General features: G+C 41.1%; 3 protein-coding genes across 16 annotated transcripts; 1 reads left to right on the forward strand and 2 right to left on the reverse strand.

The window, feature by feature from the left end:
* The first annotated feature begins 17,866 nt into the window (after positions 1–17,866).
* LOC134343440 (paired mesoderm homeobox protein 2B-like) lies at positions 17,867–20,327 on the forward strand. The gene is made up of 3 exons (XM_063042143.1): positions 17,867–18,145; positions 18,968–19,155; positions 19,851–20,327. Exons 1-3 carry the CDS (start codon positions 17,905–17,907, stop codon positions 20,325–20,327), a joined length of 906 nt encoding a protein of 301 aa, XP_062898213.1. The 5' UTR covers positions 17,867–17,904.
* A 20,693-nt stretch (positions 20,328–41,020) lies between these two features.
* On the reverse strand, positions 41,021–436,409 carry limch1a (LIM and calponin homology domains 1a). 14 transcript variants are annotated; one of them, XM_063043232.1, is made up of 35 exons: positions 435,210–436,409; positions 250,684–250,754; positions 226,989–227,058; positions 190,862–190,968; positions 168,731–168,761; positions 163,162–163,272; positions 160,587–160,782; positions 154,704–154,956; positions 149,642–149,956; positions 141,674–141,985; positions 137,790–138,047; positions 134,621–135,007; positions 115,229–115,519; positions 111,589–111,648; positions 111,453–111,488; positions 103,118–103,244; positions 100,777–100,934; positions 98,248–98,659; positions 95,466–95,705; positions 94,147–94,273; positions 87,404–87,576; positions 87,003–87,129; positions 83,624–83,722; positions 78,823–78,897; positions 77,049–77,077; positions 71,263–71,376; positions 67,365–67,457; positions 64,233–64,400; positions 59,924–60,147; positions 57,041–57,159; positions 56,225–56,390; positions 53,700–53,780; positions 53,349–53,457; positions 46,545–46,647; positions 41,021–44,641 (listed from the first exon to the last, which is right to left on the reverse strand). In XM_063043232.1, exons 1-35 carry the CDS (start codon positions 435,306–435,308, stop codon positions 44,616–44,618), a joined length of 5,367 nt encoding a protein of 1,788 aa, XP_062899302.1. In that variant the 5' UTR covers positions 435,309–436,409; the 3' UTR covers positions 41,021–44,615. The 14 variants fall into 14 exon arrangements, with proteins under 14 accessions (XP_062899302.1, XP_062899303.1, XP_062899301.1 ...); XM_063043233.1 differs by having other exon boundaries at positions 87,404–87,573; positions 115,229–115,522; XM_063043231.1 differs by having other exon boundaries at positions 77,049–77,074; positions 115,229–115,522.
* A 38,545-nt stretch (positions 436,410–474,954) lies between these two features.
* On the reverse strand, positions 474,955–487,356 carry uchl1 (ubiquitin carboxyl-terminal esterase L1 (ubiquitin thiolesterase)). The gene is made up of 9 exons (XM_063042456.1): positions 487,324–487,356; positions 487,213–487,224; positions 486,769–486,897; positions 481,811–481,961; positions 481,484–481,569; positions 481,347–481,394; positions 479,148–479,217; positions 477,720–477,778; positions 474,955–477,494 (listed from the first exon to the last, which is right to left on the reverse strand). The coding sequence occupies exons 1-9, from the start codon at positions 487,354–487,356 to the stop codon at positions 477,408–477,410; spliced, it is 675 nt and encodes a 224-aa protein (XP_062898526.1). The 3' UTR covers positions 474,955–477,407.
* Positions 487,357–565,494: the final 78,138 nt, after the last annotated feature.

The raw sequence follows: 565,494 nt of genomic DNA on the forward strand, positions 1-565,494 counted from the left end.
GGGGCAAAATATCTTCTGTGCCTTACAGCAAGTCACAGCTTAGGTCCCAGAGTCAATCTTGCAGGGGACGAGGTTGAAAGCAAAGGCGATCAGGAGAGGATATAAGGCAGGTGTGCTGAGTGTTGGGTTAGGTGGTGAAAAGGAGTACAAGTCAAAAAGTTACATTCTTTTTGCATGCTAGATGTGTGTGTATAGCTCAATATCTAACTGTAAAAGAAAATCGTAAAATTGGACAAACATGTATTCGCAAAAGATGTGATGTGGCCTACCAACAGAGTCGTTCACTTAAGGTGGGATCTGTACAGCTGAATCTGTACTGGGTCCATTGAGCACATCCCCCTTAAATTTGCTGTACACTGTCTAATGCAATCCTTAAATGTACATCCATCATTGCCACAAGCCCTAGGAACACACATAATGGTTGCCATGGAAAGGGAGGCTGCAAGAGACCCCAGGATTTGATGAAAGAAACATGGGATGGTCATCAATGAGGCAATTGCCGGGAAGGAAGTCCTGTTTGTCAGAGAGCTAGTAGACCATCCAGGGCCACCAATGGAATAACCGTACTAGGAAATGACTCCAATTATTCCCTACAAGTCTGAAAATCCCCATTCAATTGTGAAATGCAGAAATAATTCCCATATTAGGACATTGACTTTATGGACTTTAGCAAGGCCTTTGACAAGACAGCATGGTAGCGCAGCAGTTAGCACAACGCTTTACAGTGACAGAGATCGCCAGTCTGAGTTCAATCCCTGCCACCATCTGTGAGAGATTTCCATGTCCTTCTCCCAACCACATAGGCTTCCCTCAGGTGCTCGGGTTTCATCTTACATTTCAAAGATGTATGGTGAGCGTTAGAGTTAGTGAGTTGGGGACATGCTATGCTGACGTGGAAGCATGATGACATTTGCAGGCTGTCTACAGTGTGTTGGTCATTGAGGCAAACCAACGCATTTCACTCTGTGTTTCAATGTACGTGTGATGAATAAAGTTAATCTTTCTTTCTGGTGGGTTGGATCATATGGAATCTAGGGTGAGCTAGCCAATTGGATACAAAATTTACTCGACAGTGGGAGGCAGGGTCGATTTTCAGATTGGAGATCTGTGAGCAGTGGTGTGCTGCAGGGATCAGTGCCCAGTCCCTTGTTGTTTGCCATATATACTTTAATGATTTGGATGTGTATGTAGTGTCACGATTAGTATGTTTGCAGGTGACACCAAAATCGGTGGTATAGTGGGCAGTACAAAAAGCTGTTTAGGGTTACAATGGGATCCATATCAACCGGGAAAGTGGGAAAAGGAATGGCTGGTGGAATTTCACTCAGTCAAAAGTGAAGTGATACATTTTGGGAAGCTAGATCAGGCCAGGTTATACATTGTGAATGACAGGGCCCTGGCAAGTCTTGCTGACCAGCGAGACCTTGTGTACAAGAATATACTTACTCAAAAGTGGCAACATAGACACGATGACAAAAAGGGTGTATGATAGGAGACAATGAACAATCAGACAATTAATACAAAAGTCAGGACATCAAGCTCCAGTTTTACAAAACATTGGTAGACAGCATTTGAAGAATTGTGTGCAGCTCTGGTTGCTCTGCTAAAGGAAGGATGAGACTAAGCTGAAGAGGGAACAGACACTGTTCTTTCTAAGCTGTGCCAATATGCAGCCACACAGTAACTGAAATGCTCTCATGCACGTAGCCTTTGTTCAGTGCAGTTGTATTCTTTATAAAATGTTAACATTATTTTGAAATTATGCTAATATAATTTTGAAATCTATTTTAATATCATTATAAAATACTCTGTAATTGATTATGTGTTCATGAATATAATCAATAAATTTTCTAAATAATAAATGCACCACAACCTTTACTTTGAAACATTTTAGTGCTTCAATATTTTTACATTGTCAGTGTTTCAAGTTACAACACTGTTACAAATTGTAACAATAAACACAGAATGGAAGTTGGTAGCTCATTGATAATAAATTGCCAACCCGTCTACAAATAAAAATCAGTTAAGTCCTGTGCGGTTTTCAGGTCATGTAAAAGTTTCCTGCTGAAAGCAATGGTTGGTCTGCACAGTTGTAAAAAAAAGAGGGAACACTGGGTACAGAAACAATTCACAAAACTGTTGCCTGCAATGGAGGACTTAAGAAATAGGGAGAGATTGGATAGGCTGTGGCTCTTTTCCTTGGAACAAAAGCAGCTGAGGGATGACCCTATCAAGGCTTTCCAGGGCCAAGGAGTCTAAAACTAGATAGCAGAGGGAATCTAAAGGATACTTTTTTCATATAATGAGTATTTGGTATCTGGAATGAGCTGCCAAAGGCATGAGCAGAACAACATTTAAGAGACATCTGGACAGGTACTTGAATGGGTAAGGCTTAGAGATATGTGACATTAATACAGTCAAGTGGATGTGATGGGTTGCAGGGCCCATTTCTACTTGGTTGTACACAACACATGGTTAAATACACTTACACCTTATAAGCTTACCAGTGTACCTGACACATCCATGCCTGGTGTCATTACAGGTCTTCTCAGAGAAACCCATACATTATTCACATTAGATTACTGTCTCTCTACTTCTTCAACAAACAACTTCTGAACTTGACAATAATGTGGTGTCTATTGGCCATTTTGTGTTGCCTTGTACATCAACACTGTAGAAGGTAAACATTCTTGATGCTAGTATAACAGTGGTCAAGTGCATTGGCTCCTCCGGTTCCACAGGTGATAGGTTGGTGGTAGTTGTTCAAAGAATTTTTCAAACTGGCCTGGTTGAAATCTCTTGTAATGATAGGAAAGGCATCAGGGTGGGCAATGTTGTGCCTGCTGATGACATTGCTCAGCTCCACCAGTGCCTGCCTCACGTTGGCCTGAGGTGGAATTTATACCGCTACAGCATAATGGCGGAAAACTTCCTCGGCAGATAAGATAGATAACATTTGACCACCTCAAGTGAGCAGAACTGAGACAAAGCTGCCGCATTTGTGCACCACGATGAGTTATTCATAAAGCATTCTCCACTTGCTCTGCCTTTAAAAGACTGAGCTAGCCTGTCTTTGCAGAGAATGGTGAAGCCATTGGGCTGCAGAACAGTGTTTGAAATTGCAGGTGTAAGTTCTGTTTCCATAAAACAGAGTACAGAGCCATCCTTCATGCCCCTCTAGTACAGCAATCTTGCTCTGAGGTTTTCAATTTTATTTTCCAGAGACTCTACATACACCAGCGGGATGATCATGAATGGAAGTCTAAGGCCTCTGCATTTCGATTGTTCCTGTAGACAGCTGTGGCATTCTCACTCCCGTTTTCTTATAGGAGAACTGCACTTGCAACCCAGGTCTGCCGTTGGAGGTTCATCAATTTTGGGTATCAATAGATTTTTTAAATGTCTTAAAACGATGCTGCTTACTGAGTTACCCATGGCTGTGTCCAGAGATTTCAGCTGCAGTAGTCCTAATTTGATGATTTCCATCTGAGCAGCAAGCAAAGAATCACCACTTAATTGTGCCATCTTACATTGGGACCAAAATCAGTTGGAGTCGACTTAGAATCATTAATATGTTTTCTAAGTTTAATATGTTTAATCACATTAACTCTGATTAATATGTTTCTCATTAGTGGTGATGGGAGATTACATAGTTAAAGGAATAGAGGCGAGATTTCATGGATGCGATAGACACACCTGGATGGTGTGTTGCCTTCTAGGTGCCATGGTCAAGGATGTCTTGGATCAGGTCCATGGCAAAGGGAGAGGGGGAGCAGTCAGAAGTCTTTGTACATATTGGCACCAATGACATAGGGAGGAAAGGTGAGGAGTTCTTGAAGAGAGATTTTAGGGAAGTAGGAAGAAAGCTGAAAGGCAGGGCTTCCAGGGTTGTATTCTCTGGAATGATGCCTGTGACACACGCCAGTGAGTTTAACGATAGGATGATTTGGCAGATGAATGTGTGGCTGAAGAATTGGTGCAGGTGGCAGGGGTTCAGTTTTCTAGATTATTGGGATCTCTTCTGGGGAAATTATGACCTGTACAAAAGGGATGTGCTACACCTGAATCCAGCAGGGGGTGGGGGATCAATATCCTTGCAGGCAGGTTTGATAGAGCTGTTCAGGAGGGCTTAAACTAATTTGGCAGGTGGATGGGAACCAAAGTGATAGGGCTGAGGATAGGGTAGTTGGACTACAAACAGAGGCAATGTGTAGTGAGATTGATAGCGAGGAGAGACTGATGATAGGGCAAAATTGCCATCAACAGGATGAGTTGCAATGTAAAAGGGTGCCAAAATCAAAAAGGGTGATGATTACTGGACTGAAAGGCATTATATTTGAATGCATGTAGTAGACAGAATAAGGTAGATGAACTTGTAGCACAGATACAGATGGGCATGTATGACGTTGTGGGCATCACTGAATCGTGGCTGAAAGAAGATAAACAGCTAGGAGCTTAATATCCAAGGTTACACATTGTATCAAAAGGACAGGCAGGAAGGTAGAGGGGATGGAGTGGTTCTGTTGGTGAAAAATGAAATCAAATCATTAAAAAGAGGCATAAAGGATTAGAAGGTGTAGAATCATTGTGGATAGAGTTAAGAAACTACAAGAGTAAAAAGACCATGATTGGAGTTATATGCAGACCTCCAAATAGTAGCAAAGATGTGGTCTACAAATTACAACAGGAGATAGAAAATGCAAGTCAAAAGGGCAACATTACTGCAGTCATAGGGAATTTTGATATGCAGGTAGATTCAAAAAATTAGGTTGGTGCTGCATGCCAAGAGGGGGATTTTGTAGAATGGTTATAAGATGGCTTTTTGGAGCAGCTCGTGGTTGAGTCCACTAGAGATCAGCTATTCTGAATGGGGCATTGTGCAATGAACCGGAATTGATTAGAGAGCTTAAGGTAAAGGAACCAATAATCATAATATGATAGAATTCACACTGCAACTTGAGAAGAAGGAGGTAAAATCAAATGTGTCAGTATTACAGTGGAGTAAAGGGACTTACAGAGGCATGAGAGAGGAGCTGGCCAGAACTGATTGGAAAAGAACCCTGACAGGAATGATGGCAGAGCAGCAATGGCTGGGTTTCTGGGAGCAATTCAGAAGGCGCAGGATAAAGACATCCCAAAGAAGAAAAGTCATTGTAGAGGATGGATGATGCAACCATGGCTGACAAGAGAAGCCAAAGAGAGGGCATATAATAGAGGAACTAATGGGAAGTTAGTGGAATGAGAAGCTTTTAGAAACCAACAGGAGGCAGCATAAAGAAGGAAATGATGGAATATGATGGTAAACTAGCCATTAATAGTAAAGAGAATACCAAAAGGTTCTTCAGATATATAAAGTGTAAAAGGGAGATGAAAGTAAATATTAGACCACTGGAAAATGACATTGGAGAGGTAATAATGGAGGGACAGGGAAATAGCAGACAAACTGAATAAGTATTTTGTATTGATCTTCACTGTGGAAGACACGAGCACTATGGTGGCAGTTCGAGAGTGTCAGGGGTCAGACATGTGTGAAGTTGCCATTCTGGAGAGAAGGTGCTTGGGAAACTGAAAGGTCTGAAGGTAGATAAGTCAACTGGATCAGATGGTATACACCGCAGGGTTTTGAAAAAGATGGCTGAAGAGATTGGCAGGCATTAGTAATGATCTTTCAAGAATCAATGGTTTCCAGCATGGTAGGAATGGAAAATTGCTAATGTCACTCCATGCTTCAAGAAGGGAGAGAGGCAGAAGAAAGGAAATTATAGGCTCGTTAAAGAGATCTCTCGGTGGTTGTGAAGATGTCGGAGTTGATTGTTAAGTATGTGGTTTTGGGGTTTAGAGGCACATGATAAAATAGGCCCAAAGATAGCATGGTTTCTTTAAGAGAAAATTTGGCTGAACTGTTGGAATTCTTTGAAGAAATAACAAGCAGAATAGACAAAGGAGTGGCAGTGGATGTTGTGTACTTGGATTTTCAGAAGGCTTTTGACAAAGTGCCACACGTGAGGCTGCATAACAAGTGAAGAGCCCATAGTATTACAGGAAAGGTACTAACATGGATAAAGCTTTGACTGGTTGGCAGGCAGCAAAGAGTGGGAATAAAGGGAGCCTTTTCTAATTGGTTGCCAGCGGCTAGTAGTGTTCCACAAGAGTCTGTGTTGGGACTGCTTCTTTTTATGTTATCTGTCAGTGATTTGGATGATGGAATTGATGGCTTTGTGGCCAAGTTCGTGGATGACATGAAGATAGGTGGAGGGGCAAGTAGTGTTGAGGAAGTAGAGAGACTTGGGAGACCTCATGCAAGATTCACTAAAGGTTAATTTGCAGATTGCAGGTGGTGAGGAAGGTAAGTGGGATGTTAGCATTCATTTTGAAAGGACTAGAATATAAAAGCAAGTATGTAATGTTGACACTTTATAAGGCACTGGTAAGGCCTCACTTGGACTATTGTGAGCAGTTTTGGGCCAGTTATTTAAGAAAAGATGTGCTGGCATTGGAGAAGATTCAAAAGAGGTTAACAAAAATGATTCCAGGCTAGTCATATAAGGAGCATTTGATGGCTCTGGGCCTGTACTCATTGGAATTCAGAAGAATGAGGGGTTGACCTAATTGAAAGCTTTCAAATATTGCAAGGCTTGGATAGAGTGGATGTGGAGAGGATGTTTCCTATATGAATATGGCTGAGTCTAAGACCAGAGAACACAGCCTCAGAATAGCGGGACATCCAGTTAGAATGGAGACGGAGAAGGAATTTATTTAGCCAGATAGAGGTGAATCTGTGGAATGTGTTGCCACAGAAGGCTGTGAAGGCCAAGTCATTGGGTATACTTATGACAGAGGTTGATAGATTGTTGATAGTCAGGGCATAAAGGGATATAGGGAGAAGGCAGGAGATTGGGGCTGAGAGGGCAATGAATCAGCCATGATGAAGTAGCAGAGCAGATTTGATGAGCCAAATAGACTAATTCTTCTCCTATATCTTATGGTCTTATGATGTTATGAGACAGAATTCATAAATATTGACAAGCATTCAGTTGAGCGTAGTGATACGGGTGTAATTCAAATGTAGGATGCCACAGATGCAGAAGGCCTAAAATAGAAGCAGAATTTGAGGGTAGACTCTCAGGATCTCTGTAGACATAAACAGAGTTAATGCTTTAGGCGAAATGCCATCTGCAATGCCCCATGGCTACTACCTAACTTGCTGGAACTTACAACATTTTCTGCATTGTTATAATTTATTATATACTTGAAGAGAGCTTTGGAAACGTAATGAGTTTTTAGAAACTTGTATTTATATGTAGTGGGATGCCATTGTTATAGTTGGTGTGAAAGAAGTGAATGAGGTGACTCACAAGTGGTTTATCTAATTTAAGAAAATAACCTATGCCTATCCACAAAAGTAAATTAAGTAACTTAGATGAAATTTAATTGATGATCAATAAAAGTTTGGATAAATGGGTATTGCTTAGACTGGAAAAGGTCAACTGACCTTGGATAACTGGATGATTTGCTCTTGAACATAGAGAAAACAATTTCAAAATGCTTCAATGATAGAAAAGTTCAACTGCGGAAGATTTCAGAAAGATACTGATATCATTTCTATCATGTCTATAGTTAATCTAATTTATCATAGAAAAGTTGCCAAATTTTGCCGTGCAAGTTCCTGAATTTCAAGAGAACTGAAGTTGAAAAGGTAACAGAAAAGGTAAATAGGACAAAGTAGAGATTGACTCTGAGATGACTATTCTGCAAGTACAAATGCCAGATGAAATATCTTTAAAATAAATTCATTGCAAAAGAAATGCATGCATATTCCTGCAGGTAGAGAAGGGATAAAAGAACAAATGGTTTCTGATCAAAATGCAAGGACACATTAGAGTTAAGTGGTACTTTTACAGGTTTGAAGATAAAATCTCTCAGGAGACTAGTGATAGATACCATACTCAAATTAAGACAACAAAACAGTTTTCAGGAATGGCTGAAAATCCTTAATCCTGGACCTCAAGAGATCTTAAATCAGATTGAGCTACTGGCTCAGATAAACTTTACACAATGATGCTAACGGAAATGGGTACTGTGCTCATTGAGCTTTTTATGTGCACCTTTAATAGCTGCTGGAGTCTGATTCAAGAGAAACACCTCCATTCATATCAAAAACATATCGGAATGTGGCAATTGTAGACAATAAACTTAAAATTAGTTACAAGAAAGTTGCTGCAAAGGAAATATAGGGAAACAACATACAACTCCACTGTGGAGAAGATGCAATTAGGGATATGTAAAATTAACTTCTGAGGAAGAGCAACTTGGATGGATTCTTCAGAACCAAAATTGGAATCACTGGCATATGCTGTGAAATAGTGGATTCTTCATGGAGGTTAATCGATAAGCAGTCACACAATAATTAATTACATAAAGTAAAGCCCTCTGAGGGCAGATCTTGGTTCAGATAGCAAAAAGGTTTCATTAATGGCAGGACCTCTGAATGAGACCAAGTTTAAGGTTAAGCATATTTTGGATGCTTCATAAAAGTCGGACAGCCCAGAGCAGAATGGGCCACATGCAGCTCTGCTCAAGTTTTTTTCAGCGTGCAGATGCAGCTTGCTGATGGTCAATTCAGAAATGGAAAGCGAATTAAGACAGCCTAAAGTAATCTTTAATCACACTTTAAGTAATATGGAAGTTCTGAAAATGGTTGAGTATAGGGTCACCTGTTCAATAATTTATTTTACACCTTTATCTCAGTATTCTCAGGGACCTGGGATTTTTGACTTTGGCAAGTACATATTTGGGGGAAGTGGATTAAATATCGAAGTGAAAAGTGATTAATTAATGAGTATTTTAATCAGATAAATTATGGAGAATTTGCATATGCTTTACACTGACGTTATAGATATATATTTAAAGTTGAGATACAATGGAGGGAGATTACGTTTCATTACCTCTTGTGTGCAGTAATGTCAGCCTTGTCAAAACAAATCATTTGCTATGTAAATTTATTTTTAATTGCTCTGTCAAAGACCCAACTGAATGTCTTCCTTCAATGTTGCAGATGTCTGTCTTCCTCTGAAAAGGCGAAGACAGAGAGAATGGTGAAGAATAAGTCACACAAGAGCAAGGGACAGGTGCAAATCTCTATGACTTCACCCAGGTAATGACAGCCTCGGTGTTTCCTCCTTTCTCTCTTCCACTGACCAGCTTATAGACTTTCATCTTGGAGGAGTGGGGGAGTATTTAGTGGAATCAATGAAAATATGCAAAATAGAATTCAAAGGTGATAATATATGAAGGTAGGCAAAAAGAGAAAGGCAGCAGAGAAGAAGAGCCGATGTAAAAAACATGTATATATTGGCATGGACTAGAAGGGCCGAGATGGCCTGTTTCCATGCTGTAATTGTTATATGGTTATATTCATTTGAGAGATATAGAAGAATACACGAGAAACTGCCTACTACATGATTCAGATTTTTTAATCACATGTACATCGAAACACACAGTGAAATGTGTCATTTGCGTTAACACCTACACACCCAGGGGTGTGCTGGGGACAGCCCACAAGTGTTGCCACACATTCCAGCGCTAACATAGGATGTCCCCAATACTTGGCAGAACTCAACAAAACAAGAACCACAAGAACAGCAAAACAAGCCTTGTTCCTCCCTCCCACCCACACGCATAAACATTCTCCCAAACCCAGGAAAGGCCGTTTTCGACCTCCAACCTCCAGTGCTTGGAAATCCCTGGTGCAGTGAGGGCCCGGAGGTGGGTGACGCAGTTGGCAGTTTTGACGTTGAGAACTGCTGTCCTTTTTTTTTTGCCTTTTCCCACATACAGGTTTCCATGAGAAATACTCTGCCCAGTGGGACTGTCTCCTCTATGTAAAACAAAACCGTAGTCATGAGACATTGCAGTACAATAGACAGTATCCTACAAATAAATTTCTGATGTTTTCAGATGGCAGTAACTCTCCTTCTCTGACATCTCTTTCAAAAGACCTCACTAGTCAGCTTACCTTTATATGTTCTACACCTACCTTAATATGTGGCTCAGGATTGTACTTTGATTGGTAACACTGGGGCTATTTAATTGTGGATTATCTCCACTTTAAGGGCATCCCCACTACACCATGTTTCAATGGACTAGCAGAGGAGGTAATTGGAAACTGCGAAAGCACATTCAAACTCAGGCACACTAAGGTAATGAGTTTCTAACACCAGAAGTGTACACAACAGTCAGTTGAACGACTCATATAAATATATAAACCAACCGTTTACGGATAAATAGGGAAAACCAAAAATAGCACCTTGCAAATGTAATGCGGACCTCCGTCAGACAATGTGGTATTGACGCTGTCTTAAGGTTATTATTGAGCTCAGGGTTACGGAGTGACCCGAATAAGTTACACAAAGCGCGAAGTCAAAGCCTGGGGATATTATTACGAGTTCAAAATCACTTCCGTAATCAGCAAGTGCCAAAGGTTCATCAACTATAGCCCAGAACTGGAACTGGAATTTTGTTCTATTGTACCTTTAGAGTTAATGTGGCGTTTTTTTGTGAATGGGAAACACTTTATGATGGCAGCGGACTATGGTTTCTATTCAAAGTACGGGACAAGAACATTGTCTAGCATGCAACGAGCAAGGAAAGGGCGTGTTATTTTCTTATATGAAGGGTTTTCAGCTGGTTACGTTTAGCCTCACAAGCCAAGGATGCAATAATGTCAAATGCTCATATGTTTTGCGCAAGACGAGTTTGCCCTGTCACCAGAATCCCGCTGGCTAAGACTTTCCGATCTGTTTACCGATCCTCAGGCGTTTCATTCTTCACTTTAAAGGTGTTTGGATTCAACGACAGCTACGACTGGTTGGAGACATTTTCCCAATAGTGTTCAGATATTCACTCGGGGCTATGAAATTGAAATGTTATCAGCTATGGGCAGGTTACACAAGCACACATAGGATTGTGGGACTCATATTAATAAGAATCAGAGTTTAACATTCACAATCTAATCATGATTTTAAATGTTTATTAAGAATAAGTATATATTCTTAATCACAACGGAATCGTCTATCAATAAACTCATGAATCATTTTCTAAATTCATATTCCCATGTACCCATGTCTCTGCTAATTGCTGAAATTAGAAAGCTCGACCCTGCAGTTGAGAGTCAAGGTCAGCCCCCAAAGTAGAGAATGTACAACCCCACAGTGAACTCTCGATTTATTTAAATATTGGACATCATATTAAATGGAAGAACTTGGCATTATGAACAACAACTTAAACTAGTCGCCGGAAGAAGAGAAGCGAAAGTTGCCGCTTAGATAAATAATATGTATTTTGTCACATGCTTAGTAAATCAGGAGATACAACTGGTGTATTTACGATTAAAATATAGGAATTAAATATACAATACAAAAATATTAATAGTGCTATATGTTAATTAACATCACGTTAAATTTTGTATCGGGTTTTGTTTTTTAAGCGTGTTCAGATGGAACTTTTACAATGTTTTTACGCATTACATTTCGTTTGCCATACAAAAAAGAGCGAAAAATTGCATTGTCATAATTTGTTTACATATCCATTTAATCTACGCCTAAGGTTTACATTAAACGCCGCGCTATGAATTAAAAGTGACTATCATTTTCTTCATCGTAGGCGGAACTCATTGTGTATGTTGACACTAATCAGTTAATTCCACTGAACCTCTGGATAAACAATAGCTGGTTGTTGAACAGTAATGGATGTGGCCAGCTCTGTGGATGTCCTTGCTGTGTGTGTATCCATACAGCTCTATGGCAGCCAGGTTGCCTGAGGGGTTGTACATGCAAAACTCGGGACAGAAGCTGGTTAATGAGCCTGACCCAGACTCCCCCAACAGCACTTCAATTGATGCTTAATAACGATTTGACAGGTGATGTGAATAATACTAATAATAACGTCAATTACTAATACAAAGGCAATTTGACAGCTTTAGCAGTATAAAGAGGCCCCGTGATCATATCTTCCTATCCATCTATCTGTTGGCCTTCTGCGATTCTAAGGGGTATATTTACCCCACAATAATAAATTTGATTGTCATAATTCGACTAAAAGTAAAACGGTGTATGCTAAGTATCGTGTTGATTTGAAACTCTCAATAATAACTTTTAAAATTTGTTGGATTGTACGATATGGGCATCTGCGTTCCGCTTAATGATATTCCACTAAAATACAAGAGAGATTGCACCCTTTCCCTGCACTCGGATGGAATGAAACCAGCAGTTATCTTTGAAATCTTTGCCTTCTAAAAGCCTATGCAATGTCAAACATTCCGAGCCATGCTCTGTGATGCATGGAAGAACTCCTCGTCCGGTTTAGATGGGCGGGTATTTCCCTTATGGTAGTTAATAATACTGATATTACTTACTAATGCAATGCTACAAATATTCATTCGCGCCTTCCTGCCGTTCTGACTCTAAGATAGGAAGCCCTTCTTTTACGGATTTGCCATGTTTCCTGGTTTTGAAGCCTGTGTGTCAGTATTGTGCCGTGTCACAGTTTATACGCTTTAAATTGAAAGGCACGGCCATTTGAACCTTAATGTCTTTATCTTAGTGATAAAGGGATGTAGCATCCAACTCCGATTCAATTCTAAAGCATTGAAAATCATGTCAGAGCACAGGGATGGTAAAACGGTGGGTGAATAGATGAAATGTTGACAACGGATTCCGTTGAAAATTAAATTCCATCATATTTGTACAGTTTCTTATGAATCAGGCTCGTGTTTAGTACTGAGAGATTTAATGATCGCAGATTTTTATCTCTCCATCTAAGGTCGATAGCAATTTTTTTCTGTTAATGCTCTCTAAAAGCTCAGGGTAATTTAGTAATTGATTCGAAGCACAGCGACTCTCCAATGCCCGGCCTGCATTTGGGGTAATAACTTTGCTAATTTTATCTATCAGAATGAGATTACCATGCTAATTCATGGGCACCACTTGTCTTCAGGTCACGGGGGCTACTGGGATGCAAATCCTCTGATTAAACACAATCTCTTCGACGAGGACAAGATGGAAAACAAGAAAACTAAAATCACTGGTGTGATAAATATCCAGGAAATTCCTTCACAAAATGACTTCAGATACCTCAGTACACACCACCAATCTGCATAACATGACCATCTTATTCGAAATGCTCTGTTGAGTGTTACGTTAACATATTTGTCATATATCAATGTTGAAGAATTGACAAGTGATAAGTTAATGCTTTAAATCATGTTTTCTAAAAGGGAAACCATTGCTTTAAAGCATCCTGATTAAAGGTTGCTGCTCTCTGAATAGAATGATATTTCCTCTAGCAATGCATTGATCCTGTTAGCATTGTGTACCTGTTCTTAATAGTATGTGTGATCTGTACTAGTGAGTGCCACCTTGGGCTCAGTTGCAAAATAAAAAACACTATACAGCCACGTCTCCTGCTGATCGTTGAAATGTAAAAATCATTCATAAAGATGACAAACGAAAAGAGAAATGGCATGATGAAGGGCTGGTGGGTGTGGACTGCCAACGTGCCGTGTTGATTTTACAGGTTTAGGGACCGTTTCACGGCAGCCGGCACAAGGCCTCTCACTAATTGAATTTCGTTTTTCCTCCTTTGTCATGGGCAGATGTCACTTTACATCTGTGCCTCTGTTCAAACGTTCTGCTTTCTTAAACTCAGCAGATGTTCTTTCTTATAGTCACTTTGAAACTAGAGGAGAGCCGATACACAATTTTTAAAAGATTCTTTACTATTAATACAGTTCTCTTCAAAAATATAATCCACAAAATTAGCAGAAATAAATTGGCAGTACAGGTATTTCTGAAGTGCATTAGTACAATAACTTAAGTGTCTATTCATCATTATTCATCATTTTAAAATGTTGTCAAAATTAGACCTACACGCGACACTGGTAAAAATAAACTTGCAAGAACCATTTATTCAAACATCGGCTACAATTTCTTTGCAATATTCGCGCGCGAGAGAGCGTGTGTGTGTTTAAACTGAAGATAATAATATTAAGATTATCCATTTTCACCAGAATTATGCCTCCGGTTCCTGACAATGGTATTTATTCTTGGCTGTATGATCAGCTTCTACGTTTAAGGAGTAAATGTTAGTGAAGCTTCTTTAATTGAAGAATATTTTCATACAATTCTCACCGGAATTGCAATATTTTAGTTGGTCCCACATTGTCGAGTTTAGCCTCGGGTGAGACATCTTGTTAAAGTGAGACGTTATGCTAGCCTTGACAAGACGTGTTCAGTCAATACATAACACGAATACAATAGCATCTGGTGACCAGTTGTTTTGTTTCGTTGCCTTTCAACATTCCAACCTCTTTCAAAAAAGTAAGAGGAGGGGAGAAGAGAGAAATCATTCTCCCCTCTACAATGCACGCCTGGAATGGAAAGCACAATTTCTGCACTCCACTCTCCGTTTCTTTAAAGTTTTACAAATACCTAAACTCACTGGTTCATATACAGTATTCACCTTCAGACCTACAGATATATTTTCTGAAAAATTCGCTAATTTATATATTTACCTCCGTCATTTTGTGTTTTTTTAAATTATGAAAAGTTATCTGTTGTGCTTTAAACAGCGAAATAGAAATTAATTGACACGAGCTTCTTTGAAAAATATCTTGAAATGATTTTTTTGTGTGTGTATTTATGGAAGATGCTATTCACATCTGGTAAGCAGAGATGGCTTTTGTTTCCTTGGAATTGCAGACAATATTCATGGCCTGGCTCCTATTTGCGCCTCTAATTGTATTGGTCCCGACTTAAAATTCGAAACGGGTGCTCCTGTCTTCATTTCTATTAAATTATATTTGGGACGGTCTCCTTTTTTCTCCTCTTCCCTCTTCCCAGACGCGTGGTGGATTGCTGCTGGAGCAGTTGGTCTATAGCTTTAATAATTGAATTAGCCATTTGGTACAACTTTTTAGCCCGAGCTGGGTCGCCAGAAGCTCGCGTGGAGAGCGCAAGATTAACCAAACAAGGGCCGCTGATTGTCAGTCCCAGCCATTTATCTCACAACTAAATAAACCGGGTGACAAAAGATTTTTTTCCTTTTAGAAGCAAAACAAACTTACAAAAACTAGAAAGAAAAGCAAGATGAGAAAAAAAAACCCGCCTCCAATTGTGCTGTGGGGTATTCTGCATTTTCTCTTGCTTCGCTTTCATGTTTTATTTGATGTGACTCCTTGGCGTGTCCATAAACGTATAAACGAATAACAATTTTAATGTGCCGATTACTGTACAGCGCCAAAACCCAAAGATTTTATGAGAAAGTACAATTAACTTCAGCCCTTGAAGTTATAAATGCGAGTAAAGGCCACAACGTTTCAGGGGGATGGGGATCACGAATTTGATGATATATTATAAGATCTGCATTAACAGTACTGCTCCATTCAGAATAATACACGTACTTGTCTGTCACTAGACAGAGTTGAGCTAATATGCTGATCAGCCGTTTACTTTGTAAAATTTTGGACGGAGGTGACTGAGATTTTGGCCTTTGTAAAGATCCTTCCACGTTACACTGAGAATTCAATCCAAAATCCCCAGTACTTGAACCTACCACGCTTATACACCTGGGAAAGCTAGCTATGGAGAGCAACTCCTCTAAATTTATATGAAAGCGATTCTGAGTTATACCTGTACTGATCTGTAAAATATTGCCATTTCCCGTGGCGCGGTTGTCATCTGCCGTACCTACATATTTAAATTACCTCAAACAATTCATAGAAGCTAGAAAAGTAAAAGCTTACACTTTGATGGGGTTCTATTTATTGTGAGTTGTAGCGTCTGAAAAATACAGAGGAATTTGTTTCCTTTAACTGGATTCTTTCAACATTTGTTGCCGTTGTTTATTGTTACTTCACCGAATGGAGGGGAACGGCATTCATATTCATGAAAGCCCGAATAAATAAAGATAAATTCTTGTAATAATACTCAGATTCACATTCGTCTTTGCAGCTCTTTAGGTTTACGACTGAACAGAGTTGGAAGACAGATGCTTCCCTCGCCTTTGTCGTCTGGCTGGAGACGGATGATGAGAAAGCAATTTAGTGCAATGTGCAATTTGTTTTCCAGTGTCACTGCTAACTTTGTTTTCATTTCTCCGGTAAACAAAACAAAACAATGCGTACAAAGCACAAAAGAAAATCCTTCGTTATCAAAACCACAACTCAACACGTCCGTCATCAATATTGTGTTCCTCCACATCTTTCACAATTATGCTTCTTTCATTTTGAAAATGGGCGAAGCTTTATATTCTGAACCACCATCACATCCGTAGAAATTGTTTGCGGTATATAAATAATCTAAAATGATTTTTAAAAAATTCTGTCATAATTATTTGTCTCTCTTCTATTAATTAGAACAAGCGAATAAATATAACTGCATATTAAATATTTTTATATTCAATAGATTGATAACTACATTTCTAAAATGCATATTTAGTTATCCGATTTCTTGTCGGTATCTTTGTGATTCTCAGTTGCAATCCGATGCTTTATTGATAAAAATAAATGTGTTTATCGCATATTCTATACATCCTAATGGTTTACAGTTTATGTTGATATTTAGCAGATAAATTCAGATGAACTGTAGTCAAAAGATTCTTAAAATTATTTAAAATCGTATCAAACGTCTACTGGGATTTCTTGTTAAATGCACATTTCAGAGTCGAAGCATTGATTAGAAAATAAACATTCTTTTGTTCTGTGGATTAAACCATTTTTGTTTCATAGATTTAATTGCATTTCTGTTAACTTTTTAAATTGTCCGAGAGCATATTTGAAGAAAATGTCCACACATCGAGTTGGTGCTGCATTTCCCTGCGTACCAACTGCATATGTCTGCGTAAACGACAGGACACGATACTGTCAAAATATTATGTTAAACTTCATATGTTAATGCACTCTTCAAATTTTGCATTTCCGGTACTGCGAACCAAGAAGACATTCCCGCTATTAATTCCACAGACGGCAATGCCAAACGAAAATAACATTGGTTTACATTTATTATGTAATATTTCAAAAATTCAGAATGCACCATTTAATAAAAAAGATAAAATGCTCGCATTAGAATAAGATTTTCAAACCGGTTACCCTTGAACGCACAATAATGTTCATCGTCTTTCCTGTAAATTTCCCAGCCAGGTGTGTATAGAAAAACAAATCTTTTCTTTCTAAACTAGCTCAGATTTTGCACGTCCAGCGAATGTCCACCCGTGATAACATTTCACGCACAACAGGGGGGAGTCTTGTTGTTAAATTGAGCGTGTAACATTATTACAAAAAGGCAGACCATGACACCCGGCTTCCTCCCCGAAAACAGAAAATATCTCAATTTGTGCGCGAGCTATGATCGCTTAAAAAGCTTAAAAGCGCAGGGAAATTGGATCAGGGAGAATCGTCACCCAACTTTCATTATTTAAAAGTAGTCTGATTGAATTAAGGGCAGGGATATGGTTAGAGGGATGATGGAGGGGACTTTGTGCGTAATGGTGTGGTATTAAATTCTAATTAGAGATGCAGGAATCAATGATAGGGAGGTTGGGCAGCTCAGTCCCCCTGTGCCAGCCCAATAGACTGATGAGTTATTGTCATGTAAAAGCGAAGGCAATAAGACCACCGCTTTGCTATTGTCCAAGTGGAAACAGCCAAGTTTATTATGAGGACTATATGCTCTAGAGACCTGAGGCAAGGCAGCTCATAGGAGGCATTTTGATAAAACTAAGCTCTCCTCTTAGAAAGAAGCCCAGTTGTAAAGCAGGCTCTGTGCAGTGCACATCTACCTACCAAAGGCACCTTCTCTATCTTCCTCTTTTTTTCTTTCTATTTTTGGACAGCTAGCCAGAGCCTTTTCAATGTATAAAATGGAATATTCTTACCTCAATTCTTCTGCCTACGAGTCGTGTATGGCTGGTATGGACACTTCAAGCCTTGCCTCAGCTTATGCTGACTTCAGCTCCTGCAGCCAGGCGAGTGGATTCCAATATAATCCTATAAGGACCACATTCGGGGCCACCTCGGGATGTCCATCCCTGACTCCAGGATCCTGCAGCCTTGGAACTCTTAGGGACCATCAGAGCAGTCCATACGCAGCAGGTAAGGAACTCTCGCAATCCTTTCCAAAGAGCACCCCTTCTCCCTGCAACAAACATGTATATAGGAAGGTTGATTACATTTGAAAATTGAAATGTGTTTAGTATTTACCAAACGAAATTTGCTTACACAAATGAAAGAATTTATCACGTTAGAAGCGATTGCAGGCAATGGGTAATTCAGTTACAGGGTTACACTATACTAGTCACACCCGAACCGCCAACAAAATTATCTTAAGCTGCCAAAATGATAGGCATAATTTATTTACTTTGCGATGATACGTAAAGCTTTGAAAATCTGTCCTGGTGTAATTAAATAACCAAAGACTAAAGCTCATTACCAGAATGTCTTTAAAGCAGAGTGGCTTGGACTTAATGCTACGATCATTTTAAGATATTAGGTAAACTTTAAGGGAACAACACTTAAGGATGACAATTTAGAAACAATTTTACGCAAAACTTGTTATTAAACCAGATTTAAACAAAATAATCAATTGATAGTAATATCTGATTTTATTTCGAATTGCACATTTTTCTGCATTTTGAGGGTGCTATTTTGAATAATTTATTGATCATTTATTTTTACATTACTTTAGTTGCATTGATTATATCTTGAATCAAGGTCGTGTATTGTTATTATGTGCACTTTTTTAACATTTGGTTTCAATTATATGACATCCAGGGCAGGACTGAATATTGTCTCTATATGCACCTGTTTTGCAATTATATACATTTCTGAATTACGATTTTCAGGAATGTCCCCGTACTTATTTCTTGACTTTTTCCCTCGGCTCTCTCTACCCCCACCCCTCCCCTCCCTCCCCAGTTCCATACAAACTGTTCACGGATCACGGCGGCTTGAATGAGAAGAGGAAGCAGAGGCGGATACGGACCACTTTCACCAGCGCCCAGCTGAAAGAATTGGAGCGAGTGTTTGCGGAGACCCACTACCCGGACATTTACACGCGGGAAGAGCTGGCGCTGAAGATTGATCTCACCGAGGCCAGAGTGCAGGTATTACTCAGACAGGACAATATTTACACCAACAGTGGCAAAGTGGTCACTTCGTCAATCAGATTGTCATGTTATCGGTAAATCTGAGGATACATCTAATTGCACAATTTAAATTTATCCTTCGTCGCATTATTGAACGGCGATTTGGTAAACTCTTGACCTGTTAACATTAGAATGAAAGTCGAATAACCACATTGCCATTGTTATTTGCATTCTTGTTATACAAGTTACTAAAGCATGGAATGGAAATCACTTTTGAGATAAATTTTAATGGCATAGTAAAATATAAATAGAGGTCAAAAGTCACGGCATAAATAAATAAACGGGGCAATATAAGAATTATTTTGGTTATTGCGCAGTTCATAAAGAATTTAAATCAATACACACCAGAAGCGCATTACATACAGAACAAACAAAAAGGCAAGGGCCCGCTGTGGCCAAGTCTGAGCTGCAAAGAAGAAATTAAATCCCAAAAGGATTGAGATAGATCCCATTTCGTCGCCTAATACTTAAGAGAAATTAGTGTCTGAAACACTTGTTCTTTCTATTCATCCCTCACGTTATTATTCCGCGTTCACCCACATTTTCCCCGTTATTTGAGTATTTAAAAGCCTCTAATTTGGGGTTTGATTGGATCTAATTCTTGATTCTTCTGGTTCACCACGCACCTAACTTTTTTATCCCCTCCTCCTCAGGTTTGGTTTCAGAACCGACGGGCTAAGTTCCGCAAACAGGAGAGAGCGGCAGCGGCGGCGGCGGCTGCAGCCAAAAATAGTGGCTCATCCAAGAAATCCGACCTACGTTCAGAGGACGACAACAAGGACTCGAAACCTGCCGATCCCGACAGCACAGGTCCGGGCAGCTGCGTGCCGACTTCAGGCAACAGCAGCGGTGCATCCGGCAACGGAGGAGGTGGAGGACTTGGAGGAGGGGGTGGCGGAGGAGGAGGAGGCGTAGGGGGTGGTGACTCCGCCAAGACGGCGGCAGCAGCGGCTGCGGCGGCAGCAGCAGCCGCAGCCGCTGCAGGAGTAGCCGGCACCGGCTGGGCAACGGGTCCGGGCGGGGTGAGCGCAGTGCCCGATTCAATAGGAGGTCCTTTCGCCAGCGTACTGTCCTCGCTGCAGAGACCCAACGGAACCAAAGCCACTTTAGTAAAGAGCAGCATGTTCTGAACTTGCCCCTACCCGCACCACCACTGGGATTAAAAATATGTAAAAAATACAAAACGAGAAAAAATCTTTTTGTGTGTCTTTCTACAGCCGTGTTCTGTGACTAAACTGTAAAAGTGTTATTCTCAGTATTAATTGTCTACTCTAGTTGATCTTAAAAAAGACTTTTCTCCCCGTAGTCCATATGGAGTGTGTTTATGGAGAATACAAAATAAAACAGATCATCCCGGGTTGAATTATTTTGTTTAGGTAAAGGTTAGTTCATATAATAATAACAATAACGGTATATATTTTTGTTAAATGCATGTTGTCGTTTATTATTTTTCATCTGTCCCATCGAAATTATCGTGAGCATAATCCTCATAAATTATGTTTAGGAGTTCAAAATTATTTATACGTGGTATAATGGATGCTTATATTTAAATAAGGGAAATATTTCTACGTGTGCATATAGTTTTCCAAAAGTGTACCATTAACTTGATTGTTGATAATAAAATGCAAAGCAAAGGTTGAAATATGTTTCTGTTCTTTTGTTACTATTTTTGTGGCGATAACATGTGGCAGTTGAGAGATAAAGTATAAAAACAGGGTAACTGTATCTTCAACCAGGCTACAGGAGAAGATCAATGTGATTTTTAAACAGATATTGTTTGGCTACTTAGAGTGAACAGCATTCTAATATACAGTATATAACAACCGTTTCGTCTTGTGTGAAGAAGCTCAGACACGTTTTTAAATGGAGTGGTTGGAAATACGATATTTATATACAGATTGTAATTGTAATAGTTTTCATTTCTAAAATGTCATGTGCGCTGGAGATTCCGGAGACTACGCAAGCAAAACTGTGAAATAATAATAAAAAGTCAAAGAGGCCTGTTGATTATTCCTACAGTTTCACTTTGTGTTCTCTACATATTCCAAACTTTAGCCGTCAATCATATGATAAAATATTCATTGAAAACTAATATTTTGGCAAAATATAGAAAGCAGGGCAGCTATCTAATTAAAACCATTTTTCGCCCGCTACTTTTCTTTATTTTCAAGAAAAACTTAGACTTAAGATTTAAGCATTTATTCATGAACAGATGGCAGCAAGAAAGTGAGGAATCAATCACATTTCCAAAATGAAAAAGTGAAAAAAGTCGAAGTTTCCGTTTTGATTTCATGAAGTAGAATGCGATAAGATAGCTTTAATAGAACCGATCTAAATTATTTGCGTGTTAATAGCATGAAAGGGGAGGACGAAAAGAAGAAATTCGTATTATATACAACCAATTTCTAAAACATTGCATATTGCAAATCGTTTCTCGGCAATAAAGTACATCTGAATTACGATTAAAGTAACGGTTGGTATACCTCTCTGTTGATGTCCCCTAGGCAGCGGCGAAATTCCCCGTCAAATTACCTGTTTGCATTCCGATGTAGATTTGGGGTAAACGTAGAAGAGATATAATCTATTTCCTGCTTAATAATAAGACCCAAACAGGAAGCAATAATTGCTGTTCTATTGGCTTTTCCAAGATAACTAATAAAAATATATAATGCGTAACATTTTGGTTATTTTACCACTAAATTAAACACCATGTACGAGAGTAAATTAAATTAAGTGCAAAGTAATTGAGAGTGAATGAAATTAAATGCAAAGTATTTATTTTTCATTTATTCACTGAATATTGGTGCATAATATACATCGATTGGCATTAAATAATCAAATTATATTGGCGTTGCCTGAAAAGCAAATAGTATCTACGAATCTAATTAAAAGCAAAACATACAGGGATAAATCCCGCCAAAACGGGTCACGATCTTTAGAAGAGAGACTTAGAAAGGAACATTTCGCCGTAAGTTTAGTGGCTATCTATTGGAATATTGTAAATGGATACTATTTGGTTAGTCTGTGATGAACCGAACAGGTGTTTTTGCACAAACGATCGGTTCTTGTTGGAAACAAAAAAGGCGCAAGCCGGCACAGTTTGCTGCTAATCACAATTAATTTATATTAAAGATAGCTCGACTGTTTATAGATTCAATCTCACAACGAACGACAAGACGGAAAGAGGGACGACAGATACCTCATCCGGAAGAATCACGTGAAGTAGCCTTAGTGACATGTAGCTGGTACCTGACGTGTATAGCAAAGGAATGAATTCTTGGGCTTTCTTGCTTCTGAGTTTTTTTTAAAAAAGGAAGATGCAGCCTATCAATCAGCAACAGTCGTTAAAGTAGAAAGAATAATGATTACAACAATTCACACCTTCTCATCGTTAAAAGTGTGGCCGAACTTTGGAGATAGCCCATATAGCTTTTGTTATTAAGGAGCTTTGATCAGTACGCAGGAAGGAAGATGGCAATAAGCATGATACCGTTGTTCAAATTAACATTATTTATTAACTACTTCTTCAATACTTTCTTTCCATTTGTTTCATCGAAGGTCATATTATATTTTTAAACTAGGCCTCATTTCAACGACTTTTATTTCGAAATCCTTATCTGAAGATCTCAGTCAATGAAGGCCAATGAGGTCACTGCGATAACTGAATCTTTCGATGTTGTCATATGGAAATCAACGGCATCCCATCATACAACATGCAAAGGTGGCTGCAATTTCTTCAGCCTCACCAATGACTGTAATCACAGAAGATACTACAGCCGTCTATGATTTCAGCCGATGTTTCCAAAATAACCACGTAATACCTTCCAAAAACTTTAAAATATTTATACCAGTCCCTGATATCCCTGCACATTACGGTGATTAAACAGACCGGAAAAGCTTCAGACATCCGAAATGAATACAACTCTCCCAATTCTTGACTTCCCGGTAAAGATTCCCGTATCATTGGCAGTTATCCCTTAATACCCATTGGGGCCCAGATCACAGGAACGGAGGGAGGAGGGGGCATATCAGACGAAGGCGATGCCTTCGAAGGTGGCTCATCTTTAACAGTCAGTCCAATCAAATCGACTAATAGCCTAAGATAATTTAAGTTACTTACATTAAATATAGATACAGTCTCATTCCATGGCGACCAGAGATTATTAACAAATCGTTTCAAATCAAGTAAAATTGAGCAGTTCCTAAAGTACTAAGAAACGTGTTCAACAAAACAAATTGATTTCGATTAATGAGTTTCTGTCCCAAGTATTAGTGCCAGAGTTACGCAACGTTTCTCGCTTCTCTGTCTCGCAGTGGCTTCCACCGCGGAGATAGTTTAACAGAAACTGGAATCTCAGCTGGATCACCTCGGAGTTGAGCACCTGTATTCGTCCTACAGGTGTTTGATATGGTGTTACAGGTAGTGGTGTTTGATATGGTTTAATACCGTTTACTTCCTCCAGCTCTTTCTCAATTCTGTTTTCTTCGACCTAGAACATGACTGATCTTTTCCCCCACAGATGCTGACGAATTCATTCAGCATTTCTGTTTGTTTCGGATTCAATCATCGGCATTTTGCTTGCCACAAGTATTAAACCGATTTGTTTGGTAATCCATGATATCTTAGTATCAATACCCGCACCTTATCACCACCCTCCATAAGACGCAACCCAGTCTGCTTTTCTAGTAGATAAGGTCATCAATATGAGTTACTTTTCACTCCTTAGCATGCTAATATTTCCCACACTAGTCAGCTATTTGTGATATCCTAGCGGCGATTCCCAGTTTACAATTCGCGTACCAGTCCTTCATTTCCCAAAACAAAGTTCGAAAATTTGCCTTGAAGGTTGTAATTTCAAACTGAGTGGAAACTGTTTTCTGGAGGTCTCCGACCGCAGAGGAGAACTCATTATTTTGCTGCAGTATCTGTCGCCCCCTGCAGAGCCCAGGGAGGATTCTACATCACTGTTCAGCGCAGTCACTGCAAGATGTATGTAGATTTTTGTTAACAGTCTTAGATATTGTTATTTCTCGCGATTAATCATCTGAAAATGCAATAATAGTTTTCGTAATGATTTTTGACAAACACATGGGGAAATAATGAGACACTCCTCACAGACTGTTCGTTTATATCAATCAATTCTGGAAATAGGTTGACTGTGCAGACATTATCTGTGTTTCCACATACATGTAGACTAGAAATATAGATTCCCATCAATGGTTTTCTACGTGTTGTAATTGTACGCTCTCTAGCGCTTCTGGCAGTTCATTCACTAACCACGTGCAGCGTAACTGTTCTGTTTGAAAACGTCTTCAGAAAAAAAGTACATATTATTTTTAAACTTCAATAATTCAGCACCCCTGGGATTTTGATAGTATTGGATTAGCAGATTTTGGACGCTACCCTTACTAATAACCACCACACGTTTTTATTTCATCTTTTACATGTTAGACCGAGGTTTAATAAATTTTCCATTGAGCTTGGTGAGATCAGAGGGAGTAGAAAATATACGAGCACTCTGAACCGCGGCTCTGGATACAAACGTATCCATGTTCCTAACATCTTACGTCTTGGACCCCAACCCTGGCCCCACACATACTCCAGACTCCCAGCTCTGACCCCACACCCCACGTGCACTTAACGAGTCGCAGGATCATTGGGTTACAGAGCACAGAGAAAGCTGGCCAAGTTCTACCTGAGCAAGTCTCATTTGCCATATTTGGCCCTTATTCCCCTAAATCATTCCTATCAAATGCCTTTCAAGTGGTGTACGTGTACCCTCTCTGCCACTTCTGGCAGTGCATTCTCTTTGAACCCAGGATCGCGTCCTGGGCTAATAAATGAGCCAGCTGCCAGAACACCGGGATTTCTGAACAACTGGATGCTGGATTATCGGAGTTTACCTCCAAGGAGTATGAAACATCTGTTCAAGTGCCCCAATTATTAGAAAATATTTGAGTAATCTCCAAAAAATAACAACGAAAAAGGAAAAGGAAGCCCCATGACAAGACCTCTGCTTTTTATTTGTCAGTCATTAATACGATTAAAGTATTGCCTAAGATGGTGGTTGGCCATCTTTTTTTTTAATTTTAGTACTTCTTGAGACTTTTCCATGCAATTGGCTGTTCAACCAACTTGATAACATCTGGATACCAGAACACTTCGAGAAATCACTTCTGATGCAAATATCAGTGGCAAAGGGGAACCTGCACCAGTGAGGCCATTATGTTTGGAGACACAAGAGATTTCAGATGTTCAAATCTGGAGCAGGAAGCAAACTGCTGGAGGAGCTCAGCGTGTTGAGCAGCATCTGTGGGATGAGAGGAATTCTTGATGCTTTGGCTGAAACCATGCACCAGGACTCCTGTTGTTATGTTTCCCCAAGCAACTTTTTTGTAACATCAACAAGAATTAGAAAAATTGCTTTTCCACTTAAAGCAAAATTTGGGCCATTGCAATTCTGGAGAGAACTGAGTGAATAGAGTGAGATCTGAGTTCATAGTATCATTATTCCTAAATATCTAGACTGTTGGATTAAGGCTCGGGGTATTGCTTTTATTGTGTTTTTCCTTGTAGTTTAGAGGATTGTTGATAGGATTAAGGATGAGAACAATCCCAGGAGAGTCAGGAAGTCCTAGTGTACACATTCACCAGGAGGTAAAACATTTTTCCTTATTTCCTAATCATCAGATTAGTATTTTATCTCACCACACTATTTGAAAGAAATCTGAGAATGAAGTTAATAGCCAGGGTTATGCCCTTCTCCTCTACTCTCTAAGTGAAGCTAAACAGTACTATTGAGCTGTGAATACACTATTGATTTGACAATTCAACATAATCTATAGGCTCCCATTGATCCAGTCTATAGACTCCAGTTGATTCAGTCTATAGGCAACTATTGATTCTGGCTATAAGGCCCCAATAAGCAAACAATTGTGTATCTACACATGTAGTAAGAGGAGAATCAAAGCCATGGTCAAATAAGTGAAGAAACCTACTACAGAAAAAGAAAATTTCCATTTGTTACACGCAAACAGCTGTCTGAGGGTTTGAATTCTTATCTAAACTAACTATTCTGACTGGATGACCTGTGAAGAAATCAGAACAAAATATATGAGAACAAAATTCTGCAGCAAAAAGGGCAGCACAGGAAGGAATAAAAGAAACAAAAGAAATACACAAAACAATTTCAACAACCAGGGTCATGAGAACAAACTTGAATTCTTGATCATATACAAACATACAGGATATTTGAGAAATGCAAGCCTCAGTTCTCTAATGAAGCAAAGTTATCCTAGATGGAGAATGGTGAGAAATTGAACAATGATATAGTGCTAGTCAGACACTGCTGGACCCAACCACATGAATCTTTATTGAGCACAGCAGGTATAACCCCTAGGAAATGAAAATGGAAATAACGAGCAGTAGTTTCATTTAGTGGTGTTGGAATCCGCAGCTTAGATCATAAGCCTGACAAGCATTAGAAAGCTGGATAACATGTCAGAAACCAAATCTGGGAGAAGTGAAAAAGCTACCACAATTAAGTACTCTAGCCACATCTGGACTACTTTTGAGCCTACAAGTGGATTACATGAGACTACCAAAATGCCAAGGATACTGGTAATACCAAAAAGGTGGGTGGAGACACTCCAGCAAGAAATACCACTGCTTTCCTAGATGGGCATTGACTGATAATGGGCCACATTTCTCTGGAAGTCTATGTCAGGAGCTATGCCAACTGATGAAGACTGCATAGTCATTCCACTGTCAACACTACTGAGAGTTATCAGACCAAGTGCAACAAATTAATGGATTCATGAAACAAAAAGTACCACAAGGAGGATATACCATGGCCAGTGGCTCTCCCCATGGTTTAATTTAATGCAACGTCAGAGCAACCCCATAGCAAAAAGAATAGACTAAGCCAATTTGAGGTGGTGTCAGGATGACCTATACCATTTTCTAGAGTTATTGATGCCAGAGAGGTTGATATACTATTTATGGCAGACAGCCTAGTTCACTGTTGTGTGAAGCTCACTCCAGCTATTCAGTCGGACTCTCAACAGGGTTCTGCCACCTGAAGTGATCTAGTAGAAGGAGAGAACGCACTTTGGTTCCTGGAGAGTGGGTCTTGATCAGGAAAATACATAATCAGCCATTAGATGTTTAGTGGAAAGAAGCTTATCAGGTACTTTTGAGTATTAATATAGGAACAAAGACCCAAAGGAAAAGTAAGTAGATACACGCTAGCCACTGAAAACAAGCTAAGATGGCACCAAGAAGTGAAAATGGAGATATTTGCATTGATTTAAAATGTATGTACTTAGAATCAAAGGGTATTGTTCCATTAAGGTCCAAATTGTTGTGCTTTTCCTTGTAGTTCTAGCTTTCCTTACATTTACTTATATGTTTATTAATTGCCTGTTTGTCTGTAGACATTTATTAACATGTAGTATATTTGGGTCTGTAGTTCCTTAGTCTGCAAAGTTGACTCAGACAGTACCTGTTAATAGATTTCTTTATCTAAACCAGTTTAGAACAGTTTGCAATATAAAGGAAGAGCAAGCAGTCAAGGTCTTTGTTACCTCTTTTCACTTGCCTTGCTTGCTATAACAAACTGACCCTGTCTGACCTGTATTATGATGAACATCTAATAAAATAGCAGTAATCACTTGACTCCCAAAGAACCTTCTGAATGACATCATCTCCAGACCTAACAGGGCACTTATCTGAAGTTGGCACAAATATGATTACTCCAGTGGTGGCATTTCATTACATTACCCATGCAAAGCTCATACTGTGTAGAGGGCACATAAAAATACCAGTCTGGAGCAAGACATCATAAAATGGAGCCCTTATTCTGCCGGTATAGGACTTGGCTTCAAAAGCATGATGGAGGCTATTTGTTTTATCAAAAACCAATTGATAAGCTCTAGTTATGAGAAAGGTAGAGAAAAAAACTCAGGTATCTGAATCATGAACAGAAGGAAACGAGATAAACCATGCTGAGGCTTAAAGATCTTGGGGCTGAAAAGGCATTTTGGTACATAAATTAGATTAATTTCGGCTTGAAGGGACTGAATATAAAGCAAGGACAAGAACAATGCTAGGCTGCACTGATTCGCACAATTAGGCTTTTGACTTGATAGGCAATGAATCTTATTTCCATTTGGAAACTACTGCTTTGACCTCATTGCTCTGGAGGAATGTTTTTGTTTGGGTTCTTGAAGGACCAAAAGTTGAACTGCACCATCATATATGGAATATCATTCCATAGGATGACCATCTTCTGGACAGAAAACATCTTCACAGATCCAATCTTGTTTCTACTTTAATTTTTAACCTAACAGATCCTTACCAAGAAGTATTAGCCTAACGTGTAACTGTCTCACCCACAAGAAAAGAGTGAAGCAAAGATCCATTCACAAATCTAAGGAACCACTGCCACTTATCAAGATCAAAACTATTCATAATTTTAAGACCCCATATTGGTCAGATGCTCAAGCTTCTCCTATCAAGAGAAAAAAGAGTCAGTCTGTTCCTCCTTTCCTTGCATCACAGTATCATTTGCATCAACACTTCCAGGCTAGAAATGCACACCACATTCAGGTGTGACCTGGATAAGGTTGGACGACTTCTCCAAAAGTTTCAGTACTTAACCTGATCCAGTTACATCTCTATCAAACCCAAACATATTCACAATTAGAACTGATGAGTTTATTAATTTTAAACATCCTAAAACTTTGCCTCTCCAGTCGTTCTAAATTCAATGTACCTGTCTCCATAGCTCAATTTATTGCCTTTGTCTATACCATCTCTAGAGGACTCAAATAAAAATTTAAATTCCACATGGTAAATATCTGTAGTAGTTACTGGCTTCATTTGAATTCTACCATCTGAAAGCTACTTCCTCTACAGTTCAAAGAATCATAAGGTTATGGTAACTCCGGCTGACTTTATATTGATTATTACTCGTAGGGTGTGAGTAGACAATACAGTGGTTGAATTAAAAGACTATTAATCCAAAAGCCTTGACTGTCAATCTAGAAACCAGAGCACAATTCCTATTATGGCAACCATGGAATGTAAGTTCAGGTTAACAGACTGGAATTTGGATAAACAGGAAAATTAACCTTACTAGTGATGATAATAAAACTATTGGCTTGATGTACAAGTTCATCTGTTTCACTAATGACCTTCATGGAAGGAAAGTTGCCATCCATAGCCTGTCCAGAATCTATATGATTCCAGACCCATTTAATTTGTTGACTCATAGATAGCCTCTGCAATGACTAATAAGACATTCAATTGTCACCATCAATTCTGAAGGGGAATTCTGAATGGACGTAAATGCTAATTTTTTTCAGTGATGCATCCAGAGGGAGCATATTGTCCTAGGATCTACAACATTTGAAGGAATTGAGGGGCCATATAGTAAATTCCCGAATGGGTGGAGGTTCAAAAGATGTTCCTGAAAATTTAGTATAGAGCTTGGTGGAGTTTGCCTCAACACACATAAGATTCTGGAGGACCTCAGCAGGTCAGGCAGCATCTATAGAAACATGTACAGTCAAAACTCTTCGAGTCCATAGATGCTGTCTGGCCTATTGAGTTCCTCCAGCATTTTGTGCTTGTTGCTCAGATTTCCAGCATCTGCAGATTTTCTCTTGTTTAGGAGTTTGCCTCAAAGAGCTTTGCTGGATGCCTGTCAGGATTACTAAGTAGACCTGAAGACAAAAATTACTCAGCAGATGAGGCAGCATCTGTGGAGAAAGGAGCAAAGAATATGTTTCAGATCAATGACCCTTTATCATGCCTGGGAAAGTTTTGAAAATGGGTTTGTTTTATTTCAGAGAGAAGGAGAATGTCTGTTGGGCCCACTGAAGTACTTGTAGTTGTCTCATTATTAGCAGCAACAACAAATAGCCCATCCCATTTTGTCACTATTCTTCATCCAGGGCACCTTCTCAGAAAGTATCTTACCCACTTTCTTACCGTAAATATCAGTTTCGCCAATACTGACCCAATATATGTAACCCAATTATCACTGCACCTTCTCATACCATGCTTCAAAATGCCAGTTCAGTAGATAATGTACCTCTTAATATTCATGAGTTCACTGTTGATGATAGTATAACCAACATCAGCTTTATAAGTGATAATAACTTTTACCAAATGAGATCACCCCACCTAACTATACCTTTTCAGATCATCTCAGTGTAGGGATGGTTTTCACTAATTCCTCTCATCTTGGTCTGGCCTCTTCATACTGGTGCTTTATCTCCCTTTATTATTTCACATTATTTGGTCCTCTTGCCTCTCATTTAAAATCCTCCATCTATGCAAACCAGCCAATCATCAACACTGTATCCAGAACAAAACATCTTCATGACTTGCCTTCCTCAGGCTCTGCAATATTTCAGTAATTTCAACCTGCTACTCATGTTGGCTTTCCCATCCTGCTACTCTCTGTGTCAACCAAACAAAATCCTTGTCACTTCATGTGGCTTGTTGCTCTGACAGTCTCAAACCTGAAAGGACGATTCTTGATCATTTCTCTGTAACACCATTAATGAAATCCAACTCCCTTCTCCTAACCCTGTTTCCCTTCTTCAACTTACTCACATCTGCACATTCAAAATTTCAATTATCTGATTTTTGGCTCTTTTTCACTAGAATATTTCTGCAGTGACTAATCTGCTTAACTAAACTCCTCCCTCTATTGGTTCAGAAGTTCCTCAGTAAAACCATTACCCTTTCTGCTATGGCCTCATCCCAGCTGCGACAAACACAAGATATGGATTTGAATGGCTTTAGTCAGAACCAGTTCAGTCAACATCTGCCTTTTCTCTTATTTGCCAAACTATTCAAAACTCCAGAGTACTGATACAGGGCTTTGACCGGAAACATCAACAGTTCCTCCCCCCACCCTCACACAGATGCTGCTCAACACTTTGTGTTTCCTAGCAGATTGCTGGTTGTTCACTATTCCATCTTAGAATACAAAAATAAAACATTCTTCAATTACTACTTTTCTCTACTCAAGCTGTCTTCTTGAATCCCTTATCCTGTCTCTTCCATCGTCATACTTAAAAATAAATATGTCAGTCCTGATGAATATTCTCACCAGAAATGTCAATTCTCTATTCCCATCCATTGTTGCTGCCTGACTTGCCAGGTTCCTCCAGCACCTGTGTGTGTTGCTCAATATTTTGAATCTGTTGTGATTAAAATGAAACACATGGATGTTTTCTGAGAACTAGCATAGACTTGATAAGCTGAATGACCTCTTTCTGTGTAACCAGAAAGTATCTAAGTCCATAAATAATATTAATCTAACCCTTACCCACTTGCCTTAATCCTTCTGCAGCCTTTGACATTATTGACCACACCGTTCTGCTCCGAGGCTTCCTCACGGCTCTCCAGCTGGATTGAATGTTCTCTGAGTTCTACAGCTGTAGCTGGAGAATCACCAGCAAAGGCCTCACTTCTGGCTCCTGTACCAATGTTTTCTCCTTGTCCCACTCCTTCTCCCCTCCACGTCACTCGTCTCAGCACATCATTCACAAATTCATCTTTAAATTCATGATTTAAAAATTTCATGACTGATAAAAAGGGCATTAATTAGGATTAATGCAAATGGTTGGTTAAACATTAGCATGGACCCATAGGCCAAAGGGTCTGAGTCTGAGCTGTTTGATTCTTTAACCCTATATACTTTTTAATTACACAGGTTCTTAGCCAAATAATACCTTGATTTGTATTTTTAAAAATCCTTGTTTTTAATCCTTTTATAATCTTTTCTCTCAATATGTCTGGAAACTTCACTGACTCCATTACTTCTGAAATGCCTGTACAGATCAAACTGGAAAGCTGTTGCTCTACTTTTTGGCAGTCAGGCCTTCAGGTGCACCTGATTTAAATAATGATCTAATTGCTGGGAAGGTAGAAAACCTAAAACCTCTAAACTCTGGAATTCTCCTTGTAAACCTCCCTGATCTTTACCTCTCTCTGTTTCTTGCAGACACTTTCTGAAACCCATATATTTTACCATCATATGCCTAATATCCCTTTATGTGACTCAGCATTGCTTTTTGTCTGTGAAATCGGAGTATTGAATACAGGAGTTGTAATGTTATGTTTTAAATGCTGGTGAGACAAAATTTGGAGTATTGTGCGCCATTCTGGTCACCTACCTGCAGGGAGGATATCAATAAGAGTGAAGAGAAAATTTACAAGGATGTGGCTGGGACTTGAGGATCTGAGCTACAGGGAAAGGTTGAGCAGGTTAGGAGTTCATTCCCTGGAGTTTAGGAGAATGAGGGGAGATTTGATAGAGATATACAAAATTATGAGGGGTATAGATAGGGTAAATGCAATCAGACATTTCTCCCTGAGGTTGGGTGAGACTAAGTCATAGGTTATGGATGAAAGATGAAATATTTAAGAGGAACCTGTGGAGGAACTTCTTCACTCAGAGGGTGGTGAGAGTGTGGACCAAGCTGCCAACAGGAGTGGTGGATGCAGCTTTAATTGCAACATTTAAGGGAAGTTTGGATAAGTACATGGTAGGGAGAGGAATGGAGGGCTATGGAGCAGGTGCAGGTCAATGGGACAAGGCAGAATAACAGTTTAGCATGCATTAGATGGGCCAAAGGGCCTGTTTCTGTGCTGTATCACACTGACTCTATGACTCTTAAACAGAAGTGCATATGAACCATCTGATTTTAATATTTATGCTTATTTGGAGTATGTATGATTTTTTAAATAAAAACAATGAAATTATGTTCTGAAACAAAGGCTTCCTATATTTTACCACAAATGAAAGAAATGGAATGTTACTTGTTATTGGATGAAATATGGGGGCATCAGAAATGTTTCCATCATAAGAAAAGGGCTTCGGCTCTTGGAAAATCACTTGTTTTTTTATTGGTGCTTTGTCTGAACATGTAGATTGTGCTTTAAGAATGGACAACTCTGAGCAGACACTCAGCAGAAGTTTTAAAAAAAAATCTTTTTCAAAGGTTTTCTCTATTCCCAGCAATGGTACCATTATTAGAATTAGTAATGGCATTGTGATACTTTGTTGAGCTAAGGGAAGCTTCTTATATTGTTTCACCAGCCCCTGGGGCTGAAGATGGGCTATTTGCTGGGAATAAAATCCACTTCTTAAATTGCTACTTAACATATTTACTTTATTGCTCTGGTAATTTAATCTGATTTCAGGGCTTTAAGGCTCTTTGCTGTTTAGTGACTATATCTGAAAATGTTCGATGTTCAATGCTTGAAAAGTTGTTAGTAAAGTAAGCTCATCAGATGCACGGTCGATCTGATCAATCAGTTAATCTGACAGAATTGTACGTGAAGTGGTCATGAATGAATATGATCTAATTATTTCCAGTTACTTCAAGATTGACTTTATTGGCTGCTACAAGCTTTGCTTGTATTCATAACTTCTACTTCATGAGAAGGCAGTGAATGCTGGGAAGAGGGTAGACTGAGGCAGGATGCAGTTATGTAGAGGTTAAGGTACAGCTCAAGTAATGAGTGTTCTGGAGCTATGATCTAGAAACAAAAGTTTAAATTCCATCATAGCAACTGCAGAACTAAGCTGAAACCATAAAATAAAAACTGGATAATAATAAAATATCCCAGTCAATCAGAATGTGATAAGAGCACACAGTTTGCCATTTTCCATCAGAGATACTGTAGAAACCCACCACCATTACTAAAGCTGATCTTTGTGTGATACCAGATCCATCAATAGAAACATAGAAACATAAAAAATAGGTGCAGGAGAAGGCCATTCGGCCCTTCGAGCCTGCACCGCCATTCAGTATGATCATGGCTGATCATCCAACTCAGAACCCTATACCAGCCTTCCCTCCATACCCCCTGATCCCTTTAGCCACAAGGGCCATATCTAACTCCCTCTTAAATATAGCCAATGAACTGGCCTCAACTGTTTCCTGTGGCAGAGAATTCCACAGATTCACCACTCTCTGTGTGAAGAAGTTTTTCCTAATCTCGGTCCTAAAAGGCTATCCCTTTATCCTCAAACTGTGACCCCTCGTTCTGGACTTCTCCAACATCGGGAACAATCTTCCTGCATCTAGCCTGTCCAATCCCTTTAGGATTTTATACGTTTCAAACAGATCCCCCCTCAATCTTCTAAATTCCAACGAGTATAAGCCTAGTTCATCCAGTCTTTCATCATATGAAAGTCCTGCCATCCCAGGAATCAATCTGGTGAACATTCTTTGTACTCCCTCTATGGCAAGGATGTCTTTCCTCAGATTAGGGGACCAAAACTGCACACAATGCTCCAGGTGTGGTCTCACCAAGCCCTTGTACAACTGCAGTAGTACCTCCCTGCTCCTGTACTTGAATCCTCTTGCTATAAATGCCAGCATACCATTTGCCTTTTTCACCGCCTGCTGTACCTGCGTGCCCACTTTCAATGACTGGTGTATCATGACACCCTGGTCTCATTGCACCTCCCCTTTTCCTAATCGGCCACCATTCAGATAATAATCTGTTTTCCTGTTTTTGCCACCAAAGTGGATAACCTCACATTTATCCACATTAAATTGCATCTGCCTTGAATTTGCCCACTCACCTAACCTATCCAAGTCACCCTGCATCCTCTTAGCATCCTCCTTACAGCTAACACTGCCGCCCAGCTTCGTGTCATCCGCAAACTTGGAGATGCTGCATTTAATTCCCTCATTCAAGTCATTAATATATATTGTAAACAACTGGGGTCCCAGCACTGAGCTTTGTGGTACCCCACTAGTCACTGCCTGCCATTCTGAAAAGGTCCCGTTTATTCCCACTCTTTGCTTCCTGTCTGCCAACCAATTCTCTACCCACATCAATACCTTACCCCCAATACCGTGTGCTTTAAGTTTGCACACTAATCTCCTGTGTGGGACCTTGTCAAAAGCCTTTTGAAAATCCAAATATACAACATCCACTGGTTCTCCCCTTTAATCCCTTCAATTTACCTAACACCACTTCCCTACTAACATGTATTTCCCTCAGTTCCTCCATCTCACTGGACCCTCTGTCCCCTACTATTTCCAGAAGATTATTTATGTCCTCCTTAGTGAAGACAGAACCAAAGTAATTATTCAATTGGTCTGCCATGTCCTTGCTCCCCATAATCAATTCACCTGTTTCTGTCTGCAGGGGACCTACATTTGTCTTTACCAGTCTTTTCCTTTTTACATATCTATAAAAGCTTTTACAGTCAGTTTTTATGTTCCCTGCCAGTTTTCTCTCATAATCTTTTTTCCCCTTCCTAATTAAGCCCTTTGTCCTCCTCTGCTGAACTCTGAATTTCTCCCAGTCCTCAGGTGAGCCACTTTCTCTGGCTAATTTGTATGCTTCTTCTTTGGAATTGATACTATCCCTAATTTCCCTTGTCAGCCACGGGTGCACTACCTTCCTTGATTTATTCTTTTGCCAAACTGGGATGAACAATAGTTGTAGTTCATCCATGCGATAGGTTGGCTCCTATCTACATCTTACATTCTTGAGCAATTAGTGGGATGGACATTGGTCAGACCAGGGAATGACCAGGCCAGCAGAGGCCACGTCCTATGAATGGGACCAAAGAAATGATTGTGGACTTTCGGAAGGGGAAATTGGGAGAAAACACACCAGTCCTCATTGAGGGGCCAATTGTATAAAGGGTGAACAGCTTTTGGTTTCTGGGTGTCAGCATCTCAGAGGATTTATCCTAGGCCCAGCACATTAATTCAATCATGAATAAAATCATGCCAGCAGCTCTACTTCATGAGGAGATTGAGGAGATTTGGTATGTCACCAAAGATCGGCAAATTTCTACAGATGTACTGCGGAGAGCATTCTGATTCATTGCATCACAGCCTGATATGAAGGCTCCAATTCACAGGACTGAAAGAGGTTACCGAGAGTTGAAGACTCAGCCAGCTTCATTGCATGCACTAGCTACCCCAACACTGAGGACAGCTTCAAAAGGCAACGCCTCATTTAGGACCCTCATCATCAGGGACGTGCCCTCTTCTCATTACTAGCATTGGGAAGAAGGTACAGGAGCCTGAAGACCCACATTCAATGTTTCAGAAACAACTTCTTCCCCTTTGCCATCATATTTCTAAATAGTCCATGAACCATTAACACTACTTTTCTATTCCTCCTTGGCACTGTTTGTTTATCTATTTTTTATTGTAACTTCTAGTAAATTTTATGTCTTGCACTGTACAGCTGCACAAAACAAATTTCATGACATATGCCAGTGATGATAAACCTGTTTCTGATTGTGAGTACACAAGAAAGAGTAACAGTCAGATGGCAGGTGCTGATTTCAAGAATTAACAAAGTTCAAAGTAAGTTTATTATCAAAGTACATATATAGAACCATATACAACCCTGAGATTCATTTTCTGGTGGGCATCCTCAATAAATCTATAGAATAATAACCATAGCAGAATCAATGAAAGACTGCCCAACTTGGCCATTGAACCAGAGTGCAGATAACACGAACTGTGAAAATAGAAAAAGAAGGAAATAATAATAATAAATAAATAAGCAATAAATATCAAGAACATGAGATGAAGAGTCCTTGAAATTGAGTCCATTGGTTGTGGGAACATTTCAATGATTGGGCAAGTGAAGTTGAGTGAAGTTATCCCCTGTGGTTCAAGAGCCTGAGTTTGAGGGGTAATAGCTGTTCCTGAACCTGGTGGTGTGAGTCCTGAGGCTCTTGTACCTTCTTCCTGATGGCAGCAGCGAGAAGAGAGCATGTCCTGGGTGGTGGGGGTTCCCAATGACAGATGCTGCTTTCTTGCAACTGCATTTCATGTAGATATAATGGTTGGGAGGCTTTACCCGTGATGGACTGAGCCATATCCACTATTTTGTAGAATTTTCTATTCAAGGGCATTGGTGTTTCCATATCAGGCTGTGTGATACAGCCAGTCAATATACTCTCCACTACACATCCAGAGAAGTTTGTCAGAGTTTTAGATGTCGTACCAAATCTCTGGAAACTCCAAAGGAAGTAGAGGTGTTGCCATGGTTTCTTATGCGCTGGACCCAAGGCAGGTCCTCCAAAATAATAACACTGAAGAATTAAAAGTTGCTGACCCTCTCTGTCACAACCATGGGTTCGGCAGTGCAGCAGATACGGCAATTGCGCTCGTGAATATGCACGTGTCAGCTAATTATTATTTCATTGTGATAGTATTTAATTCCATTCATTCTGTCGTAGTGTTTATCAAGACTCGGACACAGCACAGCACAGCCTTGCCTGAGAAATTAGACTGTTGAGTCAACTGACTCTGAAGACCAGCGGTATTCATTTTATATTTAGTTGTTCTTTTCAGCTGCAGTGTAGGCTTCGTTTTCCATTTGAGAGTTTTAGTTAATGGCCCTGTTTGGCCTAGCATTTGTTGTTTTATTTTCCCTTTAACACTGTTCACATTAAAGTCTGTGAACTATCGACCTGCTTCACTGTCTCTCACTCCACACTTGGGCCATATCCGAACCGGGTGACACTCTCCACCCCCGGTCCTTCAATGAGGACTGGCTCATGGACCTCTGGTTTCCTTCTCCTGAAGTTTATCATCAGTTTCTTGATCTTGCTGACATTGAGTAAGAAGTTGTTGTTATGTCACCACTCAGCCAGATTTTCAATCTCTCTCCTATATGTTGATTCACCACCACCTTTGACTTGGCCTTTGGTAGTGGTGTTGTCAGCAAACTTGAATATGACATTGGAGCTCTGCTTAGCCACACAGTCATAAGTGCACAGTCAGTCACAGTTAGTCGAGCAGGGGGCTAAGTGCACAGCCTTGTGGTGCACCTGTACTGATGGAGATCAAGGAGCAGATGTTGCTGCCAATCCAAATTGACTGGGGTTTGCAATTGAGGAAATTGAGGTTCCAAATGCACAAGGAGGTATTGAGGCCAATGTCTCAGAGCTTATTGATTAGTTTTGAGGGGATGATGGTATCGAATGCTGATGCATGCACCTTTGCTGTCCACATGTTCCAGGGTTGAATGAAAAGCCAATGAGATGGTATCTGTTGTGGACGTGTTGCTCTGGTAGGCAAATTGAAGTGGATCAAAGTCTCTTCTCAGGCAGGAGTTGATATGTTTCATCACCAACCTCTCAAAACACTTCATTGCTGTAGACGTAAGTGATACTGTGTGATTCTCACTGAGGTAGGTCACCACGCTTTTCTTGGGCAACAAATGCACATATGCTCCTTGGGCCTAACTTTATGGTGGCTCTCCAAAAGAGAGGGAGTTAAATCTGTTTTTCTCAGCATACTTCCAATGATCATATCTTAAGCCATTCAAATGACAGCAGTGGAAAGACAGGGAAGCAAGATTTTCTTTGGCAATGCTGTTATAATTTGGAATTCACTGCCTGAAGGGTATTAGAAGTTGATTCAAAAGTATCTTTCAAACAATTTGAAGTATAACTATTTGAAATGAAAACATTTTGCAGGACTATGGGGACAGAACAGAGGAATGGGGCTAATTAGATAGCTCTTTCAGAGAGCTAGCCATGGAATAATTCAAGTCCTACAGTGCCAAAGAATCCCACGAGTTTCTGGATGAAAATCTTTTATTTTACCATAGGCAACTTACTAATGGTTTGATATCCAATGCATATCAAATGTTGGATACAGACCAGAGTTCAGCTGTTGATATTGGGCTTCAGGTGAACCGGGTGGGAAAGGCAGGGATTCTGCTTTGTGCTCAAAACAATTCAATGCCGTATGGTGGCGTGGTTGTTAAGTTATCTATACTGGTAACCTAGATGCTGGCCTTGCAGTACAGAACTTAAGTTCAAATTGCAGTATGAGAGCAAGGTTTTTTTTTAAGTCAAACAACGCATCTGTTCATTAATGTCTTCAGATAAGAAAACCTGCTATCCTTCCCTTGTCTGAGCTAAATATAAGTTCAGATTTCTGCAGAATGGATTGATTCAGAAGAATCCTGGCAGCATTTCCATTGTGTTGAATCAGAGACTGAAGCTGGACAACATAAACTGCTTCAACCTTGCAAAGTACATTTTACAATCATCTAGAGACTGGTGTTTGACTTGGGATAACTGTCTGAGAGACCCGTCAAGTATGCCCCTGACACACTCATCCTCAAAGAACCATACACTGTAGAATTTGAGCCAGATTCCTCCATCACAGTTCCTGACTCACTAGCAGGGCATATCCACCAAATGTAAAACAGTGGTACACATTCAACAGTAAGTCCTTGAGGTATCGTGTCTTGTATCCAAATTAATTAGCTGTCCCTGGATCCTATGCAGAATGCTGTCATAGGATACAATAGAGCCTTACATGGGCAATTATGTTTCATGAATTTGACTGAGTTTTTGTTTTGAAGAAGTGACCGAGAGGTTTGATGAGGACAGGACAGTAGACATTATCTACTTGAACTTTAGCAAGGCTATTGGCAAGATCCCACATGTTAGGCGGGTCCACAGGGTGAGCTAGCAAATTGGATACAAAATTGCCTTGCAGGTAGGAAACTGAAGATGACAGTCCAGGGTTATTTACTGTTAGGAAGCCTGTAACTAGTGGCAGGCGCAGCGATCGGTTCTGTCATTTGCCCTATGTATTAATGATGTGAATGAGAATATAGGTGGCATGATTAGTATGTCTGCAGATGACACAGACGTTGGTGGTCGAGTGGACAATGAAGGATGTTGTCTAAAGTTACAGTAGAATATTGATCAACTTGGAAAGTGGGCAAAAAAATGGCTGATTGATTTTTGGAAATTAAACTCCTGCAGTGTTGGGTTTCTTCTTCTTCCACTGTCCAATGATTTTGATGTTGACTGTACTGAGAGTTTAGTCTCTGCAGGCACATTTATGGGCCACAAGCCCAGCATTGGATCAGCACTGTCTCCCACATCGGTTGCATTTGTGAATTAACTGGTTTCTGAGTGTTGGGTTTAGTGACAATGTGACTGTTTTATCCTTGTTAAGCCAATTTACAGTTCTTGGTCACCTGAACAGAGACAGGCACTGTGCCAAGGTGAGGCAAGAGGTACATGCTGGTGTCCCATAGCATGTAATTCAAGTCAAAGTGTGAACTAGGTTTGCTAGATATGACCAGGCCATCATCTTCTGCAGTTCTGCTTCTTGTCCTGGACTTTGACAATGTTGTTTTGATTATGGTGAGCACTGCAAGCAAGGGGATGCCAGTGCTTGTCCCTGCTGGTTTGCTGGAACCAGTTGTGTGTCATCTTGTCCAGCAACTGCAGGAAGGGGAAGTGTGCTGATGACTTTTGCAAACAGTTTGAATGAAATGGCATCGTGATCAAACAGATGACACTGTGTGGAAACTATGTTGTGCGGGTGGACAGTGTGAAATAAGTCCTAATATGGAGAGTGGAGCTCACTTTCTCTGCATTGTATTATGCCTACTATAATCACCTTGATGATAATTCCACCACCTTCTGCAAGTACAATGCACACCCCCTTTATTAGATGCAGGATGGCATTAAACAGTGGAAACTCATGCCCCAGGAGGTGCACAAAAACAATTAATAGCAATAGCTGAAATCAGAGAATTTAAGCAGGATGAATTTGTTTCTGTGTCTGCATCCAGTTGGGCAGACAAGGGGTAATCATGTACTGAGATCTCAGCATCTATTTTCCAGCATTAACCAGAGTTCGCATCTGACATGTGAACGTAGAATCTAAAATAGATAAATTAGCACAAAATGACTATAGATCATTATAGACAGACATAAAAAAGTTCTAAACCTTGAACAGTGAGAAATGAAAGCATTACATTACTGTAGCTTTACTTGTTTTATTTATAAACAACATACATTTACTATAAAAGCTGTTGCATTAATTGAACATTGTAACTTTTCCTTCAAGAGGCAAAACACTATACATATAGCACAATAGCTCAACTGTAGCATATGCCAGATAATTGTAATTCTTTATGTTTGAAAAACAGCCCCAGTTAAAATATGTCATTTCATTGTGCACCTGTCCATGCCTATGTTTGGTCCTGCACTTTCCGGGGAAATGTGGTTTAACCATGTACTCTCTGCAATAAGTGACCGCAGTACAGATGTTAATGGAGGGCAGCAGAAATTCATGTTGTGTTACTTTAAGGAAACCACATCAAATTATGTGAGCATGAATAATCAAGTGACAGTGGAAAATGGGCAATCATGACAGTAATTACACTGATAACTCTAAACTGACTAATATTCCAAATATGGACCTCACATGTTGCACAGTGGTTAAGCAGGGTGATCATCTACGTTATAATTAATTGAAATTCACTTCTCTGAACTCCTCCATTGACATTTTAGGCAAAGAATTATTAACAGTATTTGTTGTGGATGGAAATGTGTTCTCTGTTGTATGTGTTAAAAGTGCAACATATTAATGAATTTGTATTAAACTGTGAAATTTTAATTAACTTATGTCAATAAAACAATTTCAGAATAGGATTTCAATTTGTATCAGTCAATACTTCACACTGTTAGCATATAAACCAGAGGATGAATATCTACTCCAATGTGCTTTATGACATTTCACAACCTCCTTTGAATGAGTGAATAATACCTTCAAAATAGTGCATATTCTGGGAATATGATATAAACTCATTACTCTTCTAATACTGTTGACAATAGTTTCCAATCTATAATCTGCTTCTACTACTGTATTAAAATGGGTTACACTATTACTGTTTAATTGTGGATTACATAAATCTTAACATAGTTTATTGCATGTCAAGAAGTTGAAGTGCTACCACTTACAAACCTACTGTGTATTTGGATCAAAATTGAAGCACTTAATATTAAAAACAGACATATTTGTAAAGGGGGTTATTGGAATAGGTACAGAATGTGCTACAATACATGTTCAATGCTTCCTCTGCAGGTAATTTCTGAAGAGCTAAAGTGTACAAGAATATGTAAAAAGTTGTCTTTAAAAATCCTTTGAACAGTAAGAGATGAATTTTACACAATGGATGGACATCAGCCTTTGCTGAAGTCGTGCAGAGGGTAGGAATCTTTGGGTAGTATGAGCCAATCACATGAGATGAACCAGTTAGGCCTCAGTGTCATGTCTGACTCACCCTTTTTGCAGTATGATGCACCTAGTGTATCAAGAGCTGGCAGAAATGTTTACTGAGCCAGATACCAACACTTCATATTCACTTCTCATCATTTGTATGCAATAGCCTGCACTTACTAAGGCACAGTTTTAGTGTAAATGAAGCAAATATTGCATTTTAACAAACTATTCAAACAGATACAAATAAAAATAAAGCACACAATTATCATTATAATGCCTTATCATCAACATGCAAAACATGATTTAAAACTATTTTAATAAATAAATATCAACCTTACAATTTAGGCAATTATTGCAGAACCAAAGAGACTTGTTAATTTATGTTCTCTTTAACAAAGCTGCTACATGATAATGGACTACACCCTACTATTTATCCTCCTGCAAGGAAGTTAAGAGCTCTAGATGCAGAATAGGTATTGTATTGCTGTTGTTTAAGGCAGATACAAGTCATTGGCTAATTAGGTGCTTTCAGTTCCCCATTGAATCTCTTTGCAAGCATTTGCCTCAGATATATCTGGTTTGCTAAGCAAGGAATTATGACATGCCTCGAATTAATTGTAACTGCTTGACTGGTGGCTTGCTTGAGCTACATGGCAACCCAAGTGATAATCTAAAAGTCTGAGAAATATAAAAAAAAAGCTAAATAAAGTAATTTTGTAGCAAATTCTCCCACCTAATTAGTCTTCACTTTTCCAGTATTTTATAAAATCTTCAACAGTTTTGCAGATTATTCCAATAGTGCGTTGTGATGGAATTATAAATAATTTAAGCCATTTAAATTGAATCCTTACTTAGAAAAATTGACTTGTAAATTATTTCATAGCTTCAATGCTTTATTTTAGGGAGAATGTTTCAAAAGAATAACAAGATAATTGTATTTACCTTTTAGTTAGCCTAACAGGATGCTAACACATTTTATTATTTATAGTGAAGAGGAATTACTCCATTATCAAATGAATGTAGAAATGTGAAACCAATAACTTACCACTCATTGAATTTTCAGCCATTTCCAAATTGATATCTCAATCTAAAATGCTGTGTAGACTATATTCATAACTCAGACTATAATCCACAGTATTTGAGCATGCACAGATATACTGATTGTATTTATCAGAACACGGTTGGAATTGTAATACTTGGTACCTCTTTATATACACAGGGATCAAAGCACATAAACAATGGAAACACCCGGGTTAACAGGGAAATGTTATAATATGGACGGGTTACATATTATATTGGAAAACCTCTGATCATGGTATAGGAGTGGTAAGTTCATTTTTGTTGACTTGCATTTGAATTGCAGTCTGGCAGTTGTCTACTAAATAATCATTAGCTTGAAGGAAGTATTGATTTAAATGCTTTTTTTAAAAACAGTGGAATAGATCAATCAGCTGAATCATAGGAGAACGAACAACCTAAGGGATCTGATACACGATACCAACCACTGACTACACATTTGAAACAGGTTTTAAACATAAACTGTATTTTTTTTTCCAAAACAGCAAACTTGAGTGCAAATCTTTTTTCTGGCACACACATTTTCCTCAAAGGCAAGTAATTCAGCTTTCAATTCTGTTTTTTGTTTAACAATGCTATGTCAGATTCAAAACATTGTGTAGTTGTAAGTTACTATTAGCTAGGATGAAAGAAAAGCTTGGTTATTGCCTCTTCATCAATTTTCTTTTCTGTATGCTAGACCTTCATGATATTCTTACATTATGAAGAAATGCACCGAAAGGACATAGCGTTCTAAAATATCAAGATAATTGCAAATCTACTATATGCATTTGGAATGATCTCTGCATTCCGTAAATGTGACATAGATGGCTCAAATTAGTTCCAAGGAAAGGAATACAAAGTTATTAACCACTACACAGGACAAATAGAGTTTTATTCACTTACTCCACTTGTAATTGCACCTTTATGATTAACATTTTCATAACTGGAGGGAATAAAATAAATTACATGTCACACAATATTAATTAAAAACATATTGAATTCAGTTACAAGCTTTTCCTCAACAGCAAAAATATATCAAATTACGCTACTATTGTGACTATATGAACAAAAGAACAGCATTTTCACTAAACAAGAAAATGATTTAAAGTGTTGGCTGTCAAAATAACAACACAGCTAAATGTTGCTTTGGGAAAAAAAAAGGGGGTTCTCGGAGTGTGGAAGCCAGTGAATGATGGTTTCTATCCGTGACTGTGTCCAGAGAACATCGTGTTGAACTTCACGGCCATCTGTGCTCTGTTGGGCTTTCATTTGCTGATTGACATGTAGCAGGGTCATAAAGTTGTGGGTTGTCCAGCAGCTAAACAAAACAAAGAATATGAATGGGCAATGTACAAATATGGCTTATAGATATAAAAATATTGGTGCATCATTAAGTGTTTAATTACTGAAACATCTATGATAAATGTTTAAAAAGCATTATTGAGCTCATCCCATCCTAACATTACCAGGATGGCCAAATTGGAACCAAGATTTAAAGCAGTTGAACCATCTTCACAAATAATATGTTAGAATTGTTATTACATTTTTATCATGGTGCATTTTTCTTATTTATAAATAAATATACGAGTACTATTTAGAATTCAAGAAGGTAACTGGGAAATAAATAACCACTGTTTTAGTCTGCTGTGAAATGTTTTATCAGCAAGACTGTGATTATAATGCAAGTGCTGTAAGCCATTTGACTTGATTATGTTTACTCTGAGAAAATTACGATTAGTGTATGAGCCTTAATATTAGTAATTACCATATTTAGGTAACATCTTGAGTTTGGGATATTCAATGACTTTGCAAAAGCTTCCCACAAAATATAATTTGGGGTTTAGCATGCCAATTTCCCGATTCCAAAGTGAATTTCAAACTGGCACCAAACACTGTGGGGTTTCTGGTGTCCAAGATAGGTGAAATCATTAAACAGACCAATCAAACTAACTAATTCTAAGACTCATGGACTACAAAGTAAGACACACAGATTATATTTCATTCTTGATTTACAGTAGGCGAAAGCAAAATTTTAAAAAAATGAAAGGACACAGAATTTAATTGGAAGCTATAATGTCACAAATAAGGAGGATCTATGAGGAGAGGGCACTTAATGCAGTCTGCATGGTTTTTTTGCAAAGCATCCAACAAGAATCCACAAAGCAAATAGGTCAGATAATAAAAGACCATAGGATCCAATGAAAAGTGGTCTTCATTCAAAATTGCCTTGAGTAGTAGAATGGGTACTGATTGAAATAATATGTTGTATATTTCAAACCAGTGAAAACTGATGCCGTCCACTTGCAGAGGCTGTAATATATCTGTCCCTATAGTTGCATCTTCAGGTTAAGCTTTACAATTACCACACTGCAAAAACACAAATTGCAATACACTGAGAAGTGTAGAGAAACAGTGGGATCAAAGTGTGCATCCACAGATTCCTGAAGCCTGTCGCAAAGGCAGAGAGGTTGGTTAAGATGCTGCATGGGATCCTATAGTCGAAAAAGGAGAGCATACAAAAGGAGAGAGATTGTGCTAAACTGGTAAAAAAACACTAGCAAGCCCACAGCTAGAGTGACGTGCACTGTTCTGATCACACACTGTCAATGGAGAGAATAAAGTGCCCATGATTTATTTTTACCAAATAAATCATTCTCACTTTCCATTCTGCTCTCTACCTCCTTTCTTTTCTACAGGCTTCTCCTTGACCCCCAGATACCTACTGTCTCCCACTCTCCTCTATTCTTTCACTATCCAATCTTGAGCTTTTGTCCTTCTCCCATTTCTCTTGAATAAATAGTTTATTTAAGGGGACCGCTATGATGGCTGCTCTACTTTATCCTACCTTTCTTTTATTGGCCGAGTTTCTAAACACAGCCAATCAGAAATTAAACGCTGTTGGCTCCTCCCCTGCTACCGCACTGGCTGCTGCAACTCGTAAAAAAAAGACTCTCCACTGAAAAACAATGTTAAAAAAAGCCACTGGCTCCTCCCCTCTACTGCTGTGGCAGCTGCAACTGGATAAACAATGCATGCTGAAAGTTTTGAGCAACACACACAAAATGCTAAAGAAACTTAGCAAGTCAGGCAGCATCTATGAAGGGGAATAAACAGTTGACATTTCAGGCCAAGATATTTCAGCTGATCTGGGCAGTAAATGTGAATGTTGTCAGACGAGAAAATACTTTACAAGATACACACGGTGTTCAAACGTTACTCACTTCTGGACCTGATGTAGCAGTCATTGCAATTTAGGAGACCATTGCGGATCCGGACATCTGTTCCTGTAGTTGCATCCCCAAGTTGTCCTTGACAGATACCGCACTGCATTACAAAAAAGTTAATTAATCATTTATTTTTATTTTAAAAAGGGCTAAGATCTTGCAAACTTACTCATATTCTATCAGTATTTCAATCCGGAAAAGTGTGAAGCGATCCACTTTGGAAAGTCAAACTTGAAAGCAAAATGCAAGGTTAATGGCAGGATTCTTAATAGTGTGGAGGGACAGAGGGATCTAGGGGTTCATGTCTATAGATCCCTTAAAGTTGCAGAGGATGGTTAATAAGTTGTATGTTGTGTTTGCCTTCATTTATTCGGGGATTGAGTTCAACAGCTGTGTGATAATGTTGCAGCTCTATAAAATTCTGATTCGACCACACTTTGAATATTGGTCAGTTCTGGTTCTTCGCAGCCCTATAGTCTAGGGAAGAGAAGAATTATCATGATGAAACCTGGATTAGAAGGCATGTCTTAGGTTGAGTAAGCTACAGCTATTCTCTTTGGACAGAAGAGGATGAGAGGTGACTTGATATAGGTACAGTATACAAGATGATGAGGTATAGATTGAATGGATAGCCACAAACTTCTTCCCTGGGGTGGAAACAGCTAATACAAAGGGCTCAACTTTAAGATATCGGGAGAAAAGCACCAGGGGGTGGGGGGGGGGATGTCAAAGTAGTTTTTTTTTAATATACAGAGTGTGGCAGGCGTGTGGAATGCTCTGCTAGGGTGTTGGTAAAGGCAAATACATTAGGAACATTCAAGAAACTCTTAAATAGGTGAATGGATGAAAGAAAAGTGGAGGGCTAAGTGGGAGAGAAAGATTAGATTGATCTTGGAGTAGGTTAAAGGGTTGGCACAACATTGTGGGCTGAAGGGCCTGTGCTGTACTGTTCTATTAGAATTTATAAAGAAGTATGTAATAAGATCTTGCAAATTTACTCATATTCTATTAGCCTGGGCTCAATCTTTCTACACATGATCCTAAAGCAACCTACATGAACAAGCAATGAATGTTTAATGATTTTCATGACTTATTTAATTGATGCACTTTCTTTGGGACCTTGCAATGGAAATGGATTTGATGATCCATCTTGGTATCAGTGCTGGTGGTAATGGAACTTTTAAATGTCACAAGTCAATCTGAGACCAATATCAAGTATAAATTATACAACTGTGGGGACTCTGTACATTCATGGGTTCTGTGTGAGTTCATGGATTTCTTCCAGATGCTCTGGTTTACTCCCTCATCCCAAACACAAATGGATTGATAGGATAATTGGCCACTGCAAATTGTCCCTTTGTGTAGAAGAGTAGTAGAATGTATAGGGTTTGATGGAAATGGGGGTAACATAGGATTTATGTAAGTGGAGCCTAAAGGCCGGTGTAGTTTTGGGCTGAAGGACCTGTTACTGTGCTGTGTCATTTTATTTTTAAGTATTAACACAGGAAATAAAAGCAGTGGTAGACGATTTGGACGTCTGTGCCTGCTCTATCACTTGAGGAGATTATGGCATCATTTTCCTGCTCTAATCCAGACACTTCAGTTCTCTTATATCTTAAAAATATCAACCTGTTGTGAATATACTCAGCAACTGAGCCTCCACTGCCACTTGGTGCTGAACTCCCCAGCTAGCAGCCTCCTCTACTGACCATCGATCCTATCAGATGCTTCACAAGTTTCGTGCATTTCAGTAAAGTTGCCTCTGATTATACTAAACATGAGAAAATACACACCCAATCTATGCGATGTGCTCAAAAGGCAAAGCCTTGATCTCAGGAACCAATTTGCTGGACTGTTACTGCACTCCCTTTATGATAAGCACATCTTTCTTTAGACAGGGAGACCAAGAATAAAGAAAATATTACAGACATCACCTCATCAGGGCACCAAATAATTGGAGTAATATATCTATTGCACTCAATTCCTCTTCCAAAAAAGATTAACGTACCGGTTTACCTTCTTAGTTGCTTGCTTTCAGTGATTAATGTACAAAGACACCTAGGTCCCTCTGATGACTGATACCTTTCAATCATCCCATTTAAAAGACATTTCTTTCTACTGAAGTGGATGACATCCCATTTCTCCACATCTCAGCCGGCTTGCATTTAGCCTGTCAGCACCTCCCTGATATTTTCCTCAATCATCCTCAGAGCGTAAACAGCTATCCAGCTTTGTATCATCAGTAAACTTGGATATAGCCGACCAATTTGGATAAATCCTGATTATAACACATTCATCTAAGATTTGGCCAAATCAACCTGGCTGCAGTCAGCAGATCCGAAGGGACATCCTGGTATTTGACTGTTCCCCGGCAATAATATCTGCAGATGTACAGACCCACGAGGATTCTGGGATGCTGGTGCACTTATTGCCCATTCCTCTACTGGACTCCATACAGAGTGCAAGGGCAGAGTCCCAGCCCACTGGGATTCCCCTGCAGAAGAGTGGGGAATGTGCCTCTCTATCCCATCCCAGTTAATCCTGCTTATATTTCTGATTTCATCATTTTTAAAACATTCATAATGCTTTTGAAAAGTCCCTTACGCATATTGCATAGTCCTGGCTTTCACAGGAGGCACATCTGCCTCTTGTCAAAGGCCATCAGGCCGACTTGGCGAATTACCTTACTAGTTCAAAGACTAAGGTCTTCCCAGGCCTTCCTGTACCCCTCCTGGCTCAAATAGGTCTCGGGGCATCCAGTCCATGTAAGTGCAAGCAGCCAATAAGCAATGTCCTGTGTCTGTAGGGTAATGTACTGGGTGGAAACATGTGCATAATTCACATCCACTGACATTAAGATGGGGTTCCCTTTAAGAGGCTGGTCTGACATGATGATTTAATGACAGGAAGTTTTTTTCCACGACTTTTGTTCTGTGTGTTGGTTGACAATAAAGGAGTTGTTACGGTTTCCCTTAAACTTAAAATGCCTCTGTTGTGAAAACCTACAAACTTACAAACGACGCTCTAGGATGATTCCAGAATTATTCAACATGTCAGCCAATGCAGTCGCTTTGAAACTGCTGGAGTTCTAGGAGCAAAATGCTGTCGCTTGATTTGTACAAGCCGAGTCCTAACTTACGCTGTGAGAAATCTCTGAGGTATTACTACAATAGTAGTGTTGCTCAGCAGTTCCACGGGAGCAAGAGTGGTGAGTCTTCTTGAGCAGCCACCCGAACACAATAAATATCGAACACTGAGAGCTCACCTTTTATGGACTTCAGGACTGTCAGAGTCTTAGCATGCCAAACAATTGATCTCTTTGCCTGGCCTGGATGATGCTAGGCCTTCAGAGTTAATGGACCACATGCTGCTCCTCCTGCGAAATCGCCATCCTTGTTTTATTTTTAAAGAACTCTTCATGCAGCAAATGCCTGATCAAGTTCATATAGCCCTCGCTAATGCGTCTGTGAAGCACTACAGGGAGCTTACTAAAGTGGCTGATAGTGTACACTCATCCAGGCAGAGGTGCATAAATCCTCCTCCTTTCCCTGCCTCAATTAGCCTGGTCAGCAGGGTCTCAAACACAAGCACGCTTGCAGCTGTGAAACAGACAATGCCAGGTCTGTGCTTTTACCACCCTCGCTTTGGTACGAATGCTTGGAAGTGCCAACTGCCTTTCAGCATTGACAGTGCTAGCACATTGGGACAGAGATTTTTGAAAACCATGGGCCTTCAGGTGCCAGGTGTGTCTACTGTTCATTACGGACACTCTTTCAGGCAACGCTTCTTCTGTGACATGGATGCTCAAGTGAGTGTGCTGTTAGCGTCACCGATTGGTGAGAAGGTGGAGAGTGACAAAACCCCACTGGAGGCCACCAGCGGCAGCAAGATCCAGAATTATGGGACACAATGGATGACGCTCTGCTTCAGCGGATGATGCTTCAGTAGCCCACTGGTCCATGCCCACACGCGTAGACTGGACCTAGAAAAGCTGGCTACCGCGAAGACTGTGTTTGCCAACATGGAAACGCTTGGCATTGTATGCACATTGAATAGCCCCTGGGCTTCGCCCCTCTACATGGTCTGTAAGGCCGATGGTGGTTGCCGCCCATGTGGCAATTACCGTACCAACAAAGTCACCACCTCCAATTGTTATCCAGTCCCAACATACCCAAGACTCTTCAGCACGTTTCACTGTTAATTTAATTTTTTCTGAAGTTGACTTAGTTAGCCCATCAGGTGTCTGTGTGCTTGGGGGACATTCCCAAAACAGCTGTGGTAACCCCATTTGGCCTCTTTGAGTTTCTGCGTATGCCGTTTGGGCTGAGGAAGCACAGACTTTCCAGTGGCTGAGGGACTCTGAATTAAAAGACTTAGATTTTCTTTTTCTTTACCTGGATGACATACTTGTTGCCAGTGCATCCAAATCCGAACACGTATCTCATCTCTGCACACTTTTCAGGTGCTTAAGTCAACACAGGTTGACTATTAATCCTACTAAATGCCAGTTTGGGTTGTCAACCATTGGATTGCTGCAGAAGGTATGAAACCACCCCCATCAGAAGTCTCCGCGATTGTGGATTCCCACCACCTCAGACAACTAAGAAACTACAGGAGTTTTTAGGTATGGTGAATTTCTATCATCGTGAGCTGCTGCACTTATGCTTCCCCTGTGTAGTGCCCTTAAAGGCAATGCCTTTAATGACGTGCTTGACTGGTCAGTGGACAGAGTATTTGATGAGACTAAACGAGCTCTTTCCAACATGGTCCTACTGGCACACCCACTCCCCAACACACCTTTTGAGATCTCTGACTGATGGCTTGACCATGTTAATGCAGAAGTGGTTGGTCCTCTTTCCCGCACCCACCATGTGATTTCACACAGCTCCTTAACATGGTGGACCATACCACCAGGTGGCCAAAGGTCATCCCTCTAGCATTGACAACAGCTACAGACAAGGCTCGGGCATTCATCAGCACCTAGGTTGCTCGGTTTGGCACCCCATCTTATATTTCCTCTGACTGTGGTCCCTTGTTCACATCAGACCTCTGGGCTGCCATGGCCCTGGACCTCAGTGTTAGGCTACATCACACCACACCACGGCGTACCACTCGCAGTCCAAGGGCCGCTGCGAGTGGTTTCACCGCTCCATAAAAGCTGTTCTGTGGGCTTCCCTGATGGATGAGTGTGGCATGGGGCTCAGAGCAGCTCCTAAAGAGGGCCTGCAGTCGTGTGTGGCTGAGTTGGTATACAGGCAGCCATTGCAAGTGCCAGATGATTTTATTCCTGATGCCATGACTGGCTGGTCGGCCTCTCAACAGTGTTCCACCCTCCTCAGTTATCTGAATTCCTTTGTACCTATTGCTATCTCCCATCATCGCATACAGCATTCATTTTCATCCCCCACGATGCGCAGTAACATCCCCTTAGCAACTCCCCCCCACCTCCTTACGGTGGCCTGTACCGCATTTTGGAACAAAGAGAAAATACTTTTTAAAATCATAGATAGGATGGGTAAACCTGAATGTATTTCCGTTGATCGCCTTAAAATGGCCCACCAAGATCTGGAGTCATGACATGACCACGAGTGTGTCAATACATATCTGGACAAGCCAGGATCACCTGTTGTTACTCCACCCATGGAACATAGGGCCGAGCCGGGTGGCTCAAGCAAGCTCCAGACAGGCTGTTAATGCTGGTTTTGGTGAATTCTGGGGAGCCAGTGCTAGATAATGTAATGGGTGGAAACACATGCATAATTCACTACCACCGACATTGAGTTGGGGTTCGCTATAAGAGGCTGGTCTGATGTGATGACTTAAGTCTTTATGTTATGTGTTTGGAGGACAATAAAGAAAATTATTACAGTTTCTCTTAAACTTAAAATGCCCCTGCTGTTTTATTTACAAAATTCTACAGGTCTACCAAGGTTCAGCTCAATGTTATTCAACATTGGCAATAAGAATTTTTTTAATGTCATAGATATATTGGCAGTAATTAATACTTACATTAATTAGAGGGTATTGATAAGGCCCAGCCCTTTGTGGCAAGTTTAATCATAGCTATCATGCAAACAGAGTAACATTGCACCATTCAATGACTGAATAGTGAGGCAGACACACAGATGCTACTTTTGAGAATTTAGAGGTGGTAAGGTCTACCTTGGACATCTTTTACCATTGAATCCCACTCTAGCCTGAAACTGCTTCCAATACTTATTAAACTGTTTTGAATAATTCTATGCTTCGATAATCTTCATAACTACAGGTCTTCCTATGTTTATTAAATTTATAATATCTTAACTGAGATGTGTTATTTTAATGGGAGCTTGAACAGGTCTAAATGCTAAATCCAGTTCGCTATACACCTGTAATAACTTTTTTGCTGGGTTTCTGGCAGCAGGACTGTATGAGATCTTCAAGGTGATGACTTCAAAAATACAGTAAAAGTTACCAGTGCCAGCAGAATATAAGGGAGTTGAAAACATTTCACTTTCAACCAAAATAATTGCCACTAAAATACTAAATACCACCGAGTAATTTTCTGTATTGCCATCTCTTACTGATATAGACACTAACCCTCACACTTACAAAATTAACTGAATAGCACTGATTCCAACTTGTAACAAGTTACTTTTAGTTTACCTTGCTGGAAATGTGGAAGGAGACTATGCAGAAGGAATATAACTGTTAGATTCCCTGATGCACTATGTTAGATTCCCTGAATGAACACATTCAACGGCCATCAACACGGACTGCTAGTCAAATGGCTCTTAAGAAAGTTTCTCAACATAGGCTTACCGTGAAACACTGAATGTGAAAATAAAGATGCAGCGTTTCAATGATCATGGCTGCACCTTTTCCCAGGGGAAGCCCACAAGTCGAGCACAACTTCTTCCCACTGACTGATCTACAACAAAGACAAGTGTACAAAGATCAGGGCATATTCAGTCAGTGGAATGTTTTATTGCTGACGCTATGCTAGAACAATACGCACAGTGTAAGCATGTGCACCTCAACATAATGTATCAAGTTTAATCAAGCTGTAGTACTCTTATATCTATGTACAGGTATGTAACCTAGACTTCATGATTGCATTGCAGAGACACACTACCATCTAACAGAGGCCACGGTCTATTGTATGGCACCTACCTGCTGGGAGACTGGAGTTGAGGAGATGAGTGTGGCTGAGGAAGCCATTGGCTTGATTGTAAATCTTCATGAGAGCCAGATCTAGCAAAACAAATATTAAAAGATGTTGAGAATGTCACTCTTAAAAACTATACTGTATTTCAACATCTAATGATTGCTTGCATGTCTAATCTGACTGCAGTATGTCACATAAGCAATGCAATTTATTACAATGTAAATGGTACCCAAGATCCATTAAGGAGTTTAAAGGGCACTTTTTCTTATCAACTGTTTAGGTTAGGATATACTGTAAGTAACAGAGCTCTCTTCTCACCCACAGATGGTGTCAGGCTGGTCAGTGTCAACCAAAGACCACTGATAGATTGATCTAAAAACAAATCTGACCCATAACCGGTGACTCTGAATGTGCATATGTGGTCACACAATGAAAAGTAGTCTAGCTGTTAGGCTAAGCTAGATGAACACACCCAGCACACAATTGCTGCCAGCATTCCTACCCTTCACTGTGTGAAGACTGAGAATATAAGGTACGCACTTCAGATGGGCTTCTTGATTTAGCTCTGCTAGCCTTGGGCAACAATCATATTAGTGCCCAACAAGAGCAGGGTGAGCTGCCTTAATGACCATCATCCAGTAGCACTCATATATACAGTGATGCAGTACTTTGAGAGGTTAGCTATGGTTAGAATCAGCTCCTGTCTCAGCAAGGACCTGGCCCCACTGCAGTTTGCCTATTGCCACAATAGACCTACAGCGGATATGATCTGACTTGCTTTTTATGTGGCCTGGGATCATCTTATGTCAGGCTGCTGTTTACTGACAACAGCTCAGTGTTTGATAAATTAATTCCTACAGGTTTGACCAAAAAGCTCCAAAACCTGGTCCTCTGTTCCTCCCTTTGCAACTGGATTCGTGACATCCTCACTGGAAGACCACAGCCTGCGTGGATCAGTAATAACATCTCTACCTTACCAATAGTCAGCACTGGCACACCTCAGGAATGCGTGCTTAGCCCACTGCTCTACTCTTACTCTCTCTACAACCATGATTGTGTGGCTCGGCACCACTCAAATGCCATCTATAAATTTGCTCTCCATGGTACATCTGTAGAAATTTGGCGTAACTTCAGAAGGTGATAAGGCGGCATACAGAAGTGAGATATATCAACCAGTTAAGTAGTGTCGCAGCAACAACCTTACAATCAGTGCCAGTAAGACCAAAGAATTGATTGTGGACTTCAGTAAGGAGAAGGTGAGGGAACACACACACCTGTCCTCATCGAGGGATCAGAAGAGAAAAAAGTGAGAAATTTCAAGTTCCTGGGTGACAACATCTCTCAGGATCTATCCTGGGCCCAAAATATTGATGCAATTACAAAAAAAAAAGGCATGACAGCAGCTGTATTTCATTAGGAGTTTAGGGAGATTTGGTATGTCACCAAAGACACTCACAAATTTCTACAGATGTACCGTGGAGAGCATTCTAACTGGCTGCATCACCGCCTGGTGTGAGGGGGGCATTGCACAGGACCAGAAAAAACTGCAGAAATTTGTAAGCTCAGTTAGCTCCAGCATGGGCACTAGCCTCCTCACTATCCAGGCCATTTTCAAGGAGCGACATCTCAAAAAGGCTTATATACCTACTGTAATTCACAGCTTCTATTATTATGTATTCCAATGTACTGCTGCCGCATAACAACAAACTTCACGGTATATGCCAGTGATATTAAACCTGATTCAGATTCCATAAGGTACTAAATATATCCCTGCCTGAATACATACGTGGGCAGGGGAAGACAATGAGACTTGAAGGGCCAAAAGGGCCTACTCCATACTGTTTCTCTGAAACAAAAAATAAACATCTCTGAGGACCTATCCTGAGCCCAACATATTGATGCAATTGCAAAGAAGACACAACAGTGGCTATATTTCACTAGGAGTTTGAGGAAATTTAGTATGTCACCAACGACAATCACAAATTTCTACATGCATACCTTGGAGAGCATTCAAACTGACCGCATCACCAGCCGGTATGGAGGGGCCACTGCACAGGATCAGAAACAACTGCAGAAAGTTGTAAACTTAGTCAGCTCCATCACGGGCACTGGCCTCTCCAGCATCCAGGACACTTTCAAAAGATGATGCCTCAAAAAGGCAACATCCGTCATTTAAGAACCCCATCACCCAGGACATGCCCTGTTCTCATTGCTACCATCCAGGAGATGGTACAGTGGCCTGAAGACACACACTCAATGTTTCAAGGAAAAGCTTCTTTCCCTCCTCCATCAGATTTCCGAATGGATAATGAACCCATAAACACTCTTTTCCCTCTCTGTTTCCGCTAGTTATTTAATTTTATTGCAATTTATAGATTTTATTGCTATGTATTACCATGTACTGCTGCTGCAAAACAACAAATTTCACGACATACGTCAGTTATATTAAATCAAATTCTGATATCTACTCCAATATAAATTACAAATCAGGAAAAGAGGTTACTACAAGTACATCTATTGGATGACTAACCGCTTTTTTCTGTCCACTATATTCGACTGATGCGCCCAGCTTCTATCCAGAGACCCAGTTTTCATTTCACTTTGATCATCAGGTAGCTTGTTTCTTTGAAGCTCAAGAAACAGCGGAAGTTCTTGTGCATTCTGAGATCTGTCTGAAAAAACTGGGGAGCCTGCAGCTGACATGAACACAAAAAGCAGGTTTTATTATGTGATGAGAGAGATGCTTGAATTAGTCGGCTGTTAACGTTCCTATTCTGAAGAAACAAAAATAATAAATTTTAATTAAATGAAACAAAATTACATTATATTACTGCATTTATAAGCACAGCAGTTTCACTTAGATAATGACTCTCAGGACTAAGGATTCTTTTGCAGTACCTCAGCATTGTCATAAACTGAAATGTGGTGCTATCATGGATATACTGGAAATCAGAGGGCCAGGCAATTAAATCAGAAGATTGGCAGTTCAAGCTTCACTGTGGTATGTCATGAAAATGCAGAAAATTATGCGCTGGTTCAACACATTCTGCTTTACTGTCAGTGTATGCTTAAGTGGCCTGAAAACAGTAAGTAAAGATTAGGAAATTATCCAGATCAGGGTTACATTTCACCCTTGCCATCCTTATAAAGTTCTCTTCATTATATCTTGGTTCAGTGAAGTAGTTTTTTTAAAAGCATCTCGGGGCTGGTGACATCAGGAAATGGTTAGGCTTAAAGAGCTGAAGGCAAGCAGGTGATTGAAGAAGATAAATGGTCACATCCTTTAAGTCTGAAGATCTGGGGTCTTTAAATAACAATTGGAAAAACATGGAGGCAGATGCCATACCTTGAGCTGAAACTTGCTGATAATCTGTGAGGTGTGTTTGGCTGTGTGCCTGAATCTGTCTCTCATCGGCATTTTCTTCATCTGTTTGGAAGACATGAGGTTCAGACTGGAAGTTCATCCTATTGGTAAAAAAAGTCAAAACTCAGTGAATATTATTTTATATTACAACAACATAAGCTTTTCTTCCATAGCTTTAGGCTGTTGAGTAAGATGCAGCATTATGGAATGTAACCAGGAGAAGGTCTTATCCTTGCCAGTTTTCAAAGAGCAAAATTTTCAACCTCGGTTTGAAAAGAGGAATTAATGGTATGATTCTTGGCCTGAAAGAGATAGGAGATAAATCCATGTTGCTCTTTCATTCCTCCTGGTGGCAAGCTCAAGAGGAGCATGACAGACTCTGAGCATAACTGTTTGATTGATCAGAACCAACTTCTGGTATTCAAATATAATACCATGTCATGAGTTTAGTGCATCAAGCTGATACCTCTAATTTCTAACTAAGACCTTTGAAATAATGAAAATATTTAATAGATCAGTTCCAAAGTATATTTTTAAACACATCAAGCATTCTTGCAACATACAACTCCCAAAACAAAATGCACTGATGAAATGCAAGATACTCTTTCCTTTCTCATAGAGAATATCAATTCCCTTGGCACAAATGGATTTTAAAAATGCATTTAAAAGTGTGAACCAAGATTACTAACAATTAGCGTGCCGCAAGATTACTAACCATTAGCATGCCTCAACTATATATAATTGATTGAAAAAAAAGCTGAGATTTAAACTACCAGTAGTTCCATCCAACCACATCCTTTCAGACATCTCCATATAATAGTCATTACACTGCATAGTGTGGATAGTTCTTTATGCTAAATAGTTTGTCCAGATGTCCATCCACCATAATGTAAGATGAAAAATTGAACTGACAAAAATCAAGTAGTAATAATTAGTTGCACTTTTATGTGCAATATGCGTGCATGCATACACATGTGCACACAAAAATCAGAAAGAATTATACCATGAAAACCAATCCATATTGGCTCAACATGCTTGTATAGCTTCATCAGGGTTTAATTTCCTGCTGCCGAATAGAGATTAGCATGCTCACATAAAATCTCTTCGCTATGCTTGTTTTTGTTTAAAGGGCATTAACTTGTTAGATTAAAAAATACTTTAAAATCTATGTACCTATGGTCTCAGGGACTATATTCCACCACAGGTTAAATCACAGGCTGTTTACCCAGAGTAGAAAGCTGCTGGGGGTATGGAATTCATTTTTTTCTTGGAGTATGAACAGTGAAGCCATACTGATGTACAGTATGGGGCAAATATTTTACAATAGGCTGTATACATTGTTTGATATACTAGATACACGTTTTAACATCTGTCAATTCATTAACAGATGTAACTGGCATCATTCAGTATTATATACAGGAGATTTTGAGAACTAGGCCAACAAACAATAATAATGATAGTTACAAAATCAATATAAGCACATAAGCATATAAGATGAAGCCACACTCAGGTTGGAGGAACAACACATATTCCGTCTGGGTAGCCTCCAACCTGATGGCATGAACATCGACTTCTCTAACTTCCGCTAATGCCCCACCTCCCCCTCATACCCCATCTGTTATTTATTTTTATACACACATTCTTTCTCTCACTCTCCTTTTTCTCCCTCTGTTCCTCTGACTATACCCCTTGCCCATCCTCTAGGTTCCCCCGGCCCCCTTGTCTTTCTTCCCGGACCTCCTGTCCCATGATCCTCTCGTATCCTCTTTGCCAATCACCTGTCCAGCTCTTGGCTCCATCCCTCCCCCTCCTGTCTTCTCCTATCATTTTGGATCTCCCCCTCCCCTTTCAAATCTCTTACTAACTCTTCCTTCAGTTAGTCCTGATGAAGGATCTTGGCCTGAAACGTCAACTGTACCTCTTCCTAGAGATGCTGCCTGGCCTGCTGCGTTCACCAGCAACTTTGATGTGGGTTGCTTGAATTTCCAGCATCTGCAGAATTCCTGTTATAAGCACATTTGAGTTTTGTCCAGAAGAGAACCTGTGAACACCGATCAGTACTGGCAAAGTATTAACCTTCAAAAGACCCCATTAAGTCTCAATTATTTGGCAGAAAGAAAGTGTTGTAGTAAAGTGCCCTCTGATCATTGTACCAAACATGTGATGTTGCTGCTCCTCTTCCCAGCCTAGAAGTGACACAGCAAACACCTTGCTACTGTTGTGCAGTCCCAACCCAAGTTCTTCAGCGTCACCAACCTCCCTACCTGGGAACCCCACCCACCTTTTGCCAATCTTACTCCCTGATTACCAACCTCAATCACTGTCCCCTCACCAATCTCTAGCATCTTCATCCCTACCCCTTTTATCTGTCGATTGGTCTTGACACCACCGAACATTCCTTTCCACTTCATGCATCCAGGCTGCCCACTGTACCCCGAACTTTAATCTCCACTGATATACCATCCCCAGCTTCTGATTTACTCCTTTTTCTTCAAGGCTCTTCGACAAAAGAAAGTACTTGAATTTGCAAGATCCTTTCAGTTGGAAAAACTAATGAATGTCTCTGCTCTTTACTAACTGATAGATCAATGCATGTTTATCATTGCTGACTGGTCTCCTGGCAGTAGTCCTTAACATTTTATTTTGGATTGTGTCCAAAAGACTCTTGAGATGTCAAAGAAGGAAATGACTAAGAAGTAAACACTTAACCTACTAGTATGTAGCACACCAATGATTGAAGCTATCAAAATTATTAAATGTTATGAAACTGTCTGTATCAGTATTAACAGGAAATAAGTTATACTGTAATTACTGCTCAGATCCACAGAAATTACAGGTTATAAACATTATTTCATTCATACATACCCTATTTCTTTAGATTCCAGTTGTTTCATGTCCTGCCAGTGCAATTTCTCCAATATATTTGTCCCAGGTTTATCATAATTTTCCTCATGTCCATTCCCATTCTCTGAGCTCAGTACTTTTGCTTGCTCCTGTGTTGATCTCTGTGTTGTTTCCTTATGGCTTTGGTGTTCTTTAGCCAGTATTCCTCCCTCTTCACCTTTTCGACAATTGTCAATTTCCACCATCTGTCGATTGAAGACAAATTGAGATACAGTATATATTAACATTTTTGATAACTTATGTTTTTACACCATATCAAAGTTCCAAAGTTCAAAGTAAAATTTATTGTCAGAGTACATTCATGTCACCACATATAACCCTGATTCTTTTTCTGCAGACATACTTAGCAAATCTATAGAACAGTAACTGTAAACCTATACATTCTACCTGATGCCGACAGTGAGAAGCGCATGACCTGGATGGTGAGGATCTTTGGTGATGGATGCTGCCTTTCTACGGCAACATTTCATATAGATGTGCTCACTGGTTGGGAGGGTTTTATCCATGATATACTGGGCTGAATTCACTACCTTTTGTGGGATTTTCTGCTCAAAGGCCCATACCAGGCCTTATGCAGTCAAACAGCAGGGGCAAATAGAAACATAGAAAACCTACAGCAAATGTTACGTACCCCGTAACTGGGTTGCCAAACCAGCAGAAATGGACCACTCAGTTGGAGTCTGGATTACTGGAACTAAGAGAGTTTTATTAAAGAAATAAGCAACACAGTACTCTAATCAAAAGGATAATAAATACAACAGTTCAGCAATGATAAACACACATGTACACAGAACTAGGATAATAGGATCAATCAAGCTCTATCATCGTCTAGGGGTAAATGACCAGTTTCAAAGTGACAGAGTTCAGTTTAGTTCAGATCGCAGTAATCACCGTCGCCGTAGGAGAGAGAGAGAGAGAGAGAGAGAGAGAGAGCGAATGAATATTCAAATCGGATTCCAAACAGACCTTCGATATTCCTCGCAGTCAGCTTTCGGGCGAGCCCTTTGTAATGTCTTCTGAGGCCACCGACTGTGACCCCTCTGTTTCAGATATGATCGTTCTTCCGCGGTGAACCCAGCACCCAGGCAAGGGTGGACACACACCAGGTTCCCGCCGATCGTACCTTTCCACCCTGTGCGTCTATGGCTTGGCTCCGCAACCAGCCCTCCAAAACTCCCACCGAATTGTGGGAGGCGCACCGCTTCCAGGATCTCGTTACCTCGTGGTGTCATGTGTGTGTCCTGCCTAAGCAAACCTGTCCCTTTTTATCCCCCTGCTGGGGTATCGCCTGTCCATCACTTCAAACAGTTCAGGGTTCAAACAGAGCCGATGTTGACTATACCCAGACCGGTGTCTCCTTCTGTTAAACTCTCTCGTCTCTTCATTAACATTTCCAAATGCTGCTCCATTGTCTTATTTATCTCTCTTTCTCCTGAAGACAGGTGGCAGATCAACTGTTGATCCCACTGGTGCCAGCACAGGACAGTTAACATCTTAATCTATGTGTACTTTTTGTAACCCTCTCTCGTCACACAAAATACAGGCCCTTTAGCCCACAAAGCTGTGCCGAACATGTCCTTACCTTAGAAATTACCTTGGGTTACCCATAGCCCTCTATTTTTTTGAGCTCCATATAGCTGTCCAGGAGTCTCTTAAAAGACCCTACCATATCTGCCTCCACCACTGTCACTGGCAGCCCATTCCAAGCACCCACCACTCTCTGTGTAAAAACTTACCCCTGACATCTCCTCTGTACCTACTTCCAAGCACCTTAAAACTGTGCCCTCTCGTGCTAGCCATATTAGCCCCAGGAAAAAGCCTCTGACTATCCACACAATCAATGGCTCTCATCGTCTTATATACCTTTTGATACTTTCTGAAAAAATGACCATTTGGCACCACTGGAAGACTTAAACTCTCACCCTTATTAAAAAACCAAAAAAACTGAACCATGAAGCAGAAAATACTACAAATTATGAGCAGCTCAGCTGCCACCAGTGGAAGAACAGAGAAATTAATCCATCAGAACTTTCTTCTGCCTTCATCAGAATCCTACTGAATAAAACTGTACACTCAAACTCTCTGCAAATACATCATTTGTGATGAACCACTGAAGTATGCATAGAAGCACTGCTAAAAGACCTAACCATCCACAAGTGAGTTACTGCAATTCTGGGAGAAATCATATTTGCATATATTAGTGGGGTTTCTGGTGACTAAGCAGATCCTTGTGGCCATTTTAGGTTTCATTATAACTGATTAAAACAGCAAACACAGAACAGGATCAACTACATGATGACAAAATCATACATCATCAGTCATATCACAACTGCTTCCCCTCAGGGTATATTTTTTCTCATTGACATGATAAATAGAGTGGGATGATTTCCAGAGTTTGCACTTTAGCAAGTTGATGCATACATTTAAAATGTGCTGCTAATGCACAATCTCATTTGGCAATGTGGCAGATTAAAGTTCAAAGTTCAAAGTAAATTTTATTATCAAAATACCTATATGTCACCACATACAACCCTGAGATTCATTTTCTTGTGGGCATATTCAATAAATCTATCAAATAATAACCATAACAGAATCATTGAAAGACTGCCTATGGCGTTCAGAGTGCAGACAACAACAAACTGTGCAAATACAAAAAGAAGAAATAATAATCATGAATAAATAAGCAATAAGATGGTAGGGCTATGGAGAGCTATGGTCGCATGAGGGTCGATGGGAGTAGGCAGTTTAAATTTCTCAGCACAGACTAGATGGGCTGAAGGGCATGTCTCTGTGCTGTACTTTTCTATGACTCTATGACTGTAAATAATGAGAACATGAGATGAAGAGTCCTTGAAAGCGAGTCCATTAGTTGTGGGAACATTTCAATGATGGGGCAAGTGAAGTTGAGTGAAGTTATCCCTTTTGGTTCCAGGACCTGATGGTTGAGGGGTAGTAACCGTTCCTGAACCTGGTGGTGTGAGTCTTGAAGCTCTTGTACATTATTTCTGATGGCAGCTTTGAGAAGACAGCACGTCCTTGTTGGCCGGGTTCCTTAATGATGGATGCTGCTTCCCTGAGACATATTTTCATGTAGGTGTGCTCAATGATAGGGAGTGCTTTACCCAAGACGGAATGGACTGTATCCGCTGCTTTTTGTAGGATTTTCCTTTCAAGGGCATTGGTGTTTCCATACCAGGCTGTGATGCAGCCAGTCAATATACTCTACACTGCACAGTTATAGAGGTTTGTCAAAGTTTTAGATGTCAAGACAAATTGTTGCAAACTCTTAAAGAAGTAGAGGCCTTGCCGTGCTTTCTTCATAATTGCGCTTACGTGCTGGGCCCAGGACAGGTCCTCCGAAATAAGAACATCTAATAATTTAAAGTTGCTGACCCACTCCACCTCTGATCCTCCAATGAGGACTGGCTTATGGACCTCTGGCTTCCTTCTTCTGAAGTCAGTAATCAGTTCGTCAGTCTTGCTGACATTGAGCAAGAGGTTGTTGTTACGACACGTCGCAGACAGATTTTCAGTCTCCCTCCTGTAGGCTGATATGTCACCACCTTTGATTCAGCCTACGACTACCATGTCATCAGCAAATTTGAATAGGTCATTGGAGCTGTGCTTTGCCACGTAGTCATAAGGGTAAAGCCATTAGAGCAAGGGGCTAAGCCTTGTGGTGCACCCGTCTTGGTGGAGATTGCGGAGGAGATGTCGTTGCCAATTCGAACTGACTGGGGTCTGCAAATAAGCAAATTCAGCATCTAAATGCGCAAGGAGGTATTGAGGGCAAGGTCATGGAGCTTTTGAGGGAATGACAGTATTGAATGCTGGGCTGTAGTCAATAAAGTGCATCCTGATGTACACATGTTTACTGTCCAGATGTTCCAGGGTCAAGTGAAGAGCCAATGAGATGACATCTGTCATGGACCTGTTGCTCCGGAAGGCAAATTGGAGTGCTCCTAAGTCACTTCTCATGCAGGAGTTGTATTTTGGAACTGCCATATCCTGGAAAACACTATAGGATGTAAAACAAATCATTCCCCCTGCCCCTGCAGTTAAAAGTTTTAAAATACAAGTTAAAAGTTTTCATAATTTGTCTTTATAAGATTAAGAGCAAATATCACCCAATGTAAACAAATATTTTGCACATATCCCAAATCATGTAGTTAGGTGACCCCAAAGGATAGGGAACCTTTTCTGCTGACAGAAGCATTGTAATGATATTTAGAATTATATGTATATAATTTAAATATTCTTACAGACTTACATTTTGTTTCGGTGAGTCACTCTGCTTGATCCCCCCATCTGTGACTTCAGTGGACTTGGAATTCCTAATTTCCTCTGTTTTTGAGATAGAGAGCCACTCAGAGGGAAGGTGGACAGGCAGTGATCGTGGAGTCAGCGGAGTTACAGTTTCTTGAATAATTTTACGCTCCTGTACATAATTGGAGATGAGTGAAGCACAGTTGCTCATATTTCTAGCTAAGGAATTTAATATTCTCCCAACAACTCAAAATGGTTTTCAGTTCAGACAATAAATGCAAAGGTTTTCTTTTAAAATAATAATTAGAGAAGTACATTCTGTAATGTTTATGTACTATTAGATTTAGTTTGTAGCTGTGTTGCATTGGTAAATTGTCTATTACATTACAGACAAAACAGTACTATGATTTTTATTTCTTCAATCTATCAACTGGATCCTGAAAACAATGCAAGGAAGCCTATTTTTACCTTTCGTGTGAAGGTATTATTGATACTGGGGATTCATTTGCAAGCACCAGCTATTTTACACTACTTGCTTAAAATGTCAGTTGTCATGTCCTGATTTTAAATGTCAGGATTATTTGCCCATCTTCAAAGTACCTTGATGTGAATCCTCTTGAACTCATGTTCCTACAGAGGGCCCTGTAGAATTATGGAGAACAGGCATCTTGATGTTGCTTTCATTGTTCTTTATCCACCAGTAGGATAGTCTTCTGATGATAATTACTCCAGGAGAATAGTTATCCTGATGACAATTATACCAGCAGGATAGTTTTCTGATGATAATTACACCAGTAGGATGGTCTCCTGATGATAATTATACCAGTAGGATAGTTTCCTGATGATAATTACACCAGTAGGATAGTCTCCTGATGACAACTATATCAGAAGGGTAGTTTTCCTGATCGTAGTTATATCAGTAGGATAGTTTCCTGATGATAACTATACCAGCAGGAAGGTTTTCTTGATGATAATTACACCAGTAGGATAGTTTACTGATGATAACTATAGCAGCAAAATGGTTTTCCTGGTGATAATTATATCAGTAGGATAGTTTTGCTGATGATAATTACACCAGCAGTATAGCTTTCCTGATGATAAGTATATCAGTAGGATAATTTCCTGATGATAACTACACCAACAGGATAGTTTTCCTGATAATAATTATATCAGTAGGATAGTTTCCTGATGATAACTACACAGCAGGATGGTTTTCCTGATGATAATTACTCCAGGAGAATAGTTTCCTGATGACAATTATACCAGCAGGATAGTTTTCTGATGATAATTATATCAGCAAGATAATTTCCTGATGATAATTATATCAGTAGCATAATTTCCTGATGATAATATCAATAGGTTAATTTCCTGATGATACTGCCCACTCACATGCCATCATTGAGTTCAGTCTGTCCTAATAACAAAACATTTGAACCTACATACATCAAAGTTGCTGGTGAACGCAGCAGGCCAAGCAGCATCTATAGGAAGAGGTACAGTCGACGTTTCAGGCCGAGACCCTTCGTCAGGACTAACTGAAGGAAGAGTGAGTAAGGGATTTGAAAGCTGGAGGGGGAGGGGGAGATGCAAAATGATAGGAGAAGACAGGAGGGGGAGGGATAGAGCCGAGAGCTGGACAGGTGATAGGCAAAAGGGGATACGAGAGGATCATGGGACAGGAGGTCCGGGAAGAAAGACAAGGGGGGGGGGGTGACCCAGAGGATGGGCAAGAGGTATATTCAGAGGGACAGAGGGAGAAAAAAGAGAGTGAGAGAAAGAACGTGTGCATAAAAATGAGTAACAGATGGGGTACGAGGGGGAGGTGGGGCCTTAGCGGAAGTTAGAGAAGTCGATGTTGATGCCATCAGGTTGGAGGCTACCCAGACGGAATATAAGGTGTTGTTCCTCCAACCTGAGTGTGGCTTCATCTTTACAGTAGAGGAGGCCGTGGATAGACATGTCAGAATGGGAATGGGATGTGGAATTAAAATGTGTGGCCACTGGGAGATCCTGCTTTCTCTGGCGGACAGAGCGTAGATGTTCAGCAAAGCGGTCTCCCAGTCTGCGTCGGTTCTCACCAATGTATAAAAGGCCACATCGGGAGCACCGGACGCAGTATATCACCCCAGTCGACTCACAGGTGAAGTGATGCCTCACCTGGAAGGACTGTTTGGGGCCCTGAATGGTGGTAAGGGAGGAAGTGTAAGGGCATGTACTCCTCTACTGTGGAGATGAAGCCACACTCAGGTTGGAGGAACAACACCTTATATTCCGTCTGGGTAGCCTCCAACCTGGGGTGATATACTGCGTCCGGTGCTCCCGATGTGGCCTTTTATACATTGGTGAGACCCGACGCAGACTGGGAGACCGCTTTGCTGAACATCTACGCTCTGTCCGCCAGAGAAAGCAGGATCTCCCAGTGGCCACACATTTTAATTCCACATCCCATTCCCATTCTGACATGTCTATCCACGGCCTCCTCTACTGTGGAGATGAAGCCACACTCAGGTTGGAGGAACAACACCTTATATTCCGTCTGGGTAGCCTCCAACCTGATGGCATCAACATCGACTTCTCTAACTTCCGCTAAGGCCCCACCTCCCCCTCGTACCCCATCTGTTACTCATTTTTATGCACACGTTCTTTCTCTCACTCTCTTTTTTCTCCCTCTGTCCCTCTGAATATACCTCTTGCCCATCCTCTGGGTCACCCCCCCCCCTTGTCTTTCTTCCCGGACCTCCTGTCCCATGATCCTCTCGTATCCCCTTTTGCCTATCACCTGTCCAGCTCTCGGCTCTATCCCTCCCCCTCCTGTCTTCTCCTATCATTTTGCATCTCCCCCTCCCCCTCCAGCTTTCAAATCCCTTACTCACTCTTCCTTCAGTTAGTCCTGACGAAGGGTCTCGGCCTGAAACGTCGACTGTACCTCTTCCTATAGATGCTGCTTGGCCTGCTGCGTTCACCAGCAACTTTGATGTATGTTGCTTGAATTTCCAGCATCTGCAGAATTCCTGTTGTAAACATTTGAACCTCTTGTTTTGTGTTGTAACATTTGCCCTCTGTGGAAGTACAAGTCATTGATCATATACACAGCAGAATTTGTCAATTATATTTCAGTAATCTGATTTTCTCTTACCTCTTCATGATATCTACGTTCTTCTTCCTCGACCTCCCTTTGTGCCTTTTCCCATTCCTGACGTAGTTTTTCATGCTCCCTTCTGTACCTTTCCTGTCATTGAAAGAAACACATGTCATGTTACCAGACTAGCAAGGAAGGGGTTAGCAATATTTCTCTCCTTTTAAAGGCTCATGCTTTTGTCTCTTTTGGTAAAAATTAATTATTATTCTCTTTACTGCTTGAAATTAAACTAATGTAAATCTTATTAGTGTATTATCATCCCAGTAACTATATAATGCACTTCAGTGCAATCCCAGTTGGACACAATGCTAAATTTATTAAAATATCATTAGCTTAAATGAGAGGATTTTATTGCTACCACCAAACTTCAACTACATTACAGATAAAATATACTTACAAGCTCAAGTATAGTCCAGCCTAAAATAAGTTGAATGCCCACAAAATACTTTAGATCAACATTCACAGTTGTAAATGAAGTGTCAATAAATATCACAACAAATGTTAACAGCCCCATGTAAAAAATCTTATTTTTGCATTTAGTCATAATGCATTTAAATTTACACTTGTAGTTACACATATATCAGGAATTTAGATCAACTGGTAATGATCGTGCCATTCTCATCAAACCACATGCATATCTTAAAATCAATATGGATAGAGCTTCGTGACCACAATCAGGATTATTGATTTGGTAAGTTGAAGTCCTAAATACATAGCTGTTAGTATTCTGCTCAAGAATGGTTTGAGAGAAATTATGCAGTGAAGTTTATTTGAATCTTCTCCTGGTGAACATTGATATCTATGCAGATGTCTGGTCGTGATTTCCCTACAGTTATTATGGGGAATTATCTCTATGAAAAGACAAAGAGAGAAACTCATATTTAACACTTGGAATGCTAACCTTATACTGAAAATACTGTCAATGTCACAAATTCATTATGGAGACTTTATATTTGTTGGACTCCTTCACTTGATAATGCAGTTTAACTCACGTAACTTTACAGCAGACAAGTGCTTGGATACCAACATGAGTCATGCTGTAACATATCTAATGCAGCTTTTAACCTCTATGAGTAGCTAGAGTTAATTGAAACAAAAAAAAACCATATTCAGGGATCCAGACTGCCTGATTGCTGTTTTATTTCATGGCTCGCACTGTTAGAGAAAGATAGACTTGAAGTATGCTAATATCCTTTATACACAAGAATTCATTGGAAGCAGCAGCTCAATGTGATAAAAGCAGAGATTGTATCGATGGAGAAGGATGGAAAGTTAGCATAGTTTGCAAGCAACAAATCAGGATTAGTTTCTTCTTCCAAATTGTCTCAGACCTCCTAAAGTGAATAACTGTTTTTCCTGTTGCTTGATCTGGTCAATATTCATAAGCAAACCTAAGTCAGGGAGCACTGTAATCAAGTCTATAATTGTCTTCACACATTGATCAGATTCTTTACAGTAAGTACAAACTTTGCTTACCTCGTCCACCTCCCAGGGTGTTTATGATAACTGCAATAACTCATCACATCAGCTAAAATTGTGCTGTGATTTGTTCCATACCCACATTTCAACACAATTCTGACCTTTATGAGTGGCTAGATTTGATTGTATATCCAGGACACCACAATACCTCTGGATCGGAACTGTACTATTGGCAAACGTCAGATTCAAGGTGACAGATCAGCGATCTTAGCAGGAGGCTCTTGTTCTATTTGTCCAATCTCCATTTTTAGGCATTCATACTTTTTGTAAATTTTAAACACTATTTTCTCATCTCTTAGTCCTTCTTTCAGTGATCCTACACCAGAGAAGAACTTACACATTGAACATTTTTAAACGCCATTTCTTTACACATTGAGATAATATTCTCATTACTATTCCAGCAGATTCAACTGTTAATTACTTCAGAGCCAATGCCTCTCCAAAACATACACTGACTGGCCACTTTATTAGGTATACCTGTACACCTGCTCATTCATGCAAATATCTAATCAGCCAATTGTGTGGCAGCAACTCAATGCATAAAAGCATGCAGATATGATCGAGTGGTTCAGTTGCTGTTCAGGCCAGATATCAGAATGGGGAAGAAATGTGACCTAAGTGACTCTGACCATGATGATTGATGGTGCCAGATGGGGTGGTTTGAGTATTTCAGAAACTGCATGATCTGCTAGGATTTTCATGCACAGCCGTGTCTAGAGTTCACAGAGAATGGTGCATGAATCAAAGAAAAAAAAATCCAGTGAGCGGCAGTTCTGTGGGTGAAAATGCCTTTTTAATGAGAGAGGTCAGAGGAGAATGGGCAGACTGAATCAAGCTGACAGGATGGCAACAGTAAAATAACCACAGGTTACAATATTGGTATGCAGAAGATCATCTCTGAATGTGCAACATGTTACACCTTGAAGCGGATAGGCTACAGCAGCAGAAGACCACACTGGGTTCTACTCCTGTACATAACAAAGTAGCAACTAAGTGTCATTGCGAATTCAGGCTGCTGTGAGACATTTTGGGGCTTATATATTCAGGTGGAAAATCAAGCACAATGATAATTTTAAGTAACCAACCTCAGGGAATTCACAGTTAAGACCAGTAGATTAAATCCATCTCAATCTGCCGTGAGAAGGTGACGATAGATAGATTCTTTATTAATCCCAATGGAAATGATTGTGTGTCAGAGTAGCATTACAAGTGTTCAGATATACAAATATTAGAAGAAAAGTAAGAAAGAATAAAAAATAATTTACCTCAAACAGTCTAACAGGAGGAGGTCATCACTTCCCTGGCTATAGGTTGACTCATTATGGAGCCTAATGGCCCAGAGTAAGAATGGCATCATATAGTGCTCTTTGGAGCAGTGCAGTTATCTGTGTCTATTACTAAAAGTGCTCCTCTGTTCAGCCAAGGTGGCATGCAGAGGGTAAGAAATGTTGTCCAGAATTGCCAATGGGCACGTTCTTGAACCACTGAAAATTTACATTGTATTTTTGATATTTCAATCGAAGTAGATGTTGGTCCTGGTTAATTCAAAGGGCAATTAAGGGATAACTTGCCAATTTCATTTATATTAAGCTTATACGATGATCAATGGATATTTGTAAACAAGTATGTGCAAGAATGGATGCATACAGATGAAACATGATTAGAATTATATAATTATCTTCGACCAGTTCAACCAAATAGTTAAACAAATTAAATGTGTTAGTATAGGAAAATTGCTTCCTTTTTCAGATATTGCTCCTTTTTCCCACTGTACCAAGATACTGCCATATTTATATCTACTATTCATACTTACTTAGCTGACAGACCAGTTCAGCAGACAGTGAAAATAATGAATGAGCAGTTTTAAAATTTTGAAGTTGGTCCACAGGTTCCTTATCTTGTTCCCTTTGATACTTTTCACTTCTTGATAGAGTCAGAAGTTAGACACTTAATCTCAATGGAATCAAAGTTTGAATATTGGCAAAAACTGATTGTTACCAAGTTAACTATAATTTGATAATATTCCCGGGAAACCTAATCTTAAGAGATCACTGGAGAAGATTGAGTGGACCATTTATTTTAAAAATTTCAATTTTTATTCAGTAAAATTTCTACCAGTTCTATTTTCAGAAATAATCTAAATTACAGTCATTGGTGCCCCTTTGTAGCAATCCTGAAAGCTTTTATTCCTCAGATTTTCATGGCTGTAATATGCTTTGCGGGACACTAATACTCTGCTTTCCTTTAATTATAGTTTCCTTGGCTAACCAGACCCATCCTTTTGAGAAAGAAAGCATGAAGGATTAGTGCAAAGAGTCTTAATTGAGGGTGCACTGCATTATGCAAGCGTACATCACAAGCAGCGTTGGAACATGCACTTTGTAGCAGAGGATCAATGCAAGTTACGTTAATGTACCTGGAGCAAGCGTTCCTGCTCTTTCTGCCATCTCTCTTGTCGCTTGCGTTCTTCCTCTGGATCCCAAAACCAGCAGTCAGAATGCTTAGGGAGATTTAAAGACGCAACTGGGATCTAACAATCCACATTAAGAAAGAGTAGTGTGACAGATTGATGTTATTTCATGATTTGAGAAATTCAATGGTTCCAGTTAGTAAGAGTAATAATGACAGATTTTGGAAAAAGGTAAACAGAAGTCTAAGGATTCAGTCTTTATCTTTAAAGAAATGTTTAAATGAACAGATTGTTAAATAGGAAGGTTATGAGCAGATAATATGAAATATTTTAGCCAATGCACCCATTGTCATTTCTAACTGCTGTAGTTTAACTATCTCCTCCTACAATTATACTTATGGGATGTAGTAAGATAAAAAACAGCATGAATGCCTATAATCCATATGTTTTTCTCCATCTTTTGCTTTTGAGTGGTATGAAAAGAAAGGGCAGCGATACAAGAAGTGCCAGAATCTCCACCTGAATGAGCCAGGAAGCAGAAAAGAAAAAAAAAGATAAGGTTCATCCAATGTTTTTTCCTTCTGCACCTCTGGTAACATAGCTATTCTATGCATGGTGTCTCCTTACAACTACATCAGGGCTAGATTATATCTAATGACATTTATCATTTATCTTCCTGATGAAGGTTCTTGGCCTGAAACATCAGCTGTTGACTCTTTTTCATAGATGCTGCCTGGCCTGATGAGTTCATCCAGCTGTGTGTGTGTGTGTGTGTGTGTGTGTGTGTTTGTTGTTTTAATGACCTATTCTGCTTCTATTCTGGAACTTTTCCATTCCTCTCTCCTCACATCTATCTCCATCTCAATGTGTAAATGCTAACAGCTTCAAACAGTCCACATGCAGTGCCTTCCATACCACAAATCCTCATAGATCTCTGTAAAGAAATTCCTTTAAAGTTATTTTTTCTTTGGATATTTAAATTCTATATCTACTGTTTTAGCCTTATTCGCATACATTATTTAGTCCCAGAAATTAAGACCATTGGATCCTTTTCTAGTCTGAAAAATTAGGTCTCCAACTGAATTAGTGAAAAGTGGATGCTTAATATTTCCTTTTCTCAACAATTCCCTTTTAAATCATTCACGTATTTCTACCAGTGCTTCAATATGGTTTTTTTTGCCACAGACACTAAAACAGAATTACAAATGTAGTCCAGCAAAGGTTATGTATAAATTTTACATTCCCTCCTGCTTTTATGCTATCGTACTCTTGAAGAAATGAGCTCAGTTATAGGTTCAAGCTTGATTACCTTATTTATTGCTTTCAATAATTTATGTACCTGTATTCTGATATCTATTCTCTCCACTGTGCCATTTATTTACTTGCATTCAAATGGCCTCCCGATTACTCCTACCAAAATGAATTACCTAACACTTAACCACGATTAATTTTATTTGTTTTATTCAGATCCTTTATAAAGGTCTGCTTTTCCACTGGATACTGCATGTCACAATAATAATTATATATCCTGATTTAGTATTGTCTGGAAGTTTGATACACAATTTAATGAGACAGGGAAGTTATGGTAGGGTATAGGAACCGTGGTGTAAAAAGGCTGTAATAAATCTAGTCAAGAAGAAAAGAAAAGCTTACAAAAGGTTCAGAGAGCAGGTACTGTTAGAGAGCTAGGTAATGTTAGAGATCTAGAGATTATAAGGCTAACAGGAAGGAGCTTAAAAAGGAAATTAGGAGAGCCAGAAGGGGCCATGAGAAGGCCTTGGCAGGCAGGATTAAGGAAAACCCCAAGGCATTCTACAAGTATGTGAAGAGCAAGAGGATAAGAGGAAAGAATAGGACCTATCAAGTGTGACAGTAGGGAAGTGTGTATGGAACCAGAGGAAATAGCAGAGGTACTTAATGAATACCTTACTTCAGTATTCACTATAGAAAAGGATCTTGGTGATTGTAGTGCTGACTTGCAGCAGACTGAAAAGCTTCAGCATGTAGATATTAAGAAAGAGGATGTGCTGGAACTTTTGGAAAGCATCAAGTTGGATAAGTCGCCGGGACCGGATGAGATATACCCCAGGCTACTGTGGGAGGCAAGGGAGGAGATTGCTGAGCCTCTGGCAATGATCTTTGAATCATCAATGGGGACGGGAGAGGTTCTGGAGGATTGGAGGGTTGCAGATGTTGCTCCCTTATTGAAGAAAGGGAGTAGAGATAGCCAAGGAAATTATAGACCAGTGAGTCTTACTTCAGTGGTTGGTAAGTTGATGGAGAAGATCCTGGGAGGCAGGATTTATGAACATTTGGAGAGGTATAATATGATTAGGAACAGTCAGCATGGCTTTGTCAAGGGCAGGTCGTGCCTTATGAGCCTGATTGAATTTTTTGAGAATGTGACTAAACACATTGATTAAGGAAGAGCAGTAGATATAGTGTATATGGATTTCAGCAAGGCATTTGATAAGGTATCCTATGTAAGGCTTATTGAGAAAGTAAAGAGGCATGGGATCCAAGGAGACATTGTTTTGTGGATCCAGAACTGGCTTGCCCACAGAAGGCAAAGAGTGGTTGTAGACGGGTCATATGCTGCATGGAGCCTGTGACCAGTGTTGTGCCTCAGGGATCTGTTCTGGGACCATTACTTTTCGAGATTTTTATAAATGACCTCCTGGATGAGGAAGTGGAGGGATGGGTTAGTAAGTTTGCTGATGACACAAAGATTGGGGGTGTTGTGGATAGTGTGGAGGGCTGTCAGAGGTTACAGCGGGACATTGATAGGATGCAAAACTGGGCTGAGAAGTGGCAGATGGAGTTCAACTCAGATAAGTGTGAAGTGGTTCATTTTTGTAGGTCAAATATGATGGCAGAATACAGTATTAATGGTAAGACTCTTTGCAGTATGGAGGATCAGAGGGATCTTGGGGTCCAAGTCCATAGGACGCTCAAAGCAGCTGTGCAGGTTGACTCTGTGGTTAAGAAGGCATACGGCATATTGACCTTCATTAATCATGAATTTAGGAGCCGGGAGGTAATGTTGCAGCTATATAGGATCCTGGTCAGACCCCACTTGGAGTACTGTGCTCAGATCTGGTCACCTCACTACAGGAAGGATGTGGAAGCCATAGAAAGGGTGTAGAGGTGATTTACAAGGATGTTGCCTGAATTGGGAAGCATGTCTTATGAAAACAGGTTGCGTGAACTCAGCCTTTTCTCCTTGGAGCTACGGAGGATGAGAGGTGACCTGATAGAGGTGTATAAGGTGATGAAAGGCATTGACCATGTGGATAGTCAGAGGCTTTTTCCCAGGGCTGAAATGGTTGCCACAAGAGGACACAGGTTTACGGTGCTGGGGAGTAGGTACGGAGGAGATATCAGGGGTAGGGTAAGTTTTTTACTCAGAGAGTGGTGAGTTTGTGGAATGGGCTGCCGGCAATGGTGGTGGAGGCGGATACAATAGGGTCATTTAAGAGACTTTTGGATAGGTACATGGAGCTTCAAAAAATAGAGGGCTATAGGTAAGCCTAGTAATTTCTAAAGTAGGGACATGTTCGGCACAGCTTTGAGGGCCGAAGGGCCTATATTGTGCTGTAGGTTTTCTATGTTTCACAATTACCAAAAACAAAAAGTCCATTTCAAGTAAGCTTTGAAAGGTAGTAATCCAGGCAAGATACCAATTCCTCTGTCTCTGTCTGTCTACCATATATCTTGGCCCCAAACCTATTTTCTGTTTTGTAGCCATTTGACAAACCAATGAGTTTCCAGCCACTAACCTTCATTCTGCACCTCTCATTTAGTACTTTCTAAAAGATCTCAAATTCTGCATGACACATTTGCAGCATTAACTTGGTCTATGTTACCTGTTACTCTTTAATCATAAACATTTCAAGAATTTCACATTAATTTTAGGATTAATGTTTTCTATCTCTGTATGTTTTGTTGTTTCATCTCAGTGCTTCTTTTTAGTTGCAAGTCTATAACTTTCTGGATTTATTCCATTTTCATTTTTGAAAATAGTAATCACAGCTGTCATTCATTGGTACTCTTTCTCTTTATCCAGTTATCTGTACTGTTAAATGTGATACGATGTCAATCTCTACTCCTCCACCTCCTGCATAGTGAAGAATTAATGTGCCTTCAGATACTACTTCACAAAACTAGTGCTGAAAGTTTCTGAAACATGAAATGATAATCCAGATGATTTGTTTGACAGATGTTGCAATAACATTTCTCTATGCGAAAATGACTTGCCTGGACAATGCAGTTGTGATTTGGATCTCATACCCTTGCTCATCATTTGAACTTCTAATAAACAGCATGGAATTTGAGATTAATTATAAAACACCCCTGACTGTCCAAACAAAAGAGGCCTATAACCTGATATAGGGGAGGAGCTGTGTAGAATGTTTAACCCACACCATTTCTGTTTCTGCTCTGCTTGATCAGTCTGGTGGATACGGAGCTGGGATTTATGAGTTTCAGCACTGTAGTCGCACTGCAGAATAATTTCATTTTTTTTTGACAAGAGACATTTATAGATTGTCTCTGAATGAAGCACCTCAGCATGAAGTAGCAGTTGCTACAGAGTTTAACTGAAATTTAACCTTTTCCCCAAAATTTCTTTACTATGGAGAATTCTTAATTGCACCCAATGGTGGGTACAATTTTAAGAATGATGTTGGATTCACACAGTATTAAATATCATACCACTTAATATTACCATGCTATTAAAATGCATCCAGAATACTTAAATACAGCTGTTTGTTGAAACATTTGATTTCTGTTGTCTGGCCAATTCTCCATAACTATAGGCAGCATACATATTCAAATACCATCTGACAGATGTTAACCACTGAAGAAAATCAGGTGGGGAACATGTATTATATCACATTCAATTTCACCTTTTATTTAAGATTTTCCAGGATGGTTCCAAATGACTACATCCCATATTCCTGCTAGGTCAGGTCGTCAAATGTCCCAGCACACAAGGTGCACATTTTCCAAACTGAGAACAGCTGGAAGTGTCAATGAGGCCCAAACATGAGAGTGGTTCAGGCCTCCAGACCATAGCCTAAGATAGCCATAGGTTAAATGGAACCCTCCTCATCGGCACACATATATTACAGACACTGATTTTCAGGAGTGCAAGGTATATTTTGAGGTTAAAATATACCACAATTTTAAAGACAGAATTCATAGAGTTAAAACACTTTATTCAGTGTGAAAAAGTAATAATCTCTAAAATCAGGGATCAGAGTATATATAAGAACTGAAAACATCTAATATTAATTGAACAGATACTACAACACCTAGGATTTAATGCACGGCACATCAGAATAATGAGGTACTCCTTCCCTACAGGTAATTAATAAGAATTTTAAAAGAATCATCAATCTAAGGCCAGCAGCATCCCCATAGTTTTAAAAAAAAGATTAATCCCAAAGGGTTTGCTCCAAGCACTCAGAGACTTACCTGTGGTGTGTTGGATGGGACTGGTCTGTGGTACGTTCAGAGCTAAAAAGAGGCTTATGAAAATACTGCACAAATGATAAATGCCCACTACGTCATTGTTCAAATTTGCTTGAAAACCCCATGTAAAAGATTGTCAGATCATGAAATTCTTCCTTTGCATTTTTGTAATGTTGTCATTGCTGATCATTTTTAAAGAATATAATTCTTCAAAATACTCCTATTAAAATTGTTTGACTTTTCAAAAATCCACTATTAACTGTTTCTCTTTCATGATAACTCCATATTACACAGAAAATAAAGCATCACATACTTACATTTGTATTTTCATTGCTTTCCACTTCTGCTGAAAGATAAAGAAATACTTATTATAAAGGAATAACAATCATAGGAGTTTCCACTTGTCTATGAAGGAGTCCAAGAGGCCAAGGTGGATATTGATTTTCTAATTAGTTAATGAGTGCATTGCATCTAATATGTTGGTGAACAACAAGCATGAATAATGCAAATAAGAATAAAGACTCAAGCCAGGAAGACGATCTTGAAATTGTCATATTTGCACAGTGACGTCAGATGTAGTGTGTGATTTTAGAGCTTGCAACCAATAAAAAAAAGTGATGTGTGCCTTTTTAAAATTTTAATTGTTGACATAAGCATAACAACTTGCATTTAGCATAATGCTTGTTAAAATGTGGGACTTCCTAAAGCTCTGTGCAGAAAATGAGCATGTTTGGTCTACAGGTACCCTTCTACTGTTGAAAATGTAGCTATCAATTAGCCTACAGCATAGCCTCAGAAAATAAAACATAATAAATCTGCAAATCACACTAAATTGTGTTTCACTCATTAACTCTTGGAATCATTGATAGACAGGTGGAAATCTAGGCTGAAATTAAAGGATATCATGACCAGTTAATTGAACATGAGCTACCATCAACAAAAGTGATTTCCAATTATGACAACCAAGCAGATAGTGATGGTAAAGGGAGGGAGTCATGGAGCTGGAATTTAGTATCAAAAATTGATGTCCAGAAGCTGCTAAATTAAGCAACTTCAGTTTGCAGGTTTGGACTGTAGAGGTTTCTGTGCACTAACACCATGCTGTGTGATTCTGTTATTTTATTATTTTACTACCTGAAATAGGAAAACAGGCAAATTAGTAGGGAAAAAATATGGAATACCCAGTTTGCAACTTGCATAGTTGCCAAAACTACCAATTTTGGGTACCATGTTCTGTGGGCACCAAGACTTGCATGGTAGATTAAGGCAAATAAAATTGTTGTAAATCCAAAAGCTACAAAAATGTATGTAAAGATAACCAGAAGAAATAGTTATGATGGTGGGTTGCCCATCTTGTCCATACTTGTGCCGAGGAGTCTGAATTTTGCTAACACTGAAGCTCAGGATTTTTTAGTAAAGGCTACTTCTGAAATTCAAGTTACATTAGATCTCAACCAGTATTTAGGTACTCAGTAGGCTTTGAATACCAAGAAATGCAGTGGTGTTTCTGGTCCGTCCAAGTCTAATGGGATATTGTACTGTAACAGTGATGCATGTTTAATGCAAATACTATTTTTAGAATATGACATACTGGATATAATCTACATTAGAGGGGTGGCTAAAATTACAGTGGTCAAATTAAAATAAGTTAAAGTGAGAAGAATTAAAGTAATGATATTGTGTCCCTATCCTTTTGCCTTTTTAATATACATTTTAGATAAAGTTCTTCAAATTCTTGAAGTTATAACCCACTTCCACTCTGTTTCTAAAGACTGAACGGGCACTTAGTTTACTTAAAAAATAGTTCTATTTGGAAGTCATCAATCCAACATATTTTAATATAATGATAGAATTCATAAAACGTTACTCTAATTCTTAAAAATTGGCATTACCTTTAGAAGAAAACTGAAAAACAATTTAACAGGCTGCTTATTTCCATATTGGTGTTCATTGGCAACTATGCAGGAAATAATGAGGAAGGTAATCTAGAAAAGCGGGAGATGAATGCGAGTCATATGATCAATAGTGCTACTCAAAGCACTCCCGGATACAGGAAGCAATACTGGGGACATTACCAAGCACAACTTTTACCTGGCTGAGAGAAAAACTCTGAGCGTCGCCAAGAGTTCCGAACTGTAACCGGAACACTGGCAGAATTAGAAGGCTCTAAGAGTGGGGAGCAGAACAAAATGAAAGAAAAAACAGAAGTAAGAAAATGTCTGACAACAAAACTATACTAGATGAGTATATAACTTACAAGAATAGTTTTGTTTCAGATTACACTTACATATTCATCACATTTCGATGCATCATTAAGGTGGTAGATTATTTGTCATTGTGATAAGCTGGCTGATTTCAGAACTATGTTTACATGCTTACACACTGTGATCACCCTGACAATGGTTTGTGAGGGATGCAGGGGCTCACTGCTTCTCAGTGTGTTGATACGGAGGGGTAGGCAGAGGAGCAGAACAAGCCATTCCCACAGAACAGTGGAAACTTTGATTGCTATCCAGGTCATGTTTGCTGACTTAGCAAGAATTGTCAAAGTTGTCAAATACTTGAAGCAGTCCGAATATTGTTTCTGATTGGCTCAGACTTTCAGAAACGATCATTATCCGAGACAATGATTCAAACTTTCAACATAAAAATCATAGAAAAATGAAAACATTTACATATACTTAAAAAGTCAGAGCAGTGGAATAACATTTAACGACGGACGCTGCGGTAGGGTAGTGATTAACATGACACTATTACAGCTCAGTGGGGAGAGTTCAGAGTTTAATTCTGAAACCATTTGTAACAAACCTGTGGAAGGAGTGGGTTTTCCGCTGGTGCTCCAGTTTCTTTCCACAGTCCAAAGGTTAGTTGGTCATTGTAAATTGTGCTGTGATTAGGTTAGGGTTAAATCGGGGTTGTCGGGTGTTGCTGGGGCAACGTGGCACTGGATATTGTTTTACACATTCAAAAATCAAGGCTCTTCTGCTGAAGGTTCGGATGCAAAATAGCTTCAACAGTATATTAACAACAGTATTTTAACAGTATATTTCCTGGTCTTGTCCTGGTGGTTAGAGTGGTTCAGTAGTCAATGTTGTTGGCCCATTTACTCTAGGGACATGAGTATGATCCAGACTGAGTCCTTCTGTGCAGTCTTTGCAGATTCTCCAGGGGCTCTGGTTTCTTCCTACATCCCAAAGAGGAGCTAACAATGAACTATTAAATCCTGAAGAAAGGTGTTGGCCCAAAAGGTCGACTGTTTATTCTTTTCCATAGATGCTGCCTGACCTGCTGAGTTCCTGCAGGATTTTGTGTGTGTAGCTAATATGTTGACTGGCTACAATAACTTTCCCTATAGTACTGGTTAACGGCAAAGGGAAGTGTGTGTGAGAGAGAATAAGTAGCAGGATACAAGGAAAATAAGGAGAGTGAAATAAGGGAAGGGCAAAAGGGACGGCTCCTCAGCAAGGCTAGTATGGATCCAACAGGCTGAATGGTTTCATTCTGTGTAATTATAGATGTATTGTATTCTTATCTCAAATATTATTCAACATTATATGAATATTACAATATTATTTCCATTTTGTCCAGTGTTATAAGACATAGGAGCAGAATTAGGCCATTCTGCCCATCAAGTTGGAGGGCAGAGCTTAGGACAATGGACCCTAACAGCGATTCCTTTGCTTGCATCTTCAGAAACAGCTCTATTTCTATCTTTGATATCTCTTTTATTTCCTTTTCAGGGTGCTTTTGAAGACCCTGACCTGCAGTTACACGCTGACTTTGGTTCTTTGCAGAAATGGGACCCGCTCTCAGGGCCTCACGACCGGCTGCTTTCTGATATGCCAAGGATGCGGCCTGGAGTTCGTTGCTCTGGAGGCGGGAGGATTCAAGGTCAGTGTTGCCGCCTGATGTGTCGTGGGAGTACACATAAGTTCGAAAGCAGTGAGCTGGCCGCTGGCTGTGTGTCCAGAGAGGTGAATTCTTTGGGCACAGAGCTGGGAAAAAGCAATGCAACAGACTTTAACACCATAAATCGGTGAGTTGTTTTGTTATGTCTCCCCTCTTGCCTGTGAAACGAGGACACCTCTTTTTCCCTTATCAGGGAGAGAGAGAGCCTGTGGTGTGTCGAATTACCGGGTGAACGAGTAGTCTTTGGGGTACTGCAAGTCTGTGTCTTTAATGATGCTTTGCTGCACGCTTGAGTGCTCGGTGGGGGGTGCCCATGCTTTTTTGCTGGTGGGGGAGGGGGGACGTCACTTATGTGTGGGAGGGGGGAGATGGGGGATGCTTTGGGGGTCTAACATTTAACTGTCATTCATTCTTTGGGGCACTCTCTTCTTTTGTAGAGGACCAATCATCCTCTGCTTTAAATGCATCCGATGAATTCCAGAGATTCACCACACTCTGGCTAAAGAAATTCCTCCTCACCTCTGTTTAAAAGGGATATCCTTCAATTCTGAGGCTGTGCCCTCTGGTCCTACATTCTCCCACTATTGCAAACATCCTCTCCATGAGCAGGATTTTAATATTTGGTAGGTTTCAATGAAAATTCCCCTCAACCTCCTGAACTCCAGTGAGTACAAGTTCAGAGCCATAATACATAACGCTTTTTAGTTTGTCACTTCAAATTGCTAAAAATTCCCCATGACAATTAAGAATGAAAAAGAAAAGTCTTGGTGGCAATAAGAGGATAAATGAGTGCTAGAGAGTTTCACTTTGAAGAAAGTGAGAGAAATGTGTGGTAGAGTCTCACAAGGAGAAAGTTTCAGAAGGCAGGAGCACATTGGCTATCGATAGTGTGGCAGAAAGAAGAAGCTGAGAGGGGCAAGGGAGCACAGCATACTTCCTGACACACCTGACCGACCAGGTGGCTTATGTAGGAAGAGAAAGACCACAGACAGAAAAAATGAATGAGGTCAAATCATAATTTCAGAGCCAATGGAGTAGTGTCAGTGGAGTGTACATAATCTGATAGACAAGCCGAGTCAGGTCAGGGATGGAGATTAGTATGCCTGGGACCTCAGAAGCTGTAATTGAAACTGTCTCCAAGAATACAGACACATTTTGTGTGGGTAAAGAGCTGCTTCCTTAATTACAGTGTGGATTACATCCATCTAGTGCAGGGGTTCCCAACATGGAGTTCACTGCCCCTGTGTACATACATCTACTGATGCTTCTGGACACATCTTCAGTGATGTTCCTGGAATCATCGGGTGTTTCGGGTCTTTCAACATCATACAACCTCCTCCAGGTGACCCAGCCGGGGCTGATCAGACCCCAGCTTGTGTCCGTATGGCTAGCTACTTATGACTCCATGGCTCCCCTCTTTTGAGCCACAGCCATCTTGAGCCATCTCTGCCACATCGGTGGTACAGTGGATGGCTCTCCTCTTCCTCTCTCCCTCGATGCCCAAATTGCTGAAGGCTCTAACTAAGGAATGGGCTACGAATCCCCTACAACCACCCTCCACTGGGAGACACCTCGCTCTCCATCCAGCCTGCTGACAGTTGCTGACCAGTCCTGCATACTTGGAGAGCTTCCTTTCAAAGGCCTCTTCCATGGGACTGTCAGCAGGATTTGGTCCATGGCATCAAAAAGGTTGGGAACTCCAGCTCCAGAGGAAGGATAAACGTGATGTGTACCATGCAAAAACTCAAAGAAAAGTGCAGGGAACAGCATGAAAATAGCCTTTTTTTTACTGCATCAGAGCCTTTTACTCAAATAGGGCTGTGGACAATCTACAATGCATTTCGTTATCTTCAGAAATATTGCCCCCCCACCCCCCACCCCCCCCCACCTTCTATGCCTGCCACACAGTGACATGCAAACGGTGATTCTGCCTAATGGTCCACCATAAACCCAATCCCACGGCAGACTGGAGTTCCCTAAGACTGCATCACAGCTCCAATCCTTTCCTTAATCTTTCTCGTGCTAATATTGCACCTGATCTCCAACAAACTTCCCACAGGAGTGAAATTAATGTAAAAAATGAATGAGAAACTTCATCCTACTTCACATCCAGTCCTGAATCAAGAAAACTCTAGTCACTGAGTTGCAAAGTGCAGTCTTATTTTCCGCATATGCACGTTTATAGTCCATATTCCAAGCCAGCTTTTCAGTATTCACTGAAGCATGCCAGAGAATTGGCTGTACACTTAACATCTGCAAAGCAAAGACCCCTTTACCAAATTTCTCTTGCTGCTTAAAATTAACCTCCAAAAGTAAAGTCCATGATAAAACCAAGACAACACAGAATATCTTCCATATACAAGGAGTTAACTCTCAGAAAGGGCAGCCATTGATGATCAAATTAAATACTATTTCCTGCATGCTAGCACATTCTTGGCTGTCTGAGGAAGAGTGTTTGAAGTTGACAACCCCAAACACAAACCTTATGAATTGTCCAGCAGCAGTATACCCTCCTGTACTCTTCGGAGCCATAGAAAATTTATAGTAGGTTCTTCAAAGCACTACAGAGATTGAATCAATGTAGCCTCTGAAAATTGAGAGGATCAGCAAGCAAATGTAAACAGCCTTTCCAGTGTCAAGGCTCCAATAACTCATAACTAGCTCCAATGTGTGGCTGCATTGATCACATACCAAAACTAAAATAAACAACTTTACTCAATATTTTGTCATAGCAAGAGATCACAAGGAGGACAGAGGTAATGGTTCAACTATGTTCTCAAAACCTCCTTGAACGAACATAATATCTCACCAGTCATGAGAATTCCTGGCCCAAAACAGAAGAAGCAGCTGGAATGGTTTTCAGAACCTTGAGATTCTTCATTGGGAACACATGGAAGTACAGATTAATTTGCAAAAGGAAAAACCCTTCCCCCACCCCAACCAACTACCCACCCAACTGTCTGTCAAGTAGCATCAGTCTCACCTGTAGTGGAGTCTGCAAATCCCACGAAGGCCTCATCAACCAGTTCTGAGCCCACAGAACAGGTGTGGAAACAAGTCATGTTTGACTCTGAAGGACTACCTAAAATCAGAAGGAGCCATAACTGGAATATTAGTCTTTGACTGGGTAAAAACCTGCTGTTGTTTGCTGATACTGTGCTATTTCCTAATTATTGAGTAACTAGACCAAATAAGAGATCCACTGGTAGATTATAATTAGATTTTATATCGGAAGGCATTATTACAATTCATGATTTTTGACTAATTTTCCACATGGAAAAGACTCAGAAAATATATTATCTCTAAGCAAAGGTTTTTCTACACAAGCTCATAAAACAATGAATTGAAAGCTAGTTGAGATGCTGAGAAGCCAAGCGAGATAGTTTCCCCAAACACTCATGAATTGCTTATACTGTAATTTATCACAGCATCATGCCGTGGCTGTAACCAAACTCTCAGCACCTTTAGTTTGAGAGATTCCCATCTATGGGTATCAACAATATGTAATGTGTACAGATCTGCAAGTGCATCCTTCAGGTTGTGTACAGAGGAGGAAAAAAACACTCCTGAAACGCTCTGCTCATCACCCTCAGTTATTCCCGACAGCTGAGAAACTAGATGAGGTTGCCTAAATTATAGAATTTGTGGCAGAGGTTGGAGACAACAATAAAAAAATCTGTCTGGGTTAATCCCAAATCCTAGCTCTTAATCTGTAGCAATAATCATGGACACATCCCTCTCCACCATTAGTAGCATTTATAAGCTGCACTGCCTCAAGGCTACCACGTTCCAAAGATACCCATCATCTGAACCATGCCACCTTTTTAGATTTAGATTAGATTAGATTCAACTTTATTGTCACTGTGCCCAGTACAGATACAAAACCAATGAAATGCATTTAGCATCTGACCAGAAATGCAAAGAATATTGTTAGTTACAAAATAACTGCGAATAAAAAAAGTGCTACAGCACCCAAATATAAGAGTACTGAAACAGTACAATACAGATGCAATACTGCTTAGCGCTGTGATGTGAGGTTCAACAGTATCACAGCCTCAGGGAAGAAGCTCTTCCTGTGCCTGCTGGTGTGGGAGCAGAGGCTCCTGTAGTGCCTACCGGATGGGAGGAGAATAAAAAGTTCGTGGTTAGGGTGAGATGCTTCCCTGATAATGCTTTTCGCCCTGCCCAGGCAGTGTTTATGATAGATATTCTCAATGGTGGGCAATTGGGTGCCGATAATCCACTGGGCAGTTTTCACCACACGCTGGAGCGCTTTGCGGTCCGATACGGGGCAATTGCCATACCATACTGAGATGCAGTTGGTGAGTTGGTGAATATGCTCTCAATGGTACAATGGTAAAAGTCCGTCAGTATCCTGGGACAGAGGTGAGCTTTCTTCATGCTCCACAGGAAATAAAGGCACTGTTGTGCCTTTTTGATCAGGATGGAGGAGTTCAGGGACCAGGAGAGTTCCTCAGAAGTGTGGACACCAAGGAATTTGAAGCTTGATACACGCTCCACTACAGTTCCGTTGATGTTGATGGGGACGTGAGTGTGACTCCTGGCATGCCTGAAGTCCACAATGATCTCCTTAGTCTTCTGGGTGTTAAGGGCCAGATTGTTGTCGGCACACCACGCAGCCAGGTGCTGGACCTCATCCCGGTAGGCCATCTCGTCATCCCCTCTGATCAGACCAACCACCGTGGTGTCGTCTGCAAACTTGATTATGGAGTTAGAACCATGTACAGGAACGCAGTCATAGGTGAAAAGGGAGTACAGAAAAGGGCTCAGCATACAGCCTTGAGGCATGCCGGTGTTCAGGGTGAGAGTGGAGGAGGAGAGGTTGTCTAACTTAACTGATTGGGGTCTGTTAGTCAGAAAGTCCAAGGTCCAATTGCAGAGGGATACGCTGATACCAAGCTAGCGAAGTTTGGTGATCAGCTTGGAGGGGATCACAGCTACCATCAGGCAGGAGGTACAGAAGCTTGAAGTTCCATGCCACCGGGTACTTCCCTTCAACTATTTGGTTCTCAACTAACCAGCACAAACCTAATCACTACTACATTTTAGCAACATTATGACTACTCTGAGCAGTCTGCACTAAAATTTATATTTTTAGTTTTGTTCGAATAGTTATTTTTCTTCTAAGGATTGTGTATAATTTTTGTTTTATCTTGTGAATGTTGTTTATATGATGTTACATTCTTGTGATGCTGCTGCAGGTTTTCATTGTACCTGTGCATACATGTATTTGTGGATATGACAATAAACAATGTTGACTGTTGACTTAGCCTTGTACATTACAGCTTCCCAAGCATTCATCCTAAAACTATTTCAATACAATGCAAGTTTATGTCTCTATTACTCATTTAGGCAGAGGACTCTGGAGTTTACCAGTGATAAAAATGTTTCCTAATTTCTGTGCGAAACATTATGCAAAGTAACTTTAATCTATATCCCTTAATTATTCATATTTCCACCAAGGGAAATTAATCTCTCTTATTAAGTGTCTAGATCTTCCATAATTTTATACATTTGAATGAAATTAAGGAAGAATTTTGTTCAAATGTATAAAATTATGGAAGATCTAGCCACTTAATAAGAAGGAATCATTCCAAAGCAAACCTATGCCTTTAGGTAGCTGTCCTTCAATTTTTATCAAATATCTTAGCTTATAAATTCATCAACAATCTTAATTAGTTCAAAAGGACACTAAAGGGTGTTCTTTTGACACCACATCTATAGGTAGGCCTTATGCCCAAAGGTAGCCTTATTTTTGGACCTTTTTTAAATTTTTATAGTATCCTTCTCTTTTAATGCTTTTGAAAAATATTCACTTTTTCCACATTTACAAGGAACAGACTGCAATGCCCAACCTAGCGGGAGAGTTGTTTTCATATTTCATTAACAGTCATTTCCAGTTTATTTAAATCTGGGTTATTACAAAGTGCTGAGTTGATACAGCTTACTTTTTATTTCAAAATATATCCATTTTCAGGTGTATTAATTAAACTTTACCAATATTTAACTCTTAAATATAACATTTATTTAATGCAGAATATTGAAAAACAGTAAGTGCTTTAGTTTGAGGTCCTAAAATAAATAATTCATTCTAGGGGCACGGCTTGATTTATAGTGCAATGCTTTTAAAACTATTGTCAAAGATTGTTGAATATTGAGCTTAACGTGGCATGCATTTAAAATCCTGTAACTCTGGTATTGCCAGCTTTTATGCACAAAATCTTACTTACAGTTTGTTACACTTTCAGTTTAAAAACTAAGAAAGCACACCAGATATTGCGGTTCAAAGCCAATTCTATCTCATTACAGCAGATGTGTTCCCTATTCTTTTGATGTCTCACCTTGCTGAATTATAGTATCAACAGGTTGATTGTTCTCTGCTGCTTCTTCCTTCACTTCATTTATCCTTTGATCTGAATCCAATACATCTCCAGTTTTGTCCTTTTGAGGTGTCACTGACCTTAATCCCTGGTTTGTGTTAAAACACAAAATTGATTTTGTAACATTGCAAGTATTAGACTGCATCAGATAGAACTGCAATCTTCTTACGTTCACACACTTAATTGAAAGGGTTAAGTGCACCATGGACTTCCAGTCCCTAGTTGTTTATTTACAAACTGCTTCAATATTTGATCTCATAACTTCCAGCAAAAAATGAAAACATCGCAATTAAACAACAAATTGTAAGTATACATGCAGTGCAACTTTTTAAGCTTTATATTGGTTTAGAAGAAAAACTTACTTCTTGATCAAGCTGCTCTTGGGTGCTGTTATCTGATGCCTCGTTCTTGAGAGTTAAGCAGGCTTCATCTTTTGTTATTATTTTGGAATGGAATGTGTCCCTTAAGTCCAACTCAGTATTGCCCGAAAGGACTACAGGTTCAGATGAAGTTTGCAGGTCTTTGTGATGATCTTCTTCATATTTTGCAATGTAATACAAGAGAATAAGTGATTTTTTTCTCTCTTAGTGTAAATAAATAGTTTCAAAAAGAACAAAGAATCAGGAATAAACCAGTCAGTCCTTGATGCTGCTCCTTCATTGTGAAAATAATAAATAAGACCATAAGACATAGGAGCAGAACTAGACCTATCATGTCTGTTCCTCCATTCCATCATGGCTGATTTATTACCCCTCTCAACCTTTTCCTGCCTTCTCCCTTTGACACCCTGACCAATCAAGAACCTATCAACCTCTGCTTTAAATATACCCACTGACTTGGCCCTCACAGCTGTCTCTGGCACTGAATTCCACAGATTCACAACCCTCCGGCTAAAGAAATTCCACCTCATCTCTGATCTAACTGGACATCCCTCTATTCTGAGGCTGTGCCCTCTGGTCTTAGAATTCCACTCAACTGGAAACATCTTCTCCACAACCACTTTGTCTAGGCCTTTCAATACTAGAGAGGTTTCAGTGAGATCCCCTTCATTCTTCTAAACTCCAGTGAGTACGGGTCCAGAGCAACAAATGCTCCTCTTACATTAACCCCTTCATTCCAGAAATCATTCTCGTGAAATTTCTCAGGACCCTCTTCAGTGTCAGCATACCTCTTCTTAGAAAAGGGGCCAAAAGCTGCTCACAATACTCCATATGTGGCCTCATCACTGCCTTATAAAGCCTCAGCATTACTTTTCTCATCCTCTCAAAATGAACTGCAAATTGCATTCGCCTTTCTTACTATTGACTCAACCTGCAATTGAACCTTTAGGGAATCCTGCACAAGGCCTCCCAAGTCCCTTCGCATTTCTGAATTTTGAATTTTCTCACCATTTAGAAAATGGTCCATGCCTTTATTCCTTTTACCAAAGTGCATGAGCATTCACTTCCCTACACTATATTCCATCTGTCACTTCTTCACCCATTCTCCCAATCTGCCTCAGTCCTTCTGAAGATTCCATGTCTCCTCAGCATGACTTGCCCCTCCACCTATCTTTGTATCATTTGCAAACTTGGCCACAAAGTCATCAATCCCATCATCAAAATCATTGACATATGACATGAAAAGCAATGGTCCCACCACTGACCCTTGCAGAACACCGCTAATCATCAGCAGCCAATCAGAAAATGTCCCCTTTATTCCCACTCTTTGCCTCCTGCCAAGCCAACCTATATTCAATCCATGCTGACAGCTTTCCTGTAATACCATGGGTTCTTATCTTGTTAAGCAGTGTCACATGCAGCACCTTGTCAAAGGCTTTCTGAAAATCCAAGTAGACAACATCCACTGATTCTCCTTCATTTATCCTGCTTGTTATTTCTTCAAAGAATTCTAACAGATTTGCCAGGCAAGATTTTCCCTTAAGGAAACCATGCTGACTTTGGCCTATTTTATCATGTGCCTCCAAGTACCCAAAACCTCATCCTTAATAATGGACTCCAACATGTTCCTAACCACTGAAGTTAGGCTAAATGACACATTTCCTTTCTTCTGTCTCCCTCCCTTCTTATAGAGTGAAGTGACATTTGCAATTTCCAGTCCTTTGGAACCATTCCAGAATCTACTGAATCTTGGAAGCTCATTACACTTTCTCCACAATCTCTTCATGTACTTCTTTCAGAACCCTAGGATGTAGTCCATCTGGTACAAGTGACATATCTAACTTCAAACTTTTCAGCTTCTTCCTAGTAATAGCAGCTGTACTCATTTCTGCCCCTTGGCACTATCAAATTTCTGGCATACTGCTTGTGTCTTCCACAGTGCAGACTGATGCAAAATACTTCTTAAGTTCATCCATCATTTCTCTGTGCCCCATTACTCTCTCTCCAGCATAATTTTCCAGTGGTCTGATATCCATTCTTGCTTCTTTTCTTTTTCTTTATATATCTGAAAAAAGTTTTGGTATCTTCTTTGATATTATTAGCTAACATGGCTTCATATTTCATCTTTACTCTTCTTAAGGCTTTTTAGTTGCCTCCTCTTGGTCTTTAAAAGCTTTCCAATACTTTAACTTCCCACTAATTTTTGCAATAATTTATGCCCTCTCTTTGCTTTTATGCTGTTTTTCACTTCCCATGGCTACATTGTCCTCCCTTTGGAATACTTCATCTTTGGGGTGTGTATCTTTACTGTGCCTTCTGAATTGTTCCTAGAAACTCTAGCCATTGCTCTTTTGCCATCAACCCTGCTCTTGTCCCCTTCCAATTAACTTTGGCCAGTTCTTCTCTCATGCCTCTGTAATCTCTAATATAAACTGGGACTTTTGAGTGCAAAAGGTTTAGATGGGGCAAAATTTGTTAGGTACATCCAGGAGTATTTCTTAAATCAATACTATAGAGAGAGTGCAGAGGAGATTTACAAGGATTTTGCCTGGATTGGAGAGTGTGCCTTATGAGAATAGGTTGAGTGAACTTGGCTTTTTCTGCTTGGAGCAACGGAGGATAAGAGGTGACCAGATAAGAGGCACCGATCATGTGGATAGCCAGAGTCTTTTTCCCAGGGCTGAAATAGCTAACATGAGACGCCATAGTTTTAAGGTGCTTGGAAGGAAGTACAAGGGGGATGTCAGAGGTAAGTTTTTCACACAGACACTGGTGGGTGCGTGAAATGCACTGCCAGTGACGGTGGTAGAAGCAGATACAATAGTGTCCTTTAAGAGACTCTTAGATAGGTACATGGAGCTTAGAAAAATAGAGAGCTTTGTGGTGGGGAAATTCTAAGCAGTTTCTAGAGTAGGTTACATGGTTGGCACAACTTTGTGGGCCAAAGAACCTGTAATATGTTGTAGATTTCTATGTTCTTGTTCTAATATGTAGTCTAACAAGACGATGGGGCTGTACTGGGTAATGAGCCTGGCCAGGTGACCAACCTTTCAGCAGGTGACCAGTTAGGGAACAGTGACAATAACTCCTCAAGTGTTAAGAAAGCTATAGATAAGGGTAAGTACAGACCTAGTAAGAGAGTATTAAATTGGAGCAAGGCAAATTATGAGCATTTGGCAGGAACTAGGGAGAGTTAATTGGGAACAGCTGTTTTTGGGAGTGTCCACATCTGACGTGCAGAGGGTGTTTAAAGACAAACTGCACAGAGTACAGGACAGGGATGTTCTAGTCAGAAGGAAGCACATGGATGGCAAGTTAAGAGAACCTGGATGTCAGGAGAGGTGATGAATTTAGTCAAGAAGAAAAAGAAGTATGTAAAGCTAAGGAAGCTGGAATCAAACACAGCCCTTAAGGATTATAAAGGAGCCAGAAAAGAAGCCAGGGAAATAGGAAAGCCAGAAGAGGCCATGAAAAGTCCTTAACAAGAAGGATGAAAGAAAATCCCAAGGCATGAGACACATATATCAAGAGCACAAGGATGACAGGGGAGAAGTTAGGACCACTCAAGGATAAAGGCGGTGGGGGTGGGGGTGGGGGTGGGGGTGGGGGTGGGGGTGGGGGTGGGGGTGGGGGGGGAGCGCCAATTGCTTGGATGCCGAGGATATGGGTGAGGTACTTAATCAGCACTTTACATCAGTATTTACCAAGGAGAAGGACATGGTGGAGGACAGGAAGATCGGGAGATCACTGATGAGTGTATTAATATGATAGAGTATTTCGATGTAAAGGAGGATGTAATGTCGGGTCTCTTAAAGAGCATTAAGGTGTATAAGTCCCCAGGGACTGATGGGATATGCTCCAGGTAATCAAGAGGACCAAGAGATTGCTGGGGCCTGGACTGATAGCTTGGTGTCCTCTATAGCCACAGGCAATGTCCCGGAGAACTGGAAGTAGCTAATATTGTTCCACTATTCAAGAAAGAATTTAGATATAATCCTGGAAACTATAGACTGGTGAGTCTCACATCATTGTTAAGGAAGTTACTGGTGAGAATTCTTAGGCATAGGACTTACGAACATTTGGAAAGCCATAGCCTAATTAGGGAGAGCCAACATGGCTTTGTGTGGGACAAGTCGTGTCTTACTAACTTGAATGAGTTTTTTGAAGAGCTGACAGGGGTGATTGATGAAAGTAGAGCTGTGGATGTTGCCTACATGGATTTAGTAAGGCGTTTGACAAGGTTCCTCATGGGAGCCTCCTCCAGAAGATTAGGATGAATGGGATCCATGGTGAATTGGCCATTTGGATTCAGAAATAGCTTGATCATTGAAGACCGAGGGGAGTGGTCAAAAGGACTTACTCTAGCTAAAGAACTGTGGTTAGTGGTATTCAAGAGGGATCTCTACTGGACCTCTGCTGTTTGTGATGTATAGAAATGACATGATTGAAAATGTAGATGGGCTGGTTAATAAGTTTGCAGATGATATAAAGATTGGCAGTACAGTGGAATACCATAGAAGACTTGCAAAGAATACAATGGATAAAGATCAGTTGCAGGTAAGGGCAAAGAAAAGGCAAATGGAGCTTAACCCTGCCAAACATGCAGTGTTGCACCTTGGCAGGTCAGATATAAAATGTCAGGCCCTTAACAAGCAGAGGGATCTTGGAGTTTAAGTACATAGCTCCTTGTAAGTGGCTACTTACAAGGGCTACTTGATAGGGCGGTTAAGAAGGCATATGGCATGCTTGCCTTTATTAATCGAGGCATTGAGTTCAAGAGTCAGGAAGTTATGTTGCAACTTTATAAAATTCTGGTTAGGCCGCAAATGGAATATTGCATGCATTTCTGGTCGCCCCAGAGAGGACGTCGAGGCTTTGGGGAGAGTGCAGAAGAGGATTACCAGGATGTTGCCTGGATTAGAGGGCACGTGCTATAACAAGAGGTTGTTTTCTCTGGTGCGCAAAGACTGAAGGAAGATGTGATGAAGGTTTATAAGATTGTGAGAGGCACAGATAGAGAAGACAGACAATATCTTTTCTCAGGCACTGGAATGTCTAGTTCCAGAGGGCGTGCATTTAAGGTGAAAGGGTTTAATTTCAAAGGAAATGTGGGGGGCAAGTTTTATTTTATACAGACAGTTGGTGACTGGAATTTGCTGCCTCGGGTGGTGACAGAGACAGAAGCATTAGGGACTTTTAAGAGACATTTAGACCGGCACATGGATTAGAGGAAAGTGCAAAGATATGTACATTGTGTAGGCAGAAGAGATTAGTTTAGTTAGCTATTTGTTATCAATTTAATTGGTTCAGCACAACATTATGGGCTAAAGAATCTATTCCTGTGCTGGTCCATGTTGTAAGATGATCTACCTTATTCCGTATACCACGTGCCTACAAATGTAATACCTTCAGTCCTGTAAATCAATATATAGTATAGAGCCTTTGACATTTACCTATCTTTGACTTTTAAAAACATTTTGTTTACCAAAGTCCACAGCAACAAATCCTGGGTGTTGCCAGTCATCAGCACTTTAAACACATTAATCCTGTGATGACAACCGCAGGTTTGAGGATGGGTACCTTTCAAAATATGATTTTGCCCCCATATTACATTCAACTCACCACAATGACTGCAATTTTGCCTTATCATCTGCCTGTCCTTCCTCAGTCTCACTACACAATGCATCTACTTGTACACCAACTGCCCCATCCTCAGCACTATCACTCTGGTTCCCACCCCCCTGCTAAATTCATTTAAACCTACCGCAACAGCTCCAATAAATAATTTCAATGGATGGTCATGATGCTTCACTTTTGTTGAGTGCTAACTTTCCTCAATAAATATTTTGCCAACCCCCTGAATGAAGTATTTCTAGCTTAGGAAAAAGGATTTCCCAGGTAGAATGATATTGGGCAGCATTGACAGCAATCGAAGTAAAGCTCATAACATGAGAAATAAATCCACTGGTCAAGATCAGCCTCACATTGGGAAAGAGCAGCCAGCAGCTGGAGAATTGGTGGGAGGTTGGGGTATATGGGACTCGAGAGCAGAAGTAAGGTGCAAAGATAAGGAAGACAAGTTGGAAGGAATTGGACAGAGATAGGAACAGGGTTAGGAGTGAGTGGGGAGCGGAGCTGTGAGTGGAGAGTGAGACTGGAGGAGGGTATTCTGAGGAAGAAAGGATCTGAGTGGGGTTGGGTTTGCAAAGCAGAGGGCTAGACCGTGTGTCCGTGTGCTCATGAATGTGCGGGCCAGGTCTGTGCATCAGAGCTTGGTCTCCAGATGCCTTAAATCTTCTTGCCGTTAAACCAAGATCTTGCTCAGTCTAGACTGTTTTGTAGTTGGTCTCCAATGCCCACCCTACATTGAAGGATTCAGACAGGCATCATCTACTTCTGAGAAGCAAAGTGGAATTCAGTCATCCTCGACTCTGAGTGATTCACATCAGTTCCTAGCATCTCTCTGGATTCCCAAAGGATCCAGGGATGGGGAAAAGAAACAACTCTGCAAATGAAAAGTTAAATCTTCTATAAGTACTTTCTCTGAACATATTTACAGTAACTTGCCTCTCCATATTAACGTAAATAACAAACGATGGTGCAATGTTAAATGCCACGAAGCATTTCATTAGTGAGTTCACTGAAAACAGATTTATGAAAAGTTTTATTGTATGACAAGGCAGAATGTGAGATTTATTTACAAGCAATTCAAATGAGCAGCACACCTTCCGGAATGGCATCTTCCACTGGCTTTTTCTCAGCTTCGTCGCAAGTGGATTTAAGGTCGGATTCATTCTCAATGCTTGGCTGCTGGGTTGTGGTAACGCCCACTGAGATCTCAGTTCGTTCCATCTGCAGGATAACGAAGCCGTGATTAAACATCATGCAATGAATATTTTCACCAGGACACAGCCTTTGGCATTTATCTATCCTTGACTTTTAAAGAGATTTGGTTTGCCAAAGTCCACAGCACCAAATCCTGGGTGTTGCCAGTCATCAGAGTTTTAAACTGAACCAGTCACATTAATCCTGTGACAGCAACTGCAGGTTTGAAGGTGGGTACCTTTCAAAATATGATTCACTCATACACCCTGAAGCCATTACAGAATTAACAATGCACAAGTCAGGATTGTGATGGAATAATTTCCACTTGACACTCTCAAGAGGCTTAGCACTAACAGAACGAAGCACCATATCCACTATAAAAGGAACTGAAGTTACTTGCCCTGTCTACTCTGACAAAACCTTCCAAACTTGTAACATCTACTACTAAGCGGGGCAGGGGTGACAGGCAGATTGGAACACCCAGTTCTCATTAAACCACCAGCAGGTTTCCCTCCAAAATACATGGCATCCTGACTTGGAAATGCATCACTGTTTCTTCATTTCTGTCTAAATCCTGGAACTCCCTGGGGATAGTACTCTGGGGGCTTCCTACCTCAGAAAAATGGCAACAATTCATGTAGGTACCTCAGCACCTTCTCAAAGGCATTAAGAGGTGCACAAGAAATGCTGCTCTTGCTGGAGAGCTTGATCCTGTGGGAAAAATTGAACCCAGTTACCTTTGGGAACCACAGGCACTTGCTGCTCTCACTCCTGAAAATAAGTTACACGTCTCCTCCGTGTCTGATGCTGTACTGTGTCTGTGCTCCATACTGAGAACAGCTGTAGTCACTGGCCTCACAGCTTGAGGTTATCATGTGAAGTCAGGCAACCCTGACCCTTGCACCTTTGTGAGGCTATCACTCTCAGGGTGCATGCACGTCCATGCGAGATCAATATCGGTGAACAGAAGCAAAGTTTCAAGCACTGCCTCCATTTTAAAACAAATCCTGTGATCATGAGGCTAGTTATCCTGGAGATTAACAGCCCAAAAGAAAAAGTGGCAGTGATTTCACCAAGTTAACTGTCAGAACCCAGAATACCTGTAAGTTCAGTTTTCAAGAATAACTCTTTTTTTTCCACAGGCCTGTTGTCAGCACTGGCGGTGCAAACAGCACCCCAGCACAAGATTTTGGTTAATGAATGGAGACAGTGTACTTACCTGCTCTGTGTGTGCAGTCTGTGGGTTGTTCGTGGCAGAAGGAATAACTTGCTTGGGTTGGGATACACTGCTGTTGTTATCAGTCTGTAACTGTGATGGGGAATTGTCCACTCTTGCCACACCTTCAAACATCTGTGACTGGGTGAGGTACGGGGCTGATACTGGAGACATGGACTCATTCTCTTCCGCCATGGTAAACGTGGGGCTAGTCTCTCCATTTATCCTAATCTTTCCATCTTTCTGTATTAACATTTACACAAGCATAAAACAATCTGGATTAGATGCTTATTCCTCAATTATAAACAAAAGAAAGACTGTTAAAAGTCATCATGATATAACATGACATTCTAAACTTCAGATAATATTCCTGGGTACAAAGGATATAACTCAGGACATGCAGTAAAAGAACTTGACAGTGGTACAAGATTATAGTTGTTCAGAAATTCCTCCTGTAGATTGCAAACAGACCAATAGCACAGTGGATCGTACTGTGGTAATATAACTAGTGACCAGGTTTGATCCTGACCATAGGGTGGAATCTGTGTGATTTCCCTGTGAACACATGGATTTCCCCTCTGGGCGTTCAGTATTTCCACTCTCATCCCAAAGAAATGCTGGTTAATAAGTTAATTGGTTACTGCAAATTATCCCTTGTATAAGTGTGAGAATTGGAAGAAGTTGATGGACTTGTGAGACAGAATAAGTTCCTGGGATATGTGAGAAAATGGGATTAGTCAGCAGACAGTTAATGAGCCAAATGCCCTCTTCTACATCGTTAGAAAATATACAAATTACTCAATTCATTAAATAATAGTGATTGTACACACGGGAGGTCGGGAGGATGAATACAGGGCCCTGGTGGAGGACTTTGTCAAATGGTGAAAGCTGAATTATCTGCAGCTCTACATCAGTAAGACAAAGGAGACTTTAGGGAGACTAAGCCTCCACTGCTCCCTGTGACTAATGATTGTGAGGACATGGATGCAGTGAGGACTTAAAAATACCTGGGTGTGCACTGGATGACAGACTAAGGAGAGCACCAACACGGAGGCTGTGTACAAGAAGGGCCAGAGTCACCTCCACTTCCTGAGGAGACTGAGGTCCTTTGGAGAATGCAGGCCTCTCCTTCACGTTTTACCAATTTGTTGTCGCCAGTACAACCTTCTGTGCAGTGGTTTGCTGGGGCAATGGCATCAACATGGAAGATGCCAACAGGCTTAATAAACTGATTAGGAAGGCTGGCCCTGTTATCTGAGTCAAACTGGACACCGGAGTCTGTGGTAGAACAAGGGACCCCACGGAAAATCCTGGCAATTCTGGACAATGTTTCTCACCCTCTGCATGCCACCTTGGTGGAACAGAGGAGCACTTTTAGTAATAGACTAAGACAACTGCACTGCTCCAAAGAGCACTATATGAGGTCATTCTTACCCTCGGCCATTAGGCTCCATAATGAGTCAACCTATAGCCAGGGAAGTGATACCCCCTTCCTGTTGAACTGGTTGAGGTAACTTATTTTTTATTCTTTCTTATTTCTCTTCTAATATCTGTACATCTGTGTATTTGTAATGCTACCATGAACTGTAATTTCCTTTGGGATTGATAAAGTTCAACCCATCTATTTAACTACCTAATTTGGTTCTGAAATACATCAACCTCATTAGCTTGGTTTTCAATAACCAATCATAACATTTCTGTTTACTGCACTAATGTAAAAATATGGGGCCTGATTTACTGAATAGCTGTCACCATATAAACAGCTAACACAGATTAAACTCTGCTGTATCTTTTGAGTGATTATTCGTAGTTGGAGCTAATAAGATTCTATAGGCAGAGCATAAGACATAGGAGCAGAATAGGAGCTAATAATATTCTATAGGCAGAGCATCAGACATAGGAGCAGAATTCAGCCATTCAGCCCATCAAATCTGAACCGCCATTTCATCATGGCTGATCCTGGAAACAACAGATGGACTAAATTTTAGATCTGGCTCCAGAGAGTCCTCCAGTGAAAAACTGGAAGCAGCATGGTGAGTTTGATGCCTCTGTTAGATCCTGAAAGAGCAATCCAAATGATCCCACTCTTTGCTTGTTCCCATCAAGTACTTATCTAATTGGGGTTGCCCTAAGATTGTGGCTGACTTGATCTGGGACCAGGGTCCAGGCTGCAGACTTCCACTTGGGAACCAGTTTCCAGACCTTGGCTGTGGACAAAGGCAGCCAGAGCTTCTACCACTTCTATTGTACAGCTTTGACAACCAGTCAGTTCCTGCGCCAGGCTCATTGGCTAACTCAGGTGCAATTGACATTCACAAACATTTAGAATCACTCAGGAGAAAATCATTTTAAAGAATTAATATTTTTGAAATGAACAGACTGAAAAAACAGTAACATGAGCTAGACCATGCCTCTCCTAGGCAAGCAGGTTCATGTACAACCAGCGACTGCACCCTATTTGTGGGTTACTCCTTTCTGACTTCAGTAGCTGTGCTTTGCATCATGCAAGCTAGACCACGCTTACTAACTAAAAATTTAAAAAGCTAGGTCAAATTAAAATACCTTTCCAAGCTCATTTCTCCCTTTCAATTCAACATGTCTATCAAGAGTTTTCTAATTTTGAACAAATTAGAAATTACAAATGCGAGCAGGAAGAGGGCATTTTCTTCACGAATTGGTTGGTACTGGCTCTATTTACTAACTGTCTTTACGTAATGGAGAGACTGACATCTGATCACGATTGGTATATTAAAAATTATCAAAGACAGTGACTTCAGCATCTTACCTTAAATGATTTCAGCACCGTCTGGGAATCTTTTGGTTGTGAATAAGGCTTGGGGGTCAACATAGGCACTGTCTTGGAGGCAACAGCTTTGGTTGGGGATGTGCCTACTTCAGAAAAGTTAGACTGTGATTGGCTGCTGGGAGTGACCATTGCTTCAACAGTGACAGTATATTTCTGGATTGGCAATGACTGCTGTCGTAAGTATTTCAGTGAATTTGGTTCCTTTGTTGGAGAGCATGACGAATCTGAATCCACTGACTGACTTCTCTCCAGAAATTTTGGCATTTCCAGGTTTTCAAGAACAGCTTCACTGATTATAAATCTCTGTGAATACTTCCTCAAAATTTCTTCAGCTTCTTCTCGAGTCTTCGCTTTGTTATACGCCTCTTGGAGAGCTTTTTCTCTGGATTCCCTGAGATTCAATAGCCAAATTTCAGAATCTGTCTTTTTTAATGCATCAAATGATTATTTTCTTAGTTTAACATTTTTTGCTTACACCAAACAGTTGGATTGTGGTTAGTTTGGATTCCATGTCTTATTTTCATTTCATTTATTTGACTCTCCATACAAAGGCCTTTTGTCAAGAAGTATCCTCTCTTATTATCTAGCAATTGCTACAGGTACTGTACCAGGAAAGCAACCCCTATATATTGTAGCATAGTGATTAAATCAGAGTATTTAACAAGGAAGTAAGCCCTTCAGCCCCACAAAACTACACTGATCATCAACCACTCGTGCACTAATCCTACCTTTATCCCATTTTTCATTCTTCCGAGGAGAGATTGAATTGCCTGTGAGGAAGAATGCATTGGCTATGATAGAATAGTGGAGCAGACTTGATAGGCCAGATGGCCTAATTCTGCTCCAACGTCTTAATAGTTTTAATGGACTTTATTCGCAGGATTCAGAAGAATGACAGGGGATCATAAAAAATATATAAAATTATGAAAGGGGTAGATATGATAGGGGCAGGAAAGTTGTTTCCACTGGTAAGTGACACTAGAACTAGGAGACATAACCTCAAGGTTCAAGGGAATATACTTAGGATGGAGATGAGAAGAAGCTGCTTTTCCTAGAGAGTACTGAATCTGTGGAATTCTCTGCCAGGGAAGCAGTAGAGACTATGTAGTTAAATATATTTAAGATACAGTTACTGTAGATAGATTAAGGGTTATGGGGAAAAGGTGGGTAGGTGGAGCTGAGTCCATGGTCAAATCAGCCATGATCTTATTAAATTGTGGAGCAGGCTTGATGGTTCAGATGGCCTACTCCTGCCCCTGTTTCTGGTATTCTTATGTAACTCTCTCTAAATCCCATGACTCATCTTCACACTAAGAGCAATTTACAATACCTTTTTCACCTACTAAACCATTGAGATTGTACAATAAATTGCCACACTGAGAAATGAGCCTGGCTGAGGCTGATACTAAAACCTTGCTGTTTCCACGGGCATTTCTTGTTGACTTCCTTCCGTTTACATTAAGACTTTAAAGATAAATTCAACTGTTTTAGATCAATTTCATGTTCAGATGATTCCAAAGTCCATAACACATAAGGTCCTCATTATTGTCCATATATCCACAATGATGTAAAATTTACATAGATGAAATAGGTGGGATAGAAATTCATACAGGAATGGCTGAATACTGCACGTTACTTAACAGGCATCTTATGCTCAAGCAATTGCTCAATCTATTAACGTATTGCTGTATTTTAACTTCTGCTTTCATTTCTGTTTCCCAAACTTTCCACGATCTTGATTCAAATGTTAAAATGATATTAGCAAGTTCCATTGAGTGAGGTTTGAAGGTGGATTTTAACTTCCAAGTGGTCACCGAGCAAGATGCTGAACATTATCATGCACTTTAGTCACAATGAACAAACAACGCATCAAGTTCGGGGGGAGGGGGGCGGAGAACATGGGACATTAATCCACATGTAGGATTTGGTGAGCAATCATTGGGAATGTTATCCGAGCACTTCTACTTTTACCAGATGTAGGATGGGACTGAGGGTAAATGATCATTAAAGCATTTATAAATCATATTTAACTCAGTTTCTAAGTTTAACCTTGGTTGGCCAGGTGCTGTAGGCCACTACAAGTCTAAGAGAAACAGGGAGGTGAGGAAAGTGGGTTTGTCTACAGTAGTGGTAGGGTTCAGGAGAAATTCCTTTCTAATTTCTCACATTTCTTCTCTGCCCACTAAACCATGTGGCCTTCCACTGGTGCACTGCACATTAATTTTATTTCTCTAGTGCCCATGAATGGACCTCTCAGACTGGGCCAAGTCTAGGATCAGAAAATTGAAGTTGGAAGCCACCCAACCAGGAGGCCAGTTTGCCAAGATGACTGGAGAGCCCGGCACTGTGTTCAGAACTGAATAACATTCTGAGAGACCCAGAATTTCTGACTAGAGCTCTCCTCTACTCATCAAACATGACTCAGACTAGGCCAAAGCAATAGTGTCACACAAACAATGACTGACAAAAATCGTAAGGTTAGGGCAAAATTGTATCCAAACAACATACTTCTCTTCCACGATTTCTTTATAGGTTTTAATGCTCCTCCGTCTTTCTGACAAACTGCGTTCCCCACTCATTATTTTTTCCACGATATCTCGCTCCTCCTTCCGTTTGATCAGGTCTTGTGAAGCACTTCTTCTCCTGTTCTTCCAGCGAGCCAGATCCTGTATAAAGGTCATATTTCATATTCTTCTTCATGGTGTTAACAACAATTCATTGAGGCAGAAACAAACAGTCCCTCTCTCATGTTATCTCCTTGCCCGCCCTCTAGTGCTCCTCCCCCTCCCCTTTCTTCTTTCTTCCATGGCCTTCCGTCTCTTTCACCAATCAACTTCCTAGCTCTTTGCTTTATCCCTCCCCCTTCAAGTTTCACCTATTGCCTGGTGTTTCTCTCTTCCCTCCCTCCCTCCCTCCCTCCCTCCCACCTTTCAAACTCCTCAGCTTTTTTTCTTCAGATCTGCCAAAGGGTTTTGACCTGGAACGTTGACTGTACTTTTTTCCATAGATGCTGCCTGGCCTGCTGAGTTCCACCAAAATTTTGTGTGTGTTGCTCGGATTTCCAGCATCTGCAGACTTTCTCTTGTTTGTGAGTTGCTTTTACCCTCCAACTTCCATTTTCAAAAAAAAGTGACAAAGTTCTTTGCAAGGGTACTGGATCAAGGCCAAAAAAAAAAACCCCTTCTGGAAAAGATGTGTTAAACATGTGCTGCAGCACACGGCATCATGCTTATGCAAAGTCAATCATCTTTAGCAGTGTAGTTCTATTTCTCAGAAGATCCAAGATGTTGTGCACAGTGGACGAGATCTCAAACACTGAATAATGTACCAGAGAGGATGGAGAATCAGGTAGGCCAATAACTGCTGGAGTGGATGATTAGTAGATGGACTGGGGTTGGAGGGGTAGTGGTAGAATACAAGGGATTGTGGGAAGAAGGGGGTTGGGCCACAAGAGATGGAGAAATATTGCTGGTCAACCTTTGAGAGATGGAGACATACTAATGATCAGGTATTGGGGGTGGATAAACATTAATCATCAGGCATTGGGGATAAGGGGTGAAATGCTGCAAGAGTGTAGAGGGAGAATGCTGGAAGAGTTCTGGTTTAAAAGGATGATGGAAGACCCAGCATGGAGGACCTGAATCTAGAACTGACAGGGGTATGTATTAGGAGAAGGGATACAGGCAATGGGGGTTTAAATTGGTGACACAAGGGTGAAATTAATGAGATACAGGAGGAAAGTACCGAGATCGAAATATGTGAGAGAGGATAGTGCCTCAACTTGTAGATTAGTAATGGTTTGGGTAGGAGAAGGATGCTGTCAAAGGAAGCAGAGGAAGCAGGGAGGAGAATATTTAGTCAGTATCTTTGGTTGGGAGGTGTAGAATGGAAAAAAGGATTTAAAAATTACCTTGTCTTTAGATAAGGCTGTTGGCCATCTGTTACTGTGGTTCCTTACCTCCTCCTTTATTCAGGGCCTGCTAACACTAGGTAAGCAGGTCTAACTCCAGAATCCCTTCCAGAATTAGCACTGCATAACAATGGCAATGCGGGATTTCAGACAGGGGAAGAGAGTAGGAGAACATAAAGTTCACCCAAATCTGCTACTGACCACTTATTCTAACAACTCTTAAAATATATCAAGCATAGCGTTATTGCAGTCCTGACTGCTCTTCAACCCACAAACACCATCTCCATGGACAACTTTTTAAATAGCAAAATAATGTAGCAATAGATGGCTTATCTTTATTGGTTGGTGACAATACCCTGGCTGATTCACCTGTGGAAGCCTCAATGCTAGGTAGCAACAGCTGTTGCAATTTAATATGTATTGCCTACTGATATCTGTGAAATAGTTTGATCCTACTCTTTTCCCCGGGCACTGGTTCACAAATGCTAACTTTGTTCCTTTCGGAGGCCATTGTCACTATTTTGGCAGAGGCATTAACCTACTTACAATTTCAGTGTGATTTCTAAGCAAATTCAGCAAGCAATATTAAAAAAAAAGTCAAGGGCAACAATTTCCTTCCAAGAACATTGCTCTGGAGTTCACCAGTGACTTACAAATGGAGGTTAACAAGATAATGGCAGATGGTATAGATATTGCTTTCACAAAACAGAGGAAATGAAGATGGGTTTACCAGCTTTTGGAGATTTTATCTTTCCACATTGCCATTTGGTGCAGATAGACTAATCCAGATGAAGGAGCAAGGCAGGAGATAATAGCCAAGGCAAGTGTTTGAGTTTAGTGAGGAGTTAGGGTGGGTAGAAATAAGAGACCAAGGTGGTCAGCGTTGCCAAGAGATACAGATGAAGTACTGTGGCACATGGTTTCATTTTTAGGGCTTACATCTTGCCATCTGTCCTGGTCTTCGCGAAGTCGGCTGTGAACTTTGTGTAGCTCCTCATGGCGAGCTTTACTGTGGGGCTGAGCTAAATTGTCTTCTTCCGGTCTCATGTCATTCATACTGACACTTCTGCAGAGCAATTTAAAGAAGATGTGAAAATACGTTTGGTTTTTAAACAATTAGGGTGCAATAATTATTATCCATTCTTCTCCCACAAGGGGGCGCTAGAAATCATTGAATAAAATCTCATTCCTTTTTCTCTCATGAGTGATATTCATTTCAACCATGGAGTAAATTAATGTGTAAAGCCAAAGTACAAGGTTTCCAGAATAATCAATCTGAAAGATAAGTGTGCTGTTGCCTGTTGACAGTTTCAACAACATTCGAGGTTAAAGATTCATGCAGAGTTTTGAAAAATTTACTTGGATCTGTAATTTAGTTCACAGGACTAATAGCAAATTGCAATTCAAACTTAAAAAATACCTGGAATTGGTAAAATTCCCTTGAGATCTCAGTACATAGTTTTAGATTATGTGAACTGGCCTTTGAATATTGAACCACACTGAGGTTAAAACATTTTCAGTTCAAATGTAAAAACTGAGAGATTACTGTATTCAAACTTAAGATAAAGTTTAGAGCCTCGGGATTCATAATATATCATTATAATTGAAGTGTTTTATTTCGGTATCGTAACATCAAAATAATAATTCACATTGTAAACACCAAGGACACTATAGTATTTAGAAAAATGTGGAACTGTGACATGTGATCCCATTCAAAACTTGGATCACGGTAAGGGATGTTCCTGGAAAGGAATTACTTGTGAAATACAAGAACAATCCACAAAGCAGTTACACGATTTCACTCTCAACCTGACTCCTCTGATGATTTCAGTTAAAAACAGATGGCTAATATTTTAATGCTCAGAGCATTTCTTCTTACTAGGTGGTGTGATTTATAATTTGGGAGCAGATGTCCAATTTGAAAGCTGGAAGTTGGTTTGGCCTCATTTCATTCACAAAGGTTGAAACAACAATGGGAATTGATTGCGCATAACTTTATGCGCTGAATCTGTTAAAAGGAAATGAAATGTTGCAAGACAAGCAGTATAGTAAAATATGAAATAACACAGAATAAGCCAAGTGTCATTCAGCACCCAAGAGATGTTTATTTCCATGCAATTCTCAAAACCGAAGCAGCGTTTAACAGAGCACAGCCAACACACAGAATCAGTGCAAGTTCCAACCTGCGTTAAATCAGTTGTTACACAACATATGGAATAACTAAGAAAGGAAGGAAACATTATCTCTTAAAGTGCTCATAAGTACATGCCATGCATGCTTGACACCAGACAAATGATAGCAATTGTGCTTAGTACCCATATGATGAGAAAGCAATATTATAGCAAATATATTTGTTTAGAGTCAGAGTGGAAACAGACATTTTGGCCCAACTCATCCCTGCTTTAGGCGTTGACCAGTGAACTAGTGTCAACTGTCCCCTAAACCCATCCTATTCCTGTACTTATCGAGATGGCTTCTAAATCACTAATGCACCTGCTTCAACCACTATTTCTGACAGCTCATTCCAAATAAGCCACCTATGGCTTGAATAAGATTATTACAAATTCACAGGTTGATACCCATTTAATTTCTTTTAAAGTTATAGCAGCTTAGTGAAAAGCGAGAGCTAACATTTATTAAAGATGTATGTACTTATCAGTTATATTTTAAGTGGTCAAAGTGATAAACATGGAAGACCTGAAGCTAATAATCTGGACAATTTGACGACTTCAATGAGTCTCTCCGGAAGTTCACTGTTTCCAATCACCCACAATTCCATCCCTTTTCTTTCTTCACTGAACTACTTTATTGGGAAGTCATTCATAAATTAAGCTTCAAACTTATTTTTGAACCTTAGTGAACCCTTTTTTTGCTCTCCCCAATTAAGAAGTCCTACATTTAACTGTTGTAGCTTTATTTTTCTAAGACTTAGAAAAAAACAAAGGCACTATATCTACAGAGCACAACTTACAGGAAGTAAAGCATAATGTTATAAAGCATAACCCTGATCGTTCGCACTCAATCCCTCTAAAAAGAACAGTTGTTTTATTAGATCTCCTCCAACACCATTGACAATGCAAGATTTTCTCTTGCTCTGCATTCCACTGCTATCTCATCATGATGCGTTGATCTGATTGGATATCTGACTGTACGTTGTATCTGACTATGCAGAACAATTATATATACAATCTTAGCGTTTGGGCAATATCCTCCTTATCCTCTTTATTGCTTGCACATTGCAATGGAGACGCAATATAAAGATTTTTACTCCCTTGGATATAATTAATAAACAACCACCAGCTTCTGTGATTCCAAATGGACTGCTTTTATTTGCACTCAAACCCAATGTGTTCCTGCACACAGCAAACCATGTGCTTATTTCATTTTAGGTCAACAGTGTTTTAAAGGATACGCCGCATGTATCAGTACGAGTTCCACTGCCACTTCTAATTCTTTGCCGGAATAATTTTCCCATCTACTCTTCTCCAGGAGTCATGGGGCAACATGATAGTGTAGTGTTTAGCACAACGCTCTACAGTACTAGAGACCTGGGTTCAATTCCCGCAGCTGCTTGCAAGGAGTTTGTACGTTCACCCCCATGACTGCATGGGTTTCCTCTGGGTGCTCCGGTTTCCTCCCACATGCCAAAGACATACCGGCTGGCAGGTTAATTGGCCATTGTAAATTGTCCTGTGATTAGGCCGACATTAAATTGGGGGATTGCTGGGCAGCACGGCTCAAAGGGCTGGAAGACCCTACTCCGCACTGTATGTCAATAAATAAACAAATAAGAACAATAACTGTTAAGGAGATATTGTTTATTAGATAATGCACGGTCTTCAGCCATAGTGAATTACTCGCATATAGCAGGATTGTACAGCTTGTGACCCTGTTGCCTATATGGCTCCAGTCTACATCCGATGACTAGAAGCACAAACACCCCAGCATCACTCTTAAAAAATATTCTTTTTCAAGCTGGGATGTTAAGTTGAGGTCGTATAAGACACTGGTGAGGCCTAATTTGAAATATTGTGTGCAGTTTTGGTCACCTACCTACAGGAAAGATGTAAATAGGGTTGGAAGAGTACAGAGAAAATTTACAAGGATGTTGCTGGGACTGGAGATCATGATTTATAAGGAAAGATTGAATAGGTTAGGACTTTATTCCTTGGGACATAGAAGATTGAGAGGAGATTTGATGGAGGTCTACAAAATTATGAGGGGTATAACAGTGTAAATACAAGCAGACTTTCTCCAACTAGAGGTTGAGGGCTAAGGGGGAAAACTGAAAATTTAAGGGAAACATGAAGGAAACCTTCTTCACTCAGAGGTCTAAGAGAGTGTGGAAGGAGTTGTTAGTGCAAGTAGTGGATGTGAGTTCAACTTCATCATTTAAGGGACGTCTGGATAGGTACGTGGAAGGGAGGGGTCTGGAGGGGTATGGGTCGGGTGCAGGCCGATGGCACTAAACAGATTAAATGGTTTGGCATGGACTAGATGGGCTGAAGAGCCTGTTTCTGTGCTGTGCTTTTCTATGATTCTAAGTTCAGTTTGCCCACTGACCGGCTTGTGGTACATGCTCTACATCAGGGTACACCTTATCAGATGCCCTTTCTCGTTCGTTAATCTTACCAACTCCTTTTCAATTGCCTTGGGCTCTAAACACCCTGCTCAGGCAAACCAGTAATTACAGTTTTTACCATTTTGCGAATCTGTATTCACTGTTTCTGCTTTGTGAAACACGAAATGCAGAATGGTGGATCATTGGAAGATGCTTCTGACTCTCTGGTCCTGATCACTCCCACCTCTGATCTGACCTTTCACCCTACACAGATCCAATGCAGCTACTAGAAGCTTCAGGTACCGCACCCAAACTGTACATCAAGCAAATTAAAGTCTTCCAGAATGCAACTCTTTTGGCAATAAATCCACCATTCAGATTTACTTTATCGCTACACCCAACATTTGTTTCTTCATTTAGAAACCTACATGAACCCAAGACTCACGTGGATCTAGCGTTGCAATTAGTACATAGAAATTATGTAAGCAACTGTAATTGTTTCTTCAGCATTTAAAAGAAGTGTTTTAATGGGGCCAGATCCAGTTGGCCTGCTACCATCCGTGGGTTACCCACTGCTTACATGACCTGACGGTGTGTAGCTGGTGCAGGGTACCCCTGGGATTGGGCAAACTGAACTTACAGTCCTAGAAAAGTGGGTGTGATCTCAGTGAGAAAGCCTCACCCCTGAAGATGTGCCCTGCGCACAAAGCCCCACACCCAGTTTAAAGCTCATTAAGGTTGCAACAATTGAAATTATTATGGAAAACAACATAATTAAGTCGTATCTTCCCTGCCCCCTTTATCACGTAATGTAAAGCAAGTGCACTGACAAATTCAATCAGTCAGTAAGTCTGCTGCTCCTGTGCATGTTGACAAGTCCCAGACTTCCTCATTTCTTTCAAATGGTCCACAATATACATTTTTGATTTCTTTGAACTACATTTTTTATGACTTCTTGGTGCTTGCTAATTTGAAGTGGGTGGGTGTGAGTAGGGGAGGGAGATGATGTGAGATTTAAAAGATACTGGAACATGTCCAAGAAGGATACGGGCCAATATGGGCAAATCAGACTGGCTCACGATGACATCTAGCATGGACAAGTTGGGCTGAAGGGCCTGATTCTGTGCAGCATATCTCTGTGAGTCACAAAGTCATGTCCTTTCATTCCCCATGTCCATACCGAGCATCCTGCGTCAACCTATGCTTATCCCATGCCCCAGCACTTGCTTCCCTTGTCCAATCATCCCTGGCACGTATCCCTGCAAGCAGAACCATTGCCACACCTGCCCCTTCACCTCCTCCCTCACCACCATTCAGAGCCCCTAACAGTCCTGAGGCAATACTTCATCTGCAAGCCTGTTGGGGTCATCTACTGTATCCAGTGTTTCTAGTGTGGCCTCCTCTACTTCAGTGAGATCCGGCGCAGTTTAGGGAACTGCTACGTTGAGTACTTTCGCTCCATTGCTCCATCCACAACAGGCAGGATTTCCTGACGACCAACCACTTTAACACCACTCCCCATTCCCCATTCCCATTCTGACATGTCAGCCTGTGGTCTCCTCTACTGCCACCATGTGGCCACCCTCAGGCTGGAGAAGCAACACCTTATATTCTGCTTGGGTAGCCTCCAACCCGCTGGCATGAACATTGACTTCTGTCCCTTTCCCCTTCTTTTCCATTCCCCATTCTGGCTTGCCTCTTACCCCTTCTCTTCTTCTCACTTGCCTATCACCTTCCCCAGAGTCCCTCCTCCTGCCCTTTCTCCCAAGCTCCACTCTCCTCTCCTGTCAGGTTCTTTCTTCTTCAGCCCTTTACCTTTTCTACCAATCACTTCCATGCTTCTCACTTCAACCTCTCTCCCCCACCCACCAACCTTCCCCCTCACCCGGCTTCACCTATCACCTTCCAACTTGTACTTCTTCTTCTCCCTGATTTTCCTGTCCCATGAAGGGTCTTGGCCTGAAACATCGACTCTTTATTTCTCTCCATGGATGCTGTCTGACCTGCTGAGTTCCTCCGACATTTTGCGCGTGTTTCCCAGCACTTGACCTCCCCAGACCATTGCGTTACAAGTACTCATCTAAACGCTTCCAACAGCATCCGTCTCCATCATCTCACTGAGCAGTGAGTTTCTGGTTTTAACCACTGTCTGGATCAAAAACATTCCCTAAATCCTTTCGAAATCTTCTACCACTTACCTTAAATTTTTACCTCTTGGTAAGGGGGAAAGTTTCTCGCAATCTACCAATCTATGCCCTTCAAAATTGGCTTCAGTTGGGTTATGACATTTTGTGTTGCTTAAGGAGCACAATTAACCATTAAAAAGAGAAAAGTGATTCAAAATGTCATGCTCAAGAATTCACTCTTAAATGTAATGATGGGAAGTGCGTGACACATATCTATAGTACATTATTCTCAGGCAAAATATATGGAATGCATGTATTCCAGGATTTGGGATTATGCATCATCAAATCAATGTGAATTGAGGATCAAGGACATTCTGATTAGACTGATTCAAAGGCTGGGCAACGTTAAGTGTACGTGAGTGTATGAAGTTTAACTATCACACGGCATAGGAAAAAACAAAGAACTCTCCCACCACGTCTGCACCATGGTGCCCATCTGTCTGTATAAATTCCTATCCCTAGATTGCCTGCCTGTTCATAAGTCTCTCTAAATACCCCTTAAGCACCATTATCACATCAGCTCCTACTACCCCCTTTCCCTAGCAGCATGTTCCAGACATTTACCGCACACTGTGTAAAAAACTTGTCTTGTAAGTCTCTTTTAAACTTTCCCCCCTCACCTTCAACCCATGCCCTGTAATAGTTGACATTCCACCTTGGGGAAAAAAGACTCTGACTTTCTACCCTATCTATGCCTCTCATGTACTGCTTTCAGTTTGCCCCTCAGCTTTAAAGCACCAGAGAAAACAGTCCAACTTTGCTTCTAACATCTCAGCAGCCTTCCGATAGCTTGTGGACTGGAAGTGCACACAATACTCCCATTCCTCTATTAGTTGTCATCCATCACAGGAGTTGAATAAATTGAAGTCTGAAGTCCTGCTCATTAATTAAGCATTCAGCATAAATTATCCCACCTATGCTCGGGTTTTATTTTAGAGAATCATTTTCATGCTGCCTGCACTTATTTCGGGAGAAATTTTTTGTAGCTCCTTTATTTCTTATTTCACCTAGTGAAATAGTAAATGTGGTTGTAAAATCCATGATAGTAACCTCAGATTCTTATATGTTTTGCTAAATAATGTACTGGCAAACCTTAATCAGATTACATTTTATTGCCAGCTGCTTATTATAACATCTGTAGAGCTATTTTAGTTGGGGAACATCTGAAAGCACTTCATAGGGTAATTTGATTGAGAGACAGGAAAGAACCAAGAAATGAAAACTAAAGGAAAATAGGACAGAGATACAAAATACTTCCTTTTTCTGTTTTATTAGTTTTTTGTTGGATATAGTGTCAAAATCAATTCGAATAATTTGAAAGCAAACCTCAACAAATGGTATTCAGGATCACATTGCTCCAAACTGAATGATTACTCTTTCTAAGAGTCGCCTTTTTCATTTAGCACACTGTCAATGTGTTTGCTCCTGAGCTGACCCATTCACCTGGCAGATTCATGCTGTGCCTTGAATACTTCACTGAAACATACATGAAGATGTAAGCAGCCACTTTCTACGGTTGCTGGCAAAAGCTTGGAGCGTCAAATTCAACTTAATTTGAAGTTAATTCTGAACATCAAACAATATGCTGGCATGCAAAATACCATTAACCAAATTCACGTGCAACAGCAGAGAACAGTTGGTCAGAAATGAGTCTTTATGGACTAGTTGTCACAATCCGAAACTTTACCCCTACTACATCAAGATTCTATTCCACCATCCACTCTTCCACTATCCACCCCCTCACTTATCCCTTGCACCTCCAACACAAGGTAAACGACAATCCTTTTTTCACTAGCTTATGCTAGCTTTTTAGTGGAGCCATTCAATTAATTCCACTCCTCTATGCAATTCTCCTGGACCTGGAGCCCAACTCTGTTATCAAGTACATTATAATTCTATTTTGAAAGTTTTTCAATGGATTATTAAGAACATATATTATTTCATATTTGGCAAGATGCAAGTATGAAACAGAAAATGTTCCATTTGCGTGGGAGTTACATAAACCCAGCCAAAGAACTACAAAGCAATCCAGATGCTTTTGTTCCTAATTGCTTCCCTCCCACCAACATCACTAAAGCTTAATTGCATCCACTCACCCACCCTGTCAAAAGCCATCCCTAGCCCTTCCATCCTTCTAGGGTATTCTGTTTTCATTATGAAATAAGTTGGTGTTATGCATTCAAATATGTTCTACAAAGGATTTTAAAATGTGGATATGGAGACTACACGCGGACATTTATTTCACAATGATCTAATAGCAACTGGTAGTCTTTAAGCACTCCAATTTGAAAATATCACTCCTTATTCCACACTTCTTAAATCTGGTTCCGCTTTAATGAGTGGGATTTCACCTGTTTCTTATACAAAGAGTTGCTGTTAGTAAGCGCAGCTCCATATTACTGCACATAGTCAAAGCAGTTAGTCACGCACACCTAAACGAATACGTTATTCTTGGTGGTTTAATAAGCAGTTGTGAATATTGATCAAGCCATGCAGTTCCTTATTTTAAATTCAAGGTTCCACTTACCCTGCATCATCAGACAGGGCTACTGTGGGACTGTATCTACAGGACCAAATATAAAGAACACAGAATATTTACAATAAAAAACGAGGAAGTGCACACGATTGAGAATATCAAAAGCCCACATTGATAATTTCCTTACAGAATAGGTGTGTAATGATCATTGGTCCGGAGAAACTTCAGTTCCAAATACAATTGTTTCCTGACAATTTCAATACACAATTTATTGCAATTTACAATGTCACTCAATTAAAAGGAATAGCCTAATTACTGTATAATTTACTAAATAAATCCGAAGAAGACATCTGAAATATTTTCCCAATCATATTTTTTTTTTGGGAACAGCTACTCCTAATTAGAGATAAATACATCTTCATTAGTTCAGTAAAACCCCTAAGTTTCTGTAAATATTAATAGTAGCTACTTGGTAACACTCAAACAAGTCTCAAGTATTTTATGTTTAGGTTTCCCTGCCCAATCTATCTATTCAAAGAATTTCTAACAGTAAAGAATGAATGAGAGGAGATCTTATAGAAACATCTAAAATTATGAAAATGATAGATAAGATAGAGGCAGGGAAGTTGTTTCCACTGGTGGGTGAGATGAGAACTAGCGGACATAGCCTCAAGATTCGGGAGAGTAGATTTAGGACAGAGATGAGGAAGAACTGCTTTTCCCAGAGAATGGTGAATCTGTGGAATTCTCTGCCCAATGAAGCAGTGGAGGCTACCTCAGTAAATATATTTAAGACAAGGTTGGATAGGTTTTTGCAAAGTAGGGGAATTAAGGGTTATGGCGAAAAGGCAAGTAGGTGGGGAGGAATCCATGGCTAGATCAGCCAAGATCTTGTTGAATAGCACAGCAGGCTCAACTGGCCAGATAGCCTACTACTGCTCCTATTTCTCATGTTCTTAAACACAATTTTAAACATTTTTTCCCTTACTTTTAAACTATGAGACCATAAGGTATAAGAGCAATGGCCCATCGAGTCTGTTCTGCAGGTTGATCAAGACTGATTTATTATCCATTCAAGCCATTCTCCTGCATTCTCTCTATAACCTTTGATGCCATTACAAATCGAGAACCTATCGACATCTGGTTTAAATATATCCAATGACTTGGCCTCCACAGCAATCTGTGGCAATGAATTCCACAGATTCACTGCCCTCTGGCTAAAGAAATTCCACCTCATCTGTTCTAAACGGATAGATATCCTTTTATTCTGAGGCTATACTCTCTGATTCAAGACTCTCCCACTATTGGAAACATCCTCTCTGCATCCACTCTATCTAGGCCTTTTAATATTCAGTAGAATTTCAATGAAAGTGCCCCCCCCTCCCATTCTTCTAAACTCCAGCAAGTACAGGCCCAGAGCCATTAAATGATTTTTGATCCAATATTATACCATTAAAGTTAGAGATTAAATTATTGTTCAATAAGTGATTTATAATCAGTTTCAAATGCTAGTTTACTGGCCAAATGGATGACCACATTCTTAAAGGTGATATGTCCTGGCTGGTATATCATGTAGAAAAATTGGAAAGCAAGAATCTGGCCTGCTGAGTAACATCTCAGTTAGATGTTTCAGGAATTTAGCAAACCCAACCAAGCTGCCAAAACAATCATCACACTGAAATCTTAATTTTGTCCCCTTAGCCACTACCTGTCATGCTGAGCGCTTTCAACATTTTTTTTACATTTGGACAAAATTCTATTTGACAGCAGAATAAGTGGACTACATAATATAAGAAAGGGCATTAGACATTTACGTGCAATGATGTATTTCAGACACATTGCTATGGACTTGGGGAAAGATACAAACAAAAGAGAGGAAAGGAATGTTGGAGGACTGCCCACCCTTTGCCAAATCAAATGATTTCAAAAAGGTATTTGCATGAATAATAATAATAATCACTCTGCTTTGGGATATACAGGGAAAACAAACAAATAAAAATATTTGAGCTTGGCTGTATACTGCCTATTTTGGCTCATTAAATTTTAAACACACAGAAGCCAATTTTTCATTTCGACTCATTGTGCTTATATTTAATTAGTGCAAATTTTATTTTACTATTGCATTATGGATTTATTTTGCACATCTCCAAAACTTGACTTCCAAGTGTATTTCATAATCTTATAACACCATGAATTCCAAGACACCAAGAATTAAATGATAAAGATCAGATAAAACTGAAGCCCTTGGGTTATATTTCCAAAGGCACATTTCAAACGATTTGACTATATTTAGAAAAGATTAAGACCTTGTTATTTTAGAGAAAATGTTACATTATTAATGTGTAATTTTTCATAATTTAGGGAAGAATTAAATAAATTAAACTAAATGTGTAACGTCAATCCGATTATGGCTGAAACTTTCACATCAACCACTGCAGTCATAGCACTTCTAGATCTTTCTAATGCTATACACAGCAAAGTAAAGGATAACTTAAAATTACAACAGTGATATTCCTAACAAATATTGCAAATATCAGATCCTTTTGGAATGATTCAGCAATAAGCAAACAGGTAAAACAAACAAATGGAAAGAGAGTACAATTTCAGTTCCTGCATTCAAAATATTTGTCATGGAAATTTTTACTAATGTCACAAAACAATAAAGAATGAATTCAAGAAATTAAATACGTCGTTTAGTTCAGAGACACGACATAAAATTGCACAGAACAGTATAACGCAGCCAACATAGTTGTCATCCCATCCACTAGCTGTCACATTCAGTTTCTCCATCTACAGTAATTTGTCAAGATTTCTTTAACAGTAGTTCCCAAACTGACACCTTCTATCAGTATTCAAAGAACAAAGCAACAGGCACTTTGGAATCTGTTCTCATCAAATCACACATCATTCTGATTTGGAAATATATTACCTTACTTCATTGTTGAGTTATATCTTCTCCATATGGATTACAGCAATTCTGAAAGACAGCTCACCACCAGCTGTTCTGGGCCATTTAATGAATGTATAATGATAGATATACAGTATAGCCCAACTTTAGAAAATAAGTTTGTCTGAATCAAAACATTTCCTTTTTACCAAAAAATTCTACCTGGTCTCATTCCCTTTCAGCACACTGCATTAAAATATCTCTGTAAATAACATATCCCCTATGAATAAAGCCATTTGTCAGGTGACATTAACTCACACCTGTGACCTATTACTCAACTAAAATACAAATGGTTCCACTGATATGCCCGTTATCCCTCAACAGGATAAAATAGTGTCTGCAATAACAAATCTCTCATAATTCATTACTATCGTTCACTTTCAGAAATTATAATTAGATATGGAATAGGAACAGATGTTGAATTTTGAATTCCCTTATTGTTGCATTTAGAAGATGAGCAGCACCCCCCTTTTCAGGTGTTAGTAAAGGGATAACCTTTTTTAAAACAAATGGTGTAATATCAGGTTAAAATAACGAAGCCAAGCAATGAAAATTATAACAGTTCTAGGACAAATCATAGCCCCACCTCCGCACAAAATGCGTTTTAAGACTTACTTACTACATGAAAAATTGACTTTTCATTGATATCAAAAGGATATGAAACAAGTTTCAATAATGCAATTCAACAGCCAAGGTGGCACACTAATCAAGATGAAGTTAAGCAAATGTTAGCTACTTGCGGCATTCCCACACAAAGAATTAAATGGTTTTAAGTGTATTTCAGACTCTAGCAGCACAGCAAACTGTCAGGCTATAAACAAAATAAGTAGCTCACGTCCACAGAAATTCATCCTTGGATATTCTTCCTTTCTTTACTTACTGCTCAGGTTCTTTATTAATTCCACCCAATGTCTGGCCTTGCTGTGAACTGGGGACTGGGAGAAATTTATTGAAGGCAGCACTGCCCTGTTTGGAGGTGGCTCTTATCCGGCGATTCAACATGTCATCTTTCTCTGCATCTGGGCTTCGCTCGTCTTCCTTTTCAGCTTCCTCGCTGGGATCCTGAATGCTTTCGTTTATAGTTACAGTGTGGGCAACCAGGACAGGAGAGGGGCTCCTTCGATAATACTCAGCTGTGCAAATATCACTAAGGACAGTTTCTTCAGGTTTACTGCTATGGAAGAAGAGGTAAGTTAGGCAGAGAAGGAAAGACCCAACTAATAAAAAATGAGGTAACAACACAATTTACAAGATGGTTAGATGAGACCCAAAATTATGTCACGTTTACAATTGATAATTTTAAAGCTTCTGAAAATAACTTGAAAATATTAGGTTATGCTTTTGGAAGTATTTGGAAGCTTAGGTTGGAAAGTAATTGCAGCAGCATCCTGCCCCTGGTGGCAGTGGGCTACACATCGGTTTAGCACCACCTACATTTATATCCACAGCACCAGGCAAACCTTCAGCAGCGTGGCAGTGCTGCAGATACACCTGGGGGCCAATGTGGTTAGAAAAGCCCGAGCAGGTGGACACCTGCTGGCAGTGTTGGTCTCTCTGCCATGATTCACAAGTGCGGAGGCTGTCCACAATCTTCAGGATCACCTCCAGTGCTTTCACACACGCAGCTTGGCTTGAGGAAGCAGGAAGGTGGTGGGGTGCAGAGGTGGCCGCAAGGTTCCTTTCTACCCACACGGCTTCATAGGCTGACAAAGCTCATTTGTCCAGAGTGCTAAAATGAGCCCCCTATCTACGTGCAGTTTGAGAGCTTGTTCCCCCTGAAACCAACAATCAGCTGGAGCCAAACCCTCCCACAGGTGCTGCACCAGCTCAAAGTCAATCCGGGGGTCCCAGGACCCATTGAACTTGGCAAGGTTGTACAATGCACCAAAAGTTTCTCTCCCCTCTCTTCCTCTGTAACACAGTAAATCAGGTGCTGGTTATCTGCTGACTTGATACTAAATCAGCTTTTATGGCTGAAAGTCTTGCTTGAGTTTAGCTGGCCACGCTGGGTAAATGCAGTAATGGAGTGGAAGGCTGAGTGGCTGGCTCCCTCGGGAATGTAAACATGTCATACTGCATCTCTTCTAGGCCAAGAGAGCAGCAGCAGTCCACTTCTGGGCCCTCACACATCCAGCCTTCCTTTGATCAGTTGTAGCTTCTTTGCAGACACAAGAGATTACAGATGTTGGAACGTAAAGCAACAACCTGCTAGAGGAACTCAGTGGTCCTCGATGCAGGGTTTTGACCTGGACATCGACAGTTCCTTTCCTCCCACTGATGCTGCCTGATGTGCTCCCTTCCTCCAGCAGATTTCTTACAGTTCCTTTGTACTCTGGCACATCCAAATGGTCTCCAGCTGCAGCCTCCAGCCACTGGCTTTCCCACTCAGAAGCCTGTCAATTCTGACCAACTCCTAGACAGGAACTGTGAGAAAGATTACTCATCTCTTGTCATTAAATTCAACAGGACTATTAGACCCCAATGCTGCCAGGTTTCCCCACATTACCAAGACTCCTGCTGAATAAATATTAGGCCAAATGAGTGCAGCATCTGATCTCCTGCCAGAGCATACATTCCTTTGAAATTGACCAATTCTAATGATCCTCATATAGAAAGAATGCAGAAACAAACGGAGATGCAGCACAAAAGGAGCAGGAGAAAACACAAACAAAAACTCTTCAACGACCAGCCAGGGAGAGTAAAAGAAACGCGTGGTGGTCTAAATTTGTATCTTTTGGTTTTGTGGGAATACAACTGGTTTAATTGAGCAGAGGCTGAACTATTCCACAGTCACTGTCACACTCAGTTCTCGATATAAGGGAAATATTTTTTATTATTATCCAGAATGTAATTGAGGTTAGTGGGTGCTATGTAACTACAAATGACATTCAGTACATGGAGACCTGCTGATTGATTACATAAGTATTACTTTCCTACTCCTGCGCTGCACTCTGTTATACCAAGGCTAGGTCATTGTTAGCTTCATATTATGAAATATCAATTTTCACTAAGTTACCATGTGGTGAATGATTGAATCAGAATCAGTTTAATATCAATAGCATATTTTGTGAAATTTGTTGCTTTGTGGCATCAGTACATTGTGATACATAATAATAATAATAAATAAAACTATAAATTACAACAAGTATATGCAAAGATATAAATTAAATAGCGCAAAAAGAGAACAAAAAAGAGCAATGTCATGTTCATGGGTTCATTGTCCATTCAGAAATCTGATGTCAGAGGAGAAGAAGCTATTCCTGAAACATTGAATTATCAGGAAAATTAGGGGAGTCTTGACCCAAAGAGAGGGCAGCAGAGGTGACTTAGTGGTGAGAGATCATTTTAATAATAAACTGCAAAATAACAAACCGCAAGGGGCTACAAAAGGGAACTGATACTTAACATGACAAGGCAACAAGGTAACTGAAGGCTTGAAGCAACTGGATGAGGCTGGTTGGGGTTTTATATGAGAGAACCAGGACTGTGGATGAGAGATGGGTTTAAATAGGCTGCAGGTGATGCGTTGGAAATGAGTGGCAGGGGACTTCTGCTCGCTGGATGGAGCCTGCATGCACAGGTCTGACAAGACACCCCCTCCTACGGCCAGCACCAGATGGCCAAGGGCAATCGGGATGGGTCTGGTGGAACTTGACAATGAGCAATGGATCTAAGATGTAACTGGATGGCACCGAAGATCTCTCCTCTGGGCTGTATTATTCTCAGTTATGCAGATCCCATCCAAGACGACATGAATCCATCAACCAGTGAACTGTGTACACTGGACCACCTTCCACCATCCTTGATTCTGGAGGTTCAGGTCAGTTGGGTTGAGTGGTCTATGGACAATGGGGTTGAGGCAGTGCACATGGAAGGTAGGTGTGATCCTGAGGGATAGTGGCAGCTGGAGATGGTAAGTGACTGGGTTGATTCAATGTGTAATCTTAAAGAGACCAACAAACTGGGACCAGAGCTTACAGGAGTTGGTGTGCAGGGGCAGATTTCCGGAGGTGGACAACCAGATAGTGTCCAGAGTCTGAATTAGTCTGGCTGAGCAGCTATGACGGTTAGCCTGGTGGCAGTAGGCTCGGCCGGCAGCTAGGATGGTCCTCCATGCTCTCTTCCAAACATTCTAACAGTGGTGAACCAGGGCCCTGGTGGAAGGTCGTCCACCATTGGCTCCTCGCAGAGGACAATGGAGTTGGTAGACTTGAAGCACTTTAAAGGCTAACATGCCCGTGGCAGAGGAGATGTGTAAATTGTTGGACAACCCAGGCCAGAGCAGATACCTCTTCCATGTGGAAAGGTCAGAGGCAGTGAAGCATCGCAGATTCTTCTCCAATTGCTGATTGGCTCTTTATGACTGAATGTTGGTCTCCAGATGATAGTCAGTGGACAAACTTACTCAGGTGTGGGAGAAGAAGTAGAAGGCTCGCCAGAAGCAGGAGACGAATTGTAGGCCTTGGTCTGACACAAAGTCCTGAGGGAATCTGTGGAGGAGAACTACATGTTGGAGAACCAGCCAGGTCCACCATCTCTGTGGCTGAGGGAAGTTTGGGGAGGGCAACGAAATGGGCTGACTTGGACAACCGGTCCACCATAGCCTCATCAGAAGGGGGCAAACCTGTGACAAAATTCATAGCGATGTGGGACTGTAGGTGTCAAGGGACCAGAAGGAGCCCAGAGGGTCAATGGATGATGGAATTGGACTAGGCATATGGCGGGCAGTGAGTGATAAACTGATGTACATCTGCAATTATGGAAGCCACCAGGACTGGCATCACGAAAAATAGAAGGTCCATCATGTGCCTGGATAGCCAGTGAGGGGTGAGGGGTGGGCCCAATGGAGTGTCTCAGAGTGCTGGCATGTGTATGTGGTTGTCAGGTATGTTGACCAGAGCAGGCTCCTGCTGTAGGGCCTGGCAGGTCTGGTTCTTAAGATCCCTGATGATCAGGGTGAGGATCTGCAAAGATGAAGTAATAAGCTGGGGGTCAATCTCTGTTTTAACTGGGTCAAACTGTCATGTCAGAGCATTTGTCTTAACGTTCTTGGAGCTGGGTCGGCAGGAAATTGTGAAGTTGAACTGCTCTAAGATTAGGGCCCGGCAACCCAAACATGGATCTGGTGGTCATCCAGATCAGGAAGGGCATGGTGCTCCCCATCAGCCAATGACTCCATTCCTCTAAGGTCCATTTAAAGGTGACTAGCTCCCTGTCTCCTACTCCATTATGACTCTCTGTTGAGTAGAACTTCCGTGAGAAAAAGGCACAAGGGTGTGTCTTCCCATCCAGTCCTCGCTGGGAGAGGATGGTCCCGGCGCCCATGTCAAATACATCCACCTCTATCACAAAAGGTCTGGAAGTGTTTGGATGGTGGAGAATAGGAGCAGTAGTGACGTGCGCCTTGAACTCCTCAAAAGCGTGATCCACGGCAGCAAAGCATTTTATCTGTGAGGGACGTGAGGGACGTGAGGGACATGAGGGAGTGGTTTTTTGGCAGTAGCTCCTGATTAAACAGCGGTAGAGATTGGAGAAGCCCAAGGTGTGCTGTATCTGTTTGAGGAACTGCAGCCAGGGCCATTTAATGACCGTGCACACTTTCTCTGGGTCCATGGTTATGCCTTGGGTTAAAGGACTTACCCAGGAAGGAAATGACTGAGTTATCTAACTAGCGTTTCTCTAATTTGCAGTACAGTTGGTTTTCCAGGAGACACCGAAGCTGGCTCGTTTGTATGAGTGAGCAAGGACTGTGGATGACAGCTGGGTTTAAATAGGCTGCAGGCGATGAGTTGGAAGGTGACTCCTGTTAACACACATAAAAAATGCTGGTGAACGCAGCAGGCCAGGCAGCATCTATAGGAAGAGGTGACTCCTGTTAGCTGGGTGGAGACTGAGAGGAGCCTGCCTGAGCAGGCCCGACATAGAAGTGTGTTATCAAGTTCCTTTACCTCTTCCTTGACTGTAACAATGAGAAGAGGGCTTGTCCTGTGTGATGAGGGTCCTAAATGATGGATCCAGCCTTTTTAAGGCATTGCCTTTGGAAGGTGTCCTGGATGCTCAGGAGGCCTTTGCCCATGATGGAACTGGATGAGTTTACAACTTTCTTCAGCTTTTTCTGATCCTATGTAGTGGCCCCTCCATTCCAGAGGGTGATGCAACCAGTTAGAATGCTCTTTCCAGTACCTCTGTAGAAATCTGTGAGTGTCTTTGGTGACATACCGTCACTTCAAACTCATGATGAAATATAGCCGCTGTCATGCCTTCTTCATAATTGCATAAATATGCTGGGCACAGGATAGATCTTCAGAGCTGTTGACAACCAGGAACTTGAAACTGCTCACCCTTTCCAGTGCTGATCCCTCGATGAGGACTAGTAGGTGATCCCTGAATTTCCCCTTCCTGAAGTCCACAATCAATCCCATGGTCTTACTGACATTGAGTGAAAGGTTGTGGTTGCAACACCACTCAACCAGCTGATCTATCTCACTCCTGTATGCCCTCTCATCACCATCTGCAATTCTGCCAACTACAGTTGTGTCATCAGCAAATTTATAGATGGCGTTTGAGCTGTGCCTAGCCACACAGTCATGGGTGTACAGCAGTAGGCTAAGCATGTATCCTTGAGGTGTTCCTGTGTTGATTGCCATTGAGGAGTAGATGTTACTTTTGGTGAGGAATTCAAAGATCTATAGCACCTTCTTACTTGCCAAGGCCTCTCTTAGGCACAATATACTTTCCTGTGCCCCCATAGTGTAAAAGCATGTCTACCATATGCTAACATGAGAAACTACAGGAACATGATTCTGCTTTAAATTTTTATTTGTCTTTAAACCGGGCTTACACAGTACCAGTGCGCTGCACAGCAGTTTCGATATTAACGTGATCCTTGAAGTTGTGATTTTTAGCAAGCGTTAAATTATCTGGTTCCAGTTGTGACAGCAAAAGCCTTAAGTCCCCATGCATAATAATGTCAAAGCGGTTTCCGATTTTTCTGAGTATGAGGTTCACTGCACTGAAACCTCTTTCAACAAGGTACGAGGATGGAAATGCAATGAAGAGCAGTTTGGCTCTTCTCCAAAGAGTAAGAAACTTTGTATGACGGTATAGCCACATACCACAAAAGCCGACATTTTTGTAAAGCATTTTTGCTTCTTCAACATTCTGAATTTCGATAATTTCTTCTTGCAAGCTCTCTTCCTGTTCTTCCAGCTTGCAAAGAAATGGGTTAATTACCCAGTCCGGAATTTCCAGATTGTTCAAATCCTTGAATCAATCCTTCTTCAGTGACTGCAGGTGTAAGCAGTACTCTTGTAAATTACCATTTGTGAAACAGAGTGCCATATTTTCCATGCAAGGCAATTGTGAGAACATTCTTTTCCCAATGTTTTGCTTATACATTTCCAATTTTCTGATAAAAGTGGACACTGCCCTTTTTGCCTGGATTAAATTGAAATTCTCAACCTGTAGTTTCATATTTAGAATGTTCTTTTTGTCACACAGATCGGCTGGATACGCCACATCTCCATGTAGAAGTTCAATCTTGTTTCCCAAGCTCTTGTTGACCTTGAGCAAAAATTCAACCACAATGTCAAAAATATTAAAGACATGTTTTAAACAGCAGACTTTTGACAGCCAATGCACTTCAAGGTGAAGAAGCAAGCATTCACTCTTCATTGTTAACTTGATATAACTGGTGAAATATTCTGCTATTTAATGGAAGAGCTTTAATTTTGTTGACAGTAGATATTACAAGAGTCATACTTGAGAAGTCGCTGGCTGAGGTTTTTGGCTGCAAGATGTTGACGATAAATTACACAAAGGATTGCAAACAGACTTGGAATTTCTTTTTTCATAAACACGACTGAACCAGCATGGCGACTTGTCATGTATGCTGCTCCATCTGTTGCACAAGAAATCATGTTCCTAATTGGAATACTTTTATACCCAATATATGTTTTGAGCTCATTGTAGATTGACTCTCCATTGATATTTGATTTTAATTTTTTACAAAAGAGAATCTCTTCACAAACTCTTCTGTTTTTGATAAACCATACTTATACCATTAACAATGCCTCATTGCCTTGGAGAGTTGACTCATCTAGGTGTATCGTAAGTTCTGTTTCTTTGTAGCTCTGTGCATAGTTGATACTCAATGTCTTCACTCATTTTGTCAGTATGATTAGCTACAGAGTTATTACTTAGGGGAACTGATTTTAAAATACTGGTATCCATTTTGAGGACAGTGATGAGCACTTCTATACAGCGGGCATTATTAATTTTTCACCAATTGTATGAGTTTTTCCACACTTAGCTATCATTTTGGAAACGCTATTAAGAAGCAATGAAACCACTATCAAGATCATTTTTAGCTTTCTTGGCAAATGATTCAAATGTACAATGCTTTTCAAATGCTTCTTTCATCTTCTGGAACTGTGTATTACCATAAGTAGCCTTTTCAGGGTGTATTTTATAGAACTGTTCTTGCAATCATGATGGCATCATGGCTTCATTATACAGTACAGTATTACAACTAAGACATGGGGTGTCACTGATCTGACAGGAATGGAATAAAACCATACTCCAGGTATGTAACATTGTACTGACGCACTTTCTGTAGTTACTGTTTCTTAGCAGGATTAGAATTCAAGGCTTCACCACCTTCAGACTCTCAGAGATCACGCCATACATATTTATCCATTATTAATGGGGCCAAATTAAAATTAAAAAATTAACACAAACTGGGAGTGCCTATCGGATGTTGATGATGGCAGCCAGTTGACACGATTGGTCAGGGCTTGTGCTTCAAGTCTTACTCCCACCCTAAGAATCTTGAATGCCCCCAATGACTTCTATTTCCCCTAATGCCCCCTTAGGACACATAACTGCCGCATTGGGAATCACTGGTTTAAATAAATTTACGCTGTACTTTGAGGTACTCTAAGACCACCTGAGTTCACGAGAAGGACTGTATAAAAGCAATTGCTTCTGTTCCTTTCTTTCATTCAGCCTTTACTGGCTGGGCTGGTCCTCACCAAGAACCAATTGACAATGCATACTGTATGGTACACTTCCTGCCGAATACAAGAAATATAAATACTCAACTAAGAGAAATAGCACACATTTTAACAAAGGATAATTTACTTCCTTTTTAACTTCCAATTAATTAGTATCGAGCCTAAAGAAATGCTGTTTCTAGACCCAATTCAGTGCAAAACAAAAGTCAAGCTCCATAGAGGAGACATTTGGTTGATTTGCATTCGCAGGACGTCAGGAATCCTTCTAGACCAGGGATGGCGAACCCCTGGCATGTGTGCTCAAGATGACGTACACAAAAATTTTGTTGGCTTGTAGATGACCTGCAGTGCTGCCCTTTGATTCTTCAAACCTCACCCATAACACAAAGATACATAATGATTATTACAGGCAGGTGGCCACACCAGGGCCACGAGAGGCAGACAAGTGAGTCACGGTTAGGAGGGGAAAGGGGAAGAGTCAGGTAATAGAGAGTACCCCAGTGGCTGTGCTCCTTGACAATAGGTACTCCTGTTTGAGTACTGTTGGGGGGGACAGCTTACCTGGGGGAAGCGACAGTGGCTGTGCCTCCGGCACAGAGTCTGGCCCTGTAGCTCAGAAGGGTAGGGGAAGGAAAAGGAAGGCAGTTGTAATAGGGGACTCGATAGTAAGGGGGTCAAATAGGCAATTCTGTGGACGCAGTCCAGAGACCTGGATGGTAGCTTGCCTCCCTGGTGCCAGGGTCCGGGATATTTCTGATTGCGTCCAAGATATCCTGAAGTGGGAGGGTGAGGAGCCAGAGGTCGTGGTACATATAGGTACCAATGACATAGATAGGAAAAGGGAAGAGGTCCTGAAAGGAGAATATAGGGAGCTAGGTAGGGAGTTGAGAAAAAGGACCACAAAGGTAGTAATCTCGGGATTACTGCCTGTGCCATGCGACAGTGAGAGTAGGAATGCAATGAGGTGGAGGATAAATGCGTGGCTGAGGGATTGGAGCAGGGGGCAGGGATTCAAGTTTTTGGATCATTGAGACCTCTTTTGGCGCAGGTATGACCTTTTCAAAAAGGACGGGTTACACTTGAATCCTAGGGGGACCAATATCCTGGCGGGGAGATTTGCGAGGGCTACTGAGGTGACTTTAAACTAGAACGGTTGGGGGGGTGGGAATCAAATTAAAGAGACTAGGAGAGAGGAGGTTAGTTCACAACAGGGGGATGGGAACAAGTGCAGAGAGACAGAGGGGTGTAAAATGAGGGTAGAAGCAAAAACTAGTAAGGAGAAAAGTAAAAGTGGCAGGCCGGCAAATCCAGGGCAAAAATCAAAAAGGGCCACTTCTCAACATAATTGTATAAGGGCAAGGAGTGTTGTAAAAGCGAGCCTGAAGGCTTTGTGTGTCAATGCAAGGAGCATTCGTAATAAGGTGGATGAATTAAAAGTGCAGATTGTTATTAATGAATATGATATAGTTGGGATCACAGAGACATGGCTCCAGGGTGACCAGGGATGGGAGCTCAACATTCAGGGATATTCAATAGCCAGGAGGGATAGACATGAAAGAAAAGGAGGTGCGGTAGCATTGCTGGTTAGAGAGGAGATTAACGCAATAGAAAGGAAGGACATTAGCCAGGAGGATGTGGAATCGATATGGGTAGAGCTGCATAACACTAAGGGGGCAGAAAATGTTGGTGGGAGTTGTGTACAGGCCACCTAACAGTAGTAGTGAGGTTGGGGATGGTATTAAACAGTAAATTAGAAATGTGTGCAATAAAGGAACAGCAGTTATAATGGGTGACTTCAATCTACATATAGATTGGGTGAACCAAATTGGTAAGGGTGCTGAGGAAGAGGATTTCTTGGAATGTATGTGGGATGGTTTTTTGAACCAACTTGTCGAGGAACCAACTAGAGAGCAAGCTATTCTAGACTGGGTATTGAGCAATGAGGAAGGGTTAATTAGCAATCTTGTTGTGAGAGGCCCCTTGGGTAAGAGTAACCATGATATGGTGGAATTCTTTATTAAGATGGAGAGTGACATAGTTAATTCAGAAACAAAGGTTCTGAACTTAAAGAAGGGTAACTTTAAAGGAATGAGACGTGAATTAGCTAAGATAGACTGGCAAATGACACTTAAAGGGTTGACGGTGGATATGCAATGGCAAGCATTTAAAGATCGCATGGATGAACTACAACAATTGTTCATCCCAGTTTGGCAAAAGAATAAATCAAGGAAGGTAGTGCACCCGTGGCTGACAAGGGAAATTAGGGATAGTATCAATTCCAAAGAAGAAGCATAAAAATTAGCCAGAGAAAGTGGCTCAGCCGAGGACTGGGAGAAATTCAGAGTTCAGCAGAGGAGGACAAAGGGCTTAATTAGGAAGGGGAAAAAAGATTATGAGAGAAAACTGGCAGGGAACATAAAAACTGACTGTAAAAGCTTTTATAGATATGTGAAAAGAAAAAGATTGGTTAAGACAAATGTAGGTCCCCTACAGACAGAAACAGGTGAATTGATTATGGGGAGCAAGGACATGGCAGACCAATTGAATAACTACTTTGGTTCTGCCTTCACTAAGGAGGACATAAATAATCTTCCGGAAATAGTAGGGGACAGAGGGTCCAGTGAGATGGAGGAACTGAGGGAAATACATGTTAGTAGGGAAGTGGTGTTAAGTAAATTGAAGGGATTAAAGGCAGATAAATCCCCAGGGCCAAATGGTCTGCATCCCAGAGTGCTTAAGGAAGTAGCCCAAGAAATAGTGGATGCATTAGTGATAATTTTTCAAAACTCTTTAGATTCTGCACTAGTTCCTGAAGATTGGAGGGTGGCTTATGTAACCCCACTTTTTAAAAAAGGAGGGAGAGAGAAACCAGGGAATTATAGACCGGTTAGCCTAACATCGGTGGTGGGGAAAATGCTAGAGTCAGTTATCGAAGATGTAATAACAGCACATTATGAAAGCGGTGAGATCATCAGACAAAGTCAGCATGGATTTGTGAAAGGAAAATCATGTCTGACGAATCTCATAGAATTTTTTGAGGATGGGTAGTAGAGTGGATTGGGGAGAACCAGTGGATGTGGTATATTTGGATTTTCAAAAGGCTTTTGACAAGGTCCCACACAGGAGATTAGTGTGCAAACTTAAAACACACGGTATTGGGGGTAAGGTATTGATGTGGATAGAGAATTGGTTGGCAGACAGGAAGCAAAGAGTGGGAATAAACGGGACCTTTTCAGAATGGCAGGCAGTGACTAGTGGGGTACCGCAAGGCTCAGTGCTGGGACCCCAGTTGTTTACAATATATATTAATGACTTAGATGAGGGAATTAAATGCAGCATCTCCAAGTATGCGGATGACACGAAGCTGGGCAGCAGTGTTACCTGTGAGGAGGATGCTAAGAGGATGCAGGGTGACTTGGATAGGTTAGGTGAGTGGGCAAATTCATGGCAGATGCAATTTAATGTGGATAAATGTGAGGTTATCCACTTTGGTGGCAAAAACAGAAAAACAGATTATTATCTGAATGGTGGCCGATTAGGAAAAGGGGAGGTGCAACGAGACCTGGGTGTCATGATACACCAGTCATTGAAAGTGGGCATGCAGGTACAGCAGGTGGTGAAAAAGGCGAATGGTATGCTTGCATTCATAGCAAGAGGATTTGAGTACAGGAGCAGGGAGGTACTACTGCAGTTGTACAAGGCCTTGGTGAGACCACACCTGGAGTATTGTGTGCAGTTTTGGTCCCCTCATGTGAGGGAAGACATCCTTGCCATAGAGGGAGTACAAAGAAGGTTCACCAGATTGATTCCTGGGATGGCAGGACTTTCATATGAAGAAAGACTGGATGAACTGGGCTTGTACTCGTTGGAATTTAGAAGATTGAGGGGGGATCTGTTTGAAACATATAAAATCCTAAAGGGATCGGACAGGCTAGATGCAGGAAGATTGTTCCCGATGTTGGGGAAGTCCAGAATGAGGGGTCACAGTTTGAGGATAAAGGGGAAGCTTTTTAGGACCGAGATTAGGAAAAACTTCTTCACACAGAGAGTGGTGAATCTGTGGAATTCTCTGCCACAGGTAACAGTTGAGGCCAGTTCATTGGCTATATTTAAGAGTGAGTTAGATATGGCCCTTGTGGCTAAAGGGATCAGGGGGTATGGGGGGAAGGCAGGTACAGGGTTCTGAGTTGGATGATCAGCCATGATCATACTGAATGGCGGTGCAGGCTCGAAGCGCTGAATGGCCTACTGCTGCATCTATTTTCTATGTTTCTATGTTTCAATGATTATCTTTTCTGCCAAATGAAGACGTAAATGACTTTTTTTTACAACCTGAAAGCAGTGCAATGTTTTCACAGGAAATGTCTCACACCGGTTTCAGCCAGCTAAATAGTTGCAAGAACACGTGACGTTGGATGATAGGTTTTGAAATCCTCACAGACCGGGTATAAACATCAATATTTGGATAATAAAAGTACATATGAATAGACTTACTGATAAAACCAGGGCTACGTGCATGGCTCTCAAAATAACCAAATATAAGCCGGATATAAAATATTTGTCGTCGTTAGTGCAGCAACAAAAAGTCTCACTGAGAGTAAAATGTGTTTATTTTCCTTTCCTTGATCTTTCATACAAAAACACCAAAGCTTATAATTTCATGTTCACATTTCTTATGTTATATAAGGTATAATAACAATACTATTTAGAAATGAGGTTAGTTTTCAATTGTCTTTTTAGAACATTTATATTGATAATTTTGAACAGCTTTTCCAAAATGCTTCATTTATTTCAATCTGTCTGTGTACATTTATTAATGAATACACACAAATGAGTAACAGGATTCATCCCTTTTTCCTAAAATTAAGTCCATAAACATTGTTTTTAATTCATTAATCAATGATAATCTCTGCTCAAAACTACTATGGCATGTGAGAAAATTTTTGAAGAAGGTTATTGCCAATCTGGACACACACTTTAACAATGGTTCACTGGCTCTGCTCTAGACACATGCTCAAAGGCCTTGGTGATTGTAGGTTTCAGCCTGCCTTCTACCTCCCTGCTCTATAGCTGCTCACCAATTCACTGGTAGTAAGAACTGAATCCTCACTAATGGGCTCTGGTCCCTCCAGAGTGGTCCAGGCAGTGGACTTCATTGCTTGACTACATGAAAGGAAAAGCATATCACACACGAGGCAACAAGGATTACGAGATGCTCCCACCACGCCAGCTTCCGCCATTTAAATGCTTTAACTCTCCGCAGTATGGATAACTGGTGTGGCCTCTTTCAGGGCTTAGGACATTCCTGTTAATTGATATTCATGTTTTAGGCACCAAGAATTGAGAATTTAAGGAACACCTGAGCATAGGTTCAGTGCTCAATCGTAAGCCTACTAGTGTTATCACATAGCGTTTGTTTTGTGCTTTGATCCAGTTTGATTCCGTGTCTCGAACCTTGCTTCGGATACCCATACATTTGGATCTAAACCTTCCTCGTTAAGGACTCTTGTCACAGTACAATTGAGCCAACATGGAACCAGTGGGGTATTGGAGCACTTCATCTGCTGTGGCCAGCCACAGTGAGACAATTTCCAGACAGAGCCTGGAGATACACAATTTCCAGTTTGCTGCTTGCCAACTATTGCAGGAGGGAAGCCAAAGTCACTCAGGTAAGGCTGTCAATCGCTCTGCGGAGCCATCTTCCAACACTGGAGAGATTCGACAGTGACCCAGGTTCTTGCCACGGCTTCCTCATCCAATGCTCATTACTACTTGAAATCCAGCTGTCCAGGTTCCCTTCACAGCGTGGAAAGGTGGCCTTCATTATCTCTCTTCTGACTGGAAAAGCACTGGCCTGGGCCAATGCGCATTGGGAGCATAGGTCAGATATTTGCTTGGATTCAGAAGAAGTCAGGGCTGCCATGAAGAAGGTGTTTCATCACCCTGCCAGGGCCAGCCGAGCCGCAGATGATGATGAAGATTCAACAGGGGTGACAGCTAGCAGCCAATTACGCAAACGAATTTCAGACCCTGGCCCAGGAGAGCGGTTGGAATGGGGAGGCTTTGGTCACACTATACCACCACAGACTCTGAGATAAGCTGAAGAATGCCCTCGCCTTGGGAGAGCCAGCAGAGGACTTAAAGGTTCTCAGCAACTAGTCCATCCATCTCCATAATCATCTGGCAGAGCAAAAGTGGGACCACTTCAGGAGGATAAAGAGCGCCGGTCCCAACCCAGTCCCCAACCTCGGACCACGACCAGCCCGCAGCCTGCTCAAGATCCAGTCGAACCCATGCAGGTCTGACTAGGCTCTCTGCCGATGAGAGGTCCCAGCGCTGGAGTCAAGGTCGCTGCTTTTACTGCGGGGAAGCAGGTCACCTGCAGGCCGAATGTCCGAAGCTGCAGCCACCTGGGGAACTACTCAGATTATCCAGTGTCAGGAGGACCTGGATGGTCACAGCCACTAAGCCCAATCCCATGGATTCTGATTTTGTGCTGAAGGTGGCGTTCACCTGGGTTAAAAATGAGGTAGGTGAGAGTTTTTGTGGACTCAGGGACAGTGGGTAACTTTCTGGATTTGGAAACCACCTGTAGGTTCAAAATACTGCTGCGAAAGTTGAGTCAGTCCTTGCCTGTAACTGTCTTGGATGGCTGCCCTCTAGATTCTGGGCAGATCCAGCAAGAGACTATGGAATTGCAGATGAGGATAGGGATCATGTGGAAGACATTAGTTTCTACATAATTGACTCTCCACTCCTACCCTGATCCTTGGGTACCCTTGGCTGTCCCAGCATAACCCATCTGTGGACTGGAGAGAGGGGAGAATCACTCTCTGGTCCAGTCATTGTAAGAGGTTTTGTTTATGGCATGGTGCTCCAACACCCAGACTCTCCAGTGACCAACGACCTGTAAGGGGAAGGTTTCAGTGCAAGGGAACCTGAGACCTTCTGGAGACGTTGTCAGACGAGCCAGTTCTGGCCAACGGGACAGTATGAGTCCTGACAGAGTCTAGTCAGAATCCCTCGGGAACTAGAGAGAGGTAATTTCTAGGCCAAGAGAAGACCAAGGAGATGCCCGAGCAGTCTGGCCAGACTTGCAACTAAGCCGAAGGGAACCAGTCGCCAGACCTCAAGGAAGCGAAAGACTCCTTTTCGCCGATCCTTGAAAACTATTCCGGAAGATGCAAGAACCCTCTGTAATGCCTCGCTGATGTTGCCTGTGGATGCAGACAAGGAGTCAGACTCTAATTTGGCCATTGTTTCCATGGATGAACTTTGTGAGCTCGGAGAGAGGACTTTGAAGCTCACTGGATCACCCCTGTCATCTCAGGAATTGTCCTTGAAGGAAGGTCCATAGGAGATAGTATCAGTCAAACCAGTCGAAATCCCCTCTCTTTACAAAGATTTAGAGGAGGTCTTCAGCAAGGGGAAGGCCTCAACCCTTGCACTGCACCAACCCTTTGACTGTGCCTTGGACCTGCTGCCCATATCTTGCCCCGGCGGGGTCGATTATACACGCTCTCGGGCTTGGAGAGCGTGGAGGAGTGTATAAAGGAAGCTCTTGCCATGGGCTTCATTCAGCCCCCCACCTCACTCACCGGCGCAGGTTTTCTCTTCATACAAAGGAAAGATGGAGCCTGCGGCTGTGCACTTGATTACAGGGGATTAAACACATAATGACCAAAAATTGCTACGCCCTTCCAATTACGAACATGGCTTCCAAGATGCTCCAAGAGGCAAAGTTATTCCCAAAATTAGACCTCCAGAGTGCCTACAAACTGGTCCGTATCAGGGAGGGTGATGAGTGGAAATTGTCAGTCAACAGGGCACTACGAATACCAGGTTATGTCCTTCAGCCTTGTGAACGTTCCAGTTGTTTTCCACGTCTTTATAAACGACGTGCTCTGGGATACTCTCCATAAGTATGCCTTTGTCTACCTGGATGATATCCTCATCTTCTCGAAGTCCATGGAGGAGCACATCGCTCATGTCAGGGACATTTTAAAAAGGCTCCTAGACCACGGACTTTATGTCAGGTAGGAGAAGTCCGAGTTTCATATGATGACAGTTTCACTTTTGGGTTTCATCATCTCCAATGGCAAGCTCAAGATGGACCCAAGACCCAGGCAGTCAGAGACTGGCCACCACGATCCAGTATCAAACAAGTCCAGCAATTCCTGGGGTTTGCTAACTTCTACCGGAAGATCACCAGGAACTTCAGCTTGGTGGCATCTCTGCTGTTGGTGCTAAGAAATCCATGGGCCCTTTTGTCTAGACAATTGAAGCAGAGACTGCTTTTGCAGGCGCTTAAGCAGTGGTTCACAACAGCTCCTATCTTGGTTTAGCCCAACCCGGACTTTCCCTCCATTGTGGAGGTTGACACCTCAGACATCTGAGTGGGTGCCATCTTGTCTCAAGGATCACCTTCGGACAGGAAATTGCACCCGTGTGCATTCTTTTCCAGGTGACTATCGCTGGCAGGGAGGAACTATGACAGAGAGGAATTCTGACTAGATCTCGTTGGGACTTGCACAGTCCCGTTGAGCAGAACTGGCTTTTCTGCTATTGAGGACTAGACTGGGTCTCCAGAAGGTCTCAGGCTCCCTTGCACTGAAACCTGCCCCCTTATAGTTCCCCATTGGGAATCCAGAGCTTCTTGCGGTTGTTAGCTTTGGGGGAATGGCGTCATTGGCTGGAGGGGTCCAAGAACCCTTTTATCCTTTGGACTAACCATAAGAACCTGGCCTATATTCAGAAGGCCAAGAGGCTGAATTCCAGGTAGGCCAGGTGGTCTTTGTTTTTTAACCGGTTTAATTTCACCCTGACCTATCTATTGACCAGGGTCTAAAAACCAGAAGTCTGATGCCCTGTCCCATCAGTATAATGAATCGGAACAAGAGGATCAGCCTATCACCATTTTTCCCCAAGCTAACGTGGGCGCACCAATTCACTGGGAATTCGATGCTCTATTTCGCAAGGCCCAGGTGATTCCTGAGAATGGTCCTATGGGTCAGCTGTTTGCCCCAAGTTCCGTCCAGTCTCAGGTACTCTAATGAGGACATTTGTCAGGAATGACTGCACTTCAGGGATTGCCAGGACCCTTGAGTTTATCAAGAGGAGGTATTGGTGGCCTGGAATGAGGAGAGAAGTTCAGCAGTACGTGCAGGCATGCGAGGTGTGCGTCCAGAAAGAGGAGCAACATACACTTCTAGGATACCAAGTATGGAACTGCCTGAAGTGCATTGTATGGTCAGATAATCTACTGGTCATGCAAGGAATGAAACATTTCAGGGTTGACATCAGCTGCCTGTTATTGTTCGTCAAGTTACTTGTGAAGCATGAACTGACTCCGTTTGTTGCTTCCTTTCAAGGGAGAATGAAATGCATTCAACGTGGAGTAGGTCATTTCTCTAACTTCCCCTATACAGTGAACTGATTGTAAATTTCTCCTATTCTGGACTGGAAGATGCTCACTGCTGTCAAGTCCATTACTGCTGTGAGTGCCTGTTGTAAAAGGAGTCCTTGAAGGATCTGCAGGATCATATGGAATGCCTCTGTGGTCTCTGTGAAGTGGAGTTGTCTCACACTTTTTGTTTACTGAGAAGAGCACTGTTCTTTGAAAACCTTGTGTGGATATAGTCCCTTGCCAAAAACTTCTATATCCATTCCTCCTCCTTTGCCCTACCCTAAGTAGCTTCTGTTTGTTCTCCTGGTTGTGCTGCACTCCAATGGCTCTTAAAATAGTGAGCAATTAGTTTCTGCTTGAAGTTCAAACTCTTTCAGCTCCTATCATAAAAGACTTCAGAATAATTAAAGAAACCTAGAAGCACCAAACACTAACTAAATTAAAACACATTCTGTAGAAATCAATCAGCAATTGATTTTCAAGTACTTGAAGATCCCCTTGAACACCACAAGTGGCGTTAGAGGATGGTAAGGGGAGTGGCAGAGCACGACAGCAGGGGCAGGATTTGCGTTCTTTCCTGAGGTTGAATGCTTGATCTTCCATTTGATGTTAGTATCCACTGTTAAAGGATTAACTGAACTGCAGCTTGCTGGTAATGGTATCAAGCCAGTATTGGACGTGAATTGGTATCATGATCTGTTGACCATGATACTGGTCTGCTGAATACAGGTGCTAATTGGTCTTACTTATAATCTGGCCAGAATCGGCTATGCCAATAGACTACATATAAACATTGGAAATAAACCAGTTACTGTTGAGTCTGAACAGAGGACACCTCTTGAATGAATTTTGCAGCAACTGCTCCTAAATTTAGTGAGGGGAAGTGATTGCTAGGATTTTGCTGTTTACCTTGGGCAAATGGAAACGGAGAAGAAAATTAATTGAGGCAGAGGTTCCTAAAAAGATAAGGTGTATCTTAACAAGAACACTAAATGATCGCTGGGAAGTAATGTTTGGAGACAGAACCATTGCTAAACAAGTGGCATATGAGACCCACAGTCTGAACAGGAGATGCATTTGTAGTGGACGGAAAGTGCTACGAGTTACCAAGGCTGGACTGGGGTGTCTATGGGCAGAGAAGAGTATTGGGCGTAGTCCCAAGTAGGATCAGATGGGCAGGCTAGTTATCATATTCTGGGATGGGGGCTGGAGGTGAGTTGAAGGAATAAGGCAGGTCTGTTGTTGGGTCAGTAATCATGTAAATACCAGGAGATAGCTCGGAGGTATTGTAGCCATCTCCTGCTGATGTTCCTAGATAGCTAGGACCATCAGCAGTTAGAGGTCAGAATGGTCTTACTGTCCTGGCTGAGAAACATACACCCGATTACTCCAAAATTCCAAATGGTATCAAACAAATCAGTGCAAGTCAGCATCCTGAACTAATATTTTGCATTACTGATAAACATATTATCAAATAGTCTAATGTAACAAATACGTACAAATCATACTGTGACAAAAGCAAAACACAGTTCAGGGAACAAATACAAGCTAACCAAACTGGAAGCAGGAAGACTGGGCAGACTCCAGTGAAGTGGCTAGCAATTATAACCAGCAGTGTAAGTGGGTGGTGTAACAATTTCTGGGCTTCAGCTCAGCCATTTTTATTGTATGTTATTTTTGAAAAACACATTGAATCAATTATAATGCAGTGTGATGAAGCTGGAATTAATGAGCAAAGAACTGATCACACGATGAGTGGCCTCAAACCTTGTGTTAAAATGATCATGCTTATCAAGTTCAAGTGTTCAAGCATGCTCTCAATCCAGACCAGCTGAAGGAAGGCAAAATGTACCTGGTCTCAGTCTGGGAGGCAAGAACTACCTCACTCCTTGCAGGCATTTGGGTTTTATCCCCCACTGCACCATCTCGTGAGTTGAGGATAACTGCTGAAGATACAGAGGGTAAGAGATGGCATGTGTAGGCTTTGATGGTGCAGCTATCTGGCTCTTCTTCTGACTCACTGCCTGGGCCAGCCCTGCTGGTGCTTAACTTCTCCCAATGTTGCTGACCTATCTCCGTCACTGGGCCAAAATGCACAGAGCGCTGGCTGCTGGGTGAAGAGCCCTTATTGCTTCTTGCCTTTTGACACACGAGGTCATCTGGAGCTTCTTTTCTTACTTTGGTTCCAGACCTTGGCTTCACATCAGAGCAGCCTTTAATTGGCTTGGAAGATTCCTCACTTGACAAAGTTATGGAGAATGGAGAAAAATGACTGTTAGAAGCAAACAACGCTGACTTCATTAATACCTGAATGTCATTGGTTACAAGGGAAAGACACTCTGGTTACAAACAACTTAATACCAAAAATAACCAACAATCCAGCTTTCTCAACTATCTTTAGGTAAGGATATTCAGGTACAGTTATCTCTGGGCAAGGTTATTCTAAGCAAGGAATAGATAGTTATACGAGGTCACACCCTCAGTTCTAATCAACAGGCTCCAAACCCTGGGTCTCTGTACCTCTGCAACTGCATCCTTGACTTCCTCATCGGGAGATCACAGTCTGTGCGGATCAGAAATAACATTGCCTCCTCACTGACAATCAACACTGGCGCACCACAAGGATGTGTGCTCAGCCCACAGCTCTACTCTCTCTACACCCATAACTGTGTAGCCAAGGACAGCTCAAACACCATCTACAAATGTGCTGACACCACAACTATTGCTGGCAGAATTTCGGATGTGATGAGGACGCACACAGGAGCGCGATAGATCAGGTGGTTGCGTGGCATCATAGCAACAACCTTGCACTTCGTGTCAGTAAGATCAAGGGATTTATTGTGGAATTTAAAGGGGAATACACACTTGAGGAAAATGAAGTGGAAAGGGTGAGCAGTTTCAAGTTCCTGGGTGCAACCTCTCTGAAGATCTGTCCTGGGCCCAACATATTGATGCAATTACAGAGAAGGCATGACAGCCATTATATTTCATTAGGAGTTTCAGGAGACTTGGATGTACTGTGGCGAGCATTCTAACTTGTTGCATCACCTTCTCGTAACAAGGGGTCACTGTACAGGATCAGAAAAAGCTCCAGAAAGTTGCAAACTCATCCAGCTCCCTCATGGGTACTAGCCTCCCCAGCTAAATTCTGAGCAAAAAGTAACAGACTATTGGAGACAGAGGGTTGATATAGTTGAAGCGCTTTGCATGATTTTTGCCTTTGTTGGGGACGATTCGGAGAAATTAATTCCTATGGCGGAAGGGTCCAAGAACGGATGCACTGAAAAATCTGAACAGGATCATACAGAACTGATGTCAGGAAACAATTTTTCACCAGAAATGGTGGTGTATATATGACAATAGCACCTTTAAGGGTGGGTCATACACCGATTTCAAAACTGAGTGAAATTTTGTTAGCTGTTGAGACATGAATACATGCATAGAGTTCAGAAGCAAATTTAAGATGATAGTCAAATAGGCTTGAGTAGCTGAAGTGCCTTCTCCTGTAGTCACATCCCTGCATCAGTTGGCTTTTATTCTACATCTTCTACCAGTACATCACCTTAACAAATGCTCTAAGTCTTTTAACCTGCATCAAGAATACAACTGCAACAAAATCTAACATAGTCCAGAAGCAGGCAGACATGAAGTAAAACGTTACAGCCAAGTGTCAGAAAATCGAGTTGTGCACACCAGCCATATGTCACTTCAAGAAAAAAGGAGGGAAATTAGGAAGAGATTGATGCTGTTCCACTTCCTAACTGTGAACAGAACAATATTAAGCACAGAGGGCTGCTGGAGATCAACAATCTGTCCTTTAAAGTGGGTTCACTCTTTCAAGGAGACCAAGAGAAAATCAGACTTTGACAAAAAGAATACAAAACCTCAAGAACATATATTTCTGTATGGGTAAATGAGATCCACTTAGAATGTGTAAGTCTAATTGAGAGGTATGTGTCCTTTCAGTAACATTGACAAAGATAGGAATTTTATTCTACTAGATATCAGGCGTGCTTATCACTGAAGCAGACTGCTGTGAGGCAGAGCTGGACAGTTACATTTACCTCAGACACAGCTAACTCATTGACAACCGGCACCGTTATGAAACGCTTTTGTCATTAGACCATAACATCATAAAATTGAGTCTACTCTGCCATTTGATTGAGGCTCTTTTATTCGCCCTCTCAACCTAATCTCCTGCCTTCTCCCTACAACCTTTGATATGATTACGAATCAAGAACCTATCTAACTCTGCTTTAAATATATCCAGTGACTTGGCCTGCACAGCAATCTGTGGCAATGAATTCCACAGATTCATCATCCTCTGGTTAAAGAAATTCCACTCTGAACCCCATTCCCCTGCTTTCTCCCTAAAACATTTGACTTTCTTAAGTACCTATCAACCCTCACATTGACTTGGCCTCCACAGCTGTCTGTGGCAATGAATTCCACAGATTGACCAGCCTCTGGCTAAAGAAATTTCTCCTCATCTCTGATCTTATTCCTCAAAGAATACTTAACTGTTGGGATCAGCCCTGTTTATTTAATTTCGTACTTTTAAAACCAGCATGAAAACAACCGTGATGAAAACCTTCAATATGGTAAAAATGAAGCAAATTCCAAACAAAATATTAATCAACAGGAACATACTCCCATTGGTGATTAGGTTATGTAACTTTGTTGTTTTCTTTAATTAAAATAATGCTCAATGTTTTTTGAAAAAATGCTTAAGGTTAAACAACATAATATATTGTTCTATTTATGCAAGGTTTGGTTTCTTAAAATTATGAATTATTTGCTGATGTCAACACCACACTCATAATTATTGCTGGATTTAATATGGTCATATTAAAAACAGAAACATGTATTAGAAGTAGCTGAAGCTTTGCGCTGTTAATTACTTTTTAAAACATAATTTTATGTTTCTAATTCAATTAAGAAATAATGCAGCACACAATAGCAGAATAATATGAAAAAGTACAAGATTAACCACAACAACAGAGTGGGAGATGGATTACAACCTGGTATCACTGGAAAGCTTGAGCCTCTCCCATATTTCCATATCAGCTGATGTGATAGAGGGACGCACAAAAGTGTGAGGTTCGTGTCGACTGGTAAAGCCAACCAGGGCCTTTCGCCGAGCCAGATCATCACGCTCTATATCTGGGCCTTTCACCCACTCTTCATCCTTGTGCCCGCTCTTTTGCTGTGACTTCAGTAGCACACCTGCTTGCTGGGGGATAATAACTTCACTCTCTGCAGCCTGAATGTGACTTTTGCTGAACAATTGCACGCATGTCAATGGGCGGCACAAAGGAAAAAAGTTGAAAAGGCAGAAAACAAATAGATAAGTGAAATTTCAACATGGGCACCAGTTTCCATAGTATGTTAGAGTGCAAACACAGAGGTTGTTAATCACAGAATATTGGGAATGTTATCATATGAAGTGCTGAGGTTGAGAGGGCTGAGAACTTCAAGTTTCTAGGATTGAACATCACCAGTAGTATCCTAGTCCAACTATGTTGATGCCATGGTCAAGACAACTCACTAGCACCTCTACTTCCTCACAAGCAGAAGAAATTTAGCATGTCCCCTTTGACCCTCACCATCTTCCTGTGATGCACAACAGCTTGGTGTGACAACTGCTCGGCAAGAACCTGCCGAGTTGCAGACACAGCTCAGCCCATCTTGGACCCTAGCCTTCCCTCCATGGACTGTCAACATTCCTCACTGGCTTAGAAAGCAGTGAACATAATCAAAGATCCAATTCACCTTGGACATTCTCTCTTCTAGCCCCTTACATCATGTGGAAGAACCAAAAGCCTGAAAGCACATACCACTGGGCTCATGGACAATTTCTATCTTGTCGTTACGAGACTACTGATTTGTCCCCTAGTATAATAGACTCTTGATCTCACAATCTACATTGTGATGACTTTGCACCTTATTGTCTACCTACACTGCACTTTCTCTGTAACTGTAACATTTTATTCTGCATTCTGTTATTACCTTATACTACCTCAGTATGCTCACTGAACTTTGGTACATATGACAATAACCAACTAATTTACCAATTACTAAAATCAAATACTACCAATTAACTATCTGGCTCAAAATAAAATTAACTATGTGACATGCAGTTCTTGAATCAGTTGAACACTTCACAGTGAAAAATGTTGAGATTAACCCCTGCTCCCCCACCAACTCCTAGAAGTCTGCGGATGTTGCTTTAATCAAAATTTCCAAGGGGGATACAGACTAGGTTTGTTACCTAAGCAATACCACATCTAAATGTGCTTGAATCACAGAACAATCGTGATTTAAATGAATGGTATTAGTTCAAAAGCTGAATGGCCTACTCGTATTCATATGCCCCTAGCTAAGAAAATCAAAAAGCTTGGTATTCAGCCAAAACCTGTAAAATTGTAGGTTTACTTTCATCTGCAGTAAATATAAGCACAGAAAATTCTGAAGATGCTCCAGATTCAGAGGAATACACACAAAATGCTGGAGGGACTCAGCAGACCAGGAAGCATCTATGGAGAGAAATGACCTGATGAGGTTTCAGGTGGAGACCCTTCTTCAGAGCTGGAAAGGAAGGGGGCAGAAGCTAGGTTAAGAAGGTGAGGGGAGGAGGAGGCATCCAAGTTGGTAGGTGATGCAAATTTTAAGAGTCCTGGCCCGAAACATCGACTGTTTATTCCCCTCCATAGATACTGCCTAGCCTGCTGAGTTCCTCCAGCATTTCGTGTGTGTTGATCTACAAGAATGAGAATTTTTAACATTAGCTTAGCAGGATCATATCCAAAACCTATTCTGAAATGAACTTAATTCTTAACCAGGCAGTAGATTTAAATTTATAACATGAAACAGTAGTGGGAAATTGTAAATTGACCTGCATTCTCTGCAAAGAAGATTAAGTTCAAAGAACTCCTGCAGTACAGCTTTATTCCATTAAATGTGCATCTTGAGAACCAGCTCTGAATCTAGGGGGATTTGACGGAACCAGCTGACTAGATGTATCTCTGAATAAATATAGGGGGGAAAGAAGCTACTTTCAACTGATGATCATTGCATTGATATGTGTTAGGTGGTTGAATATTTCAAGGAGACAAAAGTCACTTTTTGGATGATAAAAGACTCACTGCTTTGACTTTCAAGCAGACTTTTAAAGGGCTACAAAATGCACTGAAGTAGTTGCTGAGGGGAGCCACTCCAAACATGGCCGGGAACAGATTGCGACGGGACTTTCTGGGGATGCTATTTCTAGCCCAACAAAATGATTATGGTGCCTGCTGTTTAATATTAAGTCTCCCCTTCCCCAGACTCCTTGAACTGTGAATCTTCCATCTGATCTTTGGTGCCCGTCATCTATGAAGTCATTGGAATCACCCCCCCGCCCCCCGCCAATGGTTGAAAAAAACTACTAGTCAGCACTAGTTAAAAACCTAATCCAATGGTCAGGAGATCTGGCTGCACTGTGGAATTTACCACGACAAATCAAAGAAGAAGATGTAAATATTAGCAAACTGTCTAATGATATACATTGAATGACTAGGCAAGAAGATACAAATGTTCTTGACTGTAATAGCAGGTTATGATCTATCTAACAAGTGAAGGAGATTAGGAGTTACCCTCTCTCTCAGACTCCTCCATACTATCTAAGCTAATTATCTATTGACTTGCCAAGAAATATATTGGTACAGAGAGAAGGATGCTAAAATTTTGTTGTGTCACAAGCCAGTAACCATTTTGGTCATGAGACTCCTGCACCACAATGCAAAAGTATCTGAGTTTCAAAGGACTGGAAAAAGCAAGCATATCCACGAGTGGCAATCGGTCAAGGATCATGGTTGGAGATTAGTGGGATGGCAGCTGGGTCGGTGCTGTGCTTGGAAGGGGTGGTACAATCAGTTGGTGGCCGCAGGGTCAGGGATTAGATCCGTGTGCCGGAATGGAAACACATGAAGGATTGGGGGAAAGGGAATCTACTTGAGAGTAATTCCCAGCTCGAAGCTCGAAGCTGCTCCTAGAACAGATCCATTAAACCACTGCTGCTTTAAGGAGAGTTGCTTGATGGCATCGGAGACAGAAATCACGCCTTTGATGCATGCACAACCTATGACCAGAGAAGCTGGACCAAGTTTCTGAAGTGGCATTGGCTAACCCAGAAATTATTGCAACTGGGGAGAACTGAGCTTCACGGTTCCTTCTGCCTGGGTCTGACCCTAAGATCTAGTGATGTCTGTGTTCACTTTGCATGTTCTCCTTGTGACTGTGTGTCTTTTCACAAGTGCTCTACTGTCTCCCCCACATCCCAAAGACTTGCTGGGTGATAGGTGCATTTGGGTGGGAAATAGAGAGGGAGGGAGAGAGGGAGAGAGAGAGGGAGGGAGGGAGGGAGAGAGAGAGAGAGGGAGAGGGAGGGAGAGATAGAAGGAGAAAGGGAAAGAGGAAGAGGGGGAGAGAGGGAGAGAGAGAGAGGGGAGAGAGAAGGAGAGAGGGAGAGAGGGAGGGGGAAAAGAGAGGAGGGAGGGGAAAGAGAGAGGGGGAGGGGGAGGGGAGGGGAGGGAGAGATTATGCACTTGTTCTGAGAACTAGAATAAATTCAATGGGCTGAATGGCCTTGTTCTATGTCATAAGGAATTTACATTTTAATTATGATTTACACACAGCACAAAGAAAACAAATGGCACTGTGTATGGAAATATCTGGGCCATTTACTGACTTCAGGAAACAGCAGGTGCAATGCACCCACTGACAAAACTATTGCCCCACAAAAGGAATATATCTTCCTTGAGAACGTTTTCTTGTACCAAATTGACCGGCTGTTTATGGTTAGAAAGTGAAAAGGAGAATAGAAAGTAGTAAGCTCTATATAGTTTACAGGTGACTTAAGGCACACCTCTCCACTTTCTGCTCTTGTCTTTGTGAAGCTCCATCAGCTCCTCTTGAAGAATGTTTGATACTCGCCCAGAGCTCTCGATCCTTCTTCGTGCACGGTCTGGCTAAGAACTGATTGACCACCACCTTGGGCTTGCACTGATTGAGCTGAGCCTTCCTCAAAGCAAAGTCATCTTTCTCAAGATCTGGAAATTTCTGTTCCTCCTCCTCCTCAGACTCAGAATTGTCCCGATAGCTCTTTAGAAACGTATTCTCCCTGCGGAGGATGATATCTGGACTGCTTTGCCCACTGCTTTCTTGCTGCTGTCTTTGTCTACCACAGAGGTAAAAGATGGTGAATGTTTGTCACCCGAAAGAATGAAAACCATTTTACAGCAAGGCAGAGAGAATCCATGCTGTTAGCATCACTCATTTCTCAAGAAGCCGGCCATCAGTATTTTTAAAGACGTTTTTTTCCTTCATGCCTGTTTCTACAAACAGTACCCCATAACTTTAACTCTGCTTTCATGCTCGAGTGTTTTTTGGCACTCTGCCACCACAAGGATGGTTTTCCAAGATGCTGCAGCATAGTGGGTGCTTCGAATACAGAGAGCAATTTAGCAGCGTTTTTCTGCCTTCTGCTTCCAATTGAGCACCAGCAATTTTTATTTTATTTGTCAAGTTGGTTACAGTCTGTGGGATGCCACAAAATCTTGGAAAATTTTGTTCTCGAGTTTCTTTGGACCCTTCAACGTTTGTTATGCAACTCACAGCTAAAACAAATTGTAAGGGTAATAACTGATGCAACCACCAATAACAGTTAGTGTCAATCAGTTAGAATTACACTAAATACATACAGGAATTCACTTCCACACAACTGTTAATGAAATGCAGCCATCTGTCAATGTGGTAAAGCACATGTTCTGTACTATACAAGTAGTAGTTCAGTATCACTACAGGCTAAACCATAGACAAACAAGAGAAAATAAGCAGATGCTGAAAATCTAAGCAACACACGCAAAATGCTGGAGGAACTCAGCGGGCCAGGCAGCGTCTATGGAAAGAAGTACAGCTGACATTTTGGGCCGAGACCCTTCAGCAAGGACAGGAGAATGCTGGAGGAACTCAGTCCTGCTGAAGAGTTTCCGCCCGAAACGTCGACTGTCCCCCTTTCCATCGATGCTGCCTGGCCTGCTGAATTCCTCCAGCATTTAGTGTGTGCGGCTAAACCACAGAGCACATCGGTGAAAAAATGGACCTCCTCCTACAAAAAACAGGCAGGCGATGGGGTGATACTGCACATGAATGCCTTGGGGGTACATGGGCAATGAAATTAACGCTTATTATAATGTGGAAGGTGTGCAACTCATGTTGGTATTTTAGGGGTAGGGGTGAGTTAGTGTGAATAGATGGGAAATGGCTGTCTCTAAACATCGTTTCAACTTTCAGAGCCTTTGAAATGGGTGGTACCCTGTGGGTGGAAACTGCAGAGATATTTCAGAAACAGGATTGGGAGATATTGTAAGTCTTCAGATGTTATACTGAAGAATGAGTCAAGGTAGTGCATAGGAGGAGTGAGATATTTTTCATCACTGCAGCTATCTCCCTATTCCATCCACCTCCTCCTGGCTGCACACAGCTTTACTAATTGTTTGAGATTGTCACAGTGGGAACTGAACCAGTGAGACATGCCTGCAATGTTACCGATGTTTTCATGAACCTCAGCAGAGTGCTAGGATAATGTAATGCCCTTGTTAAGATTTCTACTGCTATTATGTAAGGTATTTTATTTTAGCAGTCTTCTATAAAAAGCAGTGTGTCCTGCTGGTAAGAGTGTTTTGGCTTACGAGGAGCTGCAGTGTCCAATTTAGGAATGTTGTGTCAGTCAGTTGTAACTCCCTGCCTGATGGAACATCGGAGAGTGCTGAGTGGGAGCAGATTTATGAAGGAGAGTAGTCTGGTTTAGGGTCTCTTTGGTGGGAGCTGCCGGCTGCGGCATGAGGAGAGATGCTGCAGAATGACGTTCAAAGGAGAGTCCCTGTTGCAAGAAGTGCTTTGTGCAGATGAATGGCTCCACGAAGTTGGGACCAATACTCTTGAGAGAGCCAGTGCATTTGAGATGGTCTTTGAGAGAAATCTGGACTGTGGCGGGTGCTCTCACGCAGTCAGTGAATCCAGCACCCAAGTAAAGTGATACACCTTCAACTACTCCAGTATGAGCTCCAACATTTATGTGCACATTGAACTGGTTTAACTGTAATGGGCCATAACTGTTTGTTATCTACTGTTTGCAGCCTACAGAGAAGAAGTCATCACCCTGACACAGTGGTGTCAAGAAAACAACATCTCCCTCAATGTCGCAAAAACAAAGGAGCTGGTTATGGACCACAGGAGGAATGGAGACAGGCTCACCCCTGTTGACATCAATGGATCTGAGGTTGAGAACAGCTTCAAGTTCCTCGGTATGCACACCACCGAGGATCTCACGTGGTCTGTACATACTGGCTGTGTGGTGAAAAAAGCACAATAGCACCTCTTTCACCTCAGACTGTTAAGAAGTTTGGCATGAGCCCCCAAATCGTAAGGACTTTCCACAGGGGCACATTTGAGAGCATCCTGACTGGCTGCATCACTGCCTGGTATGGGAACTGTACCTCCCTTAATCGCAGGATTCTGTAGAGAGTGGTGCAGACAGCCCAACACATCTGTGGATGTGAATTTCCCACTATTCAGGACATTTACAGATACAGGTGCGTAAAAAGGGCCTGAAGGATCATTGGGGATCCGAGTCACCCCAACCACAAATTGTTGCAGCTGCTACCATCTGGGAAACGGTACCATAGCATTAAAGCCAGGACCAGCAGGCTTCAGGACAGTTTCTTCCACCAGGCCATCAGACTGATTAATTTGTGCTGACACACTGTATTTCTAAGCTATATTGACTATTCTGTTGTATCTCTTACTGTACATACTATTTATTACAAATTACTATGATTTGTACATTCCACTTTCAGATGGAGGAGTAGCGTAAAAATTTTTACTCCTCATATGTGAAGGATGTAAGAAATAAAGTCAATTCAATTCAATTCAAATTGAAAATCTGGTAAATATACTTTCTTTATAATTTTATGCTGGTTTTACATCCATCATTTCTAGACTACTAATAACAGTATTTGCTGCAACCTGTTTCTTTATTGGAACATTCTAACGTTCCTGTTTGGTTGAACCTCAAATCGTACCAACCCAAGACAAATATTGTTTATGAACGGCAGCCTTCTCACCACTGAGTCATGTGGCTATTAGCCGAGTTAGCTAACGAGCCAAGTTTGTATGTGAGCCTGTTAAGAGGGTTACAATAAGAGTACCTCAATTCCAGTTCACTTGCTCACCTCATCTTCTACAATCCATAAGACCCTAAGACCCAGGAGCAGAATTAGGCCATTCAGCTCATCAAGTCTGCTCTGCCATTCCATCATGGCTGATCCCAGATCCCACTCAACCCCGTACACCTGCCTTCTCACCATATCCTTTGATGCCCTGACCAATCAGGAAACTATCAACTTCCATTTAAAATATACCCACAGACTTGGCCTCCACCACAGTCTGTGGCAGAGCATTCCACAGATTCACTACCCTCTGGCTAAAAAAAATTCCTCCTTACCTCTGTTCTAAAATTTTGAGGTTGTGCCCTCTAGTTCTGGATATCCCCACCATTGGAAATATCCTCTCCATATCCACTTTATCTAGTCATTTCAACATTCAGTAGGTTTCAATGAGATCCCCTTGTATTCTTCTAAACTTCAGTGAGTACAGGCCCAAAACTGTCAAACGCTCCTCACATGTTAACTTCTTGATTCCCAGAATCATCCTCATGAACCTCCTCTGGACTCTCTCTAATGACAACACATCCTTTCTGAGATAGGGGGACCAAAACTGTTGACAACACTCCAAGTGCTGACTGACTAGTGTCTTATTAGTATTATCTCCTTGCTTTAATATTCTCTTCCCCTTGATATAAATGCCATTTGCCTTCTTTACCACAGGGTCAACCTGTAAATTAACCTTCTGGGAGTCTTGCATGAGGACTCCTAAGTTCATCTGCACCTCTAATGTTTGAGCTTTCTCCCTATTTGCATAATAGTCTGCACTATTGTTCCTTTTACCAAAATACATTATAATACATTTCCCAACACTGTATTCCATCTGCCATTTTTTTCCCATTCTTCCAATTTGTCTAAGTCCTGCTGCAATCATTGTACTTCTATATACACATCCCTAATCCAATATTTATACTTTGATTGTTACCCATATTGCAAATCTTTGCAGCTCCCTCTCCCTTACAGCTAAGGCTGAATCCCTGAGTCCCTTCTCAAAACAATACCGTTGCTGTTCCTTTCAGAAGAACATGCAGAACCTAAGATGCACGATGGAGGTAGAAGAAACTATGCTTCCCTTCTCATAAACAGAAGAAGGAACCTGGTTGGGAGTGCATGCCTTTGTTGGAAATGTCAGGCAGGTTGCCTCTGGAGTTTATCCTCTTTATCCTTGCCTATCTGCATTGCATCTTATGACCAGCATTACAAACTGTTGCTACTTTCACCACTGGACAATGCAAGAAGAAAAGGCCAGTCTCCCTGTAGATGTGGTGATCACTTGGGATTGCCAATGTGCTAACTTTGTATGGTAGAAGTTGTCATATGGCAAATCAATACCTGCATGTGCAGAATTAGGATCATAAGATGCCTCAATTGCCAGCTCCCGGAGGTAAAAAACATGTACTATCTCTGTCTTAAGTGGTCAAGTACAGATTTCAAAAGCCCCAGCTACTGAGGACAGTTAAGTAATTGATCAACAAATTCTAGGTGCATATGGTGGCCTTCCAGCAAGTTTTGCTTGGTACCTCCAACGTCTCTTGCCCTGTCACACAAAGCATAGAAACCATTTGGTCCATTGTGAAGCACGGTCAGCTACAGAGACAGGATGAAGACGATCTCAGAACCTCTGCTGACACTTTAGACAGGTTTCTGCCAAGCTATTCACTGGATCCTAAATCCAAAGGCAGAATTATCAGAAAACTCATTTGTAATGAGCCGGCTGGTGGCGTAGTGACATCAGCGCCGGACTTCGGAGCAGCCGGCTCCCTTGCACGCTTTCCACCTGTGCTGGGTTGAGCATCGAGCTAGCAACTCAGCCTCATAAAGATAAGAAAGCCTGCGAAAAAAACACCGTCATGACGGTGTCCTGGTGACTCCACTTGGAGTTAAGGGCTTTCTTCTTCTTCTTCATCATTTGTAATGGAAACTGAAATAGCCCAGCTTCAGCACAAAGTAGTCTCCACATGCAAGTATCCATGTGAAAACTCAGGATATATACAACAAATTGCCTAGAAACATTAATTAGCCATTTAAAAGTATTTAACTGTGACTAACTTGTATGGAATGGCTAAGCCCTTTGAATGGTCTAGTTATTGACAAAGATTTGTACTGTGATTTTATCACAAAAAAAATCGAATGCAGAAATAATTCAATGTCAAAAGGCCCTACAGGAAACAAAGCATCCTTATTTAAATATAACTTGAATAAACCCAATTTACGTAGTTTAGTACATAATTATGGCACAAACTAATCGTGTGCGTACTAATAGCACTTTGCTGCTACCACCTCCTGCACCCTAAGGTGCCCATTGAATCCCTACAATACATGCCTAGCACCAGCAAATTTCAAGATTGTAAGGATGTTCAAACTCCATTACTATAATCTTTGTAAAACAGTTTTAGTTAATTTGCTTATATAAATAATTGCACAGAGGATGCAGTAACATACTGTATACTGTACGTGCTGATATAAAGATTAATGTCCCTATAGCTTGAATAAGGCTTGTCACAATACACAGGTTGACACTTCCAGGATGAAAAATTGAAGAATCTGAGTAAACATCTGGTTCACCATTTTAAAGAAAGGATATTAAAGTGTCACATGCAGTTCTGAGGTTTATTAGCTAATATTTGGTGTGAACAGGTTGTTTCATGAGGATCAGATAAGATATGTATGTACCAGCTTAAATCAAAGAATGGTGGCTTCATTGAAATATACAAGATCATATAGGACCTTAACAAGGTGGTTACAGGAAAACTAGGTCACTTTTAAAATTAAAGGATGGGTCACAGACTACAGAGATGAAGTAATTTTTTTAAAATTTCAGATTCTTAATTCTTTGTAACTCCCTTATTCAAAGGATAGTGGCACCAGAGGCTTTGATTATTTTAAGGCAGTTAAAGATACATTCTTGTTCCGCAAAAGGTTATTTAGTGGTCTGGAATGTGGAGCTAAGGCTGCAATCAGATTGTCCATGACCTTAGTAAAAGGCAGAACATAAACATTAGCGATTCTGTAGATGTTATCTTGTGTAAGTGCACAAAATTCTGGAGGAACTCAGCAAGTCACGCAACATCTATGGAGGAGAATAAACAACCGACGTTTTGGGCTGAGACCCTTTATCAGTCCTGAAACTTGTATCACCTACCAGTTCAGACTCCTCCTCCTCCCCTCACCTTCTTATTCTGGCTTCTGCCCCCTTCCTTTCTAGCCTATAACAGGTATAGGTGTTGCTATACCTGCAGAAATTTTTTAAAAAATCAATACTTCTATCAGCCTGATGAAGGCTCTTGGCCTGAAACACTGACTGTTTATTCCACTCCATAGATGCTACCTGACTTGCTGAGTTCCTCCAGCATTTTGTGCGTGTTGCTTATTAAAAGGCTGATTGGGCTTGAAAGGCCAGGTGGCCAAATCTCGCTCTTAATTTGTACGTTCACACTACATATTGCTCTATGGCAATGGTTTCCAACCTTTCTTATGCCATGGACCAATACCAGTAAGCAAGGGGTCCATGGATCCCAGGTTCGGAACTCCTGCTCTATGGGATTGTTTCTATATTTGTGATTCTGTGGAGAGTTATATAACTGTGAATGTCTGAGAAAACTATGCTCAGAATGTGATCAATAATATCTCAAACATGAACGAAATTCCTATAGATGAAGCTCCGTCTAAGCATGAAGTTTACGGAGTTATTGTTCATATACCTCAAATGAACGCCTTCTGTTCATTTATGTGATAGTACCTCACTCCTCCCTGTTTATTTTGTAATCATGCTTATTTTTACTAAAGGCAATTTTCTGAATTTTTATTGCTAAACCCTTTCATTCAAAGCATCCTTTAGGAATGTGAGCACATAAACTTCACTCCCTCATTAATTTCTATGACTAACATTTCCAATATTTGTCTTGGTGGCACAGATTGGGGCAGGGAGTGAGGTGAGAACGTACGCAAAAAGCCTACCATGTCCTAAACATGCCAAATGAAAATGTGCTATTAAAGTGTGTTTATTAATTGGTGACAGGGTTAAGTTGCTATACTTGAAGAAATTGTAAAAAAAATCAATCCTTCCATCAAACTATTAGTTGTCTAGTGATGGCACACAAAGATGAGTAAGCCTGCTCCCTAATCTTTGGATGAGTACAAAGCAGCATCTTCAGTACAGTCTATTGTAATTGAAGTATTCACACAGCATGTTATTGAAGAACTTCAGAGCAGTCATGCAGAAAATATTGCTTGATGTGTGTACCATGTCCAAAAATACAAAGCCAAAACGAGCATCAGCCAGTATACTGTGGTTGCACAAACACACTCTTCAGCCTCATCACTTATTCCTATTATACCATGTCCAGGCCAATGATTCAAAATCATTACCTTGAAATTATCATTTGATACCAATTTTGTTTTAATTGTTAAAATATTTTAATTAAATATCTTCAAATTACATTGGATTGAGATTTTCTTTTGGCCAACTCAGTATTTATCAAAAGCTCTAATTTAAAGCTTATGGTTTACAAAATTCTCAGAGACCACCATGGTATAATAAAGAAAATTAAGCTAATAATATGCCATGTCATTATTTCACCTCCATGACAGTTCTACACCACACTGCTGACCTGCGGTATCTCTCAGATGCTGGCATGACCGTGATACCAGCTTTCTGAATTCTTTTCAACTTTTTAATTTCCTCTTCGTCTTTTCCCTCCCATCTTGTACCTTCTTTGGATGTTCTGTGCCCAGTGTCTTCCACTGGACAAGCTTGTAACTGGTTTTCGAGGCCACCAGCATCCTCAGCTGGAGCAAGTTCAGACCTTACTGCTGGCTTGGAATCATTAATTGCTTGAGTTTTGGTAACTGTAGATGATGGCTCAGCAAAGTCTTCACCCTGAGAGGATTCTTCACTGTGTTCTTCTTGAATAGGCTCAGGGTGACTATGATTGTTGAGTTATACAAGATACAGTATATTAAGGCCAAAAATGTAATAGACTTTTAACACTTAGCTTATATTTTAAGTTACAGATCATCACAAACCATTTACATTGGAAACTTTTATTTTTTGATGCCATTTGAGATCATGACCTGTCACCCCAAGATCAGCAACCACAGGGATGATCTCTTATACAATTGTGATAGAAGCCAACTGAAGCCAACTCTGCTGGTAAAAAATAAAATCAAATCTTTAGAAAGAGGTGGCATAGCATTGAAAGATGTAGGATCCTAGTAGGTTGAGTTAAGAAACTGCAAGGGATGAAGACCCTGATGGGAGTTATATACAGACCTCCTAACAGTAGCCAGAATGTGGTCTACAAATTACTGTGGAAGATAGAAAAAGAATGTCAAAGAAGATAATGTTATGTTAGTCAAGGGCGATTTCAGGATTTCAACAGGCAGATTGATTGGGTAAATCAAGTTAATGCTGGATCCCTAGAGAAAAATTATTGTGGACTCTGAATTGCATTTTGAAGTAGCTTGTGACTGAACTATACTGGTTTGAGTATTGCGTAACGAACTGGATATAATTAGGGAGTTTGAGAAAAGGTCCACTTAGGAAACAGTGATCAAAATATGATAGAATTCACCCTACACTTTGAAAAAGAGAAGCTAAAGTCAGATGTACCAGTATTATAGCGGAGAAATGGAATTACGGAAACATGACAGATGAGCTGCTAAAGTTGACTGGAAGGGGACACTAGCAGGAATGACGGCAGAACAGCAATGGCTGGAGATTCTGAGAGCAATTCAGAAGGCACAGGATAGATACATCTCAAAGAAGAGGAAGTATTCTAAAGGCAGGATTATGCAACCGTGGCTGACAAGGGAAGTCAAAGCTAACATAAAAGCAAAAGAGAGGGCATATGACAGAGCAAAAATTAGTAGAAGTTAGAAGATTGGGAAATTTTTAAAAACCAACAGAAGGCAACTTTAAAAAGACATGGGGGGGGGAGATGAAATATGAAAGTAAGCTAGCCAATAATATCAAAATGATACCAAAAGTTTTTTTTTTCAGATATATAAAGAATAAAAGAGCAATGAGACAAGATATTGGACCATTGGAAAATGACACCGGAGAGACAGAAACGGGGACAGATGAACAGAATAAATATTTTGCATCAGTCTTCACTGTGAAAGACACTAGAAATGTGCCAGATGTTTGACAGTGTCAAGGGGCAGATGGGAATGCAGTTTCTATTACTAGGCAGAAGGTGCTTGGGAAGCTCAAAGATCTGTAGGTAGTTATGTCACCTGGACCAGATGGACTACATACCAGGATTCTGAAAGAGATAGCTGAAAAAATTGTGGAGGCACTAGTAATGATCTTTTAAGAATCAATAGATTCTGGCATGGTGCGAGAGGACTTGAAAATTGCAAATGTCACTCCATTCTTTAAGATGGGTGGGAGGCAGAAGAAGGGAAATTATAGGCCAGTTACAGTTAGTAGTTGGGAAGATGCTGGAATCAATTGTTGAGGATGTGGTTTCAGGGTATTTGGAGGCACATGATAAAATAGGCCAAAGTCAGCATGGGATAATCTTGCCTGATAAATCCATTCGAATTCTCTGAAGAATTAGCAAGCAGGATAGACAATGGAGAATCGGAGGATGTTGTGTACTTGGATTTTTAGATGGCCTTTGACAAGGTGTTGCACATGAGGCTGCTAACAAGATAACAGTGCAGGGTATTACAGGAAAGATACTAGAATGGTGTGAGCACTGGCTAATTGGCAGGAGGCAAAGAATGAGAATCAAGAATCCTTTTCGTATTGGCTGCCAGTGACTAGTGGTGTTCCACAGGGTCTGTGTTGAACCACTTCTTTTTACATTGTATGTCAATGATTTGGATGATAAAATTGATGACTTTGTGGCTGACATGAAGATAGGTGGAGGGGCAGATAATGTTGAAGAAGCAGAGAGGCTTTAGAAGAACAGAAATTTTAGGAGAGTGGTCAAAGAGGTGGCGGATGGAATATGGTGTCGGGAAGTGTACGGTCATGCAATTTGATAGAAGGAATAAAAGCACAGACTATTATATAAATGGAGAAAATTTAAAAATCCGAGATGCAAAGGGATTTGGGAGCCCTTGTGTAGAGTTGCCAAAAGGTTAACACAAAATAATCTGCAGATGCTGGGGTCAAAGCAACACTCACAACACGCTGGAGGAACTCAGCAGGTTGGGCAGCATCCATGGAAAAGATCGGTCGATGTTTCGGGCCTTCGTCAGGACTGTAGAGGGAAGGGGCAGAGGCCCTATACAGAAGGTGGGAGGAGGGTGGGAAGGAGAAGGCTGGTAGGTTCCAGGTGAAAAACCAGTAAGGGGAAAGATAAAGGGGTTGGGGAAGGGAGGCAGGGAGGTGATAGGCAGGAAAGGTGAAGAAAGAATAGGGGAAAGCACAATGGGTAGTAGAAGGAGGCGGAACCATGAGGGAGGTGATAGGCAGCTGGGGGAGGGGACAGAGTGACATAGGGATAGCGGAAGGGAGGGGGAGGGAATTACCGGAAGATGGAGAATTCTAGTTCCCTTTGTCCTCACCTACCACCCCACCAGCCTCCGGATCCAGCACATTATCCTCCGCAACTTCCGCCACCTTCAACAGGACCCAACCATTAAGCACATCTTTCCCTCTCCACCCCTCTCCGCTTTCTGCAGGAATCGGCCCCTCTTCGATTCCCTGATCCTCACGTCCCTCTCTTGCCACCATTCAGGGCCCCAAACAGTCCTTCCAAGTGAGGCAACACTTCACTTCTGAGTCTGTTGGGGTCATCTATTGCATCCGGTGCTCCCGGTGCAGCCTCCTTTACATCAGTGAAACCCGACGCAGATTGGGGGACCACTTCGTCGAGAACCTCCGCTCCGTCTGCCAAAACAGACAGGATTTCCCAGTAGCCACCCACTTCAACTCTGCTTCCCACTCCCATTCGGATATGTCCATACATGGCCTCCTCTACTGCCATGATGAGGCCAAACTCAGGTTGGAGGAGCAACACCTCATATACCGTCTAGGTAGTCTCCAGCCCCTTGGTATGAACATAGAATTCTCCAACTTCCGGTAATTCCCTCCCCCTCCCTTCCCCTATCCCTATGTCACTCTGCCCCCTCCCCCAGCTGCCTACCACCTCCCTCATGGTTCTGCCTCCTTCTACTACCCATTGTGTTTTCCCCTATTCCTTCTTCACCTTTCCTGCCTATCACCTCCCTGCCTCCCCTCCCCCACCCCTTTATCTTTCCCCTTACTGGTTTTTCACCTGGAACCTACCAGCCTTCCCCTTCCCACCCTCCCCCCACCTTCTTTATAGGGCCTCTGCCCCTTCCCTCTACAGTCCTGACGAAGGGTTCCGGCCCGAAACGTCGACCAATCTTTTCCACGGATGCTGCCCGACCTGCTGAGTTCCTCCAGCGTGTTGTGAGTGTTCCCAAAAGGTTAATTTGAAGGCTGAATTGGTGGTGAGGAAGGCAAATGCAATATCAGCATTCATTTCAATAGAACTAGAATATAAAAGCAAGTATATAATGCTGTGGCTGAATAAGGCACTGGTGAGGCCTCACTTGGAATACTCTGAGCAATTTTAGACCCCTTATTTAAGAAAGGATGCACTGACATTGAAGAGGGTTCAGAGATGGTTGTATAAGGCATTGATGAGGATGGTTCCAGAAATAAAGGGTTATCATATGAGCAGCGATTGACGGCTCTGGGCCTGTACTCGCTGGAATTTAGAAGAATGAGAGGGATTTCATTGAAACCTCTCAAATGTTGAAAGGCCTAGATAAATTGGATGTGAAATGGATGATTCTTTTGCTGGGGGAGTCTAAGACCAGAGGGCACAGCCTCAAAATAGAGGGACTTCATTTAGAACACAGATGAGGAGGAATTTCTTTAACCAGAGGGTGGTGAATCTGTGGAATTCGTTGTCACAGGTGGCTGTGGAGGTGAGGTTATTCAGTGCACTTAAGGCAGAGGATGATAGGTTCCTGATTAGTCAAGGCATAAAAGATTATGGGGAGAAGGCAGGAGAGTGGGGTTGAGAGGGAAATGGATCAGCCATGATGAAATGGCGAAGCAGATTCGATGGGCCAAATGGCCTAATTCTGCTTCTATGTTTTATGGGTTTAAGTCTAGCCAGAACAGAAATTCTAAAATGCTACATCATGCAACATAAATTTAGAACTTTAAAGTTAAAGGCAGATCTCTTTCACCAAATCTGAATAAATATTACAAAAATTTCCTTGAAGGACAACAGACCATGATGATTTGCTGTTATTTGGGAATTTTACTCGAACAAGCTGGGCAAGGCTGAGTACATCCAAATCTGTAACAATAAAATTCATTTGGCGGACCTATTTTAATCTTATCACAATTCACCAATTTCCACTCCAAACCCATTGATTTCATGCCTTGCAGTTCAGAGTTCATGAAGGTGGCAATAAACCATTTTCAATGGGGGGAAAACACATAAATGCATTCCTCTCAGTCACTAGAATAAACTGCTAGGATTTGTGAGGTGACACAATGTAAGAAGAGCATTTCGTGAACTAAGTATGTCAGCTTGCAATCATTCAAAATATCTACTGGCATAATGGAATCATATTAACACAGCAGCATCAATAAATGTCTGAGGGGGTTTAATGAAAGTTACTTAATACCTGTAGTTCACACAACATAACCTAATGATGTCAATTACCTACCTGAAAGGGCGTTCTGATCCTACAGGTGAAGTAGTGTTGCTCCAACTCTTCCGATAGTTCTCTGCTCGCTCTGCCTGCTTCTTTCGGAGAGGTGCCGGCATATAAGCTGTATGATTGTGCTTGTTGGGTAGATATTGATTAAAAGGCAAGGAAATTTTAGGTTCATTATAGGAAGACCGTCTGACAGACATGTCGTCTCGCTTTACGTCAGGTGTCTTCTGTGTCACATCTGATTCAGAATCACTGCCACGACCTTTGGGGAACCGAAAAAAAAAAGGCATCAGGAATTGACCCATCACTTTACTGTGACACATTTCAGCAATACTTAAGTGAAATTAGAAACCACTGGATCCAAAAAGGTAATCTGCCTCCTTTCAGACTGTAACTGCTCAAGCTTGATACTGTTATTGATACAATTTGTCTCCCATTCACATTCCATCAATTAAATACCGAACTAACTGAAAACTTTTCTCTTTATTTCTGGCTCTCTAAGAAGCGACAAAGATGGTAATCGTAACATCAATAATAAGGGCTAATTAAATATATTCATCTGGTTTTTATTTTACTTTTATCTCTTTGCAGGAAATTCCCTGGTCTTCTTCAAACAAGTGGTCCTAATTACCTGCTTGAAGCCACAGTATGGGAGGGAAGACATACTCAGAAACTCATTCCCTCACACTCCACAGTGCAGCACATTGTATCACTGGCCCTTGAGCAAGATGCCAGATAACTCACTGTTTCTTAAACATAAGTTATGTACTTCTGGAGTCACAGATGCATTCCATAATTTTCCAATGCTCAGAATGTGCAGGGGTTTATCAGGACTGCAAAATATAAGTCATGAAGATTACTTCTGCTTGCTTTCTTATCCCCCCATTCAGACAGTGAAAGATGGTAGTTGATTTAATGCCAAATTATAAAATGTAAACAGCCCAAGCACACTGAAGGAATTATTTTCCAACTCAAAACCCAACTAATCAGGTCGCACAGTACAGCAGAAGGAGTGGCCTCAACATTTTGAAGATAGGGTATTGTGGCTGTCTTGAGCTAATTGTCTGAAAGAGTAGAAGAGTTGAAAGTACACATCATATTTAAAAAATACTTGGATATTCCACTGTAACTTCTCTGAAATCACAGACAAAGTAATTCAATCCATTGTGCTTGGCTGGTTTAACCATTCCTCCAAAGAACTGTAGTTATGGCACTTCACAGGTAAAGGGATGGTCATTGCTTTGGGTTGATACCCTGCATTAGGACTGAGAACGTAGAAGGAAGGTGGCAAATATGTAGAAGTGAGAGGGAGAAGTTAGAGGTTAGGCAGGCTCGAGAGCAATAGGCAGAATCAGCTAAGCTGGGGGTTGGAATGAAGGAAGAATGTGGAATGATGGACAGATAGTGCCAAGTGGAGAAGGGGAAGATCGATGAGGTGATAGCAGGAACCTGATTTGGGAGGTTTGATGGGCAGTTGGAACCAGGTGGGGGAGGGTCAGAAAAAATGAATCAAGGAATAAATCCAGTTAAGTAGGTGGATGATAGTCAGATGAAACCAGGTGGAGGAGGTGATGCCTACTAACTCATGTGGGGAGTGATGGAAAAGGTGAACAAAATGAGTGAAATACCCTCAGAAACCAGTGGGAGTGGGAAAAGAACCCAGAGAAAGCAATTACCAGAAATTGGAATATTCAATATTCACACCATTAGGTTGTCTGCTACCCAAATGGGATGTGAGGTGATATTCTACTGGTCTGTGTTTGCCCTCAAAGTAGTAGTGGAGAAGGCTTAGTACAGACAAATCAGTGTGGGAATGGGATGGGGAGTTCAAATAACATGCAAAAGGAAGCTCAAAATGGCCATTCCTACAAATCTCAAGTGCTCTGCAAAATGGTTGCCCTGTCTGCACTTGGTCTTGCCAATGTAAAGGAAGCTCCATGGCAAGGGCTGAATGCAATAGACCAGGCAGGAGGAGGTGAATATGAAGTTCAGCCTCACCTGAGGACAGCTGTTTAGGTCCCTGGATAGTGGTGAGGAAAGAGCTGTAGAGAAAAGGTTTAGCACCTTCTGATATTCTACGGGTAGCTGGGAAGGGACGAGTAGACCAGGAAGTCAAAGAGACTGGTCCCTATGGAAAACAGAAAAGGTGGGGAGGAAAAGATGTGAGTCATGATGGGATCCTTTTGGAGCTGGTGGAGTGGCAAAGGATAATATGTTGGATGCAGAGACCAGTGGGGTAAAGGGGGAAGACCAAGAGAACTCTATCTCTGTCTGTTGGGGGAGAAGTGGGGTGGCTTTCCCAAAACCACTCTTTCAAGCTGCAGAGCTTGAGAATGCAGAAACCATTGCTTGTGGTGAATAAGAAAGTTTAAAAAGGTGAGTGGGTCCTATCAGGACTTTCTGTGGAACTTGAGATCATCTGGGTTATTAGCACCTGGCAAGGGCCAATAAAAAGAAGCTGGGAGTTAGCAGAACAAACATTGTGGGAATGGCCATAGTGTGAGTGGGATCAAGTTAAGGGTGGGAAACTGAGGCTTTTGGCAAGAAGAGGTGGAGGCTAGAATAAGGTTATCACCATGTTGATGTTTCTTTCTCTATCAGTGCCTAGCTAGAGTAGTGAGAATGGATCTCAAGGAAGTGGGGTGCTCCTCTTGCAAGACATGAGAGATCTGGGAGTCTTCCAGTGTCCCTGATTGCTACATCTGTGAGAAGTGCCTCTGGGAGCAGTTCTTTATAGACCATGTTAGGGAACCGCAGCTGGAGCTGGATGACCTGCAGATCATTTGGGAGAATGAGGAGTTCATTGTTAGGATCTATAGGGAGGCAGTCATATCTTAGTTGCAGGAGGCTGGTAGTTGAATGACTGTCAGGAAAAATAAAAGGAAAAGGCAGACAATGTAGGGTATCCCTCTGGCTGTTCCCCTCAACTACAAGTATACTGCTTTGGATACTGTTTGGGGGGGGGGGCTGCCAGGAATGTCACAGCGGCGAGTAGTGACAACAGTTGGGTCTTGCTCAGAAGGCAAAGGGGAGAAGAGCAGTGCTCAAAGGGGTTTCAACTGTCAGGGGAACAGGCGGGAGATTCTATGGATGTGCAAGAGACTCCCAGATGGTATCAGGTACCAGGGTCACAGATCCACAGGACTGAATAGGGATAGTCTAGGAAACAAGCACCTGGAAGAGGAGGTCCTTAATGAATACTTTGCTTTGGTATTCACCGGTGAGAGAGACTTTGACAAATGTGAGGGCAGCACAGAACTGGCTAATATACTAGAACAGGTTAGTAACGAGGTTTTGCTGGGAATTTGAAAAGCATTACGATAGATAAAACCCCAGAGTCAAACAAGATATATTCTAGGTGACTACAAGAAGTGAGGGAAGGAATTGCTGCACAGTTGACTATGATCTTTGAGTCCTCACTGGCCAATGGAATAATACCAGATGATTGAAGGATGGCAAATGTTATTCCTTTGTTCAAGAAAGGTAAAGGGATAATCCTGGGAGTTATAGGACAGTGAGTCTTATGTCAGTGGTTGGAAAACTATTGGTGAGGATTCTTAGAGACAGGATTTACAAGCATTTGGATAAGCATAGTTGATTAGGGATAGTAAGCATGGCTTTGTAAGGGGCAAGTCATGCCTCATCAGTCAGACTGAATTCTCTGAGGAATTCACAAAACAAATTATTAAAGGTAGAGCAGTGGATGCGGTGTATATGGACTATAGTGAGACATTTGACAAGGTTCCTGATCTTAGACTCATCCAGAAAGTCAGGATCTATAGGATCCGGGAAAACATGATTCAGAAATGGTTTGCCCACAGAAAGCAGATGGAGTGTATTGTACCTGGACCTCGACTAGTGGTGATCACAGGCATCTGTTCAGGGACCCCTGCTCCTTGTACTGTTTATTAATGACTTGGATGAGGAAGTGGAAGAGTGGGTTAGTGAGTTTGCAGAAGACACAAAGACTGGTGGTGTTATGGTTAGTATCAAAGTTTGTCGAGGGTTGTAACAGGACATTGATGGAGGAGTGGCAGATTGCTCAAAAATTAAGTGTGAAGTGATGCACTTTGGAAGATGGAAGTTGAAGGCAGGATACAGGGTTAATGGCAGGAGTCAGCAGTGTGGAGAAACAGAGGGATCCTGTGGTCTACATCAAAGTTTCCACACAAGGTGATAGGGTGGTTAAGAAGAGTATGGTGAGCTGGCCTTCACTAGTCAGGGGATTGAATTGAAGAGCCACGAGATAGTGCAGCAGCTCAATAAAACCCAGTTTATACCACACTTGGAAGATTGTTTTCAGTTCTGGTTGCCTTATCATAGCAAGGATATAGACACTTGAGAGAGGGTGGAGAGGAGATTTGCCAGGATGCTGCATGGATTAGAGAGTATCTCCTAAGAGGAATGGTTGAGCATCGGCTTTTCTCTTTGGAGGGAAGGAGGATGAGAGGTGACTTTAAAGAGGTATATAAGATGATAAGAGACATTGATAGAGTAGATGCCCAGAGACCTTTTCCCAGGGTGGAAACAGCTAATACAAGAGGGCATAATTTTAAGGCATTTGGAGGAAAGTATAGGAGTGATGTCAGAAAGAGCGTTTTTAGACAGGGTGGTGGTAGAGGCAGAAACATTAGGAGAAACGTACAAAGGCACATGGATGAAAGAAAAATGGAGGGCTATGTGGGAAGGAAGAGTTAGACTGATCTTGGAGTAGCTTGAAAGGTCAGTATAACATCATGGGCTGAAACACCTGTACGGTGCTGAACTGTTCTGTGTTTATTGTTATAATCTAGTAGAGCAACATTCCTCCAACATCTTGGTGCTGGCTGGAGTGGATTGTAACATGATGGCTAAGGCCTACCCCTTTTGGTACCAAGCTCACACCGCACTGGGGCCTAGTGGGTTATCTGCTTCTGTGAAAATTCTAGGTTCTAACTGTCCCATCCAAGTAAATTTCATTACTTTACCAGCTATGAGTTCTTATAACTACTCAAATTCAGCCAACCTTTTCAAACCAACTGCTAAATTTTTCGTTAGTTTTCTCCAACAGCTGAAAACAAAACCTACTGTTGCCATCTCCTCATTCACACATTCTGTCTGGATATACTAACTGGGTTAAAAGCAGTAACCTACTGTACTTTATTTTGCAAACTCAATCATTTTAAGTGTTTATTTTCTTCATTCACACAAAGTAAGGTAACTCCCTTTGTAATCCCATCTCTACTTAAAAAGTCTTACTGGTCTGTCTAGAGTGGGTGTTTTCTATTTTCATTCATTGACATTTATTGAACCAACAATAGCCTTTCAAGAAGCCCTGAAACATTACAGTTGAAAAAAATTACACTGAAAGTAGGAGAAAATCTAATTAGACATATTTTGTCAGAGGCCTTTTAGACAGATAAGGTTATTATTACATTACATTTATTAATAAAATTACATTTACAGTCATATCACATAATCAGTTAGGTCTATTACAGATTACATAAATGTAAGGCATTCTGGCTTCCTATTAACACAAGTTTCATGGGATGATTATGCGTGTCAGCTTGCCTAAATCCAGTTTAACAAAGCAGTATTGGACACCACTAGAAGAATGCCTCATATTATTTCAGCTTTAAACTTCTTTATTTTCAGCAATAGCTCTGAAGTTTAAAGTCCTTAATTTTAATAGAAGTGGCAGGTTGTCAATGAAAGAGCATTCTTTTGCCACAGAGTAAATTTCTTGGTATAAATTCATTCTCTCTCATTCCTGCCCATGAGAGATATGTGAATTTAGAATACCACTCAGCATTCTAATCCCTGTGCAATAACAGACATTAATACCCACAGACATATAACAATTGCTTCACTTGACTGTAGGAAATATGCTCTTGGTACTTTGACACTACATACCATCACTACTTCCTCTAAATACAACATCTGGGGATGGAGTCTGCTGTGACCGTGACCCAAATGACTCCAGACTATCAAAGGAATCATCTCTGGCATGTCTGGGAGGTGACAGGGAGTCACTGCGCTCAGAATCCCAGCTGTCAATGTAGCCGCTGTCACGAATGCTTCGCTTTGGACTATCTGTGTCCTCCATCTCCTGGTGATGGAACAGCATGCAATGAATTATTAAGAAATGTCTATATACTTAAACAGCTACTTACCCTAGTCTTCAAGGGTTAAAAAAAATTTGAACAGAACCAGTGACTCGATTACTGGCTTTCATATGCATATTGTAATCCAGAGATATGGTTGTAAGAAACTATGGTGACCGTATTTGTTGAAGCTATACATTTTCCAATTTTGATTCCCTCAGAATAAAATACTCCTCATCTTCTAAGCGTTCTCCAAACAGCAATGATCAGATGTTGTCCACCATCCAAGCATAAGCACCCTGCCGGTGGCCACTATCAGAGCAAAGTGACAACCTGTGGCTTTCAGAGTAGCAGATCGCGCACTGAACTTCCCCAGTGCTCAACAAATGAAAATCCTGGATGAGGGAGAAACAGCTTTCAGAAGCAATCAGCAATGAAAATATGCAAAAGCTGTTCCTTTTCAAAAAAAAGTCATTCCAGTCCCTAGCTGCTTGCCAGCTATTGGCTTTGAAGAATATGAGCACACTTGCATCTGACCCACACGGTTGGAGCATTGAGAACAATCGGTGCCTTTCACAGCCCTTGATTATAAATTCTTTCCAAGGCAAAGAGCCCATACTAAACATCGTAACTCTAGCCCGAGAAAAGGTCAATGGAAGCCATCCCATGCTATGCTCACTCCAGTGATATAATAAACCCTTGTCTCGATTAAAGATTGCTTGAACATTAATTGATACAGAAAAGGATAGATCAGCATATATACGTTCAAAAGGTTTTTTGGTTTCGTCTTACTAGGCTTTCAATGATTTTGCATTATTTGTGACAATTTAATCATGACATTTTCCATGCCTGAAATAAAAGCTGAGTTTGATATCTTACACAGAAAGTATATAATTTAACATGAAATTCAGAAGCAGCAGTAAAATACAGTGGTGTTCTTGTTCACTTCTGTGGTTGTAGCACATGGTTGAACAATCTAGCTCTTTTCATATTTTATAAGTTGTTCTCTACCTCCTAAATTGGTGAGTTTTGAATGCAAATCTAAAAATGTTAAGGCGTACAGCATACCTTTTGAAAAGATGCAATTTTAATATTCTCAACAACTTATTCACTGACTTTAGACAAGTTATGCTTTAAAAAGGCAATGTTTTCCAAAAGTTCTGTTCAACGTTGCAATTGGAACAGCTTACCCTTTTCTCCACTAATTCTGGGTAATATTCATGACAGCAAGTAGAAGTGAAAACTGCTGCTAAGAATAAATTATAAGCGGAAATATTTCTCATGCAAGCTTAAAATTAGCCTGGAAATATCATGTGATATTACTGTATGGACATCCACAACATTTAGATCAAATTCCTTTATAAATATCTGAAATAAATGCAGCACCTTGTATCTCATGTAGAATATTTATAATTGGTACCAGATTAACAAGAAATTCAGAAGGAATATACTGTACAAATGAAATACAGCGATGTTCATTTCTGTGGTCACATCACATGATTTAACAATCTTGTTCTTTTCAGATTTTTTTGTTACTCTCTGGTTTGCAAAGAAGTATACTGCAAACAAAACCTACAGTTTCCAGCCTTAGTAACACACACAAAATGCTGGAGGAACTCAGCAGGTCAGGCTGCATCTATGCAGAGGAACACAGAGTAGATGTTTTTGTCTGAGACCTTTCATCAGGACTGGAAAGGAAGATGGAAATGCCAGAATAAGGAGGTGGGGGGGGGGAGGGGAAGCAGTATGAGCTGGAAAGTGATAGGCAAATCCAGGTGAGTGGGAGAGGGAGGATGAAGTGAGAAGCTGGGAAGTGATAGATTGAAAAGGTAAAGGCTGAAGAAAGAATCTGAGAGGAGAGGAGAAAACCTAACCCTGGGAGGAAGGTTCTCCCACTCATTATCTTCCAAATGTGCTCCTTCCCCTCCCCTCACCTTCTTATTCTAGCTTCTTTCTCCTTCCTTTCCAGTCCTAATGAAGGGTCTTGGTTCAAAACTCTTTATTCCTCTCCATAGATGCTGACTGATCTGCTGTATTCCGCCAGCATTTTCTATGAGTTACTCTGGATTTCCAGCATCTGCAGAATCTCTTGTGTTTATCTTTTAAGCTTTGTTAGTTTCTGATATCATTGAATTTGAAATGAATGCATGGAGCATTTGTTCAATTGCACACAGCATCAATTCCAAGCTTTTTCCCCCTCTATGAAACCAGCCAAATATTATCTGAACTTTTCTCCATAGTATATATATAAAACTTGCAAAGAAGTGAAAATGGACAATGATTTTAGCGAAATCGAATAAGGTTGAACATGATTGATAACAGTCGGATCACAGCTTGAAGCGTACATACACACACATGATGACAATGAAACTGAAATGTACTACCTTTTGAATCTGAGACAACAATCCTTCAAATTCTTTTAGGTTCAACGTTGGTCCACTGTAAGACGTACAGCTATTTGCTGCTTTTCCAAGCCAGTAAATAGTGATCAAAACCTGTGGAAAAGAAATTGTAGGAAAAATTTTTGATATCCAATCTCCAGCAGTTCAGCCATGTCATGGTCATATTAAAATAAGTCTGCACTGTTTTAACAATATTATATTTATTGCTGAAAATGTACAAGAAAAAACAATGCTACGACCTTTTATAAACAAAACCAATTGCTCAGCAGGTTACTGCATATTAGGCAGAAAATGCCCTTTGAACGCATGTTCAACTGGATCTACCTATCTGCTCATTGTCCCTCACTGCAGTCAGGCTGTGCATATTAGCTCTCTAAACTATGCTTTGGAAAAGATTCAGTGAAAACTTAAAACTTGTTTAAATTTCAAAGCTTCTCTGAAATCTGACTTGCAAGCCCAAGTGAGCGGTATATTGCCAAGTGATGGCCTGGCGTCTGTCCTTCGCAGTGAGCACTGGTATTGGGCTGAGGTGGTGGAGGAGGAAGAGAATTTACGACTGGATCTCTTGTTCATTACATGGATTTTGCTTGATTGTTACCAGATTTGTGAACCTTAATAGTTAAGTAAATGAGGAATAGTTGAAAATAAAAAAGAACAGAAACAGTGGTGATAGAGAGGAGCTATAGGCAAGTAGCCACAAGAGAGCCTCGGGTGACAGATAAGTGGGTAACAGTCAGGAGAAGGAAGGGCAAGAATCACATACTAGAGAGTACCCCTGTGGCTGTTCCCCTTAACAATAAGTACTCCTGTTTGAGTGCTGTTGAGGGGGACGACCTACCTGGGGGAAGCAACAGTGGCCATGCCTCTGGCACAAAGTCTGGCCCTGTGGCTCAGAAGGGAAGGGAAAGGAAGATGGCAGCAGTAATACGGGACTCTATAGTTAGGGGGTCAGACAGGTGATTCTGTGGACGCAGGAAAGAAACACGGATGGTAGTTTGCCTCCCAGGTGCCAGGGTCCGGTATGCTTCTGATCACGTCCATGATATCCTCAAGTGGGAAGGTGAATAGCCAGAGGTCGTGGTACATATTTGTACCAATGACATGGAAAGGAAAAGGGAGGACGTCTTGAAAACAGACTACAGGGAGTTAGGAAAGAAGCTGAGAAGCAGGACCTGAAAGGTAGCAATCTCAGGATTACTGCCTGTGCCATGAGACAGTGAGTATAGGAATAGAGTGAGGTGGAGCATAAATGTGTGGCTGAGGGATTGGAGCAGGGGGCAGGGATTCAGATTTTTGGATCATTGGGACCGCTTTTGGGTCAGGCGTGACTTGTACAAAAAAGATGGGTTCCATTTGAATCCGAGGGGGACCAATATCCTGGCAGGGAGGTTTGCAAAGGCTATTGCCGAGAGTTTAAACTAGAATTGCTGGGGGGGTGGGGTGGGAACCGAACTGAAGTGACGAAGGAAAGGGAGGTTGGCTCACAAATACAGAAACCTTGGAGACAGTACGAGAGGAAGGATAGGCAGGGGTTAGAGAAGGGATACGCTCAGACTGATGATTTGAGATGTGTCTACTTTAATGCAAGAAGCATCATGAACAAAGCAGATGAGCTTAGAGCGTGGATCAGTACTTGGAGCTGTGATGTTATGGCTATTACAGAGACTTGGATGGCTCAGGGGCAGGAATGGCTAATTAGAGTGCCAGGCTTTAGATGCTTCAGAAAGGACAGGGAAGGAGGCAAGGGAGGTGGGGGAGTGGCACTGCTGATCAGAGATAGTGTCACAGCTGCAGAAAAGGAGGAAATCATGGAGGAATACATAGAAACATAGAAAACCTACAGCACAATACAGGCCTTTCAGCCCACAAAGCTGTACCGAACACAACCCTACCTTAGAACTATCTAGGCTTTACCCATAGCCCTCTATTTTTCTGAGCTCCATGTAGCCATCCAGGAGTCTCTTAAAAGACCCTATTGTTTCCACCTCCACCACCGCCGTCGGCAACCCATTCCACATACTCACCACTCTCTGCGTAAAAAATTTACCCCTGACATCTCCTCTGTACCTACTTTCCAAGCACCTTAAAGCTATACCCTCCCGTGCTAGCCATTTCAGCCCTGGGAAAAAGCCTCTGACTAGCCATATGATCAATGCCTCTCATTATCTTGTACACCTCTATCAGGTCACCTCTCATCCTCCAAGAAGAAAAGGTTCCCCCATGGTCATTCCCCTCATTCCCCTCAGCAACAAGTCTACCCCTTTAGAAACTGCTGGGGGATGACTTATCAGGGCTAGCAGCAGCAGTTAGGGCAGTGGCACTGTGGCTGTCTCTGAGGGTCAGCAGGGAAGGGTGAAGTCTGGCAGATCAATAGTGATAGAGGAGATTCAATAGTTAGGGGGATAGACAAGAGATTGTGTGGCCGCAAAAGAGATGCGAGGATGGTGTGTTGCCTCCCAGCTGCCAGGGTCCAGTATGACTCAGAGCAGCTGCAGAATATTCTCAAGATGTTGTGGTGCACATTGGCACTAATGATATAGGAGGGTGAAGACAACACAGTGAGTTAGCAAAGAGGTTAGTTAAAGAGTAGAACCTCCAAAGTAGTAATCACTGGAGTCACGTGCTAGTTAGGGCAGGGTTAGGATGATAGCACAGATGAATGAGTGTCTGAGGACTGCTACAGGGAGCAGGGTTTCCGGTTCTTGGATAATTAGAACCTTTTCAAGGGCAAGGGTGAGCGGTAAAGAAGCACAGGTTGCAGCTAATCTGGAAGGGGGGCAAATATCTTGGCCGGGAGGTTCACTAACGCTAGTGTAAGGGCTTAAACTAGTTTGACAGGGGAGATGGGAATCAGAGCTACAGGTCAAAAAGTAGAAGGATACAGGGCAAGGGCCAGTAAAACAGGCAGGAGCAGAGTAATAGTTACAATGAGATGGATAGTTTGAAGTGGGTTTATTTTAATGCCAGGAGTATTATGGGTAAAAGTGATGCACCTAGAGCATGAAACTGTGATGTTTGTGGCCATTACAGAGACTTGGCTGAGAGAGCGACAGGAACAGATGCTCAATGTACCATGGCTTCGATGTCTGAGAAAAAAATAGAGAAGGAGGTAAAAGAGGTGGTGGAGTTGTACCACTAATCAGAGGCAATATCGCAGCTGCACTCAAAGGGGACATAATGAAGGGTTTGTTCACTCAGTCTGTACAGGTAGAACTCAAAAATAGGAAGGGTGCAGTAACTTTGATGGGATTGTACTAGACACACCCAATTGCCACTGGGACATTGAGGAAGAGTTATGCAGGCAAATTAAGGAAAGGTGTAAAGACAAGAGGGTTATTGTCATGGGGGACTTCAATTTCCCTAATTTAAACTGGGACCTTCTGAGTTCAAGAGGTTTGGATGAGGCAGTATTTGTTAGGTTCATTCAGGAGGTTTTCGTAAATCAATCCGTACAATAGACCAACAAGAGCAGGGACTGTTTTGGATCTGGTGTTGGGTAATAAGCCTGACCAGGTAACTAACTTTTCAGTAGGTGAGCAATTAAGGAACAATGACCAAATTTCCTTAAGATTTAAGAGAGCTACAGATAAGGATAAGTATGGACCTTGCAGGAGGGTATTAAATTGCAGCGGGCAAATTATGAGAGCATTAGGCAGAAACTAGGATGAATTAATTGGGAACAGTTGTTTCTGGGCAAGTGCACATCTGACATGTGGAGGGTGTTTAAGGACAAACTGAACAGGACAGGAATGTTCCAGTCCGAAGGAAGGACAGGAAAAGCAGGGTGAGAGAACTGAGGACGCCATGAGAGGTGATGAATTTAGTCAAAAAATTATGTAAAGTTTAAGAAGGTAGGATCAAACAGACCCCTTGAGGATTATAAAGAAGCCAGAAAAAAATTCAAGAAGGGAATTAGGAAAACCAGGAGGGGCTATGAAAAGTACCTGGTAGATAGGATTAAAGAGTATACTAAGGCATTCTGTACATACATCAAGACCAGGAGGATAACTAGGAAGTTAGGATCACTCAAGGATAAAGAGAGGAACATTTCCTTGGATGCAGAGGATGTGGGTGAAATCGTTAATGAGTACTTTACATCAAGTTTCACCAAGGAGAAAGAGGTAGAGGACAGAGAAATCAGTGCTGAGTGCATTGACCTGCTAGGGCATTTTAAAGTAAAGGAGGATGCAGTGTTGGGTCTTTGAAAGGTAAATCTTTCTTGAATGATGAATTTGGAGAATTTCTTAATGAGTACTTTACATCAATATTTACCAAGGACAAGGATGTGGAGGACAGAGAGATCAGTGCTGAGCATATTGATATCCTAGGGCATTTCAAGGTAAAGGAGGAGGTAGTGTTGTGTTTCTGAAAGAGCATTAAGGTGGGTAAGTTCCCAGGGCCTGATGGGATATACCCCAGGTTGTTGAGAGAGGCAAGAGAAGAGATTGTTGGGGCCTTGACAAATATCTTTGTGTCCCTCTAGTCACAGGAAAGACCCTGGAGGACTGGCAAGCAGCTAATGTTGTTGCAATATTCAAAACGGGAACCAGGGATAACTAGTGAGTCTCATGTCAGTGGTAGGGAAGCTACTAGGGAGAATTCTTAAGGATTGGATCTATAAGCATTTGGAAAGTCATGGCCTAGTTAGGGAGAGTGAGCTTTGTGCAAGGCAAGTTTTGTCTTACGAACTCAATTGAGTATTTTGACAAAGTCGTGAGGGTGACTGATGAAAATAAAGCTGTGCATGCTGTCTACACGGATTTTAGTACGGCATTTGATAAGGTCCCTCATGGGAGGCTCATCCAGAAGATGAAGATGAATGGGATCCATGGTGAATTGGCTGTTTGAATTCAGAAGACACTTGCCCATAGAAGACAAAGAGTAGTGGCTGAAGGGACTTATTCTAGCTGAAGGTCTAGATCAGGGCATTCCGGAAGAATCTGTACTGGGACCTCTGCTGGTTGTGATGTATATAAACAACCTAGATGAAATATAGATAGCTGGGTTAGTAAGTCTGCAAATGATATGAAGATTGGTGCTGTTGTGGATGGTGTAGAAGACTAGCAAAGAATATAACGGGATATGGATCAGCTGCCAACATAGCCGGAGAAATGGCAGATGGAGTTTAACCTAGTCAAATGTGAAGTATTGTACCTTGTTAGGTCAAATTCAAAGAGGCAGTAAACTGTTAGGGGCAAGATTCTTAAGAGAATTGATGAGTGGAGAAATCTTGGGGTCCAAGTTCGTAGCTCCCTGAAAGTACTGACACAGGTTGATTGGGTGCTTTAGAAGGCAAATGGCATGCTTGCCTTTACTAGTTGAGGCACTGAATTCAAAAGTCAGGAAGTTATGTTGCAAGAGAACATATAAGTGATGATGATCCCCTCAGCCTGATACCCCTCTCCTTCTTTGATGATTTGTGGGGATCTGTCAGTTACCAAAATGAGTAACTGCAAAGCAATTTGTAGCTGGTACACATTGCAGTCACTGCTCACTGAATGTTCAGTGGAGAGAATGGGATCATTCAAATACTGTGATTAAAGATACTTACATTTTTCATTTTCCGGCTGTACTCAGGTGCTCTGAATTAAAGAAAGAGAAAAATCAGTTAATTAATACTTGCAGTGATATAGTACGATCTTGGTAATTGTTCGTTAAGCAGCTAATTATCAGAATTGTATTATTATTGTGCTTTTTAACAGGAAAACTATACTCATATTATTTTACTAATATTTAATAGGCTAAGTTAAAAACACAAACATTTCTTAGGACCACTGGCATGTTGCAGCTGGTGTCTGAGTACTAAATGGGATTTAACCAGCAGAAACTATTTGTTCGGTGTGCAGTTAGATTTTGGATCTTGCAATCACATGGATCAATTGAGGCAAATTTCATTAATGAATTTCAAGGGAAGCTGGATAAAGACATGTGGGAGAAAGTAGAAGCCCACAATGGTATAACAGGTAGGGCTGCTGCCTTACAGCTCAACAACCAGGTTCATTCCTGACCACAGGTGCTCTCTGTGTGAATTCTGTGCACTTTCCTCATGGCCGTCAGAATCAGAATCGGAATTAGGTTTAATATCACCAGTACATGTTGTGTGGGTTTGCCCCAGGAGCTCTATCCCAAGGATGTGCATGTAACTATGTTAATGGGCCACCGCCCCTAGTGTAGGTGAGTAATCAAATCTGGAGAAGTTGATAGGACTGAGGGGACAATAAAATGGGATTAGTGCAATTGGTTTTTAATGATCCGTGTGAACTCAGTTGTCTCATAGACCCATTTCCATGTTGTATTGCTTTTTGACATGCTGATGAGGTGTAACGAACAGGCTTGCAAGGGGTGTAAACACCAGCATATATCTGACAGGCTGAAAATTTTAAAGAAGGAGCATTAATTTCCACTTATATCAACCTCAACACAATCATGAAAAAACTCTGTATTTTTCTTTTTATTCATTTTATCTTGTGGCATCACAAGTAAGGCCAACATCTGCTTTATATCCACTATGGCCCTTGAGCAGATATGGTTGAAGTACACAGTTGCCTTTAGGTGGGGAGTTCCAGCATTTGGCTTCAGCGATGATGCACTGTATACCCTCATCAAGTTGAAGATTAGAGATTAGCTTCATTTATCATACATACACTGAAACATACAGTGAACTGCACTGTTTGCGTCATCAACCAACATACACTGAGGATTGCTGGAAACAGCCCATAGGTATAGTATTGTCCTGATGAAGGGTTCCAGCCTGAAACGTCAACTCGTCGTTTCTGACTGATGCTGTCCGACCTGCTGAGTTCATCCAGCGTACTGAGAGTGTTCCTAGGTACAGTATTGTCATGCTTCTGATGGCAATGTAGCATGCTCATAAATCCATACAAATTTCTGGAATGTGAGAGGAAAGAGGAGCATCCAGAGGAAACCCACATGGTCACGGGAGAATGTGCAAACCGCTTAAAGGCAGCAGCAGAAATTGAAATTGCTGGCACTATAAAGCATTACGCTATGCTACGCTGTTGTTGTACAACTGGGACCTGAACCTAGAGGCGATGATAGTCTCATATGCTTGTTGCCTTGTAAAGTGGCACAAGTTTGGGAGTTTCAGTGGAAGAAGCCTTGGTCAGTGCATCATGCAGACAAGTATTGTCGGATACAATCTGCCAACTAAATGGTAAGTCTTGTACCCAACTTTGGCTTGTAGATAGTAGAGAGGTTTTGTCAGACGAGGAGCAGAATACCTGGCACTGCCCTACTCCTTCAGACACATATGCTTTTCCATGATGTTCTCTCAGCGTGACAAGGACATGATCAGCAATGGTAAAGATGTTGAATGTCATGGTAAGATGGGTACACTCTTGACAGAATAGTTGGTGCCTACATGGCATGAATGTTGCCTGCCACTTATCCCATCCGGAATGCTGCTCAGTCTTGTTGGATGTGCGGCATAATCACATCCTTCATATGTGGGGTTGCGAACAGAACTGAATCATACAGAATCAGTTGTGAACGTTCCCACTTAAGAACGAAAAGAGATGTCCCAGTTCTGCCGAAGGGTTTCGGCCCAAACATCCACTGTACTCTGTTTCATAGATGCTGCCTGGCCTATTGAGTTCACCTCCAGCATTTTGTGTGTTGCTCAGATTTCCAGCATCTGCAGACTTTCTCTTTTCTTTGTGTCCATAATTTTCTTCATTTGTGCTAGATAGAACTCGAGATATTGGAGGGAGCTTCCTTTAGGGAATCATGGATTTCAGTTTTTAAAAAAATCCTTGAAAGTGATACGGGGTCATGTGCTACCTCAGTGTAAGACAATTATTCTCAAGACTTTGGTCCCTCTTTGCTTGTGTGCTGCTGATTTTTCTCCATCTATGTCCTGTATACTATAATGCAGTGGTCCCCAACCACCGGGCTGCAGACCGGTACCGGGCCGCGAGGAAATGATATGATTTGGCGATATGAGTCAGCTGCACCTTTCCTCATTCCCTGTCATGGTCACCGTTGAGCTTGAACGCACGCAAGGTCATTATGCACGTGTCATCCATGGCAGCACGGGAAGGAGATCAACTCCTTGAGCTCGCAAATGACGGCAGGCTGAAAAGTATGTTTGACATAACATCTCTGCCGGCATTCTGGATCAAAGTCAAGGCTGAATATCCTGAGATAGCCACGAAAGCACTGAAAACGTTGCTTCCATTTCCAACGTATCTCTGCAGTGAATGCAATGGAAACTAAATTGCGGAATAGACTGGACATAAGGAACCCCTTTCCAGTATCGCTGTCTCCCGTCACCCCTCAATAGGACTGACTTTAGGGAAACAAGCCCAGGGCTCCCACTGATTCAGCGATATTGGTTTGTTGCAATTATTTTATATGTTCATAAGGGGAAAATATATGCTGTGTGTTTAATATCTTAAAATGTTATGATGCTATTGACTTATAAATGACCTATATAACCGTATAACAATTGCAGCACGGAAATAGGCGATCTCGGCCCTTCTAGTCCGTGCCGAACGCTACTCTCACCTAGTCCCACCGACCTGCACTCAGCCCATAACCCTCCATTCCTTTCCTGTCCATATAGCTGTCCAATTTTTCTTTAAGTGATAATATCGAACCTGCCTCTACCACTTCTACTGGAAGTTCGTTCAACACTTACTTCAAGCTCCCCTATCCTCCCCTGATAATTGACTTATCACCATATCCATGCGAGGAAAATATGTGCTGTGTGTTTAATATTAAATTCGTTAGATAAACCCTTTTAGAAACTAAATTGAGTGTATTAGTCACTTATCAACTATATTCCGGTCGTGATTAACAACCACCCCCAAACCCCCAATCGAACGGAATTGCCAAAAACGATTTACGGGGGCGGGGGGAAATCGACATATCACGCATGCGCACTGGTGCCCACGCAAGGGTTCATGATCATTGTAGTCTTTCTCGGGGCAAACACAACATATTTGACTGCAACTCTTATCCGTTGGCAACCCTACACCCCCCACACCACCCCCCCCACCCGGTCGGCCGGTCCGCAAGAATATTGTCAATATTAAACTGGTCCGCAGTGCAAAAAAGGTTGGGGACCCCTGCTATAATGACAGCTAGAAACCAATTTTATTTTATACAGTGTATTCCAGTTAATCGGGTCATGTCAGGACCGGTACATTTTGGCCTAATTAAGCGACTACCCCAATTAGCTGAAGTTTCATGGAAATAGTTAAAAAGGTATAAAAAAGACAAACTACTGTTTAACTGAGCAACAAATAATGTATTTAAATGAAATACATAATAAATTGGAACACTTCTAGAGTACTATAAAACTGTGTATTAGTTCTTAATAGTTATCAACTAAGAAATTCAGTTTATGGTGCGATGTTCTTTTGATGGACTGTAAATCAGTGTAGACACCTAGTACAGATAATGGGCTGCCTTCATACAATGCATTTGATAATTGCATCCTCCAAATTTGCATTTCCATTGTAACATTCAAGATGATTGTCTATGCCTTCAACTTCTTCATAGTACCTAACTTGTTTAGGTACTGAAATTGTTTCATTATCATTCCCAAGGATTGGCATGTCCAAGCCTCAATCCTTCAAAGTGCAATGAGCAAAACAGTTATGAATTGTCTTACTGCTTATTTCTTGTCATCTCATTTTGAACAGAAACACACTTGATTGATGTTATTTAAAAACTGTTCGCCCTAAACGTAGTGTAGTGTCTAATGGCCACACAGGTGCATGTGACTGATGCCAGTTAAAAACTGTTCAGCAAGTTTCCTGCCCTAATTAAGTGGCAGTGTGTCCCAAATAAATGAAGGGAATCCCGAACAAGAGAAAATCTGCAGATGCTGGAAATCAAAGTCATTCACTCAAAATGCTGGAGGAACTCAGCAGGCTAGGCAGCATCCTTGGAAAAGATTAAACAGTCACCATTTCAGGCCGAGACCCTTCATCAGGACTCAGAAAAGGGAATCCTGGCTATTTTCTCGATCAGTTTTTGTTTTTGAAGATTTGTCCCAAATAAGCGACTGCCCTGATTATCCAACGGGACAATTAACCAGAATCCTTACTGTTATTTGCTTGGGAATTAGAAATTAGTCATTAATATTCACTTACTTTTTAAGTGTAAAGATCAACAACTCAAAGGTAAGGAAGTGTTCATTCAGTGGAAATCATAAGACCATAAGATATAGGAGCAGAAGAAGGCCATTCAGCCCATTGAGTCTGCTGTGCCATTCAATCATGGACTGATCCAATTCTTCCAGTCATCCCCATTCCCCCATCTTCTACCTATATCCTTCGATACCCTGGTTAATCAAGAACCTATCCATCTCTGCCTTAAATGCACCCTATGACTTGACCTCCACAGCTGCTCATGGCAACAAATTCCACAGATCCACCACTCTCTGACTAAAGTAATTTCTCCACACCTCTGTTCTAAATGGACATCCTTCAATCCTGAAGTTGTGCCCTCTTGTCCTAGACTCCCCTACCATGGGAAATAACTTTGCCATATCTAATCTGTTCAGGCCTTTTAACATTCAGAATGTTAATCATTACAGAAATTACTCCAGTTTATATTTTCATTTTCCATGTTTCCTTATGAGACAGCAGAAGGGCATTCAGGCAATCGAGTCTGCTGTCTGAGGTGAGGAGATATTTCTTCACTCGCAGGGTGTGAGTTCACTGGAATTCTCTCATGCACAAAAAATTGGGAGCTAAGTCACTAAATATGGTCAAGAAGAATGCAGGTAGGTTTTTGGACACAAAAGCATTGCAGGTCCTGAGGAGAGAATAAAGATTGATTTATATTTGTGCGTCAGATGTACGCCGTAGGTGCGGCGTAGCCGCAAACCCTATGCTGTATCTATGCTGAATCTTACGCCGTAGCCTGACGCGCACCTCTCCTAAAATGTAACTATGCATCACCGCAACAACTGAGACTGGTCTGCTTGGTAGCATCGCATTTCGTCCTATGCTGCAATAGCTTCCCATTGGGTGACTGAAGGGCAGGGAAGGAACTCTGGCTGCAATGCTTTCCATAAAGCTTTACAGACCTCCGAAATTATGGAAGACCCTGTGCTTGAAGCCAGTTTGTAGTTAGCTGTTACAGCCTGTTGACTTCCACCTGAAGCTAAAATCCGAATGGTGATTGCCAGTCTCAGAGTATACTGTGCGTACACTGATGCGAAATAAATGGTTGGAGACCATGAAGCAAATCGTCAAATCTACCTGCTGACATCCAAAAATATTTGAAATGTGTTTCCTCGTCCATATCTCTCAGTGGCTGGACAAGCACAGAAAATTCACCCTCCTTCAGTTTCAGTCGCCATTGTTTGAAGTTTGAGTTTCTTTGAGTTGAGTTTCAACACGACGAATCTCAACACAGTGGCATAGAAACCCCACCACCAACTAGCATTTTGGCAGTGAATTGCAGAGTGACGCAGACACACCAATATAAATGCTCACAACGGCGTAGCCCACTTGCATAGGCTACAGCGCAAGCTAGTAAGCACAAGTATAAATCTGCCTTAAGAATTTGATTACCATCATGTTGAATGGTGGAGCAAGTTTGAATGACCAATCCTGCTTGCTCCTATTTTACAGTTTCTGTGACTAATATCTTCCCACCCTCATCACATACCCACAAGGAATGGGACAAGTGTAGATATTGTTCTCCTCTTTTACCTAATAATCACCGAAGCAATCGCAGTACTCTGACCATCATTCCAGCTGAGAACAACTGGCTTTTGAAGGATCACAAGCACAAACGAGGTGGCTTTCTTACTGAAAATCTCTGATAAGTGTAGTAGTGGGACCTTTGACGTTTGCAATACATAATTGACTTGTCGGGGTATGATTAGTAAGTGTGCAGGAAGCACAGAATGGGGTTGAGAGGGATGATAAATCAGCCAGGATGAAATGGTGGAGCAGACTTGGTGGGCCAAATAGCCTAATTCGGCTCCTATGTCTTACGGTCTTAACAAAGACATTGGTGACGTCACAGAGAGAAAGGTAGACTTCCAAAAGCACAGCAGTTGAGAAGTCAGGTGTAACAGTGGCAGATAAGGCTCAGGTATATACTTTGAGAGGTCAAATGTAATGGGAACGTGTACTGTTAACGGCAGGAACACTGATGTACAAAGGGTGGAAGTCCAGGGATTCCTGAAAGTGACAGCACGAGTAGGTATGTTTGCCTTCATAGGCTGAGGCATTGAGTAGAAGAGTTGGAATGCCGCTTTGTAGTTGTGAAGAAAACAGTTGGACAAAACTTATGGAATATTTTGTACAGTTCTGGTCACAATGCTACTGGGAGCAATGGTAAGAGTGCAGAACAATTCACAAGGATATTTACTAGAATGGAGGGCTATGGTTTCAAAGAGCGATTGAATCGGTTAGGTTTGCTGTCAACAGAAAATAGTGGGTTGAGGGGTGAACTTAGAGAGTTTTACAAAATTATGAAGGAGGTAAATAGGATAGAAAGTTAGAATGTTTTTTTTTAACCAGGGCCGCAGGACAGGGAGTCAAGAACTAGAAGGGAACAGATTTAAGGTGAGAGTGGAGAAGCTTACAGGAAGGTAAGTTTTCCAGACAGAGTGGTGAATAAGTGAAATGAGCAACCAGAGGAAGAAGTGCAGATGGAATATGATTACAACATTTAAAAGATATTGAGTCAAGTATTTGGTTGGAGGGATATTCGCTTGATATGGACAAACGGAATTATTGTAGATCGGCATCATGTTAGTCATGGATGAGGTGAACCAGAAGGGCCCCTTTCTGTGCTCAATATTTCAATGATTCATCTCAGTAGAATGCCCGAGGTGACATGGACCAGCAACTCACTGGAGAAGTTCTTGTAGCCTTTACCAAGAAACGAGTACAAGCCCATTTATTAACCATTTACTAAATAGCCAAGATTATTATCAACTCTATGAATTAGAATCTGCATTTACTCAGGAGATGGACGCAGAGTCCGGAGAAGTGAGGCAAAGCAGCAGCGAGGTCATGGACTCGATATAGATTATGGAGGAGGAGGTGTCTGCTGGCAAATTACGGTGAATAAATCCCCAGGGCTCAACTTGGAGTTCCCGCAGACCCTGTGGGAGGCAAGTGCAGAAATTGTCGGGGCCCTAGCTGAGATATTTAAATCATCCTGAGTGATAGCGGAGGTACCAGAGGATTGGAGGATAGCCAATGTTGTTCCATTGTTTAAGAAAGTATCTACAAATAAACCAGGAAATGATAGGCCAGTGAGCCTGATATCAGTAGTGGGAAACTTATTGGAAGGTATTCTAAGGGACTGGATATATGAATATTTGGATAGACAGAGAATGATTAGGGATAATCATAATGGCTTTGTGTATGGTAGGTTATGTCTAGCCAATCTTACAGAGATTTTCGAGGAAGTTACCAGGAAACTGGACGAAGGCATGGTAGTGGATGTTGTCTACATTCAAGTCAAGTTTATTGTCATTTAACTATATATATGTAGGTAACATATATAGTATATATGGAAACGAGAGAACATTTCTTCAAACCAGGGTGTAAAGCACAGTAGTACAAATAACACACAATAACTTATAAAGGTATGGATAAGATCTACAGACGAATCACATAGAAATAAAAAACTGAAGTGAATTACTTTTAAATATTGGAAGGTATGGATCAGGTTAACCAGTGACACTTTGAATATGATGCCCCTGGACTTCAGAACACAGGTGGCCTGGGGGAAGAAACTGTTTCTCATCCTGACCATTCTTGGTTTTACACATCCTAATGGCAGAAAGTCAAAGAGGATACTGGATGGATGGGTGGAATCCATAATAATACTAAAGGCCCTGCGTACACAGTGCTCCTGATAACTGTCCCTGATGGATGATAGGGAGACCACTGTGATCCTCTCAGCTGTTCTCACTTTCCTTCGTAGGGACTTCCAGTTAGATGCTCAACTGCTCCCATACCAGATGGAGATGTAACTTGTCAGGATGCTCTCAATGGTGTTCCTGTAAAATACAGTTAAGATGGGGGAGATGGTGGTGAGGTGAGCCTTACTTGCCTCAGTCTTCTTAGGAAGTGGAGGTGCTGCTGTGCCTTCTTGTTCAGGGAGGTGATATTAAGGAACCAGTTGAGGTCATCTGTGATGTGAACCCCCAGGAACTTGGAGCACTTGACTCTCTCTACAGAGAAGCTACGTATTTCCAGAGGGGGATGATTTGTCTCCACCTTCCTGAAGTCCACAATGATTTCCTTTGTCTTCTGCACTCTCAGGCTTATGTTGTTCTTCTCTTACCAGTCGTTCCCCTTCCTCTCTATAGTCTGTCTTGTCATCATTCTTGATAACACCAACCACTGTTGTGGCATCTGACACTGTTTGAGCTGGATCCTGCGACTCAGTCGTGCATCAGCAGTGTGAACAGCAGCAGGCTGAGCACACAGCCTGGGGAGTGCCAGTTGCTGCCCAACTAGACTGACTGTGATCCTTTTGTTAAAAAGTCCAGTTTACAAATGCAGAGGGAGATGTTGTGACCCAGTGAGAACAGTTTCCCCACCATTTTCTGGGATATGAAAAAAGATATCGACTTTAACAAGGCATTTGACACGGTCCCACGTGGGAGGTTGGTCAGAAAGGTTAAGATGCTTGGCATTCAAGATGAGATAGTAAACAGGATTAGACATTGGCTTTGTGGGAGAAACCAGAGAGTGGTAATAGATGGTAGCCTCTCTGGCTAGAGGACTGTGACTAATGGAGGGTTGCAGGGATCAGTACTGGGTCTGTTGTTGTTTGTCACTAACATCAATGATCGGATGGTAATGTGGTTAACGGGATCAGCAAATTTGCAGATGACAATAAGATTGGGAGTGAAGTGAACAGTGAGGAAGATTATCAGAGCTTTAAGTGGGAACTGGACCACTTGGAAAAATTGGCTGAAAAATGACAGATGGAATGTAATGCAGACAAGTGTGAGGTTTAGCACTTCAGTGGGACCATCCAGGGTAGGTCTTACACAGTGAATAGAAGGGCAATGAGGTGTGTGGCAGAACAAAAGGATCTAGGAATACAGATCCGTAATTCCTTGAAAGTGGTATCACAGGTAGACGGGGTCATAAAGAAAGCTTTTGGCACACTGGCCTTCATAAATCAAAGTATTGAGTACAGGAGATGGGATGTTAAGTTGAAGTTGTATAAGGTGTTGGTGATGCCTAATTTGTGGTATATATGTGCAGTTTTGTTCATCTACCTAAAGAAAAGATGTAAATAAGGTTGAAAGAATACAGAGAAAGTTTACAATTATGTTACTGGGACTGGAGGACCTGAGTAACAGGAAAGATTGAGTAGATTAGGACTTTATTTCTTGGAACGTAGAAGATTGAGGGGAAATTTGATCGAAGCATACAAAATCATGAGGGGTATCGATAGGGTAAATGCAAGCAGGCTTTGTTCACTTTAAACAACAGGAATTCTGCAGATGCTGGAAATTCAAGCAACACACATCAAAGTTGCTGGTGAACGCAGCAGGCCAAGCAGCATCTGTAGGAAGAGGTGCAGTCGACGTTTCAGGCCGAGACCCTTCGTCAGGACTAACTGAAGGAAAAGTGAGTAATGGATTTGAAAGTTGGAGGGGGAGGGGGAGATCCAAAATGATAGGAGAAGACAGGAGGGGGAGGGATAGAGCCAAGAGCTGGACAGGTGATAGGCAAAAGGGGATACGAGAGGATCATGGGACAGGAGGTCCGGGAAGAAAGACAAGGGGTGGGGGGGGGACCCAGAGGATGGGCAAGAGGTATATTCAGAGGGACAGAGGGAGAAAAAGGAGAGTGAGAGAAAGAATGTGTGCATAAAAATGAGTAACAGATGGGGTACGAGGGGGAGGTGGGGCCTTAGCGGAAGTTAGAGAAGTCGATGTTCATGCCATCAGGTTGGAGGCTACCCAGACGGAATATAAGGTGTTGTTCCTCCAACCTGAGTGTGGCTTCATCTTTACAGTAGAGGAGGCCGCGGATGGACATGTCAGAATGGGAATGGGATGTGGAATTAAAATGTGTGGCCACTGGGAGATCCTGCTTTCTCTGGCGGACAGAGCGTAGATGTTCAGCAAAGCAGTCTCCCAGTCTGCGTCGGGTCTCGCCAATATATAAAAGGCCACATCGGGAGCACCGGACGCAGTATATCACCCCAGTCGACTCACAGGTGAAGTGTTGCCTCACCTGGAAGGACTGTTTGGGGCCCTGAATGGTGGTAAGGGAGGAAGTGTAAGGGAATGTGTAGCACTTGTTCCGCTTACATGGATAAGTGCCAGGAGGGAACTAAAGGTGTAGCTATGGGCACCCGTATGGTTCCTAGCTATGCCTGCCTTTTTGTTGGGTTTGTGGAACAATCTATATTCCCTGCCTATTCTGGTATCTGTCCCCCACTTTTCCTTCGCTACATCGATGACTGCATTGGCGCTGCTTCCTGCACGCATGCAGAACTCGTTGACTTTATTAACTTTGCCTCCAACTTTCACCCTGCCCTCAAGTTTACCTGGTCCATTTTCGACACCTCCCTCCCCTTTCTAGATCTTTCTGTCTCTGTCTCTGGAGACAGCTTATCCACTGATGTCTACTATAAGCCTACTGACTCTCACAGCTATCTGGACTATTCCTCTTCTCACCCTGTCTCTTGCAAAAACGCCATCCCCTTCTCGCAATTCCTCCGTCTCCGCCGCATCTGCTCTCAGGATGAGGCTTTTCATTCTAGGACGAGGGAGATGTCTTCCTTTTTTAAAGAAAGGGGCTTTCCTTCCTCCACTATCAACTCTGCTCTTAAACGCATCTCCCCCATTTCACGTACATCTGCTCTCACTCCATCCTCCCACCACCCCACTAGGAATAGGGTTCCCCTGGTCCTCACCTACCACCCCACCAGCCTCCGGGTCCAACATATTATTCTCCGTAACTTCCGCCACCTCCAACGGGATCCCACCACTAAGCACATCTTTCCCTCCCCCCCTCTCTCTGCATTCCGCAGGGATCGCTCCCTACACAACTCCCTTGTCCATTCGTCCCCCCCCCCCATCCCTCCCCACTGATCTCCCTCCTGGCACTTATCCGTGTAAACGAAACAAGTGCTACACATGCCCTTACACTTCTTCCCTTACCACCATTCAGGGCCCCAAACAGTCCTTCCAGGTGAGACAACACTTCACCTGTGAGTCGACTGGGGTGATATACTGCATCCGGTGCTCCCGATGTGGCCTTTTATATATTGGCGAGACCCAACGCAGACTGGGAGACCGCTTTGCTGAACATCTACGCTCTGTTCACCAGAGAAAGCAGGATCTCCCAGTGGCCACACATTTTAATTCCACATCCCATTCCCATTCTGACATGTCCATCCACGGCCTCCTCTACTGTAAAGATGAAGCCACACTCAGGTTGGAGGAACAACACCTTATATTCCGTCTGGTTAGCCTCCAACCTGATGGCATGAACATCGACTTCTCTAACTTCCGCTAAGGCCCCACCTCCCCCTCGTACCCCATCTGTTACTCATTTTTATGCACACATTCTTTCTCTCACTCTCCTTTTTCTCCCTCTGTCCCTCTGAATATACCTCTTGCCCATTCTCTGGGTCCCCCCCCCACCCCTTGTCTTTCTTCCCGGACCTCCTGTCCCATGATCCTCTCGTATCCCCTTTTGCCTATCACCTGTCCAGCTCTTGGCTCTATCCCTCCCCCTCCTGTCTTCTCCTATCATTTTGGATCTCCCCTCCCCCTCCAACTTTCAAATCCCTTACTCACTCTTCCTTCAGTTAGTCCTGACGAAGGGTCTCGGCCTGAAACGTCGACTGCACCTCTTCCTACAGATGCTGCTTGGCCTGCTTTGTTCACTTTAGTTGGCTGGATCTACAACCAGATGTCATGGGTTCAGGGTGAAAGGTGAAAAGTTTAAGGGGAACATAAGTGGAAACCTCTTCATCCAGAGGGTCATGAGAGTGTAGTCGACTTCAACATTTATAAGAAATTTGGATAGGTACATGAATTGCAGGGGTATGGAAGGCTGTGGTCCTGGTGTAGTTCAAATGGTTCAGCACGGACTAGATTGGCTGAAAGGCCTGTTTCTGTGCTGTATTTTTCTATGACTCCATGAATGTGATGTCCAATATACAGGACTATTTTTTAATATTAAAATTGGCAAATAGAAAATAGTTAGTTCAAATTAAAGTAGGTTTAAGATATTTTCTGCCTGTATAAAAACAAGGTCCTGCACTTTGCAAGATATGGATTAAGATGACACAACTTTTATCTACCATGCAGTCAGTTCTCTGCTTTTGAAGCAAAGCTCTAATTCATAGCATTTCCCTTAATGGCCATCTCACATAATAGTCTGAAACCATTCATTGCCATTGCAAATAATGAGGTTATCTGGCACCCTCCCAGGGGAATGGCATGCAGTGGGCGTGATGCCAAACTGCATCTTTTATTTTGACTGAGTTAACAGAATGGCTAAATAGATTGTTGTGGAATTCTAGATCAATTATGTAATTGTACCAATTTTTCTGTTTATCTTTCATCATTTCTGATTAATAATTATATGTCAATATAAAGAACATTCAGTAGATTCCAATTTCTTTAACACTATTGTAGCATCAAATTCAGACAGTCTCATAACAACACTGAGTGATGAAGGCACACACGGTTAACCCTCACTACTCCAGCAGCAATATGAGAACACCCCACCAGCTTTATGTTCGATGAGTGAGAAGGATGTCTTGAGATTAAGGTGCCTACATGATGTCTAGAAGTTGTGATATTTTGAATGACTCCATGCCTTCATTACACCACTTTCCTAAAGCCACCAAGAATTGTTGTTTATGTTTAACATGATACACTTGCTGATTTTTTTTTCTTTTCTAAACTGCTGAACTCTTTTGTTGTGAAAGTGGCATGCAAAATTGGGTCACAATTTTTTTTATACCCAATTTACTGCAAAGTACCTCAAATCAGATTAGTTGACCAAACCTCAGACCTCAAAAAGGTTGGAAATAATTGCTTAAGCAGTGTATTTTTCCACCTCAAAATCTCTCAAAATACATTATGATCAATAAAATGCTTCTGAAATGCAGTCCATGTTGCATTGTAGAAAACACGGCAGTCAATTTGCATAGGCCCTGGTCCCGCAAACCAAATAAAGTGCAAACTGTTCCTTTGATAATGCTGACTGGGGAATAAGTATGGTCCAGGACCAGACAGAAATGTAACTAGCCAGAAAAAATACTCCATCCTACATATGAGGGTTACAGAATAAAATGTGTTGCTTGATGCCATGTTACAATTAAAAACATATGTAATACCCTGGTTAAGGTTCCTACTGTTATGCTGTAGGTATTTCATTTTAGCAGTTTCTGCAAAAGCATTGTATCCTGCTGGTGGAATGTTTTGACTTGGGCTAGATACAAGAAGCCTAACTTAAGAATGTTGTATCAACCAGTCAGGATGGTGGAACTGGGAGCAAGTTCAAGCAGAGTGGGGCAGAGAGAGATTTGTAACAGACAGTAATCTGGTTCAGGGTCTTTTTGGCAGGAGCTGTGGGGAGGACAGGAGGGAAGATGCCTGAGAATGCCGAGGGGAAGGTGAGTCCCCGTTGCGAGAAGTGTTTTGTGCAGATGAATGACTCCAAGGAGGAAAAGCCCATTTGTTCGAGATGGATTTTGAGCGAAGTTTGGAATGTGGTGTGCGCTTTCACGCAGACAGTGGGTCCAGTGTGTGAGTAAAGACAACTCCAGGATGAGCTCCAACAATCCTGTGCACGTTGGACTGGTGTAGCTGTAACGGACCCTTTTCCTTTATTTCTTTCCTCTTTCCTACTAACTGATAAAGCTGAAATTTGTAAATACACATACTTTTGATTGTATGTGGTGCACGATCTGCTACTTCTTGCTGACTGACAACTGTGTATGGGCAGTATTCTTGCAACTTTCACTCAAATTGAGCTTCTTTAATCGGAACATCATGACATTCCCGTTTGGTTGAACCCCAAATTGTACCGATCCTAGACACTTGCTGTTTGTGAACTGCTGAGTCACATGGGTGTTAGCCAAGCTAGCCAATGAGCCGAGTTTGCATATGGCGGGGGGTGGGGGGGGTCTACAAATAACAATACTCATAGGAGTCAAAGTGATCATGCTGGCCAAGACAATAGTCTCACTGAAGATCACAGATTAACTGCTGGTAGAATGAACAAGTGGGAATGGTGCACTTGTGAGCCTGTAACAAGTGACCTAGTAGTTTAAATTCAAGTCTTTTCAGAAAAGAATGAAATGCTGTGGGAAGTATACATATTGAAATGAATACTATCTTTGCATTTCATTTGCATTTTTGAAATGTTGTAATATTGGAAATTTGTTCAGGCCAAACATGCGAAATATGTACTGCTTCATATGGATAATTAAGTTTTCCCTGGTTCATGGAACTTGAGTTGTGAATAAATGTTAGCTATTGTACCACCTTTTCAGGGACATTCCTACTGAGGAAAGATTCCCATTGAGTGATTGTTGCTCAAGGCCTGCCCTGATGGGGTGCAGAATGGGCAATTCTGTGAACTGGCAGCAGTCCCAGGTGCTGTCACTTGAGAAATCATAAGAAATAATTCCATGATGTTATTTTAGCTCAATTTAATCAAATACATTCAGAATAGGATTGGGGGTGATGTGGAATACAAGGCTGCCATCTATTATTTGATCGTGTAGGAGAGCCAGAGGTTAAACATGTGGTTAAAAGACTAGAGATGAGGAAATATGACTAAGACTTCATAATGTTGGCCACATAAATATGAGAGGTGAAATTGGCCAGGATTATGGGTTTTTATTTTCATGATGGACTCTTTGATCATCAACTGAAATTACAGGCAGCCATTCAGCATAATCCCAAATGAGCAGATAGCAGTAAAAATACAATCTTCAAAGAGTTAGACAAAAATAAATTTTGTGCTTCTCAGTAGTGTAAGTGCTATAAAACGTGCCATGAGTACCCAAAAGGTGTTCACATAACTACTTGGTGATGGGCTGTAGCTGAACCTAAGAAAAGGAGAGAAATTAGGGAGGTGTAGGGGTAATCATGTATACCTGTTTAAGGAGAACTGGTAAGTTGGAAGAGTGTCTGAGGAAAAGTAGTAGTTGTTGATACCTGTCTCTGTCAAAAAGGCATTTTTAACTGGCAGGGATCTACGTCGGAAGGAAGTTAAGATAACAAGTGGGAATAATCTTGGAAGCAGTCACTTTGCAAGAGTTAAATCACATACTGGAGATAAAATACCATGGCGTGAATGGCCATCCTCAACCACTTCTGACGAGCATGAATTCGCGGAAAGTCAACATTTTGCAAAAGGCTGAGGAGGGTGTATTTCTGAATTGCCACAGTCCATGGTAAACCTCTGTCAATGTGTATGGTTGATGAGGGAAGCTGGTGGTGGAGAGAGCTTACAGAGCTGGAGAATGGGTGCAAGTGCTGGGATGAGAAGCCTGAGAAGATGATTCACTGCGCATGTTTGGGATGAAAGATGGTGTGAATGAGACTGGGGAGGGATTGGGGTGGTGACCCAGAGAGAGTGTGATTAAGGAGAGTGCAGAGACAGATCTGAGGAGTTACTTATGGGACCATGAAGAGCTGCCAGGAGTTGTAGGAGGGGAATGGGAAGAGCATTAATCCATAAGTAGGCAAAGTTATCGAAAGAGCATACTCAGAATCCATTGACACTTCAGCTCACCAGGAACTCCCCAGCAATTGGCAGGCTCATTAATGAACATCAAAACAGGCCTCCCCTTTCAAGTAAGACCTGCCTCAGGGTTCAAGGCTCAAACTCATGTCACAATTAACTTCTGTGCTTCTTATGTAGAAGGTCCAAGTCAAACATCCACCACACGTATACAAAACACAATGTACACTTATGGTTGGGTTTTTGTTAAGATTCACTTACATTATACGTAAAATATTGGACTCTAAGGGAATGTCTAGGCCAGAACATTTGGATACCTGATCTAAAATCAATCAAATGTTCTTAAAAATAAGGAATCAAGCAATCAACCTGGTCATCAAAGTTATTCAAAGTATATTTACTAACATAGTACTGTACATAGATGTCACCATATGCTACCCAGAGAGGCATTTTCTTGCAGGCATTCACAGTAGAATAAAGAACCCACAGAATGACAAACAACCAACATGCAAAAGTAGTCAAACTCTGCAAACACAAAATTAAAATAAAATAATAAAATAATACAGATGAGTTATTACAGATCGGACAACCTATAATAACCATTCAGATATAATAATACAGGATAAACAATCAAGAACAATTTACTTAATAGATATAGTCATTCCAAACACACATAACTTACAGAAATCAATAAGTGAAAAGCACCAGGTATGCTGAATTAAAAGAGGAAATAGAAAGACTATGGAACATGAGGTGGGTATACATTGTCCCAGCAGTAATATCTACAACTGGCATCATCCCAAAGTCACTATGCAATAGCATTAAACAATTACAACCACACAGTAATATCTATGTAAATCTCCAGAAAGCCACAATACTAAACACAACTAGAATAGTCTGGAAGTTCCTATCAATTGAGAAATGAGTGTGCTTGGCTATGCCCATACCTCAGGTTTTACCAGCTTGAGCTGAGAAAAAAGATGTTTAAAAATAAATAATACTGAAAGCATGAGTTGTACAGTTCTTGAAAATGAGTTCATAGGTTGTGGATTTGGTTCAGTGCTGAGGTGAGTGATGTTATCCACACTGGTTCTGGAGCCTGATACATGGTAACCTGCTGTCAGTATCTTGCATAGGGAACCATAATCATAACATGTGCATTATGTTAACTACAGTAGACTGAGTATACCTTGGGGCTACATTAAATCATTATCTTCCATATGTTAAACTTGAGCAACTTAAAAATAAGTTTAATTGGAGCAGAACTAGTAATCCAAGGATCAGTAAGACCAGAAAAAAATGAAATATATTGTATACGATTAAAGAATTGCTCTGATCAAAGAATCATAAATACATTCAAAAATAATTAATTTACAATGTTGCTGTAGGCAGTAGCCAGTACAATTATCATCATATCCCTACTATAATTCCTGTATAATTGAATTTAGTTTTTACAGTGGTAATGTGATAATTATAAGAAAGACATCCATTTACTTGAAGTATGATTAACATCTGGAACAGACTATAAAGTATCGCAGTTGAAGCCAGAACAAGACTCATTTTAAAAATGTCAGATGCTGAAGGCAGGAAGTGCTTCAGAGATTGCTCTGGAAGGATGTGATCAAATGAACTGAAGAATCACCTCCAACCAACTTCACATAGTGCTATGTTCCATAAAAGTAAATAAGGTTGCAATTACCTGCTAGTATAACAGAGGCTTATAATCAAATCAAAATAATTTATTTGCATCTGCCACACTTTACAGTATTTACATGGGTTGTAATGGTTGAGATTGAATTACCTGTTTATATTTTCTTTTGTTATTTATAGAGCTGTTTATTCATGTACAATAAAATGCAGTAATCAAGGAGCACATTGGAAGAAAATGGTGACTGCAATACAGCTGTATCTGATAAATATGTCAAAATAATTTTGTGTTCTGTAGCATTTTATAGCAGGGCTTTTCTATTTACTAAACAATATGTTGGAAACATCTTTATGGATATGAATAACTTGTATTCTACTTATTAACAATATTTTGGCATAATCTTGTAATTGGTAAACATGCACACCAGGGTTTCTCAACTGGGGTTCTGCGGAACTGTAGGGTTCTGTGAGAGATTGCGATTTTAAAAACTAAACATTGTTTTTTGAACTACACATGATGCGTAATGCTAGCACTCATAGTGGTGGACAGTAACTGAGCAGACCCATTTGAGGTCTTTCAGCCCACTATGGCAGTGCGCAGTAGGACCATGTTTATTTGGTTGAGCCCATACTCAGCTTTTCATGCGAGGTGGGGAGGCCACTGATATTGCAAGCGAAGCACTGTATTGCACGGAGGGAAAGATAGACTGATAACTGGAGAGCACTGTATTATACAGAGGGTCGCATGGAAGGCAGAAGAGGAGTGTGAAGTACATTTTCTGAGCATTGAATAGACTCGCCATTTTTGTATTTTATTAACCCCTGTGTTTTACAGACATGTCTGATGGTACAATGTGGCAATTTTTGAATTACACAATCTTCTGAGTCATTTCACGGCACTAGGGCAACAATGGACACAAAAACATCTATCTTTACAATGCAAGTTACTTATCCATGGATTTTACCTGGATTGGTGATCCAAGTTGTCCTATCCCATTGTTCCTAGTTGTGGCAAACAACTTACAAATACAGCAATGGCTCCAGCAAAATTGAAAAGACATTTAATTATGAATTCCAGCTATATGACATGTAAAAGTGCTGATTATTTTAAACGACAATTGGAATCTCAAGACAAACAGAGTAAAGCTTTTGTTAATAAAGTCACGGTCAGTAAAAAGTCCCAGGAAGCAAGTTATTTAGTAGCAGAACTTATTACCTAGAAAAGGAAAAGTCACACAGTTGATAAGAACCTAATAATGCTGACATGTAAAATTATAGCAGGTAAAGTGCCAGGACAAGATGCAGTCCTAGAAATTGCAAAGGTTTCAGGAGCGACGGCGCGATTATTGGTGACTGTCGTGGCCAATTCTAGATCTACAGGCTCTGGAGCAGTAGGGACGCAGGAAAAGCTGGGATGCAAGTGCTTGAGTAGTAGGATCCTTCCTGCATCTCCTCTTCTCTTCAGCAGTCACTCTTCTGGATTCCTCAAAATTCTTGGCTGCTCTGTGTATCAGCGTTCTGCAGCAGTCTCTGCCAAAAGCCAGCTGCTGCCACTGCTTGACCTCAATATTTGCCTGAGAAAGCTTCTGTTTAGGTTGGTCTTTGTACCTCTTGTGTGGAGCACCACGATCTTTCTGGTCCGGAGAGAGTTCTCCTTAGAGCACTGCTTTTGGTAACCTGGAGTTGTCCATGCAGAGCTGCCATGTGGCTTCAATGCTTGGAAGTTGACCTCGTTGTTGGAGACACGATCCAGCCAGCTGATACTCATGATGGAGTGCAGGCAGTACTGATGGAAGTGTTTGAGCAATCGATTTTGCTTGTGGTACAAGACCCAGGCTTCAGAACCATATAGCAGTGTTGTGACAACGGCAGCCTTGTACACCTGGATTTTTCTGGACAGACGCAGCTGGTGGTTCTTCCACACACATTTCTGGAGGTACCTGAAGGCATTACTAGCTCTGTCGAGTCAATTGTCAATGCCCCTTACTACCGTAGCGATGTTCAAGATGACATTGCCTAGGTAGGTGAACTGCCCAACCGTGGTGAGAGGGCGGTCATCAATGGCGATTTGACGTGGGTTGTAAATGCCACGAGGGGGTTTCTGATGGAGGATCATTGTTTTCTTCAGAGTGATTGTTAACCAGAAAGCCCTTGAAGCCTTGGTGAACTGTGACTGCAGCCTGTAATGCATCCTCTGTGTGCGTGAGAAGACAGCATGAGAATGGATTCTTGCATGGTTTTGTTGGGTTGAGAAGGTGGCCACTCTCAACGAGTACGAATTGACGTATTGATGACATCAGAAGATGCTGAAGAGGTTTTGTGTGATAAACTGAAAATCAACAGCTTCTCCATCCAAGTTGATAAGTGAACAGATTTCACCAATAAATGTCATGTTGTAGCATTTGTAAGATTTATAAATGATGGTGAAATTCACAAATTTTTTTTTGTTGCAAAGAGCAAGATATATTTAATGTTCTGTCTTCAAATCTGGAAACAACAGGTCTGTCTTGGAGGAACTGTGTTGGCATCTGTACTGATGGTACCCTATCCATGCTTGACTCCATAAGAGGTTCTGTTTCTCTTGTAAAATAAAGCAAACCCTGATGTCACAACACACTGCTTTCTTCACAGATATGTGTTGGTGTTAAAAACACTTGGAGAAAAAATTAGAAATATCTGGATGATGCTACAAAATTATTAACTTTATCAAACAAAGACCAGTTTACTTGAGAATGTTTAAAAAAACTATGAAAACTTGGACAGAGCACATCAATCTCCTGCTGCATACAGAAATCTGAAGGCTTAGCAGAGGAAGAGTTCTCAACTGGGAGTTTGAGCTGAAAGGTGAATTGTAGGAGTACTTTCAAGAAAATAGTAGGCCAGACTTTGCTGAGTGCTTTGAAGATGAAGAGTGGCTACAGAAACTAGCTTACTTAGCAGACTTTTTTCATCATATGACCCACTTGAACAAGTCTCTGCAAGGGTCTGGGGAAAATGTTTTTGACTTCAAGTGACAACGTTCTTGGATTTAAAAGGAAACAATCTTTGGAAAAGTCATGTTGCAAAAGGAAATTTTGAAATGATTCCACTGCTGCTTGGGCTTGAGAGTGAGGAAGGATATCAGACGGTTTTTCGAGTCTTATTGAAAACCACATGGAAGGATAGCAAAACAAAACTGAACAGTATTTTTCCTCCCTTTCAACACAAGTGTATGTCTGGGTGACGGACCTTTTATCTGAATCTTCTGCTCAGCCTGAGAACTTGACTTCGAAAGAACTTTGTGAGATGCAGTCTGATTGTGCACTTAAGGTGAGATTTACTGAAATGCCCCTGGCCAAGTTCTGGATTTCTGTGAAAGAAGAGTATCCTGCCATTCATAGGAAAGCAATGGATATATTGCTGCGGCTCTCAACTTCTTACATGTGTGAGCAAGGTTTATCTTGTTTAATAAGCATCAAGAGCAAAGATAGATGTTGTCTCATTTCAGTTGAAGGTGAAATCCATGTGTACTCATCTTAAGCTTGACCTAGAATCGAGTATTTGTGCAGCAAACAACAAACACAGCTAGCCCTATATTTGAGCCTGATCATGTCACTTAGTAAGAAAATGTGTTTTCAAAGTCTTGCATAAAATTGTATCCCAGGCTATATTTTCATTCCTATTGCTTTGGGATTCGGTTTTTCGTAACTTTGCTATTCAACATTATCAATAAATTTTAATGTTGTAAATAGCATTAATTAAAAGCAATTTACAGCCTTTATTTAAATTAAATCTACTGAGCATACTTTTAGAAAAATTAAATCCCATTTTGGCTTAAGCCACTTATTTAACAGAAATTTATTATGTTTGCCTTACATGTTTTAAAAATTTATGAAAGGGAAAGATAGAGATTAACTTCAAGAAAGGTAAGGTAAGCTTAATTAGCCTTTTTTTTCAAGAATGGTTGGCTAAAAATCCATTCTCTACTCGAGAGCATTGACAATTATTTTTGGGTTATTATATCTACAACTTACTGATCACGCAAATGTAGAGTGAGCAGTGGATATAAAAATTTTTACGCGGGGTTCCCTGAGACCTGAAGATTATTTCAAGATTACCTCCAGGGAAAAAGGGCTGAGAAAGCCTGATGTATACTATTTAAGATAAGCTTACACAAAGTGCATATATTTTCCTGATTATTCTTTAAATGACAGAAGCAAGCATTATGCAATTATTATTTTAAGAACTAATTCAAATTAGCTTCTATATTCAGTATTCTTTCATTTTTTTTTCTAATGTGTAAAGCACATCACACCTTTTTAAAATATTCATTATAACCAGTTCTGGTCCTTACTTACTTGACGGTAGCTCTGTTGGTCATATCTTGGAGATCACCTGGGTCAAAAAGCTGGGATCCCTTAAGTCCAAGCTCTTCGCATGCTCTCAGAAACAAAGTAATATTGTCCTGTTGGAGAAATAAGATTAATACAGGATGATTGCATGTGTGCAACAGTAAATTTAGTGCAAGTGATTAATGGAATAACTACCCTATGCCAACAATCCTTTACTTTAAAGCCATGCTGTTTCATCCCTGGTTTATAGCCTATAGAGCTCAAACCCAAAAGGAAGTAATCATGTCATTTTTTTGCATACATTTGCAATCCAGTCTACTTTTAAAATACATGCACTGGGCACTTTATTATGTGCAGAAGTGGAAACTGGTGTGTTCTTCTGCTGCTGTCGCCCATCCATTCAAGGTTCGATGTGTTGTGCGTTCAAAGATCTTCTGCACAACAACTTGTCAGCTTGAAACAGTCTGGCCTTTCTCCTCTGACCTCTCTCATTAACAAGGTGCTTTCACTCAGAGAACTGCCACTCACTGGATTTGTTTCTCACACCATTCTTTGTAAACTCTAGAGACTGTTGTGGCTGAAATTCCCTGGAGATCAACAGTTTCTGAGGTACTCAAATCACCCCACATGCCACCAGTGTTCCACGGTCAGTCACTTAGATTGCATTTCTTTTCCATTTGGAAGTTGGGTCTGAACAACAGCTGAACTATTTGACCACATCTGCATTCTTTAATGCATTGAGATGCTGCCACCTGATTGGCTGATTAGACATATGCATTAACAAGCAGGTGTACAGGTGTACCTAATAAAGTGGCCACTGGGTGTACTTAAACAAAATAGTTTAATTAACATGATATGTAATAAGCAACACAAAGACCGCATGTATATGAAAAGGACAAAATCAGGTTATTGACATCAATTAAATAAACATGGATGCATTTTACCTGCACATTCCTATAACATAGAACAGTATAGCACAACACAGGTCCTTCAGCACACAATATTTTGCTGACTATTTAACCCACTGTAAGATCAATCTAACCTTTCACTCCCACGCAGCCTTTCATTTCTTTTTCATCTACATGCCTATCTAGGAGTTGCATAAATATCCCTAATGTATCTGCCTCCACCGCCATCCTGGCAGCATGTTCCATGTATCTACCACTCTGTGTAAAAAAAAGAAAACCTACCTCTGACATCGCCACCCCCTATCCCCCTATACTTTCCTCTGGTCACCTTAAAATTAGGCCTCCTCGTATTGGCCATTTCTGCCCTGGGAAAAACGTCTCTGGATGTCCACTTGATCTATGCCTCATCAGCTTAAACACCTCTATCAAGTCACCTCTCATCTCCTTTTGCACTAAGAGAAAGCACTAGCTTACTCAGCCTACCTTTATAAGACACAAGAGCATCCTGGTAAATTTCCTCTGCACCCTCTCTAAAGCTCCCCTATCTTTCCCAAAATGAGGCAACCGGAACTGGACATAATACTCCAAGTTGAATCTAATCACAGTTTTATAGAGCTACAACATTATGTTGCAGTTCTTGAGCTCAATCCCAGAATAATGAAGGCCAACAAACCACTTGCCTTCTTAACAACCCTATTAACGCATGACAACCTTGAGGGTGTATGGACGTGGATCTCAATATTGCTTTGTTCCTCCATACTGCTAAGACTCCTACCATTAACCTCGTACTCTGCCTTCACATTCGACTTTCCAAATCCAACTTCATCAGCTACTTCTCAATGTGCCGATGTAACTCACAACAACCTTCTACACTTGTGGCAAATTTACTAACCCAGCCTTCCACTTCCTCATCCAAGTCACATAAAAACCACAAAGAGCAGGGGTCCTAGAACAGATGTTTATGGAATACCAATGGTCACTGACCTCCAGGCCAAATACAATCCATCTACTACCACCCTCTGCCCTCCGTGGGCAAGCTAATTCTGAATCCAAGTAGCCTTGTTTCCCTGAATCCTGTGTCTCCTGTATTTCTGAATGAGCCTACTATGGGGCACCTTGTCAAAAGCCTTACTAAAATTCATATTCATTACATCCACTGCTCCATCTTCATCATTTTGTTTCGTCACTTCCTCAAAAAAATTAATCAGGTTCATGAGGCATGTCCTGCTTCTCACAAAGCCAAGCTAAATAACCCAAATCAGATTCTGCTTCTCCAAATAATCATAAATCCTGACCCTAAGGATCCTTTCCAATAGATTGCCCACCATTGACAAAAGACACACTGGTCTACAATTCCCAGGGTTAACCCTATTACAAAAATTATCAGCAAAAGCTCCACAATCTCTTTCCTCACTTCCCGTAGTAACCTGAAATATAACCCGCCCAGCACCGGAGACTTAGCTTTCCTAATGTTTTTCTAAATTTTCAGCACATCTTCTTTCTTAACATCGACATATTAAAGCATATCAGTCAATTTTATGCTGTTCTCACATTTATCAAGGTCACTCTCATGGGTAAATACTGAAGCAAAGTACGTATACATTACAGACCTCCCCTAACTTTTCTGACTCCTGGCACGTTTCCGCTATTAGCCCTGATCGGTCAGAGTCACAGAGTAATAGCGAAGTACAGTATAGAAGCAGGCTCTTCAGTCCATCTAGTCCATGACGAAAAATTTAAACTGCCTACTCCCATTGACCTGCACCAAGGCCATAGCCCTCCATACCCCTACTATCCATGTACCTATCCAAACCTCACTTAAACTCTGAAATTGAGCTCGTATGCACCACATGCTGGCAGCACATTCCACACTCTCATGATCCTCTGAGTGAAGAAATTTCCCCTCACATTCCCCTTAAATTTTTCACCATTCACCCTTAACCCATGACCTCTAGTTGTAGTCCCACCCACCCTCAGTGGAAAAAAGCCTGCTTGCACTTACCTTTTCTATATCCTTTGTAATTGTAATTCTATATCCTTTATCATAATTCCTTTCAGTCTTCTACATTCCAAGGACTTGCAGCTGGATGCACTTTCCACAGATGTGACAATCAGGGAATTTGGATACCTCCCAGATCACCCACATCTGGGCGTCACAGTAGTGCCGTGGTAAGTGTGATGCTACTACAGTCTGGGACATTCCAGAGTTTGGAGTTCAATTCTGGCGCTGTTCTGCAAGGAACCTCTGTTTGATCTCCCTGTCGAATGCGTGGGTTTTCCCCAGGTGCTCTGGTTTCCTCCCACAGTCCAAAGACGTGCCGGGTAGGTTAATTAATCATTATATAGTATCCTGTGATTAGGTTTGATTTATCTGTGCTGCACACTACAACTACACTTTGAATTATATTTTATTATTTGTGGTAATATTTTATTTTATGTGCTGTGTATGATATATGTTTTGTGGGTGCACTGTGGTCCAGAGGGATGTTGTTTCATTTGGTTGTGTATATCTACAGTCAGATGACAATAAACTTGAATTTGACTTAGACCATGATTGTTCAATTAACATTATTAATGTACACCCAGCATTGAACAAATCCAAAATCATTTCCTTAATCTCCGGTTATTAGAACATGACCTAAATAGTGCTCAACATGTACAATTGCTGGGTTTTTAAGTGCACTGAAAAGTACTGAGTGTTCCAAAATAAACCCCACACCCAAAACTTTAAAAACTGGCACAGCCATATCCCCTGAGCTTTGTCAGCTGTTAAAACTTAATGTCTCTGACGTTCATTAAGAGCCAAACAAACTTCAAATCAATTAAGAATTCAAAGGCAAAAATGTAAAATAAAAATTAAATCACATTCAATTTTCATCACTGTAAAACATTAAAGCAAATTCAAAATATATTTATCCCTCTCTTTCATAACCACTTCTCTCCGTTAAAATGAATGGGCATGCTGTTCTTATATCATCTCTGCTGTAGAGTTGAGGCAAGACATGATTCTACACATGTAAAGCCCAATAGTGGAGTACACCCGGAAAATCACTGGCTTACTTGGACCAACCAAGTCACTACTTCCGCAACTATGCAGCTATCTTAAACACTCCAACGTAGCAAAGGGAATTTGAAAGACTGCTATACTAAGATGCAAATGCTTATTTGCTAGAACGCAAGACACAGTGCGCCAGAACTATTTTTTTCCAATCTCATGGAAACAAACTGTTACCTATTTTAATGCAAGTAAAATACAAGATCATGCTATGTTTGCAATTTAAGAGAACAAGGAGGCATGATTTGCATGAGTGCTACAGCAACCAAAGTTTAACCTTTAAGCTAAAATGCCACTCTTCAGGAAACAAAAGCTTCTGTTCACACTCACTCATAACTGTTGTTCTCATTGAGATAATTGGGGTCAAAATTCATCTTCAATTGTTTCATCAGCAATAACTGCACATTGTATACTTCTGAGTGCATGGTGTGTTGAAGTCATTGGTTTCAGATAATTGTTGAGGTATCAATGTTTGCTGTGCATTGCAGTAACAGAAGAGCAACTTCCCAGCTAGCGGTGGTGCTTGAAGTGAGGGAGGGTTACAATGTAGTTGATCAGTAAGCCCACTGGAAAGAGGGGATTTATTCTTAAGACTTGGATTCCCCTTTGCCAAATGCCAGATACTCCTGTCTTTCTAGGTCATTCAGACCAAGATGTTCCCTTGGGACAGTTAAGAAAACTTGATGAGTTGCTGCCATCTATTGGGTACAGGGGACAGTCATGGCAGGCTTTGAATCAGTGATAGACTGCAGTGAACGGTCAGGGTGCTTAACGAAATAGTTGATCTGTGTAGAATGAAGTTGATCCTCACCGTATTTGAAGCTCAGAGGATTCTCTGACCCCTCTGAACCTAGTCCTAGAGGAAAATAGAAAATACCTCATTGTCCTTCGTAGTGTACAAGACTTCTCTTGCAACCCTGACTCCATCGGCATTACACTATAAATTATATCTTTACTCAGAAAGGAACAGATGGAAAAAGTAAAAAACAATCATACAGTAGCTACTTTATTCAGTCAGAACAATATCATTGCCTATATATGCAAAGCAACAGGATTATGATTTGGTTTAAAAGTAGAGCACATGTTAAGTTCAAGTTCAAGTTTAATTATAATTTAACCATACATGAATTTAGCCAAATTAAACAGCATTCCTTCAGGCCAAGGTGCAAAACACTTACCAATAGCAGCACATAGCACAAACAGCACATATGGTTAGAATTTCACATAAACATACAGTAACAAAGAAAATATATATATAGCCCAAGTCCTTGAGTGGCATGGCTGCAGATTTACGGCATGTTGTCCTGGTCCAGCTTGTTCTTCCACCGAGCAAAAACTCTGGAGAGTAGTCCCAACAGGAGGGACAAACCCCCAAACCAATACAAATTCCAATGTGCCCCCCCCCCCACCAGAGACTCTCCCACACCGTTTTGGTGTCTCCTGTCCTGGGCACCTGTGGCAGGCGAACCCATGGGCTAGGCCTAGACCTCGCCACAACTAAAGCAAGAAAGCTCCCCCGCTGTCAGTCTTGTCAATGAACCAGAGAACTAGACTTACAGTATTTTATGTTGACCATGCCCAATAGGATCTTACAATTCCAATAAAAATGTCCAAAACAAATCACTTGTACCTATTGTTGGACTGTGCACCTTTTCGACACAATAATACGCAAGAAGTTCAGGTGACAACACATCAATGGTACACAATAAATCCAGCTCCATTGCTATTGAGCAACTCACTGGTGGGATTGTCCTGCAGTACTTGACGCTCTTAGTATCCAGCGAGGACTCGCGACATAAAGGAAGACATAGAGAAAGAACATATACACCTTTGTTTGAACCCGGAGTAGCCACTGAAGCCAAGTGTGGCACCATCTTACCAGGAAGCCTCACTATGCTATCACGGCCACTTGAAAGTTTGTTTCCACATGAACAGAAAAAATGGAAATTTGGCTAACTAACAAGCATTGATGTTTGGTTTTAATAGGGTATCATCATGAAATGATCAATGTCACCTACAGAACAAAGTGTAGAAAATAACCAGCAGTCCCTGACTTATAAAGAAGATCACTAAAACAACACTCACAACACGCTGGAGGAACTCAGCAGGTCGGGCAGCATCCGTGGAAAAGATCGGTCGACGTTTCGGGCCAGAACCCTTCATCAGGACTGTAGAGGGAAGGGGCAGAGGCCCTATAAAGAAGGTGGGTGGGGGGTGGGAAGGAGAAGGCTGGGAGGTTCCAGGTGAAAAACCAGTAAGGGGAAAGATAAAGGGGTGGGGGAGGGGAGGCAGGGAGGTGATAGGCAGGAAAGGTGAAGAAGGAATAGGGGAAAACACAATGGGTAGTAGAAGGAGGCGGAACCATGAGGGAGGTGATAGGCAGCGGGGGGGGAGCAGAGTGACATAGGGATAGGGGAAGGGAGGGAGGAGGGAAGTACTGGAAGTTGGAGAATTCTATGTTCATGCCAAGGGGCTGGAGACTACCTAGATGATATATGAAGTGTTGCTCCTCCAACCTGAGCTTGGCCTCATCATGGCAGTAGAGGAGGCCATGTATGGACATGTCTGAATGAGAGTGGGAAGCAGAGTTGAAGTGGCACCCATCAATCCCTTTGTCACAGAATATATTACAATATAGTTTAACTGAGTAAAAGATCTAGTTTCTCACAAGTTAACATGAGGTAGTAATTTTAACATATCTCAGTCACTCAATACTATCAGATCATCAGGAAGCACATTCCACTCTAGTTTACTCACTAGCAATTTCTAACAACAGATTTGCAATCTGATTTCTGAGCAACACTGCGATTATGACAGCCCACGTGAGGAAAGTGGGCACTTAGCAACCATTAGTGGTGCACATACCAGTGCTGGTAACATCACAAAAATATTAACACCATAGAAATTGGGAAATGTAAGGAAATCACCAGATCTGAATGTGCCACTCATAACGCACTTCAATAAGCCCCCTGTGTATCTTCAGTAGTGAGATGTAATTTCTCAGCGATGTGACTGAACTTTGGTGGTCCAGGAGCAGCCAGCAAAATTATCCCAGATTAATCATTTGATCCAATTGGATTATAATTTTGCTAAATTGCTTCAATAAAGCCTTAGAAAAGTGTCTAATCTACTAATGACATCCCAGAGATGCCAAGACCGAAAAACTAGGCTGTGCCAAGTTTTTCCACAGTTCCCGTCAGCAGCACAAACAAACTGCAAGACAACCAGTCTTTTTGAGAAGTTATGAAAAGCAAATTACAGAAATGTTAATCACCAGCAAAAAATATTCCTTGAATAACTTTGTGGCTTACCTTAAAACCACTTGAGGACATGCCTTGAAAGCTAAAAACATACTTCCATTTTCAATACAGAAGTTTTGCTTACATTTTTATAAGGTCAGAATTGAGCCATTTGAGTTATGGAACACGTGTAACTACAGTGGATTCCAGTTAATTGGGTCACCTTGGGACCAGTACATTCTGGCCTAATTAAGTGGCTGTCCCAAATAGCCGGTTTTATGGAAATTAAAAGGTAAAAAGGTATAAAAAAAAAGATGAATTACTTCATTTAACTGAGTAACAAATTGTGTATTTAAATGAAATATAGAACAAATTAGAAAGTTGCTACAGAACTGTGTATTAGTTCATAGTAGTTATCAACAGAGGACAGTGTACGCTGCCGTGTTCTTTTGTTTGACTGTAAATGAACAAAATCAGCGCAAACACCTAGAGCAGATAATGGACTACTTTCATTAGATTAGATTAGATTCAACATTATTGTCATTGTGTCGAGTACAGGTACAAAGCCAATGAAATGCATTTAGCATCTGACCAGAAATGCAAAGAATAGTGCTGTTTCCAAAATAACTGCGAATAAAAAGTAAGTGCTACAGCATACAAATATAAAAATACTGAGACAGTACAATATGGGCGCAATACTGTTTGGCACTGTGATGTGAGGTTCAGCAGGGTCACAGCCTCAGGGAAGAAGCTCTTCCTGTACCTGCTGGTGCCGGAGCGGAGGCTCCTGTAGCGCCTACCGGATGGGAGGAGAGTAAAACATTCGGTGTTCTTGACAATTACATCTTCCAAATCTTCATTTTCATTTTAACATTCAAGATGATTGTCAATAGCTTCAAATTCTTCATAATTCCTAACTTTTTGAAGTAGTGATATAATTTCATTTTCACTCCCAGCCATTTCTAGCATCTCCTAGCATCAATGATTGAAACCACAGTAAGCAAAACAGTTCTGGATTTTTTTGCTGCTTATTTCTTGCCATATATCAGTGTTATGCTTTCCTGTATATTTTGACCCATGCAGGGTTGTGTTACATACTGAACATAATGTGCGAGGGCATTCTGGGCACATCTTTTCCTCACCTCTTCGACTCTCATGTGCGTCATTCATGGCCATGTGTTATTCCCAGTACCTCAAATAGAACAACTGGCAATGAGGTGACAAGTCTGCACACAATATTTATTCTTCTGTTCCCCTTGGCAAAAAAAAGTATGTGTTCTCAAAAAAAAGAGTTGCATCTGGAAGCAGGTGGTGCAGTAACACTGGTATCAAATACAGATTACAAGCAGAAATTGCAGCATCTCACCCCAGAAGGGGCAAAATTGATTTGAAAGACTTACACTGGTGAAGTCGTACTGGTGAGCAGAACAGGATATGTTAAAGTGGAGATTGATGAACAAAGAAAGAAACTTCCATTGTACATTGTTAGAGGTGGTTACCTAGCACTTCTGGGCTGCTTGTGATTGGAGCAGCTCGAACTAAACTGGCATGGAGTGCACTTGATTGGTGGGAGCACTGGTCAATGAGAGGTATTGAAGAAACATGCAGAAGTATTCAACAGAGAACTGGACAGTATGAAAGCAATCACTGTTAAGCCAGCCACAACACCCACATGCCTGAAGGCAAAACCTGTTCCATACACCCTCAAATTAAAGGTAGAAGCTGAATTGGAAAGACTGGTCTAGAGTAAGGAATTAGAACCAGTATGTGTAAGTAATTGGGCAACTTAAGTGGGTCCAGTCCTAAAAAGGGATATATCTTTAAGGCTTTGCGGAGACTTCAAGGTAACCATTAACCTGATTCTTACAGCTGAACATTGATGAGCTCTCTGCAGGATTAGCCAGAGGACAGATATTCAGCAAGATTGACTTGTGTCAAGCATACTTGCAGATGCATGTGGATTCAGAGTCACAGAAATCATTGACCCACAAGGTACTGAAGGCTTCCATGTGGCATCACCTCAACTCCCGCACTTCATCAGTGAGCAATTGACCAGATCCTGAGTGGGTTGACAGGGGTGCAATGCTATTTGGCTGCATGTGAGCAAAGTTCAAAGTTCAAAGTAAATTTATTATCAATGTACATATATGTCACCATACACAACCCTGTGATTCATTTTCTTGAGGGCAGACTCAATAAATCCATAATAGGATCAATAATAGACTGCACCAACTGAGTGTTCAACCAGTGTGCAAGGACAACTGTGCAAATACAAAAAGAAAGAAAGAATAAATAAATAAACAAACAAACAAACAAGCAATAAATATGATAAACATTAGATGAAGTATCCTTGAAAGTGAATCCATCGGATGTGGGAACATTTCAGTGATGGGGGCAAGTGAAGTTAAACACCTACAAAACTTTGATGCTACACTACAAAGACTCAAGGAAAATGGACTGAGGGTCCAGAAGAATAAGTTTGAGTTCTTTTGTCCTTCAATTAAATATTTGCACCATGTGATCAACAGCTCCGGTCTTCATAAAGCACCATCAAAGGTGAAGGTAATCGTGAAGACTCCATCACCACAGAACGTAAAACAATTAAGATCTTTCTTATGACTACTAATGTACTACACAAAGTTTGTTTCTAACCTAGCTAGCATGCTAAAACCACTTCATGAGCTTTTAAATAAATCAACACCCTGAAAGTGGACATATCGCTGTGATGAGGCCAAAACAGCTTTGACACAGTCAGAAGCTCTCACATACTTCAACCCATCATTGTCCATACAGTTGGCCTGCGACACATCACCCTATGGTGTGGGGACAATTATCTCACATGCCACATCATCAGGAGAAGAGCATCCAATCACCTTTGTATTAAGGACATTAAGCAAGGCAGAAAGCCACTCTGCACAGATTGAGCATTAAGCACTTGTAATTGTCTTTGGAGTTAAGAAATTCCATCAGTTCTTCTTTGGTCGACAATTTATACTACTGACAGATCATTGCCACTTGACACCAGGTTTTGATCCACATTCCTTCCCTGGCTGCTTGTTGAATGCAACATTGGGCTCTGATACTATTTGCACATCAGTATGATATAAAGTACAGGAGGTCTGTGCACCATTCGAATGCTGATGGACCTTCCAGACTTTCCTTAGCTGTTACAGCTCCAGTGCCATCCCTGAAGGAGATCTTTTACTTCAAGGAAGTACTTACAACTCTGATAGCTGTGGCACAAGTCGAGAAGCGCAAATGTACTGACCCTGTTCTATGTAAAGTGGTGGACATGGTAACACACAAATGGAAAGGAGTGCCAAGCTAGCATTCAAACCTTATCAGGCTGGGTGGAAGGAGCTCACAGTCCGAGCAGGACATTTACAATGTCATTCCTTCACCATTAAGAAAGTAAGTACTTTACGAGCTACATGCAAGACACGGTGACATAGCGTGCATGAAAGAAAACGCACGCAGTTATTTCTGGTGGCCATGACTGGATGTTACAATTGACGGGAAGGCCAAAGCATGCCGATATTGTCAGCGAGTGAGAAACATTCTTCAACTTGCTCCTTTGCATCCATGGGAATGGCCTGAAGAACCATGCCACAGGATTCACATAGATTTTGCAGGACCTGTAGAAGAGACATGCTCTTGGTCATGGTGGATGCACATAGCAAATGGCCTGAGTTTGCCATCGTGAAGAGCACTATATCTGAAAAATGCATTGAAGAGCTATGTTCCATCTTTAACCATCCTGGGCTTCCTTAACAGCTTGTAAGTAACAATGGCCCACAACTCCTGTCTGAAGAGTTCAAGGCATTTATAGAAGCAAATGATATTCAGCACATCAAGTCAACACCATATCATCCAGCCATAATGGCCTTGCTGAACGATTCGTATAAACAATGAACAAGTCATCAAGATTCCTCAAAACATCTGTGGTATCTCTGTGTCTGACCAACATGTTATTCCATTTGTTACATTGATAGCTAGGAGGGCCATTTTGTTGAAGTGGAAGGATACATCAGCTCCCACTTTGTTACAATGGTTCTCTCAAGTGATGCTATGTCTTAGTTTGGAGAAAATTAGAAGTTAACCTTTGAACCTTTATTTGATTTTGAGAAAAGATGGGGTTCATTTGCTCGTTATTATCATTTAAGTTAATTGATAGATTTCCTCCATGATCTAATTGTAAATTTTTGGTACATTTTTTTTCTTGCAGGCGGTTTGATGTTTATCTTTAGAAGCTTTTTGTATGACGCATGGTTCCGGAGTTGAACACCTAATAGGGTTTTTTTCCCACTTTTTCTTGCTTAGTAGGGTTTTCTTTTATTATCACCAAAAAATTTTCAATCTTTAAAATAATGCTTTTTCTTTCTTGAGACATTGTAAGTGTTGATGTACTCATGTTAATTTTTAATAATAATAATAATAAAAAGATTTGAAAAGAAAAGAAGATTTTGTTAGGAAGTGGATCCCTCAAACAGTGTCTTAGAACTTCCTTGCTGACATACCGCATGCCACCACAAAATGGCTCCAGCCACTGCCCTGATGAAAAGACAGCTTCTCACCCTGCTTGACTTGCTTAACACCCCAAACACAAAACAGATTGCTCTAAATGAGCAGAAAACCCAAGCAGAGACATGCTAAAGAACATGCTAAAGAAGTTCCACAACAGGAGAGAGTACTTGCCCAGAGCTACATCTCCAGAACGAAAACCTGTGATGATAGAAAACCTACAGCACAATACAGGACCTTTGGCCCATAAAGCTGTGCCGAACATGTCCTTACCTGAAAAATTACCTAGGGTTACCCATAGCCCCCTATTTTTCTGAGCTCCATGTACCTGTCCAGGAGTCTCTTAAAAGACCCTATCGTATCTGCCTCCACCACTGTCACCGGCAGCCCATTCCACACACTCACCACTCGCTGTGTAAAAAAACTTATCTCTGACATCTCCTCTGTACCTACTTCCAAGCACCTTAAAACTGTGCCCTCTCGTGTTAATGATTTCAGCCCTGGGAAAAAGTGTATGACTATCCACACAATCAATGCCTCTGATCATCTTATACACCTCTATCAGGTCACCTCTCATCCTCCGTCGCTCCAAGGACAACCTATTCTCATAAAGTGTGCTCCCCAATCCAGGCAACATCCTTGTAAGTCTCCTTTGCATCCTTTCCGTGGTTTCCACGTCCTTCCTATAGTGAGGTGACCAGAAATGAGCACAGTACTCCAAATGGGGTCTGACCAGGGTCCTATATAGCTGCAATATTACCTCTTGGCTCTGAAACTCAACCCCACGATTGATGAAGGTCAACTTGGTTAAGTATGCCTTCTTAACCACAGAGTCAACCTGCGTAGCAGCTTTTAGTGTCCTATGGACTCGGACCCTAAGGTCCCTCTGATCCTTCACAGTGCCAAGAGTCTTACTATCAATACTATATTTTGCCATAATATTTGACCTACCAAAATGAACCCCCTCACACTTATCTGGGTTGAACTCCATCTGCCACTTCTCAGCCCAGTTTTGCATCCTATCAATGTCCCATTGTAATCTCTGACAGCCCTCCACACTATCCACAACACCTCTAACCTTTGTGTCATCAGAAAATTTACTAACCCATCCCTCCTCTTCCTTATCCAGGTCATTTATAAAAATCACAAAGAGTAGGGGTCCCAAAACAGATCCCTGAGGCACACCACTGGTCACCGACCTCCATGCAGAATATGACCCATCTACAACCACTCTTTGCCTTCTGTGGGCAAGCCAGTTCTGGTCAACAAAGCAATGTCCCCTTGGATCCCATGCCTCCTTACTTTCTCAATAAGCCTTGTATGGGGTACCTTGTCAAATGCCTTGCTGAAATTCATTTACACTACATCTACTGCTCTACCTTCATCAATGTGTTTAGTCACATCCTCAAAAAGCAAATAATGATGGCACAGACATCCTGTATCGTACACAGTGGAAATAGTAACCACGACACCTGGAGGAGACATGTTGATCAGCTGTGCCCACTTCTGAGGCTACTGAAAACCAACACAAACTGACCAATCCAGATCCAGTTGCAGAAATGGGGCAGATTCTGAGATGACGACTGCAGAACCTCCGCTCAGATCAAATGACACAGCCAGTGCTCCCCCATCACCTGCGACATTGCAGTACCCAAGCCAAGATCTATACATACACCACCTAGAGATAAAACAATTTTGGCATCACCCGCAGGTCATCGGTACCCTCACAGGAACTGGCTGCCTCCTGGCAGATGGAAGCTCTAGTTTAGTGACTAACCCTCAGCACATGGTGCAGAATAATCTCCATGGTTATGTTTGGAATCAAGGTAGTCAGCCCTGTTTCCCCAGTTTGAATGTTAATAGTTCACCAGCTGGTCTGTGTATGGGAAGGGGGAGTAACGTTTAAAATAAGGGGGAGGGATATGTTATGTATCCATGTATATTTGACCCTTACAGGATGCTGTCAAGCTTCCCAGAGTGCTGCGTACTGTGACAGGGCATTCTGGGTAGGTGAATTACAAGTAAAAATAAACAGCAGTGTGTTTGTTCGTCACCTCTCCACCTCTCGTGTGTGTTATTCATGGTAACCCAGCTTCCCAGCACCACAAACGTAACAAACAGTGACAAAAATCACTGCTTTTTAAACACAAGCATGCACCACGGGATCTACTCAAAAACTGTTTGCTCCAAGCACGGTGCAGTGTCTAATGGCCACTCAAGTGACGCAACTGATGTTAGTTAGAAATTGTTTGGCAACTGTCTCCTGTCCTAATCAAAACAGCACAGTGCCCCAAATAAATGAAGGAAATCCCGGCTATTTTCTCAGTTAGTTTTTGTTCTTTTAGAGTTGTCCCAAACAAACAGATGACCCAATTAACCGATGGCCTAATTACCCAGAAATCTATTGTATTTCATTTAGAGGCATATTTCAGCAAATATCTGGTTTATTAATTTGTGTACAAATCGAAAAAAAGTTACAAAATTAAAAAAAACTTTTTCCCACAACCCATCTCCATGCACCCATTCATGACATATTTTCAATAGTTATTCAGGTGCAATATCTTATTGCTCCATAACTTAGTTCAGCCTTGGGACCTCAGAAACAGCCAACAAAAATACCAGAGTTCAACCATTTGATCCAATCTGATTACAGTTCCATTAAATTACTGGAATAATGGCAGGGAAAGGTGCCTAATCGGCTTATCTAAAAGTTCTTAAACACTTACTTTATAACAAGGAAGTGCAACATTTGGCTCATCCCTTGTTTACACAGAGGCTTTGTTACTGATTTGTTCTAGAGCCCTCCATATCGTGCTCAAGTGAAAATAGTGTCAAAAAGTAATTGCACATTAAAATATTCAGGTCACACTTAACTACCAGTTTAATGAGGCAGTGCTTTACTGACATTATTATCGAAACTGAAAAATAAATCCTGTAAGTCTGACTGATTATCGTTTAGCAATGAATGATCATATTGTGTGCACTACAGCTAGGTGGAGTACAATTACTTTGGATAAACATTGCACAGCTGCCAATGTCCGTTGCTGAGGTTTGGCTCCCAGACACAAGAAGGAAAACGATGCTACTGCCAAAAGTTTAATTCTGTACACTGCTTGACCCGAACAGAAAAACCTACTTCTCCCTTTGTTTGCTTTCAGGTGCTGATCTTGTTCATACCATAATCAAAGACTAATTTAAAAATCAAACCACTTCAATATACAATCCATGATTAAACATGTAAGTCTTTGTTAAAGTAAAAAAATCATGAAATTATTTCCTGAAATGTAATTACTGAAAATGTAATTAAATCTCTAGTATTAATTCCTGGAGGTTGCAACTAAACAGTGATTGAATGGATACTCTGTATAATCAAGTTCTTCTTTCCACCACTTTAGGCCATTTAAAATAAACCTATTAAATCCTCCATTAAAATTAAACTAGTGGATTTCAATGTAAATAGTATTAACATGCCAGAATCACCAAAAGTAATTTCTATAATCAAATTATTCATCGAGGTTACTCATTCAGTTTGCAATGATTTGTCACTCTTGGTTTCAATAGTCTTAACCAGGATTAGAAAATTACAATGCTACTCACGAGTTGTGTGCTACTACAGATATGCTTTCATTGAGTATGATGGGTACATATTGTAGCAGGCATCAAAAACTACATACTATAGTCAGCAGTATAACTGCAAAGATCACTAAAAGGAAACCTATGTTGGCATCAGAACCCACCATTCTCCGTTATGGCCAGATGAAGGTCCAGTAGAGGTTGCAAAACATTCTATTGACAGGACTGAAAAAGTGCTGAACGTCTGGACATCGTACCATTTCGATAAGACATGCAATCAAGACCCTGCCACCCTACTCAACTGGACACAAAAGGTCATTGTTTGATATGGATCAGTAAGATAGTCCCAGTTCTTCATCTAAACTCAACATCAATCTACAACAGAAGTTTACACAATATTTATCCATAAACTGCTCATGAAATCTTGCTGTGTAAAACTTTGCTGCTTTATTTGCCAATTTGTCAGCAATAACTGGGCTTCTAAAATAATCAATTATTTCTAAGATGATTTGGAATGTTCTGAAGTCTTCCTTTATTCAAAAAAAGATAAAACTGGACTTCCTATTTCAAGTGAAAATGCTTTGACTGCATGAATGTACTTTGAATACAGCAGGGAATCATAACTTGGCAGTGCAGGAACTGCTGAATGTAACTGTGGGATTATTCCAAGATGTTTGATTGAGGCTTCAGACAAACATAGGAAACTGAAAGGGAAAAAACCCATCTTAGAAAAGAAGGTTCATCTTAACAGATATTCGATCTTGTTATGGAGAAAAATGGCGTAAAAAGTAATGCAAGAGTGATTCACTCATAATTCATAGGCTGTAGCAACAAGTAAGCAGACTGGAACCGAAGCAGCTCTTATTTGACTTGCTTCATGCCTTGGATAGGTTGTGCAATAAAAAACAAATTACAAAAAGCTTTGTGACCTTGGCAGACTGTACCACAGCTCCCTCTGATCTGTCCAAGAATTAAAAAACTGTTTCAATGTCCTAAAGGGATACTGAACAAGGATAAGATTCTAGGTCATTCTTCTGCTCTACTTCCTTCTTAATTCAACGGGATCATAAGTCAAAAATGGATCTCCTTGGTCTCCCTGAAGCCATATGTTACTTCTCTAAATAATCTATTAACAATTGTCATAAAATGTTGCATTTATGGTTAATCTTAGCGTAATAGGAACTCATGGAAATATTGTTGCCCTACGGTCAGCTTCATTTCTTTTATGATGTCCATGTGACCTAGTTAAAATTGTGCAGCCACAACGCCCTGTGCCTTGGGGTAACATTGAGGCATGGTATTGGTGCTCTATAGGCTGATGAATGCATGGAAGTAAGCTGAGAGCCATTGCCTTTGTTATCAAAGCAAAAGTAAAGTCAATGGGTATTCAAAGGGAAAATACTCCAATGGTTTGAATCATACCAGACACAGAGAAAGATGGTTGTGGTTGTCACAGGACAGTCATCTTAGTCCCAGGATATCACAGCATATCTCAGAGTTCCTCACGGTGTATCCTACAGTGCTATATTAATGACCTTTCTTTCATCATTAACTCAGAAATGGTGATGTTTACTGATGACTGGGCTATGTTCAGTTCCATACACAATCCCTCAACTAATGATGCAGTCCAATTCTGCAAGGGCAATGTTCAGAGAGCAACAATTATCATTTGTATTATTAGAATATCTGGCAATGACCATCTCCAGCAAGAGTGAATCTAATCAATTGCCCTGGGTAGAAATCCTATTGCTGAGCCTGTCACCATCAAAATGTGGGGGTTTCAAGTGACCAGAAATTCAAGTTGACCAGCTACATAAATCCTACAAGAATAACTCAAAGTCTGGGTATCCTGTGCTGAATTATTCACCTTATAACACCCCCCCCACAAGATATTTCCTCTACCAACTTGCCTGAATAAGTGCAGTGTCAAAAATTTCCAAGAACTCTAACACAAACCAAGACAAGGCAGCCCGCTTCAAAGGCACCCTATCAATCTCACTAAACATCCATTCCGTCAAGTTGCTACACAGCACAACAAAATACCGTCCAGATTCTCACCCTCGCCACTCCAACAGCACTTCTCTAACTGAAGACCACTACTATCTAGAAGGCACATCACTATCTTTCATGTCAGACACACCTTGACTTGAAAACATATGACTGGTCCTCCATTGTCACTCTTTAAATTTTGGAACTCCTCAGCAGCAGCAGTACCATGAATAAATGTAAACAGTAATTCAAGAAAGTGGCTCACCACCACTTTTTCAAAAGCAACTGGGAATCAGCAATAGCATTGCTGGCAACACCCAGATCCTGAAAATAAATAAACAAATCTGTAAATCAGGATGAATCAACAATGGAGCTTGTTTTTAAGTTCGATGAAAGCATATTTTCTTGGATGAAGTAATGGCCAATGTATGAGGGGTGATTGATAAGTTCGTGGCCTAAGGTAGAAGGAGTCAATTTTAGAAAACCTAGCACATTTATTTTTCAACATAGTCCCCTCCTACATTTACACACTTAGTCCAGCGGTCATGGAGCATACAGATCCCTTGTTTGTAGAAGTGGTCCACAGCAGGGGTGATTGATAAGTCTGTAGCCTAAGGTAGAAGGAGATGAGTTATTAACTTCAAACTTTCTGCATTTTCACTCAAAGAGGAGAACTGCACGTGCATGTAACAAGAGCATCTTGGACCTCCAGGTGGTCCACAGCAGAGGTGATTGATAAGTTTGTGGCCTTAGGTAGAAGGAGATGAGTTATACAGCTTTTCTTACACGCACGTGCAGTTCAACTCTTTGAGTGAAAATGCAGAGAGTTTGAAGTTAATAATCCACCTCTTTCTACCTTAGACCACAAACTTACTCAATCACCCCTGCTGTGGACCACTTTCTGGAGGTCCAAGATGCCCACTTCTACAAAGAAGGGATCCGTATCCGTCATCACTGCTGGACTAAGTGTGTAAATGTAGGAAAAATAAATGTGTTAGGTTTTCTAAAATTGATTCCTTCTACCTTCGGCCACAAACTTATCAATCACCCCTCATAGCAATGAATGCAAGTGTGATAACCCAACAACAAAGATCAATTGTCCAAAGTAACCCATCAAGCCCGCGAATGTATTTTCATACCTTTGCATATTATCTGGCAATGTTTAATGTAAAATGGTTCTGCTAGAACAAACCATTAAGGTCAAGTGCATTTTCTTCCACTTTATACAGTATTATACAGAACGTGGACCCTCCGTGATGATCCGCAAGTATCGATGGTAAGGGACTGAATAATAATAATGGCATTAAATGTCAAGAGTAGGTGGTTCAAAACAGGATTTTCATCCCACCAAGTCAGTGCTGGCCATCAAGCACCCATTTGCACTAATCCCGTTTTATTCCCATTCACTCATCCCAGATTCTACCGCTAATCCACCCAGTAGAAGCAATTTACAGTAGCCATTTAACCTACCAGCCAGCATGTCTTTGGGAGGTGGAAGAAAAGTGGAGCACACCTTACTTCTGGCCTTCTGTGTATTCTTTACAGGTTTCCAGCACCTGTCGTTCTTAACTTTTTGAAAATAAATATAAGGGTAAATGTTAATTGGTGGATAACATGTAGCCAATTGATATGAGGATGGGAATGTTGATGGATTTGGTGGGCAATGCCATTAGAAGTTGAGTTCGCAGACTGTGACAATCTGTTCACAATGAAGCAAGAGTCAGCTGTCTGTTCTCCTCTTGGACAACAATGTATGGGCTCCCACTACTGATATTCCATTTATACCCTCTCAGAGAGTCATAGAACACTGCAACACAGCAACAGACACTTTGGCCCATCTAGTCCATGCCCAACCTGCCTAGTCCCATCGACCTGTATTCGGATCATAGCCCTCCATACCCGTCCCCTCTAACCAAGTATCTCTTAAATGTTGAAATTGAACCTGCATCCACCACTTCTGCTGGCAGCTTGTTCCACATTCTCTCCAATCTCTGAGTGAAGAAGATCCTCCTTATGTTCCCCTTAAACTCTTGCCAGCGATTCCTGCTTCAGTCAAAGGCATAATCAGAAACTAGGACTTCAGGGCCCAGAGCTGGTGCTCTCATTATAAACATGAATACGATGCCAAATGTCATAATTGTGTTTATTTCTGTTTGCTGGAGGGAGGACCATGTTGGACGAATAAGGACAAGGAATGTCCCATGAATAGTGAGGTACACGGTAAACAGCCACACAAGATGATTGATAATGTTCATTTTCCTGACAAAACTAAAATACAATGCCGAAAAATTATTCAGTACCCACAGAATACACCTGTGGCCATTTCCCCTCAATAATAAGTATACCGTTCTAGATATTGTTGAGGGGGACAATACCTACCAGGGGTGAAGAGGGCTGCAGTAGTGATAGGAGATTCCATAGTTAGAGGAATAGAGATGAGATTCTCTGGAGAGAAAGGAACCAGCCAAAGTTGATTGGAAGGGGCCAGTAGCAGGGATGACGGCAGAGCAGCAATGGCTGGAATTTCTGGAAGCAATTTGGAAGGTACAGGATAGATGCATGCCAAAGAAGGGGAAGTACTCTAAAGACAAGATGATATAACCAAGGGAAGTCACAGCCAACATAAAAGCAAAAGAAAGGGCATATAATAGAGCAAAAATTAATGGGAATTAGTGGAAAAATTAGAGGAAACTTTTAAAAACCAACGGAGGGCAAGTAGAAAAGTCAAAAAGCAGGAAAAGATGTAAAACAGAATCATGCTAGCCAATAATGTTAAAGAGGATTCTAAAAGTTTCCTCAGATATACAAAGAGTAGAAGAGAGGCGTGGCTAGATATCAAACCACTGGAAAATGATATAGGAGAAGTAGCAATTGGGGGCAAAGAAATGGCGGACGGACTGAATAAATATCTTGCATCAGTCTTCACTATGGAAAAGCTGAGCAGTATGCCAGAAATTTGAGAGTGTCAGGTGCCAGAAGCGAGTGAGGTTGCCATTACTAGGGAGAAATTGCTTGGGAAAGTGAAAGGTGTGAAGTAGATAAATCACCAGGATCAGATGGTCCACACCCCAGGACTCTGAAAGAGGTACTTGAAAAGATTGTGAAGACATTATTAATGATCTTCAAGAATCAATAGATACTGGCGTGGATCCACAGGACAGGTCACTTCACTCTTCAAAAGGGAGGGAGTCCAAAGAAATTATAGGCCAGTTAGCCAGATCTCAGTGGTTAGGAAGTTGTTGGAGTCGATTGTTAAGGATGTGGCTCTGGAATACTTGGGGCACATGATAAAATAAGCTGAAGTTTGCAAGACTTCCTTAAGAGAAAATCTTACCTGACAAATTGTGGAATTATTTGAAGAAGTAACAAGAAGGATAGACAAAGGAGAATAGGTAGATATTGTGTACTTGGATTTTCAGAAGACACTTCACAAGGTGCCACACACGAGGCTACTTAACAAGTTAAGAGCCCATGATATTACAGAAAAGATACTAGCATGGATAGAGCATTAGCTGATTAGCAGGAGGCAAAAAGTGGGAATAAATTAAGCTTTTTTGGTTGGCTTCTGGTGACTAATGGTGTTCCACAGGGGTCTGTGTTGCGATCACTTCTAATAACGTTATATGTCAATGATTTGAAAGACAGAATTGATAGCTTTGTGGCCAAGTTTATAGACGATATAAAGATAGGTAGAGGAGTAAGTGGTGTTGAGGAAGAAGGAAGTCTGCAGAAGAAATTAGACAGATTAGGAGAATGGTCAAAGAAGTGGCAGATGGAATACAGTGTCGGGAAATGTATGATCATGCACTTTAGTAGAAGTGAACAGAACTTTCAAAAATCTGAGGTGCAAAGAGATATGAGAGTCCTCATGCAGAATTCGCTAAAGTCAGTGTTGAGGAAGGCAAATGCAATGTTAGCATTCATTTTGAAAGGACTAGACTATAAAAGCAAGGATGCAATGTTGAGGCTTTATGAGGTAACGGTAAGCTCTCACTCAGGTATTGTGAGTAGTTTTGGGATTCTTGTCTATGAAAGAATGTGTTGCCATTGGAGAGGGTTCAGAGGAGGTTTATGAAAATGATTCCAGAAATGGAAGAGTTACCAAATGAGGACCAATGATGACTCTGGGTCCGTACTCACTGGAATTCAGTAGAATGAGAGGGGATCCCACTGAAACTTATTAAAAGTTGCAAGGCCTCAATAGAGTGGATTTGGAGAAGATGCTTCTTATCGTGGGGGAGTCTAGAACCAGAGGGAACAGCCTCAGAATAGAGGAATGTCCTTTTAGACCAGAGGCAAGGAGGAATTTCTTAGCCAGAGAGTAGTGTATCTGTGGAATTTGTTGCCACAGGCTGCTGTGGAGGCCATGTCATACAGTATATTTAAGGCAGAGATTGATTGATTCTTGAGGTTGTTATAGCTGAGGTGGTAATGGGGACAAGCCCCCACCACTTATTAAATGCTCCCAATGGTGTGCACCTCAAAGAGCCTCTGACAACCAAGTCTAGCTCCTGGCCTTACTTGCAGCCATACCCACTCATGGGGAAGGCTTTGGGAGTAAACCCAGAGTGAAAAATCCAGAGCAGGCTGACTGGCAACTCCTGTGACGCTGCTGGCACCAAACTGCATCAGTCTCTGTCGTTCCTTTGGGTTCGTCAGATGCACGGAGAGGGGGAGCTTGCTACATGGTCAACCACTTGCTCACCAGCTTGTTCATGTATGTGGGTCACGTTCCTGTAAGGTCATGTATGTAACGTAGGTTTGTATGTTCTCCCCGTGACAGTGTGGGTTTCCTCCGGGTGCTCCAGTTTCCTCCAACATTCCAAAGACATGTGGATTGCTAACGTTTAGTTTTCACAGTCCCAACTGAACAGTGGTAGCCTCCCAAGTTTTGGCTCTCCAATTCCCCGGAGTATGGCAGCTGCCACTCTCTGTTTAAGACTCAGCCTGCCAATTATTGCCTGCCACATTTCTTCATGGAAAGTCTATACCTAAAGGCCTCGTGCTGAGCACTTAATCATTGGAGTTCCTTTTCTAGTACTACTCTTTGTGATTTTGCCTTTGAATTTTGTTTGTGTTGTCTTGTTGAGCCTGAGTGTACACTGCACTTGGGTTCACCATCACCCACAGCTCTCTCATTGCAGCTGTGGGCATGCTGTGTTGGCGCTGGAGGCACGGCGATGCTTGCGGAGAGCCCCCAATATATCCTCTGACTGTGTTGTCGTTGACTCAAATGACACATCCACTGTATGTTTCAATGTACATATGACAAATAAAGCTTAACTTTGGAATCCGGGACATCTGAGGTATAAAGGATGAGTTTGGGCTGGAAGATGAAGGTTACAACTGCAAGGAGGGGATGAGTTATAACGTGGGTTTGGAGGATGTGGAGCAGAACCGTGAGTTGGAATTGGCAATTGGTAGGACTGAATCACTGGTCAGTAGAAAAGTAATCTCTACCTACCAGTTGGGTCAAATTGGTAGATCAGTAAATGGGTAAAGAGTAAGCTTAGGGGTCAAGGAAGATTCAGGGTGGATGTAGAGCTTGAAGAAGAAACAAAGCAAGTGCTCTCCTTAAAAAGAAACTGACTGAAGTGAGCACAAACGTGGTCCTGCTTAGGAAAGTTCCTCTTAAATCATGCTGAAGATTTTTATAAGAGTCTCTCAGGAATGGCACAGCAAAAACATGTGCAAATGAAAATTGCAGAAAAGAGTTCTAGGTGGGCATTGCCATCAATGAATATTACTGCTCATACCTGAGCAATCATCTGCGCTGTTGGCTGAGAAGGAAAATCACAGGCATTGGCCAATTCCTGATTTCCAACAACATTTGATCGTGTGATCCACATTAACATATTGCTGTGCAATCTACTTTCTTGGTATTAGGCTATTGTGACTGAGCTATGTGGAAGATCCGTCACGGGTTCAATCTGAACTAGTGGCAAGACAAGCAAATAGAAATAACGTCTAAGAAGCAAAGATTCAGACAGGAAGCAGTCAGAATAATGAAGCTACACACATAAAAGTTGCTGGTGAACGCAGCAGGCCAGGCAGCATCTCTAGGAAGAGGTGCAGTCGATGTTTCAGGCCGAGACCCTTCGTCAGGACTAACTGAAGGAAGAGTGAGTAAGGGATTTGAAAGTTGGAGGGGGAGGGGAGATCCAAAATGATAGGAGAAGACAGGAGGGGGAGGGATGGAGCCAAGAGCTGGACAGGTGATAGGCAAAAGGGATACGAGAGGATCATGGGACAGGAGGTCCGGGAAGAAAGACAAGGGGGGGGGGACCCAGAGGATGGGCAAGGGGTATATTCAGAGGGACAGAGGGAGAAAAAGGAGAGTGAGAGAAAGAATGTGTGTATAAAAATAAGTAACAGATGGGGTACGACGGGGAGGTGGGGCATTAGCGGAAGTTAGAGAAGTCGATGTTCATGCCATCAGGTTGGAGGCGACCCAGACGGAATAAAAGGTGTTGTTCCTCCAACCTGAGTGTGGCTTCATCTTTACAGTAGAGGAGGCCGTGGATAGACATGTCAGAATGGGAATGGGATGTGGAATTAAAATATGTGGCCACTGGGAGATCCTGCTTTCTCTGGCGGACAGAGCGTAGATGTTCAGCAAAGTGGTCTCCCAGTCTGCGTCGGGTCTCGCCAATATATAAAAGGCTCTGTCCACCAGAGAAAGCAGGATCTCCCAGTGGCCACACATTTTAATTCCACATCCCATTCCTATTCTGACATGTCTAACCACGGCCTCCTCTACTGTAAAGATGAAGCCACACTCAGGTTGGACGAACAACACCTTATATTCCGTCTGGGTAGCCTCCAACCTGATGGCATGAACATCGACTTCTCTAACTTCCGCTAATGCCCCACCTCCCCCTCGTACCCCATCTGTTACTTATTTTTATACACGCATTCTTTCTCTCACTCTCCTTTTTCTCCCTCTGTCCCTCTGAATATACCCCTTGCCCATCCTCTGGGTTCCCCCGCCCCCCCCGTCTTTCTTCCCGGACCTCCTGTCCCATGATCCTCTCGTATCCCTTTTGCCTATCACCTGTCTAGCTCTTGGCTCCATCCCTCCCCCTCCTGTCTTCTCCTATCATATTGGATCTCCCCCTCCCCCTCCAACTTTCAAATCCCTTACTCACTCTTCCTTCAGTTAGTCCTGATGAAGGGTCTCGGCCTGAAACGTCGACTGCACCTCTTCCTAGAGATGCTGCCTGGCCTGCTGCGTTCACCAGCAACTTTTATGTGTGTTGCTTGAATTTCCAGCATCTGCAGAATTCCTGTTGTTTGAGAATAATGAAGCTTCTGTTTATCTGGGACACATGCGTAATAGCAGCTTCAGAAACCAAACTGGAAATGGTGCAACAAATTTAGATTATTACTTATCTAAGTAGAGAAGCTGGCCAACATATGTGCAGACCATAAATCCCAAATGAGAGCCCTTGGAATTCACCATGCCAGGTTTGTTGTATTCCGAGTGGTCATCAAAATTAGCATATTTTTCGTAGGGTCCTGCAACATTTTTGGTTCATCCAGTGGACCATCTGCTGAAGGAAGCTTGGAATTCCAGTGGACAGATTCAGAAAGGGGAACATGGAGCATGGAGGGTCCCAATGTCCTCATCCACTGGAGAATTACAGAAACAGCCCATGGCCTCCTTGAAGGGCCTATCAATACTTCTTCAATCATACTTTAAGCCACAAATAACAATGAATAAAAAGCCAAACAATTCCACAGAGAGAAAATATTTCCTTTGGCTTTAAAGAGAAAAGTAATATGTAAGGAACAAAGCTTCTCTCAGATCACTCTTGCTTTAACATGTAATCCCTTTCCATCTTTCCAAAATATGATCACTTTGTTTAAATTCTCCCATTATTTAGATGGAGCTCTAAATGTCCAGCCATAATTAGCAAAAGAAAATGTATCAGAAAATTAAAATATGCAAAAACATTTTTCCCTGGCACATATCAGTTGCATATGCTGTCCTTGAAAATAAAATATATCATGAGTTGTTCTAATAATTGCAATCAGGTCCCAATGACTAGAGGAGGAACAGATGTGTCACAGTCCATTGAATGTAGTGATAGAATGAGAAGAGCTCGAGGCCACAATGCTTTTCAGTATATGACTGCAATGCCTGTGGTGCATTGATCTACAAAAACAGAGATGCAGAATACAAAGTTCCACAAGAGCCATAGCAGCAGAACGGTGATAGGGTCTGTGGTTACTGTCGTGTTAGCTACAAAAAACATATATATTATTTGCTGAAGACTTGGACTATTTTGGCATGAGCAAATCAAAGAGTACTACCAATAAACAGCTCAGTGGTCACTTCATCGTTACAGGAAATGTACATATAATTTACATGCTTTCTGAGAGTAGAGTGCATTGAGAAGGAAATGGTTACAATTTTAAGGACAGTACAACATAATAAAATTATCTGCAAAGTGAGATATATCCTTTTCAGGATATACTTCAGTTAATGACAACCTTGCCTCAGAGACAGAAGGCTTTATGTTCGAGTTCCATTCTGGAGAATTGATTACATAAATTAGACTGACACCCCAGTGTAATTGAATGCTAGTGCAATAAAAGTGGTGCATTTTATGTGCGATATTAAATCAATATTCTGCCTATTCATCTATGTAGTGGCACAACTTCAAAGAAAAGACAGAGTTATGCCTCACATCCTTGATAAAAAAAAAATCATCAAATATAGCCTTTCTGGCCATTGCTATTTTTGATACCTTGCTATGTACAAAGTGGCAGTTATATTTCTGGACTACAACAGTAACTACAATTAAACAAAAAGTCTTTGGGTGCAGCAGACAGTGCTCTCCAGATTTGTTTTTTAAAATGTATATATTGATTATGCAGGCTATAGTGGGTTTGGAACTACAGATCTCCTCTTTTACTCCGCTATACATACTGCTAACAGCCCAACCCTCAGTGGATTGGAGTGAAGAAAAGAAAAGCAACAGCGGAGGCTGTGACAGCAGATTAGAAACGCCAGCCGAAGAGCAGGGCAAGAACAAACCACGATAACAACAGTCTGAGGACGACAAACTCATTGCTGTGGACCAAGCCTTGAAAGGTCATACTAAATGGAGCTCTAAAGAACAGGATCAGAGGCAAAGAGCAAAAAACGTTAAGAAAGAGATGACAGGCAGTGTTCCCAGACATAGCAAGTCTGATTAATTCACAGTAGATTTGATTGTTATTGTCACTCTGAGATCATGTAGAATGCAATGTTTTTAAACTTTCACTGACATTAATGTTTCCTGTGTCTGCCATTGCTTGAGAAAATAATAGCAGTAAAACTGCCTTGGTTGTGGAAGTCAGCAAGATCCTTTCTTTTCTCAAGATCTTGTGGTATTTATTTAAACAGTGTGTTCAGTTTAAACTCAGAAGGTCGGTCAACAAAACTTCCTACTATTATAGTCTGCCTAGACATTCTTGTCTGGGCACCCACCACTGATTGTAATTGATTGAATGACACAAATTGCCACCACATTGTTCAGTTAATGATCCCACTTCCTCAACTTTAAAATACAAAGTAAAACCACTAAATGGGTGTGCTGAGAAGAAAATATTCATCTAAAAGCTTCACTAAAGTTAAATGGGATAAAGGAATAAGGAACAATTATAATGCATTTATAAAATTTCATAATGACAATGTGTTATCAACCACTCATATCGAATGTGTCCGATAGTTGTAACAGCTCCTCAATTCTACTCTCTTTCTTCTTTACTGATACCTAAAACTCATCCCTCTGACCAAGCATTCACTTACTATTCTACTTCACAGAGGAAACTATAGCTTATATATAAATAAATATTTAAGAAGTAAAGGCAAGTTTCTGCTTTCACTTCAAAACAGAAAACTCTGGAAACCTTCAGCAGGTCAAGCAGTCTGCGTGGGAAAAGAAATACAGTGAATTCAATGTCTTTTTACCAGAACTCAAAAAGTTTTGTTTAAATTACAGAGAGTGGGAAGGACAGAGAGAACAGAGTGAATATCTGTGATAGGCTATAGACCAAATTTGTAGGTAATGATTATTCCAAAGGGAGAGATATAAGAGGAAAACAAAAGAAAACTAATTGAAACAGAAAGGACAGGCATATCTATGGAGAGAAAGAAAAGGTGGTTATCTGAAATAGTTAAATTTAGTGTCAAATCTCAGCAGTCCTTCCATATGAACTAAGAGTTCAGGTTAATGTCTTCCAGTACAGAGTCTTGCATTATTTTGTTTACAATATGATCTCCTCTACAATGAAGAACCAAACATAGATTGGGTAACATTTTTGTTCAGCTTGTACACGCAAATTTGAACTTTGAGTTGCCTCTCCCAGTTCCGCTCTAACCTCAGCCACTCATTGTACTGATGTTGTGTACAACCTTGATGGTAGTTAGCTCAATGAAGCTCAAGGGTTATTTAGCACTATTGAGTTTGGGAGATGTTTGATTCTGTCTTTATGAAAATATGTAAGATCTCAATGTTACAGATTGTCTATGGATGAAGTCACTGTGTACTTATGCCACTGTATGAAGCATCATCACGGTGATTTATGGCTGACAAGGTACTTTTGAAATGCAGTTACCATTGTGGCAAGGTGCCAAAAATATCACTGGGGCTGCAAAATAATAACCTATTTCAGACATATCGGTTAAGAAATAGTTCTCAGCAGTCCAAGAAAAGGGAAATGCTGAAGATAATTATAAAGGGATAAGATAAATGGGACATATGAAAAGTATCAAAGGGATCAGACTAAGTCAGCATGGACTTCTGGAAGTATTTAACAAAATGGAATGTTTTGAGGATGAAAACTGATAAGGGAAAATCTGTGGATACAGTATAAATGGATTTTTAGAGTGTTCTTGATAAAACCACACTAACCTTTCAAGTGGCACAAGTTAAACCACATGGTATTGAAAAGTAATGTATGTGCACAAATTGAACATTAACTGAAAGCCAGGGACAGAAAGTCAGAATTGATGAGTCTTTTCCAGTGACACAGAAGATAACTAGTGGGTTATCACAGGGATCATTTCTTGGCCTTCAGCAAATTCATAACACATATCAATAATTATAATGAGGGAAGAGAATGTATTATTTCAAACTCTAAAATGTGAAGTTGTGAACTGTGGGAAGGATACAAAGAGGTTCCAAGGTGACTTTAAAAACTTGTCAAATGCAGTATAAGCTAAATAAATGCAAAGTTATTCACTTGGATAGAATAAAAACTAAAAATACAGAGTGTTATTTAAATGGTTTTAGATTGAGAAGTGTTGGTGTACTTAATTGTTCTTGTACATTAATCACTGAAAGCAAATGTGCAGGTACACTAAGCAGTACAGAAGGCAAATGTTATGTTGTTCTTCATAGCCTGATAATATCCATGCAGAATCAAAGAAGTCTTACAGCCAAGGCCTTGGCAATACCTCACTTGGAGGGTTGTGTGTAGTTCTGGTCTCTTTGAGAAAAGATATACTTGCCATCAGATATTGACTCAAAGATCAATGCCTGCCTGAGAGTAGTAGTGGAGCCTATGCAATATTGAGGAAGAGAGTCTTCACCATGAACTACAAATCCAAATGAAACTTTTGGTCTATAGAGCAGTCATCCTATCCACATCACTGCAAGGAGCTGAATCATGGACCATCTATAGTAGACTCCTGAATGCCCTTGAACAATACCTCCAAAGAGCCTTACAAAAGTCTTTGAGAATCATCTGGAAGGACAGATACTGGAGGAGGCCAACACAAACAGCATTTCCACCACAATAAAGCAATACTAACCTCGAAGGATAGATCGTGTCATTTGGGTGCCTAACTCACGTCTCCCCAAACAGACCCTTTACTCCCAGTTGAAAGGAGGACAGAGAGCCCCTGGTGGGCAAAGAAAATGCTTCAATGATAACATCAAAATCAGCCTAAAGAAACTCAATATTACATCTCGAAATTGGGAAGACATCGCACTCATTCGATGCACCTGGATGAGACCTGTTCAAGAGGGAGCTCTGCTACGTGAGAGTGAAGGAAAGAGAGAAGGAGAGGGAGAGGGAGAGGAAATATGCTACTGAGAAAGTTGATCAGCTATTGTTGCTCTAAATGACAAGGTCACATGGCCTACTCCAGCTTTTAATAATTATGTGATACCTCCAGAGAATTTTTTGGGAATTATGGCGTAGGAGCTTTTACATCTAGTTTTAATAGTTTTGTTTTGAAGAGAAAAATGTCTACAATGTCTAAAATAAAAGTGATTGCTTAGTAGCTAAGCAATTTTTTTGTGATATTGATATACACACCGAGTACTACACTGTGACAACTGACAGGGGATTTCAAACCATTTCAACTTGGCACTTATCTCCTTCCTTCTCCAAAGAGAGCTCTGTGAAAACAATATCATATGCTTGGTCTGTTTTGGATTAAAGCTGAGCGAGGTATGAATCAACTCGAGACTCCTCATATTTATGTTGCATTCACCACTTCCATCAGGACACAGCTGAAGACAAAACCCAGAAACTATCAGGAAAAGCTCCCATGTGCCCATCGATACTAATTCCATTTATTAACACTCATCTGTAGCGAACTATGCACTAGTGATTCATGAGCTCAGCCAGCAGCATCTTCAATGCTATGAAAGTAACTGCCTTCAGTATTTGGCAGCATTGGTTTTGCTAATGTTACTTTATCTTGTTTATTAACATATAGCCCAGGCTGAGTTTTCATCTTTGGGATCAAACAGCTGGAATATCTCCTGCTCATTCCTGACCCCATCTCATCTTTCCGATTCAAAGTCCTTAAATGTACTTGAAATAAAGCAGCAGCCATATAATACCCAGTTACAAAATCAGGACCACATTTACAGCATCAAAGGGGGAGACAAGATATCCAGAGGGGCTTATTTCTTTCAAAAATCAAGATACACCCATGAAGGCCTCTGCAGGGTCAATGCTGATTGGGGGGTGGAAGACTATGGCACAGGCCAGAGGTCTCAAATGATCTTCTTTCTTAAGGTCATACTTCAATTTAAATAAAGTGAAATGAAGTACTTACAAGCCCATGAATAAATGGAAAGCCCAAATAAGGACAGGATTTTACAGGATAATTTTTACTACCAACTGACATAAATATGACATCAATCAGCATTCACCAGGGAGGCCCACCCCTTTAGAATGGATACTTTTGATGACAGATCGTTGATTTGGTTTCTCTCCCCACAGATGTTGCTCAGCTATTAAGTTTTCCAGCATTTTTCAATTTATATTTAAGAAGGACAGATGTATCACCATTGGCAGCCTCTAATTTATGAATGGAACAAAGTTTTAAAAATGTGTTCGTATACAGAACTTCACACTTTATGTGCTAAGCCACAAGTGTTCTTACTTGAATACGTTGAGTGGTGCCATTGAAAGAACATGAACAAGTGGTTTGTCATGCTTTTTAGTTTTGGTGAGACTTTAGGATCTTCCACTGGATCTAAATTGAACTTTATTGATGTATTCTTTTCTACTTACATCAGCCTTGTTATGACGTAGACAAGATGATCAGAATTAGCAATTTAGTTTCTTTTGAGCATTTTGACAGAAATTGAACTTTATTGTTGAATGATATTTGCAGTAAGTAAAGTCAAGTTTATTGTCATTTAACTATATACTGTACATGCATACTACCAAATGAGATGTTTCTCCATACCAGGGTGAAAAGCACAGTAATACACATATCACACACAATAACTTAGGAAAGTAAAAATTAAATCTGCAAATGAATTATGCAAATATAAACAAAGTGCATAAATTAAATATTGTAAGGTACAGTACAAATTATCCAGTGACACTTCAAATGCGATGCGGCAGAGAGTTCAGAAGCCTAGTGGCCTGAGGGAAGAAGCTGTTTCCTACCCTGGATGGAGGAAGTTTTTTTAAAACGTTTTTAAAAGGAACAATAAATCCATTATTTACATATTTCCTTACAACATAGAAGGAGACCATTTGCCTCAATGAGTCTATGCCAGTTCCCAGAGCAATCCCATTCCATCACTTATTTCTCTGTGACCAACTCTCTCACACATGTCCACCAATAGCCCCCATTTCCCACCTACATCTATACTCACAGATTAACTTTAAAACCATCCTCGGGACATGGGAGGAGACCAGAACACAAAAGCAAACACTGTATGGTCATAGGGAGAATATATAAATAACACACGGTCAACTTTAGATTATGAAGACACGTAGTCCTCTTTTATTGTCATTTAGTAATGCATGCATTAAGAAATGATACATTATTTCCTCCGGTGTGATATCACAAAACACAGGACAAACCAAGACTAAAAAAAACTGACAAAACCACATAATTATAACATATAGTTACAACAGTGCACAATACCATAACTTGATGAAGAAGTCCGTGAGTACAGTAAAGTTCAAAGTTTCTCAAATGTCCCACATCTCATGCAGACGGGAGAAGGAAGAACTCTCCCTGCCATGCCGACCACAGTCCGACTCTGAGTCATCTGAAAACTTCGAGCTCTGATCAGCTCTCCGACACCGAGTACTGAGCGCCATCTCTGTCCGAGCGATTCGACCTCTTTCTCGTCGTCAAAAGCAGACAAGCCCGGGGATTTTGAGGCCTACCCTTCGAAAGACTCCCGACTGCGCAGTAACGACAGCAGCGAACAAGCGTTTTAGAAATTTCTCCAGATGTTCCTCTGTGCTTTCACGTTCATTATCCATCAAATCAGAATTGCCCACGGCCCCTATTTAACAGATATGACATCATTTTTCACCGGAGAGCTGTGCACGTGCAGGCGCGCTGCCAACTTTAGTGGCTGGGATTAAATGTGTATTGCTGATGGGATTACCTGCAGAACCAGTGTGCTGCCCTTAGTCTACAGGGACTAAGACATTGAATGATAATGAAAATTTTGCTGCCTCCAGCCAAGCTGGGATACATGACATTTGAAGATCTGATTAATCTTGCTTCAGGACCCAATCCCTTTGTTCCACTGCACAAATTTAACAGCTGATATCAAGCTGAAACTGCTATGTACACCCCTGCAGATTCGAGGCAAATTGCTAACCAGCCAGCAGTATGTAATTGACAACCAAACTTCAATATGGAACAGTTATTGATTGGAAAATGTGGGATAGTTCTACAGGGAATCTGGGAAATCAGAATCACAATCAGAATCAGGTTTATTATCACTGGCATGTGATGTGAAATTTGTTAACTTAGAGCAGCAGTTCAATGCAATACATAATCTAGCAGAAAAAAGAATAATAATAATAATAATAAATAAGATGAAAATAATAATAAATAAGCAAGTAATCAATTACGTATATTGAATAGATTAAAAAACATGCAAAAACAGAAATACTGTATATTAAAACAAGAGTGTGGTAGTGTCCAAAGATTCAATATCCATTTAGGAATCGGGTAGCGAAGGGGAAGAAGCTGTTCCTGAATCGCTGAGTGTGTGCCTTCAGGCTTCTGTACCTCCTACCGGATGGCAACAGTGAGAAAAGGGCATGCCCTGGGTGCTAGAGGTCCTTAATAATGGACGCTGCCTTTCTGAGACACCGCTCCCTAAAGATGTCCTGGGTACTTTGTAGGCTAGTACCCAAGATAGAGCCAACTAAATTTACAACTCTCTGCAGCTTCTTTCGGTCCTGTGCAGTAGCCCCTCCCCCCCATACCAGACAGTGATGCAGCCTGTCAGAATGCTCTCCACAGTACAACTATAGAAGTTATTGAGTGTATTTGTTGACATGCCAAATCTCTTCAAACTCCTAATAAAGTACAGCCACTGTCTTGCCTTCTTTAAAACTACATCGATATGTTGGGACCAAGTTAGGTCCTCAGAGATCCTGACACCCAGGAACTTGAAGCTGTTCACTCTCTCCACTTCGGAACCCTCTATGAGGATTAGTATGTGTTCCTTTGTCTCACCCTTCCTGAAATCCACAATCAGCTCTTTCATCTTACTGACGTCGAGGGCCGAGTTGTTGCTGTGGCACCATTCCACGAGTTGGCATATCTCACTCCTGTATGCCCTCTCGTCACCACCTGAGATGCTACCAACAATGGTTGTATCGTTAGCAAATTTATAGATGGTATTTGAGCTATTCCTAGCCACACAGTCATGTGTATATAGAGAGTAGAGCAGCGGGCTAAGCACACACCCCTGAGGTGCGCCAGCGTTGATCGTCAGCGAGGAGGATATGTTATCACCAATCCACACAGATTGTGGTCTTCTGGTTAGGAATTCGAGGATCCAATTACAGAAGGAGGTACAGAGGTCCAGGTTCTGCAACTTCTCAATCAGGATTGTGGGAATGATGGTATTAAATGCTGAGCTATAGTCGATGAACAGCATCCTGACGTAGGTGTTTGTGTTGCCTAGGTGGTCTAAAGCCGTGTGAAGAGCCATGGAGATTGCATCTGCCATTGACCTATTGTGGTGATAGGCAAATTACAATGGGTCCAGGTCCTTGCTGAGGCAGGAGCTCAGTCTAGTCATAACCAACCTCTCAAAGCATTTCATCACTGTCGATGTGAGTGCTACCGGGTGACAGTCATTAAGGCACCCCACATTCTTCTTCTTAGGCACTGGTATAATTGTTGCCTTTTTGAAGCAAGTGGGAACTTCCACCCGTAGCAGTGAGAGGTTGAAAATGTCCTTGAACACTCCAGGTAGTTGGTTGGCACAGGTTTTCAGAGCCTTACCAGGTACTCCATCGGGACCTTCCACCTTGTGAGGGTTCACCCCCTTTAAAGACGGCCTAATATCGGCCTCTGAGACAGATCACAGGGTCATCAGGTGCAGCAGGGATCTTCACAGCTGTAGTTGTGTTCTCCCTTTCAAAGCGTGCATAGAAGGTGTTGAGTTCATCTGGCAGTGAAGCATCGCTGCTATTCATGCTATTGGGTTTTGCTTTGTAGGAAGTAGTGTTTTGCAGACCCTGCCAGAGTTGTCGTACATCCAATGTCACCTCCAACCTCGTTCAAAATTGTCTCTTTGCCCTTGAAATAGCCCTCCGCAAATCAAAATGTTTCCATTTTGAGGATAAACCAGAGTAGATGTCATATATATGGGATGGTAATAAAGTCAAAAGAGAATTCAGGAGAAACCTGACACTCCATGGCTGCTCACTGTAACTCCACAGTATTGGTCCAGATCAGGCAGTACAGCAGCCGTGGAGCGGGGAATTGGATAGGAATCTCTACCACCTGATCCCGCAGCGGAAAGTCCTACTTTTTCTGCCATGCTTGCTCCTTGATTAACAAAACAGAAATACGTTCATTTATAGAATGAAATCACAAATTACAGCTAATAAAGTACTCTTTGAAATACTGTCATTTAAATGTAGAAATATTGGATAGAGCATCACAGCAACAGAAGAAAGGGTTCAAATTGTTATTTGCATATCATCCTTTTGGACGTGTCTTCAGAGTTGGCTTTTTTCAAAGTACCTTTAATGCAATTGCTTGGAGGTCTTCAAAGGTTTCTTCTCTTTACACTGGTTCCTTGCTTACTGTATCAAAGAGCCAGTCATGGGATTGGCAGACACATTCGCTTATTTATACCTAGAGCCTGCCTTGCATGTAGAATTAGCATGTAAGTGAAAATGGATTATGCTAAGAGCAGTATCAGGGTGCTGTGAGAAATTCCAGAAACTCCACGCTGTTCAACTTGAATGGACATGGTGCCCTAAATGGGCCCAGCACACCAACTCTATCCATTGTCTGGCTTCTCATCAGCTTCCACCAGACCAAGTGCAACCTGAAAAACAGCTCATCCCTGTGCCCTTTCCCACTGGAGATGCACCTCCCTCTCTTTTCCCACTGTGGATCATGCCTCATCACTTTCCCACTGGTTCTTAGCCACCCTGTCCTTTCCCATTAGAAACTGGTCACAGTCTCTTTCTGCACATTAATCTCCATCTTCTTTCCCATTGCCTGGTCTTCTCCTACATCCTATTAAGGCTTTCTCACCATTTACTTGTACTTACTACAGAGTTTTTGAGGAACCCTTTGTATCTCTTGGCAACAGATGTCAAGCTGCATTAACTACTTATCAATTCTGAAAATAGATAATTAGGTGGTTAAAAAGGCTTTTTTCTTCATTGAATTACATAAACAATTTTGAACCATTCCGATCATTAATAAATTAAGCACACACAATATTTCTTTACCTGACAATTACTTCACTATAAAAAGTCGCTCTTCAAGCAGAAGCAGGTGTACGTCCTTGAATTCTAGATCTTGGAATTATGCATTATGACAGTGAGCCACGTCAGACATTTCTGTCTACACTATTTCCATACATTGTTACACAATTTAAAATACATAATCAACCAGTATAATTTGTGTAGCCTGCAGTAAAAGTACGAAGTCCGTTGTAAAATTCAATGCATCATACACAGTATTTATGTGCTTAATACACTGACCTGCTTGCACCACCATTGCTCTATTAGTTGAAGCATCTTAGTGCCTCAAGGGGAGGGTTGCTGTGTTGTGAGGGCATTGTGATATGCGACTGGTGGTAGTCCATGTTGAATTGTGATGGTGAAGTATCATCGGTCAGTCTCATGGGCTTGGCTCTTAGTTCAGCATAGAACCTGAGATCACAATCTCCTCCAAAATCCAATACTACCAATGTACATTGGTCATTCTCATGCCTACAGTTTGCTAGGCAGAGCTACCATTAGGTATCTGTCACATTTCTCGAAATAACAGCAACTATCCTTTGCTTCAACAAACCAGCGATTTTTAATCTAAAGCAATTTCTGAACTTTTAAGCTGCAAGTAAAAATCAGCAGAACCTGAAACTCACCAGTCCTGCAATGGGAGTTGGCAGACGATTGATCTTCTTCACAGCCCCGGGCTTTATTGCATTTAATAACCTATAATTAAAAATAAGAAAGGATAAAAAGACCCGAAGTTGAATGGCCTGCAATTTCTTTGGCTGAAGCCAATTGAAGCAGGCCTGTATGAAGTCATTGGGTTAAGAATCTTAGCCAGCAGAAAGCTCATGAAGCTTATATATAACCATATAACAATTACAGCACGGAAACAGGCCATCTCAGCCCTTCTAGTCCATGCCGAACTCTTACTCTCAGCTAGTCCCATCGACCTGCACTCAGCCCATTCTCACTACAGGAGGAGAATCCCTGAAGGCTATCACAGAATATGGTGACGCTGTGCATAGTTGGATCACGTGCATGAATGGGAGGATGAACAGATAACAAAAGATAAGTCAGCTACTGCTTAAATTAATAATTCAAACAGATGACAACTTCAAAACTATTTTGTCCTCTACTAAAAAGAATTCTAATACTGTGACATACAAGATTATTGCCTCTGCTATTGAATTGACCCATTTTTGCAGAGCACCAACATAACCCCAATTTTTTGTACATTGAATGCATGCACACCTCATGTAAATAAAACTGACAGTTGATCTTCATTGCATTGAAATGAGACCTTAAAAATATTAGTACAAACAATTACCCCAGAGAAAGCAATGCAGTCAAAGCGGCAAAGATTGCAATGAGACAGGATGGTGTTCTCTCCTTACGTCATCATAAAAAAACAAAGGTTCCAATGATATTAAGTTTTGCAAAGGAAGTAAAAACTCTGTGTGTGAGGCGCTGTCACTTAATCTGAGTCTCAACTTAGAGCTGGCTGCCACCACCAATTAGGGAGAATCTTAAGTAGGTGATATTTAATGTTACATTAATTTATGGAAAAGCAAACAGCAGTTTAATATAATTACATTTTAACCATGATAACAAACATAAATCATACATTGGTAATGTTAATCTTAGACATTATCTTTTAGAATACATTCATCTTCATTCTGTCTGTATTAAAGCCAGAATCGTTTATTATTTGATGCCAAACCAACTATGTTATCATCTGACACCTTTTATGAAGTGTTTTGTCACTTCACACTTTGGACAGAGAGTAGCTTATTTTGGCTTTTCACATGTTGGTGGAATGTGAAGGGAAGGCAAAACCTTTTCCATGAGGATTCAAACTCTTTCACACTGCTTCCTGACCTCTGACAGTGACAAAATTACTTAAAGGGCAATGAGACAGTCAGACTATGATTATGTTTGAGTCTGAATAGCAGTACAGTAGATTTTGAGAGAGAATATTTTACCACTGATATTTATCTTTTTGGTGGTGGGTCCTATAGCCAACTGCTTCTATAGTGTGTTCATTGTTCATCAGTACCAGAGAAAAAAAATCTGTTCGTGCCAAATTTCAGGGCCCATGTGGATTAGTTAGTTTCACACAGATTCTGGAATCAAATCTGTACCCAAGACGCCAAAAGGCATTATAAAAGTAGCATTAGAATTTCAGAATCCTTTGTAACCTGAACTCAAGGCTGGAGAACAACATATTAACACACAACGCATTGCCCTAGTGTGCAGTCTACAATCTATTTTTGCATTACAATTGTCAGTATTAGCAAACAAACAATGCAAACATGACATGACCACTTTGAGAAAATGTGCTTTATCATTCACTCTATTTCAATAAATGGATAAATTTGTGAACAAAACCATTCTAAACAAATTGTCTGGCACATCAACAGTCTGGTTCTAAAAAAATCATAATTAAAAACACATTTTCTACTTTTGTTAGCTTAGTTCCAGTTTACATTGCCATCTTCCACTGATATGCTTTAGTTTTATGAGTTTCAGGTTATGCTCTTTTCAAATGCATTCAACTGTAAACTTTTCAGGGTCATGTAATGAGAGTAAAGGTAAAGAACGTGAAGATGCTTAAATCCTCTTAATTTACTGTCATTGATGGAGTATCACTGAACTATCCCACCATTTTCCCTTCACTCAAAGTATCTGTGAATTAAAAAGTACATACAGGAGATTTATGCTGGAACTAAGGCTGTATAGTCACAATTCTGCAGAACTCCGCACACCACTGCTATCTTTGTACCCTATTGCTTAGTAGCATTTTCATTATCACCATTGTCATTAAAATTCTTAACTGTTCTGTCCAGCCTGACAGCCCAATCTGAAGCTATTATTCACTTGGGTCACTTGCACTAGTTGCATATTTCTACATTACAACTTTAATTCTATTTCAAGAAATACTTATTAAGGTGTAAAACAATTTGGGAATGTATTGAAAGGAATGTCACGGGAGCAGTAATAAAGGCATAAACCTCCTCCAGTAACTCTCTTTCAACATTTCTTCTCCAGTAAAGACATCAGATGTTTAGTTTGCTCTGCATTGTTCTAGTGTTTTACTCAGTTCCATGCAGTGCACTTTGTCTTCTTCACATCTTATCTTTACCAACATTTTCAAAATACCAAATATTCCAAAGGTACAAGATACACTAATTTTTTACCTTTCTTCCATCTCTATCAAAGCAGTTGCTACTCTGCTATGCTACTTTTCTGGTCATTAAGGCCTCAGTGAGCAGATATTTTCCTTGTCTCAATATCACACAATTCACTGCACTTACTAGAGATGAATAATCCAAGATGATGCTTCATGCCACAAAAGGCAATATGAGGGTGGATGAACAGAATCCCACTTATAGAAGCAGAACTTAAAACAACTTCTTAAAGAAGGATTGGGTGATATAATACCCAGAACTTTAAAAGTTGAGCTCACCTTGCTGCTAAAGGCACTGTTGCCCACACTAAACCAATGAAAATTAAGAATATACAAAGTGCAAGAGATGTAGGAGCACAGATACTCAGGGAGTAATCAGGTGGAGCTGGAGGAGGTAACAGAGCGAGAAGGGTTAGGATCATGGAGTACTTGAATATGATGATGAGAATTATTTATTTGAAGTAACTAGAAAGGTATTAAACTAGATTATGTAAACTTTGATTTCTCAAGTTTGCGAAAGGTGGAGGATAGTGGGCCAGCAAGTTGTGCATTGAAATAATTAAGATTGCAGATAACAAGAACACGGTGAGAGATCCGTAGCAGATCAGTGTAGGAAGGAGCAGAGGAGCAGCTCTGGAGCAGGCAACTTGAAAGCAACGAGGATAAATGGTCTTGGTGACAGTACAGATGCTAGTCTGTATCTTCCCTCGGTAACAAATAGTGTGGCAGTCCAGTGTCTGGTTCCATCTCAGACAGTCGTTAGAGATGGAGCCAACAAAGGGAAAATGAATTTCCCACCAAGCTGTAACCCGATGGAGTGGATAATCTACCCATCCAATTTTCACTCATTTCAATGGCAGGCTTTACAATGGATGGGTGATCTGCTATACTAGAATAGTGCCCAGATACCGACGATTAAAACTTGTATGCCTTTGGCCCTGAGCATACCGCCCAGAAAATGAACCATTTTCATCAATTGAGCTGTGCTTTCTCTTAAATCGGGGAAATTATCCTGCCTCGAGTGCCCGTACCATTCACTTATTCCCACACTACCACATCACCTGAACAATGATCATCCTGAACTGCCCCGTAACCTACCCCACCCTCCTACCACCTCCAACCACCGATCCCTTCTCGCAACGTACATAGTTGCAGCTCTGTGATCAGAGGATGGTGTCACAGTCCTCATGATCTTACTCCTTGCTAAAATTATCTACCTCCTTTATCCATTCACTCCTCACCTTCGTTACTTTCTCCATCTCCAAGTGTGCTCCATTAATCCCTTGACACATCAAAAATGCAGAAGACTCATAGCTGACACTAGGCAGGTCGCTGTTCTGGATGTATGGGCATACCACACATGTGAGAAGAATAGCATTCTGTGGGGCATCACCACATTCACCAACTGGGCTCTCCTTTATTCCAATGATGTACTGTACATCGTGGCATGAGGAAACCTGCTCCTAAATAAGCCCTGTTATTTTAGCTCATAATTCTCCCAGTCAGCTATAATCACTCGCTGCTCCATGCTCCTCTTCCAACTGTTACATCCAAGCTCTGGAATCCTATATTTAACTTCACTAAGCTCATCATTCCTTTCCCACCCTTTAAGGACGATAGCTTTTCTATTTTCCCCTCTATTTGATGTTTGCACTCTTCACCCATGCTTTAAAATACTTGGTGCTGTTTTTCTGTAAACATGTGGCATAGAAACGTAAATAATTAGTCCAGAGGAAATCTGCTTTGTGGTATAATTTTCTAAGTTTGTGTTAGCAGGAGACTTCATGCCTCCCAGGGTAAAACTGGAAATTGAAGTACATGCTCTATACAATTTCATGACCACAAAGTTAAATGGTTAGAAAATTATGCAGTGTTTACCCCCAAATCTCCTGTGTGTGCTCTTTGTGGGTGTAAAAAACTCAGAATATAATGCACCATTTTAAAAATGCCTGGCTATGAAGATATAGCATCACCAACAAACCATCCAGTCTTACGGTTACAGAATAACAACTCCATCAGTCAAGGCTACGTGCTCTCGTGACATTACGTCCTTTGTTTATCAGTCACAAAAACGGTAGGTATGGTAACATTAGGTTTGTTTTCCAAGTAATCTGTAGAATCACAATTCTACTTACAGTAATTCCTTAAAATGAATTGTAGTCCACTTAATATTGTCTTCCATAGACATCAAATGAATCATCGAGAGGCTATAGATCCCATTAATTCTGACCTCTTCCTAGAATCCAATTTAAAAAGGGTTTTGCCTAGAAACCAGCTCTACTTGTAATTGATTTTATGCATGACTTGTGCACAAATGCCATTTTGTGCATGTTAGATCACCTTACAATCAATACCAGGTCAATTAGTGACTATTGGGAAACTGACAGGGATGATTCACCTTAATGCATCAAATGCTTGCCCTATATCCTACACTATCCAACCATGTCATCCAATACACACTGGCCATTTATACCTTTCACTGATTTGAAAGGTACAACCCATGCTTTTCACTGACACTTACAGTAATACAAGGAGCAAATCATCAATAAATTGCACCTGCAGTCTCTGCCAGACTAATTTTTTCTGTTCTTCACTATAATCCACCAGTGTCAGTAACAATAATAATGGCTTCACCACACACTCCGCTGCATGACATTGCTATCACCACCATCTTGGTGAGCTGTGATTCACTGTAGCTCACGGTTATTCAAAATGTCAGTGAGAACTATTGCACATGGATTGCCAAGCACACGTCCCATTGCCCATTGCTCATTCTTTCACAGTCCCCTCACCTCCTTGGCACATCTTTGTGCCGTCATACTGTGGCTGCCCTGTTCCCTGGTTGTAAAATTGTAGAGTCAGACAGTACAAAAAAAGGCCAGTGGGTCCACCATTCCCACATTAATCAATAGGGACCCAATTATATTAATCCCATCTTCCACCCTTGGCCCATAGCCCAATCTGCCTGAGCAAATGAAGGTCTTGTCTAGATGCTTCCCAAATCCCGTCAGCAACTCTGCTTTCTACCCCCTCCCAGGCAGAGGCAGTGAGGCAGTCTGGTGTCAGGGTTTTTTATGCTCTCATCGTGCCCAGAGTCTGTGCTGTGCCACAGACTTTTGGCTACTGGCAGCTTCAACAATGCCAGACTGGTGGGAGGAAAGAAGGGCCAGACAAAATACACGCTCACGTCTTCCAGAATGGGAGTCAGGCACAGGGACGACCTCTGGCCCTGAAAGGGACAATGGTAAAGACAGCAACTTCCACTATGTCTGATGACTGATGGCGCATATGACTACCAGTAATGAAAGCTGAAAGGAAGCAATCGGTATGAAGTCTGAAGTGACCAACACCAGGGGCAATAACAATACTGTATTTTTGAACAAAGGTTGTACAAAGTGAGAAAGTTAGTTTTGGTCATAGGAGTGATAAGATACTAGACTTTAAACATTTTGAGAGTCTTAGTGAACAGGTGTTAGGGATCCGGAAAACTAATAAAAGGATCAGGAGAAACCCTACTATATCCAGGATAGGAAGAACAACTCCTGGAGGATGGTGCCTTCCATTTGAATGGGAGAAGATGGATCCCTATTTGACTGGAATGCAATGTGAGATAGGTGCACGGATGTTGACCGTAACAACCACTTTGTGGCAGCGAACACCGAGAAGAGAATTTTCCAGATGAGATTGGTGAGAAGTTGGACACAGTGGCAATCATCCATAAACAGAGCAGTATGGCCTGTTGAGCACCAAAAAGAAAGGTTCTAGATATAAAATACCAGACGTTAAATGAAACCTTTTGCATGTTGAAAGGCCTAGACAGAGTAGATATGGAAAGGATGTTTCCCATGGTGGGAGAGTCTAGGACAAGAGGGCACAGCCTCAGGATAGAGGGGCGCCCTTTCAAAACAGAGATACGGAGAAATTTCTTTAGCCAAAGGGTGGTGAATTTGTGGAATTTGTTGCCACATGCAGCTGTGGAGGCCAGGTTGTTGGGTGTATTTAAGGCAGCCATTGATAGGTTTGTGATTGGACATGGCATCAAAGGTTACGAGGAGAAGGCTGGGAACTGGGGTTGGGGAGGAGATAGCGAAAAAGGAACAGCCCTGATTGAATGGCGGAGAAGACTTGATGGGCCAAATGGCCTAATTCTGCTCCTATGTCTTATGGTCTGAGCAGCACATTAGGAGATTAAAATGGTAAAAGTGGACAATCGGCAGCATATTGATAACGTAAGCCACACAGCCAAAGGATCCAGTTATTTATGGCAAACAACTTAATATCTCACAGCTTATCATGGCAAATGGCAGACAGCAATAATTATGCTCAACAGAGATGTGAAACGCACCAGCTGACAATAGCAGAAGAGTAAGAAATGCTCAGGATGGTGCTCTCTAAAGAACTGCTGAACAGGGAGCCACCTGAAGAGAAGGTAAACACCTGGAGGCAGAAATTCAAGTTCAAATTTAATTACCATTCAAACATACATGAATATAGCCAAATAAAACAGCTTTTCCCCAGGGCCAAGGTCCAAAACACATTACCAACAGCACATAGCACAACACAAATAGCATGTATGGTTCTGATTTCAGAAAAAACATCCAATCACAGAGAAAAAAATAATATAGCCCAAGTCTCTGGGTGGAATAACTGTAGGTTGTCCTGCTTCAGTTTCTTCTTCCACTTAATGAACACTGGAGGGCAGCAGCGAGCAAACACCAGAAGGCAGCACTGAGCGAACAATGGAGGACAGCACTGAGCGAACACTCGAGAGCAGCACTGAGCGAACAATGGAGGGCAGCACTGTTGGGAAGGGCCAGCACACATTCCAGCTCTCCCCACACCACCTTGGTGTCTCTACCCTTGGGCGACTGCAACAGGCTGCTGCATCCAAGGCAACACATGGCCTAGGCCTAGTGCTTGCAACAACTGAGGCAACACTACTCTCCTGCTGTCAATCTCACTATGAACCAGTGAACCAGACCTTCAGTATTCTACATTACCAATGACTAACAGGGTATTGATATCCTAATAAAAACATCCAAGACAATCACTCACTCCAGCTGTTGGATTATGCACCACCTCCGCACAACAGAACACAATTAGTCCTGATGACAACAATAACAACCTTATGCAATAAGTCCAGCTCCATCACTATTAAGCAACTCACTGTAGTACTTGATGTTCTCAGTATTCAGCAGTGGCTTATGATCGTCAAAAAGACATATTGTGGACAAAAAAAATGCAGCTTTGATAGGACCCAGAATGGCTGCTGCATCTATGCAAATGAAACAGACTAATTGCTTGAAGGTGCTTCATCAGAAACCTTCAAAAGGCATCATTTAAGGGATATGTGAAGGGAAGGATAATCCATGTCTTGGAATCTTCTATGTTCAGTTCAGAATCAGAATCAGATTTATCATCACCATCTTGTATGTTGTGAAATGTGTTGTTTTGCAGGAGAAGTACAGTGCAGACATAAAATTACTAAAAATTACAAAATAAACAAATAGTGCAAAGAAAAGGAATAGTGAGGTAGTGCTCACAGGTTCATGGACCATTCAGAAATACAAACTTGTATGATGCCAAAGGAGGTTATGAAGCTACTGTTGAATCACTGGGTATGGATTCAGGCTCCTGTGTCTTCTCCCTGACACAAACAGGGCATGTCCTGGATCGTGAAGGTTCCTAGTGATGTATGCCACCTTCTTGATGCATCACCTCTTGAAGATGTCCTCAATGGTGGGGAGGATTGTGTCCATGATGGAGCTAGCTAACTCTGCAACCCTTCATAACTTCTGGTGATCCTACACATTGGAGTGTTCGTAATGAGGCTGTGATCAAATCAGTCAGAATGCTCTCCACCGTACATCTACTAAATTTGCAAGAATATTTGGAGACATATTAAATCCCCTCAAACTCTTAATGAAGTACAGCCACTGGTGTACCTTCTTCATGATTGCATCAATGTATTGAACCTAGGATGAATCCTCAGCGACGACGGCATGCAGGATCTTAAAGCTGTTCACTCTTCCCACCACTGACCCCTAAATGATGACTTGTGCATGTTCTTTGGGCTTCTCCTGGGAAGTCAATAATAAATTCTATGACCTTGCTGATGTTGTGTGTGAAGTTGCTAAAACACCACTCACAAACCCTTCTATCACACTCCTGTACACCTCCTTGTTGCCATCTGATTTCAGAAGCCATCCCAGTTCAACATTCAGAGATGACATGACTGGAAGTGCAGGACTCTCGGTATTGCACTGAGCTGTTAGGGCTAATAACCTATTCAAGTCCCAGGAGTGCAGTGTGAACCGCCTAAATCAGATACCAGGGTGATAACATCCGAGTCAATGATCCTTACTGATACTCACCACTGACCTCTAGAGGTGCTTAATGGTAAGTGTATTGCTCTAAGCCTGACACCTCCACACACATTATTAGGTGCAGAGATCAAGAAGTTACTGTCAGACATACCCTGCTCCTGATTCAGCAGCTTTTCTGGAGACTGTGAATGGACTTCAAGTTCAATTCTATGTGTTATTACAAGATGTTTTTGCTTCTACATGTTAATCTCACTAAAATGTTAATTTTGTTGATTGGAATGTAACTGTATATTTAAACACTGTACCAAGTCATAAATTACGCGTACAAATCCTCTGACTCTGCTCAGCTAATTTTATATGTTGATAAGTCTCAGACCCTGAAATTAATATCAGATTTCATAAATATTTTAAAATTTTAAAAATGTCATGATAATTCATTTTCTACTTTAATTCAATATAAATGTCCCAATTTTTATTTCACTTTCTATAAGAGTGCAAACTTGTTATTCTTAATCAGTGCTATTCATTTCATGGCTTGATCTTTATGAGAATTTTCCTGTCTATTTGGGTGCTAATCCAGTTTAGTATAATCAGAGGTGCTGAATGTCAAAATCCTTTAAAGAATGCTTGGGACAGAGAGTCATTATGATAAGGGGGAACTCTAGCCCAAAGAGGTGGCCAAATATTTATAGGCAGCTTTCTTCAAGGACAGCAACAAGCATTGTGTCATTGCTGCAAACTGAAAAATCCTTGCTACCGTCACTATTCAACCGTTTAATAATCTGTGCTTTATTTATCCCAATGTACAGAGATAATCCTTACATAACTCATCCATTCTGTGTTTCACTTCAAATTATTGGGAAAAATGTGTCAGATCTAAAACTGTGGTGTAGCTGGCCACATGAAAACACTTAACCATGATTTCCAGTTGCTGATCATTATCAGTTCATCTAATTAATCTTTTTTCGCACACTATGAGCTTAAGGTGAGAATTCAGTATTGAAAATTAATCACTGTCATTTTGACGCACAGGGACGCACAAGGACTTAATTTCCTCCTGTGCTAATTTCAACATGTCGGCTGGCAATAAACTCTGTTCTGCACTTTCTTTTCTGGTACCCCTATGGCCCACTCCCCTCAAATGTAAGTTACTGCTTTGGATACTGTTATGGGCAATGACTTACCTGGGGGAATAGTGGTTTGCAGCACAAGTCGGTGTTGGAACCACTTCTTTTCTTTGTTATACGTCAATGATTTGGATGAAGGAATTGATGGCTTTGTGTCCATATTTAGAGATGATACAAAGATAGGTGAAGAGGTAGGTAGTGTTGAAGAAGAAGAGTAGTGGCAGCAGAAGGACTTAGACAGATTGGGAGAATGGGCAAAGAAGTGGCAGATGGAATATAGTGCATGATCATGCACTTTGGTAAAAGGATTAAAGGCGTGGGCTATTTGCTAAATGGGGAGAAAATTCAAAAATCAGAGGTCCAAAGGGACCTGGGAGTTCTTGTGCAGAATTCCCTAAAGGCTAACTTTCAGGTTGAGTCATTAGTAAGGAAGGCACATGCAATGTTAGCATTCATTTTCAGAGGACTAGAATACAAAAGCAAGGATGTAATACTGAGGCTTTATATTGTGAGCAATTTTGGGCCCTTTATCTAAGAAAAGATGTACTGGCATTGGAGATAGTCCAGGGGAGATTCACAAGAATGATTCCAGGAATGAAAGGCTTAACATATAAGGAGCATTCGATGGCTCTGGACCTGTACTCGCTGGAATTTAGAAGAATGAGGGAGGATCTCTTTGAAATCTATTGAATATTGAAAGGCTGAGATAGAGTGGATGGGGAGGAGTCTAACACCAGAGAGCACAGCCTCAGAATGGGAACGTCCATTTAGAATGGAGATGAGAAAAAAATTTACTTAGCCAGAGGGTGGTGAATCTGTGGAATCCGTTGCTGTAGACAGCTGTGCAGGCCAAGTCATTGGGTATATTGAAAGTGGAGGTTGATAAGTTCATGATTAATCAAGATATAAATGGTTACGGGAGAAGACAGGAGAATGGGGTTGAGAGAGATAATAAATCTGCCATGATGGAATAGTGATGTATACTTGATGGGCTGAATCGCCTAATTATGTTCCTATGTCTTATGGTCTTATGTCCATTAGCCTATTTAAAATGGCTGTTTAATAGCAGGAATAGAATTTAGTGACCAGCCCGCTAAAAATTGTACAAAAAGCAAATTAAACTACTCAGCGTCAAGACTGAATCCCGTAATGGCTAGCTAAAAGCAAAACAGCATTCTTTCTGCATTATCCTCAAATGAACATAACTTCCAAAGCATATGGTATATTGTACTAATTTGGTTTTTCATATTCCATATCCTTATAAAATGAAAATGTCATTGTTCTGTAAACTAAAATGAAGTTTATCATTACTGACTGAGACCAACCTTAACTAATTTCACGTCTCATGAAAATAAATGAAAAGCTGCAGTGCCTGAAATCTGAAATAAAAACAGTAAATGCTCAGCAGATCAGGCAGTAACTGTGGAAAAAGATAGAGTTAAACTTCAGGTCGAAACTCTGTCATAAGGAGAAAAGAGAGAGTAATGTCTATTTCTCATTCCATTGATGCTGCCTGACTTGCTGACTGTTTCAGCATTTTCTATCTTCACTTCTAGGTCATAAAGCACTTGGTCATTCACTTTTACCTATCAGCATCAGGGAGGCAGGCCAAGGAAACAGCGTTAAAGACAGATCCAAAAACAAGAAAATGTGTTTGTGGTACAACTACTGTGAAGTCTGTTCGAGGGATGCCTACCCTGAACAAGTTTAACTCTTTCCTTCGGTGGGAGTTCAGTGAGACCCTCTCTCACTGCTCCCCCTCTATGATCACTGTGGCCATCTGAAGCAACACACACAAGATACTGGAGGAACTCAGCAGGTCAGGCAGCATCTATAGAAAAGAGTGAACAGTCGATGTTTTGGCCTGAGACCCTTCATCAGGACTAGAAAGACAGAGGAGAAGCTGATAAAGATAGATAAGCTGGTTTATAGCTTTCCCAAAGGGAAGTAGCATTGATGTCTACATCGATGGTGCTGAGGTTGAGAGCTCCAGTTTCCGAAGTCTGCCCTGGTCCAGCCGGTCTAAGAAAACCCACTGCAGTCTGTCCTTCCTCAGGAGGCTGAAGAACTTGGCATTTCCTCTTTGACCTTCACCATTGCTTATCGATGCGCCACAGAAAGCATCCCATCTGGATGCATCACATCCTGGTATGGCAACTGCTCTGCCTGTGACTGACCACAAGAAACTGCAGTGAGTTGTGGACACAGTGCCTTGTGGAAACCAGCCTCCCCTCTATGGCCTCTCTGTACTCCATACTGCCTTGGTAAAGCAGCCTCCATCATCAAAGGCACCTCTCCCCACACACACACACACACACACACACACACACACACATCATTCCTATCCTCTCCTATCGGCAAAAGATACATAAGACTGAAAGCAGTATAGCTTCTATCCCACTATGCTAAGACCATTCAATAGTTCCCTAGTATGATAAGGCGGACTCTTGATTTTACAATCTACCTGGTTATGACTTTGCACTTTATTGCCTACCTGTGCTGCACTTTCTCTGTAACTGTAATACCCATTCAACATTCTGTTACTGTGTTACCTTGTTCTTCCTCAAAGCAATTGATCTGTTTGAACACTACGCAAAACAAGATTTTCACTGAACCTCAGTACATATAACAGTAATAAACCAATTTACCATTATCTGTTTATTAATCCCAGGACTACTTTAAACAGCTGACATAGACCAGTCCTCAAGCTATGCCTATGTACAGTAACACACCTTCACAATTTAAGCCATTAGCACCAGTACAGGTTTGGTAAACCTCGAGCTGTACCACCCCCGAGGACAATACTTTCAACAACATTTGGAAGCTAAAACTAACATAGTACCCCATTTGGGCTCTAGCTAAGAATCTCCACAGGCTTATTCACTTTTTAAACACCACTTCTCTCAGCCCTTTCTTGAGAACGACGAACACTGATGATATCATCAGTTTTTTTTGAAATGGTTACTTTAACAATGCAACGCACACAAAACGCTGGAGGAACTCAGCAGGTCTGGCAGCATCTATGGAAATGAGTAAACAGTCGACTTTTCGGGCTGAGACCCTTCTTCAGGACTAAAAATAAACAGGGAAGAGAATAAAAAGGTGGGGGGGGAGGGAAGGAGGCTAGCTGGAAGGTGATAAGTGGGCCCAGGTGGGTGGGAAAGGTCAGGGGTTTGAGAAGAAGGAATCTGATAGGAGAGGATAGAGGACCATAGGAGAAAGGGAAGGTGGGGGGGGGACGCGGGGGGAGATGAGGAACAGGCAGAGAAGAGGTAAAAAGGCTAGAGTGGGGAATGAAAGAAGAGAGGAGGGGGGATGGAATTATTTTTTTTCACCCAAGGGAAAAGTCAATATTCATGCCATTAGGTTAGAAACTACCAGAAGGAATATAAGGTGCTGCTCCTCCACCCTAAGGGTGGCCTCATCTTGGCACAAGAAGAGGCCATGGACTGACATGTTGGAACAGGAATGGGAATTGGAATTAAAATGTTTGGCCACAGGGAAGTTCCACTTGTGGCAAATTGAGCGGAGGTGCTCAACGAAGTGGTCCCCCAATTTTGGGGTATGGAGGTTCAGGGGATAGTAGGTAAGGAGAAGAGGAACTCTATCACTGTTAAGGCGGTGGGAAGATGGGGTGAGCACAGACGTATGAGAAATAGAGGAGATGCAGGTGAGGGCAGCATCAATAGCGGAGCGACAGAAACCCCATTCTTTAAAGGAGGAAAACATCCCAGATGTCCTGGAAAGGAAAGTCCCATCCTGAGAACAGATGTGGTGAAGGTGAAGGAATTGAGAAAAGGGAAGAGCATATTTACAGAAGTAAGGTGGAGGAGGTATAGTCAACATAACCATGTGATCGATAGGTTTTTAAAAGATGTAGGTTGACAGTTTGCCAACAGAGATGGAGACAGAGAGATCAAGAAAGGGGAGAGAGGTGTCAGAAATGGACCAAGTGAATTTAAGGACAGGGTAGAAGCTGGAGGCAAAGTTAACGAATTTGACAAGCTCAACATGGGTGCGTGAAGCAGCACCAATGCGTTTGTCAATGTAGTGCAGGAAGAGTTGGGGAACTATTACCGGGAAAGGCCTACAATATGAACTGTTCTACGTAGCTAACAAAGAAGCGGGCATAGCTGGGGCCCATGGCTACCCCATGAGCCTGGAGAAAGTGGGAGGAGTCAAAGGAAAAATTGTTGAGGATGAAAACCTGTTGCCAGACAGAAGAAGGTGGTGGTGAAGAGGATTGTTTAGTTCTTTTGTGAAGAATGCCTTTATCTCAGTTTATTCTTAAATGTCTTTAATTCCTCTATTTATTTTACTTGGAATACAATTAAAGGCAAGATTGCACATTTGTCTTCAATGCTGTTTAGAACATGGGCACCATACCAGTATACTTTCAACAACCTGATTATCTCCCCACTGTTTGCCTCACTATGATCTTCGAGTCTTTAAAGTCCTACATCTCAGCAGCATAAACATGAGCAGGGCATTAGGCCTCTCAAACCTTCTATTCCATAAAACTTTTTATGATCTGTATCTAATCTCGACTTATTCTCCTTTTTCTACATATGAATTGATACTGAATAGCCCTATCCAAGTACATGTTTCGAATCAAAAGCCTTTCAAGAGGGAAAAAATTCCTGCTGACAACATACCTTACCAATTCAACTTTACTTTCAATATGCCAGAGGGATAACTCAGGTATAGAACATTGATTAATAACATCTTCATCAAAATATTTTTGTACCATCTCACATAGCCAAGAACTGAAGATAAATCAATGCAGCTTTAACTTGCAATCAGTCCTCTGAGGCACTATTTGAGAATAATGACAAACAAATAAACTGAACGTCTGGAAACAATTATCATCCACCATTGCCTCCCAAATGTTATACTTCATATCAAAGAATAATATCCTTTAATTCTATTAAATCAATATGTGATATATAATGTACATTACACAGTCCTATTAATAATGTACACAATCAATTTGTAACTAACTCAAGGATAATGTGAAGCGAGCTGCAAAGTTGTAACTCATTGAATAGTATTGTAAACCATAAAGGCAAAACTCAAGAATACTATGAACTTTTCCACATACTTGAGATTTCATTCTAATTACATTCAGCTGTTTATTAACTTGCATCCTAAATTATGTAGATTCGTAGCCTTTCCATCAGTAATGCTGTGAGCATGCCAAGTACAATAAACACTGGGTTGTGAAGAAGGTTGTGCAGTGAAGTTGGTGGAGGATACAAGAGTCTTCTTATTGAGTTACTATTGAAGGATCTATAAAGAAATATCTTTTGATATTTCATTTGGACACTATAGTTTTAAAGTGATTTTGCCACATTAAATGTTAATTTAAATATTAAATATCCCAAAAAAATCATCAGTCCTATACCCTCTGCATATTTCCTCCCAACTTACACTCTCCCTTATTTGGAAGAAAATGGAGCCACTTTCCTACACTAACCCCTTACTGCATTTAAGAAAAACTTCCCCATCCTGTACCTTCTAATTATAAAAAAAGAATTAAAATTACTATGTTAAAAACACCCTGAAAGGTTCCAGAAACATTTATTCCTGAAAACTTTATGGCAAGATAATTCTCCCAAAAACACATGCCATTTTCAAAATCAACACACCAAAATGCTGGAGGAACTCAGCAGACCAGGCAGCATCGCTGGAAAAAAAGTACAGTCATCTGCAGGTTTTGTTTGCCATTTTCAAAATCATGAGGATAACTCAAATATGGATCTCAATTTCACTTTCTTTTCACTTCTGAAACAAGAATATTTTATCTTTATATTAACTTAAAAATATAAAAACACATTAAAATAGTTGAGAACCTATACGTTAGTATTATATACTAATAGTTTCATACAAGCGATAGATCTTCCCGATTCGGGTTAAGGTATATACAGAATCCCAAGCACTGTAACAGAACAAGCAATTCCCTGTGTTCAGAAACATCATCTCATCTGCAGGATGCCCACAGTTTTGAACAGCAGATGTTAACTCTGACGTTACACCCACTTTTCAACCAAAGCATCCGTTGGTCATGCTAAAGTTTAAATTCACTGAAACATTTTACTTGGAAAAATCATGTTTGTTTCTTTGTTCCTAAGTATAAAAGCAAATAGCATTTCTGAACAACAGAGAGGATACAGTGGGCACAGTGAGAGGAATGCCATTAAACATCAAGACTAGGTGGCTCGATTCTCTCTCACTGCTGACCATCTTTGCCTGGCTGTGTTTTGCACAAATGTTACTTTGCACTTGTCAGCCCACACTTGCTCCCGTTAAATGCAGACACGGACAGCTGCATGGTCAGAGCATTTGTGATTAGAACTGAACATTGTGAAATTCTCAGCCAGCTCCTGACTTTTCATGGTAGGGAGGCTGTTAATTAAGTAGTTATAATCATAGAAAAGTGCAACTCAGAAGTAGGCTCTTCAGCCCATCTAGTCTGTGTCAAACCATTTCAACTTGCACAGGGACATTGCCCTCCATATCCCTATCATCCACGTATCTATCCAAACTTCTCTAAAACATTGAAATTGAGCTTGCATGCACCACTTGCTCTGGCAGGTCGTTCCACTCTATCATGACCCTCTGAGCGAAGAGGTTTCCCCTCATGTTCCGCTTAATCTTTTCACCTTTCACCCTTAACCCATGACCTCTAGTTGTAGTCCCACCCAACCTTTGTGGAAAGAGCTTGCTTGCACTTATCCTATCTATACCCCTCATAATTTTGTATACCTTTACCAAATCTCCTCTCAATCTTCTATGTTCCAAGGAATAAAGTCCCAGCCTGTTCAATCCTTCCTTATAACTCAGGTCCTCCAGGCAACATCCTTCCTTATAACTCAGGTCCTCCAGACCCGGCAACATCCTTGTAAACTTTCTCTGTACTCTTTCAACCTTATTTACATCTTTCCTGTAGGTTGGTGACCAAAACTGCACATAATACTCCAAGTCTGCCCTCACCAATGTCCTATACAACTTCAACATAACATCCCATACTCAACACTTTGATTTATGAAGATCAATATGCCAGAAGCTTTCTTTATGGCCTTATTGACCTGTGATGTCATTTTCAATTAATTATGGACCTGTATTCTCAGATCCCTTTGGTCCAACGCTCTCTTCAGTGCCCTACTGCATACTGAGTAAGACATGTCCTGGTTGTTCATACCAAAGTGCAAAACCTTGCACTTGTCTGCAATACATTCCATCTGCCATTTTTCAGCCCACTTTTCCAGTTGTTCTAGATCCCACTGCAAGCTCTGATCGTCTTCCTTGTTGTCTACTACACCCTGAATCTTGGTGTCATCGACAAATTTGCTGATCCAGTTAATGACATTATCATCCAGATCATTAATACAGATGACAAACAACAATGGACCCAGCACTGATCCTGGTGGTACTCCACTAATCACAGGCCTCCAGCCAAAAAGGCAACCACTACTACCACCCTCCAGCTTCTCCCACAAAGACAATGTCTAATCCAATTTACTACTTCATCTTAAATGCCAAGCAACTGAACCTTCTTGACCAATCTCCCATATGGGGCCTTGTCAAATGCCTCGCTAAAGTCCATGTAGACAACCACTGTCTTTCTTAGCCAGGGCCTCAATAACGCTTGAAAACATAGGTTCCTTACAGCTATTATCTTTACCTTTTATTCTACCAGGCACATACAAGCTTTGTATTCTCAAAACCTCACTTTTGAAGGCCTGCCACTTACCAATTACACCTTTGCTGGAAAACAGCCTGTCCCAATCCACACTTGCCAGATCATTACTGATACCATCAACATTGACCTTTCTCAAGTTTACAATCTCAATCTGTAGACCAGACCTAGCTCTTTGCATATTTACTTTGAAAATAATGGCATTGTGATCACTGAATTCAAAGTGTTCCCCTACACAAACTTCTGTCACCTGCCTTGTGTCATTCCATAGCAGAACAAGTGTCACACACTCTCTCATTGGGACTTGTATGTACTGATTAAGGGAACTTTTCTGAACACATTTGACAAACTCTATCCCATCCAGTCCTTTTACAGTATGGGATTCCCAATCAATATGTGGAAAGTTAAAATCACCTACTTTACAACAACCTTATGTTTCTTCCAACAGTCTGCAATCTCATTACAAATTTGTTCCACTAAATCTCTCAAACTGTTGGGTGGTCTGTAATTTAATCCTATTAACGTGGTCATACTTTTCTTATTCCTCAGTTCCAACCATAACACATCATTGGACAAGTTTTCCAGTCTGTCCTGACCGACTTACTGCCTTGATATTTTCCCTGACTAGTAACACCACTCCTCCTCCATTAACCTCTCCTGTTCTGTCACATCTAAAACAGCAGAACCCCAGAGTACTGAGCTGCCAGTCCTGCCCCTCCTGCAACCAAGTCTCACTAATAGCTACAATATCATAATTCCAAGTGTTGATCCATGTCCTGAGGTCATCTGCCTTTCCTATAGCTTCTTGTATTGAAATATATGCAGTACAGGACATTAGTCACAGTATGCTCAACCTTTTGATTCCTGACTCTGTCTGAGGTCTTAGCAACATTTGTCTACAAAACCTCTCCCCTATCTGTTCTGGCACTCTGGTTCCAATAATCCTGCAACTCTTCTTTAAACCCCACCATGCAGCACCTGTTAGGATTTTAGTCCCCCTCCAGTTCAGGAAGATTAGACCATAAGACCATAAGATATAGGAGAAGTAGGCCATTCGGCCCATCGAGTCTGCTCTACCATTCAATCATGGGCTGATCCAATTCTTCCAGTCATCCCCACTCCCTTGCCTTCTCCCCATACCCTTTGATGCCCTGGCTAATCAAGAACCTATCTATCTCTGCCTTAAATACATCCAATGACTTGGCCTCTACAGCAGCTTGTGGCAAAAAAATTCCATAGATTTACCACCCTCTGACTAAAGTAATTTCTCCGCATGTCTATTCTAAATGGACGTCCTTCAATCCTGAAGTCCTGCCCTCTTGTCCTAGACTTCTCTACCATGGGAAATAACTTTGCCATATCTAATCTGTTCAAGCCTTTTAACATTCGGAATGTTTCTATGAGATCCCCCCTCATTCTCCTGAACTCCAGGGAATACAGCCCAAGAGCTGCCAGACTTTCCTCATACGGTAACCCTTTCATTCCTGGAATCATTCTCATGAGATCTTCTCTGAACCCTCTCCAACATTGGTATATTCTTTCTAAAATAAGGAGCCCAAAACTGCACAAAATACACCAAGTGTTGTCTCACGAGAGCCTTATACAGCCTCAACAGCATATCCCTGCTTCTATATTCTACACCTCTAGAAATGAATGCCAACATTGCATTCGCCGTTTTCACCACTGACTCAACCTGGAGATTAACCTTTAGGGTATCCTGCACAAGGACTCCAAGTCCCTTTGCATCTCTACATTTTGAATTCTCTCCCCATCTAAATAATAGTCTGCCCATTTATTTCTTCCACCTAAGTGCATGACCATACACTTCCCAACACTGTATTTCATTTGCCAATTCTTTGCTAAACTATCTAAGTCTCTCTGCAGGCTCTCTGTTTCCTCAACACTACCCGCTCCTCCACCTATCTTTGTATCATCAGCAAATTTAGCCACAAATCCATTAATCCCGTAGTCCATATCACTGACATACATCGTAAAAAGCAGCTGTCCCAACACCAGCCCCTGTGGAACTCCACTGGTGACCGGCAGCCAGCCAGAATAGGATCCCTTCATTCCCACTCTCTTTTCTGCCGAGAAGCTAATGCTTCACCCACGCTATTAACGTCCCTGTAATTCCATGGGCTCTTATTTTGCTAAGCAGCCTCATGTGCAGCACCCTGTCAAAGGCCTTCTGAAAATCCAAGTACACCAAGATGCTTGGGTCTAGGAGCACTCTTGAGGAACTCCTGCTGTGGTATCCTGGGACTGGACCTCTGACAACCACAGCTATCCATATTTGTGGAAAGAATAATTCCAGCCACTGGAAAAATTACTCCTTGATGCTCATCAGTTTACTATCTGTGTAACTGTCCACACTGTAGCCAGCTATGGAAGATTAACTTACTCAGTGTCCATAACACTGAAGGAAATACATGAACTCATGATGAGGAACTGTTTATCCACCACCAACAGTATCTTTGTTGGAATTAAACAGGTAGATTGAGGCAGAGCATATTATTTAAATAGACTGAAGCTTGAACAGAGTGCAAAGAGCTCTGCATATTCACTTATGAAGGACACTAAAGGGTAGCAGTTTGGTATTAAAAATAACCAGAGACATAAGTGGAATATTAGTCTTTATAAATAGTGGTGTGGAATATATTGGGTCAGATGTTTAGAATCAGCCATACAAAGGCCTGATCGGGTCACATCGGGAGTAAATTGTGACAGCCAAAGCAATAATGTTAAAAAAGATAGAAACATAGGCAACATACAGTGATAAAGCTTCACTGGTGCCATTTTTTGAGCACTGAGTCATCACTGCCTGACTTCCTATTGCTGTTTTAGAGATTGTTTTTGAAAGATCAATAAATATGTTCATATTATCAATGCACAGCCTTTTTCACATCACTGTTTCAGGAACCGCGGGCATCAGCTGTTGAATTTCTCCCTGCTGCCATTCCTCAGACATGCAGCTGAGAGTACAAGCTCACTGCGATCCCATCATTATTCCAGCCTTTACAGAGTGACCATGTGATTTCCAAGTGATTCAGGTTTGGCAACAAGAACCTTGAGAGGCTGGTGACACAGGTTGATCACCCACAGAGCAGATGTCCTCTGTTCAAGGGGGCCAGGACAGAGGACAGTGAACATATTTACTACAGGGACACACCATTGAAAAAAGGCATGTCCCTTCTAATACAAGATCATTTCCTACCCTGACAAAAACCCTCCTGTGCTGTAGTCTAAAGCTCCTGCCAGGGCGCCCTCAGCAGGAACAGGCGTGCACTCTAAGCAAACCCCAATGCAGACAAATTCCCAGCCCTACTCTGTTTGCTCCGACGATGTGATGGTTCTGTAGAGAGTGGTGATCAGCAAGCTGTTTCCCAGCAGACGTGACCTGAATTGATTCTGAGTGTGTTACCTTGATTTCCACTGTGAAAGCAACACAAGGACGTGTCTGATCCGGTACGTGAGGTTTTCTGAGGTCACATATGCAACTAAAGAGTCTCATGGGGAAGCAGAGCCTATGTTGCCACTGTTCCTCTGAGAAACATAGCTAAGAAGATACCCCCGTAAAACTCGGGTTCGTTAAGTGTTGAATGCTTATACCTGTGTTACCTGGGGAGACATGAGGATGACAGTCCTATGTCATCCATCAGGAGTGTCAGTAATGGACAAACAGACACTGGGAGAAAATAACGGATGCTGGATGTTGCCGAAAAAGGTCAAGACTTCATTGTGGGCATTGTGCAGATTAAGCTGTGAGTATGTAGTGGTGAACAGTTGTCTGACTATGACTCCAGGTTCATAACCTTCAGTTTAAGCCTTTGGCATTCATAAAAGTTGAACTTTTTTCAGAAAGTAAACAGTGACTGTCAAAATTCACACCCTAGACAAATTTTAGACATTTATACTATTGTTTGCAAGTTTCCTTCCACTCGTCACCTGAGCTGAGGTAGATAACTATGGGGAAATTCAGAAATTAGGTCAAGGTAGGAATAGTGGCTTCATATCTTTTTCAGCAAGTCACTACACACTTTAAACCAAAAGCACTGCATCTTTTTAAGTGCATTCAAGGTTGTAATCTAAGAAAACAAGGCAGCTAATTTTCAGAAAGTAATCTCACGTAAAAAGCAATACAAAAGCAATCAGAGAGCCTGTTTTAGTAATTTGAATGCAGGTTAAACTTTGGGCAAAACACCTGGGATAATTTCTTTGAAATCATCCATGAATTATTTTATGTGTACCTGTTTAGAGTCTTGTTTTACCATCACACCTGAAAATGAGGAATCTCTGATATTTTGGTACCCTTTTCAGACCACAATAGAGTGTTAAACTAAATTCCCTAAAGTTTTGAGTGGGAATTGAACCAAGATGTAGTAAGACTGCCAAAAGAGCCATAGTTGATACACAGACATGTAGGCACTCCTGCCCAGAGCTTCATTATCGTTCCTCGCACCCACACCAGAATAGCCACTAGCTGCCACATCCCCAAGTAAATTACAGCTGAGGAAAAGCCAAGAAAGTTGCTTCATTTCCCTGCCTTCCAATCTTCCTTCTGCTGCAGGAACTTGCAAAAGGGGATGATATATCTCTAATACCTCTTGTAAGGAAGAAAACAAGACCTGCAAAACTACCTTGATCACTGGTTGGGTGGAAAATTAAGATGCAGGAAGATCCCGTGGTGTGCCTATTCCTTGCTATTTTCCTTATAGCCAGTGGGAGAAATTTTGTTACTGGCAGGAGACTTCCCTGCACATTTACCGACCTTCCACTAAGGAAGTCAGGTCAGGGTCATGGCAGGGTCAGGGCAGTAGCTAAAATTCCTGCCCTGTCCACACGGCAGAGGGAAGAGGAGAAATCAGGCCAATATCTTGATAAAATAAGCATTGCATATTTGCAAACTGACATCAACACTAGAGGCTTTTCTAACCTACTACAGAAATGCAAAGAACAAAGGTTCACAGAAGTCTAGCTTCGCGTTGATTGGCCCCAAGGCAATAGAGGAATTTATCTGTTACAGATAAGCATGTTTTATTCTGTTAACACTAATTCTTCAGACTGTAATTCACTTCATCATTAGAATAACAGAATCTGTTGACAGATTTTTACAGTATTTTGATGATAAAATATTAGTTTGGAATCTGTGCTCACAGCATTTAAAAACAAAACAAAGATCCAATTGGTTCATTTGCCAGGTTCTGTTTCTGGTCTCACATATCTACCAGATGTCAGGAAATTGCAGGATTAGTTAATAATCTGAGGTTTCAAAATAATTACTTTATCCTTCCAACCTGTTGACCCAACTCAAACTGACCTGCATTAAAGGCCCATAAGTAGGTTCAACCAGCATAATGTTCTGGTCAGTGCTCCAGTGTCACTGTCTATATTTTTAACATCAATGCAAATATACTTTAAGTTCAGACATTATTGTGTGTAACAGCTGGTGACCAGGCACAGAATCGTTGCTTCTGTTACTTTGTAGGTACTGGCACCATTAGGAAGGCAGCCTTTTGCAATGATAGAAACAGAGGGCAAACCACATGGGCTCTTCCAGTATAAATATTTCATTTGTTATAGACTATGAAACAGTAAGTTCCACAGCCAATTATAATACACAACGTGACTTGCACTGGAAAACAGCATCACCACAGAGTAGACTAAAGGTCAACAATGAGCCTGTGTATCTTTTGGCTATAGCCATTCTTACAGTAATTGACATAGCAAGTTTAATTTCTATTTAATAAAAAAGTGGGCAATAATTGCGTAAAGTTAAGTCACTCCAGGCCATAAAACTTGTTCCATATTGTGTAAACTTTGGGACCAATATATAAATAAACTTTAAACATGCTCCAAAGTTCTGAATTCTGGCAGAGCTTTGACCCTAGTAAAACAGCAAAACGGCTAAATTAGTCTCCGCATCAAATGAGAACAGTACTTCTCACTTACTCTATCTAGTTGTTTTCCTTGAATAAATTTCTTGATGAAGAAGCATTAATTACTTACTCGCAAAGTAAAATCCCATTTTCCAGGCCTGTTCGAAAGTCTTTATCACCAAAACTTCTGCCTGTTACTTGCTGTAGATGAGAAAGGAAAACAATTAGCAGGAATATGAATAACTAACACAATTTTCATTAATATCAGCAAATTACAATGATCTTTAATAAGACCCAATAAGACATATGAGCCCACTTGACCCATCAAGTCTTCTCTGCCATTTCACCATGACTGATCCATTTCCCTCTCAACTCCATTCTATAAGACCATAAGACAAAGGAGAAGAACTCAGGCTGGACTATACTCATGGAGAAAGTATCTGTTTCAGTCCACTCCACATAAAACAAATCTAAATGGAGGTCTGATATCAGCTGGAGCTCCTTTTCTCAGGAATGGTGCAAAAATAGTAGGCATTGCTTTTGGGTTCATGTTGGATATATAATTTTGTCATAACTTTACCTCTTAAAAGTAGAACCATAGAAACTACAGCACAGAAACAGGCCCTTTGGCCCTTCTTGGCTGTGCCGAACCATTTTCTGCCTAGTCCCACTGACCTGCACACGGACCATATCCCTCCATACACCTCCCATCCATGTATCTGTCCAATTTATTCTTAAATGTTAAAAAAGAACCCGCATTTACCACCTCGTCTGGCAGCTCATTCCATACTCCCACCACTCTCTGTGTGAAGAAGCCCCCCCTAATGTTCCCTTTAAACTTTTCCCCCCTCACCCTTAACCCATGTCCTCGGTTTTTTTTCTCCCCTTGCCTCAGTGGAAAAAGCCTGCTTGCATTCACTCTATCTATACCCATCATAATTTTATATACCTCTATCAAATCTCCCCTCATTCTTCTACGCTCCAGGGAATAAAGTCCTAACCTATTCAACCTTTCTCTGTAACTGAGTTTCTCAAGTCCCGGCAACATCCTTGTAAACCTTCTCTGCACTCTTTCAACCTTATTTATATCCTTCCTGTAATTTGGTGACCAAAACTGAACACAATACTCCAGATTTGGCCTCACCAATGCCTTATACAACCTCATCATAACATTCCAGCTCTTATACTCAATACTACGATTAATAAAGGCCAATGTACCAAAAGCTCTCTTCACGACCCTATCTACCTGTGACGACACTTTTAGGGAATTTTGTATCTGTATTCCCAGATCCCTCTGTTCCACTGCACTCCTCAGTGCCTTACCATTAACCCTGTATGTTCTACGTTGGTTTGTCCTTCCAACGTGTAATACCTCACACTTGTCAGTATTAAACTCCATCTGCCATTTTTCAGCCCATTTTTCCAGCTGGTCCAAGTCCCTCTGCAGACTCTGAAAACCTTCATCACTGTCTACTACACCTCCAATCTTTGTATCATCAGCAAACTTGCTGATCCAATTTACCACATTATCATCCAGATCATTGATATAGATGACAAATAACAATGGACCCAGCACTGATCCCCGTGGCATACCACTAGTCACAGGAGTTTTATTTTTGACAACGTTACAAGAAACATGTAAAAGAACTGCAGAATTACCAAATTCTGTCAGAATACCTGACAGGATGTGCCTTTGGCGGGGCGGAGGGAACTGCTGATGACAATGTTCCCACATGCCTGAAGGCTTGTCCTTCCCAAAGGTGAAGGTCATGGGTTTAGGATGAATGACCTTCAGCAATCACAATCACCTTCCTTTGTACAAGGTTTGAGTTCACCCACAGGAGGATCTTCCTTTTGCTGTCCATTTACTTCAGTTTTACCAGGTTCCTTATTGTCATACAGTCCAATTCCACCTTGATGTTAAAGACTCATTGCCCATCCTAACTACCTATGCAAAGGTAAGTTTAGTGAACTGTTGTTCCCTGTCAAGCAAAGGTACTTCTGGGCTGCTGTTGCCGAGGGAATCTCAGAGATGGAGAGGGAGGTCAGGAAAGACTATGACTTTGAAGAACTGTGCAGTAGTTATATTCCATGTGCCTACTGCTCTCCACCTTTGGGTCACTCGTCTTACAGACGCCTCCAAGAGGAGCACAACCTTGTCGTGGTTCGGAGGCTTGCGTGTCTTAATGACCCAGAGAGCTATGCTGGCTGGAATCAAGGACGTGTGCTTTAGCTCTTGAAGGGGTCACCCATGCCAAACAGGTCAAAGGGTGGAGGCCGGATTATAAGTGGTCCACCGGACCTCCAAGTTTGGGAGGGGGGGTGGTCAGCTCAGGGCATGACAACCCTGACTGGTAAAACAAAATTGTTACAGAAACAGCAATGAAGAATCCTTCTACATCTGAGTGCGATGGTATTCTTGAGTCTCCACCCAGGACAGTAGTGAAAATTGAGGGGAAGCTACTGGCAGTTTAACTGGTTTCAGCATGGACTAGATGGGCCGAAAGGCCTGTTTCTGTGCTGTACTTCCCTATGACATGATGAAGGAAGACCTGAACACTGCCAGAGATGGAAGACCTTCAATGCTGCCCTAAACGCCAGCAGTGTAACGGGCAGTAAGTAAGTAAGTCTTGCAGATGGGTCACGCAGCAACCACAGGGTGCTGGTGGATTAAGGAGTACTGTAAATGTTCAGAGTTCACCACTGGATACCAATTAAACAGACTGTTTTATCCTTACCGGGGTCAAACCTCTTGAGTTTGTTGGGGCAGCACTTACCCAGGGAAGTGGAAAGCATTTCACACCACTGCAGACTTGGGTATTGTAGGGAGGGAAAGGCTTTTAGGAGTTACCCAGCCTCTAAACTCTTCATTCAGACGTAATGTTTATGTGACTGGTTCAAGTACTTTTTCAAAGGGACCAGCATTTAATTGCACATAAAACTTGCTAAATAATGATGCAGCAGTAGAAGAAAATGTACCAAGATTATCTATCTAAAAAAATCTGGGCCAGTGTGAAAGATTAGACTCCAGTGTATTTACAGGAGATTGAGCCATGGTTTGGAAAAACTGGGTCATCATCCTTTCAATAAATAACATGATTCTTTTACCTTTTATCTGATTTCAAATAACCATAGGTTTATTGCAAATTTGCATTTGAATCAATGTTACAAAAGGAAATCCATCAAACAAATTTTCTTTAAATATTTAAGGATATCAAAGAGGCACATCGCAGAAGCACTTTACATAATCTGAAGAATTTTTTGCAATTGATTTTACGCTAAAATTACTACTTTTTGTACCCAGTCTACTAATTTACCCAATCTACTATTTATTGAAAATATCTTTGCTTGCCATTTTAATGATTTATTTACAAAGAAGTTTGATGTAAAAATGCAGGGTTTCATCTAGAACCCCCCCCCATAGAAAGAAATAATTAATTTTAAGAATCAAAATTTAATTTTAAGGGACAGAACACAATAATACACATCAACCATATGTTGCAAATGACTTGAAAATGGGTCAGAAACCATCTGTGCAGCTGAACTGCAGTGTTACAATTCCCACAGCTGGAGCTCACAAAAATACCCCCAAGTAACAGAGAATTTTAATTTCAAAAGTATTAAAATTCTTAAAAAATTATAGAAGGTGTGTATTAATTCCCTAATGCTACAACTAGTCCCTAGAAGTAACTCATTGACTGTAATTCCTGGAGTCAGGGATGGAGATTTTATTTTAATAGCCTCGTCTCTCTTGCCCTTTCATTTTCTAAAATGTACATTTGCTCATATCTCCTTATAACAGGGAAGGAGAGCCCATTTGATCCATCAATAACACCGAGGCACTCAGAACATTTTCATCAGTGTCATTCCGGCCCCCCAACCACATATTTCCCTTGTAACATTCTCTCACCCAGCCAACATCTTCCGCTCCCCACCCGTTCTCCTGCCAGTCACCTACACTAGAGACTATTTTACAGTAGCCAATTAACTTAACCAGCATGACTTTGAGGAAACTGAAGCACGGGAACACACAGGGGGAATATGTCACTCCACAGAGTTAACACCTGAGGCCAGGATCGAACACAGGTCACTGGGGTAATGCAGCAACAATGGTAATTGCTGCACCACTCTGTTCTTCCCTTAGATTTGCTTTCTTTGGACTTAATACATAAAGTCAGATTGTTACAAATCCCGATGCACATATCCCATTAGCATGTAACGAGAAAGATAAGCAGAAATGAAAGAGATGAATTCACTGGTCCCTGTGAATCTTACGGGTGTATAAGATGATGAGAGTCATTGATCGTGTGGACAAGCCAGAGTCTTTTTTCCAGGGCTAACATTGCTAACATGAGGGGACATAGTTTTAAGGTGCTTGGAAGTAGGTACAAGGGGGAAGTCAATGGCAAGTTTTTCTACACAGAGAGTGGTGGGTGTGTGGAATGCACTGCCAGCAAAGGTGGTTGAGGCAGATACAATAGGGTCTTTAAGAGACTCTTAGATAGGTACGTGGAGCTTAGCAAAACAGAGGGCTATGAGGTAGGGAAATTCTAGCAGTTTCTAGAGTAGGTTACATAGTCGGCACAACATTTTGGACTGAAGGGCCTGTAATGTGTTGTAGATTTCTATGCTCTATGTTAATTAATCCCAATAATCTCCATATTGAAGCATTCTTCAGCCTCTAGTTCTTTTTTTTCCAGTCCTGCTGAAGGGTCTTGGCTCAAAACGTCAACTGTACTCTTCTCAATAGATGCTGCCTGGCCTGCTGAGTTCCTCCAGCATTTTGTGTGTGTTCTTTCTGATTGATTGACAGTTCTGGTATAAACTTGGTAAGGTAGTTAGAGACAGCAGCTTCAATTCGAAGTTACAGATGGGTAGGACTTGACAAGGACATGCTGCAGTCTTGCAACTCTGAATGCCAACACACAAGCAGGTCCTGCCACCGTCTGCACTTTGGATATACCAAAGTCATGATAGATATGGGCTTCGGCAATGCTGTACATCTCCTGCCATCTGCTCAGTGACTCACAGCATGGAAGCCACTGTGATTCAGTCATCAAGTCAAGTCAAGTTCATTGTCATTTCGACCATAAGCTGCTGGTACAGTACACAGTAAAAAAGAAACAACGTTCCTCGAGAACCATGGTGCTACATGAAACAACACAAAACTACACTAGACTATGTGAGACAGCACAAGGCTACACTAGACTACATAAAACAACATAAAAACTGCACTAGACTACAGACCTGCACAGGACCACATAAAGTGCACAAAGCAGTTCAGGGCAGTACAATAATTAATAACCAAGACAATAGGCACAGTAGAGGACAAATTACAATATAATAATAAATGTCATGAGTACGCCTGAAGAATCTACAGTGCAATGACACTCTTGAGCACCAGGATTATAAATTGCTCAAATGAGAAGTTTTAACTTCTGCAAAAATGGCAAAGTCCATAGGATTAGAGACTAGGTTAACTGTGTTTGGTTTCCTCGGAGCACAAGAGTCTGAAGCAGGAACATCAGAATCCTTTATCCTTTATTATTGCCAAGTATGTGGACACATACAGGGAATTTGATGCCAGTTTCCCCGAGCTCTCGCTGTACAGAATCAAAAAGCAAACAAAACAATAGTGCAAATATTGGTAGGAAACATTTCCCCAAGATTAGAGGACATTACAGGCTTAGAGTAAAGGGTAAGTGGTTTGGAGGGGGTCTGAGGAAGAATTTTTTTCACCCAGAGCATGGCTGGAGACACAGAAAAACAACAGCCAGGTACTCTCACAATATTTAAGAAATACCCAGACGAACACGTGAATGGCCAAGACAGAGAAGCCAGAGACCAGTTGCTGGTACTTGGAATTAGTTACAATTACGGAACACGCAATCTGCCATGGTCGTAGGGACACCGTTCCCTAAAGAATGGTCTTTGAGAGGCCACGTGATCTGGTCGTGTGGCCATACCATCTCAGTTTCCTCTTCTTTGCCATGGACAGTAGATCTTCGTTGTGCCTTATGTGCTGGGTGATGGTTCTTTGTACTTCATTGTTTGAGACAGGGTCTGTATAGAAGATGGCTCCTCTGCATCACTTGGGATTGGCATAGATGGTAATTGAGGATCAGCATAGACTGAAGGTCCTATTTTGTGCTTTATGGCTCCATTGTTTTATGATTAATTAAAATGAAATGCCGTACCAACTGTGACAGGAGTTTGTAGATCTCGGTGCCTCCCAACAGAAATAGACTTCTTGAAAAGACTTAATGATGCTTTCATGCAAATGTCTCCTGTATGAGGTCAATTTCTCAAAGTTCACCTCCTTCACACCCAGCTCATGTACTTCTTCCAGCCCTTCCTGCCCTTTTTCGTACTCTGCTTTCTCCAGCAGCAAACTTATTTCCCAGTACCATCTTGAGATTGCTGAAGATTAGTCACCTTTATTATTCACTTAAAACTAAGCAAGTTGCCAACAAATTTGCACAGAGAAAACAAATAATGCTTCTGTATGTACAGTGCATCATAGTTTTTTAGGAAATTCAGTGGATAATTTTCCACAGTCCATGATTTTGTATGAAATAGCGCAGCACTTTGACGTTCTCAACTTCCTCTTGCTACCACAAGCCATCCCTTTCACTGTTGCCTCTTTAGGCATCACTTTATGTTTGTTTGCTGGCACAGTTTCTGAAGTAAGAAAAAATATTCCATTTATTTTCTGATGTTTTTCACATCTTGACTACGTTGTCAGCACTTCACAAAGTTGAACTTTTAGATTAAACTGCTTCAGAAATTAATCATTAAAATTGCAAACAAAAATTGTGGACTGTGGCAACTCATCTCTGTGTAAATGGACTTGGACATCACTGGTTTCACTGCAAACTTGAGACTTTGCAATACTGACAGTAAACACAATGCAAATGTTATAACCCAAATTCATTCTGATATGTCCATCAATGGTCTCCTCCACTGTCATGATGAGGATACACTTAGGTTGGAGGAACAACACCTTAAATTCCATTTGGCTAGCCTCTAACCTAGTGGCATGAACATCGATTTCTCAAACTTCCAGTAATGCCTCCCACCCCCCACCTTCACCATTACACATCTCCTTTTCGCTCTGTCAAGTCATCTCCTTGCCCGCCCATCACCTCCCCCAGTGCTCCTCTTTCTCCCCCCACCACCACTTTTTCTTTCTTCCATGGCCTTCTGCCTCTTTCACCTAGCTCTTCGCTTCATCCATTCCCCTTTAAGTTTCACCTATATGCCTGGTGTTTCTCTCTCCCCTCCCACCCACCTTTCAAATCTACTCCTCAGCTTTTTTCTCCAGTCCGACTGAAGGGTTTCAGCCCAAAACATCGACTGTGCCTTTTTCCATAAATGCTGCCTGGCCTGCTGAGTTCCTCCAGCATATTAGTATGTTACCCAAGTTCATGTAATTTTATCCAGAATGAAACCTTTCATTTACAAAAATTAAATTATTTTATCATAATGTTCACTATTGACCAATTAGATTATAAGGTTTAGTCTGAAAAGTAACATTAGAAAAAAAAATTCTATTCTCAGCAGCTCTTTTCGAAAGACATCACATTGCAGGACTACTTTTCAATTTAGTAATTATGCATGTGCTGTGTAACCTCCCTGAGCAAATAATGAGAGATTAAAATACTTAAATTCAACTCTTCAAGTAAACTTGCCCATCTTAAGAAAGGGACACACTAAAGAGCTTCAAATCAGAAATCCACCTGCTTGGCAAACAACAAGTTGGCACTTTCACAATGTTGCTGTGCTGACTGTTCGCAGTAGAGGGCAGACCGTGACTAATTGGGGCTTTGCTTTACAGATTATATTTTATGACCAGAAGAATGTTGGTGAAATAAGGGATATTTGTGGTAAATTATATTTTAGTGCCATTTTGCATTTGGATTTAAACTAGAAATTCACACAATTAAATAAACTTTCAATCTTCCTCCATCCCGTTGATACTTTTCTCCTGGTTCACCTCCCTCAGTACATCCCGCCCCTGCCCCCCTCCCCCAAATTTAATGTAAACAAAATTCAGCCAGTCATCCTGATTTACACCTGGATTAAGAAGTTTTTCTTGAAATTCTTCTTGGCCTCACCTATCCCCCTAATATTGTATCCTCTACTAATTGCTGGCCAAGCTTAAGCATCCCATCATCCTATTTTTTAACACAGTGTCCTGAGCAGACAAGACCTTCAATTGTAGAATACCCTTCCTAATCCCCTCCATATAGAGTCATTAATTACTACAGCTATTTCAGCACAGAAATATGCCCTTTGCCCCCCCTCACACACACACACACACACACACACACACACACACACATACATATCCATTCTGGCCCTTTTGCCCATCCATACTACTTAAATGTCTACGGCTTGTCTATTTAAATATCTGTCTAGATGCATATCAAACATCTAATAATCTGATTTTACCAACTCCTCTGGCAGCATGATCCAGATATCAAATATTCTCTATGAAAAAAATTACCCCTCAGACCCCCTTTAAACCTCCTTCATCTCACCTTAAATGAATACCCTCTTGTTTTTGATATTGATGCGAGGGTAAAAAGATTTTAACTAGCTACCCTAGTCATATTTCTCATAATCTTGGATACTTCTTTCAGGTTACCTCCCTGCCTCATTCTTTCCAGGATAAAGAAGGCAGACCTATCCAATCTTACTCTGTAACTGAAGTCCTCCAATCCAGGTAAAATCCTCGTGAACCTACTCTCTCCGATGCAAATGTATCCTTCCAACAGCAGTGACCAGAACTGCACAAAATATCCAAGTGCACCCTAAGCAGTATTTTGTAGAGTTGCAACATAAAGTCCCAACTTTGGTATTCCATGTTCCGAAGTGCATGCCATAAACTTTCTTTGTAAGCCTGTTAACCTACATTGCCACTTTTAGTGAAGTACAGACTAGGACCCCAAGATTTTTTTGACTCTTTTACGAGTCTTCAAAAAGTCTTTCTTTTTGACTATCCTTTTCATGATCTGCCCTGACATCTGAATCACAAATATGAATTATTATATAAATGCTGGAAATCTTAAATTAAAACAGAAAATATTGGTGATACTCAACAGGTCAGGCAGCACCCTTGCAGCAGAAACAGATATCCTTTCAGATGAATGATTTATCATCGGATAAATACTAACTAATCCAATGACAAAAAGGTAATTTACCCGATACGTAATTGGATTTTCCTCACTCGATACATGCTGTCTGACCTATAAAAATATTTCCAGTATTATCTTGGAATTCATTTCCATTTGAGCCAAAAACTCTTCATGTGAATCAATGTCAAGTTTTGTTTGTAACCACTCATTGAAGCGCCTTTGAACTTCTTCCTATCTTAACAGGTACAATCTAAAAATACATTCTTGTTAGCATAAAACAAAGAATTTTTGTCCACTGCAATAAGATCTTTATCAACACCACTATTTACCTTTAAAAATCAAATTTTGGTTTCTATATTTGCTTTCAATATAAACTTCTCTAGCAACCTAACAAATTTCTACATCGGTTGATATGTCTGCCAACTGTTACATCATCAATATGCAAACATCCATTTTCCCAAAGGATTAATCTTCAGTTAAAACCCAATAAAGTCTTCCTCAAGATATACATGAATAACAAAATCTGACAACAATTACCTGTGATTTATGCTTGTACTATTTTATTGGCCAATCCTCTATTATTATTATACATGAATGTTAAAAAAGTAGAGTATTCAAACATATTTCAAAGACTATGAATCCACAAGATGACTTCAGGAGATGAGCACCTACGTTACTGTTATTGCTTGTATTGGAAATAATCTGGTTAATCAAGCTATGAAACAGCATAGTTTCCTCTTGTTCATCACAAAACCTTCAATCTCCGTCAATTCACACCGCTGCCCATTTTGCAAAAACATGACACAAGGACACTAGCTTACTCTTTTTTATTATCTGATTACACACTCAGTAAGGCCCTTAAAAGTTGGGGGTTCCTTAGTGCCACCTGATTTGTGTCTATGGGCAGAACCATCCCAACCTTTTTGCTGTGGTTCAGAAGAGGAAAAAAAATTGCTGACTATAGGCGTAGCGCAGAAGTCAGGAAGGTGCTGTGATCAAATGTTGAGGCCTCTCACTTCCAGTTCTGTTACTGGACTCAGCATTGAGCCTGGGTGGATCTAAATGACTTGATATACTTATTCTGAGGCCCCTCCATTTTAAGCCAGCCATTAGAAAAGGATTGTTGACATGGATGGAAAGAGCAAAATGAAGTTTTTTAAAAAACGTGGGTACTGGAGAAATAAAACAAAAAGCAGAAAATGCTGAATATGCTGTGCAGGTCAGACTGCATCTGTGAAATGATAAAGAATGAACATTTTAGTCCTTTTGCCAGAACTATAAAGAAGACAACATGGACTTGTAAGAGTGGTGCATTCCCATGGTCCAAAGTGCCTTACTTTAGAGTATTGATCTCAGTGGTATGCAGCTGGGAAACCACACATGCTGTGAAACAAATCTCAAAAAAAAAGTGAACTACTCCAAAATATTGCTGACAATGTCCTACCTTGTACCAAATCCAGTTCATCCAGTACCTTGTACTCCGAGACCTATATCACTCTTTGCCTGTGAAATTTTCAACCTCACCACTATCAGTCTTTGGCCACGTTACAACCCTCCGAGTCTGCAAGCCTTTTGCTGCCTTCAGCCTTCCCCCTTCCTTCGTTCCCTCTTTGTAAGTCATTAATAAGTCCAACCTTTCTTCAAGTGCTCCAAAGTATCCTTATATGTTATTTATGTATATCATTACATTCCTATGGAGCATCAACACATGTTGAAGGCACTGTACAAACATAGATTGGTGGTGAGGTGCACTCTGTTTGTAGGTTGGACACTGTTCCCACTGGCAGAGGATACAGCAATACAGCACAGACCAGGCTCAACAAGCCGCACTGCCCAGCTCTAGCCTAATCACAGGACAATATACAATGGCCAATTAACCTACAAAGTGGTAGATCTTTGGACTGTGGGAGGAAACCGAGTACCAGGAAGAAACCCACATGGTTCACAGGAAGAATGCAGAAACTCCTTAGAGATGATGCCAGAATTGAACCCCAAATTCCAGAACACTCAAACTGTAATAGCATCATGCTAGCTGCTACTCAGCAAATAAGTAGACTCCAATATCACATAATTGAGTTGGCAGTATGATTTTCTACACGTTTTTTTGAAGATATCAGTTATGTACTGGTGAATGTCCAAATGCATCAAATTTTGAATCTCAGTGGGTAACGTCAGGCAGCTTTCTGAACTTCTCTCACAAATTTCACAGCTCTTGGACTCCCGCCTTGACACCACAAAATTTTATATACATGACTGAAGTAAAAAACAAATATAGGATGAGTCCTGGGAGGGGAAATTCCAAGATTTAAAAATATTGATAAGTGCTTGCAGTGGGAGGGACCTGTCCCCTGCTTGCTCTTGCCTCGCTGGCACAGGGACGTCTACAGCACAACACCTATCAGACGTTCAGTATCCCCAGTGACCTACTGAAAGAAATAATGGCAATAAAATGAAATACACAGAGCATCATGAAGAATGCAATTACGTCAGTCCATGTTGACAATGACGTCAAACAAAATCAGGCACAGGGTGTAAACCGGTGCATTAATACTTAATAAGGCACCATTAAAAATAAACTGCAAATGGAACAAATGGGTGAGGGGGAACAAGTAACATCAGGCACTGAAAGATTGATATTTCTGAAGATGCATTATAATCAGTTTTGCTCTCTCATTTCTCAGCAATATGTCTTCCTCATACCCATCTCAGGAGCCAGCACCAAGAATCATCTTGATGAGATGTTAATAACTCAGAAAATGCTGCCTGTGTCGGGTGCTATAGGCAGGTTTCTTTCAGTCTCTAGTTTTACATGATAGGGCTTACCTGGTTCATTTTCACTGGGTGCTGGCGAGTATACATCTTTTACTTATTCCAATTTGCTAAACCACTGGCGAGCCTGCTCCTTAAATTGTTGCAGTCATTATGACGAAGGGTCCTCCAAAAAAGGAGAAAGGTGACCTAGGGCATAAAGCCAGTGAAGGAAGAGAATATATTTCCAAGTCAGCTTGCTGCGTCACTTGCAGAGGAACTGAAATGGTGGATTTCCCAACATCCATATTTTTGTGAGGTTTGAGGATTGCCAGCAGTGTTTTCTATAGAATGTATCATCAGTATGACAGGAGAGGATGTGTGAGGTCATAAACTGAGTGCCAACGTGTTAAGTACCTCATTCACGCCTTTTGCTCCTGATCATGTTCCCTATCTCAAACAGCGCTTTTCCCTCCCTCTGACCAGACTGTCCCCCGAATCTCATCCGGCACCTACACCCCACAAACAGGTTTGCCCCTGAAGAACGAGTGGCTCCTTATCAGAAGCAGTTCTGTCTAGCTGTTTGGATACAGACGTACAGCAAATTTCTGGGTTCACCTAATCCCCCCCGCTGTCAATCAGCATGACAGTCATGACCGAAAATTATTTGATGTTCTTTCATTATCAAGACTGCATCCCACCCAGCCCAATTAACTTTTCTATTTTGAGAACAACCACCTTTTTTTAAGATTTTTATCTTTCTTTTTATCTTTCCTAACCTGACCACTTCCTTCTCCCTGATGCTCATTTGCAGAATGCTCTACTCCAGTGAGTGCAAATCCAGGGTACACACCTGGTATCACAGCCACATTATTTGCCTGCAGTTCAATCCTTTTTTTAACTGCTTTTTACCACTTATGCTCTATTTTATGCTTTAAAATGCATCATGCCACTTTCTGTAATGCATATAATTCAATTTTCCATCCCGGCTACATAAAAATTCCACCTCAAATATTTTTTAAGCGACACACACTGAAGAAATGCTTAGGAACCAATGCATTCCTCGGTATTTTAAAGAATTAATGATTTGAAAATGCATGATTTAGTCCCTGGAAACGATATCTATCTGTATTGATAATTGATAAACCTATTAAATACTGTAGGATTATTAAACACATCCACTATGAAACCAAATTTGATGATGAGCCAAATCATGTTTGATACCAATCTTGATGGCAATCATTGCTTTCTTGAAATACAGTTTAGTGTAAGGCATTGACTACAGGTGTGTCATGTAATGCATTTTTATTGCATGTTGGAACTCTTGCATGCATGCAGCAACACACGTTGGAAATAATTTACTTCAATCAGACTTCAGAATTAAGATAACCCAGGGATTACACAGCAATGCAAAGAAAGAGAGTGGAGTGAGTCTTTTACAGGGTAGCCTTTACTGCTTCGTTCCTCCCCAAACACAAGGCCATTGCAGTTTGCCACATATATGCAGGGGTAGGCAACCTTAAGCACAAATGATTTTCTAGCATGCGTTATTCATTAATTAGAATAGAAAGTCTCTTAAGCCTTAAGCAATACCAAAAGCAGATTAGGTTAGTAAAGGTATTCGTGCTTCTGACCGAAAAGGTTCTGGGTTTATATCTAATTCTTGCTGTTCAGCATGTAACATTGGCTGACCCTTCAATGATGTACAGTTCAATGATTGTTGACTAAAGTATAAAAAATGTTGTCTTACAACTAATAAAGATTGCTGTTTCAGTAGAACTAAAATACCCATGCAGAATATTTTCAAGGAATATTCTTGGTACTGTAACCAACAAATTTCACTCCACTCTTTAAGAAGGGAGGAAGGCAGAACAAAGGAAATTATAGGCCACTTAGCCTGACTTCAGTGGTTGGGAAGATGTTGGAAGGATGAGGTTTTGGGGTACTTGGGGCACATGATAAAGTAGGCCATCATCAGATTGGCTTCCTTACCTGCCTGACAAATCCTTTGGAACTCTTAGAGGAAATAATAGGCAGGATAGATAAAGGAGAGTCAGTGGATGCTGTTTACTTGGATTTTCAGAAGGCTTTTGACAAGATGTCACGCATGAGACCTCTTTACTCGATAAGAGTCCATGGTATTATAGGAAAGATAGTTGCATGGATTGGTTGACTGGTAGGAGGCAAAAAGTCAGAATAAAGTGGGCCTATTCTCATTGGCTGCCGGTAACTAGTGGTGTTCCACAGGGGGCAGTATTGCGACTGCTTCTTTTCACATTGAATGTCAACGATTTGGACGATGGAATGTATGGCCAAGTTTGAGGACAATACGAAGACAGATGGAGGGGCAGGTGATGTTGAGGAAGCAAAGGGTTTGCAGAAGAACAGAGAGAAATTGTGAGAATGGGCAAAGAAGTAGCAGATGGAATACAGTGTCGGGAAGGATATGGTCATGGACTTTGGTAGATGGAACAAAGGTGGAGACTATTTTCCAAATGGGCAGAAAATTCAAAAATCAGGGGTGCAAAGGGCTTGGGCAGGAGTCCCCAAAGGTTAACTTGCAGGTGAATCAGTGGTGAAGAGGCAAATGCAATGTTAGCATTCATTTTGAGAAGACTAGAATGTAGATGCAAGATTTGAAGCTTTATAAGGCATTGGTCAGACCACACTTGGAGTATTGTGTTCAGTTTTGGGTCCCTTATATAAGAGAAGATGTGCTGCCATTTGAGAGAATCCAGAGGAGGTTGATGAATAGGAATCCAGGAATGGAAGGGTTAACGTATGAGGAGCATTTGATGGCTCTGGGCCTGTACTTGCCTGAGTTTAGGAGTCTGAGGGGACGATCTCATTGAAACCTATCAATTATTCAAGGCCTAGATACAGTAGATGTTTGCTAGTAGGAGAGTCTAGGGCCAGCAGCCACGCACTCAGAATAGAGGGGTATCCATTTAGAACACAGATGAAGAGGAATTTCTTTAGCCAGAGGGTTGTGAATCTGTGCAATTCATTGCCACAGAGACTATGGTAGCCAAGTCATTGGGTATAATTAAAGCAGAGGATGATAGGTTCTTGATTTGTCAGGGCATCAAAGGTTATGGGGAGAAGGCAGGAGAATGGGATTGAGAGATGGAATGGCAAAGTAGATTCGAAAGGCCAAATGGCCTAATCCTGCCCTTATGTCTTATGGTCTTATAGCTTTTAAACTTACCCTGATAAAAATGATTGGCAAAATTAGTTACAATTCTACATATGAGAAGTAACTATGTCAATGAAGCAACTGAAACACCCTTGTGATGTGCAAATCACAATGCAAATGCAAACTCCAACAATAAATCAAATGCAGGAAAAAATATGGAAATGTAGAATAAATCACATTAAGACTTTCTCCCGAGTCTCAAATAAGGAACAGGTTTGCCAGTGGGGTTTTACTTGGAATTTATATCCTGAACATAAAGGCATAACTTAGCATATTGATGCAAAACTTCATTCAACAGTGAAGGGACTTTTAATGTCATGTATTATGCTCTCTTGAAAAGTTGCTTTCTTTACCCTGACACACCTAACTTTAACATTCAAATGGAATTATCACATGCCAACATCCAGGCCTTTTACTATTCTCTGTGGATCTCACTGCTGAAGTAAGTGGCGTTTAGTGTGTTTCCTTTAATTAGCGGGTGCTGTATCAGCAAGGAACACACAGGTTTTCCTTCCTCATTAGATTGTGTGCCTAAAGTAGAAAAGCAACAAATTTTAGAAAGCAAAAAGAAAACTTCTGAAGTCAAGGCTACCAAGCTGGTAAAATGAAACCAGGCATAACTTCACGATTAATTCCAGTAATAAATTGATATAATGAAAGATTCTGCCCTCATGCAAAAACAACCTGAGTTCTATATTTTATTATTTTATGCTAAAATTTTTTAAAAAGTTTTGTGTTCTGTTAGATGGCAGTACTCCTTAATGTTGGTCCATTAATCTGGCCAAGTACTGTGCCAGTCTTTCTAAAGCTGCTTACAACAGATTTGTCAGATATTAATGTTTTAAACAGGCATGTTCTTCACTCTTCACTCACACATCCTGAATGTATTACCCTAATCCTAAAACCTAGATTATGACTGCGATCAATTCGACTTTCAAAATTTGCTTTTGTTTTTGATATCTCATTAACAATTCATATTCTGCTTCATATAAAGGTACCATTTGTGTTTCCATCCCTTTTCAAAAGCACTACCTCTTCAGTAGATTAACATTTGTTTAGGTTCACAGTGTTTGGTAACTCAAATGAGTGATAATTTTATACGTGTATGCCTTAACTACGGCTATTCAATTATTCAGCACCTTGACTACATCCAAACCTGTCTTAATTTTATAGTTGTCAAAATGCACTCGCCAGCATTGTCATAGCTAATGAACAAATATGGTTTCGTATTTCTTCTATTTCACCATAGGATATACTGTAGTTTGAAGATAATTATATTAGCAATCATTGTCCTTGGAGGCCTTGAATCTAATCTATGGCTATCTGACAGGTAAAGTTTACAAACAGACATAATCAGAAATAAAATAATTTTGGCTTGAGGGATTTCAGCGTTGACCAGTAATTTCAGCAGCCCCACTTAGGTTATCCTAGCATCCATATCATTATGAAGATCTGGGAATGGTTTCGAAGGAAGGCTAACTTCAGTGATAAACTTTCCACACAAAAGCAAGGGGAGGCACAGGGAATGAAATTGTTTCTTTGTAGTACAACTCTATGAAACTTGTGCAGTATCTTCTTTGAATAGTGACTGCTCCTTTTCTTGACTTGTGGCACTTCAAAAGTCATTCAATAATGATTCTTAACATATTGAGAAATTCTAACGGCTTCAGACAGCTTGTTATTCAGTTATGAAAATGATAAGGTCTCAATTATGTTAATATCATTTTTAACAAACCCTGACGTAATGTGAAACTTGGCGTTGATACTTCACTATTTCTTCAATATGCAAACACATCAATGTATGAACTGGGAATAGGTGTAGGTCACTCAGCCCTTGAGCATACTCTGCCATTCAGCAAGATCATGATTGACCTGACTAAATCCTCAACTCTGCATTCCTAACTAACCCTAGTACCATATCATGCCTTTATTTATTAAGAACCTATCTAACTCTACTCCTAAAACTTACAAAGACTCTGCTTCCACCAACCTTTGAGGAATGAGTTCCAAAGACTCACAGTGCTCTGAAATATAATATTTTGCCTCCCTTATTTTCTAAACAGTGACTTGTTCCAGATTCTACCACAAGAGAAATGATTCTCTGCAGATCCACCTCATCAAGACCTCTCAGATCTTTCCACTAAATTACCTCTCACTCTTCTAAAGTCCAGATAATATTAAAAAAAGGTCAGAAAGCCAAGGCTTGCAAGATTTGTCCATTCCATATATCAATCCAAAAATCTGTTTCCAATACATTTATATCCTTTATCAGAATAGGAAACCAAAATTTACACTACACTCTCGATGAAATCTCACAATTGCCCTGAAACATACAGTAGGTTTCCTATTTTAATTCCTCTGATAATAAATGGTAACATTCTGTCATTTTGCCTAATTAATTGTTCAACCTGCATTCCAGCCTTTTGTTAATCATGTACTGGAATACCCTTATACATTTGCATCTCAGAGCTCTACAGCCTCTCACTAAAACAAAACTGCTTGTTTTATTTTTCTTACCAAAATAGCCAAGTCCATCTTTTCCTGCACTAGAATTAAGTGCCAAAACTTAGTCAATCACTTAACTTATCCATATCTCTATGTAGCCTCCTTATATTCTTTTCACAGCTATTCATACCTATGATTGGGCTGAAAAAGTGAAAAGCACAGTAAAACAAAAATGTAATATCAGGTTTACATTAATATTGTAGACACAAAATACTCTGCAGATGCTGGGGTCAAAGCAACACTCACAACATGCTGGAGGAACTCAGCAGGTCGGGCAGCATCCGTGGAAACGATCAGTCGACGTTTCGGGCTGGAACCCTTCGTCAGGACTGTAGAGGGAAGGGGCAGAGGCCCTATAAAGAAGGTGGGGGGAGGCTGGGAAGGAGAAGGCTGGGAGGTTCCAGGTGAAAAACCAGTAAGGGGAAAGATAAAGGGGTGGGGGAGGTGAAGCAGGGAGGTGATAGGCAGGAAAGGTGAAGGAGGAATAGGGGAAAGCACAATGGGTAGTAGAAGGAGGCAGAACCATGAGGGAGATGATAGGCAGCTGGAGGAGGGGGCAGAGTGAAACTGGGATGGGGGTAGGGAGGGGGAGGGAATTACCAGAAGTTGGAGAATTCAGTGTTCATACCCAGGGGCTGGAGACTACCCAGACAGTATATGAAGTGTTGCTCCTCTAACCTGAGTTTAGCCTCATCATGGCAGTAGAGGAGGCCATGTATGGACATATCCGAATGGGAATGGGAAGCAGAGTTGAAGTGAGTGGCAACTGGGAGATCCTGTCTGTTGTGGTAGATGGAGCAGAGGTGCTCGACGAAGTGGTCCCCCAATCTGCGTCGGGTCTTACCGATGTAGAGGAGGCCGCACTGGGAGCACCGGATGCAATAGATGACCCCAACAGACTCACAAGTGAAGAGTTGCCTCACTTGGAAGGACTGTTTGGGGCCCTGAATGGTGGCAAGAGAGGAGATGTAGGGACAGGTGTAGCACTTACGCTTACAGGGATAAGTGCCGGGTGGGAGATCCGTGGGGAGTGACGTGTGGACCAGGGAGTCGCAGAGGGAACGATCCCTGCGGAAAGTGGAGAGGGGTGGAGAGGGAAAGATGTGCTTAGTGGTGGGGTCTTGTTGAAGGTGGCAGAAGTTGTGGAGGATAATGTGCTGGATCCGGAGGCTGGTGGGGTGATAGGTGAGGACAAAGGGAACTCTGTCCCCATTGTGGTGACGGAAGGATGGGGTGAGGGCCAAAGTGCAGGAAATGGAGGAGATGCAGGTGAGGACATTATTGATGACGGCAGAAGGGAAACCACGGTCTTTAAAGAAAGAGGACATTTGAGATGTCCTGGAATGGAAAGCCTCATCCTGGGAGCAGATGCGGCGGAGATGGAGGAACTGGGATTAGGGAATGGAATTTTTACATGTGGCAGGGTGGGAAGAGGTATAGTCGAGGTAGTTATAAGAGTCAGTGGGCTTGTAGAAGATGTCAGTGGACAGTCTGTCTCCAGAGATGGAGACCGAGAGATCGAGAAAGAGGAGAGAAGTGTCTGAGATAGACCAAGTGAATTTGAGGGCTGGGTGGAAGTTTGAAGTAAAGTCAATGAAATTGACAAGCTCAGCATGGGTGCAGGAAGCAGCACCAATGTAGTGAAGGAAAAGTTGGGGAGCAGTACCAGTATAGGTTTGGAGCATAATTAACGAAGAGGCAGGCATAGCTGGGGCCCATGTGAGTGCCCTTGGTCTGAAGAAAGAGGGAAGAGCCAAAAGAGAAGATATTAAGTGTGAGTACCAGTTCTGCCAACCGGAGGAGGGTGGTGGTGGTGGGGAACTGGTGAGATCTATTGTCCAGAAAGTAGTGGAGGGCTTTTAAGCCTTCTTGCTGGGGAATGGAAGTGTATAAGGATTGGACATCCATAATGAAAATGAAGCGGTCGGGGCCAGGGAAGTGGAAGTTATTGAAGAGGTGACGGGCATGGAATGTATCCCAGATGTAGATGGGGAGGGACTGAACTATGGGTGACAAAATGGAGTCCAGGTAGGCAGATACAAGTTTGGTGGGGCAGGAGCAGGCAGAAACTATAGGTCTACCGGGACAATCAGGCTTATCAACTCTGGAGACCCTCCATCCTCAGCCACAAAACTCATAATTCCCACACCCTGCACTGCTTGGTTTTACCTCCTCCCCAAGATCCACAAGCCTGACTGTCTTGGTTGCCACCCACTTCAACTCTGCTTCACATTCCCATTCGGATATGTCCATACATGGCTTCCTCAACTGCCATGATGAGGCTAAACTCAGGTTGGAGGAGCAACATCTCATATACCGTCTGGTTAGTCTCCAGCCCCTGGGAATGGACATTGAATTCTCCAACTTCCAGTAATTCCTTTCCCCTCCCTTCCCCCATCCCAGTTTCACTCTGCCCCCTCCTCCAGCTGCCTATCACCTCCCTCATGGTTCAGGCTCCTTCTACTACCCACTGTGCTTTCCTCTATTCTTTCTTCACCTTTTCTGCCTATCACCTCCCTGCTTCCCCTCCCCCACCCCCTTATCTTTCCCTTTACTGGTTTTTCACCTGGAACCTACCAGCCTTCTCCTTCCCCTCTTCCCCACCTTCTTTATAGGGCCTCTGCCCCTTCCCTCTTCAGTCCTGACGAAGGGTTCCAGCTCGAAACGTCGACTGATCATTTCCACAGATGCTGCCCGACCTGCTGAGTTCCTCCAGCATGTTTTGAGTGTTGCTTACATTAATATTGATAATGTACATGCGGCCTGTTACAAAAATAAGGTAGCTTTGCATAAATTGGAGGATCACCAGATAAGCAATGTACGTAACTATTCATTGGAACTTGTGTAGAGGTTCTTATGATCTACTAACTTTAGCACAGCACATCAATAGAATTACCAAAGAAATGGCTAAACTCAACTACATACTTATCAGGGTTCTGCCAAGCTTCCATCCATTCTGTGGCTTTTATCCCATTCCCGCAGTTCCTTTCTGCCCTTCCTTACCCAAGATCACTACCATTTAAAGGCTTGAAATGTTACAGTAAATATGACCTAACAGCCTTGTTGAGTTTGCCAGATGCAATAGTGGGAGAATCCTTCTAGAGACATATTTTTACTACATCTCCTAATAATCAATTCTAGAATAGTTCTGATAAAAGTTGACAAGCAGATTGGCTCTGTCATTTCTCTGACAGAATAATGAAACCAAGAAAAGGATGAAACTTTGGACTAGATAAGAGCAGAACATTAAACACAAAGAAAGATGCAATAGAGCTAATAGAATACAAAACAGAGCAGCGGGTACAATACAACCGATGGATGAATATGAAACATATCAGTATCTGGCATATCAACAAGCAAAGAAAATATATTATAATGCAATAAAGGGAAAACTTACAAAAAATTTACTTCAAGGCTGTCAAACTGAGCTCAATAGTAAAAATATAACAAAAGCAATAAATACTTCTGCTATAACCATGTTAACGTATTCTTTTGGCATAATATCTTGGTCCGAAACTGATCTGGAAAATTTACAAAGAAAATAAGAACTGAGATGATAGATTTTAGAAAACACCATGTACACTCGAAGAAACTTAGATTAATGCTACCTAGGACAGAAGGAGAAAGAGGAATAACAGACATAAAAGATTTACACAAAAGTCAGATAAAACTTATAAGGATATATCTTCAACTCTGCAAACAGGTTTCAGCACTCCACGCGAGCATGTGCAATTCTGATGAGAAGTTCACATCACTAAACTTAAATGAAAGCACAACCCAGAAAAATGAAGCAATTATCACCACAGAAGAAAAAGTTAACCAGTGGAAGAGCATGGCACTTCATTGGAGACGTCCCTACGATCTAAGCAGACTAGATGTCAAGAAGGAAGCGTTCAATGTCCAGCTCAGAGTTGCAGACCTCTTCCCAGAAACAGAGGGGTGCCTTGTGACAATACAGGACCAGGTGGTTAACACAAGAAAAAAATCAAAAATACATAATAAAAGACCAACAAATTCACAGCACTAAGCAGTATTGCATCTGTATTGTACTGTCTAAGTACTTTTACATTTGTGTGCTGTAGCACTTCTTTTATTTGCAGTTATTTTGTAAATAACGCTATTCTTTGCATCTCTGGTCAGATGCTAAATGCATTTCATTGGCTTTGTATCTGAACTCGGCACAATGACAGTAAAGTTGAATCCAATCTAATCTAATCTAAAATGCCAAGGGAGAGCAGAAACAATTACAGGATCCTGCAGCAGTTTAACTCAATCTCATTATTTACACAGGTGCAATCAAGTGGCAAGCATCATTCTCCAAAATCTTGCTTTAAAATACAAACTCATAAAAGACATTATAAATGCTATAGTGTCTATAAAAACAATATAAATACAAGCCTGGTCCAGTTTTAGAGTCAGAGTCCTACAAGTTATATTACAGCCAATCCATTATTACAGATAAGGCAATCCAAATAACCGTCCAGATGTAACATTACAGGATAAACAAGCAAGAATAATTTACTTAGTAGATAAAGCCATTCCAAGCACACACAACATACAGAAATCAGTAAGTGAAAAACACCAGAAATATGCTGCATTTAAAGAGGAAATTGAAAGATTATGGAACATGAACAGGGTATACATTGTCCCAATAGTAATATCTGCAACTGGTATCATCCTAAAGTGACTATACAATAACATTAAACAATTAGGCCCGCACAGCAATGTTTATGTTAATCTCCAGAAAGCCATAACTAAACATCATGAGAATAGTCTGAAAGTTCCTATCAATTGAGAAATGAGTGTGCTTGGCTATGCCCATACCTTGGGTTTTACCAGCTTGAGCTGAGAAAAAATGAAAATATAATAACAACACAATGTCACTGCCACTCTTATTCATAATCAGTATTCCCAAATAATAATTCTATTGACTATTACATTCCTCAAAGAAATCAAACATTCACTTGTGAAAATCCAAGTTACTCTTCCCAGTTACTTACATCATTATAATACAATTAAAAACCAAAGAAACCAGGAATGCGAAAGATAGTTTTCCAGACAGCGCCCACTCTTCACAAAACATTCAATGCTTTCTGATAAAGCCATCAACCTGAAACACTAACTTTTTGTCTCTCCACAGATGCTGCCTGATCAGCAGAGAAATTGCCAGCAATTTGTGTAATTCAACACTTTCAGTGCCTTGATTCTTCTTCTTCTGGTGCTATTCAAAACCTCAGCACGTTGTTAAAGACGTCATGAAACAATTGTATATTAAAACTGAATAGATATGCATATATCCTTTCCAAGTGTATTTCCCTATCTGTCTGTGTTTTCACCCAATTTCAGAAAGTCCCAAGGATCACACACCCCTGTGAATGGTATCAGGCATATGGAGTCAAACATAGTTAGCTCTATAACTATAGTGGATGATCCACGGAGACAGAAATTTTGGTGGCACACCTGACTGCATTCACCTGGTTCTCAAGCCATGGTAATACGGGGCAGAGTTGGAAGAGTGGTAATAACGCCCTGTGGGAGGCGTGTGCTGTCCTCCCTTGGAAGGACAGTGCATCTGCTCCTCAAAGAGCCTCGAGGGCAGTGTTTCATTTGAATCCTAGGAGTGGGAATTCTGCAGCTGGGTTTCGGCAGTCATAGCTCCTAGCCTGAACCTTCAAGGGAATCTAGGGAATTGTGGAGACCAAGCATGTAAGGCAGGCAGTGGTGCTCTCACAGTCTGTAGGGCATGAGCGGTGTAACAATTTGTCAAACCAAGATGGAACCATTTTGGAGAAATTAAGTCAAAGGCTTTGCTTCACACAGTGGCCTTCAGAGTTCTGGCCACTGAGTATCACAATGCTCAATTGGCAGAAGTATAAGGGCCAGAGACAATTAGAATAGTCAAAGTCAATAAGATATCAGTTGTCCAAGGAGAGCCATGAGGTTCAAGCTGATGTCTTTGGCCACTAGAACTTGAGCACCAGCATCTCTGGACAGGCAATTAGCTTACACGCTTACCTAACATAATACAAAGCCATTTATGAGATGGCTAAGAGCAGTAGCTTAATAATATATCATAAATAATCTAAGTTGTGTATATTAAGTTACATCAATATTGTAAGTATTATGATTGAAAGGAGGGAATGTTGGTGGACAGGGAACAACAAAGACAGTTACAGCTCTGGGAGCTCATAGGACTACTACTTTGGGATAGTCCTCTGTACTCTTCCTCATCTCTTCTTCAAGTTACTCTCCCTCATGAAACATGAAGAAAGATTCATTCTGTACCACAAGATTTTTGAAAATTGCATGAAAGACATGGCTAAAAATAGGATAACAAGAATTCGTTGACTAATTACCAAGATTCCCTGTGCTATACTTATGGGAAACATGGAAATCTGTACAAGTCTCAAAACTATAAAAGCTTTTAATCCATAACTAAAGTGCTGGCCAATCTTCCAGGGGATTTGAAATCAATTCTTGCGTGTCTCGCAGTTTGAAAATCAGAGATGCTTGGTGCCTGCTTGACTTATTCATTGGACAAGGAATGCGTGTAATATAATGGAGATGGGCCCAGACATATAACCCAGAAGCACCATGCCTAAGTGCTTCCCTGCCAGGAAACAACAGTGAACCAGCAGCAGCGCACAGTAGAACACAGAACAAAGAGTACAGCACAGAACCAGACCCTTTGATACTAACACGACAAAACCTGCAGATGCTGGAAATCCGAGCAACACACACAAAATGCTGGAGGAACTGAGCAGGCCAGGCAGCATCAGTGGAAAACAGTCAACGTTTTGGGCTGAGACTCTCCATTAGGACTAGAAATAAAATTGTGGAGACTTCAATCATGTTAACCTGCAGGACATTTTACCCAGCTTCCACCACAACCACCAGGGGAACAAAAAGACTCTACCATGTATATACAAACAGATGCGGTACTCACAAAGCCATCCTGTGCTCTCATATTGACCTCTCTGACCATATCCCCATAATAGCATTCTCAACATACTGACCGCTGCGGACAATGGAAAATCCAGTCAAAGGACCATCACTGCATGGCCTAATGAAGCAATCTCCAGGATTGTTTTGAACGGACTAACTGGCAGAAGTTCAAGGAGGTTATCATAAACTGAGAAGACACAGACCTCGAGGAATATGCCTCATCTGCATTAGCTACATCAGTAAATGTGAGGATGACCTCGGTAGCTCAAGAACGGTTATCTCACTGCCAAATGGCTGGACGCTGAGGTGCGGTCCTCACTAAAAGCCCAGGTCGCTGCCTTCAAGTCACAGAATGAGCAGCTCGGTGAAAACTCAGCTTAGGCATGAAGAGGGCTAAGACTGCCCCATAGAAACACAGAAAACCTACAGCACAATACAGGCCCTTCAGGCCACAAAGTTGTGCCGAACATGTCCCTACCTTAGAAATTACTAGGCTTACCCATAGCCCTCTATTTTTCTAAGCTCCATGTACCTATCCAAAAGTCTCTTAAAAGACCGTATCGTATCTGCCTCCACCACCAGTGCCGGCAGCCCATTCCACGCACTCACCACTCGCAGTGAAAAAAACTTACCCCTGACATCTCCTCTGTACCTACTCCTCAGCATGTTAAACCTGTGTCCTCTTGTGGCAACCATTTCAGCCCTGTGAGAAAGCCTCTGACTAGCCACACGATCAATGTCTCTCATCATCTTATACACCTCTATCAGGTCACCTCTCATCCTCCGTCGCTCCAAGGAGAAAAGGCCGAGTTCACTCAACCTGTTTTCATAAAGTATGCTCCCCAATCCAGGCAACATCCTTGTAAATCTCCTCTGCATCCTTTCTATGCCTTCCACATTCTTCCTGTAATGAGATGACCAGAAATGAGCACAGTACTCCCAGTGGGGTCTGACCAGGGTCCTATACAGCTGCAACATTACCTCTTTTTCAATTCCATGATTGATGAAGGCCAATACACTGTATGCCTTCATAACCACAGAGTCAACCTGCGCAGCAGCTTTGAACGTCCTATGGACTCGGACCCCAAGAACTCTCTGATCCTCCACACTGCCAATTGTCTTACCATTAATACTATATTCTGCCATCGTATTTGACCTACCAAAATGAACCACTTCACACTTACCTGGGTTGAACTCCATCTGCCACTTCTCAGCCCAGTTTTGCATCCTATCAGTGTCCCTCTGTAACCTCTGACAGCCCTCCACACTATCCATAACACCTCCAACCTTTTTGTCATCAGAAAATTTACTAACCCATCCCACCACTTCCTCATCCAGGTCATTTATAAAAACCACGAAGAGAAGGGGTCCCAGAACAGATCCCTGAGGCACACCACTGGTCACGACATCCATGCAGAAAATGACCCGTCTACAACCACTCTTTGCCCTCTGTGGGCAAGCCAGTTCTGTATCCACAGAGCAATGTCCCCATGGATCCCACACCTCATTAATTTCTCAATAAGCCTTGCATGGGGTACCTTATCAAATGCCTTGCTGAAATCCATATACACTACACCTACTGCTCTTCCTTCATCAATGTGTTTCGTCACATCATCAAAAAATTCAATCAGGCTCATAAGGCACGACCTGCCCTTGACAAAGCCATGCTGACTATTCCTAATCATATTATACCTCTCCAAACGTTCATAATTCCTACCTCTCAGGATCTTCTCCATCAACTTACCAACTACTGAAGTAAGACTCACTGGTCTATAATTTCCTGGGCTATCTCTACTCCCTTTCTTGAATAAAGTAACAACATCCACAACCCTCCAATCCTCCGGAAGCTCTCCTGTCCCCATTGATGATGCAAAGATCATTGCCAGAGGCTCAGCAATCTTCTCTCTTACCTCCCACAGTAGCCTGTGGTACATCCCATCCGGTTCCGGCGACTTAACCAACTTGATGCTTTCCAAAAGTTCCAGCACATCCTCTTTCTTAATATCTACATGCTCAAGCTTTTCAGTCTGCTGCAAGTCATCACTACAATCACAAAGATCCTTTTCCATAGTGAATACTTAAGTAAAGTATTCATTAAGTACCTCTGCTATTTCCTCTGGTTCCATACACACTTTCCCACTGTCACACTTGATAGGTCCTTTTCTTTCACGTCTTATCCTCTTGCTCTTCACATACTTGTAGAATGCCTTGGGGTTTTCCTTAATCCTGCCTGCCAAGGCCTTCTCATGGCCCCTTCTGGCTCTCCTAATTTTCTTCTTAAACTCCTTCCTGTTAGCCTTATAATCTTCTAGTTCTCTGACATCACCTAGCTCTCTGAACCTTTTGTAAGCTTTTCTTTTCTTCTTGCCTAGATTTATTACAGCCTTTGTACACCACGGTTCCTGTACCCTACCACAACTTCCCTGTCTCATTGGAACATACCTATGCAGAACTCCACACAAATATCCCCTGAACAGTTGCCACATTTCTTCTGTACTTTTCTCTCAGAACATCTGTTCCCAATTTATGCTTCCAATTTCCTGCCTGATAGCCTCATAATTCCCCTTACTCCAATTAAACACTTTTCTAACTTGCCTGTTCCTATCTATCTCCAGTGCTATTGTAAAGGAGGTAGAATTATGATCACTATCTCCAAGATGCTCTCCCATTGAGAGACCTGACACCTGACCAGGTTCACTTCCCAATACCAAATCAAGTACAGCCTCCCCTCTTGTAGGCTTATCTACATATTGTGTCAAGAAACCTTCCTGAACACACCTAGCAAACTCCACCCCATTTAAACCCCTTGCTCTAGGGAGATGCCAATCGATACTTGGGAAATTAAAATCTCCCATCATGACAACTCTGTTATCATTAGACCTTTCCAGGATGTGTTTCCCTATCTGCTCCTCGATATCCCTGTTACTATTGGGCGGCCTATAAAAAACACCCAGTAAAGTTATTGACTCCCTTCCTGTTTCTAACCTCCACCCACAGAGACTCCGTAGACAATCCCTCCATAGCGTCCACCTTTTCTGCAGCCGTGACACTATCTTTGATCAGCAGTACCACGCCCCCACCTCTTTTGCCTCCATTCAAAAAATTCAGGAACACCTATCCAATAATGATCCCTGGCGTATGTGCCTGGGCGACAAGGGCGTTCCAGACCAAGCAAGGAGAAACATCCTCGACTGTGCCAGTGGCACCTCCCCCTCCCTGATACGCTAAACAACTTCTATGCACGCTTCGAGGCATGCAGCACAACACATGCCACAAAAAGCCAAACTCCACCCCCGGGTGAGCAGCCACTGTCTGTAACAGCAGCAGATGTGAGAAGAGTCAGCTCCCATAAGGCAGCCGGGCAAGACAGCATCCCAGGCCGATTACTCAGCAAGTGTGCAGACCAGCTTCCTGTCACCTTCACAGACATCTTCAATGCTTCACACATACAGGCTGCTGTCCCCACATGCCCACATGTCAGCCACCATCATCCCTAGCCTAAAGAACTCTACTCCTTCAGGACGAAATGACTACTGCCCAGTGGCACTGATGCCAATCATCATGAACTGTTTTGAACGGCTGGTAACAGCACATATCAAAAACTCCATCCCTGCCACATTGGAAACTCACCAATATGCTTACTGGCAGAACCACTGTACGACAGATGCCATAGTATCTGTCATGCACTAGCCCTGCCACCTAGAAAACAAGGACACTTATGTCAGAATGCTGTTTCTGGACTTCAGTTCGGCATTCAACAATATTGTCTCATACCCCTTGATGAACAAACTCCTACTCCATAGTCTAAATGCACTACTGTACAACAGGGTGTTGGACATCGTAACCAATAGTCAGGATGCACAACTGTTCCTCCCCGTCATCCTTAACGCAGGGGCCCCCCAGGGCTGTGTGCTGAGCCCACTGCCGTATACTCTCCTCACTCACAACTGCACCGCCAAACACCCGAGTAATCACATTGTCAAGTTTGCTGATGATATGACACCAACATTGATGAGATGGCCTACTGAGAGCTCAAAGCAAATAATCTCTTCCTCGATGTCAGCAGACAAAGGAGATAGTTATTGACTTCAGGAGAACTCGCACCACTCACACCCCTCTTTACATCGGCGGCACAGCAGTGGAAACTGCGAGCAGTTTCAAACGCCCAGAAGTGCTTAGGAGGGTTAATGGTGCCTAACGGAGACTCCTTTGCTTGCATCGTCAGAAACAGCTCTGTTTCCATCTTTAAGTTTTCCCTTTCAGGGTTCTTTTGAAGAACCCTGGAGTTAAACGCTGACTACGGTTCTTTGCGGGAATGGGACCCGCTCTCGGGGTTCTATAACTGGCCGTTGTTCAGCACGCCAAAGGCTCAGCCTAAGAGTCTGGCTCGGATTCAGAAGCCAAGGATCTTGGGGTTCTGGAAACGGGCGGATTGAAGATCAGTGTCATGACAGGAGACCCGTGTGTCATCAGGGGAGTCGGGATATCTGCCGTGTGCCTGGAGACCCGGGATCTTTGCGATCTTCAGGCACAGAGCTCAAAAAAAGCAACATAATGGACTTTTAACATCATAAACCAGTGAGTTGTTTGTTATGTCTCCCTACTCGCTGGGAAAATGGAGACACCTCTTTCTCCCTTATTAGGGAAGAAAGAGATCCTGTGGTATGTCGTATGCCAGGTGAAACACAAAGTCTTTGGGTTACTGCAAGTCTGTGTCTTTGCTCACGCTTGAGTGCTCAGTGGTGGTGCCAACGCTTTTTTTTGCCAGTGGGGGAGAGGGGATTGCTGCTCGCTGCCACTTATGTGTGGGAGGGGGAAGCTGGGGGTGGGAATTGAGGTCCTAACATTTAACTGTCATTCATTCTTTGGGGCACTCCTCTGTTTTCATGGATGTTTACGAAGAAAAAGCATTTCAGGATGTGTATTGTATACATTTCTCTGACATTAAATTGCACCTTTGAACTTCAAACTTTGAAATGCACATCTGGTGCATTCTCATGGTCCCATAACATGTTATACACAATCAGAAAAGTTCACCAATGCATTGACATTCTGAGGAGGTTGAAGAGAGCTGGACTCTGCCCGTCTACATTTGTGTCGTTAGCATTCTAACAAGCTGCATCACTGCATGGTACTGAAACTGCACTGTGGCGAACAAGAAGGATCTACAGTGGTAGTCAAAATTTCGCCCAACACATCACCAGTACCAGCCAACCTGCCATCAAGGATATATACAGAGTAAGGTGTTGAAAAAAGGCCAGAAACATCATGAAGGATCCATCCCATTCTGTTCATGGACTGTTTGTCCCATTCTCATCGGGGAGGAGGCTACATAGCATCCACACCAGGACCTAAAGTTACTTTCCCCAAGCAGTAAGGCTGATCAACTCCTCCACCCACTAACCCACCCCTTCAGTCCCCCACCACCAGTACTTTATCACTTCCGGTCAGTCACCTTATGAACATTCACTCCTGTGCTTAGAGTCACTTCATCGACGAACAATCAATCTTTGTCTATAAACCATCTTGTACATTTATACTTACTGTGTTTTGTTATTATTATTGTTTCTTTATCTTATTCTGTTTTTTGTGCTGCATCGAATTGGGAGTAACAGTTACTTTGTTCTCTTTTACACTTGTGTACTGGAAATAGCATGAAACAATCTTGAATTAGCTCTATGGTAACTTTTCTAACAACAGATGTTTTTATTGCAAGGGAAGCTTGATGCAGTAATCTACAACACTATTTTAAGATTCCTATGTAGCATTGTACTATATTCTTTTGATAACCTTAGACACTTACTGTTTCTTAGGCAATGCTGGTTGAAAAAATATTTTTATCATATTTTAAAGGCAACAGTCACAATAACCCAATCCAGCTGCAAAGCAGAAATATGTTTTTTTAAGGTTTTATAGTTTTGTAATACAGCGGAGATGCTGAAGATCTGAAATCAAAACAGAAAATTAACTGGAAGCATTCATCAGGTCAGGCAACACCCGTGGAGGGAGAGACCACTTCAATGTTTCAGATCAGATTCTTTGAAAGTGGCGTCACTGGTAGATAGGGTCATAAAGAGAACCTTTAACATATTGACTTTCATAAATCAAATTACTGAGTACAGCAGTGGTCCCCAACCACCGGGCCACAAAGCATGTGCTACTGGGCCTTGAGGAAACGATATGATTTGGTGATATGAAACGATATGAGTCAGCTGCACCTTTCCTCATTCCCTGTCACGCCCACTGTTGGAACTTGAACGCATGCGAGCTCATTACCCATGCGTAATCCATGTCAGCGCGGGAAGAAGATCAACTCCTCGAGCTTGCAAATGACGATGGGCTGAAAAGTATGTTTGAAATAACATCTCTGCCAGCATTCAGGATGAAAGTCAAGGCTGAACATCCTGAGATTGCCACGAAAGCACTAAAAATGTTGCTTCCATTTCCAACATTATATCTCTGTGAAGCGGGGTTTTCTGCAATGAATGTAATGAAAACTAAATTGCAGAATAGACTGGACATAAGGAACCCCCTTCGAGTATCGCTGTCTCCCATCACCCCGTGATGGGGCCGTCCTGTTGAAGGTAAACAAGCCCAGGGCTCCCACTGATTCAGTGATATTGGTGTGTTGCAATGATTTTATAGGTTCATACGAGGAAAATATGCGCTGTGTGTTTAATATCCAAATGTTACTTGAAATGTTATGATGCTATTGACTTATAAGTGACTTATAATTGACTTATCACTGTATTCATGCAAGGAAAATATGCGCTGTGTGTTTAATATTAAATTTGTCAGATAAACCCTTTTAGAAACGAAATTGAGTGTATTAGCCACTTATAAGTGACTTATAGTTGACTTATCACCTATATTCCGGTCGTGATTAACACCACCCCCACCCCCCTCACCGTCGGCCAGTCCGCAAGAATATTGTCAATATTAAAGCGGTCCGTGGTGCAAAAAAGGTTGGGGACCCCTCGAGTACAGGAACTGGGATGTTATGATGAAGTTGTATGAGACATTGATGAGGCCCAATTTGGAGCTTTGTATGCTGGTCTGGTCACCTACCTACCAGAAAGATAGTAAAAAGATTGAAAGAATACAGAGAACATTAACAACGATGTTACCAGGACCTGAGTTATAGAGAAAGGCTGAATAGATTAGGACTTATTGCCTGGAGTGTAGGAGAATGAGGGGAGATTTGATAGAGGTATACAAAATTATGGGGGGCATACACAGGGTAAATGCAAGCAGGCTTTTTCCACTGAGATTGGGTGAGATTAGAATTAGTGATCATGGGTCAAGGGTAAAAGGTGAAATTTTTATGGGTACATGAGGGGGAACTTCATTCAGAGAGTGGAGAGAGTGTGGAATGAGCTGCCAGTAAAAGTGGTGGATGCAGGTTCAATTTTAACATTTGAGAGAAGTTTGGATAAGTACTTGGATGGAAGGGGTATGGAGGGCTATGGTCCAGGTGAGGGTTGATGGAACTAGGCAAAATAATAGCTCAGCACAGACTAGATGGGCTGAAGGGCCTTTTTCTGTGCTGTAGTTCTCTATGACTCCATCAACACTTTGCACCAGATCTGAGAAAAATCAGAAACCAACCACAAATTGCAGAGAAGGGAGCGAGGTGGAGAGAATGCCAGGGCTGAGGAGACAAACAGAGACTGATTGGTGGGTGCAAGTGTTGACAGTGCCAGCTGAGGGAAACTGCTGCTGATGTGCTAACTGCAGATGATCTGTGTCAAAAATGTAAATGCAAAGAAGCAAATGAAAACAGAAAAGACAAAACAAGAAAAAGAACACTGAAGCTGGGAGAGCTGCCTCTTAACTATCTTCTATAGCAAAGAAGTAAATTTAGTTGTGTGGCTGTCATGTTGCAATAAATGTTTGAGTTGTCAGTATTATGGAATGTAGTCATTTCAGCATTGGGATAAAACTTGGAGCTTCACAATGATAGGCATCTACCCCTTGCTCAATCAGCTGTCACACTGCCAACTTAGTGTTGCCAAAACTGATAAGACTACCGTGGTCTGTGTTGGATTTAACCTCCTATTTGGTCGAACGTCAAATTCAAAACTATACTAACGGTAGTGACTTTGAGCCAAGATGAAACCGCTATCGGGAAAACAGAGCCAGCTGGGCTGCACCCAACCATAAGCCAATGATAAACAAAATCTTCCCCCAGTAGGTGATATTGCAACATGGTAATCATATTAGATCACAAGGCCATAACAGCAAAATTAAGCCATTTGGCCATTGAGGCTGTTTGCCATTCTATCATGGTCCATTTATAATCCCTGTCAACCCTGTTCTCCTGCCTTCTCCCTGTAACCTTTGACACCCTTAATAATTAAGAACCAATCCAGCTCCACTTTAAATATACCCAACGACTTAGCCGCCACAGCATCTGTGGTAAGGATTCCACAGACCAACACCTCCAGCTAAAGAAATCCCTCTTTCTCTCTGTTCTAAAGGGAATTCCTTGTCCTCTGATGCTGTGCCCTCTGCTCCTTGACTTCCCCACTATCGGAAACATCTTCTCTGCATCCATTCTACCTATGCCCTTCAATATTCAATAGGTCTGAATGAGATCCCTATCCCCAATTACAATGGCTCTGTGTCCCTGATCACACAATTCTATAAATATTGGTCACTTATACAGGGCAATTAGCACTCATTTATGAATGATGTACATGAAAAGTAAAATGAAAAAGGACTGATATCTGAATAAGTACTCTCAGCTTTGGTTTTGTATCCAATCAACAAAAATTAATGCCTTCATTAGACATTTAAAGAAAAAAACTATTAAAAATGTCCTTTACTGTAAGTCACCCACCCATTGCAAAAATGCCATTGTAGTTTGCAGAGTATTCATCATTATACAGCTTGATTGGTTGGAGATGTCAGAGATAACGTCAATTCTTCCTCTACGTTTTCACAGAATGTGGCTTTATTTCACAAGACAAAGTGGAATTGTACAGTCACAGAGGAGGGAGACTTACAGTTGAAGAGAGATGGAAAATCTTGTTTTGTGCTGAATTACACTGTAATGCAATTTGCAGCTGGCTCTAAACTGAGCTCGAAGGAGGAATGCATCTACTATAGAATGAAATAGAATTTCATGATGTGATGAATTCTCCGTATAGATTAGCCATGCTTGCTATTCTTAAGAAAGATAGCACACTAAACACAAGAAGTTTATGCACCGGATAAAACCCAAAGTGATAATAAATTTTCAACCAAAAGCAAATTCTTCTACTAGGTCTAATGCTTTTTAAACACCCATATGTGCAGTATGCCATACCGTGGCTGTGGAAAAAAACAGAAATGAACATGCACTTCATTTTTCTCTATAATACTGGGAAAATATGAAGCACTGAATAGAAACAATTAGACATGTAGAGAGTAGACAATTCTTCAGCGAGAATAGGAATAGAATGATAGAGAGAAATAATTTGTGAGATTGTAATCTCACAACATACTTCTTCTCATACTGTTTTGAATTTGCTATTTAAAAAGGAAATGTATGATTTTCTCTGTTACTAATCATACATTAGCATAGTCACAGTCTAAAAAAAAATCACCCATTGTGAGTGCATATTCCCATGATTTCATTCACTTACACTTCCTCCCTTACCACCATTCAGGGCCCCAAACAGTCCTTCCAGGTGAGGCGACACTTCACCTGTGAGTCGGCTGGGGTGATATACTGCGTCCGGTGCTCCCGATGTGGCCTTTTATATATTGGCGAGACCCGACGCAGACTGGGAGACCGCTTTGCTGAACACCTACGCTCTGTCTGCCAGAGAAAGCAGGATCTCCCAGTGGCCACACATTTTAATTCCACATCCCATTCCCATTCTGACATGTCTATCCATGGCCTCCTCTACTGTAAAGATGAAGCCACACTCAGGTTGGAGGAACAACACCTTATATTCCGTCTGGGTAGCCTCCAACCTGATGGCATGAACATCGACTTCTCTAACTTCTGCTAATGCCCCACCTCCCCCTCGTACCCCATCTGTTACTTATTTTTATACACATATTGTTTCCCTCACTCTCCTTTTTCTCCCTCTGTCCCTCTGAATATACCCCTTGCCCATCCTCTGGGTCCCCCCCCCCCTTGTCTTTCTTCCCGGACCTCCTGTCCCATGATCCTCTCATATCCCTTTTGCCTCTCACCTGTCCAGCTCTTGGTTCCATCCCTCCCCCTCTTGTCTTCTCCTATCATTTTGGATCTCCCCTTCCCCCTCTAACTTTCAAATCCCTTACTCACTCTTCCTTCAGTTAGTCCTGACGAAGGGTCTCGGCCTGAAACGTCGACTGCACCTCTTCCTAGAGATGCTGCCTGGCCTGCTGCATTCACCAGCAACTTTGGTGTGGCATTTGACTGCTACTCTTGTTCGTTGGCAACTCTACCGCCCCCCCGCCCCCCCCCCCCGGTCGGCCGGTCCGCAGGAATATTGTCAATATTAAACCGGTCCGCAGTGCAAAAAAGGTTGGGGACCCCTGCCTTAAAAGACCCTATCGTATCTGCCTCCAACACGGTCACTGGCAGCCCATTCCACGCACTCACCACTCTCTGCTTAAAAAAACTTACCCCTGACATCTCCTCTGTACCTACTTCCAAGCACCTTAAAACTGTGCCCTCTTGTGCTAGCCATTTCAGCCCTGGGAAAACGCCTCTGACTATCACACGGTCAATGCCTCTCATCATCTCTAATTTTAATAGAATACAAATCAAAAATAAATGTCTCAACTCATGTTTCATGGATGTCTCAATGTAAAATGTATTGTACGTAGAAAATGATCATTGTCAATTTTTTATTTTTTTTACTCAAGAGAGTAATAATTCACAGCCTGTAAGAGTGAAAGCACAATCAATGTGAAGTGAATTAGCAGCCAGGCCATGGAGAAAGGTCAAGGCATGGAACTCATGGGAAAGGACTACCAGGGGCTGGTACGGACTCATTGAGTTGATAGGGCTCCTTCAGCACAGTACTAATGTTATGATTCTGTGACATCAAACTAAACCAAGAAAAAGTACAGAAATAACGATTAATGCTTTCACCATCATTAAGTTATTTTTTCTCTTGAAGTGAAATGCGGGTTCTTTATTTCAGATTCACTTTGTTTTCATCAAAATTTATGAAGTTCATAAACTAGTTACAAGAAAAATCTCAATGGGTGTAACGACTCCTTAGCATAAACTTCATTACACTGAAGATGCTGGAGAGTAATGAGTGTTCTTCAAACCAGATTCTCTTCCAAGGATCTGCATTATTTAGCTCACATTTTAATGACTCAACCTTTGATCTGAAGCAGCTTTTTCCCTTCCATCTACTCTGCTTGATTGGGGGAGGAAGCTGGGAAGGATGAGGCATTGATGTGGAAGATAATGATCAGCATGTCCTTATCTGCATGACATCTAAAACTTTGACAAACTTCTATAGATGTGTAGTGGAGAGTGTATTGACTGGCTGCATCACAGACTAGTAAGCAAACACCAATGCCTTTGAACAGAAAATCCTACAAAAAGTAGTGAATTTGCCCCAGTCCATCACAGGTAAAGCCCTCCCCACCTTTGAGCACATCTACATGTATCATTGTTGTAGGAAAGCAGCATCCATCATTAAGGACCTCCACCACCCAGGTCATGCTCTCTTCTCACTACTGCCATCAGAAAAAAGGTACAGCAGCCTCAGGACTCACACCACCAGGTTCGGGAACAACTATTACCCTCTCAACCAAAGGAAATAACTTCACTCAACTTCACTTGCCCCATCACTGAAATGTTCCCACAACCTGTGGACACACTTTCAAGGACTCTTCATTTCATGTTCTTGATATTTATTAAGTATTTATTTGTTATTATTTCTTTCTTTTTGTATTTTCAGTTTGTTGACTTTTGCACACTGATTGAATGCCCAGGTTGGTGCAGTCTTTCATTGATTCTGCTATGGTTATTATTCAATTATGGATTTACTGAATATGCCCATAAGAAAATGAATCTGAGAGTTGTATATGGTGACATGTATGCACTTTGATAATACATTTATTTTGAACCTTGAACTGAGAAACTGATGAATTGAAATATTAACTTTTCTATCCCTATTATTTATATCCAAAAAGTTTTGAATTTTACCATATTTTGTAACCCAGAGCTACTTCATTGGGTAAAATCAAATTTTATTATTGTTGCAGAGGATTCAGAGGTCTTATTAGTGTGTGAGGGCACAGCAGAAGATCCAAAAATAACTTACTGGTGTTACCAGAAATGGTAGAACAATCTGTGTCACTTCTCTTGAAAGCAAAAAGGCTGTGAGGTGACGTAAAATTAGAATATAGAACATAGAACAGTACAGAATAGGGACAGGCTCTTTGTCCCACAAGGTCTAAGCCAACAATGCTGCCAATTAAAAATTATCCCATCTGCCTGCACATGGCCTATATCCCCCCCATCATGTGCTTGTTCATTTGAAATGTTTGGGTAGAGCTGACAGTGTCAGTACTTTCAGCTGTTGGAAAGAACAAAATTAGGATCCATTAATAGAAGGCAGAGACTACAAAATAAAATGGGGAGTTCAGAAGAAACTTCTTTTAAGCCACAGAATGCAATAAATTGCAAACTTGTGACATCAAGGAGTTGTTGAAGAGAATAATTATAGATATATTTGATGAGTGCCTATATAAGCAGACAAGTAAGGGAATAGAGTGTTATACTGATTGTGGTAAACCATATATATATGTTGTAACTGGGTTACCTGTCTGGACATGCCTGGACACGCCCCTCTGCTGACTGCTCCTGTGGCTCCTCCCACAGACCCCTGAATAAAGGTGATTGTGCCACTGCTCCTCCCTCAGTCCAGTGCAGATACTCAGCATGGACGTTGGACCATTTACTGTTATTAAAAGCCTTGCAGTATTTACTCCACTTCCAGTCTTTTGGAGTAATTGATAGTGCATCACTGATAAAAGCACATTTGAGGCTATACTGGTGTAAGACTAGCAGACTTTGACAGGTTCGATATTACTCCTACTATCCCAAAACATTTTAATTTTGCTTTATTTTACATGTTACATGTTAATACAATAAATTTTCCCATGAACCTGGTGAGCTTAAAGATACTGAGATACTGAGCCCCTTTAATAACAGCACTGGAAATGGAACTTGATGAGTTTCAGTTTGTATATTTCAGCTTGTCAAAGCTCTGATGCACGAATGTAACCCAAGGCTTCAAGAATTTCTGTATCCTCACTGACAACTAGAATAAATCTGTCGAGAGCAGCTTAACCTGGAAAAATTAGGTCAAGTGTGGTGCAGTCATCTTGTTGTGACAGAGAGCCCAAGCTAAAGTGAAATGTGCACCCACTTGATTCTGGTAAATGGATCTACATCCATAGAAAACTTGCAAAGTTCTTCTCCAACCCCATTATCAAATACCATTGACTGAAAGACTTCATCACATTCACTCTCATTTGGATGATGTCCAAGATTTACACCATCCAAAATAAACCTGAAGGTCATTTTCCCATTACCTTAAACCTCATCTCATCCAAAGTTCAAAGTTCTAAGTAAATTTATTATCAAAGTACATATGTGTCACTATATACTACCCTGTGATTCATTTTCTTGTGGGCATTCACAGTAAAATACAATAAAATCAATGAAAAACTGCACACAAGATGGACAAACAACCAATATGCAAAAGACAACAAACTTTGCCAATACAAAAAGAAATAAAAACAAACAAAATAATGATACCAAATAAATAAGCAATAAATATCGAGAAGATGAGACGAAGAATGTTTGAAAGTGAGTCCATAGGCAGTGGGAATGTTTCAGTGTTGGGATGAGTGAAGCTGAGTGAAGTTATCACCTCTGGTTTAAGAGCCTGATGGTTGAGTAGTAATAACTGTTCCTGGGTGGTGTGGGTCTTGAGCCTCCTGTAGATTCCTTCCTGGTGGAAGCAGTGAGAAGGGAGTATTGCCTGGACGAAGTGGACCCTTTTATTATTAAGTATTGCAATGTACTGCTACCGCAAAACCACAAATTTCACAGTATACCAGTGACGTAAAACCAGTTGCTGATTATGATGGATGCTGCTTTCCTACGACAGTATTACTTGTAGATGTGCTCAATGGTAGAGAGGTCTTTAGCTGTGATGGACTGGGCGGTATCCACTACTTTTTGTAGGATTTTCTGTTCAAGGGCATTGGTATTTCTATACCAGGCCATCATGCAAATAGTCTGTAAACTCTCCAACATGCATCTACAGACGTTTGTAAAAGTTTTAGGTGACATGCTGAATCTTCACAAACTTCTAAGAAAGTAGAGGTGCTGATGTGCTAACTTCGTTATAGCATTTATATGTTGGACCCAGGACAGATCTTCTGAAATGATAATGCTGAGGAATTTAAATTTGCTGGCCCTTTCTACCTCTGATCACCTGATGAGGACTGGCTCATAGACCTTCGGTTTCCTCCTCCTGTGGTCAATCATCAGATCCTTGGTATTGCTGACATTAATTGTGATGCTGTTGGGGTACCACTCAGCCAAGTTTTCAATCTGCCTCCTATATGCTGATTTGTTACCATCTTTGATTCAACTAATGACAGTGGTATCGTCAGTAAGCTGAAGTACAGCATTAGAGCTATGCGTAGCCACACAGTCATAAGTATAAAGCGACGAGAGCAGAGGGTTAAACACACAGCCCCGTGGTGCACCTGCGCTGATGGAGATTGTGGAATATTGTCAATCCAAAATGACTGGGCTCTGCAAGTGAGGGGTGTACAACATTGCCTCCAACATTTTTCAATTCCAGAAATTCTTCAATGGACCAAGCACCGTAAAATGTTACTAATCTGCATCTTCAAAATTAATTAATGAGGCATGTCCTAGTTAAGCCGAAGGTTTTCCCAAGTCAGTAAAGATTCTTTCCCTGTAATCCTGACCACCTTGCATCCCAGAGACTTCTGATTCCTCAGCTGGAATCAAATATTTTTATAGTTTATAGAAGGAATTGATGTCTCATGATTTAAATAACCACAATATACCTTCAGTGGCCATTTTATTTATTTGGTACACCTGTACACCTGCTCATTTATGCATATATCTAATTAGCCAATCATGTGATAGCAGTTCAATGCAAAAAAGCATTCAGATATGGTCAAGGAGGTTCAGTTGTTGTTCAGATCAAACATCAGAACAGGGCAGAAATGTGATCTATGGGACTTTGATTGTTGGTGCCAAAGGGGGTGGTTTGAGTATCTCAGAAACTACAAATCTCCTGGAATTTTCATGTACAACAGTCTCTAGAGTTTACAGAATAGTGATGCTTAAAATAAAAATCCAATGAGCAGCAGTCGTAGGTGAAAATGCCTTCTTAATGAGAGAGAGCAGAGGAGAATGGCCAGGCTGGTTCAAGCTGACAGGAAGACAACCGTAACTCAAATGACTACGCGTCTCTGAATGCACAACATGCAGCAGAAGACCATGAACATACACTCAGTGGCCACTTTATTACATATACAATGTACCTCATTGCTTAATTGTTCAAACCCCTGCACCCTTTCCAAATCTGCAATATACTATACCAGGCTCTCATTAATAAATCCAATCTTTCTTATACATAAGTGAAACGAGTTTATAATTTTTGCTTCCTCCTGAGAAAGTGAAACAATTGCCTTCTTATGATCCATGCAATTTTGAAGAGATAACTGAAGTTTCCTTAATTCATAAGTATACAAATGCTCTTTATATCCATCTGAAAGTAGCAATTCCGAAGTCCATTTGTTACAGCTAGAATTAAATGGATGACTTCTGTCGATCCACAAACACTGACATGTAGATATACGAAATGGATTCATAGAAATTCATTTTAGCCAGGGGTTCCCAACCTGGGGCCCACGGATACTTGGATTAATGCTCCATGGCATAAAAAGGTTGGCAACCCCTGGTTTTAACTGAGGAGCCTGAGCAAAATTATCTGCACCTACCTATATTTCTATTTGTAGCTGATATGCTGTATTAGATCAAACAACCCTTGTGGTTTCTGGCTGTAATATTATTTTTGCAAGGTGAGTAAGCACCTCATGTAACGTGGAGTAAAATTTTTTACAGCTGTGGTCATAAAACATAGAACATAGAACAGTACAGCACAGTACAGGCTTTAGGGCCAGAATGTGCCAACTTGTATAAACCTATTCAACTCTTAATCTAACCCTTCTCTTCTACATCGCCCATAACTCTCCACTTACCTTGCATCATATTTGAGTTATAATTGCGTCCTGGAATTAGACAGACCATTTGTTGTTCTGCTCTCCAAAGGCATATCTACAAACCAGGTGGAGAGAAGGATGAATTGAAAGATGTCGGTCCTGTTGAAAGTCCCAGCCCAAAACATCGACTGTTTATTCCCTTCCACAGATGCTGCCTGATCTGCTGAGTTTCTCCAGCATATTGCATGTGGCACTCAAAGATGGTGCTCTGCTCTCTTTAGAGATTTCAGAATATCATGCAATAGCATGGCCAAGAATTCTTTCAAAAACGTACTAACTGTTCAGGGTATTTTTGCCATTCCGTCCCCTTTATACAATCTGAAGTAGTTGCACGGATTCTTCTGAACTGAACTTAATAAACTAATTCTCAATAGGAGCTGACAATTTTGACTTCAGAAAGTCTTTGTTAAACCTGTACATGGAAAAGAGGTGGCCGGAGAATAGCCTTCAGCTGGACGCCTGCTTAAATATCACTTTAAACTTAACCTGACCAAACTGTGAGCAATCCAGGCCCAAAATACTGCTTTCATTCCAACCACACAAAAGCATTTGTAGAAAAGCTGGAAAAAAAAACACCTGATTATGCTGATCATAGTTTGCTATTGATCAATATCAGGGAACAAATGGTAACACTGGATAAAATACTAACACATCAGTAACCTGTGATGTAGTACTCTATGACTTGAAACCAATAGAAAACTGAATGTTCAATCAAAATTTGCACCAAACCCAATCTGAGCCTTACACAATGGTCAGACCCCATTAGGTATGGCTGGTTCCATCATCAATCTTGCAACCCATTCATGAGGCTAATATACTTTTACACAAGGCCACATTTAAGGAACTAGCATATTCACTCTATAAAGGCAGAAGGTAATTTTCCAAATAAAAAGAGGGTCCTTCACTGGCTCCATTTAGAATTCTCAATATAAATGGGAAAGACAAATGCAGCGCAGTGTCTGCTCATTTACAGAATGCCTTGAGTATCCTAACAAAACTGCCAAAAATTTAACCAAATATGCATGTGGGCTTCCTACTCTTCCCCACCTAACAAAACTACAGTGAGCAGCTGTGAGAAAGCAGAGAACCAAGATCTCTCCCCCAACTCACAGTCCCTTCTCACAAGATGGACTCTTGACCTCACAATCCACCTCATTATGACATTTCACCTTATTGCCTACCTGCACTGCCCTTTCTCTGTAGCTGTGACACTTTACCGCTGGGACAGGTTGCATTTGAACCAGAGGGACATTAATGTACTGGGCAGGCATATGCTTCAGTTAGTTGAGGACTGTTTAAACTAGGGAATGGGGGGGGGTGTGGGCAGAGAACTTAGAACAGGCCACGCTCAACTGTTCAAACATCTTAGTGGAGAAAAACATAGGCTTCAAAAATATAAAAATGGGTTAGAATAGGATGAAAAACATCAGTAGTAGACTAAGGATGGTCTGTGTAAATGCAAGAAATATTAAGAATAAATAAATGAGCTGGAATTATATGCAGTACATATAAGTTTGATATAATAGCAATAACTGACACCTGGATGACCTCAAAGGATGATGATGAATGGAATATTAAAGGATATACTTTACTTCGGTAAGATAGGCAAGATCAAAAAGGTGGAGGAGTAGCCATATACATAAGAGAGAATTTAACTGTGAGGCTGCTTATGATAGGAGATGAATCGAGACTTAGTGAAGATATCTGGGTGAGAATTGGAAACCATAAGGATAAAGGAATAATATTGGGTTATTTATAGACCCTCTAATCCTGACAGTAATTTTAATAAACAACTCTATCAAAATATTAGAAAAGCAAGTTCTGAGGATGATGTTATAGTTATGGGTGAATTTCCCAAATATTGAGTGGGAGAACCCAGTGACAAATGGATTACAGGAAAGTGAATTAATTGAGTTATTGACTGGTTGTTTTTTGACCCAGTATGTTAATACACCACCAAGATGGGGGGCCTGTCTCGATTTGATATTCTGAAACAATCCAGACAGAACTTTGAGTACACAAGTTGTTGAGCCTTTAGGAAGAAGTGATCGTAGGATTGTTAGTCTTGATGCTTTTTGGGAGAGTGTATCAGTAAAATCCAAAGCCATTAAATTGAACTTCAGAAAGGGAAAGTTTGTGCAGATGCAGTGAAGACTTCAGAAGGTAAACTGAAAGGAACTGCTTGACGATGAGTCAGTTGAGGAACAACTGGGTTTACTTAAGGAGGTAATACATGTAAGTGCAGGAAATGTTAATACCCGAGGTTGGGAGAAGCAAAATAAACAATAGATCAACTGCATGGATGAATAAAGATATACATAAAAAATTATTGAAAAGTCAGCTAATAAAGGAATACAGAAAAAATAGTAATGATGTTAACCGTAGGTATGAGAGTTATCGTCAAGAGGGAAATTTGGATGGTCAAAAGGTGGGTTGAGAAGGATACTGCTGATAATGCTAAGATTGACCCCAAGTGATTTTTTCAATACTTTAGTAGTAAAAGAAAAGTCAAGGAGGAAGTTAAGTGTATTAGGAATAATAGTGGAATGTTAAATTATGCAGGAAGGACATAGCAGATACTCTTAGATCATATTTTGTTAAACTATTCACCTGTGAAATGTTAGCAATATGCCAGTAAGTTCAGAGAAAAATAAAATTGTTTTAAGTGACTCCTGCTTCAGCTGAAAAGTCTGAAAGCCATTAAATCTCCAGGGCCAGACAATATATATCCAAGGGTACTAAGAGGTCTGTGATTAAATCCTAACATGTATTTTTCAAAAGTCATTGAAGACTGCTGAAATCCCAAAGGACTGGAAATGAGCTAATGTTGGCCCAGTATACATGAAGAGTGACCACACTGACCCAGGTAACTATAGATCAATAAGCTTAACGTGTATTACAGGCAAGATAACGGAAACAATAATGAAGAATGAGCTGGAAAAGCAGCTGAGGAAGAACATGCATGTTAGCAGAAAATCAGCATGGGTTCAGAAAAGAGAAGTCATGTTTTACTAACATGCTGGAGTTCTATGAAGGGGCAACTAAAATTTATGATATCATTTACTTGGACTTCCAGAAGGCTTTTGACAAGGTACCCCATAAAACATTAATAATCAAATTCCAGGAGGCATAGATTCAGGGTAAGGTGTGCGAATGGGTGCAGAATTGGCTCAAAAACAGAAAATGAGTTATAGTGGGAGGATCGGTTTCACACATAGAGGATGTGAAAAGTAGGATTCCACAGGGATCAGTTTTTAACTTACATTAACGATTTGGATAAGCACATAACAAATAAACTAGCAAAGTTTGTCAATGACACAAAATTAGGGGGATGGACTGGTAACACCTTGGTTAAGATTTTTGCTGCTGTGCTTTCATTTTAATAGTTCTGTAAGAGCAGTCTGTTCTGCTTTCAGCTTTTTCGGGTTTGAGCTGAGATAAAGGCTTGGTGTTCAACTTAGGAATGTGGTGTCAGCCAATCAGGATAGCAGAACTGGAAGAAGCTTCTAGAGAATGGCGGATGGAGAGGTCTTTGTCGGCGGGAGCTGGGAGAAGACAGGAGGAAAGCTGGTGAAGGATGGCGTCCCTGTTGCATAAGGTGCTTTGTGCAGATGAATGGCTTTGAGGAGGAAGGACCAATACTCCCGTGGAAGACCCGTTCGTTCGAGGTGGATTTCGAACGACATTCAGAAGATGGTGTGTGCTTTCACGCAGACCGAAGGTCCAGCCCGTGATTTACAGACAAGTTCAAGGTTTGAGCTCCACCGTGAACATGTGACTGTTTAAGTATAATGGACCCTTATTGATTTTTTTCTTTCTTTCCTTTAATAACTATTTGCTTAAATTAACTTTCTTAACTATGCTTCTGATTAACTGTATGCAGTGTACAATCTTATCAATAGGTGACTGCCGGGAGCAGTAAATCACACAGCATTCATACAAACCGGGGTTTAGGTTGGCAAGACATCCCAACCTCACAGATTTGGCAGCAACAAAGTTATATACACCCTAGACGTACCAAGTCTGAGAAAGGAGGGTTTCTCACCACGGAATCCAGTGGCTGTTAGCGAGGGACTAACGAGCCACATTTCCAAAGATATCCAGCAGAAGGTGGCAGATAAATGCCAGATTAAATTTAATGTAAGTAAATGTAAAGTATTACATATAGCAAGTAGAAATATTAGATATAAATATATAATGGGGGGGAGGTCTTGAGTTAGAGAGTGCACTGTATGAGAAGGATTTGGGCTTCCTGTTAGGCTCATCACTATCCACATTTAGACAATGCACAGAAGCGATGTGGAAGGTTAATAGAATGTTGGGCTATATAACGTGCTCAGCGGAGTTCAAGTCTAGAGATGTTCTCCTTAAGCTGTAGAAGATGCTTGTGAGGCCACACCTTGAGTACGGCATACAATCTTAGTTTCCACATTGTGTGAGGATGTGAAAGCACTGGGGAGAGTTCAGAGAAGGGTGATTAGGCTCATTCCCGATCTGCAGGGTATGAGCTACGAAGAAAAATTGAAAGAATTAAGTCTTTTTTTAGCCTAAGTAGATGTAGAATGAGAGGAGACACGATAAAAGTGTTTAACATCATTAAGGGTATAAGTAAGGTGGATGCCAGTGGCTACTTCAAAATTAATCCATTGTCAAGGACACGGAGCCATAGGTGGAGACAGGTTAAAGGGGGATTTTAGACTAACATCAGGAAGTATTTATTGCACTGTAAGTTGTTAACACATGGAACAATCTAGTTGTGTAGTTCAGAGTAGTACCCTAGAGCCTTTCAAATCTAAACTCAATAGTTATTTCAACGCACTAGGTGAATAGGAATTTGGCAAACTTTGTTGGGCCAAATGATCTGTTCTTGTCATAAACTTTCTAATGTTATTCTGCACTCGTATAATTTTACCTTGTACTACCTTCATTCAGTGTTGTAATGAATTGATCTGTATGGACAGTATGTAAGACAACATTTTCACTGTACCTTAGTACCTGTGTCAGAAATAAACCAATTTACTCTCCACAGTTCCCATCTTGCTTGGCATTGCCTTAAGGTTACAAGATTATCCATGCACTGCGACCTTCCCACCAGCGTTCCAGTGCTCAGCAACTTCATGGTCCAAAAGAAATGTGTAATGATCTTCAGATGAGTGGATCTAGGTGCAGAGTAAACTCAGAATTCAATAGTTGAAATTAACAATGAAGAGTTATTCACAGAATAATAGGGGGAATAATCGAACTAAGAGTTCTCAGACTAAGGATATGAGCACACAGAACAGTAATTCACAAAGAACTTAAATCCATGGTTACAGCTCATTACAGGCCCTTCATCCCACAAATGTTGTGCTGACCATGTAACCTACACTAGAAACTGCCTAGAATTTCCCTACCACATAGCCCTCTATTTTCTAAGTTTCATCTACCTATTTAAGAGTCTCTTAAAAGACCCTATTGTATCCGCCTCAACCACCTCCGCTGGCAGTGCATTCCACACGCCCATCACTCTCTGTGTGAAAAACATACCTCCTTCCAACCACCTTAAAACTACGTCCCCTCACATTAGCCATTTTTGCCCTGGGAAAAAGCCTCTGGCTATCCACATGATCAATGCCTCTCACCATCTTATACACCTCTATCAGGTCACCACTCATCCTCCATCACTCCAAGGAAAGAAGGCCAAGTTCACTCAACCTATTCTCATAAACCAATTACAGAATCCAGGACTGAGCAATGAGCCTTGGTGCAGAAAAAACTTAAACAGAACATTAAACACAGGAAACTCGTGCGGGTCGAAATCAACAACAATGGTATTCAATTAATGAGCAACACAAAAACACAGTGACAGCTTAATGATAAAAATAAGTTATTAAGCAACTCTGACAAACTCAAATAATTAGTGTTTAGGTGCGTCAAAACCTGCCTCTACTTAGTGCCCCTCATGGTCTGAAGGGTTAATGGCAAAATGTTCAAGCTACAAGTGGGGAGGGAGGCGATGAGGTCACCATGTACACGGTTCAGATAAATATCAAAGGTGACAATATGCACTCTGTACAGTTTACATTGTCTTGAGCAAAGTGAAATTAGATGGTCACAGTGCCAGTTGTACAGAAATTTCACAACTACAGGGTCACCTAATATCATCTACGCTCATAATTATGGTATGAATAACACAGCCAACATATCATCTTCTATACATTTCTTAATAAAGTCATTAGCTAACTGGAAGACAAAGACAGCAGTGGCACATTACAATACATAACAATAAAAACAATAAATTACAACAAGAAACTATAATTTAGTGATTTGCAGGACATAAAAATTTCACATGGTGAATTGACATCAGAGTCTAGCAGCTGACTTTAAAGCACATAAGAAATAGAAGCAGGAGTCGGCCATCTGACCCAGTGGCAACTCTGCCATTTAATAAGATCATGAATGATCTGGCTGTGGTCTCAGCTCCACCTACCTGCCTTTTCCCCATAATCCTTAATTCCCCTGCTGTGCAAGTCTATCTGCAGTAACTGTGTCTTAAATACATTTAGTGATGTAACCTCTACTGCTTCCCTGGAAGAGAATTCCACAGGTTCACTACTCTTTAGGAAAAGCAGTTTCTCCTAATATCCATCCTCTATCTACTCCCCCAAATCTCACTTACCAGTGCAAAACAACTTTCTTGCCTTTACCCTATCTACGTATCCCCTTTAGAATTTTATATGTTGCTTTAAGATCCCCTCTTATTCTTTTGAATTCCATCCAGTGAGTATAGTTCCAGGTGACTCAATCTCCCCTTATCTCCATTCTCCACCTGGTGAACCTCCCCTGCACTGCTTTTAATCTATAAGTTTCAATGGTAAGTAATCATTTGGCATTTGGCATACTTTCATTGTTCCAGGTCTTAGAGAAACATAGAATAATGTCTTTATTTTATTAAAGCAGAAGGAAACTTGACTACAGCATCCCCATGAAAAATTCATTTATGTAAAACTCATTTATGTCAATGTATAAAATTAGCTGAAAGACTTTTGCTCCATTGTTAATAATCATTCAAAACTGCTGCTTCTTTGTGAATGAACATGAATGAAATTAGGTGGTAGGAACAGAACTTTATTTATGAGAGAAAATAACCCTGACTGTAATTGTTTTTAAAAGAGTTACTGCATTGCTGCTGAGTGTTTGAGTTTAACCAAAGGAGTAAAGACATGTCATTACAGAAACAGTAAAATAGGAAAACCTGATTTAAATTGATGGCGGTTAACTGAAGCTACAGCCTAGTTCTTTTGAATAAACAAGTAAGGTATGCATACTAACACTACAATTACTAGTTAGACATAGATTCACAAAGACTCAAGTGCAAGAAATAAAGAATGATGATGGGAAAAATAAACTGAATCCATTATCCTTCTCAACTTGCAGGGTCTGAATTCATAATTCAGTTAGCAAACCAGAACATTGCTGAACTCCTTGTTTTCTAGATGAAGTCAGTTGGCTCAGACAGTCCATAAACATCTAATTGTGGAATTATTCTCAACAGAAAAGACCAAGACGTTTCCTCAATGTCCTTTTCCAAATTATTTTGCCAGCAGAGGAGATAAATCATGAAGTAAAGCTTGGGTTTTAAAATTAGTAGCAACAATATCTATAAGATGCCTTTATAAGGGCAGGAAGAAATAAAGGCAGTACTGACAAAACTATAGTTTCTTAACCATGGTGTGCGATGGCCAGGGGAGGTGAAGAACAACGGGAGGAAGAGGGAACTCCAATGGTCAGTACTGGGGTAACAAGAGGCTTCAAATTTGGAACTAACAGCAAGAAGGAAGGGAAGATGTACTAAAAGGCAGAGTCCAATTAAAACAAATTACTAAATGTGATTAGAGGCTGAAAGAGTTTACAGCAGTAGTGTATGGTAAGGTCAAAGCCTTGGAAACAAGAAAGGAGAGACTGGGTAAGCTATTAGGTTAGAAAATATGCGATAAGTACTACTTCTCAAATGGTGCTTAAATAAAAAGGGGAAGAGCTGGTTTGACAAACAAAATTACACACTCAAGAGAGTTCATTAAAGGATACTAATGACTATTTTAGTAATTGACTCTCTTTCATCTCCTCAAACCTACACAGCCCACCCAGGGCTCCACATGATCAAGCAGAGCACACTTTCAATCCAGGAAATATCCTGACATAGTAATAGATGGATAGCTAGGGCCAGGCTTGGGAAGTAAGATCCTAGGAGGTTTGTTAGGTGGTGTACACAGGGGCAATAACTACAGAAATGTGAATGTGACTCATAGCTAGCAACGTTTGATTAAATTCTGGAGTGGCATAAGATAACCTGGAAAAGAAAAAAAAAATGCACTGTATTCTGCAAACATGAAAATAATTTTTCAACTGCAATTTGCTAGAAAAAGCCATTGTGCAATAGAATTCCTGGTCATATGTTTGAAAAGTCGAAATGACAAAGGACCACTGCTCATTTTGATGCTGACAAAAGAACGAATGAAGCTATCATGGCCGAAAGCCAAAAGGAAGAGATAAATGTGCTGGCAATTGACAAGGTTTTCTTAAAGCCTTTGAAAGGCGAAAAAGGGTTCATTACACATTGGCAAGAAAAATGATCTTATAAAATCTGCATGTGTAAATGCACTCATTCTACCATTACATTGGTGCTGCTTTTGGGATTCCTTGTGTGCATTGAAAGGGTGGGGGGGGCAGTTCTGAGAGGAACAGTGCTCTCATTAAAAGGAAAGCTATTTATAGAGAGAAAAAGTTGAATGCTTTTAAAGGGTGATCTTGGGAGGAGAGGTGGCAAAATATAATAAGGAAGTACACAGTGTCTGCAGGAGAAATGGTATCATGGTGTTTCCACATCCCTAGTGGGAATGCTGACATCTACAAGGAGCACAGCTTCCATCATCAAGGAAATTCACCAGCATAAACCAGATTTAGCAATAAAATGCATCATTTGATAAATACGTAAATTCTTTCTCTATTGTATTGTTTTAGTATCTCTAATTTTAGCTGTAATTGGACGTGGTTGAAAATTACCAGGAAAAATTTTATTTTGTAACATTTTGTAGTGGAACATCCAACAGTAATCACTATTAAATAAACTAGCCCTCTGTTGGGATCTTACAGATAAGACAAGATGCTAAAACGTGCAAGCTTATAATGTCATGTCGCTTGACAATGAACGCAAAAACAACTCTATATCTGGAGTGCAGCCTCACTGCTCCCATTCTCATCTTTATACTGGCTATCCGCCCTTTTCACTCTTAGTTTGATACAGATTTTTGACTTGAAACATCATCAATTCCTTCCACCCACTCCCACAGCTGCTGCTTGACCTGCTGGGCTGCTCAGATTGATTTTTACAGCTGTAGAACTGTTCAATAAAACACACCTAAGGTTTGAGAAATATGAGGATTGAGAAGGAACGGTAAATTTTAATGACAAATCAGGTCACAAAGACAAATTAAAAAGACAATAAAATAAAGAGTATTAAAATATTCTACAGCTTAAAATTTTGAAATGACAAAGACAGGGAAATTCCAGCCTAGTGATTGCTTTGATTAATTTTGTGTCAGAGTGGTTGGCTGGTAATCATTATCACATCATACTGTTAATATATTCTTTAGACATTAAATAAGATATTAACTACTGCAGTTAAGATATTGTGCAGATACAATTTCACTTCATTCAATGTATTTCATAAGCTAAATGCAATTTCTGTAAAGCTGGTGGAGGAGCCACACTGCTCGATTAGCAGTTGACCAGGACTTGTTTCTAATGATGTTCCAATGCACCACCCAACACCTGACACTATTCCAAGCCTCATCAGAGAACAATGGTGCACAAGGAGTTTGCAAAAGATGATGTCATCAATGGAGAAGGCTGCAGAGAAAAGATTAATGTGTATACACAATGGAATGAGCGGAGCATTGGGAAGCCTGCCACAAAGCTTGCATTTAATCCCAAAATGCTTGGAGGAGTCTGGCACCAACTGCAGACAGGGCTCTGTGAAAAACTAGCATCCTCTCTATTTTTGCATGGAAGTAGGCGGGACCCTACCAGCATGAGCCAATGAGCATGCAGCGTGCATCCGATAGTCAATGTTACAGCACAAGTGGCAGCCAATGTCTAACCACCACGGAGATAGTTTAAATTGCTCCCATGAAAGCCCATACAGTCATACCAGATGATGATAGTCATCAAGTCTGTGGATTGCACTGTGCAAAGTAGCTTAAAGGTGTCACAGACTGCAGAGGAATTGTTAAGGAGCCAACCTGGGGGAGTGGCAGTGATGCCAATCAATCATGGATCTACTCTGGGGACACAAGGAACTGCGGATGCTGGAATGTGAGGCAAAATACAAAATGCTGGAGGAACTCAGCAGGTTAGCAGCATTTGTGGAGAGAACTGGACAGTCAACATTTCAGGTCAAGGTCGTTCATCTGGATTTGCTTTGCTCTTTTGTAAAGCAATATTCATCAGAAATGAACTTTGCAATCTGAGCTGAGCGATACGTCTTCTCCTCCAAACCACAAAATTAGCTCTATTATAATAGGAAATCCAGGCACGATCATTATTGCCACACTGGGAAATGTTACTAGTACATTTAGCTCCAGCCAGTAAGTTCCATCCATGTAAAATTCATGACCAAGGTCACATTGAACAACTACTGGTGATGCAGTCCACACTTACTCTGAGGATGTAGGTGCAGCTGCAGTGGGTAGCAGGGTTCTGTGAGAAAATTCGTACTGTAGTGCACGTCACTTTACACTGATGTCACTGAAACGGCTGGGCAGTTATGGGTTCCTGCTGAGAGCCCACCTCCCCGCCTCCCTCCTCCTCTTGCTTCTTGAAGCAGCTGATCTTCTCTGTGCACCCTCTGCACACCCAGCATTCAAAGAGCGAAGTCTATACTTGTACCTAGGTTTGGGTGCCCGTGACTGGGGCAGAATCCTGAAAGGCAGGAAAAAAAATCCTATTTGCTCTGTAATTTTCTGCACTGCTGTAATTCTTTTATTTACAATCTGAATAACTAGGACAACACTTAGAGAATTGTAACAATAGCCCCCAAAGCAATCAAGTTGCAGTTGATTTATAAGGAGCTGACATCTAAGAAGTGTGGTTGGGGTTGGAGTAGTAAATGAAGATGGCAATTTGGCAACGTGGCATCAGCAGCAAACTAGGGGAGAAGTGCTCAGCTCCAGAAAAGAATCACTTAATTTAGATTCATAATTCAAGATTCAAAGTTGTCCTCAAAACATACAGCGATATGTATCACTTACGTTAACGACCAACACACCGGAGGATGTGCTGGGAGCAGCCTGCAAGTGTCGCCACACAGTCTGGTGTCAACATAGCATACCCACAACGCAGAACAAAACAAAACAGAACCGCAAATTAATGTTGCAGTCTGATTTATGTCATAACCTGCCGCTGTGTTCATGGAGTCATAGATAAGGACAGCACAGAAATGGGCTCTTCGGTCCATCTAGTCCATACCAAAAGCATTTAAACTGCCTATTCCCATTGACCTACACTGGCACCATAGCCCTCCATATCCCTGCTATCCATGTACCTCTCCAACCTTCTCTTAAAATGTTGAAAACAAGCTCCCATAGACCACTTGTGCTAGCAGCTCATTCCACATGCTCACGACCTTAACTCATAAAACTCATAAAGCAAACATAATACATTTCTCAACTCTGGGTCAAACCTGAGACAAGCACATATGGATTTCACCCTCAACTGAAATTAGACAATCTCTATCCTTGCTCTTGATGCTTGTTGAACAAGAAAAAGCTTGCTCACACAAGTAAGAAGTTGAAAACTGCACCAAGATGTTCATTACTTTCCTATGAATGGCAGGGTACTTGTCTTGCACAGGAATCCAGAAATTGTCCAGGGACAGGTCAGTAAATCCCACCTGGAGTGCATGATCAGGCTGCAGTTCACAAAGTTCTTCTACTTCTCTCAAAGTCAAGTTCTCAGGCTGAGCAGAAGATTCAGAGAAAGGCTCCCTCATCCAGTCATAAACTTGGAGGGAGGAAAAATACTGTTCAATTTTGTTCTGCAGTTCTTCCAGGTGGTTTTCAATAAGACTCGAGACTTTCTGATCCTTCCTCACTCTCAAGATCGAGCAGCAGTGGAAACATTTCCAGATTTCCTTTTGCAACATGACTTTTCCAAAGATTCAGTTTCCATTTAAATCCAAGAATCTTGTCACTTGAAGTCAAAACATTTTCTCCAAGGCCTTGCAGAAACTTTCAACTGGTTCATATGATGAAAAGTGTCTGCTAAGTAAGCTAGTTTCTGCAGCCACTCTTCATCTTCAAAGCACTCAGCAAAGTCTGGCCTACTATTTTCTTGAAAGTACTCCTGCAATTCGCCTTTCAGCTCAAACACCCTGTTGAGAATCTGCTAAACCACCAAATTTCTGTATATAGCAGGAGACTGGTGTGCTCTTTGTCCTGGTTTTCACACAGTTTTTTTAAAAACATTCTTGTGTGAACTGCTCTTAAAGCTACTAAATAACCTGCTTCTTGATTTTTTTACTGACTGTGACTTTATTTTCAAAAGCTTTACTCTGTTTGCTTTGAGATTCCAATAGTCATTTAAAATAATCAGCAGTTTTACGTGTCATATGACTGTGATTTGTAGTTCCGTGTCTTTTCCATTTTGCTGGAGCCATTGCTGCATTTGTAAGCTGTTTGCCACAGACTATGCACAATGGAATAGGACAACTTGGTTCACCAGTCCATGCAGAGCCCATTGATAAGTAGCTTTCATTGTAAAGACGGACTTTTTTGTGTCCATTGTTGCCCAAGTGCAGTGCAATGACTCACATTGTAATTCTTCATTGTTAACCTTATCAGAATTGTCCATAAGCCTAGGCGTAAAATCTTCCTCTTCCAATTCAAAACTCCTCTTCAAAATCACCACACTGGATCATCTTTAGAATGAAAATTTCCCTCCAATTTTTTACTACACTGGTAGTTTGTTTGCTCCCTAAGTCAGTCAGTGGTGTGAAAAGGAAATTTGGAGGAAGTAATTCGGGAGGGAGAGGATGACGTCACAGCCCAAGTTGGGCGAGGCCATTCAATGCTCGGAAAATGCACTTCACGCTCCTCATCAGCCTACCGTTCTCCTCTCCATGCAATACAGTGCTTACCAGTTATCAATGGCCTCCCCTACAGACTCAACCAAATAAACATAGTTCCTATGTGCACTGTCACACCGGGCTGAGACACCTCGAATGAGATTGCTAATGGAGTTACTTGGTCACTGTCCACCACCTCAAGCACTTTCATTGCGCATTGCGTGAAGTTCAAAAAATAATTTTTTTTTTTAATCATCATCTCTCCCAGAACTCCAGTTAAAAAACCCAGCCTAGGTTTCTATTCATTACCAACAGAACATCTGCAGATGCTGTAAATCCAAAGTAACACACACAAAATGCTGGAGGAACTCAGCACACCAAGCAGCATTTATGGAAAAGAGTAAACAGTCGATGTTTTGTCAGGACTTCTTTGGCTGCATTGCTTTAATAGATAATTCAGGATAATTACACATTAGAAAATACTACCAACAAAGTGAATGTGAATACACAAGTGCTACATTCCGGGGTTCCCAACCTGGGTTCTACGGACCCCTCGGTTAATGGTAGGTCAAGGACCCCTGCTTGTCACAAATGCTGATGTTTTGATTATAACAGTTTGTTGAGTCAACTCAGAGGAGTTTAGATGAAGTCTGATAACGTAACAACTAATGAATTACATGCAAGATTCTACCCCACACATTTTAAATCTGGGTGAGTCGCATAATTTCAGGGGCTATTTGGACAGTTGTATGTGCAAGCAGCAAGGCTACATAAAATAAACAGAATACCAAATAGATGACCTAACATAATTCCAATGTCTTTAAAATGTTGCCAGCATGGCCTAAAATGGTAGCTCAATGGCAGATTACCACACTGATCAAAAGCTAAAAATCAATAAACTTAAAAAGTTCAAACTGGAACAATTTCAGCATTGACACCAGTAATCAACATATTGGTGGATAAGCTGCAATTTTGAATCTACTGACTGAATTAGTTTATGCCCTGCTAAAAGTACAAAAACTATCCTTAAAACACTTAAGAATTCCAGGTCACGTTCTTCATAATTTAATGTATTATTTGAAAACAGCAAATTCATAAACAGGATGCAAGTTACTATGTACTCTAGAAGCCAAAGTCTCAAAAACAGCGTGGATTGTGGGGCTTGATTTTGGTACAGAGTACTAAATGATATGTCTTTTAAGAGTCATATTTTCCTGTTACAAAAATTTCTCACAGAATCCAGTAATATTTGGACTGGCCTGCTAAATATGATTAACGACTCAGTCAAACAAATGCAAACTAATGCTTTGCATTTTATTAATTTCAACTAACATTGCATTACTGCATTACAGCAACATGTTCTTAAGCTAAATATTAATATGTATAGAACATAGAATAGTACAGCACAGTACAGGCCCTTTGGCCCACAATGTTGTGCCGACCCTCAAACCCTGCCTCCCATATAAGCCCACACCTTAAATTCCTCCATATACCTGTCTAGTAGTCTCTTAAACTTCACTAGTGTATAAAGCTATACATGGTATGAGTCCATTCACAACAGCCAGCATTGTCAACGGCCGGAATTGTGGTCATTTGCTGCTCTTTTGTTTTGCATCTCAGTGGCAATGCTCTTGGTACAGATCAAGGCAATGTCACACAGAAGCCCTCTCTTTAACAAAGGCAAGATGAGCAGTGGTGCACATATTCTGAAGGAGACAGCTGGTGTGTTTGCGTAAGTAACGCCACATGAAGATACACGTTGGACCAGAGGGAAGGAGCAAGCGAAGAGGAAGAACAGGAATTTAATGATTAAGGCACTGTTATTGATCTCCAGCTAAATACTGCAGGGAGATTAGGCAATTCTGATCTACCAGCCAGCTTTCGGACATTTGAACAGCAACAACGTAATGCCATGTTTCCACTGCTGGTTAGCTGCAGCTGTTGCTACAATAGAGAGCATCTATCCGAAACAGCCAACAATTATCCTCGGTCTTAGGCAATGTGGCATGGAAATTTATGAACTACTTTCCTCTGCATTTTTGCAATTGTTTTGGATCTGCAGAAGTGCTTTGTCAATAATTGCTTTAATGTGTTCTATTTCACAGAAACCAGACAGGAATATGGCTAAAATAAAATGCCCATGGTAATAACCTGCAAAGGTCACATCGTCTTTCACAGTAGATCTGAATTCCAGCCACATGTGGAATGTGGGAAAGGCCTTTGACAAATGCAGTTCAGGCTCCAATGACATTGTTGGAGCACAGAAGTTATTTTAACCAGAGGGCCTACATGGAGAATGAAGTGGCGTAGGCCCAATCAGAGGCGGTGACGAATCAGCATGGAGGAAGGAGATTGAATATCTGGCCGAGTGGTGCCATAACAACAACCTCTTACTTAATGTCAGCAAGTAGCTGATTATTGACTTCAGGCAGAGGGAACCAGAGCTGGTCCTCATTGGATGATCAGAGGTGCCGCGGTTCAGCAACTTTAAATTCATTGGTGTTGTCATGTTAGAGGACCTGTACTGGGCCCAGCACTAAGTAGAATTATGCAGAAAGCACAGCCAGTCCTCTACTTTCTTAGGAGTTTTCAAAGATTTGGCATGACATCTAAAACTTTGACAAACTTCAATAGATGTGTAGTGCAGAGTATATTGACTGGCTGCATCACAACCTGTTACGGAAACATCAATGCCCTTGAATGGAAAATCCTACAAAAATTAATGGATTCAGCCAGTACGTTCCGGGTAAAGCCCTCCCCATCACTGAGCATATCGACCTGAAGAGTCGTCATAGGAAAACAGCATCTATCATCAGAGACCTCCACCACCCAGGACATGCTCTCTTCTTGCTGCTGCCATCAGGAATAAAGCACAGGAGCCTGAGGACTCCCACCACCACATTCAGGAAGAGTTACTACCCCCACAACCATCAGGCTCTTGAACCCGCCCGGATAACTTCACTGACATTCACTTGCCCCATCATTGAAATCTCCCACAATCTATGGACTCACTTACAAGGACTCAATATTTATTGTTCATTTGTTGTTTGTTTATTTATTTATTATTTCTTCTTTCTTTTGTATTTGAACATCTTGTTTTCTTTTGCACACTGGTTGAACACCTAAGTTGATGCAGTCTTTCATCAATTCTATTATGGTCATTATTCTAGTATGAATTTATTGAGTATGCCCACAAGAAAATTAATCTCAGGGCTGTACGGTCTTTGGTGACATATATGTACTTTGATACTAAATTTACTTTGAACTTTGACTTTCCCACCAGACACACGAGAAGAATGGGTCAGCTTTCTCTTCCTGCTTCCCAATGGGCACCCAGTTGAGCAGACTCGACCTTTTTTAACACTTAGATAAAAAAGCACCTGGGAACTCTACTTGCATTAGTTTTGTGGCCCCTAGAAATGGCCAAACAGCAAAAAACAAAAACATTAAAGATAGGAATAACACTGTGTAAGCTAAATAAACATTTAGATAAATAAAATAGGATGAGAATTGTTAGTGTGACAAGCTCAAAATGATTATGGGTCTTTATGTATTTGACTCTCCTCAGGACTTGAAGAGGCAGATGTGCTCCATCAAAAAAGTTCAGTTATTCCTGTCGAGGCTTCCTTTCCTCTAATAACATTAGGCAATCCTTTTCCCAGTCACTGTCCTGAAACCCAGCTGCAATGGTGGTCTTATATCAGACAACATACCATTCACACCCACAAGCCAGCTGACAGGCCCCATCCATTTTGAATGAGAAACAGAAGGAACCTCCACAGATGCGTCTTGGGAATCAAATCCCGCAGTCCTCACTCTGCCAAGATAAAGAAGTTTTGGCCTTCTCCCACAAAACCTCACTTCTTCAGATCTAAACATGTAATGTCTTATTGAAAATAACAAATTACTGAGAAAAGATCACGATATTTCCTTAAATACAATCGGAGTTAGATGTGGCTTTGGATTTTTCACAAACTTTGCTTTAAGCACTTGAAAAAAATTGAGGTTAACTGTGCTTTGAATGTGGTCTTGTCAACCCATGGTCCAGTACAGATATAGTCTTTCAGAGACACACATGCTCTCTGCACTCCAGCATGTGATCATTATACAACTGAAAATCTAAGTCGTATCTTGTCACTGAGATGAAGCACATTCATATTCATCAGCATCTTCTCCTCAGATTTTCTCATGAATCTGCTGTTACTCAAAAATGTTATTTAATATCATTTACAAAGGTGAGGCCAGATTAAGGTCTGCAAATAATGATAATAAAATGTGGCTCCTGACCTAAAAAAGATACCCGAGCTGCCATTTCTACATTTTTGACATGGCACAAATTCCAACTATGATCTTTCGAACTCAAGTAATATCTGGAAACAGGGTAAATGCATTTCAGTGACAAAAACAAGCACGAATTATTCCCGCCTTTGTTTATTCAATGCTGGTACGCTATCATCACTGATTGTTTAAGAGCACAATTAGTCTGGAATTGGGCCACCTCAATATATTTCCTGCTACTTGGCAATGCTAAAGCTGCAGAATAATGTGGTAAAGAACCATTTGATTCACTAGCGGTGATAACTGAATTGTGTTGGGTTAAGAAATGATTCCTGTTCAACATGCCTTCAGCTGTTCAGCCTATAGATGAAGTCAAAGGTACCCACCAAGTATACAGGATCTTCCTGTTGAGTGCCAGCATTGAAAGAAATTGTCGCAAAATGGTAAGTCTTCAAAGGGTGGAGATCAAATGCTTGATGCAGGTAAATCTGGGAATACTGACCTTGTGGTCTGTGTAGGAAAACCTGAAAGAAAGTCCCCCCATTAGTTTCCAACTCTATAATGCCAAGATTCTTAGCCTGTTGCTTGCATCAAATTTACCCCAGAGTTCCTCTTCCTTCAAACTTGTGAGCAGACTCAAATAGTACCTGAAAACAAGGCAGACTCCTGCCTTGAGCTTTGAGCTTGTTGACAGAACAGGAAATAACAAATAGTAAAATTAAACTCCAATGAGTTCCAGAAAAGGCATTTCCTGTTAAAATACCAGGTTAAGTAACTTTTGATTCCTATCCTACACAACTTAGCAATTAAGCAATACACAGGATTCTGCTCAGAAATCTTAAATGCAAAGGGTTTACTGCTGGCACAGAATTGAATGGCCTGAAGGAAAGTCATTGATTGCCAGTATTGTGCAGCAGGTAATGTGGGTATCACCCGGGTTTGATCCTAAATTTGGGTTCTAGAGTTTGTGTGTTCTCTCTGTGATCATATGGGCTTTCCCTAGATGCTCGACCTTGCATTTATTTTTTTTCTGGTAGTTCAAATGACATTGGTACAAACACTGCATCAATAAGTAAGAGTAACCTGTGAACAGAGTGGAACTAATGCCTTCTGCCAATTTGCCAAGCCATTGGTCATATTAAACTTGTTTTGGAGAGTTTATTCAATATCCTTAAACTTAAACCATGATCTCATTTATTCAGTGCACAGTTCACTGCAGATATAGCTAGCAGGATGTGCACAATCACCAGGTTATTTTATCAATGCAACTGCTTCCAAGAAAGTCCATTCAAATCAGTAAGGAAATTGCTGAGGAATGCAAATACTTTAGTACTCCTACTGTGTGAAAAAGACAGTATGTTAACACTTTGCATACATGGCTGTCAATTCATAATGTCTGTACTTTTGTTGGATACCATTTTACATTATAAACATTTGGACACTTCCACTCTGAACAGCTTTTTTTATTTCAATCTGAAGGGTCATGCAGGGTTCAGTTAAAAGGCAACCCACGTATGACCATGGTTGGGGGGTGGGAATCAAATTAAAGAGGCTAGGCGAGAGGAGGTTAGTTCACAACAGGGGGATGGGAACCAGTGCAGAGAGACAGAGGGGTGTAAAGTGAGGGTAGAAGCAAAAAGCAGTAAGGAGAAAAGTAAAAGTGGCAGGCCGACAAATCCAGGGCAAGCATCAAAAAGGGCCACTTTTCAACATAATTGTATAAGGGCTAAGAGAGTTGTAAAAGAGCGCCTGAAGGCTTTATGTGTCAATGCAAGGAGCATTCGTAACAAGGTGGATGAATTGAAAGTGCAGATTGTTATTAATGATTATGATATAGTTGGGATCACAGAGACATGGCTCCAGGGTGACCAAGGATGGGAGCTCAACGTTCAGGGATATTCAATATTCAGGAGGGATAGACATGAAAGAAAAGGAGGTGGGGTGGCGTTGCTGGTTAAAGAGGAGATTAACGCAATAGAAAGGAAGGACATAAGCCGGGAAGATGTGGAATCGATATGGGTAGAGCTGCATAACACTAAGGGGCAGAAAACGCTGGTGGGAGTTGTGTACAGGCCACCTAACAGTAGAAGTGAGGTCGGTGATGATATTAAACATGAAATTAGAAATGTGTGCAATAAAGGAACAGCAGTTATAATGGGTGACTTCAATCTACATGTAGATTGGGTGAACCAAATTGGTAAAGGTGCTGAGGAAGAGGATTTCTTGGAATGTATGCGGGATGGTTTTTTGAACCAACATGTCAAGGAAGAAACTAGAGAGCAGGCCATTCTAGACTGGGTTTTGAGCAATGAGGAAGGGTTAATTAGCAATCTTGTCGTGAGAGGCCCCTTGGGTAAGAGTGACCATAATATGGTGGAATTCCTCATTAAGATGGAGAGTGACATAGTTAATTCAGAAACAAAGGTTCTGAACTTAAAGAGAGGTAACTTTGAAGGTATGAGATGTGAATTAGTTAAGATAGACTGGCAAATGACACTTAAAGGATTGACGGTGGATATGCAATGGCAAGCATTTAAAGGTTGCATGGATGAACTACAACAATTGTTCATCCCAGTTTGGCAAAAGAATAAATCAAGGAAGGTAGTGCACCCGTGGCTGACAAGAGAAATTAGGGATAGTATCAATTCCAAAGAAGTAGCATACAAATTAGCCAGAGAAAGTGGCTCACCTGAGGACTGGGAGAAATTCAGAGCTCAGCAGAGGAGGACAAAGGGCTTAATTAGGAAGGGGAAAAAAGATTATGAGAGAAAACTGGCAGGGAACATAAAAACTGACTGTAAAAGCTTTTATAGATATGTAAAAAGGTAAAGACTGGTAAAGACAAATGTAGGTCCCCTGCAGACAGAAACAGGTGAATTGATTATGGGGAGCAAGGACATGGCAGACCAATTGAATAATTACTTTGGTTCTGTCTTCACTAAGTAGGACACAAATAATCTTTCAGAAATAGTAGGGGACAGAGGGTCCAGTGAGATGGAGGAACTGAGCGAAATACATGTTAGTAGGGAAGTGGTGTTAGGTAAATTGAAGAGATTAAAGGCAGATAAATCCCCAGGGCCAGATGGTCTGCATCCCAGAGTGCTTAAGGAAGTAGCCCAAGAAATAGTGGATGCATTAGTGATAATTTTTCTAAAATTCGTTAGATTCTGGACTAGTTCCTGAGGATTGGAGGGTGGCTAATGTAACCCCACTTTTTAAAAAAGGAGGGAGAGAGAAACCGGGGAATTATAGACCGGTTAGCCTAACATCGGTGGTGGGGAAACTGCTGGAGTCATATATCAAAGATGTGATAACAGCACATTTGGAAAGCAGTGAAATCATCGGACAAAGTCAGCATGGATTTGTGAAAGGAAAATCATGTCTGATGAACCTCACAGAATTTTTTGAGGATGTAACTAGTAGAGTGGATAGGGGAGAACCAGTGGATGTGGTATATTTGGATTTTCAAAAGGCTTTTGACAAGGTCCCACACAGGAGATTAGTGTGCAAACTTAAAGCACACGGTATTGGGGGTAAGGTATTGATGTGGATAGAGAATTGGTTAGCAGACAGGAAGCAAAGAGTGGGAATAAACGGGATCTTTTCAGAATGGCAGGCAGTGACTAGTGGGGTACCGCAAGGCTCAGTGCTGGGACCCCAGTTATTTACAATATATATTAATGACTTGGATGAGGGAATTAAATGCAGCATCTCCAAGTTTGCAGATGACACGAAGCTGGGTGGCAGTGTTAGCTGTGAGGAGGATGCTAAGAGGATGCAGGGTGACTTGGATTGGTTGGGTGAGTGGGCAAACTCATGGCAGATGCAATTTAATGTGGATAAATGTGAAGTTATCCACTTTGGTGGCAAAAATAGGAAAACAGATTATTATCTGAATAGTGGCCGATTAGGAAAAGGGGAGGTGCAACGAGACCTGGGTGTCATTATACACCAGTCATTGAAAGTGGGCATGCAGGTACAGCAGGCGGTGAAAAAGGCGAATGGTATGCTGGCACTTATAGCGAGAGGATTTGAGTACAGGAGCAGGGAGGTACTACTGCAGTTGTACAAGGCCTTGGTGAGACCACACCTGGAGTATTTTGTGCAGTTTTGGTCCCCTAATCTGAGGAAAGACATCCTTGCCATAGAGGGAGTACAAAGAAGGTTCACCAGATTGATTCCTGGCAGGACTTTCATATGAAGAAAGACTGGATGAACTAGGCTTGTACTCGTTGGAATTTAGAAGATTGAGGGGGGATCTGATTGAATCGTATAAAATCCTAAAGGGATTGGACAGGCTAGATGCAGGAAGATTGTTGCCGATGTTGGGGAAGTCCAGAACGAGGGGTCACGGTTTGAGGATAAAGGCGAAGCCTTTTAGGACTGAGATGAGGAAAAACTTCTTCACACAGAGAGTGGTGAATCTGTGGAATTCTCTGCCACAGGAAACAGTTGAGGCCAGTTCATTGGCTATATTTAAGAGGGAGTTAGATATGGCCCTTGTGGCTAGGGGGATCAGAGGGTATGGAGGGAAGGCTGGTGCAGGGTTCTGAGTTGGATGATCAGCCATGATCATACTAAATGGCGGTGCAGGCTCGAAGGGCCGAATGGCCTACTCCTGCACCTATTTTCTATGTTTCTATGTTTCTATGACATTGATTGTTAAGTCTCCTGAAATGAGAAGCAGTACATGAAGCTTATACCAAAGTGCACAGTCCATGAACGTCTTGGTCAAGGGGAAATGGTCTGACTGTAGTATACATATGCTGCCAGCATTGAGCTTTCTCCCAGCTCTGAACAGATAATGGAACAAGCAACAAGTTCTCGAAGTTTGTATATATAGTAGCTCAAAACAACACACTCTGAGCAAACACGGAAAAAGAAGGCCATCTGTTTTGGTGTCTTCTATCATTCGATTAACCATTGGTTGGTCTGTAATTCAATATTCTATTTGTTGACAGAAGCCATGAAATTGTTTTCAATAATTAGAGAAAACTGAACTAGACCTGCTGGCAGTAAACATTAAATTGCAATTAAGATATCACTATTTGACAAAAATATTTTAAGTCTACAAATCATGATACAGCAAAAAAAGACTACTGCAACATTTGCACATGTAGTTTTCCATTGAAATATGCTGCAGTTGAAGTTATCCTTTGGCTTTCAGATTTTGAATACATATGTTGTTTAAAATTTGTACTTTAAGTTCTAACAAACAGAGAAGATCGGATAATTTATAATTTTTATTTTTTATTATTATGTACTGTATTACAATATTCTGCTGCCACAAAACAACAAATTTCATGATATATATCAGTGATATTAATACTGATTCTAATTTCAGTCCAAGGATGTGCTGGGAGCATCCCACAGTGTCACCGTGCTTCTGGCACCAACATAGAATACCCAGAACTTACTAACCATAACCCTTGTCTTTTAGTATGTGGGAGGAAACTGGAGCATCCAAAGGAAAGCACATGATCACAGGGAGAACGTAGGTATTGAGATATTGAGATGTTTGCACCAATGGTAGAGACTCAAGCAAGAGGATAGAGTCAAGAGATATGAGGATGGTCATTTAATGCTGAGGTCCAGAGAATCTCTGAAATTCTCTACCCTGGAACAACCGGTTATAGGATTTGTTCATTGGTGGCATTTACAAAGGATGTAGGTCAATTATAGAAAAATCCAGAAATTGGTGGCTGTGGGGGACTGGCACAGAAATGGAATTTGGGGCAGATCATCAATGATTGGGTTAAATGGTGGGACAGGCGTGATCGGTCAACTTGCCTGCTTCTGCTTTCTTTGTGTTCTTGTGTGAGGTAACTTGAGACAATCTGAGCTATAAATTGTACAGTATAGCTGATTATTTATGGTAAGAAACATTCAACTACCATGTATGCAACCAGGAACATATTGATGAAATTAACTTATTTTTAACCAAAGCAGAAGTGAGATAACTCATGATGTTTTAACAACTATGTTGTGCTTAGACAATCAGAACTTCAAAGTCAAAGCCAAGTTAATTGTCATATACACAAGTACATGTGTGCACAGGTGCAATAAGAAACTTTGCAGGCACGTTACATCATTTAAGTACCATTCACAAGAAAACATAAACATACATTACACACAATTTTTAAAAGAAAGCACAATTAGAGCAAAAAGGTTACGGAGAGGGTGAGAGCTTGCAGGCTCTTTCCCCTCAAGTTGGTTGAGACTAGAACTAGAGCCTTATAGTAAGAGGTGAAATATTTAAGGGAATCTCAGGGGGTACTTCTTCACTGAGAGGCTGCTGAGAGTGTGGAACGAGCCGGGTTTAAATGTAACCTTTAAGAGAAGTCTGGATAGGTACACGGATAAGACAGGTATGGAGGGCTTTGGTCTGGGTGCAATTAAATAGGACAAAGCAGAAAACTAGGCTGGCATGGACTAAATGGGCTGAAGGACCTGTTTCTATGCTCTGGTGGTCTATGACTCTAAAGACAAAATCCTATTTCGTGCAAAGTGATCAAAGTATTCATAGTGTTGCTAACCTGTTGTGAGTAAGGATACGCCATTGTTTCAGGTTTAACATAAAGCTTTATAAGCAGCAGATAGATACAATTAAATATAGCAAGGTTGCCCCAACAGTTTCCAAAGTAAAAGTCTAACGGACAGAATTATGTAGCAAATTGAGTAATGCAAGTCATATAATCAATTTAGTGATATTACCTGAATTGAATATTAATGATATCAATGATTATTCTATTTGTGTAATGCAAAATGCATGATTGCACTGTAAATTGGAAAAATTACCCTGGAAGTAAATCATTTGACAGCAGTTCAGTTAAACATGTTACATTGCTAGCTGACTAGATAGATGGCAATTTTAATGTTAGTAGATAACAATGTTTTTAGAGCTTATATGATCTTGCTTTTACGAGTGCTGTGGTTGATTTTTTCACCTTTTCTGGACAATTAGCATTTACTTTTGGAGAATCAAGTTTAGAACTCCCCCATCATTGGGTTATTAGATTTGCTTCAATCTGGGTTCCAATTGAAGCATTGGCATTCTTTTTCATTCTCATTTAGTACCTCTATTTGATGATTTTTCACTTCAAGTTAGGTCAGTTTTATACTGGAACCAGAGGAATTTGTTGTTTTGTAACAGAAGTACACTGCAATACATAATAAAAATTATAAATTACATTTTATATATAAAATAAGTAATGCAAAAAGAGAGGGAAAAATAGTGAGGTAGTATGCATGGGTTCACTGTCCATTCAGTAATTTGCGGGCAGAGGGATGAAGCTGTTCCTGAAACACCGAATGTGTGTCTCCAGGCTCTTGTACCTCCTCCTTTACGGCAGCAATGAGAAGAGGGCATGTCTTGAGTGATGGGGGTCCTTATGACCGAGGCCACCTTTTTGAGTAATTGCTTTTTGAAGGCGTCCTTAATGCTGGGGAAGCTAGTACCCATGAATGGAGCTGTCTGAGTTTTCAACTTTCTGCAGCTTTTTCTGATCCTGCGCAGAGGCCCCTCAATACCAGGCAGTGAACCAACCAGTTAGAATGCTCTCTACAGTACATCTGTAGAAATTTGCAAATGTCCTTGGTGACACTTTTGTGACATCTTCTGCTTTAAGATGGTGCTGGTGAAATGACTAGGTGACAGCAGACAAAACTGCTAACTATTCTATTAAGCACATCTTTCTGGTTAATAATCACTGCAATCAATAGCCAGCCAGAGTTCAGATTTTGAACAGCCTGTACAACCTGACATTTTTGTAGTGTGAACTGAAGTCTCGAAGGTGCAGGACAGTAGCGACGTGCGTGTGCAGGCCAAATCAAAGTGGATGGGTCTGGGCCTGAGACTGAGGGACCAGACAATGTGTATGGCCATTGCTGGAGCGGACTTCAAGCCAATTCGAAGTGCTGGAACCAAAGTGAGGCTTAGTTGAGGCAGCGAGGACCAGGCTCCAGATCAAAGGAACAAGCCAACATTTGACCTACTTAAGCACTGGGCCAGATTGGAAAAGTCAGGTATGGGTCAAATCGAGGCGGTAGTCCTTGGCCCGAAAGCATATCAAAGTGGTAGGGCCTGGGTCTGGGAGTGAGCAACGCCACGCCGTTTCACCAATTTAAGCACTAGGCCAGATTGGAAATGTCAGGGTATCAGGGCCGGAGGAGAGGGAAGGGCTGGCGTTCAGCTCACTAGTCAATGTGGTTTACATGTCTCTGCATTGAACTGAGGCTGCGGCCTGCAACTAACTGGCTCCTGGATCAGGTGACTGGCTTCATGGCCATAGACTCACTTCCGTGAACTTCAGTTCTGAATGTTATTTGCCTACTTATATTGTTTGTACGATTTTTTTTCAGCACATTTGTTATTTGATGTTATTTTTAAATGGGTCCCTCTTGGGTTTCTTTGTTTTTTGGCTCCCTGCAGGGAGATGAACCTCGAGGTTACATATAGTATACATACTTTAGATAATAAATGTAATTTGTACTTTGAACTTTGCACATACCAATTGTCCTCAAACTCCTAATGAAATAAAGCCACTGTCCTGCCTTTTTTGAGATTGCATCAATATGTTGGGCTCAGGATAGCTCTTCAGAGATGCTGACACCCAGAACTTGAAACTTTCTCACCCTTCCCAGTAATGAGCCCTCAATGAAGACTGGAGTGTGTTCCCTCGACCTCGCCTTCCTGAAGTCCACAATCAGTTCCTTAGACTTGCTGATGTTGAGTGCAAGGTTGCTGTTGTGACACCACTCAACCATCTGATTCGTCTCACTCCTCTATGCCTCCTTGTCACCATCTGAAATTCTGCCAACAATAGTTGTGTTGTCAGTAAATTTATAGTTGGTGCTTGAGCTGTGCCTAGCCACACAATCATGGTTGTAGAGAGATTAGAGCAGTGGGCTAAGCACCTACCCTTGAGGTGCATCAGTGTCGATTATCAGCAAGGAAGAGATGTTACTTCTGATCCGCACAGACTGTAATCTCCTAATGAGGAAGTTGAGAATCCAGTTGCAGAGGGAGGTACAGAGGCCCAGGTTTCAGACCTTGTTGATTAGAACTGAGGGTATGACTTTGTTGATTTATCTGCACTATTTGTCCTGTTTTGCACATTGGATGTTTGTTGGTTTTTGTTGTGTGTGATTATTCGTGGACTCTATTGTGTTTCTTTGTTTTGTGGCTGCCTGCAAGAAGATGAATTGCAAGGTTGTATACTTGCATACATACTTCAATAATAAAATTTACTTTGAACTTTGAACCAAGCTTCAGTCCATGTTCACATGACCTCTTTTTTGTGCACCCAAAATTTTGTGACATCTTGTTAAAACTTCTAGAAGTTGAAGGATGCTATATATCTACAAATTCCCCTTTACTGACACTGTATGTTATATCCTCAAAAAACTCAAGCTAGTTTGTCAAACTGGATTTATCTTACTTTAAATTGTGGGGAATTGGTTTGATTAAGTTTCTCTAAATTACTAATTATTTATTCCTTTATTATAATTCCAACATCTTGCCAAAAAGCCAATTGCCCTACAATTTAATTATTTTTGACTTCCTCATTTCTTGAACAATGGAATCACTTTTGTGATATTCCATTCTGCTGTTACCCTCCCAGAACTCAGCGAATTCTGAAAATCTCCAACCATTATCTCCACTATCTCTACATGCACTGCCTTTAAAATCCTTTGATACAGGCCACTTGCCTGTAATTACTCCCATTGGTTTTTCCACTATTTTGTCCCTCATGATACTTGTTGTTACAAGCTCTCCCATCCTGTTTTAATCTAGTCCATTTGTTCCCTATTTTGGGATATGTGCAAAGTGTAAACTGATGAAGCTTATTTGTTTAACTTAACTGCCATTTCCCATTACTAGTTCCCCAGTTTCACCCTCGAGGGATTTCACACTAACCTCAGTTACCATTTTTCTCATTTGTCCATAAAGACTAGTTTTGCTCTACCCAATATTCAGCTCCAGGAAAGTATTGAGAATCAGAACTGAACGGCTGAAGAGAAAAGTTTTTTTTAAAAAAATCTTGGATAAAGCTCTGCTACATGTTTCTGATGTTTAGTCTTCTACACAGACTGGCTTAAAGTAATCGCTAACTCTCCACACTAAACATGGAAAATAATGCTACTACAAAGCTATGCCCTGCCTTCACTAAGCCATCATAGATTAGATGGGTGAACTACCAGCTAAATACAAAAACCAGTGAACAGCGTATTAGCTTCCCTCTACTTACTCAATTAAAAGGATATACATATTCTTCACTTGACCAAAAGATGGTTCTTCCAGCCCTCAATATCTCATAAGTAAAATCTTTCATCCTTATGCTTAAAGAATTTACTCTAGGTAACAGCCTCCAACATTATCACTCAAATGCCCTTTAGCTCTGTCTGGGGTTTAACATAATGCACACACCCCCCATATCCTAGTGATGGCGCTTGTATATTCTTCAAATTTGCCTTTTGGAAATGGTCCCTTGGCACTCCTGTTTCTTCAACATCCGATTCTCCTTTAAAATCATTTTTAAAACCCACCTCTTTGACCAAGCTTTGGCCCTGGCATCTAATTTCACCTTTGACTCAGCTAGAGGAAAATGCTGGAATGTTTTCCGCATGAAATACAGAATTTTCTGTTATTAGTATCCTTACTACAAAGTAACATGTATTCTACAGCCCAGACTTCCACTGAAAGAAGAAAATGCATACTTGCGAGGGTGTACAGGGAACTGGGTCACAAGTGAAAACAACTAACTCCCTATTCTTGAAAAATATGATGGAATCATTGAACATCAAGGAGACCTTCTCATGTCTACATATCAGACATAACACAATTAATTAATATGTGTTCGTATATTACAAGTTTATGGATCATTTGATACAGCTGGGGAATGAAAGCACTAAAGACATAATGGCCAAGTTTAGTTTCCTTCGATATGGGTGGTGGTGGTATTTACTCAAAACAACTCTTTTTAATCCTGCAGTTTAATTTATGTGAGCTCCATCAGCTCAGTAGTGCTTGCCAAGATGTTTGAAACTTTCAATTAATTCCAAAGAAGATAAAGCCACAAGTTGTGCAATTCTTTTTTGGCTGTTTTCTATCAAACATATTTTATCTTTCTATTATTTGAGCTTCTCACTCGCACTCCTTCGAGCCTCGTTTGTCTCTTGCAAACAGATTGTTTGTCCAACAAAATTATCAATGGTATTAAAATAGTTATTTTCTCTTCTGGCTGGTCTGTCATCCTTCAATTTTCAGATCAAAGGTCTCCCCAATTCCCCCTACAATTCATTTTTGCACTTCCATCTCATGTTTTTCTGGCTAACTACCCTGCACAATATTTTACTGGTTTTGCTATGCACTATTACTCCTTCATCACTACCTTTCATGACCTTTGATCTCAACAGCTTACTTGCATCTCCTTGCATCTGCATTTTCTGGTTCTGTTCATGAAATCATCCCAAGTTAAAATTTGCATTCATCGCAATCACAACCGGTTTAGTTATTACTGCTAGATCTGTCCTGCACTCCTGGGGGAAAACCTATTACTACAGGATCTTCCTTAGAGGGCAATCTGCCTCGTCAGCCCACTTCCGGTGCCACCAACAAGCGTGGTTGAGAAGAAATTGATGCTCTTAGTGTGGCATGCAGATTGTGCTGCCCACATATACAGTGGCATTTTGTAGTCAAATCTTATGCAAACTGAACACATGAGTATGCAGCCTATTTAAAGGCAGCTCATTGTTTGGAGAGTATCAGTACTGGCAGGTCAGATGCTCATCACTCTGCCTCAAGACAAAGTTTCAGCAGCAGGTAGGGTTTATAATAATTGTCCACATGAAAAAAAAGTGCAGGCTCAGCCTGACTGTGGTTAGAGATTCCTTTAAAATTAACATCTTTCTTACCCATGCTGCCAGGACCTCAGTGAGAAAACCGAGGAAAAATATCATGGAGTCATTATGACACGTACGGAAATTGTCTGGCCTAATGTCTAATTGCTCTGGACGATATCTATAGTGGGATGGTAGTGTAGCAGCTAGTGTAATGCTTTATGTCAACATTTAATTCCCACCACTGTTGGTAATGAGTTTGTATGCTCACCCCATGACTGTGTGGGTTTACTCTGGGTTCTCCAGTTCCAAAGATACACGGGTTAATAAGTTGTGGGCATGCTATGTTGGCACTGAAATCATGACGACACTTGCTGGCTGCCCCCAGCACTTCCTCGAAAGTGTTGGCCATTTATGCAAGTGACACAATTTACTGTTTCAATGCTTCAATGCACATGTGACAAATAAAAGCAATCCTTAAATCCTTATTCTTTATCCCAGCCTACTCTGTCATTCCCCTGCGCTTTCACCATGCTCTTGAGACACCTAAAGTTTATCTTCACACTTCCCATGAACCTTTAGAAGTTATGTTAGTAGCAGTGTCTTCTAGGAAACTGACATCAAGTCCCAGAGACCACCACACTAACTCGCTCCTATTAGCAAAGACTTATAGTCCACCTGTAGCAACAAACCTACTGTTAGAGGCACTCTACAGTCAAGCAGAATCTCTGGGAGGAAAGGAACTGTCAACGTTTTAGATCAAAAGTCTACACTAGGACTGAGAATGGAGAAGCAAGCTGGCCAATTTAAAGAGAAAGGGAGTGGAGTCCAAGGCGATCGGGGAGTGAGGGGGGTTTATAAGATGACAATAGTGGAAGGGAAAGAATACGGAACTGGCAAAATAAAGGCTGGGGAATAGTAGTTGGCAGCAGTCAAAGAAAGAGAAATGATAAATGAGAGGCAGTTGGAGGGAATCTGGGAGAGGGGTGGAATACAGCTGCTGGAACATAAGAAAATTGCTTTTTTATTTTAAGGTGCCTAATGGGAAAAATAGTTGTGTAACAAAGCTTTATCTGAATCTCCATAACTATCAATTGGAACAGTAACAGTCACTACACATATCAGTTACTGTCACAATGTGTAATTTAATGGGGCAGGTCTTTGGTTTCACATCTTTCACTCCAAGTGTTGTCAAATATTGCTTTAAACTACACAAAGTTTATTGCAAGAGAAAGCTGGAATTTCTGTTTTAGAATCTGAGACAAAACATCCACATCAACACAATGCCTGGAATTCTCAAACCATGTACAATTGTCCTTTTGTCATTGGGCAACATCTTAGATGCCACTGGAACAATGTTTCCAAAAACATTGCCAGCAACATTTAAAATAGATTTTTTGCCCTGTAATTTGAACATGTGACAGCGTCATTCTTTTCCATACATTTCATTAAATCTTTCCAAACAGCCATTTGTCGGTTACCCTCCCTTGTCCATTCTCTTCAGATTTAAGGATAATAAATCATTACCTTTTTCTATTTTACCACACAATGAGGCCATTTTTTTCTTCAAAGTATGCTCAAACAAAATAGAATGTGCAGAAAATAATAACTGATCATGGAAGATCCTTACATTTAATGTTAGGATTCCTGTACACTTTAGAATGGCAATGAATTAAAAAACACTGAAGATAACAAGTCCAGTCAGATATACCGGCTTGAGAATTGAGGAGCAAACAATATCCAACAGAACTAACCCTGATCTAAATCAAATATTAATTGTTTCATTCAAGACAGTCCATGATCACCATCATAACATGGAAAGTTCCTGAAGAAGTAACACTTACCTCACTGCTGTTTGAGGCAAGGGAAAAAGTGTTGACACTCAATGGAATTTTGTCATGGTAATGTTATACAACAATGTTTTCAGAATGTGGATGCTATGCGTTGGTAACTGGAGAAGAGGATTTTGTTCCATTAAGGTTTGAGATTAATGTAGGCACTGTCTGTCACCGTGGGCAGCAGGGTTTCAGCAGACTGTTCGTTTCATTAGCAACCTCTTCCAGAGTTTGTGAAGCCCTATGTCTGCATGACATTTTCACAAAATGGAAATACAATGCTAGTTCACAAATAACTTAAAATGCAAACTTCAAGTGGAACCCCAAATTCTTGGAATTCTGCCTTGCCACAGCACAGTGGATCATATAGGATGTTCGTTAATTGTTTTCCACAACCTTTAATTACGGGGACTGAACTGATTTAGTTTCCATGGTGGGGATTTTGCGCCATATAAACCACCGCCCTGAAGTGAAAGAATAGAAAGCTTTGAACAAGCCAGTTTAAGGCCAGACTGAAGTGCTGGAATGCAGGAAGGATGCTCCAAATTCCGATGGAGAATGTCTCAGACAATTATCAGCTGGATGATAATATGAGCAATATTTTGTTCTCCCGGAAGAAACCAAGGGCTCCAGTCAGATAAGAGTAATTGCAAGGCCGAAAACAGCATTTCCTAAGGATGTGAAGCATGCACCATCCTGTGCTATCCCACAGTCATTAATGGGAATATCTAAGAGAAAATGGGAAAGGTCAAATTTTGTATGAACTTTTGTAACTACTGAAATTCACCCACATTTCTGACCACCAATTTAGTATTTCTAATCAAATGACAAAATCCCCGACTTGTGACCTACTGATTCAATACCTTAAGTCAACTGCACTTCAACACTGGACTCATTATGAAATCCAAAGCTTCCAGATTGCCCAGCTCCATATCATCCCTGTGATTTAACATGATAAACAATGTTTCATTTGTTTAAATTACAAAAAAGACATGAAATCATACACCATGGAAATAGACTCTTCTCTCCTCTGCATCACCTACACCTACCCTGCAATAACCCCCATCCTACTGATTCTCCTGCCCCACCCAACACAAAGGGCAACTTACAAAGACTAGCCAACACATTTCCCACCATGTGTTTGGGGTGTGAGAGGAAACCAGACAACTCATGGGGACCAAGACACATGGTCATAGGGAAACGTGCAAACTCCACACAGACATCACCCAAGGTTTCCATTAAACCTGGGTCCCTGGTGCTGGAAAGCAAAAGTGAGTTAAATCAAGACAAGTAACTTATTTAAAAATATTTTTTGAATTTCCTTGCGTTCAGTCTCATTGATACATATTAAGTGTTTTGAAAACTGAGAGCCAGCTATGTCAGAAATGTGATGAAGCAAGCTGTCTATGCTTTTGAGCTCTTTCGCGGTCAGGCTTGTTCTGTCCCCCAACGTGAAAGCATTACTGTACAGGACGCCTTGTCATGGTTTGGAACTCATTACTGAGTATCAGCCTGCGTCAGGAACATAAGTGCATGCCATTCCACGTGCAAGACTTAAATACGAGTGCTAATAGGAATAATCTCGCTGTTTTAGTCTCAATGAACAGCAGGCAGAGACACCCTGCTGCTATTCGCTAATTTCCTCAATTATGAAGCAAAGGGCTATTTAACAGTAAAACTTGAAGATCTAATTACAAGTTTCATGCAGAAATTTATCTCAGTACATTAATTAAGGGGGATAGGAGCCCATAATGAATAGTTTCTATGTGTTTTATATATAGAGATGATGTAGTGCTTTGAGAGGTTGATCATGGCTGAAACTACCTCCTGCCTGAGCAAGACCCTGGACCCACTGTAATTTGACGACTGTTACAACAGGTCTACAGCGGATGTAATCTCACTGGCTCTCCAACTGGCCTTGTCCACCTGAACTACTACAATACCTATCGATAACAGCTCAGCATTCAACATCATCATCTCCTTAGTACTAATCAACAAGCTTCAAAACCTGGGCCTCTGTATCACATTTTGTGTCTGGATCCTTGACTTCTTTAACAGGAGACCACAGTAAGTGTGGATTGGAAATAACATCGCCTCCTGGCGTACAATCAACACAGGCGCATCTCAAGGATGTGTGTTTAGCCCACTGCTCTACTCTCTCCACACTCATTACTGTGTGACTGGGCACAGCTCAAATGCCACCTATAAATTCGCCAGTGATCTAGCTGTTGGCAGAATCTCAGATGGTGACGTGGAGCCATACAGTAGTGAGATAAATCAGCTGGTTGAGTGGTGTCACATCAACAACCTTGCACTCAACATTAAAAAGACCAAGGAATCAACTGTGATTTCTGGAAGAAGATGGGGTCAGCAATGGAAAGGTTGAGCAACTTCAAATTCCCAGGCAACAACATCTCAGAGATTCTTTCCTGGACCCAACGTACTAATGCAATCATGAAGATGGCGTGCCAGCAGCCATACTTCATTAGATGTTTGAGGAGATTTCGTATGTCACACAAGTTTCTACAATACCATGGAGAGCATGCTAACTAGCTGCATCACTGTCTGGTATGGAGGGGCCACTGCACGTTCAATGAAGCTGCAGAGTTGGGGATTCAGCCAGCTCCATCATGGACACTAGCCTCCCTGCCATGGACAGCATCAACAAAAGGTGGTGCCTTAGGAAGGTGGCATCCATCATTAAAGACCCTCACTAACCAGGACATGCCCTCTTCTCATTACCATCAGGGAGGAGAGACAGGAGCCTGGAGACATGCATTCAACACTTGGAACAGCTTCTTCTCCTCCATTAGATTTCTGAATTGTCCATGAACCCATGCACACTACCTCGCTATTTTGCTCTCTGTTTACACTATTTATTTATTTACCAATAGAAACTACATCTCCTCCATGATCTCCATCAGCAGAGGTGCACCACAAGTCTGTGTGCTTAGCCCCCTGCTCTACTCACTTTACACTTATGACTATGTGGCTAAGCACAGCTCCAATGCCATATTCAAGTTTGCTGACAACACCACTGTTGTAGGCCAGATCAAAGATGGTGGTGACTCAGTGTATAGTAGGGAGATTGAAAATCTGTCTGAGTAACAACAACCTCTTACTGAAGGTCAGAAAGACCAAGGAGCTGATAATTAACTTCAGGGGAAGGAAACCACAGATCCATGAGCCAGTCCTCATCAGAGGATCAAAGGCAGAGAGGGTCAGCAACTTTAAGTTCCTCAGTATTATTATTTCAGAGGTCCTATCCTGGGTCAGCATGTTAGTGCATTTACAAAGAATGCATGGCTCAACTCTACGTCCTTAAGAGTTTGCAAAGACTGCATGACATCTAAAACACTGACAAACTTCTATAGATGTGTTATGGAGAGTATATTGACTGGCTGCATCACAGCCTGGTATGGAAACACCAATGCCCTTGAATGGAAAAGCCTAAAAAAGTAGTGGATACGGCCCAGTCTATCGCGGGTAAAGCCCTCTCCTCCACTGAGCACATCAACCCGAAAAGCTGTCATAGGAAAACAGCATCCATCATCAGAGGCACCCACCACCCAGGACATGCTCTCTTCTTGCTGCTGCCATCAGGAATAAAGTACAGGAGTCTCAGGACTAACACCACTGCCATCAGGAAGAGTTACTACCCCCCAACCATTAGACTCTTGAACCTGTCTGGATAACCTCACTGGCATTCACTTGCCCCATTATTGAAATTTCCCACAACCTATGGACTCACTTTCAAGGACTCTTCATCTAACGTTCTCAATATTTATTGCTTATTTATTCATTATTATTATTTCTTTCTTTTTGTATTTTCACAGTTTGTTGTCTTTTGCACACTGTGCCCAAGTTGGAGTGGTCTTTCATTAATTCTGTTATGGTTATTATTCTATTATGGAGTTACTGAATATGTTGACAAGAAAATGAACTGCAGGGTTGTATATGATGACATATATATACTTTGATAATCCATTTACTCCGAACTTTGTACTATCTATTTATTTATTTACTCATTCTAGAACCTTCTAACTCCCTCTGCAATAAAGTGGGTTAACAGCCTTAATTCCTGGTTCTACAAGTTAATTAAACTACAAAAGAATTTGGATAAGGTAATATAAGCACGAGCCAGCATTTATTTCAACCTATTATGGCAGATGAATTCTACAAGTCAGCATCATACTTTTCTTGGATCTCTTGTTGATGGATACATTACCATTAGGATTCAATGTATCATTTTATAAAGACAAAGGGCAGGTCCCTGAAAGTGCTATAAATTGTCAGGGAGAATTAAATAGCTAACAGACTCTCAGCGGAATTTCAGTTCTTATTATGTGAAAGATATGTTAAGACAAATTTTACATCACAGAAGAATGATTTTCCTTGAACTTGAGTTTTACCAAGAACATTTTTGTCGCATCTGGGTTTCCATCCAATTTATCACAATGTTGTTTCATTAGCTAATTTTATCGGCATATAAAGCCAAAGTCCTGGACATTTTCTAGTCTGTATTCAAGGTCACAGACACCACATGGCAAATCATGTGCTGCTGGCTATAGATTTCAGATGCCTTTCAGTCTGACTATGTAGTTACTCTACATAGACCAACAATCTTTTAAAAAAAGCATTTTGTAACCAAACAGCAATCATGATTAGAAACAACAGTTATCCACTGTAGCAACAATTCCTTCTTGATATTTTTAGATCTGCACACCAATACAAGGACAATTAGAATTCAAACCATTCCAAAAAACTTGGAAAAGATGCCACACTGGATATACATATAAAAAGACTCAATCCTCAGATAAATTGGAATTTATTAAACAGCCTGAATGCAGTGAAAGTTTTTGACTAAACATAGCATTGACACTGTCAAAATCATGGTAAGAATTGAACTAATTTATTCACTAATACATCTTTTCACGTAACACTTTTTAATTTCTGTCTTGAAATATTAATAAGTAAAATCTTGAAATTCCTTAACTCATTAAATCTATTCCATTATGTCAGAATAAAGCACAAGGAAATCCCTCCTGAGATGCCATTAAGCCTTAAATCTGGTTGACCAGAAGCTACCGCTTATTACTATAAACAATCCTTTCACAAATTCAGATTTTGTTTTACTAAACCTATAGCTGTCCCAACTTCGTAAAGCCCCAAAACACTTTATAGCCAATGAAGTAAAGATAGACTCTGCTGTAATGTCAGAAATTCAACAGCCAGTCTGGGCATCAAGTTGCTGATAAGAACAAGGTGTCTGTTTTATGTATTGGTCCTGTATTTCATATTTTTGGAACATCAGCATTATACAGTTTCAGTAAGAGGAGTGCAATATATGTGTTCTAGTGCAGGAACAGAAATAGGGCACACTGATGCACAGAAATCACTTAAGGAGATTAAGTATAAGACCTTGGAGAAAAGACAGATACTAGTGAAAATACCTTCTGAGGTTTTAACTTGGCAGAAGTGGATTTGAAAGATAAGAGAAATAGTGAAAGTTAAAATCAGTATAGAAAAAATAATTAGTAGTGTGTGCTTCCTTAGTAGTCAGCTATTTTTCTTTGTCATTTAGCACCCTTTGCTGATAGTCTTGTATAGCAGTCATTTAGGTCATGTGATCTGTGTCTCTAGTTGATGACATCATCAGTAGGCGTCGAGACAGTTCTCCATGTGGAGTTGAGGGAGAGCTTGTGCCTTTTCATCCGACATCATCCTGACGTTCAGGTCTTTGAAAGCATCGTCACTTTACCCTACTGCCAGTCGCTACATTAAAGAAAGTCAACTTGGAACATCTTTGTCAGTGTAGTAATTGGGGATGGAGTTCATCTGCCTGTCAACTCACGCAAGGCGTGTGAAGAGGACAGGACAGTAAAACGGCGCTTTCTGGAATACAAAGGCATTCTCTTTTTAAAATGTTGGGACAAAAAATCATCAGGATCTCAGTCACTACGGACAAGGTTTCATGCCTCAGGTTCGTCTTCATCCACACGATCATATGGCTCCTCCACCAGTGCAGCCTCAGCCTTAGCTCGTGCTGAAGCCCAAACTGCTAAAGCAGAGGCAACATTTGCAGAAAAGGAACGCCAAATCAAAATGGAACAAGCACGCTTAGAGGTATCACTTGATGCTCTTCAACGGGAGAGAAGAGCTGCAGCTGCGGTAGCTAAAGCTGAAGCGTTAGAGGCAGCCATGGAAGAGCAAAATGAGGACCTCAGCTCCAAAATTGATCTTCAAACCCATGATCCAGCGGAGCGCACAAAAGAGTATGTGGAAGAGCAGGAAAAGCATGCTACCTATCAGTCCACACCTACATGAGAAGGAGTCTCTACTAACAGTGTTAGTCAACCAGCCACTGTTGTACAGTGTGCAGCCAAAGCTACTGTGCAGTGTCACATTCAGGATGATAAGCCCAGTCATGACCGTCATCCTCAAGAGCATATTTCATTCGCTGGAAGTCAGTTAAGGCACACTGACGCTCACCCTTCGGGTACAGAGCCCCAGATAGTGCGGAGTTCAAAGGGAGCCATGGATCGCACGAGTTACACAGAGGTATCTAATGACAGAGATAATCCTCAAGCACACCAGTATGCAGAGGCTCAACAGGCTAATCCTGCTGATAGTCAGAGCATGTCAGACTTTGTCAGGTTTTTTGCAAGACGTGAACTTGTGTCCTCAGGGCTTCTGCAGTTTGGTGACTGTCCTGAGAGATACAGGGCTTGGAAAGCATCATTTCTGAATGCCATATGAGGTCTAAGCCTTACGGACAGTGAAGAGATTGACCTCTTGGTGAAATGGCTAGGTACCGAATCCAGCTGAACATGTGACAAGGATAAGAGCTGTGCATGTCCATCACCCTCAGAGAGGGCTCAAAATGGCTTGGAACAGACTTGACGAGTATTATGGGTCGCCAGAGGTAATTGAGAATGCCCTGTTCAAGAAAGTGGATAGCTTCCCTAAGATCTCTAACAAGGACCACAGGAAGCTAAGAGAGGTAGGCGACTTGTTAATGGAGCTTGAAGCCGCTTAAATCTGATGGGGACCTGCCAGGCCTCATCTACTTAGACACAGCCCGTGGTATCAACCCCGTTGTGCAGAAGCTGCCATATAATTTGTAGGAGAGATGGCTCTCGCACGGTTTTAAGCTTAAGGAAGAGCATAATGTTCCCTTTCCACTATTTGCCTATTTTGTGGAGTTCGTTTGTCAGCAAGCCATGATGCGAAATGATCCCAGCTTCTCTCATTCCAGGCAGTACTGACCCTCCAGCGATGGGAAAGTCAGCTCCTAAGTACAGCAGTCAGAGGCCTCCAATCTCAGTCCACAAGACTGAAGTGTCTCCTAACACCTCCTCTTCGGCTGACACAACAGGCAAGAGTAAAGTGGATTCTGCTAAACAATGCCCCTTACACAACAAACCGCAGCCCCTCCTAAAATGCCGTGGATTTAGGGAAAGGTGCATCGAGAATAGGAAAGCCTTTTTAAAGCAGCATGGCATCTGCTACAAATGCCGTGCATCATCAGCACATCGAGCCAAAAATGGTGACAGCCATTCTGGACGGTCAGAGTAATCGCTCATTGGTAAGGTCTGAGTTCTTGGACCTTTTTAACATCAAAGGCCACAATTCTCCTTACTCCCTCAAGACATATGCTGCTGTGGTTGAGACAGCAGGCAGCAGAGCACATGGCTTTCAGGTGGAATCCATGGACAGGCAGATTATTCTCTCTCTACCAACACTGATTGAGTGTAACGTTACGCGATTCCGAATAATTGCTCTGAAATCCCCACACCGGAAGCAGCACTGTATCATGCTCATCTGAAAACTCTGGTGCAAAAGGTCCCAGAGCTCGACCCTCAAGCTCCCATCGTGATCCTGCTCGGAAGAGACATCGTAAGGATCCACAAAATATGGAAGCAGAAAAATGGGCTCAAAAACTGGACTTGGGATAGGTAATTGTTGGCAACATCTGTCTAGGAAATGTCCACAAGCCGGCCACTGTGAGCACCTACTGTACCAACACTCTGGAAAATGGCCGCCACTCTGTCTTTGAACCATGCCCTAATCGCTATGTCGTAAAGGAAAAGCGGTACGGCAGCAAGGCCCCAGGTCTCCCCGCACCTGTCCACGTGGAGGGTCCCACATGTGAGGACTACGGAGACCACCTGGGATGTAGTGTCTTTCAACAGACAAAAGATAATGACAAGATGGGCCCATCAGTTGAGGATATACTGTTTCTGAAGACTATGGAACAGGGAGCCTATAAAGATGAGGACAATAGCTGGGTAGCTCCCCTGCCATTCAGAGAGCCTTGACCTCGCCTTCTCAACAACAGGTCACAAGCAGCAGACCGTCTTTCTTCACTGCGCCGCTCCTTTAACAAGAAGCCCGAGATGAAGGATAATTTCATCTCATTCATGGAAAAGATACTCCAGAATGGCCACGCAGAGGTAGCTCCTCCCCTTGGAAGAGATGAAGAATGTTGGTACCTCTCTTGCTTTGGGATTTACCATCCAAAGAAACCAGGCCAGATTCGGGTGGTCTTTGATTCAAGTACTCAACACAAGGGGGTCTCACTGAATCAGGTCCTCCTGACAGGCCCGGACCTCAACAACAGTCCTCTTGGGGTACCTATCCGCTTTCATAAGGACTCCATTGTCATCAAAGTGGACATACAACAGATGTTCCACTGTTTTGTCATCAGGCCGGAAGACAGAAATTTACTGGGATTTCTTTGGTATCGAGACAACAACCTGGAAAATGACATCACGGAGTATTGCATGAAAGTGCACGTCTTCGGGAACAGTCCATCACCAGCAGTCGCCATTCACTCTCTCAGACGAGCTGATGAAAAAGGGGAGAGGGAGTTTGGCAAGGATGCAAGGCAGTTCGTTGAAAGAAACTTTTATGTTGATGATGGACTTCAATCCCTGTCCACATCAGAGGCTGCTATCCACCTGCTCAAAAGAATACAGAACGTGCTGGCTTGCTCCATCCTCAGGCTACATAAAATAGCCTCAAACAGCAGAGAGGTCATGGAGGCATTCCCCACTGAGGATCACGCCAATGACCTTAAAGATCTGAATCTTGGTTTCGACTCCCTACCTTACAGCGCAGTCTTGGACTCTGCTGGGACTTGAAGTCAGACACTTTCCTATTCCAGGTGGCAGAAGAAAGGAAGCCATTCACTGGCTGGGGAATATTATCAACAGTGAACAGCTTATATGACCTGTTGGGATTCGTAGCATCGGTCACTATACGAGGCCAGGCCTTACTTTGAGAACTCTCAATGGAGATGAATGATTGGGACACTCCATTACTTCCAGACAAAGAACAACTCTGGGAAAAGTGGAGAGAATACTTAAAAGAGCTTCAGCACCTGAAGATCCCAAGGCCATACACAAGTGTGTCTCCAACAGAGGCCCAGCACAGGGAACTCTGTGTCTTTTCAGATGCTTCAGATAAGGCAATAGCTGCAGTTTCCTACCTAAAGATCTCAGATGCAGAAGGGAACTGCCTTTATATTAGGCAAGGCAAGATTAGCTCCACGTCCAGAACAAACTATACCTCGGTTGGAGTTGTGCGCTGCGGTGATGGCTGTGGACATGGCGGAGCTCATTACCTTTGAGATTGACATCGAGTTTGATGCAGTCACTTTCTATACAGACAGCAAGGTAGTTCTGGGCTACATTTATAATGAAAAGCGAAGATTCTACGTTTATGTCAACAATCGGATCCAGAGGATCAGGAGGGGCATACAGCCACAACCATGGCAATATGTGTCCACTGAACACAACCCTGCGGACCATGCCACAAGGTCCATCCCTGCAGCCCATGTGAAAGACACCACCTGGTTTACCGGGCCTGCGTTCTTATCTCAGCCAGAGATAACTTCTCTCAAGACAGCCGTCTTTGAACTAGTGGACCCAGAACAAGATAAAGAAATTCACACGCAAGTGACAGTGCTCACCTCCACCACCCAAGAGAGCCGACTTGGATCTCAGCGCTTTGAGCGCTTTTTGACCTGGAGGGCTCTTACTCATGCCATATCTTGTCTCAGACATACTGCATGCCTTTTCAAGAAGGCCTCAGAAGATTTTACAGGGAGCTGCAAGGGATGGCATCATTGCGAGACACCATGCACAATGGACGAACTCGGTCAGAGCAAAAACGTCATCATTCGATCTGTGCAGCAGGAAACCTATGCTGAAGAAATGGAATGCATCAGGACCCAAAGGGATATCCCTAGGGACAGTCCTCTGAGGATGTTAGATCCATTTATTAGTGAGGATGGCCTATTAAGAGTTGGAGAACGTATACAGGAATCACAGTTGGGACATGAAGAGAAGAGGCCCCTAATCATTCCCAGATGGCATCATGTTACCTCCCTCCTTGTGCAACATTACCATGTGGAGTCACAACATCAAGGACGCCATTTTACTGAGGGTGCTGTCCGCTCAGCTGGTTACTGAATTGTGGGTACAAAACGGTGTAAAGCAGTTTCATCTTCAAGTGCATCACCTGCCGTAAGCTTCGGGGGACATGTGAGGTCCAGAAAATGGCTGACTTACCTCCTGATAGACTCAGCATGGAACCACATTTCACGCATGTTGATGTTGATGTATTTGGACCCTGGACCATCTCTGCACCCTGTACGAGGGGTGGCCATGCCGAAAGTAAAAGATGGGCAGTTTTATTTACTTGTTTAACCATCAGAGCCATCCACCTCGAGGTCATAGAGTCCATGGACAGCTCAAGTTTTATAAATGCCCTGAGAAGGTTCTTGGCGATCCGTGGGTCAGTCAAGCAAATCCGTTCTGACTGGGGAACGAATTTCATTGGAGCATGCAAGGATCTAGGAATCTCCTCCAATGTTGACGAAGATGTGGTGAAGAGGTATCTCTCAGAAAAGGGCTGTACCTGGACATTCAATCCGCTCCATTCCTCCCATATGGGAGAGAATGATCGGCATCACCCACAAAATCCTGGACTCCATGCTTCTCTAGTCAGGGCTTTCTAGACTCACTCATGAGCTGCTCACCACCTTTATGTCCGAGGTGATGGCCATTGTGAACAATAGACCTCTAGTGCCCGTGTCTACAGATGCAGAAGATCCATTCATTCTCACTCCTGCCATGCTGCTCACACAGAAAAGCGCCCTTATCCCATTCCTCCAGGTGAGTTTGACAGCAAGGACCTGTACAAGAGACAGTGGTGGCAGGTACAGAGCCTTGCCAGTACCTTCTGGGACAGATGGCGCAAACAATACTTGTCTACCTTGCAGTTACGAAGGAAATACACGTCCAGTAGGCCAAACATCACACCGGGATCTGTGGTGCTCATGAGGGTTTGTCAATCCAGGAGAAGTGACTGGCCTTTAAGAGTCATAACTCAGGTATTTCCCAACAAGGATGGAAGAGTCCGTAAGGTTGAGGTGAAGATCAACAGAGGTGATGGAACAAAGCTGTTACTCAGGCCTGTGGCTGAAGTGGTCCTGCTGCTCTCCCCTGAGGACTAGGAACAAGGGACTTCCTCATTTAGAGGTGAACTGTGAAAGTGTTAAGTTGTGGTATCTAGGGATACCAGGCGGGGAGTGTGCTGCCTTAGTAGTCAGTTATTTTTATTTGTCATTTAGCACCCTTTGCTGGTAGTTTTGTACAGCAGACATTTAAGTCATGTGATCTGTGTCTCTAGTTGATGACATCATCAGTAGGCGTCGAGACAGTTCTCCATGTGGAGTTGATGGAGAGCTTGTGCCTTTTCATCCGACATCATCCTGATGTTCAGGTCTTTGAAAGCATTGTCGCTTTATCCTACTACCAGTTGCTACATTAAAGAAAGTCAACTTTGAACGTCTTTGTCAGTGCAGTAATTGGGAATGGAGTTCATCTGCCTGTCAATTCATGCAAGGGACAGGACATAGTGAGTAAAGAAAGAAAAAGGAAGCAATGAAACAATTTATTATAAACCAAGCAAAGAAACTTAGAAGTAAGGTCACATTAAATTCCTTGTTCAAGGATACAGAACATTATTAGAAAAGAGGAATCAGATGCACATTCATAAGTGGAAGTACAAATTTACAAGGACAACAGAAACAACTACGTATGGTTCAACACTCAGTCAACGGCCCCATAGTGAACTGGCAAAGATAGGGAATGAACATGCTGATAGGTATAATGAATTTCAAAATATGATTTTCTGATATAGAACCTGATGTATGTAATGAGACAACAGAGGTTTAACCCAAGAGTAAAATGAACATAAGAATTCTGATGAAGTTAAAGGCAGAATACGTGGCTCCCGTCCTCAGCTGGTCAATTTAGCAGATTGGCAGCAGCGTGGTAGGAAAACCACTTGGTAATAAATATCAAATATCAACTTCGACATTGCTGACTACATACTTATAAAATACTTAAGATAGTATTTTACACCCAGCTTTGTGGGTTGCAAAACTCACAGCTTGTGTTAAGAATAATCATTCGCTTCCCAATTCACTAGTTTTTTTTAAACACCAGAGCAATTTATATTGTTCAACTCCTAATACATGTACTAATCTTTATTTGTTACCTTTTATTTAATATTAAAATATGCATCAAGTATTGTATTTCCATTCTTAAGCCAGGCAACCTGTTCATATTCTATACCTTCACAGTATAGTCTGGGTCAATTTTGATCCGGCCCAAGAATCCCCTCATAACAAGTGTCTATACCAAATTTTGAACCACAGATCTATTTAGAATGTATAAATAGCCTATCTGATATTAATAAATGGGTGATTAATCCTTAATTAATGTTTCAGAGATCTAAAATCCATTTCAATAGATATGGGTCAAATTTGACCTGGAACAGCCTCAATGTACAAAAATTTGTAGCACCTGTACAAAAGTATAAAATTTTTAAATATTTTCATTTTTGCGCATTTTGGGTCACTTTAGGAAAACTCATCAAATTTCGGCTAAAAAATGGCACTTAGGGTGTTTTTACTGCTGTCAAATGTCAAAACAGGTCAAATTTGACTCGAACAGTATGTAAGGGTTAAATTGTATTTCTATAGCTTATGCAAGTCAATGGCAAAAGTTCAAAGAGGATTAACAAAAATATCTTGACAAATTTTCAAAAAATTACTTAAGATCTTGAATATTCCTAAAGCCCAATAAAGTGATCAAAACTTCAATACTTTGGTAATTTGAGTGATTTTCAAATTAAGGAATCCAGTGGTTAGAGGTCTATCAGGTTAGGCAGTGCATTACTGCACGTGGACCTTGTTCCCACTCCCATCATCAGTAAAAAGATGTCATCTTTCTACTATACAAATGCACCAGTATCTGAGATAAGCTATGTCTGCTTTAAACCACTGGCTTCATTTTGCTTCCTGCTAAAAAAATTAGGTGTCATATAAAGATGTTCTAGCTTGTAATATCTTATCTCAAATGCAAAGTCAATCTGTTATTTTAAAAAAATCTCAAGTTACCTTCTTCCCACTAAAGATCAGTGAAATTACATTATCAGTGGGCATTATAAGAAAACTGTGAACAGAATGTTTCCCTTCTCCAAAATTAGGTGAATTAACAGAAAAATAATAAGCCCACTTATAGCTTACCTAAGTCAAGATGATCATGACTTTCTGGAAAAAAAAAAGCAGATACAACAGATATGAATATGTAGGGTTCTCAGTAATATAAGATGGACTGTTACCTGTTAATTGCCTATCACAAAATGGCTTCTCTGAAGTGTTAAAATAAAATGGTTTCTCGTACTGTTAACTGCTGAGTAAGGAGTTCTCTGTGGCCGCACGTTTCGGTTATACTTAGTGATAATGGAAAATGTATTTGTTTGCTAGCCAATGGAAGTCATGTTATGCTGTCTTGTATGTGTGCGCTGAGCTGAGGATCGTGGGCTTTTTGGGAGGAAAACCGAAGACAAAGGATGTGCTGGACACGCTCTGGTTGACCACCATGGTTGGTCCCAGGCAGCGGGTGAAGGAGGTCGGCGGGGATCGAATGGTGGAACGAAGACCCCATTAATTGAGCTCCAACGGTTGTGCATGAAGTGGTTGAACTCACTTAAGTTTGGCGCCTTTTATTTTCCTTTTATATTGTATCTCTATTAATTACATAGTTCCAGTAAGATCTATAAAGTGTAATCTGTAAATCGTACATTGTGTGCTGTCTGATATTTGATGTGTGAGTTTGTACCAGGTGGCGTTACACAGCAACTATGCAAATGTGAGACACGGTTTGCTGGGCAGACAGGCTTTCCCCTAGATAAACACGAGCCGACAGCCCTGAGCGTTACAATAAATACACTTTTTTAATAATGCTAAAGAAAATAAAGTCAAAATAAATGTCAGGTGCGTGGGGGCTATATTCAATATTCAAAAGCTGACATTGCTCCAAAGTACGTACAAGACGACAGAAGATATTAGAACAAGTGTATTTCCTGAAGCTGCCAGAATTTAAGTGCAAAGTATGTAAATGAGTGAGAGAAGTAGATTGAGAACAAATCAGAGACAGGCTGTTAGAAGTAGGGATGATGTACTTTGAATTTAAGGGGGAGTAAGGGCAGATAGAAATGGAGCAAAGAGAGAATTCAACATTGAGTTCTGGACCCTAAGCATTAACTCGGTTATTCTCTTCACAGATGCTTCCTGACTTGCTGAATGTTTCCAGCATTTTCCATTTTTATTTCAGATTTTCAGTGGCAGCTGTCTTTTAATTTTCATTTACTGTTGAATTCAACATCTTCATTCTCCTATTCCACACCACTCACATTCATACAGTCACAGAACACTACGGCATAAAAGCATCTGGTCAATGCTGAACTATTATGCTGCTTAGTCTCATCAACTTGCACCTGCACCTCAGCCCTCCATACCTCTCCCTTCCACTTAGCAATCTAAATTTCCCTTAACTGTTGAAATTGAACCCGTATCCACCACCTCAGCTGGCAGCTCGTTCCATTCATGCACCATCGTCTGAGTGAAGAAGTTCACCTCATTTTCCCCGTAAACATTTCATCTTTCACCCTTTACCCATGACTTCTGGTTCTAGTCTCACCCAACATCAGTGGAAAAAGCCTGCTTGCATTAACCTATCTATAGACCTCACCATATTGTATAGCTCTATTAAATCTCCCCTTATTCCCCTATACTCCAGGGAATAAAGTCCAAACCCATTAAACCTTTCCCTATAATTCAGATCCTCAAGTGCCAGCAACGTCCTTGTAAATTTTCTCTGCACTCTTTCAATCTTATTGATATCTTTCCTGTAGATAGGTGACCAGGATTGCATACAATACTCCAAATTAGGCCTTGCCAATCTCTTAGACAACTTTGACATAACACCCTTGTTACGTACCCCATAACAAGTTAAAGAACCAGCAGAAATGGAAAACACCTTGGAGGCTGGGATTGCTGTTAACTAATGCTCAATTATTAGTAACTATGAAATGCAGTAATATAAATTCATATATATCAAACAGGTTATATATAACCCATATATATATATGTGTGTGTGTGTGTGTGTGTGTGTGTGTGTGTGTGTGTGTGTGTGTGTGTGGAAATATATAAAAGCCAAGCTTCTTCAAACTTAGGAAATAAATGGATACAGTCTTACGATGATGGGTAAAGTTCAGTTCAGTTCATGGTATTAAGTTGAGTAGTAATGGAGAGAGGGAGAGGTGTTCAGGTCTTCAGGTAAGCTGTTGCTGTCGATTATCCGTTGTCCTCCGAAATCCTTTAGAAGTCACTGAATGTGATTTCAACAAGGGGACTGTCTTCTGTGGTGGAGTTATCAACTCAGGCGAGGATTGGACTCTAATAACTTCTCTCTGGTCACCCCCTTTCCTCACTGCGAGAGCCACTGATCGATTCTCCTGATCGATCGTCCAAAAACCCACCTTCCTATGGGCACACAACAAAGCTCATCCAGTGTCCAAAACCATGTGTGTGTCTAACAACCAGCTGACCTTGTATTTATCTCTGCTTGCTGAACACCGGCTGTCCATCAAGTAGCTCCTCCCTTCTCTCTCTGTAGGAACTCAGAAGCTGGTAGCGTCCTTGCAGAACTCCCAGACAAACTGTGAGTAGACGTCATATCTATCTATATATATATATATATATATATATATATATATATCGCTCTCGCTCTCTCTGTAACAAGTTGTTGTGCTGTACACCACTGTATCTGCCTCCACCCCTGACTCAGGCAGTGCATTCCACGCACCAACCACTCTCTGAATAAAAAAACTTCCTCTAATATCCCCCTTGAACTTCCCACCCCTTACCTTAAAGCCATGTCCTCTTGTATTGAGCAGTGGTGCCCTGGGGAAGAGGCGCTGGCTATCCACTCTATCTATTCCTCTTATTATCTTGTACACCTCTATCATGTCTCCTCTCATCCACCTTCTCTCCAAAGAGTAAAGCACTAGCTTCCTTAATCTCTGATCATAATCTATACTCTCTAAACCAGGCAGCATCCTGGTAAATCTCCTCTGTACCCTTTCCAATGCTTCCACATCCTTCCTATAGTGAGGCGATCAGAACTGGACACAGTACTCCAAGTGTGGCCTAACCAGAGTTTTATAGAGCTGCGTTATTACATCGCGACTCTTAAACTCTATCCCTCGACTTATGAAAGGTAACACCCCATAAGCTTTCTTAACTACCCTATCTACCTGTGAGGCAACTTTCAGGGATCTGTGGACATGTACCCCCAGATCCCTCTGCTCTTCCACACTACCAAGTATCCTGCCATTTACTTTGTACTCTGCCTTGGAATTTGTCCTTCCAAAGTGTACCACTTCACACTTCTCCAGGTTGAACTCCATCTGCCACTTCTCAGCCTACTTCTGCATCCTATCAATGTCTCTCTGCAATCTTGTATCATTTCTTAATGCATGCATTACTAATTGACAATAAAAGAGGACTGCGTGTCTTCATAATCTAATCTAATCTAATCTTCGACAATCCTCTACACTATCTACAACACCACCAACCTTTGAGTTGTCTGCAAACTTGCCAACTCACCCTTCTACCCCCACATCCAGGTCGTTAATAAAAATCACGAAAAGTAGAGGTCCCAGGACAGATCCTTGTGGGACACCACTAGTCACAACCCTCCAATCCAAATGTACTCCCTCCACCATGACCCTCTGCTTTCTGCAGGCAAGCCAATTCTGAATCCATCTGGCCAAACTTCCCTGGATCCCATGCCTTCTGACTTTCTGAATAAGCCTACCGTGTAGTCCATAATGAATAACTCAGAATATCGTCACACCCTAACTCCTGTGTTGAATACTTAGTGCCAAAAGCTCTCTTTATGACCCTGTCTATCTGTGACAGCACTTTCAAGAATTATGGATCTGTATTCCCAGATTGCTCCATTCAACCATACTCAGTGCCTTACCTCTCACTATGCAGGTCCTACACTGGGTTCATTTTCCATTTGTACCTGTTTGTAATGATACTGTATACTCCATTATATTTTTGTTCTTTTACTTTTTGATCTTTTGCTATCTTTTTATTATGTTTTGTTCTGCACTAAAGAACATACAGGACTTTGTAACTTAATCTCTCCCTTTTCCACAGACTTCCCTTTTGTTTTGACTCACTGCTTCCATTTCATTGCCTCTACACTTTGGTAAAACCTGTTACTTCTCTAACTTTTCCCAGTTTAAATGATAGGTAATCAGTCTGACAAATAAACACTGCTTTCCTCTCATTACATGAATAGGCCTTTATGAACTGAATATTAACATAATCTTTAGCTTGTGTTAAATGATAGGTTGTTAATAGCTCTCTAATGGAGCAGAATGCCAGATGAAAGATAAGAAAGCTTATCCCAGGCTCAGTTCAGTCCAAAACCAGGAAACTAATGTACTGAATAGGCTGAATAATGGAGTCCATCTAGAATTTCACTACAGTACTGATAGCTTGACGGAATGACTTATTTAAAAGGAATGTGGTTTATTTAGAACCCCAACACTTTATAGGTGGCCTCCATAAGATTCAGCTAACTCTCCTGTTTATATCTAATCTAAAATCGTCAACCGTCCCAAGCCCACGAATCTTTCTCAGATTCCTCAATATAAATTTCTTGCTCTGTCAATAATATTTTCTCCAGAACTGCCACATCATCTCCCCAACTTATTTTTCCCTTATAATACTCAAGTGAGCTTTCTGTCATTCTCATTTGGACTTCCTGTGCATCCTCTATCCATTGGGTTCCACTATCCAGTATCTGATATTCAGACTTTAAAACTCTTTCAGCTCCCTTTAAGCCATACCTTGCCAAACTGTGCATCCATACTATTTTAAATGGGTTATAGCTCAATTGGTGTTTGTTACAGGAATTATCATGATGCAGGATAATCTGTATCAGTGATTCCACGCCTTACTAGTTACTGTAAGACAAGTTGAGGGCACATGTGTTGGGTGAAGGGAGGTTCTGTGTTGGTGTGTCTGTATACAACATCTGTGAAGAGAATATATTTAAGTAAATATATTTAAGGCAAGGTTGGATAGATTTTTGCATAGTAGGGGAATTAAGGGCTATGGGGAAAAGGCAGGTAGGTGGAGATGAGTCCATGGCCAGATCAGCCATGATCTTATTGAATGGTGGAGTGGGCTTGATGGGTCAGATGGTCTACTCCTGCTCCTATTTCTTATGTTCTTAGAAGGCATTTCACAATATAGTAATCAACTTAGCCAAGAAGGAAACACAATTGCTACCTAATAATTTTAGAAATTCCTGTAAAAGATTTAAAACTGGTGTGCAGTTTTCTGTATAATATATGCAACAGTACAATCTACAATAAGGTTGGTAAAAAGAACAAGCAGTGAGTTCATGGTGTTGTGCTTTATACTCTGTTGAGGTATTGTGGTTGCTGCATTGCTAGGAATATGATCACTACCTAGATATATCCTGATTTGATTAATATTATTTTTAATTGAGATTCGATTGGAAAAAGCAGATTAGATTAAATGAATGCTGAAAATCAACAACTCAAGCATTTTCCTGCTCCAGACTAATCAGGTGTAGACAAAGGTTTGACCAGCTGTGGTGAGGTCAAATCAGTACAATGCTTGCATACATATATGGGGAAGATTCATTACAGAAATTCAGTCTGGTCAGCATCTACTGTGTTAAACCATTGCAGACAATTCATAGGTGACAACTGGACAAACAAAAATTCTTCTCAGGTTAAAAAGAACAGTATACTATAATATAACCAAATTAAAATCTTACTGCCTGTTGAAGGAAACAGATTTTTAAAAAATAAATATTTCAACTGACACTGCTGTGTTCTCAAATAAATAAGCAAGCATAAATAAAATAAAGGTTATAGTTTCATAAATATTTTAACTACATTAACTGATTTTGGCTTGAAAATTACAATGGACAATATTATGAAATATTAATACATCCATATCCCCAAAGGAGGCAAGATAATCAAGGTAAACCAGTTGGAAAGATCTGAAAAGCCCAAGTCCTTAGTAACCAGGGAAGGCCCTGCCTTGTGCAGGAATATAAAAAAGATTATAACAAGTCAGTGGATAAAAAAATCATGGAGATTACACAACAGATTTACTATATTCAGTGTACTAAATCAACCTTACCCACCTGTTAATTCCCAAATATACTCTACTTGCCAAGTGGCCTCGATTTTATTGCTGATATATAAATCCTAAAATCCAAGGAAAGAATAGGAAAATCTTCATACAGTATGTTTCTCTTTATTTTATATCCAACGTTCTCTGTCTATCTTCCTCAGCAACACACAAATCTCAGAAGTAAGGCTACAAAAGAGACCTACGGCAAAAAAAAGTCAATCTGCTGGAGGAACTCCACGTGCCAAACAGCATCGGTGGAGGGAAAAGGTCAGTTGACATTTCAGATCAGGATCCTTCACCTTGAAGGTCCAGATGAAAGGTCTTAACCTCAAATGTCAACTCTTCAATTTCCTCCTTAAATATGGCCTTACTTCGCTGAATTTCTCTAGTGGTTTGCTTTTTGCTCCATGTTCCGGCATCTGCAATCTCGTGTCTCCAGGACAGATTTACAATTGTGCAATCCCCAAAGCTGATCAGTTACTTGTTAATTGAATAACATTTTCTCAACGAGTAAGGATATAGCCACATCAATGAAAAGGAATATCAGGCACATGCATAATAATCGATCAGTCCAACTTCGCCCAGTTCCCCACAGTCGCCTTACCACTACCACAGAAGATTAAAATCATGTCTTCATTTCTGATACATTAATTGTATCTAATGATCCTTCCCATTCCAATCGCCCTAACTCCACTCTCCCTGAGGATGTAAAACAAAACCCAAGCTCAATTAAAAACTAAACAGGTTAATGAAAATGAAATGAAGTTATCTCCCAGAGATTTTCTCTGCAGGGCAGGCCTTCATCATGCACTGTATGATTAATCATTCTTATTCATCTTGGGGTTTTAATAGGTAAATAAAGCAAAGGTAGTCCTGTACAAGACTTCAAATATATTTAAATAAAATTAAATTAAACTGCTATTAAAATCACTTAAAGGGAAGTTTAAGAAGTTTGTTGAATTTTCCCTAATTAAACCTAAGCTGTTTTATTAGATAAACAATACATTTAAAAGAATAAATTCCTATTCTGCAACACCCTGTGGGAAAACCTCAAGCCTGAGTGCTTACAACTCCCTTGCCAACTAACACACACTCAATGATCTCAGAGTCCCTGTGGGAAGTTACATATAAAGGAAAAGAAGAGCCAGGACATCATCCTATAGGAAATGCAGTCTCAGCTCAGAGCTACACTCCTTTTGAGCCTAGCCCTTAATATATTCTACAATTTTAAACTAGGGACTATAAAGCCTACAGCTGCTCCTATTTCTTAGGTTGTAATAACATGAACACTTTCCATGCTATTTACACCAAACTAACCAAATGATACTATCAATTGAAAGTAAGAGATCAGGCAGCAAGTTTTTAACCTTACATTCTATTTCAACTTATGATTAATCTGCCACTTTTAGCTACCAAGTTGCTGTTTTCTCCTCAGATTTCCGTAAAAGCTAACAATTGGACTGTTGGTTAATTTATAGATCCCATTCTTCCAGCCATCAGCTGAAATCAAAAGGAGTACTGTACAAATTAGAGAATTTATGCTACCTTCTGTGGACCAGGGCCCTCTGCAAGGTAGTCTAGAATGACTAAACTAAGGAGCTCAAACAACAGGAATTCTGCAGATGCTGGAAATTCAAGCAACACACATCAAAGTTGCTGGTGAACGCAGCAGGCCAAGCAGCATCTATAGGAAGAGGCGCAGTCGACGTTTCAGGCCGAGACCCTTCGTCAGGAGGAGCTTTCGGATTTAACTGACCTTGGCTTTTGCTCTCTCCATAACTGTTGAGACCCAGCTGCTGGAGTAGAGGCATCAGTGTCGGACTGCGGGACGAAAGGTCCCAAGTTCGAATCCAGCCAGCTCCCCTGCGCGCTTTCCATCCGTGCTGGGTTACAAGCTGGAAGCTTTGGAAACTCACCCGGCAGAAGGCAATGGCACCCGGCAGAAATCGTCCACTAACCAGAGAAACTCCAGATGCGACGTACCTTTCCTATAACTGTTGAAATATTTTAAAAAATCTCCCAAATCTCCTTTTCTAAGAATAATACATGGACAATGGTCTCTACAAAATAACACAGGAATATCAGCTGCAATGGCACTGGCTTGTTCTTATAGATCCATATTAAGGCCAAGTTCAAACTTCAATTTGCAGAGCGAAATAGTTCCAATAACTTGCCTACTTCCAGGATCTACCAAACTCCATGACTGGCATTCACAAGAATATCACCCTTTGGGACAACATTTTTTTTCAACATATTAAGCAATACTTCCACAGACCACCAAAGACTGAAGATCGCAGCATTCTTTGAAGGTAAATCCTACAATGTGTTGGAAGCGAAGCCCATTCTTGCATGAAAGTTCATCTTAACATAAGTTTCATAAGACCATAAGATAGTAGCAGATTTATCATCCCTCTCAACCCCATTCCCCTGTCTTCTCCTCATAACCTTTGACACCCTTACTAATCAAGAACCTATTAACCTCCAGTTTAAATACACCCATTAACATGGCCTCCACAACCATCTGTGGCAATGAATTCTGTAGATCTACCACTCTCTGGCTAAAGAAGCCCCTCCTCATCTCTTTTCTAAAGCGTCGTCTTTCTATTCTGAAGCTGTGCCCTCTGATCTTAAACTCTCCCACTATTGGAAACATCCTCTGCTTATCCACTCTACCTTGGCCTTTCAATATTTGGTAAGTTTCAATGAGATCCCCCCCTCATTTTTCTAAATTCCTCATAAATGTAACCATTTCATTCCCAGGATCATTCTCATAAACATCCTATGGACCCTCTCCAATGCCAGCACATCCTTTTTAAGTTATGGGCCTGAACCTACCCAAAACGTTCAGTGTGTAGCTCCAGTGGTCTTCCCACGCACACAGTTTAAGTTCAAGTTTAATGCCATTTCTAACTTCTCCAGTGAAGCATACAAGTGAATAGGCTTTGTGCAATACTAATCTCCAACAACATAAGTTCATGGCGAGCCATTGGAAAATGTAGGACACTTCCCTTGTCTTCGGAGTCACTTCACTGTGAAGCCAGGCATTGATGAAATTCATTATTGCCTTCACTGCATCCACACAACATTCAATTTATCGAGCAATAGGGTGTTTAAATAGCAGAACCTCTAAATTCATGGTCTCATGGGTAGCTGTGAGTCATGCTCTCCTTTCCTATCCTAAGACCTGAAAGGGACTGGAAAGATACCACTAATTCTTCCTCCGCAAAATATTTCCAGTTCATTAGAAGAATTACTGAACCAACGCTGGTGTCCTCTCCTAGGAACAGTTCGTACTCAAGTGACTCAGCTCCTCAAAACTCCCAAAGGAGGCACTTCATGGGAAGAGATTACCAGGGTGGACAGAAGAAAAAGACTCAAGGATGTGCTCAAAGCTTCCTGGAAAACATCAACTCCTACATTTCTAGATATCAAACCTAATCAATTCCTTTCCACCACCATCCTCCTCTATCTGGTGGTTCTCATCTTTTGGCTCCTCCCATACACTTGCATGGGCCCCAGCTATGCCTGCCTTCTTGATGACTATATGGAACAGTCCACGTTCCAGGCCTACACTGGAAATGCTCCTCAACTCTTTCTCCATTAAATTGGTGCTTTGTGCATCTATGTTGAGTTTGTCAATTCATCAGCTTTGCCTCCAACTTCCACCCTGCACCCAAATTTATTTGGTCCTTCTCTGACACCTCTCCCCCCTTTCTCAATCTCTTTGCCTTCATTTCTGGAGATAGACTATCTACTAGCATGTTTTACATACCACACACTCTCACACGTATCTTGACTATACTTCTTCGCACCTTGTCAGTTTCTATTCCCTTCTCCCAGTTCCTCCATCTCTGCCACATCTGAGGCTTTCCATTCTAGACGTCCTCTCATTAAAAAAAAATCAAGGTTTCCCATCCATGACAACACCTGCATCTCCTCTATTTCCTACCCATCTGTCATCCCATCCCATAACCATCATAACAGGGTTAGGGTTTTCCCTGTCCTTACCTACCAAGCCACAAGCCTCCATATCCAGCTCATCATTTTCCACAACTTTCACTATCTCCAACAGGATCTTGCCACAAGGCACAGCATTCTCTCCCTCATCCTGTTTTCTTAAGGGATTGCTCTCTAGTTGACTTGTCTCTCTCCACTGATCTCCCACCTGGCAAGTGTTACACTTGCCCCCGCACTTCCTGCCTCAACACCATTCAGAGCCCCAAACCATCCTTCTCAGTGGACCCTCAGTGAGATTGTGCACTCTTTGGGGGAACTCTTTGTTGAGCACCTTTGCTGTATCCACTGTAAAAGGCAGAATCTCTTAGTGGCCATCCATTTCAGTTGGAATTCCCATTCCCATACTGACATATCTGTACATGGCCTCCTATAATGCATGATAGGCCAAACTTAGGTTGGAGGAGCAACAGGCACCTCACAATCCATTTGGGCAGTGTCCAGCTTGATGGCATGAACATTGATTTCTCTATTTTCTAGCTATTACTCTTCCTTTTTTTTTCTTTCCTCTCCCTCCCACTTTGTTTTGTTTTCCCTCACACTCCTTCCCTTCTCTTCTCCTCCCCTGCCCTCATGATCGGCCTATTACCTCCCTATGGTTCCCCACATCTCCTTCCCCTTATTCCATGGTCCATTGTTCTCCCCTGTTAGACTGCTGGGATCACAAAGCCCTGTAGATGTGGTGGAAGGAGAGCATGATCTCACAAATTGCCAAGCCTCTTGCCCCATGTGGTTCAGAGTCTTTAGTTCATCAGTCAACGAGGTGAATGCCTCATCAGTCATCTCTGAACCCAGAAAACCCAGATGTAAGCAAGTCATCTTCAGTCCCGAGGGACTGCCAAGATAAAGCGTAGGACACAAAGTGACACGTGGTTGCTATATATCTTTCATGTTGCATACCCTTTCATGATGTACAATGCTGGAATATTTTAAACTTATCTTTGGCATCAAACCTTACAAATGACAAAACAGCTTTGCAATATAGTACTTAAATTCATCTTTCACTTTTGTCATGGTTATTTTCCATTTGCAATTTAAAGATTGTTGGTTTTCTCTTGGCAATTAATGTAAAATGTATGCACTCAACGAATTTAATAAGTACAACTCCCATTATTGTTTCTTCAGAACATAAACTATGTTACAGTTTGTTGCTGGCTCTGGACTTCCTAACATTTGATGATTTATTAGATGATTTATTTAGACAGTCTTGGATTTTTCATGCTTATGAGCTTATCTACACAAAATACTTTTGTTTTTACTTTGTGCCAGTTTAAACAAAGTAATCCATGGGAACTGTAATCAGGAATTCTAAATACTGGGCACACACAGCAAAGACAAATATCAATGCAGCCTCTGTCCTTATCACAGCCTCTTATGACTGTAGCTGATTGCCACAATCTATTATCTGCCAGACATAAGTGCATTCAAACCCAGCAGCATCTTCAGTGCTAAACATATTTAATGATATTGATATAAAGGATATTAGAGTTCAGAATTGTAGGACTGGGGGATAAGGGAAAAATGTGTTTAGTTTTTGCCTATAATCATCAGGTTAACCTCCAGCTGTTTTTGGTTTCTCTGGTCATTGTACGGAGAAGAAAACTTATTAAGAAAATTGAAAACATTTTAATATATTAATATAGAACTCAGATCATGATAAATTTGCAATGGTTATACTGAATTGAAAATATACTACAGCTTGATGCATCAACTCAAATGGCATTGTACTTCATGCCACGTACAAAGCTAATCACTTACATGCAGGACAGACAGATAAAGCTTGAAAATAAGAACTCCAAGACTGTTCCTAAAGCACAAGGTCTAATTAATTAGGGGAGACAGAAAAAATCAGGTTTTAAGCACTTAGCCGAGATACTTAAAAGATTCTGGTACATTTATTTAATATATTGAACATAATCTAAACATTTTCAAAAATGTTTCTCATACTCAGAGGGTATAAACTAGAAATGCAACTATTTTCACATCTTTTGATAAGTTCGACAAGATTAATTGCAGTGAACAGTACTTAATGGTAAATCTCATGCAAAAAGGATTTGGTTTATCAAAGGTTACAAGCCTGAAAGATCCAAAGCATGCAGAGGTGGAGTCAACTGTCATATAAAGCTCAACTGAAGCCTTTCCATAGAACTCATGCAATTAACACACAGGGTGAATGAGACCAGAGGAAGTTGGATCTAAACAGCAGGAACAAGGAGTTATAAAGACCAAAGTGGTATTGTGGTCATTTCAAGCAGAGTTCTCACAATGAACGAGTCATCCATAATGAATGTTGGAGCTGCAATCCCTCTGAAGATATCTACCCACTTGGAGATGAAGCCTTTTCTTACCCAGCATGATCAAAAGTAGAAAGCGAGCTGAAGACAAAGATAATCTCACATACGTCAACCTTTCCTTCACCAAACCAGGAATCTTTTAGGATCCAGATCTTCTACTACCAATTCTTCAAGAGTTATTACAAAAGGTAAAACACTACTGACAAACACCTTCCACCATCTTTAGGGTAAGTTCCAGTCTTGAGCTTATGTCTATTCTACCTCTAGAGTTGTTACTACCGTCATGAACTCGCTGGCTTCTAGACAGCAGAACTAATGTATACTGTGTGAAGTAGTTTGCAGTTATACACAAAGGTGTTACAGAGGTACTCTATTCAAGGAGATGAGCAAAGAGAAGGTAAGCAGCTTCAAGTTCCTGGGCTTCAACAACTCAGAGGATCTATCCTGGGTTCAACATATTGACGCAGTCACGAAGAAGGCATTCCAGTGGCTCTACTTCAGTAGGAGCTTGAAGAGATTTGTATTGTCACCAAAGACCCTTACCAATTTCTACAGATGTACAGCGGAAAGCATGTTGACTGTTTGCATCACTAGTATGGAGCCTCCAACATACTGGATCACAAATGCTGCAAAGGGTAATAGACTCAACTAGGTGCATCACAAACACAACCCTCCTCACCATCAAGGCCATCTTCAAGAAGCAGTGCCTCAAGAAGGCGGTATCATCATTATAGACCCTCATCATTCAGTATGTGCCCTCTTTGCATTATTACCATTGGGGAGGAGATACAGAAGACAGAAAACCCAGACCCAATGTTTTAAGAACGGCACTTTCACCTCTGCTAGTAGATTTCTGAACAGTCCATAAACCCATAAACACTACCTCATTATTCACACCTTTTGCACGATTTATTTTTGCAAATTGTAGTAATTTCTATGTCTTACACTGAACTACTATCGTAGAGCAACAAATTTGATGACATATGTCAGTGATTAAAAGCCTGATTTTGATTCTGAGAAGTCACTTCAAGTGGAAAACAGCATCAGCACACAGATTGTCCCAGAACGTGATTTTGCAATAACGCAGGAAATGATAGGCTGCACACATGGTGCTTACAAGATTTAAACATGTTCACAATGTCATTGATTAACTCAGTCAACTGTACTGAAAACCAACAATCATAATATTGGCAACACACATCAAAGTTGCTGGTGAACGCAGCAGGCCAAGCAGCATCTGTAGGAAGAGGTACAGTCGACGTTTCAGGCCGAGACCCTTCATCAGGACTAACTGAAGGAAGAGTGAGTAAGGGATTTGAAAGCTGGAGGGGGAGGGGGAGATGCAAAATGATAGGAGAAGACAGGAGGGGGAGGGATAGAGCCGAGAGCTGGACAGGTGATAGGCAAAAGGGGATACGAGAGGATCATGGGACAGGAGGTCCGGGAAGAAAGACAAGGGGGGGGGGACCCAGAGGATGGGCAAGAGGTATATTCAGAGGAACAGAGGGAGAAAAAGGAGAGTGAGAGAAAGAATGTGTACATAAAAATGAGTAACAGATGGAGTACGAGGGGGAGGTGGGGCCTTAGCGGAAGTTAGAGAAGTCGATGTTCATGCCATCAGGTTGGAGGCTACCCAGACGGAATATAAGGTGTTGTTCCTCCTGTGTGGCTTCATCTTTACAGTAGAGGAGGCCGTGGATGGACATGTCAGAATGGGCATGGGATGTGGAATTAAAATTTCTGCATACCTCGACCCGACCTATTGTCTCAGCTTGCTCCTGCCCCACCGAAATCATTTCTGTCATACCTCGACACTGTTTTATCACCCCTTGTTCAATCCCTTCCGACCTATGTTCGTGACACTTCTCACGCTCTTAAACTTTTCGATGATTTTAAGTTCCCTGGCCCCCACCGCTTTATTTTCACCATGGATGTCCAGTCCTTATATACTTCCATCCCCCATCAGGAAGGTCTTAAAGCTCTACGCTTCTTTTTGGATTCCAGACATAATCAGTTCCCCTCTACCACCACTCTGCTCCGTCTAGCGGAATTAGTCCTTACTCTTAATAATTTCTCCTTTGGCTCCTCCCATTTCCTCCAAACTAAAGGTGTAGCTATGGGCACCCGTATGGGTCCTAGCTATGCCTGCCTTTTTGTTGGCTTTGTGGAACAATCTATGTTCCGTGCCTATTCTGGTATCTGTCCCCCACTTTTCCTTCGCTACATCGATGACTGCATTGGCGCTGCTTCCTGCACGCATGCAGAACTCATTGACTTTATTAACTTTGCCTCCAACTTTCACCCTGCCCTCAAGTTTACCTGGTCCATTTCCAACACCTCCCTCCCCTTTCTAGATCTTTCTGTCTCTGTCTCTGGAGACAGCTTATCCACTGATGTCTACTATAAGCCTACTGACTCTCACAGCTATCTGGACTATTCCTCTTCTCACCCTGTCTCTTGCAAAAATGCCATCCCCTTCTCGCAATTCCTCCGTCTCCGCCACATCTGCTCTCAGGATGAGGCTTTTCATTCTAGGACGAGGGAGATGTCTTCCTTTTTTAAAGAAAGGGGCTTCCCTTCCTCCACTATCAACTCTGCTCTTAAACGCATCTCCCCCATTTCACGTATATCTGCTCTCACTCCATCCTCCCGCCACCCCACTAGGAATAGGGTTCCCCTGGTCCTCACCTACCACCCCACCAGCCTCCGGGTCCAACATATCATTCTCCGTAACTTCCGCCACCTCCAACGGCATCCCACCACTAAGCACATCTTTCCCTCCCCCCACCCTCTGCATTCCGCAGGGATCGCTCCCTACACAACTCCCTTGTCCATTCATCCCCCCCATCCCTCCCCACTGATCTCCCTCCTGGCACTTATCCGTGTAAGCGGAACAAGTGCTACACATGCCCTTACACTTCCTCCCTTACCACCATTCAGGGCCCCAAACAGTCCTTCCAGGTGAGGCAACACTTCACCTGTGAGTCGACTGGGGTGATATACTGCGTCCGGTGCTCCCGATATGGCCTTTTATATATTGGCGAGACCCGACGCAGACTGGGAGACCGCTTTGCTGAACATCTACGCTCTGTCCGCCAGAGAAAGCAGGATCTCCCAGTGGCCACACATTTTAATTCCACATCCCATTCCCATTCTGACATGTCCATCCACGGCCTCCTCTACTGTAAAGATGAAGCCACACTCAGGTTGGAGGAACAACACCTTATATTCCGTCTGGGTAGCCTCCAACCTGATGGCATGAACATCGACTTCTCTAACTTCCGCTAAGGCCCCACCTCCCCCTCGTACTCCATCTGTTACTCATTTTTATGCACACATTCTTTCTCTCACTCTCCTTTTCTCCCTCTGTCCCTCTGAATATACCTCTTGCCCATCCTCTTGGTCCCCCCCCCCGTCTTTCTTCCCGGACCTCCTGTCCCATGATCCTCTCGTATCCCCTTTTGCCTATCACCTGTCCAGCTCTTGGCTCTATCCCTCCCCCTCCTGTCTTCTCCTATCATTTTGGATCTCCCCCTCCCCCTCCAACTTTCAAATCCCTTACTCACTCTTCCTTTAGTTAGTCCTGACGAAGGGTCTCAGCCTGAAACATCGACTGCACCTCTTCCTACGGATGCTGCCTGGCCTGCTGCGTTCACCAGCAACTTTGATGTGTGTTGCTTGAATTTCCAGCATCTGCAGAATTCCTGTTGTTTGCGTTTAAAATCATAATATTGGTCTAACATTCGAATGGCATAAATACAATGTAACAAGTGGACTAGTTTTACGAATCTTGGTTGTCTTTTATGCTGACTTGCATGACCCCACGCTGAAAAGCTCTAGGTTTCCAACTGTCCCTTCTTTAAACTCTGCTTCACACTGCTGGCTTTTATGGGCAATTTCAAGGTTAGAAATTCAGCCACTGATTTAACTATAGCTTCTTCTTATCACTTGTTCATTTGTATGGAAACAGGTCTCTACCCTGTGTCATTAATCATTATATGTAATAATCTGATTGCCTTCAGAAAGAAAATTAACAGAAGAACCTAAGTGAGATCAACTCCAACCCTTTATTGAACTGAAGTATATGACATCATGTCGTCCCTAGGTCTATATTACATTACAATGGCATGGTGTTAACCTGAGAACAGGCACTTCTGCAGGAAAATGGAAGAGAGTGATGCTCTCTCACCATGTGTCATCCAACTTTGAATGTAATTGATAGATGCCCAGCGGTCATTTACATCTCTCTGACCCAACAATGCTGCATGTCCTCTGAATCTGAGGTCAGTGGAGATATGGGGGGAGGTGGAGAGACAGATATTTTCCTTTAGCTATTTACCTAGGCTACATTTCAAAGACAAAATCTGATATTAGCTATCCTCATGCGATGATCTTGTTCACATAATTTGCAAAGGTTGATGGTGAAACCATACATTATGGTATTCACATGCAGATTATAGTTTTTTTCTTGCTAACAATGGACCAGGGGAAGAGGAAAATACAGTATTATTCAATTGAAATATTTCCTGTTCCAAAAATGTTAAATTGAATGCACAATTTCAAAAATAGAAATTATAGACAAAAATCAGGATATACATGTTCACTTAATTTAGCAACACATAGGTCATCCTTGCAAATACAGCAATTTAAATTGGATTCCACCCAATGATTCAGCTTATAAACACTAATTTTTAAATTTTTCCACATTACTGAACATTAAATGTTGTTACATCATCAAAAGAAAAGAACGGAAAAGTAAGAAGAAATGGATAACTGAAGATATTATACAATTGATGCAACAAAAACAAACCATCAAACTAAAAGACAGTGAAGAATACAAACAACTTGATAAGACAATAAAAAGAAAATGCAGAGAAGCTACAGACAGATGGCTAAATGAGAAGTGCTCACCGCCAGGCCACGCTCTTTTCTTGCTGCTGCCATTACGTGGAAGTTATGAGAGCCTCAGGACTCGCACCACCAGGTTCAAGAACAGTTACTACCCCTCAACCATCAGGCTCTTGAACAAAAGAGGATAACTACACTCACTCTATTTCTGCTGTTCCCACAACCAATGGTCTCACTTAAGGACTCTTTATCTTGTTATTTCATGCTCTCATTATTTATTGCTATTTACTTATATTTGCATTTGGACAGTTTGTTGTTCAGTGATCCTGTTTACCGTTACTGTTCTACAGACTTGCTAAGTATGTCCACAGGGAAAAGAGGGTTGTATGTGGTGACATGTATATACTCTGATAATAAATTTTACTTTGAAATTTGAACTTTAAACTTTAAGTTACACAAAAATAATCTGAAATAAAACCTAAATTAACAATTGTGAAATTATATTACGCCTATAGTAACAGAGCCAGTAAAGGTTTCAAAATGCACAGAATAACCACACCTTATAACATCCCTGAGAAAAGGCAACAGCCCCATGAGAAGCCTTGTTTTGATCTAGCAAATTAATAATGTCCTTCACTGTTTTGTTTCACCAAACTCAACATCGCTCAACAGTCATACATAGTTCTTGGCTTTGTTGTTCTGTTCCTAACAGAGAAGGTTCAGGTTGTAAATGAGACAATTGTTCCTTGACAGAAGGTGACTTCTATTTCTTCAAAGGAAAATCAAGTGAATCTTACAGTATCTAGAAGGAAATATTATCTCCCAACCAACAGAACTGTGCGTGTGTTGCTCTGTGGAAGTCTGATTTTCCAGTATGTTTTTAATGCAGGTTAAACTAATATAGTTATATACTGACCCTGCAATTTCCTATCCCATGTCACAATTGTTAATTCTTCTGAATCAACATCATTACATACTGATTACAAACAAGGCACTGATTTTCAAAGCCAAATGAGGCACTTGAGAATAACATAGGAAAATGCCTTCAAGATGGAAGAAATGTGCTTCATGAACTTCACAGTGTAACATTTGTTACAAAGAATAACCTGAGGCAAGTGCAAAGCGATTTTTTTTATTTCTCCTGACTCATTCATTGAGATCCTATGTATTGCAAATTCAATAGACAATCAGAATTCTCAGCAGAATTAATTATCCAACAAAATGTTATTTTATCATACTGGTTAACACAATTGTTAAAAAAGTTCTTTCCTGCTTTCACATAATATCTTCACTAAGTTGTTTAAAATAGATAGTTTAATTCCTATTTTCAAACAAAATACAGTACCAATAAATGACATGTGTATACATTAAACCCCAGAAATATAATTTTCATGCAGTTAACTGCCAATTGTTTATCTAAAAACTAAACTCCATGAATACTGTGGAGATTCCAAAAGCAGTTTACCTTAGGAAACAGGAAAGGATGAAAAATAGTCCCTCAAGGGCTATTAATGTAGAACAAAAGTGACCTCATCTACATCAAGTCTATTTTTGTAAGTACTGTATTTTGTAAGTATTACTGGGAGGAGAACCTGGGTTAGATGATAGCTGTACTACAACTCAGAGTTCTGTGATCCATGTAATGAAATAGGCAATGGAACACTGAAAATGCACTAGCAAAGATGTTTACATAATTCAGGGGTGAAACAGTGAGGAAAGCCTTGACAATTGATGCTCCTTTCCTAAATATAGAAGTGGCTCAGAACATAAGTTTTCCTTCAAGCTAATTACTAACTGTTGCTCCTTCATCATCACTACAACACTGAAGTTCCCTCTCTGAAAGCAACTCTGCAACACAGACCACATTATTTCAAGAAGGTACTCAATGCTACCCCTTAAGCATAATTAGAGCAGGACAATCAGTTCTAGTCACGCCAATTTCTGAAAAGCAATTAAAGATGGCCAATTGAAATGAATAACCAAGTTTGTCAGTGTTGATAATCATTTGCATAGACAGATAAAAGAAAGAAAATACTCCTTTGAAAAATGTCTTACCGATTGTTAAAGTCAATCCAGTTCACAACTTCTTTTCACTCAACAGTCTTTAAATACATTCATAGATTTAAGGTAGTAGGGATGGATTAACGTACTTTTAAAAATGATTGGAGGAACTTTGCTTGGCTGAGGGCCCAGAAAAAATGCTATTGTCATGAGTTTTGGATTTCAGAAAGTTCCAAATGCTGATTTTTTTTCCCAATAAATACGCCACATTATTACCATAAAATAAACTTAATTTATTTGTCTCCCATATCCTAAATCCAGACTTAGAGGCTCATTTCTACACCAACAGTGACCAATATGTTTCATCAATATCAAGAGTCAGAGATGCAGGTCCAGCAAACCTGCTGTACGCAAGTACTCATTCACCATATCCACTCCAACGGTGATGGCTGGGCAAGGAACAGCAAACAGTATTGAATCATGTCCCTTTGGTCCTTTGAATGGGATGTGACATTTTGATTCTCTCTAAGACTCTCAAAAGAGAGCAGAGTAACAATCAGCTTTACCAAAAGCAAGTAAAAGCAGTCATTCAACTGAGGCATCAGTAGAGTTTCACTGTTTGACAGCCTGTTGCCTTGGCCTAAATTACAGTACTTTCATTTCAATGTATGTATAATATTGCAGGACCCAAGACATTCCCGTGACTTGTAAGATGGTTATTTGGTTTTAAGAGAAGGACTTTACAAACCTATCTTTCCATTATTGATGCTGGTAACAGTAAGCCTTTGAAAGGCTGTGACTCAAGAATGCAACATTCATCATTAAAGATTCTCACCTTCCGAGGTGTGACCTCTTCTCATTATTACCATCAGGGAGGACGTCTAGGAGCCTGAAGGGGGCCCACACTCAACATTTTAGGAACAGCTTCTTCCCCATCGCCATCAGATTTCTGGACAGTGCATGAGCCCATGAACACCACCTCGCTATTTCTCTTGTGTGCTATTTATTTATATATTATAACATAGCAATTTTTATGAAAACAGAACATATATATATACACACACACACACACCCAGGAAAAAAACCAAAGCATATTGTAGTTACACAGGACATCAGATTTAAGTGCTGTTGTCACGAAATTTCTCTATTTCCTGTTAGTTATTGGCCTATATGATACTGGCCAATTAAACTGTTCTGCACTGATAGAACTTATTTCCCTTTGGTTTTTAAAGGGACTGAGATTTCCAGAAGTGAATTAATATTGAAGGAGAATTAAAACTTTGATTTGAAGAGTTTGAAAAGAATAGATAACTGTCTCGTGTTACATTACTCCGAGATAAAATGCAAAAATAAGGCATCAGGGCACCACCAGCTCTACAGATCTATTTACTAAGAAGATAAGTTCTGTTGATTAGCAAAATTTCAGAGCCTTAGATAATGCTGAGTTTACCTACCTCTGTAAAAAGTTAAAGTAGAAAAATATGGTTTCTCTAATAAAAAGACAAGAAAATCTGGTGATGCTGGAATTCCAAGCAACACACAGAAATTGCAGGAAGGAGTCAGCAGGCCAGGCAGTCTCAATTTCCACGGACGCTGAGTTCGTCCAGCATTTCTCGAATCATCACCATCTAATGAAACCTTTTTTACAAAACAGAATCATTGCATGATATGTTATTATTTTGAAAAATGTACTTGATAGCAGCAAGAATACTAAAGGCTATTTCACTCGGGAGAGCGATTTTAAACCTTTCCATCTGTAGGATAATAGTTGTGGATTGGTTTGGGGGGTGGGGACAATTAAAATGGAAACCCGGACTCCAGCAACGACCATGGACACCTTCACAGCGATTGCGCAACCACCAACTGCGACTCCAGCCTTGAACTCCAGGCCGGGTCTTTATGTGCTGCTGTTGTGACTCCCGTCTCCCCTTCCCCCACCAATACTCTGCAATCCCGTCTCCCTCAGATCCCACCGTCAGCTCCTGGGCCCTCAGAGGCTCCATCTTCCTCTCACCCCAACCCTCCCCTCTCCATTGACACCCCCAGCCTCCCCCCTCCCCCCTCTGATCCCAGCTCTCATCCGTGCCGGGTCTTTACCATCCCCTCCGACCTTCAACTGTCGAAGGCAGAGCGCTCTGTCCTCAGTAAGGGCCTCACCTTTGTCCCCCTTCGCCCACACCTCAGCGAGTTCCGTGTTCGCCACGATGCGGAACTTTTCTTCCGCCGTCTCTGTCTCCGAGCCTACTTCTTCGGCAAGGGCTCTTCCACACCCACCGATGACCCCTTCTCCCGTCTTCAACCCTCCTCTTCTTCATGGACACCCCGCTCTAGTCTTCTGCCTGCTCTGGATCTCTTTATTGCTAACTGCCGACGGGACATCAACCGTCTTGACTTCACCGCACCTTGTCCCCATTCCAACCTCACTCCTTCGGAACGCTCTGCTCTCCACTCCCTCCGCACTAATCCTAACCTTACTATTAAACCCGCTGATAAGGGGGGTGCTGTTGTAGTCTGGCGTACTGACCTCTACCTTGCCGAGGCACAGCGACAACTTGCGGATACCTCCTCTTATTTACGCCTCGATCGTGACCCCACTAAGGAGCACCAGGCCATTGTCTCCCACACTATCACCGACTTTATCCGCTCAGGGGATCTCCCATCCACTGCTACCAACCTTATAGTTCCCACACCTCGCACTTCCCGTTTCTCCCTCCTACCCAAGATCCACAAACCTGCCTGTCCTGGCCGACCTATTGTCTCAGCTTGCTCCTGCCCCACCGAACTCGTTTCTGCATACCTCGACACTGTTTTATCACCCCTTGTTCAATCCCTTCCGACCTATGTTCGTGACACTTCTCACGCTCTTAAACTTTTCGATGATTTTAAGTTCCCTGGCCCCCACCGCTTTATTTTCACCTTGGATGTCCAGTCCCTATATACTTCCATCCCCCATCAGGAAGGTCTCAAAGCTCTACGCTTCTTTTTGGATTCCAGACCTAATCAGTTCCCCTCTACCACCACTCTGCTCCGTCTAGCAGAATTAGTCCTTACTCTTAATAATTTCTCCTTTTGCTCCTCCCATTTCCTCCAAACTAAAGGTGTAGCTATGGGCACCCGTATGGGTCCTAGCTATGCCTGCCTTTTTGTTGGGTTTGTGGAACAATCTATGTTCCGTGCCTATTCTGGTATCTGTCCCCCACTTTTCCTTCGCTACATCGACGACTGCATTGGCGCTGCTTCCTGCACGCATGCAGAACTCGTTAACTTTATTAACTTTGCCTCCAACTTTCACCCTGCCCTCAAGTTTACCTGGTCCATTTCTGACACCTCCCTCCCCTTTCTAGATCTTTCTGTCTCTGTCTCTGGAGACAGCTTATCCACTGATGTCTACTATAAGCCTACTGACTCTCACAGCTATCTGGACTATTCCTCTTCTCACCCTGTCTCTTGCAAAAACGCCATCCCCTTCTCGCAATTCCTTCGTCTCCGCCGCATCTGCTCTCAGGATGAGGCTTTTCATTCTAGGTTGAGAGAGATGTCTTCATTTTTTAAAGAAAGGGGCTTCCCTTCCTCCACTATCAACTCTGCTCTTAAACGCATCTCCCCCATTTCACGTACATCTGCTCTCACTCCATCCTCCCACCACCCCACTAGGAATAGGGTTCCCCTGGTCCTCACCTACCACCCCACCAGCCTCTGGGTCCAACATATCATTCTCCGTAACTTCCGCCACCTCCAACGGCATCCCACCACTAAGCACATCTTTCCCTCCACCCCTCTCTCTGCATTCCGCAGGGATAGCTCCCTACACAACTCCCTTGTCCATTCATCCCCCCCATCCCTCCCCACTGATCTCCCTCCTGGCACTTATCCGTGTAAGCGGAACAAGTGCTACACATGCCCTTACACTTCCTCCCTTACCACCATTCAGGGCCCCAAACAGTCCTTCCAGGTGAGGCATCACTTCACCTGTGAGTCGACTGGGGTGATATACTGCGTCCGGTGCTCCCGATGTGGCCTTTTATACATTGGTGAGACCCGACGCAGACTGGGAGACCGCTTTGCTGAACATCTACGCTCTGTCCACCAGAGAAAGCAGGATCTCCCAGTGGCCACACATTTTAATTCCACATCCCATTTCTATTCTGACATGTCTATCCACGGCCTCCTCTACTGTAAAGATGAAGCCACACTCAGGTTGGAGGAACAACACCTTATATTCCGTCTGGGTAGCCTCCAACCTGATGGCATGAACATTGACTTCTCTAACTTCCGCTAAGGCCCCACCTCCCCCTCGTACCCCATCTGTTACTCATTTTTATGCACACATTCGTTCTCTCACTCTCCTTTTTCTCCCTCTGTCCCTCTGAATATACCTCTTGCCCATCCTCCGGGTCACCCCCCCCCGCTTGTCTTTCTTCCCGGACCTCCTGTCCCATGATCCTCTCGTATCCCCTTTTGCCTATCACCTGTCCAGCTCTCGGCTCTATCCCTCCCCCTCCTGTCTTCTCCTATCATTTTGCATCTCCCCCTCCCCCTCCAGCTTTCAAATCCCTTACTCACTCTTCCTTCAGTTAGTCCTGACGAAGGGTCTCGGCCTGAAACGTCGACTGCGCCTCTTCCTATAGATGCTGCTTGGCCTGCTGCGTTCACCAGCAACTTTGATGTATGTTGCTAAAATGGAACCAGTCTGATTTCAAGCAACCTTGCACTTTAATGTCACAATTGTTAGTGAACTGAGGTAGGAGATACATTTTTTAATGATGGTCAGTATCACGTGACATCAATTATACTGCAGTGACTCTATAATCCATGACAGAAAAAAAACAAGTAATAAGTTTTAAAATAGTAAATGCACAAAACATATTCGCATAAATTTCAATAGTGCTATTTTCTAAATGAATTCTAAGCACTATTAATGAAATATTTAGTTGAAGAACCCGTAACTCATTCAAGATGTCAACTAAAATATTAATTTCTTCTTGTTTACCAATACTCATCTCCTTAATTTATAAATACATGTAAATAAATAGTTAGCCAAATAAATATAGCATATCAATATTTAGACTAACGAACTTTACTGACATTATTTCTCAATATAATGAGTTTCAAAAAAAAAAATAACAGTACAATGTTGTAACGCAACACATCTCTGATTTCTATTTAGTACAGAGACAATCATCAGAACATTTCCCAGGGTACAAGCCAAGACTACATTTACCTGCCAGCTTCTCATATATAACACAATGCCCGCCTTGCCACAGTAGAGCTATTGTTTACCATAGTTCCTTCATCTTAGAGCAGAGGTAATCTGCCACTGTCCATTATTTTACCTCAGAGCACTATTGTTAATATAATTACAAAAGATATTGAAGCTCTTAACAAGAGGGATGCGCACACTGTGCATAAGCAATTGGAAACTAGTGAATTTCTTGATGACTACAAAAAGTGCAGGATACACTTAATACAGCTGTAGAGGGAAAAAATAGAGTACGAGAAGTATCTAGCAGGCAAAGTAAAGCAAAATCCCAAGAGATTCTGTATTAAGAGTAAAACGGAGGGATTAGGGCCCCTTAAAGATCAGCATGGAAATCTACGTGTGGAATCGAAGGAAATGCAAGAAATTTTGAATCAATATTTCTCTTCAGTTTTTACTGCGGAGAAAATGATGAAAGTTGAGGAAATGGAGGAAATCAGTGGTGTTATCTAAGACCACATACACTCATTGGCTACTTTATTAGGTATCCCCTGTATCCAATAAAGTGGTCACCAAGTATATTCCTGTATGTTCATGGCCTTCTGTGGCTCTAGCCCATCCACTTCAAAGTCTGACATGTTGTGCATTCAGAGATGCTTTCCGCACACTACTGTTGTATCATGTGGTTATTTGTTGTCAGCTTGAATCAGTCTGGCCATTCTCCTTTGACTGCTCTCACTAACAAAACAATTTTGTCCGCAAAACTGCCACTCACTAACTGTTTTTTTTGTGTGTGTTTTGCGCTATCCTCTGTAAACTCTAGAGTGGTAGTCACCAACCTTTTTAAGCCCAAGATCCCCTACCTTGACCTCAGTGAAAGGCAAGATCTACCTACTAAATCATTTAGAGAAAAAACAGCTCAGATTGTACTTCCAATTTGAGGCCTTTTATTTGGGCTAATTGTATTTGAATTACACAAAATACGTTTGTCAAACTTTCAAATTAATTCAAAACAAGAAAACACTGTAACTAACGTATCAAACAGACCATAGCTGTCTTTCTTTAAGAATATTACAATACTTCACACCTTTAATTCTAAGTTTCATTATTTAATTTTAGTTCAACATGAAAAATAAATGAATAAAAATTGACTGTTGCACTCAGTGTGATGACTGGGGCTGAATACTTTCTGCTAGTTCCCTGAAATTTGGCTCATAACTACAGACAGCCAGTCTGAGACAGTCTGTGAGGTGTCTGTCAACTCCTGCACTTGGATTTAATAATTTTCATCTGTGAAAATGCAATTTCACGTAGATAAATTGACCCAAAGCAGGTACTGACTTTTAGTGGTATAAAACCAACGCGCATTGCAGGGACCCCATCAGTAGTAATTACCACCAGTTTATGAATGGGGATGTCATTTTCACAGACATATTTTTTAAACTCATTGTAAATATCCTCACCTCTCATTCTCTCCTTTAATTGCAAAAGAGTGAGGAAGTCCTCCTTTGTTGTAAAATCCTGGAAAGCCATTCTGACAAATACAACAAGCTGAGCTGTTTGCATTACATCCAGGGATTCATCGAACTGCAGTGAAAAATAATCACAGAGTGACAAGTTGATCCACGTCCTCTGACAATGACACTACCCTCTTTGTCACTGTTGGAGGGCCAAGCGGTATATTATGTATTGCGGTTGTGATGTTGGTTTTGTTTATAAAGTCATTAAAAACAGTCTCTGCGGTAATGGCCATTGCTTCCTTGAATAAATCGCCATCTATAAAAGGCTTCTTGTGTTTAGCCAAAAGGTGACTTACACGAAATGATGCTTCAATAGCAGCCTTATTTTGAGCAGCATGTTTCATGAAAAATGATTGCTGGGCCTTCAACCCAGATTTCAGCTCCTCAACTTTCCTGGCACAAATTGCGCTCTCTGGGGGGGGGGGTAGGTGTCTTTAAATTCCTGGTGGTTGGTGTTGCGGTGCCGCTCCAGATTCCCTCTTTTAGTCAGTGCTTGTGTTTGGTGGCACAACATACATACACACTTGTCTTTCACCAAGGTAAACAGAAATTCCTCTTCCCATTCTGGATGGAATTTGTACGTTTTCGCCTTTCGTGGAGACTCTGCCATGCTATCAGGATATCACGAGCGGGTGCCGTATATTGATGTTTGCAACAGTCCGTACTCTTATCTAATTTAATTGGTCACTTTGATACAGCACAAGCTACGCTGAAAATGCAGTGCATGGCAGGGAGCTACACACATGCATACTGGGCAGAAAGAACGGAACTAAACCCCCGCAACCCGGAAACAATCTCTCTTTACAAACAGCTTTCAGTAGCGAAATTATTGTTATATTACTATTATCCTAATTAGTATTACTTATTTTTATAATGCTCATATTACAACAGTATTTGTGTATATATTTCTGATTTTTTTTTGGGATCTACTGGGAAAGTCTTAAAGATCAACCGGTCGATCGCGATCGACGGGTTGGCGACCACTACTCTAGAGAGTGTTGTACATGAAAATCCCAGGAGATCAGCAGGAGATACTCAAACTACTCTGCCTTGCTCAACAATCATTCTGTTGTTAAGTGAATTAAACCACTGGAGAAAAGTACTGGTGGGTATGAAGCAGCTTCTTTATTGGACAAACCAAGATACAGTAGGCATCATACGGAAACACTTTGCTGGAAAAGTCTCGCTGGCCCAACATAGGGCTCGATATTTTATGTGCTAAATGTCAAAGGACAATTCCATATTTGCAATGCATCCACAATGCTATATTTGAAACTACACACAAACTTCACAACTCCTAATTTGCACCCAGACCACAGACATCTAAATAAATTTTAATCAGCGTTGTCTGGTCTGTGATTCATGGCCTTTTAGGAACCCATTGTTCATTTAAATTGAATCTATAATTTGCATTCAGATTTGAAGATTGGTGGCTGAGAAGTTATTAGCTAAAAGCAAATGTGCTAAACCTAAAAATTGCTCTAACACATTCAACATTCATAGTCACTTACATCATATTGCTTCCCCATTCTGATACTTGGTCCGAACAATTGAACCTCTTGTTCACATCTGCATTCTTTTATTAAGTGCATGAATTAGCAGGGGAGGAGATGCTGAAGGCCTTAAAGACAATTAAGGTGCAGAAATCCCCAGGTCTGATTGTACTTTTCTTGGACCTTGTGGGAAGATAGACAGAAGTTACAGAGGTCCTTGGAAAGATTTTTGCTTCATCTCGGGCTACATGTGTTCAGGACACAAAAACATGCCTGGAAAGTACTGGTGAATAGGTGCTAGGTGAATTGCTGGAGAGAATCCCGAGGGACAGGATCAACCAACATCTGGGGAGACAGGGTCTGGTTTGGAACAATCAAGACTACCACATGGTGTGAGCAGAATTATCTGCAGCTTAATGTGAAAAAGACTAAGGAGCTGGTGGTGGACCTGAGGAGGGCTAAGGCACCGGTGACCCCTGTTTCCATCCAGGGGGTCAGTGTGGACATGGTGGAGGATTACAAATACCTGGGGATACAAATTGACAATAAACTGGATGGGTCAAAGAACACTGAGGCTGTCTACAAGAAAGGTCAGAGCCTTTCCTGAGGAGACTGAGGTCCTTTAACATCTGCCGGACGAAGCTGAGGATGTTCTACGAGCCTGTGGTGGCCAGTGCTATCATGTTTGCTGTTGTGTGCTGGGGCAGCAGGCTGAGGGTAGCAGACACCAACAGAATCAACAAACTCATTTGTAAGCCCAGTGATGTTGTGGGCATGGAACTGGACTCTCTGACGGCGGTGTCTGAAAAGAGGATGCTGTCCAAGTTGCATGTCATCTTGGACAATGTCTCCCATCCACTACATAATGTACTGGGTGGGCACAGGAGTACATTCAGCCAGAGACTCATTCCACCAAGATGCAACACAGAGTGTCATAGGAAGTCATTCCTGCCTGTGCCATCAAAGTTTATAACTCCTCCCTTGGAGGGTCAGACAGCCTGAGCCAATAGGCTGGTCCTGGACTTACTTCCTGGCATAATTTACATATTACTATTTAACTATTTATGGTTTTATTACTATTTATTATTTATGGTGTAAATGTAACGAAAACCAATTTCCCCCGGGATCAATAAAGTATGACTATGACTATGACTAGGAAGCCATGATTGACAAATCTCCTCAACCCCCAAGGAGGTAACTAATAAGATAGATGAGGGTAGGGCAATGAATGTTGTCTATATGGACACAACTAAGGCCTTTGACAAGGCCCCTCATGGCAGGCTAGTCTGGAAGGTTAAACCTCATGGGATCCAGAGAAAAATAGCAGACTGGATTTATAATTGGCTCACGGATGGGAAGCAGAGGGTGATGGTCCAGGGTTGTTTCTCAGACTAGAAGCTTGTGTCTACAGATATGCAACAGGGATCAATGCTGGAACCTTTGTTGCTTGCAATTTCTATAAATGATTTGGATGTGAATGTGCAAGACATGGTTAATAAGTTTATAGATGATACTAAAATCAGTGATGTTGTAGATGGTGTACAAGGTTATGAAAATCACAGGGGATCTTGATCATCTAGGTATGTGGGCTAAGGATTGGCAAATGGTTTTCAAAAAATATGCATTGCAATTTGGGAGATTAAACTAAGGTCGAACTTGTACAGTGACTAGTAGGGCTCTTTGGAGTATTATGGAACAGAGGGACCGAGGAGTGCAGGTACATAGCTCAATGAAAGCAGTGTCACAGATAGATGAGTGGTGAAGAAGGCATTTGGAATGCTGGCCGTCATCAACTGGGACACTGAGCATAGGAGTTTGGAAGTTCTGCTACAGTCACGAGATGCTGATGAGGCTGCATGTGTGAATAGTTTTAATCACTCTGTTACAAGAAAGATGTTATTCAACTAGAATGAGTATAGAAAAGGCTTATCAAGGTGTTTTCTGCACTTGGAGTTACAAGCAGAAGTTGTATAGACGAGGGCTTTATTTTCTGGAACATAGGAGTTTGAGGGGTGACAAAAATCCTGAGGGGCACGGATAAGGCAAAGGCACGTGGTCTTTTCCCCTGAAAACTGGAGGGCACAGGCTTAAGATCAGAGGTGAGAGATTTAAAAGGACATAAGGAGCAGTAGCTACTTGGAAAGGGTGCTGTGTATCTGGAATGAGCTGCCAGAAACAGTGGTTGAGGTGAGCATATTAGTAACATTTGAAAGCTATCCAGATAAGTACGTGGACAGGAGAGGTTTATGGACCACACAGATGGGACTAGCTTACTGGGAAATACAGCTGGTATGGATACTTGGGTTGAAAGAGTGGTTTCTCTGCTGTATGACTCTAGCAGAATGACATAACCATGAAACAGAAAAAGAACTTGCGCTCTTCTTTCTAATTAATCTTCCGGTAATAAAATCTGCTATTAAGCAACTTTTACTATCAAAACTGCACGGCTCTACCACGTCAATAACTAGCAGCATGAATTCCAGATTTAACTTCCAAAAGAAAGGTCCAATAATGGATGAAACACATGATATGCACAAAAAATAGCCACTTAAAAATATATTTGATGCATAACGTGTTCTCAGGGTCCAAACAAATTGTAAATAGTTCTCACTTCACTCACATCTCCTAAACCAGTCAATACCCTGTTACTCTGTCCCATTAAAGCAATACAAGATTAAGTGGTGATGCTTTTTTGAGCTAAATGAAATCGCACTACTTTGTTTTACGGGCCTTTTATTATCCAGTGTTTAATAAATACTTTGTGTGGGATTAACAGTTCCTAAATTCATGACAGATGATTGTTCCTTCAAAGAAACTGGACCTGGTACATATCATCTGAATTCCACTTTGGGATATAGTAAAATGTCTCGATACATTCTTTAAATTAAAACATTTGAGAGTCCTGGGCAAGTTTCAATGTCTTGTTTGCTTTCCTTACTTTCCTTGCCCTTTCAATATCTTTCTTACTTTTTTTCAAGGGAGACCAGCTACCATATGTGATGGTGTTAGGTTTGCTGACTGAAATTCTAAACTCAAACAAAGAACTTAAGAACCTATGGAATAAAAATAGCCACAAGAACACTCCCTAAAGTGAGATCATATTGTAACTACGCAATCTTCACAGTTTACTTCCCTGCTTATGCTCCATGATGAGTTCAGCTCCCAATACCCACTATTTGAGTGGTGGGTATCCTCTCCCTACCAAGGAGAAGATACTTCCAGCTAGCAAAGTGGTTTAAACACAGTTCATTTATTTTCAGTGATACACGTTAAATCCAAACAATATTCGTAAAACACCTTTAAAACTCCCAGGATTTTTATTTTTAACAACTCTTACAAATTACAAACCATTTCTAAAACACAAAGGATTTCCAAAACACAGGTACAATTCCTATAAACTAAAAAGATATTCCAACGATGCAGACAAATTCATCACAGAAATCGAAGCCAGGGGAATGGATTCTAGTTAATCCTGTCTTTCGATTATTCCTCTTGATCTTCTTCAACCACTCCTAACAAGCCTGAACTGTTCTCTACATTTATACCCCTTTTCTACCACATGGGTGACTTAATACATATATGATATTTCCTCACATACCCCTTTTACACAGTCTAAAAGCATCTTAGAGACATACAGTACATCTCAGCTTAATGTTCACAGTTCATAATTAATACTGTAAAGCTAACTTCCTTGAATAACTCACCTAACTATAAACACATCAGTTATGTGATATGCTAAATGACATTATCCATCTGATCTGCAAGCTTCCTTGAACTAAGTAACTTAGAGTCAGCTTGTCTGTTTGAAACAAGTTAAATTAAACAACCCATCGTCTTATATGGCACTCTCAAGCAGCATGAAACCAGGTGTAGTGAGCTACAACTTACTTCTCACAGACAAAGTATCTGCTATATAGAGCTTGTTTGCCCATCCAGTGAATACCAGCTTGGTCTTCTGCCCAGTGCCGTCCACCTGCACCCAGATCATAACCCTCCACACCTCTCTCGTTCATGTACCTGTCCAAACTTCTCCTACATGCTATGAATGAACTCACATCTACCACTTTTACTGCCAGCTCATTCTACATTCACACCACCCTCTGTGAAGAAGTTCCCTTTAGTTTCCCCTTAAATATTTCACTATGGTCTCTAGTTCTAATTCTATGCAACCTAAGTTCAAGTTCAAATTTAATTGTCATTCAAGCACACAGCTAAATGAAACATCATCTGTCTGGGGCCAAGGTGCAAAACACAGTACCTACAGTCATACACAGCACATATAGTTATAATCCAGAATCACACACAGCACATATAGTTATATGATCCGATATTAGCACAAGTCCCTGAGTGGCATGGCCTTAAGGTTGATGATGCATGGAATGTTGACTGGAGCCATGATTCTGCAAGTACAAGCACACAACAGTTTCTCATCTTGCACTGGGTCAGCCACAACCAAAGGCGCAACACACATCAAAGTTGCTGGTGAAGGCAGCAGGCCAGGCAGCATCTCTAGGAAGAGGTACAGTCGACGTTTCAGGCCGAGACCCTTCGTCAGGACTAACTGAAGGAAGAGTTAGTAAGAGATTTGAAACTTCGATGTGTGTTGCTTGAATTTCCAGCATCTGCAGAATTCCTGTTGTTTGCACAACCAAAGGCGAACCAGTTTGTTTTCTAAGGAGTGAACAATGGAGCGCAGCAGCAACAAGAGAGCAACCTGCAGGGGCCAGCCCCCAACCCAGCACAGATTCCAGCGCACTGCTGTACCACTGTTCTCTCCTACACCACCTCTGGCGCCTCCTCCCCTGAGTGGCTGAAACAGGCGATGACTTGGCATCAGGGCCTGGTCTGCACAATAAAACAAGGCTAGGTAGCTCCTCTGCCATCAATCTCGCCAATGAGCTAATGAACCAGACTTACAGTATTTTGTATGAACAATGTCTAACAGGATCACACAATTGCAAGCAAAATGCTTAAGACAAACACTTGCACCATTTGTGGAACCAGAGAGGCTGCTGCGATAATTTTGTATACCTCTATAATATGACCCTCATTCTCCTATGCTCCATTGAATAAAGTCCTAATCTATTCAGCTTTTCCCGATAACTCAGGTCCTTGAGTCCTTTCAATATCTTGTAAATCTTCTCTGTACTCCTTCAAACTTATTGATACCTTTCCTGCAGAGAGGTAACCAGAACTGCACACAATACTCCAAATTCGATGTCACCAACAGATCCTACAACTTCAACATAATACCCAACTCCTGTTCGCTCTATAGTACAGGGCAGTGTCTAACGGCCACACGATGTGCATATGACTGATGCTAGTTAGAAACTTTTCGGTGAACAGTCTCCGGTCCTAATTAAGCAGCATTGTGTCCCAAATAAACAAAGGGAATCCAGGCTATTTTTCTTGATTTTGTTCTTTAAGAGTTGCCCCACTAAGCAGCAGCCCTGATTAACTCAATTAACTGGAATCCACTGTTCTTACATTTCCTGTCCCGTATAATGCCTTCCAATAATTTACCCATGACTGGCTTCAGGTCGTCTAGCCTATAAATTTGCTGCTTAATCTTAGAGCCTTTCTTAACAATGATACAACATTAACTATTCTTCTGTCCTCTGGCACTTCACCCAAGGTTAAGGATGTTTCAAACAGCTCTGCCAGGACCCCTGCAACTTCTGCACTGGCCTCCTGCAAGATTTATCCACCCGAATTCACCTCAAAACAGCAAGCACCTCTTCTGCTGTAATCCAGATCTGGTCTACGACCTCACTTCTCTTTTGTCTGAGTTCTAGAGTTTCTGTTTCTGTCTCCTGAGTAATTACAACTGCAAAAATTTTATTTCAATATCTCCCCTTTCTCTTTCAGCTCCTTGCACAGAGGACCATGCCGATGTTCACCTGGACCAATTTTTTTCCCTTTGTTCTCCCTTTGCTTTTCATGTAGCTATAGAAGTGTAAGGTAACGTCATGGGTGAGAGGTGACACATATTGTTCATAATAGAAACTGTTCTACATAACTCACAAACACTGTCATTGAGTTGTTGTGTTCACTTTAAGAGACAGTGTCTGATGTAATGACGTCAGAGTAAAGCGACTGCTTTAGGTTTGCTCGTAATGAAAGTAAAGGGCTGTGGCTTTTGTTAAGCACATAAAATGCTTCTTGTAGGTTTTACTCACAAAATCCTACATTGGTGACCCCAACACTCTCGGATGACTCAACGCAGTCTCTTTGAAACTGCCAGAGTTTTGGGAGCAGCAGGGCACCGCCTGGTGTACACAAGAGGAAGCCCAGTTCACTCGGCGAGAAATCACCGCAGACAACACCAAAGTTTACTATGTCGCAGCACTGCTAAGTAGTTCCACTGCAGCCAGAGTATTGAGTCTACTCGATGACCCACCTGCACGTGATAGATGTGTCACTCTAAAAACTCACTGACTATAGACTTTTGGACATGTCTGAGTGTGCCAAACAGTTGCTCTCCTTGCTCAGCCTGGATGACATTAGGCCTTCAGAACTAGTGGACCACATGCTGCCTCTCCTGAGAAATCACCAGCCTTGTTTTATTTTTAAAGAACTATTTATGCAACATATATACCTGATCAAGCTTGCACAGCCCTCGCTAATACACCCACGAAGGGCTATTGGGATATTGCTAAAATAACTGATAGTCTACACTCAGCCAGACAGAAGTGACCACTTCCCCTCCTTTCCCTACCTCAATAAGCCCTGTCAGCTGATTCTCCAGCAGACACACACCCATTGCTTTGAATTAGACAACGCCAGGTCTATGTTTTTACCACAAATGCCAAGTGCCGATGCCATGCAGCTTTGACCGTGTCAATGCATCTGGACATCTGTGAACACAATGGGCTCCAGCTGCCAAGCATGTCTATTGTTCATTATGGACACCCTTTCAGGGTTATGCTTCCTGTGCGACATGGGCACTCGAGTGAGTCTGCTGCCAGCATTGTCCATTGTTTATAAGGCAAAGAGTGATGAACCCTCAGTGGAGGCTGCCAACATCAGCAGGATCTGGACTTATGGGACATGACGTGTGACACTCTGCTTCAGTGCACGACGCTACACATGGGGTTTTGCCTTGGCTGAAGTTACTAGAACTCTGTTTGGAGCAGATTTCCTGTGCACCAAAGATCTTCAGGTCTTCAGAACTGTCCGATGTGGATGCAAAGGACTTTGTGTCATTACCCTGTATCCCCAGTCAGTTCCCCACAATGACTCTCTCTAGCGATGCACCACCTCATGTGAATTCACTCGCCTGCTGAGCAAATTCCCAAACCTCAGCAAGGCCACGTTTTCCACTACAGTCACAAAACGTGGGGTCGAGCACCACATTTCCACAACCAGCTCGTCGGTCCACACCCCTGCACATAGACTGGTCTCAGAAAAGCTGTCCAGTGCAAAGGCTGAGTTTGCTAACATAGCATAGCTTGGCATTTCACGCAGGCTGAATAGCTGTTGGTCTACGCCCCTCCACGTCATCCCTAAGCCTGATGGTGGTAGCCATCCATGCAGCGATTAGCACTGTCTTAACAAGGCCACCACCTCCCTGATCGTTACCCAGTCCCAGAAATTCTAGACCTTTGGGCACAATTGGGCAGCAAGATTATATTTTCTAAAGTGGACATCGTCAGGGGCTACTATCAGGTGCCTTTGTGTGCTGAGGACATTCCCTAAACTACTGTTATAACCCTATTTAGTCTTTTTATGTTTCAACACATGTCATTAGGGCTGAAAAATGAAGTACAGAGTTTTCCAGAGACTAAAGAACTTTATGTTAAAAGACTTAGATTTTCCTTTTGTCTACCTGGATGACATATAGCGCATGTCACCAGCGCATCCGAAACCAAACGCTTATCCCATCTCCGCACATTTTTCAAGCGCTTAAACCAACATGGGCTGATTACTAACCCTCCTAAAAGCCACTCTGGGTTGTCTACTATTGACTTTCTTAGTCACCGCATCACCACAGAAGGTGTGACCACCCTTGCCGTCAAAAGTTGCCGCTATTATAGACTTTCCACTACCAAGAACTGCAAGAGTTTTTACTTATGGTGAATTTCTATCTCCATTTCATCCCACAAATTGCTGAACTGATGCTCCCCTTGTATAGTGCCCTTGAAGTTAGTGTCCCTAATCGCATGCTTGAGTGGTCAGCGGACATGACCACAGCACTTGACAACACCAAACGACCTCTTTCAAACATGTCCCTCCTGGCGCACCCACTCCCCGATGCCCTATAGCTATCACCCCTGACTGTGCACCAAGAGTTGCTTGGAGGCATGTGGCAGCCACTTGCCACCTTCAGCTGGCAGCTTCTCAGTCTCTATCTGGCCATCCGCCAATTTTGTTTTCTACTGGTGGGTCACCATTTCACAGCGTTCATTAACCACAAATCCCTCGTGCACACAATGGCCAAAGTGCCAGATCCTTGATCTGCACAGCAGCCATGCCACCTGGCCTACATTTCAGAATTCACGACTGACATACAGCACATTGAAGGGAAAAATAATGCATGGCTGATGGCACATCGATGGCATAAACACTGGGGTGGACTATGTTGACCAAGCTACCAACCCAGAGGCCCAGGACAGCAGTCACAAGCCTGTGGTTGGCTGACTCAAGTTCAGGGACACAGGAGCTTCTCTCCTGTGCAAAGCCTCAATTGGTCGTCCTCGCCCCATTGTGTCTGAAAACTGGAAGCCTACTGTTTTTAACTCCATTCATGGCCTCTTGCATCCAGGCTTCACAGAAACTGGTTCCTTTGGAAGGACATATGAGACTGGAATCTATCCTGTGTTGTGTGTCGGGAGGCAAAAATTAAACACCATGTTTGGGAACCGTAGCAGTCAATGTGGATCTGGTTGGTCCTCTCCCCCCTCCAAATTCATATCAAACTTCTGAGCCGCAACGGCCCAGAACCTTGGCATTAAATTGCATCACCCCACGGAGTATCTTGTGCAGTCTAATGGCCTCTGCGAACGGTTTCACCGTTCCTTAAAGGCGGCTTTTAGGGCCTCCCTGATGGACGAGCATTGGCACATTGTCTCCCATGGATCCTACTGGACTCAGAATGGCTCTAAGAGAGGACCTGCAGTTTTCTGCAGCTGAGTCAGTATAAAGGCAGCCACAACAGGCGCCAGGTCATTTTATTCCAGGTGCCATGACCACCTGGTCAGTATCTCAACAGCACTGTGCCCTCCTCAGTCAACTCTTTTACACTTCTTCAAAATTGTCTGTTCTCCAAATTAAAATCTCAACTTGAGGCCCAGACCTATCCTCTTCATAATTATCTGGAAACTAATGGAAGTATGATCACTAGATTCAAAGTGTTCCTCTTCCCATACTTCAGTCACATGTCCTGTCTCATTCCCTAAGAGGAGATCCAGTATCAAACTCTCTCTAGATGGAACCTCTATACAGTATGTTGATTAATAATAATCATAATCATAAATAACTGATTGATCCCCAGTGGAAAATTCTTTCATTATAGCAGCAACATTTAAAAACACACTTAGCAGTGTGCAGACTAAACAAATAATAAAGTACAGAATATAATATACATAATAATTTATCAATGTGCAATAATTCACAATAATGTGCAGTAATAATTCACAAAATAACAAAAACAGAGACTGTTGTGCTATGATGTGCGTTCTCCTGTCACACAGAGATGAACTGTTGTATATGCTTATTACATTTGGTAGGAAAGATTTTCCATAACGATCCTTGTGACAGTGGAGCTGAGCGAGTCTGTTTGAAAGGGTGCTCCGCTGCGTATTCAGTCGGTCATGGAGAGGATGTGCCTGATCATCCATAAAGGATAACAGTTTGTTTACTGACCTCCTCACCACCACTAACTCAAAACAGTCCATGTTGTAGCCAAGGACAGATCCAGCCTTTTTGATGAGTTTATTTAGTCTTTTGGCATCACCAGCACCGATGCTGCTCCCCCAACATAAAACCACAAAGAAGACTGCACTCACTACAACAGGCTGGTAGAAGATCTCCAACATCCTACTGCACACATTGAAGGATCTCAGCTTCCTTAGAAACAGAGACACCTCTTTCTCCCTTAGGGGGAGAGAGAGACAGCCTGTGGTATGTCAAATATTGGGTTAACAAGCAGTCTTTGGAGCACTGCAAGTTTGTGTCTTTGCTGTTGCTTTGCTCATGCTTCAGTGCTCGGTGAAGGGTGCCAATGCTTTTTTTTGTCAGTACTTTATACTTCATTGTCGCCAAACAATTGATACTACAGCGTACAATCGTCACTGCGATATTTGATTCTGCGCTTCCCGCTCCCTGGAGTACAAAACAATAGTAAATATTAAAAATTTAAATTATAAATCATAAATAGAAAATAGAAAAGGAAAAGTAAGGTAGTGCAAAAAAACCGAGAGGCAGGTCCGGATATTTGGAGGTTTACAGCCCAGATCCGGGTCAGGATCAGTTCAGCAGTCTTATCGCAGTTGGAAAGAAGCTGTTCCCAAATCTGGCCGTACGAGTCTTCAAGCTCCTGAGCCTTCTCTCGGAGGGAAGAGGGACGAAAAGTGTGTTGGCTGGGTGGGTCGTGTCCTTGATAATCCTGGCAGCACTGCTCCGACAGCGTGCAGTGTAAAGTGACTCCATGGACAGAAGTTTGGCTTGTGTGATGTGCTGGGCTGTGTTCACGATCTTCTGCAGCTTCTTCCGGTCTTGGACAGGACAACTTCCATACCAGGTTTTGATGCACCCTAGAAGAATGCTTTCTATGGTGCATCTATAAAAATTAGTGGGGGAGTGGGGATCGTTGCTTGCTGCTGCTTATGCTCAGGAGGGAGGGGAGCTGGGGTGGACATTGGGGTTCTAACATTTAACCGTCGTTCATTCTTTGGGGGCACTCCTCTGTTTTTCGTGGATGTTATGAAGAAAAAGCATTTCAGGATGTATATTGTATACATTTCTCTGACATTAAATGTACCCTTGAAATACAGTCTGCTCATCCCCTTCTTGTAATCAACTTTGGTGTTAAAGAAACTTTCTTGAACAAAATGACAAACTCTATCCCACCCAGCCCTTTGATTGGATGGTTGATTGGAACTCCCATACTGTAAAATCAACTGTCTCCCATCTTTCTGCAAATTCCCTCCTCTAAATCTCACTGCCTACTATATAATATAATCCCATTAATGTGGTCATTCATTTTTTATTCCTCAGTTCCAACCAAATTTACTCAGTAGACAAGCTCTCCAGTCTGTCCGGTCTGAGCAATGCCATGACATTTTCCCTAACTAGTAATTCCATCCTTCCACATTTAATCCTTCTCACTTTATAAAGTCTAAAACAACGGATCCTCTGAACACTGAGCTGTCATTCCTGCCCCTCCTGCAACCAAGTCTCGTAATTCCATGTGCTGATCCATGCTCTAAGTTCATCTGCCCCACCTGCAATACTCCTTGCATTGAAATAGATGCAACTTAGCACATTAGAGCCACTACACTCAGCCTTTCAGTTTTCACCTTTCCATGTAGGCTTAACAATTATTCCCCCACATAACAAGAGGGGAAAAAAGCCACCATAGCTACTGAATGCACCTGCCATCTTCCTCGAATTCTAAACAGCAGACGTTCAACAGGAAACTCTTCACTCAGGAGTGTCGATATTGATGGAAATACAAGGACAGAGACTTATCGTCAAAATGAGTGACAGGCTGTAACTCTATTAAAAAAAATTATCTATTCAGAATTTACACATAACATATAAAATACATTTCAAAACCAAAAGAATGTCTCACTTAATAGGTGAGATTTGACGGTGCAGTTTGAGTACCTCTTTTCTCAAATTCCAAAATCCAAAAACAATATTTTTTTGAGTGCTGACATGACATCATATTTGGAAAATTCTACAAGACACTGTGATGGTTCCCAGGCAATGCACAGATTTCTGCACACCACAGACATTTCTGAGAAATGATCTCACATATGTAAACAATAGAATGTAATGAAAATTTTTTCTAAATTGCATAAAGCAAAAATAAAGATCTCAGTCATGTATCGTCAATATTCGAGTGAACGTATGCTACTTAAAGTTATGTTGATCATGAAACAAGCAAAGGTCTATCATGATGAACTAAAATTGAAAATAATATTCAGCAGGCTGGTTGCAGAAGTTTAAGAAAAGGCATAACATTAAATTTTTAGAGTGTCTGCTGATCACAAAAATCTATCACCAGAGCAAGTCTATAATGCTGATTGTTTTTATATCTTGCATGATGGCATTAATTTTTTAAAGTGTTGCTGATAACCATCTAACACATGAACAAGTCTACAATGCTGAATGTTTTTGTAGCACACACAAACATTAAAAAAAGTAAAATACAAATACAATGTACTGTAGCCTTTTAATCAAAACATGACATTGTAGGTGGAGACTGAAAGCCTTTCGTTGCTTGTTGTTGCTCAGCAGCTGATTCAAGTATTCTCTGATGCTGCTGTGCAGTTTTTGTTACTCTGCACACATTATAGTCTCATTATATTAATGGTATGTAAGAATTTTTACTGTTAAGAACATAAGGAAGCATAGAATCATAGAAAAGTACAGCACAGAAACAGGCCCTTCAACCCATCTAGTCTATGCCCAACCATTTAAACTGCCTACTCCCATCAACCTGCACCGGGACCATAGCCCTCCATATCCCTATCATCCATGTACCTAGCCAAACTCCTCTTAAACATTGAAATTGAGCTCGCATGCACCATTTCTGCTGTCAACTTGTTTCACACTCTCACAACCCTCTGAGTGAAGAAGTTTCCCCTCATGTTCCCCTTAAACATTTCACCCTTAACCCATGACCTTTCGTTATAGTTCCACCCAACATCAGTGGGGAAACCCTGCTTGTATTTACCCTATCTATACCCCTCATAATTTTGTATACTTCTATCAAATCTCCTCTCAGTCTTCTATGTTCCAAAGAATACAGTCCTACTCTATTCAATCTTTCCTTGTAACTCAAGTCCTCAGTCCTGGCAACATCCTTGTAAATTTTCTCTGTACTCTTTCAACCTTATTTACATCTTTCCTGTCCTGTAGGTAGGTGACCAAAACTGCACTCAATATTCCAAATTAGGCCTCATCAACATCTTATTCAACTTCAACATAACATCCCATCTCCTGTACTTAGTACATTGATTTATGAAGGCCAATGTGCCAAAAGCTGTCTTTACTGCCCTATCTACCTGTGCTGCCACTTTCAATCAACTATGGACCTGTATTCCTAGATCCCTTTACTATGGACCTGTATTCCTAGATACCTTTATTCTACCACACTCCTGAGTGCCCCACTGTTTACTATCTAAGACCTATCCTGGTTAGTCCTCCCAAAGTGCAACACCTTACACTTGTCTGCATTCAATTCCAACTGCCATTTTTCCATCTGGTCCAGATCCCACTGCAAGCTCTGATAGTCTTCCTCGCTGTTCACTACACCCCAAACTTGCAGTCACCCACAAATTTATTGATCCAGTTAACTACATTATCATCCAGATCATTAATATAGATGACAAGCAAGAAAGGACCCAGCTCTGATCCCCGAGGTTCCACTAGTTACAGGCCTCCAGTCAGAGAGGCAACCATCTACTACCACTCTCTAGCTTCTCCCAAAAAGCCAATGTCTAATCCAATATACTACCTTATTTTGAATGCCAAGTGACTGAACTTTCTTGACCAACCTCTCATGAGGGAGCTTGTCAAATGCCTTGTTAAAGTCTATGTAGACAACATCCACTGCCTAGCCTTCATCAACATTCCTAGTGACTTCCTTGAAAAACTGTATTGGATGGATAGAAATGACCTACCATGCACGAAGCCATGCTGACTATCCTAATCAGGCCACGTCTATCCAAATACTCATATATTGGGTCAGTTAAAATACCTTTCAATAACTTCCACTACTGATGTCAGGCCCACTGACCTATAATTTCCTGGTTTGTTTATAGAGCGTTTTTAAAAACAACAGAGCAACATTAGCTATCCTCCAATCCTCCACACCTCATCGCTAAGGATGATTTAAATATCTCTGCCAGGGCCCCTGCAATTTCTGCCCTTGGCTCCTGCAGGGTCCAAGGGAACTCCTTGTCAGGTATGGAGATTTTTCCACATTAATTTGCCTCAAGACAGCAAAAACCTCCTCCTCTGTAATCTGTATAGGGTCTAAAAACTCATTGCTGCTTTGCCTCACTTCTATAGACTTTGCGTTCATCTCCTGAGTAATGCACATGCAAAGCATCCACTTACAATCTCCTCCATCTCTTTTGGCTGCACACATGGATTGCCCATCTGATCTTCCAGAGGACAAATTTTGTCCCTTGCAATCATTCTGCTCTTAACATATCTGTAGAATCCCTTAGATTTCTCCTTCACCTTGTCTGCTACGGCAACCTCCTCTTTTACCCCTCCTGATTTCTTATTATTATGATTATGAGGACACGCAGTCCACTTTTATTGTCATTTAGTAATGCATGCATTAAGAAATGATACAAAATGTTTTTCCAGAATGATGTCACGAAAAACACATGACAAACCGACATAAAAACTAACAAAAACCACATAATTGTGACATATAGTTACAACAGTGCAAAGCAATACCATAATTTGATAAGAACAGACAATGGTACAGTAAAAGTCTCAAAGTCTCTTGGAAGTCCCATCATCTCATGCAGACGGTAAACCTCCAGCGCCGCCAACTTGCCAATGCAGCATCCTGGAAGCATCCGACCACAGTCCAACTCCGAGTCCATCTGAAAACTCCAAGCCGCCGACCACCTCTTCAACACCGAGCACCATCTCTGCCGAGCCCTTCGACCCCAGCCCCGGCAACAGGCGATACGCAAAACCGAAGATTTGGGGCCTTCATCTCCGGAGATTCTCGATCGCACAGTAGCAGTGGCAGCGAGGCAAGCATTTCAGAAGTTACTCCAGATGTTCCTCTGTGCTTCTCACGGCTGTCTCCATCAAATCAGGATTGTGCACGGCCCCTAGTTACACATAATCGATATTCATTTGGAACGGCCGCACGCGCTGCGTCGCGCCACCATCTTCTCTTCCCTCCTAAGTTTTCTTTAAGTGTTCCCTTGCATTTCTTATACTCCATAAGCATCTCATTTGTTCCTACCTGCCTAAATCTATACACCTTTTTTTTCTCTTAAACAGAGCCTTACTATCTCTTGAAAACCAGTTTCATACAACTGTTATATTTATCTTTTATTCTAACAGACACATATAAGCTTTGTACTTTTGAAGGCCTCCCATTTACCAAGCACACATTTGCCAGAAAGCAGCCTGTCCTAATTCACACTTGCCAGATTCTTTTTAGTACCATCAAAATTGGCCTTCCTTCAATTTAGAATTTCAACCTGTGGATCAGAACAATCTTTTTCTATATTTACATACAGGTATCATACATGTGATGTTCATCACATACTTGTTTTTTATTGTCTTCTTCTTCTATACTGTATTGTGTATTGCGTTGAACTGCTGCTGCTAGGTTAACAAATTTCACTACACGTGCCGGTGATAATAAACCTGATTCTGATTCTGATTCTGAAGCGTAATACAAAGACTGCTTACCGGTAGCACATGCATTCAGAGTTGGAAATGATGGCGATCTCAAGCTGTCTCACAATATATTCCAAAATCCAAAACACTTCCAATACCCCAAGCATTTCAGATAAGGGATACTCAACCTTAATCAATTTTGGTCACGGTATGCAGCAAATTTCTTCACCCAAGTATGAAATTTTAATTCAGATGAGTTGAAAATAGAAAGTTATCAAGGGATACCAAATGCAACTTCTACCAATAAAAAGCAAAATTACTGGAAACATTTTGAAGTCCCAATAGAAGTGATAGAAAATAAATAAATTCTTCAATTCTTTTAAAGTATTTTGAACTATTAATATTTTCTGCTGTTGAGCTTATTTTGTTTTACAGCTAAGCTTTCAAAGTTCATATGATACTTTTTCTTCAAGCTTTGTGTATTTTTCTTGCCTTGTTGAGGTCAGAGGGTGATCATGTTTACTTTATGACAGAAGCAACAGAAGCATTACTTCCCAGATCACAGAGTACACACAGACTCTTTCCAGGGGTTCCACAATGCAGAAAAAAATGTTTGTTATTTCCCATAAAAACATACATTGGTATCTAAATGGTAAACATTTCTTGCTGCAATGTTATGTGACTATTCACGGTTACCTTAATATTGCTCAAAAGCAGCACCTCTCTCAATCCTTGTCATAGTAGATTATGCTGGAGGAGGAGCCAAATGAAAGAAAGCATATCTCAATCATTAGCAACAACTTCTATCTGCAAAATCAAATTCAAAACCAAAGCTTATTGTTATATGCAGAAGTATATGTAAATTGGTTTATTATTGTCACATATACTGAGGTACACTTCATTGAAGGTGTACAAAGGAAAACAATAACAATGAGAATAAAGTGCTCCAGTTATAGAGGAAGTGCAGTGCAGGCAGACATTAAGGTACAAAGTAATGGTGGGGGGGGGGGGGAAGAGTGTAACTAAGGGCCATCTTATCAAATGGGGGGCTTTAAAACCCTTACAATATTAGCTTTATGTGTCAAGTGTACATTAAAACATGGACAGGCTACAGATGGTGTTCTGTGCAGTCCACAAGAGGTCAAGGGAAATGCTTGTTGATACATCACTGTCTGGGAGAAAATGGCTTTGCACAGAAGCTTTAATACAAGGTAAAACTTTCAGTGCATACCACTTGCCAGAGAATTTTTAACTTTACTGAGAGCCCCAAAAGCTTCTACAATCATAGCAAAAGTAGAACAATTAGCAAGTGGTTCAAGATTCCTTTAGACTGCACTGTTTAATGAGTTTTTTTCTTGGTTCCCAAATGCATATGAAGTTAGGAGAGGTCTTCACTAAAGTGTGGAACTTCAGTTTGGTTACGCTGCTGTCAAATGAACATTGCACGCTTACTGAAATCATGATCTGTTTTCTCTCTGATTATGATAAATGCCCGTGTTAAACATACTAACATGCACTCCAACACAGTAGGCACCATGTCTCATCTTACAAACTTCCAACACCGATATCATTCAGTTCACTAGGGTCAAGTTAGCACCCAAACAAAACAGATTTCCAAAGCAACTGATTCTAAAATGACTTTCAAAGATTAAACTTTCTGACTCCCTGTGAATTCTTTAACAATAAAGGATAAAGAATGCCATACAAGTTTCAAATCAATCCAACGTTGTAAGACAACATTGGATAGGAAATACAAAGGGTAATTTTATTGCTCTTTTCATGTCATCATATTATGCCTATATGTCAAGCAATGAATGGACAGAATTAAACATGTGAGTAATGCAGGACTGCTGTAAATGGGTAGTTGGTGTTCAGCATGGTTTCAGTGGGCTGAAGATCCTGTTTCTGTCCTATATCTCTGTACAGTCTTCAAATTCTATCCCAAATTCTCTGTTACCCTCCCAATAAAAGTCCTTTGCCCCAGGAAATTTGAAATTCCAGTGATGAATCAGCTTTATGGCCTCTTGAGTTCTTAGCAAGTGTATATGCTCACTATTCTATCTGAACTTAAAATAAAATTACATTGTGACTAATCAACAGCTCCTTTTGGTCACGGGAGCTCAACCATGCAAGCTGAGTAACTAGAGCCTAGTTCCAGCTAACACTGTCGAACTGAGCAGCCAGTTTTTCAATAGTCCTCACAATGTAAAGTTGCACTTGAATCAGAATGGAGTTAAAACTTTAGCTAAGATTCTCCTCCATGTTGTAATACTGAACTTAGCACAGTTATTTGCACTCAGTAGTCACAAGTGTATTTCTGTATGTTCATGGCCGTCTGCTGTTGTAGCCTATCCACTTCACGGTGCAATGTGTTTTGCATTCAGAGACGCTCTTCTGCACACCATTGTTCAGGGCAGTTATTTGTTTTACTGTCACCTTTCCTGTCAGCTTGAATGAGAGTGCCATTCTCCTCTGACCTCTCTCATTAACAAAAGCATTTTCAACCCCAGACCTGTTGCTCACTGGATGTTTTTTTGTTTTTGGCACCATTCTCTGCAAACTCTGTTGTGTGTGAAAATCTCAGGAGATCAGCAGTTTCTGAGATACTCAAACTACCCCGTCTAGTACCAACAATCAATCCATAGTCAAAGTCACTTAGATCACATTTCTTCCCCATTCTGATGTTTGGTCTGAAGAACAATTGAACTTCTTGACCATGTTTGCATTCCTTGATGTACTGAGCTACTGCCACATGATTGGCTGATTAGATACTTGCAGTAACAAGCAGGTGCACAGGTGTACCTGATACAGTGGCCACTGAGTGTACATTACCATGCACAAAACCATATGAAGTATTTTCCTTTACTGGCCTGAAATCTCCTTAAATGTTCATTATATTTTGTTCAAATGTCCAGTACTATTTCATGTCCAATGCAACTGTATCACTTTCACCTTTGGACCAGACATACATCAACAAGATCAGTGTTGTACCATAGCAATACCTGACTGAGAGCAAAGTTACCTGCAGCTAAATGACAGTCAGTAAACTAGAAGATCTGAGCAACTTGTTTGGAACTTCCACTGATTCACAAATTGACAAGTGACTGAGAATAAGGAAGACTGTATTCCTGAAGCAATTGCAGCAGCATAGTTCAACAGTGCATGTTCCAGAACATTTGGTTTCTTTGGACAGTTTATACGGCATTTTCTGTGACGTGACAGTGCTTCAATGATGCACAGTAAAGTTTAGATTTTTTTCTAAGTTTATTCCTTTTTCCCTAGCAGCATCCATCATTAAAGACCCTCACCATCTGGGACATACCCTCTTTGTGCTACTACCATCAGGGAGGAGGTACAGGACCCTGAAGATCCACACTTAGTGTTTTAAGAACAGCTTTCTCCTCTCTGCCATCAGATTTCTGAACAGCCCACGAATCCATGAGCACTACTTGTTATCTTCTCCCTTGTGCTATTTAGTTTTGTAACATTGTAATTTTTGTGCCTTGCACTGTACTGCTGCCACAAAACAACAAATTTCATGACATATGTCAGTGATTATAAACCCGACGCTGATCTGATTCTTGTGAATCAATACTTACAAAATAATCTAATTTTTGTTTACTTATGCAGAATATATGTGGCTGCAAGAATTTAAATTAATTCAAGCTCTTTGAAAGAATAATATGTGCTGTGGATGCAGGTTGAGTAGTGGATACATTATGATTAGATTTCCAAAAGGCATTGCAGAAAATATAAGTTCATGATGCAAAATGCTGCTGACCATGAAGCAGGAGCAATCAACAATCTGCTGGAAGAACTCAGCAGGTTGAACAGTATCTATTGGGGGGGGGAGCAATTGTCAACATTTCAGGTCAAATCCTGTGATAGAAAATATAGCTGGTATAAATGGCTCTTCTTTCTGGTGAGGAAGACTGTCATAATTGGTGTGTAACTGGGATTAATTCTGGGCTTGAACATTTTACAAATGATGTTGACTTTGCTTTAAACTAATACGGTAGGGGGATGGGAACCAGTATAATAGAACTGAGGATGAGCCAGCAGGTATACAAGTATAATCTGAAGGTAAGGAAGGACAAGCCAATGATTGGGTACAATCGCAGATGGAGCAAAGAGTTAAATTGTACCACAGAGGCAAAATTCAAAGGGGCAAAAATGCAGGACTGAAGGTGCTATAGCATTTGGAATATGGTGGACGAACTCGTGCCCCAATTGGAGATTGGGGCATCACTGAGTCTGGCTGAAAGAAGGCTATAGTTGAGAGCTTAACATCAAAGGTCCTACTTTTTATCGAAAGGACAGGCAGGAAGGCATGCGGGTGGTGTGGACCTGTTGGTAAGAGATGGAATTACAACTTTAGTAAGAGGTGCCGTAGGGTCAGAGAATATTCAATCTTAGTAGGTGGAGTTAAGAAATTGCAAGAGTAAAAAAACCATATTTTGGCCTCCAAATAGTAGCCAAGATGTGGGGTTGAGACCGCAAAGGAAGCTGGAAAAGGCATGTAATAAGGATAATGACACAATTGTAATGGGGGACGTCAATATGCAAAGGGATTGGGAAAATCAGGCTGGTGTCATCAGAAGAGAGGGAATTTGTTGAATGCCTACGAGATGGCTTTTTAGAGCAGCTTGTGCTTGAGCCTACTCAGGGAAAGGCCATTTTAGAATGGGTGTTGTGTAATAACTCAGATTTTATTAGGGACCTTATTGTAAAGGAACCCACAGGAGGCAGTGATCATAATATGATTGAATTCATATTACAATTAGAGAGGGAGAAGCATAACTCACATGTATATGTATCACAATGGAATAAAGGGAATTACAGAATCATGAGAGAGGAACTTGCCCAGGTAGATTGGAGGAGGACACTGGCGGGTATGATGGCAGAGCAGAGGTGGCTGAAGTTTCTGGGAATAGTCCACAAGGCACAGGATAGATATGTCACAGAGAAAGAAGTTCTCAAATGGCAGGGGTAGGCACCCGTGGCTGACAAAGGAAGTTAAGGACTGCATAAAAGCTAAGGAAAGGGCATATAATGTAAAAGAAAGTGAGTGGGAAGCTGGATGATTGGGAAGCTTTTACAATCCAACAAAAGGCAACTGAAAAAAAACTGTAAGAAGGGAAAAGATGAAATATGAGGGCAGACTAGCCAATAATATAAAGCAGGATACCAAAAATTTTTTCAGTTATATAAAGAGTAAAAGGGAGGTCAGAGTTGAATATAGACCACTGGAAAATGATGCTGGTGAGGTAGCAATGGGGGACAAAGAAATGGTGGATGAACTTAATCAGTACTTTGCATCTATCTTCACTGTGGAAGATACTAGCAGTGTGCCAGAGGTCTGTGAATGTCAGGGAGCAGGAGTGAGTGTCATTGCCATTACAAAGGAAAAAGTGCTAGGGAAACTCAAAGGTCTTAAGGTGGATAAGTCACCTGGGCCTGATGGACTACATCCCAGAGTCCTGAGAGAGGTTGCTGAAGAGCTAACAGATGCATTGGTCATGATCTTTCAAGAATCACTTCATTCTGGCATGGTCCTAGTGCACTGGTAGATTGCAAATGTCACTAAAAAGGGTGGAAGGCAAAAGAAAGGAAATTATAGATCTGTTAGCTCAACCCTAGTGGTTGGGAAAGTCCATTATTAAGGATGAGGTCTTGAAGTACTTGGAGACTAGTGATAAATCAAAGTCAGCATGGTTTCTGTCAAGGGAAATCTTGTCTGACAAATCTGTTAGAGTTCTTCGAGAAAGTAACAAGCAGGGTGGACAAAGGAGAATTATGGTTGTCAGTTACTTGGATTTTCAGATGGCATTTGATAAGGTGCCACACATGAGGCTGCTTAACAAGACAAAGTCCTATGGCGTTAGAGGAGAGATACTGGCGAGGATAGTGGAATGGCTAACAGGCAGGAGGCAGCGAGTGGGAATAAAGGGGGCCACTTCTGGTTGGCTGCTGGTCTCTAGTAGTGCTCCTCAGGGGTCAGTATTGGGACCGCTATTTTTCACATTGTCAAAGATTTAGATAATGGAATTGATGGCTTTGTGGCAAAGTCTGCGGATGATACAAATTTAGGTGGAGGGGTAGGTAGTGTTGAGAAAGCAATGTGATTGCTATAGGACTTAGACAAATTGAAAGAATGGGCAAAAAAGTGGCAGATGGAATACAGTGTTAGGAAATGTATGATAATGCATTTTGGTAAAAGGGACAATAGTGCAGACTATTATCTGAATGGGGAGAAGGTTCAAACATCAGAGGTGCAAAGGGACTTTGGAGTCCTTGTGCAAGACTACCAGAAGGTTAATTTACAGGTTGAGTCTGTGGTAAAGAAGGCAAATGCAATGTTGGCAAGTATTTCAAAGGGAATAGAATATAAAAGCGAGAAAATAATGCTGAGGCTTTATAAGACGCTAGTCAGGCCACACTTGGAGTATTGTCAACAGTTTTGGGCTCCTTATCTCAGAAAGGATGTATTATCATTGGACAGAGTGCAGAGGAGGTTCATGAGGATGATTCTGGAAATGAAGGGGTTAACATATGAGGGATGTTTAGCAGCTTTGGGCCTATACTCACTGGAATTTAGAAGAATGTGGGGGGGATCTCACTGAAACCTACCGAATGCTGGAAGGACTAGATATGGTAGATGTGGAGAGGATGTTTCCTCTGGTGGGAGTATCCAGAACTAGAGGGTACAGCCTCAGAATTGAGGGGCAACCCTTTAGAACAGAGGTAAGAAGGGATTTTTTTAGCCAGAGAGTACTAAATCTGTGGAATGCTCAGCAACAGACTGCGATGGAGGCCAAATCCGTGGGTATATTTAAGGTGGAAGTTGATTGTTTCCTGATCTGTCAGGGCATCAAGGGATGTGGCAAGAAGGCAGGTGTATGGGGTTGAGTGGGATCTGGGTTCAGCCATGATGGAATGGTGGAGCAGACTTGTTGGGCTGAATGGCCTAATTCACAAACCTAGCATGCAGATCTGACAAGTAATTAAGAAAGCAAACAAAATGTTACCATTTATTGCTAGGAGCTCTAACAACAAAACTAATGGGTCCGTATAGGGCACTGGTGAGATTATATATATATACACACTGTTGCTGTCCTTCTGTAATATGTTGGATGAAGTTAATAGAAGCTATACTAGTCAATAAATGGAAAGGTCAAAGTTGTAATATGAGGAAAGGAAAAGGAACAGGTAAGGCTTGTATCCACTGGAGTTTAGAGGCATGAGAGGGGACTTGACCGAAGTATGCAAGATGCCAAAGGTCCTGACAGGTGACTGTAATTTAGTTTAAAAATAAGGGGTCGCATATTTTAGAAAGAAGTAAAGCATTTTTCTCTTGGGCGGTCGCAAGCCAATGGAACTCTGTTCTATGCACAATGCGGGTGGGGGGGGGTGTCTTTGAATCTTTGAATGATTTTAAGGCAAAAATAGATACATGATAAGCAACACAATGAGGACCTGACGGAAATAAAGAATATTAGTTAGATTCAGATCAAGTATGATCTAGTTGAGTGGTTTGAAGGGCCAAGTAACCTATTCCTGTTCCTCATTAGTATGTTCTTTACCAGGACCCCCAGATTTGTAAGGAATGGGTGTGTCCATTCCAACATTCTCCAAACATTTCTGTAAACTTAAGATTTCAGTAATATTTGAATAATCTTCTAAATCGCACAAACAAGAGAAAATCTGCAGATGCTGGAAATCCAAGTAACACACACAAAGTGCCTGAGGAACTCAGGAGGCCATGCAGCATCTACGGAAAAGACTCACCATTTCGGGCCGCGATCTTGTAGCAGGACTCTTTTCTATAGATGCTGCCTGGCCTGCTGAGTTCCTCCAGCATTTTGTGTGTGTTACTTGTAAATATATTGTTTGATTAAGCATTCTTGTTCATTTAAATAATTTATTATGTGTTACATGTATAAATACACGAATTGACTACGTCATCACTCCACCATATGATTCGTGTGGGCCTCAACTAAAGTAAACACGAAGTTAGACTCACATTCTGGACTCCTGTGTCACCCTTTGAATTAGTTTAATGCTTTGAAGTTACAAAACAACGATTTCCACCTTATGCCTTCTTTGTTAGTAGCTATCTTGCCATTGCATCAAAAGGAAAGCTGTTAAATGCTTATTTTTGAGGGAGTACTGTACTACTGGAAGTGCAGCTGTTTCTCTCAAATGGATGAATCAAATGGCATTACATTATTATACTGAAAAGCTCTTCCTAATGCAACGGCCAATATTATTCTTCTACTAACATCACTAAGACAGACTATCTGATCATTTATTACTATATTTATGGGATTTTGCTGTATGTAACCCTGTTGTTGAGTTTCTTGGAACACCTACCACTTTTGAACATCTATTCCAAAATACCTAAATGCCAATAAAGCAAGTTAGGAGTACTGAGATTGTGAATAGTTCTATAGCAAAGCTTACCATCTAACAAAGAAAATGTGAATGGTTATATTTTGGTAAGATGTCTGAAAGAGGGAATATAAACCAGAAAGCATCATTCTATAAGGGGTACAAAAACATGGAGATTTACTGCACATGCATTGCTCATTGGAAATATAGGGCAGATTGAGAAATCAACAAGCACACAACATTCTGGGTGTTATCAGGAAGGGTATAGCGTTCAAACACAGTTAAGTTAATATGGTTAACAAAAGGAATTCAGGTGCTGGAAGTATGAAAGAAAAACTGAAAATCCTCTAAACATTCTGCAAGTCAGGCAGCATCTGTAAATAGAAATAGACCCAACAGAGTTGAGGATCAGTTTTGAAGGGAGGATGCTACCTGATCCGCTGAGTACTTCCGGTATTTTCTGTTTTTATTGTGGTAGGAACCATTGTTTTAGCTACACTGTATCCAGTTCTATAACCACACTTCAGGAGAAGATGTGAAGGATTTAGAGAGGGTGAAGAAAAGACTTAATAACATGATTCTAGGATTGAAAAACTCTACTTACATGGATAAACGGAGAAATTGTTCATCTTGGAACAGAGGACTTGGCAAGGCAATTTGGTATAGTCGGTGCACATACAGAAAACCTGTTCTCAAAAGGGCCAGAAACAAGGTGACAAATAATGAAAGTCACTTGCAAATGAACAAGAATTAACATGAAGAAAAACTTCCAAGGACAACAGTGGAGGCAGACTCAATTGGAATTGTTCAAATGGAATATGGTTAGTTATCTAAACAAAAAAGGAGCTCTCAGGAAAGGATGGGAATGTGGGATTAGCTGAACTGGTCTGATATTGAGTTGGTACAGATTTGACAAGTCAGATGTGTTCTTTTCATACAGTAACCATTCCGCAATTCTGTGATTGTACTCCTTGTTGCCTCCTGGTGGATTAAGTAAATGACTAAGTAATTCCTTTATGCTATAGTTCTTTCCATTGGTGACTGGCAGGAAGTGGTTAAAACTGACTTTGCCTAGATATGCTCAGCACATAGTGATCTAGATTTTAAATTAGAGTCTCACAACTCTGAAGAGCTCTGAGCTAGATTTTCTCCTTGCTCAGCAGCAGAGTACGTTCAACCATTCCACCAAAAAAAAAACAAAGATTAATAATGAGGTGTCAGCAGTATTACTGTCACTGGAGCAGTAAACATGAATGTCTATTGCATTTCTTAATGGGTTTAATTTAAAACAATTATATCTTATGAAATAACTCACATATTATGATTACTGTGCTGTGCCAATTCCCACATTTAAAGCTGGTATTTTAAGAAATACTTGCGATCAGATCTTCACATGGTCAGTGTACCATTGGGAATTTTGGTTCAGAACTTTGCAAACTCCACTGAAATAAACAGCGATTAATGTATATTCCTGGAGGGCATATTGATTTCCAAAACAAATTCTGCCTTGGCAAGGTATCAGCATAGATCTACTCTATTTTACCTAAAGGTCCACTTTTTGTCTGGGCAAAGATATGTTTGTTCTAAAAATGTCAGTGAGAAGCAATTATACTTACTGCTGCATATTCTTGCCATAAAGCAGGCCCAACTCAAGCTGCCAAGATGGTTTTGTTAAACTGACTAATTGGCAAATCAATTAACAAAGAATGGAAATAACTTCCACAGAATGTTAGGGACATCATCAAAAGAATCAGTGTATGCCTTTGTAAACATTTGTTTTAGCCATGTGTTTCACAAACTGCGCAGCAGGTCAAAAATGTCGAGCATTGGACTGCATCTTGCTACAAGGGAGGAATGTTCCATTATTTGCTAACCAGCAGCCAAAGACACATGGCAGTCCACTTGCTTCAGTACACTGGAAAAGAGAACAGGCAATTGCCTGGCATCAATCCAAGAAGCCAAATAAACAGCTTTCACTCAGAAATCAAATTGATTTCACAAAACAGGAATGAATTTTCAGCTGCTCTGGACACAATATTTTCTATAATTATTTTTTTCTCCTTTTGAATTCAATGCACAGACCTTAATCTTAAAGACCCCAGCAGCCTTGATGGATCTAGGACATCTGTAAAGTGCAGCACATATAAGCATCATGATTGAAGTCTTCAATTAATAAAAAAGGAGCACAAAATTCATAAGGATTATATAAGCTGACTTCTGACAAGATGGCACCAGTAACCAATGGTGACATCTTGCAGACAGCTTACAAAACTACTGGATACTCTTCTTCTACTTAATATACTTCTTCTTCTTCTGAACTGGGATCAATTGCAGCCCGTAACTTTCCCTTATAAGAATATATTTTTGGGCTGTCTGGATGACCTGGCGCTTCTGCAATCACCTGGGGATGTATTCCGTGTCGATTCTTAATGGCGGAATATGAACCTGTGGTCGGCTCCATTATTCCATGCCAATTAAAGTGCTGAGCAAGATTAAAATAACAAAGACCAGAGCAGAAAATGAACGGGTGTTCAGTACCCTCTGCCTGTGTTTGACGGGTCTCCCTCTTGTTGCTGCTGGCACAAGGTGCAAGAGTCTTGCATCCCATGCTGCAAGGTTTGGTCACCTCAGAGGCTTGTGGCTCATGGCTGTGGGCTCAGTTTTGGCTGCGGTTTGATGCTTAATATCCCCTGTGCCGAACGCGCTTTACTTTTGTATTTGCGCAGTTGGATCGAGGTCTGCAGCCATCGACACAACTCTGAACTGACTAACTTGGTGACAGTAGCTGCAGTCATTGGCTCCTGGACTGGCTTTACTCACCTCGGTGGCTCATGGCTGTGGACTCACTTTTGGAGCCTCTACAGTTTGATGATGTTTAATGTTTTGTGTGCTATTTGTTTGCTTTTTGCTGTTGGCACGATCTTTCTCTTTTTGCACGTCTGATGCTCCTGTCGTGTGGGGGGCTTTCTTTAAACGGTGTTTCATTGTTTTGTGGCTATCTGCAAGAAGACGAATTTCAAGGCTGTATACTGTATACATACTCCGATAATAAATGAACTGTGAGTCCAGAACGGCTCATGTGCTTTACTGAACCAGACAGTGTCTTGGATGTAGCCAAAAACAACTGTAACAAAGGTAAAGATCTGAAAAGACTGGCCAATTGATGGGGGAACATAATTACCCGCAGAAAGCAAATAGATGTACCATACAGCAAGTCGTGAATTTCCCATAATATAGTACGGGCTTCGGTGGCCCAAAATAAATAAGTTAAAGGTTAAGAAACAGAATACCAAGCTTTAGAGGGTTTCACATAACCTGTGAAGCTTTAGTCCCGGGGTTTGGGTGTACTTTCTGTTCCTTGAGCACGCTGAAGTACAATCACAATAGTTCTTGAGGTCCTGCCATAAAATAGGGAGGTCTGAGATAAACACTCGCAATTGTTCTGCTGATATTCCAGTGGTAATCTCACAGCAAAGAGACAGTAAGAATCTTCACTTCCAATCTGTACAGTAGATGAGGCCTTGCTTGCAGGAAGACCACCAAATCTTGAAACTACAGGGCTTAGAACACAAGAAAAATAAGAGCAGGAGTAACCCATTCAGCCCTTCAAGCCTGTGGTAGCTGATCTGCTTCAGGCCTCATCTCCTTTTTTGCCCCTATTTCCTAAAACTCAGTTCTTTGAATTTTCAAAATGTATCTACCTCCTCTTTAAATGCCCCATAGCCTAACCTCAACAATCTTTAAAGGTAGAGAATTCCAGAGATACACCTTTACAAGTTGAACCCTTTAATATCATTGAGTGATAATTTTCTTCAAGATAGACATTCTCAATATACGTTCCCAGGAAACAGGAGTGTTGTTTTCATTGTTCCTCATTTTAAATTACAGAACATCAGTTAAAGCTACACTGACCAATTACTGGGTATCACATAACAATGAACAAAGAGATATTTCACATACTTCTGAAGATTATACGGGTAGCCATGGTACAATTGTAGAAAACAACATTTTAAGAGCATGAATTGCATTTTCATGCACAATTTCAAAAACGCATGCGCTTGGCAACTCTTGTCAAGCTTCAATGCTTTTTAAAGGTAGTAATTTACAACCTTACTGTTACACAAATTACTTTTGTGGACAGAAACATACCAAATTGAAACATAATACACCGAAAATATTTAATTACCAAAGTCACCCAGTCCATCACAGGAAAAGCCCTTCCCACTATTGAGCATATCCACACAGACTGTTGTAACAGAAAAGCAGTATCCGTTATCAGTGACTCCCATCACCAAGGTCATGCTCTCTTCTGGCTGCTGCCATAAGGAAAAAGGTACAGGGGCCTCGGGACTCACACCACCAGATCTGGGAACAGCTATTACCCCTCAGCCATCATGCTCTTGAACCAAAGCAGGTAACCTCACTCAACTTCACTTGCCTCAACACTAAATGTTACCACAACCTATGGACTCAATTTCAAAGACTCTTGATCTCATGTTCTCAATATTATTGCTTTATTATTTATTGTTGTTATGTCTTTCTTTTTGTATTTTCAAAGTTTGTTGTCTTTTGCACACGTTGAATGCCCATTTAGTGCAGTCTTTCATTGGTTTTATTATAGTTATTATTCTATTATGGATTTATTAAGTATGTCTGCAAGAAAATGAATCTCAGGGTTGTATATGCTGACATATATGTACATTAATATTACTTTGAATGTTTCAAGGTCTGCACCTAGCAAACAGAAGCTGCCTTTCATTTGTAGAACAAAAGCTGCTCTCAACATGGATTGTAGTAAGACATTCGACAGGATACCTCATGGTAGACTTATCCAGAAGTTTAAGATGCATGCATTCCACTGCAAATTGACCATTTCAATTCAGAATTGGTTTGCTCATCCGTCGATAAAAAGAGCTTTTGTCTTCGATAAATCAAAGCATTGAGTACAGGAACTGGGATGCTATATTGAAGTTGTATGAGACAATGGGGAGGCCGAACTTGGATTGTGTGCAGTTCTGGTCACCAACCTACAGGAGAGATATCAATAAGCTTGGAGAGTGAGATGAGAACTACAGATCATAGGTTTAGGGTGAAAGGTGATCTATTTTGGGGAATCGGAGGGCAAACCTCTTCACTCAGAAGGTACTGCGAGTGTGGAACGAGCTACCGGCACAAATAGTAGATGAGGGTTCAAAAGTAAAATTTAAGAGAAGTTTGGATAGCTGCATGGATGAGAGGGTTATGGGGTGCTTTGGTCTGGGTGCAGGTAGAAAGGACTTGGCAGAAAACCAGATTGGTGCAAACTAGATGGGCCGAAGGGCCTGTTTCAGTGCTGTAGTACTTCAGGTCACTATGTTCTCTTGCCCTGAACTACACAAACATGCTCCATTGGTTTTGTGTAGCAACTTTTCCACCATTTCAAGGGGTACTGGGATCTTTGTAAACAGGCCAAGCAGCAATATCAACCAGACTGAAGAATCATTTTATAGCCCAAAGTCTAATGTAAAGAAACTAAGATCTTTAATTAATTGAAATCATGTAAAAAAGAACAAAATAAAAGGGAATATAAAATGGGGATAAACACAAAGTAGTAAAAGAAGCAAAGGAAAAAATATCCTTGTTTTACAATTTTCCATCATCTCAGCTTGTTGCAGCTTGCTTCAGGGATCTTCACTTATTTATGTTGCCTTCCACTGAAGTAGCAGGCTGATCTCTTGGTCACAAGCGTAAAAAGCTGATTTTTAAAGTCAGAGGAGGTGTATGGATAATTAAGGCTTGCCACATGTTTAAAACTTCACTTACAATTCCCTCACAACTAACCAAAATGCTTCAAGAGCTAGGCCTCAGTGGCTCCTTGTGCAACTGGATCCTCGATTTCCTCACTCGTAGACCCTAGTCTGTTCAGATTGGCAACAACATCTCCTTCACAATCTCCATCAGCACATGGGCATGACAAAGCTGTGTGCTTAGCCCCCTGCTCTACTTGCTTTATACTTATGACTGGGAGGCTAAGCACAGCTCCAATACCACATTTAAATTTGTTGATCACATCCCTGTCAAAGGTGGTGATGAATCAGCATAGAGAAGGGAGACCGAAAATCAGACATAATAACAACCTCTCACTCAATGTCAGAAAGATCATAAGACCATAGGACATAGGAGCAGAATTAGGCCATTCAGCCCATTGAGTCTGCTCTGCCATTCCATCATGGCCGATCCCAGATCCCACTCAACCCCATACACCTGCCTTCTCGTCATATATTTGATGCCCTGACTGATCAGGAAACTATCAACTTGCACCTTAAATATACCCATTGACTTGGCCTCCACTGCAGTCTGGGGCAAAGCATTTCTCAGATTCACCACTCTTTGGTTAAAAAAATCTCTCCTTATTTCTGTTCTAAAGGGTTTGCCTCTCAATTTCGTGGTTGTGCCCTCTAGTTCTGGATACCCCACCAGAGGAAACATCCTCTCCACATTCACCTTATCTAGTCCTTTCATCATTTAATCGGTTTCAATGAGATCCTCAAGCATTCTTCTAAATTCCAATAAGTACAGGCCCAAAGCTGCCAAACACTCCTCATATGTTAACCAAACAACACAGTCCTGACGAAGGGTCTCAGCCTGAAACATCGACTGCACCTCTTCCTAGAGATGCTGCCTGGCCTGCTGCGTTCACCAGCAACTTTTATGTGTGTTGCTCATATGTTAACCCCCTCATTCCAGGAACCATCCTCGTGAACCTCCTCTGGACTTTTTCCAATGACGATACATCCTTTCTGAGATAATGGGCCCAAAACTGTTGACAGTACTCTAAGTGCAGTCTGACTAGTGTCTTATAAAACTTCAGCATTATCTCCTTGTTTTATATTCTTTTCCCCTAAAAATTAATGCCAACATTGCATTTGCCTTCTTTACCACAGACTCAACCTGTAAATTAACCTTCTGGTAGTCTTGCACAAGGACTCCTAAGTCCCTTTGCACCTCTGATATCTGAATTTTCTCCCCGTTTAGATAATAGTCTGCACTGTTGTTCCTTTTACCAAAATGCATTATCATACATTTCCCAACACTATTCCATCTGTCACTTTCTTGCAATTTGTCCAAGTCCCGTTGCAATCGCATTGCTTCCTCAGCCCCTCCACCTATCTTCGTATTATCCGCAAACTTTGCACAAAGCCATCAATTCCACTATCTAAATTATTGACAAACAATGTGAAAAGTAACGGTCCCTGAGGAACACCACTAGTCACTGGCAGCTAAACAGAAAAGGCCCCTTTTATTCTTACTCACTGCCTCCTGCCTATCAACCATTCCTCTATCCATCCCAGTATATTTCCCGTCGCACCATAGGATTTTATCTTGTTAAGCAAACTTGTGTGACGCACCTTATCAATGCCTTCTGAAAATCTAAGTAAATAACATCCACTGTTTCTCCTTTTCCGACCTGCTTGTTACTTCCTCGAAGAATTCTAACAGATTTGTCAGGCAAGGTCTCCCTTTCCAGAAACAATGCTGACTTTAACTTACTTTATAATTAGTCTCCAGGTACCCCAAAACCTTGACCTTAGTAATAGACTCTAACACTTTCACAACCACTGAGGTTAAGCAAACTGGCCTATAATTTCTTCACTTTTGTCTTCCTCCCTTCTTAAGGAGTGTAGTGACATTTGCAATTTTCCAGTCCTCCAGGAAATAAATGATTTAATTTAGAATCAAATAATTTATGAAAGGTCATGCCCAATGCATCTGTTACCTCTTCAGCAAACTCTTTCAGGACTCTGGGATGTAGTCCGTCTGGTCCAGGTGACTTATCCACCTTAAGACCTTTGAGTTTGCCTAACACATTTTCCTTTGTAATAGTAATGGCACTCACTCCTGCTCCCTGACATTCATGGAATTCTGGTATACAGCTAGTGTCTTACACAGTAAAGGCTGAAGCAAAGTACTTATTAAGTTCATCTGCCACTTCTTTGTCCCCACTACTAACTCACCAGCATCTTTTTCCAGTGGTCCAAAGCAACTCTCTCCTCCACTGCCAAGGAGATAATTACTGACTTCAGGATGAGGAAACCAGAGGTCCATGAACCAGTCCTCATCGGGGATCAGAGGTGGAGAGTGTCAGCAGTTTAAATTCCTTAGTGTTATCATTTCAGAGGATCTGTCCAGGACACAGCATGCAAGTGCTATCACAAAGAACACAGTGCCTATCCTTTCCTACAATTTTTGCAAAGATTTGGTATGCCATCTAAGACTTCGACAAACTTCTATAGATGTGTGGTGGAGAGTATATTGACTGGCTGAATCATGGCCTGGTATAGAAATGCAATGCAATGGTACGGAAAATCTGACAAAAAACAGTGGATGTGGCCCAGTCCATCACAGGGAAAACCATTCCCACTGTTGAGCACATTCAGACCATGAGATATAAGGGCAGAATTAGTCCATTTGGCCCATTGAGTCTGTTCTGCAGCACTGTTGCAAGAAAGCAGCATCCTTTATCAAGGACCCCCACCTTCCAGGCTATACTCCCTTCTCACTACTGCCATCAGGTAGGTGGTGCAGGAGCCTCAGGTCCCACATCAGCAGGTTCAGGATGTTATTACCCATCATCGCTAGGCTCATGAACCAGAGAGATAACTTCACTCAACAGGCAGGTGTGGACTGGCACAGGCTGTTTTCTGGCAAAGGCGTACTTAGTAATTGCAAGGCCTTCAAAAGTGAAAGTTTGAGAGTACAGAGCTTGTACATGCCTGTCAGAATAAAAGGTAAAGTTAGCAGGTTTAGGGATCCTCAGTTTTCAAAAGATATTGAGGCCCTGGTTAAGAAAAAAAGGTGCATAGTAGGTATAGGCAGGTGGCAACAAATGAGGTACTTATGGAGTGCAAGCAACGCAAGAGAACACTTAGAAAAGAAATCAGGTTGGCTAAAAGAAGGCATGAGTTGCTCTAGCAGACAAGGGAAAAAGGGATTCTCTGGATATGGTAAGAGCAAAAGGATTGCAAGGGCCAAAGTTGGCCCTCTGGAAGATCTATGGTAATCCATGTGTGGAGCCAAAAGAGACGGGGGAAATCTTAAATGGCTTTTTTTTCCATCTGTATCTAAGTGAGAGATGGATAGAGAGTCTATAGAAGTGAAGCAAAGCAGCAGCAAGGTCATGAAACCTCTACAGATTACAGAGGAGGTGTTTACTGTTGTGAGGCAAATTAGGGTGGATAAATCCCCAGGGTCTGACAAGGTGTTCTCTTGGACCCTGTGAAAGACAAGTGCAGAAATTGTAGGGGCCCTAGCAGAGATATTTATCTTCCTGAGTAACAGGAGAGGTACCGGAGTATAGGAGGATAGCTAATGAAGGACTACTGTTTAATAAAGGCTCTAAAAATAAACCAGGAAATTATTGGCTGCTGAGACTGAGACTGACGTAGTGGGAAATTATTGAAAGGTATTCTAACGGACCAGAAATATGAGTATTTCGAAAGACAGGAACTGATTAGGGATAGTCAGCATGGCTTTGTGTGTGGTAAGTCGTGTCTAACCAACCTCAAAGAATTTTCCAACGAACTTACCAAGAAAGTTGATGACAGCAAGGTGGTGGATGTTGTCTACGTGGACCTTAGCAAAGCATTTGACAAGGTCCTGAATGGGAGGTTGGTTAGAAACGTTCAGTCGCCTGGCATTCAAGATGAAGTAGCAAACTGGATTAGACAATGGCTTTGTGGGAAAAGCCAGAGAGTGGTGGTAAATGGATGCCTGTCTGATTGAAGGCCTGTGCCACAGGCTTCGGTGCAAGGTCCATTGTTGCTTGTCATCTATATCAATGTTCTGGATGATGATGTGGTTAACTGGATCAGCAAATTTACAGATGACACCAAGATTGAGAATGTAGTGAACAGCAAGGAAGACTACCAGAGCTTGCAGCAGGATCTGGGGCAGGTGGAAAAATGAGCTCAAAATGCAGAAGAAATTTAATACAAACAAGTACAAGGTGCTGCACTTTGGCAGGACAAACCAGGGTAGGTTTTACACAGTGGATGGCGAGGCACTGAGGAGAGCAGTAGAACAAAGGGATCTGGGATTACAGGTCCGTGATTCATTGAAAGTGGTGTCACAGGGAGATAGGTCATAAAGTCAGCTTTTGGCACATTGGCCTTCATAAATCAAAGTATTAAGTACAGGAAATGGGATGTCACATTAATAGAAAATAGGTGCAGGAGTAGGCCATTCGGCCCTTCGAGCCTGCACCGCCATTTATTATGATCATGGCTGATCCTCCAACTCAGAACCCCGCCCCAGCCTTCCCTCCATACCCCCTGACCCCCGTAGCCACAAGGGCCATATCTAACTCCCTCTTAAACATAGCCAATGAACTGGCCTCAACTGTTTCCTGTGGCAGAGAATTCCACAGATTCACCACTCTCTGTGTGAAGAAGTTTTTCCTAATCTCGGTCCTAAAAGGCTTCCCCTCTATCCTCAAACTGTGGCCCCTCGTTCTGAACTTCCCCAACATCGGGAACAATCTTCCTGCATCTAGCCTGTCTAATCCCTTTAGGATCTTATACGTTTCAATCAGATCCCCCCTCAGTCTTCTAAATTCCAACGAGTACAAGCCCAGTTCATCCAGTCTTTCTTCATATGAAAGTCCTGCCATCCCAGGAATCAATCTGGTGAACCTTCTTTGTACTCCCTCTATGGCAAGGATGTCTTTCCTCAGATTAGGGGACCAAAACTGCACACAACACTCCAGGTGTGGTCTCACCAAGGCCTTGTACAACTGCAGTAGTACCTCCTTGCTCCTGTACTCGAATCCTCTTGCTATAAATGCCAGCATACCATTCGCCTTTTTCACCGCCTGCTGTACCTGCATGCCCACTTTCAATGACTGGTGTATAATGACACCCAGGTCTCGTTGCACCTCCCCTTTTCCTAATCGGCCACCATTCAGATAATAATCAGTTTTCCTATTTTTGCCACCAAAGTGGATAACTTCACATTTATCCACATTAAATTGCATCTGCCATGAATTTGCCCACTCACCCAACCTATCCAAGTCACCCTGCATCCTCTTAGCATCCTCCTCACAGCTAACACTGCCACCCAGCTTCGTGTCATCCGCAAACTTGGAGATGCTGCATTTAATTCCCTCATCCAAGTCATTAATATATATTGTAAACAACTGGGGTCCCAGCACTGAGCCTTGCGGTACCCCACTAGTCACCGCCTGCCATTCTGAAAAGATCCCGTTTATTCCCACTCTTTGCTTCCTGTCTGCTAACCAATTCTCTATCCACATCAATACCTTACCCCCAATACCGTGTGCTTTAAGTTTGCACACTAATCTCCTGTGTGGGACCTTGTCAAAAGCCTTTTGAAAATCCAAATATACCACATCCACTGGTTCTCCCCTATCTACTCTACTAGTTACACCCTCAAAAAATTCTATGAGATTCGTCAGACATGATTTTCCTTTCACAAATCCATGCTGACTTTGTCCGATCATTTCACCGCTTTCCAAATGTGCTGTTATCACATCCTTGATAACTGACTCCAGCAGTTTCCCCACCACCGACGTTAGGCTAACCGGTCTATAATTCCCCAGTTTCTCTCTCCCTCCTTTTTTATAAAGTGGAGTTACATTAGCCACCCTCCAATCCTCAGGAACTAGTCCAGAATCTAACGAGTTTTGAAAAATTATCACTAATGCATCCACTATTTCTTGGGCTACTTCCTTAAGCACTCTAGGATGCAGACCATCTGGCCCTGGGGATTTATCTGCCTTCAATCCCTTCAATTTACCTAACACCACTTCCCTACTAACATGTATTTCGCTCAGTTCCTCCATCCCACTGGACCCTCTGTCCCCTACTATTTCTGGAAGATTATTTATGTCCTCCTTAGTGAAGACAGAACCAAAGTAATTATTCAATTGGTCTGCCATGTCCTTGCTCCCCATAATCAATTCACCTGTTTCTGTCTGCAGGGGACCTACATTTGTCTTGACCAGTCTTTTCCTTTTTACATATCTATAAAAGCTTTTACAGTCCGTTTTTATGTTCCCTGCCAGTTTTCTCTCATAATCTTTTTTCTCCCTCCTAATTAAGCCCTTTGTCCTCCTCTGCTGAACTCTGAATTTCTCCCAGTCCTCAGGTGAGCCACTTTCTCTGGCTAATTTGTATGCTTCTTCTTTGGAATTGATACTATCCCTAATTTCTCTTGTCAGCCACGGGTGCACTACCTTCCTTGATTTATTCTTTTGCCAAACTGGGATGAACAATTGTTGTAGTTCATCCATGCAACCTTTAAATGCTTGCCATTGCATATCCACCGTCAATCCTTTAAGTGTCATTTGCCAGTCTATCTTAGCTAATTCACGTCTCATACCTTCAAAGTTACCCCTCTTTAAGTTCAGTACCTTTGTTTCTGAATTAATTATGTCACTCTCCATCTTAGTGAAGAATTCCACCATATTATGGTCACTCTTACGCAAGGGGCCTCTCACGACAAGATCGCTAATTAACCCTTCCTCATTGCTCAAAACCCAGTCCAGAATAGCCTGCTCTCTAGTTGGTTCCTCAACATGTTGGTTCAAAAAACCATCCCGCATACATTCCAAGAAATCCTCTTCCTCAGCACCTTTACCAATTTGGTTCACCCAATCTACATGTAGATTGAAGTCACCCATTATAACTGCTGTTCCTTTATTGCACACATTTCTAATTTCCTGTTTAATACCATCTCCGACCTCACTACTACTGTTAGGTGGCCTGTACACAACTCCCACCAGCGTCTTCTGCCCCCTAGTGTTACGCAGCTCTACCCATATCGATTCCACATCTTCCCGGCTTATGTCCTTCCTTTCTATTGTGTGAATCTCTTCTTTAACCAGCAACGCCACCCCACCTCCCCTTCCTTCTTGTCTGTCCCTCCTGAATATTGAATATCCCTGAATGTTGAGCTCCCATCCCTGGTCACCCTGGAGCCATGTCTCTGTGATCCCAACTATATCATAATCATTAATAACAATCTGCACTTTCAATTCATCCACCTTATTACGAATGCTCCTTGCATTGACACACAAAGCCTTCAGGCGCTCTTTTACAACTCTTTTAGCCCTTATATAATTATGCTGAAAAGTGGCCCTTTTTAATGCTTGCCCTATATTGAAGTTGTATAAGGTGTTGGTGGGCCCAGTTTGGAGTATTATGTGCAGTTCTGGTCACCTACCTACAGGAGTAGAGGGAGACATAGTAGAAAGGCTTTGGCTGAGCAGGGCTTTAGTGATAACGGGTCGAGGCGAGGCAGGCTGCCTGTGTAGAATACAGACAGGAAGAATATGTGTGAGGCTGGTGTTCTGTGCTCAGTGTCAGATGTGGAGAGTCCTGGAGACTCCCAGCCTCCCAGACAGCCACATCCGCACCAGGTGCGTCGAGCTGCAGCTCCTTAGGGACCGTGTTAGGGAACTGGAGATGAGGCTTGATGACCTTCATCTGGTCAGGGAGAATGAGAAGGTGATAGAAAGGAGCTGTAGGCAGGTAGTCACACCGGGGCCTGGGGTGACAGATAAGTGAGTAACAGTCAGGAGAGGGAAGGGCAAAAGTCAGAAGCTAGAGAGTACCCCTGTGGCTGTATCCCTTGACAATAAGTACTCCTGCTTGAGTACTGTTGGCGGGGGAACAGCCAACCTGGGGGAAGTAATAGTGGCCATGCCTCTGACACGGAGTCTGGCCCTGTGGCTCAGAAGGGTAGGGAAAGGAAGAGGAAGGCAGTAGTGATAGGGGACTCTATAGTTAGGGGGTCAGACAGGCGATTCTGTGGACACAGAAAAGAAGTACGGATGGTAGTTTGCCTCCCAGGTGCCAGGGTCCGAGATGTTTCTGATCACGTCCACGATACCCTGAAGTGGGAAGGAGAATAGCCAGAGGTCACGGTACATATTGGTACCAACAACATAGGCAGGAAAAGGGAGGAGGTCCTGAGAGCAGACTACAGGGAGTTAGGAAGGAAGTTGAGAAGCAGGACCACAAAGGTAGTCGTCTCGGGATTACTGTCTGTGCCACATGACAGTGAGTATAGGAATAGAGTAAGATGGAGGATAAATGCATAGCTGAGGGATTGGAGCAGGGAGCAGGGAGCAGGGATTCAGATTTCTGGATCATTGGGACCTCATTTGGGGCAGGAGTGACCTGTACAAAAAGGACATGTTGCGCTTGAATGGTTACTTCAAGTACCAGGCTTTAGATGTTTCAGAAAGGACAGGGGGGAGGCAAAAGAGGTGGGGGTGTGGCACTGTTGATCAGAGATAGTGTCACGGCTGAAGGAAAGGAGGAAGACATGGAGGGATTATCTGCAGAGTCTCTGTGGGTGGAAGTAAGGAACAGGAAGGGACTAGGCAGTTTTAAATGGGGTGAATGGCCTGCTTTGGAGTTGTACTTTTCTATGACTCTGTAACTTCACTCACCCCATCGTGAGTTCATACTTCCCACAAAGTATGAACATACATTCAAGGACTGTCCATCTCATGTTCTGAATATTTATTTCTTATTTATGTATTAATGATTATTATTTCTGTTTTTACTCTTTCTTTTTGTATTTACACAGTTTGTTGTCTTTATTTTCACATTTGTTGTTGTCCATCTTTTTGGGTGCAGTCTTTCATTGATTCTTTTGTTTCTTGTATTCAGAGATTGCCCGCAAGAATATGAATCTCGGGGCTGTTTATGGTGACATATATGTGCTTTGATAATAAACTTCTTTTGAAATTAGAACTTAGAACAAATGACTGTGCACATCCTAAAATTTTCCAGCATATTTAGTGTTTAACTGATGGATAGCTCCTTAATAGGAAATGGTGTTTGAATTATAATGTCTCTGTGGAATACCAGTGCAATGATTGTGGAAAACCAGGTCAAATTAGGCAACATGTTTTGGATTTCTGCATCTAACACCTCATATGCTGAGACTGGAGATTGCTGCCCAATGAACGAGTGCTGAGAGACTCAACATTTTGTCTTCTGCAATATCTAGGAAACACCAAAGTACAATACAGTAAGTGCTAACCCATTGGAACAACAGCCTCAATTGACCTCAATGGAAACCCAAATCAGAAGAAAAAAAAAGATTAAAATTCAATCCCTATTTGTCATGAACCAGAATTCAGTGATAATGCAACAGAGCGAAACTGGTCATTGTGATAGCTCATTTTTGAGCAGCTAAGTACCAAATCCTTTCCTAAGACCGATCTTTGGGACCAAGCATGGCTATTTCCATTCAGGTCTTATGGGTTCTGAGCTGGCTCATGAGGTCAGTGTGGAACCCCAAACTTTTAGACAGATGGGACAAGAAGTGGATGACAGGATGGTTAGATAGATTGTTTGCTGAAGTTGCCATGACATTCCTGCCATTCCATGTCCCAAACTTCTTGTTGTGCAGTATAAGTTGTCTATGCGTCGTTTATTCCTTCAGTACAACAGCAGATACAAATCCCACTCCAAAACTTCGGAAGAGGCGGAGTGGAGTAATGATGGTGCTATACGACGACTCCTTTGCTTACATCTTCGGAAATAGCTCTATTTCCATCTTTAATATCTCTATTTTTCCCTGTAACCGGGTGACCGTTGGATCCTATTCAGTATCGTTAAAAGTGTACTTAGGCATGCATCCGGGTAATGCTAAAATAATTGTCTGTGTCTTTAAGGGAGACGGTGATGTCTTTACGCACACGCTGGATAGTGGGGAGACCATTTTGCTTTCTGCTGAAGACGTGGTAGGGCATTGGAATTGGGTTCCTCCCAGAGTGTGCTGGGCATGGTGAGGAAAGGTGAGCATTAATTGACAATACCCATGTGAATTCATTTATGCTTGTTGGCAGATCAAGAATATCGGTAATTTGACATGTTTTACATGTGGATGCTTTAGATTTCCACGAGTGAAGGAATCTACGCTGGGTGGTGTGGCTTGTACAAAGTCCCTCACCATCCAAGTAGGTCAGTCTTCCTGTAATTTAACTACCAGGCAATACCTTGTAAAAGTTGTGCCAAAGTGTACCTTTTGTCTAACTTTATTGTATCAGGACTGATTGTGCATGTAACTGCGTGACGTAAATGTTTAGTCTCTGTTCCAAAGTTTAGCACGTGTGTACATCTTAGATGAGACATATTCGCTTATATTTTTTGCTGTTATGTATAAAATGCAGGATGGGTGGGATTCTAATGTTGTTTGTATTGTGTTCTTTCAGGATTGCCACTACCGTATTAGTGCCGTATTAGTTCTGGTATTTTTTATACTGCATACGCAATTCTGTCCATACACGAGGGTGTGGATCGGAAGTTAAACTGAGATTGTAACGGCAAGAACTGGTTGTAAATTCGTTCGTTTTGTCTTGTGACTCTCTTCTGGCACTTAAACATCTAAAACAGATAAAGGAAATAAAACGCGAAAAAGTATTTGTTGTCCTGAATGTGTACTTTTCCCCAGGCAACAAAATCCCTTTCAGGGTTCTTTTGAAGACTCTGACCTGGAGTTACACGCTGACTTCAGATCTTTGCGGAATGGGACCCACTCCCAGGGTTTCATAACCAGCCATTGCTGTTTGGCATGACAAAGGCTTGGTCTAAGAGTCCAGCTCGGATTTGGAAGCCTAGGCTCTTGGGGCTCTGGAGACGGGTGGAACAAGGGTCGGTATCACGGAGGGAGACCTGTGTGTCATTGGGGGAGTTGGAATATTGGAATATCTACGGCTGTGGGCCTGGCGACCTGAGATCTTCCGGCACAGAGCTCGAAAAAGGCGATGTAACAGACTTTTAACATCATAAACCAGCAAGTTGTTTGTTATGTCTCCCCACTCGCTGGGAAAACGGAGACATCTCCTTCTCCTTTATTAGGGAGAGAGAGAGAAAGACAGAGCCTGTGGTATGTTGTATACCAGGTGAAACACAAAGTCTTTGGGGCAACTGCAAGTCTGTGTCTTTGCTATTGCTTTGCTCACACTTGAGTGCTCGGTGGCGGGTGCTGATGCTTTTCTTTTGCCGGTGGGAGGTGCTCAACAAAGCAATACCCCAAATTACAACTGGTGTCACCAATATAGAGGAAGCCGCATCGGGAGCCAATAGATGACTCCAGCAGATTTGAGGTGAAGCAATTGCCTCACCTGGAAGGGCTTTTCGGGGCCCTGATGGAGGTGAGGGAGGAGATGTATGTGCAGGTGTAGCACTTCGGCCAATTGCAGGGATAAGTGCGAGAGGGAGATTAGTGCAGAAAGACAAATAGTCAAGGGAAAGCCAGGGGGTGGGGGGGGGTAGGAGGTAAAGATTCCCCAAAACCCTTCCATCATCTATGAGCCACAGGTCAAGAATATGATGGGACACTCTCCAGTTTTTGGATGAGTGCAGCTTCAACAATAGTTGTGAAGCCCAACTTCATCCAACACAAAGCAGACCCACTTGACTGGTCTCCTCGATCATCATTAACCTTCATGCCCTACACTTCTGGTACACCTTTGCTGCAGAATGTGCTATCTCAGAACATACCAAATTACTTCTCCAGTCTTTTCAAGGTACAGTCCCTGCAAAGTATGCTGACTTTCAAGAAGATTTCCTGCAGGTACTCAACTGTTTTATTCTGACAGCTCTGACTAATCTAGTGATTTTTTATCATTGTGGAGAAAGGGAGAAAATGCATGAGATTATACAACTTGCAAGTTAACTTCCAAGTCCCACAACATCCCAACTTGGGAATTCACTGCCATTGCTTCATTATCAATGTCCGTAAGGGCAACTTGATTACAAGGTCTGTCATAAATCAAGAAGATAGCTCTTTGCTACCTTTTCAAGGACAATTTACAGAGGGCAATAAATGTTTTCTTTTTAAATAACAAAAATGAATTCAGAAAATAAGTTTTTCATAAATTATTTGAGGTCCGATTTTTCATGCTTTATGCACTTCTAGCCTTTCACCATCTCTCTCCAAATAGACACATTATAATAATTCTATATAATAATTACATTTACAATAATACCTCTTTGGTTTTAATAACACACACAAATGCTAGAGGAACTCAGCACGCCAGGCAGCATCTATACAAAAAAAAGTACAGTCGATGTTTCATGGACTGTATTTTTTTCCATAGATGCTACCTGACCTGCTGAGCTCCTCCACCATTTTGGGTGCGCTGCTCAGATGTCCAGCATCTGCAGATTTTCTCTTGATTTTGGTTTTAATAATGTTTCTTTGAAAATCAATATGCTCCAAGTCTGCATCATTCACTTCATCTATTGTTTAATTTACACTCAGTGGCCACTTGATTAGATCCAGGAGTTACAGCAGTGGTGCGCAGAACAGCAGCTTTGAATGTACAATGTTTCCATTCCTGAAGTGGATGGTCTCCAGTGGCAAAAGACCACAAACATACACTCAGTGGCCACTGGTTTAGGTACACTTCAAGGATATACAAGATGCTCTTCTGCACACTACTGTTGAAACTCATGGTTATTTGAGTTACTGTCACCTTCCTGTCAGCTTAAACCAGTCTGGTCATTCTCCTTTGACCTCTCTCATTAACAAGGTGTTTTCTCCCACAGTACTGTGTTTTTTTTTGTTTTTCACATCATTCTCTGTAAACTCCATTGACTGCTGTGATTGAAAATCCCAAGAAATCAGCAGTTTATATACAAACCACCCCGACTGGCACCAGGAATCATTCCATGGTCAAAGTCACTTAGATCACATACTTCTCCATTCTGCTGTTTAGTCAGGATAACAACTAAACCTCTTCATCATGTCTGCATGCTTCTTTGCATTGAGTTGCTGCCACATAATTAGCTGATTAGATATTTGCATTAATATGCAGGGGCACAGGTGTCTATAATAAAGTGGCCTCTGGCGTACTCAATAAGCATGAAGTTGACTGCTATTCAGCAAGATAAAAACTTAAAATACTGGAAATATGAAATGAAAGGGTAATACTGCAAAAAACACCATCAAATGATAAAATAAATTCTGTTTACAGCATTGAACAAAGCAAAAAGGATAGACAGCAACAGGTAGATATTTGAAGATACACATATCTTATACAAACAAAACCTTCAGTTTTTACTTCCGATAACGAAGTAAAACAATAATCCAACTTTTCTTTAAATGCTGATCAATTTTACTGGTTGAGTTCAGTTCTTTCAGTGAATTAGTTACTGTTAAAAAAAACAATTGATAAATTAAAATAAACTCAAAATCAAAGTAATATTTCTTTTTGAGAGTCCATTTTCTGTTCAGAATGATAGGGAAACATTTGAAAATACAACACAAAGACACTTCACCCAAATGAAACTGCTAAATCTCTCAGATGTTCTCAGTTTCTATCTGACTTTAGTTGTTTTAATGCCTTTAAATGTTTACATTTCTTTCCTTAATGTTTGCATTTTTATATAATGTCACATCTCTAGACTTTCCAGAGGTAAATGTCTAAATCATTCCATAGGCTGAGGCTCCAACTCTCCATTGTGGAATAATTGGCATAAGCAGGCTATAGATGAACACTCTCAATTTCTGTGAGGATGACTTCACTCTATTACATCCATTGAAATAATATGGAGGAAAAACACATATTTTAAACTGTTACAGCCTTCATTGTCAAAAAGTTAGCAGGTGAATTTTACTACACCCATCCATTTTCGCCCCACCCACCAATCATACTTCAAATAGCAGCTACAGCAAAATTGGGAGAAGAAAATATCTTGCCCCCTGCCTGACCCATATACTCTTCAGTTGAAAATTGCCTCCCATGACTCCATTTAACAAGATGCAGAATGAGAAAAGTACTGTCCAGACATCTCCTGTGAAACTGCTGTTGTGTCCTTGCCAACATTAATAAAATCCTGACTGTTTCACATTTAAGAATAAACAATTCAGGAGAGCAATCTCTCCCAGGGGAAAGAAGAGCTTTCCTCAACTGTGCTCCCCCAACAGAAGTCATTCCACCTTTGTAGGGAAAATTAATGCTGCCAGACGATTCTTCAACTGTTATTTTTAATCCCATGCTGTCTGGTAGTTGCTGTGACAAGTCCAGCTGTAATGTGCCAATCTCCTCAGCTCTTCAAATGCCATAAATCCCTGTGGGCAGCTGCTTGTTCCCATTTTAGAAATGTTCTGCATGTTTTGTTGGTGTTGGAGGCTCGCTTTGGAACATTCCTTCATCCTGGTTTTCTGGACAAACGCTCAACGCAAAGAAAATGGTCAGAGTCATGGAAGTTGCACACTTTAGACTGAGAGAAAATGAAAGAGCTAAAATATCATCATTCCTTTATCACCCACCTATAGCCACCAGCAATTACTAAAATAAAAGATGTGAACTAGTAACAAAACTGGATCTGTGCTTATTGCTTTCGAGTTAGTAACAGGGAACTTTGCAATATTCAACCTATGATACTGAGACAGCACCAAACTATGTAATATCACAAATAAAGCCATTAAAAACTTTATCTGATAGCTATGTGTTGTGCTGTATCATCCATTCCTTCAGTCAAAATCTGCTGTCAGGTTATAGAGATGAACTACCGTGTCAACTGACCCACAGAACTAGTAGCACACTCATTGAGAAAAGAAACAGCATTTACATTTTTGCTTATCATTATTCATTTTCGCAGTGCAGCACATTTATCCTACATCTCAAAGTCACATTTTCTGCACTGTTCCATTTTCAATCCAGACAGCCCCTGTGAAGAACCAGAAAGCTGCTTCCTATTGAAGGGAAATGATTTCAGAACAATACTATGACTGCTATAAAAAGTGTTTCAAGTGTTTATTCTGATATTAGGGAGGAACAACTATTGTGTACAACAGTGAGTCCAAATACAAAGGAAGAAACTAAAGCCTTTGATGTAATCTTATCACTTAAAACTAATTCTTAGAGTCTGTATTTTTACCCTCCTTCTGAATCAAGCCCTTTTTTTACCCTCTTGTGAGTGCAAAGGTTCCACTGCATTATTCCATTGGCAAGTTCTCCTCGCATCCTGGAAGTACTTAATCCTCAAATACCAGCTTTAAAAACAGATTATCAGGCTGTTATCCAATTAGTTTGCGTGACCTTGTATATTGGTGGTTGTTTTCCCAAAATAACATTGCAAAAGAACTTCACTAGAATGTGTTCAGAATTTGAAACGGCTTGACAAGTGAAAATCTTGACAAAATTCAACTCATTCAGAATGCCGCTGCTCGGCTTTTAACTAAAACCAAGATGAGGGAGCATATCATGCCCATCCCAACTACTCTGCATTGGCTTCCGGTATCTTTTAGAATTGTTTTTAAAGTTCTCTTACTTGTTTTTAAAACTCTCAGTGGTCTGGGGCTGCAGTATATCACAGAATTGCTTTCGTTTTATAATCCTGCTCCAGCTCTCAGATCTTCTTCTGCCAGTCCCTTAAACAATCTTCCTCAAAAGGAAATTGGAAGGTCAGCATTTTTTAAACCACACTCCTAAACTGTGGAACTCAATACCTAAAATTATGAAGGATGCAGTTGTCACTTTTAAATGTCAGCTCATAACTTATATATTTAACCTTGCTTTTATCTAACGTCTTTGTCTCTTATTTTCATGTTTGCACTTTATCCCATTGTAGCTCTTTGAACTACATCATTTGTATGAAAAGTTCTCTATAAATAAATTACTATTATTGCTTCCTATGATCCTAATTTTTCAATCATATTCTATCCCTATCTCATGCTTTTTGCTCAGTTTGAAATACAAATCCAACAAAAGCAGGACAAATTCAATCTGGACAAGCACCAATTCATCAATCCACTCTTGACCTTCAACAAACCACTGGTGGTCTCATTGTCAGTGCTATCAAGTAGCACTTACTCACCAATAAACTGTTTAATATTGCTCTGTATTGATTCTGCCAGAGCCACAGTCCTGGTGCAAGCGTGATGTCATGGCAACATCTGTCCAAAGCAGCATCCAAAAACCTTTGGCAAGACTGGTCAACAACAATCATTTTTTCTACTGGCACAAAGATGGCTGTGATTGACAGAGCTCAATCAATTCAATCCCAGGATACCACCACAGTAGATCCTCAGATCAATGAATGGGACGTATCCATTTCATTTGCTTCGTGAATGAGCAATGTTCTTTGTTGATTGCACAATGTGCAGTCAAGTTCCACTTGCAAATCTTCAGATAATAAAACAAGTCAAACCCTGCATAGAGAAAGTGGTGAGCAACTCCCAGGCATACTGATGAATGGTATATAGCAATCATAGCTTACGAGAGCAGAGCGTCGCCTGGAGAAAAACCCTTTATTGGCAAAACTGGACGTAATGTGTAATATCATCTTTCTCTGAATTGTTCTGAAAAAATTAATTTTGAAGACAGAGTACAAACAACTGACACAACTATGTAATGCCTCTAGTGCTGCTCACTTGGACTGAACCTCTAGGCATCCAGCTTTGTCCCTTGTATATATTTAATTGGCTTCCTTAATTCTTGAGAACAGAAATATGCTTGGTACCCTCTTCTCCAGTTATCTTTCACAGTTCTCCACTCTCTGAAAAGGCCCATGCAGGTTTGACTTGCTAATCATGAACTCATTCAGCTTCCATCAATAGCTCTGCTTATGCTAATTAGTTTGAAATAGCACTCCCCATAGAGCTGGCATTGATCTCACAGTTAGATGAGGTTAGAAGCGTGCCTTTTGCCATGTTATAAACTTACAAATGGTGGTGATGGATGTTTCAGCTACTACTGGTGGGCTACAGCACTTTTTAATGCTACTAAGTCTGCTTTTAGTCCAGTACATTATGCGACGCTACACCACGTAATGACCGACTGAGGAAACAAACACTATATTGTCTTCCTGGGGCACTGTGGTGACCTTTTTAACAGATGATACTATTGTTCAGGTGTTTATGATGGATATATTAACAAGGACATAAAAATACGTTATTTCTGTGCGTCATCTAAATTTAAGTAAAACATTTAGTTAACACACATAAAAGTTGCTGGTGAACGCAGCAGGCCAGGCAGCATCTCCAGGAAGAGGTACAGTTGACGTTTTGGGCCAAGACCCTTCGACCTGACGAAGGGTCTCGGCCCGAAATGTCGACTGTACCTCTTCCTAGAGATGCTGCCTGGCCTGCTGAGTTCACCAGCAATTTTTATGTGTGTTGCTTGAAATTCCTCATGAAAGCATTCAGTTGATTGTTTTTGAAAACACTCTGTGCTTTTTAGCAAAAAGGCAAGGAGGAATGTAGACTGATTTTCTTTAGGCTCACCTACTGTGGAAAAACACCTGTAGAAAACCAGGATGTGAACATGATTCACAAAGCAGTAAAGACCTCTGATTAAAGATATAGCATAGTCAACAGGGACTCTAACTGACTATCAAACTGCAACAATTCTATATTTACTCCATACAATGTGTTAGAATCTTGTCAATAGCATCTGCTGCATTCCTAAATTTGGCTGTTACTGAATGCTAATCATATTTGCAAACATTTTGATCCAACTAGCAGCTGCTTTAGCTTCAGTCATGATATATTCATGTCACATCCTTCAAAGCCATCAGTTGCCCACAAATATTAAGAAAAGTCCAACAGATCTGAGGCAGATAACACTGTGGTTTTCTAAAGGCATTACAGACTGAAAGAAAAATGGAAATACCACACTTCAAAGCATTAAACAAAATGAAGAATCATAACCATTTATTGAATTACTTAAACAAATGGCACTTAGAGCAAATAACCAGTCACTTACAAAGGTTTGAGATCTTATTAAAGACCATAATAGCATTGCGGTATTTTGGAAACATTATGGACTGGAAGAAAAATGGAAATATCATCCTTGAAATCAGAGTACCAAATTTACACAATTAATTAATTTAAAAAACAGAGTTTAAAGCAGATGGTCAGTCACTTATATTTGTTGAATAACCAGAGTTGTCAAACCACCAGTAGTTAGAATTCCAAGATATTCTGAATCACTGAGTTATAGAGAAAAAATAAGGGCACTCCTGCTCCACTCATCCATGCTTACCCATTTGCCTGCATTTGTCCCTAAGTCTTTCCTATTCATGCACCTGGTTAAATATATATATTTTAACCACTGTAATTACATCCACTTTCACCACTTCCTCTTGCAGGTCATTCCATATACCCACCACCGTTTGAGTGAAAAACCTGTCTGTCAAACCCCATTTACATCTTTCACCTCTCACGTTAAACCTATGCCCTCTAACTTTAGACTCACCTACTGTAGAAAAATACATGACCATTCATTTTATTGAGTCCATCATAACTTTATACATCTCTATAAGGTCATTTGTCGGTCTCCTCTAAAAGCCCTGGTATATCCAGTCAATCCAATCCTTACAAGCAAGCTCTCCAGTCACATTAGCAACTTTGTGAATCTTTTCTGCAAATTTTTCCATTTGGGACTTAACAACTCCCTCTGCACTGAATCCTTGACTTCTTGAACAACAGGTCACAATCAGTAAGAATGGGGAGCAAAACCTCCACTACAATTATTCTCAACATCAGTGACGTCAGCCTTCTACTTTATTCCCTATACACTCACGACTGTGCGGCTGAATTCTGCTCTACAAGTTTACAGATGACATCATTGTAGTGGACCAAATCTCAAAAAATAATGAGTCACATTAAAAGAAGGAGATGGAGAACTCAGTGACGTTTTATTTATCATTTGTACATACAGTGAAGTCCACTGCTTGCATCAACACAATCTGAGTATGTGCTGGGGGGTAGCCCGCAAGTGGCTGTGGGTGGATGACCAGAATTAGGCACAGTACTCCAAGTCCAGTCTCACCAATATGACATCCCAATTCCTATATCAACACCCTGACCAATGAAAGCAAGTGTGATGAAGAGATTCTTCACCACCCTGTCCACCTGTGTCACCACTTTCAGGGAACAATGTACTGGTACCCCTAGTTCTTGCTGTACAATGACACTCTTCAGGCTCTGCCAGTTATTCTACAAAGTCCTAACGTCATCTAACTTAACAAAATGCAACATTTTGCACTTGTACAAGTTAAATTCTATCTGCCATTCCATGACCCACTTTCTCAGTTGAACTGGATCCTGTTGTAATAAAGAGTTAAGATCAAATCCAGTGTTGATGGAGGATGAAAAGGCATAGAGCACGATAGCACAATTTTGTTGCCATTTGCAAACTTACTAACCATCCAAATCATTAATATAGATACTGACCAACGGAAGATCCAGCGCCAATCCCTGTGGCACACCGATAGTTATAGGCCTCCGATCTGAGAAACAGCCGATCTCTGACTCCTACCACCGAGCCAACTTTACGTCCAACTGGCAGGCTCACTCTCGGTTCCATGTGATCTCATCTTCTTGAGCAGTCTACAGTATGGAGCCTTGTTCAAGGTCTTGCTAAAGTCCATATTACGAACATCTACTGCCCTGCCAATCCTCTTTGTTTCCTCTTCAGAGAAGCTCAGTTATATCCATCAGACATGATCTCCCATGCATAACGTCATGCTGACGATCCCTATTCAGTCCTTGCCTTTCCAGATGCAGGTACATCCCATCTCTCAGATACTCTTGAATAAAAAAATGTGATTTGCCATCATAGTAATCAAGCACTTCCATTGCTTAAAAAACTGAGACCCCTGCTTCAGTCTGATAAATGCCATGGAAGAGCATAAGTAGTATAATAGTATAATAAAAATCTTATACATGTCATTTTGTTTCGGCTAAAAATTTCTGATTTCAAACTTACAATGGAAATTGCTTATGTAAACTTGTCGTGACATAACTCTACATTTCAGATACTCAAAACACAAAACTAGCTTGGTACAATGCTGCAATTAGAGTAACAAGGTTACAGAGCCTTCTCCATTACAAATAAGAAGCCGCAACTACTCTGCTAATGCCAGTTTCAGCAACTTAAAAATCTGTATCATAATTTACTAAGTTGCTGTTATGACAAAATCAGTTTTTAAAAAACATGTCTTTAAGAAGGGGATAAAATTAAAATATTCCCTGGTGCTATCATTTCATGCCATGCCAGCCTCATTCAACACTGCATTTGGTTTTAACTTTTGATATATATCTTATATTATTTGAAAAAAAATAGTGATTTAAAGATCTTAGTGATGTTTTCATGAGGTAATGAGATGATTGACCACTTCACGGAAAATCAAGCCTCTGAGGTTTACAAATCATAGGTATATTATAATTAGTTTTTATAGACTACTCAAATCAAAATATAATGTATAATATTGACATATAATGATAGATGCTCAAATAGTCAAATAGGAAATGGAAGTTCATCAACTCTTCTTTAAATTCTTCTGTCAATTACCTTAAACCTTTGTATTGTAGATATTAATTTCTAAGCAAAGGCAAATTGATTCATATTGTCTGCATCAACAATCATTTCTACACATCTCAATTGAAACTACTGGTTGGTTCTAAAGAAAATAATCCCAGTTTAGAGCATTTTTTCCCCATCTACCTCAATAATTATTTCCCTGAAGCACTCACATCTTCTGTGATGAAGTGCTTTGGGAGGTTAGTCATGAACCAGACCCACTGCCACTTGCCTGCTGCCTCAACAAGTCTACAGAGACAGAATCTCACTACCTCTCCACTCAGCTTTAGGTCATCTGGACAACAGCCAGGCTTCTGGTTATCGATTACAGTTTGACATTCAACAGTATCATCCTTTTAGTACTAATCAACAAGTTTCAAAACCTGGGCCTCTGTATCTCTCTCTGCAACTGGATCCTTGACTTACTTATTGGGAGACCACAGTCAGTGCAGATCAGTAAAAACAACTCCTCCTCACTGATAATCTACACAGATGCACCTCAAGAATGTTTGCTTAGCCCACTGCTCTTCTCTGTCTACAGTCACGACTGTGTGATAACTGAAATGCCATCTATAAATTTGCCTATGAAACCACTGGTGTTGGTAGTATCTCAGCTAGCAATGAGGAGGCGTACAGGAGTTAGATAGAGTGACACCTGCATTGCAACCTTGCACTCAACATCAACAAAACCAGAGAACTGATTGTTGACTTCAGGAAGGGAAAAATCAGGAGAACACCCACCAGTCCTCACTGAGGGGTCAACGACAGACAAGGTGAGCAGCTTCAAGTTCCTGGGCATCAACATGTCAGAGGATCTGTCCTGGGCCCAACACATTAATGCAATCAAGAAGGCAGCATGCAAGAGTCTCTACTTCAACAGGAGCTTTAAGAGATTTGGTATTTCACCAAAGAACTAGCAAATTTCCACAGATATACCACGGAGGGTATTCTGACTGGTTGCATCACTGCCTGAAATGGAGGCTCCAACATGCAGGATTGAAAGAGGCTGCAGAGGATTGTAAGCTCAGCCAATTCCTTCACAGGCACATCCCTCACCACCATTGTGGACATCTTCCAAAAGCAGTGCTTCGTGAAGGCAGCATCCATCATGAAGGAGCCTCACCAGCTGGAACATGCCTTCATTGGGAAGGAATTACAGAAGCCTGAAGACCCATATTCAACAATCTAAGACTAGCTTCTTCCCCTCCACCATCTTATTACTAAATAGCCCATGAACTCGTGAAAACTACCTTGCTATTCCTCTTTTACAATATTTATTTATTTATTGTAACTTATTGTGATTTTTGTGTCTTGGACTATACTTCTGTCACTGAACAATAAATTTCACAACATCACAAGGAACTTGGGGACTTGTGCAAACTTGACCAGTGAAAGAAGGTAAAAGTGCTTTGAATACAAAGTAAAATCAGCAACTATTGGAATCAAGTATGAATGAAAATATACTTTGATAACAATGCAGCTAATCCAAAGCAGAATGGAAACCACAGGGTAGGATTAGACCTCCAGGAAACACAAAGTGAAGATGAGGTAACAATCTTGGGGAGGGATGAATCAGCAATAATCAGGAGTTATGAGGGAGCAGCTATTAATTCAAATGAGACTAGTCTTCAAACTATTCAATTTCAACTCTTACAAGAAAGAATTAGTTTTGAAATTACAAGACAAACCATATCCTATAGCCAGAGTCACAATGAACATAGTTTCTGTGGAATGCCATTTTGAAGATGCATGCCAATAAAATGCCCAGATATCCATACAGAGACTTGAATTCAGAAAAAAGTATACTTTTTAATCTAACAGTAGCAGAGTAAAGGAAAGCTGAAATTTAGCACAGTCCTTAATACATTAAACAGCATGAGCTGGTAGGGAAAAATTGTACCGCAGAATGTGCAAACTTTGTAAATGTTCCTTTCATGAACTAAAAATGCGAATAATAAAATGTTCACTGACCAGTAGGTAAACTGAAATTATTGTATAAGGACTTTAAATGACTCAAGAAGTTAAAGAGGGAGAGAGGGATTTGTTGACATTTCTATCCAATTAGCTAGAGGGGAATGTGCTCTCATGGAAATTTGCCATCTTATTGCAATCCATGGGAGGCAACCACCTGTAGGGAACACAGTAACTAATCCAGGGAAATCTAGTGAAAAGTAGGATGAATCTCGTAACAAGACTATTACCCGTGTAGGAGGAAAAACATTCCCGGGCTGGGGAAAACTCCCTCTGTAGATGGATTTTGGACTTTCTAAAGAAGAGACCACAGACAGTCTGTATTGGCAGCAACATCTCAGGCTCCAGCATGCTGAGCACTGGCACCCCCAGGACCTTTCTCAGCCCACTGCTGTCCACGGTGCTAATGCATGACTGTCCTGACAAATCCATTTCTCGCCACATCATTAAGTTCTCTGACAACACAACAGTGGGCAGCCTCTTCAGCAACAATGATGAAACAGCCTGAAGTAGAAAGAAGTAGAGCAGCTTGTGGACCTTAAACACAACAGCCTGAGTCTCAATGTAGACAAGACTAAAGAGATGATTGTGGACTTCAGGCAGGGCAGGACCACTCCAATGGCTTCTCCAAGGAGAGAGTCAACAGCACCGAGTTTCTTGGCATGCACATTACTGACATTCTCACCTGGTCCCTCAACACCACCTCATTAGACAAGGGAGCACAGCAACACCTCCACCTCCCTAGGAGACTGGGGCAAATGTGACTCCACCCAACCACCTTTCTCATTACGTTCTACGAGAGCACCATCCACAGTTTCCTGACCAGTTGTATCGCCGTCTGGTATGGGAATTGCAATGCATCAGGTCATAAGACCCTGTAACAGATCATGAGATGTCAAGAAATATCATAGGGGACTGTGTTCCCCACCCCCCTCCACCCACCATTCAGAACATGTATCAGAAACGCTGCGTGCACAGTGCCTCCATTGTCAAAGATTCCTCCCGTCCTTCCCATTATCTGTTTGACCTCCTGCCCTCAGACAGAAGGTACCGCAACACAGGAACCAGAACTCTCAGGCTGGGTAACAGCTTCCTCACCAAGGATGTTAGACTTCTTAACACCCTGCTGTCACCAAACACACATGTACACCCTGTATGAATATCCAGGCACCCACCCCTCTACCAATCTCCCCCCCTCCCCGCCAGTCCCCTCCTCTTCAGACACGCTCTCATCCTGCACTGGTCTCTTTTCTTATTATTGCTGCTGTTTCACATATTTATACTACTGCTTGCTTTATTAGAATAGTGGCAAAAACATTATACTGTCTGACATCACACTTTATGTTAACCTGTCAATCTCCAGGCTCTGCCACTCAGAGCTACATTTATTTTGTGACCATGTGTGCTGGATCATAACTACATGTGCTGTGTGTGGCTGAGTTTTTCATCTTGGCCCCGAAGGAATGATGTTTTGTTTAGTTTTATACATGTGTATGGTTGAATGATAATAAATGAACTTGTAAAGAAAATTTATTCTATGGATGCCTGAAGACTTTCTGAAAATTCGCCTTGGTTCAGATGTGCAACTGAAAGTCACATTGAGTATCTTTCCTTATCAGGAATTTAAATTTAAATTTAAATTTATTGCTTTAAGTATGATTAAACCTTGCATTGACTTTAGCAGAACTTGAAACCCAGATTAAATATGTTAACTCCTCATTGGAATTTAAAATTGCAATTTTCACAGTGATAAGTATCCTCTGCTGGCCAGAAAATTTTCAACAATTAGTAGTTTTGATAAAAACACAGGAAAAGCCCCTAAGGCTGCAGGACCCCATGCTCAAGAACAAAGGTGTGAATTTTTTTTTGACAAACATCTAGAAGATTTTCTTGGGTTTGTTGATGTAATCATGTATTATTCAAGATTGTTTAATGTCATTTCCAGCACAAGTGTAAAGGAGAATGAAATAATTGTTACCTACGATCCAATACAACACAAAAAACAGTAATAAATGCAAATAGTTTATATACATAGATTGATTGTGTGTCAAAAAGTAACCCAGGCACGGGAGTGTCTGCCTGTACATAAGATGGCTTTGACAGGAAACGGTAAAGTAGTGGTGGTTGGAGGTGTGGAGGGGTGGGTTAATGAGCGGAGGTGCTGATCAGCCATACTGCTTGGGGAAAGCAACCATTTTTAAGTCTGGTGGTCCTGGCATGGATGCTACATAGTCTCCTCTGTGATGGGAGTGCAACAAACAGTTTATGAGCAGACAACAGGAATTCTGCAGATGCTGGAAATTCAAGCAACATACATCAAAGTTGCTGGTGAACGCAGCAGGCCAAGCAGCATCTATAGGAAGAGGCGCAGTCGACGTTTCAGGCCGAGACCGTGGTGGGATACTTCGAGATGTTACTGGCACCGTTCCGTACACATGTTCTTGATGGCAGGCAGGGTGGTGCCGATGACGTGTTGAGCAGTTATGACTACCGGTTCTAGAGCCTGTTCTGGCCGCCGCAGTACAGTTTCTCTATCATGCAACAATGTAGCATGTTAGGATGCTCTCTACTGCACATCTGGCATTTGATCCCACCAGCTGTCCCCTACAGTGAAATCTGTGGTTTCTTCAGCCAACCTGAAGGAAACAGAATGATTTTTCAAGTAATCGGATTAAAATATCCTCAATGAAGCTGGCAGAGTGTAAACCAGGTGCCACAAAGTAATACAAACCAGGTTTCAATCACGGAAAACAAATAAAATGAAAATTTAGAAAGATCAAAGTAACTAAAAAAAAGACAGAAAAAATTGGAAAAGAATTTTGTTTACATCTCCAAAAACCCCAAGTAACTTACAAAGGAATGAGACTTCACACTTACAAAATAAAATTTTATGTGCATAAAGTGTTTGACAGTAATACTCACATATATCATAAAAATAAACCTCTGGAATTGTGCTATTTTTCCAAGACTATTTAACAGGCACTGTTGGGCAACTGGCAAAGTTTATGCTCATACAGTGATTTGAATTAAAATATCAGCAAGAACTGTAACAGCACATCCTGTGGAGATACAGAGTACATCTTACAATAGCTTCTGAATTTCTGCAATCTAATGCACATGGACATGGTCCCAAGGTAGCTGTAAGATTTTCTCCATTGTAATGCTCAGCATCATGAGCCTAACCATTCACAGCTCTGCAAAAATGGGGCCAAGAAAAGGCTGATGGGATAATTCATTCGAAGTTATGCTCACAATAAAAAAAATGCATTGTATTTTTTATACTTTTAATGTTTTTATATAAACAATTGACTACTATGTTCCTTCAGACTTGAATTACTGCATATATCGAATGCAAAGCAGACTAAAATGTCGTAAGTTCTGATGAAAGGTCAAAGTTATGAAACATTAACCCTGTTTCACTGCTGGTGCTGCCTCATCTGCTGACTATTTGCAGCATTCTTCTTTAATTTACACAATGTATGTTGCTGCTTACATGTGGATCCACCATGAGGCATTAATATTCACTCCCTTGGAAGAGAATACTTGGATGATATGAATCAGCTGAAAATCACCTCTCCTTGCAAGCAGTCTGTTATCTTTCAGACTAATATTTCTTAAACACGTGGTCCTGCAGACACAGGGGCCTCTTATTCGCCTTTACCAGAACTACTAGTCATTGAAAATTTTCTATCCAATTCAGTTAGCATGGAAGATTTATGACTGTAAAAATGATAACTTTAAATACTAATGAGAGGTTAACAGAGTTATTCTGCTTACATTTTTCTACCAAAGCTAGAATGCAATATTTACTTCAAACCTAAAGCAATATATTTAAATTCCTGATCAGAAAGGAGTTTCTGTCCTCCTCAAATCTCTTCTGTGATATCCAGCTAGGACCCTCTCCAAATTCCTAGCAATATCCTATTGATCCCCATCCCCTCCTCTCCACAAACCCCTCTGCCTCCACTCCCCTCCCCACTGGCATCTCCCCGATACCAATCCCTTCTCTCCTACTCCTGGTGGCAGCCTGCTGCTCTAGTCTGCACAGCCATCATCCAGCCTCTCCATATGAACACTGAAAACAGAAACAGATTGTATCAATGAGAAGCAGATGCTGCAAGATTCAGTCCACAGCACAAATGTCCACATCACATTCCTGGGAGTCCTACTGACTGCTGATCCTGCTATCACCAAGTAAACAAATACCATTGTAACCGACTCCACACACTCCCCATAGATTGATGGATGGCCACAAGAGAATGCAGAGGGCCCTGGGCTGAGCAACAGCAATAATTCCATTAACTCTCCCCTTGCCTAAAGGAGCTTTGCAGTTATTTGAATCCTGTGAGTAAAAGGAATGGTAACAGCAGAGAATGAAATTAATTATGGTTCAGAAAAGAAAGGCTGCAGGCGGTTAGGGAAGGAGGGAATTGAGCCTTCATCAGTTTGAGGGAATTGAATTTGAGGTGGACATGTTTTAGAGGTTTTAGAGGCAGAGACTTTGTTGGTAGATGAGCAAGATAGAAGACAGAGGCCCTATTGGTTAAATGACAATGTGAGACAGAGCAGCAGAAATGAGTGGAAAAATTTTGAGGGAGGAGGCTAGAAGGGAAGGAATAACTAAGGAAAGAGAGCTGACAAAGATGTGGGGGTGGGGGGGGAGCAAAATCATGGGCATTAGTGCAGGTGCCTGTCTGTGTGCACTAATGTTTGTATTTGGCAACATGTATGTGTCCAAAGTCTGTAGCTGAACCTGGTCTCCAGTCACTATGGGCCTGCTTGCCATTGACTCAAGACAAACCTCTATCAAAATGGGCAATAGTTGGTATGTAGAACTAAAGTGGATGCAAGTTACTATGAATAAAAATAGAGTTTCTGTAACCTTGACTTTCAGGGACTAACGAACATGACAATAACCATTTAAAACCCTTTAGCTATACTCACAACCAATATTCACCCTCACTGACTTAAATTCTGCACTACACCCTGAATCTCTATGTTGGATATTCTTGGGGATAAACTGGATTGCAATTGACTACTTACCATATCCCATATGTGGAGCATTTCATCCATTCATTGCACTGCCCCTGAGAAACACAGTATCATTCTGCCCTGCAGAGCTGATGTATAGTTAGAATGACAATAAAGTTTTTTGAATCTTGAATCTTTGAATCTTAAAGGTTATGGGCATCACTCACAAGACTGGCTTTTATGGTCCATCCCTAATTTTCCCTATCTCCAATTACTGCTTGATCAGTACTATACACTGTGTGACCACACCCCAATCAGTACTGCCCAAATACCGTTGCTTGTCGTTGACAAAACAGTATCAAGTTATACAGCCCAAAAGGCCCCCATAGGAACTCTAACTATCCTTTTCAGCATATCTTTTCAACAAATTTATTATTTGTTTCATTTTATTGATCAATATATCCCCATTGATATTATTTTATATGAGGAAATACATGACTTTCATGAGGAGACTCATCTTTTGCATAAATAGTGTGGCTAGTTTACACACAATTTGCAAGCTGTTCAGTCCAACAACTCCATGCTAGTAATTGTATAGTCCATTTCCTTCTATTCCCTTTTTACTCATGTGCTTGCCATAAATACACCCATGCTATTCACCTACATGACAGTATTTCTTTAGAAATCTGTCTAAAGAATTATCACTTTTATGACAGGTTGCCAAATGTTTATTTTCTTAACTGTGAAATATACTGTAAGTGGTACTGAATACATTCCATTAGTCCCTGTGTACCAACAAATCATGGGAAAAAAATTACATGTGAAACTTCCTCTCACCAAATATAAAATTTTTGCCAAACATCTATTTACTCAAATAATGCATCATAATGCCAACAATCTAGCTTTCACTGTTTCTGTATCATGATTAGTAGCAAAATTGCCATATTATGAATGCTACTCAAAATCTCTTGACAGCCCTGTAAAACCTGTTGGCTTGTTTATTGAAGTACACTAGCAGTTTCAGGGCTATAAGAATTCAATTGGATTTAATATTTATGGCAAGGGAAATTAAACAATCTCTCTGGTCCTATATTATAATGAATAGAGTATTTTTCAAGTTATCATGAGAATAAACTTTCTATAAACTTCCATTATTACATTCTATAAATTACGAAAATAAACATATTCATGACTTAAAATAGTCCCAAAAGAAATCAAAATACTGCTAATGTGAGAATTTTTTTAGTTTATATTGCAAAGAAAATACTGCCATTGCCCGCAGAGATTGCATGCACATTACATTATTCAAATGCTTGGTGCAGTTTATGTTCAGTAAACCATTATGTTTCAAGTTACTTATCCAGTAGGCGTCACACCATTCAATTAAGTAGTTTAACAGTTGTTCAGGAGAAATAATGCAAGAGGAATTATCCATGACTGGACATTGCAAATGCCTGGAATAAAATATTCTGTTGTCTGATTAGCTCTGATTGCATGTTCGTGCACAAATAAATTCCTTTCAGTTATTCACATTTACCAACAAAGTAATGTACAATGCTGGAAGGTAGCTTCCTCCGCAACATCATCTATCACAAGAAGTGGAGGAGGCAACATGTGTGTTGGCAGTCTGAAGATGCGAAGACTAAAACTTGTTCTAAATCTATACCTGTGCCAGATAGACAAATTATAATAACTTGAAGTCAGCTTTAGTAGAATTGCATTCTGTGCCAAAAACAAGTTTCATTAATTCAAGGATTGTTAAAATTACATCTCTTGCTACCCACAATCTAGCTCCAGAATGAAACATTATCATCATCAAGTATGTGAAACAAAGTAAGGACTTGTATTTATATATTCCACTTTTCATACCTGCAGAATGCTTAATCAGTTTTAATACAAGGAAAATGGCAGCAAATTAAAACAAGGTCCCACAAAATACAGTTGGATAAATGACAGTTAAGAAAGAAATGTTGATGAAGATATTTCCCCCTCATGTTCTCAAGGTAGTAAGTTTTTTCTCAAGCCTCCTGTCTAGAAAAGTATCTCTATAAATACAGATAACTGAGATTTTTATTTCCACTTTTAAAAATTTTCCAGCATCAATGACCCAAATCATCATCCCTTAGATGCATGCAGCAACACGTACGTTGGCAAGGTCATCACACCTGAACTCTCCTTTGACCCACTCGTTCATGACTTCAACACTCAAAACTTACAATCATCATGATATAGTGAGAAGTGTGAATCAGTAACATCAGTATGAAAGCTAAAATACTTAATAACAATCCTACTGAAAGTAGAGTTTCATTTTCATTTTTAAATCTTTTTATTAATTATTATTGAAAATCAACAACAAAATACATTAAAATAATCAAGTCAATATATCAATATATATAATAAGAGTCAAACTATTAACCAAGCTAAACAGCATATCAATAACAATAATTTTTTAAAAAACAAAATGTTAAAGCTCAAACAACAGGAACTCTGCAGATGCTGGAAATTCAAGCAACACACATCAAATTTGCTGGTGAACGCAGCAGGCCAAGCAGCATCTGTAGGAAGAGGTGCAGTTGACGTTTCAGGCCGAGACCCTTTGTCAGGACTAACTGAAGGAAGAGTGAGTAAGGGATTTGAAAGTTGGAGGGGGAGGGGGAGATCCAAAATGATAGGAGAAGACAGGAGGGGGAGGGATGGAGCCAAGAGCTGGACAGGTGATAGGCAAAAGGGGATATGAGAGGATCATGGGACAGGAGGTCCGGGAAGAAAGACAAGGGGTGGGGGGGGGGACCCAGAGGATGGGCAAGAGGTATATTCAGAGGGACAGAGGGAGAAAAAGGAGAGTGAGAGAAAGAATGTGTGCATAAAAATGAGTAACAGATGGGGTACGAGGGGGAGGTGGGGCCTTAGCGGAAGTTAGAGAAGTCGATGTTCATGCCATCAGGTTGGAGGCTACCCAGACGGAATATAAGGTGTTGTTCCTCCAACCTGAGTGTGGCTTCACCTTTACAGTAGAGGAGGCCATGGATAGACATGTCAGAATGGGAATGGGATGTGGAATTAAAATGTGTGGCCACTGGGAGATCCTGCTTTCTCTGGTGGACAGAGAGTAGATGTTCAGCAAAGCGGTCTCCCAGTCTGCGTTGGGTCTCGCCAATATATAAAAGGCCACATCGGGAGCACCGGACGCAGTATATCACCCCAGTCGACTCACAGGTGAAGTGATGCCTCACCTGGAAGGACTGTTTGGGGCCCTGAATGGTGGTAAGGGAGGAAGTGTAAGGGCATGTGTAGCACTTGTTCCGCTTACACGGATAAGTGCCAGGAGGGAGATCAGTGGGGAGGGATGGGGGGGACGAATGGACAAGGGAGTCGTGTAGGGAGCGATCCCTGCGGAAAGCGGGGGGGGGGCGGGGAGGGAAAGATGTGCTTAGTGGTGGGATCCAGTTGGAGGTGGCGGAAGTTACGGAGAATAATATGTTGGACCCGGAGGCTGGTGGGGTGGTAGGTGAGGACCAGGGGAACCCTATTCCTAGTGGGGTGGCGGGAGGATGGAGTGAGAGCAGATGTGCGTGAAATGGGGGAGATGCGTTTGAGAGCAGAGTTGATAGTGGAGGAAGGGAAGCCCCTTTCTTTAAAAAAGGAGGACACCTCCCTCGTCCTGGAATGAAAAGCCTCATCCTGAGAGCAGATGTGGCGGAGACGGAGGAATTGCGAGAAGGGGATGGCATTTTTGCAAGAGACAGGGTGAGAAGAGGAATAGTCCAGATAGCTGTGAGAATCAGTAGGCTTATAGTAGACATCAGCGGATAAGCTGTCTCCAGAGACAGAGACAGAAAGATCTAGAAAGGGGAGGGAGGTGTCGGAAATGGACCAGGTAAACTTGAGGGCAGGGTGAAAGTTGGAGGCAAAGTTAATAAAGTCAACAAGTTCTGCATGCGTGCAGGAAGCAGCGCCAATGCAGTCGTCGATGTAGTGAAGGAAAAGTGGGGGACAGATACCAGAATAGGCACGGAACATAGATTGTTCCACAAAGCCAACAAAAAGGCAGGCATAGCTAGGACCCATACGGGTGCCCATAGCTACACCTTTAGTTTGGAGGAAGTGGGAGGAGCCAAAGGAGAAATTATTAAGAGTAAGGACTAATTCCGCTAGACGGAGCAGAGTGGTGGTAGAGGGGAACTGATTAGGTCTGGAATCCAGAAAGAAGCGTAGAGCTTTGAGTCCAAAAAGAAGCGTAGAGCTTAAAATGTTAAAGCTATTTTTTTTTGGAAAAAAGAAAGAAGGAAAAAAAAAACCCCTACTAATTAAAACAAAAAAAACCCAGCTAACAAAAAAACACACATTTGGAGCACAAACCCGGAGCTATACGCCATACAACCTTCTATAAAAAAAAATCAATCTGCCAACCAAATCCATTTACCCAAGAATCAGAAGGGGACTATCTTAATTAACTCAAATCAAATGATAGTAACCGGCAAAAGAGCCCCAACTTTCCTCAAAGTCAAATCGAGGATCAAAAGTTCGACTCCTGATTTTTTCCAAACATAGCATCACCTGAGAGAACCATTGTATCAAAGTGGGAGCAGAAGCATCTATTTTAATAAAGTAGCCCATCTAGCCAATAATGTAACAAATGTAATTACGTTGGTCTGATATAGAAATACCATGAACATATTGAAGAATTATACCAAACAAAACTGTCAATTTATTAGGTTGTAAATTAATTTTTAAAGCTTTAGAAATTGTAGAAAAAATAGATTTCCAAAACTGTTTCAATACAGAACATGACCAAAACATATGTGTCAATGTAGCTATCTCAGTTTTACATCTATCACACTGACTATTAACATTAGGAAATATTTTAGACAGTCTCTCCTTTGTCAAATAATAGAGTTTCACACTGGGAGATCTAATGGTTTTAATGAACAATAAGTTAAATAAATCCCATGGGATATTGCTTTATGATTTGTCCAATGTGTAAGTATTGACATAGAAAGAAGACTGAAAACTAATTGTAAACAAATATAAACAACTTGCAGTTTGACAAAAAAAAACATTGGCTTCAATTTGAGACTTTGTTTACGATAGGTTTTGATCATTTCCATTTTTTGGCTTCTGGCCGTGCCAGATGTCAGGAAATTCCAGCATTAGCTAATATTTCCAAGTTTTTGTTGTCAAATGTTTTAGCAAGTTGTTAGTAAAACAATGACCACATATAAAAAGTTGATTAATCATTTTATTCACTTATCTAGAAACCTAACTAGTATCTTCCTAGAGTTTTACTGATACCAAGAAGCAATGATATATATTCTTGTTGTGCTCTCTGGGACAAGCCAGTTAAACTGTTCTAAGCCTGGTCAGTGTCTTTATGAAAACTACCGGAGAATACCAGGTGCAGTATGCTCCCTGGCTGGGAAAATGATTCAACCAACAGACCTTATTTGCAGTATGTCCCCAGGTGCATATCAATCACATGAGCCTACACTAAAAATTATGCTGATGCAAACTAATTCTTCATAAATTTCTGGTATTGTTTTACATCAACTATTTTGTGACCAGCAGAAATTCTCATGTACTTGTTTTTTTTAAAATTACTCCATAAATATTGAGTGGAATGGTACTCAGGTGTGTAATAATTCCACGGTTTCTGTGCCTGGATCAAGTACAATTATCATAAAATCTAGTGTACATGACAAGTGGGTTATCATATCATAGAATCATACAGCACAGAAATCCACCTTTTCAGCCCAGGCTTATCCATGCAAACCCATTTGACTGTCTTATGCTATATCCTTGATCAAATGCCTTTAAGTTCTTATAATTATATCTCTGCTGGTAGCTCGATCCAGATATTCACCACTCTCTGTATGAAAAGTTTACAGCTCAGATCTCCTTCAAATTTTTCCCTTCTCACCTTAAGTCTGTGCCAGCTAATTCCAGACTCTCCTGCTCTGGGAAGCAAAAAGACTCTGGCTATCTATCTTATCTATGTCCATCATAATTTCCTAATCTTCAATAAAATTACCCCTCAGCCTCCTACGTTATAGTGAGAATAAACCCAGCATATTGAATTTCCCCTTATAACTACAGCCTTCCTTTCCAGACAACATGTTGGTGAATCTCTTCTGCTGTCCCCATTGCTACCACATCCTTCCCGTAGTAGGGCGCACAGTTCTCTAAGTGCTGTCTAAACAATGTTCTGTATAGCTGCAACATGATGTATTCAATGCCTTAACCTATGAATGCAAGCAAATGCCATGCCTGCTTCTCTACACTATCCATTTGTGTGCCACTTTCAGAGATTGTAGACTTGCACGCTAAGGTCCCACTGTAAATCAATACTCCTACGGTTCCTGCCATTTATTCTATATGCCTTATACAAATTTGACTTCCCAAAGTGAATTACCTCACTCCTGCTTGGATTACATTCCATCTGTCACTGCTCCACCCAACTCTCCAGCTGTTCTATGTCCCACTATATCCTTACACAAGTTTATTTGCTATTTATGACTCCACCAATTTCCATGCTATTTGCAAATGTCCTAAACTGATCACCTGCATTCTCATCCAAATCATCTATATGCATTACAAGTAACAAACATCCTAGCACCAAACGCTATGGTATGCCATACTGTATGTTACAGACTTCCAGGAAGGAAAACACATCAACCATTATCCTCTGCCTCCCATCATCCAGGCAATTTTAGACCCAGTTTGTAAATGCACCTTGGATTCTTTTTCCCTTAACCTTCTGCACCAGCCTACCACGCAGGATTCTGTCAAAAGCCTTAGAAAGGTTTCATGTGTTTATTGTAATTTATGTATTTTAAGTCCTCATAAATTATACTGGGGTGCTACAGTAGCGTGGCAACACAATGCTATTACAGCTCGGGGCAGGGTTCAGTGTTCAATTCTGTTGTCCTCAGTAAGTCAATTTGTACATTAGTACGCACAGGTTTCCTCTGAGTGCTCCAGGTCCCTTCCACAGTACAACAACATACCAGTTAGTAGGTTAATTGGTCATTGTAAATTGTCCTGAGATTAGACTAAGGTTTAATCAGTGGTGTTGCTTGGTGGCATGGCTTGAAGGGCTGGAAGGCCCGATTCCACACTGTACCTTTAAACAAGTAAATAAATTTGCCTACCAAATTGTTTTTATCAATTTTCTTAGTTACCTCCTCAAAAATCCCAACCAGATTTGTGAGGCGTATCTCCACTGCCTAAAGCCATGATAACTCCTCCAAATTGGTTCCTGCTTGTGAAAGTAAACATAAACGCTTTCCCTCAGAATCTTCTCCAACAACAACACTGGTCACTGGCTTGTAGTTTCCAGAATTATTCTTAATACCGCCTAAGGGACAACATTAGCTATTCTACACCTGCCTTACAACTAGCCAATGACTTAAAAAAAAATGCAAAAATTTTCATCAGACCCATAAATTTCTTTCCTTCAGCTTCCCGAGATACAACGCTTCAGACCCTGTGATTTTATCTATCTTAATGTTCACGTCCTTCCTGAAACTGACATGTTCCATAGTATCAGTATATCCCTCCTTTAGCTGCACATCTTCCTCTCTGGGAAATATCAAGAAGTATTCACTCAGGTACTTGCTCATTCATTCAGTCTCCCGGTTCCACACATAGATTACCTCTTTTAGTCGCTCAGCAGACCTACTCTTTCCTTAACTACCTACCGCCTCTGAATTACTTGGAAAATATTTTAGGATTCTCCTTAAGCAATACACACAAGATGATGGAGTAACTCAGTAGGTCAGGCAGCAAAGGAAATAAACAGCTGAAATTTCAAGCTGAGACCCTTCATCAGATCTTTTGATGTTTATGCACAGAAAAACATAGACTGAATACCATAGCTATGTTAAACTAAATCCTTATGCCTGCACAATGTCCATATCCCACCATCTTCCTCACATTCATATGCCTACTGTATCTAAATGTTTATTAAAAGTCTCTAATGTTCTGCCTCTACCACCACCCCAGGCACCCAACACTCTCTGTAAAAAAAATTGCCCCTTATGTCTCCTTTGAAATTACCCCCTCTCATCTTAAATACATGTCCTCTAGTATTAGACATTTCAACTCATAGAAAAAGATACTGTCTGTCTACTCAATCTATGCCTCTCATAATCTTATAACCCTCCATCAGATCACCCCCTGCCTCCGCTACTCCTGAGAAATTAACCTGTGTTTGTCCAACTTCTCATTTTAGCACATGCCCTCTAATCCGGCCATCATCCTGGTAAACCTCTTCTGCACTGTCTCCAAAGCCTTGCCATCCTTCCTATAATAGGGCTACCAGAAATGTGTACAATACTCCAGAGGTACCCAACTACAGTTTTATAAAGCAACAACATAACTTCCTGACCTTTGAACTCAATGCCTCAACTAATAAAGGCAGGCATGCCATATACCTTCTTATCAACCTGCGTAGCCACTTTCAGGGAGCTATGAACTTGGATCCCAGGAGTTCTCTGCTCCTCAACACCGTTAAGGGCCTGTCTCTTTACATTTGACCTACCAAGGTGCAACACTTCATATTTGGCCAGATTAATCTCCAACTACCATTTCTCTGCCTATATCAGCAACTGATCTATATCCTGCTGCATTCTTTGCTAAGTTTTCCACACTATCCACAACTCCACCAATCTTCATATCATCTACAAACTTACTAACCCACCCATCTACATTTTCATCCAGGTGATCTGTATACATCACAAACAGCAAAGATCCCAGTACAATCCCTGCAGACACCACTAATCATAGACCTCCAGCTAGAATAAGTCCCTTCAAACACTACCCTCTGTCTTCTATGGGCAAGCCAGTTCTCAAACCAAATGGCCAATTCACCATTGTTCCTATGCACCTTAATATGCTGGATGAGCTTTCCATTCGGGACCTTGTCAAGCACCTTACTAAAATCCACAGCTCCACCTTCATCAATTACCCATCACCTTGTCAAAAAACTCAATTAAGTTAGTAAGACATGACTTGCCCTGCACAAAGCCATGCTGGCTCTCCCTAATTAGGCCATGGTTTTCCAAATGTTCATAAATCCTATCCCTAAGAATTTTTTTCAGTAACTTCCCCCAACACTGACATAAGACTCATCTGTCCATAATTTCCAGGATTATCCCTGGATCACCTCTTGAACAATGGAACAACATTAGCTCCTCACTTGTAGCTAGGAAGGAGACAAAGATATTGGCCAAGGCTCCAGCACTCTCTTCCCCTTGCCTCTCTCAATAACCTGGGGTATATCCCAACAGGCCGAAGGGCTGATCCACTTTAACACTACCTCCTCCTTTACTTCAAAGTGCTCCAGTATATCAACACGCTCATCACTGATCTCCCTGTCCTTCATGTCCTTCTCCTTGGTAAATACTGATGTAAAGTACTCGTTAAGAACTTCACCCGCATCCTTCGCATCCAAGCAAACGTTCTCTCCTTTATTGTTAAGTAGTCTCTCTTCCTAGTTATCCTCTTGTTCTTGATCTATGCATAGACTACCATGGGATTTTCTTTAATCCTCCTTACCAAGGACATTTCATGACCCCTCCTGGCTTTCCTAATTTCCTTCTTGAGTTCTTTTCTGGCTTCTTTATAATCCTCTAGGGCTCAATTTGATTCTAGTTTCCTAAGCTTTACATACTTATTCTTCTTGACTAAATTCATCACCTCCCTCAACATCCAAGGTTCTCATACCTTGCCATCCTTGTCCTTCCTTCTGACTGGAACATACAGTGCCTATCGAAAGTATTCACATCCCTTGGAAGTTTTCATGTTTTGTTTTATAACATTGAATCACAGTGGATTTAATTTGGCTTTTTTGACACCAATCAACAAAAAAGACTCTTGCAGTGTCAAAGTGAAAACAGATCTCTACAAAGTGATCTAAATTAATTACAAATATAAAACTCAAAATAATTGATTGCTCAAGTATTTGCCCCCTTCAAGTCAGTATTAAGTAGATACACCTTTGGCATCAATTACAGCCTTGAGTCTGTGTGGATAGGTCTCTACCAACTTTGCACATCTGGACACTGCAGTTTTTCCCCATTCTTCTTTACAAAACTGCTCAAGCTCTGTCGGATTGCATGGGGATTGTGAATGAACAGCCCTTTCAAGTCCAGCCACAAATTCTCAATTGGATTGAAGTCTGGACTCCGACTTGGCCATTCCAGAACATTAATTTTTTTGTTTTTAATCTACTGCTGTGTAGCTTTGACTTTTTGCTTGAGTTCATTGTCTTGCTGGTAAACAAATCTTCTCCCAAGCCAGATTTCTCTTGCAGACTGCATCAGATTTTCCTCCAGGATTTCCCTGCATTTTGCTGCATTCATTTTACCCTCCACTTTCACAACTCTTCCAGGGCCTGCTGCAGTGAAGCATTCCCCCAGCATGATGCAGCCACTACCATGCTTTATGGTAGGGATGGTGTGTTTTTAATGTTTAGTCTGATGGCCAAAAGGCTCATTTTTGGTTTCATCAGACCATAGAACATTCTTCCAGCTGACTTCAGAGTCTCCCACATGCCTTCTGGCAAATTCTAGTTGAGATTTCATGTGAGTTTTTTTCCAATAGTGGCTTTCACTTTGTCACTCTCCCATAAAGCAGCAATTGGTGAAGCACCTGGGTAACAGTTGCTGTATACACAGTCTCTCCCATCTCAGCCACTGAAGTTTGTAACTCCTCCAGAATTGTTATAGGTTTCTTGGTAGCCTCCCTCACTGGTCCCCTTCTTGCATGCTCATTCAGATTTTGAGGATGGCCTGCTCTGGGCAGATTTACAGCTGTGTCATTTTCTTTCCATTTCTTGATGATTGACTTAACTGTACTCCAAGGGATATTCAGTGTCTTGGAAATTTTCTTGTATCCATCTCCTGACTTCTGCTTTTCAATAACCTTTTTTGTGGAGTTGCTTGGACTGTTCCCTTTGTCTTCATGGTGTAGATTTGCCAGGATACTGACTCACCAGCAGTTGGCTCTTCCAGATACAGGTCTATTTTTACTACAGTCAAGTGATAGATCTTGACTACACACAGCCCTTCACAGATAGATCTCCATTTAACTAATTACATGACCTCTAAAACCAAATGGCTGCACCAGTGATGATTTGGTGTGTCATATTAAAGGTGAGTGAATACTTATGCAATCAATGATTTTGCGATTTATATTTGTAATTAATTTAGATCACTGACATTACAGTGTTTTTCAGTTGATCAATGTTAAAAAAGACACATTAAATCCATTGTGAAAAACAACATGAAAACTTCCAAGGGGGTAAATACTTTTTTACCTTTACCGTATTTTTACTGTACTGTGTGCAGTTTGTCTTTAAACACCCTCCACATGTCAGATGTGGATGCCCAAAAAACAGCTGTTCCCAATTAACTACCCCTAACTCCTGCTCTCGTAATTTGCCCTGCTCCAATTTAATACTCCCCTGCAAGGCCCATGCTTATCATTGTCTATAGCTATAATAAAACTTAAGGAGTTATGATCACTGATTTAAGAAACCCTCCTGGATACACTTAACAAATTCTGTCACATCTAAACCACTTGTACCAAGAATGTCCCAGCTTATATTAGGGAAGTTGAAGTCCCCCATGATAACAATCCTATTGTTGTTTGTTCATTTTTTTACACACCTTTCCTTCATTTGCCTGCACATCTATTCCTCAATATCCCGGATCCCAGTGGCTATAGGGTGGGGGTGGGGGATCGTAGTAGAGTCTCATCAGAATGATTGCACCCTTCCTATTTTTGAATTCTACTCATACAGACTCGGTGGACAAGCCTTCCATTATGTCCCCTCTAGCTGCAACTGTGATATTGTCCCTGATCAGTAGTGCAACACTCCCCCCGCCACACCAACTTTTATCAAACATTGAGACCCTGGGACATTAAGCACTATTCCCATCCCTCTCTCAACCAAGTCTCTGCAATGGACACAACATTATAGTTCTATGTACTTACCATGCTCTAAATTCATCTCCTTTACCAATAATACTTCCAGCATTAAAATACATACACTTTAAACTACCTGTCCTGTCCTACCTACTACTTTGTTCATGCCTATTTTTACTTATTCATCTGTACTATTATTCTACTCCTGACTAACACGTGGCACTGGGAGCATTCCAGAGATTACTACCTTTGAGGGTCCTGTTCTTCAGCCTCTTTCCTAACTCCCTATCCTCTGTGCAGGATCTCTTCCCCCTATTACCTATATTATTAGTGCCAAAGTGCACCACAGCCTCTGGCTGCTCACACTCCCTCTTGAGAATATTCTGCAACTGCTCAGAGACATCCTGGACCCTAGCACCCGGGAGGCAACACACCATCCTGGTATCTCTTTCTCCACCACAGAGACCCTTGTCTGTCCCAGAAACTTTCATGTCTCCTATCACCATCACTCTGCCAGATTTTAACCTTGTCTGCTGAACCTCAGACCTAACTACAGTGCCACTGGCCTGCATGTTGCTGCACTGCCCTGATAGGTTATCCCCCAGAGCAGTAACTTGTTGATGAGGGGAATGGTCAGAGGGGAAGCCTGTACCAACTACTTGCTCCCAATACTTCTCCTGCTGGTCACCCATCTTCTATCTGAAGCCTGCACTGTGGATGTGACCACCTCAGTAAACATTTCATCTACAAGGTTTTCAGATGGTCCTGGGTCCATCCAGTTGCAGCTCCAATTCCTTGCCCCCTTCAGTCAGGAGATGAAGTTGGGTGCATTTCCTGTGAGACTGTTAGGTACCCTGAAATTCCACAACCTTAACCATACTGCCTCCAATGAACTAAGGATTTACAACCAATAAAAAAATCTTACCTGTTCTTATCTGTTCCTTCTCTCTGAAACCTTTGAGTTTTGCACTCACCTCATCTGTCCTCGCTGAAGCCTATTGAGCCAAAGCCCCACTCCCAAAATGGCCACTCCTCTTACACCTCCCTTGTTTTAACTACTTCTCTTGCCACAGATCCTCATAACTTTCACTCTTATGAGGTCACATCCGCCTGAACACCTCTAAATGTCTCCAACTTATAGGATGTTGACTTAGCTACAAGTAACTGCTCCCAGTCTACTCCTGCCAAATTACATCTCATAATATTAAAATCAGCCTCTCCTGATTCAGGACCTTAATTTCCAACCATCCTTATACCATTCCAAAGTATCTTGAACCTAACAGAGTTATGGTTACTATATTCAAAATGTTCTTCTGTTAACACTCACCTGTCTACATTCTTAAGACTGAGTTTAGTAGAGATAAATAATTCTACTATAGAACTACTAGCTCAAAAAAGATCCCAGGGAGGGACTTTAAAATTCCACATCCACAGAACCTTTCACATGAAGATGATCCCAGATAATATTGAGGAAATCAAACCCCACTAGGACAATCCTGTTTTTACAGCTCCAGTATTTTCCTCTGATCTGATTTGAAGTCATACACACGTGTACTTTTAAGTGTTAAATTATAGTTTATTTATCAAAATAAACAAACTCTAGAGATAAGGGTAGTACTTATTCTTGGTACAATTATTAAGATAGCGTGTTACATTGTTTTGCCAGGTATCGCTGCAAAATTCTGACACTTGCCTGTCGAGGCCGGGACTGCATTAGTTTCAGTGGTGTGTGTGTGTATGTGTATGTGTATGTGTATATGTGTGTATGTGTGTGTGTGTGTGTGTGTGTGTGTGTGTGTTGGGGGGGGGGGTGCGGAGGGGTGTGTCATGGAAAGTTCTCCGGATTTTCAATGGCAAACTCAAACAACAAGCTCTGAGGCTCACTGCACTCGCCTGTTGGACGCTAGTCCGCCGGTTCCCTGCCCTCCTAAAGCTCCTCTACCTGTGGCTGCACAAGCAATGTGGTCATTAATGTGCCCACCATCCCCAGATTCGACAGGCACTTTCCAGCGTCTCACTCGGTCTGCGGCAAATCCACTCAGCTTGGCTCCAGCCTCCAGCCTCGGATACCGAACATAGCAATGTAAGCAGCTCCCAGAAGCACAATCTTACAAAGCGTTTTAGTACGGTCTGGGTGATGCAGTGCACTGACTGTAAAACTGGTACACTGACTAAACGCCACACCAGACACCTCTTTCCTCTGCATTGAACAAACACCGTTGGAAGCGTCGTTCCCGGGTTATCTATTGGCCGCTGCGGCTGCAGGAAGCACAAACACCCCATGAATCACCTTAATCATGGATGCGAGCTCCCCACACTCGGTCAAACTTCCTCTTGCTGCTACTGAGCGGGGTAACATTAGTAACGCGCTCCATTGCAGCAAGTGCCTGCACCCTTCTCCTCCAGTCAAGGTTACCGACCGTTCGTTTTAAATTGCGGTCAATATAAAACTTGCCATACAGCACAGCCTATATAACACTTGCATGGAATTGTGGTAGGGTGTTACTAAACCCTTTGCAGATGATACTTTATGCATTTTTGTAACTGCCGTTCCAAGTCGATGGGAGACAGAACTTGAAGCAGGCTGTGAGCCACACAATTGCCTACTAATATCGAATCAAAATGCAGATGCCGTCAACTTACTTCTATCCAGTGTTGAGCCTCGGTGAAGGCGGGCCCGGGGCCGGAGTCTTGCTGCGGAGTCTCTCCCCACTCGCCGTCTCTGACGCTGGGACTGGCCATTTGCAAACCCGCAGATTAGAATGAGACAGGTCCTAGTAGCAAGCCGCTCTCAACTCTGACTGCTCCAGGCTGGGTGCTGATTTCAGAACGGGATGACAGGGGGTATTGCCACGGTCCTAATGTGAGTTCCCCCCTCCTTGACTTTTACTGTACTGAGCAGGACCGGGACGGGGGGGAATAAGACTGGCCGCTCGGCGCTGAACAGGGAAGCAACACTAAAAATACACACAGCAAATCCACCCTGGTGCAGCCAATGGAAATCCAGAGCACCGTCTCCGCTGACACCTCTTCAAGCGCCTTCGTCCGTGTGGACGGGCAGAAGCTGTCGCTGATCAACACCAGCGATGAAAGGAAGGCTCAGAGGTTTCAAAAGGATAGTTTTGGCTGTCAAATGAAGTCTTCATTTTAATTGCTTCTCTTATTTTTAACGGGTGGGAGTCGATGATGGATGGCAAAGATGCTGTCAAAGCAACACACAAAGATCAAGCTAAGTGAAATGGTGAACTTAATGTCGTTCATCGATTGCTTCTGTGTATCTTTCGTTTGCTTCATTAAAATTGCCGGTTTCAACATATCATGCAGTCAAGTTCAGCCGGTTTGTGGTGCGCGCGTGTTTCCAGAAGTACTTGCACATTGTTTTCCGGCGATCCATCCTCGGTATTTCGGCAGACAAACCTCGGAAAATAACACCGGACTCTTTCTGCTGATCCCTGGGCCTTTAGTACTGACAAGAACTATACGGAGGAAGATAATACTGTTGTTAGATGTGCATTACTGAAAACGTAAATTAAAAAATGCACCTTGCTGCATTACTAGACCGTTTAGTGCATCAAATACAACCAGTTAAAAGGTAGACGAGTACCTTCCTGAGACTTGCCTCTGCTGCTGTGGACCCAGCCAGAATCTGAATATACTTACTGGTGACCTAGTAAACATCTTCTGAGGCAAAACTATTGGGATCAATGATTATTTACTACCACTACAGTTCTTTGTTAATCTTTGTTTATGTATACTTTATCATAAACTCTATCGTGCTTCTTTATTTCCCTGTAAATGCCTGCAAATAAATCTGAAGGTAGTATATGGTGACACATACGGACTCCGATAATAAATTTATTTTGACCTTGACTCCAGTTCTGTGTTTGCTAAGGCCAATGATGAGGCCAGTGTGAACCACACCAGTATAAACGGTGGACAGGAAGTGCGAGGTGGGGTAGATGTGTGGGTTTGTCTGTGATGTGGTGCACTCCCTCCTCCACTTACACTGACTTCTGTGTCCTCCTGCAGCATGGGCCAAAGTTGTCAAGGTCATCCATATTGCCCCTTCTCCACTTTGAGTCACCATAAGCTATAAGGTTCCCAGAAGTCAGTGGGAACGTTGTGTTTAAAAGAGGCTTTGAGAACATCCTTAAATTTTTCTCTCTGTTCCTTTGACCATGCCTTAACAGAGTGTCGCCTCTGAAAATCAGATACTGGGCAGGTGAGTAACGTTTCCTGATCAGCCTTGGTAGTAATTAGGGTCTCAATGTTGGTGGGAGAGAAAATGTTGGGATTGGTTCACTAATCTACTAGTGGAATAGGAGGATTTCATGGAAGAATTATTGATAATATCTCTAGTTCTTTGAGGTGCCTGTGGTAAGTAGCCAAAGTCTTGGAAGCATAGAAAAAGACAGGAATTATTGCTACCCATTAGACACTGAGCTTTGTGCCATGTTTCAGATTGGTCTTTTCTTCAAAAGGTCAAAGCTGTGCTAGTTCACCAAAGGCGATGGTGAACATCATAATTATTATCTATATGTTGAGAGATGGCTTCCAGGAGCTGACAAGTGATCTGCTGGAGAATGGTAGAGATCATTCTTTTGCAGATGTTGAATGTAAGGTCAATTCTTTAAATTGCTTCAGTGAGCAAGTTAACTATCATTTGGAGATTGGTCTCCGTACACACATGCAAACATAACTGAATTCTGCAACTAGATGACTGAGGATGCTGTGCCATTGTTTTTTTAAGTGGCGGTTAAGTAAGGCGAACAGTTTCCCATTTATGATGGCACAGTAGTTCAGTTATTAGAGTTGTTACCTCATAGTTCTATGACTTGGGTTCAATCATCTACATGTTGCTTCCGTATGTGGGTTTCCTCCTGCACTCCTGTTTCCTAAAGACATGCATGCTGGTAAATTATTTGGTGTCCATAGCCATAAGACCATAGGAGCACAATAAAGCCATTTGGCTCATCACTCTGTCAATCCATCATGGCTGATTTATTTTCCCTCTCAACCCTATTTTCCTGCTTTCTCCCAGTAACCTTTGATGCCCCTACTATTCAAGAACCTATCAGCCTCCACTTTAAATATACCCAATGACTTGGTCTTCCCAGCCATTTGTGACAATGATCCACCACCCTCTAGCCAAAGAAATTCTTCCTCATCTCTATTCAAAAGCGCATCCTTCTATCCTCAGGCTCTGCCCTCTGATACTAGGCTCTCCCACTACTGGAAATATTGTTTCTCAATCTACTCTACCTTGGCTTTTTAATATTCGGTAGGTTTCAATGAGAACACCCCCCCCCCATTCTTCTGAAGTTCTGCTAAACTCCAGTGAGTGCAGGCCAAGGGCCATCAAATATTCCTCATACAAATGTGAGTACAGGCCCATAGCCATTAAATGCTCCTTGTACTCACTCATTCCCCTGGCAGGAATCCCCAATGTTTTTTTATGCCATGGACCAATATCCCAAATTGGTAACTCCTTCCCTAATCTGAAGGTGGTCAATTGAAATGCAGGGAGCCTAAAACGGTGATAATGTAGTTATTGAAAATAGGTACTTGTTGATCAGCTCAGAATGGTTGGGTCAAAGGGCCTGTTTCATTTTGTATAAACTCCATGATTCCTGGAAGCTGAATTCCATTTTATTTTAAGTCTGCTGTTGGCTTGGTGCTGCATTATAAAGAGAAAGATTATTAAAAGTGTTGGGGTGATGAATTAATCTTGTTTGAAACCAATTCACCAAGATTAGATCTTTTGTTGGCCTGTTGAGGAGGGACAGATTATCTCACAAAAGCAATCAAAAGTTCAACAGTGGCAAGAACATCTATTAATCGCGCAAGTTCTTCAACTGTTTCCAAGCAAAGGCTGTCCCCATTCTGCCAACAATATTGCTCTTGTTTGGGTTCAAGTCTCAGTAAATAAAAAAAACTTTGCTCAGACTGAGGAGGTGATTAACAGCCGGATGAGTAATGTTTCTTTTTCAGAAAGCGACAAGTTTTATATCAGAATTCCAGCATTCAGTATTATTGTAATAGAAAGCGTCGAATAATCTTACAGTAGATTTAATTGCCCGAGATGCACATTCGACGCAAATGCGAGTGATGTCGGCGTCTTTCAGCTCCAGGCAGCCGCCCATTGGCTGTTTCTCGGGCCGTGGAGGGAGGCTCGGCCTGGTCTCCGGGTGAAGATTGCCCCCTGCTTGTGAATCGCTGTCAAGGCCTCGAGTGTCTTTTTTCCCCCGCAGTCGTAATTTCTCCACGATAAACACTGGATTTAAAAAAGAATCTTCCCATATGAGGAAAATTGACAGGAAAAAACACTTCTGCCTCGATACCAAGGTATTTCTTTATGTAAAGTGGTAAATGTACTCACTGTTTTACCCGATTATTGCTTTTAGTCTCCCATCCTACTGTCTACCACCATCATTTACTGATTTCATTTACTGTCTACCACCATCACTTTTCTTCTCGTCTTCTCGCCTCCTAGGAGAGAGGCTGTGTGAAGTGGGGAGAACAGCCATCCACGTGAGTTGGTGGAAGCTGCACGTAAAATGCACAGTAGCTCTCACCTATACCTTTCCCATCCACTGCCCATCACCCCTTACCTCACTGAATCTCCCATCCCTTCATCTTTCCTTTTCTAGCCCTTCACCTTCCCACACCATTTGCAACCCAGTGTTCCAATACCTAGTTCAAACCTGTATACTCCTCTTTCCCTAACCTCACAGTGAACTTTCTCTCTTGTTCCTCTTGCTTCCATCTATTTCACTCAGTTTCACCATATACTCTTGTCCACCTTTCACTATATTTATGACTTCTTATTCTCCTATATTATACATATTTATTTTTCAAAACTAATTAGTAATTAATATTTTAATTATGATACTATAATTAGCTGGCTGCAAAATACAAATGGTTCTTTAAAATTTTGAGACAATGTTAATTGAAAACTTGTTTTGACTTGAGATGCATATATAGAACTGACAGGAATTATGCATTTCCCCAAACACAGAGGTCAAAACAAGGAGGCATAGATTTAAAGCACAAACCCTCCCTAGGTTATGACAGGGTTTCATTTCTGAGAACTGTTTGTAACCCCAACAGTTCATGAGTCAGAAATATGTCTAATGAGCAATATACTTAAATAGAAGTATAGGCCCATGAAAGCAACATGTAGTTAAACCGGGGCATTTAACTCAACCATAAACACTAGAGATTCTGCAGGTGCTGGAAATCTGGAGTGGCATACACAAAATGCTAGAGGGTCTCAGCAGGTCAGGCAGCATCTTTGGAAAGGAATAAACAGTTGATGTTTCGGGCCCTTCACCAGGTCTGGACCATTCAGATTTCACTACAAGATACAATGACATTGTTTTTGCAGAAAAGAAATATTATCTATACTCAGTAATGGCCTTGCACTGTATGCAATAAAGGACTGGTTTGTTTCATTCCATCCATTTGAATGTACTGTGATTCCAATCTTGCACAAGAGCCACAAACTGAGTTCCCACGTGGAAGAAGGTGCCAGCAGTCCTGTAGCAGGTGGCAATACATACCACCAGTCTCGTAAATACTTGATCGTATGTACGAACTGTTTGTAAGTCAGGCATTCATACCTGGAGAGGACCTGTAAATGACAGAATGAGAGAAGAGAAGCAGAGAAAACTTTGTTCATGCACGTAAGCATCTGAATGCATCTGAATGCAAAGGCAGTGGAGTAGAAATCTGTTTTATATTATAAGATGAAGGACAGTTGTTGGAATGTGGTTGACTGTTTTTATTCACCGGTACCTTAAATTCTCCCGTCATAAAATTATCACAATTCTGTGCTTTAGTTGATCTTTGTCCTGCTTTGCCTTCCTTTCTTCCCGTTTCTCACAACAGTAATGCATTTGTACAATTCTATACGTCTGCGATCATAAGAGTTGTTTCTTTCTCATCATATTACACTCACATCATGCTTCTATTTTCTTTAATAGAAAATTTATGACTAAATTTGCTTTCCTGCTTTGGAAAATTGTTGAAAGAAAATTTATTGACCATTGCTCGGTGAGAAAGACAAAGGAGCTATCAACACATCCAGAAGAGTAATTATTCCTGCATTTAGGAAAATTTGAAATAACGCGCATGTTCAAATTTAACATTCGCAATTCAGCAATCATCTCGGGCAAAAACACAGGGCCTAAGTTAAGAATGAGACTGATATGTAAAATTTTAATGAAGGCATCAAAAGCAAACAAAAAAGCCAATGGTTAAATATATTGTTACTATGACAGCATATAGAGCATATATTTCTAGTTCTAATTCATTCCTTAATTTGGATTAGAGAAATGTCAATAAAATGAGAAAAATAATCTAAAATAATGTCAGTTAAATTAATTGCCAGATTGTGCAAACTTGAAATAATAAATTATCATGTTTAACACTGATTATACCTATTACAGACTCAGGCTTATTATCACTGTCTAATATGACACAAAATTGTTGTTTTGCAGCAGTAGTACAGTACAAAGACATAAAACCGCTATAAATTACAAAATATATAAATACTACCAAAAAAGACATATTGACATTTCACCCTGAAATTTGAGAAGGAGAAACGAAAGTCAGATGTATCAGTATCAGAGTGGAGTAAAGGTAATTACAGAGGCTTGAGAGAGGAGTTGGCTAGAGTTGATTGGAAAAGAATACTAGCAGGGATGACGGCAGACCAGCAATGGCTGGATTTTCTGGAAGCAATTCAGAAGGCACAGTATATATACATCCCAAAGAGGAAGAAGTATTGTAAAAGCAAGATGACACAACTATGGCTAACAAAGGAAGTCAACGCCAACATAAAGGCAACAGAAAGGGCATATAATAGAGCAAACGAGGATTGAAAAGCTTTTAAATACCGACAGAAGGCAACTAAAAAGTCATTAATAAGGTAAATAATGGAATATGAAAGTAAGCTAGCCAAAAGATTCTTGATACGTAAAGTGTAAAAGAGAGGCGAGAGTGGGTATTAGATCGCTGGAAAACAATGCTGGAGAGGTAGTAAAGGGGGACAAGGAAATAGCAGACAAACTGATTAAGTATTTTGCACCATTCTTCACTGTTGAAGACAATAGCAGTATGGTGGAAGTTCCAGGTGTTAGGGGTCATGAAGTGTGTGAAGTTATCATTGCTAGAGAGAAGGTTTTTCTTTTCTTTTCTTTTTCTTTTCAAATCTTTTTATTGTTATATACAGGAAAAGTAACATGAGTACATCGAAGTAACAACATTTACAATGCCTCAAAAAAAACATTATCTTAAAGATTGAAAAAAAATTTTGTGATAACAAAAAAAACCTACTAAGCAGAAAAGTGAGAAAAAAAAGAACCCATTAGGTGTACAACCCTGGAGTCATGCGTCATACAAAAAGCTAATAAAAATAAACATCAAACGGCCAGCAAGAAAATATACTAAAAAAATTTACAATTAGATCGTGAAAAAATTTTATCAATTAATTCAAATGATAATAACGAGCAAATGAGCCCCATCTTTTCTCAAAATCAAATAAAGGTTCAAAGGTTCGACTTCTAATTTTCTCCAAACTAAGACATAGCATCACTTGAGAGAACCATTGTGACAAAGTGGGAGCTGATGTATCCTTCCACTTCAACAAAATGGCCCTCCTAGCCATCAATGTAACAAATGCAATAACATGTTGGTCAGACACAGAAATACCATGAATATTTTGAGGAACTATTCTAAAGAGCACAGTTAATTTATTAGGTTGTAAAGTAATTTTAAGTGCTTTAGAAATTGTTGAGAAAACCGACTTCCAGAACTGTTCCAATATAGAAGACCAAAACATGTGTGTCAGTGTAGCTATCTCAGTTTTACATCTATCACAATGACTATCAACATTAGAAAAGATTTTAGAAAGTCTCTCCTTTGTCAAATGATAACGATGTACAATTTTAAATTGAATCAATGAGTGGCTAGCACAAATTGAAGAAGAGTTAACCAACCTCAATATCCGCATCCAATCCTCCGTCATAAAAGTCAAATTAAGTTCCTTTTCCCAATCCTGTTTAATCTTAGATAAAGGACGCTTATCCCATTGTAATAATAAATTATAAATTCTTCCAGTAGAACCCTTAATCAAAGGATTCATACTCATAATAGTATCTAACAGGTCAGCCTCCAATATGTAAGGAAAATTACTTAAATATTTTTGTTAAAAATATCTAACTTGAAGGTATTGCAGAAAGTGTATGAAAGAGAATATTTATCAATTAATTGTTCAAAAGACATCAATCTATCTTCTTTAAATAAATCCAAAAAAGAATTAATACCTTTATTTTTCCAAAGTAAAAAAATTGGATTACTCAAAGAAGGCTTAAAAAAGTAATTTCGGTAAATTAATCGACAAAATTTAAATATTTTAAGATTAAAAAAATTGCGGAACTGGAGCCAAATTTGTAAAGAATACTTAATCACAGGATATAGGTTTAAATTAACAACTTTACCTAATTGCACAGGTAAAGGAGCTCCCAATAACGAGGTTAAATATTTTACAACTTTCAGTTCCAGGTCTACCCAAATTGGCCGATCACTCTTATCAACCCAGTATAACCAAAAAGACATATATTGCACATTAACAGCCCAATAATACATTCCAAAATTAGCCAGAGCAAGACCTCCATCCTTTTTCAATTTTTGTAAATGACATTTACTAATTCTTGGTCTTTTATTATTCCAGATAAAAGATAAATAATACAATCAATCCGATCAAAAAACTTCCTAGTCAAAAAAATAGGAGTATTCTGAAATAAATATAAAAATTTCAGTAAAATCATCATTTTAACTATATGAATACGACCAACAAGTGAAAATGTAAGTGGACTCCATCTACTAAATAAATACTTAATAGAGTCTACTAAGGGAACAAAATTAGCTTTATAAAGATCCTTATATTTTTTAGTAATTACAATACCTAAATATCTAAAAGAGTCTGAAACTTTAAAAGGAGTATTATCATATATAGAGACAGAATCATTTAAAGGAAACAATTCACTTTTACTAAAATTTATTTTATATCCTGAAAAACCAACAAATTCATTAAATAATTTTAGCAAGGCAGGAATGGATTTGTCAGGGTTAGATATATAAACCAATAATTCATCAGCATAAAGAGAGACCTTATACATGGTCTCAAGGAGGTTTTTGTGAAACTGAAAAGTCTGAAGGTAGATAAGTCACCTGGACCAGATGATGTACACCCCAGGATACTAAAAGAGGCATTGGAGAGATTGTAGAGGCATTAGTAATGATCTTTCAAGAATCACTAGATTCTGGAAGAGGTCCGGAAGACTGGAAAATTATAAATGTCAGCCCACTCTTCAAGAAGGGAGGGAGGCAGAAGAAAGAAAGCTATAGGCCAGTTAGTCTGACCTCAGTGGTTGGGAAGATGTTGGAATCAATTGGTAAAGGTGTGGTTTCGGGCTACTTGGAGGCACATGATAAAATAGGCTGTAGTCAGTATGGTTTCTTCAAGGGAAAATCTTGCCTGCCAAATCTGTTGGAATTCTTAGAAGAAATTACGTGGATAGAGCATTGGCTGATTGGCAGGAAACAGAGAGTGGGAATAAAGGGATCCTATTCTGGTTGGCTGCCGGTTACCAGTGGTGTTCCACAGGGGTCCGTGTTGGGGCCGCTTCTTTTCACATTGTACATCAATGATTTGGATTATGGAATAGATGGCTTTGTGGCTAAGTTTGCTGATGATACGAAGATAGGTGGAGGGGCCAGTAGTGCTGAGGAAACGGAGAGTCTGCAGAGAGACTTGGATAGATTGGAAGAGTGGGCAAAAAAGTGACAAATGAAATACAATGTTGGAAAGTGTGTGGTTATGCACTTTGGCAGAAGAAATAAACGGGCAGACTATTACTTAAATGGGGAAAGAATTCAAAGTTCTGAGATGCAACGGGACTTGGGAGTCCTCGTACAGGATACCCTTAAGGTTAACCTCCAGGGTGAGTCAGTAGTGAAGAAGGCGAATGCAATGTTGGCATTCATTTCTAGAGGAATAGAGTATAGGAGCAGGGATGTGATGTTGAGGCTCTAAGGCGCTGGTGAGACCTCACTTGGAGTACTGTGGGCAGTTTTGGCCTCCTTATTTAAGAAAGGATGTCCTGACATTGGAGAGGGTACAGAGAGGATTCACTAGAATGATTCTGGGAATGAGAGGGTTAACATATGAGGAACGTTTGTCCGCTCTTGGACTGTATTCCCTGGAGTTTAGAAGAATGAGGGGAGACCTCATAGAAACATTTCGAATGTTGAAAGGCATGGACAGAGTGGATGTGGCAAAGTTGTTTCCCATGATGGGGGAGTCTAGTACGAGAGGACATGACTTAAGGATTGAAGGGCGCCCATTCAGAACAGAAATGCGAAGAAATTTTTTTAGTCAGAGGGTGGTGAATCTATGGAATTTGTTGCCATGGGCAGCAGTGGAGGCCAAGTCATTGGGTGTATTTAAGGCAGAGATTGATAGGTATCTGAGTAGCCAGGGCCTCAGCTCATGGTAAAATGGCGGAGCAGACTCGATGGGCCGAATGGCTGACTTCTGCTCCTTTGTCTTATGGTCTTATGGTCTAAATAACAAAATAGGATAGACAAAGGAGAATCAGTGTGTGCTTGGATTTCAAGAAGGCCTTTGACAAGGTGTCACACATGAGGCTGCTTAACAAGCTATGAGCCCATGGTATTTCAGGAAAGATTCTAGCATGGATAAATCAGTGACTGATTGGTATGAGGCAAAGAGTGTGAATAATTGATCCTTTTCTGGTTGGCTGCCAGTGACCTACAGTGTTCCACAGGGTCTTTGTTGGGACTGATATATATATATATCAATGATTTGGATGATGAAATTGATGACTTTGTTGCAAAGTTTGCAGAAGATATGAAGATACAGTAGGTAGAGGGGCAGGTAGTTTTGAGGAAGTAGAGAGGCTACAGAAGGACTTAGACAGATTTGGCAAAGAAGTGGCAGATGGAATACAGTGTTGGGAAGTGTATAGTCAAGCACTTTGTTAGAAGGAATGAAAGGGTTGATTATTTTCTAAATGGAGAGAAAATACGAAAATCTGAGGTGCAAAGGGATTTGGCAGTCCTTGTGCAGCATTTCCTAAAGGTTAATTTGCAGGTTGAGTCTGTGGTGAGGAAGGCAAATGCGATGTTAGCATTCACTTCAAGAGGACTAAAAAAGGCAACGATGTAATGTTGAGGCTATATGAAGCACTGCTGAGGCATCACTTTGGAGTATTGTGAGCGGGTTTGGGCCCCTTATCTTCAAAAGGATGTGCTGAAACTTGAGAGGGATCAAAGGAGGTTCATGAATATGATTCTAGGATTAACTGGCTTGTCATATAAAGAGGGTTTGATGGCTCTGGACCTATGTCTACTGCAATTCAGAAGAAAGAGGGGTGACCTCGTTGAAACCTATCAAATGGTGAAATGCCTCCATAGAGTGGATGTGGAGAGTATCTTCCCTATGGAGGGAATGTCTAAGCCTCAGAATTGAGGGCTGTCCTTTTAAAATGAAGATGAGGAAGAATTTCTTTAGCCAGTGAGCAGTGAATCTGTGAAATTCACTGCCACGGGCAACTGTGGAGGGTAAGTCTTTATTTATATTTAATGCAGAGATTGATAGATGCTTGATTGGTCAGAGCATGAAGGAATACAGGGGAAGGCAGGAGATTGGGGCTGAGAAGAAATATGGATTAGCTTTGATAAAATGATGGAGCAGACTTGATGGGCCAAATGGCCTAATTTGGCTCCTATATCTTATGGTCTTTCAGAAGTCTGATTGTCGAAGGAAAGAAGCTTACTCTGATTTGTTGACTCTGAGCAGTCAGGCTCCTGTAACTGCTTGCTGATGGTAGAAATGAGAAGAGGGTATGTACCAGATGGTGAGGATCATTAATGATGGATTCAACTGTCTCGAGTCACTGCCCTTTGAAGATGTCTTTGATGGGGGGATGTTTGTGCCTGTGATGGAGTTGGCTCAGTCTATAACCCTCTGTATCCTCTTACATGCACGTGCATCGGGAGTGGGGTGGGGTACCAGGCTATGATCCAATCAATCTGAATGCCTTCCACCATACATTTACAGACATTTAAAAGAGTTGTTGGTGACACACCAACACTCCTCCACCCGGTGTGCCTTCTTCATGATTGGCATCAATGTGTTGGCCCTAAGACAGATCCCCCGAGATGTTAACACCCAGGAACTTAATGCCGCTCACCCTCACCAATGCTCACCCTCAATGATGACTGGTGCATGTTCTCACACATTCCCCTTCCTGAAGTTCACAATCAATTCCTTGGACTTGCTGATGTATTGTGTGAGGTAATTGTTACAAGACCATTCAATCAGCCAGTCTATCCAATGTCTGTGCATCTCCTCATCAATATCTGAGATTCTGCCAATGACAATGGTGTAATCTGCGAATTTATAGATGGTGTATAAACTGTGCTTAGCTACACATGAGTGTAGACAGGTTAGAACGGTGGGCTAAACACACATCTTTGAGGTGCGCCTGTGTTCATGGTCAGTGAGGAGGAGATATTATCACCCAACCGTATTGACTGTGATCTCCCAATGAGGAAGTTAAGGGTTCAACTGTAATGCAAGGTACAGAGACACAGGTTTACAAACTTGTTGATTAATACTGATGGTATTGAACACTAAACAATAATCGAAAAATAGCAGCCTAGCAAATGTTTTGCTGTTGTCTAGGTGCTCCAGTTTGAGTTGTCAGTCTGGATTCCCCAGAAATGTAAGGAAATCCATTGAACACTAATTTTATGATTTCAGATAAAAATGGGAATTGCTGGAACTCTGTGTTTAATTTTGTTTTCTTAACACAATTTTATTTTTGTTATAGTTTTAAGAACTGGATTTGTGTAACAGGCAGATTGATTAGAGTGGTGGCCATCTGTATGTTACTATTATTACGTCGACTCAGGCCTAGGGGGCCGGCATCGGGCACGATGACGGACTCTCCACTTCTCCCTCTCCCTCATCAGTGTGTTCAGTTTATCTACATTAGCTGCACCGCTGTCTTCTAGGAGCGTGTTGACCATAGTCTTGGGAGGGCGCCCAGGGTTCATCCTCCCGTGCTTGGGCTCTCATATGATGACTAGGCTGGCAGGTAGCTCAGGGTGGCGTAGACAGTGCCCTGTTAATTGCGGTCTTCTCACCTCGATTTTAGTGGAGAGCATTGGTAGGTTGTTATAGAGCTCAACATTCATCATGTGCTGTTGCCAACTCACATCAAGAGCCATCCGGAGCATTCGTGTATAGCAACCATCTAGAGACTTTCACATTGTCTTGGTGATGAGGCATCTGTATGTTAAAACTCCTGAAATATGTGCCATCTGTGTCACCATTCATTTTAAGAACTAAAGGGTAACAGATTCAATTAAATAGTGCTGTATATTCCAGTACAAACTTATAAGTAATCATTAATATAGGTAGAATTTCCTGACATTTTTATAGTAGTTTTCAATTAAGAACATATTTACATGCAATACATCAGTTTGAGACTAGCAGTTGGTTAGAGGTATATAGAACAGAAGTATAAATTAATTCAGGTGGAAAATTACCCCCAAATTATGGTCTGGTCTATGATTCTCAGAACAGTTTTTAATACTAATGCGGTTTAGTTCAGCATTGTTCCTCCAGGTTTGTCATCCTAAAAGTAAACTTTATGTTCCACCTAGCAAGTAATCATTCTTTTGATTATTTCTTTGCATGCAATAGCATTGGCAAAAAAATTTCAATGTTGTATAGAAAGAATAATTATATATTTATACAGGTAACAATTCTGATCCAGCAGAACAATTGTAGTAGTAAGTATACAAACTAGAATACTGTATGATTTCACGGTAATTATGTTCCCATGACATTGCTACTCCTTGGCATAAGTTAGTGACAGATATCACAGAAGAGAGAGGTGGTATTTAAGTAAGGATAAGAGTTTCTATAATGCACCTTAGCACATACCGCAGCAACACCATTCCCTGTATTGCACAGGTGGATAGAGTAAATATTGAACGCAATGCCAGTCCAGCAGACTGTTTTCAAAAGAATGGAATCAAAATTTTTGCAACACACACAAAATGCTGGTGGAACACAGCAGGCCAGACAGCATCCATAGGAAGAAGCACAGTCGACGTTTCAGGCCGAGACCCTTCTTCGACTGTGCTTCTTCCTATGGATGCTGTCTGGCCTGCTGCGTTCCACCAGCATTTTGTGTGTTGCTTGAATTTCTAGCATCTGCAGATTTCCTCGTGTTTGCGTTTTCAAAATTTTTGAGCTTTTTGCATGGCTGTACCCATCTAGGTGAATCCCATAAATGATGAAGTAGTTTTGAGGGTTTGGAAGGTGATTTAGTTTTAATTTTGTTTTATAGATACAATGCAGATAATAGAAGAATCAATAATTACGACACCACTGAAGCCTAAGAGGTAAATGCTTATCTCACTGAAGGTAGTCATTTCCTGTCATTTAAGAGTAAATATGTTGGTTTTAATATAGTTTAAATCCTGTGAGGTCATAATAAATGAAAGGTAAACAAAGCCTACTCAGAGTTGACCAACTTTACCTATTTATATTCCTCTTTTACATGAAGTGTCACTCTGGTACTGCACAAGAAGTTTTTTGAAAGTGTTGCTTCCTCATAATTTTTTTTTGTTTTATGGTAGACTGCTTGAAGCTGAACACAAATATAATTTCAGGTTACTAGTATTGCACAGGAATTTGGGGAAACAAGGAATTAACTTTTATTGAATATTATTGAATATGATGTGGTTTAATTGCATAATAGTGTTAACCATTGTTCAACAAAGCTAAAATGTTTCATTGATAACTTTCATTTGTAATCAGTGTCTGGGGCTTTTTGCTTAAGTGTCCAACATTAACAGAGAGCATTGATGGATTCCAGTTGCCCGAATACCGTTTCTCCATGACCACAATGTCCTGCTGAATCCTTTCACAACGTTTGTCACTGATAGCACCAGGATTTGCAGGGAAGAAGTCTAAATGGGAATGCAGAAAATGGATGTTGCACTTCATGGTTTTGTATGCTTGAAGCATGTTGTCAACCAGCTGCATATAGTTTGCACATAACTGCTCTGTAGTTGCCAAGAAAACTTTTAAACAATATCCTTGAATGCCTTCCATATGATTTTTTCCAGTCCCACTATAAGTTCTTCGATTGATAACCTGTCTAATTTGTGGAGCAACAAAATGCATTCCTTAATCTTGGCATCAGTTATTCTGACTTGAATTAGGAATTGAAGTAACAAATATAGGTGATTTTTTAAAAAATGTTGCACGTTAGGGAAATTTCGTGGTAATTTTCATGATCAGCAGCTCAAAATCCATAAGATATACCAAAAAGTATTCAGGAAACAACATCTGTGTTGTCCATTGACACTAGACCAATTTTCCAATAGTTTTTTCTGTCCTCCAGGACATCATGACAAATTCCTTTATAAAGCTACTTTCATGAAGCTAATACAAGTGTGATTGCCACTTGCCTCCAAATTAAAAAATACATCTTTGGAGCAATAGCACAAGCTACAATGTGCCTTTACATTGAGCTATTTTGTGCATAAACAGTGTAAAATAGCATAAATAGAAACTAATGCAATAGGCAGTCTCAGACTTCTAAAGCACTTTTAATTCCGATGGGAGCATTTTAGTTAATGATATTACATAATTTGACTTCTAGTGCATGATTTACTTTTAAAATGACAACCTGTCATTCAAATATTTTTCAAAGAAGCATCAAAAATCTGTTCTTTACTGTAAATTCTATAGAAAACAGATTTGTAGTGTTACTGCAGTGAATGGAAAGGTTAGCAACTGACAAGTTCATGGCTGCCAGCTGCATGCTGTTTGGACAACTGACAGCATTGTTAGCCACATGCTGGTAGTTGGCAACAACACCAGACAGTTGAGCTAAGGGTGAAGGAAGAACAAAACAAAATAAAATTTGGAGATCAGAAGGGTACACTGCACTGGTGGTCTTCAAATATCTATATACAATTCATGGCAGGGAGCCCAGAACTGGATGAAATTAAACTTGGCTCACTAAAACTTCAATTGACATTGTCCAAATACCTACAGTTAGTAGAGGGAAGATACTTCCATACCATCAATCTTGGCTGAATGTTGATGAAGGACCCAAACATTAAATGACAAAGCGCTAATTCATCTCTGAGAGGTTGGTCATTTTATTCATACTTTTCATCAATTCTTTTCATACAGAAATGATCATTCAATACTCTTTTTACAATGAATTAATTGGCATAAAATTAATTATTTTTCCTGTAGACCTCTTTGATATATGCAACCGCTTTTCAGTAGTCAGATCTGGTTCATGTTGCCTCTCAAACATATTTTCTTTAAGAGATCAGTTAATCTAATTTTGGCAGTGTTTAGCAGGATAAAAGTTGGCTAGGATATTAGGAGAACTTCCGACCCATTTTGAATGATGAATGAGGCACTTAAGATCATATAAAGAGTTACAAATCAGAATTGTTCTACCAGTGGGATGTCAAAAGAGCAAAAAGCATTTGCCCATTAACTCAAAACAATTAAAGTCTGCAAACTCTGAGACACATTCTCATTCGTGAATTCTTATTACTTATGAAAGGTCACATAATATGAGGCTAGGTTACATTGTGCCAAAACGTGACCAGATTAATGTCTTTGTTGAAATTAAAAATAGAAATTAGCACAACATATTACTTACTAAAATTATAAAAGTTAAATTTCATTATCATTTGAATCAGATTTATCAGAATAATGAGTCTTATCATTTAGTTTATAAGAATTCATAACTTATTGACTCAGCCAGCTCCATTGCGGGTACAACCCTCCCCACCAGCGAGGACATCTTCAAGTGGCAGTGCCTCAGAAAGGTGGCATCCATCATTAAGGACCCTCACCATAAGTCAAACTGGACACACTGGAGGCTGTAGTAGAACAAAAGACCCTACGGAAAATCCTGGCAATTCTGGACAATGTTTCTCACCCTCAGCATGCCACCTTGGCTGAAGGGAGGAGCACTTTTAGTAATAGACTAAGACAACTGTGCTGCTCCAAAGAGCGCTATCTGAGGTCATTCTTACCCTCGACAATTAGGCTCCATAATGAGTCAACCTATAGCCGGGGAATTGATGACCCCTCCTGTTAGAGTGTTGGAGGTAACTTACTTTTTATTCTTTCTTACTTCTCTTCTAATATTTGTATTTCTGTGGACTTGTAATGCTACTGTAACACTGTAATTTCCTTTGGGATCAATCTATCTATCTATTGTGTGAGACATGCCCTCTTCACATTACCACCATCATGGAGGAGGTACCAGACCCTGAAGACCCATACTGAATGAATTTCTCCTCCACCATCAGATTTCAGAACAGTCCATGAACATTACCTCACTATTCTTATTTTTATATTATTTACTTTGTAAATTTTAATAATTTCATGTCTTTGCTGCATTAAAACAACAAATTTAATATCATATGAGACAGTGATAATAAATCTGATTCTGAATTCCTTAAATCCTTTTCAGCCCTTTAAGTTATTCAATTAGACTGTAAGTGATCTGATGAGTAATAATGTCCATTTATTGATTCCATATTCATTAGTGTTTTACCTAATAAAAATATCAATCACTGCTTCTTCCTATGTTCTGATGTTTTCGTGTATATGATGAAACCTTTAATTTAGATTCCGAATGCCAATTCATTAAAATAATGGACGTAGTAATATGTCCAGAGGTCATATTCTCTCAGAAGCTGTAGACACTTGTACTCCAACACTTCCTCAGTTTCTAAATAATCAACTAACTTTTTTCCTTTGCAATTTTTTCTCGACACATTCAGTTTCCTATTCTAGATTGCCTGACTTGCTTAAAACTGACAAAAAACCTTAATATGTTTGCTTTGCAATGCTATATTTTACTGGAACAGGGGAGGGATTAGGCATCTGATTGTTCATTGGCTAGCACTAATCAATTGCCTACTAAGATTTTTAACTTTCTGTTAACATTTCTCATGTCTCTTATTCAGGTATGTTATATTCTATCCATCACTAAGAATTTGCCTACTGAATAACTTTTGAGCTAACTAACTTCTAACTGTTCCTTTTCCCACCAAATTCAGCACCAAATTTTTGATCACATATTTAAATCTTTCAGTGGGCTCATTATCTATATCTTTTCTAGTTTCTTCAGCTACAATCTAGTTCACAAATTTTGGTCTCGCCTGTGTTAAGTCCACAATTTATCCTATGTCCCTTCATTTTATTTGGCAGTGACACATTTCCAGAAATGTTTTCCCCAAACTTTCACACTTTATCTCCAACCCCCAGCAAAACACTTGACTACAAATTACCAAATTTCTTTTCCATACAACTTTCCTAATGTCTCCCCTGTAATTAGAGGGTAGGTATTTCTCCTAATGTCTCCTATCAAATCACTGAGAGACCAATGCTCTGCCTTTAATGCTGTTTTGAGCATTTACCATATGTAGATCGTTTATTGAACAGAGAACATATTCAATTTGATGAGCATAGGGAGATTGACATTCATAATTTTGTCTGGAGAAACACTTATTCACAGCATTCAGGATTAAGAGTCGTGCAGGTTGAGAAAACTGCATTTGTGATTTTGTTATGGATTTGAGAGAACAAGGAGTATAAGTGACCAATATCCGCAGATGGAAACTGTACAATTCTTGGTAATTGTACAGTGCAAGACACAAATATCCTCCTAGACTGTAATGCTAATGACGTGCAGCAATAAATACAAACACATTGTCAGTAGAGAGATTGATGGAGTGTAAATAATGGATGTGAAAGTACAGAAAAAAGTGTTATTACTATTGATCTAAACTTTACATTTTAAAGGAAATGCAAATACAGATTAGATTTTATATTGACATATTGTTGCATTGTACAGACTGTTATCTTAGCAGAAATCTACTAGGTTCCCTTTGACTCTGAGGTGAAAAAATAATCCTATGTTTGTGGATAATGTCAATGATGAGTAATATAATTGATGTTAATAGTGTACTAAAGATAAACTGATGAATTTTTTTAGTTAAATACTGATTGATGCATTCAACAGAAATATTGTTCATGCTGGCAGATGATAAACTTAGAGAGTGTTTTATTTGATTGTGGCTGTGATTTTTGGTCTTATTATTGTATCAACTAATTCTCAAAAGCAATCTCAATTATTCTTCATGAACATTCTGCCTCATATACTATAAAAATCATTTCCTAGTTTGAATTTAACAAAAAATTCTCTTCAAGATAAAATCATAATTAACAAAAGACATGGTGCTTACACTACTAATGACACCAAACTGTTAAGATCCCATTTCTGGAGCTTCCAGAAACAGATATGAATCAGAACTATAATCATCTTTATTACTAATGACTTAAATGACATAATCATTTAAATGACACGGCAGGTGCCATCTCTCTGGCCCTACATTCCTCCTTAGAAGACCTGGAGAATAAAGACGCATACGTAAGGCTCCTTTTCATTGACTACAGCTCTGCCTTTAATACCATCATTTCAATTAAACTGATTCCTAAGCTCCGGAACCTAGGCCTTAGCACTCAGATCTGCAGCTGGATCTTCAACTTCCTCACAGACAGGACCCAGGCTGTGAAAATAGGGGACAAGCTCTCCTCTACAATCACTCTAAGCACTGGTGCTCCACAAGGCTGTGTACTCAACCCCTTGCTGTACTCACTGTACACCCATGATTGTGTAGTCAAGTTTCCATCAAACTCAATATATAAGTTTGCTGATGATACAACAATTGTGGGCCGTATCTTCGGTAATAATGAGTTTGAGTACAGAGAGGAAATTAAGAACCTGGTGCGAAGACAATAACCTATCCCTCAACGTCAGCAAGACGAAGGAATTGGTTGTTGACTTCAGGAGGAGTAGCGGACTACATGACCCAATTTACAGCGGTGGTGCGCAAGTGGAACAGGTCAAAAGCTTTAAGTTCCTGGGGGTCAATATCACAAATGACCTGACTTGGTCCAACCAAGCAGAGTCCACTGCCAAGAAGGCCACCAGCACCTTTACTTCCTGAGAAAACGAAAGAAATTTGGCCTGTCCCCTAAAACCCTCACTAATTTTTATAGATGCACCGTAGAAAGCATTCTTCTAGGGTGCATCACAACCTGGTATGGAAGGATCTGTGTTGGGACTGCTTCTTATGTTATATATCAATGATTTAGATAATGGAATTGATGGCTTTGTGGACATATTTGCGGATGATAGAAAGATAAGTGGAGGGACAGGTAGTATTGAGGAAGCAGAGAGGTTACAGAAGAACTTCGACAGATGAGAAGAATGGGCAAAGAAATGGCAGATGGAATACAGTGCCAGGACGTGTATGGTCTTGCACTTTGGAAGAGGAAATAAAAGTGTAGGCTATTTTCTAAATGGAGAGAAAATTCAAAAATCTGAGGTACAAGGGGACTCAGGAGACCTTGTGCAGGATTCCCTAAAGGTTAATTTGTGGGTTGAGTCTGTGGTGAGGAAGGCAAATGCAATGTTGGTATTCCTTTTTTTGAGGACTAGAATATAAAAACAATGATGCCATTTTGAGGCTTTATAAGGCACTGGTGAGGCCTCACTTCGAATTTTGTGAGCAGTTTTGGGCCCCTTATTTAAGAAAGGATGTGCTGATATTGGTTCAGAGGAGGTTCATGAGAATGATTCCAGGATTGCATGGCAGAGGAGAAGATATGAGGACAGATCAATGGTTCTGGGCCTGTACTCACTGGAATTCAGAATATTGAGTGGGGATCTCATTAAAATCTATCAAATAGAAACATAGAAACATAGAAAATAGGTGCAGGAGTAGGCCATTCGGCCCTTCGAGCCTGCACCGCCATTTATTATGATCATGGCTGATCATCCAACTCAGAACCCCGCCCCAGCCTTCCCTCCATACCCCCTGACCCCTGTAGCCACAAGGGCCATATCTAACTCCCTCTTAAACATAGCCAATGAACTGGCCTCAACAGTTTGCTGTAGCAGAGAATTCCACAGATTCACCACTCTCTGTGTTTTTCCTAATCTCGGTCCTAAAAGGCTTCCCCTCTATCCTCAAACTGTGACCCCTCGTTCTGGACTTCCCCAACATCGGGAACAATCTTCCTGCATCTAGCCTGTCCAATCCCTTTAGGATCTTATACGTTTCAATCAGATCCCCCCTCAATCTTCTAAATTCCAACGAGTACAAGCCCAGTTCATCCAGTCTTTCTTCATATGAAAGTCCTGCCATCCCAGGAATCAATCTGGTGAACCTTCTTTGTACTCCCTCTATGGCAAAGATGTCTTTCCTCAGATTAGGGGACCAAAACTGCACACAATACTCCAGGTGTGGTCTCACCAAGGCCTTGTACAACTGCAGTAGTACCTCCCTGCTCCTGTACTCAATTCCTCTCGCTATAAATGCCAGCATACCATTCGCCTTTTTCACCGCCTGCTGTACCTGCATGCCCACTTTCAATGACTGGTGTATAATGACACCCAGGTCTCGTTGCACCTCCCCTTTTCCTAATCGGCCACCATTCAGATAATAATCTGTTTTCCTATTTTTGCCACCAAAGTGGATAACTTCACATTTATCCACATTAAATTGCATCTGCCATGAATTTGCCCACTCACCCAACCAATCCAAGTCACCCTGCATCCTCTTAGCATCCTCCTCACAGCTAACACTGCCACCCAGCTTCGTGTCATCCGCAAACTTGGAGATGCTGCATTTAATTCCCTCATCCAAGTCATTAATATATATTGTAAACAACTGGGGTCCCAGCACTGAGCCTTGCGGTACCCCACTAGTCACCGCCTGCCATTCTGAAAAGGTCCCGTTTATTCCCACTCTTTGCTTCCTGTCTGCTAACCAGTTCTCCACCCACACCAATACCTTACCCCCAATACCGTGTGCTTTAAGTTTGCACACTAATCTCCTGTGTGGGACCTTGTCAAAAGCCTTTTGAAAATCCAAATATACCACATCCACTGGTTCTCCCCTATCCACTCTACTAGTTACATCCTCAAAAAATTCTATGAGATTCGTCAGACATGATTTTCCTTTCACAAATCCATGCTGACTTTGTCCGATCATTTCACCGCTTTCCAAATGTGCTGTTATCACATCCTTGATAACTGACTCCAGCAGTTTCCCCACCACCAACGTTAGGTTAACCGGTCTATAATTCCCCGGTTTCTCTCTCCCTCCTTTTTTAAAAAGTGGGGTTACATTAGCCACCCTCCAATCCTCAGGAACTAGTCCAGAATCTAACGAGTTTTGAAAAATTATCACTAATGCATCCACTATTTCTTGGGCTACTTCCTTAAGCACTCTAGGATGCAGACCATCTGGCCCTGGGGATTTATCTGCCTTCAATCCCTTCAATTTACCTAACACCACTTCCCTACTAACATGTATTTCACTCAGTTCCTCCATCTCACTGGACCCTCTGTCCCTTACTATTTCTGGAAGATTATTTATGTCCTCCTTAGTGAAGACAAAACCAAAGTAATTATTGAATTGGTCTGCCATGTCCTTGCTCCCCATAATCAATTCACCTGTTTCTGTCTGCAGGGGACCTACATTTGTCTTTACCAGTCTCTTCCTTTTTACATATCTATAAAAGCTTTTACAGTTCATTTTTAAGTTCTCTGCCAGTTTTCTCTCATAATCTTTTTTCCCCTTCCTAATTAAGCCCTTTGTCCTCCTCTGCTGAACTCTGAATTTCTCCCAGTTCTCAGGTGAGCCACTTTCTCTGGCTAATTTGTATGCTACTTCTTTGGAATTGATACCATCCCTAATTTCTCTTGTCAGCCACGGGTGCACTACCTTCCTTGATTTATTCTTTTGCCAAACTGGGATGAACAATTGTTGTAGTTCATCCATGCAACCTTTAAATGCTTGCCATTGCATATCCACCGTCAATCCTTTAAGTGTCATTTGCCAGTCTATCTTAGCTAATTCACGTCTCATACCTTCAAAGTTACCCCTCTTTAAGTTCAGAACCTTTGTTTCTGAATTAACTATGTCACTCTCCATATTAATGAAGAATTCCACCATATTATGGTCACTCTTACCCAAGGGGCCTCTCACGACAAGATCGCTAATTAACCCTTCCTCATTGCTCAAAACCCAGTCCAGAATAGCCTGCTCTCTAGTTGGTTCCTCGACATGTTGGTTCAAAAAACCATCCCGCAAACATTCCAAGAAATCCTCTTCCTCAGCACCTTTACCAATTTGGTTCACCCAGTCTACATGTAGATTGAAGTCACCCATTATAACTGCTGTTCCTTTATTGCACACATTTCTAATTTCCTGTTTAATACCATCTCCGACCTCACTACTACTGTTAGGTGGCCTGTACACAACTCCCACCAGCGTCTTCTGCCCCTTAGTGTTACGCAGCTCTACCCATATCGATTCCACATTTTCCCGGCTTATGTCCTTCCTTTCTATTGCGTTAATCTCTTCTTTAACCAGCAACGCCACCCTACCTCCCCTTCCTTCATGTCTATCCCTCCTAAATATTGAATATCCCTGAACGTTGAGCTCCTATCCCTGGTCACCCTGGAGCCATGTCTCTGTGATCCCAACTATATCATAATCATTAATAACAATCTGCACTTTCAATTCATCCATCTTATTACGAATGCTCCTTGCATTGACACATAAAGCCTTCAGGCGCTCTTTTACAACTCTCTTAGCCCTTGTACAGTTATGTTGAAAAGTGGCCCTTTTTAATGCTTGCCCTGTTGAAAGGCCTTGATAGAGTGAATGTGGAATGTGAATGTGTTTCCTATAGTTAAGGAGTTTAAGACCAGAGGCCTCCAAGTGGAGGGATGTCCAGTTAGAATGGAGATGAGAAGTAATTTCTTTAGCCAGAGAGTGGTGGAAATCGTTGCCAGAGACAGCTATGGAGGCCAAGGCATTCGGTATATTTAAGGCAGAGATTGACAGATTCTTGATTAGTCAGGGCATGAAGGGTTATAGGGAAAGAGGAGGAGGTTGGGGCTGAGAGGAAAATGGATCAGCCATCATGAAATGGCAGAGCAGACTCAATGGGCCCACTGGCCTAATTCTGCTCCTAGATCTATAAACTGATATTCTTTGACAAATCGTGTCGATATTTGTCACTAATGCCTGTTTTTCTGTGAGAATCTTTCTGCAATTCTTTGGATGGTTCCATTTGTGATTTATGGGATGTTGCAATTTTTTCTACCTATACCTGATCAGCCAATTAACACTGAATTCTAGGTAAACTACAAGCTATGGTTCTTCTGCCTGTAATTTAACATAAATCAGAGTAAATTAGAGATGAACCAAACCTGTGACATTATGCCTCTTCCTTGCTGAGGCCAGGGGGCAACTCTCAAACCATCTCCTCTTACTTACTCCTTGATAAGGAACCATCAAGCCATTGTCTCTTGCACCATCACCAACCTCATCAACTCTGGAGATTTCCCAACCACTGCTACCAGCCTCAATAGTTCCCTTACCTAGCACTCCAGCACTACTCATTTCTACCACCCACCCAAGATCCACAACCTGACTGTCCAGATAGGCCCGTTATTTCTGCCCCACTGAATTCATGTCTGCATACCTGACTCCATTTTATCCCTCTTGGTTCAGTCCCTTCCTATCTAAACCTGTAACACTTCACATGCTCCCCATCTCAACACTTTCAATTCCCTAACCTTGATTACTTTATTTTCATTATGGACATCCAGTCCTGTACACTTCTATCCCCCATCAAGAAGGTCTTAATGCTCTATGCTTCTTTCTTGACAACAGACCCCAAGGTAACACATTGAGTTTGGAGAAATTGTTGAGGGTAAGGACCAATTCCTCTCCAACACTACCCTCCTCCATCCGGTGTAACTGCTTCTCACCCTCAACAATATCTCTAAACTCAAGTTGCGGCCATGGCCACCCACATAGGCCTGAGCTACGCTTGCCTTTTTGATGGTTACGTGGAACATGTACCAAGCCTTCCCTGGTAATGCTGAACTCTTTCTGCACTTTGTTGAAAACTGCATTGGTGCTGTTTCATACACCTATGCTGAACTCATCAATTTCATCACTTCCACACTGCCCTTCAGTTCATTTGGTCCATTTCTAACACCTCTCTCTCCCCTTTCTCTTTCTTCCTGTCTCCATCTCTGGAGCCAAACTGTTACTGGTATCTTTTATAAACCTACTGATTCCAATGGCTATCTTGACTATACTTCTCCCTGTAAAAATGCCATTTTCTTAGTTGCTTTGTCTCAGTCACATCCGTTCCCAGAATCAGGGTTTCTTTCCCAGGACATCAGAGATATCCTTTTTCAAAGATGGTGTTTCTCTTCCTTTTTCATTGATACTACCCTCACCTACATCTCCTCCATTTCTCAGACATCCATGCTCACCTCACCCTATCTTCTAGCCACCTTAACGGATAGAGTTCCTCTTGTCCTCACCTACCATCCCATGAGCCTCAGCATCAAACACATCATTTTCTGCAATTCCCACCGTTCAATAGGACTCTACCACCAAACACATCTTTGCCTCCCCTCCGCTCTCTGCTTTCTGCAGTAATTGCTCCCTATGTGATTCCCTTGTCCTTTAGTCCCTCCCCACAAATCTTTCTCCTGGCATTTACCCCTGCAAGCAGCAGAAGTGCTACACCTACCCATTCACTTCCTCCCTCACCTCCATTCATACCCCTAACAGTCCTTCCAGGTGAGGCAACACTTCACTGTGAGTCTGTTGAGTTATCTATTATTTCCAGTGCTCCTGCTGTGGCCTCCTCTACACTGGTGTGACCAGGCAGAGATTGGGGGACCACTTTAAATAGCCAACCATCCCTATTCCTGTTCTGACATGTCAATCTATGGCCTTTTCTTCTGCCACAATGAGGCCACTCTCAGCTCGGAGGAGCAACATTTCATATTCTGTCTAGGTAGCCTCCAATCTGATGGTACGAACATTGATTTCTTTTGGTATTTTTTCCCCTTTCTCCCTTCCCCCTTCTTCAATTCCCCACTCTAGGCTCTAACCTCTTCTCCTCAACTATCTATCACCTCCCTGGTACCTCTCCTCCTTCCCTTTCTCCAATGGTCCACTCTCCAATCATATTTCTTCTTCTCCAACCTTTTACCTTTTCCACCTATCACCTCCCAGCTTCTGATTCAGCCCCTCCCCCACCTCACTTCACTTGTCATCTTCTAGCTCGTCCTCTTTCCCCTCCCCCTACCTTCTTATTCTGGCACCTCCACCCTTCCTTTCCAGTCCTGATGAATGGTCTCAGTCCAAAATGTGGACTGTCTATTCATTTTTAAATTTGCTGCCCTACCTACTAAGCTTCCCCAGCATTTTGTGTGTGTTGTAGGGAAGTATATGGTCATGCACTTTGATAGAAGGAATAAAGGCATATAGTATTTTTTAAATAGGGAGAAAATTGAGAAATCAGCGGTGTAAAGGAACTTTGGAGTCCTCATGCATGATTCCCTAAAGATATAGGACCAATAGAAAATGCTGCTGGAGAAATTGTAATGGGAGATAAGGAGATGGCGGAGGAACTGAACGAGTATTTTGCATCAGTCTTCACTGAGGAAGACAGCAGTATACCGGACACTCAAGGGTGGCAGGGAAGAGAGGTGTGCGCAGTCACAATTACGACAGAGAAAGTACTCAGGAAGCTGAATAGTCTAAAGGTAGATAAATCTCCTGAACCAGATGGAACGCACCCTCGTGTTCTGAAGGAAGTAGCTGTGGAGATTGCGAAGGCATTAGCGATGATCTTTCAAAAGTCGATAGATTCTGGCATGGTTCCGGAGGACTGGAAGATTGCAAATGTCACTCCGCTATTTAAAAAAGGGGGCAAGGAAGCAAAAAGGAAATTATAGACCTGTTAGCTTGACATCGGTGGTTGGGAAGTTGTTGGAGTCGATTGTCAAGGATGAGGTTACAGAGTACCTGGAGGCATATGACAAGATAGGCAGAACTCAGCATGGATTCCTTAAAGGAAAATCCTGCCTGACAAACCTATTACAATTTTTTGAGGAAATTACAAGTAGGCTGGACAAGCGAGATGCAGTGGATGTTGTATATTTGGATTTTCAGAAGGCCTTTGACAAGGTGCCACACATGAGGTTACTTAACAAGAGCCCATGGAATTACGGGAAAGTTACATACGTGGATAGAGCATTGGCTGATTGGCAGGAAACAGAGAGTGGGAATAAAGGGGTCCTATTCTGGTTGGCTGCCGGTTACCAGTGGTGTTCCACAGGGGTCTGTTTTGGGGCCACTTCTTTTTACATTCTACATCAATGATTTGGATTATGGAATAAATGGCTTTGTGGCTAAGTTTGCTGACGATACGAAGATAGGTGGAGGGCCGGTAGTGCTGAGGAAACGGAGAGTCTGCAGAGAGACTTGGATAGATTGGAAGAATGGGCAAAGAAGTGGCAAATGAAATACAATGTTGGAAAGTGTATGGTTATGCACTTTGGGAGAAGAAATAAACGGGCAGACTATTATTTAAATGGGGAAAGAATTCAAAGTTCTGAGATGCAACGGGACTTGAGAGTCCTCGTACAGGATACCCTTAAGATTAACCTCCAGGTTGAGTCGGTGGTGAAGAAGGCAAATGCAATGTTGGCATTCATTTCTGGAGGAATAGAGTATAGGAGCAGGGATGTGATGTTGAGGCTCTATAAGGTGCTGGTGAGACCTCACTTGGAGTACTGTAGGCAGTTTTGGTCTCGTTAAGAAGGGATGTGCTGACGTTGGAGAGGGTACAGAGAAGATTCACTAGAATGATTCCCGTAATGAGAGGGTTAACATATGAGGAACGTTTGTCCGCTCTTGGACTGTATTTCTTGGAGTTTAGAAGAATGAGAGGAGACCTCATAGAAACATTTTGAATGTTGAAAGGCATGGACAGAGTGGATGTAGCAAAGTTGTTTCCCATGTTGGGGGAGTCTAGTATGAGAGGGCATGACCTAAGGATTGAAGGGCACCCATTTAGAACAGAAATGCGAAGAAATTTTTTTAGTCAGAGGGTGGTGAATCTATGGAATTTATTGCCACGGGCAGCAGTGGAGGCCAAGTCATTGGGTGTATTTAAGGCAGAGATTGATAGGTATCTGAGTAGCCAGGGCATCAAAGGTTATGGTGAGAAGGCGGGGGAGTGAGACTAAATAGGAAAATGGATCAGCTCATGATAAAATGGCAGAGCAGACTCGATGGGCCGAATGGCCCCTTCTGCTCCTTTGTCTTATGGTCTTAACTTGCAGATTGAGTTAGTGTTAAGGAAGGCAAATGCAATGTTACCATTCGTTTTGAAAGGACAAGAATGTGAAAACAAGGATGTAATGTTGAGGCTTTATGTAGCATTGGTCAGACTGTACTTGGAGTATCACGAGCAGTTGTGGGCTCCTTACCTAAGAAAGTATGTACTGGCATTAGAGACGGTCCAGTGGTTGTTTAGGAGAATGATCTTGGAATGAAAGGGTTAATGTATGAGGAGCATTTGAAGACTTGGGGCCTGTACTAGCTGGAGTTTAGAAGAATAATGGGGCTATCAGATTGAAACCTATGACATATTAACAGAGTTGACGTGGAGAGGATGTTTCCTATATTGGGGGAGTCTAGGACTGGAGGGCACAGCCTCAGATTAGAAGAATATCCCTTTGGAACAGAGATGAAGAGGAATTTCTTTAGCCAGAGGATGCTGAGTCTGTGAAATTCATTACCGCGGATTGCTGTGGATGCCAAGTCAATGGGCATACTTAAAGCAGAGGTTGACGGGTTCTTTATTAGTCAGAGTGTCAAAGGTTACAGGGAGAAGGCAGGAAAATGGAGTGGAGAGAGATAATACATCAGTCATGCGGAAATGGCAGAACACATTCGTTGAGCTGAACGGCCCAATGCTGCTCCTATGTCTTATTGTCTTATGTTCAAAGATGAGTGGTGATTATAATTGTTATGTTTCTGAATTAAGCAAGATTTTCAAATAATTTTTAAAGTTCCAAATCAAAAGCTTGGTGTCCATGTGTAAAAATATAAAAGAATAGAATACATCTCACCAAGCCTGCTTCATCATTCCATTAAGATCACAGCTGGTACTGTGTACTAACCATTTTTATGCCCATTCTGTACCTTCCCGTTCCCGAAGAGGCCAAAACTGTATTGATCTCTGTTTTGAATATATTCAATGATTGAGCATCTACATCCCCGTTATGTACAGAGTTCTGAAGATTTACAATGCCCTGCACTAAGGAAATGTATTCAATCATCTGTGGAACATTAGGGATATGAATGCGACAAAAAAAATCAAATTGTCAAGTAATCATAATTTCAGAATTAAGCCTGCAGGCTCAATGAAGGTTTTCATTATATCAACAAGAAATAGTTTAGAGCAATTTCACTGCAGTTCTGAGAGAAATTAAACCTTATTTTCTCACAGGTAGATGTAAGTGTTTGAATTCCTCCTGTTTTCTAGCATGTAATCATCCATCAATCAACATCTCTCAAACTGATTGCCTGATTTTTCAAGCTTCAGGCTTTTTAGAACAATGTTGAGAGCAAATATTGTCATGCTTTGGGTGGTGAGATGGAGATATGTCTCTACCAAAGGAGGCGTAAGCCAATCCTTCCCTCCACTAGCCTGCAGGTTACTCTTGGGCAAGGTGTAGCACTTGCTTAGCCCACCCATCAGGGTCATGTGAAGCCATGGGAGTAGCTGGTGCATATCACAAGTCCTGGTTATGTGATCACTGACACCAGGCAGTCTCCAAAGATTACTGATCCTGTAATGGTTGGACCCATCCATCTTGTAAAGATTGCCTAGAATGCAGCAACAGCAAACCACTTCTGTAGGATTTGTCAGGAACAATCACAGTCATAGACTATGCCATCAACAGAACATGACGATGATCATGCTTATCCTGTTTCCTGCATTACAACAGTGATACCACTCTGGAATCATTCAATTGACTTTTAAGATTAGAACAAGTTGTACCAGTAATATTAATGTTATATCTTCTGCTTTATTAGTTTTAGATTACCATTTACTGAAAGCAAAAGATCTTAGCATTTTACTTTTTTTTGAGATTATGGATAAAAGAAAAATCAATTGACTAAATCTCCAAAAAACTAAAATTTTCTGCAAGCACATATTGTGAATGTATTAGAATGTTCAATGTTAACTTCCAATCTCTAATCATATATTAATAACTAGACATTACAAAGGATACCCTTTAGAGTATCGTGTTCTTCTTAAAAGGCAGCAAGTCCTTTTTAACAATACAAATGTAAGGTGCAGAAACAGCACAGTAAATTACAATATTTACTGACTGGCTGAATCACTGCCTGGTATGGGAGCTCTACTCCCCTCAATCACAGGACTCTGCAGAGAATGGTGTAGACAGCCCAGCACATCTGTGGATGTGAACTTCCCACTATTCAGGACAATTACAGCAACAGGTGCATAAAAAGGACCTGAAGGATCACTGGGAACCTGAGTCACCCCAACCACAAACTGCTTCAGCTGCTACCATCCGGGAAACAGTACCACAGCATTAAAGCCAAGACCAACAGGCTCCAGGACAACTTCTTCCACCAGGCATCAGACTGATTAATTCACACTGACACAATTGTATTTCTAAACTATATTGACTGTTCTGTTGTATATCTTACTGCATCATTATAAATATTCTATATGCTATACTATTTATTACAAATTACTAATTTGCACATTCAGAGGCATAACACAAAGACTTTTATTCATGTATGTGAAGGAAGAAATAAAGTCAATTCAATATAATTAGGATTAGTACATGGTTAAAACTCCTTTCCTTCAAGACCACATTTCTTAGAAAATCTGTTATCATAAAGGCTTTAAGAATTAATTAAAAATTGTCTTCTGGCAGACATTCAAGCTACCATATTTGTATGGAGTATAACAATTCTGGTAATCAAGAGAAGTTGAATCAATTGCCAGACAAAAGCCTATAGGAAGATCCCAGAGATTTTATAGTCCAAAGCTACTTGAATAATTCAGTTTTAATCACGAGAGATTATAAAACAAATTATCAGTGTGCAATGTTAACAAATGTTTGATCATACCCTTGATGGTCACCATCAGTTACAGGAGGTACCTAATGAAGTGGCCACTGAGTGTATTTCCAGATGTTCATGGCATTATTGCTGTAACCCATCCACTTCAAAGTTCGATGTGTTGTGTTCAAAGATTCTCTTCTGACACCCTTGTAACATATACTTGTTTGAGTTACTGTCACCATCCTGTCAGCTTAAACTGATCTTGCCATTCTCCTTTCACCCTTCTCATTAACAAGGCATTTTCACTCGCAAAACTGCCATTCAATGGATTTTCTTTTGTTTTACACATCATTCTCTGTAAATTCGAGAGACTGTTGTGCATGAGAATTCCAAGAGATCAGCAATTTCTGAAATACTCAAACCTCCCCATGCGGCACCAACTCTATGGTCAAAGTCACTTAATCATACTTCTTCTCTATTCTGAAACAACAGAATCTCTTGACCACATCTGCATGCTTTTATGCATTGAGTTGCTGTCACATGATTGGTTAATAATAATGAGCAGGTAGACAGGTGTTATCTAATAAAATGGTGAATGAATGCACATCATCAGGGTTGCAATCACTTGTTCATGCTCCAGATCCAGACAACTAAATTTTTCATTTGGATTGACTCCTATTTATTTTCAATTATCCTTACTTCGTTCTTGTATTCACCATTCTCCTTGTACTTCAAATAAACTTCTATAAACAGCAAATGTCTTTACATACAATTTCATTTAAGTTCTTCAACATTCACTAAGAGTGTTCATCTGATGTAAGGATATCTATACATATTTAGCATGAGGCTTGCTCCGAATACAGATCTTTAAATGTTGCCTTTTACTTAGGCCTATTAATTTTGTGATAAAAATTACACTGTTTGTGAAATTTAATCTTCAAATTCCCACTGAATTTTGAGCAAATAATCACACCATCACAAAAGCAGAAGGCTCAGATCAACATCAACGAAGGAGTAGATGAGGCACTGTTAAACATGACACCAACTACATTTTCTTTACTACATTTGAGTCTACTCTGACTACCAGCATAGCTATTAGTCAGTGGAGAACGAAAACAACAAAAATTGACACTGAACTCCTCAAACCAGGTAAACAAAGCATTACAAGTGTGATGTATTAACAGATTCGATCTTGCAAAGGTGTCATAAGCCAAAGATGATCGATGAGGGTATGACAGTGAATACTATATACTTACACTGTAGTAAAGCTTTCAACAATAATCCTTACTTGTAGGGTAATTAAGTACATTAAAGTACATGGGATTTATGGAAACTTGGAAGATTGGTTTCAAAATTGGCTTGGTCAGAGAGGATGGGACTATTGTGGAGGGGCATTACTCTAACAAAGAGGTCTATGACCAGTAGGTTCCACAAAGATCAGTGCTGGGACCCATCAGTTGCTTCTGGTATCAAAATGTAGCTGGGATGATTAAGTCTGCAGATGAACAAACATTGACAGACCTGCAAATGTTTCAGCAAGATATAGACCAGATGAAAATGTAGGCAAAGAAATAGCAGATTGTGTTTTAATGCACAAATGAGAGGAATTGCACTTTGGGAGGCCAATTACAAGTAGGAAGTGACAGTAAACCTCCCAAAGAACTTTGAAGTACAGTGGGATCTTGGGGTGCAAGTCGATTGTTCTCTTCAAGTAATAACACAAGTAAAGACAGTGTAAAGATGTATGGTTAACTAGTCAGGATACTGAGTATAAAAGTCAGGAAGTCACATTGTACTGTTTAAAACTTTAGCTAGGCCTCATTTGAAAGTGTAGAGATCTGGTTGCTGCATTACGGAAACGATATGGGCATGTTGGAACGGGTGCAGAAGAGGTTGTTGCCTGGAACAAAGTCTATAAACTGAGAGGTTGTTTAAATTAGGATTAATTGTTCCTGGGCAGGAATGACTTGGTGGAATATAGTGAGGGTATAAATAAGCACCGTCTTTCTCCCATGATGGAACTGTCAAATATTAGAGGGGAGAGATTTAAGGTAAGATGGGGTAAAGGTTGAGGATTTACAAGCCAAAGTATTTTTAATTAATTACACAAAGCTCGAAGTGGCTGAAGTGCACCGCCAGGGTTGATGGAAGCAGACAGCAACATTTATGGGTAGATACATGACCAGGCAAGTAATGTTTCTCTATCATGCATCAAAATTCTGTTATGGATGGAAAGGCAGAAGACTGTACTGGTGAACAACAATTCATGTTTGGCACATGTCTGAAGTAGTAGAACACTACTGCAGTCGTGGCAGCCAACACCCTATTTCCCCAATGACTCCATCCAAGGAGGTGTTGTTAGAGCCTACTCTTGCATTGAAGTCACCAAGGATAAGCTTGTCCACTTTGGGAACAACAGCAGTAACTTTATAGAACTTGTCCTTGACATTTGGGTCATGGCTGGGGCCCAAGTGCTGTCAATGGTAATATGCTTTCTACCATGCAACAGAGGTAGTTTCATGGTCACAGGCGAGCAATTGCAACTCCAGTCTCACATCGGTCTGAATTCCTTTTCCGCTCCAGAAGAATGTACCCCCGCACCCCTTTTACAGAGTTCACCCTCTCCTGCGAGCCAGGTCTCTCTCAGAACTGCAATACAGGTTTCCCCCGCCATCCGAAGGTAGAGCGTTCCTATGAAACGGTTCATAAGCCAGGATGTCGTAAAGTAAAGAAGCAATTACCATTTATTTATACGGGAAAATTTTGTGAGCATTCGCAGACCCAAAAATAACCTACCAAATCATGCCAAATAACACTTAAAACCTAAAATAACAGTAGCATACAGTAAAAGCAGGAATGATATGATAAATACACAGCCTATAAAAAGTAGAAATACTTCTCCACAATCATTGCCGGCACTGTTCTCCGTAGCGAAAATCTCACGCAAGCGCTGTTGGCAAAAACACTCTCTCCAGTAACCTTTAAGTTATGAAGCTGCCAAATCATACCAAATAACACAAAAATACACAGCCAATATAAAGTAGAAATAATGGATGAACAGTGTAGTATCACTTACAGGAATCAGGAAGACAGCTTGCCGAGCACACTGATGATGGTGTGTTAGACTGAGTTGTTGGAGTTTAGGTAGTGCAGTGGCCCCCAACCTCCGGGCAGCGAACCAATACCGATCTGCAAAGCATGCAGGGGTCCAGCAGCAGCTGGGAGGCACACAGCACATCTTTAAGAAAAAACCAAAACAAATATGCTAATTAATTAGGTGCCGCCCAGCACGTAAATGTCGGCCCAGATCAGAGGCGACGCAATCGGCTATCACTTCTGATCTGGGCCGACAATTACATGCCGGGCGGCACCTAATTAATTAGCATGTTTATTTCGGCTTTTTTCTCAAAGATGTGCTGTGCACCTCCCAGCTACCACTTCATTCTCCGTGAATCGGTATCTGTCCATGGCCTGGGGGTTAGGGTGGTAGGACACTGAGGTGTCATCTCATCATCAGTCAGGACAGGCAGCTCATCTTCTCCTATGACTACCCGTCTCGATGTCGAAAGTCGTCGGCTGATGTGGAAGGCTTGCTTGACTGCTGAGCCTTGCACATTTTTCTGTCGTACAGTTCTTTGTAAGGACTCAAGCCATCCTGCAAATATGCCCTTATCCTACGTACCCTTTCAAAATTAAAGTCCTACTTTATCATTACTCATTCGGTTTCGATTATTATCCTTTCCTCTTCCAACTGCATCAGCTCTTCATCTATGAGTTCTTGGTCATGGGATGCCAAAACCTCTTCAACATCATCTTTGTCAACTTCCACAAGCCAAACTCACTTTGTCCTTACTTCGTGCACCACGATCAAAAAGCTTAATTATGTCTAGTTTTACGCTAAGTGTAACACCCTAATGAGCTCTTTTAGGTTTTTCCGATACCTTAGAACTCATCTTGCAAATGGATGCTCACAGGCATGTGTTTAAGCAATGCCAGCGAGAATGCCGTTCCGAATCCAGGGAAGAGTGGTTGCTCGGGGCACGCACCACCTTTTTTTTTAAAATCGCGCACTGCCTTTCTTTGTAACAGTGAAAACACCTTCTGTTAGTGAAAACAGGGAACTAATGTAGGTCTTTCGTAACAGTGAGGTTTCGTAAAGCGAACGTTTGAAAAGCGGGGGACACCTGTACTAATGTTATAGCAGGCTCTCCCTTTTAGAGCAGTTCTCCTGAGCTCTCTCAGCATCAACTTTGTCCAATAGCTTGTGCACATTCCATGCACTGAGAGCAAGAGAAAATCAAGTTTGTTCTGATGTATTTTGACTACTGTGATTAGGGTCCCTACCAGCCATGGTAAACTGGCCAGATAAAGAATGAAGCAGGCAATGTTTAGGACAGCGGTCCCCAACCACCGGGCCGCGAGGAAACGATATAATTTGGCGATGAGTCAGCTGCACCTTTCCTCATTCCCTGTCACGCCAACTGTTGAGCTTGAACGCACGTGAGGTCATTACCCACGCATCATCCACGTCAGCGCGGGAAGGAGATCAACTGCTCGAGCTTGCATATGACGGTGGGCTGAAAAGCGTGTTTGACATAACATTTCTGCCAGCATTCTGGATCAAAGTCAAGGCTAAATATCCTGAGATAACCGCGAAAGCACTGAAAACGTTGCTTCCATTTCCAACGTATCTCTGCAATGAATGCAACGAAAACTAAATTGCTGAATAGACCGGACACAAGGAACTCCCTTCGAGTATCGCTGTCTCCCATCACCCCTCAATAGGACCGTCTTCTTGAAGGGAAACAAGCCCAGGGCTCCCACTGATTCAGTGATATTGGTGTGTTGCAATGATTTTATATGGTTATATGGGGAAAATATGTGCTGTGTGTTTAATATCCCAACATTACTTAAAATGTTAAGATGCTATTATAAGTGACTTGTATAACCATATAACAATTACAGCACGGAAACAGGCCATCTCTGCCCTTCTAGTCCGTTCCGAATGCTTACTCTCACCTATTCCCACCAACCTGCACTCAGCCCATAACCCTCCATTCCTTTCCTGTCCATATAGCTATCCAACTTAACTTTAAATGACAACATCGAACCTGCCTCTACCACTTCTACTGGAAGTTTGTTCAACACTTACTTCAAGATCCCCTGTCCTCCCCGATAGTTGACTTATCACTATATTCATGCAAGGGAAATAGGCACTGTGTGTTTAATATTAAACTCATTCGATAAACCCTTTTAGAAATGAAATTGAGTGTATTAGCCACTTATCAACTATATTCCAGTCGTGATCAACACCCCCCCCGAACAGAATCACCAAAAATGATTTGTAGAAAGAAAATTGGCATGTACACGCATGCACACTGGTGCCCACGCAAAGCTTCATGGTCATTCTAGTCTTTCTTGGAGTAAACAATGTATTTGACTGCTACTCTTGTCCGTTGGCAACCCTACCCCCACCGGTCCAAGTTGCAAAAGAAGGTTGGGGACCCCTGGTTTAGGACACTTTCCTCATACCATGGAGATGAGCAGTGCATTCCCGAAAAGGGCTTCTCAGTCACTCAGGCAGCTGCCAAAAGCCACTGCTGCTCCATGTGAGTGGATAATGATCCTATGGCCTGAACCACCAGTCTACAGGTTTGCAGCTACAGCTGCTGATGTACCCACACCTGCCATTTTGTCACTAGCCTGTCACCGTAGGACGGGGGTTGGTTTGGGATGGACAAGACGAATGACAAGAGTGACTTCTGCGAAGACTTGGTTCAAAGTGAGGAAGAGTTTCAAAGCATTGATCTCACTCACTCATCTAAGACCATCTGTATCCAGTGGCAGAACAGTCAAAACAGCTGGAGATCAGATGCAGTGGATGACCATGACATCCTTAGTGCCTTGCTGTGTTTGTCTTCCTGCCCGTTGAGCCAAACTAGTAGTTACCTCTTCTGCAGTCTACTGGATTCAATCTTTGCTAGCTTGGGTAGGCAAGCCCAAACTCACCAAGGGTTTAAGGTTCGTCACTTACCAACAAGCAAGTTTAGCCTTGTTGAAACTGTTTACCAGTGTGTGGCCACTGTCACTAGCCAACGTCTGCTTAGAGCCACAGCTAAGAGCCGAGGGCCAAGTGAGGACCAATGGTAGAGAAGCTACTCCCAAGGGAGAATAATATGCCTGCTCGGAGGTCCTACTCCTCCCTGTAACGGCAAGGAATGGAGGGTATGGACAATATACAGGCAGAAGTTTAGTTTCAACTGGCAGCATGGGCCAAATGGCCTCTTCCTGTGCTGTGTTCTTCTGTGTTCCAAGTCTAAGTGTCCAGAGTTATAGCTGCACATGGGCCACGGTGGCAAATTTTATAAACATGGACTGCCAAAATAATGGCAGGCTTCGTTTAATTACATTTAAAAGTTAAAGGCAAATGAGATTCAGGATAATTTGCATGGTAAAACCTGACTAAATCCAGGAAGCCAAAAATGATTAACTGACAAATTTCAAAAATGAAGCTTACTCAAGGGATTATAAACCAAGAGCTTTGTCACATGTTCAACATGGTGAAATGCACCATTTGTATCACATCAAATCAGCAAGCATTGTGCTGGCAGCTCAGTGTTGTCATGCTTCCAGGGCTACACAGCATGCCCATAACTTACTAACATTAACAACTCTGGGAAGTGGAAGGAAACCAAAGCACCCAGAGGAAACCCATATGGTCACAGACAATGTACAAACTCCTTACAGGCAGTGGCGAGAACTGAATAGCAATCAGTGAGTTGGTGCCATAAAGGAATGCATTCATTCCTATGCTGCGTTACTTTTTAAATAAAGAGGATTATACTTAATGTATCTAGACAGCAGGGCCCCAAACTGCAATCCAAGTGGCACTTGTTATTTATGGGTGTGGCTCAGGCCCAGTACAAATTGGTTCTGGGTCAAAAGTGAAAATACACAAGATGAGAATTTGAGAAGCTGGAGCTGGAAAATCTAATTAAAGTGGGAACTTAACAAAACCTAGTCCTGGACCCACTGCAATTTGCCCATCACCATAATAGGTCTACCACAGACCTGTTCTCAATGGCTCTCCACACAGCTTTAGATCACCTGGACAATGCAAATACCCATACCAGGATACTGTTTATTGACCACAGCTCAGCATTTAACACCATCATTCCCACAGACCAGCTCGAACAGCTACAGAACCTAGGCTTCTGAACCTCCCTCTGCAACTGGATTCTCAACTTCCTAACTGGAAGACCACAATATCTGCAGATTGGAAACAACATCTCCACCTCAATGACATCAACACTGACACAGATGTGTGCTTATCCCACTGCTCTACTCTCTACACCCTTGACTGTATGGCTAGGGATAGCCCCAAACAGCATCTATAAATTTGCTGTTAATATTACCATTGCTGGCAGGATTTTCAGATGGTGATGAAAGGGTGTACAGGAGTGAGATATACCAAGTAGTTGAGTGAAGTCACAGCAACAACCTTGCACTCAATGTCAGCAAGACCAAAGAGCCAATTGTGGACTTCAGGAAGAGCTGGACAAAGGACATCAAACCAATCCTCATGGGGGAAGTCAAAAGTGGAGAGAGTGACTAATTTCAAGTTCCTGTGTGTCAAGATCTCAGGATCTAATCTAGTCCAACACATCGATGTAGCTATTGTGACGAGAATACACATAGATTAAGATGTTAGCTCTCCTGTGCTGGCACCAGTGGGATCAGCAGTTGGTCTGCCACCTGTCTTCAGGAGAAAGAGAGATAAGGAAAACAATGGAGCAGCATTTGGAGATGTTAAGGAAGGGACGGGAGAGTTTAACAGAAGGAGAGCTGTCAAGATCGGCTCCCCCTTTGAACCCTGAACTGTTTGAAGTGATGGACAGGCGATACCCCAGCAGGGGAATAAAAAGGGGCAGGTTCGCTAAGGCAGGACACACGACACCCTGAGGTAACGAGACCCTGGAAGCGGTGCGTCTCCCACAAGTCGGTGGGAAGTTTTGGACGGCTGGTCGTGGGATCAAGCCATAGACGCACAGGGTGGAAAGGCACAATCGGCGGGAACCTGGTGTGTGTCCACCCTTGCCTGGGTGCCAGGTTCACCGCAGAGAAACAATTGTATCTGGAAACGGAGGGGTCACGGTCGGTGACCTCAGATGACATGACAAAGGGCTTGCACGAAAGCTGACTGCGAAGAATATCTAAAGTCTGTGTGGAAGCCATTTGAATATTCATTCGTTTTGCTCTCTCTCTCCTTCCCCCCACTGTCCATCTTGAACTGAACTTTGCGTCACTTTGAAACTGGTCATTTACCCCTAGACAACGATAGAGCTTGATTGATCCTGTTATCTTAATTCTGTGTACATGTGTGTTTATCATTGCTGAACTGTTGTATTTATTATCCTTTTGATTAGAGTACTGTGTTGCTTGTTTCTTTAATAAAACTTTCTTAGTTCTAGTAATCCAGACTCCAACTGAGTGATCCATTTCTGCTGGTTTGGCAACCCAGTTATGGGGTACGTAACACTATTAAGGCTAGACAGTAGCTATATTTCTTAGGAGTTTGAGATTTAGTTTGTCACCCAAAACACTCAAAAACTTCTACAGATGTACCATGGAGAGCATTCTGAAAGACTGCTGCATCGCTATCTGGAATGGGGGGGGGGTTACTACTACACGAGATAGAAGTTGCAAAAACTTGTAAAATTAGTCAGCTTCATGGGTACTAGCTTCTGTAGTAACCAGGAGATCTTCAATGAGTGGTACCTTAGGAAGGCAGCATCCATCATTAAGGACTCTCACCCCTCCCTAGGAAATGCACCCTTCTTATAGTTTCTGTCCGCAAGGAGGCACAGAAGCCTGAAGGCACACACTCCGATTCAGCAGCAACTTCTTCCCCTCTGCCACCCAATTTCTAAATGGACATTGAAACCATGAACACCGTCTCACTACTGTTTTTGTTTGTTATCTTGCACCACTTAATTTAACATATATACTTAATGTAACTCAGGCACTCTTCCTCATTTATCATGCATTTCATTGTACTCATGATGTTGTGAAACTCGTAACTTTACATATGCCAGTGATGTTAAATCTGATCAAAACCTCAAAGGCAAATGGAGGCTAAAAACAAACAAGCTGCAAGTAAAGATATGCCATTGGCTTCAATAATTTTCACCTTGTGTAACTAATTACAATACACATCTTAAACGGTTGCAGTGATTTTATTTCAGATATTATGCAGCTGTAAAAATTAGGCACAATGTGGGATTAAGCCGCATTTCCAGTTTCTGCAGACAAATTTGAGGCAAAGTACAACAGTCCAGCACTAAATCAAGTAGCTTTTACCAGTCTACTGCAGTGTTCACAAGGTGGATGCTCAAAAATTTATGACTGCTTTTGAATACAACTACAAATATTTTCTATTCAATACTGCCCAAGATAGAAATTCTGCAGAAATACAGTGCCTTGAAAAAGTATTCATCCCCAACTATTTTCACATTTTATTGTCTCATTTTCTAAATTTAAAATATTGGAAGATTTAAGCCAATCTACAAGACATTGTGCATCAAGTCAAATCAGAAATACTAAAACCTGTCAATTTATTAAAAATTAAAAACCAAAATTGTGAGGCTGATAAAGTATTCATCAACTTTCCTCAGGTGCAATATATTACCTTAACAACTTCCCCAATTTGTTTGATGTAGAAAATTGAAGGATCCCGTTTTCAATGAATTCATAAGAATATTCCTTCTTTCTGTGAAGGCCAACAGTATGGCAGATTTTCAACAGACAAAGCCAGAATAGCATTCAAGACAAGTCAGGAAGATTAAAAAAAAAGTGAAGCACAAATCTGGGGAAGGGTACAAGACCATCTCAAAGGCACTGAACATACCTCCAAGCTCAGTGCAGTCCATCATGAAAAAGTGGGGAAAAAAAAGAAACTACAGCCATAGTGTAGGTCAAGCCATCCCTGTGAACTTAAGACACTGAAGAAAGGCATTTTAAGAGGCTACTCTGATCCCAACAGTCAGAGTTAGCAGCAGAAGTCAGTGGCTGCAACTGGAGAAAAAGATCATGGTTCCCCACTCTAAGGCTTTGTATAAAAAGGGTTTTTAAATGGAAAAGTGGCAAGGAAGTAGTCTCGGCTTAAAAACATCTTTGCCCATAAAGATGTTGCAAAGTTTCACTTAGGAGATACTGTAAAGATGTGAAAGTAGGTCTTGTCAGATGAGACAAAATTGGAACATTTTGGCTCAGCACTAAACAGTGCATGGGCATAAATCTAATGCTGTGTATCGCCCAGGTAACACCATCCCTACTGTAAAATATAGTGGAGGCAACATCATGCAATGGGGATTGAGGACTGCTCCAAGAACAGAAGTTCAGTCATGCACAAGTCAACTGCAACATTGAGGAGAGTACTTTGCAGACAAAGAATGAACCAAGCTTAGACAAGACCAATGTGGTCTACAAAATCCAATGCAGGGATTGTAGCAAATATTACATCAGCCAAATTGTGAGAAACCTCTCCATAAGAATCCACAAATATCATCTGGCTGTAAAGCAATATGACGACCTCTCCCTAGTCTCCACCCATGAAGATCAAGGGGCACAAACTCAACTGGGCATCAGTGAGTTATTGCACGAAGCAAACACATAGCATGCAGGAGAATTCCTAGAAGCATGGTTTTCCATGAACAATTCTGTAGACAAATTGCTTACAGGCGTCTATCCTATTTACGAGCCGATGCAGGCAAAATTCCAGACGACAACACACAAAGTTTGCCACACAGCCAATCAGCGATGAGATTTCCTTCTCACATCACAACTGAGTTTCTGAAATGTTGATTCAGCTGATTGTCATTTTTATAAAGGCCAAGCATTTGGAGGACACCACAATCAACAGCACATTGACAATGTCTCTTTGCATGTTGATCAAATGTTTGCAAGTAAATCAAGATGGGGGGTGGTGGGGCAAACTCAATCCCCCCACCCCGCACACAAAGCCAGTTAGTCCTGCAGCAGGACAACCCAAAGCACACTGCCAGAGCAACCATGAAGTGGCTTCAACTGAAGAAAATTGATATCCTTGAGTGGCCCAGTGCAAGTAATGACCTTAACCCAATTGAACATCTGTTCCAAGACCTCAAGATTGCTGTCCAACACTGCTCCCCAACTAAACTGGCACAGCTTGAGCAATTTTCCCAAGGAGGAATAGGCAAATCTTGCCCCATCACATTGTACCAAGCTAATAGAGACATCCAAAAAGACTACTAGCTGTAACAACTGCAAGAGGTGGTTCAATTAAGTACTGAGCAAAGGGGGAATGAATACTTTTGAACTGCTGACATTTCAGTTCTTGAATTTAGATTTTCATGCTTAACAATTTGTCCAAAATAAACATGTGGTTCACAAATACTCAACTAAATTGATCAAAATCCCTCATCGTAATACTCATTTATGAGAGGTTGGGAGCTGAAAATATCTGCAAGGCACTGTACTAACCATTGAACTTCAACCATTCTTACTATACGTGTAAAAAGGCTGCACTTAAACTTCTTCAATATACACAAGTGATTTAAGCTAAAACATTGAGCTTAGAATAGCAATTTAAACTGCAGTGCTGTGCTTATTGTTTACTTCCCCATCCCCCATTCATGAGGCTTTGCAAAGTGCCACAGCAGTAAAGCGAACTTCTCCTTGATCACGTTCCATGAATTGTCTGCATATTTTTGCTGCATCCTGCAAAAACAATTCTTAATATTAAAAAAGCAGATTCCCAGAAGCACTGAATTTACCAACCAAATTGTAATTCTTTTTCTTGCATGCTGATTACTCAAACGTTTGTTCATATTCAATATATGCAACTAAGTTAATGAGATCCCGACCAAGATAAATTTAGATTTTTACCAATTATAAAACATGAAGTTGTGGAGTCAAGAGTTAAAATTGAGTTCAGTAGCTCACCTGCATTAAACTATCTTTTGATGTTTCTCCATGGTCAATTGGAAATGGCATCCTTCCATCTTTAAAAAAAAGTAAAATGTGTAGGGCATTATAAATGAGCATAATAAGGCCACTGATGAAAAAGGCCATTCAACTAGACAAAAGCCAAAGCAACTTGCTAAAAAAGTTAACTGTTCATATAGTGGGAACTCCAGAATTTAAATGACAAGCATTATTGAACGACTACCTTAACGTTAACTACTGCCAGTTATCCAAAACCTCAAACTTAAAACAAAAACTGCAAGTTCAACTGTCACCACATCGATAGAGCTGCCCTGTATGCACAACTGTTTGTTTACTTCTGTGGTTTAGTACCCAGTGCCAAATTAAATAGTGGATTCTCATTAATTGGGACACATTGGGATCAGTACATTTTGGCTCAATTAGCCAAGGCTTCCTGGATATAATTAAAAGGTACAAGGAACTACCATTTAACTGAGTAAAAAAATTAATTAAATGGAATACAGAACTTAGTTCCAGGTTAGACAGAGGAATTCATCTGCCATGTTCTTTTGATTATGAAAAATACATCAGCACTGACACCCAGTGCAGATAATGCACTGCTTTCATAACCTGATTTAGACAATTGCATCCTCCAGATCACCTTTTATATTGTTTCATTAAAGATGATCATCGATATCTTTATAATTCCCAACTTGAAATAGTGAAATCATTTCATTTTCTTTCCTGGCCATCTCTGGCATCTCCAAGCCTCAACGCTTGAAACCACAGTGAGCAAAACAGGTCAGAATTGCCTCACCGCTTATTTCTTGACAACTTTCAGTGACCCAAAAAAAAAAAACAACTTTTTGAACACAAACACATGCAAATGATGCTACTTAAAAACCAATTACTTAAGCATAGTGTAGCATCTAATAGCCACACAAGTGCACGTGATTGATGCTAGTTAGAAATTACTCAGCAAGTCTCCTGTCCCAATTAAATGAAGGGAATTCCAGCTATTTTGAATTAATTTGTTCTTTTAGTATTGCCCCAATTAAATAGCTGCCCTGATTAACTATTGGCCCAATTAAATGAAATCCACAGTACAACCATTTCATAAACAAGAGAAAATCTACAGATGCTGGAAATCTAAGCAACACACAAAAAGCTGCAGGAACTCAACAGGCCAGGTAGCATCTATGGAAAAAAGTACATTTGACGTTTCAGCCCAAAATGTCGATTGTACTTTATTTCTCCCCCTCATAGATACTGCCTGGCCTGCCGAGTTCCTCCAGCATTTTGTGTGTGTATCACCATTTCTTGTCAGCACTTATGCTTGGGCATCTAATATTGGATGTTGTGCACCAGTCACCAAGTTGTGTAGTTAGCTTATAGTTTGAAATAAAATGTAATAGTGACAAGCAATTTTGTGCAAGACAGTGTTACCTAGTTCATAGAGGTGTCCATCTACGCCAACAAAAGTGATAAAATGGAAGTTCGTACCATCTTCATGCAACTACGAAGAAACAATAATTACTGCATGACATTTTATCCAACTATATTCAGATACTGGCTGTTACACCAGTAATCTTAAACTAGTTCTAGATCACTGATCCAAGGACTTGTTAACCCTCATGATATCAGGTAAATTTTGATTAATCTGAGAACTTCAAGGCTTCTATTTAGAGCTTGGAATCAAGTATACTGTGGACTCAATTGTTCATAGTAAAAACTGGATTAGAACTGCAAGGCAGACTCAAAGGCTTGCAAAAGGGACAAGCCTAGACTAAGTGTATGGATAACAAGTGGGATACAGAGATGAGGGGAGATCTTTCAAATACTAGAAAGCCTGAATACAGTAGACAGAGAGGAATCTTCCATTTGTATGAGAGCTTGTGATTGATGACATAACCCAAAATGGAAAAAAGGAACATCCCTTTAAAGCAGACTAGGTGGTGGTGAATCTGTAGCATTTATTGCCACATAGGGCTGTGGAGGCCAAGTCATTGGGTACATTCAAGGCAGAGACTGATACATTCTTGACTGGGAAGGGGTTAAGGATTTTGGAGTGGGGAGAAGATAGATTGAGAGAATACTTTAAAAGGAAGAAATGTCACCTATGATTGAGTGGCAGAATGGACTCAAATGGGCTAAATGGTTCCCATACCTTGTGTTTTATGGTACAGCCGGAGATCAGCTATGGGGAGCTAGCAAGAGGAAGAACAGCAAAACTACAAAATGTTACAAAGATGAGAGGATCCTAATACACAAGCTTAGCATACAAATATAGCAAGCAATTAAGATGAAACCATGACCTTTGATGCAGGATTCAGGATACAAAATTAGGGAAATTTCAATGCCACTTTACAAGGAACAAAAAAAAACACCTGGCATAGTGCACACTTTTAGTTTCCATATAAAGTAATCATCCTAGTAGTCAAAAACCATTCATAGAAACATCTGAAATTGAATCCTAATTGAGAAATGATTGATTAGAATTAAAATAATTAGAGGGATTCCCTGGGGTGGGGGGTTTAAGGAAAGGGACAAGAGTCTTTGAATATTGGTTCTTCACCTAATGGGAGATAATTTTAAAATGAGGGGTCCATTTAAGTATATGCATTTTTCTACCCAAAAGCTTACTGTAGTGGGAGACAAGCGCGTATTTTGAACACAAGGGAGTTGATGTTTCGAAAGACTTAGTAAGTGGTGTCCAGGCCAAGACTAGATTAGCAACAATCTTACAGAACGGCTACTCTCAATTTTTAATCTAGATCTACGGACACTTTTGTATCATGAACAAAAGTCAGCTTGGTTTAGGTCGGTAGCAAGTTCCTCACAAGTGCAGTATATGATATGAATCACCTGTTCATTTGTCCAAGAGTAACATTTTCAATGTGCACCACTAAAAAAAACACCAGCCAGCTAATAAGGTTGGTGTATTGTGGCATGTCTGGATTCACACTCAGTTGCACAGAAAATAGCAGTGGAGGAAGCCACATGACACTGTAGTCCATACTTCCCCCAACCCAAAGGATAGTTACACAAGTGCAACTGAGTTTTAGTCTGGTATTGTCATTGCAAGTTTTGATGAAAATAAACAGTGCAAGAATTGTCATCTTGATAATAAAGATTTGTACCAACTAGAAACATCTTTATAACAGGAGCGGGATAAATTGATTATTAGTATTCATCTGATGACCAAAGGGGAAGAGTTCTCCATCATCGCACATTGAATGAACACAAAGCTTTAGTCAAGTAGGAAACTAGAACCTGGTATCCATAGTTAAACCCCATGTGGAAGGAAAAACCAAAGTTGTCTTGATCCACTTTGGAAATACTGTAAACCTATCTATTCCAAGGATGGGTAGAGAACATCTGATTGCGCTAGTATCAATTTGGAAAAGCAAACTAAAATTCAGTGTCATTTTAAAGTTTTGTAACCAAAATGCAGAATTCCCCAGTTAGTTCTACTATATTGGCATAGTGCAGTTTATTAAACCTTGTTAGCAAGTTGCAGAATTACAGAGCCCTCCCACGTCCATTAACAGAACTGCAACTGTTACCAAAGCAGTTTCCAGTTTCAAGATGCAAAGACATAAAATAATAGCTTTATTCAAATGTCAGTATAGTGCATCTTCTTACCCGACACTCTCCTTCATCTGCAGTGGCATCATGTGCTGCACGTATCTCCTACACAGAAAATTCAGATAGCTTAGTGAAGCCTGATAATTCAGTTTAGCTTTGCAAAGATACCCAAATCTTGGAAATTTAAAGATCACCTCATTTTGTTCTAATTGCTTTGCTCTTTCCTTAGCTGAAAGATCTGCAGTTCCATTGAGAAATTTCTTCAATATTGAACCTTCAACTGCAAAAAACAAGATATTACTCTGAAGGCACATATTCAATTAAAGAACCCCCACCCAAACTTCATTAGAATAAGCAAAGCTGATTAAAGGTGTAACCTCAGGGAATATATAATAGCCATTTAATGCACAGCTTTAAATGTGTAGGCATGAGCTTACTAGACTTGTGAAAAAATATTGCTTTCCTTCACAAAACTTGAGTAAAATTGGACAGCACATTAAAATCTTAGCAAGCAATCTTACCAAACTCAAGTTTATCTTGATTGTTGGCAACAGTGTTCACAAGTGCAATAGTGCCACAGGAATTTGAAATAGACTGTGCCACAAAGTAGATTTTTGAGTCAATGCCCTTCCCACTCAGTTCTGAAGTTTGACGGTTTCTGTGCGATTCATGCTGTGTGGGAAGAAAAACAGCATTAGCAAACTGCATTTTTATTCTGTGCCAAAGCAATGATATCTGCAACTCTGCTCCATTATTCAGCAAGGTGACAGATCCTGCATCTGCTGCCTGCAATCTTACTCCCATTGAGGGCAATCTAGAACAAGAATTGATGCAAGAGTCTGTGGACTGATGTCTACAATAAGAAACAATTGTCAGACTGCCAGGACTAAAATGAGTGCACCTCTTACTGGAGCACATCTATGCTGTTCTAACCTTGTATATACACTGTGTAGTCATAACCACACAGAAATTCTTGACTTGTCACATTATATGTTTCCTACTTGAATAGGCCTTTGAACTGACAATAATGACTAGAATCTCTTGCAGCAAATTCAAGATGCAGTTGCATTGTTTACTGGAGAGGAAGATTACTGGAATAGAACAAAATTTAGGATTCAGTGATGAAGTTAAGAAATTTATGCACATTTGTTTTCAAAACAACCTTCAAAGTGACAACTGTCAATCACAAACTATTAGGAGGTACAACAAGGAAAATAACCATGATTTCACATAATTAGTAGAAGGCTGAGCAACTTAATTATAGACTTTCAATAATCCTGTTCCCTTCAAGTTTCTCTAGCATCTTGACTAAGCTTATTGCACCGCAGATTGACATTTAAGTTTGTGTTGAATTACTACTATGTATTAACGACACAACCAATGGCAAGAAAGGATCAGTTATACTGTAGTGGAAGATGCAACAAAAACTTTCCCCCCAATCTCAATATGCAAACTAAGAACAACCGAAGTTAATTTGATCACATGACCATGACTGTGGCCATTACTATGTGGCTAACCTTAGCTCAAACACCATCTATAAATTTACCACTGACACAGTTGTTGGCAGAATTTCAGATAAGGATATTGGACACAATGTCAGCAAGACCAAGGAATTGATTGTGGACTTCAGGAAAGGGAAGTCAAGAGTACACACACCAGTCTTCAGAGGGATCAGCAATGAAAAGGGTGAGCAATTTCAAGTTCCTGAGTGTCCACATCTCCAAAAATCTATCCTAAGCCCAACATATTGATGTAATTACGAAGAACGACAGCAGCTACATTTCATTAGGAGTTTGAGGAAACTTAGTATGTCAGTAAAGACTCGTGCAGATTTCTATAGATGTTCCTTAAGGTTGTTATAGCTGGTAATGAGGACAAGCTCCCAATACACATTAAATGTTCCTATGTTGTGCACCTCAAATAGCTTCCACCAGTTCCAGCTCCTGGCCTTCACATATGGCTTAGCTTCTAAGCCTGGCAGAACTGTTTCCACTGTCAGAAGTAAAGGCAAGTTATTGGCACCTTAAAACCAGTCGCTTCAGCTGAGGTTGGCAACTCATCAAGAAAGAAAATTGATTTCAAATCTCCACTGCTTTGCATGAGTGGCTACACCTACTCATAGGCAAGGCTTCGGGCGTAAACCAAAAGGGAAAAATTGTAAGCTTGAGGTCCTAAGGCAGCTCTACGTTGAGTTAAACACTGACTGGCAATTCCTGCAACATGACTGGTGCCAAATTGTATTGGTCTCTTTGTATCTTTGTGTTCATCAGGTGCACAGAGAGGGGAAGTTTGCTACATGGGTTACAGCTTGCTGCCCATATTGTACTGTCCAGGCTTGCAAGCATGCCCTTTTCTCATTACCACCAAGGTAGTGGTATAGGAGCCTATAGCCATTTCAGGAACAACTTCTCCTCCAGATTTATGAACAAACAATGAACCACATTGCTGTATTTTCCTCTTAACACTAAATTTTATATACATTTCTTGTTGTAATGTTTTTAAAATTATGTATTGCACTGTACTGCTGCAAAACAAATTTCAGGATATGCCAGTGATATCAAACCTGAAAAATGCCAACCAGGTTACAGGCATGACTAGCTCCACAGCAACAGTTCTGTAATTAAATGTTGCATGATATTACATCAAGGACACAACAAGAGAAAAACAAATGTTGTGAGTTTATAATTTAAATTTCAGTATCAGAGCAATGAATAAAATTATTTCTGCAAGCTACAATGACAGGTCTATCCCTCACCAAGCTCAATAGTAGCAACCTTTTGAAATACAGAATTTCTGGTTTAAAATCTTTGGCACTGAAGGCTCCAATTAAATCAATGCAAATATAAAGGGAGATAAGTGTTGCTTAATCTCAGGAAAGTACAAGGTCATATGAAAACTAAGATAAACCAGCTGCCTGTGTGGAAGATTCAAATCAAGCCTTCAATGCCCACAAGTCAGTATGATCAAATACACAAATTCCTGTTACACATTCCAGCTTGGTACATCTCATGACAGAAAAAAGATGATGCTGCTTTACTAGCAGCTTCTGGCCCATTCAAATATTAACTTCAATAGTTTCCTCAATAGGCAGCTTCAGCCTTTGGGATCAAGTATTACTGCAGACCAGACATTTACTCCAACAAATCCAAAACCATACGAATAACTATTAGGGCCACAAATATACTCCAGCCACAAGTAATCAGGTTGGCTCTTTACTCTTACATTGAGAGAGCATTTGTTATATTTAGAATTAAAGACTTGGTCACCAATGGTGGAATGACTAATTAGTAATTCTAAAACAGGAGAATGGGGGGGGGGGGGGAAGAGCCTGTTTTGGGTACAAGTTCAAAATCTAATTAAGCCAATGACTTTAGTGCTGTGACGTTCAATGTAGGAATCAAACAGATAAAAACTTACTTCATGTAAGTGTGTATCCAACAGAAAGGATAACCAGCAAGATAGAAGAGATTGACAAGTATAATAAATCATAGGAATTTTACTATGTTGAGAACCAGATTTCATATCACTGGCTTGAAATTTGTTGCTTTCTGGCAGCATTCCATTGTAATACAATACATATAAATTACAATATGTATTCAAAAAACTAAATTAGGTAGTGCAAAAAAAAAGGGGGGGAATTCTGAGGTAGTGCTCATGTGTTCATTGTCCAGTCATATGATGGCACAGGGGAAAGCTGTTCCTGAAATGTTGAGTGTGTGGCTTCAGGCTCCTGAAACACGTCCTTGATGGTAGCTTTGAGGAGAGGGCATGTCTTGAGTGATTGGAGTCCCTAATGATGGATGTTGCCTTTGAGGCATTGCCTTTTGAAGTTGTCCTGGATACTGGGGAGGCTAGTGCCCACGATGAAGCTGGCAGAGATGACTGCTTGCTGCAGCTTTTTCTAATCCTATGCATTGGCCACTCCTTACCAGACCATGATGAAACCAGTTAGAATACTCTCCACGGTACATCTAGATATTTGTGAGCATCTCGGGCAACACACCAATTCTCCTCAAACTCTTAATGAAATATACGCACTGTCATGTCTTCTTTGTATTTGCTTCAATACTTTGGACCCAGGATAGACCTTCAGAGATGCTGACATTCAAGCATGAAATTGTTCATCCTTTCCACTGCTGATCCCTCGATGAGGAACTGGTATGTGTTCCCTTAACTTTCCCTTTCTGAAGTCAACAATCAATTCCTTGGTTTTACTGACATCTGAGTACAAGATCGCTGCTGCACCACCACTCAACCAGCTGATCAATCTCACTCATTTGTCTTGTCACCATCCGAAATTCTGCCAATAATTGCTATGTCATTAGTAAATCAATAGATGCCATTTAACCTGACCCTAGCCACACAATCATGGGAAGGTTGACATCAAAGTACAACAGTCTTTTAGAAAGGATAATTAAATACATGTCAATGCCTGTATTTTGATCTTTATTCACCCAGACAAAAACAATCAGTTTAGTTTTATTACACCACACTCATTCCAACCACTCCAGGAATGAATGCTAATGATGAAAGTACATTCAAAGTTTTCAAACTACTTCCAAGGGCAAATTTAGATCTTCAATTCTCACAATGACCAACATTTGTTACTGATAATAGAAGTAACAGATTTGAGTTCAGTTTGAAAAGACAAATCCTTCCCTGCAGGGCATCCTTAACTAGGGTTTTAATTCAACATATAAAATGAGCTCATGGTTATAATGCACTTCCTCCCTCCCTCATACATCTATCCCTTACAAACATGAATTTGTAATCAAGTAGTTAAATTTGTACTTTATATATAAAAAAAGAGGCAGTAACAAAAGCTTGCCTTTTTAGAAAAAATACTTGTAAATGGAATAGTTTGTTTTAAATTGTAGGCATTTCACCTGCCTCCTGGTCTGACCAGAACAGAATGGAGATTCCTCATGAGAAATCTTTGCCATTGCTTAAAGAAAAAAAAGCAAAATCTTTGTTTACCAATGTGGTTAATTAATTGTTTGCACAAGGTCAGAAAGGATAATCATTTGGTTGTCATGGCTAAGATTAGCACCTTAAAAAGGCAAAATTTACAAGCCTGGGTAGGACGAGGCAATTATTCCACCCAAATTATTAGCAGTGAAGATAGCATTGAAATGGGATTTCATTGGAAAGAAAATCTTATTTTAGGGAGACATTTCAGGATCATTCCAGAAGCCTGTTTGCCTTACATTAAAAGGGCTAAGAAATACAAATCTCTTATCTGCAAAAGTATTATCTATGGATATTGTATTACTATTCTAAGAGAAACAAGGATATTTTGCTTCATCTACTGTTGGAAAATACACCAATTTCAGACATAAGGTTGATCTATACACGCAATTTAAGTCTCCGCCTGTTTTGAATAATTGCTTGAAAAAATTAAGTTTGTATTTAGCGTTGCCAAGTTCACGGTGGTTTAACACAGTACCAGGGATGAACACACTTGAAGACGGTGCCGTACCTGTTGACTGAGAGGAAAGAGAAGCAGCAGGGCGCATACGGGCGATGGTACCATGGATAGGGATTCGTTTTCCAGACCCAACACATCTACGAACTTCCAACTGGAAGCCACACCCAGACGAGAGAGGCACTATGCAGAAAGCAAGACTTTTAACACGAGGACTATTAAAATATTTCATGTTATTAGATCCAAATGGCAAATTAGAAGCCAAGTCTATATGTCTAACGTGATAGAAATTCAAATGGTGCATCCATAATTGGAAATTTACTCATGACCGCGCCCTTTTAATATTTGAGTTAAATATTTGTATGTACATGCAAGATAGAGAAAATAAATGAACCCCTTTATTTTGTTTAACTTAAAAGAGCATCCGAAGACATCTGTAAATCAAACGAGGTCGTTGAATCCCTGTCGAATTTGATGCTGATTCTGTTGCGCACTTACTTTATTCAGCGTCTGCAATATATATAAAAAAATAAAGTCAACATGGTTACATTTCAGCAAAATAAACCATTAAAATGGAATCCTCTGCTATACCTAAAGAATGGTACTTACCTCGGGGTTGATTTCCATTGCTTTCCACTCCATTGTTGCAGTGTTTCGGACCAAACCTGAGGAAAGAGCTCCGGCAGTAGACGTGTGAGTGCAGAACGATCTACCAGCCAGACGCACTGGGCGGGGCTTTAATACCCACACCGGAGTTAATCCACTGCGGAATGGGGGGGGGGGTGGCGATGCTTAAAAAAAAGATCGGATCAGATGAGTTCATCAAGATACTGCCGAACACCTGCGGCTCCTTCCTCCGTCAGAGAGCTCGGGCTAGCCAGCGAAAGCTGTGAGAGTTTCCGGTTGCCTTTCATCTCCTGTACCTACCAGCCCCGCGTGTCGTTAGCACAGTCCAAGTCTCCTGATCCGCCCGGAGAAGACACTGTACCGTCTCTGAAAATAGAAGGGCACCAGTATCTCTGCTAGCTAGGAGTTTCTTAGAAGCGAAGTTGTAATACCCTGCAAAGGGCCTTCTGGTTCGGGTAATGGTGCACTGATAGTACGCAATGCGCATTTTCACTGTAAAGAAACGTTGATAGCGAAGCGCTGACCAGACCAGTGTTGTGTGAAACATTGGGGTGCACTGTCTTGTTAAAACTAACAAGAGTTGCCAAGTCCACTATAATTCACTAGGCATGTCGATCTGTTTCATAGATCTCTAGAAGCATACAAAATATTTTTCTTGTCCAGTAACAGGGTGCATGTAATGCTTTGTACGCATGATTTCTAATTGACATTAAAACTAAATGTAAGTACAAAAATCAATTTGTCCTTTTTTTGTGACATCACCGATACAGTTGTGAAATGGTTAAGGAAAAATAACAAGCATTTGAAGGTTAGGAGTCTGGGAATTGTATATGAAATTGAATGTGGAAATTTTGCCCTTCATCTTTTGAATTATTTGGCTGTTATGAGTTATCATAAATGGATTAAATAATCAAATGCGAATATAGCTGATCCATAACTATGTATTCTTAGAATTAAACCAAGTTTCAACAAATGGCTTATTTTTATGAATATGTTACAGTATTTATCAAGTTGTACATGTTTACATCTGCAGGAACTAAAGTTTTGTTATAAAATATAAAAGCTACCATCTCACTGTATTAAAATGTAGATTAATCTTAAAGAATACTATATTGACAATAGAATCTTGAGTTTCAGAATTAGATCTTAAGAAAAATTATTTTTGAAATACAATAATTTTAACTTTATATTTGTTATTGTATCAAAATTTGAAATTTCTTTTGCATGCACAATAATGGAAAGAAAAAAATCACTGACCTTGACCTTACATTGCTGCTGCTTTATTTTGCAATAGAGTAAAATTTGATCTGCAGATCAAAGTTCAGTGGTATTTGAAATAGCATATGCTATTTGCAAAAATTATCTCAATAATGATCAAATTTCAAAGTATTACATTTAATATAACAGATGGTTGGATAGTTATCTTCAGTACAATTTAAACATTACATCAGAACACATTACAACTGCTAAAGATCAGGTAATTCAATATGATGCATTACAACAAAATTATCAAAAATGATTTTGACCACAATTAACAGCAATTAAATGTGAAATGTAGTAGTAGAAAAGGAAATGTAGAAAACAATTAGTAAAAAAACTCATTCATGTGCATTATTTATTAATTTGTCTCTAAATGAATGTTTGTGGGGAGAGGCAGACTATGCAACACATTTGATGTGTTGTCTATGCAAAGAGACATGAGAAGATTTTTAGCCATTGAAATGTCATTAAAATCTTACAACATATTAAATGTTTATCATGATAAAATGCTCCTGATGCTTTGCACACAAGAACATTCTTAATTATTCCAGTTTGGCATGCTTGTCTTCAGCAGTCCAAATATTGATTACAGTAGTCAGGTTCAAAGTTCAAAGTAAATTTATTATCAAAGTACATATATGTCACCAAATACAACACCAAGATTCATTTTCCTGCAGGCATACTCAGCAAATCTATAGGATAGTAACTATAATAGGATCAATGAAAGTTCAGTGAGAGTGCAGAAGACAACAAACTGTGCAATTGCAAATATAAATAAATAGCAATAAATAAAGAGAACATGAGATAATGAGATAAAAAAAATCAATAAAGTGAGATTATTGGTTGTCGGAACATTTCAATGATGGGGCAACTGAGTGTAGTTATCCCCTTCTATTCAGGAGCCTGATAGTTGAGGGGTATTAACTGTTCTTGAAACTGGTGAGGTGAGCCTTGAGGTTCTTGTACCTTCTGCCTGATGACAGCAGCAAGAAGAGAGCTCAGCCTGGGTGATGGGGATCTCTGATGATGAATGCTGTTTTTGACAACAGCGTTTCATGTAGGTGTGCTCAATAGTTGGGCAGGCTTTACTCATGATGTACTGGGTCAACTTTACTAGCTTTTGGAGGGTTTTCCATTCATAGGTATTGGTGTTTCCATACCAGGCTGTGATGCAGCCAGACAACTATATATCTATAGAATTTTGTCAAAAGTTTTAGACAAACTGAACAAATACAAAAAGGGAAAAAAAAGAAATAATAAATTAAATAAACAAACAAACAAGCAATAAATATCAAAAACATGAGATGAAGAGTCCTTGAAAGTGAGTTCATGGGTTGTGGGAGTAGTTCAGTAATGGTTACAACTGTAGAAGACATTGGTGGAACCTCATTTGAAGAACTGCTGAAGGAAGGATGCCACTAAACTGAAAAGGATACAAAAGAAATTGGAGGATCTGAGTTATAAGGAGAGGCGGATAGGCTTGGAGATAGTTTTCCAGCAGCACAGGAGGATGAGTGTGAACTTTACAGAGGTTTATCAAATCATGAGGGACATAGTTTAGGTGAATAGCTACAGCCTTCACAGGGTAGGAGAATCCAAAATTAAAGGGCAAAGATTTCTAGTGAGTGGGGAAAGATTTAGAAGGGAACTGAGGGATAAGTTTTTCTACACAATGTGTGGTGTGTATGTAGAGCAAGCTGCCAGAGAAAGTGATGGAGGTAGGTACAATTGTAATACTTAGACATTTAGATAGATACATAGATGGAAAAGGTTAAGGAGGATCTGGGCTATATGCAGGTAAATGGGAGTATCTCAGGCAACTTGGTCAGCATGGATGAGTTATGCCGAAGGCCAAAGTTCAATGGAACAATACCCTAGCAGGGATGACAGTGGAACAGCAATGGCAACTGTTTCTGGGAATAATGCAGAAGGTGCAGGATCAGTTCATTCCAAAGAGGAAGAAAGATCCTAAGGGGAGTAAGGGGAGGCCGTGGCTGACAAGGGAAGTAATGGACAGTATAAAAATAAAAGAGAAGTATAACATAGCAAAGACGAGAGGGAAGCCAGAGGATTGGGAAACTTTTAAAGTGCAACAGTAGGTAACTAAAAAGGGAATATGCGGAGAAAAAAAGAGGTACGAAGGAAAGATAGCCAAGAATGTAAAGGAGGATAGTAAAAGCTTCTTTAGGTATGTGAAAAGGAAAAAAAAATAGTTAAGACCAAAATTGGGCCCTTGAAGACAGAAAAGGGTGAAGTTATTATGGGGAACAAGGAAATGGCAGATGAGTTGAACAGGTACTTTGGATCTGTCTTCACTAGGGAAGACACAAACAATCTCCCAGATATAATAGTGGCCAAAGGACCTAGGGTAATGGATGAACTGAAGGAAATTTATATTAGGCAGGAAATGGTGTTGGATAGACTGTTGGGTCTGAAGGCTGATAAGTCCCCGGGACCTGATGGTCTGCATTCCCAGGGTACTTAAGGAGGTGGCTTTAGAAATCGTGGACGCAATGGTAATCATTTTCCAATGTTCTATAGATTCAGAATCAGTTCCTGTGGATTGGAGGGTGGCTAATGTTGTCCCTCTCTTCAAAAGGGAGGAAGAGAGAAAACAGGGAATTATAGACCGGTTAGCCTAACGTCAGTGGTGGGAAAGATGCTGGAGTCAATTATAAAGGATGAAATTATGACACATCTAGACAGCAATAACAGGATTGGTCCGAGTCAGCATGGATTTACGAAAGGGAAATCGTGCTTGATTAATCTTCCGGAATTTTTTGAGGATGTAACTATGAAAATGGACAAGGGAGAGCCAGTGGATGTAGTGTACCTGGACTTTCAGAAAACCTTTGATAAAGTCCCACATAGGAGATTAGTGGGCAAAATGAGGGCACATAGTACTGGGGGCAGAGTACTGACATGGATTGAAAATTGGCTAGCTGACAGAAAACAAAGAGTAGCGATTAACGGGTCACTTTCGGAATGGCAGGCGGTGACCAGTGGGGTACCGCAGGGTTCAGTGCTGGGACCGCAGCTGTTTACAATATATATTAATGATTTAGATGAGGGAATTAAAAGTAACATTAGCAAATTTGCCGATGACACAAAGCTGGGTGGCAGTGTGAAATGTGAGGACGATGTTATGAGAATGCAGGGTGACTTGGACAGGTTGGGTGAGTGGGCAGATGCATGGCAGATGCAGTTTAATGTGGATAAATGTGAGGTTATCCGCTTTGGTGGTAAGAACAGGAAGGCAGATTATTATCTAAATGGAGTTAAGTTCGGAAAAGGGGAAGTACAGCGAGATCTAGGTGTTATTGTACATCAGTCACTGAAAGCAAGCATGCAGGTACAGCAGGCAGTGAAGAAAGCTAATGGCATGCTGGCCTTCATAACAAGGGGAATTGAGTACAAGAGCAAAGAGGTCCTTCTGCAGTTGTACAGGGCCCTGGTGAGACCACACCTGGAGTACTGTGTGCAGTTTTGGTCTCCAAATTTGAGGAAGGACATTCTTGCTATTGAGGGAGTGCAGCATAGGTTCACAAGGTTAATTCCCAGGATGGCGGGACGGTCATATGTTGAAAGATTGGAGCAACTGGGCTTGTATACTCTGGAATTTAGAAGGCTGAGAGGGGATCTTATTGAAACATATAAGATTATTAAGGGATTAGACACACTGGAGGCAGGAAGCATGTTCCCGCTGATGGGTGAGTCCAGAACCAGAGGCCACAGTTTAAGAATAAGGGGTAGGCCATTGAGAACGGAGTTGAGGAAAAACTTTTTCACCCAGAGAGTGGTGGATATATGGAATGCTCTGCCCCAGAAGGCTGTGGAGGCCAAATCTCTGGATGCTTTCAAGAAAGAGATGGATAGAGCTCTTAAAGATAGTGGAATCAAAGGTTATGGGGATATGGCAGGAACTAGATACTGATTGTGGATGATCAGCCAAGATCACAGTGAATGGCGATGCTGGCTCAAAGGGCCAAATGGCCTACTCCTGCACCTATTGTCTATTGGCTCAGTTTCTGTGACATATTGCTCTTTGACTCTATGGTGAAATTTTCATCGGCTTAGCTCATTTTTAAGAATACACATCTGCTAAGATTATTGTTAGAAAATGCTGAAGGAATTTATTAATTCAGGCAACATCGATGGAAGTGAATGAACAGTTGATGTTTTGGGCTGAGACCCTTCATCAGACCAAAAGGTATCTACTAAGATTTTTATTTTTTCAGATATTTATCCTGTTTGTTTTTTAACACCATAATGAAATATGCTTCTGCAATAACATTCTGTGCACTTCCTAGTGGAAAGGTGAGAGAGGGAAACCAAGAATTAGTAAGCTACCTAGACTGATGCCTGTAATAGGGAAATTTCATAGTGTAAAATTTAAAATAAATAGAGCAACTGAACACCTCTCGGTGAACATTGCATAAATCAGAGAAGGCCTGCATAGATTTGTGAAGGGTAATGTGCTTGGCAAATCTTTTTCAATTTCATGGAACCTGAAAAATGCTTTGATTTGTATGGACTTTAAGTTATTTGAGAAAAATCGGTCATAAGTGACCTATCTAAAGCAAAATCTGCAAATGCCAGAAAAATGAAATTAAAAATTAATTTTAGTGTCTAGAAAGTGTGCCAAGGAACAAATAGAAATACGTACCATCTCTGATGAAAGAAAGGAATGCTCCATATCAATATAATTTTATTAGAATATTATCTTTATTTCTCTTTCAATTGATGTTGTCTTAGCTGCTGATTTTTTTTTCCAGCATTCGCTGGTTTTATTTCAATTACAGAAAGTTATTAAAGTTAATGGAAAGCTAGTCCTTGTAACTAGAGAACAAAGGTGAAAAAGTTATGCTATAGATGTGCAAGACCCTGTTTAGACAACACCTGAAGTACTGTGATCAGTTCTGACAAAATATTCTTGTAGACAATATACCTTTAATCTTAACAGTTGCATTATGCTTACACAAACTGAGATTATATTACCTGGAATTTAGGATAAGGGGTAATACGGGTGAAGTTTTGAAAATAACAACAGAAGATCTTCAAACCAAATATCTGATATTCCAAAATGTTCTCAGGATTGCTGACAAAATGAGTCCTGGGTCACATCCAACATTTTGAATGTGTGCCATTCATGCACAGGAAGCATCCAAATAATGTGAAAAGCATACTACATTGACAGTGATGCAGCAAGTAGAATCTCTACAGTGGAAGAGTCAGAGCACAACCTAAACATACATTTTGGTTTTATTATGTCAATCGTGCAACACCAAGATGCAATTTAAAAAGTGTTTGATGTTTTATCACAAGCATGATTGAAAGAAGCTTAGAAGCTAAAATAGTTGATTTGGATATGTTAATTCATGAGTGGTTAAATTATTGTTACAGTCAAAGTTTCATGATTTTGGAACACTTTTGAGTGAAAATGATAAACAGGTCCATCAGGAAATGCAAATTCATCAGGATTGTGAGCTAGATTGTTGCAAGGGCTTCTCTTTCCACCATTTCGTATTTATTTAGATATGAAAAACAGTGATTCCAGCCATCAAAGCTGCTAGCAAGGAGAAAAATTCCTTTCTCCTATTAATTTCCCTTTAACCTATTCTTCCCATGTTCCCTTCACTTCTTCTGGAAACCTACACTCAAGGCAGTTTACAGTGCCAAATTAACTTAACAACTGGCATATTTTTGGGATGAGGGGGAACAAAAGCACCATAGCACAACCCATGTAATCACAAGGAAAATGTGCAAACTCATCATGGAAAGATGTCTGGTTAGGTGCATCACCTTTGAACCAGGGTCATTGGAGCTTTGAGGCGGGCAGATCATCCAGCTGCACCATTGTTCTATCCCATAAAAAAAAAGGAGTGAGAATGCCTTCAAAAGGGCCACAAAAAAACATGGAGATTTGTTTATATATTTGAATAATTGAACAACATTAGTTACTCACCAATCCTCCGGAACTTGGCCTGCAGCTACAGAGGACACAATGGTTTGGTCAAGGCCCCAGCAATCTCTACATTTGCTTCTGTCAGTAATCTGGGGTATATCCTTTCAGGCCCTGGGGACATATCCACCTTAATGCTTTTTAAGAGACATGACACTACGTCCTCCTATACTTTGAAATGCTCAGGCATGTCAATACTCTCAGCACTGATCTCCCTGTCCTCCACATCTATCTCTTTGATAAATACTGATGTAAAGTACTCATTAAGAACCTCACTCACATCATTTACATCCAAGCAAATGCTTTTCCCTTTATCCTTGAGTGATTCCACCCTCTTTCTAGTTATCCTTTTGCTCCTGATGTATGTATAGAATGCCTTGGGGTTTTCTTTAATCTGACTTACTAAGGACATTTCATAGCCCCTACTGGCTTTCTTAATTCCCTTCTTGAGTTCTTCTCTGGCTTCTTTATAATCCTCCAGGGCTCTATTTGATTCTAACTTCCTAAGCTTTATAAAGTTTTTCTTCTTGACCTCCCTCAACATCCAAGATTTTCTTACCTTGCCATCCTTGTCCTTCCTTCTGACTGGAACATTCCTGTCCTGTACTCTGTGCAATTTGTCTTTAAACACCCTCCACATGCTAGATGTGGTCTTGCCCAAAAATAGCTGTTCCTGATTAACTCTCCCTAGTTCCTGCCTAATGCTCTCGTAATTTGCCCTGCTCCAGTTTAATACTCCTTCACAAGGTCTATGCTTACCTTATCTATAGTAGCTTAAAAATTAACGTGTTATCACTGTCCCCCAACTGCTTACCCACTAAAAGGTCAGTCACTGGCCAGGCTCATCACCCAACACCAGATCCAGTACAACCCCTCCTCTTGTTGGACTTTCTACATATTGATTTAAGAAACCCTCCTGGATGCATCTAACAAATTCTGCTCCATCTAAATCACATGCACTAAGAAGGTCCCAGTTATATTAGGGAAGTTGAAGTCTCCCATAACAATAACCTTATTGTTTTTACACCTTTCCTTAATTTGCCTGTATATCTGTCTCTCAATTTCCCAGTAGCTATTGGGAGACCTGTAGTACAATCCCATCAGAGTGATTGTACCCTTCCCATTTTAAAGTATTACCTACATATTGTGGAGTCAGTGAGCGCATCTTCCGTTATGCCCCCTCAGAGTGCAGTTATAATGTTGTCCCTGATTAGTAGTGCAGCTCACCCTCCCATTTTAGCCTCCATCTTTTTTAAAACGTCAAAACCCTGCAACATTAAGCACCCATACCTGTTCCTTTCTCAACCAAGTCTCTGTCATGGCCACAACATCATAGTTCCATAGTTCCCAATCCCCTGCCAAACAAGTTTAAACCTTTCCAAGTAGCACTAGAGGACCTCCTGGCCAGGATATTGGTTCCTCTCCAGTTTAGGTGCAACTGATTCTTCTTGTACAGGTCACTCCTACCCCAGGAAAGGTTCCCCAGCCATTCATTCATCATCCTATTCCTGTACTGGCAGTGAGAGTAACCCGGAAATTACCACTTTGGAGGTTCTGCTCTTCAGGCACTTTCCTAAATCCCTATACTCTATGGGGAGGGCCACTTCCCCTTTCTAGCTATATCCTCAGTGCCTATGTACACTGCAACCTCTGGCCGCTCACCCTTGAGAATATTCTGCAGCCGCGCCGAAACATCCTTAACCCAAGCACCTGGGAGACAACACATCACCCTGGTGTGTCTTTCCCAGCTATAGAATCTCCTGTTCTTCACCCTAACTTTTGAGTTCCCTTTCACCATTGTCTTTCCTTGCTGAGCCTTAGAGCCAGCCTGGCTGCTGCTGTTCCTGTGCTCTGATAGGTCATCACCCCCAGCAGTATCCAAAGGGGTATTCTTGTTGCTGAGTGGAATGGTCACAGGGGAACCCTGCAGTAACTGCTTATTCCCCTTCCCTCTGCTGGTGGTCACCTATCTACTATCTGAAGCATGCACTCTGGATGTGACCACCTCAGTAAAAATTTCATTTATCAGGTTTTCAGCCTCCCAGATGGTCCTGAGTGCATCCATCTCCAGCTCCACTTCCAGTTCCTCGACCGTGCCAGTCAGAAGTTGGGTGCATTTCCTCCAGATGTAGTTATCAGGGAGACTGTTAGTACCCAAAAATCCCACATCTCACAAGAGGAGCATTCCACCAACTGAACAAAGGACTAAGGATTTACAGATAATGAAAAAGCTTACCTGTTCTTAACTGGGCCTTCTTGTTGAAACTTCTGAGTCTCACACTCACCCAGGTGAGTAATCAGCCTCTCCTTGCTGAGCTTGTTGTACCTTTGGTTCCAACTTCTTGAGCCCAGGGTCCACAATCAAATCAAATAATAGCAAATGACTCAGCACCCTTAGCCTCCACCTGTTCTTGCCAAAGCCTGACCACTTTAACACTGGCCCACTTCCACAATGACCACTCAGCTTACACCTCCCTTCTTTTTATTGCCTCAAATAAAACTCACTGAGATTTGTTCTTTTCAAATGGCTCCCACCCTGCAATGATGCTGCTCTCCCACAGGCTAATTCAAAGAATGGCTGTTCTAACCTGAGATAACCACCTTCACTATCCACTATACTCCCAACATTAGTGTCATCTGCAAATCATTCTACCTACGTTATCATTCAAATTATATGACAAGCAAAAAAAAATTCAATCCAGTACTGATCCTTGTGGCATGCCACTGGTCTTGCAAACCAGATTTCAATGAGAGCAGACACTGATGATCAAATTTACTTCTCTGTGCACCCTATACTTTCCCAACAGCCTTAGGCCACTTGCAATAAAGTATTTGAAGAACAAGATTCTAAGTCCAACATCAAACCAGGATGCACTCTGCAGCCTTTCCTCCTGCCTCTTTTGGCATCATGAACATGGATAACTTACAGTAGGCACCTCCAAGTCATGGAAGGGTAAAACTAAAGTTAGCTCTGCAAATTCCTCTAAATCCATTGTATAGTAGACAAATCAATGTCAGGCATTTGCTTACTGGCCAACATCCTCTGCATTAAAGTTCTCATCATGCTCAATCATCTTCAGTGGGGTACATCATGTTGTCAACAAAAATGGTCTCAAATCAAGCACTATTTTAAGTCTTGTCATTGCCAACAATTCTCAAAAGGATACAAAATCATTTAAGGAATGTCTTCAAAGCCTCCTTTCAAAAATGTAATGTGCTAATGGATGGAAATCCTTGGTGCAAAAGTGGTCAAACACCTGAGAAGTTTTTTTAAGCGCTTAGTCTTTCAGTCAGGACTTAAATGGATGTATGGAGGCCAAACACAAATAGCCAAAGTGGCATGTAATAATCCAATCAACCCATCCAGCTCTCAAGTTTGACCCGTATTATCTGTGGCAAAGTCTGAAATCTCATTTTCAGTTCATCAATCACTTCAGAACCCAATGAATGGAAGCAAGTGGTTTTTAACCTCAATGGACTGCTGAAGAAGACATCATAATTGGAAGAGGACTTAAAAATAACTATATACATTTGAACTATCTTTGGAGAAGCTACTTTGGTGATAATAAGAAAAATGAATGAGTGAAAGAAAGTAAAGCTGATGTATTCTCTAAAGCTGACAGTTAACTATATCCAACCTTTATGTCTTAACACCAGCACAAGCAAACACAATGAAACAAATACAATATAAAAAAAAGCAGGAACTCCTGGAAAATACTCTGTAGATCAAAATCAGAAAACATGGAGGAGTAAGCAGAGTCAGCTTTTCAGAACAATAGTCTTTTATCAGAAATAAAAAAAACAGACAGAAAAAGTTTTAAGCAAGTACAGAGACAGGGAAAGAGAGAATATGAAGTAATGAGGTCTGGGACAGATCGGTATCTATGGAATGATGATCATATTGAAGGATTGGACAGGCTTAAGGAGCTGAGAGGCCTGCTTCTGCTCACATTTTCTTATGTTCTTTTGTAAGGTTATTATAAGCAACAACAGGGTTAAAGGGACTCAGTTTTGAAAATGAATTCATGGGGTGTGGGAGTTAATGTTAAGGTCACCAGTTATTGTCTATTAAATGCTGCCCTTAAGAAATGGATGATAGTCTGTTTTTTAATCTCTGTTGTCCACTTGATGAAGGTCCTCTCAAAAAATGCTGCTGGGTGGGACCACTGCAAGCATTATAGACAATAGGTGCAGGAGTAGGCCATTCAGCCCTTCGAGCCAGCACCACCATTCACTGTGGTCATGGCTGATCATCCACAATCAGTACCCTTTTCCTGCCTTCTCCCCATATCTCTTCACTCCGCTATCTTTAAGAGCTCTATCTAACTCTTTTTTGAAGGAATCCAGAGAATTGGCCTCCACTGCCTTCTGAGGCAGAGCATTCCACAGAACTACAACCCTCTGTGTGAAAAAGTTTCTCCTCAACTCAGTTTGAAATTGTCTACCCCTTAGTCTTAAACTGTGGCCTCTGGTTCTGGACTCCCCCAACATTGGGAACATGCTTCCTGCCTCTAGCGTGTCCAATCCCTTAATAATCTTACATGTTTCAATCAGATCCCCTCTCATCCTTCTAAATTCCAGTGTATACACCCCCAGTCGCTCCAACCTTTCAACATATGACAGTCCCGCCATCCCAGGAATTAACGTCGTGAACCTATGCTGCACTCCCTCAATAGCTAGAATGTCCTTCCTCAAATTTGGAGACCAAAACTGTACACAATATTCCAGGTGTGGTCTCACCAGGGCCCTGTACAACTGCAGAAGGACTTCTTTGCTCCTATACTCAATTCCCCTTGTTATGAAGGCCAGCATGCCATTAGCTTTCTTCACTGCCTGCTGTACCTGCATGCTTACTTTCAGTGACTGATGAACAAGGACACCTAGATCTCGTTGTACTTCCCCTTTTCCTAACTTGACACCATTCAGATAATAATCTGCCTTCCTGTTCTTGCCAGCAAAGTAGATAACCTCAACCATGCATCTGCCTACTCATCCAACCTGTCCAAGTCACCCTGCATTCTCATAACATCCTCCTCACATTTCACACTGTCACTCAGCTTTGTGTCGTCTGCAAATTTGCTGATGTTACTTTTAATCCCTTCATCTAAATCATTAATGTATATTGTAAACAGCTGCAGTCCCAGCACTGAGCCTTGCAGTACCCCACTAGTCACTGTCTGTCATTCTGAAAAGGATACATTAATCCCTACTCTTTGTTTCCTGTCTGCCAACCAGTTTTCTATCCATGTCAGTACCCTACCCCCAATACTATTTGCTTTAATTTTGCACACTAACCTCCTATGTGGGACCTTATCAAAGGCTTTCTGAAAGTCCAGGTACACTACATCCACTGGCTTTCCCATGTCCATTTTCATAGTTACATTCTCAAAAAATTCCAGAAGATTAGTCAAGCATGATTTCCCCTTCATAAATCCATGCTGACTCAGACCTATCCTGTCACTGCTATCCAAATATGCCGCTATTACATCTTTGATAATTGATTCCAGCATCTTCCCCACCACTGATGTCAGACTAACTGGTCTATAATTGCCTATTTTCTCTCTCCCTCTTTTCTTAAAAAGTGAGATAACATTAGCTATCCTCCAATCCGCAGGAACCAATCCTGAATCTATAGAATATTGGCAAATGATTACCAATGCATCCATGATTTCTAGAGCCACCTCCTTAAGTACCCGGGGATGCAGACCATCAGGCCATAGGGATTTATCAACCTTCAGTCCCATCAGTTTACCCAACACCATTTTCTGCCTGATACGAATTTCCTTCAGGTCCTCTGGCCACAATTATATCTGGGAGATTGTTTGTGTCTTCCCTAGTGAAGACAGATCCAAAGTACCTGTTCAGCTCGTCTGCCATTTCCTTGTTCCCATAATAATTTCACCCGTTTCTGTCTTCAAGGGCCCAACTTTGGTCTTAACTAATTTTTTCCTCTTCACATACCTAAAGAAGCTTTTACTATCCTCCTTTATATTCTTGGCTAGCTTACCTTCGTACCTCATCTCTTCCCCCCGTATTGCCTTTTTAGTTACCCTCCATTGCTCCTTAAAAGTCTCCCAATCCTCTGGCTTCCCACTCATCCTTGCTATGTTATACTTCCTCTCTTTCATTTTTATACTGTCCTTGACTTCCCTTGCCAACCACGGTCGCTCCTTACTCCCCTTCGAACCTTTCTTCCTCTTTGGAATGAACTGATCCTGCACCTTCTGTACTATTCCCAGAAATACCTGCCATTGTTGTTCCACTGTCATCCCTGCTAGGGCATCTTTTACCAGTCAACTTTTGCCAGCTCCTCCCTCATGGGTCCATAGTCCCCTTTGTTCAACAGTAATACTGACACTTCCGATCTTCCCTCCTCCCTCTCAAATTGTAGATTAAAACTTATCATATTATGGTCATTACCTCCTAATGGCTCCTTTACTTCGCGTTCCCTTATCAAATCTGGCTCATTACAGAACACTAAATCCAGAATTGCCTTCTCCCTGGTAGGCTCTAATACAAGCTGCTCTAAGAATCCAGCTCTGAGGCATTCCACAAACTCCCTTTCTTGGGGTCCAGTACTAACCCGATTTTCCCAGTCTACCTGCATGTTAAAATTCCCCATAACAACCGTAGAATTACCTTTGCAACATGCCAATTTTAACTCTTGATTTAACTTGCACCCTATATCCAGGCTACTGTTTAGGGGCCTGTAGATAACTCCCATCACGGTCTTTTTGCCCTTACAGTTTCTCAGTTCTATCCATACTGAATCTACATCTCCTGATTCTATGTCCCCCCTCACAAGTGACTGAATTTCATTCCTCACCAACAGAGCCACCCCACCCCCTCTGCCAACCTGTCTGTCCTTTCGATAGGATGTATATCCCTGAATATTCATTTCCCAGCCCTGGTCCTCTTGCAGCCATGTCTCTGTTATTCCCTCAACATCATACTTGCCAATTTCCAACTGAGCCTCAAGCTCATCCACTTTATTTCTTATACTCCGTGCATTCATATATAATACTTCTAATCCATTTAAAGTAATACTTTTACTCCCCTCACCTTTCACATCGATTCCTATTGCATTTGCCCATACTCTCCGATCCCTTCCTGATCTTTCTGCCCCTTTAATTCTGTTGTCTTTCTTAACTTTTCTTATTCTGTCATTCCCTTTAACTCCATTCTTATATTTCCAGTTCATCCCCCACCCCGAGTACTTAGTTTAAACACACCCTTGTAGCAGTGGCAAACCTGCCTGCCAGAATGCTTGTCCCCCCATCTGTTGAGATGCAACCCGTCCCTTCTGTACAATTCATCCTTACCCCAAAACAAATCCCAGTGGTCCAAGAATCTACATCCCTGCTTCCCGCACCAGCTCCTCAGCACACATTCAGATCCCCTATTTCCCTGTTGCTGCCCTCACCAGCACAAGGAACTGGAAACAAACCGGAGATAACCACCCTGGAGATCCTGCTTTTCAGCCTTCTTCCGAGTTCTCTGAAGTCACGCTGCAAAATGTCTCATCTTCTTCCCGACGTCATTTGTGCCGACATGCACCACCACCTCCGGCTGATCACCTTCTCCCTTGAGGATGCCCTGCAATCGGTCCATGATGTCCTGGATCCTGGCACCAGGGAGGCAACACACCATCCTTAAATCTCGCCTGTTGCGGCAGAAACCCCTATTTGTACCTCTCACTATGGAGTCCCCTACTACCACGGCTCTGCCTGATGTCTGTCTCCTCGGCTTTATTTCAGCACCAATTTTTGACTCGCAGACCTGTCCGCCTCTCAGACTGGCAATGTCTTTTGTCCCGACAGCTTCCAAGAGGGTGAACCTGTTTTCAAGAGGCACATCCCCCGTGGTCTCCTGTACACCAAGCATCCATCCCTTCCTCATCGTCTCCCCCCTTCTCTCTTCCGGTATCTTTGGTGTAACGATCTCACTGCAGGTCCTGTCCACAAAAATCTCTGTTTCCCGGATGAACCTGAGGTCATCCAGTTGCCTCTCCAGTGCCTCAACACGGTCCTTCAGGAGCTGAACCTGGACACACTTTCCACATTTATGGCAGCCAGAGGCACCATCAATATCCCTGACCTCCCACATCATGCAAGCAGCACACTGAATCAGTTGACCTGTCATTTCTTCACCACTTCTCACCTTCTCCAAATGTGGCGTAGTCTCCTCCCTCAGCCTCCTCGCCAAAGACTCCCGAGACAAAGACTCGCACTTTTCTCACAAGGAACTTCCCTCGACAAGGCCGCTCCCCGACAGGCCGCTCCCCTAGAGCAAACCTTGATTATATTGGCTGATATTTGACTAATTCGTTTCACTTGTCACACCTTGGCTGACCTCGAACGTTTGTCTTTCAGGCTGGTCTCGACCGGGTTTTAAATCAACCGCTCCTTCTCAGCCAGTGCCCTCACTCACTCCTTCAATCGTCGCACCTCGGCCAACCTCGAACGTTCTGCTTCTTACTTTAGACTTAGGTCAAACATGAAAGATAGAACTGAATTCCAGTGATGAGGTGAGAGATCTTATGTAAAATTATCAACCTGAAACTTTTACACATTTTGTTTATCTACTGTGGCTGCTTAACTGGTGAGAATTACCAGTTTATTCTGATTTTCCCTTTGGAGTTTGAGCATCTGCAATATTTTGGTTTGATGAGAATAACTACTCTTGAAACCCCTGATTACTCTACAAGATTGAAGTTGACATGAATTGGGGGAAAGTTAACTACTGGCTAGCTTTGTAAGCCCAAACCATTTTCAAAGTTCGAAGTAAATTTATTATCAAAGTACATATATGTCACCATATATAACCCTAAGATTCATTTTCTTGTGTACATACTCAATAACTCTACAATAGAATAATAACCCTAATAGAATCATTGAAAGACTGCACCAACTGGACGGACGGACGGACGGACACACACACACCACACACACACACCACACACACCACACACAAAATTGAGAAAATGAGATGAAGAGTCCTTGAAAGTGAGTCCATAGCCTGTGGGAACAGTTGAGTGATAGGACAAGTGAGGTTGAGTTTTCCCCTCTGGTTCAGGAGCCTGATAGCTGAAGGATAATAACTGTTCCTGCAGCTCTGGTACCACCTTTCTGATGGCAGCAGTGAGAAAAGAGTATGGCATGTGTGTTGGGGGTCTCTGGTAATGGACCTTACTTTCCTGCAAGAATTTTCCATGTAGATGTGCTCAATGGTGGGGATGGCTTTACCTGTGATGGAGTGGGCTGTATCCACTACTTATAGGCTTTTAATCTTAGGCTCCTTCAATAACCATGCCTCATAGTATTGTCAGAAATAGATATATTCCAATAGTTCAATAGTTCCATTTAATATCAGAGAATGTATATAATATACAGGCTGAAACTCTTACTCTCCATAGACATCCTTGAAACAGAAGAAAAAAAATCCCAAGGAATGAATAACAGAAAAAACATAAGAACACCAAAGCACACGCCCCCTTCGCATGCACAAGCAGCAGCAGGCAACATCAACCCTCCCCCCCCCCCGGCCCCTTATTCCAGCATAAAGCATCAGCATTCCCACCACCCACCATGCAAGCAAAAGCAAAGGCCCCAAGGACAGATCATGGTCTACAGTCCATTAAAAACTAACTGTTCACTCCAACATTTTGACATCCCACAGGCTCTCTCAGTAACAAGGGAGAGACAGATATCATACCTTTCACAGCGACGGGGGAGACAACAGTCGCTATTTCGATGTTACAGTCCATCTGAAGCATTGTTTTTTTATTTTTAGTTCCCTGGCTCAAGAGTCAGCAGAGCCATCCAACAACCACTCTCGCTGTCTTTGATGTTCAGACTCCCACGTGGCACTGGTGAGAGTTCATGTCCACAGGACTGCGTAGACTCTGAAGGTGCCTGACTTCAGACTGAACTTGGTCATGCAATGTATCCAGTTCCATTTGACAGCCTGGGCAACACTAATGCTTGGGATAATAAGTGTCAATTAATATTCACATTATAGAGGTGACAAGCAATGAAACTGTCTGCCCCTTCCAACTTCCCCAAGACTTTTAATTGACCTAACATTGTAGAATTTCTAATTGTCAATGTTTCAGGGTCCCCATTGACCCAAAATGTAACTGAATAACTAAATAAATACTGTGGCTAGAAGAGCACAACAGATAATTGGTATTCTGCCACAGTGATATTTCTGTACATATAACAGGATGTGCTGATTTAAAATCCCTACAGACATTACTGCAGAATTAATCCTACAGACAAAAACAACATGATGATGCTGCACAGACATTAAACCCACTTTTGATACTTTAAGCGTTGACACCAACTTTAGTGCACAATATTTCTACTTTGTCTGAGCAGCGATTATTGCTAAGCTTTGTGTTGGCAGTGTGGATGGAGAAGCCCGAGGCAAAGTTGGTACCCACTGCACTATTAATTAATTCAGAACCAGCAATTCATCAGCTGCATGTATCCAAGATTAGTGATCAGACTGAAAATGGTCCTTGTAGTCCATTGTAGATTTCTGAATGATTTCAAGAAACGTCCACCTATATATAAATTAGGAGTTTCTCAGCATGTAGCTACTTCTGCAACACTGCCTCCTCCCTGAATTCCAGACTGAATCAGAAACTCCATTTCTTTTAAGAGTCTCACTTAGCCAGAAGCTTCCTAATTCTGACCCTCCATCAGCTACCTTTAGTATCATCCTGAACATTCTGGCTGACCCCCACATCTGCCAAAGCAATTCTCCTGATCCACTCTCCAATACCATCCACTTCTCTGCAATCCTCCCAACAATGCCTTTTCCATGCCTGGTCTCTCTGCCCGCAGTGAATAAAACATTTCCCACTTTATAAGGTATGCTTCAACTGGCATAACAATTACAATATGGCAGAAACAAAGATGGGCAAGGGCTGCAGGCAGGAAGGAGCATCACTACCTGCAGGTTCCCTTCAAAAGTTGCATATCATCCTGACCTAGAAATACATGCCTTGTTCTTCATCATCCCCGGGTATTAATCGTAGAACTCCTGACTCAAACCCACGTTAAGAATGCCTTCACCAGAAGGATAGTAACAGCTCAATAAATTGACTCAGCACAGCAAGCTCAAGGGCAACTAAAGTGCTGATCTTGCCATTGTGACTTGCAAATCCTAGAAATCAATTAAACAAATTAATCCTCCAGCCACATTCCATATTGGATATCTCATTTAATTTTATCTGCACTAAAAAGGCAACATTTTGGGCAAACTATGTTAATGACAACATCCCATACAAAATGCTGGGGGAACTCAGCAGGCCAGGCAGCATCATGCCATGAGGCCTGCTGAGTTCCTTCAGCATTTTGCATGGGTTGCTTTGGATTTCCAGCATCTGCAGATTTTCTCCTGTTAATGACAGCATCCTCCTTGTCTGGTCTATCTCTAATTGATGCACCTGGTGAAACACTAAAACAACAGCCTTTAATTGGAGTGATCAGGCACCTAAGTGGATCAGAGCCAAAATGTAATTTTCTGCCTGCCCATCTTCTCCCTTCGGTGAGGAGCAGCAAATAGATACTGTCAAGGTCTTTGCTTTTGTTTTGAAAATGTAATCTCCAGTTTGGAGCCTATGCAAATATAATCCTGTGTATATCTTTGCAGGAGAGTGGATTACAAAAGTCAGTAGAAAGCATCAGGCAGCACCTGGTTTCTTGTCTATTTTAAGGTGTATTTTTCAAGGTGTGGCATGCTGTATATGCAAATATATACACTATTTCAGGGTTTGCAGTACTGTTCCAAAACACAGCACCACCAATTTAGAGTGCCAGACCAGGCTAGAGATTCCTGAACCTCACATGACTATCTGTCACTTAGTTTTCCTGGTGCACCAAAAATTTTTGGCAAAGCCTGAATCATTGTCTGCAGAAGTTACCTGACAATGGAGTTTCAGGAGATTCTTTGCTCCCAGTGTGTATGGCAATGGGTGGCTTTCCTGATAATCAGAAAACAGCCAGCTGGGCATCAGGCAAGCAATTGTGTCAGCCTGGCACCTGACAGGCTGCTAATCCAAGGAACAGACAATACTGAAACAGATAATACCACCTGTCCAGTTTTACTGTTCTCACACAGAAAGGAAAGTCTGTTTAAATATTACTTTATATATCTACATTAATTATGTTTTGCTTCTTCCCTTTCAGATTTTAGTAGGCATGTATTTTTTCTATAAGTGTTATAGTTACTGAGGATATAGGCAATACTAAAAATAATGCTATATTTATGAACACCATCTTGTAAAATTGATGTTACAGGACATTATTATTGATCTACTTAAGAATGAATAGCGGACATTTGCCTGTTCATTATTTATTATCCAAGGGAACCATTAGAGACGATAGCACTCGCAGTATATTGCAAAATGGCTGTGCAGTGCAGTGACTCAGCAATGATTTTAGTTCAATTAATATGTCTTTCTATCTCTGAATACCTCTGACCTAAAATGACTAAGATGATGACATCTGAGTACAGCTATTAACCATGTGAATACTGGTGTAGCACTTTCATAAAATAAGTAAATGAAAATAATATCCTTTTTCCCTTTCTGCTGAAACGTGTTGCAATGAGAGAAAGATTATTTTAGCTGTGCGGTATTCTAAATTATGTATGTCAGATATTGCACTGTTAGAAGTATCAACATGCAAAAAAATTCATATACCTGGGCAATATATATTAAGTCATGTGTAGTAAATAAACAAATCTGTCTGCCTATTTAGAGTTTACCTTTTTACACAAATAATAGAAAACTTAAGATAAAAATTATCCTGGGCCAGACAACATCCCATGCTGAATACTCAGGGAGTGTGTACACCAGCTCACAATGACATCTGCATGGACATTTTCAACACTTCACTCACCCAGGCTGAAGTCCCTACATGCTTCAAATCAACTGCCAACCCTGTACCAAAAAACTCTACACCTTCAGAACTACCACCTGGTGGCACTGATACCAATCATCATGAAGTGCTTTGAACGGCTGGTAATGGCACATATCAAAAACTCCATCCCTGCCACACTGGACAATCACCAATATGCTTACTGATAGAGCCACTCTATGACAGATGCCATAGTATCTGTCATGCATCTGGTCCTGAAGCACCTAGAAAACAAGGGTACCCATGACAGAATGTTGTTTCTGGATTTCCTTTCGGCATTCAACACCATTTTCTCACAGACGTTGGTGAACAAACCCCTACTCCTCTGTCTAAATACAACACTGAGCAACTGGTTGTTGGGCTTCCTAACCAACAAACCTCAGATAGTCAGGATGCATAACCACTCCTCCGTCCACATCATCCTCAGCTCAGGTGCCCCCCACCCCAGGGCTGTGTGCTGATCTTATGGCTGTCCACTCTCTCTGCACGTCTGCAAGGGGAAACACCCAAATAATCGCATTGTCAAGTTTGCTGATGACACAGCCGTGTTGGGGTTCATCACCAACAGCAATGACATGGCCTACAGAGAGGAGGTAGAAGAGCTAAAGGACTGGTACCAGGCATAAATCTCTTTCTCAATGTCAACAAGCAAAGGAAATGGTTATCGACTTCAGGAGAGCTTGCACGACTCACACACTCCTCTTTACATCGGCAACACAGCAGTGGAAATTGCTATCATTTTCAAACTGCTGGGGTTGCACATCACACACAATCTCTCATGGCCCCAAAACACATTCTACACAATCAGGAAAGCTCACCAGCACATCTACTTTCTGAAGAGGCTGAAGGGAGATGGACTACACACCTCTTTACTCATGTCGTTCTAGGGGACAGTTGGTTGGATCAAATGCCAGACGTGCAGTAAAGAGCATCTTAACATGCTGCATCATTGCATGGTAGAGAAACTGCACTGCGGCGGGCAGAAAGTCTCTAACAGGTAGTCAAAACTGCCCAGTGCACCAAGGGCACCTACCTACCCGACATCAAGGACATATATACAGATAGGTGCTGAAAAAGGGCCAGGAACATCATGAAGGATCCCACCCACCTTACTCTTGGACTATTTGTCCTTTTCCCATCAGAGAGGAGGCTATGTAGCATCCACTCCAGGACCACTGTACTCAAAAACAGTTACTTTCCCCAAGCAGTAAGGCTGATCAACACCTCCACTCACTAACCCAGCCCTTCACACACCCCTGCCACTGCTACTTTATAATTTCCTGTCAGTCACCTGATGTACAGACACACTTGTGCCTATGACATACAATTCATCTATGTATATACCTATCTTACTGTGTTTTATTATTATGTGTATTATCTTATTGTATTTTTGTGTTGCTTTGGATCCAGATTAACAATTATTTTATTCTGCTGACATTTGTGTACTGGAAATGACATTAAACCATCTTGAATCTTGGAACACCACAGGAGGCTATTTTGCTGATCATGCCCAGACCAGCTGTCAAGGTAACAACTGCATTAATCCCATTCCCCCTCTCCTTATCTTGGTATATCCCTGCAACTTCACCAATCTACCTATAGCAAATGTATCTGTACATGACAGCACTGATTCAGCTGTCAGCCATTGCAGGGACAAAGTCAATCGCTCATGCTGAGAACTTTTTTAAGCATATCTGTCATGGGGGGGGGGCGCTGGGAGCGGACCCAAATGCAAGATACAGACACTGAAGTACTAGGAACAGGACTTGACTAGAGAACTGGGACAAGATCTCAGACTTGGACTAGGACATCAGCTAGGCAAGCAGGACCAGGACAAGGAACTGGGAACTAGGAGCCTGGGTATGGACTCCGAGCCAGAGACTGGACAAGGACCCAGAACTTGGGTCTTGACTCGGACTCGGACCCCGGAACTAGGCTTGGACATGATGTGGCTACAGGACTGGACATGGCTTGGGTTCTTCGAGGCGAGGACATGACGAGGCTTGGGTTCAGACTCTGAGCCAGAGACTGGACAAGGACCCAGAACCTAGGTCTTGACTCGGGCTCGGACTCCGGAACTAGGCAAAGACATGATGTGGTCTTAGGAGACAGGAACTTCGGAACACAAAGCTGGAAGCCTTGACTTGGCCTTGGGAAGGACAGGAACACAGAGCCTTGGTCTAGAGCATGGGAACATGGAGCCTTGGACTTGAGAGACAGGAATACAGGGACATGGAACACAGAGCCTGGACCCCTCCTTGGGAACAGGACTTGGGGCCGGGGCTCTACACAGTATGCTGAACACGACGAGACGGTTCCCCACACTAGGTAGCAGCAAATGGCTGGACCTACCTAGCGAAGATGTGGACACAGAGACAGTTCCCAACACTAGGTAGCAGCAAACAGCCAGACCTACCTTGCAAAGGCATGGACACAAAGAGACAGTTCCAAACAACGAAAGGCAGTTCCTTATCTAGACACAGCAAGGCTCCGATCTTGCTCCAGCGGTAGAACTTGACAGCGATACAGGCGAGGCAAGGCTTCGGGCACTGGTTGCAGGCCAAGGCTTCAGGAGGAAGGGGCAGAGAAGGGATTCAGACAGGGGGTTTTGACAGAAACAATCCAGCAACTGAAGCTTCTTCTTCCTCTTCTATTTCCGGCAGTTTAGATGCATCTTGGCGTATTACTGCCTTCCGCAGGATGTATAATTAATTATAGAATTTCAAGGAACTCAAATTCTCGAACATAACCTAGTCTCACTTATAAACTGTCATGTGGTTTCCAAATAATTGCATTGCCTCAAATCACATTAATTTCATTTGAATCATTTGTAAAACTAAAAGCTTCTTGTTTGAGGATATTCATTATCACATACTTAACATTTAAAATTGCTGTTTTCCAAGTCTATTTGCTATTTCCAAGTTTTCCTTTTCTTGAATCAAAGCCTGTAGTTGTTTATTGAGATCTTGAAGTTCTTCCTCAGTTGTTTCCATGTTTCCATTTTATAATCTGAAAGTAGACAATTCACTTTGCAACAAATTCCTTGTTCCTTTTGTAACTTTGGAATAAGTTCCTCCATTTTTAATCTGTTTTCCATGTCACTAAATTTTTAACAACAAGCATCTTTTTCAGAAACCATCTCCTTTAAATGCAGTACTGTTTCGTCCAATCTCTTTCCAACTCACAGTTGTTCTTATTGAGTACTTCTATTTGTTGATGGAGTTCTGCACATTTGCCCTGGGTTTCAACCATGTTTCTTTTAAACATAAAATCTGAGGTTTTTTTCCTTAAATTCTGATTTGTTTGCTTGATAACCTCCTTTTTCCAGCAAGTGCTTTCACTGCCTCTACATAACTAATCCCCTGAGTTACTTTTACATATTGTATCTCAGCTTCTTTCATGCTAATAACACACCCTTAATAAGCTGCCCTGTGTTCCTCGCCACAATTGCAGCATTTCAGCCTAGCTTCCGCCTCACATTTCTGGTATTCATGTTCTCCAGCGCATCTTTCACATCTTTGTTTCCCTCTGCAGACCGCCGCAATATGCCCGAATTTCTGACATTTAAAGCGTCTTAAAGGCGGTGGTACATATATTCTGACCTCATAACACATATACCCTAAGTAAACTTTAGTCAGCAATCTCTCTTCATCAAAGTTAATCATAACCAATAAACTATCACACTTTTTCCCATTTCTTGTAGCTTTCAAACATTTGGCCTCAATAATTTTTGCTCCTTTTATGTTCTGTTTAATCTCATCCATAGTAACTTTTGTTGGTATCCCCGAAATAACTCCTCTAGTCCACTTTCTGTTGTTGGGTATTGAGCATTGTATTTTTTTGCCATTTATTTTATTTAATCTTATCACTTTGCCTTGTTGAGCACTATCCCGACAAATCACTAATAGCGATCCATTTCGTAAAATCTTTGCTCTTTTGACTTCACCTATAAGTTTGTTGATTAACTTCGTCAAATGAATCAGGTTCCATTCACCAAAAGACGCTCCAACTTTGCTCAGTTTTATGATGGCTTTAATCTCATCTTCTTTCCATTGTGTTGCTATCCTATTTTGTTTGTCCTCTGACTCCTCAGAGTTTGATATCTGATACCTGTTTTCCTTTCTTACTCTTTCCACCCCATTCCTCTTTCTCACCAACATCCATCTCTAACTCACTTCCACTATCCGTCAACCAGCAGTTCATCCTGCAGGATATTCTCTTTATCAGCTCAGCAGTTGTGGCCTCCCTACTCATCTCCTCTTCAGCAGTTCTTCCCACGATCAGCACTCCGGTCTAGCTCAAATCAGTGTGAAAACAAGCGACATTGTCGTCCTCCATTCCTCACTGCCCGGAACGTGCAGGCTCAGTACTCCACAATTTGGCTCTATTCATTCAATTCGCCTGTTCATCTCAACTAAACTCAACTCCGACTCCACTTGAATCCTGCTCCTGCTCCTGCTCCTGCTCCTGCTCCTGCTCCTGCTCCTGCTCCTGCTCCTGCTCCTGCTCCTGCTCCTGCTCCTGCTCCTGCTCCTGCTCCTGCTCCTGCTCCTGCTCCTGCTCCTGCTCCTGCTCCTGCTCCTGCTCCTGCTCCTGCTCCTGCTCCTGCTCCTGCTCCTGCTCCTGCTCCTGCTCCTGCTCCTGCTCCTGCTCCTGCTCCTGCTCCTGCTCCTGCTCCTGCTCCTGCTCCTGCTCCTGCTCAATTCCACAATCAGCTGCAATCAGTAACTGAAGCTGAATGAAGGAGCTATTTATGTAGCCAGCCCAAAATGTGAATCAGCTGCCTCAATTAGAGCACACAACAGAAAAAGGGAAAACCAGAAAACCTGGAATAAGGAACAATTGGACCGGACCGTGAAGAGGAATCTGGACTTCACAGACCAGACCATGCCAACATGAGAGGTGCTATAATGGAGCATTTAAGTGACGTGGTAGTGTGGCGATTACCGCATCACTTTACAGCATCATCGGCTTTCAATTCCTGTCACTGCCTGTAAGGAGCTTATACATTTTCCTTGTGGGTTTCCTTTGGGTGGTCTGATTTCCTCCCAAATTCCAAAGATGTACGGTTAGGATTAGTGAGTTGTAGGCATGCTATGTTGTTTCTGGAAACGTGGTGACACTTGCCTAGCACACTCCTCTTGATTTGATTTTATACAAACAACGCATTTCGCTGTATGTTTCAATGTTTCAATAAACATGTGACAAATAAAGCTGATCTGTAAACTATAATAGTACTAAGTGGAATGGACTTCGAACAGAGCAGGACTGCTTAAAACTGCTGCACTGCGTCATCATCAGCAGCAGAAATGCATATCACCATAATATGTAATCTGATGGCCTGTCCCGTCATACCCTTCATTCTACCATTGCCATCTCAGGGGATCAACCATGGTTTACTTAGGAATCAGAGAAGCACCACACTGCATATCTAAAACTAATAGGTTAGTCTGGAGAATTCACACTACATCAGGGCTAAACATGATGTAGGTATAACCTGCTAAGTGATCCACAGACAACATAGCAAATAAAGTGCAAACACGAGGAATTCTGCAGATGCTGGAAGTTCAAGCAACACACATCAAAGTTGCTGGTGAACGCAGCAGCAAATCAGAAAAAAAAAATGCAGATGCTGTAAATCTAAAATAAAAAGCAAAAAATTCTGGAAGGATATGCCTCTGGCCACATTAGCTCTGTTCAACCTGAAATGTTAGCTCTATTTCTCTTCCCTGACTTGCTGAATATTTCCAGCATTTTCTGTGAACAGAAAATTAAGTGCTGAGTGATTCTTTCCTCCTGAGATCCCCACCATCCCAAAAGCCAGTCTTTGACCAAATTAATTCATTCCACGTGATATCCAGAAATGACTGAGAATACTGGATACTGAAAAAAATATCCTGGTGGTGATATTGAAGACCTACCACACCTCTAACCATTCCATTTCTGTACCTGTAGCAACGCACTCAAAATAATGATGGGCCATTCACGACAGGGATGTCCCAGAGAGTGGGAAATCACTGGAATTCACTAGCTAAGTACATATATTCCTGAGTACATTCATGACAGAGATTTACAGGTATTTAGGTATTAAGGAAACCAAGAGATATGTGGTTGGTGCAGGAAACCTGCATTGTAAAAGGACAGTCACAATCTTCAAATAAAGCAAGGCATGAAGGTCTGATTGGCCTATTCCTGCTGCTATTTCTTATGTTCTTGTACAGAGGGAAAATTGCTCCAGAATGTATGATTTACAAACTCAGTTAGACTAATTATTCCAAATCAGCCTACTCTCCATCCTCAACAAAATGATGGAAGAGGCCATTAACAGTGCAAATAAAAGCCATGTATGATTCACCAATTTTCAATTTCAATTATGCCAGAAAACCTCCACCTCATTACAGCCTTGAAAGAAACATAAATCAGAGTTGAATTACAAGGTGATGTGACATCAAGGCAGCATTAACTCAATGTGGTATCAAGGAGCTAAAACTGAAGTCAGTGGGCATCGGGGGTAGAACATGCTGATCGTTGGTATCATACTTTTCAGATAGGAAATGGTTATTGAGTCTCAGGAGCTCCTCAGAGCATTACTGCAACAAAGCCATCCATTCTACTTTATCATTGACTCTGCTTCCACAATAAGGTCAGACTGGGGACATTTTCTGATGATTGATCAATATTCAATTCACTTTGCATCTTTTCAGTAAATGTAGCTGTCCATGCTTGTGTGCAGCAAGATCTGAACATTCTGGCGCAGATGTCAAGTGGTAAGTAACATTTGTGTTTTCAAATGCTAGACAATGGCCACATCCAAAAAACAATCAATAGAATACCATTGCTGAGATTCCAGACCCCCTGCTTCCCACAATGCCCACAACATTCTAGCAGCCATCCAAAGCTGAATTGTAATAGCCACAAAAATACTGCTGCTGTAAGACAGAATATTCAGTGGCAATTGACAACCTTCTGACAGCCCAACACCTACCTGCTATCCATAACATAAAAGTTATGAGCATGATAGAATACCCTTCACATGTCCTGGTAACTGAAAAACAGTATCCAAGACAGAATAGTTACTTGACTAAAAATTTATTCAGACCAGTCGCATCTCATGGCTGCAGTGTTGCTCATCTGCAAGATGCTGAGTCACACACTGCGGCCACTCTGAAAGTCCTTCTCAAAACCATGACTTTTACACCAAAAAGAGCAAAAGGAGGCAGATGCGTGTTCCCAGTCAAGCTGCATATCACTCTGAGTTGCAGGCATATTATTGTCAAGACGACTAAATCCTGGATCTCCCTACCCTACAACAATGTGGGAGTACCTTCAAGTTGCAATTTGAGAAGGCAGTTCACCACCATCTTTTCGGAGACTATTAGGTATGGACAACAAATGATGGCCTTTTCAGTAGGGGCAACATCCTGAAAAATGAATTAATACAAAAAAACCTGAAATTTTAATTCTGTCACTTTCTCCAAGATTCTCCCGCTCTGTATAGTATTTTCTGTTTATATTTCAGACATCTGGCCTCCACAATATATGGCTTCTGTAGTATTTAATCAGTCTTCCTGTGCATTAAAAACTCAATGACTCAATTACTAATTGGGGGAGAGGGTTCCATATTTTCACTTCACTGGGACAAATACCATCCAATTTCATTTGCAAATGCTTCTTCTAATCTTCTGCCCTCACTGTGCATGTGGACACAGCTATGCAGCGAGCTAAACAACTTTTCAAAAATCATCCGAGATGGAAACTTTCTTCAGGGTTTTTAATGAGATCTCTTTTCTGTGAAAACTGAAGTTAAGTAAAATACTGTTTATTCTCACAGTGGGTGTTAACCAAGGCAGTACACATACACAACACTCCCTATCTATACAGTGCAAACAAGTCTAATCAATCACATGGCACAAGTATAAACTTAAACATAATTCTTTCTTCAAAATAGGTCTACAAACTGTTTATCAATATTGACAGAAATTTAAAGCTCACAGATATTGTTGTTTCAAAGGAAAGGAGTAGATAGAGATGGATGTCTTTCCACCATGTGCTTCAAATCAGAATAAAATCTAACCCCTGCAGGAATTGGTATAAAAACAGCTTATCGGAAGTGATGTTCATTCAAGGTGAATTGTGCCTCTAGAGGTCAGAGCACCCGGCATCCATAGAATGTCAAACTTAACTACTGTAACTAAAGGTCAAGTGATTACTTCACTAAGTCTTTGGTAAAAGAAGGATAATATCAGAACCAGGGGTTGTTTATAAAGAAAAAGAATCAATTTTTTTTCAAGTAGTTGGTGGACTGTATTTTCTCAGTGTCACCTCATGGTGTTCCTTGGATAGTTTACCTTTTATGTTTAATTGTTTGTCTTTGCACTAGCTCTGGTTTTTCACTTTGTTTTGCAGGTGTCTCAGTTGGGATCATGGGGACTGTTTAGCTGTTTTTGTACTTATCACTTTTGTTCAATTTAGGGTAATTTAATTAGCGTGGTATTTTCAATGTCCTGCATTCCTACGTGCTCCATAGTGTATTTCAAGGGGGGCATGCCAACCCCTCTTTGCTGGATTGTTGTGAAACTCAGACCAAGTTCTCCTGTGTATCCTCAGTGATTTCTGTTCACAAGGTTCTGTATAGTTTACTTGAGCTCTTATTAGTTTTTCTAGTTAATTTCAGTAATAAATCTTTAGTCTTGTTTGAATTGCTGGAGTACCTGTGATTCCTGAACTTGAGTTCGATAGTGAACCTTACAGATAATTTCAGAGACTGGTCTTGAAAACAGTCTTATTACACCATCTTTCACCATTCTCACTTTGAAAATGTCAGCCTTGATGACGTACTGTCCCTGCTCTTGGTAATGTCCAATGAGCAGAGAGCACATGATGCCTACCCAGAATGACAACTGGGTGAGTTTCCTCTGAAGTGAGTTCTGTTTTCTTTATATGTCTTGAAAGTCACAGTAGCCCCTCAGAGTCAAGAGAGGGACAGACTTGAATTTTGTTTTGGGAGAAATTCCTGATTTGTGAAGCAATGCACTTCCTCTGCATAAACCTGCCTTTGAACAACAAGAAGGATTCTAACCTTTGCCTGATTCCGTTGCTCTGCACTGTGAGGCTACTTACCAATGTGCCAATCATTGCAAAGGCTGCATTTGGCTACTCCTGTAAAAGAATGGGTCCTTGGCAGTTGCTCTGATAAGCGATTTCCCACTTGGAAAATGCTCCATGCACTGCCAAGTTGGAGTGGTGAAAAATGAGTGATGCTGGTCGAGACTTGAGGACGTATTTCTACATCTGCCTCAGGGTCAGCTAAGTCAAAAGTTTCCTGCTATCTATGTTTCTGTTGAGGATCAGCAAGAAAGGCTGGGCCAGTTAACTATGAGGAGAAGGTGAGCTGAATAAATTGAAGCCCTCTTGTGGCATGATCAGCTGGGCTGAGATCAGTAGCACCATTAGTTCCTTTGGCTCTTCTGGGTTGATCATCTGATATGTTGGATCCTATTACATACATAAACATAGATTCTCCTTGTTTCATTAAATATAACGAAGCACAACCTTGCTGTCAGTAATAAAAACATGATACTATCTCGTTCTATGTCCATCTCTTTGATTATCACCTCTGCCACCTCAACAGCCGGAAAAGCAGCATCGAGCTCAAGTCTTGGTGTTGTGAAATCTGATTTGGGAGCGAGTTTTGTCTTGCTCAGGATGAATCCAACTTCACTATATCCAGCAGTGTTTGTGACCTTCAGGTATGCAACAGCAGCAATAGCTTTAGTTGATGCATCAGAGAAGAAGCAGAACTCTTTCTTTTGGGTACTAGATAGTGGAATTGTTGGTGTAGGTTCATGGAATTTTCAAGCACATAAAATCCCGAAGGGAAGAACACCGCTGCTGCCACTTCTCATATTTCTCTTTAGGGAATGAGACATTACATCCACAAGTGTCCAAGCTGAACACTCTTACATGAAGCATCCCTGGATACTGAGTGGAGGAGCAAATCCAAGAGGGCCAAATAGGCTGTTGATAGTCCGTAACACATCACATCGCATAAAGAGTCTTTTGGTATCAGTGACCTGGGAAATAGGGGCATTGGTAACGAAGTCCCATCTTCCCATCTGAGGCCCAGGCTGCACTGCATAGAAGGGAGGTCCTGTCCAAGATCAAGATTCTTCGGCCAGATCTTCAGATGGGAAACCTCGGCACTGTTGGATGCAATCTTTTGCAGTCTGAGATTAGACTGCACCAACATGCCTTGCGCTGTCTGCAGCACGCTGACTGCTTTTCCTGCATTGGAAAATGACTTAAGATCTCCATCAGCATAGAAATGATGTGGAAACCTATAGCTGAATCATTAATATGAACTACCCTAATCCTGCTTGCATGTTGCAGTGACTCCCTAACAAGCCACTTACAGAGAAGAATTAACTCTTCACTAGGTTTGAGACTTAGTCTTCCATGACATTGGGAAAGCTTGACTTTCATGACAGATAATTGGCAGAATGATTATCAAGCACTTACAGTCCTGTTGTGACTAGGTCTCAATGAGCCAGTTACCAAAGCAACTCTAATGCACCTGCAGTTTCTGAATGAGAGCATTGTGGAGACTAGTGTGTCAAATGTATTTCCAGGGATAGATGATGGAAGTTCAGTCTGTCCATATCTATGAGGATGAGATTGGCATCTGCAGCAACTCCTGAGTAAGGTCTTTGCTGTTGTAGACCTTGACTGTCAATACCTGGACTATGTGAAAGATATGGTGGCTGAGTGGTGAGGACAGCTTCTCCTTGCAGAGCTAAAGCACTGTCTTTTTTATGCCAAAATGCACTTAGACATAATCTTTAGTAAGATGCATTGGCTGTTGTGATGGCAAAGCATGACTCCTGTTATAAGCTCACAACTGTCTAAGTCAGCCGTGCTTCGCACATGTTTGCCTCTGCTGGGGAAGCCTCTGCTTCACGCTCTTCCTTGTGTGCACATAATGTAGCCTCTATACATACTCCCTCTATGTCAGTGTGTGCTGCCTCCATTTGCATCCCAATTTCATGCTTGGCATACGCTACTCTCACTCTTTCTGCTACAGCTGTGGCGCAAGCTCATGCTGCAGCTATGCCAATTGTGCTTTCGCTTGAGCATCACAAAGATGCAAGAGATGAGCTGCATTCTGACCTGACCTCCAGGTCTTGGCAGTCAACGTTGCTTGCGTCAGAAGTTGACATTATTATCACTGTGTTCAGACACGTCTCCAGTCTAAGGTGATGCCTTTAAAGACAATCTATCTACTGCCCTCACTGTGCACATGGACAGAGCTATGCAATGAGTTAAACAACCTCTCCAAAGTCACCCGAGACAGAAGCTTACTTCAGGAGTTTTAATGAGATCTTTTTTTCTGTGAAACTGTAAAGAGTAAAGTAAAATATCTATTAAATTCAATACAAAAATATTTGGTACCTGAATATACTAATATGGTTGATTATTCTCACAGTGGATATTAGCCAAGATAGTGTACATTCATAGCACTCTGTAACTATACAGTGTAAACAATAGTAATCAGGTGGAACAAAGATAAACTTAAACACATTATTTTCTTAAAATGTTCACTAAATGTTGATCAATATTACCAAAATCTTAAGGCTCACAGATATTGCTGCTTCAATGGCAAAGAAGGAGTGTCTTTTCACCATGCTTCAAATCGGAATAAAAAACTAAACCACACAGGAAATAGTATAAAAACAGCTTAGTATAGGAAGTGATGAACTGTGCCTCCAGAGGCCAGAACATCTAATATTATAATTATATCCACTTTTTTTTGTTTAATCTGCAAGAGAAGATGATTTCTCTATATTATTTTATTTATTTGGTCTGTTTTTGATTTTAAATGTGATATCATGGGTGGAGAGTTAGACCAATATTCTCCATTTAATAAGCATCACTTCGTCTCTTTTTGCCCTCCATTTTATGATGAAGGTTAATTTTCAATTTTCCTTTTTGATTATTTCGATATATTGGTGCCAGCTTCTGCACAAATGGATGAATCAAATCATTCCTTTAAGATAGAGTTTGCTCTGCTCTCCTGGTGATTAACTTTGCATTTAAGTTTCCCCAATTATTAAGTTTTGGAAATTTGATTGGGCTAAGTTTTTAGAAAAGGTTATTCAGTTCAGATTTGCTAAACTGAATTTTGACTAGACATTGAATGTATCTTTTTTTTGTACTCATGCAGCTCTGATTATTGGGTAATGGTAAAATTGGGGGTGGGGTCTGTTATTAAGGACCCCAGTCACCCAGGACACGCCCTCTTCCCATTGTTACCGTCAGGAAGGAGGTCCAGGAGCCTGAAGGCTCACACTCAACAATTCAGGAATAGTTTCTTCCCCTCTGCAATCGGTTTCTAAATGGATATTGAACCCTTGAACATGCCCTCACTTTTAAAAATTTCCGTTTTTGCACTGTTTTTAATTTAACAATTTCATATGTATGTATATACTTTGTAATTTGTCTGTTTATTTATTTCTATATTTGTCATGTATTGCATTGTACTGCTGCTGCTATGTTAACAAATTCTACAACATATACTGGTGATATTAAACCTGATTCTGATTCTGATAATGGTTCAATTATAGTGTTGGAAATGAAGTGGATGTTGAAGGACATTGGCCCTAAAGGTAGATTTCATTGATGACTGCATTGGGGCTGCTTCCTACCCTCAAGTTTACCTGGTCCGTTTCTGACTCTTCCCTCACTTTCTTGCTCTCTCTGTCTCGATCTCTAGAGACAATTTTACCACTGATCTCTTTTACAAACCCACTGATTCTCACTCACAGCAACCTGGACTATAATTCTTCCATCTTGTCACTTGTAAAAATGCCATTCCCTTCTCTCAGTTCCTCCATCTTTGCCACATCTGTTCTCAGGATGAAGCTTTTCATTCCAGAACTAATGGGATGTCCTCCTTCTTCAAATAAAGGGGCTTTCCTTCCTCCACCATTAATGCTGCCCTCACTCGCATCTCTTTTATTTCATGCACATCTGCCTTCACCTCTTTCTCCCACCACCCCATCAGGGATAGGGTTCCTCTTGTCCTCATCTACCACCCCAGTAGCCTCCACATCCAGCACATAATTCTCCATAACTTCTGCCATCTCCAACAGGATCCCACCACCAAGCACAACTTTCCTTCCCCTCCACTTTCTGTTTTCTGCAGGGATTGCTGCCTACACATCTCCCTTGTCCATTTATCCCTCCCCACTGATCTCTCTCCTGGTAGTTATACTTGCAAGCAGAACAAGTACCATACCTGCCCCTACACTTCCTCCCTCACTGCCATTCAGGGCCCCAAACAGTCCTTCCAGGTGAGGTGACACTTCACCTGTGAGTCTGTATCTGATGCTCCTAGTGTGGCCACCTGTATATCAATGAGACACAACGTAGATTGGGAGACCACTTTGCCAAAAACCTATGCTCTGTCTGCCAGAAAAAGCAGGATCTCTTAGTGGTCACCCACTTCATTTCTACTTCCCATTCCCATTCTGACATGTTATTCCATAGCCTCCTCTACTGCCGCAATGAGGCCACACGCAGTTTGGAGGAACAACACCTTATATTGTGTCTGGGTAGCCTCCAACCTGATGGAATGAACACCAATTTCTTGAAATTCTGGTAATTTCTACCCCCCCCCCCACCATTTCCCATTCCCATTTCCCTCTCTCACTTCATCTCCTTACCTGCCCATTACCTCCCTCTGATGCTCTTCCTCCTTTCCTTTCTTCCATGGTCTTCTACCCTCTCCTATTAGATTTTCCCTTCTCCAGCCCTTTATCTCTTTCAGCTATCAGCTTCCTAGCTCTTCACTTCACCCCTCCTCCTCTCCTGGTTTCACCCATCACCTACCACCTTGTACTTTTTCCCCTCCCCCCACCTTCTTCTCATCTTTTTTTTCCAGTCCTGATGAAGGGTCTAGGTCCAAAATGTCGACTGTTTAGTCGTTACCATAGATGCTGCTTGACCTCCTGAGTTCCTCCAGCCTTTTGTGTGTGTTGCTTAGATTTCCAGTATCTGCAGATTTTCTTGTCTTTCATCTACAATCATACTTTAATACTGCTGCAGTTACATTGACTATGTGATCAAATTTTTTACATATAGAAAATTTGTTGCATTAGATCATGAATAGCATCAAGTGCACATTTCTGCTGACTGCATGGGTGTGCTTCAAGAATTGCTGGATTAGATCTAGATCTGCAGAGCAGGCATCTTAAGAAAATATAGGTATTGGCAAACTGGAAACTGCAAGCTATTATTTTAAACCAGTTCTGCAGAATTTTGCTTCCAGTTAGCCTGCAGAGGAACCAATAATGGTTTTATTATTACTCTGGCAGCTAAACTGCTTCACAGAGCCTCCCCTTGCATGCTAATGAATAAATTATTGATCACATTACTGGAACATGATTTTGCATGAGAATACTGAGGTGAACAATAATACAGTTCAAGTACACTTACAAAAGGCTGTAAAATAAACTGGATCGAATCACAGGGATGTTTGAAGTATAGATCTAGCATGAAAATGGAGCAAGTTGTAATTAGCTGAGTCTAAGATAATTTAATATGTGACAATTCGTGTCATGCACTGCAAGTAAAAGTTTCTAATATGACCCTTTATTTACAATAATACAAACTAGTTTAATGTTTCATTATTATAATCCATACTAAGGTGGACATTGGATATAATGGTGGCTGTGGTTAACAAGAGTCAAAAGACATAGGAGCTTCAAAGGGGATTTATTCTAACTTTAAATATAAAGAACTTCCTATATGTAGTTCAGATGCAGGGGCTTGATCTAAAATATTAACCATTCATTTGCCTCCACAGATGCTGCCTGACCCACTGAGTTCCTCCAGCACTTTGTTTTTTAGATTAGATTCAACTTTATTGTCATTGTGCCCAGTACAGATACAAAGCCAATGAAATGCATTTAGCATCTGACCAGAAATGCAAATAATAGTGTTATTTACAAAATAACTGCGAGTAAAAAAAGTGCTACAGCACACAAATATAAAAGTACTGATACAGTACAATATGGATGCAATACTGCTTAGTGCTGTGATGTGAGGTTCAGCAGTGTCACAGCCTCAGGGAAGAAGCTCTTCCTGTGCCTACTGGTGGGGGAGCGGAGGCTCCTGTAGCGCCTACTGGATGGGAGGAGAGCAAAAAGTCCATGGTTAGGGTAAGATGCATCCCTGATAATGCTTTTTGCCCTGCCCAGGCAGCGTTTATGGTAGATGTTCTTGATGGTGAGCATTTGGGTGCCGCTAATCTGCTGGGCAGTTTTCACCACACGCTGGAGTGCTTTGCAGTCCGATACGGGACAATTGCCATACCACACTGAGATGCAGTTGGTGAGTATGCTCTCAATGGTACAGCGGTAAAAGTCTGTCAGTATCCTGGGACAGAGGTGAGCTTTCTTCTATATCTTGAGTTTACTTTATAAAGTAGAATATATGTGTACCCTGATGTTGCTGTGTCCTCTGTATACAATATACAAGTACATAAGATTATGGCGGAGCTGGTAGAGTACTGCTTCACTGTACTGGAAACTCAGGTTCAATCTTGACCTAGGGTGATGTCCCGGTAGAGTTTCATGTTCTATGTTCAATAGCCCTGCATGTTTTTCCTGATGCTCTAGTTTCCATATCCCAGAACATGGATTGGTAAGTCAATTGGCCACAGTAAATTTTCTCTAGTATGTTGCTGACTTTACTAAACCATCCCTCCACTTCCTCATCCAAGTCATTTATAAAAATCACAAAGCGTAGGGGTCCCAGAACAGATCCCTGAGGCACACCACTGCTCACTGGCCTCCATGAAGAATATGACCCATCTACAACCACTGTTTGCCTTCTGTGGACATGTCAGTTCTGGATCCACAAAGCAATGTCCCCTTGGATCCCATGCCTCTTTACTTTCTCAATAAGCCTTGCATGGGGTACCTTATCAAATGCCTTACTAAAATCTATATACACTACATCTACTGCTCTTCCTTCGTCAATGTGTTTAGTCACATCCTCAAAAAATTCAATCAGGCTCATAAGGCACGACCTGTCTTTGACAAAGCTATGCTGACTATTCCGAATCATATTATGCCTCTCCAAATGTTCATAAATCCTGACTCTCAGGATCTTCTCCATCAACTTACCAACCACTGAAGTAAGACTCACCGGCCTATAATTTCCTGAGCTACCCCTACTCCCTTTCTTGAATAAGGGAACAACATCCACAACCCTCCAATCCTCCGGAACCTCTCCTGTCCTCATTGATGATGCAAAGATCATTGCCAGAGGATCAGCAATCTCCTCCCTCACTTCCCACAGTAGCCTGGGGTTCATCCCGTCCGGTCCCGGTGACTTATCCAACTTGGTGCTTACCAAAAGCTCCAGCACATCCTCTTCCTTAATATCTATATGCTCAAGCTTTTCAGTCCGCTGCAAGTCATCCCTACAATCACCAAAATCCTTTTCCATAGTGAATACTGAATCAAAGTATTCATTAAGTACCTCCGCTATTTCCTTCGGTTCTATACACACTTTTCCACTGTCACACTTGATTGATCCTATTCTCTCATATCTTATTTTCTTGCTCTTCACATGCTTGTAGAATGCCTTGGAGGTTTCCTTAATCCTGTCCACCAAGGCTTTCTCATGGCCCCTTCTGGCTCTCCTAATTTCATTCTTAAGCTCCTTCCTGCTAGCCTTATAATCTTCTAGATTCCTATCATTACCTAGGTTTTTGAACGTTTCGTAAGCTCTTCTTTCCTTCTTGACTAGATTTACAACAGCCTTTGTACACCTCAGATCTTGTACCCTACCATCCTTTCCATGTCTCATTGGAACATACCTACTCAGAACTCCACACAAGTATCCCCTGAACATTTGCCACATTTCTTCCGTATGTTTCCCTGAGAACATCTGTTCCCAATTTATGCTTCCAAGTTCCTGCCTGATAGCCTCATATTTCCCCTTACTCCAATTAAACATTTCCCTAACTTGTCTGTTCCTATCCCTCTCCAATGCTATGGTAAAGGAAATAGAATTGTGATCACTATCTCCAAAATGCTCTCCCACTGAGAGACCTGACACCTGAACAGGTTCATTTCCCAATATATGGAGAAAAGGCACAGCTTCTATCAGTAATAGAAAGAGTTATTGCTTTTTCAGTCTATTGACTGGCATTCTTCGTCTATTTGATCTCTTCAGTTGTGTACTTGTCCGTGATGTTGTTCTGGTTTCTGAAACTGAGAAACTTGTGGCCTCTTGACCTAACTCACTGCTATTCTGAGAACCTGTAGTTGACTTGGTATTGAGATCTGGAATAGATTCAACATCACAATATTGCTTCAGTATCAACATGTACTGTAAGTAGGTAAATTGGTTTATTATTGCCTCATATACCAAGCTATAGTGAAGAACTTCGTTTTGCATGCCATCCGTGCAGTTCGTTTCACTACGACAGTACATTGAGATAGTAGTACAAGGAAAAACAAGGACAGAATGCAGATTAAGTGTTACAGTTACAGAGAAAGTACAATTCAGTAGATAATAATCTGCAAGGTCATAACAAGCTAGATTGTGAGATCAAAACTCCATTTCATTGTACAAGGGAACTATTCAATCATCTGAAAACGGCAGGCTAGAAGCTATCCTTGCACCTGGTGGTATTTGCTTTCAGGCCTTTTTTTATCTTCTGCTTTATGGGAGGAAGAAGATGAAAGAATATCTGGGGTAGGTGGGGTCTTTGATTATGTTGGCAGCATAGGCAGAGTTCATAGAGGGGAGGTTGGTTTCCATGATGTACAAAGCCGTGTCCACACTCTTTGCAGAGTGTGTATGGCATGGCATTTGCTGAACAAAGCCATGATGCATCCAAATGGGATGCTTTCTGTTGTGCATTGATAAAAAAAATGGTGAGGGTCAAAGAGGATATGCCAGATTTCTTTAGCCTCCTGGGGAAGTTGGGGCTGTGGTGTGCTTTCTTGGCAGTAACATCTAATAGTTTGGTCTTGAACTGGCTATTGGTGATGTTCAATTCTAGGATCTTGAAGCTTTCAACCCTCTCGACTGCAAGGGGGTTCAGATTTATTGCAGTTTCCAGTACACAGCAGCATGTGCACCCCCACCCCTTCCTGAAGTCAAGCCAGCTCTTTTGTTTTGCTGACATTGAGGGAAAGGTTGTTGCCATGACACCGTGTCACTAAGCTATCTCCTTCTGGTATTCCAATTCATTGTTATTTGAGATTCGGTCCACTTCAGTAGAATATGCATCTGCAAACTTGAAGATAGACATGTGTGTCCAATGCTGAAATCATTAGGTTTCTGCGGACAATTCTGACATGATTTCTGATTTTAAAAAATCAATACCTTTTCGGACTACAGAATTAGAGTATTTCACCTAAGCTGCATTGTTGAGTTTGTATTTGCTTACTGGTCTGCTGACTTGTACCCTTGCTCAGTGAAAATTGATTTTCTCTTCCTTTAAACATTTTTCTTTCTTTGGTGTCTCTCTACTCTCACTTCCCAGCCTCAGTCATATGTTAAGATATGACCTTTAACATTCATGCCAGAGAGAAACCCATCATAAAGTACACAGTTATATGGTGTTTAAACAAGAAGTTTATCCACCAGTGCTTTATTGGGCAACTGACCATAACTTTAATAAATTAGATGGGCATGTATTTCATCCAGGAATCTTTAACACATGTATGGATCTCTCAGATATCATATTAGAAACAGGATCCAATGAAAGAATCGATGTATGGTGGATGCCATATTGTTACTGAAAAGTATGCATATTAATGAACATCAAATACTGCAACAAATTACATGAGACAGTAGACTTGTTCTGTAGCTACTCCAGAATTCTTACTTTGGTTATAAATCACTGGCTGTAGCTGCAGTGCATTCCCATCTTCAGTATTAGTAGCTACAAACCAGTGGTTCTGCACTTAGATGACATTATTAGTTCCATGTTTAAGTATTAAATATACAGCTAACATGAAGTTAATGGTTTTGTCACAACCGGGATTGTTTTCTCAAAACAGAGATTTTTTTGTCAGTAAGAATGTGGACTGTATTTTCTCAGTGTCACCTCGAGGATATCCTTTGTCCTTGGATAGTTTACCTTTAATGTCTAATTGTTGTCTTTGCACTACATCTGGTTTTTCATTTTGTTTTGCAGGTACCTCATATGGGATAATGGAGATTATTAAGCTCTCTTTGTATTTTTCATTTTTTATTAAATTTGGGATAATTTAATTAGCATGGTATTTTCAATGTCTTGCATTCCTATATGCTCCAGGGTATATTTTGGAGGGGAAGGGCATACCAAACCCTTCTTACTGGGTTGATGTAGTTTCTTGTCAGATGAAACTCAGATCACATTCTTCTGTGTATTGACAGTGATTTCAGTTCTTCAAGATTCTGTACAGTTTGCTTGAGCTCTAGTTAGTTTTTTCTAGATAATTTCCAAAATAAATCTTTAGTTTTGGTTCATTTATCGAAACGTCTGTGATTTTTGCACTTGAGTTTGCTAGTGACCCAAACAGGTGTTGTAGATAGTTTAGATTCTGAGGTTGTCGTAGGTTACAACTGGACACTGGCAGGAGGCAGAGCAGGGATGAGAGATGACAGAGGGAGTTTAATCCATAAAAGTGTAAAGTAAAAGTTGAACTAGAAGGAAGAGTACAAGGTAAATGGCAGTGTAGCAGTGTGGAGGAACAAAGGGATCTTGGGGTCTACATCCGTAGATCCCTAAACTTGGGGCGCACATTGATAGAATGGTTAAGAAGGGTGTATGGTGTGTTGGCCTTCATAGTCAGGGAATTGAGTTCAAAAGCCATATGGAAATGTTACAACTTTATTAAAAACTAATTGGGATCTCACTTGGAGTATTGTGTTCAGTTCTGGTCACCTCATTATAAGAAGGATGTGGTAGGCTTAGGGAGGGTGCAGTGAAGATTCACTAGGATGTTACTTGTATTAAAGGGTATGTGCTAAAAGGTGTGGTTGAGTGAACTAGGTCTTTTTTCTTTGGAGCAAAGGAGGATGAGAGGTTACTTGATAGAAGAGTGTGAGGGCAGCCCTGTGGATGGGTTGATTCTAAGCCAGTGCCACCGACTGAAGCATCATGGGAGAAAACGGAACAGTGGATCAGCTATCAGAGGCTGTGTACCTGGCGAGTCGCTATCTCTCTCTCTCGTAGGTGGGTGAGAGATTGTTGCCGATTCTTGAGTCACAGAATTCAGAAAAGCATGAAATTAATGGTTTTGTCACAACCGGGGATGTTTTTTCAAAACAGAGAATTTTTTGTCAGTTGCTTTTTTTGTGGAAGTGGGTGGAGATGGGGGATGGTCGTTGCTTTGCTTCTGCTTGTGCATGGGAGGGGAGTAGGGGGGCTTTGAGTTTGTAATGTTTTAACTGTTACTCATTCTTTGCAGCACTCTTCTGTTTTGTGGATGTCTGCAAAGAAACCTAATTTCAGGATATATATTGTATACATTTCTCTGATATTAAGTGGAACTATTGAACTATTAAACTATTGAATTTGCAGAAGGAAATTGTAGAGATGGCTTTTTAGAGAAGCTTGTGGTTGAGCTTACCAGGAGAATGGCAATCCTGGATTAGGTGTTATGTAATGACTCAGATTTGATGAAATAGTTCAATGTAATAGAACAATAGGAGGCAATGATCATGGGGTGATAGAATTCATCCTGTCATCTGATAGAGAGAAGATAAAAGTCAGATATATCAGTATTATAGTGGAGTAAAGGAGATTACAGTGGCATGAGAGAGGAGTTGGCCAAACTTGATTGGAAGGGGACATTAGCAGGGATTATGGCAGAACAAGAATTGCTGGGGTTTGATAGGGCAATTGGGAAGACACGGAATAGAAACATCCAAAAATGAAGAAGTTTTCTAAAGGAAGGATGAGGCAACCATGGCTGACAAGGAAGTCAAAGACAGCAAAAAAGAGGGGGCATATAATTTAGCAAAAAATAGTCGGAAGCCACAGGATTGGGAAACTTTGAAACCGAACAGAAGACAACTGAAGGCATAAGGAGAGAAAAGATGAAATACGAAGGTAAGCTAGCCAGTAATATAAAAGAGGATACCAAAAGCTTTTTTCAGATGTATAAAGACTAAAAGACAGGTGAGAGTAGATAACAAACCATTGGAAAATGATGCTGGAGAGGTAGTAATAAGGGAAAAAGAAATGACAGAAGAACTTAAATCAGTATTTTGTGTCAGTCTTCACTGTGGAAGACACTAGCTGTATGCCAGAAATTCAAGCATGTCAGTGGGCAGAAGTGGGTGTAGTTGCTATTAATAAGGAGAAAGTGCTTGGGAAGGCACTAATGGCCTAATTCTGCTCCTAAATCTTATGGTTTTATGGTCCTAATTAACTTCCCTTGTGCATCTGTAATGTATTCTTAATACAGAGACAATTAACTGATTATTTCTCAGTAAGTCAGATTACTATATTTATTAGTTAGATTGAAAAAGCCGGTAAAAACTGCTATAAGCCTTGGAGATCCATTGGCTTCTGAAATCTTGGGTTCTGAGGTATAATCACTTCACCATTCCAGGCCTTATTTAAGAGTATATAGGTTAACTGGTATTGAAACAATCTATTTGGCTCAATGAGTTTATATGTATGTTTATTGCTCCATTTGAACCTCTTCCCTTCTTTCCTCATCAACATCCTTAAGTTTTACTTTCCACCACCTTCTCACTCAGTTTCTTGTGTCCCCTTCTCCTGCAGCTGCCATATCTTTTATTCTAGAACTACCCTCCCCCCGAAGCATCGCAATCTCTCCATTTTTCTTTCCCTTTTTCAAATACCCCATTCAAAGATTCCTTTTTGACCAAGCTTTTGTTCATCTGCCCAAATATCCCTTAGTGTTTGAGCTCAATGCCAGGTTTTATGAGCCCAGTCCCTCATATTTTTGATTGTTCCATCTCCCAACCATGTTACTCAGGGTGGGAATCAAGATATTTTAGTTTAGTTTAGATATACAGCATGGTTCCAGGCCCGGGGTGTCCAATTACACCTGTGTGAACAATTGGCTACTAACCCAAGTGTCTTTGGAATATGGCAGGAAACCCATGTGGTCTTCGGGAAAATGTACAAACTCCTCAGAGTCAGCGGCAGGATTGAATCCAGGATGCCAGTGCTGTGATAACGTTATACTAACTGCTACACTACTATGCAACCCTATTTTGAGGGGAAATACTGGAACATTTCCCTAGCTTAAGCAATGTCAAGCCTGGGATTCATTTCCAAGATTGGGTGCTGATTCTCTCTATTGCTCTTACAGCCATGGAGAGAGTAGTCATACAGATCCTCAGCCCATATAGTTTCTAACAACAATCAGGCACCTATTTTTACAGTAACCTTACAGTAACCCACTTGGTTTTTCCTTCGTTCCCATCGATTCCTTCTCAGATCTTCCTTTCACTTCTACACGCAGGACAACTTACAGTGACCACTTAGGTTCAGGGCTGAAGATTAAAAAGGCAGCGCTTTGCGGCAGTTTTTCAGAGTTGGACTGCACCCAATCATTAACCAGAGTTCATTAGAAAGGGCGGATAAAAGTAAGGCAACAGCAAGCAGAGTGGCCATTCTGTGAGAGAGCCAGTGTTGGAGTGGCTCTAGCTCATTAGGCTTTGGCAAGATCAGGCTTGGGCAAGGTAAGTATCCTTTACGTTTCTTCTTCTTCTTTTTTATTTTTCATTCCTCATCTGTTAGGGCACAATTCATGCAGTGAGGATGGCTCCAGGGACAGTGTTTTGTTCTGTGTGAGAGATGTGGGAATTCTAGGAGACCTCCAGCCTCCTGGATGACCACATCTGCATCAGAGGCACTGAGCTGCAGCTCCTCGGAGAACATCTTAAAGAACTGGGGCTGCAGCTCAATGACCTTCGGCTCATACGGGAGAGTGAGGAAGCGATAGATAGGAGCTACACGGAGGTAGTCATCCCTAGATTGCAGGAGACAGGTAACTAGGTGACTGCCAGGAGAAGTAAGGGAAATGGGCAGCCAGTGCAGAGTACCTCTGTGGCCGTTCCCCTCAAAAGCAAGTATACAACTTTGGATACTGTTGTGGAGGGTAACTTACCAGGGGGAGCAGCAGCAACCGGGTCTCTGGCACTGAGTCTGGAAGAAGAAGAAGTATTCTCAAGGCAGGATGATGCAGCCATGACTGACAAGAGAAATCAAAACCAACATAAAAACCAAAGAGGAGGGTATAATAGTGCAAGTATTAGTGGAAAGTTAGAGGATGAGAAGCTTTTAAAAACCAACAGAATGCAACTAGAAGGTAATTAAGAAGGAAATGATAGAATATGAAGGTAAGCTAGCCAATAATATTAAAGAGGAGGCAGAAAGTTTCTTCTGATGCCTAAAGTGTAAAAGAGAGGCGAGAGTCTTTATTGGACCACTGGAAAATCATGCTTTACAGGTAGTTACGTGGAGAATGAAATGGTGGATGATGTGAAGGGGTATTTTGCATCAGTCTTCACTGTGGAAGACACTGGCAGCATGCCTGAAATCTGAGAGTGTCAAGGTGGAGAAGTAACTGAGATGTCGTTATTAGGAAGAAGCTGTATGGGAAGTTGAAAAGCCTGAAGGTAGGTAAGTGTACACCTCAGGGTTCTGAAAGAGGTGGCTGAAGAGATTATGGAGGCATTAGTTATGATCTTTCAAGAGTCGATGGATTCTGGCATGGCTGTGGAAGAATGGAAAATGGCAAATGTCATTCCACTCTTCAAGACAGGAGAGAGGCAGAAGAAAGGAAATTATAGGCCGGTTAGTCTGACCTCTGGTTGGGTAGAAGTTGGAGTCAATTGTTAAGAATGTGATTTCAGGCTACTTAGAACATAGAATAGTACAGCACAGTACAGGCCCTTCGGCCCACAATGTTGTGCCAACCCTCAAACCCTGCCTCCCATATAAGCCCCCACCTTAAATTCCTCCATATACCTGTCTGATAGTCTCTTAAACTTCACTAGTGTATCTGCCTCCACCACTGACTCAGGCAGTGCATTCCACACACCAACCACTCTCTGAGTAAAAAACCTTCCTCTAATATCCCCCTTGAACTTCCCACCCCTTACCTTAAAGCCATGTCCTCTTGTATTGAGCAGTGGTGCCCTGGGGGAGAGGCGCTGGCCATCCACTCTATCTATTCCTCTTAATATCTTGTATACCTCTATCATGTCTCCTCTCATCCTCCTTCTCTCCAAAGGGTAAAGCCCTAGCTCCCTTAATCTCTGATCATAATGCATACTCTCTAAACCAGGCAGCATCCTGGTAAATCTCCTCTGTACCCTTTCCAATGCTTCCACATCTTTCCTATAGTGAGGCGACCAGAACTGGACACAGTACTGTACTCCAAGTGTGGCCTAACCAGAGTTTTCTTCTTCTCCTTTCTTTTTAAATCTTTTTATTGAATTAGTACACAAAAGGTAAAACATGTAGAAACTAATACACTGTTGCGATATAAATTTACAAGAGATATTAATACCCAAAAAAAGTAGTACGAACAGTGCTGTTTAGTTATAAAATAACAAGGTAATATGATAGTATACTAATTTTCCATATATATCAATAAAGAGAAGAAAAAAACCAAAAAAAGACCCCCCCAAAAAAAACCCCACCGTGCAACTAACCTAAAAAGCAAAGCAAAGTAATGGGCTAACTAGGTATCAAGTAGACTTAAACAACTTAAAACAATCATGTCCTCAAACCTGACCTCCATTAAAAACAGTTAAAAACCAAGAAGTGAATGTAAATATGGTCAGAGAAAAAAAAAAGTTACATTAAATGAAAATGTTGAATAAAAGATCTCCAGGTCTGTTCAAATTTAATGGAAGTATCATAAAGATTACTTCTGATTTTTTCCAAATTTAGACATAGTATCGTCTGAGAAAACCAAAAAAACGTAGTTGGGGCATTAATCTCCTTCCAATGTTGTAAAATACATCTTTTCGCCATTAAAGTAAGAAATGCAATCATTCTACGGGCTGAAGGGGAAAGATTACTGGAAGTTTTAGGTAATCCAAAGATAGCAGTAATAGGATGGGGAGAAATATCTGTATTCAATACCTTTGAGATAATATTAAAAATGTCTTTCCAAAAAGTTTCCAGAGTAGGACAGGACCAAAACATATGACTTAAGGAAGCTATCTCCCCATGACATCTGTCATAAAGAGGGTTAATATGAGAATAAAACGAGCTAATTTATCTTTAGACATATGTGCTGTATGAACAACTCTAAATTGAATTGGGGAATGTTTGGAACAGATAGAGGAAGTATTGACTAGTTGTAAAATATGCACCCAGTCATCCGCCAAAATAGTGAAGCCCAATTCCTTTTCCCAATCTGACCTAATCTTATCAAAAGGAGCTTTCCTAAGTTTCATGATAATATTATAAATAATAGCCGTTACACCTTTCTGACATGGGTTAAAGTTAATTATAGTATCTAAAATATATGTAGGGGGTAACACCGGAAAGGAAGAAAGTATGGTACTTAGGAAATTTCTAACTTGGAGATATCTAAAAAAATGTATTCTTGGTAAGTTATATTTGTTAGATAATTGTTCAAGAGACATAAGGAAGCCATCTAAAAATAAATCCAAAAACCGTGATATACCATTGGTCTTCCAAATTTGAAAGGCACGGTCCGTAGAAGAGGGGGGAAAGATTATGTTGCCTAAAATAGGAATCGCTAGCCCAAATTGATTAAGATCGAAAAATTTTCAGAATTGAAACCAAATGTGTAAGGTATGTTTAACTGTCGGGTTACAAACCTGTTTATGGCATTTCAAATCGAAAGGAAGAGAAGAACCTAAAATGGAGCCAAGTGCATAACCTTGAGCAGATTGTAATTCCAATACTACCCATTTAGGAATGGATAGTGTATCTTGGTCAAGTAACCAAAATTTCATGTGTCAAATATTAATTGCCCAATAATAGAATCTAAAATTAGGTAATGCCAAACCTCCATCTCTCTTAGCTTTCTGTAGATGTATCCTACCCAGTCTCGGGTTTTTATTTTGCCAAATAAAGGAAGAAAAAAAAAATTCTACCAGAGTTTCATAGAGCTGCATCATTACATCGCGACTCTTAAACTCTATCCCTTGACTTATGAAAGCTAACACCCCATAACCTTTTCTTAACTACCCTATCCACCTGTGAGGCAACTTTCAGGGATCTCTGGACATGTACCCCCAGATCCCTCTGCTCCTCCACACTACCAAGTATCCTGCCATTTACTTTGTACTCTGCCTTGGAGTTTGTCCTTCCAAAGTGTACCACCTCACACTTCTCCGGGTTGAACTCCATCTGCCACTTCTCAGCCCACTTCTGCATCCTATCAATGTTTCTCTGCAATCTTCAATAATCCTCTACACTATTCACAACACCACCAACCTTTGTGTCGTCTGCAAACTTGCCAACCCACCCTTCTACCCCGACATCCAGGTCGTTAATAAAAATCACGAAAAGTCGAGGTCCCAGAACAGATCCTTGTGGGACACCACTAGTCACAATCCTCCAATCTGAATGTACTCCCTCCACCACGACCCTCTGCCTTCTGCAGACAAGCCAATTCTGAATGCACCCGGCCAAACTTCCCTGGATCCCATGCCTTCTGACTTTCTGTATAAGCCTACTGTGTGGAACCTTGTCAAATGCCTTACTAAAATCCATATAGATCACATCCACTGCACTACCCTCATCTATATGCCTGATCACCTCCTCAAAGAACTCTATCAGGCTTGTTAGACACGATCTGCCCTTCACAAAGCCATGCTGACTGTCGCTGATCAGACCATGATTCTCTAAATGCCCATAGATCCTATCTCTAAGAATCTTTTCCAACAGGTTTCCCACCACAGACGTAAGGCTCACTGGTCTATAATTACCCGGACTATCCCTACTACCTTTTTTGAACAAGGGGACAACATTCGCCTCCCTCCAATCCTCCGGTACCATTCCTGTGGACAACGAGGACATAAAGATCCTAGCCAGAGGCTCAGCAATCTCTTCCCTCACCTCGTGGAGCAGCCTGGGGAATATTCCGTCAGGCCCTGGGGACTTATCCGTCCTAATGTATTTTAACAACTCCAACACCTCCTCTCCCTTAATATCAACATGCTCCAGAACATCAACCTCTCTCATATTGTCCTCACCATCATCAAGTTCCCTCTCATTGGTGAATACCGAAGAGAAGTATTCATTTAGGACCTCGCCCACTTCCACAGCCTCCAGGCACATCTTCTCACCATTATCTCTAATTGGTTCTACCTTCACTCCTGTCATCCTTTTTTTCTTCACATAATTGAAGAATGCCTTGGGGTTTTCCTTTACCCTACTCGCCAAAGCCTTCTCATGCCCCCTTCTTGCTCTTCTCAGCCCCTTTTTAAGCTCGTTTCTTGCTTCCCTATATTCTTCAATAGACCTATCTGATCCTTGCTTCCTAAACCTCATGTATGCTGCCTTCTTCCGCCTGACTATATTTTCCACCTCACTTGTCACCCATGGTTCCTTCACCCTACCATTCTTTATCTTCCTCACCAGGACAAATTTATCCCTAACATCTTGCAAGAGATCTCTAAACATCGACCACATGTCCATAGTATATTTCCCTGAAAAAACATCATCCCAATTCACACCCTCAAGTTCTAGCCTTATAGCCTCATAATTTGCCCTTCCCCAATTAAAAATGTTCCTGTCCTCTCTGATTCTATCCTTTTCCATGATAACGCTAAAGGCCAGGGAGCGGTGGTCACTGTCCCCCAGATGCTCACCCACTGAGAGATCTATGACCTGACCCAGTTCATTACCTAGTACTAGATCTAGTATGGCATTCCCATTAGTCGGCCTGTCCACATACTGTGACAGGAATCCGTCCTGGACACACTTAACAAACTCTGCCCCATCTAAACCCTTGGAGCTAATCAGGTGCCAATCAATATTAGGGAAGTTGAAGTCACCCATGATAACAACCCTGTTATTTTTGCACCTTTCCAAAATCTGCCTCCCAATCTGCCCCTCTGTATCTCTGCTGCTACCAGGGGGCCTATAGAATACCCCCAATAGAGTAACTGCTCCCTTGCTGTTCCTGACTTCCACCCATACTGACTCAAAAGAGGATCCTGCTGTATTACCCACCCTTGCTGTAGCTGTAATAGTAACCCTGACCAGTAATGCCACCCCTCCTCCCCTTTTACCGCCCTCTCTATTCCTTTTAAAGCACTGAAATCCTGGAATATTGAGAATTCTTTCCTGCCCTGGTGCCAGCCAAGTCTCTGTACTGGCCACTACATCATATTTCCATGTATGTATCCAAGCTCTCAGTTCATCACCTTTGTTCCTGATGCTTCTTGCATTGAGGTACACACACTTCAGCCCTTCTACCTTACTATCTTTACACCGTTTATTCTGCTTCTCTTTCCTCAAAGCCTCTCTATATGTTAGACCTGGCTTTACTCCATGCACTTCTTTCACTGCTCTATCGCTCTGGGTCCCATCCCCCTTGCAAATTAGTTTAAATCCTCCCGAACCATGCTAGCAAACCTACCTGCAAGGATATTGCTCCCCCTCGAGTTCAGGTGCAACCCATCCAATCTGTACAGGTCCCACCTTCCCCAGAAGAGATCTCAATGATCCAAAAATCTAAAACGCTGCTCCCTGCACCAACTCCTCAGCCACGCATTCAACTGTCATCTCCTCCAATTCTTACCGTCACTAGAGCCAAGAGATAAAATTGCCAAACTCAGCATTATTTTCTTAAGGGAAAATCTTGCCTGACAAATCTGTTGGAATTCTTTGATGAAATAATAAGCAGGATAGACAAAGGAGAATCAGTTTGTGTTGTGTACTTGAATTTTCAGAAAGTCTTTGATAAGGTGCCACACATGAGGCTGCTTAATAAGCCCATGGTATTACAGAAAAGATACTAGCATGGATAGACGTTTGGTTGATTAGCAGAAGGCAAAGAGTCGGAATAAAGGGAGCCCTTTTCTGGTTGGATGCCGGTGACTAGTGGTGTTTCACAAGGATCTGTGTTGGGACTGCTTCTTTTTATGTTATGTGTCAATGACTTGGATAATGGATTACAGTGTCGGGAAGTGTATGGTCATGCGCTTTGGTAGGAGAAATAAAAGCATAGACAGTTTTCTAAAGGGAGAGAAAATTCAAAAATCAGAGGTGCAAAGGGAGTTGGGAGTCCTTGTGCAGGATTCACTAAAGGTTAATTTGCAGCTTGAGTCAGTGGTGAGGAAGGCAAATGGGATGTTAGCATTCATTTTGAGAAGACTAGAATTTAAAAGCAAGGATGTATTGTTCAGACTTTATAAGCACCAGTGAGGCATCACTTGGAGTATTGTGAGCAGTTTTGGACCCTTTATCTATGAATAGATGTGTTGATATTGGAGAGGGTTCAAAGGAGGTTCTTGAAAATTATTCCGGATTCAAAGGCTTGTCATACGAGGAGCATTTGATGGCTCTGGGCCTCTACTCACTGGAATCCAGAAGAATGAGGGGTGACCTGATTGAAGCTTATTGAATGTTGAAGGTCCTCAACAGAGTGGATGTGGACAGGTTGTTTCTTTTGGAGGGGATGACTAAGACCAGAGGACACAGCCTCAGAATAGAGGGACGTCTTTTTAGAATATAGACGATAAGGAATTTCTTTAGCCAAAAGAATGATGAATTTGTGGAATGATGAATTTGTTGCCACAGGCACCTGTGGAGGTAAAGTTATTGGATAAATTTAAGGCAGAGGTTGATCGATTCTTGATTGGTGACAGCATCTGGGATATGGCGAGAAGGCAGGAGTTTGGGGCTGAGGGGAAAATTGGATCAGCCATGTTGAAATTGCAGAGGAGACTCAATGGGCCAAATGGCCTAATTCTGCTCCTATATATTATGGTTTTATTAACCTCACAACTTGTACATTCTTGAATTTTGGGAGAAAACTAGAGCGCCCATGCAGTTATGGAGAGATTGGAAACTACATAGAAGCAGCAGGTCAGAATCAATCCCAGGCTGCTAGAGCTCTGGAGCAGTAGCTCTTCTAGCTAAGCCACTGTACTGCCCTTTTATCAGCCATTCTCTGGCTGCAGGCTGATGTTGCAATCTAGTAAACCACCACAGCGATTTGGCATTTCTAAAGCATTTATGTTGGGAAATCTGGCTGCAGATGTGTGGCAGAGTCGACCTGATATTTCCATTTGAAAGAAGGCCTGTGGAGACAAAGGTCACAAATAATTATGATGATTTTCACTTTGTTGAGACAGTGAGTTGTAATGAAGTCACTTGATGCATTAGTATTTTTTGTGTTACTATGGCTATATGCTGGGAAGTTGAATGATTGTTAGTGATGAAGTCATAAGTTGAGACATGAATCAGTGTCAACCCATTATGCTAGTTCAGAATTAATGTGCTATATCTAATAACCGATACAACTACAAACATCTGGTGACTCAGTATTTAAACAAAATGACAAAGCTGAAAATACATGTTGCTGACATTATTGTAAAGCTGTTTAACATGTCACATCATATTCCTCTTCCTGCAACCTAAATGTCGTGACTAATCTTTTTTTATTTTAAACAAGTTAGAAGTCTGGTAAAAAAAAGAGAACACACCCTTCATGGGACAACAACACCAACATTGATTTCCATCCTCATATTCTGCTCTTGTAGGCCTCAACAGAATCTAATGGAAAGACAACATTAATGTGTGACACTTGCTGTGAGCTTTACCAATTATCATGCCTGTAACCTAATTCTGAGCATCTCTGACATTCTGATTTCCAGTAGGGGTCACCAGAGAACAAATTAAAGGTTTGTCTGCACAACATGGGGAATAGGAGACAAAGTGCTGGAAACATTCATGCACCATCCCAGACAAATAACTAAATTCAGTCTAATTTTGCACATTAACCTGTTCGTTCTGTGTAGGGATGGTGCCTTTTCTGTTACATGCTTCATGTACTTTCTGCTTATAATTGGACAGAATAGTTAATCTGACTTCAGTTGTAGATCCAATTCATTAAAATTAAATCAGTAAATTTTTAGAAATTAATGAGCTAATTCTTCTGGAACAGCCAGCATGTCAATTTTAATGAATTAATTGTTGTTTAGCAGGAGTGCCTACATGTTTAAAGGAATTGGGAAAGTTGTGATGTCTACAACAAACAACAGGAATTCTGCAGATGCTGGAAATTCAAGCAACATACATCAAAGTTGCTGGTGAACGCAGCAGGCCAAGCAGCATCTATAGGAAGAGGCGCAGTCGACGTTTCAGGCCGAGACCCTTCGTCCTGCAGTTTGGTTTCATTAGGGGTTTGCAGCAAAAAATTCAAGAGAACAGCATGGGTCCCTGTCACCTACACTGTTCTGCAATCTGAAAAGAAAACTACTATTTTTATACAGAATTAGCTTATCAGTTACAGATATTGATCATTGTAATTTGTGTATGTTTGAATTCCTTACTGGCAAGATCATTTGCCATTCACAATCAAGGTTTTAAGGTCAATCAAAACTTCAGGCAGAGAGCTGATGATATTTTGAAGTCAGTAAAGACAATTGAGCCTTGGTTGTTGGGTGTGTTTCACATCCTTCTGTTATCCTTATCTCATCTGTCTCCAGCACTCCCCACTGGGTAAAGGGATGCTCTATTTTAGGACAACCTTTCTGGAAAAGTCTCATTACAGAGACTTCACTTGTTTGGCTTGAGTACACACTGCCACAGTCACCTCAGCCTGTGTCATCTGTAGTATGCCGAGATATTTCTGGTAGTCTCAGTTCAAAGGTCTTCCTTAACTACAACTGCTTCAGCGTATCCTTGTTTAACCTTTTCCCCACTGCAACTACCACAGAAAATATAGCATGGATAAGAAATGCTCAATGAGAAGAAAACAACAGTTTAGCTTAATGATTGTGCACAGATTTAACAAAAGATTAAAATGTTTTACCCCAGGCATTAAACTAAGGTTTATTTTTTTCCTCTCTGAATATGTATAATTCAACTTAGATATTGTGGAATATAAAATTAAATTTCCAATATCAAACTGAGAGAGTGATAACGTAGTAGATAGACATAGAGCAAAACAGCACAGGAACAGAACATACGGCGCACAATGTTGTGCTGACCTAATTAAGTTAGAAGTTAAATGCCTAACTAAACTGATCCCTTCCTCTTACACGATGTCCTCATCCTCCCATTCTCTGCATATCCACCTAACCATTTGCCTGCACTACCCCCCTTGACAGCTTATTTCAGATGCCCATAAATGTGTGTGGGGAAAAAAATGCCCCCCCCCGGCATATCTCCTGTGAACTTATCCCCTCTCACTTTAATACATGTCTTCTAGAATTAGATATTTCAACCCTGGGAAAAAGATATTGGCTTTCTACACTTTCTGTGCCTCTCATAATCTTCTATCATGTCAATCCTCAGCCTCTCCCACCCAAGAGAAAGGAATCCAAGTTTGTATAAACTCTTATCACAGCACATGCCCTCTGATATAGGCAGTATACTGGTAAACCTTTTCTGCACCGTCACCAATTCACTATCCATACGACAGTAAGTATAGGAATAGAGTGAGGTGGAGGATAAATGTGTGGCTGAGGGATTGGAGCAGGGGTCAGGGATTCAGATTTCTGGATCATTGGGACCTCTTTTGTGGCAGGCGTGACCTGTACAATAAGGATGGGTTGCACTTGAATCGCAGGGGGACCTCTATCCTGGCAGGGAGGTTTGCTAAGGCTATTGGGGAGAGTTACACCCAACTCCATGCATTCTTATCTTATGGATAAGTTTTTTATGTGGGACTTTATCAAACGTCTTCTGGAAATCCAAGTAAATAATGTCCATCTATTCCCCTCTATCCACTGCGCTTGTTATATCCTCAAAGAACTCCAGTAAGTTTTCATTCTGTACAGGTCCCACCTTCCCTGGAAGAGAGCCCAATGATCCAAAAATCTTACCCCCTCCCTAGTTAGGGGGTCAGACAGGAGATTCTGTGGATACAGGAAAGAAACACGGATGGTAGTTTGCCTCCCAGGTGCCAGGGTCCGGGATGTTTCTGATCACGTCCACGATATCCTGAAGTGGGAAGGCGAACAGCCAGAGGTCGTGGTACATATTGGCACCAATGACATAGGTGGGAAAAGGGAGGAGGTCCTGAAAACAGACTACAAGGAGTTAGGAAAGAAGCTGAGAAGTAGAACCTCAAAGGTAATAATCTGGGGATTACTGCCTGTGGCACGCGACAGTGAGTATAGAATAGAGTGGTGTGGAGGATAAATGTGTGGCTGAGGGATTGGAGCAGGGATCAGAGACTCAGATTTCTGGATCATTGGGACCTCCTTTGGGGCACACGTGACCTGTACAATAAGGAAAGGTTGCACTTGAATCAGAGGGGGACCTATATCCTGGCAGGGAGGTTTGCTAAGGCTATTGAGGACAGTTTAAAATAGAATTGCTGGGGGGTGGTAACTGAACTGAAGAGACGGAGGAAGGGGCGGTTGGCTCACAAATAGAGAAAGTTTGTAGGCAGTGTGAGAGGGAGGATAGGCAGATGATAGAGAAGGGATGCGCTCAGACTGATGCTTTGAGATGTGTCTATTTTAATGCAAGGAGTATCATGAACAAAGCGGATGAGATTAGAGCGTGGACCAATACTTGGAGCTATGATGTGGTGGCCATTACAGAAACTTGGATGGCTCAGGGGCAGGAATGGCTACTTAGAATGCCAGGCTTTCGATGTTTCAGAAAGGACAGGGAGGGAGGTAAAAGAGGTGGGGGCATGGCACTGCTGATCAAAGATAGTGTCACAGCTGCAGAAAAGGAGGAAGTCATGGAGGGATTGTCTACTGAGTCTCTGCAAGGTGAAGTTAGAAACAGGAGGGGGTCAATAACTCTACTGGGTGTTTTTTATAGACAACCCAATAGTAACAGGGACATTGAGGAGCAGATAGGGAGATAGATTCTGGAACGGTGCAATAATAACGGGGTTGTTGTGATGGGAGATTTTAATTTCCCCAATATTGATTGGCATCTTCCTAGAGCAAGGGGTTTAGATTGGGTGGAGTTTATTAGGTGTGTTCAGGAAGGTTTTCTGACATAATATGTAGATAAGCCTACAAGAGGAGGGGCTGTACTTGATCTATTATTGGGAAATGAACCTGGTCAGTTGTCAGGTCTCTCAGTGGGAGAGCATTTTGGAGATAGTGATCACAATTCTATCTCCTTTATTGGAGAGGGATAGGAACAGCCAAGTTAGGAAAGTGTTTAATTGGAGTAAGGGGAAATATGAAGCTATCAGGCAGGAACTTGGAAGCATAAAATGGGAGCAGATGTTATCAGGGAAATGTACGGCAGAAATGTGGCAAATGTTCAGTGGATATTTGCATAATGTTTCCAAAAGGCATAAAGTTAAAGATGACACATTTCTTTACTATTTTAAGCAATAAAACTTTTTTATTTCCATCTTTTATAGTTTCAAAATAACAAAAAAGGAAAAGGGCCTGAAGCAAAAGTTTGGGCACCCTGCATGGCGGTACTTAGTAACACCTCCTCTGGCAAGTATCACAGCTTGTAAACACTTATTGTAGCCAGCTAAGAATCTTTCAGTTCTTGTTTGAAGGATTTAAGCCCATTCTTCCTTGCAAAAGGCTTCTAGTTCTGTAAGATTCTTGGGCCGTCTTGCATGCACTGCTCTTTTGAGGTCTATCCACATATTCTCGATGATATTTATGTCAGGGGACTGTGAGGGCCATGGCAAAACCTTCAGCTTGTGCCTCTTGAGGTAGTCCATTGTGGATTTTGAGGTGTGTTTAGGCTCATTATCCTGTTGTAGAAGCCATTTTCTTTTCATCTTCGGCTTTTTTACAGACGGTGTGATGTTTCCTTCCAGAATTTGCTGGCATTTAATTGAATTCATTCTTCCCTCTACCAGTAAATGTTCCCTGTGTCACTGGCTGCAACACAAGCCCAAAGCATGATTGATCCACCCCCATGATTAACAGTTGGAGAGGGGGTTCTTTTCATGAAATTCTGCACCCTTTTTTCTCCAAACATACCTTTGCTCATTGCAGCCCTTAAGGTTCTATTCAAAAGGTTCAAAGGAACATATAAACAAGCCTGATGCATTTTGGAAACAAGTCCTGTGGACTGATGAAGTTAAAATAGAACTTTCCTTTTTTGTTATTTTGAAGCTGTAAAAGATGGAAATAAAAAAGTTTTCTTGCTTAAAATATTAAAGAAATCTGCCTTCTTTAACGTTATGCCTTTTGGAAATCGGTTCATCTTTTACTCGCTTAGCTATTCACAGTAACAGATGTTACATACCTCAAGGAGATCTTGTGACTTTCTTGCGAGAATGATATAATGGTCTTTTGGAGGTCACCTGATGTAATTTTCCCACCGATGTGAGGTCACTTGATGACATGTTCACCACGGTATAAAAGGGGATGACCCCTGGTGACGCAGTTAGTTTTTCCAGGTGGAACGTCAATGAGATACTCTGCTCCGCTGTGTATTTGCAGTATGATGCAGTTTTGATTTTAAACAGAGTTTTATGTTCTAATGTAAGGTACAGAAGTCTGAGCTGGCAGTTTGACAATCGCTGCCCAGTTTGTTAATGTATCTTTTCAGTAACATTGGAGAGTGAAGACAGGACCCTGAAGGAGACTTTCGACGGGTTTGGAAAGGATCAACCATTATTGAATTCGTTCAAGAAAGAGTGATCTGCATGAGATAGCCTCTGCTAAAAGTGGCAGAAGGGCTGTGCAAGATTATTCTATGGAGGAAGGTCAGTGCCTTTAAAACTGTAATATTTACGTCGCCGTGAATACTGTGGACAAGGAAGGATCCGACTGGGAGTGGCAGTGACGAAGTGTCTTCGAGGAATTTGTTACTTCATGAAAGTCACTCCTAATTGACTGTATAAATCTCTTGGACTTTAAAGTTTACCATTCAAAGAACCGTGTTTGAATTTATCGCTTTAAGAACTAGTACTGAGTAGTGGTTTACCGAATGGCTGCATAGCCGTTTACTTCCAGTTAGGGTTTTCATTTTTATTTCATTGTTTATCAGGGTTTAATAAATGTTTGTTTGTTTATAAATCCTGACTCGATGTATCTATTGTTGCCGATCATGTGACATTAATTGGGGGCTCTTCGGGATATGTTCCGATTTTGAGTTTAAGTGCTTGTTTAATTATCAAACCTGATTTGGAAAAGGGAATATACCAGATTATTTTGTTTGATTGGGGTGTGAGTGGTATTTGGCAGCAATGGATGTTGACGAGTTTATGAAAACGCCAAACCCGGAGGTTTTAGTGAATGCAAGAAAACATGAGGTGTTGGAGATTGTTAAAAGGTTGAATCTTAAGGGTATTACAAAGAATACAACTAAGCCCATAATACAGAGAAAAATCGCTGAGCATTATGTGAGTTTGGGTGAGTTTGATGAGGAGGTATTAGGGAGGTTTCCAATGAGTACACTGGAAATGCAGTTGCATCTTGAACAGTTAAAGTTTGAGAAATTTAAAGCGGAAATGGTTGAAAGAGAAGCTGAAAATCGGAGGAAATTTGAGCTGGAGATGGAGAAATTAAGGATGGAAAATCGATCTTCTGGTTCTAGGAAACAGTTTGTAGCAAGTCGTGAGGTTGCTTTGGCTCCTCCATTTAATGAGACAGAAGTGGATAAATATTTCCAGCATTTTGAAACTATTGATCTGAGTTTAGAGTGGCTGGAAGAGAAATGGTCAGTGATGTGACAAAGTGTAATTAAAGGAAAGGCACAACAAGTTTATACTGTTTTAAATGCTGAGCAAGCACTTGATTACATTACTGTGAAGTAGTCTATATTAAAGGTGTATGAGTTGGTTCCAGAAGAGTACAGAGAAAGATTCAGAAATTTGAAGAAACCAGAGGAAAAAACATATGTGGAATTTGCCTACGAGAATTGCGTGTATTTTGAGAGATGGGTTTCCTCTAAAAATGTGAATGGGGAGAATAATAAATTAAAAGAGTTGATTTTGCAGCAGGAATTTAAAAGAAGCATTCCTTCTGAAGTGAGGACATATTTAAGTGAAAGGGACACTGCTACATTGCAGGAGATTGCTAAATTGGCTGATGAGTATACTTTAATTCATAATAGTAAATTTTCTCCAGGTGGGAACTTTAAAAGGAAAAATAGCACAGAGAATCAAAGTAAACCAGAAATTAAATCCGAAGTTAGTGAGAAAGGTAAGGATGAAGGGAGACATGTGAAAGAAAGACATTTTGGTATTATTTGTAATTATTGTAAGAAATCTGGTCACGTAATAGCAACTGTTTTCAATTGAAGAAGAAAGAGAAGGAAACAGTCCCAGATGCTTGTGTGCAGCATATTGAAAAACCTGTAAAGCCAAAGGGTTCAGAAAATACAAATGAGGTTTTGTTAGAGTCTGACAGAGTTAAGAGGGGATATGAACATTTTATAACTGAAGGATTTGTATCCTTGAAAGAGGGATCCACTCCTGTACCAATAAAAATACTTAGAGATACTGGAGCTTCTCAATCACTAATATTAGACTGTGTTCTAAAGTTTAGTGATGAGTCTAACATTGGTGAGGTAAATTATGTAAGAGGAGTTGGGAGTGCCCTTATGCCCGTACATTTACATAGAGTTAATTTAAGGTCAGGGTTAGTTATAGGGCCTGTTAAGTAGGACTACAACCCAGTTTACTTGTGAATGATGTTGCTCTGTTGTTAGGGAATGACTTAGCTAATGGACAAGTTTTTCCTGATGTACATTTGACAATAAAGCCTATTTCTGAGGAACCACAGAGGGATTCTAACACGGATACTTCCTGTTTTGTAACAAGAGCTATGACTAAGAAGACTGATGTACAGGATGAGGATGTTACCCATGACAGTTCAACTCGGGATGCAAATTTTGAGGATGTGTCAGAAACTTTCTTACTTTCATTATGTGATCAAGGTTCTTATGATAAGTCTGACCATGAAGATTTGTCTTTATCTCGGAAGGAGATGATAGCAAAGCAGGGTAGAGATCCTGAGGTAGTTAAATTAAAAGGACAAGCTCTTCCAGATAGTGAAATTAAGAAGGTGGCAGTAGGATATTATTTTGAAAAGGGAGTACTAATGAGGAAGTGGAGATCACCTACAATTCCTGCAAGTGAAGAATGGGAAGTTAATCATCAGGTAGTAGTTCCTAAAATGTATCGAAATGAGATTTTAACTATGGCTCATAGTATTCCTTTGGGTGGCCATTTAGGGGTAAAGAAAACTATGAACCAGTTTTCTAAACATTTTTATTAGCCTAGTTTAAGAAAAGATGTGGCGATGTTTTGTAGAGTGTGTCATACGTGTCAAATTGTGGGTAAACCTAATCAGGTTACTCCAGTGGCCCCACTGCAACCAATTCCAGCATTTGGTGAGCCATTCTCAAAAATCATTGTAGACTGTGTAGGTCCTTTGCCAAAAACTAAAACTGGACATCAATATTTGTTAACTATTATGTGCACAACGTCCAGGTTTCCAGAAGCAATACCTCTTAGGAATATAACAGCCAGAACTCTGACAAAGGCTCTTATAAAATTCTTTACTTATCTTGGGTTGCCTAGGGAAATACAATCGGATCAAGGTAGTAATTTTATGTCTGGATTGTTTCAGCAGATAGTTTATAAACTGGGAGCAAAACAGATTACCTCATCTGCATATCATCCAGAATCACAAGGAGCCTTGGAGAGATTTCATTCTACCCTTAAAAATATGATGAGGACATATTGTGTGGGAAATGAAAAGGATTGGGATGAAGGCGTACATTTACTACTTTTTGCAGTACGAGAGGCAGTGCAGGAATCATTAGGTTTTAGTCCTTTTGAACTTGTGTTTGGGCATAGAGTTCGAGGACCTTTGGCCTTGTTGAAGGAACAGTGGATTAATGAAGAGCTACACACTAATTTGCTGGATTATGTTTTCAAATTTAAAGAAAGATTACATAAAGCTTGTAGCTTGGCCAAAGAAAATTTAAAATCAGCTCAAGAAAAGATGAAGACTTGGTATGATAAGGAGGCTAGAATGAGGTTATTTAAGCCTGGAGACAAAGTGTTGGTTCTTTTCTTGGTGCAAACAAACCCATTACAATCCAAATTTCATGGTCCCTATGAGATTAAATCCAAAGTAAATGATGTGGATTTTGTGATAAAAACTCCAGATTGAAGCAAGCCAACACAGCTGTGTCATATAAATATGATAAAACCGTATTATAAGAAACAAAATGCTACTATGACTGTTGTGGTCAATAATAATGAATTTGATCCCACTGAAAATTTAATGGATGATTCATCTGAAACTCATATTAAACCAAACATTATTTCAGCTAGATTAACAAACTCAAAAATTCTAGAAAATATTAATGAGAAATTAGCTCATTTACAGCCAGAACAGAGAGAGCAGATGAAACAATTAATTTTTAAATATAGGGATTTATTTCCGGATGTTCCTAGAACAATGACCGTAGCTACGTGGGAGATACAAAGCCTATAAAACAACATCCATATCGAATGAATAGGGCAAAACGTGAACTTGCTGAACAAGAGATTAAGTATATGTTAGAGAATAATATTATTAGACCTTCAAATTCGAATTGGAGTTTACCGTGTATTATGGTGCCTAAGCCAGACAATAGTATTAGGTTTTGTACAGGTTATAGGAAGGTGAATGCTGTGACAAAAACTGATGCATATCCAATCCCTAGGGTAGATGATTGTGTGGATAAAGTTGGACAAGCCAAGTTCCTTACAAAGATTGATTTGTTAAAAGGTTATTGGTGTGTTCCATTGACGGATAGAGGTAGAGTGATTTATGCATTTGTAACCCCATCTGGGTTATATGAATATAATGTTCTTCTATTTGGGATGAAGGATGCACCAGGTACTTTTCAAAGGATGATTAATAAGGTGATTCATGGGTGAAAAGGTACCGATGCCTATATTGATGATTTAGTTACGGGAAATAATACTTGGAAAGCACATATTACTGCAGTGGAGAAACTATTTGAAAGACTTTCAAAAGCTAACTTAACTAAAAGTGAATTTGGTCATGCCACAGTGACCTACTTTGGTCATGTTGTGGGTCAGGGAAAATTAGCACCTGTTCAGGTGAAAGTTCAGGCAATTTTAGAAGTACCCACTCCAACTGGTAGAAAAACTCTCAGAAGATTCTTGGGTATGGTAGGATATTACAGAAAATTTTGTAAGGATTTTGCGAATATTGCTCTTCCATTAACTAACCTCTTGAAGAAAAAAGAAAAGTTTGTTTGGACAGAGTTTTATCAAGAGTCCTTTGATAAATTGAAAACTATAATATGTAGTCAACCTGTGCTCAAATCTCCTGACTTTGACAAACCATTTTCATTAGCTGTAGATGCTAGTGATGAAGCTGCAGGAGCAGTGTGACTTCAAAGAGATGAGGGTGATGAAGTTAATCGTCTGGTAGCTTACTTTTCTAAGAAATATAATGCCTATCAAAGAAATTATTCAACAATAGAAAAAGAATTATTATCTCTTGTTTTGGCTTTACAACATTCTGAAGTGTATGTTAGTACTACTCAGAAACCACTGATAGTTTACACTGATCATAATCCGTTAGTGTTTTTGAGTAAGTTAAAAAGCAAAAATAGAAGACTACTAAATTGGCATTTAATGTTACAGGAGTACAATATTTTGATCACTCATATTAAAGGTAAAGATAATGTGATGGCTGATTATCTATCTAGATGTTAAATGTACAATGTAAATTTTTTATGGAGTGATAGTTTAATATTTGTAACAGTCGTACTGTATATTAGTCTGTAAAGTGCTGAAAGGTAATACTGTGTATATTGTGTATGTTATGAATTTTATACCTTTGTTTTTTTTGTCAATTGTTAATTGTTAAAATTTTGTTCCTTGAGAGACCAAAATTTGTTTTTGGAGGGAGGTGTTATATACCTCAAGGAGATCTTGTGACTTTCTTGTGAGAATGATGTAATGGTCTTTTGGAGGTCATCTGATGTAATTTTCCCACCGATGTGAGGTCACGTGATGACATGTTCACCATGGGTATAAAAGGGGATGACCCCTGGTGACGCAGTTAGTTTTTCCAGGTGGAAGGTCAATGAGATACTCTGCTCCGCTGTGTATTTGCAGTTTGATGCAGTTTTGATTTTAAACAGAGTTTTATGTTCTAATGTAAGGTACAGAAGTCTGAGCCAGCAGTTTGACAATCACTGCCCAATTTGTTAATGTATCTTTTCAGTAACATTGGAGAGTGAAGACAGGACCCTGAAGAAGACGTTCGATGGGTTTGGAAAAGATCGACCATTATTGAATTCGTTCAAGAAAGAGTGATCTGCATGAGATAGCCTCTGCTAAGAGTGGCAGAAAGGCTGTGCAAGATTATTCTACAGAGGAAGGTCAGTGCCTTTGAAATTGTTTTATTTCCATTGCCGTGAATCCTGTGGACGAGGCAGGATCCGACTGGGAGTAGCAATGATGCCGTGTCTTCGAGGAATTTGTTACTTCATGAAAGTCTCTCCCAATTGACTGTATAAATCTCTTCGACTTTAAAGTTTACCATTCGAAGAACTATGTTTGAATTTATCACTTTAAGAACTAGTACTGAGTAGCAGTTTACTGAATGGCTGCATAGCCATTTACTTCCGGTTAGGGTTTTCGCTTTTTTTTCATTGTTTATCAGGGCTTAATAAATGTTTGTTTGTTTATAAATCCTGACTCGATATACTCATTTTTGCCGATCACGTGACACAAAAATTTTGACGGGGGTGCCCAAACTTTTGCATGCCACTGTATGTACTTTGATAATAAATTTACTTAGACATTTGAACTAACCTGATAAAAGCAGAATCCAGATTTTTGTACAAGGCTGGTTGCAGCTTTCCCTGGTTGGCTACCTGCTGATTGAGAGGCATCAGGTGATCTACATCCAGATGCTGGGAGATATGAAGTTCAGGGCAGTGGGTCATACAGGTGTCATGAGCTGGGAGTGGAGAATTGGTGGGGAAGGTGATCGAAAGAAAAGTATATAATTAGGATGACCTATCAGGTCCTTGTGGTCAGCCTTGGGAGAGACGAAGGCTATGAGATAAACCAAGACAGAAAATCCAGAGCTCCTAAGGCGGCTGGACGTCACTGAACATCCTTCCGGTAACTCCTGCAGCCAAGCTGGTGTCAAATGTATTGCTTTGCTTTCCTTTGGATTACGCCAGTGAGGCTGAGAGGGGGATCTTGATGACTGGGCATCCCAGGATCTCCATACCTTCTGCCCAGGCTTATGCCCTGGAGTGGTCACTCCAGTGCCAAAAAAATTGTCCTTAAAGGCAGACGGATGCCCTCATTATCATCATCTGGGCCAAGTTCCCACCTCGAGGCTGGAACGTGTTCAGTGAGAGAGAATTAAATTGTACTTTAGCAGACAGCAATGGTGTTACAAATTGATTGTTCTAACAGTGCCCAACAACAGGTGCATCTCAAAATCAGATGAACTAATATCACTATCAATTCCTTAGAGAAGCATTGTTTCTGGGGTGGTAGCTCTGGGTGCGAGTCTGAGATAGCGTGATTTGTGGCTGGATGTGCTGTTACATTCTCGAAATGGCACATTTCAAACCCGAGATCACTATAAATGCCCTCCCCTCTGGAAAAAAAAGTCATTTTTGCATGCATAGTGCTAGAAAATATAGTGCTGCACAATCACATTTTTTAGACTGGAATTCTTCAAAAGAATCCAGGTAGGAAGGTCAAAGGACCCCGATTACATTTGTCTTGGAAATAACGTTTCTATCTGAGCCGAAAATGGGGGAAAAAGTACATTTCATACGATGGACGCATTCATTCTAAGCTAGTTAAATTTGCGGCAACGATTTTAAGACTTAATCTGCATTCATCTGGATAGTTGTCAGGGTGATCACATGAATAATTAATGAGATAAATTATTGGGCAGGGAGATATGAATATGTTTTTCATGAATTTCACTTCTGTCCCTCAGGAAAATTATAACCCAAAATCACAGACTGCTGGCCTACTTCAACAGTGACAATGTGTTGAAGTACGATGGGAGTAGAGGTAGTGTGATCACTCAGATCAAGCATGGTGTTGTCTATTAGTGGGTTCTCAGGTGGCAATAGAAGCTAGTCCAGAATCCACTGTTACGTAACCGGCAACAATGAATATCAATCGAGTCAGGTTATATAAAAACAACCAAACATCTATTAAACACGGATAAACAATAAAACACAAACAAAAACCTTAACTGGAAGTTAACCGCTATGCAGCCGTTCAACAAACTGTCACTTGGTACTGGTTCTTAAAGAGATAAATGCGAAAACAGTTCTTAAAGCGGTAAAGTCAAATACAGTTCTTAAAATGGTAAATTCGAAAGTCCAACAGATTTATACATTCAATTGGGAGAGACTTCTCTGGAGAAGGATTTCTTTATAGACGTGACTTTCCTGATGGTTCTGTCCAAAGGATTCACAATGAAGGAAATAAACGGCTTAAAACAACTGACGTTAATTTCTAGAGAGCACCTTGCTCTTTTGGCAGGAGTTATCTTTAATGCAGATTGCTACTTCTTCAACGAATACTCAATAAGGTCGATCCTTTACTAAACTGCTGAACATTCCCGACTTCTTTTAATCCTTCATATCCTGTACTTCGATAAAGTCTTCACTCTCCAATACTACTGAAAAGAAACATTAACAAACCTAGCAGCGATTGTCAAACTGCTGGCTCAGACTTCTATACCTTACATTAGAACATAAAACTCCGTTTAAAATCAAACTGCGTCATACTGCAAATACACAGTGGAGTGGAGTACCTCATTGACGTTCTAACTGGAAAACTAAAACCTAAAAACTAACGGCGTTATATACCTGTGGTGCACATGTCATCATGTGACCTCACATCGGTAGGAAAGTTACATCAGGTGACCTCCAAAAGGCCATTACCATGCTCACAAGAAAGTCACAAGATCTCCTTGAGGTATGTAACACCACATCTGTGCAGCGTGGATTGTGGGCAAGAGTAACTGGTGGCTGTGGTGAGCGGGGTGTTTTGTTTGTTCAGTTTCTCCTTTTGCAGCTGCCTCTTGTTCTATATGGCAATGCTAAGGCCATTCTCATGTAGTGCATATCCCTCTCAGACAGACTTCTTCCAGGCATATCTAATGAGTGCAATGTCTACCGAGTTTTAGATGCAATGTTGATTTTCTTCAGACTGATTTCGATGTTACCTTTGAAGCATTTTCTGTGCCCAAAGGAGGCTTACTGACTTCCTTTCAACTGGGTGTAAAGGATCTGTTTGGGGAGAAGTGAGTTAGGCATCCATGGCTTATCCATCGGAACTTGTGTTGCTTTTTCAGGGTGGAGATGCTGGTGTTAACAGACCTGTTCTTCCAGCTGATCCTGAAAACCTTTCATCAGGATCTTTGGTGGTATTTTTCTAGGGTTTTAAGGTGCCTATTGTAGGAGGTCCATGATTCAGTTCCATATAGTAATATAAGAAGGGTGACGGCTCTATAAACAAAAAAATTAGCTTGAACCTGTAGGTCACTGTCTTCAAAGACTCTTTTCCTTAATCTTGCCTAGGCTCCACTAGCACTGCTCAGGTGGTGGTTGACCACTGATTCGATGCCTGCTTTTTGAGAAGAGAATGTTTCCATGGTAGGGAAAGTCATCTACGTTTTCAAGGGCGATATCATCAACTTTTAAGGGAAGGCTTGATAATTTGCTATTGGATGGTGGTTGATATAGATCCTGCGTCTTTTTTATATTCAACGCAAGGCCCAGGGCCCTAAATGTTTCAGCAAAAGCTTTCAGGATACATTGGAGGTCTTCCTTAGAACGTGCTGCAATGGCATTGTTATCTGTATACTGAAGATGGGAGTACATGTTGAATGATGCCGGGTTAGGGGGAATCCTTTAGGGTAGAGTTCTGATCAAGAATCTAGAAGTGCAGGTCGCCCTGAAACTGCAGTGCTTTTTTTAAAATATAAGGCCGTATGTGATTTTATTCATGCATAGGCCCCCTGTCTGAATTGTAGCCCAGCAGTTAGACTTGGCTGCTCGTCTAACAACCAAGTAGCAGCTAGATTTCCCTGTGGGTTGTTGGACTAATGATTGCAAAGGTGTGTGCCAAGAGCTTCTTTTTGCCAATCATTGCTCATGACTGGGGAGAGAAGCTAACAGATAACAGGGAATATCATGGAATGGCCAGAGGCATAGTGGCCAAGGAAGGGAAAAATTAATAGAGGGGGAAAAAGAGGTCAGAAAAGTTGTGTTAGTGTGTGGGTTGGTTACAATGTTAGCTTCTTGTTCACAACTTTTACAACTGAACAGGTTTTGAGGTCTAAAATTATACCTGAAAGTTCATCATCCCTATAACTACAAACCACATTGCATGGACACACTCCTGGTGTCTGTACATCACTGAACTGAGGTAGGAATGCAGTGGAGCTCTTCCTATTCCATCACTAGACTCAACAGTGAGGAAAGGAGTGGAGATCACAATTGGATACCTTCATATCAGACAGCCAACCTTTGTGTTAGCCCCAATTAGTGCATGCAGCATGACAATGTTCAATAGAATGGAGTTGCTAATCTGCATTGAAAACAAAAGTGCACGTAAGTAGGTCGCTTTTTATAACTAGTTAACCTCATTGATTTTCATTGCCATAGCTGAAATGTGTTAATTTTTTAATATTGCAAGATAATATTTATCATTCTTAGTTAAGTCTGTTTCAACTGCCTTAAAGATCAATTATCAGTCATAGAAGCAGTTTAAAAGGTCTTTGATATCATGAGTTGTCAGGAGCTCTCAGGCTGGCTCTGATACAGGGCCTCAGGATCCACTGCCTAAGGCCAACCTGCTGTTCGTGTATTTCTGAACTTTGCAGGGCAGCTGCAGCAGCAAGGCCTGTAGTCTGACCTGACCTGATCTATGAAGTTTAGTATGGCTGTGTGAATAACACAGGGGGAAAGTGCAAGATGTGGACAGGATTCAATACAATCTGGCTGTCTGCATCCCAATGTGTTCTTTGACCCAGTCAAAGGAGAGGTTTTGTTTTCATTAAGCTTTCTGCAAACTCCCTAAAGATATTTTACTATGCTAAGGATAAAATTGAGATTGTTTTTTTGTTTAGCTATGTTGGCTACATGAATCATATGGAGAAGTAGTGCATGCATTTTTGGTAGGAACGCACAAATAAATCACAAGAGATGTTATTTACCAATATACTGTATCTGCTGTTTTCTACATTGCTTTATTTACATTATCTTCAATTGTGATTCATTGCATGAGATTGTATTACTGCTTTAACTATGCAATTTAAAATAATTTCTCGCTATTACGTGAAACAAAAACATGGGGCAGCACAGTGGCATCGTGGTTCGCACAACGCTCTACAGCACCAGCGACCGGGGTTCAATTCCTGTGCTGTCTGTAGGGAGTTTGTACATTCTCCCCATGACCGTGTGGGTTTCCTCTAGGTGCTCTGCTTTCCAAAGACAACCAGTTGATCGGTGAATTGGTCATTGTAAATTGTCCCATAATTAGACTACGTTAAATCAGGGGTTGCTGGGTGGTGCAGCTCAAAGGGCAAGGACCCATTCCGCTCCGTATCTCAATCAATCAATCAATGAATAAATAAATAAAGTTCTTCTTTGTAATTCAATAGATACAGATTTCCTATTGCTTTCTAGGAACAGCAATTCCATCAATCCTTTATTCCCATTACGGAGCAATGGATAATGAGTACCACTGTCAGACCAGGAGGCTAGAATCCTGCTGAATGATGTTTCTGACCCTTATTCCCATTCAATACAAATTTCAGCTGGGGCCAGAAGACTGCTGAATTTGTTCCATGATGCAGGAGCAAGCAGGATATCTAGGGACGTAATTTAATCTTTCAGCTGACATTTGAAAACCAATATGTGGCATTATTAACTGATTGGTAACCTGAGCAGCCTTGCAACCAAATAGCTAGTGAATAATAACATGTTAAACCTTTATGATGATAAAAGAGTGAGCAGGATTAGTCCCCTCTCAAATCCTTCTATCTACTTCCGAAGTTTTGGCCAAGAAGTTGACTGTTTCAGTTCCACATTCCGAGTGTGAAATGTTTTTGTAATGTTTATCGGAACTGTTCAGGAATATTCATTTTAGGTCCAAAGATTGTAATTTTTGTTTGAAACCTAATTAGTATTCAGATAAAATATTGTTTTCTATAAGGCCAGATGGTACAGTGGCATAGCAGAATAAAATTATACATAAAGGGTGTTATCTGGTGGGAGTGAAAAGGCTGAGGAGAGTTGTATGTTGCTGAAGATCTGTTGGTTGCACAGTAAATGAATGTAAGGTACAGGGCTAGAGGTTAGATTCATCTGGGAGATTTTGCATGAGAATTACATTTATGACAATGTGCAATCATAGAACAGAAAGGTTACAGGAGGAGGCAACTGTGGAATTATGTGGAGTAAGTGGGGTCCATTTTATAATAAATGTTCTTTCGTTCTTTACGTGCCATGTCATATGACATGGGCAGTCACGGTCTTTTCATGACTATGAATTTTCTTTGCAAATTTTTCTACAGAAGTGATTGGCCATTGCTGGGTGTTATCCATCTTGTAAGTATTATCAATACTCTTCTGAGGTTTTCATAAGAAAGTGTTTAAATGTTTAAACAGTAAAAGAGCACTGTATGCATTGGGAGGCAGTTCAGACTTAAGAAAGAGCAAAGATGCCAGAGACCAGTGGTGGGGGGGAGGGGTTGTGGGGGAAGAAATGCCAACCAAAGGTTAATAAAATGGATGCCAATGCTGAGTTCATGATATTCAATCCATTTTCATTTTACTTTGGTTCAGCTCGACACCTTAGTGACTGAAAGGGGGAGTGAATTGGCTGAGATGCAGGATGCTTTTTTATTTCAGTGTAGCCTGGAAAAAAGAAAAAAAATCAATCCATAGCACTGCAGAAAAATGAAAGTAATGGAACTGGGGAAAGAAGTGAGCATTTTCACAACATTAGATCAGAAGTTTGAAGGGGAGTTTCAGACATACCAGTTCTTTAATGAAAATTTTGACAAAACATTTGTGACCAAGAATTATGTTAACAAAGAATAAAGTTTATACCCTGCTATGAGAATCATCATGTGCTGCAAACCCTAACTGTTGACTTCACCTAGAGTCAAGATGAGGTTATATTATTTAAATAAATCAGCTGAGCTCATTGGAAGTGAGTGTCAGCCTTCAGAACTATTCCAGGTTGAGAGCCAAGGGTTGGAGATTCGTCTGAGAACCAGGATTCAGTCTGCTAGATACTCCAAAGGTAATAATCTAGCATGTGATTTTACCCTTCTAATCCTCTGCCCTTTTTACACTTTAGATTTTTTATGGTGCCTCCAAAATTATGCATCCAATCTCCCAATCACTTCTGCTTTTGAGCCCTAACATTTCTGCACCACATAAAATGTTCCAGTCCTGCTAACCCAAGGGTCACTTTCCCAATCCATCTCACATTCAGGATAAACTAAGAACAGAACCAACTATGCTTTAGAATAATATGGTTTAGAATAATATCACATAAACGTACAGAGTGAAGCCCTTTCTAGTGTTAAAGATTTATTCAAAATCAATGTTTCAGAAGCTTTCTCCAGCACCTATTTGACTTTTTGCCCACGTTTCAGACTCCAAAAATATCACCAGAAAATTCTGGAAATAATCCAGTCAGGCACCATCTGTGGAAATAGAAACAGGTCTTCATAGACATGGTCTGGCTCACAAGGTATTTCCAGCATTTTCTGTTTATATTTAAGATTTCCAACTTCCACAGATGGCACAAAGCTTGGAGAGATAGTGAACTGTGAAAAGGATTGTAATAGATTTCAAGGAAATTAAGACAAGAGTGGTGAGATGGCAAATGAAATGTGAAGAGATGTACTTTGGTGGGATGAATGAGAAAAGACAATGGAACTGGATAGTACAATTCTAAAAGACAGAGAGAACTATGTGCATAGTACATTAAAATGGGTGGACAAGTTGAGGAAGTGGTCAAAAAAGCATTTGGAGTCCTGGACTTTATTTACAATTATATCTACAGGAACAAGTCATAACTAACCTTCGAAAATCTCCGGTTTATGCACAGTTGGATTATTGTGTCCAGTTCTGGAGACCAAGTTTTCGGAAAGATGTTAAGGCTTTGAAGTGAGCGCATAAGAAATTTAGTAAAATAATTCCAGAGATGAGAGGGTTTAGTAATGTAGATAGACTGAAGAGCAAGGGTTGTTCTCCTTACAACAGAGGTAGTATGATGTGATCCATTAGCTATTGAAAACCATGAAATGTTAGAGACAAAGTAGATAGTGAGAAACCATTCTCATTGGCAGAGGAGTCAAGACCCAGTGAGTGGGCATGCATTGCAGGTGGATGTGCATTGCCAGGCTCGAGGCATAGGGAGATTCAACTGAAGCATTCAAACAAGAACTAGATAAGTATCTGAAAGGAACGGGTTTGCAGGGCTGTGTGAAAAATATGTCAATAGATGAAATGGGAGCATGAACAGGTCAGCTGGCCTCTCCAGCCTTATCTGCATTCAGCTGCTTCCCGGTGCCCACACTTGCAATAAAACTGAGAAGTAGTGAGTGAGACACGCGAGAACACTTGGATCTCTAGATGAAGTCCAGCAGCAGAACCTGATCATGGTGAGATTCCCAATCACTGCACAAAGGTGATCTACCTCTTCCATACTATATGATCCAGATGGATCGCCAGAGAGTCTTCCACATTCTCAGCCCTGTACACCAAATCTAAAAAGCTAAAATAATTCAGTTATTTCAATAGGTACATTTAATGTCAGAGAAATGTATACTTCGCAAACATGCACGAAAACAGAGCAGTGCCCTGAAGAGTAAATATGTTAGAACCCCAAAGCACCCCCACCACAACTCTCCCCTCCCACACATAAGCAGCAGCAAAGGAACAACCCCACCAGCAAAAATCATTGGCACCCCCCACTGAACACTCAAGCATGCAACAAGGCATCAGTAAAGACACAGACTTGCAGTACCCCAAAGACTACTGGTTCACCCGGTAATTCAACATACCACAGGCTCTCTCTCTCTCTCTCCCTTATAAGGGAAACAGAGGTGTCCCCGTTTCACAGCAAGAGGAGAGACATAACAAACAACTCGCTGATTTATGGTGTTAAAAGTCTGTTGCGTTGCTTTTTCCGAGCTTTGTGCCGAAAGATCTCGGGTCTCTGGGCACACAGCCAACAGCCAGCTTGCTGCTTTTGATTTTCCGCCTCCTACGACGCACCAGGCGGTGACACCGACCTCAAGTCTGCTTGCCTCCAGAACCACGAAAATCCGGCGCCCTGAAGGCGGGCTAGTCTTCCAGGCCGCATCCCTGGCATATTGAAAAGCAGCCGGTCGTGAGGCCCTGAGAGCGGGTCCCATTTCTGAAAAGAACCGAAGTTAGCACGTAACTCCAGGTCAGGATCTTCAAAAGAAACCTAAAAAAGGGAAAAATAAAGAGATAATACAGATACAAATAGAGCTGTTTCTGAAGATGCAAGCAAAGGAATCACTGTTCAGTGTCATTGTCCTCCTAAGCTCCACTCAATTCCAACAAATTTATTTGTTATTTCTTTTACTCTGCTACAATATTTTTAATGATTTCTTAATATTCTAAAGATTCTGATACAGTTGGACGTTTTACATTTTATGAATTAAAATTGTGTTGAAGTTTTAAAATGTCTGCAAGTTAGTTATTTCTCTGAATCCATCCAAAGTAAATGGCCATGAGAGTTCATCAATCTTAAATGTTAATTCTGTTCTTCTTTTCATAGGTGCTCGCTAGACTGCTGTTTGCAGCATTTACTGCTTTTATTTCAGATTTTCAGCATCTGCAGTTCTTTGATCTTCAAGTCAGTTGAGGGCTGGAATGATGGACAGTGTGTTGCTTAGAAGGCTATATCCAGCTCAAGAGGTACATTAGATATGTTTCAATAGTACACTTCCCATGCATAAGCCACACAATGGCTTTGCAGACTGATAGAATGAATTCTTCACTAATGTGTGGATACCTGGCACAGATAATGCAGAGATGTTCCCATACCCAAGAATACCACAAACTTACAAGTGTGACAAAGCCAGCTTGTGTCACTGCGCCTTCTCTAAAATAAGTCACTATTTTGATTTTTATGCTCAAAGGGTTAAGTTTGCAGGTGATGCAGATTTTGAAAGGTTTCTTCAGTTCAGCAGAGAAATCTTCCCAAGGGTATTATACTGGTAATGACTGCTTTTTCAGAAACTTCCAATTTTTAGTAATTTTAGCAATCTGGGCCATTTCAGTGCTCCAGTGTTCAGCTGCTCTTCATGCATTTTAAGCCCCTTGTTGTTTCAGTCCTGGCTTTTAGCCACAAGCTAAACATGCACATTCTGTTTCCTGTATGCATCAAAAAGCTGATGTAATTACCTCAGCAGCCCTCTGGGGATTGCATCCATCTTTCTGAGAACTTATCAGTGTGACTCTTTCCTGTTGGAAGTGTTTTTTATCTGGAACTTGGCTGACAAGAACATAACTTGCTACTTCCTATTTCAAACCCGAATATTGTCATTTCTTATTCCAAGTGATCCTGGACTGATTTGCTATCTGAGGAGTTGTGAATGAAATTGTGAATACTGTTTTAATCAATAGTGAACATTCCCATTTCATGCTTGAATCAACACATCATATCATAAGAGATTCTGAAGGTGCTGGAAGTCCAGAGAAACACATACGAAATGCTGGAGTAACTCAACAGGTCAGGCAGCATCAATGGAGAGGAATAAACAGCCAACATTTTTGGCGAGTTCCTTCATCAGAATTTGAAAGGAAGAGGGAAGAAGACAGAATACAAACATGGGGGAGGGCAAGGAGTGCAAACTACCAAGTGAAAGGTGAAACTAGATGAGGGGAAGGTGGATAGGAGATGAAGTGAGAAGCTGGGAGGTGATAGGTGGAAGTGAGAAGCTGGGAGGTGATAGGTGGAAATGAGAAGCTGGGAGGTGATAGGTGGAAGTGAGAAGCTGGGAGGTGATAGGTGGAAGTGAGAAGCTGGGAGGTGATAGGTGGAAGTGAGAAGCTGGGAGGTGATAGGTGGAAATGAGAAGCTGGGAGGTGATAGGTGGAAGTGAGAAGCTGGGAGGTGATAGGTGGAAGAGGTAAAGGGCTGAAGAAGGAGGAGTCTGATAGAAGAGGAGAGTGGGCAAAGGAAGAAAGGGAAGGAGAAGGAGCACCAGGGGGAGGTGATGGGCAGGTGAGGAGAAGAGAAGAGGTAAGAGGGGAGCCAGAATGGGGAATTGGAAAAGAGAGTAAGGGAAACAAAGTATCAAAAGTTAGAAAAATCTATTTCATGCCACTAGATTGGAGGCTCCCACTGGTGCCGTTCCTCCTTTCCTTTCTCCCATGATCCTCTCTTCTTTTCTATCAGATTCCTTCTTCAGCCTTTTGTATCTTCCATCTGTCCCCTCCCAGCTTCTCACTTTATTCCCCATCACCCACCCTCCTTCCCCCTTCCTTTCCAGACCTGATACAGGGTCTTGGCCCAAAACATTAACTGCTCATTCCTCTCCATAGATACAGGCTGACCTGCTGACTTCCTTCAGCATTTTGTGTGTGTGTGTGTTATACCTGAAACAGCGACAGGGTTACACACAAGTCGAATAAATAGGAGATGATCAACAAACAATCTGCTGGAAGAACTCGGCCAATGGAGCATCATCTGTAGAGAGAAAGGGACTTTCACCATTTCAGCTTGAGATCTTAAGATATCAACAATTACTGCTCAACCTGCTCAATTCCTCCAACAGATTATTTGTTGCTCCATTTTCCAGTGTCTGCAGCCTTATGTATGTCTGAGTAGGAGAAGAGTTTGGGTTTCACACTGCATATTCATAAGTGCCTACATGACAGGACAATTGGGTTTGTCATTACCAGAAAATTGAAATAAGCTACTGTTTTTTTCCATTTATATATTCTGGGCTTGGCAACAATTGTCTTTGATTTAATGTTCTTCTATGTGGGCACGTGGCCAAGTGGTTAAGGCATTGTACTAGCGACCTGAAGGTCGTGAGTTCGAGCCCCAGCCGAGGCAACGTGTTGTGTCCTTGAGCAAGGCACTTAATCACGCATTGCTCTGCGACGACACCGGTGCCAAGCTGTATGGGTCCTAATGCCCTTCCCTTGGACAACATTGGTGTCGTGGAGAGGGGAGACTTGCAGCATGGGCAACTGCTGGTCTTCCATACAACCTTGTTCAGGCCTGCGCCCTGGAGAGTGGAGACTTTCCAGGCACAGATCCATGGTCTCGCAAGACTAACGGATGCCTTTAATTTAACTTAGTCTTCTACGATGTATGAAATCAAAGGTCAAAAGACCATCACAGTTTTGCAGTTACCAAAACAGGTCAAAGCAATTGAGGCTTTGAGATTTAATTGAAGATACTATGAAGATAAGAAGATAAGATTCAAAAATTAAAATTTTTAGAATTTTTAAAATAAGATTAAAATTTTAAATTTCGCCTAGGAGAACAGGCTATTCAATTTGGCGATAGTGTAGTACAAGCCAGAGCATTAAATTATTTGATAGAGTCATCAACTCCTCTGGACTAAGTTGTTGCCACAAACAGTTGGTAAGGAATACTGTAAGCATTGAAAAAGTAGCTAGATGAAGTCGCATAAGACACAAACATAACTGTTTACATAGGTACTGTAGGATATGTCATCATGGTCACAGTCATCTAGTACAGCTCTATTAATAATTAAAATTGACCCATTTTCATTTTGTTATCCTCGCCCAGGAGAGTAGGTGGCTGAGACTTTCAGTTCAGAATTTATTCCACTAAAATCACAACACAGAAGCAATCCTTTGTCATTGGACCAATGTCAGACCCCACTGCTTAACTCTTACTCCATAGCTTTATAGTTCATGAAAGATCAAGCACTAAAACTTTGATTTTTAAATATAATGCAGATTTCTAATCATCCAATCAAACAATGAGTCCCAGAATGTCACCACCTTCTAGATGCTAAAAAAGACACTTTCTACAGTCACCTCTACTCTCCTACTTAATATACGTACCCTAATTCTTAAGCAACATACTCAAATCACTGGAGGAACTCAGCAAGTGAAGGGAAACGAACAGTCAACATTTCTGGCTGAAACCCTTTGACAGGACTGAACAGAAAGAGAGCAGAAGCCAGAAGACAAGGGTGGCGGTGGCGGGGGGGGGGGGGAGGTGGAGGAGCATGAGCTGGTGGTGATAAGAGAATCCAGGTGATAACAAAAATGTAGGAAGGTGGGGCGGGGAAAGGAAATAATGTGAGTGGTTGGGGAGGGGTTTGATAGCTGGAAGAGGCACAGGGCTGGAGAAGAAGTCTGATGAGAGAGGACAGCAGACTATGGAATAAAGGGAAGGAGGCAGGGAATCAGAAGGAGGAAGGTGCAGGCAATGTTGCATCATGAGGGCATAGGAAAGAGAGTGGGTAAAAGGGTCAGGGGCATAATAGAAAACAAAGCAGAGGGGGGAACAGAGGGGAATGGCTACTGGAAATTGGAAATAACATGTTGATGGTGTTGGGATGGAGACTATCAAGACAGAATATAAGGATTTGCTCCCCCAATTTGCGTCAGTCATCGACATAGCAGTAGATGAGGTTGTGGACAGACAAGTCAGTGTGTGAATGGGAAGTAGGATTGCAATAGCTGGCCACTGGGCGATCCTGGCTGTTACACCAGTGGAGTGACTCTGCTCAGTTCTTAACTGCTTTAATTTAACTATTTTTCAGTTAAGAATTGTTAATTCCTAACTGCTTTGATAAGAGAAATATTATACATGATTGTTAGCAGAATTCCTGCCAAAATATGCCCATAAATTTCATTTCCTGATTCATTTCGTTTAAGGCATCGCCCTCTATTTATAAGTACTTCCACAGCTTCGTCCACCTTTTTGCTGCTTTCTTCTCCAGTTCAGGTAATTCCCTGACTGATCTGTTTCACTTCCTCTTACCATTCCCCCCCCCGCCACTGATAGCTGAATCTTCAGCCCCTTGCTATTATATTCGGATTTGTTTCCTTTTATATTTTAAAGACTTACTCAAAATCAGTTTCTTCAATGAAATTTCCACACTTTCACTTTGAATTCTTTTACTTGCAAAGAATTTTGGGCTTTGTTTTTATGCTGCTTCTGTTATTCGAGTTGCTGTGACACATTTCTAGCAAAAAGATGTCACTTTCATAGAAAACCGAAAGAGCTCGTCAGATCAACTTCCAACTAACATTTTGTGCATGAAAATTAAAAGAAAAACCCCTGAGATCCTGGAAATCTGTAATAAAAACACAAAGTGCAGGAAATACTCAGCAGGTCAGACAGCATTTGTGGGATGAGAAAAAGATTTAACGCTTGAGGTCTGAGACCCTTCATTCAGAAAAAGACTTGGTGGAGCGTATCAAATACAAGAACTATTGCACAGATTTCAGAAAGAGATAGGCCCACGTGAGTGCCACAGCCACACGTCCATTCTGAGGGAAGTGAGTATGTCTAAAGGAAAAGTTTTTCAGTGTGTAAACAAGTTCAGCAAGGTAAGTGAGCCTGCTGTAGAGAGGAACTATTTACAATTTTACTCAATGAAGAAGCAGAAAGCCTTCAAACTATCCTGATGTGAGATGGATGTTTAGAGAGACTGTACATCCATGGTAAAGATAAGCTGTGGTCTCAGAGGTGTCATGAATATAAATAGGAACACATTGCCACAATGAGCCACGGCCTCTTCTTTTGCAATGATGAAGCCATTCTCAGGGTGGAGAAGCAAGACCTCATATATCCTCCAGGTAATCTCCAACTTAATGGCATAAATATCATTTTCTCCTTCCGGTAAATTATTCCCCTCGCCCTTCCATCTTCTTCTACTCCCCACTCTTGCCTCTTACCTCTTCTCCTCATCTGCCTATCACCTCCCCCGGTGCCTGTCCTTCTTCCCTTTCTTCCATGGTCCACTGTCCTCTCCTGTAAGATTCTTTCTTCTCCTGCCCTTTACCTTTCCCACCCACCTGGCTTCACCTATCACCTTCTAGCACGTCCTCCTTCCTTTCCCACCATCTTTTCATTTTGGTGTCTTCCTCCTTCCTTTCTCTTCCTGAAGAAGAGTCTCGGCCCACAATGTCAACTGTTTATTCATTTCCATAGATGCTGCCTGGCCTGCTGAGTTCCTCTGGCATTTTGTGTGTGTTGCTCTAGCTTTCCAGCATCTGCAGAATCTCTTGTGTTTATGATTTACTGCAAAGTCTCTTCAAGGAATTCCTATCCTGGAGAAGGTTAAATCTTCTCTTTGACGGAAGTTCAATCAGACCCTCTCTCACTGCTTCTCCCCTGTGATTTCCGTTGCTCTCTGACTTTTTGACCATGTACTCACCCAGACTTGCTACCTCAGCCTCGTATCTATCCTGGGAACTTGTCTCCGCCGCCACCTTGTTCCACATGGCTTCCAGCTCCTTTGTCAGTCCTCTCAGTTTGGACTCACCGAAGATCCAAGGTACCTACATTCAATTGACTGCTTCTCTCTCCAAATCCTACATGTCACCCTCTCTGCTATGCCGACATACCTGCAAGCTCTGTCTCAGTCTCTGCCTCAACTCTGGGTCTCTCTCTCCTCTGCCTGCCATGGCCCTCTCCAAAATTCATCCTCAATTCACACCTTCGACTGCCCGTTCTTTGCCTTTCTAACATCTAGGAAGGATCGGAAGATCGTCTGCTCCAGACCGCGAATACCACCAACTCCAGAGCCGTTAGCTCTGGGCGGCTCCAAACTGCATTTCCAGCCATTTGCAACCCTGGTTCCGATGGCCCTGGATACCATTGTTGCCAACTGCAGCTCCAGTGACCCTGGGCAGCTTCAGACCATGGATCCCAGTACTGCCAGCTCCAGTTCCAACAACCCTAGATGCCTTCAGATGATGAATTATATGGTCTTTAGCTCTGGCTCCAGCCAGACCTCGGCTACCACCCCTCCAGCCCACAACCTTCCTCGCTGTCACTGAGTCCCTGGGCTTTCCTTCCCCAAACACCGCTCTCCGATCCCAGGTCTCTCAGGCTCCACCATCAACTCTTGGGCCTTAGAGCCTCCATTTTCATCCCACCCTACCTTCCCTGAACAACCCAATCCTCCTCTTCCTCTGATGTCATCAGCTCTCCTCCCCTCTCTGATTCCAACTCTAATCCCTGCCTGACCACCATTCCATCTGACCTTCCCCTCTCTGATGCAGAACATTCTGTCCTCAACAAGAGCCTTACCTTTGATCCATTCAGGCATTACCTCAGTGAGCTCTGTGCCTTTCGTGATGCAGAACTCTTCTTCCGTTGCCTGTGTCTCTGAACCCACTTTGGCAAGAATTCTCCACCCTGCACTGATGACCCCTTCTCCACTCTCCAGCCCTCCTCCTCCTCTTGGAGACCCTGCTCTGGTTCTCTGCCTGCTCTCATCTTTTCATCTTAAATTGCCAATGACACATCAATCAGCTCAACTTCAGTACTTTTCTCTCTCCCCCTTGGACTTTAGCCCCTCTGAACGCACTGGCCTTCACTCTCTCTGCACCAATTCCAACCCTACCATCAAACCCACAGTCAAAGTGGGTGCTGTTGTAGTGTGGCAGACTGCTTCTTCTTGCTGAGGCCAGGCGGCAGACTCTCAGACACCTCCTCTTCCTTACCTCTTCTGAAGGACCCCACTCTGCACCATCAGATAATTGTCTCTGACACCATCACTAGCCTCATCAATTCTGGGGAACTCCCATCCACTGCCACCAAGCTCATAGTTCCCTTTCCCCACACT

This window comes from Mobula hypostoma, chromosome 3 (genome assembly GCF_963921235.1).
Source record: "Mobula hypostoma chromosome 3, sMobHyp1.1, whole genome shotgun sequence".
Classification (NCBI taxonomy): Eukaryota; Metazoa; Chordata; class Chondrichthyes; order Myliobatiformes; family Myliobatidae; genus Mobula; species Mobula hypostoma.

Bases quoted from the DNA above. Each gene is read 5' to 3' on its own strand.
- LOC134343440 (XM_063042143.1), top strand. From the start codon at position 17,905: ATGTATAAAATGGAATATTCTTACCTCAATTCTTCTGCCTACGAGTCG. The intron at 18,146-18,967 runs GTAAGGAACTCT...CTCCCTCCCCAG, and splicing joins GAGCAGTCCATACGCAGCAG to TTCCATACAAACTGTTCACG. The intron at 19,156-19,850 runs GTATTACTCAGA...CCTCCTCCTCAG, and splicing joins TCACCGAGGCCAGAGTGCAG to GTTTGGTTTCAGAACCGACG.
- uchl1 (XM_063042456.1), bottom strand. From the start codon at position 487,356: ATGGAGTGGAAAGCAATGGAAATCAACCCCGAG. The intron at 481,395-481,483 runs GTGATCTTTAAA...TTTTCTGTGTAG, and splicing joins AGCAATTAGAACAAAATGAG to GAGATACGTGCAGCACATGA. The intron at 477,495-477,719 runs GTGAGCTACTGA...TTGTTTTTGCAG, and splicing joins CAAAAGATAGTTTAATGCAG to GATGCAGCAAAAATATGCAG.
- limch1a (XM_063043230.1), bottom strand. From the start codon at position 435,308: ATGGCCAGTCCCAGCGTCAGAGACGGCGAGTGGGGAGAGACTCCGCAG. The intron at 135,008-137,789 runs GTTGTAATCCAT...AACTTTGTCAAG, and splicing joins AAGCTTTCCAGTGATACCAG to TGAGGAATCTTCCAAGCCAA. The intron at 87,130-87,403 runs GTAAGTTTTTCT...AACACAAACCAG, and splicing joins AAGAGCAGCTTGATCAAGAA to GGATTAAGGTCAGTGACACC.